The 512,422-nt window shown below is 47.8% G+C and overlaps 3 protein-coding genes and 1 long non-coding RNA gene across 4 annotated transcripts; 2 read left to right on the plus strand and 2 right to left on the minus strand.

Annotated features, from left to right (window-relative positions):
• Positions 1-5,593: 5,593 nt before the first annotated feature.
• On the minus strand, positions 5,594-330,579 carry Gabbr2 (gamma-aminobutyric acid type B receptor subunit 2). Its single transcript, XM_048337731.1, has 19 exons — positions 330,247-330,579; positions 210,872-211,009; positions 180,012-180,182; positions 150,390-150,491; positions 136,308-136,373; positions 131,593-131,793; positions 111,475-111,711; positions 81,568-81,628; positions 72,147-72,227; positions 67,878-68,028; positions 64,311-64,443; positions 55,394-55,501; positions 48,702-48,824; positions 15,749-15,859; positions 13,463-13,687; positions 12,171-12,353; positions 11,395-11,524; positions 7,167-7,284; positions 5,594-6,043 (listed from the first exon to the last, which is right to left on the minus strand). The coding sequence occupies exons 1-19, from the start codon at positions 330,577-330,579 to the stop codon at positions 5,878-5,880; spliced, it is 2,838 nt and encodes a 945-aa protein (XP_048193688.1). The 3' UTR covers positions 5,594-5,877.
• Positions 330,580-350,254: 19,675 nt separating this feature from the next.
• Positions 350,255-400,810, minus strand: Anks6 (ankyrin repeat and sterile alpha motif domain containing 6). Its single transcript, XM_048337737.1, has 16 exons — positions 400,440-400,810; positions 392,573-393,075; positions 390,005-390,049; positions 388,912-389,116; positions 387,696-387,802; positions 387,051-387,199; positions 385,749-385,947; positions 385,211-385,260; positions 377,823-378,026; positions 375,451-375,604; positions 372,611-372,777; positions 367,317-367,500; positions 362,241-362,308; positions 358,886-359,002; positions 353,083-353,179; positions 350,255-350,745 (listed from the first exon to the last, which is right to left on the minus strand). Exons 1-16 carry the CDS (start codon positions 400,790-400,792, stop codon positions 350,696-350,698), a joined length of 2,652 nt encoding a protein of 883 aa, XP_048193694.1. The 5' UTR covers positions 400,793-400,810; the 3' UTR covers positions 350,255-350,695.
• Positions 354,802-355,243, plus strand: LOC125345878. The gene is made up of 2 exons (XR_007209809.1): positions 354,802-354,853; positions 355,072-355,243. It is a non-coding gene; the product is annotated as an uncharacterized LOC125345878 (long non-coding RNA).
• Positions 400,811-416,244: 15,434 nt separating the features above from the next.
• Positions 416,245-447,550, plus strand: Galnt12 (polypeptide N-acetylgalactosaminyltransferase 12). Its single transcript, XM_048337769.1, has 10 exons — positions 416,245-416,618; positions 428,731-428,900; positions 431,883-432,072; positions 435,002-435,187; positions 436,649-436,766; positions 438,478-438,654; positions 440,579-440,710; positions 443,178-443,291; positions 445,141-445,284; positions 447,130-447,550. The coding sequence occupies exons 1-10, from the start codon at positions 416,245-416,247 to the stop codon at positions 447,268-447,270; spliced, it is 1,746 nt and encodes a 581-aa protein (XP_048193726.1). The 3' UTR covers positions 447,271-447,550.
• Positions 447,551-512,422: the final 64,872 nt, after the last annotated feature.

Genomic DNA, 512,422 nt, shown 5'->3' on the forward strand with positions numbered 1-512,422 from the left:
TCCTTAGTAAGAGCTCTACCGCTTGAGCCACACCCTTGGTTCAAAAAGATGTGTTTTCAGGCCAAGATAATCTTTTTTCTTTTTTTGCCAGTCCTGGGCTTGGACTCAGGGCCTGAGCACTGCCCCTGGCTTCTTTTTGCTCAAGGCTAGCACTCTACCACTTGAGCCACAGCGCCACTTCTGGCCATTTTCTATATATGTGGTGCTGAGGAATCGAACCCAGGGCTTTTATGTATATGAGGCAAGCACTCTTGCCACTAGGCCATATTCCTAGCCCCAAGATAATCTTAAAAGGATTAAATAAAGCCATATTGACGGCTCACATCTGTAATTCTAGCTACTCAGGAGGCTGAGATCTGAGGATCGTGGTTTGAAGCTGGCCTGGACAGACAAATCCAAGAGACTCTTATCTTCAAATAACCAGCACAAAGCCAGAGTGGAGGAGTGGCTCAAGTGGTAGAGTGCCAGTCCTGAGAGATAACCCTCCCCCCCAAACAGTGTGAGTTGCTGGGCTCACGCCCCAGTACCAAGAAACAAGAGCAACAACAATGACAAAACAACAACAACAAAAGCTTAAGAAGACTTTGGTGATCAAGTGACCCACAGATGCCAGATGATCCTGTCCGGACTCCACTCTACTTCTGGGCTGTGTGACCCAGAACAGAACTCACCCATTCTGTGCCCAGAGCTTATCATGGACAAAGGCTACTACTCTGAGGTTCCTGAGAGAACTCAATGAGATGACCTAGGAAAGCACTCAGCCTCCTACCTGATGGGTACCATTGTGTACTCTATTCTAGCTCTGTGTGTGTGTGTGTGTGTGTGTGTGTGTGTGTGTGTTACTCAGGATCCATGATTCTCAATGGCTGTTAGGAAGAAGAATGTGAGAGCTGAATCAAGGCCCACTGAATCAATGAAGTTTTTGCTGCAGTTTAAGTAAGTTTCATAAAGCAAGCCTTGCTGAACTGCTTCATCTCCAGCTAAACCGCTTCTAGCCTGTGCCAACCAAGTGCTTCCCACGCTTTTGATTGGGTTCGTCATTTTGTTTGTGCTTCATTCATTCATTTGTTTGGCTTTTTTCTAAAGGCTGTTAAGCATGAGTTTGTGTCTGTCTAATTTGAACATCTGACAGTGACTTTGTTGGAATAATTTAAGTCAACATTGGGCTTTAGAAGATGTCCATCTGGCTTTTCTAGTTGGAGAAATCCTACTGTGGGTCTTTTCCATGGGAATCCCCATGGATCTTCTTTATGCAGAAACTGTAACTTCCTGTCAGCTCTGGAACTTTCTGGTGCAAGGTGTGATGGGTGACAGTAGCTGAGAACAGCCATGGCTGAGCAAATCTCAAACACCACTGAGCCCTCAGCCTTGTGCTTCTCTACCTTTACCCTAGTTCCTCATGTATTTATTTATTTTTTCTTGCTGAACTCAGGGCCTTGCCCTCACTAGGCAGGTGCTTTATCACTTGAACCACGCCCCCAGCCCATTCTACTTCTAGTCTTGAGTATAGAGTTTATTCTGTGGTCTGTTTATGGGTGGTGTTAATGGTCTTGTTTTCTCATATCTCTGCTGTTTCATGCAGGGACTCTGAGAATTGTGGCTTTATGAAACAACTTGTTTCCTGTGGGGCTCTGTGTGTGTGTGTGTGTGTGTGTGTGTGTGTGTGTGTGTGTGTGTGTGTGTGTGTGTATGTACTGGGGCTTGCATTTAGGGTCTGAGTGTTGTCTGTTAGCTTTTTCACTCAAGGCTGGTGCTCTTCCACTTGAGCCATAGCTCTGTTTCTGTCTTTTTAAAAAAATTATATTTTTATCTTTAAGTAGCTGTACAAAGGGATTGCCATCCACTTCTGGCTCCCTCCTCCCCTTCTTTTTTGGTGGTTCATAGAAGCAAGAGTCTTTTTTTTTTTTTGCCAGTCCTGGGCCTTGGACTCAGGGCCTGAGCACTGTCCCTGGCTTCTTTTTGCTCAAGGCTAGCACTCTGCCACTTGCGTCACAGTGCCACTTCTGGCCATTTTCTATATATGTGGTGCTGGGGAATTGAACCCAGGGCTTCATGTATAGGAGACAAGCACTCTACCACTAGGCCATATTCCCAGCCCAGAAGCAAGAGTCTTAGGGAGTTTTTTCACCCCTGGGCTGGCTTCTGTAATCCTCAGAGCTCAGCCTCCTGAGCAGCTAGAGCTACAGGTGTGAGCCACTACCATTTGGACGGCATGAGGCTGCCAGGTGTGGGGGACAGGCAGGAAGGGAGGCGTAGGACAAACCTTGCTGGAACACAAGGACTAGAATGGGAGCTGGAGTTGTGGAGGCTGTGATTTTTCTGTTATTGTTCAAGACCTCCCTTTAGTAACATATAATTTGAACACAACATGAGCTACCATCCCAGGTAAAAAGGGGCAATTACTGGAAGAACTGAAGATGCAAGAAGGGTCTGACCAACTGAGCAGGTGGAGGCCCATGATGCTTCTGGCCTCCGGGAATAGCTGAGCAGAGGCTCAGGCCCTGTCGGTACTTGCTCTCAGGAGCCAGGAGCCAGTTCTTGACCCTGTCTTTCCTGGTTGGCTCCATTCCCCTTTTTTTTTTTTGGCCAGTCCAGAAGCTTGAACTCAGGGCCTGAGCACTGTCCCTGGCTTCTTTTTGCTTAAGGCCAGCACTTGAGCCACAATGCCACTTTTGGCCTTTTCTATATATGTGGTGCTGAGGAATAGAACCCAGGGCTTCATGTATACTCTTGCCACTAGGCCATATTCCCAGCCCTTGGCTCCATTTCTCTCTCTCTCTCTCTCTCTCTCTCTCTCTCTCTCTCTCTCTCTCTCTCTCTCTCATAGCAGACTAAATTTTTTTCTAGGTAGAGCAATCCCAGGGTGGGACTTTTCTTTCTTTCTTTCTTTTTTGGTGATAGCCCTGGGGGTTGAACTCAGGGCCTTGCACACTTGTTTGGCTTTTTTCACTCAAGGCTGACACTCATCACTTGAGCCCCAGCTCTATTTCTAGTTTTTTTTGTTGGCTAGCTGGAGGTAAGAGACTTTCCTGCCTGGGCTGGCTGGGCTGCACAGACTTTCCTGCCTGGGCTGGCTTTGAACCTCGATCCTCTGATCTCAGCCTTCTGGGAGTCACTAGGGCCCTGCAGGAAGGATTTGGGGCCGGCTTAGGGGACATTTCCACCCTGGGATCAAGCAGGAGTCGCAGTCATGTGATCACGGGGCTGCCTGGTTACTGTCAGCGAAGGCAGGAGGGCAGCCTGTGAAGGGAAGGAACCCAGCCCAGGAGCAAGCCTCTTCTGAATTTCTGAATAGAGGAACACAGCTCTCTCCACCTCCATTTCTTTGGGAAGAGTGATTGCATTAATGACGACAGTTTTCTCCCTTTTATTCATAAAAACAAATTTGCAACAATTTATTAAAAATTGATACCATGCAGTGGTGGTGGTGAGGGGGGGTGGGGCGGGAGAAATTCCTCATTTACATCTGATCCTGGCAGTTCCAGTTTAATTTAAAGCATTTTGTGCACTACCCGATCTTGGGGAATGCCTTCGGGCCAAAGCCTCTTGGAAATGGGACGTGTTGGCTACGTAGAAAAGAACAGAACCATTAGATAGCTAGAGTCACTTATTTGGGGCGAAATTAAGAAACAAAATGGGTGAACCCTATGCAATCAGTTGACAGAATGGACGCGGTGAATTCACCTTGCAGACGGAGCACGTTTTTGGGAGTCACAAAGGATTACAGATACACGCTGACCTCCGACAGTCCAATACTTTTTTTTTTTCCTGCTATGCTGGAATAATATTTCTACAGGTATTTTTTTGTGTGTATACATTATGTACAATTAATTGTCTCTGTTTTTATCTTTGAAAAAGTAAATGTGATCCTTTAAATTAATTTTTTTTTCTTTTTGGTGAAATCAAGAAAGCAAGTCAATACTGGCAAACACACCATTGAGTGACAACATGATTTGTGGTGCTTAATCAAGAGAGGCCTTCACCTGGGCCTGTGATGGAGTCATGTTTTGTTTCTTTTGTACTTTTATTTTCCTAAAAGCTACAGTACTTCTGCAACCTCTCTTGGAAGGGAAGGAGGGCCACCCTGGGGTGAACGTGGGTGCTGAGTAATGTTGAAGGTGGTGATTCCCACTGGCCCTGGTCATCACAGCTCTGGGTGGTGACTCCTGACCTGCTGGGGGTCTGGGCGGAGATTATTGCCTGCCTGTTGAAGCTGCCATTTAGGATTTTTTTTTTCAGGGAATGAGCGAACCCCCGCTCTGTTGTGCAAGTGCCCGGGACTATGTCATTCAGGCCTTTCTCTAGCAAAGACTGAATCTGTCCAGGAATGTCAGAAAAGTCCTTGGGAGCCTCCCACTAGTCCAGGCTGTTTGAGGGAGAGGGCTGTATGTGCTGGAAGCTTCTCTGGGCCGCACCCCCAACTCCTCCGGAGGACTGAAGGTCGTGGTGACTCTCACAGGTAGGTAGGGACTGCGTCACTGTTTGGTACAAAGCTCGCATGGATGACGTGGGTTCTCATCCTCCCTCTGGGTGGCCCTGTGAGGTAGCCTGGGTGTTCTCTCCACCCTCCTCTGTTTGGAAGGGGGAATTGGAGGCTCAGAGAGACACTAGTGACTTGCCCAAAGTCATGGGGAAGGGAGTTGGGAAAGCGGGGAGGGATTGAGGATTTGAACCCAGGTCAGTTTGACTCCCTGGCCAGTGCTCTTTGGGGGTAGGAGGTTTCAACGAAAAGGAAAGGGGCTTTATGAAGGAAGAAGCGATCTGTGGCTGGATGGCCCCGGTGGGTGCAGAGGGGAGAACTCGCTGGCTCTTCTGGAAGCCCAGGGAAGCCCTCAGCCAGCGCCCCCTCCCCGGTGACACCACGGGGGGTCTCCTGCAGCAGAATGCCCACACATAGTCACTTTGGTCAGAAACAAAGTCAGTGGAGGACAAAGCAAAAGGGAAAAACAAAACAAAAAAAAAAAAAAAACAAAGCAAAACAAAAAATTCCCAGCCAGCCCTTGGGCCCTGATGGGAGAGGTTAAAGTGCACAATCTTTCTTTCTGGTGTGTGCTGGGAAGCCGTGTTCCACGATCAGCGCGGTGGTCCCTCTCGTGAACGGGAACACTGGATCTGAACACAAAGACGCGTGCGGCGGACGTGGTGGGTGCGCGGGACAGACTGTCGGTGGAGGCTGCAGAGTGTGTCTGCAGGCACGTGCCCTAAATCCCCTCGGTCCCCCGGAACGGGTGTTATTGTGTTAATGTGCGGCGTTTATCAGAGTAACAAACATCTCTTCAGTGATGGCGCCCCTGGGAGCATGCCAGGCGGGCCTGCTCAGGTACCCCAGCCCCAGGGCAGTGCCCGAGTGCCCTTCTCCAGGACTCTCTGCCAGGGAGAGGAGGGCGGGCTGGGCTGGCTGCTGGGCACCTGGTGGCCCTGTTTCCCCCGGAGGCAGATTCTCAGAGCCCGGTCCTCTTCCTGAGGCTCAGGGCCGCGGGCTTGGTGAGTCTGGCTGGCGCTCCAGGACTGTCTCCTTGTCTAGAGTTATTATCATTGTTACTATTTTTTTTTGTGGGATGTGTGTGTGTGTGTGTGTGTGTGTGTGTGTGTGTGTGTGTGCAAGTTTCAAATATCATAGCTCTTCCTTGTTTGCAGACATTACATAAGGAAGAAGTCATTGTCATTCCTCTTCTTTGTGAAAGAATAAGAACTTCACAAATAAGGCTCGCGGTCAGGCGCCAAGTCCCTGTCCTGTCCACGCCAGAGCCAGCCGAGCCGAGGCAGCCCCGGCGCCCAGCTTCTCTGCGGCCAGAGCTGACAGGATGCCTGTAGCAGACGCCTGTGCCCGGCGTGGTGCGGTCACCCGGGAGGCCCCGGCCCAGGCCTCCCACCCTTTTACAGGCCTGAGACCATGACTCGGAAGGAGGGTGGCACGTGTCTGTGGCGGGGGCTGGCGGTGGGGCTGACGCAGGGGCTGACGCAGCTGGCATCCACACCTCCGATGGATGGGAGGTAGGCGTGGTGGAGGATCGGGAGCTGGAGGGACAGCCGGCGCTGGATGCTGCAGGAAAGAGAGAGCTGAGTGAATGAGGGAGGCTGGCTGCTCCCCAAAACTTCCCCGTGCCCACTTAGGCTCAAAGAGTTGAGCCTAAGGAGCTTGATTGTCTCTGAATCCAAGATCTGTGAGTCCAATCACTATTGAGCCATCCAGCAGGAGTTTATTTATTATTGTTGTTGTTGGTAGTGGTGGTGATGGGGCTTGAACTCAGGGACCAGGTGCTGTCCCTGAGCTCTTTCGCTCAAGGCTCTACCACTCTGAGCCACAGCTCCACTTCCAGTTTTCTGGTGGTTAATTGGCAATAAGAGTCTTAGGGACTTTTCTATGGGGGCTGGCTTTGAACTGTGATCCTCAGATCTCAGCCTCTTGAATAGCTAGGATTACAGGCAGGAGCCACCAGTGCCCATCTAATTATTATTATTATTATTATTTTAACACCCGTCTTGGGGCTTGAACTCAGAGCATCATGCTCTTGCTTGGTTTCTTTTGCTCAAGGCTAATGCTCTAGAACTTGAGCCTCATCTCCACTTTTGGCTTTTTGCTACTTAGTTGGGGCTAGTCTCTTGATTTGTCTCCTTGGGCTGGCTTCAAACTCTGACCTCAGATCTCAGTCTCTTGAGGAGCTAGGATTAAAAAGCATAAGCCTCTGGCATTCAGCTAGAACATGGGATCTGATGTCGGCCACAGCCAAGTTCAAATCCTATCTCTTGCATTCAGCAACTAAGTGATTAATATTTTTGTTTTGTTTTGTTTGGCCAGTCCTGGGGCTTGGACTCAGGGCCTGAGCACTGTCCCTGGCTTCTTTTTACTAAAGGCTAGCACTCTGCCACTTGAGCCACAGCGCCGCTTTTGGCCATTTTCTATACATGTGGTGCTGAGGAATCGAACCCAGGGCTTCATGTGTAAGAGGTGAGCACTTTACCACTAGGACATATACCCAGCCCTGATTAATATTTTTGAATGTTAGTTCTCTTACCTATAAGAAGAATGGGGGGCAGGGAATGGCTGCATAGGGAATAAAATGGTGATTATAAAGTATGTGTGTGTGTGTGTGCGCACATTACAGCAGTTATTCAGGGTGCTAGGCTCTCAGGTAGTAATTCGCAAGGAGATCACAAGCACTTACTGTTCCGGGGAGTTTATGTCTTCAATGGGGTCTTTGCATGTCCGGGTGGGTTCTGCTGTGTTCCACTGTAGCTGGGGATTCTGATCGAGGTGATTTTTTAAAATGCCCTTTCCTCCATCTGCGTGTAAAACAATGGTACCACAAGTTATTAACTGAGCTTTTCAAAATCAACCATGCAACCTTCAGGATGCTGCCCAGAGACAGAGAATGAGAAAGCAATCCCCTGGTCTCGTCCCCAGGACAGAAGATGCTTCGCAGCCTCCATCCCAGGGGAGATGGCAGCAGGGTGCTCGGGGAAGGGTAGCCTTTCCCCACCTCTTCTCACCAAGAACGGGTGGGAAAATCATCTGGCGGATAATGTAGCTAGCATAGCTGAGAACATTAAATCCCTTTGTACTGGCTCATAGGATACAATGACAAGGGGAAAAAAGTCCTTGTGGGATATTTTGGTATACAATTATCAGTTTATCAGTTTACAAGAATAGTAGCTACGTGCTGGTGGCTCATGCCTGTAATCCTAGCTATTCAGGAGGCTAACACTGGATGATCCTGGACTGGAAAATCCAAGAGACTCTCCAAGTAACCACCAAAATGCCAGAGGCAGAGCTGTGGCTCAGGCAGTAGAGTGGTAGCCTTGAACAACAACAAAGAAAGCTTTGTGATAGCATTCCGGCTTTGAGTCCAAGCCCTAGGACTTGTAAAATGGAGGTGGGGTGACATCATAGGGAGTGCTATTAATATGAACTGACGGACAGGAAATGGCTTTTTTTCTTTTTTGAGGTACTAAGGATTGAATCCAAAGACTCACACATGCTAAAGGAAGTGTTGTGTCACGGAACTACATTCCCAACCCCCTTAATTTTTTTTTAAATTAAATGAACTTTATTTTTATTTTATTTTATTTTTGTGCTGGTCCTTGTGCTTGAACTCTGGGCCTGGGTACTGTCCCTGAGCTTTTGTGCTCAAGGCTGGCACTCTACCACTTGAATCAAAGATCCACTTCTGCCCCCTCCTGCCCCCATTTTTTGTAGTTAGTTAGAGATAAGCGTCTCATAGACTTTGCTGCCCAGGCTGGCTTCTAATAGTGATCATCAGATCTCAGCCTTCTGAGTAACTAGGACTACAGGCGTGAGCCACTGACACCTGGCTAATTTTATTTTATGTTTATTATCTTTAAGTAGTTGTAGAGAAGGATTTCAATTCAACATGTCAGTGTGTGAGTATAATGCATCCTGATCAGTTCTACCTCATCTTCAGCCTCCTCCCCCAACTCCCCCAACCTCACCCAGCCCCTCAAGTTACCTGGTTCATTTTTTCACATATGTACATTGAATACGATGACCGAATCCTCCCAGCCTCCCTGTCTCCATTCATCTGCCCCCTCCCCTTGGCCTCTCACCCCATTGCACAGGTTCCAGCTTCTCGCTATACATTTTGTTAAACTGTAAGCTCATTGTTCAAAAGAGTTATACCATTAAACCTCTCCTCTGCACGTACCATGCTTTTGTTACTGTGTTTGTACATACACATGCACATGGCCCTGTATATCCTTTATTCTTTTTTTTTTAAATTTTAAATAGGTTGTTGCAGTTGTCCAGGCTGAACTCCCACTTGCCTTCCCCAGCCTCCAGAGTCGCTGAGATTACAGGCATACACTACCACCCTTGGCAAAAGGGCCTATCTTTTGTCCAGAATTTCTACTACTGAGAAGGAAATAATCAAGAATGTGTGCCAAGATCTATACAAAATGTTCTACTCAGCACCACGACGAATAGCTAAGCATGGGAACAAATCCAAATTCGTTCAGTAATAATGGCATGTATTCTGGAGCCTCTCCTCAGAGGGAACTCTGTTTTTTATTTTTTGGTGCCAGTCTTGGGGCTTGAACTCAGGGCCTAGGTGCAGTCCGTGAGATTCTTTTTCACAGGATTAGTACTTTGAGCCATGGTACCACTTCTGGCTTTTTGCTGAATAGTTTATTGGAGGTAAGAGTCTCTCTCTCTCACAAACTTTCCTGTATGGGCTGGCTTTGAATGGTGATTCTCAGACCTCAGCCTCCTGAGTAGCTAGGATTATAGCCGTGAGCCACTGATGCCCATCTATTCAAAGGAATAATGTACAGCCACAAATGATGGGGTCAAAATCCTTCCCATGGGGAAGATTAAAGAAGGATGGACTCCTTCTCTCTGAGAGGGCCAGATGGATGTGGTTGGGAGAGGAGAGGTGCTAGTTTGATCTCACTGCAAAGGGTGACCTTATAGCTATGTCATTTGCCACCTTGAGAATACCCTTGATCCTTATTCATCATAGATTCTGCAGTTACACACATATCTATTTGATGACATTGATTTGTAGCCCTGTGATCAAGACTTTCCATGGTTTGTGAGCATTTGATGCTACAAACCAAGTGGAAATTTTCTTTCAAGCAGGTTGAACACAGGGTCTTGCATTTTTGTCAGACGGGTGCTCAACTACTTGAACCACCTCTCTCCCCCCATTCTCCACTCTCCTCTTTTTTGTGTGTGTCAGTTGTGGGACTTGAATTCAGGGCCTGGGTGCAGTCCCTGAGCCTCTTTGTGCTCAAGGCTAGTGCTCCATCACTTAAGCCACAGCGCCACTTCTGGTTTTTCAGTGGTTAATTGGAGTTAAGAGTCTCATGGGGACTTTCCTGCCTGGGCTGGCTTCAAACTGCGGTCCTCAGATCTCAGCCTCCCCAGTAGCTAGGATTACAGGCATGAGCCATAGGCACCCAGCTTTTTAAAATGTTTTCCCTTTTGAGACAGAGTCCTGCTAGGTAGCACCAGCAGGCCTTAAACTCACAGGTCTTCTGTCTCAGCCTTTGTGAGTGCTGGGATCACAGGCATGTGCTACCATGCCATGCCTGGCTGTCAAATGTGGAAAGTTTGAGTTGCCTGGTGCCTATATTCCCAGCGAGGTGACACTCTGCCTTTTCCTTAGCTCTTGTGCTATAAATAAGGGTTGTTTCTTTTTGAGACTTATTTAGCCTTGCACATTTTTGTTCTTTCTGTGGTTGTAGAGCTGCTCACATGTCACTCAAACCCTTGCCAGTTACCAAAACTACCAACACCTTGGACTAAACCAAGCCCACCAATCTACCCCCTGGACTCTTATCCTCTACAGCTATTCAAAAAACCTCATTTCTGTTATTTATAAATCTCCCAGATTGTAGTATTTGCTATAGTAGCATGGACTGAGAGATATAGAATAAACACCAGCTGTGCATTGCTGGGTTAGATCAGCCACGAGTGATCACTAACCCCTGCTGGTCCCAACAGAGAAGATTTAACTCACCCTCCTTCCCTCCCTTCCTCCCTCCTTCCCTCCCTCCCTCTCTGACTTTCTTGTGCCAGTCCTGGGGCTTGAATTCAGGGTCTGGGCACTGTCCCTGAGCTTTTTCTGCTCAAGTGCTAGCTCTGCCACTTGAGCTACAGCACCACTTCAGGCTTTTTCTGAGTAGTTTATTGGAGATAAGAGTCTCATGAACTTTCTGCCTGGGCTGGCTTTGAACTGCAATCCTTAGATCACTGCTTCCTGAGTAGCTAGGATTATAGGCGTAAGCCCTCAGCACCCAGCTTTAGTTTTAGTTTGCTTTCTTTCAACAAGGAGTGAGATTGAGCCCCTTTTCCGATGTGAAAGAATTAGTATTTTTTTTTTGAGAATGCTTTTGTGTTGCTGGTCTTATTCATTTGTCTATAGATACATATATTTTGTGTATAATCAACTATAATTTCTTCTTACATGGCCAAGGCATAAGCTTATTGTCTGAGTTAAAAAAAATATTTTCTTGTGGTACTGAGCTTAATGCTTGTCAGGCAGGTGATTTTAGGCCCCCAGTCTAAAAAATATTTTGAGACAGGGTCTCAAATAGGATACTTCTAGGATAGCCTAGGCTATCCTAGAAGTAACAATCCTTCTGCCTCAACCTCCAGAGTGCTGGGATTATAGGTGTGTGCCACCACACCCAGTTTGGGTTAAAACATTCCTTGGCTTAGTTTATTGCTTGATATATACACACACACACACACACACACACACACACACACACACACTAATGCTGAATGTTGCCTTTGAAAAACAGGCTTCTTTGAAGTTATATTTATTAACAGTTCCTCTTGTGCATCAATCTAAGAAATGCCATCTCCTCTCTGGGATTATTTTACAAAGGATGTTGCTGGTGTTTCCTTTCCTGGTGCCACCAGTTTCTCACCTGTGCTCTCGGTGAAGTTGCCCAGGTTGAGGATGTCGTTGAGCTCTTGGTAGTGGTTCTGCTTGATGTAGGTGGTCTTCTCAGGGGTGTCCTGCAGCTGCATGGTGACCTCCTCCAAGTCTTTATCCAGCTGCAAGGCAAGTTTCCGGCTCAGTCAGTGTGCCACCCCTCCCTGCCCTGGCCTGCTTTGCAGCTCAGCCTTCAGCACCAAGAAGAGGGCTTGCCCAGTGTGCTGGAGGAGGCAGAAGGAGCCTGCTACTGTGTGTGTGTGTGTGTGTGTGTGTGTGTGTGTGTGTGTGTGTGTATGTGTGTATGTGTGTGTGTGTGTGTGTGTGTGTGTTTGTTTGGTGGTACTGGGGCTTGAATTTAGGACCCAGGCACTGTATCTTTAGCTTTTTCATTCAAGGCTAGCTAGCACTCTTGCTCCATATCTCCACATCTGGCTTTTTGTGGGTTATATTGGAGATAAGAGTTTTGTAGACTTTCCTGTCTCTAGGCTAGCCTTGAACTCTGATCCTCAGCTCTCAGCCTCCTGAGTGGCCTGAGCCACTGGTACCTGCTCCATGTCTTTCTGAGGATGCCTTGAACCAGGCACTGCTGGACCCCCAAAGCCAGGGCTGGGTGGCTAGTATCCTCCTGATGTACTGCTTTCCCCTGATTTATGCTGCCCCAGCTCTCCCGCTGTAGAGACGGCTGGAGTGTGGGAGTGGGACAGAGGCACAGGGAGGGTGAACGGGCCTGGCTGCCGGCCACTGGCGGTGGGCTACAGGCCGTACCTCTGTGATCTTCATCCGGAGGCGGTGGTTCTCGGACTGCAGGCCCTCCAGGCGGGACGTGCTTGCCTGGTTCACGCTGGTGACTGAGGTGGATGTTTTGGAATCCTCCTTCTTCTGGTTGTGGGTGAACTGGAAGCGCCTGTTCTGTGTGGCTGCGTCTGGGTTTGTCCTCAGAGTGATGAGCTAAGGGGACAGACAGGGGTGGGCATGGAGAGCCTGGGCCATCCCCCCTCTCCCCTGCATCCCTCCCTCCCTCCCTCCTTCCCTCCCTTCCTCTGAGTGGCCAGCAGAGGGCCCCCAGGGAAGGAGGCAGGGTGGGAGCTGAGGGCCCAGGGCCTGGGCCAGCCTCTGCATCTAGCTTGGGTATGACCTCGGGCAGGCTGCTTAGATTCTTCCAGGCTAGAAGTTTCTCTCCTGCCCCTCTGCACCCCACCCATCCCACAGAGGCCACCCAGGGCCTTTGGGCCTAGCTCCTGCTGAGCCTCAGTTTCCCCTTAGGCCTTGCTCCATGTGGACAGCCCTGGAGGGGACAGTGGTAAAGACTCTGGGACAGAAGAGAGTGAAGAGTGCTGGGGGAACCCTGGATGAGTTTGGAGACAGGTGGGTCCCGGGTAAAGGCAGTTTCCTAATAGCAGCTTTGAACCCCACAGATTGATTATTGGAGTTTCCGTTGGTCAGGAGTTGGGCATGTCTTAGCTTTAGCCAAAGATGTTGTTTATGGAAGGCAAAGTCGTTGAGAACTATCTCTGGCTCACGGTGCTGTGAACTTAGTGTGGGGTGACGGGAGCACGTGACAGTCCTATGTCCTCGCTGCCTTTTCTCAACCTGTGATCATGTGACCGTCCATTGCTGTGGCCTGCGTACAACTTAAGAGTGGCCCCAAGAATTAGGTGCTGGAAGTCTGGTTCTCTGGGTGGCAGGGATGAAATGACAGGACTGTTAGGAGATGGGCCCAGCAGGGGGTCATTGGGTCATTGGGCAGCATGGGTTGGAAGAAGTTAAGGAAGATCTTGTGGGACTCAGTTCTTGGGGGGTAGCTGCTCTCTGCCTTTGTCTCCTCCCCCTGTGTGAGTGCTCTTTAAGATCCTCACCGGAGCTGAACCATGCTGCCACCCTGCTGTCCAGTTCCCAGAAACCGCCCACTAAACTAACCGTTTGATTCAATAATGTTAGCCAGCCCCCATCCCTTTCATCACGGTGACAGAAAGATGGACAAGTACAGTCCATGTCTGCACGTTTCCCAAGGGGAGAAAGCCCAGTAATGGCGCGCAGCGGGGACAGAGGCCGGGTACCTTTGGCACGAATACCAGGCAGAGGGTAATGGTGCTACAGAAGATGATGACCAGCGCCACAATGCAGAACTGCACGTTGGGCTGGTCCCGGGTGAGGAAGGAGACGGCGGCCCCGATGATGCACATGATCCCCACGTTGTACACGCTCATCCCAATGTACTTGCTGTCGTTGAGCGCGGGGATGCTGACGTTGCGCGTCTCCCATGCTAAGAAACAGCCGAACAACTGCAACCAGGAGCAGAGAGGGGAGACACTCATTACCATTCGCCACTCCAGAAGCTGCCAGGCCCCGGTGGCTCACATCTGTCATCCTCTATACTCAGGAGGCTGAGACGGGAGGATCATGGTTCAAAGCCTGCCCCCCGGGCAGGGAAACATCTGTGAGACTCTTATCTCCAATGAATCACAGAAAAAGCTTCAAGTGGCGCTGTGGCTCAAGAGGTAGAGCACTCGCCTTGAGGCCCAAAGGAGTGCAGGGACAGTGCCCAGGCCCCAAGTTCAAGCCTGCCAGGACTGCCCCTGCCTGCGCCCCCTCCCCCCCCACCCCAAAGTTGGAAGTGGAGCTGTGGCTCAAGTGGTAGCGCAATAACTTTGAGCAAAAAAGTTCACGTCCTAGGACTGGAACCCCGCCGCCCCCCCTCCCCCAAAAAGCTGCTAATGCAAAGCTGCCCAGGAGGCTGGGGGAGAGAGGCTGGGGTCCGGGCCAGCAGGGTCTTCCCCATGCTCCCGTGTGTCCCTGAGCTGCATTCCACTGAGGAGGTGCAGATGGGAAGTGCGACAACTGTCTGGCTCTCCACCCCCAGGTTATAGAGGGAAGAAACTCCATATCTTGGCCACCTGGTCTCACTCTCTAGAGAACACAAGCCCAGAGAGGAAAAAGGTCCCATTCAAGGCTACACAGCAATATGGTGGCAAAGGGAACCATGTCGCCAGTATTTTGGTCCAGTCCTGTTTTACAGGCAGACATTTCCTTCCTTCCTTCCTTCCTTCCTTCCTTCCTCCCTCCCTCCCTCCCTCCCTCCCTCCCTCCCTCCCTCCCTCCCTCCCTCCCTCCCTCCCTCCCTCCTCAGGTGTGAGCCACCAGTGCCTGACTAGAACTTCAGAGCACAGATGACTTCACTGCCTCTCTCAAGTTCTGAAGGGGGACATGGCTGGGTTCTGGGCCATGCCCCTTAAGAAGAAATGATTGCAGGGAGTTGGAAGGTCTCTTTTGAAGGAAGGGATGTTGATTTCCCTAGAAGCTGGAGTGGAACAGGAGGGGTGGAGCTGCAGCAGTGGTCTTGGGTCATGGGGCGGATGCTGGACTGAGGGTGTGTGCGGAGTGAGCCCTACCCCAGCCTTCCTGACCTCTGGAGCTGGCTTACTGGAGGGAAAGCTGCTTCCTCTTTAACTACCATTACTCTGGGTTCTTTCTCATTCGAAGCTCTGCTCCTGACCAACCCATCTCCCTGGAGCAGTGGAAGAGGTGAGATTGACCCTTTCACTGTGGCCTGTGTGGAGGGGTGGAGGGCTGAATGGGGTGAGGGAGAGTTCAGACTCTTTACAGATTCAGGGGCTCTGTTCTTGGCTTGGTCACCAGGGAGAGCTCGCCAAGGCATTTCTGTACTTCAGTAGCAGGCCTGCAGCTTGGGCATGGGACAGCTGCATGAATGGTCCAGGACCACCTCAGGACCTCTGTCTTAGGGTGCGTGTGCTGACAGCATATTGCCCTGTGGTGGGAGGGGCGGAACACAGAACCAGAGGGTCTGGAGTGACCTGTACCGGCCACTGGCCATGGGACTGGGCAGTCGTGTCACCTTTCCCAGCTGCACTGACAGGGTCTGAGACATGGGAGTCATTTTAACACTTGCCCCTGGTTTCTGTTTGGATGAACAGAGGCACGTGAGGGTCTTTTGTGGATGGAAATGTCTTGTATGGATGGGATTTTAGGTAGCCTGGGTTGTTACTCTCTCTGTCCTCTATTCTTTTCCCTAGTTGTGTTCCTTCCCTCCTTCTCTTCTTCCCTCCCCCCACCCTGCTCTTTTCTCTCTCTCTCTTTCTCTGTTTTGCTGGTACTGGGCTTGAACTCAGGGTCAGGGACTCTTCTACTTACTATTCGAGTAATCTTGGGCAGGATGCCAAGCTCCAGTGTCCTCGTCGGGGAAATGGGAGCATCACCTGTACTACCCATCTCCCTGAGCTAACGCATGGCAGGCGTGGGGCCTGGCAAAGGATCAGTGCTTAGCCTTGCGTTCTGATTATCGGGTGAGAGAGGAGGTTCCCCCATCTCTACTGCTGTGCACCTACCATGAGGAGCCCCTTGTAGGCGTAGACAATGCCCAGCCAGATGGTCATGTGGGTGTTTTCACAGTGTTCCAGCAATGGGCGGATGGAGATGTCCCGGCCTGCTGGATCCGGCTGTGCAAAGAGAAAACAGAAATGCCAGGGCTGAGCCCGCCACACCCACAGCCAGGCCCCTCCTTAGCGGAGGACCCTTTTCCATTCCAGGAGCAGACAGTGCCCAGCTCAGGAAGACTTCTGGAGCCCAGCTCTGTGTTCCCCTGGTATGGGGCTTAGGCCCAAAGGAGCACCTACACCCTCTGCTTGTTGACGTTGATGACCCCTCCCCCCCAACACCATTGTACCAGTCCAACTTGAGCCAGAGCTGCTCAGGGTAAGGATTGGGTCAGGCTTGCAGCCCTAGGATCTAGCACAAGACTTGGCCCACAGCAGGCATCTGTCATGTTTGTTGAAAGAGTGAGGGAACAAGTAATCTGCAAATCTTCAGACATCTCTGGGGCTAACTTAGGGAGCTGGACATAAGGAATATACCTACCAAGCCCTCCTAGGCAGACCTGCATTTCAGAAACAGTGGTAGCAGCCATGACATTATGTACCATGTGACCCATCCTGGGGTCACAGCTGATTGGACAAGAGGGGCCTGGCTGATTCCAGGCAGCCAATCCTGAGGCAGGTCGCAGACTCTGGAGGTGTTGTAGTATAAAGAAGTGCTCTTCCCACAGAGGGAGGATAGATAGAGAGCATCCTATCCCAGCACATCCTCAGGAATTTTCTAGGAAACTGAGAGAACTAGCCAGATGGTGGCCAGAGGAGAAAAAGACCTCGGGGAATGAAACAAACTATAACTTTATTTTTGTGCCCTTATCTTGTTTTTGTTTTTATTTTGTATTTGGGACTACACTGCAGATATCTTTACCCTCTAAGTATTTCAGCATGTATTTCTAAGAATGAGAGACACACATATCACATACACTCTCCAAATGCAGTGAACGTAACACTGATACCGTATGTTATTTAACATAGTAGCTCTTTCCAAATTTCACCAACTTGATCCGATAATACACTTTAAGGCACCTGTGGTGTTCAGGATGCCGTGTTTTGTCAGGGTTGTCCTGTGGCAGACTGGTAGTAAGGGGTGGGATAAGGGGTGTAGAAGCAGTCGGGGCTGGAAACCCTAGTCTTTTGGGCAGGTTGTCTAGGCTTGGCCTTTGGGGCAGGCACTGACTGGGCTCCTGTGAGTAATAAAGATGGTGCTCTCCTGTGCAATGGGAAGACAGGGAAGGCGAGGGGAGCCTAGATTCAGGCCATTTTGTCACCAGATCACCAATCTTCCTGCTTTCCCAGGCTTGATTTTCCCTTCAGCTGTCCCATGCCACAGAAAGCCTTCATTCGGCCATGCGGGGGTCTATGGGCACTGAGTGTACTTGGGCTGTAGTGCTGGAGGGGCCACAGGGTCCCCTTGAACCTTCTCCAAGTAGGAGACACCCCAGGGGTGGAGGGATCTCCAGAACCCAAAGGCAAGGCCAGAGACTTGCCCTCTCGGGCGTCATGCCCCCAGGAGCTGGGCTGCCTCTCCCCGTGGGTAACCGGCTCCCACCCCCCCCTACTCCTCCCTTGCCAAATGAGAGCCAGAACGGACTTGCATCCTGGGTCAGCACACCAGGCAGGTAGAGGGATGCAGTGGTCTGTCTTCAGAGTCACACAGGCGCAGCAAACCCATCCATGATTGTGCCTGTCGTTTTACAGTGAAAAGGAGTAGCTTGTGATGGATTCTTAGAGGCTGGAGGGGGGCGGGGAGAGGACTGGTTCTATCAGACACCATTGTTTGGTGTAATAACTATTAGTGGGGCCAGGTGCCAGTGGCTCCTGCCTCTAATCCTAGCTACTCAAGAAGCCAAGATGTGAGGATTACGGTTCAAAGCCAGTTTGGGCAGCAAAGTCAGTGAGACTCTTACCTCCAATTAACCACCAGGAAACTGGAAGTGGAGTTATGGCTCAAAGTGGTAGAGTGCTAGCCTCGAGCAAAAGAGCTCAGGGACAGCATCCAGGCCCTGAGTTCAAGCCTCACAACTGACCAGACAAACAAAAAAAACCAAAACTATTTGTGGGGGAGTTGTACCATTTTTCTTCCTCCTCTCCTCTCCTCTCCTCTCCTCTCCTCTCCTCTCCTCTCTTCTCCTCTCCTCTCCTCTCCTCTCTTTCCTCCCTCCCTCCTTTCCTTCCTTCCTTTCTTTTGTTCCTCCTCCTTCTCCCTCCCTCCTTTCCTTCCTTCCTTTCTCCTCCTCCTCCTCCTCCTCCTCCTCCTCCTCCTCCTCCTCCTCCTCCTCCTCCTCCTCCTCCTCCTCCTCTCTTTTTCTCCTTCTCCTGATTCTTCTTGCCGCCGTGGATCACATCCAAGGCCTTGTAATTGCTAGGCAGGTACTCCACCGGGCATCTCCACCCCCAGACCCACAAGTTCTTGAACTGAAGCTGAACCTTTCCCTGACACCCCTTGCTTCCTGTCTCTCACTTTAGCTCCTCAGGAGCTCTTGGAGTTATGTGGGGAGACCCGTGGAGAAGGGCCATCTTGTCCCAGTGTTCCTTCACAAGCCACCCTGGGCCTGAGTGGTGCTGCTGAGCCATCTGCCCGGCCCCTGTGCTGGGCCTCCTTGCTGTCAATGGATCTGTCTTCCTGTGGAGAGTCCTAGGGTCTTTATTCCATTGAGAAGCTTCCATACCATGGCAGAGACAGAGAGACAGAGCTCTTTCTCTCTCCTTCTGCTGTCCACCTTTCAGTCTGATTATGTCTTCCCTCTTCCACCTTCCTAGTCTCACCTATTCCATCTTGAATCTTGAGATCCCAGTCCCTTGCCCACCTCGACAACCTGCCTCAGTGAAGACCAAGGTCAGACAAGTTGGCGGTCCTCAGCTGCATCTCCCTCGTTTGCAGACATTGACCTAGAAATCTCCCAAATCTGGCCATTCACACAGCTAGTAGCTCCAGGACACTGGTCACAGTGGCAGGGGTCTGAAGATCCTGTCCTTCCAAGGATGGGGGACGGGGGCTCCGAACACCATCAAGTGACCCTCATATTGACTCCCAAAGCAAGCTGAGCCACTGTACCTCCTGCTGGGCCCACCCAGATCCTGCTGGGGCTGGGGTGACAGCAGCACCTACAGGTACGGCTAGGGAGCCATACCTGAGCGCGTAGATGGCGTCATTATCATTCACCAAAGCACCACTAGAGGGCACCAAAGAACCAGGCGGGGATGCAGCTTCCTACTGCGGCTCAGCGGGACTGCAAATGGCCAGAGGGTCACAGCTGCATCCCGCACATCCTGGGTAGACCCACTGGCCTTAACCGAGGCCAGATGTTCAAGCACCATGGGCAGACCCTCTCCACAGCTCCAGGACAGACAGCTGTTGGGTGCTGCCCTCCCCCAGTTGGAAGGCATTGGACTTGTGGGTATAGGACACCAATCCCTGTAGCTGCCAGGCGGGGGACTCAGGATGGGCCTGTGTCTGCATCCAAGGCCCACTTCTGGGTACCGTGGAGGTGACTGCATTCCTACTGCCTCAAGAATGCACATCTTGGGATGAGAGGCCTACTGGGACTTGCAGCTTTTTTCTCTCATTCATTCATTCAGTACATGAATACTAAGCACTACCATTTTCTGTTGTGGGCACAGGATGTTAACTAGCCAGGACGGGAGAGAGTTTTGTCCTCAGGGGGGCTCCTGTCCTGGTAGGACCAGGCTGGTTTCCATGAAAAGTGGCCTTTGTCCACCAACGTGGAGTGCAGGAATTTCACCTAGTGTTAGCAGATGTAAGGCCTCAAGGCCGTCCTCATTACGAGTGACTGTTGTGCTGGTGGCCTGCCTGAGCACTGTATTCCTCCTCCTCCTCCTCCTCCTCCTCCTCCTCCTCCTCCTCCTCCTCCTCCTCCTCCTCCTCCTCCTCCTCCCCCTTCTCTTCCTTCTTGGTGGCCCTGGGCTTGAACTCAGGGCCTGGGCACTGTCCCCGAGCCTCTTTGTGTTTAAGGACAGCACTCTACCACTTGAGCCACAGTAGCAGTTCCAGCTTTTTCTGAGTAGTTTGAGATAAGAGTCTCACAGACTTTCCTTCCCAAGCTGGCTTTGAATCACCATCCTCAGATCTCAGCCTCCTGAATATCTAGGATTACAGGCGTGAGCCATACAGGTGTGTGGCTTATCCATCCATTTCTTAAACTCGGTTTACAAATGAAGAAAGCAAGGCACAGAGAGGTTAAATAGTTTGGCCAGCATCTCTGGTGGATCAATCTCAGCTCAGATTAAACCCAGACTTATCTGAGTCCTATCCAATGCTCCTCCTCCCTCCCCTTTCCCCTCTCCTTGAAGGCCTCGCACCAGATTCCAAGGAGATGAGGGTGTGGATCTGCTCTGTTTCCTGGAGGACTGACTTCATTGTTAAGCTCTCAGTAGAGGCCTCCTGAAGCCCCGAAGTCCCCAGAGCACCGGGTAGGCTGTACTTGGGTGCGATACCCTGAAGTCAAGCTGAGGAAATGCCCTTTCCTGCCAGGCAGGGCGCAGGGCCCGGCACAGAGGGAGTGCCTGTTTGTGATGGCTGGAGGGCCAAATGCTCACACCTGGCCTCCCGGTCTGCAGTGCGCAGCGGGAGGCCTGCAGAAGCTGCTGGGAAACCCTCCCTCCTCTGTTCCCGGAGAGGAGAGCCGCTGGCCCTGGTCCTTCCAGGGAACACAGGTGGCTCGAGCACGCCTTGTGCAGAGTCAGGCTGCACACACGGGCTGGCAGGAGAGCAGATACTCAGGCCTGAATGGTCAAAAGCCTTGGTCCTGCTACAGACTTCCTTAGTGAGCGTGGGCAAGCCCTTTTCCAGACCTCAGTTTCCCACTGCAGCCCATAAGTTAACTTACAGCATAGTTCGTAAGAGCTTGGATCATTGGAGAGGATCCTGTCCTCATTCATTCATTCGTTCATCCATGCATGCATTCAGAATCAATGCAGCCTGCATTTCTTATTGGCTGCCCTGTGTCCTAAGCTGTATTTACACTGGGATGCAGCTGATAAGGCCAGAATGATGCTTGTGTCCTTGGAACAAACCTTCTAGTGGACAGATGTTTATTAAACTTCCCAGCAGTGACAAGGATTTCCAGGAAGAACTCCAAGGTCTTTCCAGAAGTACCGCCAATCTGCTAAGCAGGGAAGGTTTTCTGGAAGTGGCCATGTTGGTCTGAGACCTGAAGGAGCAAATGTCTCAGAGGGCCGGCGGGCAGGCAAGGGTGTGATACGGTCAGGACTTTGGCTTGTGTTAGGAATGAAGCGGAGTCAGTGTGGTTCTGGTATGGCAATCGAGGACCAGCAGGAGGTCTCACAGGCCAAGGGGTGCCTGGGGCAACGTAGACTTGGGTCCTGGGGAGGCCACTGGCCTTGGAGCACAGGTCCTCCCATCCACTTGCTGGCTGTGGGTGACTCTAAGCCTCTTGGAGCTGCACTTTCCTCATCTGCAACCTTCTGGGGGCTGCCCGGGAGATCCAGGGAGGTGGCCATTGTGTTTGCAGCCCGAGAACACTGGCGTGCCTGCCACTGATGTGTCAGCCATCATTATCTCCAACTGCCGAGTCACAGGGTGCTGGAGCCTGGAGGAAGCTTCCAGATCCCTCAGGGGCTGGGCTGCTTATCTCTGCTGCCGCAGCCCCACGTCTCCCAGGCAGCAAAGCCACCAGCTGTCACTTCAAGGTAAGTATTTCTTTTCGAATGTTTGATTACGAGTTTGGATGACTGTTTTCCAGAGTCATAGATTCCAAGGGATGTGTGAGACTCGTCCCTTCCCCGCAAAGGCTCTTGGGAGGGCTGCTGTGCCTTTGTGGGTACACAACGCAGCTCTTCATGGCAAGGGGGGTGTCTGTGCTCTGCAGAGCACACAAAGTCCCCCTCCCTGGTTCCTGGTCACTAAATACCATGAATATCCTCTAGTTCCTGTGACAACCAAAATCTCCCCCCACCCTTGGTCAGGGGCGTGGCCCAAGCGGTAGACAAGTGGGAGGCTCTGAGTTCAAATTCCAATAACTACTAAGAAAAACAGAAAGAAGCAAAAACAAACAACAAACAAATCCCCAAATCTCTTATTTCTGCTTCTCCTGGCGTCTGCATTCCAGAGGCAGATCTGATTCCTCAGGAGAGGGCTCCTGGCACACGGGCAAGGAGTATTCTGTCCCCTGTCCCATGCTGGAGGGAACAGCAGGCAGAGCAAAGCTTGGAGGTGGCACCGAGGGCCTTACGTCCAGGGGGGTATTGCGAGGGAGACAGATGCCAGGAGGGGCTGAGCCAGAGAGGTCCCTTCCAGGCCTTCCCTGTAGGCTGGAATCCAGAGGACGCTCAATGGTTGTGTCTGGGCCACCGCTGTGGGGGCGATGGCCGAGAAGGGACAAGTCCATCCATAACTCCCTTGTGTGCGATTGGCCCTCTCTGATGATGGTTCGGGGGCACTGGGGGGCGGGGGGCAAAGAGCTAGGGATGTCCTACCCATGTTACAGGTAAGGAAACTGAGGCTCAGAGAAGGTAGCAGACCAGCAAGTCAGAGGCCAAGTCGGCCAGATCACTCTCCCTCATTGCCGGGGGTGGGAGTCGAGGGGAGGGAGAGTGCCTCAACTTCCCTTTTTCAGGCCTTCCTCTCAGTCTTGGGGAGATGAGGGCACCTCGGTGTTCTTCCCGCCAGTCCCAGGCCTCTGGGATGAGCCTCAGGCAGAACAGTTTTCAGGTACTGCCACCGGAGGCACCCAGTGGGCCTTCAGGATGAACTTGGTGCTATTGTCTCCTGGGGCTGGTGACATCATGCATCTGTTGAGCCTGAGCCAGGTTGGGAGAGACCAGTGTCCAAGACACAATTGCCTCTGAGTGCCAACACCATGACAGTGGAGGGAGGGACGGCCGGCGGGAGGCGATGTGGGGTCAGTCCTACTCCGTCATTCAGTCCAGCTCGCCAGATCCTCCAGGCCACTCCCCAGGACAGAGGGAAGCTGGTGGCCCTTGGGGAAAGGATGGCCCACGGGAGTGTTCTCCAGAAGCCACAAGGTGTTTCACAGGTGAAGACCTCTCGGAGGAAACCCCAGATGTTTGGCGCGGTTCTGCTCCTGAGCTGGAATGGCTGCAGAAGGCCTGGGAACAAGCTGCTCATCCCACGTGCACTCATCGTGGCCCGTGTGGCCTTCACAGACACGGGAGCCTCCAGCTCTGGGTCCCAGAGTCCAGGCAGAGAACGCCTGCGGGAATTCTTCCTTCTCTCCCTCCTTCCCTCCTTCCTTTTGCACACCTCACCTCTGCTCTTCTCCAACTCAGTCCCAATTCTGAGGGCCCGTCCCTGGCCCCCTGGCGACCCCATGTATGGAATTTCACACAGCCCAGGCCACCAATGAAGGGACTCCATGGGGTGGGTCTTCACGGGTTTCCCCTGCCTCTCCTTCGAGCCCTCTTCTGTCCTGTGCCATTCTCAGCCTTCTCCACCTCTGCACCTCCAGGACTCACAACCCTCTCCCTTCCAGCTGTAGCGGTTCCCTCCTCCCCTCCATGAGCTCTAGGGCAGCCCCAGTGCCCATCCACTGGCCGGGACGCTGCTGGTATCTCCTCGGCCTTTCTCGTGCCATCCCACCCTCCCCAGTGCCCACCATCGGCCATCGGGATGCAGCTGGAGGAGTTCTGTTCCCCGTGCTCTCATCCAGGCTCCAGGCCACTGCAGGCCTTGCATGTCCTGTCCCCCCTCGCTGTCCCACTGCACCTGGATCCTCCTCTGCTCCTTAGGGACCAGCCACGTGGGGTGAACCCCACCCCTCGACAACCACCAACAGCCTCCGAGCCCTAGGCAAGATGCTCAGACCCTAGTCCCCGCACGTGTGCTCACCCAGCCTGACCTGACCTCACCCAGGCCCAGCTATCTTCTGCGCTCTGATGCAGTTGCTGCCACATTCTGGGGGGTGGTGGTGGTGGTGGTGACTGGCCTGCTCGCTCCTCAGGGCACCTTAGGGAGCCTTCCCTGGGGTCCTTTAGTCCCACAGCCAACGACGTCTGCCTGCCTCTCCTTTGGGGGTGGCCACCCCATCACAGAGGTCTGTCGTTGCTTGCACACAGCACGTTACACTCACTGCGGGCCGCCTAATTCAGCACGCCACACAACTGTCTCCTTTCATCCAATGTGTCCTCGGGACCTCGCTCTAGGATGTCCCCCAGGGGACACGGCGTGAGGCTCAGAGAGGCTGAGTGACACGGTCCAGGTTCCACAGGCATAAACTACCCCACACCCCTGCCTCTGGTTGTGAGTAACTGCCCCTGGGCCTGGGGTGATATCCGGGGTTCTGGGAGTGAGTGAAGCTCCCCGAGGATTGTGTGAAAGCTGCCTGGTCTCCATTGCTGGCTGGGCTGGGCGCCCTTCTACCCAGCCATTGACCTTGAGGGGGCTGCACTGCTCTGCTCGGCCCTGGCCTGGCGCCATCACCCTCTCCCAGGTGCTGCAGCCCACTCCACGCCAGGCCTGGCTGGTGTTCATGGCAGCTCCCTCTGTCAAGGCTCAGCCTGACTTGGTGTGAACGGAGAGGTGACAGAACTAGGGTGCGAAGAGGTTTTTCAATCAGGGTACTGTGCCAAGGGGACCTGGGGCGGAGCCACTCTGCATGCTACAGCTGTGCGCATGCCTGCTACCTTCTGGCTCTCCGGCTCCTTTGCTTTGTGTGCATCTCTCTGTATGGTCCTCAGCCTTGCTCCCACTTTGCCCAGAACACTGAGCCCAGAAGCAGGCTGGAGCCTACCCAAGGTGGCCCAGTGTGGAAGCTGTGCAGCTAGCACTTGGGCCAGGTGTCTGACTTTAAGCCCAGATCTCCCCCTTGGCTATATTTGTACCTTCTTGGAATTCTGGCTCATTCTGGAAGTCTCTACTCAGTGAAGAGAAAGGGAGGTTGCTGGCTCAGGGGCTCCCACTTTGGCCTGGTGCCGGTGGCTCATACTTGTAATCCTTGCTACTTAGGAGGCTGAGATCAAGAGTTCAGGGTTCAAAGCCAGCCCAGGCCAGGAAAGTCTGTGGGACATGGATCTCCAATTTGCCAGCAAAAAGCTGGAAGTGGCGCTGTGGCTCAAGAGGTTGAACACTAGCCTTGAGTGAAAAAGCTAAGGTACAGTGCCCAGGCCCAGAGTTCAAGCCCTAGTACTAGCACACACAGACACACATGCACATGCACGCATGCACGCACACACACACACACTCCTATTTCTTGCTGTGGGTCCCCGGGAAATGCATGGCCAGTAGCCCGGATGTTCAGATTAGGACACAACACAGGATCGTCACCCTGAGCCCCAGGTTCTCCTCTGAAAATGCTGCATGAAGTACCTGTTGAATGGTTGTTCTGAGTGTTTTAAGTCAGGAAGGCAAAAGAGGACAAAGCCAAGGCACTCCCCCACCCCCCGCACACACAGGCGAGGACAAGATAGCTATTCCATTTTCCCCATTGTCATCCAGGGAGACAAGCATTTTGGGAGCCACAAAAGAGCGGTCTGGCAAGGATGATTCCAAAACAAGAGGGTGCAACTGCTACCACCCCACCATGGGAGGCCACAGGCCTCAGAGTGTGCATGCATCCCCTTCTCATGCCATAGTAGGGTGCATTGCTGTGGCTGCTTCCTTCCTGCCTGGCTAGCACCGTGTGCTTTGCACCATGGGGTCACGGGTGATGATGCCATCCTCATTCTACTACAATGCTACCCTCGTGTGATCTCTCACACACCCCTGGGCAATGAGTATGTATGCGAGGGAAGATACTACCTGCCCCTAAGACACATGTCTTCTTCTGAGGGAGCAGGATCTGTCAAGGTCTCCTCCAGCCTTTTTTGTGTTCCTCTAGAAATGAGACTCTCATGACAGCCTAAAGAAAGCTTAGACAGGACTTAACGTGCTTCCTGGTCCCAAGCCGATCAGTATCCCAGGAACTCCACTCTCTGGTCTGGACTCTGCCACCAAGGCACCTCGCTGGGCTCCTGGACACACAGCCTTGCCCCATCCCACCTTTGCTCCCCCAGGCAGATGACAGCTCCGCTTGCCTTTCTCCAGCTACTCTGGATCCTGCCACCTTCCTAGAGTCTGGGGACCAGACTGTTGTTCCCTCTTTCTGCCAAGCACTCTATTTGCCTGGGGCAGTCCTTTGAGCTACAACCAAGACATACCATGGAGCCTGGCAGCTAGCCATGTCCACACTGAGGGTGATGCTGATGATGATTTTTTTTTTTGGTGCCAGGAATAAGCCTTGAATTCAGGACCTGGGCATTGTCTCTTAGCTTTTTCACTCAAGGCTGGTACTCTACAACTTGAGCCATAGTTCCACATCTGGCTTTTTGGTAGTTAACTGGAAATAAGAGTCTCGTGGGCTTTCTTACCCAGCTCTAAACCATGATCCTCAGATCTCAGCCTCCTGAGTAGCAAGGATGTTAGGCGTGAGGCACCAGTACCTGGCTCACATTGGTTTTCATGCCATCATGTGCCAGCCATGGCACTAAGCAATTTGTACATGTTACCTCACTCAGTCTTTGAAAGGACCCCCCAAGGAAAGCATTACAGGGGTCCCCCCATATCCACTAGTTACAGAACCTCCATGTATACAAGATCTGTGGGTGTTCAAGCATCCTACATAAAGTGTCACATGACTCACGCACATCTGCCCATAGCTGTGAAGCCATCTCGGCACCACTTACAAAGCTAATGCAATGTAAGTAGTTACTACACTGCATCATTTAGGGAATAATGAGAAGAAAGCATCTGTATGTTTCAGTAGAGATGCACGCAGCTCATCCCTCCACCTCCATATTTCCCATCCACGGTTGGCTGGAGCAGGGATTGGGGGCTAGGGAAGGCTGACCACTCTTTCCTTGGGGGAGGCTCAGGGTCACAGCACCCCAAAGTCAGAGGCCCACAGTGGAGCCTGGGTCTGTAAGATTAGAACATACAAAGGAACCCCAGGCCTGTGTTCCAGCACCCTGTGGGGGTTAAGTGCTTCCTCTGAAGATGTAGACCGCACCTGGCTTCACCATTCAGATTTTATGCCCCAGTAAAACCCCATCTAGCAACACCAATGTGCCAATTTCCAGATAACAATGCTGCCTGAAGTAAAATGGAAAGAAAGCAGTGAATGTCTGGAACCCTCTGACTTATTCCCCTTGGTTTTTAGTCTCCTAGCTTCAACTGTGAACCAGAGATGCCCCTCTCACTATTTTGTACCCATCCTGGGGTGTGAACTATGGGCCTGGGTGTTGTTCCTGGGCTCCTTTTACTCCAAGATTAAGTGCTCTATCACTTGAGCCACAGGGCCACATCCAGCTTTTTCTGTGATTAACTGAAGATAAGGGTCTCACAGACTTTCCTGCTCCAGCTGGCTTGGAACCATGACCCTCAGATCTTAGCCTCCCGAGTAGCTAGGGTTACAGGCTAGAGCCATGGGCGCTTGGCTCAGAAATGCCTTTCTGAGACCAAGCCTAGATATGCTCGCTTCCTGCTCAAGACCCGCCTCAAACAGGTCTCCCTCCCCCTTGTCAGCCCCAACCCCCAGGTCCCTCAGTGTATGCAAATATACATAGGTCACATGGGGAAGAGGGAATATGGCCAAAGAAGTTTTGGAAATTAAGCTTTTATTTTTTTGGCAGGATTGGGTTTTGAAGTCAGGGCCTTGTGCTTGCTAGGAAGACATTTTCTACAACAGCCTTTGTTCTTTTTTACACTAGTTTTGAGTTCGAGTCTTACTTTCCGCTTGTGCATGTGCCTGGATCACGATCCTCCTGTTTTTTGTATCCTACCATGGCTGGGATGACAGGTATGCACTATCATGCCCAGCTTCTTCTGTTGAAATGGAGTCTTACAGGCTTTTCTGACCTGGCTGGCCTAGAACTACCATCCTCTTGAACTCAGCCTCTCATAATGCTAGGATGATAGGCACTCACCATCGCACCCAGCTAATTGTTGAGAAGGGGGTCTCATATATAAGCTCAGGCTGGCCTCAAACCACCATCTCCCCAGTTTCAGCCGCCCAAATAGCCAGAATTATAGCCACGAACCACTAGCACTCAAGTAAAGCTTTTACTTGTACTGTTAAAATTAAAATCGCAGGGACCCACTTAAGAACTTAAACCACAGAACTTTCTAGTGTCTTTAACATGCTTAAAAAACACATTACACATTTCCATGAGGCAGACACAGTTTCCAGGATTTCTGAACACAGTGGACCTTGATAATCTCCATTGTCTTCTATTTGGGGACATGCAATGGCATGGGCTCTCTGTCCCTGACTTGTGGGAGATGTTGGTTTTAGGATAAAGTCTGATTTTTTTCAACTTCACATTTGAAGCCTTCCTGAGGAATGATCTGGTCCGATCACTCCAGCCTCCTTCCACAGAGCCTGTCTCTGTCTGCGCCTGTCCCTGACCGCATCTGGCTCCCCCTTCCTTCTCCCTTTCCCCCTTCCCCATCTTGCTCAGGGTGAGTCTGTGGTCTGGAGAGAGGACGAGGATGGAGCGTCTCTCGGTCATCTAACAATGCAGCCTCTGTCTGGGAGTATGTCAGAACCCTTGGGTTGGTAGCATGGCTGAAATGAAAAGGAAAGGGAGGCTGTGTACAATCGACAGCCACATGGTTCTGGGGCTTGGGGAAGCGCGGTTTTAGAAACAGGGACTGGGCCCACGTGCCCGCGTACGCCAATGAACAAGACAAATGGGTTCTCGTTGTACACAAAAAACACTGAGATGCGTGGGGCAGGACCAAAGGAATCAATGTAATTAATAAAGTAATTAGCATGCACTGGAGGTGTGGAGGCTGCCAAGAGGCTGATAAGAGAGGGTTATTAAGAAGGGAAATGAAAGGAAGGGAAATGAAGTTTTGCATTTTTGGAAATCATGAGCCCTTCCTCCCTCCCCCAATACTCCATGAGTAACAATTAAGTTTTGACTAACTGCAAAAATACCAGTGGGGCTGGGGCCATCATTCCCAGCTGACTCCTCCCTGGACCACTACACATATCAGTCAGTCCTCAGCCAGCAGTTGCTGAGAATGTGGGGAGGGAGGTTAGTCATAGAGGCACCCCTGTCCCTACCTGGGGGTGGGGGGTGGGGTTTATGTCAAGGTGGTCTTGGGGCCACCTAGTCTCAACTCTGCTACTTAAAAATGATGTAACCTTGTGGAAGCTGTTTGTCCTAACTTGTGACCATCTGCAAAATGGGTCTCTCCACATCCTTGCCTTCCAGAATTGAAGATTCAATGGGTTAATGTGTATACAGCTCCGGGCCAGCCACAGGCACCGTGGAACATGCCTGTAATCCCAGCGACTCGGGAGGCAGAGTCAGAAGGATTGACATCCCAGGCCAACCAGTTAAAACGTTCATGAGACCTCATCTCCATCAATATGCCAGGCAAAATAACAAACAAACAAGCTATAGGTGAAAAGAGACCTAAGGGGTGTGGCTCAAGTGGTAGAGCACTTACCTAGCAAGCATGAAGCCCCAAGTTCAACCCCCACTTCTGAAAAACAAAAGGCAGCAGGAGCACGTGCCTCCTCATACTGTTTTTCTGCTGTGGTTGGTGGCTATGGTGCTTGTAGCAAGAACATGAAGGTCAGAATAGTCACCAATCTGGTTCTGGGACTGCAGATGGACTTATGCCTCAGTTCCCCCCCCACCCCCAAGCCCCAGAAAATGAGAGGTTCATCAGTGCTATTTCAATCTCTGAGAGTCTACAGTCCTACAGTGTGCACACAGGGAACACAACTACCTAGCCCCGCCCTGGCCAAGATTCTCCTCTCCCTCCCCTCTGCTAGGCCTCCCAGCTCCAGTCCCAGTACAGCCGCCTTCAAGCCTGCAGGCTCCGGGGGCATAGATTACTGTGCCTCCCTCAGTGACACGTCCATCTACCTGTGCCCTTCCCTCTGCCTCACCCTCAGGGTGCCTCCCTGCCAGCCCAGGGCCTCTCTGTGACATCCCTTCCCCCAGCGCCCTCCTTGCCCTCTCCTTAGGAATTCACAAAGACTTGGAACATTCTGCCCCATCTGAGCTGCTTCCTCTTCTCACTCCCTCAGCTCTGCCTCTCCTTGCAATGCATGCACCGACACACAGAGGGCACACATGCACACACACGTGCATTCTGCAAGTAAGCCAACTCTGTGACACGGGCACCTGAGCCATCGCAGGTCACCTTTGGCAGGTAATAGTAAAGCATAGCCAGTCAGGCAGGTAGTGAACTCATGACATTCCCCTACGACCTCCCATTGCTCCTTGGTTGAAGGCTAAGATCACTGAAGCCTGCCTCGGCCTCCTCACAAGCTGTGACTCTCACTGGGCCCTAAACTCTTCTGCATGCCCCCAACCCCTGCCTCCCTGTTTCCCTGGTCAGACTCTTTTCCACTCCTCAGATTTTGAATATCAGCTAAAGTTGTTCTTCCTTAAAAATTGAGGTTAAGACAGGTGCCGGTGGCTCATGCCTGTAATCCTAGCTACTTAGGAGGCTGAGATCTAGGGGGAGTAGTTCAGGCCAGACCAGGCAGGAAAGTCCATGGTACTCTCATTTCCAACTAACTACCAGAATACTAGAAATAAAGCTGTGGCTCAAAGTGGTAGAGCTAACGTTATCCTTGAGCTGAAAAAATTCAGGAACAGCATCCAGGTCCTGAGTTCAAGACCAGGACTGGTGAAAATAAAATGAAATTGTCATTCGAATTCATACAACTTAAAACTCACCATTTTAACCATCTTAAGCATGCAATTTGGCAAAATGGGATAAAATTAAGGGCTTCCTGCATATATTCCAGCTGGTCTTGTCTGTGTCTTCCTACCTTCTTTCCCAAGTAGTTGGAATTATAGGGATGCACTACAATACCCAGTGTGTTTTTCTTAAAAAATATATTCACCATGTTATACAACTACTCATAATTTTCATCATCCATAAAAAAAAAACCACTGCCCACGACCAGTAACTTCCTATCTCCTGTCTCCCAGCCCCTGTCAACTACCCATCTGCCTATTGGTTTTGCCTATTCCTATCAGTGGAATCCTAGAGTATGTGGCATTTGTGACTGGCTTCTTCCACGAATTCCAGAGATACATCCATGTGGTGTGGTATTACCTTTCTTTACATAGCTGTGTCATATTTTCCCTGCATTGCCATACCACATGCAGTTTATCCATTCATCAGAGGATGGGTGTGTGGGTTGTTCCCACTGCCTGGCTCCTAAATAACACTGCTGTTTTTTGTTTTTTTAAATCTCATCCCTGCTTCTGTTTTCATTTCTTTTCAGTGTCTCCTGAGGAGAGGAGCTGCTGGGTTACAAGGTGTTTAGCTTTTGGAGAACAGGCCCAATTGTCTCTCATAGCTCCTGGTCTCCTTATGGAAACTTGTGGTTTCAAGCCAGGGGAAGGGAGTCTCCCCCTGCCCCCCGCCCCTTTTTGTTTTGCCTGTAGCTCATTTCTCAAGAGTGATGATGAGCCGCCTCCTCCAGGCTCCATACATTCTGGGCTAAGCCATTCCAGCCCTTTGCCACTCCCTATGGATGCCTTCAATGAACCTGTGTCTCCTGCCCTGGAGGAGGCCACCTTGGAAGGTGCCAGCATTCCACACATTGGGAGGAGGCCCTGAGAAAGGAAGAACAGACAGGGACTCCAGAGCACACGCCTGGATCCTCATGGGGAAGCCCCACCTGCTATCTGAGCCCTGCAGTGCTGAGGGGGCAAAACTGAGGGAGAGGGGGCAGGAGGAAAGCAGAGAGCAGCAGGGGAAGCCACTGGGAGGTGAACTCTACCCTATACTTACTCATGGCAGCTCTGCTGCTCAGGGTACCCCAGGGAGCTCAATTTCCTCACCAAGTCCGGAAACGGAGGCCAGGGAGAGGAAGCCCAAGGTGTGTTGATGAAGCATCAAGGGCATGTGCCTGGAATCCTAGCTACTCCTGAGGCTGAGATCCCAGGAAGGCAGTCGGAAGCCAATTAGGACAAACACTTTCATCTCCCATTAATCAGCAAAGCCCTGGAAGTGGCGGTGTGGCTCAGGTGGTAGAGAGCCAGCTTCGAGTGAAAGAGCTAAGCAACAGCACCCACTCTGAGTTCAAGCCCCAGTACTGGCGCGCGCACGCGTGCACACACACACACACACACACACGTCACACACAGAGTTCCTTCTGCATGCCTGGCTCAGGGGTAGTGCATGCTATCTCAATCAATGCTCACAGTAATATTTTTTTCCAGTCCTGGGGCTTGAACTCAGAGCCTGAGCACTGTCCCTGGCTTCTTTTTGCTCAAGGCTAGCACTCTACCACTTGAGCCACAGCACCACTTCTGGCTTTTTCTGTTTATGTGGTGCTGAGGAATCGAACCCAGGGCTTCATGCATGCTAGGCAAGCACTCTACCACCAAGCCACATTCCCAGCTGCTACAGTAATTCTAAGAAGGACAGTCATCCACCCAAAGTCACACAGCTGGATGGAGGTAGAATGTGGAGCAGAGCCTCCTGTCATGGAGTTTGCAGCTGTCCCAGCATTCCTTCAGAGCCCACAGGGGCTGCAGCCCCTGCTGCTGGATACATTTCATCTTCTCAGTACCTGAATGCCTGTCCAGAAGCTTCCACCTATTTTTAATAATTGACAAGAATGTGCAATCTCTCATCGGCTGCTTTGCTGTCTGCTGGAAGACACTGATAAGAAAGCCAGAGCCTGGGCAGACACAAGAAAATCCTCTAACCCAGACACAGACATCACCCAACCCCAGTGCCTTTCTTGCTTTAATTCTCTGAGCCGCCTGCATCTGACTCTCCTAGGGAAATGACTTCCTGGGTGAGATATTAAATGCCACATGTGCGTGTGTATGCACATGCGCATGGCCTCGCTCGCCCTTCAGCTCTGTCCGGCTCAGAGGAGCCGCTCTGGGAGTCACACACAGGGCCTGGTTGCCCTCCTGGAGAGACAGGACAGGGACAGGGCAGCCCCAGCCAGGTCATGGTGCTGGGTTTGGGGTGAGTCCTTCACAGGCCCTGCCTCTGTTCCTTAGTCCTGTAAGACAAGTGTCCTCAAAGGGACAGCAATTTTGGAAATTTACTGACTTCAAGTAACACTAATTCGTTCTTGCAGAGCTTGGAGATCAGGAGCCCCAAACCCATGTGTGCTGAGGGCTGTTTTCTCTGTGCCGACTGCAGGAGGAGCCCACTTCAGCACCCTTCCTCCTTTCCTCCCTCCCTTTCTTCCTTCTTTTCTTTCCCTCCCTCCCTCCCTTCCCTTCATCCCTCTTTCGCTTCCCTTCCTCCTTCCTACTTTCTTTCCCCTTCCTTCCCTCCTCCCTTTCCTTACTCCTTCCGTTTTCCTTCCTTTCTCCCTCCCCTGTCTCTCCTGCCCTCCCCTCCCCTTCCTTTCTTCCCTCCCTCCTTCCTTCTCTCCCCTCCCTCCCTCGTTTCCCCCCTCTCTTTTCTTTCTGAGATGTCTTGTGGTGTAGCCCAAGCTGGCCTCACACTTTTGCTCCTTTTCTCCAGCCTCCTGAGTGCTGGGATTCTAGGTGTGTGTAACCCCACATGGCTTCTGACTGCTGTTTCCTATAAAAACACTGGGGAAATGGCGACAGAACAACTTAGGTTCAAGGCTGGCCAAGCCAAAGTTGGTGAGAAACCCTAGCTTGGAAACTAAAAGCAAAAGAACTAAGGATGTAGCTCAAGTTGCCTAGAAGGATCAAAGCCCCAGTATAGATACATCACTGGATGTGAGGCCAGATGGCTAGTTCAGAATAATTTCCTCTTAAGATACTTAAACACTTGCAAAGACCCTTTTCAACTGATAAGGTCACACTCATGGATCCTGAGAATAAGGATACTGACATGTCTTTTTTGGATGCAATTTAACTGGTGACTAATTTCATATAAGTAAGTAGCTGATCTGGGAGTTGAAGTCAAGTTCTATTCCAGAGTAACTACTTTGGGCCGTGTGCTGTGTCTTTACTTGCTGTGTGACCATGGGTGTCCTACGCAAGCTCTCTGTCCCTAGGGTTCCTCCTCCGTAGAGGAGGGACGGTAATGGCCATGCACACATGGGGCTGGAGTGAGTATCACAGGGGTTGATCAAACACACCCCCTGGAAGAGCGAATAGCACACAGTATGTACTCGGAAGCTGCTGCCATGCTTGCTCTTGTGGTCTTTTACTGAGACGATGCAGCTCAGTGGAACTCGCCTATGAAGGCCGAGCACATCTGCTCTGAAGGCTGTGGCTCAATGTGCTCAGGTCTAAATCACTGGGTTTGACTGTCTGCTCATAAGGCTTCACTCGTACGAGACACCAACCAGATAATCACAGATGTGAGGGAAAAAATTAAATATTTATAAGTGAGCATTATGCACAATTAGACGCTAATAATTTTGAAAGCTCTGACAGCGAAGAGAAACAAAACAAAGGAAAACCCAGAATTGGTGCAAAACAGGCAGGAAGTGTAACTGGACCCATTGGCCAATTTGCAGAAGAGATAGGGAGTGCCCCCAGCCTCAAAGGCCAGTGGGGGTCCAGTGCCAGAGAAGAGCCCTCCTGGTCACTGAGGTCAGGCAGGCCTCCTCGCCAGCCTCAGCCCCTTCCTCCAGGACTGAGGGCAGGGAGCTGGGGGCTGTGCCAGGCTGGTGAAAAGTGGGGTGCTGTTAGCACTGAGGTCTGGGTTGCAGATAGGGAGTACTGTGCCCAAATGGGCCAAGCCGGAAGTTGGGGAGGAGATGGATTGGGCTCAGGGAAGAGCAGGGGTCAGGGTGGCCGGGTGCTGATAAGCAAGCAGGGGCCACAGTGACCACTTTTCTAAGCCTCCCCTGACCTGAGCTATTTGGGGACACTTTCCAGTCTCCTATCCTACATCAAGGTCAAACAGCTCAGTGTCTGTAGATCAACCTGCCTTCACCCTAGGGAGAAGATTCCCCCCTTCCCTTCTATTCCCAACTTGAGGCTTTGCCCATGTTCAGTCCTCTGATTTGAGCTCTCAGGTCTAGCGATATCACCCAGAAATGCTATTCTTCAGTACCGTGCCCAGGGCAGTGCCTGGAAGTTCTGACAGAAGTGGGGTCTGAGTTGCTATAGGGGTGGGGCCCTTCTGCATCAGCCCTACCCCCAATTTCTAGGAAGGGTCAGGGCAGTACTGGGAGAAGCAGACACAAGACAGCACTTGAAGGCTGCAGTAGAAGAGAAGCAAAGCCAGATCTAGGACACCTGATATGTCCTCCCACCCCTTCCCCCAACACCCCACAGAAGTCCAGTTACTTTTTCAAAGTATTTCAAAATTCTCCTTTTGGCCTGGAAAATGTTACTTCTACTTATTTCATTTTGGTCCTGACATCTTCACACAATGACTTCATCCCACTGTTGGCAACTGTACCACCCTGGGGTTACACAGGTCCTGCCGGGAGGCACCACCCTCCTTCTCATCTCCAGCTCAGCCCTCGGCTCAGCACCCTTGCCAGGTGCTCCAGCTCAAGTGTGAGCTGGGCCTCGGGGTGGACACACAGCTTGGGGAGCAGGCCCCCCCCCCCCCCACCTCCCTGCCCTGGCAAAGGAGCTCCCATCCCACTGAAGACTTCCAGTGAGGGAGGGACAGTCAACTTTGAGTAGACAACATTCTCCCGGAGGAAAGAAGAAAGGTGGAAGCTGACACCTTCCAGAACTACAGCGATGAAGCCAGTGCCGGCTGCTGTGATTGGCTGTGCGGAGTGAGAGAACGCAGTACTGGGAGTTCAGAACACAGCCACATATCGGTGGCCAACTGGTTTCCAAGATGAGACTATTCTCAAGCACATCCTTCTCAGCACCCAGTGCTTAAACTATTAGGAATCCACATGCAAAAGAACATCGCACACAGATGAACTCAAAGGGATCCACACCTTCACAGAAGAATAAACAAAACACAAGGGTAAACGCCCGATCTCAGATCAGACAATGGTCTCTTTAGCTATGACATCTGAACAACAGATAAATTGGGCTTCATCAAAATTAAGAATTGCCATGCGTCACTGGACACCATGGAGAAAGTGAAAAGGTAACTGACAGAAAGGAAGAGCCTGCTCACAAATCAAATCTTTCACGGAGATCTAGCATCTGGAATATACAAAGGGTTCTTACAAGTCAACAGTGAAAAGCACAACTAATTCAACTAAAATAAAAGCAAGAAGCCAAGGCTTTGCATCGTAGACATTTCTCAAAGAGGATACACACATGGGTGACAAGCACATGCAAATATGCTCCAGAACACGAGCTGTTGATCATTTGTAGTATGTCTCACCGAAGCTAGGCGATTCCACTCATAATGGCACTAATCAAAAAGGCAGACACGTCGTAAAGAATCATTAGCAAGGTGGAACCCGCATATATTGTGCATGGGGATGTACAATGGGGTAGCTGCTGTGGAAAACTGATCGGCAGTTCCTCCAAATGTGAAACCTAATAGGTACCACAGAACCCAGCACCCCCAGACCACAAGTATCCACCAAATGATGAGTGGCATGATATATCCAGAACTAGCAAATCCATAGAGCCAGGAAACAGACTGGTGGCTTTCAGGGTCTGGTGGGAAGGGAAGATGAGAGAGAATGGATAAAAGAAGCAGGATTTCCCTTGGGGTGGTGAAAAAGTTTCTGGATTAGACAGTGGGCGATAGTTGTACTATCTTATGAATACGATGAAAAAAAATCACTGAAGAGGGAAAAACTGGGAGAGAATGAGGGAAGGGTGACACTGTCCAAAAAGAAATGTATTCATTACCTGACTTAAAGAACTGTAACTCCTTTGTACATCACCTTTATAATAACAAGAAAAAATAAAAAAACAAACAAAAAATCACAGAAATGCACTTTTAAAAGTAGAATTTTATATTATGTCAATTATACTTATTTTTATTTTTTTTCTGGTTCTAGGGCTTGAACTCAGGGCCAGGGATATGTCCCCGAGCCTCTCTGCTCAAGGCTAAATGCTCTACCACTTGAGAGCCACAGCACCACTTCTGGCTATTTCTGTTTATGTGTTACTGAAGAACTGAACTCAGGGCTTCATGGCAAGCACTCTATCATGAAACCACATTCCCAGCCCTCAATTACACTTTAAACAACCACAACAAAATCCAAGCCAGGCACTGGTGGCTCACACCTGTAATCCTAGCTCTTCAGGAAGCTGCAATCTGAGGATTGTGGTTTGAAGCCAGCCTGGGCAGGAAAGTCCATGAGACTTTTATCTCTGATTAATCACAGCAAAAGCTGGGAGTGGCACTGTGGGTCAAGTGGTAGAGCGCTAGCCTTGAGCTCAGGGACAGTGCCCAGGCTTAGAGTTCAAACCCAGGACCAGCAAAACAAACAAACAAAAAACCCCGAAAGTCTCATGGTGCGAATGGCCTAGAAGGAGCAATGAATGGGACACGTGGTAATAGCCACCGCTGACACAGCTGTGGATGTCCCCGAAGCCCTGCGTGGAAATGTGGGCGCCACAGCCTGTGAGAACATGGGAAGGTGGTGGCCTAGTGAGAGAGAGGACTCTAGGTCATTGGGAGCATGCCCTCAGAGGGACTACCCGGGACCCAGCATCTTCCTTTCTCTGTCTCCTGCCTTCTGGGAGGTGAACAGTCCTCTCCTGAGTGCTTCTGCCACGGTGTACTGCACCATCACAGACAGTAAGCAAAAAGCACCAGGCCACCAGGGACTACGGCTTCCAACACCATGAGCTGGAACAAACCCTCCCTCATTGGAAGTTGATTTACCTCTGGTCTCTGTTGCAGCGGCAAAGGATAAGGACTGTTGTCCCGTCGTTCCAGTGGGGTTATCATGTGTGAAGCACAGCTTTGCCCCCAGAGAGTACCCGGGATGACAGAGGATGAGAGGCGGTGGTGGTGCAGACCCAGCAGTAGCAGACAGGCAGAAGGGCTGGGCTCGCTAGGCTGTGCTTCGGTAGTGCAGCCTGTAAGGCTAGCACAGAACTGCTCAGTGTCCTCTAGATCTCCTGACCATGGTTCTCATAAGCTCCTAGTCCTAAGGCTGGATTCACTCCATTACTTCCCAGCCATTTATGGAGCATGTACTAAGAGTCAGGGCGTAGGGATACTGTGGTAAACGAGCAGTCCTCATGGAGTTACCTCTGTTCTCCGGGAGCTCACACTCTGATTGGGTGCCACATGACCTTTGACAGCAACCAAAGTCTGGGTGGAATAAACTATTCTAGTCACCATGAGGACCAGAAATGCCTGTGTTTTCTCTTCTGGCTCATGGTAGGGTGATTTTTTTCCTATTCTGCCAAATCCAGGCATGGACACAGGACACATTTTGACCAAGGAAACGTAAGTGAGAGCAACACACATGTGTGACACTGGCGTGGAAACTTTAAAAACTAGCTTACACCTCTTTCCCTTTGCTACAAAAACTATCTGGAAAGGGAACCCAGAAGCTGTGTCCCAGAGGGAGATCATACTGGGGCATCAGGGGGAGCCATGGGTGACAGATAATTTCTTGAAATGAGCAAAGGATCCTTATTACTTTAATTCACAGCATGCTTTTTGTTACCCATTGAAACAAAGCATACCATATTCTTTTCTCTTTTGCCCTCTGGGAAACACTATCCCAAACTCATTCCTAGATCATACTTTAGGGGTTCCCTGTGACACATTATTTGCAAAAGGGCCTGTGACATGCTATTTACAAGGGGGCCATTGTTGGAATTCTCCTACAAAAAATGACAGCTTTTGTTGTTATTGTTAGACGTAGGGATTGAATTCAGGGCCTTTGGGCTGTCCCTGAGCTTTTTTGCCCAAGGCTAGTGCTCTCCCACTTTGGGCCACATCTCCACTTCTGGTTTTCTGGTAGTTAATGGAGGTAAGAGTCTCATGGACTTTCCAGTCTGAGCTGGCTTTGAACCACAGTCCTTAGCTCTCAGCTTCCTAAACAGCTAGAATTACAGGTATGAGCCACGAGTGGCTGGCTGATGAGAGATCTTTATGTTGGCACAGCCTGTGTTTCTGTTACCATGGATGTTTTGGGTTGGGAACAAAACACTCAACGTGTTGAGGCTCTCTTTCCTCAAGCACTAAGATGGCTTTCACAAGACTAGCACAGTGGTCAAAGATGCCAGGAATCTCACAGAATGTTCTAATGCTTCTGGCCCATGGCCTTTAAAAATTTCTACTACACAGTACCTCCTCAGAGAGCACCTAGGTAGATAGTGAGAGAGGACTTCCGGCTTCAAGCTGCCTTGGGGCTGTGGTTCTGTCTCTCCCTTGCATCCTGAGGGGTGTTTACCTGGCTCAGTGTCCCTCCCCAAGGAACTGGGGGACCACCAGGGATGATGAAAGAAATTCAAGCGTTCATGTGTCTAAGCTGTCTTCCAATCCAAGAGCTTTCATAAACATGGCTGTGGCTGACAGAGTCACATCTGGAGGTGCAAAGACATCTGGATCCCCAGTGCCGAAGGCAGAGCTGAGCCAGGGCTGGACTGGGCCCTGTGCCAGAGGGCGAATGCCTGTGGACACCCTTAAAATGCCTCTCTGGCACTTAGTTCCAATTAAATCTCTCCTCCAGTTCCCATGTTAATAACTTCATCTAGGATATCCGCCTTGCTTGTCCTCCTAAAGGGCCAGAGGCAGTGCACAAGCAAAGCCCAAACACAACAGGCCAGTTAAAAATAAAGACACACAGATGCGAGATCATTCTCCAGGAGCTGAGATAAGATGGCTGTTATTGCATCGGAGTGTGGGATTTGGCTCCAACTTCCTGGCAGCCAAGGTTAAAAAGATAGCAGAGTGGCTGATCCATTAAGGCTGCCAGATCGCAGGAAGGAAGTGCAGAGAAGTTCACGGGCGGGCACAGCCCATTTCCTGGCTCTCTCTTCGTGCTTCCACAGTGTGGATCTTTATCTTGGGGTGGGGGGTGCTAAGTCACCGGCTGAATCTCAGTTCTTTACAGAGCTGCCGAATCATCCTGCAACTAGCAGCCGTGGGCCCTCGACAAAGGTGAGGGCGTGAGATTAAATTCAATTGCGGCTCAGCAAAGAGATTTCTTTGAGGAGCTGGCTTAATGGGTGCAGACAGATGGGCTGAATTTGGACATACGGAGAGGGAGGGCCAGGTGGAGGGAACAATTTATTCAAGAACTATTTTCTGAGCACTTGCTCTGAGCTAGGGTTTGGCGGTGGGTGCTGAGGACACACAGATGGCCTTGGCATCTGAGGAGGTCGCAGACAGGAGGGGACAGACAGGTGCACCATGAACAGTGTTGTCCCTAGAATGAGGGGGTAAACAGGGTGAGATGGGAGTGCAGGACAGGGGCGTCCAAGGCTGCCTGTGTGATCTCCAGGCTCCTGGAGAAGATGCCTCTAAGCTTCCTTAAGTGGGAATTGTACCTACAGAGATGGCATGTTCAGAGGGGAATGAGGCAGGGAGACAGGGGACGAGAGGAAGAGAGAACGCCATGCTTTGAAGAAGTACCAATAGCGCAGGGCAGTTGGTCAGGCACAAGGAGGGGAGAAGGAGTTGTGAGAGATGAGGCTGGATTATCAAAGGTCTCCTGACCTGGGCTCAGGGGGTCAGACATCCTTCTGTAGCGGACAGAGCAGATTTCAGACCTGTTTGGAATTCCAGCCGGTATGGCTTCCCTGGGAGGACTTACCCTTGCGGATTGGAGGGTCTTTGGGCAACAGATTGGCCTGAGGTCCTCACCGACTCCCTTCTTCCTTTCCCTTCCTCCTATCTTGTCCAAAGGCCCAGCCTGGCTAACTGGGGCACCATGGACGCTCCCACTGCCCAGTGCTGGTGGCTTTAGCAGTGATAACCTGCTACTCAGAGTGTAGCTTTAGCATCAGAAACTTTGGACCCCTGGGCTGCTTGTGAGTGACTCATAGAGCAGAAAAAAATCTAGTCCCCAGCACTCTCCACCCAAGGTTGCAGTTGTGTAGTCTTGATTTCACAGTGAGGAATGGGAGGTGGGCTTAGCTAGGCTGTGTAAGGGTGTTGGCTGTTTTGTGGAGATGCCTTCTATAAGCTTAGTTTCCTCCCCTCCCCTTCCCTTCCCTCCCCTTCCCTCCCTTCCCCTCCCCTCCCCTCCCCTTCTCTCCCTCCTTCCTTTCTTCCTTTCTTTCTTTTGCCCCAGAGCAGCTGTTGAGGGAGGAAGATGATAGGAGTTAAAATTATTTAAAACTCCATGTGTTTGCCTCTTCCAGCATATGTTTCCATAGAAACAGAACAAGTAGAAGCCACTCATTCCAAAGCCAAGTGCAGTCCTGCGATTCCGAATCCTTTGCTTGCTTCTGCAGGTCTCCGAACATGGAGGGAAGTTTGAAATACCTCTGTGCACACCACACTTATAAAGTCACAGAAAGCCACACAAGTCAGAACGCAGGGAGGTCCTGATATAGCTGCTCAGAGGCCCGTGGGGACCTGCCTTCTGCCACTCTTGTGAGCGCCTGCCACACTCACGGGTCACACATTTGGTTCCTTCTCCTGTAACCCGTCTGGAAGCAGATGGGGGAGACCTCAGGGAGCAGAGGGGGCCTCAGGGTACTGTCCCTGGGGCTCCCTGGGGCTCCCCTGAGTGTACAATGTTCAGTGATCATAAGTGTTGTGACCTTGAGGGCGGTCACCATGTTCTTGGTATCCCAACCATCTCAGCCTAGGTGGAGGCATGGACGGTGGCCTGGCATAGAAGGCAGAAATAACCCTCCTCCCCACATCACAGCTCTCTGCCTGCACTGTATGTGCTGGCTTACTCTGGAGGGAAAAAAATCTCCAAGTACACCCCATACACAGGTGTGAGAATCCACACCACACATATATACAGATATTTTGTGCCGATTGTGGGGCTTGAATTCCCTGAGCGATTTTGCTCGAGGCTAGTACTCTTATCCCTTGAGCTACAGCTCCACTTGTGGCTTTTTGTGGTTAATTAGAGATAAGAGTCTCATGGACTTTTCTTGCCTGGGCTGACTTTGAACTGTGATCCTTCAGATCTCACCTGAGTAGTGAGGGGTTACAGGTGTGAGCCACTGGTGCCCAGCTTCCAAGTCATATTTTACACACTTCTGCAATATACTTGGGAGGTTTAGCCACATGTAGCGCATCTGAAACGCAGAAGGAGCCAGTCTTCTGTCATATCTTATCAGTCAGCAAACAGAGGTGGGGCTGAGGTGTACTGTAGGAGACCAGGCATGCGTCTGGGTCCTGGGACGTGGGCCAGGCCTTGCCTTGCTCCTGAGCACTGTGCCTCCAGGCGTCCCCCTCCTCCTCCTCCAAACTCTGTTCATGTGAAGAAGGCTTCCTTTTGACCTTCTGCCTGTGGATAGCTCTCTCCCTAGCCCACTACCCATGGGCAACTCTCTCCCGATTGGTCCTCCTTTTCTGGTTACCACTGCAAATGTTCCTGCTCGGGCTCCTCCCCCAGGCCCATTGCCGCTCAGTTGTTGCTAGGGCTCCAGTTAGGACTTCATTACTTCTCCTTTCCTCTGGGTTTCTGTACTCCAGGGTGATCAGTCCCCATGTGCTAACTCACTTCTTACAAATCTCTACTGGGTGGACTATTCTCCTAGGTTCCAGGTCTCTCATCCCATCTTCTGGGCCCTTGTGCTCAAGAGCTACTCATGTATCTCAATTGAAAAATAGTTATTTATTTATTTCTTTGGTGCAGGTTATGGGTCTTGTACTCAGGGTCTGGGTGCTGTCCCTGTGCTTTTGTGCTCAAGGCTAGGTAGTACTCTACCACTTTGAACCACAGCACCATGTCCAGCCTTTTGGTATTAATTAGAGATAAGACTCTCAGTCTTTCCTGATCAGGCTGGCTTTGAACTGTGATCCCCAGATCTCATCCGCCTTAAGTAGCTAGGCTTACAGGCTTGAGCCACTGATGCTGTCATGCACCTCAAGTTTGTGTTCAGAAATGACCCCTCCCCACATTCCCTCCCAAGCCTACTCCTTGTTCTTCACTCTGTCTCAGTGAGGAGGTAGGTTGTTAGATACTACCCATGCAGAAATTTGGGCATATCTTTCTGCCTCTCTCTCCCCAACCCCTTAGAGTCAATCATTCACCAAGTTTTGTCACAACTGCTTCTTAAGTATGTCTCTAAACCACTCACCTACTTTTCTCTGTCCCCCTTGCCTGAGTTACTGCAAAGATGTCTAGACATCACTGGGACTCCAGCCTCACCCCTCCATCTGTTTTCACCCTGCAGCCAGGGAAATTGTGCTCATGTCACACCTGTGACTAAGACTCTTTGTGACGTTTAAACTCAGCTTAGCATGTGAGGTCCCTATCATCTGGGCTCTTGCCACCATTCACACTTAACACCTCCTCCCAAACACCCTCAACCTTGGCCATCAAAACAAAAAGTCAGACACTGGTGACTCATGTCTGTAATTGAGGCAGAGAATGGAAAGACCATAGTTTAAGGCTCACCAAACAGAAAAGTCCATGAAACTCTTCAACTAAGAGCTGGGTACAGTGGCATATGCCTGTCCTGTAAGGTATGATAGCAAGCCTAAAATGGGTAAATAGAAGCCTAGGTGCATGCCTGGGTGGGAAGAAAAGACTTTAGCTAAAAAATAACCACTGTGAAAAAGGGCTGGAGGTGTGGCTCAATGGTAGAGTGCCTGCCTTCAGAGTGAAGATTCTCAGTTCAAACTCAAGCACTGCCAAAAAGGAAAAAACCCAGCACATCACAGAAGAAGATATGTTAGCATGCTTAATGTTGAACACTAAAAATGTTTTCTTCCTAACATCAGAAACAAAGCAAGAATGTTCCCTCTCACCACTCTGATCCACAATAAGTCAAGAAAATAAAATAAATGTATATGGGCTTGGGAAGAAAGCAATAAAAGTGTATATGTTTGCAGGTGATATTATTGCTTATGTAGAAATTCCTGAATACTAGGTTAAAATACAAAAGTCAACTGTTTTCCTATGTCCTGGAAATGCTCAACTGGAATTTGAAATTAAAAGCGGCACTATTTATATCAATAGCTAAACAAAATGCAATATAAATCTAATCTTATGTATATGTGCACAAAGAAATGCACAAAGAAAATCAAAGGAGGTCTAAATAAATAGAGAGCTATTCCATGTTCACAGATAGGCCAGCTCAAAATACTGTTAGGATGTCAATATTTCCTAACTGGAGCTATAGATTCAATTTAATGCCAACCAAAACACCAGTGAGTTACTGTGTGAATGTCAACACATTTTTATTTTAGATTTTATATGGAAGCAAAAGTTCCAGAAGGATCAACACAACACTGAAAAAAAAGAGTTGGAGAATTGAGACTACCTGACTTCCAGACTTTCTATAATGCTATAAGAATCAAAACGGTGTGGCAATGACAGAATAAAAACCATCTAGATGAGCATATCAGTGGAAATGTCCAGAGAACCCAGAAATATATACACATCCACAACAAAGATGAGAGGCAGCCCAGTGGAAAAAGGTTGGTCTGTCCAACAAATGATGCTGGAACAGCTGGGCCTCCATAGACACAAAAAAGTTTAGATACGGGCCTTAGATGCTGCACAAAAATTAATTCAGCATAGACCACAAAAAATAAATCAACAGGCGAAAATCTAGATGACTTTGGGTTTGACAATAAGATTTTAGATATACCACTGCAAGTATAATCCATAAGAGAAAAGACTGTTAAACTAGACTTCATTAAAATAAACAACAACAACCAAAGCCGTTGGTTCTGAAAAAGATCAGGTTAAGAGAGCTTGGGGCATGGCTCAAGTGGTAGAGTGCCTGGCTAGTGAGCACAACATCTGAATTCAAATTCCAGAATCGTCCCCTACCTCTTCCCAAATGCAAAGTCAAGAGAATGAGATTATGCAAAACTGCTTGCAAAACATGTATGTGATAAAGGGCTGGGAATGTGGCCTAGTGGCAAGAGTACTCACCTCGTATACATGAAGCCCTGGGTTCAATTCCTCAGTACCACATATATAGAAAACGGCCAGAAGTGGCGCTGTGGCTCAAGTGGCAGAGTGCTAGCCTTAAGCAAAAAGAAGCCAGGGACAGTGCTCAGGCCCTGAGTTTAAGGCCCAGGACTGGAAAAAACAACAACAACAACAAAAAAAAACAACAAAACTATGTATGTGATAAAGGGCTTGTATACCAAAGATGCCAAGAACGCCTTCAAGTCAACAATAAAAAAAAAAAGCAATGAATTAAAACCTGGACAAATATTTGAACAGAGACCCCAGTAAAATTATATGCAGATGATAAATACATATATGAAATGATACTCAACAACATGTCTTACTGGAGAATCGTCTCTGTATTCCTATTAAAATGGTCCAAATCCTAACTACCTCCGTATCAAGTGCCAGTATAGTGTGTGCCAGAAGAACTCTGGGTCATTATGGCTGGGAATGCAAAATGGCGAGCCACTTTGGAAGAAAGTTGGGGCAGCTTTGAACAAAACAAAAGCACTCTTACCATCTAATCCAGCACGTGTATGCCTAGGTACTTCCCTTAGGGAGTCATTAACTTGTGTTCACACTAAAACCTAGCCACACATTCTTAGAATAGCTTTACCTATCACTGCCCAAACCTGGAACCCTCAAGATGCCCTTTAATGGCTGGATGGGCAGTTAATCATCAACAAAGAGAAACAGGCTGTGGAGGCAAGGAAAGACATGGAGGAAAGTCAAATGCAAATGCACAGGACTCAGCAAAAGAAGACAGTTGGAGAGGCTAGACGCTGTGTGATTTCATCTATATGGTGTCTGGAAAAGAATCGTGGAACTGTGGCTGCCACAGTGTAGAGGCACAGAGGCTATTTAAGGTGGCAAAGCTACAATGGTGGATACGTGATGGTACAGGGGCAGTTCAAGGCCTGGGGAGCCATGACAGAGTAAATGGTAAGATGGCAGCTTCTGGTGAAGAGTGGTGGGCCGTGGTCCATCCTCTTAATGCCAGGTGTTAGTAAGAGGGTGTGCAAACATCCGGGAACTCTATGCGCTGTTGCTAATTCTTTCTGTAAACCTTAATTTGCTCCTCAAAAGTCTATTAAGTATAGTGTTAAAAGTCCAACACATATCCTATTTTTGAAGAGCAGATAAAATGTATTTGTACAAGTTGAAGAATAACTTCACTCAAGCCTTCCAGGCCCTTTGTACCTTTGCCAATGACCTCTCCCACCCAATCTGTGTACAGGTAACCAGGACCTTGAGAGTGTTTGAACAACTGCCAGCCCATCCTCCTTCCTTCCCTTCCTTCTTCAACAATGTCTCCCTATGTAGCTGAGTCTGTCCTTGAATTTACAGTTTTCCTGTCTCAGCCTCCCAAGTGCTACAATGAAAGGCACGTGCCACCCTGCCGGCCTTTTCTTTCTTTTAAAAAAATTGTTTCACTGCCTTTGTACATATTCTTGGACAAAATTTTGTTTACTTCTCCTAGGCTTTGAACTTTAAAGCAGTGGGATGGTGTCTTCGCTTGTGATTTGCTCTTTTTGTTCTAAGCACCCTGAGGCCGGGGGCTGAGGCTGCCGGGCTCCGGCGGAAGAGGCTGCAGGACACGGGGCAGCGCAGGCATGTGCTCAACTGTCTTGAGAGACACTGGGGAAGGGAGTAGACAGAGCAGGCACTTAGCTCTGATGGAGCTAGAGAATGGGACAAGCCATTTACTTGGCAGGGAAGGTTCTGGAAAGGAGCAGGATCCCTACAAAGTCTTAGAAGTACATCACAGAGCAAGGCCCACGCCTAGAATCCTAAAGTATTCAGAGAGCTCAGAGCCAAGCAGGTACTTGGGGAGGTACCAGAGGAAGGGACAGACCTCACCTCCCCACAAGCCCAGACTCTCTCTCCAGCTGGAGGTCTTAGGGGGAACAAAACACCCCAAAATAGCCTCTTGAAGGAGATCTTATGGTACCTAATCCTGGTGTGCATTGTTCAATCACTATGGGATGCCTGACAGAGGATGGGGTGTTGGGGGGAGGTTCTGAAAGAAGCCAAAATGTAGCTTGGTATCAGTTGGTTGGAAAGTGACAGTAACCTGGCAGGGTGGTGGGTTGGCAAGTCGAAGGGCTCTGTTACCATGGCAACAGAGCAAGGGGGCAACCTTAACCTAAGTGCAGCAAAAGAGGTGCCAGTCAGAAAGGGTTCATGAGAAATCTCAGCAGATACAGGAGGGAAGCCAACAGCACACCTGGGCCTCGCCTTGGACAATCTCGGTGGCCCTGGACAGGACTCTTCCCCTTCCCAGGACTCAGTTTCCCCCATATACAGAGAGGTCCTTCTAGGGTCCTCCAGGGTTCCTCCCCAACCCCTATTTGAGAACTTGACCCTGGAAGTCCAGGAATGTGCTGCCTCCTATGTACATAGGAGTATGTACATAGGAGAATGTGCATAGCTCCTATGTACATCGTCCTCCAGGGCAGCAATACGACTGCAGAATGGAAGGAGGGAAGGCAAGGCCCATGAGGGCTAGGTATCGGTCACACGAATTCGACGGCACAAAGTTAAGGCATGAAGCGAATCAAGTTCTAATGGTGGCCGCAATCTTCTCCACTCACAAAGTCTGCTGACTTGGGCTGACACTGGGCCTGCAGGCTCCGCTCGGCCATTTGCAGGAGTCCTGGGGCCTCTGGAGCACATTGGTCCTCCCTTTAGCTTGGGTTGAAGGAGGCGACCTTCCCACTTTCAGGGCCACCCTGGGGTTCAACATCAAAGCCCCTGGCTGGTCTTTACTCACCAAGCCCAGCTCAGGCCTTCCCCCCCCCCCCCCCCCCCGAGCTCTGCCTCACAGCGTGTGCTTCCCCCTTCCTTCGTTTCCCTGAGACCCCAGGCTGCTACTGACTCTAATCTGTGCCCCTGTGGGTAGGTGTGGAGATGTTTCCTTGTTCCACCCACGTTGTGGACTTGAGCAGAGGCCAAGAAAGTCTATGGAACTTCAGACAAGGGTCCAGAGGGGAAGGGAGGTTGGGCATGGGAGAGACGGGGGTTAGGGGCTTTGTCACCAACAAGGTCAGAAGCCTTGGGCAAGTGGTTTCCATTTCCCCACAGTCAAAATGGGCTAGCCAGGGACGGACTTTCTAGGACTATGTTGGCATTGTCGTCATCATCATAATCATCATCATCATCATCATCATCATCATCATCATCATCATCATTTCCACTACCAATACTATCATCAGTTGTAATTGCCATCACCCCATTCTCATCCCAGTTCAGGGGCCCACCTGGGCCAACAACAGCTCTTCCAGGTGTTGACAGCTGCCTGGATTTCTAAATCCTGGAGGCGGGTGGGGAACTCCCCTGGCACTGCCTGGGTAGAGAGTGCTTTTTTGCCAACTGGGCACCATAAGCAATCACCAGATGTTACCTCCTTCTGGACAGAACCCATCTGTCTGAGTGACCTCCCTGCATGCCCACTAGCCTGGCCAGTGCTGGTCCACCCCTCTGCAGTTCTGGCTGCTCTTGTCGGGAGCCTGTGTTCTCCCCCACAGGTCTGTGGGATGTGGAGCCATGGGCAGGGCCACCCCACGTCTCCAAAACGGCACTCTGCCTGGGAGGATTGATCCTGGCTTCATCTTGGAGTCTCATTTGCCCGAGACTCTTCTCGTCCCAAAGCATAGAGAAACCATTTCCAGCTTAGCTTGGGACCCGCACTCGAAGGTTCTACGAAATGACTTCCTTCATAATGCAGTGAGAGAAATGAGTGGGGACCCATTCGTTGTGGTGGTGCTATTTGTTGTGGCATATGGAAATGACTCCAAGGAGTACTTCTCAGAACAGCCCAGCACCACTCACCAAGTCAAGTTCAACTGTTCCAGGAGCAAGTCTACAAGCAATGAGAGGGACTCAGCCTTTCCTGATGGGCATCAGCATGCACATTAAAGGTGTGCGTGAGTGTGTGTGCATGAGTGTGTGTGTGTGTGTGTGTGTGTGTGTGTGTGTGTAGCAGCAGGCTGGTGATGTGCGGCCTGGCTTCCCCACGTCCCTGAGCATGCATTCCAGGCCATGCTCACCTCCATGCTGTACTTCTCCACCGTCCTCCGCAGGGGGTCCACGGCCTGCCAGCAGATCAGGATGCACAGGTCGATCAGCAGCATGCCCCCCACGATCACCAGCAGCTTCTGATCTTTGATGATCTGTGCAGGGAAAGGATAGAGGGGCAGATGTGAGAGAGAACTTCCCAAACCAAGGCGGAGGGGGTCAGGCCAGGCAGGGTGGCCATGAACTCCCAGCTGGAGAGGCTCCTGCAACTCCTCATCACCCACAGGAGAAACCAAGCTCAGCTCTTGTGTCTGCCCTTCAAGGCCTTTCCTGATCCATCTTGGTTCATACACCTCCTCAAACATTCATGCTCATTTGTTGAAATCTGGCCATTTCTAGTCTCTAGCTGAAGGTAATTTTCACCTTCTTTTTTTTTTTTTTTTTGCCAGTCCTGGGGCTTGGACTCAGGGGCCTGAGCACTGTCCCTGGCTTCTTTTGGTTCAAGGCTAGCACTCTACTTCTTGAGCCACGGTGCCACTTCTGGCTTTTTCTATATATGTGGTGCTGAGAATCAGACCCAGGGCTTCATGTATGCAAGGCAAGCACTCTACCACGAGGCCATATTCCCAGCCCCATTTTCACCTTTCTTGCCAAACTTCTAATAATCCTTCAAGACCCAGGTCATTTGCCACCTCCTCCCTGAAAGTCTCTCTGACTCCTCCAGTGGAACCAACTACTCCCAGAGCACTCTATCAGGAGCACCTGCTATGAGGAGTAAGAACAGCAGTGGTCATATGAGCAGTAGCTCACATTTGATGGACACTTGCTTAAGACCTGCTTTCAGATTGGCAGTGTCATGTGCATTGTCTCATTCAAGAACAGATACAACTGTTCCCATTTTTCAGAGAAAGAAAGTTCATTACACTTGTTCACTGTAATAAAGCTACTAAAGGGTGAAGCCAAGACTTTAACCAAACTCCTCCTTTTTTCCTGACTTTATACCCTCAGATATTTTCAGCACTGTCCAGGTATCATGTGATACCTCATTGGTGTCTGTATCTCCAGTAGGGAAGCCCCAGATAGGAGGACTCCCTGCTTTATTTATTTGTGTTGCCTCAGTACCTAATGGGGCCTACTATGCAGTAGGTACTTTAAAGTTCCATGAACAAGCTGTGTGCAGTGCTGCCTGCCTAGAATCCCATCACTTGGGAGGCAAGAGGCAGATAGATGGCAAGTTCAAGACCAGCTTAGGCTACACAGTGAAACCATGTCTCAAAAATGGACAGGGCTATGGCCACAAGTTAACAGGTTGCTACCACTGGGCTGTAGTTCCAGGCCTTGATTAGGTTCTCGCTACTTAGGAGGCTAAGGTCTGAGGATTGTAGTTCAAAGCCAGACAGGAAAGATAAATCTGTGAGCATCTTATCTCCAATTAGCTAGCAAAAACAAAAACAAACTAGGAGTGGAGATATGGTGCAAGTATTAAAGTGCCAACTTTGAGTGGAGAAGCTAAGTGAGACATGAAGCCCTGAGTTCAAGCCCCAGTACCAGTATTAAACAAACAAATAAATATGTAAAGGCTGGTGTTCTTCTAACCTGGAGCAAAGATTGAAAAATAGAGTTGGGGGGGAGGAGGGCAAAGATCCAAGGCCTAACCCATTATTGATCTGAGTCGTGCCCCTTTATTGAACTCAGACCTGACCAGGACCCCAGTCCTGATCCTAGATTAAGCTGGCTCAGGAGCTTATTCCCCCCAGGAAGGCACGAGGCTGACTTCACAGCCAGGGTTCTGCTCCTCAAGTCTGATGCCTGTGGATGCTAGATTCTACTTGCTGCCCCGCAGGTGGAGCACTCAGTCTTGTACTGGCCCTGCATCTTTGCGGTTACTGAAAAGTGTTGAGTTTCAATACTTTTCCAGAGAGCAAAAACAATGGGTGTGTAGAATTGAGATGAATGAATACAAGAAGAAAAACAAACTTACCTGACTTTATTCCCTTTGCAGCCTGAACCTCCACCCCACCACCACCCAAATAAAAGCTAATGGGATGAAGTCATGTTGGAAAAGACTTCAAGAAAAGTAAACTGGGAAACAGAGGCTGAAGGAAGATCGGGTGTGGCTTTTAATGATTAAGGCCATCTTAAAAACCAGGAATAGAAACTCATAAAGGTCTCCCTGTGGCCCAGTGTGAAAAGAACAGCGGAATAGACTGCTATGAAATGCCTTAAGGCTGCTTTACCTGGGGGCAGGGTACTAGCAAAGCCTTCTCTTTGAATGTTCAGGAAAGATCCAGTGAACTGCTGATGCTTTGTAAAAACATGGTTTAACCCTTGCCCTCTGTGGGACCAGGCAACTCCCTGCCAGCTTTGAAAAACTGGGGAAAAAGGAAGATATTTCTGAGGAGCCTGGGACCCAAGGTCAGGCTACCAAGAGGCCCTTGTACTTGCTGTGGCCCCTCAGGCTGTTTGAGCGGCAAGCATTTGCGTAGGCTGTGCCCCTGGAGGTCCTTGCCCAGTTCCTGCTGCCACAATCCTACCCTGGTGGCCTGAAGATGAAGCCCAGGTAGTTCTCGCTCCATGACTCCAGTATGCTCTACATGGGGACATAGCTGATCTCCAAAGATCAGATTTTCAGAGACCTCTAGGACTTCCTTCTTGTCAGTGTGGAAAGGCAAAGTTCTTTTTCCTGTAAGGTTCAGGTATGACGTGTGAGGCCGCACGGGGCAGGGAGATTTGGAAGGATTTGGAATTATGTGCACTGCATTAGTAGAACCCTGTCTTCATTTCTTGTTACCAGCCGGGCACTGGGAAAATCACTTCCTCTCTGTCATTCAGCACTTTTCATTTGTGTCATAGCCAGAAGGAGAGGAGGAAGGTGCATGCCTTGTTGTATGAGTATGGTATAAAGGAATGAACACAGATTTTTGGAATTAAAAGGGCTTATTCTAACCCTAGTTCTGGCCAAATGTGATCGTATGCAAATTGCTTATCTTTGCCAGGCTTCAATTTCCTCTGTGATAAAGGTCATTGGTCCCCAGTTGTACAGTTGGTATAAGAATAAAACAAGACATTGATGCATGGATATCGCAAAAGAACAAGGTTCATCTAGAAGATGTTTGACTCATTACTTGGGGTTTGATGAGCAGCAATTCTGTATTGTATGTAGGGCAGTGACATCTACAGGCAAAGTGTGATATTGTGCCCTAGCTCTACTAGACGTTAAGACTCATTAAGAGATAGCCAAATCCATGTGGGAAGGTTGGAGGATAAGAAAGGACACATCTGATTTCCATCTGGCACTGTTCTCAGAGCCTGGCACTCCACCAGAGTTTGTAAATGACTTAAGTCACATAGTTATCAGCCACATCTCATTTATTAAGTGCAGAAATACTGAGGCAAGTTCTCTTCTAGGTCCTGGGGCATGTGGGGGAGTGGGGCCCAGCTGGGCTCAAAGAATAAACACCCTGCCTTCATGGAACATATGTTTTAGTTGGGGAGACTCTAGTGAATAATTAAGATTTGTATATACAAAACACACCGTTGAGGAGAGCTGATTTAAAGTCATCTGAAATAAGGACGATGAGGAGGGAAAGGAAAAGCACTGTACTGGCCACATGGATCTGAGGTGCAGAACCACACAGTGGGGAGGCCACCTTTCCCTCTTCATCTCTTCTTTACTTCCTTCTTTCTCAGGTTTCCCTTTAAATCTTGCCCCGACTTCTCTCTGGGTTACGGGTGTTTGCTAGTGTCCTTACTCTGAGACAGGAGCAACTTAGTGACACGCTTTGAGCAGGAGAAGGGAACCAAAGCTTCAGCAACGACCATGCACCTGGCTCTGGAATCTGCTCTGAGTCTGACATGCACTAACTAGCTGTGTGATCTTGGATGAGCTGCTGACTCTTCTAAGACAGATCTCTCATCTACAAAGTCACATCAGGTGACCAGAGTCTGGCTTATAATCGCCACACAGAGGAAGCCAGTTATCCCTTCTAAAATGCCACTTCCCGCATTGTTTAGAGCAGGGATTAGCAAACAACAGATTTTGCTCACAGCCTGTGACAAATGTCTCCAGCCATATTAAACAGAGTAAAGGTAGCAGCTGAAGAGAAGTCTGCAAAAACTCATCTATTCACTATGTATGACTTTCTACAGAAAAAAAAAATCCTGGCTGACTCCTGGTTTAAGAAAAAAAAGACATTTAAAAAAATGGAAAACACTGTATTCATTTATGTTTTTGAGACAAGGTTTTGCTATGTAACTCAGGCTAGCCTCAAACTCAAGATCCTTTTGCCTGAGCTTCTTGAGTGCTGGGATTGTAGGTATGCACCAACACACCTGACTTAACGAGATCTTTTGACTGAGCAGATCAACCTTGTAGCTAGGTTAGCTTGGTGATCCCTTGCACAGAATGTGGTCAATGCCCTGCATGGTTAGTGCCCTGCCATGCTCTGCCATCAGTGGGACGGATGAAGCCCTCCCTCCGCATTCCCGGTGAAGGGCTGAGGGGTGTCCTCTGATGCCTTTGTGGCTCACACTGTCAGCAGCAGTACCGAGTCACATCTGCCATGAACAGGAGGCCTCATCCCTGAGGTTCTCCTTTACGTCAGCTCTTCAGCTGGGTCCTAGCGAGAGGCAGAATAAGGCCTAGAATAAATTTCTCAATGTAAGATTGACAATTACTCTTTATCCCAAATAGGAGCCTGTTACAAAATTGTGAGATCTAGGTGCATTAAGGTACCCCCTGTCAATACTTAAAAAAAAAACTAGGCTTCCCCCCCCCCCCCGCCTTTTATGTCTAAAAATATGGCTGTTGGGTGCTGGTGGCTCATACTTGTAATCCTAGATACTCAGGAAGGGTGAGATCTGAGGAATGAGGTTCGGAACCAGCCTGGGCAGGAAACTCTGTGAGACTCTTCAATTAACCAGCAAAAAGTCAGAAGTGGAGGTGTGGCTCAGATGTTAAGAGTGCCAGCCTTAGCAAAGAAGCCAAGTGAAAGTGTGAGGCCCTGAGGTCAAGCCTCAGTTCTGTCTGTCTGTCCATCTGTGTGTGTGTGTGTGTGTGTGTGTGTGTGTGTCTCTCTCTCTCTTTCTTATACACAAACACACACAAAATAGATTGTGGTCATAGGAGGTGAGGGTGTGTGTTACCCTCTCAGAGGCAGGTCTGTCACCTGCTAGCAATCCCTCAGCAGTGCTTTTCTCCCCTTCAGAAGTTTCCCTGAGAGTTGGCCTGGGGATGCAACAGAGGCCAGAGAAGGTAGGATTCCCCCTTGCCATACCTGTAGGTATGGGGTTGAGGACTGAAGCTCCAGACCAACCCTGGCGGTGGAGAGGGGGTGGTGCACCTGAGGTGTAGGAGGCGCCATTGGGCACCAGGTAGGGGCCACAGAATCACAGCTTAGGGAACAATGCCACTGCAATATGCCCCCTTCTACAGATCAGCACAGGCTTGGGAGGCTGAGACATTTGTTTTAGGTCTCACAGCAGGTCAGTGGCTGAGCAGGGCCTGTTTTGTCTGCTGCCCTACTGCCTAATGTCCACCTCACGAGGGTGCAAGGTGACATGCAGAATGCATTTTCTGGAGAAGAACTGGGTCATCTGAGTCCATGTTCCAAAGTGGGCTGGCCCATGGTGCAGGTCTTTGAATAGGACATGCCCACATCCAGGGTTTCAAAGTGCTGTGGTGGGAAGGTGATGGTTGCAACCCAGAGAGGATCTTTGGAAAGAGGTGTCACCGTGCCATGAGGTGATTTCCTGGCTGCAAGGAATGGTGTGAGAGGTGTCCCTCCTTGACCTTGGGTTAAGGAGGCCATGGAGACCAGCTGGATGGCCTGGTGGGGTCCCAGACGCTGGGGGAAGCCTGTGGTCTGCTGCCTGAGAAGCCTAGAGGGGAAGGGTTGCTGGCCAGGTGCAGAGGACAGCATGCAAGCAGGATGCTGCCACAGCAATGCCCACCCCGATCCTGGAGCTTTTGTAGGGGCAGGAGACATATCGGATGCAGTTCATGCAGTTCCCTCCACCTTTTTTTTTTTCCTTTCTTGTTTTAATGGTACTAGGGTTTGGCTTCAGAGCTTTGTGTTTGCTAGGGAGGGGCTCTGCCACTTGAGGTGTGCCTCTGGTCCTTCGTCCTTTTCTGCTTACTTACTTTTTAGATAAAGTCTGTGTTTTTGGTCAGGTTGGACTCAAGCTATCATCCTCCTATCTTTTTTTTTTTTTTTGCCAGTCCTGGGCCTTGGACTCAGGGCCTGAGCACTGTCCCTGGCTTCTTCCCGCTCAAAGCTAGCACTCTGCCACTTGAGCCACAGCACCGCTTCTGGCCGTTTTCTGTATATGTGGTGCTGGGGAATCGAACTTAGGGCCTCGTGTATCCGAGGCAGGCACTCTTGCCACTAGGCTATATCCCCAGCCCTCATCCTCCTATCTTCTATCTCATCTTCGTTCTCCAGTCTTGTGAGCATACCTATCATCCTACTGGATCCAGACTTAAGTGGTGCTTTGTACAGGAAGCCATCCCCGAATGCTGTGCATGCCAGGACCCCCCCCCCCCCCCCCCCGCCCACATGACCCCAAGCAGTCCCTGTCCCTATGTGTTGTAAAAGCCTCTTAACTGATTTCCCCAGAGGCTGGGATGCCTGGAGGAGGGACTGCATTCCTCTCAAATCCCGAGCAGATAGCTCAGCACCTGCACGCCCTGCTGAGCAGCCCACTGAAACAGGAGGGTGATTACCTTCTTCTTCATCTTCACATTTTTGAAGATGGCATGGACTCTCCACGTCTTTGCAAACATGGCCCCAAAGGCAGTCGTGTAGCCCACAGTGAGAATCCAGGTCCTGACCTAGAGGTTGCAGAAAACAGAGGTGTTAGCATTCTTCAGGGGGACATCAGTCAGATATTCAAGAACCTAGCAAGGGAGAATCTAGATCATAGGGACAGACACACCCCTTTGCATGCTGGAGTTTCATTAGCGTCCTCCCATCAGGTTTCAGTTTGGTAGGTTGACATTGGCATTCACCAATCAGGTTTCAATTTGGTAGAGCCCAGTCTGGTATCAAGCTTGCTATGTAGCCAGGATACCTGAATTCGCAATCCTCCTGCCTCAGTTTCCCAAATACTGGGATTACAGACGTGCACCACCACATCTGACAAGACTGGAGCTCTTGACAGGACTCTAAGAGCAATAAGCTATGATAGGTTCTGATCATGGTCACGTGATCATAGAGCCAACTTTAACCATGGACATATGCAGAATACAAGCATTTCACAAAGGGTGGAAAAGATGAAGTAATGTTATTGCTCTACCTTGTCATGTGGCTGACAAAGATTTCTTAAGTCAAGGACTCGTGTCTCCCCAGTGTGCTTGGCACCATGAATATTCCCTTGACTTATGTTTCTTTTTAAAAGCAATCACTGTCAGGCCACTTGTCTGTTCAATGAGGGTTAACATTATTTAGCCTCAATGATATAAATTAAGTGAGTTAAAACTCCTAATGGAAATTAAATCTGGTGTCTGGAAACTGTAGCCATAAACTGAACGCAAGTGACAGCCCTGACAGTAAAGAGCTCAGCCCACTGCCCTTGGATGGTGTCTGTGAACTTGGACTTTGGCTGGCTTCCCACTGTTTGCTCCATGATAAAGGCAGCTCACCATGCCTCCATTTCTTTTGTGTACACAAATGAGGTTTGGATGTATGTGTGAGGACACGGTGGTGTCTACCTTATAATCTAAGCGACCTGGGAAGCCGAGATAGAAAGAACCTAGTTTGACATCAGCTCCAGGTAAAAATGCAAAGCACCATCTGAAAAATAACTAAAGCAAATAGAGGCTGGGGCATAGCGTGGGTGGCAGAGCACCTGCCTAGCAAATGTTAAGGCCCGAGTTCAAATCTCATCACTGTGAATAGGAAGATGTGGCTTGTGCTGAACCCCTGCCTTCCTGTTGGGGCATCTGGAGACAGGGTTGCATATAGGACCATGTCTAGTAAGACTCTGAGCCCTGCATGTCTCAGGGGTGTTCCTGGAGGAGACAGCATTTCTCCCCGTCCTTCGTTTCTGTTCTTCCCGGGGCTCCTCTGCACCTTGGCTGTTTTGGCCCTGTTTCTCTTCACAGTAATTGATCATGGCCAAGAGTGTAACTAGATGCTCAGTCCCGAGTGCAGTGAATTGCGGGAGCTGTCTTGGACCCTTGGTGTGGCTTTCTACTGCTCTCTGGTGTGTGGGGCTGACAGCCACTGTGGCCCTGCATGCAGCCAGGAGATAGGTTTACTGAGTCAGGGCCCGGGCCAATCCCATCTGGGGACAGCTCTTGGGACAAAGGGTGAGCCATTACCAGGGTGACCAGTGAAAGCAGGGCAGTGTCTGGCTCTGCCCAGGGAGGTACTGGGCTGACCTCTGCCAGGGGGACAGCCAGCTCCCCGCATGTTTCCTCATCTGCCTTGGGCAAGGTCCACGACTGGATCTGGTGCCCATGGGTGACCCTATGGGTTCTTCCCCTGAGCTTCTGTTCCCACCCCTCTATGCCTCGGGGGGCCCTGTCACCACCCACCTTTAATTAGGCACCTCACAGCCCCCACCTTCGCCCTCCTCTTCCATTTCCCAGCCAGTCTGCTCTCTGTACACTGGGAGGCGGGCGATCAGGCTTTACCTCCTGGGGACTCTGCCCTCTGGTTTCTGGATGGATGTGGGATGGCTGAGGGGTAAGGGCACATGTTTCTCTGGTGCCCGCCACTATGACTGGGCTTCTCTGAGTTGGGAAAACACTCTCCTCCTTGCTCTTTCACAGCAGGGACAGGCGAGGGCTGCTAGGTGGCTTCCTCCTTTGCTGCCTGTGCCCTGCCTCAGGCCCGCAGCTCCTCCTCCTATTACAGGCGTTTACTGCCGCTAGTTTCTTTCCAGTAGGGAGCAGAATAGCGCAGGCAGTGCCTACCTTAGTCTTAACTATGGAAAAGGAAAGAGTAGAGCACCTCTCCAAATAGGAAGAGGAATGCATGCCTGGGACAATTCTGCTCAGCACCGCACTCTGCTGGATTTACACAGCCCTGCCTGGCCATGGGGAAGAGCCTTCCCTGGCTCTTTGGCAAATCTGCAGGAAAGCAGACACACAGTCTCCTCTTGCAGGTCTATTCTGACAGATGACAGGGGCTGTGTTGCACTCTACCTCTTTGTCACCACAGAGGCCTGAGGGCCCTGGGCCGAGAGGACAGATGGAGGAGAAGGCTCTGGTGGCTGGCTGGTCACTCAGGACAAGCTGCTCTTGGACTTTCCAAAAAGAGGGGCTTATGCTTCCTTCTGCCTGCTTGCCCCAGGCAGATAGGAAACTCTGTATCTGAGGAAATCACTGTATCTGAGGCAGGGGGAAAGAGGGCGGAGCCTGAGGTGTTCAGGGAAGTACCCTCTAGAAACACTGCAGAAATCATACCTTGTTGGGTGCCTTAGTGAGATCTAGAGCTTAGAGCCCCACTCAACTCTGGGCCGAGGCCAGAGCCAATGCACATGCCAGAGGAGAGGATTTGCAGCCCCGCCCCCCCTCCCCCCACCAAACTCCACACCTTTCCCCAAAGATGCCTTTTCTCAAAGCCTTTGCAGCTGAAGAACTTGGCTCAAAGGGCAGATCCCAGGCTCCCACCCTGCTGGTGCCAATATTCTTGTGCAGTGCACAAAACACACAACTATACTTGGTATCCTTGGCTTAGGTGAGAGGACAACATAGATCCAGAGGAAGAGGCCTTTTTTCCTCCCAAAGCCTCATCGGGGACCTGTAGACTGGAGGTTGGGGAGCTCTGTGGAACAGAAACATTTTCCATACAGGCAATGGCAGGAGGGGTCTGGGTGTGTGTGTTCAGGAGCGGCTGGTGTATGCTGCTCTATGAATGGAAGACGTGGTGTGGCAGGCAGGTGGAGAGATCAGAGGAAGGACTGGGTAGCCGCACCGTGGTGGCAGCAGTGGCTGTGAGACTTGAGGACACATGAGATGCATCTGTTCTGAGTCACAGAAAGAAGCCAGTGGGTGGGAGCTGTTTTCTACTTTCCCTGACTCGTCTGTCCCGCCACTTCTGGCCTCCTCCTCCCCTCACCTGCCTGTCACAGGGAAAGGGTCCCTGTTTGCTGTGTCTTCTCATCTACCCAGCCTCCTCCCTGGAGGCTGTGACTCTGTGGTCAGAGCCTGGCACCTAAGGGCTCCTGGAAGCTGTCACCAGATGGACAAAATGGTCAGGGACATAAAAACATCATGAAGGCCAGGCACGGAGTGTCCACATGAAAGTGGGAAAAGGATGACCAGGGCATCGCCAGGGTCTCCTTTGCTTCCTCTCTGGAAGGTGGCTGGGGTGGAAATGTCATTGTGAATGAATACCTTGTTCTGGATGGGCCTGACAGGCTCTGTTAGAGTCAGGCCTGGGCTTCTTGTGCAGCGGATCTCATTCTGCCAGGCAAGGCCCCCCCAGGAAACTCCATGGGCTTCCCCTCCCTCCTTCCAGGCAGTCTCCTTCACCATTCATAATGATTGTGGCTGGCCTTCATTGGCTTTTACTAGGTGGCCCGCACTAAGCATTTTACCTATGTGTTCTCATTTCGTCCTTACAACTCTATCACGATGTTTTATCTGACTTTACAGAAGAGTAAACCAAGGTTCAAAGATGCTGATTACTTAAAGTCACATAGCTAAGAAGCAGTGAAGCTGGGACTTGAACCCAGGAAGTCTCACAGCAAGGTCTCTCTCTCTCTCTCTCTCTCTCTCTCTCTCTCTCTCTCTCTCTCTCTCTCTCTCTCTCATGCCCAGGGATGCATTAAATTTAATTAGTGTACTGAAGCCATGGAAGTGCACTGTTTATGGCACATGAGGTAAATCTCATCTATTAATGATCTTTTTGGTTGGGATACCTGTTGACCAAATCCCTAAGAACTTGTTGGTCAATTTTTTGTTTTGTTTTGTTTTTTCCCCTCCGTTATCAGATGTAAAAGAAAAATTAAAGTTTTTTTTTCTTCTTTTTGTCCTTTGCTCCTTTTTTTCGGGGGCGGGGAGTGCCAGTCCTAGGGCTTGAACTCAGGGCCTGGTCACTGTCTCTGAGTTTTTTGCTCAATGTTAGCACTCTACCACTTGAGCCACAGTTCCTTTTCTGGCCTTTTAGCAGTTAATTGGAGATAAGAGTCTCACGGACTTTTCTGCCCAGTCTGGCTTTGAAACACGATCCTCAGACCTCGGCATCCTGAGTAGCTAGGATTATAGGTGTGAGCCACTGGTACCCAGCTTCAAAGTATTTCTTTAAAAAGAAAAGGATGAGGATGACATTATACAAAAGAGAAATGCATGCATTATCAGAATTATGAAATGGTAACCACTTTGTACAGCACCTTAATAGAAACAATAAAATCATATTTTTTAAAAAAAGGATGAAACATTGCCCACACAACAGGACAGGTGTTCAGCTCGCTTTGCCTCCTATGTGACAGGCAGGTGAGCTCCACTTGGCCACCTTGGGGGTGGGGTGGTTGGGCCGAGGCCCAGGGTAAATCACAGCGGGTGCTGCTCAAGTCCAGGAGGTCATGGGGGCAGTGGTGGAGCATTGGGATATCAGTCCTCCCTGCCTTTCTGTTCGTCCCATCTGCAGATTTCCTTCTTTTCCACTCAGGCCTGGGTTTCTACCTGCAGCTTCACAAGGAGACAAGCCCGTTCCCTCTTGTCCACCTGCCTGGCTCCCTCACCAGCTGCTGAGTTGGCTGGTCAGCTGTGTGTAGGCACTTCCCTATCCCTGGTACTGGGCACTGGCCCACACCCAGCACGGACCTCCCAGGCAGCTCCGTGTCCACAGGGGCCACGTTGCCATGGTGACTCCACCACCAGTAGTAGCATCCAGGGAGACAGCACCATGTAGCTGCAAGACTTGCTGAAACTGGCAGTAACAGCTAGAAAATTCTAGAACAGGTCAGGAGTGGGGGATGGGAGGCTAAGTGTGTAGCTGCTTCCTTCCCAGTAGGGTGTGTGTGTGTGTGTGTGTGTGCTGCACACATGCACTCCTGAGCATGTAAGTCCCACCCCTAGCCAGGTTAGAATGGCACAGTTCCCAGAGGACCCCATCTTGGAACTGCCACAGGCTTCTTTCCTATGGGGCTGTCACCGTTTATCACTGGGTTATATTTCTCTATCAAAAACTAAAAGGGAAGCAAAAGGGGCATTGGTAGGATGGCAGCGCAGAATGGCCTGGACACAGGGCATCATGTCTGAAGGGGACTTCAAGGTCTCCCTTGTCCCCTGGCCTTGAAGATTCCTTACAGTATGGAGCACGGGACAGCAGAACATGGCACAGAAAACTAGGGGAGCAAGGGAGATGCCTACCTCTCGGCTGCACCCCCACGCTGGATGTGCTCACCACATACACAAGATAGCCAGTAGGAGTCATCTCCTTTACCCATGCTGCAATCCTGCACCGGAGGATGCCTCTTCCCATTTCACAGAAGGCCAAACGGAGGCCACATTTCCAGATGTGTGCTGACCACACACACTGCAGGCCCTGCTTGCTTTCTGCCTGCTCCCTGCTCTCTTGGGATGTGGGTGGAGTTTGCTAAGGACAGCTGCTAGGCCAGAGGGAAGAGAAACTCCTGAGCCATTTGTGGAATAAAGTAGCCAAGCCCCAGGAAAGCAGTGGAGGACACCCCACCTGGAGTCTACCAGGGTTGGCATGAAGGTGCTAAATCCAGGTCCCTCTTCCTGGGTGACCCAGCTAAGGTACACACCAATGACGTGAGGAGGTGTCCCCGGTCCTGGCCTGAGCCACATTTGTGCTGACCTAGTTTCATCTGGAGGAACTCCTCTGGGGCTCTCCCTGCAGTCATGAACACGGGCTCCCCTTTGCACAGCTCCGAGATGGCCCTGACTGCCAATAAATTAATTCTCAGGGGTGGTGAGAACCAGGCCCTCGAATCTTCCCCAGCCCTCATGCTCCCAGCTAATGCTGATTTGTAAAGCGCTTTATGATTTATTCATACTGCCTCCCCAGGCCAACCTTCCCCGCACACAAATGAGCGTGGTTCTCAGAATAGAACATCAGGCTGCATTAAAAGGAAACCCTGGGATGGGGCATGTGGGGGGGGGGGGAGGGGAGAGGGACGTCTCTCTCTTTGCTCCCTAGCCCATGTTACCCAGGTGTTTAAAACTCAGGTCAAATTTGAGTCAAGCCCCTGGGCCAGCAGAGCCGAGGAGAGGTGCACAAGTCCCCCCTCCCACTTTGGGCTTTTCTCTGGGAAGGGGCCTCTCCTGATGGGCAGCTCTCCATGTCTGCCTTGGTCTCTGTGTCCGAGATTTGCACTCTGCATGCTGGAATTCCCAGGAGGCCGGTGGCCGGGACCAAGGCTGCAGAGCCCTGAGAGGACCGTGGTGGCCACAGAAGGGACTGCCCTTGAAGGACTCTGTGCACTGTGTGTAAAATAGAAGACACGGGATAGCCTGGAGTCATGGTCATTACTGTCTCTATCCAGGTGCCCTTGAACTTGAGAGGGGAGGGTCTATGCACTTGGGAGCACAGATGTAGAGAGAAGCCTCTGAGGACACAGGATTTCACTGCAGGACAGCCTTGTACTCAGGCCTCACTATTGCCCAGACCAACACAAAGTCCATGGGAGGGTTAGCATTGCCCCAGGCACTGCAGTTGTCTTGGTGAGAAATCTGGACAAAAGGGATTTCTCACCACCCTACAATACTCCCACACTTGGCCATCATTCTAGCACCAGAGGGACCTCTACCTACAAGGGTTTAGGGGTGGCCTAGCTTTTCTGGAAGCCGTGCCTGGTGCTCTGAGGCTGGGCATGAGGGATTTCACCTGATTTTGGCCTGCTTAACTCTCAGGGGTAGAACCCAGCAGGAGGTGCGGTGTTAGATTTGGAGCAGAAAACTCGGAGACAGAAGAGCAAGCTGAGGAAGCTGGGAGATCTAGAGTCTGACTGTCCTTCAGAACCCCCAAGAGAGGAGAAGGCCTGAGTAGCACCCTGGGACTCACAAGTACTTCATATGCAGTGTTCCACAGAACCTTCAGGACAAAGGAAGCCCAACTTCTCACTAGACAAATAAATACACTGAACTCACAGGTGATATGAACAATTCTTCTATGTGTGTGCGTGCGCACGTGTGTGCTGGCACTCTACAATTTGAACCACGCCTCCACTTCCATGTGCAGTCCCTCCATCCCTTCCTCCCTCCCTCCCTTCCTTCCTTCCCTCATTCCTTCCTTTGTGGGGCTGAGGTTTGAACTTAGGGTCTCTTGTGTGCTAGGAAAGCACTCTATGCTTGAGTCATACCCAATAGCCCTTTTGCAATTCTTTCTTTCTTTCTCTCTCTCTTTCTTTCCTTTTATTCTAGATAGTCTTTCTTTCTTTCTTTTTTTTTTGGGGCCAGTCCTAGGCTGTGAACTCAGGGCCTGAGCGCTGTCCCTGGCTTCGTTTTTGCTCAAGGCTAGCACTCTGCCACTTGAGCCACAGCGCCACTTCTGGCCATTTTCTGTATATGTGGTGCTGAGGAATGGAACCCAGGGCCTCATGTATACGAGGCAAGCACTCTTGCCACTAGGCCATATTCCCAGCCCCTAGATAGTCTTTCAACCTTTACCCTGGACTGGTTTTGGACCCACGTTTTCCTATCTCTGCCTCCTGAGTAGCTGGGAATACAGGCATGTACCCCCATACCCAACCCAATACCAACAATTTCTTGATGCAGTAGAGCAGTTAGTCTGACCTGGTCACTTGTAGGAGTCAGGTAGCATCATCACCCAGCAATACAATCCTCAGGGTCCCCACTTTCCATATGCTGTTCCAGAGAGCAGGAACTCATTGACTCTCTGAATGCCTCAGGCTTGATGGTTGGAACAATACAAGGTAGGAAATAAGATGCCAAGGTCCCTCTCACAATGTCCTGTGAAGGTTTTCCAGGTGGATGGGAAATCTGCTTCCTTTTGGTGACCCTGAGCCTGCCCATCCCCACCTCCTGCACATTTCTGGGTCTGTACTTGCCGGGCTAGGTTCGCCTCCCCTGGCGTGGGGATGCTAGGCTTACTGTATTACCTGTGCTCCCTTTCTCACCCTCTCCCCTGGTCACCCGACCCCCAGGCAAGGCCAGGGTGGAGTGGGGGGCTAGGGAAGACCTCAGGTGCACGTGGCCGAACGAGATCCCTTTTCCTCCCTCCTTACCCACGAAGGAAGCCAGGCATACGCGGAGTCTCGGAGACAGCTTCAAGAGCAAAATCTGATTTAATAAAGGAGTGGCTAACAGCTAATATAGTAATGGTGACAAGAAAAGGGGTGATCTACCAAGAGCTGGCGATAGGCTGGCGAGCTTATCTTAAGACCCCCTCATGAGCTAACGTCACTTGCATAGCACCACCCCATGGGCAAAGCCCGTGAAATGGGGAGCACATGTGCTAGCTGGCGAGAAGTTGGGGGGCTGGTTGCAAAGCCAGCCCGTCTGGTTCCGGACCCAGATAGGTGTGGCCTGCTTCCGTACTGCCCCAGGGCTGGAGGAAGGGCAGCGTCTCGGGCTAGCTCTCCTTTGCCCTTCCCCCTCCTCAAGGCCAAAGCTGAACCCCAACATGTACTCATGTGTCTAATGACCAAGGTCACCCAGAACCTTTCTGCCGTTTACCATTGCCACATGCAGAGGGACTTACAGTGCAAAGTGTTTCAAAGGTCTTTTCTGAGACAAAGGATCCATCGAGGCCAAAGAGAAAGATGGATGCATAGGACAACATGCCCCCAAGAATGATGAGATTGTTCATGTAGGGACTGGACATCTTGATGAGCCTGGCAAAGAGAAGAGGGGACATGCTTACAGATCCCTTCCGTGAACATTTCTGGGAGCTCCCAGATGTGCTCTGCACCCAAGGCTGGAGCCCAAGAGATTCTGCTTCCTCCAGCGTCCTGGTCCTCACCTGCCAGAGGCCATCTGTCCTACCCTAAAGGACCCCAAACACCCACAGATTTCTAATTGTTGATTCCTTTGTTCGTGTTCATTTATGTGACTTCTTGAGGGACAGCTTGCTCCAACTTTTCTCATTCACTTGATGTTTCAGTTTATGCAAAAGTGCTAAGACAGGAGAGTTGGTTTTGTTTGTTCTGTTTACTTTTTGTTTGTTTTTTGCTTTGTTTTGGCTAGGACTGGAAATACATGCCCAAACTAAAGACTTCTGCATTTGAGTTGAGCCACCTTTCTCAAGGAGGTAGTTCCCTCGCCACATTCCTTGCCTCCCTTGAAGAAGATCCACAGGCAAGTAAGTATTCAGGGCTGCTCAGGAACCCTGCTCATCAGGTATTGAGTGATCATCCTGTCTGGCTGCCTCCTGGCACTCAGGAAACTCACAATGTTCCATGCAGGTAGGAACACCTCTCTGTCACCAGCTCCTACCCCGCGAAGTAGAGAGTGGAGCCCTCATTCCAGCCCTCATTCCCTACCCCATCTTCACTAGGCTATAGTTGGGGGCATTCTTTATAACCTGAAACTCTTCATGTTGTTCTCTCACTTACTTCAGGAATCCTGCTGTGGCTCCTAGGTGCCTAACAAGCCCGACCTGAGGGAAACCATTCAGGAATCTGGGGGTTTAGCCTTAGAGGTCCCTGGTTCTCGCCCTCCCTGCCCTCCCCGCCCTCCCCCCCCCCCCCCCAGCACAATCAGCTTAGAAAGCCTTGGATTTCTGGCACCCTGTGGCTCAGTGGCTCTTTTTCAGATTGGAGTTGTAGTCAATTGTTCTTTGGACATTTTCCTGCTTTCTGTAGTTCTAGCAATCCCTCACATTTTAAACATGGCCTGTGTTCAAGTGTCAGGACAATAAGAGGCTGCAGCTTTGTGGGTGTGGATCACACACAGGCGTTCAAGTTGGGAACGCTGGGACCCAGGCCTATTCCTTCTAAGTGATTTAATCTGGCCAGTTTCCTGGCATGTGAGAAGACCAGCTGATCTTGCTGTCTGGGTGACATTGGGTCTCTGAGGTTCTTTTATAAACCATGAACGATGAAGATGCAATTCTCATTCTCTACGATGGCAGTCTGAGGAGAGGGGAGGCCGGTAGTGGGAGGAGGGCGTCCTGGAGGAGGACACTTGAAGGATAGGTAGCATTTAGGAAGGCTGAAGTGAGGGGGAATTTTGGAAGCACAGACGTGCATTTCCTGCCTCTTTGCAGAGTTTTCAATGGCAAGCCAATATACAAAAAAAAAAAAAAAAAAATTCATGTGGATCTGCCTGTTGGAAAGAGGAAGGCTAATTTTCCCTAGGAGATTGAGATGGTATGGGTGTATGAGTGAGGGGGTGGGTGGGTCGTTAAAGAATTAAAGGATCTTGGTCTTATGAGAGGGCAACCTGCTGTGCTGATGGGAATCTGGAGGTATGTGGGAGGTCAGTGCCATATTAACTGAGGGCTGACTATGTGTCTAGGCCTTGGGCCAAATGCTTTTGTAAACAAAAGTGCTTCAATTTTTAAAAAAAGCAATATATATGTTATTGTGACAAAGATAATAAAATACCAAGTGAATAGGAAGTGGGTTTGGCTTGAACAAGTACTTCAAACAAACAGTTAATCTCCCAATTCCTCCTTTGCAAACAAGGTTAAACAAGACTGGTTCTCTTGGATTGGTCTTTGTTTTTGGCCAGTCCTGGGGCTTGGACTCTGGGCCTGAGCACTGTCCCTGGCTTCTTTTTTTTTTTTTTGCTCAAGGCTAGCACTCTGCCACTTGAGCCACAGCACCACTTCTGGCCATTTTCTATATATGTGGTGCTGGGGAATTGAACCCAGGGCTTCATGTATACAAGGTAAGCACTCTTGCCACTAGGCCATATCCCCAGCCCTGGAATTGGTCTTGTTGCTGGCAGCCTGTGAAGGGACACAGCGTGGCTTCTGGGTACAATGGTGGAGCCTTGACTCCGGGTCTGCCTGGGTGGGTACAATGGGGCTGCCCCAGAAAGCGCATGCTCTGAGCTCTGGCTCAGCCTCTCCCTGCAAAGCAGGAGCTGGGTTCAGGGATTTGCCATGGAAACGGAAGAATCTGCCCATGTCTCGTCCACACCAGGGCCTGGAGAGGTGGCCTGTTCTATCTACAGCTGACCAGAATAACTCACAGTGGGGTCTCTCCTTGGGAGAGCAGAGGGAAGATGCTGAGATTAAAAAAAAAAAAGATCAAGAAGAAGCCAAACAGGCAGGCCCTGAGGCATGCAGTGGTCCTCTGGCTTGGAGCTTTGGGGTTCTTATATAACTGAGAGCCAGTGTGATTGGGAGCTGATTAATGGAGGGCCTTCCTGGGCAGCTGTTGGTTTTTTTTTTCTCCCCTCCTGGCTCGGACTCTTTTTTTTCTCTCTTCCTGCCCTCCGTAACATCCTCTCCCCCAACTCCCGACCAGCAGGTAAATTAGAGTGAGACGTGGGGGTTCGGTCCGGCCTGGCGTGCGCGTGACCTACGTGGTAATGTGGCCGCTATCCTTCCCTGGGAGCTAGCGTACATAGACCACGGAGTTGGCTTCTGAGAGCGAACTAACTTTATTGAGAGAAGGACAAGGGGAGATGGTTCCAAAGGAAGGGGGTTGGCCAGGATTCCGATAGGCCAAGAGCTGTCACCTGACCCCCAAGGGCTAAGGTCACTTGAGCGCACCGAACCGGGCAGGGTTGGTGGGCGCCCAGCTGGCTGGCAGGTTGGACAGCTGTTGGCCCAACCGGTTTCTCTGGATTCCAATCTAGAGGGGGTAGCAGGGCCGCATTCCCCAGGACTGGGGGAGGTGCATCAAGCCTCTTCCATCAAGGCGAGAAAGATGGACCCCAACATCCAGCCATGTTGCCATTCCAATAGGAGTCCTGTCACTACAGGAGATTTCCACAGGGGCTGGGTGGGGCTAAAAAGCTGTGGATTCTGCCTTCTGCAACTTTGCTCCTGGACTACCACTTATGCTAGGCATGTCCAGAGTTCTGGGAAGGACTGTGGACTTGAATAATTCCATTTTGTTTAATCTAGCCCTTTCTTAGCTTGGCTGATCAGAGAGTCCTGTGCAACCAGGAGCCCTTCATCTGTGTGTGTGTGTGTGTGTGTGTGTGTGTGTGTGTGTGTGTGTGTGCATATGTGCATGCTCAGAACACCTAAATCATCCTAGCAACTGAACGAGCCACTCAGGAAACTGCCCCTGCACAGGAGTCCTTTACAGGATGATCCCGCACGGATTCTGAGCTCCATCCGGCAGGGAGCTGGGGGATGAGTGCTTACTTCTGGTTCCGATTCTTGATGTTGAAGAAGAGAAAAGCACTGGCCATGATCATGCCGAGAATGGTGAGGACGGAGAGGACACTATAGAGAGGTAGGGAGATCTTGCGTAGCTGCTCCAGAATGATGGTCTTGTCCTTTGGCGGTTCGGATCCTATAAGATGAAAGAAAAGACATCATGGAATCCGGGCCGTGGTCATTCTCCAAGGAGAGCTTTGCCTCTGCATCTTTGACATTGCCCGACCCCTGCCACAACCCCACACAAGGTACAACTAATCTATCCACAGGATGGGCTAATTCACTGGTTGGCCAGTCTGCCCAGCAGGGAGGCTGAGCCAAGACTTCCTTCTTTCTCAAATAGAATCAATAAGGGATTCATGATGCATTTAATAGCCATTAGGAGACCAGAATTTGATTCGGTCTAATTATACCTTTGAAAACCTATCATCATTCAGCCTCGAAGGTAACAACAGCTGGGAGGGCACAAAGCTGGGTGGGGTAGGCAGGGTGTACTGGGCCCCACTGGGGGTGAGAAACTGGGTTTGGTCTCAAGGACTCAGTGCCAGCCATACATGATAAATGAGATCACTCCTCAACAGAGCAGACACATAGGTGCTTCTGGCCTCAAGGTCATTCTGTTACTAAAGCTCTTTGGTTTTCTGTTTCCATGAGACTTGCTAACCGTGGGAGGCAGAAGCTACCTCCCTTCCTGAGGTGCTGGGCGGACTGAAGCTATGGGAGTCTTTCAGGTCCTGCAGAGCAGCCTGGCTCACTCAATGAAGGGCATTGGGACCCCAGGGGTGGGGAAGGGGGAGGCTGTGGGTCTCTGAGCAAATGCCTTTCCCTCCAGGTTACAAAGTTATTCTACTTTGTTTTTCTTTTAGGTTGGCTGGCTTAGGATGCAGGCTGCTTTCTCTTAGCTGCTATTTCAGGTAGAATCGTGATACTTGAAGACTTTCCCTCCTGTAGGTGATATATGGAATTATATGGAATGTGCTGGGTGCAGGAGAATGACCAAGACTGGACGTTCCTGCGTGGGGTTATGGTGACTCTGTAGTACTGTGGTGTGGGGTCTGCTTCCGGCCCCAGGAGACAAGCCAGGGAATGGGCGGAAGTGGAAGAAAGGATGGAGAATGCCCTGTGTTTAAAAAACCTCTGCTTGCAAGTTCCTATTTATTTGGAAATGTTCATTGGCTAAAAAGTTTGGGCTGTCTAAGAAGTATAGGGAAACGATTGGGATAGTAAAGAGAACCTTGAGCCATTTAACGGAGAGCAACTCTTACAATAAGAGGTTTCAAGGACAGATACAAATAGGTGGGAATATTTCTTGCTTCCAGATGTAAACACTCAACATCTAGAAACTTCCTCACTTTCCAACTGCCTATCACCTCTGCCTGAGGCTGGATCAGGGGTCTCTGGCTCCTAAATGCACAAGCAGTTCTGGAGGTTGGGGGTCAAGGCCGGGGAGACTGAGCAATGGGGCTGAGGTTTGGGACAAAGGTAATATGAGTTTGGGGCTCATTGTTTAGAAAAAACTAGAAAATCAACCCCATCTTCTTCTTCTTCCATCAATATTAAGATGTCATGATAATGGCTGATGAGATGTGTTAGCTACTGCAGCCCAATTGTCTTCCTCACTTTCCCCAGTTCAACCACTCCTGGCCCACCCACTCATCACCACCAAACATCACCTTCTGCCTGTTGGGCCCAGGGCTGGGCATCAATAATGCAAACACCCAGGCCCTGCCCTCAGGGAATGTCCCCTCTAGCCAGAGAAAGAGGGAATAGCAATATACAATCATAGGATGCTACAAATGCAGCTTTTCCTATGCAGATATAGGCCTACATAGAGATTGCTCGCTTGTCTCCCCAACAAGCTCACAGAGGCTGAAGTTCTCTAGGAGTTAAGTGACTTTTAGCGCCAGTACAGGGCACGTTGTTGGCAGGGCTTTGATCAGAGCTACCTAACTCAAGCCTGCACTCTAATCTCAACCCAAGTGCCTCCTTCTGACCACATGCTCAGGTGATATGCCAATACCAGGCACCCACCTTGCATGGGGCAGCGTGAGACTCTACCCTCCATCCCCCTACCAGCCAAGAGAGCATCCAGAAAGTGATGAGCCGGAGGCAAGCCTTGGAGGATGAGTAGAGAGGGAGACCATCACCAGGAAGGTGAGGAAAGGGTACTGTGGCAGAGGGCATAGCACAGTCAGGGCGCAATGGTGTCATCTAGCTATGGAGGAATCATAAGCAGCAGGGGGTTTGTGAGGGACACAGAGAGGTGGGAGAGGCCCTCTGTGGATGTCTTGAATCCATGGTATGGAGCAAGGTGCCGATCTGTGAGCAATGGGGACCATAGGAAACTGTAGTTTTCCTTTAAACAAAGGTGGTTTGCAGCCAGGTAACCAGTGGCTCACACCTGTAATCCTAGCTACTCAGGATTACGGTTTGAAGCCAGCCTGGGCAGGAAAGTATGTGAGACTCTTATTTCTAGTTAACCAGCAAAAAAAAAAAAAAAATGCTGTAAGTGGAGCTGTGGTTCTCAAGTGATAGAGTGCTAGCCTTGAGCAAAAAAACAAACAAAGAAACAAAAACTCAGGGGACAGTGCCCAGGCCACAAGCTCAAGCCCCAGGACCAGCACATTAAAAAGCAAAAACAAAATTAAAAACAAAAAGGTGGTTTGCATCTTTTTTATTTTGTGTTTGACTCTTTCCTTTAATTTTTTCTTTTTAAAAATTAATTAATTAATTATTATTTTTTTTTTTTTGCCAGTCCTGGTGCTTGGACTCAGGGCCTGAGCACTGTCACTGGCTTCTTTTTGTTCTAAGGCTAGCACTCTACTTCCTGAGCCACAGCGCCACTTCCAGCTTTTTCTGTTTATGTGGTGCTGAGGAACCGAACCCAGGGCTTTGTGCATGGTAGGCAAGCACTCTACCACTAAGCCACATTCCCAGCCCTCTTTTTCTTTTCTTTTTGTCCTCCTTCTTCCTTTCCTTTCTCTCTTCCCACCTCTTTCTTTAGTGTATCAGTGCATTGTGCATACTAGGTAAGTGCTCTTCCACTGAGCTATACCCTGAGCCTCTCTTCTTTAATTTTGAAACCCCCAATCTTTATTCAGTAACTTCCTCATCTTCCTATCTTTTGAGTATCAGAGCAGACAGGCCTATCTTGGGGATCAGGACTCTGGTGGTTGGAATAGGCTGTGTTTCTTACAGGCTGTGAATTCTGAGCCAACTTCCTTCTGTACAAAGGAGGTAACAGGGCTTGCCCACCTACTTGCCAGGGTTCTCTCTTCTGTGAGGTAATGGGCAGGGTATATTTGGTGATGGTCCCTCACGTGGGGCGTGGAGGCTGCACTCACAAATCATGTTCTCAAAGCGGAACCTCACAGATCCACTGGGTTTGTAAGGTTATGATAAAGCCTAACAAAGGAACCATAGATCTCCTTAAGGAACAGTAGGCACGGAAAGCCAGCTTCCCATCTTCTGCTGACCTTGTGGAATTCAGGTAACTGAACCTGGGTTTCCGGATGTGGCAGCTTAATTCATTGTCATCCAGACACTAGGATGTCCATGCATGCATGCTTGCATCCATCCAACCATCCATCCCTACACCCACCCCCATCCATCTACTCATCCATTTACAAATCCATCCATCCATCCACCCATCCATTCATTCAGTTGATCAATCGTGAATTTTTTTTTTCATCAAATAGCACAAACCCTCTAACATGTGCCGGATCCTTAGCTAATGCCAGGAATTTCATCACATTAAATCCATAAAGGGGCTTGAGGTCCCATCATGGAGTAATTTCCATATAAAGTGACTATGGCCATGGAAGAGGCAGAGACAAAAGACTGTGGAAGCCAACTCTGCTGAGAGTCAATCAAGCTGCATAGAGGAAGTATTGTTGGACGTATCCTAGAAGCTGAGGAGGAATTTTGTAGCAGAACAGAGGTTTCCCTGGAAGAGCGGCAGGTGGAGAGGACATTCTGCCAATCCAATCAAACTTTTTTTTTCCCAGGGGAGGAGACAGAGCTAACTTCAGTTGGGCCATACTTTACGAGAAGTCCCCCTGTCCATGCTAGTTTCAACAATGTCTGTGAGCAGTGGCCTGTGCCGGGAGCCAGGCCCACGTGAGTAACATGCGAGTATACATGCAGGGATGTGCCCTCCACCCCATGATCCCCTGGCCTCTGACATTATCTGACAGTGTTCAGGCTTGGGAGTGACTGGGAGTGACCCTCCTCAGAGAAGCCTGCCTGCCTTACCTTGGAACCTGATGGTGTCATTGATGATCTCCAGTGTGTCGGCCACAGCGTTGTACTCGCCCACCTTCACCTCCCTGCTGTCTGTGGAGAGCAAGATGGTGGACCATTAGATGGGAGTATGGGTTTAGAGTTTGGGAGTCCCTGCCTGTTTTCTTGCAGGCTCTCCTCCTCTGTTACTCCCTCTAGTTAAGATCACAAAGCCTTTAACCAAATCTGGCTGAAAGCCCCTCATATACTATCTACTCAGCTGGGGGTCCATCCTGGCCTGTGTACCCCAAGATGGAGAGCCCATGCCTCCAACTAGACTCTCCTGTTCCCACATTCTTTCTGGTCAATGAGCTAAACTGTCTCCTGTGACAGCCCCCTCAGCTCTGCCCTCTGGACTGCGTGGATCCTTTCTGTTCCTTCGGCCCCAGGACAATGCCACAGTCTCAAGCTACAGACAGAGAATCCCTGCATTGGCAGCCCCAATGGCTTCTTCCAGCACTTCCATTCTGTTTGCACCCCCCCCCTCCCCAGGCCCCTCCTTGGGCCACATCTATAAGGCCACAGTGGTTCTGATGAGTGTGGACCCAAGGACTGGCCAGTGTGCGTTAGCATGATGTGGTGAGGAGCCAGTGGAGGAACCATGCGCTCCTCGTTTGGACACCAGCATCGGAATGCATCTTTCTGAGGCCACATGGCTCTGTGTGCCCTTGGAGCTCAGTGTCTCACTGTCTTTGGTTCCTTGCACACATGTTCAGTGTGTTTTCTTTTCTGTTTCCCTCCCTCCCTCCCTCCCTCCCTCCCTCCCTCCCTCCCTCCCTCCCTCCCTCCCTGCCTCCCTCCCTCCCTTCTCTTTTCCTTCCTTCTTTCCTTCCTTCCTTCCTTCCTTCCTTCCTTCCTTCCTTCCTTCCTTCCTTCCTTCCTTCCTTCCTTCCTTCCTTCCTTTTTGTCATGGGCCTTGAACTCAGGGCTTGGGCACTGTTCCTGAGCTTTTGTGTTCAAGGCTAGCTCTCTACCACTTGAGCCACAGTTCTATTTTTGGCTTTTGGGTGATTAATTAGAGATAAGTCTCGGGTACTTTCCTGCCCCAGTTGGCTCCCAGGCTGGCTTTGAACTGCAATCTTCAGATCTCAGCCTCCTGAGAAGCTTGGATTACAAGCGTGAGCCACCAGTGCCTGGAAGGATGAGGCTGCAGAGCCTCTAAGATAGTGGGGCTGGTGGAAGGTGGGCAGGACACTAGGGACATTACCCTTGGGCAAGATGAATGTTGCCCTGGCATGAATGAGACACTTGACAGAGCTGAACAGACATCAGCACCAAACCACTTAAAATTTTTTTTTTTAAATGAAGCAATTTACATTGGGTATTCTGTTTAGCAACAACAGACTTAATACAGGGAGTCCAATCTGGGCTCTTTATTCCCTTGTTCAGTGGCACCCCACTCCCCCCACCCCAAGGTCTGATGTAGATATCTCAGTTCCATCTCACCGATGGAGCAGAATTGGTGTGGCTTTACCCAGCCCCCACCCCACTCCCAGCACCAGGGACAGAGTCTAGCTCCAAACCCTGAGCATTTCTCACAACCTGTGCTCTTCCCGACAGGGAGTGTCAGGATGGGGTCCCTGTGAGGTGACAGTTCTGTGCCAATCTGCCCATTGTGCGGGCCACCACCTGTGTCTCTTGAATATAACAGCTACAGAGGTTGAGGGGTCCTATGGTTCCCTCACAGGATGCAATGGGTCCCCGAGTTGCAGACCCCAACCAGCAAAGATGCCTAGAGTTCATGAAAGAATTCCAAGGAGCCCAAGGAGATGGCAGGCAGCCTGGCTCTGGCCTCGAGGCAGACTCTTCCCCATGGAAACACAGGTGAACAGCTGGGCCTTGATAAGCACTCAGCAAATGGAGCAGGAGTCCCCTAGGTCACATTGCTGCTGCCTTCCTTCCACCATGAGGAGACCAAGGCTGTACAAAGTCACTTCTTCTGTTCCCAAAGACCTCCTGCCATTGGGCGGAGGGGGCACCACACTGTGCAGGCAGCTGTCACCTGCCTGGGTCACCTGACTCCTAAATGTCACATTAGCACACTCTTGCCAGGGGCTCCAGCATCCTTGCCTTGGGCTTTTGAAGTCCTTAGCTCCACCAATGCCTTAGTCAGCCCCTGCAGCTCGGAGGAGGTGGTCCTGATTTATTTATTTGGCGTGGGGAGGCAGCACATAAAATATGCAGGCTGATGGGAATAGACCATGAGGAGTCAGGAAGTTTCCTAGCTGCCTCCCCACTGTGCCCCCTGCTACATGGCCCTCCTTCTGACTCACGCGCCCTGCTGCGGCTACCATCCCATAGCACCGAAATAATCATCACCATCATTTCTCCCTGGAGGCAGAACCTGGAAGCTTCCACATTTAATGCTTATGGTAAAGTGTGAACAGGCCTCATTTCTCTAGTCTGCTGAGAAGGGAAGGTCCTCCAACAGGAAGTGGCACTGTGGTGTGGTGTGCACTCACTACACACGTGTGTGTGCACGCGCGCGCACACACACACACAGTCACTGCTCAGAACCACATGCTAGGGGACAAGCAAATGGGGCCCTAAATGTGGGTCCCCTGGTCCTGAAGACTGTGAACTTTTACCACTGATGCAGAGCAGGCTGCTTGTCATCTAGCCACATTTATTGAATGCTTACTATATGCTAGCCCAGGCCAAGATATTGCATCATAAAGAATCTCTCAAATGCAGCCCCATAGGTGGGGGTGTGTGGGGGAAGTTAAAATGATTACCACACTGGTAATCACTTTGGGCAGTTCTGGGTTTGAACTCAAGGCCTTATGCATGTTTGGCTTGATTGTATGGCTGGTATTCTATTGCTTGAGCCATATCTCCAGCCTTATTTATGTGTGTGTGTGGCATGCGCACGTGTGTGCGCACACGCATGTACCAGACTTGGGCTTGAACTCAGAGTCTTGGTGCTGTCCCTGAGCTTCTTTGCTCAAGACTCTACCACGTGGGCCAAAGCTCTACTTCCAGCTGTTTGGGTGATTAATTGGAGATAAGAGTCTCACAAACTTTTCTGTCTGAACTGGCTTCAAACCGTGATCCTCAGATCTCAGCCTCATGAGTAGCTAGGATTATAGGTGTGAGCCACCAGTGCCCAGCTCACTCTTACTTTTTTGCTGGTTAATTTAAGATGAAGCCTTACAGACTTTTCTGTCCAGGCTGGTCTTGAGCTGAGATCCTCTGTATTTTAGCCTCCTGAGTAATGAGAAGTACAGACATGAGCCACAGGCCCCCAGCCCTGCCATATTCTTGACAGAGATGACCATGTACATAATGGATGCTGAAGAGAAGCTATACAAAGCTGCCTACTTAATTGTTTCATTCACTCATTTGACAAAAATTCTTGAGTACTTGTTTTGTGTTAGGATCTGTGCTGGGGGCTAGAGAGACAAAGATTTAAAAGTAAACTGTGTTCAGCATGGTCGTATACACTTGTAATTCCAGCACCTGGGAAGTTGAGGCAGGAGGAATGTCTAAGTCCCTCTAAGTCCCCAGGCCACTTTGATCTTGTTTCAAGACAGGGTCTTATTAAGTTGCACAGGCTGGCTTTGAACTTGTGATCCTCCTGTCTCAGCTTGAGAATCTGGGATGACAGGCATACACAACTCTCAGCTCCCCTTCTATTCTTACATTTGTCCATCTGGGTGGTCATGGAGACAGGCTCCCAGTGCTTTCAGCTTTCAACCCTTGAGCTGAATCATGTCAACACCAGCTGCTTCTCCAGATCTAGACCCAAGCTGGCAGATCAGAGTTCACAGACCAGGGTCTCCGTGTGCAGTCTGGAAAGAGGATGCAGGTAGGAGACTCTCAGGGGGAGAGGCTGCAGCACTGAGCCTGTCACTGGCTGACTCCTTGTCCCCAGGCCCTGTTGCAGGGCCCTGGCTCACTGTGGGTCCCTTTCTCTGTGCCTCACTTTCTCCAGCTACAGGTTGCATGGAGGGGCTGCAGTGGTTCTCAGCCTTGATGGGGGCCTTTAAGTCACCTGGAAACTTCTAGAAAACATAAGATGTCTGGGTCCCAGCAGACCCTCTCTATTAGAAAACAGGGTAATAAGAGGTCCTGGGGGCATTATTTTCTAAGAATAATCTTGGCTCCTTCTCAAAGTGAAAAAATAGGTGGTGCTCTCTTTAAAAGGCATATTCTTTATTTCTGGTTTTCTGTCTTCCTTGGGCTTCCTAGAAGGGATGCCCTAGGTCATGAGGGCTGGGTGGTGTCTAGACTAGGGACAGCCTCTTGGTTCCAAAGAGTCTGCTTTCACCTGTGGTTTCCATTGCTGCTGACCCACAACCCTGCTGAGAAACCTGATGCTCGGGGGAACACATCTCCACTCCTAATTAGGCCTTTCAGCAAGACAGGCTTTCCAGACCTGAGGCTGGGTGGAAGAAGGTGCAACGGAAAAGGACATTTGAAACCAGCCCCGCGAGAGCCTCCAACTAAGATCAAACTAGCTATGGAAGTTTTCTCCTGGCTTCTGGTAAATTATCTTCCTGCTTTATCAGTGTTGGCGTTTGGCCAGAGAGATTAGGAGCCCCCTGGGGGATAGGGACTGTATCTTATTCAACTTGCCTTTTCCCAGAGGACTCAGCGAAGCCCCCTGCAGATGCTCAGGAAATGTGCCCCGAAGAGAAGCATGCCCGCTATCCTGAAGCCAGAGCGGTAATTAATGATTGCCAATGGGGAGGAGCCTCTGGTTTGCTAGGTATGTTCCGAATGACAATTTTGTCACCAGAGCCATGTAAGACGCCATCCTTCACAATCAGGTGCCAGAGACACAGGACTCCAGCCTGCATCCTTTACATCTCTCTGAGTGGTATGAACTCCCAGCCCCCATCACTCTGAGATTCTCACAAACAGGCTTAATGAAGGCAGGCGGTGTGGTGCAGCAGATGCTGCAGGCATTCTCTGAGAACTACAGAACAAGACTCTAATCATGGCTCTGCTCTTCTTCCTTCCCTCACAGATGCAGAACTCTGGTTAGACTTTAGCAGTAACTGCTTGTTTCTCTTAAGGAAGGAGGAAGAGGATGAGAGGAGGAGGAGGAGGAGGAGCCAATTCTCTGGCATTCACCCTCAATTACACATGGCTCCAGGAACAGTGGTGGTGGCTAAGGGAGAAGTAGGGGACCTAGAGGTGGCCTGCCTTACCTACTGCCCTGGGTAGCACCCCAGAATAGCAGGGGCCAGAGAAAAAGGGAAGAATATTCATTAGGTGTTTGGGTGATGAACCTAAGACTCCCTTGGTGGGGGAAATCTGGGAGGCAGGAAAGGGAAAGAAGGGAGTCTGTACACTGGGTATGACTGATCAGGTAGGTGTCTTTATGGGTAGCTGGGGCTCAAGGCTACTTGGGCTCTTGTGGGCCTCTGGGAGCAGAGAATGATGAGGGTGGTGGGATGTTAACTCTGGGCTTCCCAGGAATAATTCCCTGGACATCTGGTCCGCTCCTCCCACAGGTGGGATGTGCAGAGGCTCCTAGAGAGACACTGCTTGACTTGTTTTGGGATCCTTGAGCACCCAGAGAACAACGGGGGTGTGTGTGTGTCAATAGTGGCACCCACCACACCTCCCTCTGGGATGGCCCTGCTGAGGGGCAGGTAGGCTTCTTAACTCCCCAGCCCCAAGGGTGGGGCAGTTCTGTTTACCTGGCACTCCAAAGTCTCCATTAAAGCAAAAACATTTTTTTGCAGCCTGGACCAATGGCCAGTGTGAGTGTGCTTTAACAGCACATTGCTAGGTGTGCTGCCTCGAGGTTACCAGTAACCACGGGGAAAATGGAAAGATCCCCATATTTCCATGAGCTAGGCATCCTTAGTTTTGGGTCCATACTTAAACTAACAGATTTGGCAAGCATGAACAGCAGCCAGCTTGCTTATCCCTAACACAGCCTGGGGAAGGCAAAGTTGGCAGGTGCCGTACCACCCGCCAGAAGGGAGAAGGAAGGCTTAGGAAGCAAGGTGACTCTCCCCAGGATTTCACTGCTACGTGAGCAGGAGCCATAACCAACACTGAGTTCTCTTGATTCCCAATCAATTCACTCAATGTTACTGCCAGGAGCTGAGCCTGGTGCCGACCAATCCCACAGCCTGAGAATCAAGGAGTAGAGAAGGACCATGGCTTTCTGGTTCACATGTGGGCTTCTCCCTACAGCTGCCTCCGATTCCCAACCCTTTTTGTGTTTTATTTTTACAAAGGAGTGAGTACAGCTTCTTACAAAATACTTGCTCCACTGTGGAGAAGCATTGGGAAGGCCCTGGGACTTCATACAAATGAGGAGCCAGCGAGTATCTCAGGAGGTCTGCAGGGGGAGAGGGCAGGGCCAGGCTCCTAGCCCGAGTGCTTGGGTGTGAGCTGAGGGTCAGCTCTGGACAGGGAGCCTTGCTGCCCTCTGGGGTCAGCGTGGCCAGGGGACCCACTGCTCCTGGGTTCCCTCTGAGAAAGAGAGGGAAGCAGAAGCCAAGGAGACAGAAGCAGACGAGACAGAGGGGGTATGAAGGGCTGGACAAAAAAACATCAAAACAAAACAAAACACATGTTTCTTCATGTGGAGGCCTTAACCTTAGGGCTATCAACCTTCTGGAAGGTTCTAGAAGACAGAATCAGGACTGGCCCCTTTATAAGGAGGGAAGGCATGAATGCCTGGTCTCAGAGATCAGAGCCTGGCTCAATCTTGGCCTTAGTTTCCCCTCTGACATGAAAGGATATCTGGGAGCAGTTCCAGCTTGGCTAGCCCAGGCTAGCCCAAGTGACCCAGTGCTTTCTATCACGATGGACCAAGCACCTCAGAAACCCTCTGAACTTCAAGTATCAGCTGCTATGCTGGCATATACACATTCCCTGAATTCTAGTGGCTTCTTTTAGTCTCCAAAGAACACCCAATGCAGTAAAGTAAGTCAGGTCCAGAGACACAAAGGAGCCAGGTTTGCCTTTATATGTAAAAGCTAGATTTAGCTTACAAACTCATAAGCAAATGTGTTGAGGTGGTATGCAAGTGCATACAAATGTGTTAACTGAAATACAGCAGATTCAAATAGTATAGTTCCTTAGAAAGCCCAAATCAAAGTTAAGGAAAATAAACATCAGGAAGTAGGTACTCAAGATGAGTTGGGATGGGCCCAAGGAGAAAGAGGTGGACAAACGAAGAAGAGAAGTGGGGGAAAATGCAGAATAGGAATCTAACGCATATTCTGCAAAATTAAGAAGAGTGAGAAACGGGGTGGATGGGGAGGGATAGGGGGAATTTTTTTTTCAAAATTTTATTATCAAACTGATGTACAGAGAGGTTACAGTTTCATACGTTAGTCACTGGATATATTTCTTGTACTGTTTGTTACCTTGTCCCTCATACCCCCCTCCCTCCTCCCGGGATAGGGGGAATTTTGAAAGGGGTGACATTGATCAAGATACATTCACAAATTGCTTTGCTAAATAGCAACTCTTTTGTACAAAAATGTATAGATTTAAAAAAAAAAGAACATCTGATGCTTCTATCAGGCACCAGGACCAGCGTCCATTCTATGAAGAGGTAACAGTAGCATCTGAAGGCACTGCGATGGCAGTCAATAAGAGCTGGACACAGATTTGAGGGAGATAAGGGGAGCATGTGTAGGTGTGGGGGTGTCCATGTGGATATAGTGGAGGCCAGGCCCAGCCTTGCCTCTGACCAGCCATTGATCCCTGGGAAACACTCCCCTTCCCTGCATCTCAGCTTCCCCATTTTTGCCATGAAGTAATGAGATGACTCATCTTTAAGGCCTTACACTATCTGACATCCTGCATTAGCAATAAATGTGTGTTGCGTGTGTGTGCGTGTGTATATATATTTGGGGTGGGGGTGCTATCAACCCCAGATATAAACAAAAAGGTCCCAGATGTCAGTGCACCAAGAAAAGCTAGCCTTGTTTCAGAACTGTCTCATAACTTTGACAAAGTGCTTGTTATAATCGCAACTTACTGGGCAAAAACGCAAGGCGCGTATCTATGGGTGGTATCTGGCTTTGTTCTTTCCACATTCTAAGAAGGGAGGTAGGATGAAGTCAATCACGGCTCGGAGAGGGCAAGCCACTTGCCTGATGTGCTACAGAAAACTCCAGTGTGGGGAGCACTGACTCTCTATTTCTTTGCACTGCTTGCTATACATAGCCAGAGACTCCTAAATCCACAGCCACAGGAACTGGAGTCTACATACCCAACACATGGGAAAAAGGCAATAAACCTGGCATGCACTGGTAGCTAAGATAGGCCAATCCATATTTTATAAAATAGTCTCCTAGAATGATATAATTTGAGAACTGAAAATGTGACAAGAGAATTTAGTTACAATCATTCAAAAAAAAAAAAAAGTAAGTATCTTTGCCAGGATGCTTACTTTGTTCAACCCATGAAGAAATAAGACTTAACAAATGGGAAAATAATTACATTTGCCTAAAATGACATCTTTTGTGCATGCCAAGAAAACTGACATGCGTTTCAATTACCTGCCAAGGGAAGACAAATGGGTGAACCTACAAGAACGGCATTCTAGGTGACAATGCTGGAAAACACTTCCCCCATTCATCCGGAGCCTGGTGGGATTTGTCTCAATGAATACGAATAAGTTGCTTTCATTCCTTGCTTTCCCAAGATGACGCTGGGGTCTGCTTACAGTGAGCCAGCACATACAGCACAGCCCTCCTGTCTGGAATTTGGACCACGTGACTGATGACTGAACTCTGATATATCCCTGACCTAATGCAACACACTAAATCTATGCAAGGATCAGCACAAAACCATCCACTGTGCAGGCAGCTTTGCAATGATCAGAGAAAGAACACAGGCTAGACTGGGAGGGAAAGGGTCCTCAGGGTTACTGTGAGAAGTTTCAGGTATGGCCACAGTATGACCATGGCGTCTTAGAAAGCCCTGATCTAGTAGAAATGTACACTGAAGTATTTATAGATTGAAATGAGCTAATGTCTATGTGAGCTTCTATAAAATAGGACAGCGAGAAGTCAGGGGATGGGGTAAGCAGACTTAACACAAGCTCAGGAGAACCAGGATAATGGCTTGCGCTAGGCGAAGGTGTCACAGCTATGCTGATCTCTCTAAGTCAGTGTCTGTGGAAAACTTCCATAATCAACCCAACAACAAAGCCAGGCTTCTTAACATATTGCAGCTGTCTTGCTGCCCTCCCTCTTGCCCTGAATCTCTCAGTCCTGTGGGCAGGTGGAGTGGCCTGACCACATGCTCTCATATGTTCCCGAGAAGCATTTCCTATGGACTCTTGCTTGTGCCTTCTGGAATCTCAGGTCACACTTGGATTTCTTGTCGATGTCTTTTATCACAGCAAACACCACATCCTTGACTACAAATGCCATCAACAAGAAAGAATAAATATGGAGAAGCCTACCTTGAAATTGAGTAAATTTAATGGTCCCCATTCTCTCCCCATTCCGGAACACAACTTGACCCTAAACACAAAGCAAAACAAACAGACAAGAAGAAAAGAGAAATGCCACGTTAGCCCAAACACCATGGAGCTCACTGGAATCATTACCTCTAAAATGTCATCATTTAATACTAGAGAAAAATAGACTCTCATTACATGGCTGATGCAAAAAATCAAACTAATTATTATTTAAAAAAATTAGTTGTGACTTCATCTGGTGTGTGAGGTGACACAGAAATCAATAATGGAACAATCACACGGGAATTAAAGCCATGATAAGATCATCATTATTCTTGTGACTGTTTATCAAACACCCATGTGTCCTCTGTTATCAAGGGGACAGGCCTTAGGGAAGAGCGAGGCAGAGTCAGGCACTGGAGGCTGGCCCTGTGACCCCTAGAAGAGTATGGGGCTTTGCTGAGGCCACGTGGCTTAAGACCCAGAAGGGCGTTGGAGGTTAGCATTGCTGATTGTGGACTGAGAGTGCTTTGTAAGATTACTTTTCCTGAATGGTGACATCAGCCCCAATTATAGCAGGGCTATGGTGTAGCACAAAATTAAGTTTCTAGAGTTAGCAAGACCTGACTACTGTCATAGGCAGCTGAGTATCCTTTATTAGATGGTGCCATCTCGTGCATCTAAGTCTTGCTGGCTAAATACACCAAGAACTTAGAGGGAAGGTCATCTCTTTTTGCCTATTTGTGGTTCACTGAGAATTCTACCACCACGCAAGGCAATGATTAGCTTAGGCAGAAAGGGAACGATAGCCACCTTACACATCAAGAAACAGGCTGAGCAAGGCAATGCACTCCTACAAGGTCATGGTGAGGCTGGGATTTAAATCCCAGCTTTATTCTAAATGCCCATGCTATTTCACTCCAGCAGGTTGTGGCTGACTCGCAGAAAAATTCCTCCTAATCTTCCCCGGGGTTGTAAAATTAGCAAAAGAAATTGTTTGAAAGGCCTCTTGATTTTCTCTTAGAGCCACATACTCACACCACCAGGACAGAGCCTCCACAGCACTCCCACCACATCGATCCCACTCTGAGTCATTCTTGGGAGAAAAGCTCAAGAGAACATTGCCAGAGGTGAGGAACATCTGGCCCTTGGGCAGTCTAAGGCCTGCCTGAGAAATCATTTGGTGCATGATGGGACAGAAATATATGCTCCTCCTGGATGCTGGATGCCCGAGGCATCTGCCTGTATTGAGAAAGAGAGAGCGAGAGAGAGAGCGAGAGCGAGAGAGAGCGAGCGAGCGAGCGAGAGAGAGAGAGAATGCGTGGGGCTAGAACTCAGGGCCCCCAAGGCCTGTATGTTGTCCCTTAGCTTTTTCCTCAAAGTTGCTGCTCTACCACTTGAGCCACAATTCCACCTCCAACGTTCTGGTGATTAATTGGTTAAAAGAGATTCTCATGTCCTCTCCTGCCTGCACTGGCTTCAAATCATGATCCTCAGATCTCAACTCCCTAAGTAGCTAGGATTATAGGTGGGAGCCCCTGGCACAAGGCTTTGTATTGATCATTTTGTATGGCCCTTGAATGATGTTATACATATCCAAATGGCTCCTGGAAAAAAAAAACCCAGAAGATTTCTTATCTCTGTGTGAATCCCCAAAGTGTATGAGGCCCTGAGGCTCTCAGAGCAAGGAGACCCAAACCTGCACTCCGAAGGAGAAACACCTCCCAAGGCCATTCTGACACCTTTTCAAGTCCTGAAGACAGCTGTGAGTAGCACCCTCTGAAGCTGACACCCAAGAATTCTATATTCAGTGCTGGTAAGTATTTCCCCAGCCTGCAAAGACACCTCAAGGGAAGGTGTGATTTGATTTCTAGAAATGATTGGAAATCGCAGAACACCTTTAAGAAGCTCACTTGGATGCAAATGGACCACTTAGCCAGGAGCCAGGAGTGGAAAGAATACAAGCATCCACAAAGAGGACCTTTTTTTTTTTTTTTACACCGAATTCACTAATGTCTTGCCACACTTGGAAGAATTCTTAAGACTACTAGGTTTACAATGTGAAAAATTGTGCAGAGTCTTTGTGAGTGAAATAGCAAGTGTATGGAAGGGTGTCCAAACCTAGATGGAACAACAGGAGACTGAGGAGAAGGGGTAGGGTAAGGAGCAATCTAGGTTTTCTTTTGTGTGTGTGTGTGTGTGTGTGTGTGTGTGTGTGTGTGATCTTGAACTCAAGTGCTGTCCCTGAGCTATTGTGCTCAAGGCTTGAGCTCCTACCACTTGAGTCATAGTGTCACTTCTAGTTTTCTAGTGACTAATTGAAGATAAAAGTCGCACAGCCTTTCCTGCCCAGGCTGGCTTTGAAACACAGTCTTCAGGTCTCAGCGTCCTGAGTTGCTAGGATTGCAGGCTTGAGCCACCAGTGCCCAGCTACTAAAACCAGTTTTATTTTACTGACAACACCAACTTTTTGCCAACAAGTCTCAGGTCCCCTTCATCTCTCAGGCAAGGCAGTAGAAGGGAGGCCAGAGTTGGAGTTCCATAGATCTGGATTTCGTCTCCTCTCACTGAGTTCCTGATCATCTCTGAATTACGGGCCTAACATGGCATAGCTGAGATAACAGGTGCGCAGTAAATGGCTGCAATCATTTTTATTTAAACACTTGTAATAGCGAGGAGCAAAAATGAAAAGAGATAAGGCACCAGGAAGCTCACTAGCTTCTGGGAAGAGCTGGCAAAGGGATAAACCAGAGTATCTTCCATGGATCAAGTCCCCAGCATCCCTACCAACTGTGGGTCCTTCTTGCCCTAGGAGGAAGGGGTGTCTGTGACTCTGGCGACTGGTGTCAATGGGAAGACAGTGGGTAACTGGCTCTACTGGGGTTCTGTAACCAGAGGGCCTCAAAGCCCAGTGAAGCCACCTTGTTACCTGATAGTCCATTGGGTCTGACAGATGAAGCCCCCTCTGCTACTCTGGTTACTGCTAACTGGACAGGGGACCACAGACCCAGCCAAGGCAACCTTGATGGGATTGGCATGACATGGCCATGTGCCCATGAAGAAGGTACTTAGCATGCATTAGTTACAGAAGGGCAACTGCATTGTGATACATCCAGGCATGCTTGCAGGCAATGTACCCTGTCAGCCTCCTCCCCTCTGTTTGTCTCCCTTATTCTCCCCATCCCACGAACAGAGTTTTCAGTGAAGTGTCCAGTCAGGTGCTGGTGCCTTGTGGAGGCTGAGCTCCAAAGAAGCAGCTTTACAGCCAGCCTGGGCAAAAATACTGTGAGGCTCTTAATAAAAATTATTATCTTGAGGTAATTATACAAGAGAGTTATATTCAATGCATCAGCTTGTGGATACAGTGCTTCTTGAACCACATTACCCATTGCATCCGTGAGACTTTTATCTCCAATTAACTACCAAAAAGCCAGAAGTGGAGCTGTGGCTCAAATAGTACAGTGCCAGCCCAAAGTCAAAAGGCTAAGGGACAGGGCCCAGGCCTTGAATTCAAGCCCCAGCACCAGTGTCAAACATAAAGAAGAAAAGAGTGTGTCTGTCTAGTAGCTGCCCTCCCTATTAGAAGACAACACACACAAGACAGCACCACAATACAAATATGTATCTACTCTGTGTCAGGTCCTTTTTCACTTCTGAGACAAAGTCTCACTATACTGATTAAGCTGATGCCAAACTCAGGCTCCAGGGATCCTGTGCTCTCTGCCTCCTGATTAGCTGAGATGCCAGGTGTGTGCCACCACGCCCAGCCCAGGTACTCTTGTACCTGGTACAAGACCTGGTACTGATTCCTGCTCTAGGAGAGGTTTGCATTTGATTGAGAAGGGAGAACAAAGCCATGCCATCCGTCTGTGAATAAAGAACTTCCATCAGCGTGGAAGGCTGTGAGGACAATGAAAGAGAGAAGAAGGCTGATTTAATTGTGTTGTCAGTTAAGACTTCACTCAGAAAGAAACATGAGAGCTGAGGCCTGAGGGTGGTAGGCAGGAGAGGGTCCAGCCTAAGGAAAGAGCCAGGCTTCAGTAGGAAAGGGTTTATAGTGTTGAACAGGAAGAGCGACCCCATGGTGCTGTGGTGACAGCACGCAATGAGGGAGCCCGGCAATGCAGGGTAGGCAGTAGGCAGGGCCAGCTGATATTGTATCTGGAGATCTTGACGGGGGTCTGGAGATGTTTTCAATGTCATGACCAGACATGGGGTGGCGCCAGGTCAAACAAAGCAGTCCCAAGATCTAGCTGAAGAGTTGAGAAGCTTTCTCTGGTAGTAGTGATGGCCAGGGCTGTCCTGCCTGGGAACAGATCTGGCATAGCCAAGAGGCTGGGAGCCACAGTCCTGGGGCTTCTGTGAGCTTTGCACGCCGTAGTGCGGCTGAGCTGGCCAAGGTCAGAGGTCACCACTGAGGTTAGAGGTCACTGCCCACTTCAGCCTGGTGGTCCAAACACCACGGAAGGGTTTCTTCCTGCACATGACTGGAGTGCAGTCTGCCTGTGAACCATGGGTTTGCTTTGGGAGATGTGCTCACCTGAGGGATTTCATGTTGGCTGTGGGAAGGGACAGAGAGACCTGCTCCGACAGCTCACAGCGGGGCATTTAGGCCCTCAACACCTGACACACAAGGCCTTGTCAGGCCCAGAGGACGGAAGTGGATCCATCCCTGGTGCTGGCAGGATGGGTGCTCCCTGCCTCCCTGGGCCCTCCTCTCAGGACAGCCTTGGGCACAGGAGGGCTAACAGGGCCTTTTGAAGCATGGCAGTTAGACTGTGGGTCAGGATGTCTATCACAGACAGAGTGCATCCTGCAGGCTTGAAGGAGAAGCTTGTCCTGAGTCCCAGAGAGACAGCAGGATGTCAAGGAGACAGAGCAAATAATTGGGCACAGCTACCCTGGTGTTCTGCAAAGGTGAGAAATAGTCTTTGTGCCTATGTGTCCTCCTGGGCTAGAGGAGAGGCCGTGTTTTTGCCTTCTATTTAAAAGGTTCTCTTGCACTGAAAGTTCTTTTGATAAGCTGTAGCCTTTGCTGTGGGAGCTGAGAGCGGGAGTGGGCGGGGAAGTGTGTGCCCACTGCCACCTCTGCGGCAATGGCGGACGAGCGATAATCAGCGAGCGCAAAGGGCCAAGCAGTGGCCACCCACACAGCAAGAGACGCCCAAAGCAGAGGCTGGGTGCTGTGAAGAAGGTAGGGATCCCGGGAATGGTGAGGGTGAGCTAGGGGAAGTGGGCTCCAACTCCCTTTCTTTCCTTCAGTTCTAATCCCAGAGCCAGGCTCCTTGGGAATAAGTGCCCCAGCAACAGAGGAATAATGAAGTGCACTGTGGTGCAGATGCATGGTGGAGTATGAAAGCCCAGGCGTCTAGTCAATGAGTGAGGTTGAGTCCTCTGATCTGCCAGGCTGGTGCGAGGCATGTGCTAGATTAAAGACTGGGCAAAGCTAGATGGCAGGGAGTTTGCAGTCTGGCAGAGGAGAGACATTAAATAATAACTATAAACTGGATGCTGGTGGCTCATGCCTGTAATCCTAGCAACTCAGGAGACTGAGATCTGAGGATCACAGTCCAAAGCTAGCAGAAAAGTCTGTGAGACTCTGATCTCCAATAAATCACCAAAAAAGCTGGAAGTCGATCTGTGGCTCAAGTGCTAGAGTGCTAGCCTTGAGCACAAAAGCTCAGAAACAGTGCCCTGGCCCAGAATTCAAGTCTTAGGACCAGTAAAAAAAACAAGAAAAAAAAAAACCCCAACAAGAACAACTACAGAAATAAACATCAAATCACAAACTGGGAAGAGGGGCATCCTAAGTGTGCGTAAAGGTCCTGGGCAGGAAAGAGGTTGGGAAGTCAGAGCATGTAAAGCAATGCCAGGGGGTCTGGAGTGATAACTGAGGAGGTGAGCAGGAATGTAATGCCAAACCTTCCAGGTCTTATCAAGGACATTGGGCTTAATTTTGAACACAGGGGGAGCCACGGAAGGGATTTTAGTTAAGGAATGGCTTGAGCTAAGGTACACAGATTTGACCATGGTATTCTATAAGTTATATAAGCTTGTGCCAGATGCTGGCTAGCTGTTCCCTGGTTCCACTTTTCCTTCTGGCACACAGCGAGATCCCAGCTTCTCTGTGAGATGAGGCTACGTGATAGTTACAGCCAATGGCGAGTGGGCAGGAGTGACACAGTACTCTAGGCCAGGTACTGGCAACCTATCACAAGGTCAGCATCCTTACCTTCCCACCTGTCAGCCAGATCCACTGGCTGCTGTTTCAGAGCAAGGACGGAGGAGCCTAGAGCGCAAACGTCACCGGCAAGCCCAGGAGCCAGCCAGAGCCATCCACTCTGATAAATTGTCCACTAAAATTCTGAGGTTGTTTTGTTATAGTAGCTAGCGTTATCTAATAATGAACGAGAAAAGCACACATAAGGCTAAAACTTATGCATACAGTATGTCCAAGAGTATGTAAAGATGACTTCTAAGTTAGTCCTGGGGTGTATGATCATAACTTCATTTGGATTTTATTTATTTATCTTTGGTGCGGGTCCTGGGGCTTGAACTCAGGACCTGAGAGCGGTCCCTTAGCTTTTCTGTTCAAGGTTAGTATGCTAGCTACAACGTGAACCACAGCTCCACTTCTGGCTGTTTTAGTAGTTAACTGAAGATGAGACTCACAGACTTTCCTGCCCAGGCTGGCTTTAAACCATGATCTTCAGGTATCAGCCTCCTGAGTAGGTAGGATGACAGGCATGATTCACCAGCACCCAGCTGCATTGGACTTTTCAGTGAATACTTTCTAATAATGTATAATGAGAAGGCTATTCTAATTATTCTAATAACAAGAAGACTTTGTTAAGGGCATTGTTGTTGGAAGTGATATTGTAAGGAGACATCTTTTTTTTTCCCTCAAGGCAAGAAAAATAGCAACATCATCATCAACAAAATAATGCACCCTCCTGAAATCAATTAATTTTTACGGACAGCTTAGAGTTCATCTGAACAGGAGTCAGCACAAATGTAAGCACATTTTCTCTCTCCTCAGGAGGAGGAAGCACGGGAAGAAGTAGCTGGAAGAAAGGCTCACATGCAAAATATCCTGGGCCACTTCCGAGGAACAGGCTCCTGGGCCAAGTCCCTTAACAGAGATGTGACCACCTAATGGAGTGACCCACCTAACAAAGATGGTCATCGTCACTCAATTTTGTGTGTGTGTGTGTGTGTGTGTGTGTGTGTGTGTGTGTGTGTGTGTATGTGTCCCACACTGAGGCTTGTACTCAGGGCTTCAAGCTCTCATTTGGCTTTTTTGCTTAAGACTGGTGCTCTACCACTCGAGACAAGCTTCTACTTCTAGATTTTGGGGTAGTTAACTGGAGAATGGAGTCTCATGGACTTTCCTGCCTGGCCTGGCTTTGAAATATGATTCTCAGACCTCACTATCCTGAGGAACGAGAACTCCGGGTGTGAGCCTCCAGCACCCTGCTTCACTTGACTTTGAGTTCTGCTCAAGTGTGGTTGCATTATCAAAGACTCCCCTGGCCCTCAGAATTCTCCTGCATTAATAAAGTCTCAGCTCCTGTAGGATGGAGCTTACATCTCCACCTTCATTTTACGGATGACAAGACTGAGGGCAGAATTTGCCTCTGGTCACATGGTGACAGCAGACCTGCCTCACCCCAAATATGTCCAGCTCAAGCTCTCATTCCAAACGACAACCTGACCTCCCCTTTGTAAGCCCCAGACAGTGCTCAGAATATGAGCTCTTTGTAAAGTGCTGGCCCCAGCTTTCTGATTAGCTTAGAACGAATCTACCCACACCGAATCTGCATAGTCAGCAGAGGGCCCCTGGCTGGACCCACTAGTGGTAGTACGGTGGCCCAGTTTCAGGTAAGTAGGAGATGAGGAACGCTTTGAAGATGTGATGCTGAACATCATCAGAGGCCTCCTCCCAGGGCTCTACCTCCACTCCCTCTTGCCTGGTCACTTTCTGATGCAAGCTTGCCTCTACAACTAGCAGTACTTAATTTTTGCTTGACTGTTTGTTCTATTTTTGTTAAGTAGATTAGTCTCCACTAGGAAAACCAACTTGCTGACCAGTGGACCTGGAAGTCTGACACATGCAATTTGCAATCTGTTGGAATCTTTGCCTTCCCCTCCCCCACCAAGGGTGGGCTGTGGACTGGCTTGGAAGGAGGGGTGGGGATCAAACTAGGCAGCTGGCACACCAGCTGTCCTTCTGAGGCGAGGGGCTCAGCTGCAGGAGGAAGGGGCCAGCAGAGAGAGCGAGGTACCCACACAGACTATGGGGAAGAGGAGATTCTCAGGATGTAGTGGCTCACAAGACAGGTGACCCAGAAAGGGCGCTGCCCTTCCCAGGGGCTTCAGTGACTTCCATTATAGTCTCTCTAGGGTGCAAGGTCTGTTTGTATTATCTGGAATAGTTGTAACTCTTTTGAACATCTAACTTAACAAAATGAATACCAGGAAGCTGAAATATGTATTGTCCAGAGGGATGGAGTGTGTGTGTGTGTGTGTGTGTGTGTGTGTGTGTGTGTGTGTGTGTGAGACAGGGATGGGGAGGGAGGGGCCAAGGGGAACAAACAAATGGAGAAAGGCTGGCACACACTATGCAAGGTATATATATGGAAATGGAGCCAGGTAACTTGAGGGGATGGGTGGGGTCAGCAAAGATGGGGGAGAATGCTGGAAGGGGGGTGACATTGATGGAGACACATTGTGTTTGTAACTAACATGTTGGATTGAACCCCCTTTGCACAACTACTTGAAGATAACAAATCAACAAACAAAAAAAATGAAAAGAGGGGTGAGTCTTGGTGTGGAAAAGACTAGGCTTAGTGTCTTGGCACAGGAAATCATCTTGGTAGACCTGGCAGGCAGGAGCCGGTGTAGACTGGCAAGGCCAGCCACCTGCCAGAGACTACAGGCTGGAGTTTTGAGACGGGAGGGACCCCAGGGGGCTCGGAAGCGAAGAGAGACCACCATGACTTGAAGATGCCCTAAACTAGAAGCAGCTAAGTTCCAAGTTGAAGTGTTCAATTCCATTCAGTCTTTGTTGAGACCCCCCTCCCCTGAAGTCTCTGTGATTGTGGCATGTTTTCTTCTGGTGTGGGTGTAGGGCTGCATTTCTGCCATGGACTGACTGGTGCGGCCCAGGGTAGAGGAAAATGGAAGTGGTTGTGCAACTGTCCAGGTTCTGAATGACGTCAGCCAGAACCTGGGGTCTGGAAGCTCCCACCCTACCAACCCCACTTAGCCCAGAATCTGAAGAAGATTCTTGTTTTAGTGGTACTGAAGTTTGAACTGAGTGCTTGCTAGGCAAGCAGAAAGCACTCTATCTCTAGAGCCACGTCTCCTAATCCTTTTGCTTTTACGTATTTTTTTCCCCCCAATATGGTTTTATGATTCTGCCTGGACTTCACTCAGACCACAGTCCTCCTCCTTACAGCCTCCTGTGCAGCAAGGAGCCTGGCCCTGAAGAATCTCAAGTTAGTTGTGAGCCGCCTGAAATGAAGGGAGGGAGTTTCTTGACAACCTTTCCAGGCTCCCACTGCTGGCGTATGGCAGGAGAGTCTTCCATCTCAGGAACTCTACAGCTTGCAAGTCTGGGATAGAGCCGGTGGGCATGGAGATGCAGGGGAGACAAGGACAAAAAGGGCTTTTGAGCACCTAGGGATGCCCCTGCCCTTGATATCCCCACTTCCTGGCCCACCTGAATGTGTTTGGAGAGTCCCCATGCCCACGCCAGCCCTGTGATCATCCGCAGCCCAGATGGAGCCCCTCCTCGCCATCACTGGGGCCTCATCTGACTCAGTCCCTGCACCCTGGCTGTTGTAAATCTGTTTGCCAGGCAAGAGCAAAGGCCTGTGCAGGGCTTAGGAGAGGAACGTGCTGGAATTCCACAGTGTGTGCCAGGATTGATTGTTCATTGGCTGAACACCTGCTGCACCAGGCCTAGGCCAGGATAAACAACTCTAAAAGCTCAGCCCGGCTCTGGGAAGCCCTGCTCTGGTGCAAGGACAGGCTTATGGTTAGATACCCACAGTCTAGTGGCAGAGGGCCCTGATTGGTGGAGAGGCTTGGCTGGGTGTTGGGGAGAGCATCTATACTAGCCAGGCTTCTGGGAAAGAAGGTGTCTCTCCAAGGAGATCAAAAGGGCTAGGAGGAGCTGACCAGTCCAGGGAAAGGCAGGAGTGGTGGGCTTTTACCAGGCAGACAAAGCAGCTGAGGCAGAGGCCTGCAGGAGAGAAGGCAGGCATCTTGGAAAGCAGAAATAGTTCTAGGTGGCTGGGTTCGCTGAAGAGAGAAAGCGAGAGCCTCCTTTCCAAAGCATAACCCTTGAGACCAAAGATGAACTTGATCACATCCGTATTGCACAACAAAAAGGACATGCAAGGCAAAGACAACAGAGTCAGCAGCATGGGAGGTGAGGTTTGTTTTTTTTTAAGATCTGAAACCAACACGGTCTCCAGAGGAGACACACAACTCCTGAAATCAACCATTCCAAGATGGCAGTCTCCCAGGAAAGCAAGCGACTTAGAACAGGGAGACCCAAGAATCTCTCGATATTGTCAGATAATAGAGCAAAGTAATGGAAGGTGATGTCACCTCCTATCTATGAGATGGCACAATGACAGATACAGATGATTGCAGGTGCTGGAGGAGGGGAGAGGCCGGGGGCCTCCTCACGAGATGTGGCGAGATGTCACAGGAGCAGCCATCCTGGGCAGCAGCTGGCACTGCTAATTAGGCATCGGCAAGTCCTGTGACCCAGAATTCCCCTCCCGCTTACAGCCCTAAGAAATTCACAGAAGGGGACATTTGGCAGGTTTCCTGCAGCTCTCTCTCTCTCTCTCTCTCTCTCTCTCTCTCTCTCTCTCTCTCTCTCTCTGTGTATGTGTGTAAAAAGAGAGGAGAAAGCACCCAGGTAGTAGACTAGATGTAATAGAAGAATGGATCTTACAAACACCTTACTTCATTAAACAAGAAAGAAAATTTTATATATATATATATATATATATATATATATATATATATATATGAGAATACATTTACACAATCTGAAAACAGTCAGATGTGGTGGTAGGCTGAGGCTGAAGGACCACAAGTTCTAGGTCGGCCTTGGCTACACAGCTGAGACCATGTTCTAAGAATGCAGGGCAGTACTGCTAACTACTCAGGAGGCTGAGATCTGAAGACTGCAGCTCAAGATCCAGGCAAGAAAGTCCGTGACACTCATATATCCATTTAATCACCAAAGAGCTAGAAGAAGGGCAGTGGCTCAAGTGGTGGAACACCAACCTTGAGTGTAAAAGCTAAAGGACAGTGCCTAGGCCCTGAGTTCATGTCCCAGTATAGATACACATTAAACACCCCCAAAAATGCAAAGCCAAATGAAGAGGCAACTGCAATAATAATGCACTTTTTGCAAGACCACAGATAAATGAAAAGATACAGGTAGATCCATCAGAATGCCTAGCAAGGGGAATGGGAGCAGGAAATGGGGAGGAAAAGGGATGAGTGAATGAAACACAGCTTGGCTTTCCCTGGATCAGTGGTGCTGGTGATTAGGACTAACCTGTTCTCTGCACCTGGAGGACGAGGGGAGACAATACAAAGAGAATCTAGACTTTTCCTGAAGGCCAGGGGCTCCAGTGGTGGTCAAGGGGCTTTGTGCTTGGCTCACCTGCGGGAATCTCTGGCACAGTCATTTGTGACACATTCATTCATCACACCATCGGGGCCCATCTCCTCTGGGCCAGGCACTTGGCTGAGCTCTAGGGGGTCTATGGTGCTCTGTAGGGATGGGCATATCTGGCTCTGGCTCAACTGCAGGGCCAAGTATTGTTAAGGGAGGCTGCAGTCCTCAGCCACTCTAGTCGAGGCTAGGAAGGCTTGTGGGAGAAAGGCGGCACGGTATGGAGGAAGAAAGGGAACTAGTTAAAAGAACTTGGGTGTGTGTGTTATGTTCAAAACAGAATCTCAAATCCTCCTTTTGTACCAAGCTCCATAAAGAATGGTTTGATGAATGGATGAGCAAATGGAGAGGAAACGCACAGGGCGGTGGGGTGCTCAGGGGCTGGTGTAGGATGGGGTCGAGAGGAGGTGACATGCTTGGAATCCCAGGCTCTGTGGCATGGAGAGCCTTCTGCTGGCCACAGGGGCCCATGGGCAAGGTCTGAGTGAGAGCATCCCTCCACAGGACATGCTCAGGCAGATACCACCTTACCTCACCCAGCCTTGTCCCCGAAGGGGATGTACCACATGTCCAGAATGGGGGCCCAGAGTGCGGGCTAGGGCACTGAAATGACAACCAGGAGACCCGGGAGGGGTCCTGGCCGTGTATCCTGCTTCATCCATTTTTAAAATATAAAAGCTGTGTGTGACTTTGTACAGTGCTTGCTCTCTCTTTGTGTACAGGGTCCGTCTGAAGTTCTCTCCATTGTCCCACTTCAGAGTCACCAGAGCCAGAGAGACTTGAACTCTCCTCCCCACAAGCCACACCTCGGCCACATGCCCTTCCTCCTCCAGCTAGACTGCGGCTCAGAGCTCGGCCCCACCGAGGTCTACCCACTGGCCAATCGGCAGGACGTTGCAACCATCACCACACTGCCTCCATTACAGTTGCTACTACTCCTGCATTGCCTCCATTACAGTTGCTACCACTCCCAGGGTTGGGCCAGGAAGCCGAGCCTGGGTTGTAACCTCACCTCCATGGGCATGGGGGTGGGTGGGGCACCGGACCAGTTTCCTTTTTGGGGGAGGCAGGAGACTTTGAGGACTGCAGGATGCCCCAGGCTTGGGAGACCTTAATTCTCAAAACAGCTGCCCAATGGCTAAGGTCATTAACTATGGCTTACTGAAGCAGCTTGTCAGAAGCCAGTTGATGGAATTACTAGATTTGAGGATGAATAGGGATTTTTTTTTTTTGCCGGGGGGGGGGGGGTACATTGTAGAAAGCACTGCAGAATGGTGTATGCCACAAGGATCAGATTCCTGTAGGGGATTGATGGTGGCTAGGTGGATTAAACCATCACCACACATAGCTTACTAAGGACGCTGCATGCTTCAGTGAGAATCTAGGTCATGGAGTTATCACATACCCATCAGCCTGTAAGTATACAAACACACATCAGCCTATAAGCACACACACACACACACACACACACGTACATATGGATGTACACATTCATACGCATGTACAGAACCCCTGCATCCTTCACACATTGACACCCTCAGTGTACTGATGTCACATTTTACTGATGATCAGTTACAACAGTAATGAACTACACCTATCCTAGGACCCAAGACTTTTCCAAGGGGGCCTGTACCTCGTATTAGCCAAACTCCTACATAATTTTCTACATATTCAAGGTAAGTTACACAATATATTAAACTGGACCATAACCAGCAGGGATCCAACTTAGATCTGAGGCACTGTGAAAGAAGATCAGAACAGCAGGTCTTCTGGGTTCGGATATGGAGGCCCATTTAAGGTGGACTGGGACAGACTGGGCAGGGTATTGACACTGAGAGCCAGCATGTGCCAGCACTGTGACAGGAAATGGCATGGATCATTCTCATGACCATCTCAGGAAATTAGTGACAGTGCACCCATTGTACAGATAAGAAAACTAAGACCCAGGGCAAATGTGCAAAGTCGGATTAGAAAGCAGTTAACATTTTTCTGTCTGGACTTCCCTCCCTCCCTCCCTCCCTCCCTCCCTCCCTCCCTCCCTCCCTCCCTCCCTCCCTCCTTCCCTCCCTCCCTCTCTCCCTTCCTCCCTCCCTCCCTCCCTTCTTTCCATCTGTGCTTTTTCTTCCTTCTTCCTTTCCTTCCTCTTTCCTTTCTTCCATCCCTCCTTCCTTCCTTCTTTGTCCCTTTTAAACTGAGGCCTGAGGTAACCTATATTCACTACAGAACATGTAGAAATAAAAGATGAAAGAACTCCATCCAGAGACAAGTGCTGATAACATTTGTAGAGTACACCCATCTAGCTTTCATATACTTAAATTTTTTTAAAAAATCAAATGAGGTTTACCATACAAACCTCTTTATAACCAACCCAGTTTTTTCACTGATCAAACTATCTTATAAGGAATCTTCTATGCCCCTTGTTACTCTACACCATTCATTTTTAATGGATGCAAATAACTCTATTGTCTGTATGTATCATCGAAGCTAGCCAGGCCAGCCCACTGAATATTTAGGCTACTGACAGCTGTTCCTTTGCCCTACCCTGTTTTGAGCTCTGATTGGCTGCCATTCCTCCTATCATGCTTGCTTCCTGAGGAAAACCTTCTGCCAACAAATTTTGGCCAGAGGTAGTAAGTTTGAGCCTTATTTCTAGAACACATTTAACTCCTTTGACTACCAAATCTTTGAGTTTTCAAAAGCCTATCTGTTCTTTGGGGTCCAGCCCAATTGGCTAGTCCTGGATGTCTATGCCAATTGCCTGGGAGGGCCTTCCATGTTTAAAGAAGTGGCCAATAGAAAGATCATGCAAGGGAACTGGGAATGTGGTTTAGTAGTAAAGTGCTTGCCTAGCATGCATGAAGTCCTGGGTTCCGTTCCTCAGTACCATGTACACAGAAAGAGCTGGAAGTGGTGCTCTGGCTCAAGTGATAGAGTGCTAGCCTTGAGCCAAAAGAAGCCAGTGATAGTGCTCAGGACCCAGGACTGGCAAATAAATAAATAAATAGAAAGAAAGATCACTTAAGTCCTCCTCTCTTCTTCCTCATGTCACTCTATCTAATCCAACAGTCACATTCAAACAGAAGAAGAGGGGCTGGGTACTGGTAGCTCATGCCATAATCCTAGCTACTCAGGAGGCTAAGATCCGAGAATTGCGTTTGGAAGCCAGCCCAGGCAGGAAAGTCTGCGAGACTCTAATCTCCAATAAATTACTCAGAAAAAGCTGGAAGTAACACTGGGGCTCAAGTGGCAGAGTGCTAGCCTTGAGCACAAAAAAGGTCAGAGACAACACCCAGCCCTGAGTTCAAGCCCCAGGACTGGTGCGCGTGGCACACACACAAACATACACACATGCACACAATCATTTTACACTATTTTTGAGACAGTCTTGCTATGTAGCTCAGGCTGGCCTTCAACTTGAGATCCCTCTGACTCAGCCTCCAGACAATCTGGAATTACAGGTATATGCACCTGGCTCAGATATTTTAGTCTTTTTATTTTGTCCTAAGTCTGAAGCTCAGTGTACATTTTGTACTTTTGGCTTGGCCATATTTCAAATGCCCCTGAATAGGGCTGCCGGTAAAGACACACCATGTGGGAGCAGACTGTGCAGTGCAGGGCAGGGCAGCCCTGCTGTCCCCGTGTTCTCAGTGTGCTCGCAGAGCCAGGCATGAATGTAGCAATCACCATGAGAAGTGTTCACCGTAAAGACTTGCTTTCTCCTGTTGGCTAAGCCAAAATGAATAAGTAGCAGAGGATGAAGATGAGGTTTGGCTTGCTTTCCTCCACCACGGCCTTCAGTTTATTATGTGCCTTTCTTATTCATTTACCTTCTGAGCCTGTAGGGAAGGGCCTCGGTCATCCGTTTCCATTCTCAGCCGAGAACACACAGATTAGGGACCTGGGGAACAGTGTGTAAACCTAGGCCTGAGGATTCCAAGTCCAATGTCACTCCTGCCGCACCGAGATGCCTTTCCCAGCAAGCTAAAAGGAGGCACCCAGATGAAATAACGTCACTTCAGTTTTGCCCAGCATTTTGTTGAAATGCGTTTGGAATCTTTTCTGCAACCAGAACATCTCTCAAAGGAAGAAAACTAGTTCATCACAGTAATCAAGTCTGTCACACAGGATGTGTGATGATGTTTGAAAATATAATCCTATGAACATCAGAACTGACAACTCTGAAACATCTCTAGGCTAAATCTGCTAATCACAGTCTTTAGCATTCAGGTTGGCACTTTGCATGGGCTGCTGCCATCCATTTCTCAGTAGAGATGCCCTAACAAGGAACTTCCTCAAAGAGGACCTGGGCAGAGGACAAGTTTTAATGAGGCCCAGTTCCTGAAAGGATGAGGTGTGAGTGAAGAAGAAAGGCATGAGATGAAACATGTAGTTCTGAGTCAGATGACAAGATGGGGCCTCGCATCAGGAAATGCAGCAAGAACTAGAGGTCAGGCTTTGTACAGAAAAGGAGTCATGACACTGGGTCAAACCCTCTGAGATTAGAATAAAGAAGACACCTGAGATCACCTCTTGTAGCCTGGCTGTTCGCTCACCTACTCTCTCAGTCTCCCACTCATCCGCCCACCAACTCAATCACCCATTCATCTATGTCGACCCACCCATCTATCAATCCATCCACCCACCAACATATCTACCTACCCACACAAATGTTCATCCAACCATCCATCTACCCACATACCCTCCTAGCCACTCAGCCACCCAACTAGTTACTCATATACCCATCTTGCCTCACCTACTTTACCTGCCCATTCAACCATTCATCTGTATCAGCCACTTACCCACAGGCTGATACATCCATCTGTCCATCCATCTATCCATTCGCATACCTATCTAAATAGCTAATTGGTCACCCAACTACGTACTCACACAACTATGTACTGCCCCTCCACTGGTTTATTCATCCATCCATTCATTTATTGATATCCCTTCCTCGTCCCTCCCTCCCTTCTTCCCTTTACCAAGTCTTTTCTGTCTGTCTACCATGTGGAATACCCTGAAGACATGGAAAAGTAGGGGCAGAGCAGTGACAAAATACCTCTGGTGCACCTGTTCATTGACTCTCAGTGGAGCCTCCCCGCTGGGGCCCTGGTAATAGAAGCTTCTGTTGGGAAGCGAACCATGAACTTGAAGTCCAAGTCCTTTCAAGAGAGGGATGGTGGCAAGGATTTCCACAGTCCCAAAGCCAGGTCTCGTGTCCACAGCAGGCAGTGTCATGCACCGCAGCCTGGCTCCTGTCTGTCTAACCGACACCCACCTCCTGGTCCAGCACCAATTTTTCATGACTAAAAAAACAGACATGAGGCAAAAGGGAATTAAACAAAGGCGAGGAACATACCAGAGAAGCCTCGAGCAGGTAAAAGCAGGGTCATGTTTGCTCCTTAGCTAACTATACAGCTGGCCGAGGAAATCAATGTCTGCTGTTGATGGTCCTCACCCTCCCTCTCCTCCCCGCTCTCTCCTGATACAAGCCTAAACCTTTCACTGGCATAGCCACAGTGGCTTTGAAGCTCAAGTAAGGAGAAAGCACAAAGGAGGTGGCCTTTCCCCACCCCCACCTCCCAGGCCTGCACGCATTCTTGCACCACCTGTGCATGTCTCTTAGTGCATAAGCTGCCTGTGAAAACATGGAAAAGGGAACCTTATCTCGCTACCTGAAAGGCACGCTCTGTGTTTACAGCACACATTGAAAAGCACAGGGTTATTAAAATACAGAATTTGGCTCTTACAACAAGACCAATGGTCCCTGTAGTGCCTGCTGGATGCAAAAAAAGTTAAATGTACTGTGAATGTGAATGTGAGTGTTAAGTAATGGGTAATGATGTTGAGCTTCTATGTAAAACTCCTTTTGAAAAACAAGGTTGAAAGCCACTGGGATACACCGATAAGTAGCCTTATAAATAAGGAATACAAATGAGCATAAATCACAGTTAGACGTGTGTGTGTGTGTGTGTGTGTGTGTGTGTGTGTGTGTGTGTGGGGGGTGCCTCATGTGAGCATATTTATGTGCATTTGAATGTGAATTATTGAAAAATCCAACTGAAAGCAAAGCATGATGGTTCATGCCTAGAATTCCAGCAACTAATGAGGAGACTGAGGCAGGAGGACTGCAAGTATAGGCTAGCTGGGCTACGTACTGAGACCTCCCACAAAATAAAATGAAACAACCTGACTGAAATAGTGACATGGGGAATCCATTAACTCCAGAATCTGGAAAATTCACGTGAGGTGTCAAGTGGTCTAAAAGGACAGCGAAGCTGGTTTGCAAATCTATCCTTCCTGGAGATTTGCATCAATTTACATACCAGGTCTCAGGCACGCAGCATGGTAAATCCCTTTAATCCTCCCCACCTTCTAAGTTGGGCCTTATAGTTATCTATGAGGAGTTCTAGGGGGCAGGGGGCGGGGTCTGCCCATCAGCCTGATCACTTGCTGAAAATTTTCCCCTTCAGGGAAAATTGTCAATAAATACAACTCTTCCTGGGCCTAGGCATGGCCTGGCTGGCTGAGGAGGGAACACTGGAGCCCAGCCTCTGCGCCCCTGAACCCAAATCAGCTGTAGCATCAATTGTCACAGTCCAGAGGGGGTACAGGGGACTATGGGGGTGGTGGCGGTGGTGGTGATGCAGCCTTTCCACCTGCCCAATCCTGCCACCCCCTATTCCCTTACAGCTACAATTCCCTGAGTGCGCTCTTGGCCAGCCTGCGTGCTGTGTACATCCCAGTGTGTTCACCAATTTCCTGGGAGTTCAATCTAAGCGTATTCACAGGATCTGTCTTTTATTTGATGTTCTTTTTGTTTGTGTGTTTTTGCAGCCTAGGAAACAGAGGCGGTGAGGGAGGCCGTTAGGATCAAGTTCTCGCTCAAGCTTACCCAGCTGCCAAGGATAGCGTGCCGTGGACCTGGGAGGCCTGTGCCCAGGGTTCATGCCTTCAACAGCTCCCCAGGAAGACAAGGTGGGTCACAGGACACCCTCCCCTTTTCCACTGACCCCCCAGATCCCAGCTCTGTGCAGGCAGGCTTTGGGAAGCTTAAATCCTTCTCCCCACACCCCCCCCTGCCAACACAAGGTGGTGGGGTGATGCTGGGGTTCACAAATCCAGGAGAAAATGGATCTTGGAAAAGGTGCCTTCACCTGCCCCCACTTCCCCAAAGGACTGGCCATCAGCCAGGCAGGTCTGGGGAGCCTCCCGGGAAGTATTTAAGTCATCTCCACGAGAGCACACAGACTGAGCTGGCAACCATCAGGGTTCAGAGCCGTACATCTTGTCGGCTGGAATTTGTGTCAGCTGTCTTTTCTTGATTGCAGGAAACTTCCTTCATGCTTAGCAAGCTGGTGGCTAACACACCTTACATGTGCCAAGGGGAAGGGGTGGGGGGGAAGGAAGCATTCTGACCTGACTCAAACGAAAATTCATGAGCTGCATTAAGGAGGGCTTCTGGGTTTTATTTTTTCCATGCAGGATCTTATATAAGTATTACCTTCACCAGTGATGTATTACTAGTGCGTAAGTCTTTATACCTTCGTCCTTTTTTATTTTATTTTTTGCGTGCCTGTAACAGAGCTTGAACTCATGGCCTTGAGTTCTCTCTTGGCTTTTTTCACTCGTGGCTAGTGCTCTACCACTTCAGTCATGCCTTCTGCCCAGCATGTTAATTGGGAGAGTGTCTCACAGGTCTTTTTGTGCCTAAGTTGGCTTTGAATCATGATCCTCCAGATCTCAGCCTCCCGATTAAGTAGGATTACAAGCATGAGACATCAGTACCCAGCCTATATTCACCTTTTTCAAATATTTTAATGCTACCAAATTTTTGCTGGGCTACTACTTACTTAGAGGTAGATTTCAAATATTGTCATTTCCCTCTAAAATTAGTTACCAAACTGCTTATGGTAGCAAAATTACAAGTACAAGCTAGGCACTGGTGGCTCATGCCTCCTAGCTATTCAGGAGACTGAGATCTGAGGATTGCAGTTTGAAGCCAGCCTGTGCAGGAAAGTCCATGAGACTCTTATCTCCAATTAACAGCAAGCAAGTTGGAAGTGGAACTGTGGCTCAAGTGTTAGAGCGCTAGCCTTGAGCAAAGAATACCCAGGCCCTGAGTTCAAGCCCCAGGACCAGCATGAATGCATGTGCATATATATGCGTGCTGTGCATGCATATGCACACACACACACACACACACACACACACACACACACACACACACACACAGCCAAAAAACTGCTTGTGGTCAGATCCCAGCTTTTCCAACTTAAAAGCTCTGTGGTCTTGGGTAAATCAGTTAAACTCTCTCCATTTTCTTATTTTCAAAGTATCTATAGTCTCTCCTTTGTGGGTATGTGTATTAGTTTTTAGAGCTGTAACAAAGCACCACCAACTAAGAGCTTTAAATAACATAGTTGTTGTTCTGGAGGCCAGAAACCCCAACTCAAGGTGTGGCCCGGCTGATTCCTTCTGAGGACTGGGAGGGAGGACCACTCTATGCCTCTGACTTTTGATGGCTTGTTCCCATGACTGGTGCTCCCTAGTTGATAGAAGCATCACCCATCTCTCTGCCTTTATCTACACATGGCCCTCTTCCACTCTCCAAATGTTCCCTCTTCATGAGGATAGCATCTTAACCCAGTCTAGTATGACTTCAACTTAATCAATTACATCCTCAATGACTCAGTTTCCAAATACAGTCACATTCTAACATCCAGTAAGTTAGGATTTCAAAACAGAAAAATTGGGGACACATCTCAGCCTATAAATGGGGTTGCTATAAGGATTAAATGAGATGGCACAGTTTAGATCTTAGCATGGTGCCCAACATATAGTCAGCACCCTAGCTGTCAGCCCTTCCTGTCATCATGCCATCGGTTATTCCAATGATCGCCACTCTGACCACCTTGTCCCCAGCACCTCTGGCCACATCCTCTTTGTTTAACTCAAGGGCCCAGTACTGTTGTACCCAGTGCTTCTCATAGGTGACTCACTCCTCCAAATTCTGTGTGTGTGTGTATGTGTGTGTGTGTGTGTGTGTGTGTGTGTGTGTGTGTGTGTGTCCTAGTGCTTGAACTCAGGGCCTGGACACTGTCTCTGAGCTTTTGTGCTTAAGGCTAGCACTGTACCACTTGAGACATCGCTCCACTCCCATCTTTTTGGTGTTTAATCGGAGAGTAGAGTCTCACAGACTTCCCTGCCTGTTCTGGCTTTGAACAGAAATACTCAGATCTCAGCTTCCTGTGTAGCTAGGATTACAAACATGAGGCTCTGGTGCCCAGCACCGCCCCCCCAAAAAAATCTAGTTTTTTTCCTCTTCACTAGGGGAAGTCAAATTTGCAATCTGGGGAGGGTTAGGCATCAACTCAAGCAAATTGCTAACACACATTAATTTGCTCTCTGACAGCAGAGGAGGAGGTTTTTCCACGCTGTGTATTGTCTACAGTCATTTGTGATCCTGTTGGAGTGAACTTGGAAGAGTAGGCCCAGCAACGCTCAGGAGCACAAGCTTCTGAGACGCCTGCATTTAGAAGGAGAAGGGCTGGGCTGTAGTTCCAAACCGAGCTTACCAGTAATGCACCAGGGACCTCAACGAAGCAGCTTTCCCTCTCTGTGCCACAATTACCCAATTCATTCAGTCAACAAACCACTTCACAGGCTAAGAGGCAGGGTCTATCAAACCCACCAGGGGCACAGGGATAGTTACAGTGGCACTGTCCAGTGGGAATGGAACAGAGAGACACAAAAAAATTCCAGAGCAGAGCAGGGACCACAATTCCTTGCGCCACTGACCTGGGGTAGCCATCCTGTCCCTGTGCACTTCACCAGATAGTTCTGATTGTGCACTTGGGAAGCTGACCCTTACCCCTCCTGACTGGCCCTCGTCTACTTTATAGGAGGAGCTGGGAGTGCTGGGGAGACTCATTGAAAGGTTTGCATCGTTTAGGAGCGTTGGCTTGAGCCAGCCAGAAGAGAAGCCTTAGATAAACTCTCCTTCCTTCCTGAGGTTCCCAGGCAACCATTCATCTGGCTGAGTCTTTAGTATTGGGGATTCATACTTGCCAGGCAAAGGCTCTAGCACTTCAGCTACATCCCTAACTCTTTGGTTTTTATTTTGTTTCTGAGGCAAGAGTTTTGCTAACTTTGCCCAAGCTGGGCTTGAGCTCAAGACTGTTCTGCCTCCGCTTCCCTAGGGCTTGGAGGACAGACATACACTACCATGTCAGCCTGGCTTGTTTTCTTTATGTATGACAGAGCCATTAGTTATTTCAACCATTCATTCATTAAACCAATATTCATCAGGCACCTACTCTGTCCTAGATGCTTGGTTCTCAGGCTTGAGGATGGGATAGATGACAAAAGAGACAGTCAAAAAAACAAAAAAAATGTGCTTTGTCAGATACAGTGACTATTTTGGAGAGGAATGAGGCGGTGGGGCAGTGAGCCACTGAGGGGCAGGAGTTGCGATTTTAAGCAGTGCGTCAGGAAGGACCTTAATGAAAGGGTGACAGGAGGGCAGAGAGAAGATGTGGGGAGAGAAGGAGGAGTGCTCTGTGAGGTGGATCTGAGCATCATGCCTGTAAGGTTCCTGGGGTGCTTCCTGGGGTTTGGTAAGAGCTGGATCACTGGCAGCTGTGGCTAGCTTCCTATGAGCAATTGTGCGGAGGAAGGAAGGTGGTAGGGACTATGAACCCTTTCTGAAAACAGGGTAGTCCTACCTGGAGTTTGATTAATACCTTGGTGTTGTTTTACTGCCAACAATTACTGCTCAGAAACTTCCTGCTAGCTGGAAGTCCCACAGGGCCGGCCCATTGGCAACTTTCCTTTCCCCTCAGGCCTGGGGTTTGAGCCCCAGAGAAAGGGTGATGGGAGGGATGAGAGACTGGAGGAGGGAAAGGATGGGCTCATCTGCTGCCCCAGAGCAGAGGCAGTAGCCTCATTTCTGCAACATACACATACACACACACACACACACACACACACACACACACACACGTGCATACACGGGAGATTGTATAACTCGGGTGCATTACTAACACCTCATGTCACAGTGAGAATTTGGGAATCACTGTTAGCGGATCTGAGAACTCCAAGTGCAACAGGAATGTTGTCAGTTCTGATTAGTTATTGGCTTGAAAATGGCTCGTTAGCATACAGCGCCCGGAAGGCACTGGCGTGGAAGAGTGTGATTGGATTTCTCAATCATGTGTGGATTCTGTCTCACCAAGGTGAATGGAGGTTAGCAGCAGTCCCCCAGGTGTGAAGTGCTTGGAGGTAGAGAAATGAGGTGTTGGTTCACTGGAGGGGAAATGGGGGTGTGTGTCTCTCCTGAGCTGGTTACAATAGGCAGGGGGACAGGTGACATGCCAACAGAGCCTGGGCCCTGCTTATGTAGAGTACAGAGGACCAATTGTAAATGCAACACATAATACAATAATTAGGGGATAGTACATATTTCCTCTTGAGTATATTTCTTTCTTTTTTTTTTTTTTTGCCAGTCCTGGGCCTTGGACTCAGGGCCTGAGCACTGTCCCTCGCTTCTTTCTTGCCCAAGGCTAGCACTCTACCACTTGAGCCACAGTGTCACTTCTGGCCATTTTCTGTATATGTGGTGCTGGGGAATTGAACCCAGGGCTTCATGTATATGAGGCAAGCACTCTTGCCCCTAGGCCATATTCCCAGCCCCACATATTTCCTCTTGAATACACTTCCCTCTCCCATAGAAACACCTGAGTGTGTTAGGGCACATCCCCTGCTCCATGCAGAACATATTCAAGTGATTCATTTGCTAAGGACCTGTTGTCAGGAGAGAGGGAAAAGGAGGCCCTCACCCAGAAGTGGTTTCAGATGAATCTGGCTTCCGCCTGCTCCTTAGGGACCCCTCCACTGGGTCTCCCCACATCAGTCATTCTTGCCTCTGATGGGGTGATGGGGTGGGTGTCCCTCCCAGATACTGGAATGGAGCTCCCAGGAGTTTTAGGTCACCCAAGGCCATGTTTAGGGAAAGCTGAAGGTATGAGCCATTAGCAGCACTTCTACAGCATCTGGGGGGATGGGCAAATCCTGCCAGCTGCCTAAAAGGGGATCCAGGAGATCTGGGTGGGACACCCCACAGCACCTAGGGCAAGTAGCATGGTGCTGAGTGGTGGAGTCTGGAGGCTAGCGGCTGAGTGGTATTGAGTTAGCAGATCTGTGAACAGATTCCTACCACCATTCACATAATTCAGGCCCTCAGAGTGAGGGACAGCAGGGTGAGGGCTCAACATGGTACTTGCTGATTGGCAGACTTCACATAGCTCTGCTTTGATATGGACAACTCCAGCCTTAATGCAAATTAAGACACTGGTTTATTATTGTGAGGATTAAATGAGATCAGATGTGTAAAAATAGACAGGCACCTAGTAAGCAGCTGCACAGCAACTGTTCACTACAACTCGGTTCTGACAGCTGCCTGATTGGACCCACACAAATCCTTTGCAAAGGCACCATCCTAACATCAGTCCTAATATAATAATCGTGGTGATGATGGTGCAGATACTGAGCGCTACACACTATTGCTATTTTGAAGTAGGATGCATTTCCTTTCGCTCTGCTGATGAGAAAACTGAGGTACAGAACAACAAATAAGTCCACTGAAGTCACAGAAATCTCAGGGCTCATTCTGCCTGACTTTTCAAATTGGCAATCCTTGCTGTAGCCTACCATGATGGCCGCACTTGGAAATGGTGTGTTTTGTGCACCTCTGAGGTGGGCTGGTTAGCCAGGGAATGAAGGAAGAGAGATCACATTGTCTTGTTGGTTCCTACATTACACTTGTGTATGGGGCAATTCTAATGGGGCTTGGGGAATCTGGGGTGTAGTGGGGACAAGTGGAGGTGTAGAGGATGTTCTGGAAGGGTTTGCTGTTGGTCTTTGGTAATCACCAAGGAAAACTCTTGGAGAGGGACCTCAGAATGGGCAGTGCTGATGGGCTTTGGGGAACCAGGCAGAGGTCTCCTGGAGAAATCCTGTTTTTGAGGACTCCAAATACAACAGGCCTATGCAGAACTTTAGACAAGTTCTCGAGTGACCATCTTGAGCAGACAGAGCAGAAATGGGCAGATGAAATGGCGTGTGCAGGGAATGGAGCCACGGCTGATGGGACCATAAGTTCCCAAAGATGACAAGTCCCAGAGTGGCTGAGTTTTCTCCACTTCTGATGGAGTTCTGTTTCCTGACTCGCTCAAATTCATCTTTTAAAAACAAATTGCTGGGCTAATGGAGGATGGTCGAACACAAGACACGACAAGGGTGTGGCTGTGGGGAAGTTTGAGGTTTAGCTTCTTCTGCCTTGGAAAAGGCATCTTTACTAAAAGGCCTACTGTGGGTACCACCCTGGCATCTTAGTCTGATTCACCCTGAGCATTTGTCCGCCTTGTGACTAAGGGTAACACCTTTGTTTTAGGAGCTTGGAGCTGGGGAAGAATGAAATCACTCCACCTGGATAAAGTGTATCATAGGCTTTGGTTTCCATCTGAGTGCTTAGCAGAATGTCTCCAGGGAACGTTTTGAAAGGTTGTGCTCTCCAGTTCTCAGAGTGTGTTAGGCCCTGCGATACACCGAGGGGTTGAGAGCCAGAAGTCTGCAGCCTCACTCCAGCACAGGGTACAGACTGCAGTGTGGCACCTACCAACCATTCATACATTACGTTTGTTTGCTGAGATCCAGGAAAGTGAAGGACAGCCTCTTGGATGCTTTTCTCCTAAATAAATGACTATCTAGCCCTCCTTCCCCCCCCCCCCCCACCCTCTGAAAGAGCTTGAATATTGCCCATTGATTCTCCATCCTTCTACTTGTCCATTATCCCTGGTGGAAGGTTCATGTGTGTATGCATTTGTGTGCGCGTGTGTGTGTTGTCAAAAATAATTCTCCAAGTGGAGAATTATAACCTGAGGATTGTGCAGATGGCTCTCTGGAAGTCCAGTGAACGAGAAGTTTGGGGGTGATGTCAGCACATCTGAATTTTCAGAAACCTTCCTGGAATTTCTCAGTATCCAGACACTCAGGAACCATGTCCCTGAGTGAGCTGAGCCCAAGTCCCAGCCCCTCATCACTTTCACCCAATGGGTCCAGGTAGTGTGCAGAGCCTTTGGGACCTCAGTAGCCACTTTTTGGTTGAATCTCCAGGCCACAGGTTGGTGGGGGTTGGGGTGGGGCGAGGGTCTTGGTGCAGAAGCTTCCTGGGATTTCCAGGGCTAAATGGGACCCTAGGGCTGAACATGCCCGCCAAGCACTCAGGAAGCTGAGTGGATGGGCCACCTAGGCCGTCGCACCAGGGCATCTCCCAAGAACTTAAAGCCGAGGCGGACCTCCAACCTGGGATGCGTGGAAGAAATTTCCTCATCAACTCGCCAACCAGGAAGCAGGCCTAGCTCCCAGCAGAGAGCACTGAATCAATTGGAATTGAGTCACGGATGTAATTAATTTAATGTGTTTAAACGATTTTCCGTATAGTAAATGGGCTGAATGAGGGTGACCCAGGATACAGTGTCTGCCTGATAGGAGAAAAATGGATACCGCTAATGAAAGCCCTTCAGAAAAACAAAAAAAAGGAAAACTGTTTCCATTTATTTCTCCTCCCCTTTCTCTTATTGATGGCTGGACTTGGCCTTCTGTGGTTTCCTTGGACCATGGGGGAGCTTTTTTTTTTTCTTTTATCAGATGTCATGTGTGTGTGTGAGAGAGAGAGAGAGAGAGAGAGAGAGGAAGAAGGAGGAAGAGGAAGAAGAGGAGGAAGAGGAGGAGGAGGAGGAGAGAAGGAGGAGGAGGAGGAGAAGGAGGAGGAGGAGGAGAAGGAAGAAGAGGAGGAGGAGGAGGAAGAGGAGGAGAAAGAGGAAGAAGAAAAACAAGACTCGTTACTTCAAACCTTCCTCAATGAAAGGCAGGCCTGCCTGAAGAGAAGAGGATGCTGCAGAGCTGGGAGAGGCATGCCTAGTCTGGCTCCTAACACTAGGGTTCTGCCAAAGTGTCTCATCTAGGACTTCAAGTCACCTCCCTTGTCTGGACCACAGGAGGGCTTTGAAGCTGGGGATCTTCAAGCCTGGTTTGGGGTCTGATGTTTGTTCCCTGATTCACATGTCACAGACAGGAGCAGGTGTCAAGGAATTTCCCATTCAAAGCAAGTCATCTTCCCAGCCCTGCAGAGCATTTTACATAGTCCTAGCTAATTGCTTACCATGTAGGAAGTATTTGCCTTGGTTGGAAGGGAATGTTTACAAATGGCTATGGACGGTCTCCCGGGAAGCAGCACCAGGTAAGTAGGCAAAACGCTGCATTCGGGACTTAGAGAGGTGCAAAGACTTCCTGGATTCTTTATTCATTCACTGTTCGTCCATTCAGCTTTGGATTCCAAATAAGATGCAAAGCACAAAATAAGTGCGCTGTGTTCGGAACAGCCCAGCTCCATCACTACTCTTCCCTGAGGCTCAGCCTGGGGGAGTGTGCAGGGAGGGAGGGAAGGAAGGACGGGGGCCATGGTGACCTGTGCTGTGTTCAGCCCTCCTGGGGCACAGCGGGGCAGTAGTGGAGAGGGGCAGAGCAGCAAGGGCTGCAGAGCAAGGGGCAGAACAGCAAGGGCTCTGGGCTCCTCTGCTAATGGAGAGGTTCCTCTTTAACCTGGCTGATATACTAGACCCCCTGTGGGATTTTATAACAAGGGGTTCTGAGGATAAAAGCCTTAAAAAAAATAGCCTGACGAAAGCTGTAAAAAGTTTCCACCCTGAATCTAGGCTGTGCTATAAAGATGCGCTGGGCCAAAAACTACACAAAGCTTTTGCTTCTGAGAGGTGGGAAGGAAGTCCTGGGGTGTTCAGATCCCTCTAACCAGGGATTTGGGGAAAATTTACCGTGTGTATGTGTGTGTGTGTGTGTCCGCACACGCACGCACGCATACACTCACGCACTCGTATGCTGGTACTGGAGCTTAGGATTCAGGCCCTCACACTCTCATTTGGCTTTTACTCTCAGGCTTGTGCTCTACCACTTGGGCCATAGCTCTACTTCCAACCTTTCGCTTGTTAATGGGAGATAAGAGACTCACAAATTTTCCTGTCTGGGCTGGCCTTGAACCAGGATCTTCAGATCTCAGCCTCCTGAGTAGCTAGGATTATAGAACTGAGCCAACAATGCCCGTGTAAGGGAGACTTCCTTCCTTCCTTTCTTCCTTCCTTCCTTCCTTCCTTCCTTCCTTCCTTCCTTCCTTCCTTCCTTCCTTCTTTCCTTCCTTTCTTCCTTCGTTCCTTCCTTCCTTCCTTCCTTCCTTCCTTCCTTCCTTCCTTCCTTCCTTCCTTCCTTCCTTCCTTCTTTCCTTCCTTCCTTCCTCAAATCTCAAGGCCTTCCTGTCATCTACAGTGATGGTTTTCAAATTCTATTGTGCGTTACAATCACCCAAAAGATCTGTGAAGGACCCACCCCAGAGACTGAGAGAATGTGAGCCAGAGACTTGAATTTTTAACAAGCTCTCAAGTGCTGCCTACTGTACTTCTAGAACAGTTGGCCTGTAAGATCAAGGCCAGCATCCTGAGCCCGTCCTCCAGAATGGCCCCAACTTAGTATACCAGCCCCATCATCCACATGCCCAATGCACTGGCTCAGGAAATTGTCTTCTTTCCTGCCCCATGTACACCATGCCCCATCTGGCTACAAAGCTAGACCTTCCCTCCACACATTGCTCCTTCCCATTGCTCAAGGTACAGCTCACATGCCCCCTCTTCCAAGAAGCCTTCCCAGACTTAATCAGAGGTAACAGAAAGCCCTTCTGGCTGGGTTTTAAGTCCCCTGCTAGATGGTTTAAATGTTTCCATGTCAGTCTTGTCCAGATCTCACTCTGATATTGGGGCCCTGGGTCCCAAGATAGGGAGCCCTTCTTATCTGGGCATCTATACCACTCTGTATAGCCTCAGCACTTGCTCAGTCTCAGTCCACCAGACCAGCAGCCTCTGTATAAGCATCCGGGTATTTTCAAAACACACCCATTAGCTCCCCTTATCGAAACAGTCTGCGGCTCCACTCTCTAAGCAGCTCTGAGTTAGAACAGATGGCAGCACTTTCTCCCATCCAACCCATGAAGACAGATTTCCTCTATGTGCTGCAAAACCCCACTGGGACACATAAGTGAGGAACACTCCCATCCCTGGCTAGAAGTTACAGGAAGAGGTGCAGCAGTGACTCCAGACTCAGGTTCCCATCCCAGCTCTGCCTCTGATAAGCCACGGTACTCAGTGCTCAAGCTCCAGCCTCTTCCTCCTTAAGGGAGATAACATAACATCTTCTTTCCATGGGTAGTAAAAAGGGTGAGGACCCATTATGAACAGTGGCAATAGCTTGCATTTCCTGGGTGCTCAGCATTGGGCATACATTATTGATCTACATAAAGTGCTTCATGTGGTACATAGCAAATGCTAAGTACTCAAGAACCATTAGCTATGCTAGTGTTCCTAACTTCCGGGCAAGACATAGGTTTGTTTGTTTATTTCCCTTCTTGTGCAGGTCTTGGGGGCTTAAACTCGGGGCCTAGGTACTGCCCTTTAGTTTTCTGCTCAAGGCTAGCACTGCACTACTTGGGAGACAGCTCCATTTCTGGCGTTTTGGCAGCGAATTGGAGATTAGAGTCTCACAGACTTTCTTGCCCAAGCAGGCTTTGAACTGTGATCCTCAGATCTCCCAAGCAGCTAGGATTACAAGTGTGAGCCACTGGCACCTGGCTAAGACCTGTATCATTACCTCTACTTCCTGACGAGAAAATTGAGGCTCAGAGCTAAAATATGAGCCACTTGAACTGTGCAATGGCTGATGTTTGTAGCTCCCTTGGGACGCAGCCTTATCCTTATTTTAATGTGAATGAAAATTGTGTAGTTCAAACAAGGTAACTTGGGATTGAAGGCTTAGGATTTGAGCCTGACCTTGCACCCCAGGGGAAAGTGCACCTGTGGGGGTACAGACTTCTCCCCACACCCTTTCTTACCTGTGATTTCCGGAGGAGGGTTTTTCCCTCTTATCACAGGCCCTGCGATCCCAAGACACCCCCTCTCCAAATTCCAATGATCTCTGAGAACAGGTTGCCCACCTGGTGGGTAACACCCCCACCCCTCCCCTCTTCTTGCCCTGCACAGCACCAAAAGGCATGGAGGAGAACAGAACTTAAGGGGTGGACTGACCGTGACCCCGAAGAAGTTGGTCTCGTTCATGGCATTGAGGATGATCTGGCCCAGCTTTTGGTCTGTGTAGTTGAAGTCCTGGATGCGCTGGTGGCGGCTGCCGGCATGCAGGGCCTCCATAGCCCTCTGCAGTGTCTTGGCGATGACCCAGATGCCGTCGTAGGCATACCCATGGAACTTGCTGGGCCCCACACCAGAGCGCTTGTTGTTGTATTCCCTCTCATACTGCTGTGGAGTCTGCAAAGGCAAGTGAGGGGGAAGGCACCAAGTTACATCAGGGGCATCCGGCACATGGGCTCTTCAGTGCCGGCTGTGTGATCACATGGTACGTGGCCCTGGATCTTCTCCCGCCTCTCCCTTCTCTCTTTTCCTCCCTCCCTCCCTCCCTCCCTCCCTCCCTCCCTCCCTTCCTTCCTTCCTCCCTTCCTCCCTCCTTCTCTCCCTCCCTCTTTCTCTCTCTTTGTCTTGCTTGCTAGCTTGCTTTGTATTGGTCCTTGGCTTTAACTAAGGGCCTAGATACTGTCCTTGAGCTTTCTTTACTCAAAGCTAGTGCTCTACCACTTGAACCACAGTCCACTTCCAGCTTTTTGGTGATTAATTAGAGATAAGAATGTCACAGACTTTCCTGTCTGGGCTGGCTTTGAACAAAGATCCTCAGATCTTGGCCTCCTGAGTGGTTAGCTGACTGGTATGAGCCACTGGTGCTGAACCCCTTTCTCTCAGTGGCGGGTGTTGAGGCTGTTTCCATTTTACAGGTGAAAAGACTCATTCAGAGGTTCACTGGCCCTACAGGGCACAGAGCTGGTGAATGAGCCATCTGCTGGGGACATTACTCAACAAAGGCAGTAGTGCGCCCTGTCCAGACCTCTCCCCAGTATTTGCAGGAACAAAGGCTACAGCACTCATGGAGGCTCACATACCTTATGTCTAGTGAAGCTATACCCAGGTCAACAAGTGTTCAATACCATATCACTACAGCGTACAAAGGATCGGAAAGACCCGTTTGAATTCAGAAGAGTTTCAAGCCAGATGTTGTCAACTGGGAGGCTGGGCCTCTCCAATTCCCATTATCTCCAGGATCAATGGACCGTAGACCACCCAGAGGCAGGAACTGCCCTCAAGAACTGCAGTTGACCCAGGCAAGAGATCCACCCCAGCGTGCAGGGAGAGAAGTCAGGGACTGGTCTAGAGGCTCCAGGCACACCGTCTCCCAGGCCTGGGGGATTCTGAGGCTTGTGGGGCCAAGGCCAAATCCTCTTAGAACATGAACTCTAGAGTTTGTTCTAGTTGCCCAAATGTACGGGCCTTCTGCACCTCTTCCTCTTCTCTTCCAGAGCATAAGTGGGCCTGGGAATAGCTCAGTATTTTAAAAAGAAGAATTTTTTTTTTCTTTTACTGAGCTGAATGTCAAAAGATTTTGATTGTGACCACAAAGTACTGACACTGCCTTTTTGCTGCTACTTGGGGAACCACAACTCTTTGCCCTCTGGGCCTTTTCTCAAATGACCTTGACCTCCTTGACCAGCAAGGTCATCAGAGACCACAGCTTCATCTCTGGAAAAGCCCTTCTTGGAGGCAAATCGCACAGAGAAATCACTGCTTCCATCCTTGTCTGTGTATACCGGGAAGGACCCTTAGAGATGGTCACCCAGGCCCCCCATGTATATACAGCCTGAGCACAGAGAGGTCCAGAGACTTGCACAAAGCCGCACAGCTTATGTGTGCATGCATGGTCAGATAAGCCCCCATCCCACTTTGTCTGCATCTTCCCTCTTTGACCCTGAGGTCATCTTTGCACTTGGGAAGCTGGCATGAGTTGTTTTTGAGATCTAGTGGTCAGAAAAGGGAGTAGATGTGTCATCAAAAACAAGGGCTTTGAGCCTGGCACCAGTGGCTCACACCTGTAATCCTAGCTACTCAGGAGGCTGAGATCTGTGGATTGTGGTTTGAAGCCAGCCTGGGCAAAAAAGTTCCCATGAGACTCTTTTTTTTTTTTTGCCAGTCCTGGGGCTTGGACTCTGGGCCTGCGCACTGTCCCTGGCTTCTTTTTGCTCAAGGCTAGCACTCTGCCACTTGAGCCACAGCGCCACTTCTGGCCCTTTTCTGTATATGTGGTGCTGGGGAATCGAACCCAGGGCCTCATGTATATGAGGCAGGCACTCTTGCCACTAGGCCATATCCCCAGGCCCCCCCCCCCCGCCCCACCCTGAGACTTTGAAAACCAGAAGTGGGGCTGTGGCTCAAAGTGGTAGAGTGCTTTCCTTGAGTGAAAGAGCTTAGGTGACAGTGCTCAGGCCCTGAGTCCAAGCCCCACAACTGTAAAAAAAAAAGCAAGCAAGCAAGCAAGGGAGGGCTGGAGCCTATCATGACAAGAAGCAAGCTCTCTTGTGAGGTCATCCACACAGGTGGAGCACCTGCCTGTCCAGACATGAGCAGGTCCCCACTCCAGGGTCTCCTACTTGCTAGGCAGGCATGCAACCATGTGAGCCACAACCCCTAGCTCTTTTGTGCTTCCTTTATTTTTTTAGATACGGTCTTTTTTTGCGGGGGGAAGAGGGGCCTGGACCAGCCTGGATTTCAATCCTCCTATCTATGACTCCCACATGGCGGGGATCACAGGCCAGTTCCCCTGCACACCTGGTTTATTTGTTGAGATGGGAATTTAACAGTTTGCCTGGGCTGGCCTCAAACCATAATCCTCCTGATCACCACCTCCTGTTTCTGGGATTACCCGTGTGAGTCACTGCACCTGGCATTGTTCTTTCTTGTCTCCAGGTCCTGCTGGGAGGCTCAAGCTTTCTCCCAGCTCACCCTTTCCCTTGGAAGTGCAGCACCTCCAGCCATAACTGCTGTGTCTCTCCCTGAAAATACACAGCAGTGTGTCCCTGGGGTTCCTCCAGATGCCAGCCTGCTTCTCTGCCAGCGCAGCCTGTCTACCGGAGCCACTCAGTTAGTCACACGCCACTGACCACCATAAAGTCTCAGTGGCTGTCCAGGCAGGCTTTCAAGTGTTGTCATCATGTGTGGCCATTTCTAGTTCTCCTGGGAGCATGCAGAGGTCCACAATGAGGTGTGATCTCTTCCTTAAACCCCTGGGTCCTTCAATTCCATCAAGATCCCTTACACCCCAGGGCTTTTGCTCTGGCTGTTTGCTGTGTCCAGCAACATCCTCAGTTCTGTGCCTCTTTAAACTGAGCCCTAGCTCTCTTTCTTCTGTCTTAACTTACGGTTATCTGTCCATCCACCTCTCCCTCACAGCCCACTAGTGTTAGGCTCCATATGTGTTCTAAACGCTGAGCTGTCTCGTCTCCAGACCAGAAAGTCCCTGCTCAGCTCCTTTCTACCCCTCTATTTCCCCTCCCTAAAACTCAGGAATATGCCTGTTCACATACTACGGAGCCAAAAAATTTCACTCCACATAGAAATAAAGGGTACAATTCCACCGGGAACGCAAGTACCCCTGCCCTGTGTCCTTGGCAATAGAATTTTCATTTTAAACATCATTGTCAGTTTGCTAAGGAAGAAAGAAAGAAAGAAAGAAAGGAAGGAAGGAAGGAAGGAAGGAAGGAAGGAAGGAAGGAAGGAAGGAAGGAAGGAAGATTTTCTTTTATTTTCAATTTGCCTACCTCTAATTGTTGGATTGAGAGTGAGCTAATTTCAAATACTGACCAGCAATTCTTTATTTATTGGGTAGTTTCCTCTTCTCACCACATTGCTATGGTGATAGTTATGTCTTTGAAAGATCTGTTCTGATGCGTCTTATTATTTTCCATCTTTCACTGCTTGGCTATGTTTTCTTTGATTTCAAAGGTGGTTTCTGGTTGTGAATTCAGCGGTTGCTATTTCTTAAGTATTTAAATGTTACTTTGGAGCACATCTCTCTGATGCATTGCTTTAAGTATAAAATGAGGCCCTTTGATTTCTTCTGTCCTACTGGTTGTTCCTAGGAGGATTCTCTGAGGTAAATGAAGGCATCCAAGGGTGATGGTGTATGTGTTAGTCAGAATCCCATCACTATAACAAGATGCCTGAGGCAATCAACTTACAAAAAAGAAAGATTGTTTGGGAGCTCACAGTTTTGAGGTTCAGTCCAGAATTAGTTGGTACCATTGTGTTGGCCGTGGTGAAGCAGCCCAACATGGCAGGGACCGCCTGGTGGAGAAAACCTACTCACATTATGGGCTAAGGAGCAAACAGAAAGAAGCAGTGTGTGTGGGGGTGTGTCCCTCACAATCCTCTTTTCTTTTTTGAGGCAAATTATCACTATGGAGTCCAGACTGGCCTAGAAATCATGATCTTACTATCTCACTATCTTGTGTGCTGGTATTGTAGGCATATCCCACCAAGCCTGGTTTTCAGATGATATTTCTAGACAGTTCTCCAACCAGAATGTGGTTCTGGGTCATAATCAAAGCTTCTATTTAAAGTAGGAGATCTGGAACTGTGGTGAACACTTCTAGGTATGGTCTCACCAGGAAGGATTTGAGTTTGTATTGGTCATGGGGCTTGAACTCAGGACATGGGTGCTGTCTCTGAGCTCTTTTGCTCAAGGTTAGTGCTCTACTACTTTGAGCCATAGCACCACTTCCAGTTTCCAGGTGGTTAATTGGAGATAAGAGTCTCACAGACATTTCTTGCCCAACTGGCTTTGAGTCGCAATCCTCAGATTTCAGCCTCTTGAGTAGGAAGGATTACAGACATGAGCCACTAGCACCTGGCTGAGACTTTTAGAACCTCCTAGAAAGTGTGTGTGTATGTGTGTGTGTGTATGTGTGTGTGTGTGATGTGTGTATGCATGAGTATGTGTGTTATATGTTCAGGTGCATGTGCATGTGTGTGTATGTATGTATGTCTGTATGTCTGTATGTATGTATGTGGGAAGGAAGAGGACCAAGACCATGTAGTTTATTTGCATTGGCCTCTGGGCCAATTGAAGCCCCTCTGTCTACTTTTCATATCACCATTCACAAATATACATCTTTTCTGTCTGTTAAAGCTGCTCTTTCCCAGCGACAGGAGTTGAAATAGGGCTGGGAACACCCAAGTATGGTTACTGGCCACATTCTGTGGGTGGGACACAGGTAGGACTAAGCTGAAAAATTACCTCTTTCCTGAGGGCTTTGCTACCATGTTTTATTTCAAGCCATTCACCACTGTTTCTAACACCTGTTTTCTGTGGGCCAAACCTGAAGACCAAAAAGAAGAGCCCTCTCCATAATAGGTGAAGAAAGAATAGTTGTCCCTAAAGCAGGGCAGGTGGCATTTTCTATTAGTAATGCTGCCACTGACTGCAGATCAATGTTCATCCTCTGAGGTCAAGCTTATTGTTAGGTGCTAGAAGGTTCTGAGAAGACAATGGTCTAGGTGGATTGTCCTCTTACTAACCATTGTGCTCTTGCATAGTTTTGAACAGTAACTGTTGGAACTTGGAATGTATTTTCCTACAGAAACTAGAGTATCAATAGTGGTTAGGTTCCCCAGCTAGCTTCTACAAGCTTGCTAACGCCCAGTGTGACTTAAAGTCATGGGTCTGCCATTCCAACAGAACCAAGCTAGAGCCACGGAGAAGCACAGGAGGGAGGACAAGGAAGATGTGCCCTCTCCCCTCATCTCCAGCACCCCACTCCCCTCAGAGACAAAACCAGCAGGGTCTTGTCTGGCACCCCTATGGGAGGTCTGATTCCAGAGCCTGTTTGGGAGAACTGCTGGGTCCTTGCAGAAGAAACTTCCAGGTGTTTGTGGTACCCCTCCTCTTCTGGCTGAGCACTCCACCTCCACACGCCTGCTGCCCCTGTGACCCTTGTTCCTTGGTGCAGACATTTATGGCCCTGTAATTCACGTTCAGCCTGTTATATCATCCTGTGGAGCTGCACACCACATGGCTTCTCCCTTCAAAGAGTTGAGGAGAGGGACACATTCATCCTTCCCAAGTGACAGTTTCTCCCTATTAAGCTAAATCATCTCAGCTCACACTTCTACTAGAACACTGATGAAATGGCGTATACCAAGCCAAAGCTTCCACCAAGGACATGTAAGAAAGCAGAATATAATAGAAAAGACATCAGAAAGCAACCAGGGCCGCCAGGACAGAAGGGCCCAGCAAAATGGGTCTGAGATGGATATAACATTCTTTCTGAGTGCTTGCTGGTTTGTGAGCCGGAGGTTTGTTGCGGACACAGAAAGTACTGGGCCAGTGCTTTTAGCGGTCCCTCGCTGGGAAGCCCATGGCCACAGTGCAGGGTCACTAAGACAGCAAGACATGCAGGGCTAAGGATCCAGAGGACAGGGAGCCACAAGAGAGGAAGTCTAGCATCCTAAGAGAGGCTCCTATGCTAGGGATTGATAACTAAACTGAACAAAGCAAGGGGCTGAGAAACCAAGCAAAGTGAAAAGGAACCAAATAGATCGGTTAGAACTTCAGAACTAGGAAAATAAAAATTGGATTCTAGAGGCAGTAAACACCCCAGGGTTTCTGGGAAAAACATTGAAGAACCAAACACTAGGAATCAGAGCAAATCAGAATAGACTGTGCCTTTTAAATAACCGAACCAAGCCCGCACTTAGGAATGTTCTCTGGAGAAAGGTAACACCACACAATGTTTTAATAAAAGAGAGAAGAAAGGACTAAGAAAAGAAAAAACAAAACAGAAAGAAAGCCAGAGGTGATCTACAAGTCTTGAAGTCTTTGACAGGATGAACTTTGAAAACAGCAAGGTACTCATGTTAAAGGAACGAGACACAAAGCTCCAGAAGCTCCAGAGAACAGAAAGCTACAAAATGAATAAAGGAAAACAATGTGGAAATTCTAAAGATGGAAAAAATACAACTACTAAAAAAAAAAAAAAGGAATTCACAATAGATGGGTGAGGCAGCGTTTTAGACCCAGCACAAAGGAGATTACAGAACAGGTGTTACTTAGTCATAAATATTCAGACTGATGGAAGCCCAAGGAAGAAAAGTGTTAGAAAGTAGGAAATGAGCACCAGAGACACACAGGTGCACATTGGAAATGTACCACACAGGGGTCAATTTCATCTGGGAAGGGGAGGAATGGGACACTATTCTAGAATTTCCTCCAGTGCACGTCAATTCACAGCTTCATAAGATTCTAAAAGGCGGGGCAAACTCCAACCAAAACAAACACAAAGAAGATCTCACTTGATCACAGTCCATAAAACTATTGATGACCAAAACAGTTTTAAAAAACTTGGAAAGGCACAATAAATCTGACAGCTGACTTCCTAGGAACAATGGAAGCCCAAGGACAATGGGGTGGTATCGTACAGTCATGAAAGAAGCTAATGGACAAGCTAGAGCTGCTCCCTAGCTAATGAGGGAGGAAATGGAGGGGAGGAGGTAGGGGGAGGGGAGATTGTAGTCAAGAACTCCTGGTACATAACACAAAATTAAGAAAAGGGAAGGAGTGGGTCAAAAGAGGATGAGCATGGTGAAGGGGGTGACACTGATCAAGACGCATTGTTTTCATAAACGGCTTCGCTATATGGCACCTCCTTTGTACAACTACTTAAAGATAATAAAAATTTAAAAAAATAAAGGAGAAATGAAGTAAATTTCAACCAACCAGAAACCAGGAGAACTTGTATCCAGTAGACTCACAGTGGAAAGAAGAATGAAGAGGAGTACTTCAGGCAGAAAGATAGTGATACCCAATAGAGCAGAAACACAGGAAGGAAGAGGAAGTCATAGAAGGGGTTAGTTACTCTGAGAGACCAGGGCTAAGATACCCCAGAAAATCTTAAGGGAGAAGAACAGAGATTAAGGATTTATACTAGCAGATATTGGTTTTATAAAACTGCTATGATCAAGGCGATGTGGTATTGGCTAAAAGACAAAGAGAAAGGAAAGGTAATTGAAAGCCCAGAGATTATCCACACTATAGACAGTCATTTGATCTATGACAAAGGTGACACTGTAGTTGGGAACAATGATCCTTTCAAAAAAGGGTACTGAATCAATTGTCCATAAGAAAATAAACCTTATTTTGGAGCATACGTATAGATTCTATATTTCAGTGTGAATGGTATAAAAACATTTACAAAAGACAAGATAGGAAAATTTCCCCATGATCTTTGATGAGCAAAATTTCCACCTGGGTACTGGTGGCTCATGTATGTAATAATCCTAACTACTCACGAGAGCAAGACTAGAAGGACCACAATTCAAAGACAGCCTGGTAGAAAAATCTGTGAGGATATATCTCCAAAATATGCATTAAAATGCCTGGTTAGAGGAATCACTCAAACAATAAAGAATCAGTCAAGAAAGCAAGCTGGGTAAGCAAAGAGTTGGTACCATCAAAAAAAGTGTTTGTACAGAACAAAAACATACTAATCATAAAGCAGACTAATGTATTGGGTTATGTGGGCTGAGGATATATCTAAGTGGTAGAGCACTTGCCTAGCATGCACAGGGCCATGGGTTCAATCTCCAGTAAAATAAATATAAATAAATGATAAAATCCTCAGTAAAATATAAATAAATAACATTTTAAATAAGTTGGGCTATATTATAATTAAGAATCTCTCTTTATGCAAATATATCATGAGCCAGGTGCTGGTGGCTCACACCTGTAATCTTAGCTACTCAAGAGGCTGAGATCTGAGGATTGTGCTTCAAAGCCAGCAGGACTGTCCATTAGACTATTTCTAATTAAGCACCAAAAAGGTGTGGCTCAAGTGGTAGAGTGCTTGAGTAAAAGAAGCTTAGTGACTGTGCCCAGGCCTCGAGTTCAAACCCCAGGACTAACACAGATGCACACGCATGCATGTATGCATGAGCGCGCGCGCGCACACACACACACACACACACACACAAAAAAAAAAAAACAACTACAAAATATATTCAGAATTTCAGAGGAGAAAGATGGCGCCGAGACAATAGGGAGGCACCCCGACTCGCACCAACTGAATAGCGAGCTGGGAACTCCAACACCCAACACTCCACCAAGAACCCAGCAAAACCAGCATCCAGAAGCAGTGGAGAAACGCAGGAAAACAAAAAGGAGCAAAAAAGAAGAACCGAAAACCTACACGGAGCCGGAGATTAATCGGGGCACCCTCCCCCCACCAGCCGGCCCTGGCCCAAACAGGGTCAGGCTGGGAAAGGGAAACCCGGCGATCGGCAGACAGGTTGCCAGGAGCGCAGAATCCATATAGCGGGAGACCCCACGGACACAAAGCAGGGTGCGGACCAAGACACACCCAGCAGCGACGAGAAGTTCGGGTCCACACCGGATTCGGACAAGGGAACCCAGCGCGGCAGAAAGAGGGAACGGGGGAGCCACCACGACACTTCGCCAACCCCTGAAGGGCCAACGGCGGTGCGGGACACGCACACAAAGCAGCAAAAGTGAGTCCCCCATAATCCCTTCCCCCAACGGGAGACCCAAGCCCGACAAAGACGATATATCTCCCTCCCTCCCCCTCCCCACTCCCGTGGGAACAAAGATTCCCCAAATCAGGCGGGAAGCTCCCAGCAGGCACTGGGAAGCCAGTCTAGCAGGGGAAGGGCGGAACAGCCCCAAGCCCCCAAAGGTTCCTGAACTGGCAGAACCGGCCCCGTCCCCTTCCCAACAGGGGCCAGGGACGGCCGGCAGGGCAAGCCCCACCCGAGGCGCCTAGACCTTGCGGACTCTTACAACTAAAATCACAGGCGCTGGTGGGCAATACCAGCCCAGCAGGGTCACCTGAGCCTGATCACGTCCCCCCTCTCGAAGCGGAGGCGAGGTCTGAGGGTGCCAAGCCACACCCGGACAGTCGATCCCACTGGGCCCCACACATACTGCTTCCCCCGCCCAACGGACTCGCGGGAGGGCGCAAGCACAACCCAACAACCCAGGGCTCGCTCTGGGAGGCAGACCCCACTTAAGTGCCTGTTGTAGGGGACTCACAGTGCACAGGAGGGCGGGGCCCCGGCGAAAGCGCCCGCTCTGATAGGCGTGCCCTGCACTGGTGGGCGGGGCCACAGCGACAGCACCTGCTGACGCAGACACGCCTACACAGAAGGGAGGGAAGAACTACACAGACTTCCAGATGCGCAAATCACAAAGAAACATAACTCAGTTCATCAAAGGACAAGCCAACTCGCCAGCTCCAAAAAGCAGCACGACTGGAGAGGAGATGGAGAATAAAAAAGCAAATGAGGACATGTTAACAGGAATGATCGAAACCGTCAGAAATGAAATCAGAAAACAATTCCAGGAGTTTAGAGCGGAAATCTGGAAGGACACCCAGGAAGCCAAGAAAGAAATGGAAGCAAAACTGGATACAATGCAAGCCTCGTTTAAAGAAATGGAAGCAAAAATGGATATAATGCAAGCCGCCTTTAAAGAAAATCTCCACACCCTGAGAATTGAAATGCATGAAAAAATAGATTTAAAATACAACTCTTTAAAGGAAGAAATTTCCACGATCAGAGCTGATATGACAACCATGAATAGCTCTCTGACATCCATAAACTCCGCAATTGAAACCATAACACAAAGAGTGGACCATATGGAATCCAGAATCTCTCGCCTGGACGATGAAGCAGCTGACAACAACCAGAAAATGACCACACTCCAAGAAAAGGTGAAGCTTCAGGGAAGATTACTCCAGGAACTAATGGACAAAGACAAGAGATATAATCTGCGTATAATTGGAATAGAAGAAGGAGCCGAATATCAGAGCAGAGGGCTTAATCATGTTCTCAATAAAGTTATTGCAGAAAACTTCCCCAATCTCACAGGGGACCCCATCCAGGTAACCGAAGCCTATAGGACACCTGGCAGGCCAGACCCCAGGAAAACCACCCCAAGGCACATAATATTCAAGACTACAGACCTCAAGATTAAAGAGCAAATTCTGAATTCAGCCAAAGCGAAGAAGGAAACTTTTTTCAATGGGAAGAGGATTCGAATAACATCCGACTTATCCACACAAACTTACCAAGCTCGAAGTGAGTGGAAGAACACCATCCAAGTACTTCAGAATAACAATTTACAACCTCGGATCAAATATCCAGCGAAACTGGAGTTCACATTCGAAGGGAGAACCAGATCTTTCCACACCAAAGAGGAGCTAAAGGAGTATGTGAATAAAAAACCAGCCCTACAGCGAATATTAAGAGGGGAAGCCCACCCAACAGAGATCGTAAAAGACACACAGACAGATTCAGAAAGAAACTTCAATAGCCAAAGTCCAGCAGAAACACAAGCTCACTAAAGACAAGAAGAAAAAAAAAAAACAACAGGAAAAAACAGCCCAACAAGAAAATGGAAGGAGAAAAAACACCCTTATCCTTGATCTCTTTAAATATAAATGGCTTAAACTCCCCGATCAAGAGGAGCAGACTGGCAGAATGGATCCGCAAGCAAAAAGTTGACATCTGTTGTCTACAAGAGACCCACCTTACAGCAAGGGACAAAAACAGGCTTCGAATGAAAGGATGGAGCAAGATCTACCAAGCAAATGCACCCACCAAAACGGCAGGTGTAGCCATCCTGATCTCAGACAAGCTGGATTTCTCTTTAAAGTCCACTCAAAAAGACAAAGAAGGACACTACATATTGATACAAGGAAAAATCCAGAATCAAGACATCACGGTGATAAATGTATACTCACCGAACAAAAGAGGCCCGACATATGTCAAGCAAATTCTCACAGAATTACAGAGCAAGATAGATGCAAACACAATCATAGTGGGTGACTTTAATACTCCTCTCTCTCCAAGAGACAGATCCAACACCCAGAGGATTAGTAAGGGAGCTGAGGACCTAAATAACACCATTGCCCAAATGGATCTAACAGACCTATATAGAACCTTCCACCCTACAGAGACCCAATACACCTTCTTTTCAGCAGCCCATGGATCATATTCCAAAATAGACCACGTCATAGCCCACACAAAGAACCTCAGCAAATACAAAAGAATTGACATCATCCCATGTATTATATCTGATCACAGTGGATTAAAGGTAACCCTCAACAACAAAGGATACCACAGAGCCTATACACACTCTTGGAGGCTAAACCCCACGCTGCTATCCAACACTTGGGCCACAGATCAAATTAAAGATGAAATCAACGAATTCATAAGCCACAATGACAAAGAAAACACATCACAAAGAAACCTATGGGACACAGCTAAGGCAGTACTGAGGGGCAAGATCATTGCACTCAGTACCCACATTAAAAGAATGGAAGCAGAGCAGGTGAATACCCTCACGATGAAACTAAAACAACTGGAGAAACAAGAAATGACAGAATCTAAAACGACTAGGAGGGGAGAGATTACAAAGATTAAAGAAGAGATAAATCTGATTGAAAATAGAAAGACCATTCAACAAATAAATAAGACTAAAAGCTGGTTCTTTGAGAAAATAAACAAAATTGACAGACCCCTTGCAAGACTCACAAAAAAAAGAAGAGAAGAGACTCATATACGTAAAATCAGGGACTCCACAGGAAAAATTACAACAAATACACACGATATTCAAACAATCATAAGGAGCTATTTCCAAAACCTCTACTCAACAAAAAACAATAATTTTACAGAAATGGATCAATTCTTAGAGAAGTACAAACTACCCAAACTGAACCAAGAAGAAATAAATCAACTAAATAAACCAATAACTTACGGTGAGATACAGGAGGTAATCAAGAACCTCCCTACTAAGAAAAGCCCAGGCCCAGATGGATTCACCAATGAATTCTACAAAACCTTTAGTGAGGAGCTAATTCCAATACTCCTCAAACTCTTCCGCGAAATAGAAACGGAGGGAAAAATCCCGAACTCATTCTACGAAGCTAATATCATACTCATCCCCAAACCAGGCAAAGATCCAACAAAAAAAGAGAACTACAGACCAATATCACTAATGAACACAGATGCAAAGCTCCTCAATAAAATATTAGCTAACAGGATCCAGAAAGTGATCAAGAATATCATACATCATGACCAAGTAGGCTTCATCCCTCAGTCACAAGGATGGTTCAACATCCGTAAATCAATCAATGTAATTCACCACATAAACAGAACTAAAATCAAGAATCACATTGTTATCTCAGTCGATGCCCAAAAAGCCTTTGACAAAATACAACATCCATACCTATTAAAAGCTTTGGAGAGAACAGGAATAGATGGAACATTCCTCAAAACAATAAAAGCCATATACAACAGACCAACTGCTAATATCATATTAAATGGAGAGAAACTTAAATCATTCCCCCTAAACACAGGAACAAGACAAGGATGCCCACTCTCCCCACTTCTGTTCAACATAGTACTGGAATCCCTAGCCATAGCAATAAGGCAAGAGGAGGACATCAAAGGGATCCACATCGGCAAGGAAGAAATCAAGTTATCCCTATTCGCAGACGACATGATCTTATATCTCAAGGACCCAAAAAACTCAGTACCCAAACTCCTACATCTAATAAACCAATTTGGCAAAGTAGCAGGATACAAAATCAATCCACAAAAGTCAGCAGCTTTTCTGTACACCAGCAATAGACAAACAGAAAAGGAAATTATGGAAACGATTCCATTTACAGTAGCCAAAAAAAGAATAAAGTACCTAGGGATCAACTTAACCAAGGACGTGACGGACCTATTCAATGAAAACTACAAAAATCTAATAAGGGAAATCAAAGAAGACACAAGGAGATGGAAAGACCTCCCATGCTCATGGGTAGGCAGAATCAATATAGTGAAAATGGCCATACTGCCCAAATTGTTATACAAATTCAATGCAATACCTATCAAAATCCCAGCCACATTCTTCACTGAAATAGAGAAACCAATCCATAAGTTCATATGGAACAGCAAAAAACCTAGAATAGCCAAAGCAATTCTAGGCAAAAAACATAGTGCAGGAGGTATCACCATACCAGACTTCAAGCTCTACTACAAGGCCATCATAACAAAAACAGCATGGTATTGGTATAAAAACAGATCGGAAGACCAGTGGATTAGAATTGAAGACCCAGAAATAAAACCGCACTCTTACAGCCAACTGATATTCGACAAAGGAGCTAAAGACATACAATGGAATAAACATAGCCTCTTCAACTACTGGTGCTGGGAGAACTGGGCAGCCATATGCAGAAAACTCAAAGTAGACCCAAGCCTATCACCATGCACCAAGATCAACTCAAAATGGATCAAGGACCTCAACATCAGACCTGAATCCTTGAAACTACTGAAGGACAGAGTAGGAAAGACACTAGAACTTATAGGCACAGGAAGGAACTTCCTGAATAGAGTCCCAGGCGCACAACAAATAGGGGAAAGACTCAACAAATGGGACTACTACAAATTAAAAAGTTTCTGCACAGCTAAGGTCATAGCCACCAAAATAGAAAGACAGCCAACGATATGGGAAAGGATATTTACCAGCACAGCAACAGACAAAGGCCTGATATCTGTCATCTACAGAGAACTCAAAAAACTAAGCCCCTCCAAGCCCAATAAACCTATTAGGAAATGGGCAAAAGAGCTAAAGAGAGACTTCACAAGAGAAGATATAAAAATGGCAAAGAAACACATGAGGAAATGCTCAACATCCCTGCTAGTAAAGGAAATGCAAATAAAAACAACCCTGAGATACCACCTCACCCCAGTTAGAATGGCCTATACTCTGAACTCAGGAAACAACAAATGCTGGAGGGGCTGTGGGGAAAGAGGAACCCTTCTCCATTGTTGGTGGGAGTGCAAATTAGTACAGCCACTTTGGAGAACAGTATGGAGGTTTCTCAAAAAGCTCAATATAGACCTACCCTATGACCCAGCCATACCACTCCTAGGCATCTATCCTAAACAGCAAAACCCAAGATATCAAAAGGACATTTGTACTTCCATGTTTATCGCAGCACAATTCACAATAGCCAAAATTTGGAAACAACCCAGATGCCCCTCCACAGATGAATGGATCCAAAAAATATGGTACTTATACACAATGGAATACTACATAGCGATTAGGAATGGTGAAATATTGTTATTTGCAGGGAAATGGTCAGAACTCGAACAAATAATGTTGAGTGAGACAAGCCTAGAACACAGAAAACAAAGGGGCATGATCTCCCTGATATATGACTGTTAACAAAGGGAGATGGAGAGACAGTAGAGACCAAGTCTGTGAACACTGTATATGTGCTTGATACATTGTATACTGCATATGGGTCTACCTGACCTAGACAAGGGATGGGAAAACAGGTTGTAAGATATCACAAGAAATGTACACAATGCCCTACTATGTAACTGCACCCTCTTTGCACAGCACCTTGTAAAAAAAAAAAAATTTATGTTCAATTGATAATAAAAAAAAAATAAAAATTAAAAAAAAAAAAAAAAAAAAAAAAAACAGAATTTCAGGTGTAGTTCAAGTAGTGCCTGAGTTCGTGCCCCAGTACTGTGTATGTATGTTTCTGTGTGTGTATATATATAAATATAATGAACAGATAAGCCACAGAATGGCAGAAGAGAAAATAATTCATATCTAGAATATTTAAAAAGTTCTGCCTTCCTTCAAGTCCATTCTTAAGTGAACAAAGAATTGCAAATCCATGGGAAACAAGTAGACAATCCAATAGGCGAAAGGCTTAAATAGGGAGTTCCAAAATAGGGTATCAAAATGACTAATAAAGATGTGAGAAATGCCCAACTACATCAGCTATCAGGAAAAGGCAAGTTAAAACAAAAATGAGATAACACCACACACCCCCTAGATTGACTAAAATTAAAACCTGACAGCATCCAATGCTGGGAGCATGTTTAGTGCCTGGAAGCCCCGCTCCTGTCAGAGGGGGTGTAACATGGTGTAACCACTTTAGAACACTGCCAGGCTGTGTCTACTAAATCTCAGCATATGCTCACCCTATGACTCAGAAATTCCACCCTCGAGGATGACCCCCAAGAGCAATGGGAACATGTATTCATCACAACACATCACATGCCCAGAAATAAACCAAGCAAAACATGGGTGAGAAATCTACCCAGAAAATTACAAAACCTTTCTATGAGAAATCGAAAACTTCCATAAATGCAGAAGTAGGCAAACATTTTGCATTGGATGACTATATTACCAAATGGCCAGTTTTCTTCAATCGGTACAGATTTGATTTTTTTTAATTCCCACAAAAAACAGGACAATGGTGGTAATGACCTGATTTAAAATGTACATGGAAATGCAAAAGGCCAAGAATAGCCAAGCCAACCTCCAAGAATTACTACAGAGGAGGACCTACTAATAGTACAAAGTTAGAGAACTGAAAGTGTTTGGATGAAAGGCAAAGAGATGTAAGAGAAAATGAGGTTTAGAAAGGGAACAGGTACACAGAGTCATTTGATTGGTAATGAGGCGATGTCAGAGCACACCATGGGGAAAGTTGGGCATTTCCAAAAATGATGCTGGGTCAAACACATAACTAGATGAGAAAGAAGAGAAGAGAAGGAACCATGATCCTTACCTCATTTTACACATAAGCATATACTGTCAGGCTGATTGTTGATTGAAATGTGGAAGACCAAACACCAAAGCTTCCACAAGACAAAAGCAGAAATCATTGCCTTGGGGGTAGGTCACATGAAAGAGTTTCTGTCTATTAAAACAACCCATTTATAGGACTTTATTTATTTATATTTAAATTAGCTCCTCAAAACTCCTAAACCATTTCAAATGGACTTTTAGCTATAAAAGTCCTATGTAAAAATCTTACCTTGATTGATCACCTAACTTCACAGAAGGCCAGGACTACAAAGTGACTGTGTGTCAACAGTCCAAAGGTTCGCATAGTTCACCTGTGCTTTTGCCCCATCATGCTCTGGGATAAGATTTTTGTGGCAAACAGAAGCAGATTCTGCCCAGGCAGAAGTTGGAAGCCATGAAGGTTGGATTGAAATAATTGTCCTGGAAGACTTTAAAGACTTCACTAAAGTTGAAGACGCTGCAAGAGGCAGCAGGACAGATCAGAGTCCTGCCTACAAGACAAAGACTTCAAGGCTTGTATAAACACCAACCTTAATCCCACAGCAATATAGCCCGAATGGATCTAGTGATCACCCTTGGGGTCACTCCATGGTACACTGGGCATGTGGTCCAAGTTTTACAGTGGACTAGTAGCAAAGAATGACCATGAAAACTTTTCCTATCAACAACTCTCACTAAAAAAAACACTTTGCTGTATACCTGTATCTATATCTATGTAACTCTATCTATGGATAGATTACATCTCTATGATTATCTATATAGCTTATATAGATACTATCTACATATAGATTGTATAATATGGATTATTTATCCATCATCTTGATTACTGAACTCTGTAGCATCTTTAAGTTCTGCCCTTTGTGTCCACTCTGGCTGTGTATGTTCCAGCTGTAGAGGCTGGGGCTGCTTGGTGGGTAGGAGGGATACTTCTCAAGGTCATCAGCTCAGCTAAGCATGAACAGAGGGGCCAGTGGGTCCTACATGGCTGAGGGTGGGGGGCTCTGAAGGACAGGTGGGGAAATGATGAGAGGGTCCTTAGCTTGCAGGGGAGCAGAGGGTGGGTAGAAAGAGACACTAGCTGAGCTCTGGGGTGGACCTACATTTTCTGGTTCCCAGAGGCTGCAGGCCTCCCTGGATGGTATCTGTCACCTTGTCACCATGGGGTCATGTGGGCAATGCCACCCTTTACTTCCAAAGCTGCAGGGGCAAGGTGGGTCTCTTTGACTTTTTGAGTCATCTAGCTCGCCCCTCACTGTAGGGTGAGTGAGCAGTCCCAAAGTGTCCCAGGTACGGGCACTGTGGGGAGCAGCTGCCTTCCTGAAGATTCAGGTAAAGCAGCAGAGAAACAGAAGATGGAGAGGCTGTTGTAAATATCAAGATATATCCTCAGGAAGCAATGGAAGATGACCTTCCTCAGACGCATCCCCAAGGCCTGAGCAACCTTGGGCAGCTCCCTCCACTGGGGGGTGGAGGTGGGGTGACATCCATGCTCCACTCTACATTTGATGCCCTTCTCAGTCCTTGCACACCCAGGCCCCACCTCTTTTAGTCTTTGATCCTCTCAGACCTGGCCCATCTCAGGCTCCGCCCCCTCCATCCCGTCTATCCAGGCCACGCCCCTCGCGGGCCATGCCTCCCAGGCCAGGCCCAGCTCCCCTTTCAGACCTTTGACCTTCCCCAGGTCTCCATTTACCTCTTATTAAGCTACCTTTAGGGTTTTTTTCCCTTCGTTTTTGCATTTTCCTCCAATTTCGTACTAATTTCTCATACTTTTTTTAAAAAAGATTTAAAGATATCTGTGCATTCAAGTATCTTAATAAATTGCAAATTTTGACACCCTTCAAAATAACATTTACCAAAATAAAATGACTTGTTCCTGCTCATTATTCAACATCTCAAAAAGTTTTTCTTTTCCACAGAGGCATTGATTTTTGGTACGAAAACATTTCCCTCGGCATTTTCTAACCAGGTGCCAACATGATCTAAGGACTTGTTTACAAAATCCATCCTAATGATTTGCTACCTTTTGACAAATCTATAAATCATTGGTGTAGAAGTTGGCTCTGATTGAGATTAAATAATGAATAAAATTATATATGTATGCACACACACATACATATATATATACACTTTATTATGATGCTCTTTTTTCTTCCTTTAAATGGAACGGGATCTGTGAGCGCACTGGTTTGGGTGGAAAATGTCACTCTTAGAACCCAGAAAAGAACCGTGTGCGGGCATCCTGGGCACTGGGCAGACAGGGCGAGTGTGTTCTCATCAGGGCCACCCACCCCACCCCCGCCCCCATGGGGGTCCTCCCCACCCTGATCCTGATGGGATACGTTGGATGTACTGCCACAGGCACCCTATTACCCAGTCTTTGAACAGTCCTGCAAGTCCCAGGGGCCGTGGGTAGAAGACAGAGGTGCCCCCATCTGTTTCGTCCCCAGCCATGCCAGCACCCTGCACAATCTGCTGTCAGCCCCACTAGCCCAGGGAAGCAGCAGGCTGGGGGGCTCAAAGTCATGCTGGAGGGCCCAGCCCAGCCCAGGATAGCATCAATGCAAGGAGACGTGAATGAGACCATGTTTGAGGCCATGGGGGCGCAGAACACAAACCTGGCCCAGCCTCAACAGCCCTTCAGTTATTGTTGCCAAAGGCAAGCCCATGCTGGTGGCTCATGCCTGTAAGCCTGGCCACTCAGGAGGCTGAGATCTGAGGATCATGGTTCCAAGATAGTTCAGGCAGGAAAGTCTGTTAACCACCAAAATGCTAGAAACAGAGCTGTGGCTTAAGTGGTAGATCATCAGCCTTGAGTGAAAATGCCAAGTGAGAGGGCAAAGCCCTGATTTCAAGCACCAGAACCAAAACAACAAAGCCAGCTAGGACCCCACATCTCAGCCAACTACAGTGCTGTACACCCATGATGCTTCCATACTCAGTAGATTCTCACTGCTCCTCTGGATGCATAGAGAGCCATCTCTCCCTTTTGCAAGTGTCAAGGCTCAGAGTGGTCAAGTCATTTACTCCATGTCACATGGAGTTGGGCACCGCTTATAGCTTTAAGGTGCGGTCCTAGGTGCGCCTCTACTCCTGGACTGGGGCCGCATGGCTGCTAGCCTGTTCTCCCGCCTCAGACCTCTTGCATGCCAAGATGGCAGCGGGTGGAACCCAGGGGGCAGTCCTGTAGGATGTGACGACTGCCCATAGAGGAAGTCCTGTGATGTCACTGTGATGGACAGCTATAATCAGCCTATCGCCTTGCCTAGTTAGCCACTCCAAATCCCTCCCCTTCCTGCCGTCATTACTGCTATATAAACTCCCGCCCAGACTTAAAATCCTTGGATTTTCCGCCTGACAGATCCCCGATGCGCCTGGTATCCTGAGTCCTTATTTAAACATAAGGGGGGCTGGGTGGGCGTTATTCGCGACTTGCACACATCCGCGGCTTCTCACACTAGGGCACACCCCAACATTTACCCGCAGGACAGGAGAAATCGCGCGCGGGCCGAGGGCCCTACAACATAGCAGTGTCCAGAAACCTAATCCACATCCCTTTGGCTGACACAATCAACCAGGATGAATTGGGGAGCTGGGGCTTGGGGCTAGGAAGGACGGATGGGGGCACTGACCTTCCCCGAGATGGTCTTGATCTGCTTGGAGCTGAGGGGCTCGAAGTCCACGCCGATGTAGCCCTCCATGGCGGTCAGCAGGTTCTTGCGCAGGCAGCGGGACGAGTTGGCCTCTACATGCACCTGCTCCCACCAGGCGGGCTCGTACCAGCCCGGAATGATCCACTGGTACTTGCTGCCATACATGCTCTCCTCGAAGGCCTGTGAGACAGGGGCCCAGAGGGCAGTGGTGAGATGTGGGCCTCTGGAGAGGCCTGGATGGAATCGGGCTTCCTCCTTCCTGGACTTCGTTCCCTTTCCCAATCACCTACTCTGCCTCTGCCTCATCACCCCTGCAAGGATTGGAGGCAGTTTACAGACAACTTGCATAGCAAAGTAATAACCACTGAGTGAAAAGGGAAACAGCAAGGCCTGGGAGCATAAAAATATACGATGTCTTTTGGAGACAAGGAGAACTGTCCGTAGACAAACAGATAAGAGCTCCAATACCACTCATAACAAATCTACATAGTTCATGGTGAGCTTCCTGGTGGTGTGAGAGAGAAGGGCAAAAAGGTGATTTACACTGCTCTCACCATTAGTAAAGAGAAAACATAGTAGATATTATGGGAAAGAAAGTTTTTTTTTGTTTTTGTTCGGTCTTTAGTCCTAAAATGTGCCTCCTATGGTGGATACTGTTTAAGTGGCCAGCATAGTACCTTTCAAATGGCCATGACTATTTATTGTAAGTGCGCAGTTTCTATAGGACTCCACTTGGTAAACTGAGGAGTCTCTCAAGTTTTGCATGTGCTCATCTGGTCATGCCATGTGTAAGTTCAGATCTTTCCCAAAGGCCCCTCTGTGTGTATGTCCTCCCAGCATCTTCTTTGATTGTCATTCCCCCCACCATGGGAGGTGGCCAGGCCGGGCTTAGCCTCATTCTGCAATGAAGAAACTGAAAACCAGAGAGGCCACACAGCCAAGGCCAAAGCTGGCTTCATCTGCTTCCCACTTTAGCAAAGACAGTCCCAAGATGTTCTAATGTATAACTATGTGGCTTTAGTTCTTACTATAGTTATTTCATATCAAGAACAGCCAGGGGATTTCTTGACACAAAATAACCATAGTAAGAATGAGGGAAAAACAGGGAGAGAGCAAGAAAAGGGGTAAACATTATCCAAAAGGAAATGTACTCTTTGCCTGACTTATATAACTATAACCCCTGATTGTTGCTTTTTAAAATATTTTCAAATAAAAATTTAAAAAATATGAAAACATTTAAGAAGAAAACCCAGCTTGGATAGCTGAGAAGTACCTAGGACAACAGTTTGTAAGAATGTCACGGTCCATCAAAACCGGGTGCAGAACGAAGTGCCGCAGTTGGCTCCCATTGTGAGTGGGTGTGGGGCTGGAGGTGGGGGGGGGTCAGGAGGCGGGGTGGGGGGCAGAGAGCTGTGCAGGGAGCAGCTAGCTGCCTGGGGTAGGCAGAGGGGGGTACTGTGCCCTGCGGGTGCTGGGTCTCTAGGGGTGCTGGGTACCCCTGCAGGCTGCAGGGAGACCGGAAGTGGGTCTGAGGCTCTGCACAGCACACAGCAGTTACTGTGGAGTCTGATAGGTGAATGACACAGCTCTCACCCTGTGTCCTGTGGGGCAACTCTCCATGTGGGCCCCCATTCTGCCTCTAAGCAGAGGCTGTGGCACACACGGGTCTCTAACTACCTCCAGGCAGCAAGATCACTTCGCACTCCTCTGAGGCTGTAGCGCCTTCCCTCCCCCCCCTCCCGATCTAGACATCGTCTTCCCCATTGTTTGACCTCATATCCTCGTTATAATGTTGCCCCAATATAGATGGCCGTGGTATACACAGCGAACTCCGTTTTTCAGTCCCATAACAACGAAAACAGGCAGCCTCATGGGCTTCTAGCGAGTGAGATTTGGTCCACAGAAACTAAAGGAAAAGATAATGCCAGCTCCTGACTGCTTTCTTAATTTTAATTTAATTTACTCATTTAAAATTTTTTTTTTATTTTATTGATTGGTGCTGGGCGTGGGGCTTGAACTCAGGACCTGGGTGCTGTCCCTGAGCTTCTTTCTGCTCAAGGCTAGTGCGCTACCACTTGGGACACAGCAACACTTCTGGCTCTTTTGGTGGATTATTGGCAGTAAGAGACTCATGGACTTTCCTGCCCTAGGCTGGCTTTCAACTGTGATCCTCAGATCTCAGCCTCTTGAATAGCTAGGGCGTGAGCCTCCTGTGCCTAGCTAATTTTTCTTTTCTTTTTCTTTTCAGGGTAGTACAGGCTGTCCTTGAGAACGTGTGACCCTCCTTCCTTAGCCACCTGAGAGCTGGGACTGCAGGTAGGTATCACCACACCAGGCAGAGCTGAGTTTTTGTACATGAGGGAATCTCACAAATGCCAGGTTACTTGGTCAACAGTTGAACCTGTGGGACACCCGGCCCCCCTTCTTTTACTGAGCAAGGGAACCCCCCCCCCCCCCACCGACACGCACATACACAGAGCTGCAACCGTGTGCTTGGCTCTTCCAGTAAGCCTGCGGGTTCAGTACTATAGTCTCCACATTCCTGATGAGGAATTCTAGGCTGAGGGGCCACGGGATCTGCCAACCACAGCTGGAAGGCGACAGCAGCAAAACTCAAGGCCCATGCTGAAGTTTCCTTTCTTCTTAGCCAAACTAACTTAAAAAAAAAAAAAAGGGCACCGGCGGACAAGAAGGCAAGTTAAATAAGAGTCTGGAGCCCAGGCCAGAGTACCCCAGGGATGATGTCTGGACACAGAGCAGGTGTCCGTGACTCTGAGGTCAGGGACCTGGAGGTGAGGAGGCTGAGCAGAAGCCTGGCTTGCCACATTCCCTGGGGGCCAATCCTCGACTGGGAACTTTACAGAAGCACAGCTTTGCCCACGGAATGACTAGGTGAGGTCCCCACTTGCAGCAGCTCAGCCTCATGCCTCATCTGCACAAGCCGCCCCTTGGTGGGTGCTTTATCCAAGGGAGAATGCAGGTAAGGAATGATTGCTTCTGTGTTAGAGATGAGGTGTCTAGGGACCAGAGATGTCAAGCTGCTGGCCTAGGGACACACAGCTGCCAGTGCTTAGGCTCAAATTGAGCTCTCAAGGCTGGGGATTTCCAGCAGAGCAGCTAGGCTGTAGGAGACACAGAGACAAGCCAGCCGTGCTGCTCCACAGCTCAAGTGCACATTTTGCCTGGGGTTATAAATAAGCCTGCACTGGCTGGCTGGTGTCCATGCTCCCACTGGGTGGCCGCTCAGATCTGGGGAGCCCAGTGCTGCACAGCAAAGCTGGGCTACGGTACTGGGCTGGCAAAGCCACCGCAGGTGGTCTGTGCCACCACTTGGCAGGGGCAGGAATGCTCAGAGGGCTGGGCTCTGATGGACCCTCCATGGCCACCCGCTCCTCCACCCAGGGCGGAGAACCTTCAGCAGAGACCTCCAGGTGGCCTCAAGCACTGGTCCCATCCAGGAGGTCCCACGTGGGGCCTGGACTCCCAGCTTCAAACTCTAAGCAAACTTGGAGGTTTCAGGGGCGAAGGCTCTAGGGGAAAGGTCACATTCACCCCAGGGCACCAGTGTTGCCAGGGAGAAGCAGGGAGGGGTGGGGGTGATGGCCCAGGGTTGTGGGGACACAGGCTCCACTGGCTTAGGGACACAGGCCCAGGGGCATGGGCCTGACCAGTCTCAGGGATACAAGCAGCCAGGCCTAGGGACACAGGAGGCTCCGGGTTCTCTGTTCCCTGACTCTGCCATCCAACATATTTCAGAACTTCCATAGTCCCTACAAACCTGACATTTACAACCTCATTCCACTTCCTGACCCCAAGGTGCAAGAGAAAAAGAGATCTGCGGCCGATGAATCTCTCTAGATGTCACCTTAGTCTAGGAGGGGAGAGTGGAGGGTGGACAATGACATGGGTACCCAGGCTCTCATTCTGTGGCTTTACTCCTGGCCTGGGGAGCAGCAGGGAGCTGGGGCATCAAAGTGGAAACAGAGTTAACCAAGTCAGAATCCCTTAGGGAGAAACATTCCTTGTTTCAGGTCAGGAGTCAGGTGAACAGGACTCAAGGCCTGGCTCTTCCATGAGCGGCTGATAGGGGTGAGGCTAAAGTAAGCTTCTTCACCCCAACTAGGCCTTTATTTCCCCATGTAGAAAATGGGAGGATCACAGCTTCCTTACTCCTATTATTATTACTGGAAAAGCCAAAGGAGGAAAGGTGCTTTTGTGGTGAGCGTGGTGGTGCACTCCAGTTATCCCAGTGCTTGGAGAGGTAAAGTGGGGGAGGATAGAGAGCTCAGGCCAGCTCGAGCTATACAACCAGACCTTGTCTCAGAAACCTAAACAGAAGAGACCTTCCTCACTGTGGCTCATCAAGTTTACTTTGCAGCCAGCTTTACAGGATTCCGGATGAGAGGATGAAGAGTTTGTACTTGTCCTAGGCTTCTGACCTGCGAGCAGGCAGGGCCTGGGTTTCCCTCCCTCCAGCAGTGCCAGCAATGAGTTCTGACTGAGCAGCTTGGGGGAAGGGGAGCAGCTAAGGGACTGGTTTAGAGGCCCAGCCCTGCCCTGGTGGCTCTCTGGTAGACAGAGCTCTGAGCTTGGAGCTTCTGCTCCCTGATTGGGATCTGGAGAAGGGCAGTGACCTTGCAGGAGAGGCCTGGTGACCCCAAGACACCAGCTACATGACTGACCACATTACTTACACAGCAGAACACCTTGGCTGCCATGTGCTGGTCGAACTGGCCCAGGATGATCCGCACGTCGTTCCCCTGGGGACAGAAGGACACGGAGGTGAAGGGAAGTGGTGACAGGAACCCGGAGGGCTGGACACAGAACAGGCTAGCAGGGGCTTCCAGGGGGAGGGGGGCAGCATCACCAGGTCAAGCCGCTCGGCCTTGCTAGTGGCTCCTCCATTGCCCTCCCTAGTCTTCTGAGGGCCTCCCCTGCCTGCCTCCGCATAGCGTGGACCCATTCTCCAACCTTCTTCCTCACCTTACCCATGGGGAAACTGAGGCTGGAGGAGAGGCCCTTCTGAGGTCTTCTGTGGAGCTGGTGGCAGAGACAAGACCCTAGACAGCCAAACTCCCCTATCCCACTGTGTTCTAGAATTTTTTACTGCCTTGACAGCAGACCTCTCAGGACCTCCCTGAGCAGTCTGTCAGGTATGCGGAAATTTCAGCACCATCAACAGGCCCAGGTGGCCTCAGTGGCTCCTTTTCCTGTCTCAGCCTCAGTTTTCTCATCTAAAAGACGTCTGAGATAATCTGGGAGACTTGCCTGAGATAATCCCCTGGAAGCACACGACACAGTGCCTGGCAGGTGGCAGAATGCTTCCAAGTGCCAGCTACCTTACAGTTAGCCAAGTGTTTTGCCATTCTCCCCACTCCACAGGCCGATCTTGACTTTTAAGGAAAACTTACATCTACAAACTCTAGAAGCAGATTGCTTCTGTGAGCTCACTGTGGTTCATAGGCGCATGCTGTGCAAATGACCCCCAGAACTCAGTCAGCCATTCAACAAACATGTGCCAAGTGTCTGCCTGAGCTTGCCTCTGGGGTCCAGGTGTTGGGCTCTTGGTCATGTTCAGGGATGGGAACACAGCCTGAACCCAACCAGGCTGGACAGCACCAGGCTTGGAGGATGTACTGAACATCTAGGAGGCCAGTGGGGTCCTGGCCAGCACTGTCTCCCCGACGATGGCCTCCTGGGAGGCCCAGCCTGATGCGAGCTGTGGCCTCTCTGTTGGTCCTCGTCATCTCCACAGGCCTGTGGTCCTCTGACGCATGGAGCAGAGAAGCCAGCTCTTATGGATCAGTTTTTAGCATCGTTCAAAATTGGAAAGTGCTGACTAGGGGGGCCATTTTCCTCATCGTGTGCTTTAGCAAAATAAAGAGGGCCTGCCTGCTAAAATCATCCTTCGTGTGCAAGCAAGAATGGAAAGTAGAGAGGGAGGGCGGCAAAAGAAAGCGAAAGCATGCTTGCTCTGAAGGAACTTGAAAGGATCTTTTGCAGAGCAGTTGACGGAAGACAAGCTTTTGTCACCACCACGTCTGCAGTGCTATAAAAAGTCCAAGCCGCTTCCGTTCATGGACAGACGCCCAGGCACACTCCAGGGCTGCTCTCCTAGGGCTGCAACTGTAGCCTACTGCTTCCAACTAACAGCATCTATCCATCCAATCATCCATCCATCTAATCATCCATCCATCCATCCATCCAATCATCCATCCATCCATCCATCCATCCATCCAATCATCCATCCATCCATCCATCCATCCATCCATCCATCCACCCACCCATCCAATCAACCATCCATCCAATCCATCCATCTACCCACCCATCCAATCAACATCCATCCAATCAACCATCCATCCATCCAATCAACCATCCATCCATCCATCCATCCATCCATCCATCCATCCATCCATCCAATATTGATGGAGCATCTGCTCTGTGTTACTAATAGGAATAATGTATTGTGTTGTGGGTTCTAAGTTCATCTCTGGCTGTGTGCCCTTGGTCTTATGTCCCACTGGAGCCCCCATTTATGTGTATGTGTATGGTTGGAGGGAGGACTTGAACTCAGGGCCTTGGCACTGTCTCTGAGCATTTGTGCTCAAGGCTACTGCTCTACCACTTGGACCATACTCTTACAGCTTTTGCTTGTTCGCTGGTGGTAAGAGCCTCACAGACTTTCCTGCCTGGGCTGGCTTTGAACCAGCCTCCTGAGTAGGAAGGATTACAGGAGTGAGCCACAGGTGCCTGGCTAGGCCACCATTCTTCATCTCTGGCATGGGGCAGATACCTCCTGTCTTTTTGGGTAGTGCAGGACTTGTGCTACCAACAGCCAGTTGCTGGATTCAGGCTGCCTCCCCCCTCCCCCCCCCGCCCCACTGGAGCGCTCCCTCAATGAGTTCATCTTCTGCCTCTCTCTAACTGCCTGCTCTGCTCTCACCTGCTTGCTCTGCTGCTTTCCCTGGTCAGCTCTATCACCACCCACCACTGCCCTGTGTATGCCGTGAACACTCCGGTGCAGATTTGTCTCCTGCCATCCACGGGACAACTCGTGTTTCCTGCCAGCACCGTGTCCCTAGCAGGAGCCACCATCTCTCCCTCTTCATTTCTGGCAATGGTTCTTGCTCTAAAATTGTTGACATGGGAGCCATCTTGCACTCATTCTCCCTCTTCTCTCCTGTCCAAGCTCTAACAGGAACCTGCTATTTTTTTCTGCTCCTGATTCAGCTGGTCTCTATAGCTTGCAACCTTGTTCTAGTTACCTCCCTCCTTCCATGGGGGAACAGAGGATCTGCATGATCCATCCTATCCCACCCACCCCATCCCTGGCTTCCACAGACTGGACAGAGGGGTCACATCAAGACCCAGATCTGAATTCCTCTGAATATTCTAGATTCTTTACCCACTGACTTTGGCTTACTTCTCTGGGACATCTTACCACCTCTCCATGGTAGTAGGAGTCAGGAGACTGAGATCTGAGGATTGCAATTCAAACCCAGCCCAGCCAAGAAGGTCCATGAGACTCTTTATCTCCAATGAACTGCCAGAAAAAAGCTGAAAGTAGAGTTGTGGTTCAAGTGATAGAACACCAGAATGGAACACCAAAGCTAAGGAACAGTGCCCTGAGTTCAAGCCCCAGGAAGGAAGGAAAAAAGGAAGGAAGGAGGGATGGAGGGAGAGAGAAAGGGAGAGAAAGAGAAGAGGAGGAAGAAAGGGAGGGAGGAAGGGATGAGGAAGGGAGGAAGGAAGGGAGGGAGGGGAGGGATGGAGGCAGGAAGGAAAGAAGGAGGGAGGGAAAGAGAAAGGAAGGAAGAAAATAATAAACTATTGTTCTTCTAAACACACCAACTTCACTCCTGCTTTGCTCCTGCCTTGTTTGGTCCCCTCCTTTCTGGAAACTATCCATTCAGAATTCCCTTCCACCTCCCACTTCTGTCCCCCAACTCAGCTCTAAACCCAGTACCTCAAGCTACTGTTATGGCCCACTAAGCTTGACAGCATTTCCCCCTGTGGGCTTGCTATCCCTGTGTGGCCGACCCTGCTCCATAGCACAAATGCACTTACCCACCTGTCTCCTCGCCAAATCCCCTCTGATCTCACCCAGTGCAGGGCCCACGTGCTTGGTGATAAGCACCCACTGAGTGCCCCTTGCTGTGGAAGGCTGCAGCAGCATCGGACACCGCAGCTGGCTCTCAGCAGCCAGCAGGTGCCCTTGCTGCACTGATGGGTCACCTGCTAGTCCTAGGACCAGTGCCAATCCCCATGCCCATTTCTCAAATGGACCAAGGGACCCACATCTTCATGGATAACCACCTGACCACCTGCTGACAGATAAATAACCAGCTTTGCCACCCATGGACCATTAGTGTCTCTGTTGCCATGACGACTCTGCGGAAAGACCACCTGGTTCTGTGCTCCCAGGCTGTTAGGTTTGGATGGGGCCCAAGAGATCACGGATTTAGTTAGTCCTTTCCCCGAGAGACTAGAAGTTCCCCAAGATTGTTACTGCACCCACCGTCCGACTCTCAGGGCACCCAGGCTAAAGGTCCTGCCTGCTCCCAGAAGGCAAGAGGGAGGGGCCCAGCCCCATGAAGCTCCTAGTGAGGGATAGCCTGGAGCCCAGGGAAGGGCAGTGGATAAAGGGTGATGGGGTGGGAATTGAGATCAGATAAAGAGTTTGGGGATGCTTCCCAGATGGATTCTGCTTATCCTGGGATCTGTGGAAATAAAGAGGATGTGAGGATGTGCAAAGCATGGGCCTTCCTTCCTTCCTTCCTTCCTTCCTTCCTTCCTTCCTTCCTTCCTTCCTTCCTTCCTTCCTTTCTTCCTTCCTTCCTTTTGTGCTGGTCCTGGGCTTGATTGAACTCAGGGCCTAGGCACTTCCCCTGAGCACTTTTTCCCCTCAAGGCTAATGCTCTACCATTTGCACTATAGCTCCATTTCCAGCTTCTTTGGTAGTTAATTGGAGATAAAGAGTCCCGGGGACTTTCCTTGAGTGGGCTGGTTTCAAATCTAGATCCTCAGTTCTCAGCCTCCTGGGTAGCTAAGACTACAGTCACGAGCTACTGACGTGAGCTTAGCATGGGTATTTCTACCCTGCAGTGGCAGCTTTGGGAAGGTTCAGGGGTACAGAAAAGGATGGGGGAAGCACTGAGTCTTCACACACATGTGGGTGCTCCACTGAAGTCCCTGGATCCCATGGGTCAGCACTGCTGAGCCTGTGCCTTTTCCTAGTCCAGACAGTGCAATGAGAGATTTGGACTTGGCAGTGGTCCTGACTCCACCATCGGCCCCCTCCCAGGGATGGAGCTCACTCCTCACTCAACACATGTGGGGCAGTATGGTCCCAAGGTACAGGCAGGGAGAGAATGTCTAGAAGGTCCCCAGAGAGGACAGTGACAGAATGAAAGGTGCCTAGGGCAGTGTGTAGAGCACCTGATTCCTCGTGGACCAGGCTGTCTCTGTGCAGGGCCTCCTGCAGTGAGAGTAGATGATCGAAGTGGACAAGTGACGACTCAATTGCCTACTGGAGCCAGACAAGTGACAATGACTGGGCTCAGGGATGTAATCAGAATGGAAACCTATGTTCACACCCTCAGGACCCTTGCCAGAGGAAAGGGGTGAACTGGCAAGAGAACATCCGCGGACAGGTGGGGAGTCAGAGTGGGCTTTGATCCACCCCAGTCTGCCAAGGGTGGCAGGCAGAAGACTCATGGGGTCTTGGGTTCTTGGGGGGGGAGGAGCCCTTGGTTGCCCTAGACCTCCATAGGGGTCTGTTCTTTCTCAGCACCCTTCATTCATTTTTTTAGAAACCCTTTTAAACAACAACAACAACAACAACAACACACACACACACACACACACACACACACACACTTTAACCCTAGCTACTTAGGAGACTGAGATCTGTAGATCATGGTTTGAAGCCAACCCAGGCAGAAAAGTCAGTGAGACTCTTATCTCTAGTTAATCACAAAAGAAGCCAGAAGTGGAACTGTAGCTTAAGTGATAGAGTGGTAGACTCGAGCAAAAGTGACAGTACCCAGGCCCTGAATTCAAGCCCCAGGACCAGCACGAAAGAAAGAAGGAAAGGAAGGAAGGAAAGAAGGAAAGAAGGAAAGAAGGAAGGAAGGAAGAAAGGAAGGAAGGAAGGAAAATCCCTACCTTAACAGTTAAAATCAAGGCAGAAACCTTGTGCCCTTTCTGAATTTTTATTTGGCAGTATTGGCATTTAAACTCAGAGCCTCCGGATTGCTAGGTAGTCACCTACCACTGAAGACACACCCCCAGTCCCTTTTGCATTTGTTTTTTATTTAGACAGGGTCTCAAGTTTTTGCGTAGGCAAGTATGGACCATGGTCCTCCCACCTCTGCCTCTTATGTAGCTGGGATGACAGGCATGAGTCACCACGTCTGGATCCTGGGTGCTGTTTCAGGGGTACATGATCTCCACACTGGAAGACACCCTTATTATGCCCACTTTGAGCAAAGGGAAGCCCAAAGAACTCAACATGTTTCTAGGTGCAGAGGGCCCGGGACCCTAGCCCTAGGGATGGCCCACAGCAGATATGAGGCTGCCAACAGCTTGCTCCATCGCTCCAAACTCCCTGCCCTCCCACCTCCCCCAGACAGCAGCCAACAACTGACTCGTGAATGGAAGACTCTAGCACCATTGCCAAAAGATGGGATCAGCTCCGTGGGTGTCTGTCTGTGCCAGTCTCCAAGCAAGACAGAACTGTGCCGGCTTTCTGGGCCAGCTTCCCTCCTGCCTTACTCTGCTTCCTGTCTTCTCTGAGGGCACTTCCTCCCCGCCCCTTACCCCAGAATCATACCTTACTTCCACAAGGGGCCCAGGCTCTGCTCCTGGGGACTCCAGAATCACACACAGAGATCAACACAGCCCCCAGCCTCAGGGGTTCACCACTCAACAACCCACTGCCTGCCAGGCTAACAAAGTGAACCTCACTGGGCCTGAACAGCCAGAGCAGAGCAACCCACATGTCCATCCGCAGTGTGGGGAGGAAAGCCAAGCTGCACCTGTGGCTCTGAGACACTCCCGCACCAGTGTGCCTTTGAAAGGCCAGAGGGGCAGGAGGTGAAGAGATCAGAACCCAGCACACCTGGCCAGCCATCTCGGCCCCCTGTGACCTGTGCACCTGTCCCAGCTCACCCTCAGTCACATCTGGGTTGGTCCAGGGCCACACAGCCTTAACTCGTCTTGCTCCCCTGGTTTGACTAAAACCACACAAAACCGTGCTCTGCTGGTTGAACAGGAAGAGGTGCTGCCAGCTATGCAGCCACTGGAGTTGGCGTGGTGTGGTCTGCCTGGCACAGAGGCCCCAGCTGTGGCACCTGAAGCCAGGCGTCGATCTGCCTGTGGAGCTATGGGTAAGCTTAGAGGGTTGGCTTCTACCCAGAATAAATATCCTCTTTTGTTTCATACCAATTAGTCTCTCTTAGACGCTCCTCCACACACACCAGACATGTCCCCAAAGGCATGGAAGCAGGAAATGTGCTCAGCCCTAGAAGGGGTATGAGGAGGGACTGACTGGCTCACAGCACCCAGCAGCAGAGGCTGCCACTTTCCTAAAGTTTCTTATTGTATTCTGAAAATTCATGTATATTTAGCATTCCAATAATATATCTGTGTTGAGATAAAAATAATACTTTTCGTCTCCATGTCTCTGAGCAAAAGCATCCTGCTGGGACAGAGTGCTGTATTTTCTGTGGCTTTGAGACTGCTTGACGCGGTATGGACCTGTTTCTGGAGATCAGCATGACTGTGGCTGATGAGGTGTGTGAGGTGCAATTCCTCCTGTCTGCTCGGGGAAGGGAGGACAAGTTCCCTCCACCCTCACCCCCTTTCCCAGGAGCAGCACAATGCTCACCAGGACTTTCCAAGGACAAAGGCAAGGACAGTGTACCTCAAAGCCCTCTCTGGGGTCCCCTGTGGTGGGCACAACGGGGTTCTTGCACACGTCCACTTCCTAATCCCAGGACTGTGGGTGTAATGACTCATGGTGAGGGGTTTGCCTTATAGGTGGAACGAAGGTAGCTGATCTTACAATGGGGTAGTTTTCTTGGGAAAATGTAGACACAATATAATGTGTGTGTGTGACTTGAACTCAGGCCCTGAGCACTCTCCCTGAGTATTTTTGCTCAAGGCTAGAGCTCTAGCACTTAATGCACAGCTCCACTTCCAGCCTTTTTTGGTCATTAATTGGAGATAAGAGTTTCCTAGACTTTCCTGCCAAGACTGGCTTTGAAAGGCGATCGTCAGATTTCAGCGTCCTGAGTAGCTAGGATTACAGGCGTGAGCCACTGCTGCCGCACTTGACCGACGGTGGCTTTGAGGTGAGACGAAGGGAATGGATTCTCTTCCCCTCCCTGCTGACATCTTGATTTTAGCACGGGGTCCACTTGGTCCCCAAAGCCCTGAGAGAGGAACGATCCCCTCCTCCACCTCAGGGTTGAGTCAGCTCCTTATCCTGGAGTTCAGGGAGGGAGCTGCCTGCCCCTCCCTGCCTGTGCTGTAAAAGGGCTGCCATCCAGGCCACTCAGCAGCGTGGCCTCGGGCAAGTCATGAAACTTCCTGAGCTTCCGTTTCTCACTTGTAAAAATGGGACCTACCTTTAGTAAACATTTTCTATAAAGGGCCCAGTAGTAAATAGCCTAGGTTTCACTGGCTGCACAGTCTCTGTTGCAATCATTCAATTCTACTGCAGTGGCACAAAAGCAGCCGAAAGCAGTGTGACAAACGAATGCATCCCAATAAAACTTTATTTATAAAGCTATATGGTGAGCCAGATTTGGCTGACCACTCTTGGGGAGTTACTGCGAGGGTGAAATGAATCATTTTACAGGTACAAAGGAAGTGGTAAGAGCTGTCAGCCACTGGTGCTACAGTCGAAGCATGGGGAGAGGGTAAGGGACAGGCTGTGACAAGACAGGAGAGAGAAAACTGGCACTCGAGAGAGGAGACTTCCACATCCTCAGCCTTGGGCAGGCGGCGAAGCTTCTCCATCCTCCGGAAACTTCAAGGGCAATATGGAAGCTCACACCAACTGCTCCAAGCCTCCTAGCTTTGTTCCAATTCCACAAGTAGGGGTTTTGTAAGGCCCTTTGTTAATATCAACATTTTCATTAAAAACGTGGCTTGGTGGTAAATGCTTGTCATTGTGAGCACTTGGGAGACTGAGATAGGGAGACTGAGAGTTTGAGGCCAGCCAGGTCCCCGTAGTAAGACACTCAGATCGGGGGGCACATACTGCTGCTGACCTGAAGACTTAGAAGTGGTTACAGTGGTAAATTTAATTCGATTTGTTTTGCTATAACAAGGGGCAACATATGGTAGTCTGTATGCTTTCTAAGCAACACATACATCTACATAACCACACACGCATAACACACATGCACACATGTGCACACTTGCTCATATATACATAACATATGCATGTCTATGCATACACACAAATATACACACATACACATCACATGCATGCACATACCTATGCATGGGTACACGCAACACATATGTACACGCATACACAATACATACCTACAAACATATTTAACACACGCGTGTAGGCTCATGCACATGTCCGAACATGCAACCTGCATGCACACATGTACACAACACACCCATATACACACAAACACACACAGACATGCATAAACACACACATACACACAAGAGAGGAGTGTAATCAAGTTGGGGTAGCGACTGTGGCAGACTGGGAAGAGTGGATGCAGGCTTTTGGGGTATCTCACAAAGCTCTCTGACTTGAGTGATGTCCTCCTATGATTCAGCAAAGCATTCATTAGACTGGGTTGATTTTTAATCTCTTTTTTATTTCAAAATAATAAAAGAATTCCACCAAGGTATTTGGCCTTCTTCACACCTGGAATGAACTGGGGGCCATTCCCACTCACCTTTCTATTCCAGAAGTCCCAAGCCTATCCATGGTTAAAATAACGCACCCCCAAACTGTGAGCTAGTTCAAAGGGGTGGGGCCACTTCAGGAAGGAGGGGATGCTACTGGAGGGATCGGAGAGGGCACACTGCAAGCCCAGAGCTCTGTCCTCCACAGGCCAGCCTTGCCTTGCTCTGCCTGGCAGTGAACACTGGAGCCCCTGCTCAGAGCAGGTTTAGGGGCTCTGTCGCACTCAGATCTTTCCTTCCTTCCTTTCCTTGCTTCCTTTTCTCTTTCCCCTCCCTCCACATCTCTTTCTTTCTCTCTCTTTCCTTTCCTTTTTTCTTTTCTCTCCTTCCTTCATCTCTCTCTCCCTCCCTCCTTCCCTTTCTTTTGTCTTTCTTCCTTCCCTTTCCTTTCCTTCTCTTTCTTCCTTCCCTTCCTTTTCCTTTCTTTTATCTCCCTTCCTTCCTCCCTCCCTCCCTCCCTCCTTTCCTTCTGTCTTCCATTTTGTCTCTTTCTTCCTTCCCTTTCCTTCTTTCTTTCTTCCTTCCCTTCCCTTTCTTTTATCTCTCCTTCCTTCCTTCCTCTTTCTTTCTCTCCCTCCCTCTCTCCCTCCTTTCCTCCCTCCCTCCCTCTCTCCCTTACTTCATTCTTTCCTTTCTCTTTTTCTTTCTCTCTCTCTTCCTTTCTTTGTTTTTTTTTTTTTTCCATGACAGTACTGGGGCTAGAACTCAGGGACAAGGGCTCTTCCTGAGATTTTTGCTCAAGGCTAGTACACTTAAACCTTAGATCCACTTCCAGCTTTTTGGTGGTTAATGGACAATAAAGAGATGAGAGTCTCAGGAGCCTTCCTACCCAGAAAGGCTTTGAACCACAGTCCATAGATTTCACTCTCTTGAGTAGCTAGGGTTACAGGTGTGAGCCATTGGCGCCTGGCTATTTCCTGATAAAACTTTGCTGCCCATCTGCCAAATCAGCCTTATTAATTTCCTTATGTAGTTCTTCTATGCTCTTACTGATCTTTGCCTGGATGATCTGCCCTAGAGGGAGAAGCTATCTCCAAAAACCACAGTTTCTGCCAGTTCCTCTCTGTATTTCCAACAGGCTGTTTTTATATCTTTCAGGGAGGTGTAATTTGGAGAAGAGTCCATGAGCCTGTCATTCTTACAGCACTGTGTTCCCTCATTAAAAGAAAACAGTTCTCCTTAATCCTGCTGAAGGCCTGGGCCCCCAGCTCTTTGGCCTCCTGTGAATGTCAGGATTCCTGCCACAGGACCGTCTGTTCTTAGCTCTGTAGGGCACTTTTGAGTGATGGTCCTCGGCCTTTTTCCTGCTTTAGTTTGTTTTTTTGGATAGGGTCTCACATGTTTTGCTCAGGGCTGCTTTCCAATCTTCTAGCTCCACCTCATGCATAGCTGGGATTACAAATGGGAGCAACCACACCCAAGGCTGGGCAGTTGGTACTGCTTGGTGGTATTTTGTTCCTAGCTTCAGACTCAGCTTCGTGTGCACTGGTCCCCTTCTTCACTACCATACTGCTATCTTGTTTCTCACTGGATTGATCTCTTTGCCCATTTCCTCCAAAACTGGGGAGAGCATCTCAAATTTGTCCTCTGCGTTATTGATTTTTATTTTCCTGAACATCGGCTCTGCCCTCTGCTGCCTCCAGTGTACACTCCGGTACTGTTCCCCAATGTTTAATTTCTTCCTCATCCTCCAGCACAACCATGATAAAACACAGCTTCGTTTCTCTTCTGAGCTTTGCAGAACACACTGCCTTCTCTCTGTTCCCGAGCACTCGGTACATCTGTGTCTCTACTGGTGTTGTCTGTCCAGACTCGGGATGTCATTCACACACATTCAGCAAGCAGACTGTGGAACACATGAAGCGAGGTTTCAGCCATTAGGTTTGGAAACAGAATCGACAGACATTGACAGAAACTTTTGCTTCCTGGATGCTGAAACAACTGGAGGAAATGAATAATCCTCCCAGGGTGGAAGCAGGGTGAATTGTGCTCCCCACAAATAAACACTGAAGTCCCAAACCCCAGGTCCTAAGAGTGGGATGCTATGTGAGAGGAAGGTCCTTGCTAATGTAATGAATTAGCAGGAGGCTGCACTGCAATGGGGCTGGCTCCACGAGGAGGAGGAGGATGGTGAGGCAGAGAGGATGGTGAGGAGAGGAGGACTTGCCACATAGGTGGAGGTGGGGTGCTGCCCCTGCCAGCTGCAGGCTGATGAAGAGGAAGGAAAGGGATGGCAGAGCCCCTGAGCCCTTGTCCTGCCCATACTTGGAGTTCTAAAACAGAAGGAGACTCGATTTCTCTTGTTTTGTTTGTAGCACTTGGTCATGGGGGTCTCTGGGAGTAAATGCAGATGTCTATCCACAAGATGGGGAATCACAGTGGAAGGGACAGGTGGAAACTGGAGGAGCAAAGCTTTTAATGGCAGATAGAGCTCCAGGGGAGGCCTTTGGAAGGAGGGCACAAGGGAGCAAAGGCTCCCAGAAGAGACAGGAAGGGGCCACCCAGGTATCTGGGGACCAAGCTTCCATGTGCTTGGCTAACAGAGCCCAGCCTGCCTCTTTCCCCAGCCCTGCCCGTGGGGCTCTGCAGTGTCGGAACCTTTGCTTAGGGTGATGGGCAGGGGCGGTGTGGGGGACAGCTGGGTGGAGGCACCCCAGGGGCCTGGGTAGGAACTCCAGCTTGTTTCTTCCCCTAAGTGCCTTGGGGGTAGTTTCCCCCACTGCTTTGCTCCTTGGGTCCCCCTCTGTAAAATGGGTATCATATTTCCTTCCAGAGGACTTTGAGGACCCAGTGAACCAGGGGAGGTTAAAGGCATGCCACAGCTGGGTTCCTTGGTCCATGATTGAAAGGCTGGATATCTGGGGTCACTGTTTGCATAATGGTTCACCTCAATCCTCTTCCCCTTGTAGTTGGCTGGATGATGAGCAGGGTGTCTGGGATGCCCTAATTTCCTGCAGACTAGCAGCTAGTACCTCTACTCCACATGCCGAGGCCCTGGAAGCCTCTAGAACTGACCTCTGAGACCCAAGCTATCTCAGAGTCCCTGCCTTGGGGGAGACATCTGCATGTGTCAGGAGAATGTCCAGGCATGACAGCTCCTCCCTCCATCCCCAGCTTCTCACAGCCCAGCCGGACACTGCGGCACTGCAGGACGAGAGCCTGGGCAGACCCGGCTCTAACCGCCTGGCAGCCAGCTGGGCCCGTCAGCCCCAGGGGTTCCCGGGATGGATATGTGACCCACAGGCTCTGTCTACAGGTCAACACAGGGGTGACAACAACAGGTGTATGCGCTTCCCTCCCTTGTCTCATCTCTGGGCTTCAGACTCCCCATATGATCTGGCAGATCTGGAAGCACCAGCTGGAGTCTGCCCCTTCATCGGGCCCACGTCATAAGGGGGCACATCAGTAGCTGGTATCTGGGGTCTCTATGCCAACAACTTCACGGGGGGGGCACAAGGGAGTGGAGGAGAAAGAAGGAACCCCAAGGTGGGCACTGGTGGCTTATACCTGTGACTCAAGTGGCAGAGCACTAACCTTTAGCACAAAAGCTCAGGAACATCATCCAGGCCCTGAGTTCAAGCCCTAGGCCTGGCATGTGCATGTACACACACACACACACACACACACACACACACACACACACACACACACACACACACACAAATAAGGAACTCCACAGCTCTGGCCAAACCCTACAAAAACCTCAAGCTGTTCCCACTGCCCTCAGATAAAGACCAAACTTCTTCACTCAGCAGTCAAGGCTCCTAGGAACTGGCTTCAAGTTCTGTTTCCAGCCTTGTCACTGTCTCTGGCACCTGTGCCCGGACATCGCAGGCTCTGTGGAATCCCTATGGCTCCTAGGCTGAAGGTAGGCTCCTCCCTGCCTTAGCCCTCAGTCCTGCTTCCCCACAGGCTTCCGCAGACTAGGGTCCTGCCAGCATCCTACATGGCCTTGAACCAATGGCCTCTTCCTCTGAGCCTGGTCTGCACCCTTCCCCAAGTGGGGCGAGTCACGTCCTGTCTGTGTTCTCAGGTCCTTTGTTTCCCTTGAGAGGTGCCTCCCTTCCTATGGACAAGATCCAGCCTCACTGTGCTTGGAGCCTGGAGAGGGGCTGGCACACAGAAGGAGCTGGGGAGAGTTTGTAGATAGAATGGACGATGACAGAGGTTCTACACAACTAGGGGGTCCCTTGGGTGACTGCCACTCAGTGGGGGTCAGGAGTGTGGGCTTCTAGTCCCAATAACAGAGCTCTCTGGACTGTGGCTGTGAGAATTCTTGGCTCTAAGCCCTCTAAAATACACAGGAGTCAGATGCTGGTGTTCATGCCTGTAATCCTAGCTACTCAGGAGGACTGAGTTCTGAGAGCCATGGTTTGAAGCTAGCCTAAGCAAGGAAGTCTGTGAGACTCTTATCTCTAGTTAAGCTGCAAATGGGACAGTGGCTCAAGTGGTAAAGTACTAGCTTTGAGCAAAACAAGCTTAGGGAACAATGCCTAGGCCCTGAGTTCCAGCTCTAGTAACAACACACACACACACACACACACACACACACACACACACACACACACGAAGTTACAACAGATCAGGCACTGCTGCAGCTCTGAGGGGCATGTGCTTGGTGATCAGCCTCTTGGCTAGTGCCAGACAGCAAGCCATGGGTACCCAAGGAAGCTGGGTGCCTTCCCCAAATCTGCAATGCCAGAGTTGGAATGAACTTGAGGCCTGGAGGGACTATGAGGCTCTTTCCCAGCAGGGGCTGGGTTGGTGGGGGTTGGAGGGGGGCCCGGAGGCCGCAGCAGTCTGTCTCTGGGGCAGATGCCAGCTGCACCTACCTTCAGCTTTCTGACACTGGTGCAGGGATCATTGGAGAAGCTCTCAGTGTCTGAAATCTCGATATCCTCCCCGTACAGAACCCCAGTCAGGTCGTTCCTCACCTGGGAACAAAGAAAAAAGCACAGGGTGGGTGTGCTGGTGGCCAGAGGGGAGCAGTGCGCGTCACTCTGGGGAGGTGACTCCTGTGGGTGGATCCGTTTCCCCCACTGACATTGTGACAGGGATGGCCCTGTGTGCGTGGGAGTTGCATACCCCAGGGTCATCAGCCAGCCAGCGCGTGATGAAGCCCACGTGGAAGGACATCTGGGAAGAGAAGGGGCCGTGGCATCCTCCTCTCAAGGTGGTAGGTGTTCCTCAAGTGCTGAGTTACAACATGGGCCAGGGACCCTCCCTTGAGGGTCAGAGGAGGCAGCCCAGGTCCTGGTCGGTCACTGGCTGGCTGTGTGACCTTCCCCTCTATCCCCCTCGTCTTTCTGTTTAAGGGAAAGTGGTCCTTAAAGGCTCTCCTGTCCACCCCCTTTGGGATGGCAATTGTCAAAATCCAGAAACATCAAGTGTTCATTAGAATGGGGAGGAATTGTAAGGAATCCTTGTGAAGTGACGCTGAGAGTGTATAAGGGTTCAGCCGCAGAAAAGCAAAATGGTGGCTCCTCAAAAACTTAAAAATAGACTGTTACCTAGCACAGCAATCCCACTCCTGTGATTACACATTAGAAGAATAGAAAGTGGGGGCCTGAATGATATTGAGCACCCATGTTCACCATGGTGTCACTCACCAGCGGCCAAAACGTGGAAGCCACCTAGATGCCTGTTGAAAAGTCAACAAACTGCAGTAGACACACAGTGGCATATTACTCAGCCCTCATAAAGAATGAGCTTCTGTTCCATGCTACAACATGGGTGCATGTAGGAAAGTCAAATACTTCAGTCTGCTGGTTATCTGAAGCTCCGGGAGCAGCTGGATCCACAGAGACAGAAAAGGAAATGATGATCACCAAGGGAGGGGACACAAGGTGGGGAGCTGTGTTGGCTAGATAGATATAGCTTCCATTTGCAATGATGAAAAGGCTCTGGATAGCTGAGCGCTGCTGGTGGCTCACACCTGTAATCTTAAATACTCATGAGGCTGAGATCTGAGGGGCACAATTCAAAGCCAGCCTAGACAGAAAAAATCCCTAAGACTTTTATCTCCAATTAACCACCAAAAAGCCAGAAATAGAGCTGTGGCTCAAGTGGTAGAGCACCAGCCTTTAGTGAAAAAGCCAAGAGACAACACTCTGGCCCTGAGACAAAGCCCAATATCAACACAAAACAAAACAAAATAAAAAACATATAAACAAACAAAACCACAAAAGTTTTTGGAGATAGATGAGTGACAGTTACCTAAAGATGAGAATGCACTTAGCATGGCAGATCTACATACTTACAAATAGACAGTGGGGATATTTACGTTATGTATATTTCACTACAATTAAAACAAAAGCAATTCTCATGTCAACAATCAGCAGATCCTTCTAAGGCTTCTCTCAAAGTGTTATGAATAATCTGGTCTTAAATGTGTCTAGAAAGCCACCCACCACAGAAAGGGAAGAAAGGAGACATGGATGGAAATTCTCTATGTCACTTCTTTTGTTTTTTGTGGGATTGACAGTTCTGGAGATCCAACTCAGGAGCTTTCCCTGAGCTTTGGTGCTCAAGGCTAGCTAGCACTCTACCACCTGAGCCACAGCTCCATTTCTGGCTTTCTGGTGGTTAATTGGAGATAAGAGTCTCTGGGACTTTCCTGTATAGGCTGGCTTTGAACCATGATCCTCAGATCTCAGCCTCCTGAGTAGCTAGGATTAGAAGTGTGAGCCACCAACAGCACCTAGCTCATATCTCCTTTCTTTAAGGAAATAAAAAAAAAGGGGGGGGGGGAGGAAGCAAACAGAGGAAATAGGAACATTTGTTAATGCTGGCCGGCGGGTTCTCGGGTGTTTACTTGCTTCTGCGCTTTTTCTGAATGCTTGCAATCCTTTGTGATAAATGTTTTGGTAAAAGAAAGGAAGGGCCGCAGTCAGGGCGAGCCCTGTCCATCTGCAGAGCCTTAGCTGTTCGGATGCAAGCTTGGGAGCCGGAGGATTGGAAAGTGTTGTGTTGGCCACTCACGCTTATTTCTGCTACCTCCACTCTGTTGGCTGCAGTGGGGTCCTGTCATCCGCTCCTGTGCTCTGGGACCGGACGTGGGAGGGAAAATGGCAGCCGCGATTCAACACGCAGCATGTTCACAGGAGCTCCAGCAACATGGGGCATGCGCACAGGGGCCCCAGCCAGAGGGGCAATATGGGGCATGCGCAGAGATGCCCCAGCGGGAACTTGGAGCATGCGCACAGGTGTCCCAGGTGAAGCGCGGTGCTGCTCAGTGCCTAGCCACCAGGCAAGCCCTGCTCTGGCTCTCCACCTGTGTCACGGCCCACATTTATAGAAAAGAAGTCAGCTTCTCTTGAGCCATGGTCATTCACTGTGAAGAGTGGGACGATGTAGATGATTCATGGCCCAGGATAACCACGGGCAAGTGGGACAGCTTTGTAAACTGTGAAGTTAAGCACAATGCTAGAATGATGGTTTCCTAGCATAAGGCAGGAATCAAGGCTGTGGGTAGCTTGGGTTATCTAGGTTGTATGCGTAGTAGCAGAGTATCTTTTATAGGTGGTTAGGGCTCCGCCAAACAAGCTGAGCACCAGTAACCAGTAGCTCATGCCAAGGATCCTACCAAGATGGGAGGCTGAGAATATGAGTATCATAGTTTGAGGCTACCAGAGCAGAAAAGTTCCCCAAGTCCCATCTTAATAGACATTGGGAATGATGGCATGCACTTGCCATCTCAGCTATGTGGGAAGCACAAATAGGAGGATCATAGTCCGGGCCCAGACAAAAAATACGGAGGCTGGGGATGAGGAAGCCAGAAAGTATAAGAGTCACAAAAGGGGAGACCAGGTTGCCTGGGGCTCCAGAGCAGCCCGGGAGCCAAAGATCCAAAGGCAGAGATGTGAATATTCAGGCACAGATATCAAGCTCTAGGGAAGCCCATACTTTTGCAAGAAGGCGAGAGTCAGGTAGCTCTAGGGACAGCCAGGAGGAGTGGGGCCAGCCTTGCTCCTGCAGCACAGAGAGAAACCTGCCAGGTCAGATCAGCATCTGAGCACAGAGACCTGTGCTGGCACAACCCCTCCTGCCCAGCTGGTTGTGGGCAGCGGGCTGCAGGTGAGGAGGGCACCAGGGACCTGCCACTCCAATGTGGCTGTCACATGGGCCCTGTAGCTGTGGCTGACAGGGTGCACGACCTCCATTCATACACTGGCACTGGACATAGGGAAGGTCTTCATCCCCAGCCAAGAGCCAGGGAGAGGGAGGAGGAGGGGAGCATGTGAAGAGATGGGAAGAGAAAGGAATCAGAGGTGGGAGGGAAAGAGTGCCCTCCATAATAAATGAACCCACACCAACCCCTTTCAGCCTAATGTGGGTCCCCTGTCCCACCACCAGGGCCTTGGATGGATGGCCACAGTCTTGGGTTTATTGGGTAATGGCATACCTGCCCACCTCACTGTGGTGTAGGGTGGTCTCTGCTTTGAGGTCCTATATCTGCTTGTCCTGCCAAGCTCCTGTCCCCTGCCACTCTCTGCTGCCCAGGACAAGGCCAGTGACATCCCTTCCTGTTCTCACAGATTCCCCACCTCTGCCCTGAGCACCTGTGCCCTCCAGCAAGAAAGACCTTTCAGAACTCAGTTCCTCAGCTAAAAATCCACCTCCTGTCTAATCACTGCAGATTGCCATCTAGCGACCTGACCTCTCCTGAGTGAGAGCTGCTCATTCCTGCCCGACTCTTCCCTCCCTCCCTTCCCCCTCCCTCCTTCACTCACTCATGGTACTGACATCTCTTCTGCTCAGTCACTGAGTGAGGTAGTTCTGGGTCTCTCATGTTGTGTAAAACTATTTTTTTTCATCATTCTGGATTTCTGACTAGTGAGACTAAGAGACATTAATCTGATGATTAGTGAATGTGTTAAGTATCCATTGAGAGGCTCTCAAACTCAAGGGCATGCTTCTGGCAAAGGCTGTAACAGAGTGAGACCCAGGATAGGAGGTATAGCAAGAGAAAGGATTCTAGCCCAAGGAACAACTCATGCAAAGGACCTGTGATAGAGGAAGCTAGTAGAAATGCTAGGAAAATGCCACTGCTAGGATTGAAGCAGAGTCTCAAAAAAGGGTGTGTGTCGGGCGGGTGGGGGGAGATTGGGATGAAATGAGAAAGTAGTGGTGAGGGGGACACCATGCAGGCCTTTGAGTTTGTTTGAGAGATTCTGGTCTTGAGCCTTGGCACCATAGAAAGCCATTATGAGATGCGACGTACGGGGTGACCTGACTAGAGTTGTATTCTTGAATGATAGCGCTTGGGCTGCTGGAGGACTGATTGGGGTCAGGGGCACAGGGGAAGAGGAAGGCCTGCAGGAGGGACACAGAGCAATCATCAGGTGAGAAAGATTCCGGAAGCTGGATAAGGACAGCACCACAGAGGTAGCTGGAAGGGACCAAACTGGAGATGCGTTTGGGATAGCTCATAACCTGGCTTGCACATTGCTCTAGAACTTCACCACTGAGAGCAATAAGCACCTCTTTTTCCCAGGGGACTCCTGGGGGCCTCCTTGTCCATGGCCTCTGGGACAGGGCACAAGTGGCAGTGAATTTGGATTTCCCAGGGGATTCTGAGGAGGAGCTCCAAGTTTCTGAGCTCTGACTGTAGGGGTAAAAGCACCAGAGAGCTCACACTCCTGGCAGGAAGCCCAGCCTACCTAGAACCCCCCGCCCCTGCAGTCAGGGGTCCCTACCCCCTTCAGATCCAGGGCCAGGGACCCCTCCCCAGCCTTCGTATGCCACACTCCCAGCTACATCTTGTCTTGAATCCCAGCCCTCACTTTCCGGGTCTCGTAGCACCACAACTGTATCAGAGGGAGGGTGGAGACAAAGAGAAGGAGAGAAGGACATGAGGGGAGGCATAAGAGATGCAAAAGAAAAAAAACAACAATATTATAGTGAAAAGTCACCATGTGCAAAGCTCAATGCTTGCCAGACAGGTATAATAGCCCCCATCCCCACTCTAGCCAGGGAAACCACATGTCCCAAGCAGGGCAGGTTCCAACCAGCAAGCAAATGGGATGGCCAGTGACAGGAGGCTGTGGGGACTATGTGGGACCCCAAGACACTTGTCATCCATGGCTATCAGTTCTCAGGACTCCTCCCCTACAACAAGGGGAGAGTCTTCCAGAGAGGCAGGGAGGCAGGCGCAGCTGGGGAGAAGCGGGAATGTGCCACATGCACTTTACAACTCTCTGAAAGGAGCTGGAGCACAGCGGATTCCCAGCTCTCCTCTGGGAGCCCAGGTAACCTACTTTGTCATTCAAACACGCCCGCTATATATAGCCCAGGATTGTGCTCAAATGTCACTCCTCTTACCTAACTAAAGCAGATAATTATAGATCCACTTCTATTCATTCATGAAATGTGTCTTCACTTGATTAAACAGTTCATTCAAGTAACATCCATTAAATAGGAACATGTTAAAAATGGGGTTCCTTAGAAGCCCACATTAGGAGGATGTAGTTAAGATGCTAATTAGGACAAACAGGCATTTGAAACACTCAAATTCAGGTCACTTTTTAACTGGGGCTCCAGATCCCCAGGAACTGCCATTATTTTAAGCTAATTAAAAAATTAAAAAAAAAATTAAGCCTGGAGAATTGAAGATCAAGGCGGGAAAATGATGGCCAACTTCAAACATGGGCGAGTTGGCATGGGCTGAGAGGATACCGGGTTCTGGGTGGGGATCTATGGTAGAGAGAGCCAACAGGTGGATGGCTCAGGAAAGGCAAAAAAGATAAAGAAGAAGGAGAAAGAGGAAGGAGGAGAAAGAGGAAGAGAAGGGGGAGGGGAAGAGGCAAAGGAGAAGGAGGAAGGAGAGGAGGAGGAATGAGAAGAGAAAGAGGGGGAGGGAGAGGAAGATGATAAAGAGGAGGTAAAGAAGGAGGGAGCTGAGAGAAAAAGAGGAGGAAGAGAAAGAGAGGAAAGGGGAGGAGCAGGAGGGTGAAGAAGAACAAGAGGACAGGGAGGAGAGGAAGAGAAGAGAAGGAAGAGTGAAAGGGAAGAGAAGGAAGAGAGAGATGAGAAGAAGAGGAAGAGGAGAGGAGGGAGGAAGAGGAGGAGGAAGAGAGAAGGAAAGGAGGAGAAAAGGAGGGGAAAATAACAGAAAGGAAGATGAGGAGAAAGAAGAGAAGAAGAGGGAGAAGAGGAGAAGAAAGAGGAGGACGGGGGGAAGTAAAGGAGAAGGAAGAGGAAATGTAGAGGAGAAAGAAAAAGGAGAAGGAGAGGAAAAAGGAAGAGGAAAAGAAGAAGGAGAGGAGAAAGAGGTGTAAAGGAGAGAAGAAGAAAAAGGAGGAAGAGGAAATGGAGAGGAAGGGGAGGAGAGAAGGGCAAAGAAGAAAACATTTGGCTGTGGTAGATAAGGAGCTCCTTAGCAGAGAGGAGAACAGCAAAAGCTGGCTGGGGTGCTGGAGGACCATCCTCTATCTACCACCCCGCCCCCCCAAATGCACAGGACCCCAGGTTGGCACCTGCTGGTCCTGCCCTCTGCCCTGACAGAGAGATGTTCCAGCTGTCCTGGGAAGCTCTGAGGGTTTCCACGCACAATCTTCTCCTTGAGCTGCATTTCTTCCTTCCTAACCGAAATGAACATTCACCGAGGAAGGTGTGCCTTTGGAAAATGAAGCCACTCCATTTTTTTTCAGATGTCAACAAACGAGTTATCTCCTATGGAGATGGAACTGGAGTGGAACCTAGGTGAAGACAAGTTCACTTTCAGGGCCATGAGTAAATGAATGCCTGTGAGCGCAGTCCTAGGTCAGGAATGCAGGCTGTGGGCAATGCTGGGGGGGGGGGGGCGGGGGGGCAGAGACACCAGCTCCTGACTGTGTGCCTCCATCATGTTCATAGTGCATGGATGGATGGTGACCCCCTAAGAGATATATCCAAGCCTTCCCCACCTTATGAGGAATAAGCTTTTTGCAGATATAATTAGCTTAAGGACCCAGAGATGAGAGACTCCTAGAACAATCCATATTAAGTTAGCCTAAGAGAGGAAGGCCAAAAGAGATTTGTGGGACACGGCAGAGAGAAGGGCACAGGAAGATGTGACTCCCAGGGGCTGGAAGAAGCAAGGGAAGATGTTCCTCCCAGCCTGCAGAAAGAACATGGTCCCACTGGTCTGATGATTCAGGACCCTTGGCTTCCAGGACTGGCACAGAAGAAGTTTCTGTTGCGGTCAGTGTCGAGGACTTGTTAGGGCGCCCACAGGAAGCCAACACATTGGAGGTCTCCTGAGACCTGACTGTTCATGGATCCCAGGAGAAGCCTGGGCCTTCTGGGTGGATCCAGACCCTCCTCCCACCTGAGACTTCCTGAAAGGAACCTGTTTTTCCTCTACTTGATGGTGCTGCTGATTTGTCTTAAGGAAATACGGCTTTTCTCTGTTCTCCTGGAACACAGAGGGAGGGCTCCCAGCTGCTATGTCTGTAGATGGGACTGGGAAGGGGGTTGGTCTCTAACAGGAGGCCTCTGTAGAGGGCTCAGATGTGAGCCCTGGCACTGACCTTGACACGGGTGTGTGTGTGTGTGTGTGTGTGTGTGTGTGTGAATTCACCTCCCCCACCCAAGGTTATGTCCCTTCTCCAGGGAGCCTCCACCCCACAACTGGCCTACCTTGCTTGCCTTGCTTTGGGGGTATCTGTGAAAAGCCCTGCCAGTCCCCTACCTCTCCTCAGCTCACCACAGGTTCTCTTGCAAGTTCAGGGTACATTAACTCCTGCCTGTTCCCTCATCCACCTTCTGGGGGGTGTAAGGACTTACTCCTTCTCCATGTGAGTGCTTGAGTCTCCTTCTTGGGAGCCCACCTAAAGCAGGCTCACCTCCACCCTTCATCTGTGTATTAACCCTGCCCAAACTCAGGCTTTGCTCCACAGTCCTGAGATGATAGTGTCTCTGCCGACAGGCCAGGGGCAATGGCCAGACCCTAGCTGTGACACATGCCAGGTCACTCCTTTTGGCTCAAAGACTCTAATTTACTAAAATAATTTCTGAGCCTCACTGCAAGTCTGAAGAAAGGAGAGCAATATGTGCCAAGTACACTAATTCAAGGAGTAGAATGTCTCTTGCTGGTTATTTTCCATTTGCCCTTACCTCGCCCACCCATTCCAGCCTGCCTGGCCCTGCACTGCCTCTGAATTCCACTTTTATGGGTGATATCTGAATTCCACTTTTATGGGTGACATCTTTGAACAGCTTCTTCTTTTGTCTTCCACTTGGGGCTCAGCCAGTGGGAGGCCCCAGCAGGAGTCAGGGAGCCAATGGGAGCCCAGCAGGAATCCAAAGACCAATGGGAGGCTCCTGCAGGATTCAGAGTCAGTTGGAACCCAGTAGGGGCTCAAAGGCCAATGGGAGGCCCCATCAGGAGTCAGAGAGCCAGCGGGAGGCCAATAGGGGTCTAAGGACTAATGGGAAGTTCCTACAGAAGCTAAGAGTTAAAGTATTTTTACCTGGCTCCTTCCTGACTTGGTTCCAGACCATCTGCTTACTCTGCTTGCCCTCCAGGGCATAGGAGTGGTCTTGACTTCCACCACTGCTGACCACTAGGGGTGCATTCGCCCTGGATTCTTCCCTTGACCGGCTCCAAATATTTCCTTTAAAGTTAACAACTTTGCTCTGATCTTGCACATATTTCCTCTTTCTTGCTAGGCCTAACTGATACAGCCTGTAGATGTTTTCCAGGTAGAAATGATCACACAATAAGCAATTCTATATCCAGATGCTTTGCCTAACACCTCATCATCTGCCACCAACCAACCTCACTTACATGAATCACCCAGGTTCCTGACCGCTGTTCTCCTGCCTAAGTCCTACCCACCGTATCAGCTCCAAGGCAAACAGCCTCTCCTCCGGGAAGTCTCCCTGGATTCTCTACAGTGCTGCCCTGGGCCCTCTGAACACCAGCTCCTTCCTCCGAGGCCACATTTCCTTGGCACTGTTGGGGTAGAGGTGTGCATCGTGTGTGTGCGTGTGTGTGTGTGTGTGTGTGTGTGTGTGTGTGTGTGATGTGTTCCTTGGGTCATCCACAGCCCTGAGAATCCACTGTACAAGGTCTCATCTTCTGAGACCCAGCATCTTCACTATTCCTGGACAGAGAGGAGCTGGACCCTTGTAGCAGCTCCAAGGTCAGGAAAGACAGTCTGTCCTTCCCCTGGCCTGGAGCCCAGGAGCTGCCCATCCTGCGGACGTGCTGACTGAGTGTCCTGGGCTGGGACCCACCGCGTCCTGGATGGACACCACAGCATAGTGCTGAGCAGGCTGCCAGCCCAGGAGCAGGGCTTGGAGTGTGCTGAGCTAAGCAATTTTGCCAGCGATTTTCCTAGGAGCAGTACCCAGAGACTCCGGGAGCGGTATCTACTCTGCAGAGTCTGAGTGGAATTTTCCAAAGGCACAGAAATCTTCAAGCTCCAGCATTAGAGCTATCATCATGGTTGGTCAACTTTCCCCTAGCTTGCAACACAAGAGGGTCTACTGACTGTCAGAGGCCCTGGAAGACTAACACCATGGCCTGGTCAGGCAACCCAGGCTGAATGGGTGAATGAGCTCTAAAATTCCCATCTACCCTCCCAAGGTGAGGGTCCCTTGATGCCCAGCACCCTCCAGGGGCAGGCTTGAGGGGCATCTACTTCATGGGACTACAGGCATTAGAGAAGAAGAAAGTTTTTTAGGAAGAGATGCCAGAATATTCTGGGGAAAAAAAGCCAGAGAGAGAAAGTGGAAGAAGTGGTGCTATGGCCAAGCAGTAGAGTGCTAGCCTTGAGCAAAAGAGCTCAGGGACAGTGCCCAGGCCCCGGGTTCAAACCCCATGACCAATGAAACAAAACAAACAAACTATGTGTGCAGAAAAAGTTGAAGGAGCTGCAAAGTGGGGGATCCCTGATTGGGGGCCCCCATTTACCTCCAGACATCAGCTCACATGTCTTGGCTGTAATTATGATTAGTTTATGGGACAGTTAGAGGAGATTCAGAGAGGTCAAGGCAACTGCCCAATGTCACACAGCTAGGATATAGTGAACCTAGGAGTTAACTTCAGGGCTATTTCTTTCTATAGTCCATGCTGTAAACCAAAGCTCAGTAAACTTTCTGGAAAGGGCTAGAGGGAAAATATGGTTGGCTTTGCTGGCCTTTCAGGTTCTATCCCAACTACTCGACTCAATGGTTACATGGCAAGAGCAGCCACAGACAATGTGCAAATGAAGGGGTGGTGGTTGTGTGCCAATAAAACTTTATTTATAAAAAAAGGTCAGGGGGGCTGGATTAGGCTTCTGGTCCATGGTCTAGGCTCAGGACAAACAGCCTGTTTTTCAGCTGTCCCATCCAGAGAAGCTGTGGGTGAGAAGTCACAGTGAGTACAGACTGTAGCTGGCTGTCACAGAGGGAGGGAGGGGACTCGCCAGCCATTTACCAAGTGGCAGTGGTCATCATGGGAGAGAGCATCATCAAGGAGAACTGGAGGAAAGAAGACATGGAGGCCGGGAAGAAGACATAGGATGGCATTGCCAAGGATACTAAGCCGAAAGGCCAGGCATCTTGCAAGAAGACTGGCTTTGGACTCTGCAGGAAGAGTGTTATTCCCCACTCTGGAGCACCCACAGGGGTCCACAAGTTGGGGGTAGGAGAAGAAGCAGAAGACAGAGCTCAGTGACTCCTCATGGAGGGCAGGGAAGGGGCTGCTCACAGACTGGATATGGAAATGGCACGGTGTGCTGTCTGCTTGGTGTGGGCAGCCGAGCAGAGATGGAGACAAATACACGTGCACACATGCACATGCACGCACACACACACATACGCTGCACTACCCCACGCCCCACACACATCCTACACGCCCCACACACACCCTGCCTGCTGTCCACTGCTACTGACTCACACAGGAGGACCTGGGAGCACCAGAAGGAATCTGAACTGATCCTCCTTGTGAAACACATGGCTTTCGACAAGGATAGACGGGGACCAGGAGGCAGGGGACCAGCTTCTGCTGTGGCTACTTGAAGGTCATAACCTTAGTGGGGTGGAAAGGATGTGGGGAAACGCCATCAATATCGCTGAAGGCCAGGATGTGGCTCCGGAGGCCAGAGGATGAGTCCCTGGCAAGAGGCAGCGCCCACGGTATCACCTTTGACAGGGGACCATCTGATCGAGAAGATACTCAACTGAAATCTGAGAGGAAGAGGAAATGTACCCCGGAAAAATTTCAAGTCACACACAATAAGGACAGATGAGCAATTTAAAAAGAGGGCCACTGAGCCAGGAGTCAAGTGGCTCACACTTACAATCCTTACAGCTCACACCTTACAATTCAAGAGACTAAGATCTGAGGATCACAGTTCAAAGCCAGCCTAGACAGTAAAAGTCTTTGAGACTTATTTCTAATTAACCACCAAAGAGCTAGAAGTAGAGCTGTGGCTTAAGTGGTAGGCACTAGCCTTGAGTGGATAAAACTCAGGGACAGCCTAAGCCCTGAGTTCAAGCTCCAGTACCAACACCAAAATTTAAAAAAACATAAAGAGGGCCACAGAACAGGAAATGCTTGGGGATTCTCATGTTATCTGTATAGCAAAGTACAAAGTAAGAAACAATGTTAACTATGAAACTTTTTGGGGGAAGATGGTAATGCTGAGCACAGATGTCCAACTCCCACCTAAGCTACCTCCTTCTGAAAGTGACAGAAAGGACCAAGGGAGAGTATAAATAGGGGGAATCTGCTTCAGCACTGGAAAAGAGGAAAGAGCACCATTGATATCCCAGCAACTTTGAGGAATTGCTGCTAGGTTCCATGCCAAAGGAGCCAGATTGAAGGCTGACTCACAGCTCCCCTTCCTGAGAAAGTGTCTTGGGAGAGGGTGGCGTGATGGCAGGGTGGGGGTGGCGCTGGCTGCACCATCTCTGATGGACAGGCCTGTGCTGCTGGTGGGGAGGCTGGGCCACACAAAGGAAGGCGTGATGCAGCCTTCAGACCCCAGGATAAGCAAAGCCTTTCCAAGTCCAGTTTCCCATTGTGGGTCTGCAGATTGCAGGCAGGAGGTGTTGGGGGTGGGGGATACCCCACATCTGGAGCAGCTGTTCCCCCATTCCAAGAAGAAACCACCAAGAGAAGAAATTCTGCAGCACAGATGGCTCCCCAGCCCCCGGGCTATGTGCGCCTGGGCAGATGATAGGAAATTTCATTGTTAGACTTCTAGATGAATATGCAAGGTGAAGCCCAGTCATGTTTAGATAAAGCATCAAGGGCCCAAGGAACAGTTACTCATGCGATAAATGATTCCACAGGCACGTGGAACCGTGTAAGAGAAACAGACAAGGATTATGAGCAGAGAGAGGGTCATCCCTCTCTAGAGGGATGTAAAAGTAAATTGTAATAATTGTAGTATCTGTTTTTTGTTTTTCTTTTTGTCTTTCCGGTCTGGGGCTTGAACCCTGGGCCTGGGTGCTGTCCCTGAGCCTCTTGGTGCTCAAGGGTAGCACTTTACCACTTGAGCCACAGAGCCACTTCCAACTCTATCTGGTAGTTTATTGGAGATAAGAGTCTCATGGACTTTGATGCCTGTGCTGGCTTCAAACCATGATCCTTAGAACTCAGCCTCCCGAGTAGGTAGGATTACAGGTGTGAACCACTAGTACCTGGCATAGTATCTGTTTTATACTTCAAGGAGGTTTTGAAAAATCTGGTCCCTATGTAAGAAATGGGATATGCAATCAGACTGGAATTCACAGGGACTTGGTGGGGTTAAGGTGATAGGAAATGAATTATATTGCCAAATGTGAGAATTGCAAGAAGTATTAGAGGTAGTGAAGAGCAGAACTTAATTGTACAACACTGGTGGAGGTTGTAGAGAATGAGCTTGAAATGCTCCTATGATGCAGAGAATGAAGACTGAGATAAAATGGCCAGAGAGAAAAATAAATGTACTCAAGCATTGTTGATATTTCAACAAAAAAAAAAAGGAAAAGGGAAGAAAAGATGAACTATCTCAGAACAAAAAAGAAATAATTAAAGATATAATAGAAGAAAATCTTTTTGGCTTGAAGAAAGGCCATGTCCTTCCAATGAGAACGGCAGCCATACTTGAGACAAAACATATACGTACTAGATACCTGCTATTTTTCTTTGTCAACTTGGAGGACGTCTGCTGCCAGTAACTAGTATAGGGTGTGTGTAGGAGGGGTGGGGAGACTCATCCACAAATATATGAAATCAGATTGCATCAAGCTTCCTGACAACATCGATATAATGTCTAGAGAGGCTGGAGGAAGCATTTCGTGATCATGGAAATCTATACTTAGATAATTTTGTCACCCATAGGAGAAGCAATGGAGAGAAATGGTGATTTATATAAGGACGTGGTAGATATGAAAGTCACATAACCTTCCTGGAAAAAAAATCTTACAGATGTACTCACGCTGGAAAGCACACATCATCAATAGAAACTGTCGTCAGGTAAATATGGAACCCCCAAATCATAGCCATTGTAGTATCGTTTCAAAATAACAGCAACATTTACAGCAACTGACAAAGAATATCCATGATGTAAATAAAAACTCTAATTGTAACATTGTAAAACTAGAGGTGCTGGGGGGATGGGACTTAGTACAATGTCAATTTCTACAGCTTACCCTCATGCCTGGTACCCAAATACTATGCTGGTACTTAGGGAAGTAGACGCCTGATATTTTAATAAGTCGTTAATATTCTAAACTTATAGAATTTTTTTATTATAATGGAATGAGATATTCTAGAAATATAGGATTTGGATAAATCTATGATCAAAGACAAATGTATCTGCTTAAATACATTTAAGAGTAATCAAGAGTAAAAAAACAAGTATGCGATCCAAGAAATTAGAAAAAAAGATAATGATGTAAAGAAGTATATTAATAAAGAAAAATGTAAACACAAATAAATTGGAAAGTAGGTAAATAGAAGCAGAACCCATTAAAGTCCAAGATCTAGCCTGGCACTAGTGGCTCACTCCTGTAATCCTAAAAATTATGGAAGTTCAGATCTGAGGATTGTGGTTCAAAGCCAGCAGAGGCAGAAAAGTTCAGGAGACTCTTTTCTCCTATTAACCACCGAAAAGCCCGAAGTGGTACTGTGGCTCAAGTGGCAGTGAAAAAGCTGAGGGACAGCACCCAGACCCTAAATTCAAGCCCTAGTACTGACACACACACACACACACACACACACACACACACACACACACACACAGTCCAAGATCTGGACATTTGGTTAACAAAAGATAAGATAATGAGATGTTTGACTGAAGACTTGTGTTGTTTTCAAAGCTTATCTACCTACATGAAGAAAAAGGGAGACAATTAGACTTCTCACAAGCTTTCGTCTGGAAGAATGAACAGATAGCTCTTTACATAGCAAGATGGAAGAACAGAAGGAAGGTTCTAGGAGAAACCTTCGCTGACCTCAAGGACCATGATTATTTGTGAAGAAGTGAACAGAGGCTCTGGCTGCACCTGAAGGACCATGGAAAGTGTGTCTGGGGTCCAAGATCACTGAAGACCAGACTCAAGATGACCATCAAGTGGTAAAAGGAAGCAAGGGCCTTGAAGGCAAGCTCTTTAGCTTGGTGTTATAAAGGCTATGGCATCACATACATGTACCCGTATCTGAAATGAGCCGGAACACCATTCCTAGTTTTTTTGCTGGTTAACTGGAGATAAGAATCTGGTGGGCTTTCCTGCCTGGGCTGGCTTCTAACCTCCATCTTTAGATCTCAGCCTCCTGAGTAGCTAGGGTTACAGGTGTGAGTCCCCAGTGCCTGGCTCAAACAATTCTTAAAACCCAGGCAGATGAGAGTCAACTAAGGGGGTGAATTATATTGTAAGTATAGTTGGGTAGCACAGGGAAACCCACTGAAAACTTTTGATTGTTTGGGATTAGGGAAAGTGGGGAAAAAGAAATAATAGATTGTGTGGTAGGGGGTGATTATCAGGAGGGGTTGGGCTGGTAGAGAGGACAAAGGAGGTTGAACTCAAAATAGATGCTTGGAAACTATAAAAGTGAAACAAGAAAACCTATTGGGTTGCTTTTTTTTTTTTTTTGCAAGGAGGTAAGAGGAGGGCAGGGAGCATGATAAAGGGAGTGAGATGGATTGGAACAGAATGTTAGCATATGGAGATATAACAATGAAATCTCCCTCTGTATAACTGATAAATAAACTAAAAAAAATCCTCTGATAACAAAAAGACAAACAAGGCATTGAAGAGAGTTGGATAAGTGATTTGAACAGGCATGTCTCCAAATGAGATCTACAAATAGTCACTAAGCTCAAGAAAAGATACGGGCCTCTTTATTCATCAGGGAGAAGCGCGTCAAAACCAAACAAGACAGCACTTCCCACCCACTAGGGTGGCTGGATGCATACATTTTTAATGAAAAATAGGAAGTAATTGGCAAAGAATGTGGAAGAATTGAAACTCTCATCCATTCTTGCTGAGAACACAAAACCAGTATTACCACTGATGTTAAACCAGGAAATGCTATGGAAGTTTTCCTAAATGTTAAAGATGGAGTTGCCTTATGACCCAGCATCCCATTTCTTACAAAGATACAAATTCAAGAGCACTGAAAATGTATGTCCACACAAAATGAGGTAGACACAAATGTTCATAGCAGCACTATTCATAATAGCCCAAAGTAGAAACAATTAAAATGTCCATTGACTGGTAAATGGATTAAAAGATGTGTTATAATCATATAATGAAACATTGCTTGGCCATAAAAAGTGACAGGTGTCTCTTTATAACATCATGCTAAGTGAAGTAGGCTAGACATTAAAGGCACACATCTGATGGTGTCATTTATGTGGACAGTCTATTACCAGGAGATCATAGAGCTGGGCTAGGGAAGTGGAATGAGCAAATGGTAATGAACATGGAATGTCTTTGGGGGGTTGATGAAAATATTCCAAAATTAGACAGTGGTAATGGCTGTAAATAATTATATATATGAAATATCACTTAATCCTACAACTTCAGGTGGTTAAAAAGGAGGGATTGCTTGTTATTAGATTTTTTTTGGTCAATAAAAGTAAACTAAAATGCTGGGCACTGGTGTCTCACGCCTGCAATCCTAGCTACTCAGGAGGCTGAGATCTGAGGATCGTGGTTCAAAGCCAGCCCAGGCAGGAAAGTCTGTGAAACTCTGATCTCCAATAAATCACCAGAAAAGCTGGAAGTGGATCTGTGACTCAAAGTGGTAGAGTGCTAGCCTTGAGCGAAAAAGCTCAGGCACAGTGCCTGGGTTCAAGCCCCAAGATCACCAACACCACCACCAACAAAAAGCAAACCAAAGTCAAGATGTATTTTATTCATAAACTGACACATTGAGTTAAAACCTTTTGTAAAACCACTTATGGATAACAAAGATAAATAACTAAAGAATATATAAGCAATCCAAAGCAGTGTCCAGTAGTTTCTCGGTTGGTTCAAAGCATAAGCCAAAATCTTCACAAATGTCTTATAAGGTCCATAAATCCCTTTCCCAACCAGTCCCTCCCCATTCCCCTTACCTAGGCTGTTCCAGCTATAAAGACCTCTACACTATTCCATTGCCACAGAGCACCTTTGCCTGTTACTGTGTCTGGAACTTCCTTTTCTCAGACATCCCACTGATTTGCCCCTCGTTGCCTGCTCAGATGTCAGCTTGGGTTCACTCTCCCTGGCTGTCTTCCCTGCTGCTCACTCTACTTACCATCTGGCACAGCACACATGGATCTGCTCTTGGCTTCATTAGCTGTCTCCCTGCAGGAGAGGGCAAGCTCCCTGATGGCAAGACTTTCATTCTTTCACTGCTGTGTTCACAGCGCTTAACATATGACCAATACATACAAGGCACTTGGCAAATAAGGGTTCGATGTGTGAGTGCATTATAAGATAAATTTTAAAAACCCTCATGATTATAATTTCTCACTAACGCCTAATTTAAAAACTATGGAGCTAACAATATAGATACTTCACAGACACTTATTTTGCTGAATATGTATCTCAAACACACAGGTTGAGTAAATAAAAACAGACTTTCCTTTCACATGATGAGTCATATCTGATGGATGTCAAGCCTTGCTTTTCAGTACCCTCATTACAATCAAGAACAAGACAAGAATACTCAATATTATTACTATCTTAAAGTATATAGAGGTTGACTCTGGTAGCTCAAGCCTGTAACCCTAGCTACTCAGGAGGCTGAGACTTGTGGTTCAAATCCAGTCTAGGCAGGAAAGTCCACGTGACTCTTATTTCTAATAAACCACCAAAAAGCTGAAAGTGGAGCTGTGGCTCAAATGGTGGAGAGCTAGCCTTGAACATAAAAAGCTTAAGGATAGTGCTCAGATCCTGGGTTCAAACCTCAGAACTAGATATGAATTGTGTGTGTGTGTGTGTGTGTGTGTGTGTGTGTGTAGAAAAACTAGTGAATAAAACAACAATAATTACACACAGATGTACACACTCACATACATAGTCACTTGGTCATTGTTGTAAGCCCTAAGTGTGTTATGTGTATTTACACTCCCCGTAGACCTAAATAATTATGGTTATGCCCCTATTATTAAGAACAGAGGAATATTAAATGACTTTCCCCAGGTCACCCAGCTCTGCCAAGTAGCTAAGCTGGAATTAGAACCCAAGCAGTCCTACCCTAATGACAAAGTGATGGGGATAAATATGTCATGCCAGAAAGCAGAAAGCAGATTTCTTCTCGAGTTAAATGTTATTGTTAGCTTGCTAGAAAACTCCAGGGAGTTCCAAGAGGACTGACTGCCAGAATTAATGAGGTCAATGTGGTCATCGTTGTAAGAGGGGCACACACAGATCAAGAGTTTTTCTGCATTCCAGCAATTAAGACTTTAACAACATCACAGAGAACAGATCCCACTCCCCCAAGCAGCCATGAACACAGAGACCCCAAGAATAAATGTGAATGAGTAATGGAGAGGATGTATGTGAAGAGAGAACAAGGCCTTAATGAGGATCCAGATCAGGGTGAGAAAAGGTCCCATGCTCATGCACGCGCCGATCTGGGCTTATAAAGATGTAAAAGTTTCCCTGAAGTTAATGATAGACTTGCTTAGATTACAACAAAAACACCACGAGCCATTTTGGAGCCTCACAACAATTTAATTGGTGACAACAAAGATGACTGAGATAAAAAGGAAGGACCATAAATTAGATTACAGTGTAAAGATATCTACTTTAATTACTGGTTGAGATCTGAGGATCATGGTTCAAAGCCAGCTAAGCAGGAAAGTTCATGAGACCCTTATCTCTAATAACCAGCCAGAATTGGAACTGTGGCTCAAGTGGTAGAGTACCATCTTTGATAGAAAAACCAAGGGTCAGTGCCAGACCCTGAATTCACAATCAAGTACTGATACAACAAACAAACAACAACAACAAAGAAATAAAACAGTGGAATGTCAACTACAGAACAGACCCATGAATGGATGAAAGTTTATAACTCAGAAGTGACCAAGTGAGGAGAAAGGCTTGATATTTCAGTGCATATATGGAAATTCCAGGTAAGCTGAAAAATGGAAGTACTGAAAGAAAACAAAATTCTTGTGATGAGAAGGAATTGCTAAGTTAAAGGTCAAAAATATGGTCTTGAGAAATTTGACTCTATAAAATTCTAAGATTTTCAACAAATCAAATAACATCAAGCCAGGTAGCAGTGGCTCACACCTGTAATCCTAGCTATTCAGGAGGCTGAGGTCTGAGGATTGTGGTTCAATGCCAGCCGGGGCAGGAAAATCCATGAGATTCTTATCTCTCATTAACCACCAGAAAACTGGAAGTGGCACCATGGCTCAAAGTGGTAGAGTACTAGCCTTGAGCAAAAAAGCTCAGGGACAATGCTCAGACCCTGAGTTCAGGCCCTATGCCTGACAAAAACAAACAAAAAACCACCACATCAAAAACTAAAATTGAATGTCATGAGAAACATGAGCAAAACATCTGCCACAGATGTAATAATGGGCTTAGAGCTTTATCACTAGCACTTAGAAGAAGATTCCATGAGGAAAAAGTGCCAGCCACATCAACTGATAATTTACAAAAGGAAAAACAGAAGCAAGAAAGAATGTTGATTTAAAAAAAAGAAAGAAAGAAATTCGGTCTCAATAGTAATCAAAGAAATGCAAATTAAAACAGCCATTGCCAAAGATCAGAAAAGAGTAACACAATGTTGGCAAGGAATCCTTCCATCATTGCTAGGAAACTCGGAACTCGGAGGATCTTTTGGGAGCACAATTTGGCAATGTGCACAAAAGGTTCAAAAAAATGTGTAGAGCTATTTCTAGGAGCTTATCTTTGGAAAATGGTCAGAGATGTTCAAACAAAAAAAAGTATGCATCCATGGTATTATTACTTACCATTAGAATAAGCTGGCACCTGTTCTATAAGCTGGCCTGTTCTATAATAGGGCACAGAGTCAATGATAGCCTATGCAGAGAAGAGAATTTATTTTCTGAACAGATTGGATGAAAAAGGTAGCAGAACACATAGCCACTTCTTGTCCCATCCTAAGTTCCTTGAAACTGGAAAGAAACATTTCTATGAGTCAGAGTCTCACTATGTAGGAAGCTCAGGCTAGTCTCAAACTCTTAATCCATTTACCTCTGCTGTCAAAGGAAGGGTGACAGCACGCCTGGCTACAAACAAAGAACCTCTTAAGAAAAGAAGTTGGAACAACTTTAGCTATAATCATGAAGGCTATTTGCAGAATTAGTGGATTAGAATAGATTCTAGAACAAATAGACTGGAAGACAGTGAGGCCAGCAGTGTCTCTGAGAGGGTTGTGATGGAGGAGCCCATACAGGGTCCCCAGTGCCAGAACCAAGCCATGCTGAGTTGTCACCCTGACTTATGGTGGTGGAGAGAATTTGTGGGCCTGGGAAAACATTTTCCCTGCATTGTTGAATTAAAGAAGTGATGTCTATATAAGAGCATGCATTTCATTTATGCTTATTTGTTCATTTATGCATGTTGAAAAAATCTTTAGGGTTGGAGGTATGGAAGTAGTAGAATAACTGCTTAGAAAGCACAAGGCCCAGGGTTCAAACCCCAGTATTGCAAATAATAACAACCCAAATCCACCAACCAACCATACAAACAAAGGAATTCCACTGTCATGCTGTAAGCCTAGGTGGTACAGTGGTTGTGTTCATGTGTTGGAGGATGGGTACGCTGTGGCTATGGTAGGAGGTGATTGAGCCTTTAAGACTGAGAGCCTGGTGTTAAGTAGTTGCATCACCAAAGGTGCTGCTTTCAGAAAGAAGTTATATCATTCTAAAGAGAGAAAGGACTTGCCACATGACCCCTAGTTGTTGCATACACTCCCATCATCATGACACCATCCACAATGAGGACTTCACTAGAATAAAGTCTATGCTGGTGTCCATGAGTCTGCAGAGTTCATAAACCTTTTTATAATACCCAGCCACAGGTATTTTAATATAGCAATGGAAAATGTATTCATACATTAAGTGAGGGCTGGTTTTTAACTTTCCCCTTCATGCCTCTGTATGTCTTGCCTTAAGCACATACCAATATTACAGTTAGAAAATAGCAACTAATATTTTTAAATGAAAGAACAAAAACAAATTTCAAATGGGGGAACTTGACATTTTTATGTAAGAAAGTAACCACAATCTCATACTTTTTTTTCCCTTTTAAACTATTGTAGGAACTTCCTGGTTGTTTTCTCAGTCTCTGATTTGCTTATCCCAATCTGCCCTTAAGACTGTAATCTTCTCACCTTCTTACCTCCTTTTTTTGGTCAATCATGTGGCTTTTACTCAGACCTGGGCACCTTCCCTGAGCTTTTTTGCTCAAGCTAGAGCTCTACCACTTTGAGCCACAGTGCCACTTCTGGTTTTCTGGTGATTCATTGGAGATAAGAGTCTTACAGCCTTTCCTGTCCAGGCTTGCTTTGAACTGTGATTCTCGGATCTCACCTTCCTTAATGGCTAGATTACAGGCATGAGCCACCAGCACCTGGCTTCATCTCCTTTCAACCACTTTGGGGAACAGAATGGGGGTTCCTCAAAAAGCTCAGCATAGACATACCCTATGACCCAGCCATACCACTCCTAGGCATCTATCCTGAACAACAGGTGTCAGGATATCAAAAAGACATCTGCACATCCATGTTTATCGCTGCACAATTCACAATAGCCAAAATATGGAAACAACCCAGATGCCCCTCTACAGATGAATGGATCCAAAAAAATGTGGTAACTATACACAATGGAATACTACATAGCGATTAGAAATGATAAAATATTGGTATTCGCAGGGAAATGGTCAGAACTTGAACAAATAATGTTGAGCGAGACAAGCCTAGAACACAGAGAACAAAAGGGCATGGTCTCCTTGATATATGACTGTTAGGGTGGGGCGGGGACAGTAAAGACCAGGTCTGCGAAACAAAAAACTTCTTTTCAAATGGTATTTCCACAGGTTTGGGTCAGCGACCTTACATTATATATCTAAAACCAAACAACTACTAAACATAAAAAGGTCTAGAATAGACCTATTAGTGGATCACAATAGCTCAACAGCTATGTACATATGATCATATAAAATGAGGATAAGCAAAAACAACTCCAAGAGAAGGACACAGGAGGATTCTATTGCTGACGTTACATTTAAAGTTCTAGGTGAATCTCCTTTGGCGTACACTATGTGGTTACTGTATATGATTTTGGTACACTGGGTATTGTATATATGACTACCTGATCTAGGGAAGGGAAAGAAAAACGAGGGTGTAAGATATCACAAGAAATGTACTCACTGCCTTATTATGTAACTGTACCCCTTTTGTACAACACTTTGTCAACAAAATTTAATTAATAAAAAAAATTCTCCCCTTGAGCCAGGCACTGGTGGCTCACAAGGACAGTGTCCAGGCCCTGAATTCAAGTCTAAGGATTGATGGAGCATGTGTGTACACTCTCTCTCTCTCTCTCTCTCTCTCTCTCTCTCTCTCTCTGTCTCTCTCTCTCTCTCTCTCCCCTGAGTTCCCCCTATTGGCAGGAAGGTCCCACCTAGAGCCCTGAAGGGCCTCGACCGTCTGGCTCTGTCACAATCCACTCCCTCCCCATTTCCCCCTGTGTGTCCCCCTGTGTGGAGTGGACTATCTGTGATTCCTGAAGACTCTCCACACCTCTCCTCTGTGCTTCTTTGCTCACATGGCTCAGATGCTCCTGGCAGATGGGCCTTGGGGGAGAATGCACAGCCAGAATGAACCAGAATAGCTCAGAACCCACACTCTCCAAGAAGTACTGCCCTGCCAGCCAAGAGGCCCAGCAGGAACAATGCATCCTGGGGAGAGGGGTAGGAGCAGGTGTGGAGGGGTGTACGGTGCACTGATGGTTGGTAAGCCAAGAAAAAGAAGAAAAATTCCATGTAGAATCCCACAGCAAAAACTTCCAGGGTTGTGAGGAAGCCCTTGAGAGATGTTGGCTGGTTCACAGTGCCACCTCCATGATTCTGGGGTGAGGTGGGGCTTGAAGAATCCTTGGGGTCCTGGCTCCCACAAGGGTGGGCACCTGCCACCTCAGATCCTGAATGAGTCCTGTATGCACCACAGATGGCACTATGCTGAGTGGCTTCAGGGACACCCCCCCACCCCCCAATAGATACCCTAGCGACAATGGCATTTTCCTACTGCCAAGAAAGGTCTGCTGGAGCAGCTGCTTCACAGGGCATGCTGGGAACCTGGCCAGGGCCATGGGTGGTGCAGAAAAGTGTCCATGGGAGGGTCTGGGGGTCACCAATGATGGCCCCTTTCTCATGTGTTCCAGCCTGGCTCCAAGGGCAGTCACCCTGAGCTAACAGTGCAACCCTCACAGCCACCTGAGGTCAGGCCACGTGAGGTAGACCAGGATACCTAGCTTCGAGGCGGTGGGCCCCCACTCAGTGTTCCAGCCACACAGCCGGCCCTGTACAGAGAACCCTGTGTATGCACTGCCGCCAAGGCCAAAGCAATAGGCACTGGAGACCCTGCTGGGCATTGCTTCTCCCCGGGAGGGGTCTTAGCACTTTAGAGGGACAGGTAGAACCCGCTGGCCAGCTGCACTTCCCTGAGATATGCTGACTCACTAGAAGTGCTGCAAGAATCCCAGGTCTGCTCCTGGCAAAGGAGGAAGAAGGCCTGGTCCACACTTCTGCATATGTTCAGGGCCCCTGAGACTTTCATTCATCCCTGTGGTCCCAAACTTGAAAGGTCCCTGCATCTGGCGGCCCCTTCATCATTTGTACATGCATGCTCCCCTTCCCTCCATGTAACGGATGACTTTATGCTTGCTTCTAACCTGTCTCCTTTTGGATGGAGTCAGTCCCTAAGCAACAGCTGGATGGAGTCAGTCCCTACGCAACAGCTGGATGGAATCACTCCTTAAGCAATAGCGTCCAGGAGGTGGTAACCCTTTCCATTTCTCTAGTACATGCAACATTAAGACAGTGCTATTCAGACAGGGCAAAAATCATGCCAATATTCAAATGTCTCCCCACTGAATCCCAAAGAGGCTGCCACCCACAGTCACTTTGGTGTGGAAGGATGGGCACCGCCATTCCAGCTGGCTTCCCAGCAGGCCTAGCCCTCCCCCCCCCCCCCCCGAGACAGAAACGAGGGCATGGTGGAAAGGGTGTGTGCACGGGCCACAGCTAGGTCACCTACAACAACCTGCAAATCCTCCAGAGAAAAGTTGGGGCAAGGGGCGGGCACTAAGCTGCCTTCAGTCCCCTTGTATCTCCTTTACAGAAAGAAGAATGGCAAAGCTCTCCTAGCCTGCAGTGGAGAGCTGGATTGCTGGGGAGACGAGTGGGGGCCAGCCTGCCTGATCTACTTGGTTGGCCCTGTTCTAAGATCAAGTGGGCTCAGGCCTGTGGTCTTACCCAAAGGCCACCCGCTCCCTTCCATACCCTAGTGTACATGCATCCTATTTGACTGCTGGGCCACGGCGAGTACCTGCCTGCCTGCCTGCCTGCCTGCCTGCCTTGGTGGAGCCAGGTGACACTGCTGCTCCAGGGATCACACTTTGGGAACCACTGATTATTCATCTTCATTCTGAAGTGCTCACTATACCGGAGGGAACTCCAGGAAGGCATGCGGGATATGAACTACACCAGCACCAATGCCACCCAGAGGCAGCCATGTGGTGATGGCTCAGAACTTTCCACTGAGGGTGCTGCTAGGAGAATCCTCTACCAGCAAACATCACATCAAGAAAGGACATCAGCTCTGGGCTGGGGTCTGTGGAAATCCGGCTTGCTGGATTTGCTGGCCCCTCTCTGCCTCCCACTGAGTCTCAGTGACCCAGGCAGGAGGGCAGTCAGGACACAGGCCGGCAAGGCTGGGGATTTCTGCACCCCACTTCCTCATCTCACCATCCTAGCTACGGTCAGACTCCAGGCACCACAGAAAAAAAACACATGCATTTACCTTGAAGACTGTCTGATCTACTGCTTAGAGATCCCTCACTGAACTCCTTACCCATCAACTGCACACAGACCAGGCAGTTTGCAGGGAGAGGAGACACAGAACCCAGCAGTGGCAATGGGGGACAGAAGAAGAAGCTTAACTACCACATCACTCAGAGCGAGGCCAAGGGGAGAAGCACAAGGGGGGAGTGAGCAGAGAGATGGTTTGGCAGACCCCATCCTGCTGGAGATGGAGAGAGTGGAGTAGCCAGGTGAGGAGGATGCTCTGGGGAGGAGCATGTGGGTGTGGCTCCACTAAAGAGTTGGGGTTGGGGTAGGGTGAAGGGACTGACTGGAGATAACACAGGCCCTGTGGAGGAGTATGAAGGGTCTTGAACCATGCCAACAAGTGGATCCCTGTCAAGATCGGCAGGAAAGGGCTGCTGATTCACATCAGAGAGGCCCTTGGGGAGCATAGGTGCATCACGTGGTCTCCTTGCCCTCCACTACAGGGGTGTTTCTCTCAAGTTGCTCTCTGGAAGAGCAAGTAATGGCTTTGAAGCTCTCCAGAGACCCCCACGGCTTGGACAGATGGCAGCTCAGCAAGTGAGGGGAGGGCTCCAAAGGGCAGGGTGGGGCCTGGAGGGCCTGAAAGGGCAGAGCTTTGAAGAAGCAGCTCCACAGATGGCCACCTTTTGGTCTGGGGCAGATCAAGGGCTGTGGTGGGTCCCACCACTAAGGCAGAGGCCTCTGGTAGGGAAAGGTCAGCCCTGGAAGTCCTGAGCACCAGCGAACAGGTAGGGGGCTTGGAGCCTCTTTGGAGGGAGGGAAAAGATGGGAGTGAGTCTGTCAGCCCCAGAAACCCAGATATACAGGGGTCCCAAAGGGGACTAGCCATGGCCGAGGGACTAGATTCTACATGATGCTAAAATAATGCTACCCCTTGCATTATGCTGAATTAGTGATTTAAGTTACCTATCACACCCAACCTCACAGCCCCCCTAAAGCAGACACTATGATTATCCCCATACACCCTGAGGCAAGGTGGAAAAGCACCTCTACATCCCTCTTCTGTCAGGGAAGTGCAAGTTAAATGACAATGAGACATCTTTCCACACCTTTGAGAATGGCCACACCCAGAACACAGACATCACCAAATGTTGAGGGGGAGGGGAAGCAACAGGAATGCTCCTCTTCTGCTGGTAGGAAGGAAATAAAGGATACAGCCAGTGTTGGGAGGTAATTCGGCAGTATCTTCCAAAACTAAACATACTCTTACCCATGTGATCGAAGCTCCTGGGTAATGGCCCAAAGGAGTTGAAAACCTATGTGGATGTTTATTTATGGTCATTACTTGTAATTGCCCAAAGTTGGAAGCAACCAGGATGTAGGTAAGCAGATAGTGGTGGTATATCTAGATCATGGGTTATTATTCCGCACGTGAAAAGGAATGAGCTCTCAAGCCAAAATAGACATGGAAGAGTTAAGTACACTTTCACAAAAATAAAAACAAGAAGCTGTTCAGAAAAGGTTACCTTCTATATGATTCCCAACCAGGGTGATGAAAATACCCTGTGTAGCATTATGATGGTGGATAAATGTCACCATGTATTTGTCCAAACTCAGAAGGAACCCTCATGTGGACTATGGACTTTGATTAGGATATATCGATATATCGATGAAGAAGCTGGGCATGTAAGGACAAGATACACAGAAAATCTGTGCCTTCTCACAACTTTTCTGTGAACTTAACACTGTTCTAAGACAATCATGTCTTTAAAAAACAAACAAACAAAAGCCAGAACATCTCAAGCCAGGCACCACGGGTTCATGCTTGTAATCCTAGCTACTCAGGAGGCTGAGATCTAAGGACCACAGTTCAAACAAACCAATAAACAAAAAGCTCAGAGATCACACTCAGGCCCTGACTTCAAGCCTCAGGACCACCACAGAAAAATAAAAGGCAAGAGAAAATAAAAAAAAAAGTCTCTGAGGATCCAATGAGACATCACTGTGAGAAGTTTCCATTTGCTGAGCCCCGGGGCCATGTCCATCTATACCTGGTCCTTCACGGCACAGCCCACCTCATGTGTGCCACACAGGAGGACACAGCTCTATGTTTTGAGCCAATGGCTATGCATTCCCAGAGTCCATCCCATGAATTGCCGGAGTATTTGATGGCCACTTACTAAGCCCCTAGGTTATGCAGGTTGTTCTTGAGTGTTTGGCCATCTACATATCTCACTGTCCCAATGTAGTAGGGTGGGTAAACACACTCTTTTACATAAGGAGCAAACCATAGCTCTAGCAGGTAAAGAGAACACCTGGCATCACAGCACAGAGTCTAGAAAAGCTGCTTAGAGATCAGCCTGTCTGGTGCCAGGTCCTTCCATCATCTCCCATCCAGAGAGAGCATGGCTGAATGAGCTCCATCTCTCTCTCCTGCCAGGGATGCTGTGTTATGCTGATGGAAGTGCTAGGTCTAATAAATCAGTGGTCAGCAAGGTGAAACCAATAGCCTGAGGTCACACTGCTATCCAAGGCCAGGCCTAGAGATCAGTTCATCTGCTCCAGTGCAAAGTGGCCTCTTGGCCACCATACATGAGGCCTTGAATCTCAGAGATGGGGGACTGCTATCCCCTCCACAGCCCCAGTGTCTCAGTGACAAGCTCTCCTGTCTGCCCCTGCAACTTCAGGATTACTTTCACTCAATACTCCTTCCAGTGCACCAGGCCGGAACAGAAGTGCTTGGCACTGCTGATCGACCAGGTTCCTAAAAGGAATCGAGTTTCCTCTGCACTCACATGAAGCTGTTAGCCCTTGGCAAGTGTCCAGGGCCAGTGCTCCAGCCATGCTGCCAGACGCTGGTGAGAGATGCCAAAGCCCCTGGGCACAGAGAGGAGTCGGCTGGGCTGAGGGATTTAAATCGACAGGGGTCCTTGCCAGCAACACTACCAAAGCCACATCCTGTCCTCTGGGAAAGAGCTTCCTGCTGAGACTCTAGCAGAGATCCCTGACCCAGACTCCCAAAGACAGAGACATGGCCCTGAGCTGCCACTGCCTTTCCCAGGGAGGAGTGTGCAACAAACAGAATACGGGCCAAGAGTCTGGAGGTTCAGGCACTCAGCCTCAGCCAGGCCTCTGACCAGCGTGCACCCCAAGGTGAGAAGCCACCCACCCTCTGCAAGCTTCAGGGTCCCTGTCCACAAGATGGGCATCATCACCTCTCCTCACAGGGTGCTGGCTGTGAAGGTGTTTGGGACTGTACAATACACACATATCCAAGGTCAAGGCTGCTAATTCATCCTCTATAGACCAAGAGTGGTGAGAATTCTGAACCTGGGAGGCTACAATCAGGCAGTGTCTATGTAACCCATAAACTTGAGGGAGGGGGTTGGAAGGGGGTTGGGACTGAACTCCTCAGTTCTGACATGTCTGGGAATAATCTTTCATGAGTTTGGAGGTGCTTAGAAATTCTGACCTTTGTTCTCTTTTCTAGGTCCCATTCCCTCCACTCCCATCTGCATCATACGGAGGTTTAAGTAGTCCCTAGGGTCCTTTAAGCCCTGCTAATCAAAGATGCCATTAGAAAGAAACAGGTGTTCCCAATTGCTACAGGGCCTGGTGTCAATAGAACCAGGATCCCAGACCTGCACATCCCTTACTATCATCCACCTGTTCCCTGCTCATTCAGAACATCTGTCAGTATCCTACCAAGGAGTCTGCCAGACCAAGCCTCTGTTGTTTGGAGTTAGATGTTTCTCCCCAGGCCAAATTCTGACTGGGTTGAGAAGCAGCGAGGTAGGAGTCATGAAGTTGTGTAAGAACATGTGAAAAAAGAAATTTCCCAGAGCTGTTGATGGGGCCAGAAAGCAAACAGCCTTGTTGGAGGGCAGCTCCTCCTAAGTTTGTAATGGTCTAGTGATCTAAAGGATCCTCTTCTAGAAACCTATTGCCTAGTGCACCCCTACACATGCAAGGATTGGCCCTAATGTCATAGCTGGGACCATCCCCAGCACTGATTCCACAACACATTTGACTGAATAAACACACCTTGTTAGAAAGTGAGGCCAGGCAAGGCCCCTCAAATCTCATGAAAGAAAATAAGATGTGTGTATACATATATATATCATATATCACATATAGTATACTATACGTATATAAAGTATATAGTATGCATATACTATATACATTATGCAGTATGAGCTCTTTTGTTGTTGTTGTTCAAGACCAGGACTCAAAATGTAGATTTGATGCTTTTGTTCATTGGCTGGGTCTGGTATTCTATCACCTGAGCCATGCCTCCAACCCTTGAACTACTTTTTTATTTTTGTGCTGGTTCTGAGACTTGAACTCAGGGCCTTGTGTTCTCACTTTGCTATATTGCTCAAGGCTAGCATTCTACCATGTAAGCCACAAAACAACTTTCAGCTTTTGGGTGGTTAACTGGAGATAAGAGTGTCATATACTTCTCTTCCCAAGCTGGCTTTGAATCCAGATTCTCAGATCTCAGCCTTCTGAGTAGTTAGAATTACAGATGTAAAACACTGGCATTTGGGTGATTTGGGTTTAAATAAAAATAGATGTATAGATTCTAATATAGAAATATATGTTCTAGGGCAGATGAATTGCACAGTGTAAAGGAGACAATTAAGGAAACTAAGTGGGTTTCGGGGAATCGGGAAGGAAAAGCACTTTTCCATGTCTGTAGCCATGTATATTCTGGATTTTGTTTTGGCCAAACAGCACAAAACATGTGTATTTTTAATCCATTATTAAAACCAAACCAAAACAAATCCAAAGTCTTCTCTTTCCCTGGGAGAAAACCATGGACAGCACCTCTGCTTTTAGGTAAACATGGCCTCATCAGTATTAGGGCCGGGAAGGAAACTGAGGGTGACAGGGTGCACTTCCTATCCCTTTCTCACATGTACATCCCTACCATGGCTTTATGTGGCTGTCAGTGGGTAAATACCATCACATCCCGCTCCTCCCTGCCTGGCCTGGGCCCTCACCTCTGAGAAGCGCTGAACATCCTGGGTGAGCGTGCCCACGCGCCTCCAGTGGAAGTGTTTGAGCAGCTTCAGGATGGCAGGGTTCACCGCATTGTCCGATGGCACGGTCCGGAAGAAGTAGGGATATTTTTTCTTATCCGCTAGGACAGGCGTGGTAGCCGCAAAGGAGAGCTGAGGACACACAAGAGAGACAGACAAGATCATTACTGTGAGTCGGCGTGGCTGTCTCACCTGGGACACAGACACACAGGGTGGGATTTTTGCCATCGCTCTTCAGAAAGTAAGAGTTATGCATCTCAGTGAAAGAGAAGATTAAAAATGTGAAATAAGGAGAAAGGAGGGAGAAAACGAACCAGGGATCGCCCCCTCCCTAAAGGCACACCGTTAATTCAGTCTTCCCTTCACTTCATCCCACAAGCATTTAATTATCTTGTCAAAACTCCTCATAAACATCTTATTTTTATTGGGTTTTGTTTTTCTGTTTCTTTTATCATAAACATTTTAATAGCTACATCAGAGTCAAGGATATGGAACATACCACAATTTACTGAGTCAGCCTTAATTTGGGGGCATTTAGATTGCTTCTAGCTTGTTGTGGGTTTGTTACATTTATTGTCACTGTTCTAGAGCTTTTCTTCTGACATCTCTGCCTCTCTGTGGACAGTCTGTGATGTAATTTCCCCAATAAAGACAAGATATGAGCGATATGAGCCTTTGAAGAGTATACTTATTTCCAAAGAAGGATTTCAAAAAATCAATTTGCATATTTACTAGTCAGAGATAATGAGACCAATTTCACCACAGTCCTGTCAAACATTTTTCTACCTAATTCTGTGATGACTTACTACTAAAACACCAGAGTCAGATTACATTCGTGGTTACACACAACATTGGGTTTTTCTCAGGGAGTTTGTACTATTTTAAGAAGAGCCTTTTCACATTTTTAGTTTTGAGTGGTATTCTTGTGCTTTTCCATTGGAATTTAGTGAAGATTTGCAAAATGCATAGCATTTAACTCAGGTTATTATAGTTGCTGTAAATACTCAATTTGCTTTTACACGTGTGTATGTGTGCGTGTGTTTTAATTTACACTCTAGTCAAATCTGTCCACCTTCTCCGCTATCAGTTCTTTTCTTTTAAGTGCCAGTAAGTTGTTAAATTGGATTTTTAATAATCTGCCTGGCTTAAATGCCACTCCTTCTCTTGCATCTCTGATCTGTGTTCCTTCTCCCTCGGCTCATCTGTAGAAGTTAGTTATCAACCCTTTTGATCTTCAGAGGCCAGTAAAGAAATGGCATCTTGCCTCAGCTCTGATTTGCATTTTTCTCTCTGTGAGGCTGAGTCTCCCCTTCCTGGGTTTAAGCAATTTGTAGTTCCTTTTAGGAAATGGTTCTCACCCTTGGTCTCCTTTCTCATTTGACTCTTTGTCTTCCTCTGCTGTTTGTAGCAAAGTGATCTTTCTTCATTAGGGAAGTTCAAGTGTGTGCTTTGTCTTTGGATGTTGTTTATTGTGTCTTCTGTCACATCAGTGGGTTTTACATGGTGGATGAATTTATCAGTTATCTTTTTCATTTACATCTTAGGTTTTGTGTCCTATTTAGAAAGGCCTTTCCACTCTGAGATTATGAAAGAACTCCTCCATAGTTTCTGTTCTGCCTCCTCTTCCTTCCCTCCCTTTCTTTCCTTCCTTCTTTTGTTTCAGGGAGGACCTAGTTGAGGTGAAAGCATTAGGCTGCCACCCCTGCTTATTCTCAGCAGCAGTTCTAGATCTGATACAACCAAGTCTCAATTCAGTATCCAGGGAACAATATCCTGGAGCCTTGGGCTCCTACCACCTGAGAAATACTCCCTCCCCTGAGCCCCAGGTTCAGGGAAGGTGGCTGTGAAGACTTGTTCTTTTTCTGGACTAGATTGAAGGACAGTCATTCTCTAGATCCCTACATTTCTTTCAAACAGTCAGCAGCCCCCATAGATAGACTCTGTGGATTGACCACACAACAGCCCACCAGCCATGACCTGGTGCTAAAAATCATCTCAAGAGAAACTCATTTCTAAGATCCCAAGAGACAGGGTATACCCCAAGACTTGTAAGGGTCAGGGAAGAATGAAAAGATTTTAGGTAGAGGCCAGGTTTAATGGCACCAAAATATAATCTCAGAGACAAGAGAAGCAGAGATAGGAGGATCTTGGTCTAAGGCTGCCTCTGGGAAAAGCACGAGACACAACCTGAAAAAAAAAGGATTGGGGAATGGCTCGAGGGATAGTGTGCTCATACAAGCCCCTGAGTTCAAATCCAGTACCTCCAAATCATCATCATCATCATCATCATCATCATCATCATCATCATCACCACCAACAACAACAACAATAACAACAAAAGATTCTGGTAGGATAAGGACCAACAGAAAGAGTATGTAGTAAATAGAACTCCAGCAGGATGCATGGAAGAAGCTTCATTTTTCGAGGTGACCAGCAATGGTGAGTCTACTGAAGGGTTAAATTAAAGTGACTCTGTTTTGAGTGTTAGTCAGTTTGTTGTTTACATTAAAATATAAATGACCCTGAACATGCATAAAACCCAGGAACTGGCTTGTTTGTGCTAAAGCTGTTGAGCTGCAAATTCCTTAACAACCCTAAAGTCAGACTCCCCACCTTGCTTGTAGATTCCTAGAACAAAGCTATCTTAAAGTCAGGCTCCACTCTGCTGTGCCTGGCCTTGGAAAAGACTGTCAATCATCCCATTTGGCAGGACAGCTTGTAAAAACCCAGACAGCCAGGAAACTCCCTTGATAACCTTTGACTGTCCTAGAACCCCCTAGCCCCAAGCCAATCAGCCTTCTGTCCGTACCCTAATTCTGCCAAAACACCTGGTTGCTGTAAATTTCGTAGTTTTTGCCTTTATAAGCCCTGTAAAAAATCCAGCTCAGGGCTTCCTCCCTATCTCCGCTGCATCGGTGTAAGGGACAAGGCCCGAGTTGCAGCTCGCCTGAATAAAGCCTTGCTTTTGCATTTCGGAACGTCTGGCTCTCGGTGGTCTTCTTGGTGGGTTTCTCTCGACTTGGGCATTACACCTACTATGATAAAAAGTGAGATCTTGTGACTTGAGGCATACAAATGGGGGCCAGACCAGAGCTTGGGAAGAACAGACAGCTTTCAAGGGGTCTGTGTACCCCCTCTCCCACCTCCAAATCTGTAGGAAACAGTATGCATGGATATATACAGATAGATACTTTTTTTGACCAGTACCAAGATTTGAACTCAGACCCTCATTGTCACTCTACCACTTGAACCAGCTTGGCTATTTGCTGGTTAGAGATCAAATCCCATAGACTTTGTTTTTGTTCTTTTGCCTGGGAAGGCTTTGAACCAGATCATCCTGGTTTCAGCCTCCTTAGTACCTAGGATTACAAGGGTTAGCCACTGGTTCCTGGCTCATGCATATTTTTTTTTTCTTTTTCTAAACAAAGAACCTACCAGACTCACAAAGAGCACCCTCCAATCCAAACATTGTATCATTCCAGATACCTGCTTACAGGTGATATGTAGATTTAACAGAGCGCGCAAGGAGCAGCAGCTCCCTACAGCCCTCTACTCCCCAACTTCAGTGACCCTAAATCTTCTCTCAGGATGAAGATGCTGGCGTAAGCTTCCTCGGCTCACCAGTTTTAGAAGGAGCTATTAGAGAAGTCTGGAGACACTATGTCAGGATCCAGGATAGTCTCTGTGCTTTCGTATCCCTCCAAATGCTTAGCCAATACATTTTGGAAATATTGGTTTTCTGATGTGATTTCTTAATCACACTCTGGTTGGTACTTCAGTGTTATTGTCCCTTTACTTCCAGGTCTACAATTAATTGTTGCTTGAACAACCTCATATGTTTGCCCTGTAGGTAATTACAGTGGTTACCGTTCAGTGGATAAATGGCCCATCGTGTTTACAATGGGCTTAGAGTACAATATATGCTCTGGGTCTAAATCATGTTGGGCGCAAAATATTAACCGGAGCTGGCATTTTCTGCATCATTTGCGATAATGCACACTTTGATTCGATTGCTATGCATTACTGTTTCTCTGGCCTTAGCCTTTTAAAACTCCCTGCCATGGGCAGACTGTAGGCGTCTCATAGTCTTACTGAACTTCAGCACTGGGTGGCCAGGGGAAGGGAAGATCACCTAACTTTGGGTGTACAATGAAATCATTTGGGGGGAGATTTCTCAAAATCTGAAGACTTGGTCCTACTCCAAACCAACTAGGTAAGAATCTCTGGGCATACAGCCCAAGGAGCAGTATTATTTAAATGCTTTCTAGGTAAGGATGCCCAGAGAGGGTCAGGAAGGCTCATGTAGCTTAACACTCCTGGTATTGGCTAAGCAGGTAGCAGCCCAGAAATGAGCAATACTTGGATATCCACCGTAGCCAGGAAGAAGTACAGAAGCAGTACTCAAACTCAGATTGGAGGACTCCAAACATCAGTGTTTGCTTCTGGCTTGATGGATGCTCTTCTGCTCCTGTGTGCTCCCTAGGCCCTCCTTGCACCAGTATCCCGCAAACAGGGCTGTTAGTGTTAGCGCTCTGGCTTGAAGATCCACATTTCTGGGCTGTGTGCCTTATTCCACATAACAAAATTTGTTTCTGAACAGACTGTAAATGAGGTTTGCCATTAATCGCTAACCAAGGTCTTATTTCAGAGAGAATTTTACATTTTAATTTACAGTTTTGTTAAATCTAGTTTTATGGTATTTTTTTTTTTTTGAGAATTTGGCCTGTATGGTGCTGGGGGTGGAGAGCAGATTAATTGAAATTTACTTTATGTGGCTTTTTATACAATCAACTTTTGTAAAAGTTCCATGGTGGCTAGCAAATGATGTAATCTCTAGCTATAAAACCACAGAATTACAGAATTCTTTAATAGACCACATGTACATAGTCGATAGAATTGAACTAGTTATGTTATAGCCATATGTGCCGCGTTTTTATTTACTCCATCTGTCAAAGGCTGAGATGAGAGTTCAGTAAATTTCTCTCCATTGTCTCTGACCAATCCTTTTCTGTTTCCATGGACCTTCTTTGGATGTTTTGATTTTATATCGGTTGGAGCAGGAACCTTGCCTACTACAAAGAGCAGGTATTTAACAGACATCATTGAGTAAACTGAGGACTGGAATATTTACCAAGGTAAATAGTTATTGCCTTTTCAAAGACTATCTCTTGCTTGACATTACTATTACGATCCTTGCCTTATTATTATTATTATTATTTTTTGCTTGAATTTGCCTGGGATAACGTTGATCTTCATGCAATTAGAGTTGTTTAGAAACATACACTTCTTGAAAATAACACATGGGTAGATTTTAAGAAGCACATGCTGAGTGATGTGACAAGTAGCAGGCCTCACATTTATCACTTTGTGGGTGGCCTCGCTTTCTTTATGCTCCTTTTCAGTCTAAAGAGGCACCTGTTGGTATTCTGAAGAAGGGAAGGGACTGAAGATGTGCTGGCATTTCTGGTCACCTTGCCATGAGGTGGAACAGTTGGGTGTACAATTCTTGGGCTGCTACTACGAAGTAATGGAGAGAAAAATCTGAGGCAAGGGTGAGCTGCTGTTCATTTGGAGTTACCTGGCTTGTTCTTGTTGCCCAGATGCCTGAAGGACTCTTTTTCCCCTTTATTCTTGAATTTAAACACAATTGCCAGGAGAGATGTGGTGTGGCACTCTTGATTTGACAGAGAGTCCTTCAGTCTATTACTTTCAAACCTTCTGACTCAGACTGACCATCACTATACAGCATAAATTTACTTTATTAATTATATTTTAAACATGACACCTAACAGTATACTTGTTTACATTTATGTAGTAGATGTTAGTGCATTTGTTGTGTATACTATACTACATACTACATACATTTGTTATGCATACCATGATACTTTCTATATTACACATAGCTATTATTCCTATTTACACAGATCTTAGTGAGTTTATTATATCTACTATACTCATGATCATACTTACTACATATAGCATATTACTGATAACATTCACTAATTCTATTCTTACCTCTCCTCTGAAACCCCTGACTCCCTGTTGTCTGTTCTTTCTCCAGATCCCTAGCTGCCATATTTCCTTCCTTGACTTCCTCTCTGGTCCCTTGTCTTCCTCATTCTAGAACATCTTAGAACTCCCACTATTTCTGGTAAAAGGTGAGAACATCCACAGCCTGGCAGTAGGGCATGAGGGACCTTGTTTCTTCACACCCCAGACCATTTTGGCACTGCCTGGTTCTGTTAGTCTTCCAGACCTAAGTGACACCATCTCTGCTGGCCTCTGCGGCTCCTCAGTGGTGGTGGTGGTGGCTGAGCAGCCAAGAAGACTCGCAGCCACCCAGGGTCTTTGTTCTGAGTCACCTGACTTGCTGCACTACAGCTTCAGCTCTGAGCTTTATTGACTTTAACGTATTTTTTATTATGTTATTGACATTTCTAGTTTAATTTTTTATGATTCTATCTCTTCTGCCCTACTCTCTTGTCTCAAGCTTTCTGTTTCATGGAAACGGTATTGTTTTACGTAAGGTTTAGGATGCCAAACATCTTTCTAAAGTTATCTTCTTCGCCTCAGCATAAATCATCATTGTCAGAGGTAGACTCTTCCCCACATTCTGTGTGTGTACATGCACGTGTGTACACATGCATGTGCACATACACATGTGCTGGTACCAAAGCTTGAATTCAAGGCCTTGAATCAATCATGGCTCACTACCACTCCAGCCATGCCTCCAATCCGGCTTTCTGCTGGTTCAATAGAGGTAAGAAGACACCTTGGAAAGGAGGGATGTATAGTAACAAAAACTTGGACCCCAGAGACCTTGGGCTTGCACCTGAGTTCGACCCTTAGCTATCTGCATAATTTTGGGCAAGTCACTCAACATCCTCTCACTTGTAAAACTGAGATTGCAAGTGCTGGCTTCCCTGTGTGGTGGGATGATGTCCAGTCATGAGAGAAGTTCGTAGACCATCTAGCTCTGCAGGACAAAGGCCCACAGAACTCGGGGTTGAGCTTGTCCTGGGAGTTAGTGGAGGCTCAATTTGAGGTGAGTCCATCAACACTGGGGAGCCAGTGTGGTCTCTCAGGGAGGGAGGTTTCCCTAATCCTGTCATCCTGCTTACCTACTCAGATTCCTTGCCTCATGTGCCTGAAAGCAAAGGTTGGTTGGTTAGATGGATGGATAGATGGGTGGGTAGATGGCTGGATAGGTGAGTGGGTAGGTGGACAGATGGGTGGGTGGGTGGATGGATGGATGAATTAACCCCTTTATACCACCATGCATGCAATGGCCCATCAAACAGGAACCATCCAAGGAGAGTTTTCCTGAACTCAGGTCTGACTTGGGGATTGATAGATTATCTGAGACAGTAGCTATGTATGTCATCAGAAAGGAGACATAACTGTAAGGCAGATGTGGAACTGTTTTTTGTTTGTTTGTTGTTTGTTTTGGTGCCAATATGGAGGCTTGAGCTCAGAGCCTTGCATTCTCGGTTTTTTCATTCAAGTCTAGCACTCTACCACTTGAGCCACACCTCCACTTCCCGGAACTGATCTTTTGATATCATACAAGGGTCCCTTTCTTCATCCTAATTCAGAGCTCTGAGCCCCAGGAGAGGACAAGTGATGACTCTGGGCCTTGCTCCTTCTTCTGGGATCTGGTAGAACAGGGAGGAGACACTAACTGGTTCCAAGGTTTGTCTCTAATATACATACAGTGTGCTTTGGTGGGCCTAGCTGGTTCTAGAACAGTCTTGGGGAGGGGAATACACATGTAAGCAGCAGAAAGAGCTGGGGAAGAGAGCTATCAGAATCTGGCCTCTGTTAGGAATCTCTAGCCTGCCGTGAATGTTTCCGAGAGCTTAGGGTCAGCCTTCTGAACTGAGTGGTGTTAGCAGGATGCCCCCCAAGATGCAGGAAGAAGTGGGGAGCTCTAACATCTTCAAGATCACTTTGGGGACCCTGGCGACCTGTGCTTTGCCCTCTCTCTATCAAGAAGAGAGCAGGGCAAACCATTTCCTCTTTTCTGTTTTTCTCATCTTGAAATGATGGGTTGGACCAGCGATTTCAAAGGTTCCTTACAATCACAGAGGTTGCTTCTCTTCCCAACAATGGAAGAGTATGATTAAGGAGTTTGTTCGTTTGAGTGGGTGGCTGTACTCAGATCTGATCTGCTCAGACACCTGCTGTGTGCCACCCTTCTCTTTGCAGATAAACACCCAGATGAGAAATGTAAATATGTCTCCCACTTTCTCCCATCTTTATTAAATTCCAAGCCACTGACAGATTCTTGTTGAAATGCAATTTGTTCTTTACCTGGTTTGAGGAGCTTGAAATCATTTATTTATTTATTTTTCTGCAGAAAGGAACGATTTATCAGGGCAATGGTCAACACAGGGGTGGTCATGGTTGCTAAGCGCTGGGAAGGGAAGTTGGGCCCTGGGAGAGGAGGAGAAATGACCAAGGCCTGCTCCTTTTGCTTTGCTAGGTTTAGTCTTTTTCTATGGCTTTGCTGAGTGTGCCTGTAATTAAATGAGGGAGGTATTTGTCATCCGAGGTCCCTTTCAGCCAAACTGAATAGAATGCAACTTTCTCAGGAAGCTTCTGACAAAACAGTGGGTGACCAAAGCCAGGATGTATACAAAGGCCGTGGGCAGTGCCTGTTGGGAATTCAGGGAGAGCTCTGCCAGGTTACTGCTGCCCCCAAGCCCTGGTGAAAAGTGTTTGGATACAAAGTGGCTCAACATAGATGCCCGTGAGAGGCAGCTACAAAGTGCTCTGAGTTATAGAAGTAAGACGAGTAGCTGGATCTCCGGGGTCCTCGCTCCCACAGGAAGGTCTTGGGGACATTGTGTATAGCTTGCCCAAAGCTCTGAAATGTATTTTGTCAGAGACCAAATGGGGAGCAGTCATTCCTCCTGGGTGCTCAGGAGTCTGAGTGTTTCATCATTCAGAGGTGCTCGGCGATTCAGCTTTGCCACGCAGGTTGGTGGCTGTGTTCTTTCTGGGTAATGGCATCAATAGGCAAAGCAGGTAGAAATGTCTTTCTCTTTTGTTTCCTCTTGGAGAAATGGAGGCTTAGGAAGCTGCTGTGATTGAACCATTCCCCAAATGCATTTACTTCTATATCGCTATCATAGAGAGAGAGGAGCTTTAGTACCCATATTTCATAGGTGGGGAAATTGACAAAGACAGCCCTTGGGACTTTGGTCCTTAGCCTATACCAAGCAACTTTGGGGGGAGGCATTGTTGGGAGTGAGGGGTATGGGGGGGGGGGATGGTTATAGAAGGGCAAACAGAGATCTGCTTCAAACAAAAAGAGTAAGAGCTGACATGGCTGCCAGCACTTCCTACTGCCTGAGATGAATCAGTTCAATGATACCAACCAGGATTACATGTGAGCTAGTGCTGATGGCTCAGGCCTGTAAACCTAGGTACCTGGGAAGCTGAGATATGAGGATCCTGGTTCGAAGCCAACCTGAGCAGACAAATCCAAGAGAGTCTTATCTCCGATGAGTCAGCCTGAGCTGTGGCTAAAGTAATAAAGTGTTGGCCTTGTGTGAAAAAGCTAAGTGACAGCCTAAGGCCTTGAGTTCAAGCCCCAGTACAGGCACCAAAAGAAAACAAAAAATGTTTTTAAGAGAAAATACCTCAAAAATGTGTAAAAAACAAACCCTTTTACTATCAAATAGAAAGTTCATAAGCAAGATATGAAATCTATATGTCCATTTTAAAGAAGAACAATAGCCGGGCACCAGTGACTCACACCTGTAGTCCTAGCTACTCAGGAAGCTGAGATCTGAGGATCTCAGTTCAAAGCCAGCCCAGGAAGGAAAGTCTGTGAGACTCTTATCTCCAATTAAGCACCAGAAAACTGGAAGTGGCGCTGTGGCTCAAAGTGGTAGAGCACTAGCCTTGAGCTGAAGAGCTCAGGAACAGCACCAAGGCCCAGAGTTCAATGAACCATGGAGCAGGAGGAGGAGGGGGGAAAGAGAAGGAGGAGGGGGAGGGAGGAGGGGGGGGGGAGGGGGAGGGGGAGGGGGAGGGGGAGGGGGAGGGGGAGGGGGAGAAGAAGGAGAAGGAGAAGAAGAAGCAGCAGCAGCACCAATATCCCACTGCCTATCGCCCAATCTCTTTTACCCCTCCCATTGTTTAAAGTGAGATTGAGAAACAAATATGAGTTCTTCAAATCCATGCTTTCACTGGAACATGGGAGGAAAGCAAGAGAGAGCAAAGGCGCCTGAGAGCCATGAAAGCTCTGTGGCTGAGGAAGAGAATTCTGGATTTCGATTTGGGCACCTGTCTGGGACCTTGAGCCCACATGTGGAAATCGCATCCACTGGAGGACAGGTGTGGAGGGCCCCAGGCCATTCTTGCAGTGGAAGAGGACATTGTCTAGCCAATACTAGCGATGCATCTTTTCCGATCTCTTCAGGCCAACTCCTATGCATCTGTGGAGGCCCTCTTACACATGCCCCCTCCACTGTCACTAGCAACTGTGAGGAACTTACTGCCGCTTTGGGTCTGTCAGTCTCACCCTCTGTGGAGCAGGATAGTGTGCCCCATTTCACTGCTGTCGTGAGGAACAGGATAGAAGAGGTACCCGGTTAACATGGCCAGTGGAGGACTATAGCTTCTAAACTTGCAAATTTCTAGGAGGATCAGATGGCACTCCTGACAGACATGTACGCCTATTTTTTAAATTTGTTGTTTTTGTTTGTTTTACCTTTCCTTCTAAACCCATTTCCCTCTTAGATTGCTCAGTTGGGCCTGACAAGGATCAGGAACCCATTTCACAGATGCACAGCTCCCAGGTAGAGAAGGGTTTGCTGGGTGCTGATGGCCACCAGGCACAGACAATAATTCTTACACAGGCTTCCTGAATCCTACTCTAGTGATTTTTTTTTTGCATAATGGCTTGTTAATTACAAAAATAATAATGAGTATATTGCCTGTCTAATTGTGTACAATTAGGATGTATGTTTTTAATTTTCTCTTAAACTTCTGGTAAAACGTTCCCTTTCTCGCAGCTGTGCAGGTGACAAATGCAGGAAATTAACGAATTACATCAGGAGCCTCTCTGGCTCCCTGGGCTCCCCTGCTCCTGGCTTTCAGCTGCCGGTCTTTAGGGGTAAAAAGCCTTGTCGCGTGATCGCAGCTGTGAAGCCAACTGCCTTTTAATTACCACACTGCAGAAATCATGCCTCCTCATGTCAATTTGGCACCTCTAATTAGTCAATAGGTGGGAATGGCATCCATTGGGGGAAAGGTGTGTGGCGTGGGGGAGGGGCGGCTCCGTTCTTGCAGTGGGGGTGGGCTGGGTGCTGATCCTGCTGGGAATACACCTAGTCCCCTCTCTGCAGGTGAGCTCCTAGGCATCCCTGAAGGCCCGCTCTCAAGCACCTCCTCCAGAGAGCCCTCCTTGCTCTCCCCATCAACTCCCCCTGGAGTTGCGCTTTCCTCTGGTGAGACTATCAGAAGTGGTTTGGTGGTCAGGCCTATTTCACTGATTGGCCTGCAGTTTAGGAGGAAGTGGGGATGAAGGAGGAAGGGAAGGGAGACAGCAAGAACACACAGGCCCATCTTGCTTTCCCCCCTCCCCGCCCCCGGACACTCGCACCCAAAAACGAGTGGGGGAGCAAGCAGAGTGCTGCTATCTTTGGCTAAGGTAGATGGATGGGGCCCCCTCTCTTTCCTTAAAATGCAGAATCTAGAACAGCTGATTTGTACCGAAGAATTGCTCCAAGGACCCCAAGGAGGCCCAGCAGCCATTTGCCTGCCACACACAGACCAAGAGCCCACCAGCCACCACACTGGCCCAAGCCTCCCAGCCTGCGACATGGTAGACTGCAGCCTGCCCTAACTCACTCTCCAGGGCTGTGCAAAGTCATGCGAGGACTTGCGTGGAAAAGTGTCTGACAGGGAGCGCATCGCTATGCTACAGTGAAGCACATGAGGTTCGTATCTGGTTGTCCTGTCCCCCATGTTTCCTACCTCTCCTTCTCTTGCCTTGCTTCCCCACTCCAGCCTTCTGCTTCCAGAAGCAAAGCAGGAATCCTCTCATTCCTTTAGGAAGAAGCCTTGTGAACAGCAGCCCCCCTACTCTGCCCAGTCTAGGCCGAGAGGGGCCCCCCATTCCGTCCTCACATCTGACATCACTCACCATACTGTAACTGTACCCCCATACAACAGGCCACACAACAAACACCCAGGCTGCCACACGATACACATTCAGCTCCTTGCCAACAAAATGGAAAACAGGAGGAACAAACTTAGTATGTGGGCCTCCGAGGGAAAGCAGGATCCATGGGTAGTGGGTTTGCAGAGGTTGGTGTGGCTCAATATGAAGATGTGGCAAGGGATGTAACAAGGGATTCAAGAAAGAATGTGAACGTTGCAAAAGGACTGAGTTTCCCATCGCTGAAGATATTCAAGAACATCTTCAGGGACCATCTGTCGGCCCCCCCATACCTGCAGACAGCAAAACTGTTAGAGCTGGTGGGTGAGCTCAGATATGGGGATACCCCAGTGGTCCAGGTGAACCCCAGATTAATCATTTTATATCCTGATCCATATGTGCTCCCTTTCGTAAGCTTTACACTGTCTTCTCAGTAGATGACACTGATGTTCCATTCATGGCATTTAAATAAAATAATGAATCAAGTGAAAGGAAAACACTAGGTGAAGTAGTAATGTGAGTGATAAATGGATCTGTGAAATCAAATGGTGACATGCAGATGTGAAGTCTGGGGATGAGGGTGGTGTGCCAGGCCGGTGGAGGGCCTCTACCCTACCTACTTCTCCATCACCTTCACTAAATTAAGTCTCAGCAAGAAACCATGCAGAGAGTAAGCTGAACTTTGGACAATGGGGAAGGGGCACCATCAGAAGTACTAAAAAGAGAGAGTAGAGCTCTCAAAAGAAATCATTTGGAGCTGGGAGCATGTGGCTCATACTTGTAAACCTAGCTATGCAGCATGCTGATATCTGAGGATGGCAGTTCAAAGCCAACCTGGGCAGGAAAGTCCATGATGCTCTTATCTTCAATTAACCAGCAAAAAGCCAGAAGTAGAGCTGTGGCTCAAGTAGTAGAGTTGCAGCCTGAGCAAAAAAGCTTAGAGACAGCACCCAGGCCCTGAGTTCAAGCCCCAGGAGTGGCACAAAAAATACTGAAAGCGAAGCTATGGCTCAAATGGTAGAGTGCCAGTCTTGATTGAAAAAACTATGGGACGGTGTCCAGGTCCTGAGTTCAAGCCTCAGTACCAGCACTAAAAAGTTGTTTGTTCATTTTTTTCAAAAAGACAAAAAAGTGCTTGGGGAGAGGGAGGAGAGAAGAGGAAAGGAAGGAGAGGAAATAGAAGTTACTATGGGAAGAAGAGGGGAGGGGAGAAAGGAAAGGGTAAAGGAGAAGAGGGGAAGAGATTTAAAGTAGCCTTGGGAGGTTTAGCAATATGTGAGACATCTTTACACTAAAAAGTCCCCCTCAACCTCAGTTCTTGAATCGTATCTGGTAGCCCTAAGGAACTACCCCAGCCAGGTCTGGTAACTAGGCTTAAGCTTATGTAATATCACCAGTGGGCTATCAGGGGACCCAGCTGCCTAGTGAAGTGGGTTAAGGAAGTGAAAAGGGCATGTGCAGTGATTGACTAGTTATGTCTGCAGGAGGAGGAGGAAACAAAGACATAGGCAGCATTCATTGACGTGCCATTCTGGGTTGGTCCAACTGTTCATTTGCACTCAGGATCAGACACCAGGAACTGACCTGGGTTCACCCACCGCTATCCCAAGTTCATGGCTGGACTGAATCAATTTGTGTCTCCCATGCTGCCTGCTCAGAATCAAAACAGAATGCTACCCCCACCAAGATTATGTAATTGCCGAGAAGTCTTAGTGTTTGCACCTGACTACCCACGGCACATACAGTCAGGCAAACCTCCTGATCAGTCATCATCATAACTGCCTCCCCAAACCCTGAAACAGCTCAGAAGATGTGAAACCAAACCGTTTGTACTAGAGATCCTGGTGAAGGAGATGCAGCGGTGACGTTCAGGTCCCGGGAGATGGAAGCCGTAGTGCTGTATCTGGGGCAAGAGGTTCCCAGGAGTATAGCTTTACTTAACACTCAGAAACTGAAGACAAGTTATCATGCTGCATGATGAGTCAAATGTTTCCTCCAGTGCTTCTTGAGTTGGATGGAATCAAACTGAATTTGAAAATTCTTCCCCCCACCCCCCTAATCTTTCTGTCCCTTTCTTTCCTGAATGTTTGCTTATTTAAAAAAAAAAATGAGACTGCACCAGGTGGCTTTTATTTCAGCTCTGAAATTTAATGATTTTATAATTCCATGTTTAATTTACAAAGCGAAGAGGAATTCTTTCTTTGGGAGCAAAAATGCAAGTTGGTGGAGCAGGGACAATGACGGCAGAAGGGTTTCAAAGCGGCTCTCCCACAAAGAGATTTTTTTTTCCCGTTCTAATTGTTTTACATTCCCATTTAGATATTAGCCTTTTACTTTCTGCTCTTCTTAATCAAGTGTATTCATTAGCTAGCCCATTCATTCAACAAAGGTTTATTTTCTAGACAAATTATAGATGCATTTTCCCCTTTGAGCCAGAAATCCCACTTCTAGGAATTACAGCAACAGAAAAATGACATATGGCCAAGGTAATTCTGAGAGACTGAAAGCAGCCCAATGTCCATCAATGGGGGCCTGACTATGCAAATGCTGGTTTGCCCATTCAAAGAAATGCTAAATAGCCATCAAAAAGATGCAGTGAAATGTCTCTCTACAGTGGTGAGTCCATGAGCTCAGGACAAGAAAATGAAAAAAAGCACAGTGTGGAACTGTGTGCAGCACATGCTCCCTTGGTGTACGAGGGAAGAAACACACACACACACACACACACACACACACACACACACACACACACACACACCAAGAAAAATTGGAATGACAGGCCACTGATGGCTCATGCTTGTAATCTTAGCTACTCAGGAAGCTGAGATCTGAGGATCACGTCCAAAGCCAGTCCAGACAGGAAAGTCTGTGAGACTTTTATCTTCAATTAGCCACCAGAAAATGAGAAGTGAAGCTGTGACTCAAAGCTTGATAGACCACTAGCCTTGAGTAAAAGAGCTCAGGGACAGAGCCTAGGATAGCACCCACACCTGAGAAAAACAAAACAAAACTGAAAAGATAAGCTTAAAAGTGATTTTTCAAAAAACAGTCAATTATAGAACATAATGGAGGGAACCCGGAGGAGAGCTAAGAATTCTCTGCTATACATTTGCTGTGTAATTTTGCCTACACCATTGTACAGAAGTTGTAGATTATTTTAAAAAATGCTTCAGCAAGACAAGCGGATCCTAAAAACTGGAAACAAAACCAAATGAAGGATATATTGAGTGGCGCCCATAGAATCACTAGCCACAGGGGCTTTTGGATACAGGTTCACTGTCCAGCCGGGGAGAAGCTCCCTTTCAGAAGCTCCCCTTCAGAGCCCCACCCAAGCACCCACACATTCATGGCTTTCACTGTGAGCATAAGGAAAGCAAAATGGTTGAAAGGCCGCTGTAGTGAACTCCACTTCCCTTTCATGGTAGATTGTGTGTGTGGATACAGAGCCTTGCAAGCACATACTTGCATACACAAGCACATGTGTGCAGTGTTTTATTTTGGTGTCTCAGAAGCGTTTCCAGACATTCTGACGCAGTACTCCTAAGTGGCTCAGCGTGCACCTCCTAAGAGCAACCTTCCCCCTCACCACCACAATGCCATCTTCACACTCACACGAACAAGCCGTGATAGGGAATCATTGAAGGCAGATTTCTTCAATTTCCTCAAAATGTGCTTTTCGTTTTAAAAAAAAAGAGCAGGCCTCACTCACAGCTTGTACTTGGTTGTCTACTTTATTGCATCCTCTTTCATCTTAGCAGTTCCCTGTCTTCTTACTCTGTCCAGTGACATGACCAGAAAAACATGAGCCAGGCATCTTACAGAAAGCCCTGCAGCTGTCTGACTAGCTTCTCCTGGCTAGTTTAGACACTTTTTGTTTAAAATATTCAAAAGTTCGATTTCTAGCCTCAGCCCCACTTAATAAACCTGAGAAACACTGAACTCCAGTAGTAACAAGTATACCATCACCCACATGCTGGTTTCTTAAGAAGAATCGAGGGTCCTTAGAGAATCAGCTAACCCAGGACAGGCAAGTATCAAGTGACTGAATTGGTGGGAAAGGAAGAGAGAAAGGGCCAAGAAAAGGGAACAAAAGGGTGGCAAAAAAAAAAAAAAAGGAAAGCTGCTCCATAGAGAAGTATGTGCTTACTTAAGGAAGGAAGAACAGGAATGTGGATTGCATTTTCAGGCCTAGTGTGGGACTGGGGCAGGCAAGGTTCATCAGTAGAACCCAGAACTCCTGGGGCAAAGAGTGAGGGCAGCCAGATGTTTACCTGGATATTTACCTCAGGGTCTCAACTCATTGATTATGTTCCAGTTTCTGCAAGCTGGCAGATACTATTTTAACAAATTATCATCAGTAACAGTTCAAACTAATACAGAGGGCCTCCTGAATGACTGTACCAGGAAGTACACAATATAAAAAAATGTTGCAGTCTTGTCAAGATATAGTTCCAGGCTGGCTTGGAACCCATGATCTTTCTGCCTCTACCTCCCAAGTATTGGGATTATAGGTGTGCACCACAATATTTAGTTGTTTTTTTTAAAATTAATGTAGCATTCTCACCCAAACTGTGTAACTTGAATCTAATGATAAAGGAACAGTCTAATAAATGCAGATGGTAAGACAGTCTATAAAACAACTGGTGTAGGCTTTCAACATTTTTTAAATTAATGTTTGAGAGGTAAAAAATTAAAAAAGAATACGACTGGGAGGATTACTCTAGATATTGATATGCTAACGAACAGAGCAAATGCTCCCTGCTTTGATCCTTGGTCCCCTCCTCACCTACAAATAAATGTCAAGAAGGACAATTTGAGACAACTGGAAACAATTATAAACAGATCCTATATTAAGTAATATTATTGTACCACTGCTAAACATTTTAGATGTGATAATTATGTTATTGTTATATAAGAGGATGTAATTGTTCTTAATAGATTCATGCTATTGTGTTAGGATTATGTCTGCCAACTGTTGCCAAGAGCTTAATCAGAAATAAGTGTGTGTATGTGTGTGTGTGTGTGTGTGTGAGAGAGAGAGAGAGAGAGAGAGAGAAAGAGAGACAGAGCAAGACAGATATATAACAAATACAGGCAACTGAAAACAACAGGTGAGTCTATACAAACAATATATGATGCTCACTGTACTTTCATTTAATGTTCCTGTTGGTTTGGAATTTTCTAAAATAAAAATGTTGGGGGAAGGTTAGAAACAGAAAGCAGAAAATTCATTGTCTGAGGTGAAAATAATGTCTACAACCGATCTTTTTAAGAGCTCATGAATTCATCCAAGGGCTGGTGGCTCATAGCTGGAATCCTAGCTACTCAGGAGGCTGAGATCTGAGGAGGACTGGAAGCCAGCCAGGCAGGAAAAGTCTGTGAGATTGTTATTTCCAATTAACCACCAAAACACCAGAAGCAGAGTTGTGGCTCATATAGTAGAGTGCTAGCCTCGAGCAAAAAAAGCTCAGGGACAATGCTGAGGCTCTGAGTTCAAGCCCCAGGACCAGCACACGTATACATACACACACGCGCGCACACACACACACACACACACACACACACACACGCATCCACAAATTCACAATGCTTTTTACATAAAAGAGAGATGTGAGACAGACAGCATTTAAAGACAAAAACTAAAGCAAAAGTGCTTAGGGCTCATTCTCACAGGTTCCAGACCAAGTGCAGGGCTGTAGGGCTCCAGTGGCACAAGCAAGATGGATCTTGAACGTGGAATAGAACCTAGGAATGTGTCTATTGGGGACATGTTATGGCAAGTATACCCTAAGATTTGGTGCTTACGCTGCACATTGGGGAGGATCCTTTTGTGTTAGCTCTGACAGAAAATGAGGTCAGAGAAGTTTTGCTGTGACAAAGCTCTGGGGACTCAGGACTCCAGTTTCAGAAGACATGGGAGATGGACAGAGAGTGGCTTCTAGCCAAGCCAACATGCTGTCATCCTAGACAGAGTCAGAGCAAGGGGATAGCCTGTGTGGGAACTTGGGGGAAAGCTTCTGTTGGCATATAGTCTACATCGTTACCTAAACTAGATTGTTTTTCTCAAGCGGAGCCCTTTCCACAGTTTAAGGTTTAGTCTGTACATCATGTTAATAATAAATAAATTCACTGTCTTTGTAAACTGATTCAAAGCAAACGCCTTCAGTGTAATTCACAAAGTGATGTGGGCTATGCTGTAATGAAAAAAAAAATCAACTCATTCATTATAAAACCACGCAGTATAGAAAACTAAGTAGAACATGCTTGGAAGTCTTCGCCTGGTTATTGATTTCCATCAGCAACCGGTCCACCTATTTTCTGAGCTGAAAGGAATCATCTATTTTTTATCCAGAACAAGTTGCTGGATGAGTAATAAGTTTGTGGTGTGTGGGGAGCACACACGACTTCCCAGTAGAGCACTGCCCATATGAAGACGCATACACTAGCTCTGGTCATCTGCGAGCAGGCTGGATGCTCCCTGCCCACACAGGCTGTGGAGGGCCACCGAGACAGCAGGTCCAGAGCTTCCATTTCACCCTGTTTGCTCAGCAGGATGCAGAGCGGGTCTCTGCTCTCTTTGAATCTTACTTTCCTCATTCTGGAACCAGCCCAGCCAGGACAATACTGTTTTTCCTCCCCCATTCCTTCCATAAAGGTTGAATGAGATTGTGCAACAGGCAGCATAGCCTCGTGACTGTGAGCAGGTGCTTGGACTACTCAGGACTGCCAGTCCTTCAGGAAAACACACTTCTTACTGCCTCAATTTCCTCATCTGTGAAGTAAAATTATACCGCCACGCCTTTAGGAGGATAGGCCTCTTGATGCCTCCGTTTCTACATCTGTGGAATGGGAGTAACAGAGTCTACGGGTGTGTGAGGAGGAAGGGAATTAATTTCCCCAGCAGTAGGAACCATACCTTCTTGCCAGTATGAAGGCCAGTGGAATTGAGGCTGGCCAGATGACAAATTTGGTTTGGATTAATCAGTTGGTACCCTTTCACAATTTCTGAGCATCTACTTGGTGACAAGTCATAGGTGAGGCCCTTGGGGTGTGTGTGTGTGTGTGTGTGTGTGTGTGTGAGTCCCCAGGACTCAGGATGGTGGGAATGTCCTTACACTGAAGCTATTTGCAGGTGGGCAACTGATGTATCATTACAGACTGGGACTTCCAGACTGGGACATCTTAAAGGAAGGAAGAAAGGAAAAGGCAAGGATGCTGAGTACTTCCTCCAACTGGGAGGATGGGGAGATGAGTAGAGCTTCCTAGGGAAGAAGTGGCATTTCAGTAACATCAGGCGACATACAGGACTACGCCAGGTAGGGAGGAGGCAATGGCACAGTATGCCCATAGGCTCCAGGTCTACTCAGGAGTGGTCTGGACCACAGCCCTCCTGTCTGTAACTTCAGACATAACTGCTATTTACAGGTGTGTCATCACATCTGGCCTGAGAATCTGAATTCTAAATAGCAAACTGGATGGACTCCTCCCCCCACACCGTTTGCAGTTCCTACCATCAGGTACTTTTGAGGATCACTGCTTAGACAAGCTCCCTCATAAGGAACACATTCCTGCTCAGCCTCCCACCTGGAGCCAGGGCCCAGCTGAGGGCATCCGGCCCACTAACACAGTGGTTTTGTCACACTGCCATGCTGCAGACATCCCTGGCTCTTCATGCCTAGCTCAGGGTTCCAACTGGAAGGAGAGCGAGAGATGGGAGGATGGCCTATTTGCCCTACATTTCTACTAAAACATCCCAAACCCTACTCCCTGGAAAATCTCCAGTTTCAGGTAAACAGCAATGGTTGGTTGGTCATCCTAAGCCTGGTGAACTTTGGTATTTTACCAAGTTATCAGTGATCATGATATCCATCAACACAGGTGATGAGGAAAGTGTACTATACGCATCTTCCTCAAGAAACACAGGACTAAAGCTGCTAGAGTAATTATGAGCATGTGCTCTGGTGCCTAGCTCTGTGCTCCACATTTATCATTTTTGCTCCTACAGCAATATCGGGCTGGCATTATCTATTTCACGCACTTGTGGCTCTGGAGGGAATTAGCTCTCTCATCCTCCCCCAGTCTCTTCCTTCCAACACCATGCCTGCCGCAGTGGTGAGGGTGACCAGAAGCCCCCCGCCCCCATACCGTAAGCAGTTGGAGTGATTTATTTATTTAGAATGAATTATTTACACCCCACATACTTCCAGAAAGGGGTTGAGGTGTCTGGCAGTGAAAGATGCATAGAGAATGAAGCCGTTGGAGTTACACACTGAGAACTGATACTACTTTAGATACCATAGTCTTGAATTTAAAATGGGGGTCAGAACCTTGCATTGAATCTCTCACCAGATCGACAGGAAAGATACGGGCTGGGTCCGGCAGCAGAAATAGATTGGGAGCCACCACCCACTCGATAGCATCATGCCCTTCTGTAACCTTCCTCTGCTACTATGAAAACTCAGTCAGAAGAGAGTGCCTGCATCTCTAACGGCTGCTGGGAGCTGAGTGCGTCTCCCCTGCAGGTTCTCTGCTTTGATGGCCTTGTTCTGAATCACCTTCGTGGTCTGCGATGCTTCAATTTATCCACACAACTTTGGAAACTTATAACTCTTGGAAGAGTTTACTGACCAGGGCCTGGCTGGCGCCTCAGATTGCAAACGCATTAGTATGATATCTGAAGGGGCTCACGTGGCAAAGGGCTCCCAGGCACCCCACTTTCCCCATGCTATCTGACATGCTCAGTGACCCCGAAGGAAGACAGACGTAGTTCTCCCCATTGCACTGGTGAGAACTGTGAGACTCAGAGGGGCCTTTAATGTGCCTTTGTCCTTGAAAGGCCCCAGAGGAACAGACAACTACTCTCTAAAGTCAGTGTCAGGTGGTGGACTGAAGTGGTCTGGGAGAGGCTGAAAAACTGTACAGCAGATTCTAACTTGCTGACTGAGGAGATAAATGAAAGACCTGTTAGCATGAGTCAGTGTATGATGGATGGATGGATGGATGAATTGATGGATGGGAAAGAGGCCCCTTCATTCCCAAACATCAGTAGGTGGTATGAGATATCACAGTCTCACAGGGACAATGATGACAACCTGGAGTAGATAGTTGGACAAAGAGATGCAGGATTTTTTTCCACCAAAGGAATCAAATATGAAGGCAGTTCCAACATTCCAGCCTTGTGTTTCCAGCTGAAAGGAGAGGCTGGGTCTAGCATGTCTGGGGACTGTTTGGAGAAGGCAAGAAACAGCCTCATGGAATGCTGGGTGGCTGGAGCTGACTGATGGGGAGGGGCAAGCACCAGCCAGTGCTGCCTTGTTTCACCTTTGATCCTTCTTCCACCAGCTCCTCCTCTATGCCTTGTGCAAGGGATTTTCCTGCTGTCCTTCCACCCACCATGGCCCACAGCAACACTCCCTGTTTCCATGACTACCATAGATGGGTCTTGCCTCAGCCTTTGTCAGGAAAACTCCCTTGAGGATTCCCCCTTCCTCTTGTCAATTGTACCCCAAACCTATTCTACAGCTCATGCAGGACATTCTGACTTCTGGTTCTGGAAACCAGGCCTTACTGCACCTGGCAGCCCATGTCCAAAGTTCCCAGATCCTGGGTTCCTCCTCATACCTTCTGTTTAGCCCTTAACATCACTTAGGGTAAGCCCTTAGTATCACTCAGTCTTCTCTCTTTTTGTTTCTAATGAATGCATAACATGGAGGCATCTCATAGATTATTAATGTGCTAAATGGCCCCTCTGGAGATGAGCGCCAAGAAATGGCTCCAACCTGCCCTGGTTTGTTGGCCTTTATTCTCTTTCTTAGACAGCAACAGCTAAGCCTCCAACTGCATAATCACACTGCTGCTTCTAAATTCTTTTCAGGCCAGTCTGCAGATGCCAACTGCACACTGTACGGTAAGAGTGTGACAACCATGGGAGCAGGATGTGGCAGGATGCTGGCCTGGTGGGCTTTGGCTCCTGGGAGGGAAGAGGTACATGCGTAGACGTGGAATATCGTTCTCTAGAGCCTCCAACCTTCCCCTGGACATCTTAGTTTCACATTCTTTAGCGCCTATGGAAACAAGTCTTTTAGTTCATACAAAGAGCAGGAGCAACTTTGAAGTTTAGATCGCCATCAGAGGTCTGTTCCTAGCAGATGAATCTTAGCCATCAGAACAGCAAATGCTGTGGATAAAATGCTTGTCTCTGGGAGCTGGTGGCTCATGCCTGTAATCCTAGCTACTCAGGGGGCTGAGACCTGAGGACTTCATTTTGAAGCCAGCCAGGCAGGATAGTACGTGAGATTCTCATCTTCAGTTAATCAGCAAAAAGTCAGATGTGGAGCTGTGGCTCAAGTGGTAGAGTGCTAGCCTTGAGCAAGAAAGCTCAGGGGCAGCTCTTGATATTCCTGTTTTACAGTAGAGTAAAGAATAATAAAGAGAAAGGGAGAGAGACAGAGAAAGAGAGACAGACAGACAGAGACAGAGACAGAGACAGAGACAGAGGGAGGGAGGGAAGAAAGGAGACTGGGAAAGAGGGAAGCTGAGAGAAAGACAAGACAATGATATCTATTGCAAAGACCTGGGCAGGCCAAAGAATAGAGTTCTACTGTGATGATGAAACTTGGGTGAGGTCCTAGCCCCCTTCCCCATCCTCTGTTTCCCACTCTGGGTTCTAACAATCCCTTCCCGCTCTACCATCCTAGGTGCCAACCTCAAATCCTACAAGCCACAGCTAAGTAAGAAGCAGTATTTGATTTCTCAGGCAATGCACAGCTTAATAAAATAATCACACAAGCAAATCAAGTCAGATCACAAAATTCCTGTTGCGATGAAGCAAAATGGCATCCACTGGCAGTTCAGAGAGATGCTGGAAAACTTGGCAAATAGCAACAGACCTGATTTAGGGGGTTTTCACTGATTGGGTTTTTAAAATGTCAAAAGCAAGGGAGATTTAGAGTTCTCCAAAATCAAGTCCCAAATATTAGGACTCCATATCCAACATGTGTATAAACCTGCCTTCTCCCTTCAGAATGCCCCTTTGTCCCCAACCCCCTGCAGGACCTTCCCCAGGGGAAGCCTGGGGATTCCTTCCCAGGAAAACCCTGGGGGCTATGCCAAGGCAAGCAAGAGGCTCGCCAGCTTCAAGGGAGGACTTGGAATGCGCAAGGAGAAACCCATCTCAGTTTAACAGTCTATCATGGCCTCCTTTTAAAGGCCAGACTCTAATAAATGCATTCGTGAAGAAGAAACCCTTTACCCCATTGGGATCTGATAATTTTCATCAACCTGTGAGCTGAGGTGGCTCTCTTCCCAATTCCTAAGAAGCCACGTCTCTTAGGGTGTCTAAGAGACCAGGGTGCCTGGTCTCTGAGGTGTCAAATCCTCTCTTACCAGCAGATGTGCTACCTTGAATAGGCTCTGTCTCCCTCTTTCCCATCCTGCTTTCTACTGACTAATGTGTAACTTGGTGGGATGGGTGGGGGTTGGGAAAATTGGGGGAGAACTAATAGAAGGGGTGACATTGATCAAGATTGAATTGAAGCCCCTTGCACAGTTACTTTAAGATAAAAAATAAGCTGGGTGCCAGTGGCTCATGTCTGTAATCCTACTAAGGAGGCTGAGATTTGATTTTTAGTGGTGGTGGTGGTGGCAGTGGTGTTTCTACTTTGGGTTTGTTGTTATTGTTTTTGGGTTTGTTGTTTGTTGTCATTTAGGAGGAGCAAAAGTGGAAGCACAGAAAAGGGGGAAAATGCAGTCACAGTATCCAGTATACAATATGTAGAAGATGAACTATGCAACTGTGGGCAGGGGACAGAAGGGGAAGTGGGAGGTAAGCACAGGGAGGAACATTGTCCAAAAAGGAAATATACTCATTACCTGACTACTGAAATGTAGCCTCTCTCTGTGTACAATACCCTAATAATAACAATAAAATTATATTAAAAATGAAAGAATAAAAAAATAAGGACTAGGCAGGCAGGGGCCTGCAGGACGGCCCCTACGGTGGAAGGTGGGACCACACACAAGCTACACAAGCTACCTTGGGCCCTTTGATGTCAGGATGCAGAGTGGCCTGCAAACAACTGCACATGATGAAAGCACAATAGATCCAGGGTTGGGAAAGGTCAGCAAAGCCTGAGCCAAAGGCCACCTGGGGTCTCCCTTGAGAAGGGCAGCAGTTCCACGGCCCTTGGGATCCCTCAGGTCAAGCCGGTTTAGATGCTCTACCCTGGGTCTGTGAGGATAAGCCTGAGGCCTGGAAGACAGACACCTGGCTCTTGAGCAGGGGACATCCAGGGTCAAACAGTACTCAGGCCAGGGGTGCGGGATTGAATGATATGGAGCTCTGAGCTCTGCCAGCTCCAGGCCAGAGTGGGGCAGACAGAGGTCAGTGCAAGGAGGGGCGTGCAGGAGGATGGTCCCCAAAGGAGGGGCACCTGAGCCAGGCCATGAAGGCTGCCCCTGGCCTCCAGAGGCCCAGGTAACAGTTTATACTAAGGCATGAGCAGGAAGTGGTCTGGGAAAGGGGCCAAGTGACAGAGCCCCTCTTGCTGTGCCTTGGATGTGGGCTTTGCCCTGGTGACCCCGGGCTTTGTGTCTAGCAGTGTGCTCTGCCATCTCTTCCACATCCTCTTTTTCCCATGTTCCATTTCCTGGAAGGGGAAAGGATTCAGAGAAAACCCACCCTGAGTCTCCACAAGCCCAGTGCATGGAAGTCCTCTGAGTCACTGGCACTGAAATGGCTCTGGGAGGAGAGTGGTCCTATGTTAGTAAGGGATTTGATGAACCTCCTACCCAGATCTTCTCAGAATGAAGCCCCAGAACCTGAGTATAGCCCCAGCCCTGCTCCCCCATAAACTACTCTGCTCACATAGTTTGAAAGCTATCTCCCTGGTCTTAACTGTCCTGTGTGTTTATCTCCCCTGACAGCAGTTCTTGCTGAGATGACAATACTCAGGGAAACACCAGCAAAAGAGACATCACAGCCTCATAGCCAGGCAGGCCATGTGGGACACTGCCAGGCACAAGGCTTGTCTGCTCCCCTCTAACTTCTGCCATGGCTTCAGCTTCTCCCGCCCAGAACACCACCAACATCTCCCAAAATCTCCCATGCGTAACTGGGCAGGGCATTGGTGGCTCATGCCTGTAATCCTAGCTATTCGGGAGGCTGAGATCTGAGGACCCAGGTTCTAAGCCAGCCCACACAGACAGATCCAAGAGACTCTTATGTCCAATTAACCAGCACAATGTCAGCAATTGAGATGTGAGAGCTAAATGTGAGTGAAAAAGCCACGTGGAAGTGTGAGGCCTTGAGTACAAGCCCCAACTCAAGTCATACCCCCCCTCCCACACACAGAGAAGGAAGGAAGAAAAGAAGGAAGGAAGGAAGGAAGGAAGAAAGGGAGGGAAAAAGGTAGGGAGGGAGGGAGGGAGGGAAGAAGGGAGGGAGGGAGGGAGGAAGGAAGGAAAGGAAAAGAAAAGCCATGCAATTTTGGAGAACTATACCCTCCTCTTCAATCCCATATGCTCTCTTCTCCAGTGCTCAGGCCCTTGACCCTTCTTGTTCATGCCTATGGGAGGCCTAGATCTGAGCCATATACCCTCTATGTGGTCTGCCCTGGCCAGAGCAACTTAGACCACCCTTGTCTGTGCCTGAGACTCAGGACTCTGTGAAGGTGCTTAAATCTTTTTTTTTGGCCAGTCCTGGGCCTTGGACTCAGGGCCTGAGCACTGTCCCTGGCTTCTTCCCGCTCAAGGCTAGCACTCTGCCTCTTGAGCCACAGCGCCGCTTCTGGCCGTTTTCTGTATATGTGGTGCTGGGGAATCGAACCTCGGGCCTCGTGTATCCGAGGCAGGCACTCTTGCCACTAGGCTATATCCCCAGCCCCACGAAGGTGCTTAAATCTTGATGCAGGAGTGGAGGCTCCCAGTGGCTAAGTGACTCACGTCATGATGCAAACAGTGTTAGCCTCCCTACACAGACACTATGAGCCAGGACATTAAGCAAAAGACAGACATTAAATTTAACCATTTCTTTTTCAGCACCAGGGTGGGTTTCCATCCCTAGGGTATGCAAAATCCTATTTTTGTGGCACAGGAAACAGAAACACTGATGATGCATTTCAGGCCCTCTCTGTCTAGCAAGAGCCCTCTGCTTGCCCCAGAGGGCAGCTGGAGCCCCTTTTCAATTGTACAAATGATACAGATTCTCCCGCCTGTGAAACTGTTTCCAAGCCAAGTTTTGAGTAAGTGAAGAGACTCATCAAATCACTTGAGTGGCCACTGCCCTGCTGCCCTGTGTCTCTGCAGCACATTTCGAAGGAGATTGGGGCGGGGGGCACCATAGAATTTGACTCCTAACAAATAGGGCTTTGCTCCCTGAAGCTGGGAATGCTGGAAGGCAGAAGTCCAGCTCCCCAGCTCCCTCTCTTCCTACTCCCCCCTTGCCCAGTTCTACAAGGCTCAGATAGGCTGCTCTCCTGGGCTCAGGTTGCCAATTCCATTTCCTGGATCCTCAGGGAATCCCAAGCTGCACAGCCCTGTGCAGCTCCCGGGCTTCTCGACCCTCACACCTCCAGCTGGAGTCCTTGGTCTGCCCCTGTGTCTGGCAACAGCACTAGGGTGGCAGGGGACTGCGAATGAGTTGTCACCCAAAGAGCCCATAAAAAATGTACAGCGGTTCTACAGAAGTAGTGGAGCATCTACAAGTCTGCACATGGCATAGAAGCAGAGGACGCATGTTCTCCACGTTACTCCATCCCCAGCTCAAGTCCATCCTGCGAGAGGATCTCTGGCTTGTCATCTGCCCTCAGCTCAGGATTCGGTGGGTGCACACTGCAATCCAGGAAGGGAGGCTCGTGCCCACACCAGGTAAGTGACTCGTCCAAAGGCTCACGGCCCTCAAGCCTCGAAGTCGGGCTCCTGAACCACACAGCACCACACTGGCTCATAGGTGCATAGGAGGGTTTACACCATGGCACATGGAGCTGCTTTTCGGGGTTCCCCTCCTATTGCATCCACCCACACCCCACGTGGCCTCCTTCCACCAAGGAATGCATCGCCACTCTCAAGCCCACCCGCTTTTCCACCTTCCACTTCTGCATGTCCAGTTTGCTCTGTCGGCAGCACCCTCCCCCTCATCTCCAGTTGTGCAACTCCCTCCCCGCCCTCAGCAGTCACCCCACATCACCTGCCCTAAGAAGCCGTCCGTGGCCCCATGGCCAAGTGGGTGATCTCTCTGCCTCCCACCTCTGTCATGGCTTGTGTCTACTTCCCCTCCTGGCTGTATGCTTGGGCTCTGCCCTCAGTAACCCATGCAGGCAGGCCCAATCTCAGAGAAGGCCTTCCGTTGGCACAAATTCTCTCACCCACCCCCACTTGTTGCCCCCAGATTCTAGTCTTACCACCCTGCTTTTTGTTCCCTGGCAATGCCAGGTCCTTGCCCATCACAAGCTGCCTGCCTACAGCTGCTGATCCATCTACCCAGCCTCTATAAGAGGCCTTTCTTGACCACCCTAACATAGTCCAGAGTTCCTAACACTGCTTTATCTTTTTTTTAATAGCTTGTGTTTTTATTGTTATTATAAAGGTGATGTACAGAGGGGTTAGTTAACGTAAGTCAGGTAAAGGGTACATTTCTTTGTGGACAATGTCGCCCTTTCCCTCGCTCTCTACTGGTTTTTCCTTCCCATCCCCACCCACAAGTTGTATGGTTCATTTTCAACATAGTGTCTAGTGAGTACCACTGCTGCATTTGTTCACCCTTTGTCCCTCCATTTCTGTGCCCCCCCTTATCCTCCCAAAGACAGATACCACAGCTTTATCTTAAGGGCCAGACTAGATGAGTTTAAGTCATGGTCCTTCTGTGTGTTAGCTGTGAGTCTTTGGACAAGTTACTTAGCCTGTCTGTGACTAAGTTTACTTGCCTATAAAATAGGAATGATCACTGGATCTTAGAGCAGTTATAAGGATTGAGTTAATGCCCATAAGTGCTCAAAACAATGTCTAGTACATAGTAGGACCTATACAATATCATCATCATCACCATCATCATCATCATCATCATCATCATCAGCTATTGCTTGTCTTCTCCTTGAATATAAGTCTGAAATTACAGGAACTACATCATCCTGTTCAGCACCATATCCCTAGTACCTACCAAACAGGCAGTTGTTTAGTTGGCTGACTGGCTGGAAACATGAATGGATGGATAGATACAAGACTGATGAAGAGACAATGGGTGGGGAGATTGGTGGATAGTGGATAGATGGGTGATGGTGGAAAGATGAATGGAAGAAGAGAGGAGAGATGAAGGAAAGAAGTGGGAAAAGGAGAGACGAATGAAACATGGACTGAGTGGATAGATAGGTAGAAGGATGCTTAAGGAAGTAAATATGCAAATGAGGATGAACCCTTACCCCCGGTGGTCATACCTTTTTGTATTATTCTCTCATTCCAAATATCAGCTAATGCTGGTAAATTTCACCTGCACTGGACTGTAGCGTACATTAGCATGGGAATTATTAGTGGGTAAATCTTGGCATGAAGAATGAGTAACTGAAGCCCCTCCAAGCCCAATAAACCTATTAGGAAATGGGCAAAGGAGCTAAAGAGAGACTTCACAAGAGAAGATATAAAAATGGCAAAGAAACACATGAGGAAATACTCAACATCCCTGGTAGTAAAGGAAATGCAAATAAAAACAACCCTGAGATACCACCTCACCCCAGTTAGAATGGCCTATACTCTGAACTCAGGCAACAACAAATGCTGGAGGGGGTGCAGGGAAAGAGGAACCCTTCTCCATTGTTGGTGGGAGTGCAAATTAGTACAACCACTTTGGAGAACAGTATGGAGGTTTCTCAAAAAGCTCAATATAGACCTACCCTATGACCCAGCCATACCACTCCTGGCATCTATCCTAAACAGCAAACCCCAAGATATCAAAAAGACATTTGTACTTCCATGTTTATCGTGGCACAATTCACAATAGCCAAAATATGGAAACAACCCAGATGCCCCTCCACAGACGAATGGATCCAAAAAATATGGTACTTATACACAATGGAATACTACATAGCGATTAGGAATGGTGAAATATTGTTATTCGCAGGGAAAGGGTCAGAACTCGAACAAATAATGTTGAGTGAGACAAGCCTAGAACACAGAAAACAAAGGGGCATGATCTCCCTGATATATGACTGTTAACAAAGGGAGATGGAGAGACAGTAGAGACCAAGTCTGTGAAACCAAAAACTGCTTGTCAAATGGTATTCCCCACAGGATTGGGGCAGCGACCCAACAGTATGTAACTAAAACCAAACAATTACTCAACATATAAAGGTCAAAACTTGACCTCTCAGGGGAATACAATAGCTCAAAAGCTAGGTATGTACGTTCGTATAAGACTACTATCGACATATGGTCTAATATCGACATTACATTTAAAGCCCTAGGGCAAACTTTCTTGGGCATGGCCACGTGGCTACTGTATATGTTCTTGATACATTGTATATTGTATATATGTCTACCTGACCTAGAGAAGAGATAGAAAAACAGGACGTAAGATATCACAAGAAATGTACACACTGCCCTACTATGTAACTGTACCTTTTTTGCACAACACCTTGTCAAAAAATTTGTGTTCGGGCTGGGGATATAGCCTAGTGGCAAGAGTGCCTGCCTCGGATACACGAGGCCCTAGGTTCGATTCCCCAGCACCACATATACAGAAAAACGGCCAGAAGCGCGCGGCGCTGTGACTCAAGTGGCAGAGTGCTAGCCTTGAGCGGGAAGAAGCCAGGGACAGTGCTCAGGCCCTGAGTCCAAGGCCCAGGACTGGCCAAAAAAAAAAAAAAATTGTGTTCAATTAATAAACAAATAATTTTTTTTTTAAAACGTGACAACCAAAAAAAAAAAAAAAGAATGAGTAAGTGGCCAGGAGTCCAGCGAAGGATTAACTGGGGAAATGGCAGTCTTGGTGGAGCGCAACTTTTCAGTGACAGAGGAATGGAGGCAGAGGGTACACAGAGGGGTATCTGGTTAAGGGCAGAACAGGCAGGGCACTGAGGTGCTAAGACCAGGGTTATGTGGGGGCGGGCACTGTCTGGAGGACTTTGACGTGGAGTGGATGGCAGAAGGAGTCATTGTGCGGGCAGGCTGCCCAGAGTTAATGGTCCTGCGAGTCTGGGTACAGAGTCAGTGGTGAGCACTGTGGGTTCAAACACATGGTGGGACATCGAGAATGCCCTTGAAGGGCTGGGAATGTGGCTTAGTGGTAGAGTTCTTGCCTAGCATGCATGAAACCCTGGGTTTGATTCCTCAGCACCATATATACAGAAAAGGCTGGACGTAGTGCTGTGGCTCAAGTGGTAGAGTGCTAGCTTTGAGCAAAAAGAACCAGGGACAGTGCTCAGATCCTGAGTTCAAGCCCCAGGACTGGCAAAATAAATAAATAAATAGATTTTTAAAAAAAATAATGCCCTTGAAAAAGCCTACTGTGTGTGCTACAGTTGGGTGAGAGGGTGAGACTGGGAGAAGGGACAGGGGCATGAGAAACCACATGGCACAGGGAAGTACTCCAACATATCGCAGCCCACAAAGACGTCCCCTCCTCCCTCACCCCTGCCACAGAAGGCGGCTCGGCCCTTACCTGCACCAGATTCCAGCCTTGGAGGGACTCAGCAATGATGGATGTGACAGACGGACAGACGCCTCCAAAGACCATCAAATGGTTGGGCCCGTATTTTATTGCATCGTAGAAGGCTTTCAACCCTTTTGCATTGTCACACTGAGAAGGAAGCAACACAGAGAAAGAGAGGCTCACATTAGAAATGGTTTCCCAGGGCAAGAGCCTAACAGTGGGGTCACAGAAGCGAACTCTCCTTCAGGGAAACCCTTGGCCTCTTGGGGTCTCTCTAACCAGGCCCCAGCCACACTGGGAGCAGTCATGAATTTTCTTGGCACCCTGTTTCTCAGACTTAGTCCCCTTAAGCATCCTCCCAACCCAGGACCCCTTCAATCCCCTCAGCCATCTGAACAAACAACGAGGATAAGACACCCCTACCTCCCAACACACACACACACACACACACACACACACACACACACACACACACAGTCTCACTGTAGGGCCTTCTCTTGTATTTTAAATGACGATGAAGTCACATTTGTAGGACATATGTTAAAAAAAAACAAACCAAATAGACATGTTGGCAAGGATGTGGGGAAACTGGAGCCCTTGTGTGCTGTTAGTGAAAATATACAATGGTTTAGCTAAAGAAAACAATAAACATAAAATTGCCATACGATCCCACAAATCCTCTTCTGGATGAATTCCAGAGAGAACTAGAGCAGGAACCTAAAGAGATATTTGGCCCATGTTCTCAGAAGAATGGTTCACAAGAGCCATGTCCTCATGTCCGTCCACAGACAAAGAGATAAACAAGTCATGGCATGCACACACAATAGAATATTACTCAACCATACAAAGAAAGGATGTTTTGATACAGGCTAAAACATGGGTGAGACTTGAAGACATTATGCTAACTGAAGTAAGCCACATAGAAGGATAAATATTGTATGATTAGGTTCCTTTGCAGTTCTTACAGTAGAATACTCAATTTTATAGGTACAGAAAAGAGAATGGTAGCTTCCAGGGGCTGGGGAAGGGGTGATAAGGATTAGTGCTCAAGACTTTCCATTTGGGAGGCTGGAGGGTGGTGATGTTACATAACAATGTGAACATCCTTACTACCACCCAATCGTACACTTAAAGATCTTCAAGGTGGTAAATAGGATGTGGTTGCAGTTCATCACAATAGTAGAAAGGAGAAGACAGTGAGGAATCTAAAGGGTTGAAATCACTTAGTAATTGTTGCCAACCACAGCTATGTGCTCAGCCCGGGATGGTTGCTGGGGGAACATAAAGACTGGACCAGATGTTGCCCAGGAGCTCCTAAATCAGACAGTAAGCCAGACCATGGGACCAGGCATGGTGGCAGATACCTGTAAGTCACAGTCACTATGGAGGCAGAGGATCATGGTCTGAGGCTGGCCTAGGCAAAAGAGGTTAGGAGTGTGGTTCATGAGGTATAGGTGTCATCCCCTGCAAGTTCAAACCCCACAGGACCACAAAAGAAATAAAAACAGATTGTAGCGGTCCAACATAGAATGAGAACCAAGTCTTTGTGGTTGGGAAGTCAGGTGCAAAGGCCCAGAGGCCAAAGATTTGCCTCATTCCAAACACATGGCCCCCTCTCTCTGGCTCTCTTACTTCCATTGAGCCCAGTAAAGTCTACCAGCCTCCCCCAGCCATCCAAGAGTCCTCTGTAAAGCATAAACTTGTTCTTCTCACTGTCTGGCTTTTTATGTACTTTCAAATTCCTATCAAAATGTAATGCTTGAAAGGTTAAAAACATAATTCTCACAAAAATCGATAGTGTGCACATGTTAACATTTATTTAACTCATTAATAAGGGAATCTGCAAGAAGACAAAGTAGATTTCAAAGAGGATTTGAGAAATAGGGATTTTTTTTAAAGACATGAACAAGAAAAGGGAGAGATAAGGAAGTTAAATTAAATACCGAACTAGTTGAAGTCCTACAGGGCAATAAAATTCTAACCTTCGGGGACAGAAAAGGAAATCATTGAGAATAAGCACACCTTACTGTCTTAGGAAACTGTAAATATCTGGGCCTTTAACACTGGGCAAAGTTCCACTCCCCAGTGAAATGACTCCCGGGCAGAAACTGCTTGAAGTATGAGGCTACATGGTCAAAGAATCACAGCATTGTGTCATTTATATGATTGGGTGATTTTCTTAGCATCCATCATAGATCATAGTCTGGCCTTGCCCACCAGCCCCTACGCCCCTCTGGCCTGACTTCTCTCCCCTCTTCTGTGTGCTCCATCACCCTCCTATATGTTCACAGAAATCAAAGATTTCCCTCCTGCCCCTGGGCCTTTGCACCTGCTGGGTCCTTAGTCAGGAATGCTATTCCTGGTTCTCAATGCAGCTCACTCCTTCTCACCATGCCAGTCATTCTGGCCTCCCACACACGAAACACAGACACACACATCCTGTCGCACATCACTGTATAATTTTTTGTTTGTGTGGATAATGACTGAGTTCTTTCACAAGAATATGAGCCCCAGAAGACCTCTCTTTCTCTCTCTCTCTCTCTCTCTCTCTCTCTCTCTCTCTCTCTCTCTCTCTCTCTCTCTCCTTCTTTCTTTCTTTCTTCCAGTGCTCTTTTTCCAGAACTGAGCCGAGGGGTCAGCCAGTACCTGGTATGTAGTTATTGGATACTGAGGAACAACTGAAGTTCGCCTTTATCTTTCTTCCTTTTCTTTCTACTGCTACACTTCTCTCCTTATTTGTGGCTTTCTTTCCCTTCAGTCCTCCTTTTTCTTTCTGCTCCTTCCCACTGCCCCTTCATGACCCAGTATAGGACAGAGTGAGTTGGTATTTGTTAGGATTCAAATGTCTCCTGAATGCTCCCAGGATAGAAGACTCAATGTGCCACAGGTCCTGGCCTCAGAGAGCTCCTTGGTTTTGGAGGCCATGAAACAGGGCACTTTAGTCCCCTCACATGGTAGACAGAGCTCAGGGAGGGATCTAGATCCAGGCTGTGGGTACCACAAGAGGCCAGGTCGGGCTTGGGGAGAGGAGACCTCTTAGAAGGGGGTTGTGAACGGAGGGCCATCAGGAAAGGGAGCTGAACACAGACAGCCAACCCCTGCCTCTGGCTAAACTGGACAAGTTGTTCTCAATGTCAAGATGAAATATTAGATTGTATCCTGCAGGTAACTGGCAAAAATTCAGCTCTTAGAATTTTAACTTAGCTGGGTGTCAGCAGCACCCTGCTGTAATCCTAGCTGCTCAGGAGGATCTGAGGATTTCAGTTCGAAGCCAGCCTATGCAGGAAAATTGTCCATGGTACTCTTGTGTCACATTAACCAAGAGATAGAGCGCTAGCCTTGAGCAAAACAGCTCAGAATCAGTACCCAGGCCCTGACTTCAAACCCAAGTTAACTTTTTGGGTCAACAAAGAAAGGGAAAAAATAAGAAAGAAAGAGAGGGAAGGAAGGAGGAAGAGAGGGAACAAGGGAGGGAAGGGAGAGAGTTCTTTCTCCCTCCATCAAACATGAGCAGACCGGTTCATGTTGTAATACTTCTCCCGTGATTTTCTGAATCATTTTTAGTCTTTCACATTTCTGCAATGACTTTTGGCTTGTTATTTAATCCAATGACAATCATAACACAGTACTAGAAGACTTATAATCAAACTTGTATTAGATTAAGAACTTAATACATGCGTGCTCAGCAAACAGCTCCCAAATATCTAGTCTTGTCCAAGGTTCTGTATTAGTAACGCTACCTTGGCTTCTTACAAACATTGCTCTTGGCCATGTCCATTCAAAATTCTATGTCAATACAAAATTCTGAGGATATTCGATGACCCGTGTTGGTGCCGAAGAATCTTTGAGTGTTCCAAAATATTGATCAGACCCAGTTTTCACCAGATTAGGAGTGGCAAGAAGAGTTGGGACTCTACCTTTCCTTTGGGCTACACCTGTGAATGCTATGTTTTGTGACAAAAGGAACTTTGCAGGTGTCATGATGGGTACCAATTAGCTGGTTTAATATTACTATCTGTGTGGATCCATGATAGCCACCTAAGTTCTAAAAAGTGGAGATTTAGTTTGGAACCGTGCATGAGTTTCATATGGTTTGAAAGCTGAAGAGGGCCACATGCCAAGAACACCCCTACACCCCTATACTCCTAAAATTCCAACACTCTAAGTTCTGTCAATCACCTGAAGAAGCATGGAAACCTCCAGATAAGAGCACAGCCCAGACAATAATCTTGATTTTGGCCTTGGGCAGCCCTCAAAGGAAGACACATAGAACAACATATACTTAGACTTCTGGAACAAATGATAACAGATGATAAATATTAAATAAATACAAAAGTAAATAAGGCTTAATGATCACTACATTTGTGAGGATCTGTTATAGCATCAGTAGAAAGTTAGTATACTCAGGTAGAATGAGAAAAGCAAGCTTGTGAGATTTTCTTTGAAGTTAAATTAATTCCATGGGGGGGGGGGTAGTAAAAAAGTAGGCTTAATTTACAGGTAAAGTCTCCTTCATAGTTTATATGGTATGAAAGTGTTTATCTGCTATAAAAGGATAGGTAATTTTAATGTGCTGATGAGGCAAAATAAAAGTTCGATCCCCAAATGCCAGAGCTTGCTAACGTGGCCTCTGCTCTCATTGTCAGATACAGAGATACAGGACTAGAGATAAGACTAGGAGAAGGACTTCTGGATTCTAGGTTTGCAGTTTTCTCATAATCTACTGCCCTCAACAGACAAAGGGGGTTAAAGCTAACACATTCTAGAAGAGACCATTTTCTCCAGAATAATGTTGCAAGCCCAGATCGCTTCTGGATTTGCCCTCAGGCTGTGGCCATTGCGCACTAATATTGCCTGCCTCTGTAGAAGGCAGACTTCCACAGCAAATGAACTCCAAGCCATAGGGACAAGTATCCTAGCTCCACACATTTCTTCCTCAGCCTTATTTCAATCCTGTTTTTTCTTCCCTGACATGACTAATGCCCCCAACAGATAACTTTCTGGCTGAATCTTTGGGACTGGATCTGCTTAGAGGTTTCAAACTCATTCCAACAGAATAATGTTTAAATGTTTAAAGTCCAGGAGGGAGAGGAGCCCAGAGGTCTTCGCTGGAGTCTTTTTGTTTCTGGCCTCTGGAAGGGCAGGTGACCGACTCCTGGGTAGAGTGACAGAGTACGCACTGAAAGGTAGCCAGCTGCATGTCAGTTTGCCTGGTGATCAATTCACCAAATGTGAGGGATTTTTCTCCAGGCATCAGGTTTCTGAGGGAGGATGTGCAAACGCTTCACTGGACACATCTCCCAGCATCTGTCCTCCCAGTTCAGGTGAAAGTCACTTTCACATGCATTTCATAGAAAACTCCTAAATGCTGCATTCAGAGACAGCCCCTTAAGCGCTGTTCATCATTGTCCCTTCTCATGGACCCGCCCTTGCTCAAGCTGCCTTTCTCTGATACCTATTTAAGGTGTCTGTCTGATAGCTTTCAGTGAGCCGTTTGCTGGGCAGAACAATCATATCGCAAAGTTATTTATGGCAAGCTGTCTTTCAGCCTTTTGGTTTTTGATGAATCGCTCTCAGAGCCCCTAGAAGGGGACTCTGAGTCCAGGAAAGAGGTGGACTTTATCATGGTCTCCTAACTCAGCTCCACAAAGTTCCCACAGAGAACTCTGTTCACTCACCCAGAAAGCTTATCTAGTGGTTGGCATGGCTGGCCATCACCTGCCCAGGGCACAGGAACTAAGACCACCACCGATCTTATTTTATGTACTAGCTTCAAGGGTAATGGCAGTCTTGCCACTTGGAGACTGGCTGCGGCACCTAGCAGGTTGTCGGTCACTGTGGCCTTCCTACCCTCCTCTCTTCCCCCATCTTGCAGGATTCTTCATCACTGACTTTGATGTCACATCTGTGTCATCATCATTCATGGTTGCTACCTCCAAACTCCAGCCCCTATTCCACAGTCAATGTCTCACCTCTGCCTTAGAAGGGCTTGACACCGAGAAATCTTCCTGGCACCTGTAGACTCTTAAGAGTCTTTGGACTAGATCCAAAGGCTACAAAAAGTAATTTCTTAATGGAAAAAATAGAGCCTAGAATGAAACTCATTTTCATCTAAATCTCATTTTTAAAGACTTAAAACCTCCTTTTTAAAAAAAATTAAAGTTTTCTAAGAAAATGTGGCCGAGCGTTAAAAAGTAAAAATGCCAAGAAAATGTCAGTGCTAATAACAACCCATTTGCAACTGAGAATTACAGCACACAGAATTTCAGAGCAGAAGGGGTCCTTAAAAGCAAATGGGTCCAGCCGGTCCCATTACACCGCCTCCACAGAGCCCACTGATGAGGAGCAGGGTCCCTCCAGGGGCAGGGCACCCAGCTCTCTTACAAAGTTCTTTGTTGGCCTGGAAACCACCATTTCCTTTGGATTCCTTGTGCCAAGTTTTCCCACCAGGTCAGGGGCCAGCAAATATTTTCCATAAACTGCCAGATGCCAAGTATTTGAAGCTTTGTGTACCTAAGCAAGACTCAATTCTAGCCAGGCACAGGTGGCTCATGCCACCTGTCTGTTATCTCCAATAACTGTTATCTCCAATAACTACCAAAAAATAAACAGAACTGTGACTCAAGTAGGAGAGTGCCAGCCTTGAACAACAAAAGCTAAGGGACAGTACTCAGGTCCTGAGTTCAAGCCCTGGAACTGGCACATATATACATACATACAAATATACACACATACAATGTACATATACACACATACATGTACACACAGAGAAAAGAAAAAAATAATGAAAAAAAACCACCTGTAAGCCCAATTGAAGCTGAAGTCCTCATGCACGTCAGCACACACCCCTCCTTTACCCAGGGGGAGCCCTGAGTCTGAACTTTTCCTTGATCTGTCCTTCTTTTTCTTTGTGCTTTTTGTGTGTGCATACCTCCTAATGCTGACATATTCAGCCTTGCTTTAGAAGTGGAATCCGCTGCATGATCCCGCAGAAACTTGCCCTTCCAGCTCTGTGTTATGATTGTGAGTGTTTGGTTGCTGGTCACAGCTGTGGTTCACTCGTTGTCACAGCTGTGTGCAGGCCGCTGGACAGCAACAGCACTGTTTTCACTCTTTCCTGCTGATGGACACCCCGGTGGTCCTTTGCTAATTGTATGCAAGATAGCTGGGTATTTCCAAACCTATCTCCTGGAAAACAGAGCAGTCTCTCTAGGACCTTCAGATTAGTTGGGATTAAAAGCATAAGCCACGCCACCGCCCCAGGATGCAATTTTTAAATTAGGACCTTTCCACGTCCAGAAGCTTTCCTCAATCACTGAATGCACCTCAGCTGTCATTGAGTGTGCTCAATGGAGCGATTCATTTACCCTGCCGGCAATGTCTGAGAGACCTCTGCCTCACCCCCTTTGCCAGCTTTCATGTGTGCCAGTCTTGTGGGGGTACCCAGTACCTTGTTTCAAGTTGTATGCTCCTGACTACAAGCGGTTAAACCATCGTTTCCTGCATTTAGAGTTTGTTTATGCTTCCTCTTTTGGATGGATGACTTGGCCCATTTTTTCACCTGGGTTGTCTGTATTTTCCTTATTGATCGGTTCAGAAGACTTGCAGGCCCTGTGCTGACCTGAATGAAACAGTGGCCTCCGGCCTTTTTGATTATTGGAAGGCACCGACCTCACGCAGGGCGTGCTGTTGGTAAAAGCTATGAACTTAGCACACCACAAAACACCTGTGAGCCAGCCTTGGTGGCAGGGAGGAAAGAAAGTACTTGACAAAATCCAGCCAACCAAACGAGGAATGAAAATGTACATCTCAGGAATGAAGGGTTTGTGACAAAAAGGAGTGAAGGTGGGAGCTCCTCAGGAAAGCTGATCCGGCCATGCAAACTGCACAAGGCAGAGGCAGGAAAAGGAACTGGAAGCTAGCTCATTTCCTCCTCTGCACTAGAAGGGCTCTAATCGATACCATCTAAAATTGAAAGCTGGGCACCGGTGACTCATGCTTGTAATCCTAGTTACTCAGGAGGCTGAGATCTGAGGATGGAAGTTCAAAGCCAGCCAGGGCAGCAAAGTCCGTGAGACTATCTCCAATAAACTATTCAGAAAAAGCCGGAAGTGGCGCAGTGGCTCAATGGTAGATGACTAGTCTTGAGCAAAAGAAGTTCAGGGGTAGCAAGCCCCCAGCCAGGATGGGAAAAATAAAAATATACAAATAAAAATGAAAACTGGAGCTTAAAGGTCAAGATCTTAACTTTGATGCTTCTCATAATCTTCTTTTACCCTTAGAAAGATCCTTAGAGAGATACTGTAGAGACAAATATTTTCTAGAGTGAAAGCAAAATTGCTTAATGCGGACTAATCCCTGGTTTTACTTTACCTTATTTTCTTCTTTTATGTGCAAATTAACTTCAATATAGGCTTAAAGTGGATGTAATGATAATCCTACATTAAAAAAACTATTTCTGGCTATCTCTACTTAATAATAGATAAAAAGATGTTAAAAATGACCATCCTCTAAACAGGACTGAGGTGCTAAAGATGATGGTATTCAGAGTGATTTGTCTTGCTAACTCTCTTCTTGGTATTTTTGTCTTACTTGGGTTTTTTTTTAATGTCTATATTGTGTTAAGAGACAGAAAGTGTTTTGGCTTTTGTTTGGGGAGTACTGAGATTTGAACTCAAGTTCTTCTACTTGGACCACACCCTAAATCCTTTTTGCTTCTTCATTAATTTTCAGATAAGTCTTTTACTCTTGTCCAGAATGGCAATCCACCCACCTCTGTCTCCTCAATAGGTGCAATCACAGGTGCCTATCACCACCCAGCTGGTCTCAAAGTATGATCCTCCTATTTCTACCTCCAGAATAGCTGAGATTATAGGCATGTACCCCCCAACCAAGCCCCACAAAATCATCTTTAAATTAGGACCTTTCCACACCCAGGTTCTTTCTCTATCTCTTACATCTCCTTTTCCTGTTCTGTAGCTGACTTTCTGAACTCAAAAACAGGACTTTGCATTTCTTATCCCTCAGTGATGTTAAAAATTAGCCCAGCACCATGGCAACTAAATTAAACACACTCTATATTCTTGTGCCATTGCATTTAATTCATTAAAACATTTTCTGGTTGTCTACTAAGCACTAGGAGCTGCCTGGGAAACTGAATCTGTGTGATGTAGGAACATGCCTTGAATAGGACAGGTACCAAGAGATGTTTTACTATTGTGTAAAATCTAGAAATAAGAATAGCAGCAATAATAAGAACATGGTGAGCCTTTATATTGCATTTATGTGTGTCAGGCTATTCTAATTGCTTTATATATATTGGCTCACTTGAAATCTCACCACAGGCCTGTGAACCGTGTCCTTTCATGATCCACATTTTAATAGAGGAAGAAGCTGAAGGTCAGAATGGCAAGTCAGTTGCTTAAAGTTGTACCCAGGGAGTAGACACAGGATCGGGAGTCAATTCCAGACAGGTAGGTCCCAGAGTCCATGCATGATACTGTACTGTGTTCTTCCTGGGTACAGAGGAACTCTGAATGTCTAGCTCCCTGGATATTAGTTGTGACCACCAGGTTCTGGGCAATGTAAGGTGAAGAAGGTGATGTTAACCAGGCCCAGGTTAGCTATGAGTGAAGAACAATCCAAGCACCTAAGAGAAAAAGAGTCCCATGGGGGAGTACCAAGGAACCAAGAGAAAAGGCATTAGAGGGGATGGACGTCTCACTAGCTGGTAACTCCAGGGAAGAGATTTGGCACATGCCTCAACTTTTGAAGTGATGTCCCTCTCTTCCAGGTAACCTCAACCACAGAGTGAGAGCATGGTGACAGCATAGGGGCTCTGTTTCTGGCCAGTGCACGAGTAAACCACGGGCAGTCTCTTAACCCCGGTGGCCTGGCTGCCAGGAGCTCTCCTGCCTGTCCTCCTTCCTTCCCATTTCCCCTTCCCCATGTCAGGCTGGTCCATTGGTCTGGAGGCCCACCCTGTCCATGGTCTCTCTCCCTACCTTCTTCTGTGGGGAACGCTTTCCTCCTGGGCCTCTCCATCTCCGCTTCTGCATCTGCTTCCTACAAGACACCTCCCACTGCAGTTGGCCACACAGAGGCAGGATGCAACCTGAACATACCAGATCTCCTGGAATACAGGGGCCCGGGATATGCAGTCAGATTGCAACCACTAACCAATACCATTAACTGCCTGTGGTAAGCTCTTTGAAACACCAGGAATCATCACACCCGGGGAAGTCATCAGAGGAAGGTGAAAAGAATTTAAAGACAGACAAAGGAAGGATTACAGAACAGAGTAGGAAGTCAGGAAGTATGTCTTACATTTTAAAACACTGGCCTTAGGGAAGGAGGAATATTGTCCAAAAATAAATGTGCTCATCACCTGACTTAAGGAATTGTAACCAATTCGTACATCACCTTTATAATAACAAAAGATTGATTGACACTTGGGGGAAAAAAAAACCCCACCACATTGGCCTTCATTACTAGGAACACTGATGTCCAATCAGAGTTTAAGGGACACAATCGAATCCAGGTAAGGTGTGCAGGGCTGGACTGCCTCTTTCCTTTCCATCTCCCCGTGCCGAGTGAAGGGCCCAGCCTCCTCCAGCGGGTGTCAACACATGCTGCTTCAACTGAATGACTGCTGCCTGCAAATATCTCTCCAGCTAGTGGGCACAGGCTGGAAGAAAAGTAGTCATCTCCATAGTTCTGTCCCAAAGAGCTTATTAGCTCCAGCCAGCTTGAATTTTTCACACCCCTTCCCCGGGGTGATGGACGGACCATCTGTTTCTAAAAGTCTCCCGAGAGCCAGGCTGTCCATCGTGAACACAGAAAAACTGGCATTTCTGTATTTTCCCTGAAGCTGTCACTCTGAATTCTTGGCCGGCTTGCAGACTGAGTTATTTGGGAATGATGGATCTGCGGCACACGTCTTACCTCTGCACTGCTCAAGCCAATTACCTGATTTACAAAATGTTTTTAAAAGACTGGTAGATACAAACTGCGTCTCCTAATTAGCTGTCGATAAGTCTCCCACATATGCAGGTGTGACATTTTTTAAAAGTCAGGGTCACAAACGCAGAGCATGCGCTGGCTGTCTATCAGGAGGGGGGTGCTCTTTCCTGAAAGTTTGTGTAAATATCACATGCTGTCAGCCCTCCCCCAGGGGAGGATGGAGACCCGGTCACCTGCTGAAAAGGAACCAGACTTCTACTGACTCATGCTGAGTGCCACCCAACCAACTCCTCTGCAGAGGAAAAGCGGATAGGTTCCACATCAGCTGGGGGCCTAAGCAAGAGATAGGCTAGGGGATGCAGAGGACATGGCCCCTGCCCCCCAAGGCCTCATCTGAAGGTGATATGAGACACAGAAATAACTCAGTAAAATGTGGTTAAGTGGTCTCAAGGAGGTTTGGATCAGGAATTCTAGAGTATTCATTCATTCTTTCATCACCCACTGGAGAATGATGGAGTCAGACCCTGGCACAGGTATAAGAGACAAAGAAAACATTATGAACAGTCCTGGTCATTCATGGGGGGGGCAAGATTCAAATATAAACCTGAACACAAGGCATGGTAAAAGTGGACATTGTGGCAGAGACTTCAGTCATGCTGGAAGGAACACTCATATCACACCCAGGTATTCTGACAACACTTCCTGGAGGAGGTGGCGTCTGGGCTGAGCCTGGAAGGATGCGGAGGAGACAGTGTGGTGGGAAGACACAGCGCAGGTTTGAGCTCCCAGCATAGGCAAAGGCTCCATGAAGGGCATAGAGGAGTGGTGGTTTCTCCTTGGGGCAGGTGTGCAGAAGGCAGAAGGCGGATGACAGAAGGGATGGATGGGGTCAGACAGGTTTGTGCCAGCCAAGTTTCTCTTTAACATTACAGCAAGATGTTAACCAAGGGAGCATAGCTCTCTTTGCTCAGGTACTTCAGCAGTAGGGGGAAGGTGGCTGGAGGAGAGGGAGACCCCCAGGGAGCAGGTGTGGTGGTCCAGGTGTGATGGCAGGCAGCTTTATGAGAATCCAGCCTAGCACTCTGAAAGGATGCACATCCACATCCTTCAATCAGTAAGGGACACTGGTGAGGGTACGGCCAGCTCATGATGTTCAAGGGGACCATTCAAAGGGGTCAGAGTTAGTGACCTCCTTGGTGGGGGCTCAAGGATGCAGAAGACAAAGGAGGAAAGAGACCAAAGATGGAATGCACACAGCTCCATCAGGCTCCCTCTCTGACCTTCCTCAGGAAGGCTGACTTAGCAGATATGTCAGTCGGGAAAGGCTGGGTGGTGGTATGGCCACAAATACCGCCCCTCCCCCACAAGCCCTAATCTCAGTGGGTTGCCTTTGTAAGCAGAAAAACTAGACACATCATACCCAGGCTGCTAGATACCAAAGGAGAAGGGAAACATACTGAGAGGCTCACCCAGCTCTTGAATGGAACACAATCATAGACATAGTCCGTGACACAAGTGATTCCACCTAAGAAGCAGGGACACATAGTTCAAGTTATGGTGTGGCTCACAGAGGGGAGAAGTAGGTGTTAGGGAACCTGCTAATGATGGCCGCAGCCAATCTCTCAAATTCCTTCCAGCCCTAACAGTCTGTATACACATCCAGCTAACACTTATTTAGCACTAACCTATGGGCCAGGCTCTGTGCGAATTTTTCCCATGCCTTATCTTCTCTAGTACTCATAATGTATCTTATTCAGTATTTGCAAGGACTCTATGATGTAGTTATTAGCCCTTGTTTAGCAGAGTAGGAAATACAAGTCCAGAGGACTTGAATGACAAGCTCAAGATCATACAACTAATAAGTCATCAAACCTGTTCTCAAACCTGATCATCACACTCTAAATCATGTGCTATTAGGAGTAGCTGTCTCCGTAGGGGTGCTATGGGGTAAAACGTTGCGGAGAATAGCTAGGAAGTGTCTCAATGGTGAGAAGCCTACAGGAGGATTTTATAGAGTGTCTTGTTTTCCGAATTGGCCAGGAAAGGAAGAGAGACAGGGAAAGGGAAGGTAGGTCTTGGATAGAGCAAGTGATGCTCTCTCTGCCTTGGGACACATACCGGGTAAAGGGAGAAGGCCATGAGAGTCTGGGAAGGGAGGCAGGCAGTCTTTGAAAGGTTCTGAGCACCAGCTCAGAGGTTCCTCTTGTTCAGGAGGTCCTGGGACTTGGCTTCACCAATTTAATCATTTTGAAGTGCACACTTCAGTAGCATTAAGTGCACTTGCAATGTTGTGTAACCAGCTATTTCTAGAAGTTTTTCATCATCACGGACAGAAAAGTGTGCACCTGGTAGACTCTGGAGGTGTTCTCCATGTGCTTCACCCTGATGGGAACATCACCAGAGCTGATGGTGGAGAAGAGGACCTTGGCGGCCACCTGAAGGGCAGGATGGGGAGAGGGACAGCGAGAAGGTGGCTGTGAAATGAGGAAGTGGTCCAGGCCGGGGGTGCTGGGTACTGAGAGGACCAGGGGCTGAAAGGATGGCCTTGGCAGGGAGCAGACCAACTCAGCCTCCTCCAGGGGCTTCAGGGGCACCTAGGCTGAAGAAGAGATGCCAGAAGGGATGTTAGGCCTGTGGAAACCACCAAGCCTAGCGTGGGTACAAGGCCACCCATTCTGCCACCCCCACCCCCGCCCCAGAAGCCACGTTGCCAAACTCAACCAGCCTTTCCTGGGGCTCAGGAGAGAGCTATCCCCAAGGCCTACCCAGAGGCCTGAGATTCAAGCTCCAATGCCTGCTGCCACCTGCTTGGAGATGAAGGGTGATGGCAGTGCCCACGATCATTTCTCCCATCAGCACAGCCACACTCACTCCTCCGCGGCCCTCCCCCTCCCCCACAGAGCATTTCAGCTGGAGTTAATTATGTGCCTTGCTTGTCCTCCAGCTGGGGACAGACGACGGCCACTCCCCAGCCTGATTGATGAGACAGCTGTCATACATCTCAGTGACCAGAAGACTCTTCTCAAGGGAACTTCCAATCCCTGGCCTGTCACAAATCTTTTCTCATTCTGCAACAGGCTGCTGTGCACACACACACGTGTACACACACACACACACACACACACACACACACACACACACACACACACGCTGCCGCCACCTTCAACAGCCCTTCCAAGAGGCCAGTGCCCAGCAATGAACACCTCTGCCTACTTTCCAGCTCCCTCTCCATGCTCCTCAATCCCAAGGCAAAAAGATGCTTATTAACGCATGTAGAGATGTAGGAGTCCCCTCAACATCCTGTTCCCAGATTCAGCTCCTCAAGTCTCCGGTCCTAACACATGGTCCCAGGCTAGATGGCCAGGGCTGTCTGTGCAGGACACCTGACCAGGTGGCCAGCAACACTTGTAGAGTGGCAGCCCCTGGAAGGCAGGGGAGGTGCAGGCCCCAGAGGGCAGCATTCCAAGCCTGGTGGAAGAACACAGAGAAGGAATGCCAGAAGGCGTGAAGGCTTGAGTATGGTTTGGTTGTTTAATTATGGCCTCCTAGGGGTCATGGTTAAAAGCTTAGTCCTTGGGTACTGGCTGGGGCTTAGAACCTTTGAGAGGTAGTAGTTATTGTGAGACTTCTTGGTCATTATCCCAACAGACAGGACTGTAGTGAAAACCTGCTCTGGCCCCACCTCCCTGTTTCTGCTTTGGGTTGGATGTGACTATTTCTCTCTCTCTCTCTCTCTCACACACACACACACACACACACACACACACACACACACACACACACACACTGTCTTTAAGTGCTGCCATCTGATGCTCTCACCAGAGACCCTACCAATACACCTCCCCACTCCTGGCTGTTCTTGGGTTTGAGCCCTCCAGAATGATGAGCAAAATATGCTTCTCTCTACCTCATAAATAGCCTGGATGAGGTGTTTTGTTACAAGGTTGGTAAGCTGACCAATGCAGAAGGCCTAACTATCAGTATGCAAGGGGCATGTGCAGTGGGTGCCCAAGCTCTTAGCTGTGAGTGTTGTGTTTCCTCATCTTGATAAATTAGGCAGTTACTGTGGGTCCCTTTCTAGCCAAGCTCTGCCAGGCACTGGGCAAACGGGAGGAAAGAAGGAAGAGAGGAGGAAAGCTAGGTGCCAGTAAGCAATCATAGCACAGGATGGTATCATAGTTCATTCAGGCATGAACACAAAACACCATGGACCAGACTGCTTACAGATGATGGAAATTTATTTCTCATAGCTCCAAGGCGGGGAAATCCAAAATCAAGTACCATCAATCGTGTGTCTAGTGAGGCTCCACATTAGAGTTCGAAAATGGCACCTTTTCCCTGGGTCCTCACATGGTGGAAGGAGAGAACAAGCCTTTTCCTTAAAGGCACTAATCCCATTCATGAGGGCCCCACCCCCTAACCCTGCCCCCACCCTACATAGACTCCAAGGCGTAGTTAGGACTTCAACACAGACTTTTGGAAGGACATAAACATGGAGAGCATCACTGATAGGGTGGCACTCCATGAAAGGAGCCAAGAGTGCGGGGCCAGGAGAAAGCTGAGCACAGCAGCAGGAACTGGGGAAGGCTGTCTGAAGAAGAAAGCACTGTGTTTATGTGGAGTTGAGGGACATGGGGAGAAGCCAGCCAGATGGAGAGGGGGGAGTAGGGTCCCCTCTCCACCCCAACCTGCTGTGAGAAGGGCATTCACTCTGTGAGAACCTACTGAGCATTTCCTTTCTGTCAAGACCCAGGTGGAGTGCCAGGAACCCAGCAGGGAACAAAATCCCTGCCCTGGGAAGATTACTACCCCAGCAGGAGAAAGGGAAGATAAATAGTAGGGAGGTAGAGTTAGTCAATGGTAGATAAAGGAGGTGCCTGGTCAGGGGAAAGGAAAATGAGGGGCAGTGAAGAGGGGTCATGGAAGAATGAACTCGGTCCTCTCAATTCCCTTTCAGCATGGGACTGACACGGGGGAGAAAGGGGCTGCTTGGTGGACAGCTGGAGGGCCTGCCCAGCCCCACCCCACGTGTACCTCATACAGCTGTGAGGATTGAATGAGTTCGTGCATTGAAAGCATAGGGAAGAACTGGCACTCTCCGGTGGTGGGGCAGGCTCTTCTCAGTTCTGCCTCAGGACCCCTGCATCTGTAAACACTAGGAGTTTAGAATGTGTCCCACAGGAAGGAAGGGAGTTATTGCGCAGTCCAGGACTGGGGATTCCTTCTCAGGCTTCCCATTTAAACAACAATGGGGACCCCAGGACAGCACTCGCTTCGCCTGGACCCCTCTGGAGGAAATGGGAAGGGCTCATCCCCACAGCTCTCCCACTCTTTGAAATCCTCGAAGAGCCTGGTCTTGCTCCAGCCTGCCATGGAAAGAGTGGGTGTTATGGTCGCGATGGGACCATCTGGGGACCCACCCCTTGCTTTTTTCCTTGCTTTTTTTCTTGCCACACCGTTGACATGACAACCAGGCTTCCCGACCCTGCTACCATCCTTGTGCATGTTCTGTGAGATGCCGCAGCCTCATCCACCACTGTCTCTCGTGGAAGATCTGTTGTCACCGACTCAGTCAAGATCTGCTCCTTGCAGATGAAGCAAGCAGCAGAATGGGGTCCCCCACCCACCCCACTTGACATCTCTGCTTGAGATATGTATGGGAACTGGCAGCTCTATTCCCCAAAGCCTTAAAGTTGGGTGCAGCAAACCAAAGCGAGGCAAGTCTCCATCTCACAGCTTGCCATGAAACCCCACAAGGGTCTCCTAGAATCACCAGGAACCACAACCTAGGAAGAATCAAGCCAGAAGTGATCATGGGTCATAACAAGTACTGCACGGAGCTGCTGGGGGAGGCAAGGGATGTAGCTTGTCTGAGCTTACACAGACCCTCACCCTTGTCTGTTCAGCATTCAGAAGAGCCCAACGCATTCCTGTGCATGCTGAACTAAAGGAGATGTTCAAAGTTGTGCTTGATTCAGTCACACGACAACAGAACATGCAGGTCCTAGTTTTTAAGTGGAGAAACTTCTTGGCAGTCATTAATACCACACCAGCACACATTGACTGAATGCCACTAGGGTAGCAATGAAACCCCAATCAATAATGATTAAAAAAATATATCCAGGCATGGTAACTAATGTTTATAATACTAGCTACTAGGAAGGCAGAAATCAGAGATCACAGTTCAAAGGCCAGCCATCTTTGGTCCATATCAATCCATGCTTCAGCATGATGGTATACGTCTGTTGTCCCAAGCTATGAAAGAAGCACAGTGGCTAGACATGGTAGTTTACACCTGGCATCCAAACAATGCTAAGAAGCACAAACAGGAAAATCACAGTCCCTGTTGGTCCAAGAATAGAATGATGATCTTATCTCTAAAAATAACCAATGTGAAAGGGGACAAGCAGAGTGGCTCAAATGGTAGAATTCCTGTCTAAGCAAGTACAAGGTTCTGAGTTCAAACCCCAGTATTGCCCAATGATCATCATCATCATAATAGCTCATGAATTCTTAGGTTTTGCTGGGTGTCATAAACATCATCTCACGTGCCAACATGACCACAGCACCCATACTCCTCAGATTTGGAAACAGAAGTTCTAGCATTTGCATAACAGCTCAAGAACTTCAGATGGAGAAGGTGGGCCTTAGTAACTATGTTGAACCTGAGAGGTGGAGGTGTCAAGGGTAAAGGCAAGCAAGCATTTCTGCTGCCCAAGAATCTCCTGATCCTGGAGTGACAGCACAGATGAGGAAGCTTCTAGCAGCACACTCAGAAAATGGACCCCATAACAGGGAAGGCAAACCGGGAGCGCTAGACAGACATATCACACACTGATATGTTCTGTTCCCAGAGCTGGGCACTGGGCAAGGCCACCTTGCAATAACATCAGCCACCTAAGGGCTTGTTAGAAGGGACTCAGAAGGCCGAAGAGGTTTATTGGAGAAGGAAGCTTTTGAATAGGAAAAGGGAGGGTTGCTCCATTGACCCCATGTCAGAAAATGCATCACCTACAGGTACAAACATGCAGTACTTCATCCTAGCTATCCCCTCTCCTGACTGCATCCCTCATTCTCCAGAAACAGCAGGAACAAAACCACACAGGGAGACAGATAGCTAATGCCCTGAATCAAATCAGGAAACAAAGGAATTTCACAGGAGGCCTGGGCTTGGGTGCAGTCAGCTGAAATGAATACATTAAAATGTGGCATTGTTGTCTCTGTGTATGTTAGTTTTAATTACTGTTTACTGAAAAACTAAGACTTCACATAGAAAGGAAGAAAATACGCCCTTGAACTCGTGCACAATCAGCGTATCTGTAGCAGATCTAACTGAGGCAGATGGGCCATGACTTCCAAGCTCTCAGGCAGGGCCTCCCTCTGGGAGCAGATCAGTGCCTGGATGGATTTCTACATGCTGGCTCATGCACAGATTTAGAAGCGCACCCAGCAACCAAGAATGAGGCAAACCTGGCCATGGCATAGGCTACCTGGGCTAGGCAGAATCATCTCGTTCTCACATTCTCTACTATGTTCTATGTGGGTCTTCTTCTGTCCCTCATCCCAGAGTCTGTGTTTGACACAGCTGGCTCCCCTGCCAGAGTGGGGTGGGGTCCTGGAACAGCACTGACCTCAGGCTCTATGTCACCTCCCCAAACTGAACATGACCCATGCTGGCATCCCAAGTTGCTGCATCAGTGGGGAGTGACATGGAGGGCCTTATTCCTGGATGGTGTCTTTGGTACCTTGAAGGTAAGAATTCCAACTAGGAATTTCAAACTCCCTCTCCTAGGAGATCCTTCCCTTCCTCAGGGACCCCCACTGGGCCTCTGCCATCATCTATCCAGAAGAGCACCTTTCTGATGATGTAGATGCATGTGCTTTTGGAACCTGTTGGAATAGAAGGTCCTGGAGCCAAGCAGAGGAATGGACAGTAGGAGGAGAGGGCAGCCATGGATGACTCTGCCATGGAAGCCCAGCCTTACTCCATTGACCGGGGTCCTCTTGGCCCAGTGACTTCTGGGACATGCAAAGTTCTGCCCTGAAAGGCAGCCAGTTGGCTCAGCCATCTGACAACATAAAGAACAGGGCAAGACAATACTTCTCAGGAGACAAGTGTAATCAGAATTCCAGCACAGCTGAGGCACCTCCTTCACCTGATTGGCGGGGGTGGGGGGTGAGTTATAAATCACCTCAAACACAATGTGCACAGTGCTCACAGAGGCTCAAAGGCAAACCTAGCACACAAACCAGGCTTTGGGACCACCCCAGCTGGCACCAAGAGGAGGTTTCCAAGGAAGAAGAGGGATAGAGGTCAGGGTTGGGAGATGAGGCAGGACTAGTGGGGAGAGTGGAAGCAAGCAGGAGGCTGAGGACCCTCTAGCCCCATCTGACAGAAGCATAGGTAGGAGAAATGAACAGAGAAGCAGAAAGTACCAGGACAGAAATGCCAGGAACTGAGAAAGGAGTGATACATGGTTGGCCATGGCTAAAGCTGGCAATGTCCCTGTGGCCATTCATCCCACCGCTCTACTGCTGTATAACTTTGAAGTCAGGGAAAGCAAAAGTTCAAGAATGAGTTATAAAGGGACTGGGCACAGTACTTCATGCCGTAATCCCAGTTACTTAGGAAGCAGAGATCAGGAAGATCTCAGCTCAAGGCCAGTCCAAGCAAAGAGTTAGCAAGACCCCCTTCTCCACCAGTAACATTTGCAATCCCAGCTATGTTGGAGGTATAAATAGGCTGATTGCAGTCCAGGCCATCCAAGACCAAAACTATCAGATGCTACCTGATAAAACATAAAGCCCAAAGGGTTGAGATCAAGGCTCAAGTGAAAGAGTCCTTCTCAAAAGGTGAAAGGCCCTGAATTTAAACTCTACTAATGCAGAGAGAGAGAGAGACAGAGACAGAGACAGAGACAGAGACAGAGAGACAGAGAGACAGAGACAAAGACAAGAGACAGAGACAGAGACAGAGAGAGGAGAAGAAAAGAAGGAGTCAGGCAGCCTCTGAAATCTCCCCTTTGGACTATTCCAGGCACATCTTCAGGAAATGTCCAAAGTACAGCTAGAAAGATAGAAAGAGGGCATGGAGGATAAATGTGGGCAGCGCTCTCACTTCTCATCTCAGCTGGGCAATAGTACTCTTCCCAGTCAGTGTTTCCGGGTGAACTCTCCCCTCCTGCCAAATCATCCACACCTACAAGCCATCGTCCCTAGGCCTTAGCCTCCATTCATCCTTGCTACTTCCGGCCTTGAATCTCTACTTGGGGCCCATAGGTCCAAAGCTGGATCACCATCTTCCCCTGACTCCCAGCCATTGCCACTGGGGATAGAAGATTGAAGGCCCTGCATCCAGATTGGGAAACAGAGCAGGCTGCTTTCTGGGCATAAGCCTTTCTTGTAGTCATGTTCCATCAGACAGCCCAAGTAAAAGTTCCAGCAAACACCAGCTCTCAATATCACTACTGTCCCTGTTTGAACTAGTACTGGTAGTAAACAAGCCCTGCTGCAGGTCCCCAAGCCAGAGAATTGGGAGCTGGCAAAGCAGTCAGGCACTTGCACCCAGCCAGTCTCCAGTCCTGTAGGTTCCATTTGCTGAACACTCATGGAACCCGGCTACCTTCCCACCCTGCCCAGACCTTCTGCTTGTGCCTGGCTTCAACACCTCTCCCTTGATACCTCTTCTTCCAGAGCTGCCTCTCCCTTCTGCCACCTTCCTTCTGTTCACAGTGATCTATTGCTCTGGGGTGAAATAGCTGCTCAAGACCTTCCTCTCCCTTCCCCCCAGCACCTTCCAGGGGGCACCTTGGGTGCTACTTTCTGCTCCAAATCCCACCAGATCCCAGTGAGCACAGCTGGCTACCCACCTCACCCACCCTTTATACTCTTAAGCGATGCCCTGATGCTGGCCGGTAACAAAATACACAATTTCAACAACAACAAATCGAAATATCAGTGTAGTTGTCAATTTTTTCTCAAGTGAAGGCATTATAATGTTTTTTAGTTAAAAAATAAAACAACTAGCATTCTGATTATACTAGCAGTTCCTACTGTCAGCCTTTTGTTTTTGAATCATTGTGGTCTCTGTCCAGTGTGTATGTGTGTATGTGTGTACACACACATACGTGCACACACATGCATGCAGGCACATACATGCCAATACTGGAGCTTGAACTCAGAGCCTTGACTCTATCCCTTAGCTTTTTCATTCAAGGCTGGTGCCCTGCCACTTGAGACACACCTCCACTTCTGACTTTGGGGCAGTTAATTGGAGTTAAGTCTCATGGGCTGTCCTGCCTGGGCTGGCTTCAAAACATGATCCTCATATTTCAGCCTCTTGAGTAGCTAGGATGACAGGCGTGAGCTACCCCTGCCCAGCTATGATAATGTTTGGTACCATTATTAAATTTCTGGTCATGTCTCCTTTTACTGGAAAGTACCTGCTTAAGTTTACATTTTAATTGGATTATTTACTCTTTTCTTGTTGGTTAGAAGTTATTTCAATATTATCCATCTGAGTTCTTTGCCAGATATCTATGTATTGCTAATATTCTTACATTCAGTGGCTTACCTAGTCATTTTTTAGATATGTCATAGTGAACAAAGTTCTTTTTATTTTTCGAATTTTTTTCTTCTTTATTGTTATAGTGAAGTACAGAGGGGTTCAGTTTCATATGTAAGGCAAGTACATAACTTATCCAACTTGTTACCTCCTCCCTCATTTTCCCCCCAGCTCCCCCTTCTTCAGTTCCCTCTCCCCATGAGTTGTACGGTTGGTTTACACCATGGTTTTGTGAGTATCGCTATTGCAATGGTTTGTCTTTTTATCCTTTGTTTCTCATTTTTAGTATTCCCTTTCCCTTCTCTAATTCCAATATATGTCTATACATTATCCGGGGTACTAAGATCAGTTATAGCAGGAGTAAAACCACAGGAAGGAAATCTGAGAGAAATCTGAGAAGGCACACTTTCATGGTATGTTGAAATTAACTACAGCAATGAAATACCACTTATTTCCATAACATGGAGTTCATTTTACTTAGCATTGTCTTATGTGTTTATATTGGCATAGCTATTGAGATGTTGTGCTCTTCTGCTATGTCTATCCTAGATATGTACTAATGATTCCCTATGAGGGAAATCAAAGGATTTATGTTTCTTTGTGTCTGGGTCACTTCACTTAGTATGGTTTTTTCCCAAGTCCTTCCATTTCCTTATGAATGGGGCAGTATCATTCTTTCTGATAGAGGCATAGAATTTCCATTGTATATATGTACCACATTTTCTTGATCCACTCATCAGCTGAGGGCCATCTAGGTTGGTTCCATATTTTAGCAATGACAAATTGTGCTGTGATGAACAGCTACCTAATCTTTGACAAAGGAGCTAAAAAGATAGGATGGAAGAAAGACAGCCTCCTCAACAAATGGTGCTGGCAAAACTAGGTCAACACCTGTAACAAACTAAAACTAGATCCCTATATATCATCCTGCACCAAAATCAATTCCAAATGGATCAAAGACCTGGAAGTAAAATCAGATATCATGAAAACCCTACAAGGAGAAATAGGAGAAACACTTGGACTCCTTGGCACAGGACAAGACTTCCTTAACAAAGGCCCAGAAACACAACAAATAAAAAAAAAAAAGGTTGGATAAATAGAACTGCATCAAACTGCAGAGCTCCTGCAGGGCAAAGGCCTTAGCTTGCAAAATAAACAGAAAGCCCACAGATTGGGAGAAGATCTTTACCAGCCATACAATGGCCAAAGGCCTCATATCTAAAATATACGCAGACCTCAGAAAGTTAAATTCCTCCAAAACAAATCTTCAGAGAACCAACAGATCCCTCAACAAATGGGCTAAAGACCTAAAAAGGGACTTTTCTGAAGAGGAAATGAGAATGGCCAAGAGACACATGAAAAAGTGCTCTACATCACTGGCCATAAAAGAAATCCAAATCAAAGAAACACTAAGATTCCACCTCACCCCAGTAAGAATGGCCATTACCAGGAAAAAACTAATAATAATAACAAATGCTGCAGGGTATGTGGCCAGAAGGGAACCCTACCCCATTGTTGGTGGGAATGCAAACTTGTTCAACCACTCTGGAAAGCAGTATGGAGGTTCCTCAGAAGGCAAACATAGAGCTCCCCTACAACCCAGCATCCCCACTTTTGGGCATCTACCCAAAAGATTGCAAGGAAGACCACACAAAAGCCACAAGCACAACTATGTTCATCGTAGCACAATTTGTCATTGCTAACATATGAAACCAAGCCAAAGTTCTTAAGTTTAGCAAATGTCATATCAGTCTTTTAAAATAAGCCAACACTGTCTTCACATCACTGATCACCATGACTTAATGTTTAAGAGGACATGAGGGGAAAGGAGGAGGAAAGAGAGAACAGGGAGAAGGGGAAAACATCCTTACAAATGCCTATGTTTGCTCTGTGAGGATTCATCCTTGTTCCTTTTGTTGTCGTGGTCTGTCAAAGCTCCCTCAGGGTTGAGGTCTGACAGTTGTGACCAGTCCCTAGGTTGTCTGTGTCTCCAGGAAAGCTGGGAACAGCCTCCAAGTAGGCCCTGCCAGCAAAGCGGGTCCCAAGCACACAACCCAGGATGCTATAAGTTCCCATTTGGCAGTCTGGGTAGGTAATCTCAACTTACGTTCAACACAAACCACACAGCCACCGGGAAAAGCCCTGGCTGAGCTCCTGAATGGGTTTTAGAAAGATTTCACTTGAATTTCCAATATTACTCAGCTAACATACTTCCAACAAAAATAATAATAACAGTCATCATCATAAAAACAAGCCTGCCAGGCACTAGGGAGCAACTCACTCTTGTTAATGGGTTGAATGGGGGAGAGAAAATGATGGGGAGTGGGGTGGAGGGAAAGGGATCCCATGCTGTGGCAGTGATACTCTGTTACTACTTTTAGCAAACTACTCAGCACCTGGCACCCTCCACAAAGTGGGGACCACCGCCTGCAGCGGAGTCCGGGATTCTGCCATCAGAAGTAGACATGGCCTGGGGGTGGCTGGGAGGTCCTGGGCAGGTCACCTCTTCTTCTCTGAGCCACAGGAGAGTTACCTGTAAAGCTCAATGATGTGTAAGGAAGGATAGTTGGGACAGGAGGACACAGGCTCTGATAACCCAAGGGCTGACTCAACAATTCCTAAGGTCCGCTGCTAGTGCACCTGCTAACATGGTTAATGCCGAGGAAGCTTGGACTAGTGGAGAAATGCCTGTCCAGAGCCCGCTTTCTGGGCCCTGTCTCTTATAGACTGTCCACTGCATCTACCCAAGCACTCCCAGTTCCCAGGAGAGAGACACACACACAAGATCCCCGAGGGTCTAACCAATTTTCCCAGCACCTTCCTCAACATCTAGCTGTAAGCGAAATTGCAGGGAATGTCTTACCCAAGGAAATCTGGTCTGGAATTTTCCCCACTATGTTTCTTCAATGGCCAACATTCATTCATGCTTCAGAGAGATAGAATTTAATATTTATAATTACTTTGTAGGGAGCAGTTCACTCCTGGAAATTTTGCAACTGATTCTTCCATCCAGTTTCCCCTTTGTTTATATTATTCTCTTGAGACTCTCATTGAGGATTTCAGCTAGATCTCTACTCTCTTTTCCTATTCTAGATATGTTTGCTGAGGTGGGTTTTTTGTTGTGTGTGTTGTTTTTTTTGTCCTCCCTCAAGGGCAAGGATCTCATCTCTGCATTTTGCATGCTACCCCTGGGCTTGGCACATCGGTTAGCTGGAGTTAATGTACTGGAAACTAACACAAGAAGAAGAAATTATTTTCCCTAAGCATGCTGGCTCTACTGCAATTCTGAAATCCCAGCCGGTTCAGCAGAAGAAACTGGCCCAAAGCTGATTAATTTTGCAAAACAGACCTTCCAGGGTAGCGTGCAAGATCTTCAGAAAGAATATTCTAGGTTTTACTTCCTACTGAGAGCTTCAGGGACCATAATTAGAGCAATGTGGAGCAACAGGCTCAGATCCAACCCACCAAACCCACAAAACCTCCCTCCCTCCCTGCACAAAAATAATGTCCCATTCCATTTGAAAATGCCACGGAGAATTCCGATGGATGCACTCCCATTGTGCTCTGTGCATTTTTAAACCAGCTTTATTGAGATATAATTCAAGAAATATACAATGCACTGTTTAAAGAGTACAAACTAAAACTGAAAGTGTCCAGAATAGGCAAATATACAGAGACTATTAATGTATTCCATGCATTTTTAAAGGAATTTCAGCTAGGTTTTAATAACTGGAATTTCCAGATCCAGAGACCTACCAAAAAACCTAAGGTGGTCCTTCTCAAAGGCATGGAACACCTCATCAAAACTACCTTGGGTGTGATAAAAATGCCACTTTTCAAGTTCTATGCAGACCTGCAAAATCAGAATCTCTTTGGCAGCTCCAATTTTAATAAGCTTCCCTGATGACCACAGTATGCAGTAATATTGAAGATGAAGGCTCAGTGCCTTGACAAAGGGCTTTGTATAGACCTTCTCTGTCTCTGCTTCACCCCTCCCAACCACCATCGACTCAGGCTACTTCTGGGGCCATAGACTGCGGGCCCTCCAAAGCCTTGGGGTCTTGCTCTGGGCTCCAATATTCCTCTCAACCCCCAGCTCCTTATGCAAGAAGCCATGCTTGCTTTCTTGCTTCATGCTGCCACCCCCAGTGTGCAGAGGCTGAGCCCTAGCACCTGGTGACATAGTCATGTGCTAGGACCACTTGCCGGAAGAATATCTCTTAGACATGCAGTGTGCTGTTTTGCTTCCTTTGAACTTAGGGCCTCATGCTTGCTAAGCGATGCTCTCCACACTTGAGTCACTCAGTCTTGGCTTTTTCACTCAAGGCTGGTCCTGTACCACTTGAGCCACATCTCCACTTCCAGCTTTTTTGGTAAATAATTGGAGGTAAGAGTCTCATAGACTTTCCTGCCTGGGGTTATTTCAAGCCTCAATTCTTAGATCTCGGCCTTCTGAGTAGCTAGGATTGTAGATGTGAGCCACCAGTGCCCAGCTTGTGTTGATTTTCTTTTAAAATAGGGTCTTGCTTTAAGCCTGAGTCAGCCCAGTCTGCAGTTCCTCTATTTGTGCTTTTGTGTTAGGATGTCTGTACCACTGTGTCCAGCTACTGGTCAAAATGAAGTCTCTTGAACTTTTTCCCTCCCTCCCTCCCTCCCTCCCTCCTTCCCTCCCTTCCTTCTTTCCTTCCTTCCTTCCTTCCTTCCTTCCTTCCTTCCTTCCTTCCTTCCTTCCTTCCTTCCTTCTTTCCTTCTTTCCCTTCCTTCCCTTCCTTCCTTCCTTCCTTCTTTCCCTTCCTTCCCTTCCCTTCCCTTCCTTCCTTCCTTCCTTCCTTCCTTCCTTCCTTCCTTCCTTCCTTCCTTCCTTCTTTCCTTCCTTCCTTCCTTCCTTCCTTCCTTCCTTCCTTCCTTCCTTCCTTCCTTCCTTCCTTCTCTTTTCCTTCTCTTTGCTTTTTTTTTTTCCTTTTTTTGGCCTGGACCAACCTAGAACCATGGTCCTCTGATCCCTGCCTACCAAGTAGCTATGATTATAGGCTTGAGCCACCACAACACAGCTGACTAGATATGAATTTATTGAATACTACCTGGATGCTTGTACTAACAGAAATGCCTGTCAAGAAAATATCCCGCTCTGGGCCCTGTCTCCTACAGAGCGCCTCAGTTCATTTGTCAAGCAGTCTCTGTTTTAGAGAGATAAACAAGATCCCCACAGGCTGTAGACCATTTCCAGCTAGTATAACCACAGCCACAGCAATCATAATGCTGGTGATGAGTGCTTTCCACGAAGCTCTTTCCAGTTTACAAAACCCTGTCATGCATTTTCCCTTTGACCCTCACTGCCATGCACAACATTCAGAACGAACACTCATATTTACTTAGGAATGGGAATCTGAGGCTCAGAGAGGTTAAGTCACTTTCTGGAGGACCTACAGCTACTTGTCTATGAGGGTCATGTTACAGTCTAGACCTCCTGACTCCCAATGCAGAGATCATTCTTTCCCTGACCTAATAGATGATTACCAAGCACCCACCATGTGCCATCACCAAGGCTGGAATGGTCCCTGCACTCCTGGTCTCCCAGCTTCATTACCCTGAGAAAAGCAGACGCCATTGTCAAGGAAACAAGAGCTGTGTATGGAAAGGTGACAAGGATGAACAGAACACAGCAGACAGATGAGTCATGGCCAGGGTGGCAGTGCCCCTCCCTTGCTTCCCGTGGAGGCCCAGTGGAGGTGCACAGTGAATGGGACAACTACCATCCTAAGGCAGGCATCTAAGTGCATGTACCCCACCAGAGAGGGTGAGGTGAGGAAGTCCTGGTGCCAGCTGCCTCCCCTAGGGCTGTACTGCAGACCTGAAGCTGGCTGGGTACCATGGAGCTTCAGCCCTGTGTGCCTCCAGTCACCCACCCTCACCTGCCTCACAGGACTACTGGCATGGCCATTCACATGTGCAGGCAGAACTCCCAAGCCCAACCTGAGGGTCTGCAATCCCATGATTCCTCAAGGGGCCCGCCACCTGCTTTTCACGATTGATCTCTGGGTGTAAGACTGATACTAACATTTGGGGGCCATGACATTGAGTGTCCCTCACATGCTTGGCCACTTTCAGACCTTCCTGTAACGCTATGCTTCAAGCCGTGTGACATGTGCTAGAGCCATGAGAGCTGGGTACAGCACTCAAATTTCTGGCACCTCATTTTTTTTCACTGTGGTTGTGAGGGGGCAGAGGACACCAACCTTCCCTTCTAACCTAGATCTACTGAAGTGGCACACACACACAAACTACAGAGGCACACACACACAAACTACAGAATAGATCTCACATTACAGAAGCACAAACACAAGGTGGAACCTACTACCATTTCTTTTCATTACCATATTGCTTAAAAAAAAAAAACACCAACAACAACCAGCAAAAACAACTGCATCAGCAGAGATCTGTGCAACCGCAATAACAAAATCATTTCTTATGAAACCACTATTCTATGCCTTCCAGCCTGGCATCCTCGGTACCCTGAAATCCAGCCTCCTCTCCTTCCATCCCTGCTGTGCCCACTTCAGGAACTGACACATGGTCGGTCATCTTGCAACTGGCATTTCCCACATGAAACCTATCCTTTCCACCTCTGTCCCTGTACCCTCCCTCCCCTCCTAGTGTCCTGCACACCGGGGACCTTGCTTTTCCACCCACACAAGCCAAAGCTAACCTATGTTTCAGGTCTCCCCACACAGTTATCTCTTCCTTCATGCAATGGGTAACTCACAGGGATGAGCGGAGTACTAAGTTCTAATGAGGGGATAGGTGAGGACAGAGTTCAAGGTGGGATCTTGCAGCAAGCAGAGACTCAAGGGAGATGAAGCTGAGGAAGAGCAGCCAGCAGCCTCCTGGCTCAGTCTCTTTAGGAGGGAGAGTGCTTGGGGAAATGCTGGACTCTAGGCTCCTCAGGAATCTGTAGCCAGGCCCATATGTCCTCAGCCACTTGGATGGTTACTCAACTACTCAGTACATCTGTGTGAGCACTGAGGCCCAAAGCCAGCACTCCAGGACATAGGCTGGACAGCAAAACCAGCAGTTATAAGGACAAATGGCCTTATTTTTCCCATGCTACAAGGTTAGGGGATATGCAATCAGAATCAGCTATGAGACTTGGGTGGCACTTGGCAATGAAAGGGAGTCCCTGGAAATCAGCAGCTGCAGCTGACCCTCACCAAAACCACTATGCCTACTCTCATGCTCAGCTCAGTGAAGACCCCCATCCTTCCCTCTCACCAGTGATGCCTGTTGGTTAGAAGCCAGACTATCTGTGTTCAACTCCAGCTCCATGGCTCCCTGGGGCAGGACCAGGGGTTCCTTTGTCTCTGAGCCTTACTTTTCTTGCTTGTAAAGAGGTGGTGACAAGGAGGCCCTGAGGTGTCCGTGAATCCACTCACAAGAAGCAGTCAGGACCAAGGGCCTGGCCCACAGTCAGCATCTGCTGACAGCTCATGCTGTCACTGTCCTTAAGTACTACAGGGACTCAATTGTGCCCCATCTCCTCAATAGAAATATACACTGTCCACAGAACAAACAAGACCTTATATGGCAAAAATGGGATTTGGCTGAGAAACCTTCAGAGAGGCCTACCCTGGAATATGCAGATGGAGTGAGGGCAGAGAAAGAGAGTAAACAGTCAGACTGTCTGACAGACAGAGGTATAAGGAAACAGTGTGACCTCAGGCATGAGTTAAGGAAGATCCACAGCCCTGGAAGCTGGAAGAGGCAAGAAGGATGGATCCAGTAGAGCTTCCAATGGGAGCCTGGCCCTGCCGACTCTTTAGACCTCCAGCCTCCAGGAATGGGAGGAGAAATCCTGGGCTGTTTTCAGCCACCTGGTTTGTGGCTGTTGTTTTAGCCTTGTAGGAAATGAACAGAAGAGGAGCCTCCTGGATATCACATCCTCTCTCTTCCATCCCTTTCTGTGCCTCTCCTCCTCTCTTGCATCTGCATCTTGGCTGTCCATCACTATCTACTCCCATGCTCCCACTGAAGTGACAGGATGGAGACTGAGGTCAAGATCAAAGGTCCCCCATGGCCTTGTCTGGTATGAGCCTGCTACCTCCTTGGCCTACCTTGTCTTGTGCTCACCCAAGTGCCCCAAGCTCTAGCCACACAATCCTAGTACAAACCAGAGAAGCTGCAGGAAGGCAGACATTTACTGAAGAGGAGCCACAGCATTTTCAAAATGCATTATGGGATAAAGAAGGGAGGGGAAGCCAGGGCTCAAGGTGGCCAGACATAGGATATCACCTGTGGGAGAGTCCCAGGTGGGATTCAATTACTAGAAGCCCTGTCACCCTCACCCTGTGAGCTGCAGCTTTTCTTCTCACTAGTACAATTACCTACAACCTAACTGCTGTCACAACCTCATCAGCTTCTTGGATAATGTGACGAGCACTGTTTCATGAAGAAAGTAAACAAAAGAATCCCAGCCAAAATGGCATCTCAAAGTCTATTCACATTTTGAGGTCTCCTCCTCTCCCTCATACCAAATGCTAGGCAATGAGAGCTGAAATACAAAAATAGAAAATTTAAAGACATAACATTACTGAAACAAAATAAGATGAAATTCTCAAAGGAAAAATGATCTCAGAAATGTGGTAAATGGAGAACAGCTTGTGGTTTTTCTGGGCTCTGTGAGCAAAGCAGACAGTGGTACCTGCTGGTGAGAACTCATTGTTATCCCAGAGACTTGTAACACCCCAAATACAGGCAGGGGCCACAGCCACATGCCATGCAAAGGGGTGGGGGGACCAGAACCATGCCCCACATTTGAAGACAGTAGCTGGGCAGAGGATGTAGAATAGCCATCTCTTCTCAGAAGAAGGGCTGGAATGAAATTCTACCAATTGCTGCCTGGACCTGTGCCACCCCCCTCATCCCCCCCAGCAGCATGCTCAGGTTGGCAAGACAAGGTGGGAAAGCAAAGTGACTGACTGAATGCAATGGTCCTAGTTGTTCCTTCTTCCTGCACCCATGGCCTTTGTAATGACTTTATGTTTCCTCCCTTGAAAGGTGGGGTCTACTTTTCCACCTCCTGACTTCCGGCCTTGTGACTTGATGTGGCCAAATAGATGAGATGGAAGTGGGAGGAAACTTGTTTCAGGAATGGGCCTCAGGAGCTACTAGCAAAATGTAATTTGTAAGTAATTACTAGGTGGACAGCAGACTTCTCACTTGAAACAAGAGTTACTTAGAAACAATTGTTTGCCTAGAATTCTATACCCTGCTAAACTATTGCTGGAGTAAAAAGAAAACAGAAGTAAGCCAGGTGCCAGAGGTTCATGCCTGTAATCCTAGCTAATCAAGAGACAGGTCTATTTGAGACCAGCCTGGACAGAAAAGTTTGTAAGACTTCATTTCTAAAAAGGAAAAAAAGCAGGACCAGATGCATGGCTCAAATGGTGGAGTGCCAGCCAAAAAAGAAATTGTAACAATTTAAGATAACCACATATTGAGAGCTGATAGCTCTATATAGATGGTATATAGTTTAGGAGTAACCTCAGTATGAAAAAAGTGAATGCTGAAAATTAGTGGAGTGTAAAAAAAATAATGGTGATTAAAGACATTGGAAAAAAAATTCTAATTTAATTAGCTGCTAATGATATAACAGAAATAACAACAAATAAAATTGGGGAGCCCAAATTCTAGGATACAATAAGAACTGCTGCCTGTAATCCTAGCTATTCAGGAGGCAGAAATATGAAGATTGCAGTTCAAAGCCATCCTGGGCAGGAAAGTCCATGAGATAGTTATCTCTGATTAACCTCCAAGAAACTGGAAGTGGCAAAGTGGTAGAGCACTAGTTTTGAGCAAAAGAGCTCAGGGACAGTACCCAGGCCCTAAGTTCAAGCCCTACAACTGACCAAAAAGAAAAAAGAACTACAGTACAGGCATAGTGAGTGATCAGATATTGCTAGTATTCTCATCAGATTCAGTAGAGGGAGTGATACTGAATACCGTTCAATATTAATAGAAAAAAATATATTTATATATATATATATGTACTTTAGAAAGTCTCTGAATATGTTAAGTAAGGGTATATCCACATCAACAGAGGAAAAGAGGGATGGCAGAAAGAGTTACCTGAATTAAGGTGGCAGAAGTATGCCAGTGGTCACAATAAATATAAACCAATTAAAGCCACCTATGAAAAGACAAGCTAAAATGAGTATGACAAAATGAGCTACAGAATGTTATATATGGTATAATGTTTGTGAAAAACTTAAAAAATATTGTTTATGGACACGAGCATCTGTAGCAAAGTATAAAAACAGAGACATGAAAACAAACAAGTGACTTCCAGAGAGCTGATGTTCCTCTGTGGGGGTAGATTGAGGCAGGCCAAGCAAGGAATGTCAGGCACCAGAGACAGAAACCAGGAATTTGGAAATAACCTGACTTGAAGTACAAGCACCTTTCCTTTTCCTTAAGCGTCACAGTTCCCTAAGCAGTAAGATGATGCCCCACACCACACACACTCCATCTTCATCTTTGCTTCAGATGATTATTATGGCTTAGGGATCAACCATGCATACCTTCTAGAAAACTTCCTGATTGAAAGGTGGTCATTAAAAGTCACAAAAGGCAAATATCTATGTCGCAATGACCTGGAATTAACTATCTCAGGCATCATGTTTCCGGGCCTAGCTTATAATGTCAGAACACTAAAGCAGCAGGTTGAGATATATGAATGAGATATACACGGTGTCTAGAACAAAATGGACCATTTATCCTATGGTGTGCTTAACAGGAATTCTATGTCCCACTTTACCCAGAGTTTAAACCCCTGCTAAACCAGCCCATTTGTGCCTTTCCTATACATCCATGAATTGCCTATAAGGTATGACTACTTTTAGATTTTTTCTGAAGAAATTGTTTGTCTCTTACTTTTTGTTTCTGTCTGAAATTCTTATTTTGCATTCTTTGACAAGAACCTAAAGTGCTGAACTGTGAACTTCCTTCGGTTCTGGGCAGATCTCCTCAAGACCCTCAACAACCATTGGTGACTAGAGGCTGAAGAATAGGGAAGACTGATAAGGGGGCTTTCTTTCTTCTTCTTCTTCTTCTTTTTTTCTGCATAATTAGCCCTTTTAAAAATACAATCTGGAGGGAAATATTTGCATTTCTCAAATCTAAGTTGTAGATATAAGCTGTATTACAGCAAGAGTGTGCTGCCTAAAATAAACCTGTGGTATGTTTTAAGGTTGGAAGGAAAGAGGGAAAGAGTATGGAAGTCAAGAAAGAAAGTAGTGAGGGAAAGAAAGAGGGATGGAAGGAGAGAGGGAAGGAAGGAGGGAGGAAAAGAGAAAAGGCAGGATGGAAGAAGGGAGGGAAGGAAAGAAGAAGGGAGGGAAGAAGGAAGAGAAAGAGGAAGAACGTGAGTGAGATAAAAATGAAAGAAAGACAGGAAGATGACAAGAAGGCAGGAAGACATACATGAAGATCAGTTCTACAAAACTGGACCTGAAATTGAGAGAGAAAACTCAATGTATCCAGGGACTGGCTCTTTTTAATCCAGGTCTTGGCAGGGCGGTTGCACAGAAATAGACTTTCAGGGTAAATAAACCTCTATGTTTCTCTCTCTCTCAGCCTGGAACAGCATTGCCCTGCAGCATTTTCCATCACATCCCTTCTCCTTCTTCCTGGCTCTGCTGATGCACCCCCTCTGATCTGTACATCAGGATGAATTGTTTCCCCACCCCACACACACACACTCATACCCTAGGCCAGCCCTGGGCTGGCAGATCCCATCTGCCTGTCCTGTCAATGACTCCTGAGGTAGGAATGCTGTCTGCCTCCCCTTGGTTTCCAGGCCCCAGCAAGGCAAGGGTCCCTGATGCACCAGTACTGTCCAGACAGAGAAACTGGACACCCTGTTCCCACCTCAGAAGTGCTGAGCAGCCCTCCTGAAACAGAGGTTCTGAGGGATGAGGACAGACACAGCCCATCTCAACACAGTGGTGTGTCAGGTCCCTGGCCCCATGGTCCCTGTGACACCAACTATTCCACAGAAGGGAAATTGAGTTCATTCAAACATATAGCTTCAAGTACACCCACTCACAGGTAGGTTTTGATACTCATTTTTTTTTAAGTGTAGTATACATTTGGACATGCCTGCCAGTTGTAGGTGTCTCCTTATTGTTCCCGATTCTTTATTTTCCCACAAGAACATTTTTCACATTGCTAGGGTAACATTTTGAGAAAAAAACCCCAACAATATAGTAATGTATAAAACGGGAAATGAATATTGCTGGATCCTGTCCCCTCCTCCCCCAATCTGCCCTCCAGGAGTAACTTTTGTGGACGCCCAGTCCTGGTCTCCTCAGAATACTTGGTATATGGGGGTGCTGCACCCTGGAAAAACATGCTGGCCTCCTTCACGGAACTTAATTTAACCCTTGAAACCACTCTGTGAAGGAAAGAGGATCATTGTTCCCCGAAGAAGAGCTGTGGCCAGGAATGTGACTGTGGAGTCTGGCTGCCTGGCCTGGAATCCAGTCTAATCAATCTTGACTGTGTGAGCTGGCTCAGGCTTGCACCTTAGCATCTTAGCGCTTATAAAGAGGGTCTCTTTCGGAAAAGATGACTCAAGAATTAAACCAATGAAAAGAATTGAGAATAGTGCTCCACGGAATCCAAAACATTACTACTTTCTATTTTACAAATAAGAAAACTGAGGCTCAGAAGAGTTACATGATGGTTAATCAAGTCACAGTTATGGAAATAGAGACATGGACTCACAAGGAACACAAGAAGCTTCCTAAATGGTTGCTATGGTTTGGATACAGAGTGTTCCTAAAGGCCCATGTGTTCAAGGCTTGGTCTCCAGCTTGCGGCACTATTGGAAGGTTGTGGAACAGGTGGGAAGAAGGGCCTAGTGTGAGGAAGTTAGGTAATAGAGAACAGGGTTGCTTTTGAAGCAGATGTTGGAACTCTGGCCGTGTGTGTGTGTGTGTATGTGTGTGTGTGTGTTGTTTGAACTTAGGGCCTTATGCTTAATAGACAGGTGCTCTACAACTTGAGTGACATCTCCAGTCCCCTGACTCCTTTTCTTTTCACTTCTTGGTCACCATAAAGTGAACTTGTCTTCTCTGCCACACTCCCACCATGATATACTCTGCCACTCACAAGCATTTGGGCCAAGAACCATCCACTAAAACCCTAACCCAAAATAAAGTTGATTCTCTCAGGTATTTTGCTACAGTCATGGAAAATTGACAAACACAGGCTATGGGATGCTAATTCCGCCTTCAATTCTATTTTCCTTCCAAATGCTTTTTTAAATCCCAATATCTACATGTGACTTTTTTTTTTCCTTTCCCTTCCTCATCCTACCAGTTGGGTGGCAAGCTGTCACCTCTTGCTGCTGGCTACCTCACCCCATCAACCTATGCTTGTTCCTCGCTGGTTGATTTGCTGCCAAATGAACATCAAATGTAACTGTGCACAAGCCAGGCCAATGGGCAGGCTCTGATCCACACCCCAGTGGCTGAATGACAGTCTTCTATCCTGGCTAGTCAGACACCAGCACATTCTGGCCAAGGTCTTCACAGATGTGGAAAATAGAAGTTCTGGGCCTTATGGGCTCTAAACAAGGGAGGTGCAGATGTACAGGTATATTTCCCACATTCAAATAAGGAAGTTTCTCATTTAAGCTTTTTTTTTTTTTCATACCCCAGCCCTTAAAATGCAGAACTGTGGCTCTCAATTCCTGACAGCGTATTTCACTTCCAAGTCCACATCTCAGCTCCCCAGGTAAGGCTTGTCAGCTGGAGCCTCACTCCTCCACTGGCATTCAGAAGGCGCAAAGGAGACCTAGAATTTCCACGAGGCACAAGGTGACGTGCTGCATTTGAACAACTTCCCAGGGTACCGCAAAATAAATCCTCTTCATGATGGATGATCGCAAGTTCCTGTCAGACATGTGTATGTCTGAATACTAAACTATACCACTCACTAGACACTGGGATGACAGCTCTGGGGTAGGCCCTTGAGGAGGACCCAGGAAAGCATATCCTGGCTGTTACCAAGGGAGAGGAGGATCCAGATAATGAGGAAAAACAAGGCATAGAGAAATAAGGAATGAAGAGAGTCACCAAGTCATTGAGCAGGACATCCAGGGTGAGTGGCACAAATACAGCTTGGTTGAGGAGGTGAGAGTGGTTCATCCAGGTGAATCTGGAAGATTTCTGATTCTTGTTTCATTCTTATTGCATTCTTATACTTGTTGGGATCATAATGAAAATTTTCCAATGAGATCTCACAGTCAACAGCACCCTGAAAACACTTCCATCCTTCTCATATCGTAAATGTGGGAGGTGGGACCTTTGTTACCACAAAACCTTTCCTGTGAACCTGTACTAAAGTCAAGGCAGAGAGAGGCTCAGGGTAGACTCAATGCTTTTCGGGGAATCTGGATGAAGTGGGCCATGGGGCAAGGGCTCTGCTATACCTAGGCTGATGCCTCAGCCTCCAAAAGGGCATAAAGGATGTTAAGGGCCAAATACGTATGCAAATCACAAGCCAGTCGGCGTGAAGACAAGGGCTGTGTGAGAAGATAGAATCTGACTTGATGAGAACTGGACTTGTAGACAGATAAATCTGCATCAACCAGGCCCCCTACCACAAGCCATGGGACCTTGAGCACATCCTCTTTCCACTGAGCCTCAGTTATCTCACGTACAAAATGGAATGATATCTTCCAACTGGGTTGTCCATGAGGGCTAAAAGGACAAGGTACTTAGCCAGCCCATTTCCATATACAAGAAGTGCTCCGAATAGGAGCTGCTATTCTTATTCTGGCCATTTTGGGCCATGTGGGAGGCCCATGTCCCCATGACAGTGACTTTGGGCTAAGGAGCCTGCAGCTCCAGGCTCTGGTCTCAGACCTCACCTGTATTTCCCAGCAGCCCTGGGAATGGCTTGATCACCAGGTAGCAGAGCAACACGGCATAATTGCTAGTCTTGTGCCCTGTTTGTTGTCTTGGCTTTGTGGGGATTGTTTGATCATAGTAGCTGGGGTTTTGTGCAGAGTATTTAATTAGGAAGAGAAAAGTGTGTTGGGATGAAACAATAGTATCGCTAATTTAATGGTGTGTTCTGCATCTTATCCTGAAACCATGACAAAAGATGTTTCCTTCCAAGTAGAAATGCCTGCTACCTCCTCTCTCTCTCTCTCTCTCTCTCTCTCTCTCTCTCTCTCTCTCTCTCTCTCTCTCTCTCCCCACTCCAGTTGACATCCACTGAGCATGGCTTCCACATTGCCACCATGTTGGCCAATCAGCCATGGCTCACTTCCCTCTATCCTTGACACTCAGACATGACTGATACAGCAGAAAAGGAGGGATGGAGGGGTATGTGCCAGGGACATCTCTCCCCACCTTGTATCAGCTTCCTCCTCTATGAAGTGACAGCTTTAGCTTCAGCCTAGTCTGGCTCTTTTTTTTTAAAAAATGAAATATTAATTAGGCCTTGTGCCTGTGGAACTGAGATTTGAGGGCGATTTATAAAACTAAACACAGTTTCAGAAGAAGTAATGGAACAGCACAGAAGCAACGTGCAGTCAAGATGAGACCAGAAAGAAATGTTATCAGGTAACAGGATGATCTCAGAACTCCTATCTTGTTCTAAAATTCTATTATTTTAATTCTGGGCTGTAAAATGCCAACATTTACCCCAAGTCAATAAACATCAAGATCCTGATATTTCATCAGATTCCAAGTCTGATTTTTCAATATTGATTTTTGTGAAGTCAATTTCGGTTTCAAGTGCCTTTTCAAATTGGTGCTCCTGTGGTGTCAAATGTCAACATTTGTTTTACCAGAACTCTCCTTCCTATGGGGGTCTCTAGTTCAGGAATGCAGCTCTTGATGCTCAGAGCTCCTTATTTATCTTGCTTCTAGTGGAGGTCCTTGATTAAGAATGCAGGGTGGTTTTCACTGAGCCTTTAGGGTTCCTGTTGGGTTATAACACGTAATTGCTGTATGCATTCCCATCATGAAAAACTGGGGAAAAGAACAGTCATCCTTCGGGGTGAAGAGGAGGGCTCATTTGTAATCTATCCGAAAGCTTTGCAAGCTTTCCACAGGCATAGCCCAGCACTCACCTGTCGTGTGATCTGTGCTGATTGCTAACCCTCTCTCTTCTGTGTTGGATCCACCAGTGAAATGGGACTAAAGATGTGCAGCTCCTAGGCTCTGAACAATCAATAAGCTAGGACAAATCAGAGTGCTTGAGTGGCCCACCATCGGTAGTCAGTGCCTGTCCATTGTTCCCTAACCCCTAGGGTGACTGCCACCACCTACTGCTACATTTTACTTAAAAGTTTTCAAACCCATGGAAAAGTGGAATGAACATTACAATGGAAGCTCACATACCTGTCATCCATTAATCAGTAATATTTCCTCAAGTTTACTTCTTTCTTTCTTTTTTTTTCTCCTCTCTCTCTTTTTCTCTAAATACTCTGAATGGGGTTTGCAAACAAAAGGCCACTTTGTCCCTGATACTTTAGAACACAACTCCTAAAAAGAACACTTTCCTATTTGCATTCCTATTATGCACCATTTTAAAGTATATTTGTGTCAGGCCTCGGTGGCCCATGCCTGTAATCTTAGCTATTCAGGAGGCCGAGATCTGAGAATCATGGTTCAAAGCTGGCCTGGACAGGAGAGTCTGTCCGTGAGACTCTTATCTCCAATAAATTACCCCCTTTAAAAAATCACAGGAAAGTATATTTGTAAAATACTCCTATTAAAAATAAAATCCAGGGGCTGGGAATATGGCATAGCGGCAAGAGAGTTTGCTTCGTATACATGAAGCCCTGGGTTCGAGTCCCCAGCTCCACATATATAAAAAATGGCCAGAAGTGGCGCTGTGGCTCAAGTGGTAGGGTGCTAGCCTTGAGCAAAAAGAAGCCAGGGACAGTGCTCAGGCCCTGAGTCCAAGGCCCAGGACTGGCAAAAAAATAAAATAAAATAAAAATAAAAAATAAAATCCATATCGAGAATTGCCCAATGGCTCTAAAAATACATTTATGGTGTTTCCTTGGGTAAAAATCCTAGATAAAAAACAAAATCCCTATGTTACATTTGGTCAAAACGTATTTATTTACTTTTCTGCAGTACTAGGGTTTGAATGCTCAGGGCTTTGGCAGGTGCTCCTATCACTTAAGCCACACCTTCAGTCCTTTGCTTTCAGTTTATTAAAGTGGATTTGGTACTAACATTACCCTGGTCAGCCTTAGACCCTGATCTTCCTATCTCCTGAGTAGTTGGGATTATAGAAGTGTATTACTATACCTAGCCTAACTCTTGACTTTTAAGAGGTTTGAGGAAAAGGAAATTCCTCCAGGGACAAAAGAACAGATGGTAATTTCATAGTAAAAGAGGCAAGAAGGCACCGTTGGCCAGGCACTAGTGGTTCACACCTGTAATCCTAGCTACTCAGGAGGCTGAAATATGAGGATCACAGTTCAAAGCCAGCCCAGGCAGGAAAGTCCGTGAGACTCACCTCTAATTAACCACCCCAAAGCCAGAAGTGGAGCTGTGGCTCAAAGCGGCAGAGGACTAGCCTTGAGCAAAAAAAGCTCAGGAAGAAGAAGAAAAAGAAGGAGGAAGAAGAGGAGGAGGAGGAGGAGGAGGAGGGGGGGGGGAGGAGGAGGAAAAAAGTTGTTGTCCTTAGGATCAGGTACAAACCCTCCTCCCTCCTCCTATCAGATGTGGTAAGTTTGTACTTGCTCATGTCATAACCGTCCTGTGGGAAAGCAGGAGAGTAGAACCTGGCCACTACAATGGGGCAGCTGAAAGGCTTTGCAATCTGGCTTGAATTCCATCTGCTTGATAGGTGACCCTCGGCTAATGTCCTTACATCTCTGAGCCTCAGTTTCCTCCTCTGCAAAGTAGGTTTGCTCACATTGGCACCTACTTCCCAAGGTCACAAGTAGAATTAAAGGTGACAGTCCATGAGGAGCATGAGGCTCAGCGGCAGACACACAATAGTGGGTCCATGTTTTTAAAAGCTATCATTGTTATTAATGTTGCAGAAATTACAGACTCTACAATCAAAGCTCTCATCTGCTCAGCAATTATCCTTAGCTTCTAAAGAGCCCTTCACCATTGTCAAGCACTTTCTGCATTTCCTCCTGGGGAAGGCAGCAGCAGCAAGGGAAGGTGGACAGTGTGGAGAAAAGGAACCCTGAGGCTCAGAGAGGTTGATCAGGCTGACTGAGGTCACCAGCTGCTTACAGAAGCTCTGAGTGCCTATGGTGTTGCCATGACATCGAATTGTGCTGTTCCTCGCCCATTCCAACCTGGAGAATGCTCATCCCGCTCATTTCAGTTCACTCACCACCCAGTCACACCTGCACAGCCTGTGTGCCCTCCTGTGTGAGCATGGGGAGGGGGCTGTTTCTTGAGCCTGGCCCCCCACCATGCAATGGGACATGAACCCTCTGCTAGTGTTCCTGAAACATGACCCAGGGAGGCAGGTAGAGACCTGTGCCCTGCGATGTGAGCGGCCATAGCTGTATCCTGGCTCTGTGGACCTACTAAGCGCTTTTCTAGGACAAATGTGCTCCTTCATAAGTACAGCCAAAGAATTCACCCCAAAAGTTAGGATCCTCTTATCTCCCAGGCCTCATTTTTGAATCGCAAGCCACAAGAATCAACGTTATTTTGAAAAAAAATGGCTTTCATTTCTCATGATTTCCATTTCCTCAAGAGAAGAAACATTGTGCTTGGCAAAAAAAAATCGATGCTTTCCCCCCAATAATGTGCCTACAGATAGCCGGCATTGAAAGCCTTGTGGCAAAGGAACAGAAGCTTATCTATACTTGATATCAAGAATGTGGAAATCAATACCTTATGGACTTGCATGAAAATGCGCCATTTTAAATCAGAAAACAAAAGAACGGACTATAAAGTGTTCAGACCAGCAGTGTGAACACGCAAACAGAGAAGTTGGTAGTAATCCTGAGTTAAATAGTGAACCTTTATAACAACTCCATTATTATAATTATAGGGGTGTTCTTCGTGTTCCAAGAACTGGATCCCTCTTTCTCCATTCCCTCTGCAATTTAGGTATTTCATAGTCACCAAGCTAGAACCAGGTCCGTGAGAGGCCCTGCTTTGTGCTTTGCATACGCCTCAATCTGGACCAACTGCTAGGAGGGCCAGGGTACTCAAGACCTATCTGGCTCTCAGGATGTTCAGCCTCAGGCCCCATGTCAGATCTCACAGGGCTCAGCTCAGTCCTCCCCTGGCCTGACTCACTTGGAACCAGAGCCAAAGACCTTGCCATGCTCTTCCCTGGAGAAGACTCCCTGCTGCCAACTCCTTCACTCCTCAGCATGCTGTCTTCCTTCCTTGTTCTTCATACACACTGTATTAGCTCTTGGTGGCTGCTATAACAAATGATGACAACTGATGGGCTTCACACAAGGGAAATTTCTTCCCTCAGAAGTATGAGATTAAAATGTTGCCAGGACCCCATTTTCTCCAGAGATTCTAGGAAAGAATTGTCCCATGCCTTTTCTTAGCTCCTGGTGATGATGGGTAATGCTTGGGCTTCTTGGCTTGTCATTTCAGTCTTGGGAGATATGGGATAGAGGTATACAGGTTTCCTCTGCAACTCTGCTCTTGATTCTGTTTTGAATCTAAAATAGCTCTAAAAATAAAGTCTTTGCCATTAAGAAAACATTTCAAAGACAGAAGTGATGGATATCAGAAATTCACCATGGATCTCAGTGAGGTGCCCATGGCCTAGATCATTCTTGAGCCTCTAGGGGAGAATTGATTCAACTCACAGACCCCCATCCCCCTGCTTCTATAGGTTACCTGTAAGCCATGGCTCGTGACTCCATAGCCTGTAGAGCAGCCTCTTCTACCTCTGACCTCCTCCCACTACCACCCTCTTTCTCTGATGCTGACTCTCCTGCCTTTCTTCTAGGGAGCCTGGAATCACATGGAGCCCGTCTAGGCAACTCGAGGGGTAGGGCTTCATCACACCTGCACAGTCCCTTTTCCTGGGGCCACTATTCTGCCTGACACAGCTCTGCTCCCCAGGATTCAGGTGTGCAACCTGAAGCACAGAGTGGCCTCCTGGTGGAAGTGGCTGACCAGAATTCAGAGCCCAGAGTGGGTCCATCCATGTGTCACTGGTTGCATCTAGCTGGAAAGTCAAAGCTGGGAAGCAGCTGGGACTGGAGGGGTCAGGTGGTACAGAAGGAAGAGGAGGAATGGCAGGCTCTGAGAGAAGGAGGTAGAACTTAACCAGAGAACACCAGGAGCCCTGTCAGTATGCTCAGGATAGGACCATGAGCGAAGGCCAGACCTGGGCCTGCAGATCTCGGAAGAAGTGGGCTCACCATGAGGGTGCAAGCTGAGCAAAGACCCCTCCCTGGCCCTTCCAGCATGCTGTGGTTGATGTGACTCATCTAAAGAACCTAGCCTCCACTCAGACATTGGGGTTCCACCCCAGCTCTGTGAAAAGTTGCTATATGTTGGCCAGAATTGTAAGAGAGAAAAACTTTAATGATCCTAATTATTCAAATACTGTCTTCTAGTGGAAGAGAAATGAGATGTTAAACAAAAGGTGGGTGGGTGATTATAACAAAGAGAGAGTAGGGGTAGGAGGCAAAGGAGGCAGGAAAGGGGCCCTGGGGAACAAGGAGAAGAGGAGGCAGAAGCCAAGGGGTATAGATACCAGGTATGAAAAGGGCACTGAGAATAAGTGGTGGGTAGGCTCAAGAAGACTCAGGTGAGGGACAGGAAGGCAGCTTGTACTGATTTACTGTGGGTCCTGGGGGCCAGGCTTTGCCCTGTCTGGGATTCAGTCTCTACTTATATATTGGGGAGAACATAATAGAGTGGAATGTTGCTCTCAGGGTTTCTGCAAATGAGAACCCCCACTCTGCCATAATTACCTGGCCTGGTGAAGTCTCCTCCTTCAGCTTTCAAGTGTCCCCACCCAAGAAGCCCTGGTCTGTGGTGTGCAGCCAGGAGAGCAGCCAGGAACCAGAACCAGGGCCATATGCAAAAGCCCCACAGAGGAGGATGAGATTACACCACAGCCCTATGCCATGCTATATTCATACCCAAATAGACACCAGTTCCTCCCATACCCATCTCCATTCCCAGCTCAAGGTGAGGTCAAGCACCCAGCTTGACACCCCCCCCCCTGCCCTCCTGTGGATACTCCTCTCCCTACCAGATTCTCCCTGTCCTCCTCCTAGCCTATCCCTAGCATCTGGTATAGGACAGATGCTGCCCTGAAATCTATGCCAGGAACCAGAGGGCACCGAGGCAGCTGCCTTGAGAAATAACTGTCTCTCTGCTTCCCCTGGAGTTCTTGAGGAAGATCCTGAGCCTTCTCTGTGGCAGTGGTGGAGGTGGCTCCTTCACCAGGCTGCTGAGCAAACAAGATAACAAGGTGACCATCCCAGGCAGACTGCCACCCAGGCAGTGGAGTTGACATCATTCCTTGGCAATGACTTACGATTTCCGCCTCAGAGACTCCGCTGGATTTTGACAGATGAGTGACGTCCATATTCTTTTGGCCCCATTGGCTAGCTGCAAATGGGAGGGAATGGTTTTGTTCAGTTCTTTCCACTCATCCTCAGAGCACTCTCAAGAAGCAAGGCTGCTTTGCATCCATTCCAAAGATGAAGAAACCGAGGCTGGTGGGGCTCAGAACCTTGCCAAGAGAGACACAATATGTAGTGATCTGGATCAGAGTGAGTCTTCCAAAGTAGAGGACATGCCTTCGACAGGGATGAGAAGGCCCAGAGCATGCTTGTGGAAGCCAGAGGACAGAGGAGGGACATTCTCTACCCACCAGCACTCAATGCCAACCTTTCTGCCAGTAGGACCATAGCCAAGACCTGGAAACAAAAGACCTGGAAAGCAAGACAGGTACACACAGTGTATCTATCACTCACTTCCTTCATAGGAAACATTCCAAATCGGTAAATTCAGAGACAGTAGATGGGTGGTGGCAGTGGGGAGAAGAGGGGGTAGAGAGGCCCAGGGGTGTATGTAGAATAACTGCTAATGTCTATGTACTTTCTTTGGGGGTGACAAAATGCTCTTAAGTTGATTGTGGTGATGGTTACCAAACTCAGTAAATACGCCAGAACCATTAGATTATACACTACAAATGGTTCATGAACTAAGTGGTGTTGCAAATTGTATCCCGAAGAGCTGTTATTACCAAATAAATAAATAGATTCCAGTGCTGGTGGCTCATACCAACAATCCTAGCTACTCAGGAGGCTGAGATCTGAGGATCACAGTTTGAAGCCAGCCTGGGCAGGAAATTTTTAGTGAGACTCGTAGCTCCAATTAACTACCCCCAAAGCCAGGAGTGGAGCTGTGGCTCAAGTGGGAAAATTACCTTAAGAAAAAAAAAAAACAACCCTAAAGGACAATGCCCAGGCCCTGAGTTCAAGCCCCAATACTGGCACCAAAAAAAGTGAGGGAGGGTTATTGAAATAGGCTTGACCTCTGGCTTAACAAAAAGAGAAGTCTTAGTAGATAGAACCTGTGTTTCGAAGTTGGAAGTATGTCTCCAGTAGTAGAGCACCCTCCTTGAGTGAAAAAGCCAAGTGAGAGCACTAGGGCCTGAGTTCCAGCTCCTGTACTGACACAGACACAAAAAAAGCTAAGATAGAGCCTGAGTTGTTTTTTTGTTTGTTTGTTTGTTTTTTCTGCTCTGCTATTTGCTATCTGTCTGATTCTATGCCACCTGTAAGGTTTGAATGAAATTATGTAAATACCTAAACTTCAAAGATATGGCTCATGGAAAGCTCTAGAAACCCTGGACAGGCAGGTGTGTGTTCAGACACAGAAGCATACGCCAGTCCTCCACCTGGTGGCCTGAGACGCTCCCTCTTGCAGGAAAAGCTCTCAGCGAGGCAGTTAACAAGCACTTGTGTTGGCCTCTGCCTCGGACTTCACTGTGGACTCCAAAGGAGAATTTGGATTTTCTTCTGGAGAGCTGAAGCAGCTGATTTCAAGGCACCACTGGGACCTCCTTGCCTTGGGAACAAGAAGCAAGAGCCTGGAAGTCTAAAATGCCTGAGTGTGAAGCCGTCTTCCTCTTCTTTAGACAGAATTGTGGACCTTTTGTGGAAACTTCCTTTGTTTCCTGGTTACTGCAGAAGGTGGGGCAGCTTCATCCAAAGGGTGTGGAGTTGGACTCCGGGTAAGAGAGTCTCGGCCACCTAACAGGCCAGTTTGGAAGGGTGACTAATTTTAGGTGCCCATATGATGATCCCATCCCACACGGACCCCTGGGCTTCCTCCTTGAATAAGTTACTGAGACTGGAGGCTGAACTGTGGACATGCTATGACCTGCCCTTAGTGGCTGACCCCAACCTGAAGGAGGAGGCCCAGCTCAGGAGAGGCTGCCGTTTGGACACAGAGGCTGGGGAGAACAATCCTACCAACCCAGAGTTGAGAGTTGGGACAGGCTATTTCCTGACCTCTTGTTCAGCCTTCTACATGAGTTACCTGAATGACCTTGCAATGTAGTATGCTCCAGAAGGCATTGTGACTGTGGCTGTGGCAATGGTCTGTTCGTCTCAGTGCCACTACCTAACCACCCGTGGTGAACAGATCAAGGCAGTCCGTGAAGCAGCAAGTGCCCTGTCACTCAAGAGTGTCCCCAGGACAGGTGAGTGAGCCCATGTGGATGGTGCGGGGTGGGAGCGGGGGAGGGAGAGGAGGGGAGAAGTGTCTGGAGAGACCCATATACTGGCAGGAAATCTGTCAGCTCTCCCAGGCCCATTTACCTGGAGTTCTGTCTGCTCAACCTCAGGCTCCATCAACTACAAAAATCATACAGAATGTGCTAGAAGAGTCCTCAGAGACCATCAAGTCCAGCCCCCTATTTTACCAAGTTAAAAAAAAAAAAAGATTTCACAGATGAGAAGTTCAGTAGCCCAGGTCACACAGCTCATCAGAGCAAAGCCTGGGGTCTTAAATCCACCTACTCAATTAGGCCACTGACTTCCAGACCCCTGATAGCAAACAAACCAACAAAAATCCTGCCTCAAGACCCTTTGTTTGCAAATGTTAAGCACCATTACAAGGAGCCATTGGAATAACTCTTTGAAAAGTTGTCAGGTGTAAGACACCACACCAAGAACTGACATGTGCTTAAAAGCATCCCACCTAGACTTAACAATATACTATTTTAATTTAGTTTTAGAGTTGAGCAGGTTGAGGACTAGAAGACTTCACAGGGGTGGACTCCAAACTAGCCCAAACTACCCTGGTTTCACTACTAGCCCAGGTACTCTAAAGACACATGCTATAAAGAAACACATCAATAAATCTTTTTTTTTTTTTTTGGCCAGTCCTGGGCCTTGGACTCAGGGCCCGAGCACCGTCCCTGGCTTCTTCCCGCTCAAGGCTAGCACTCTGCCACTTGAGCCACAGCGCCGCTTCTGGCCGTTTTCTGTATATGTGGTGCTGGGGAATCGAACCTAGGGCCTCGTGTATCCGAGGCAGGCACTCTTGCCACTAGGCCATATCCCCAGCCCCGGCATCAATAAATCTTTAAAGGACAGCAGTTACATAAACCCACTTACTTCCTGAGGTCAGAGCCTCCTCACGGTGTCTACAAGCTCTGGGAACCTCATTTGGCAACAAAACACATGAATGTGCTGTGCAATCATCCACTTTTAGGCGGCAACAATTTTGTTTTTCCCTTTATATAAAAAAGTACATTCATGACTCGGTATGGTGGCTCACACCTGTAATCACAGAAACTTGGGAGGTAGAGATTCGGAAGACTGCAGTTTGAGGGTCAATCTGGGCAAAAAGTTTGATAGAACTTCATCTCAATGGATAAACAGCTAGGTATGGTGGTACATCCCTGTCATCCCAGTTGGATGGGGAATGTAAATAGGGGGATGACAGTCCAATATGAGCTAGGAATAAATATTGAGACCCTACAGATAAAATAAGGAAAGCAAAAAGGACTAGGGCATGGCTCAAGTGGTAGTGTGCCTGCCAGCAAGCCCAAGGCCCTGAGTTCAAGCTCAGCACTGAGGATCTACCTCAGAAGGAGAATGTTTGCCTTGTGTGTGCGAGGTTCTGGGTTCAATTCCCAGCACCAGCACTGTAAGCTGGAAGAAAAAATAAAGACATGAATTGCTATTTCAAAGCCTTTCCATCAGCTATGCCCCTGTACCTGACTTTTCCTTTGAACCATCAATCCATGCTCTCTGCTCTGTGAGTGATTCAAAGCACATCTGAAAATGGAGTTCATGTTCACTCTTCACACACGGCCTAGCTCCAACTCCTCCTGCCAACTAATTCCCCAGATGTTTCTTCCTAGGAGGAAAGGCCAAGGTTTGTTGCATGACAAAGTACAGGTCCTGTTCCAGTCACTGTCCTGTGCCTGCAAATCTGATAGCTTCCTCCTGGATAGCTGAAAAAGACACGTGCATATTTGTATGCAAGATGCACACATGCCTGTCCAAACATACACAACTATACACACACTCACACACATACACATATATACACACACACTCCTCACTTCTCTTGCCACTATGTTCTTATCCCAGGTGTGTGTCCCCTCTCTATTGAAGTTCTATTTCTAATCCAATTTGAAGCTGAGCCTACCAGAGAACCAAGGGTGAACTCCTTGGGAAAAATACTCTGGGGAAGGACAGGTAAAGACCTTTCACATCTGGTACTAACCAATGAACTTCATCTAAACAGACTGAAGTGCCGAGCTGTCATGGCAAGGAAATTCATTTTCATTTGTACATAACAGTTCTATCGTGTTGAATGTGCTCCAAAGCCATGCATCCTTTTATACAGAGAAAATAGCGATTATTCAGGCTTGTGCTATTATTTTACAAAAGAGTAATGATTTTCACAGAAAAGACCAGAAGTGATCGGATGATGAGTTTCAAATTTCCCCCCTGCTCTTATTTAGACCTGAGTTGATTCTTGGCATTTAGCCTAAGCAAGCACATTGACTGCTGAGAGCTCCTTCAATTACAAGCAATTTTCTTTTCCTCAAGATGAGATTATAGAAACCAGACCTGAAAGGAATCACTGTTACTCATTCTCTCAACAGCTTCCACATGCTCTGCTCATTCACAGTTCTAACTGAATCCAAGGGGCATTGGTGATCTCCTTTGCGGCATCCATCCTCCTTCAAATTTCAGACAAACCCTGAATTTCACTAGGGCTCATGCCTCTCACCGGATAGAGGCCAAGCCAATCATTCTTCAGCCCATTTTTCTTAATTGTAATTGGTTCAGGAATAAGCCAATGAGAGCACACAATTCCCTGAAGGCGTGTGCTTGGAAAAGCTGGGTCAATAAACTAGAAAGAATAGGCCATTGGCGTTGCTAAAGAGGATTATATTGTAACTCGAGTGGGTCTAGACATTTCTGCCATCCATAGCTCCTTTATCCATGAAATATACATCTTTCATATAAAGTAATAACATATATTTAACTGCTGGACTTGTATAAAGTCAAACATATATATCAATACACTTTATCCAGCCAACAAGATCTTTTCTTAGTTCAAAATCCATAAAAATGTTTTTCATGGGCTTTAAAAAGTATCCATATGGCTCATGAATGAGTTGGTCCTATTATAGGACTGAGTTGACCTGAATGCTAACCTTCCTCCAGCCATGTCTTGTGCGAGCATCTATTTCCTGACGGCTAAAGCCTCTCTGAGAGCCTTTTCTATTACTGGCAGCCACAAGCATCCAGATAGCCTAGGAAACAGACTGGAAGGAGTTTTGGATGAGATGTGTCCAGACAACGCACAGGAGCCCAAGTCTGAAATCAGTCAGACCTTGCCTTCCATCCAGCTCACACTCAACTTCCGGCTCTGAATTTTCACATATGTAAAATCAGGACAGCACTGCCTCCAGACAAGATTGCTGAAGGAGAGAGGAGCCAGTGAGAGATGGTCCTGTTTTCATCATGACAGAGGCAGGGCTGTGACTCCCTGGCTTGAGCATCACAGGGGTACAGGAGCTTGACAGTGGCCTAGAGGCCCTCCAAAGCAGGATGGATCTAATATTCACTTGCTTTGCAGCTTTGTTTCTTTGGCTCAACAGAAAGAAGTTTAGAGAAATCATCAAAACATGTTGGCCAGAAAAAAGAAGCAAATAGATTTTTTAAAATTGGTATACTAGTAAGAATTGAAGAAATCAAATTTCAAGGCAGCAAAGATCATACCAAAGGGAAAGAGCCAGTGTGGAAGGCAGGACCTTCAAATCCTAGCCCACATCTGGGATTTACCCACTGCAAGCCCCGGGCCTCAATCTCTGTAAATATGTGCGTGCGCGTGTGTGTGTGTGTGTGTATAATTGTTTTCTGTACCAGTACTGAGGCTTGAACTCAGGGCCTTGTGCTCTTACTTGGCTTTTTAGCTCAACACTAGTACTCTACCACTTGAGCTACTCTTCCACTTCTAGCTTTCTGGTGGTTAATTGTAGATAAGAGTCTCATGGACTCTTCTGCCTGGGCTAAGAGCCTCAGCTCCTCAGATCTCAGCCTCTTGAATATCTAGGATTATAGGCATGAGACACCAATATCCAGCAAAAATATAGAGGTTTTTTTTTTTAAGGAACATTGAGTAAGATGACTTTTAAGAGGCCAACAATCCATTAATACTCTTAAACTATAGACCTACAACAATCCAGCACGGGGGCCACTAATTCAAATTAAGCTAACTAAGAAGTTCTGCTTCTGTGTTGCACTAGGCTGTTTGAAGTACTCACTAGCTAGAGTGAAGAGAAGTTCCTCCACCACAAAATGTTCTAGTGTGCAGTTGGATCCTTGAAATCATGGGAGCATAGTTCCAAGGAGACAGGGGTGGAGGAAAACCTGTCAATGCTCAGAATGCAGAATGCAGAGCTGCACTGTGGACATTGGATTCTGTTTTCCCATAAAGTCACCCAACTTCCACCTTTCAACAAATCTCAGATTGTCACTTGATCACTTGAATTAGGCACATTCACATTTACCTGGCTTTTGGGCCCCAGTGGCTTTGTAGGAGTCAGAGCTTCACTAAATCAAGGGCAGGGAAATACTCAGCAGATCCGCAATAATTTAAACACTCATACGCTGATGCTTAGAAATCCTAGACTGTGTCAGCTGAGCTACAGCATGCACACACACAGCAATTTGAAGTTTGGGTTTTGAATTTTCTTTTGTTTTGTTCTTTGGCCACTCTTTTGTCAAAGCAGTCAGTGGTGGGCTTCCTGAACAGCCCACCTGTGGAGTACCTAAAACATCATAATGTGCTCCAGTTGATAAAGGAAATATCAATGATGTACAGAACGGATTCTCAGCTCAGAAATGTCTCAAGAACTTCTGTAGTGCCTATACACTTAAGGAAAGCACAGAGCACAGCACCTAAGGTCTGGGCTCAAGCCTTGACTACCACACTTCCTGACTAAGGAACTCCAGAAAGGACAGCCAGCCTTCCTCTGCCTCTGTGTCTTCATCTGTCAGGCTCTCTGTGCCACTGCTGTGATTGTGTTAGTTAACTGCATTTAGTGGATACTTGCAGAGTATCAGGTTTGTTTGCTATTGATTCCACCAACTGAGGACAAAAGAGGTGAAGCATAAGAGGTGAACAGATCTCTGCCTTCAGAGGAGAGTGAGGGGCCCTGAGATTGTCAAGCCCCAGTCAGTACTGGTACCAGATAGATAGATAGATAGATAGATAGATAGATAGATAGATAGATAGATAGGTAAATTGAATTCTCCAACTCATCTCCCTTCCAAACACTGTTATCAACCAAGAATTCTTGAAGCTGGTGTGTCACTTTGGGTGATATCATCGAACTCAAGACTTCCTATGACATTTGAATCTAATTCAAGAAAAAAAAGTCTGATTTCAGCAGCTTTTAGTCCAGACTTTAGAAAAGATTAATTATGCATGCATTCAAGCAGCAATGAGCAAACTTGATAATTTAGGCAGTTTAGCAATTGCATTGAAATTTTACAGCTAATTTAAAGTACTCCACGCTACTGACTTCAGACTTGAGGTTATAAAGCTGGATGAGCCTGGACAAGAGCAATTAGTCAGCTTTTTCAGCAATGGAGGAACACTGAACAGTAGGCACCAACCCCAACCCCACTTGGCTGGGTATTAGGATGACCCCAGATACAGAGGGCATATGGGTGCCAGGCTGAGCTTGCTCTAGGTTCTCTGATGCAAGGTTAGTCCTCATTTTCATCTCTTCCAGTTACCAAAAGTCATAGCATCTTCCACAAGTCAGTGAAGTAAGTGCTGGGGGGAAGGATCACAATAAGTTGTGTGACTTTAAGCAAGCTCCTTAACCTCTCTTAGCATCTGTCTTCTCATTTATAACATGAAAATAGTCATCTTTAATGTGTCGAAGAAGAGGTGATGTCTGTAAAGTTTCTGGTTTATAGTAAGTGCTGGATAAACTCAGTGCCTTGGATTATTCAAAATGGTGGTTTTTAAGCAGGATGTCAAAACTCTTAGTCACTTTTCCACTTGACAAATGGACTCTGTGTCTCCTCTTGTTGGATATTTTTAATGGTACAGAGGTCTGAACTCAGGGCCTCTTCTGTGGTAGATTAGCACATCCCCATCCCTTTTTGTTTCTGTTATTTTTCAAATAGGGTCTCACATTTTCCTCAGAGTGGGTCTGGGACTGTGATCCTCCTATCTCCATCTCCCCAGTATCTGGGGTTACAAGTATGCACCAGCACACCCAGCTCCCCTTCCTGGATTTGAGCACCACAGGGTTCTCTTCCGGGATTCTCCTTCCTGGAACCCAGACATGCTTTTGTGAGAAGCAAAACGGGTACAGAAAGGCTGTGGGCCCAGTATTCCGGTGAACAGCCTCAGCAATGCGCAGCCTTTGAGTCAACCCAGCCCATCACACCATCCCAAGGACCATCTACGTGGATTTCCCATCCACAGGATCCCTACGTGACCCAGAGTATCCCTGCATCTCATGAAGTAGTTGCTGGTTTCTGTCACCACATTTAAGATGGCTTGTTGCACAGCAATAAGTAATGGGAGCACTCAGCAGGTATCATACATTCACTCCACCTTCACAAGGCCTTCTGCGAGCACAGTAACACAGTGGGCATGGGGGCGCCGGGGCCATGCAGGCCACTGTCCCAGTAGATAGAGGAGTATAAAGAGTAGCTGTATTTCATATACAGCTGGGGGTGGGGAAGGCCTTCCTCCTTTGAGTTTGCCAATATCCAGGGTGTGAATATTCCCATCATTGCCAATTTCATGCTCCCAATGTGAAATCAGCCAGCTTGAGGACTTCCTGAGAAATTACCATCCGTTCTTTCAAGCCTGTGCACACTGGCTTCAGACTTCCCCATCAGAACCATATCCTGGTGGAAGATGTTGCTACCCAACAGTTGCTAACCTGAGGCCCTAGGCAGTAGGCAGTGGCTATTTAACTCCCAAACTCCCAATACATTCTCCAAAACCCGGAACAATAAGAACAAATAAAACATAGCCCTCTATGCACCTGCAAGACAGAGATCCCCTAAACCTTAAGTTACACAGAAGGTAAAAAATAAACAAGACTGGGAGAGAGCAAGGGAAGGGGTGACATGGTCCAAAAAGAAATATACTCATTACCTGATTTATGTAACTGTACATCACCTTCATAATAACAATAAATAATGAAAAAGAAATAAGAGTAAGTGTTAGGAACAGGCTTCATGTGGGGACAACATCAGAGGATACAGGAGAGAGGCTGTGTGTGACTGGTGGTAAGTCACCCCCAGAACATCATGGTGCATCCCAGTTAGAAAGGAAAGCACCAGAGGAAAGGACTAGCAGTCAAGGGGGATAGAGTTAAATTGCAGAGGGTGGGAGGAGTGGTGGAGGTTGGTTATGAAAGAAGAGAGGCTCACACTACAGAGGGGGAAAGAAATAAAAAGGGCAGTCTAGAATCCTGTACAGAAAAACAGAAAAAAAATTAAGGGATCTACAAGGCCCCCCTCCCCCAGGACAGTGTCTAAGCCCCCGGGGCCAAAGTTCTCCCATCCTAAGACAGAGGCTGCTATGTCTGCATTTCTCTCACTATAGGACAGGAATAATGTATTCTTTACATTACTCAGTCTGCACAACTGAGCAGGCCTGACCAAGAAGAAGAGGGGATTCCCTGGGACACAGCATTAGAAATATAAATCCACTGCCCTACCTGCATGGGCTAACATCCACGGAGACCTCACAATATCACCTTATTTGAAAGGAGAATTTTTGTTGATATCATTAACTAAGGATTTTTTTTTAGGGTGGAGCCCAAATCCAATGACTGGTGTTCTTGGCAGCCACATGAAGACAGAGATTGAGATTTGAGTGGTGAAGAGCACCAGAAGTCCCAGAAACTTGAAGAAGCAAAAACAGACCTTCCCTTGGAGTCTTCAGGAGGATCAGGGCCCTGATGAACTATTGCTCAGACTTCAAATTTCTAGAACTGAGCCAAAAATTATGCTTGTTTTAGGCCATGCACATTGTGTTGATTTGTTCTGAGAGCTTTGGGAACCTAATAGACTACCTATGTCCATCAAGAGTGTGGCTGGCAGGGGGGAAAGCACTGCTAAGCAGGGGGCACTCCTGAGCCAGGTGTTATGTGGTAAGTTATCTGAGAAGCCACATTTTGAAGGATCGAATCTTGGAGTCTTTATTAGAGCATTAGCAGTCTGTAGGCAGCCAGTTGCTACAAAGAAAGGCCTGCAGCCCACAAATACCCTTAACACTGTCAGGAAACAGACCAGAGAGGAAAAAAAGAACAAAAACAATACCAACAAACCAATTCAGCTCCAATGGAGAGCTGACTTGGGATGCCATGGTGACTGGAGACGAGCCAGGAGACAGGACACAGGAAGTGCCACCCCCAGGAGACATGTGGCATGGCATAATGGCGCCTGAACTGGCCTGACCCTAAATAGGGTCAGGTTAGGGGTCATAGGAAGTTCCCAGTCCCAAGCACTTGACTGACAAGTTCAGTAACTTATAGACCAAGGGCCCACCTCTGTCTCTAGGAATTCAGGAACACCCATCACCTGTGGGTGGGACTTCCCTTCCTCTAGGAATTCAGGCATACTCATAAACACAAGACACCAGACAGTACAACTCACCATGTGGCCAATGATGGTACTGGCCAGATCTGACCTCCTTACTACACAGGAAGCAAGAGGCCCACCTTCTACCTCTGTCATGCCCTTGCCTCCAGACTGGAGCTCATTTGCCTCCTTTTGCACACCTCTAGCCATGGGGAACTCATCACTTCCAGGAGAAAACTACTTCTGTTCTGGGCAGCTCACACAGTCCAGGCCCTTCCTTACCCAGCCTTAAAATATCTGTGCACCGTGATCTCAGCTCCCAGCCTACTCCTGACAGTCCAGCTTCTGCTAAAGCTTCCCGTGGGCCACTCAGCCCCAGTTCTTCTAAGGAATAATATAACTTACTCGAAATACAACAATGAACCAGAATATGCAAATCATCTTATCAGCTGTACTCCATAAAGACAATCTCTGCCTGATTAGCATATTTCTCTGACTCTATTTTCATCAGGGATTCACAAAACTGGCACACCCAGAGCTTGTAGCATCCATAAGGGCATTTGGGGACAGCCACTAAGGCTGAGTGGGCACAGCAGACACAGATGCAGGAAACAGGGTCCCCGTAATGGTACCAGAGTTTGGGCTGGCCATGAGGGTTGGGGTGGGGGGAGTAGGGTGGGATTGAGGCTCTAGAAGGAGAGACTGAGGCTAAGCTGCACTATCAAGTGACTCCCAGAACAGCAGTAAGGGAGGCTGAGCCAGAAATACCACCTAGAACCCAGCATGTCACAATTAGCTCTCATATTCCTAGGCTTAAACAAAGAGGAACACACACACACACACACACACACACACACACACACACACAGGAGGTGTGGCAGCTTCCTGGGGTAGAATCAGAACAGGCTTCCTGAAGGAGGTGTGTCTGTAGGTCAGACAGATGTGATAATCTAGGGAGGGAAGGAGTGGCAAAAAAGAATGAAAGGAAGGAAGGAAGGAAGGAAGGAAGGAAGGAAGGAAGGAAGGAAGGAAGGAAGGAAGGAAGGAAGGAAGGAAGGAAGGAAAAGCAGAAGGGGAGGTATGGGGACATTCAGAACCTGTTCAAGGAATTAAGGCAAGTCAGTGTGGCTGGGTGAGAAAGAGCGTGAGTGTGGAAGTGGGGGAAGGGTGGGGCGGTCCTCAGCCTGCCTGAAGGCTCCTTTCTCCAGCTGATCTATGCCCATGAAACCGAGTGTTTATGATGGTCCTCAGGCTTCTCTGTGCATGAGATATCAACTCACGGAGTCTGTTCAACATACACTCCAGCTTGCCACGGTGGCACGGCACCCCAGCATCCTTGCACGCACCCTGCTGTGTTCCATGTGTGGGACCAGAGCCAAGGTTGTGCCTTTTGGACTTGCACTGTGATGGCGGGAAGAGGAGGGGGAGGGGGCCGGCAACCTCTCCTGGGAAACCATCACACTCCTTGCTTTTCTCCGTTATGGAAAGCGGTGTGGGCGGCATGACAACATATTAGGTTATGCCAGAAATACTGGCAATTTAAGTTCATCTGGAAAGACGCACTGGGGAGAGAAAACCAATTTCGAGTCTCCATCAAGGTACAACACGGCAAAAATGAAAGGCCAGAAATTTATCAGCAATTACCTCCGTGGGCGGAGCAGTGGCTTCTGGGGCTGCCCAGCCTCTCTCTGACCCTCAGAGCCCATCTATATCCTGCAGAGAAAGCCCTCATATCATCTCAGGGTGAGCACACTCGGGGTTCAGCCCCAAGAGCTCACAGGAAATGGAATTGTGTCCTTGTGGGGATCATTTGCAAAGCCGCTCCGGAGATTGAAGGGGGTATTTCATTTTGCTTTGGAAAAGCAAACATGAGTTTCAAACAGAAGGGAGGAAAAAACTTTCTGGGGGCAAAACAGCTCAAGGATGGAAGATCTTTGAGATATTTTAGCATCCCATCTCGGGCTAAATTAATACCCACAAATCCAGAGATCCAGACCCACAACTAGGTACACAGCTTACCCTCTGGGTTCTGCATACTCTTCCCCTCTGTCTTCCTTATATCTTTCTAGAAGAGTCCATGGCAGTTCATGAACAGCTAAGATGCATGAGTTGCTCCATCCCAGGGCAAAGAGACAGAGTGCCATGAGCCCTGTGTCCCCTCCTGGCAGGACTTCTGTCCCCTAGAGAGGGTAGTCATCCAGATAGAAATAAGCCACATTACTCAAGTACCCAGAATGTGGGCTGAAACCTGTTGCTACCCTGCGCGTTTGGGTTGACTTGGATCAGATTTGACTGCCCTGGAAGTGGACTTTAGGGACTCATGCACCCCTAAGAGGGAAGGCACACTTAAAAGGCACACTTGACTTCATTAGCCTGGCATAAATTCCAGCCTCCTGGCTCAGCACTGCTCTCCCTTAGGCATATGCAAAGAAAAAAGTGTAAATGTAAGACTCATTGACTTTTAGGTTCTCCATACTCTGCTCTGGGGAGCACCTCACCCTTGTCCCCTCCTCTAGAGTCCATTCCCAGAGAGCCCAAAGCAGGTCCTGAAGCATCAGCTCCCAGAGGCCCTGTGGTCTCTTAAAACCAGCCTTGCCATAGAGGTGTTCTACTGACTCCCTGGCCTGGCCTGGGCTGCCCTGCTCAGCCTGGAGGTAAGTCAGGGCCTTCCTGCCAGATAGTTTCTTCCTCCTGGCCACAGAAAAGCCACCATGGTGGCAGGAGACCTGGTGGCCTTAGAACTAGAACTGCTCCAAAGCTCTTTGGGATAATCATAATCTCATTTGCACTTAAAAGGGATTTGTGGCTAAATTCCACTGATTTCCACCATGAACACCTCCATTTTATGTGGATAGATCATTGTTTTTTAAGTTTTGAGTCTCAGAAAACACAGACAAGTATGTTAAAGGATAAAACATTTAAACAGCCCAATGCCAGTGGCTCATGTCTGAAATCCTAGCCGCCCTAGAGGCTCAGATCTGAGGATCTCGGTTTGAAGCAAGTCCCAAGCAGAAAAGTCTGTGAGACTCTTATTTCCAATTAATAAGAAAAACAGTAAACAATTGAATAGAAATTTTCTCCTGTTGAGGGCAGACCCAGGTTGTACTCACTGCTATATTCACTGTATCCGTGGCATAGAGGTGGTGCCTGTGTAATATGTGGCAAAGGGAATCCAATGCAAGCCTGTGAGCCATGGATGCTAAAGACCCGGCCCTATTTTCTCTATACTCAGTTGCTGACGTGGGATACTGGGATAGACCTGCTGCCAGCACAGAGGGTGCCATGTTCTCCTTTCCTTCTCATCCAACAAGGCCCAACTCTAACACCCTCTTCAAGACATTACCCCAAAGCCCCCTTTCTGCCCCTCAGAACCTACCACTGCCTGAGTGAGGCCACTGACCCCAGCACAGCGCCAACTAGGGGCCAGATCCTGGGCATGCAGGAAACTTACCAGATAGGCTCCTAGGGGAAAGAGTTGCTACAGAAAAGGATCATTCTAGGGTGAGGATGAGCTATGCTCTGAACTCAAGGGAGGCTAGACCCCCTGTGGGGAAAGGAGAAGGGGAGGGGAGGAGGGGGAGATTTGGAAGACTTCTTGGAGAAGGCTTCTTCTGAGCAAAGTGTGCAAAGCTAGTAGGAACCACAGTAGATACTCGGTGGTTCTGAGTTGGGGTGGATAGCAGTGAAAACCACTAGCAAATCAGGAGGAGTTGGGCTAAGATATTAACAGACTGAGCTTGGCTGAATTCCTAAAACATTTATACCCTCAGTTTTCTCATCTGTAAAATGGGAGTACTAAGATCATTTCCTCCACAGCGGTTCTCCTACCTTAGACCTAAGGTCTATGTGCCGAAATACTTACGTATATAACATCAACACCCCCCCCCCATGACCTGCATGTATACACATATGTATGTGTGTGTGTATACATGTGTGTGCAAGTACCTACAGACACAACATCATTTTCCTGGGGAGAGTGGATCCATAAAACATCAACTCAGTTATTCTAAGATTAACTTGAAACAAGTTGCCACTCATAGTTCTGAAAATTGGACCCCTTTTTCTTAGTGGGATCCTCATTTCTATGTCTCTCTACATTTCTGCACCCCCCCCCCAGCAGGAGGTGAAATCCTTAAAGGGAGGGGCCAAACTGGCAACCTCAGCCTGTAGGCTCTAGCCAGGTAAGTGATTTGTGAAGCAAAGAAAAGAAGGCCAGGCTACCTTGCACTCAGCCCGTTTTGCTGTTAATCGTGCAGTAAGTAGGTCGATGGGCTTGGGGGGACCAGGATGCCCTCATCTGGGGAGAAGAGGGGAACTTGCAGGAGTCATAAGAATGAAATCCATCAAGAAGTGAGGCTTCTCCAACACAGTGACCTCGCACTTACGGCAGCTATGGGACCCGTTGGGCTTCCTGGGCGCATTAACTACAAGCTGCTTGACCACTCAACAAGTCCTTTATGACATTCCCAAGCTCTCCGACCGGAATAACATTAATGAAAGTTTCATGCACTGATAAATACTTCATCAGGAACCAAGGAGGGTGATGGCCCCATACTCCTCCCAGACAGACAGCCTGCATTCCTGAGGCTTATTGGCCTCTTTCTCTCCTTCACCCCAGGCCCTCAGGCTCCCAGGCCCACCATCTGCCCTGCCTTTCCAGCCCCTGTCCTAGTGCCTTAGGCAGACCCCGTTGTTTCTCAGTTGAACCATGGCAATGAGTTCCTCAGCAGTAGAAGCTTCTTGCTGCCAACTCCCACAATGCCATAGGGTACCTGGGAATTTTCCGTGCCCTTTCTCAGATGTCTACAATGGCTCCCCATGGCTCCACTTTCACCTGAAGTTCACCTCGTGATCCTGTGGAACTCTTCACCCTCCTCTCCCATCACTCTGATTCCTGCACAAGGGATTCCAAACTGAGAATTCTATCCTATCAGACCCCTAGCATCAATTTAGCAGGTATGAATAGGAAGTGTGTGTGTGTGTGTGTGTGTGTGTGTGTGTGTGTGTGTGCGTGTGTATCACCATATCACATCCCATAGTTCACAAACAGAAAAGCTTGGTAAGAGCTCTTTGCCTAGTCTGGAATACCTTGGTTTCTTTTCTTTGATCTGTGCTTACCACTCTCTGTCCATACTTTTCCTCTCACAATTCCTCCCACTCACATGAAGTCCTTCTCCTTCTTTCCCAGCCACATCCACCCATCATCCATCCATCCATCCATCTGTCTGACCATCCATCATCTATCCATCCATCCATCCGTCCATCTACCCATCCATCCAATCTTAGGCATTCTTCCTGTCTCTTAGCTGGTTTCTCCCAGAGCAAACCTTGGGATGGGGATGTTGACTTGGGTAGTCACCCCAGAAAGCATGGGTGAAGAAAAGGAGACCTGAAACAGAAAGGAAAGACAACCAACCCGGCACTGTGGCCTAGGAACTCTTGCTGTGCAGCCTGAGAGCTCAGTGCCACTGCCACCTTCAGCCACTGACCCTACCAGTTACTGCAGATAGAAGGGCATAAGAGATATGGAAGGGGCAGCCACAGTGACAACTCTGAGGGCTGAGTATAAAGGTTGTTTCCCATAGGAAACCTGCTCTGCAGCTCTTGTCCTCTGTCTACACAATGTTCCTGTGCACACAGGGGCACCAGGAGGAGACACCCTGGCTCTGTTTGCACAGTGTACATTCTTCTCTCCATCTTTCTCCCTGAAATTCACTGACACATTTTAATAGCCACCATCCTGCTCTAACTGCTATCCATTTATTCAGTCAGAGTCCCTTTTTAGAAAGTTTCTATGTGTTTCTACATCTGTTTCCCAGTAGGAATATAAGCTCCTTAAATGGAGAACCCATTTGTTCAATACCCACACCTTCTTCTTCCTGGAAACAGACCCCTTCTTCTCTGCCCTCCACTCAGGAAGTGACTTCCCTGCCACAGTGACTGGGGCAGAGGTGGCACTGACCCCCACAGGTCCATTGAGGCTCAGCATGAGCACTTTTGTGTTCTGCGTGAGGGAAGAGAATCACTTTTTTGCTGGCATTGCTGAAAGCTGCGGTTTCCATTTTCTGCCACCCAGAGAAAGGAGGTAAGAGAACACAGCCAACATGGAGGAAAAGAGATGAGAGGGGACAGAGATCAGGTGACATCTATCAGCATCTAGGCCAGCCTGCCCATAGTGTCCGAAAGATCCAGTTCAGAGTTAGGCAATTTCTTCTTTCCCTGAATTTCTTGACTGCAATTTCTATCACTTGCAACCATCTCATCCAAGGCACCTGGCCTTCTAAGTCCCCTTGTAGAGTTGGGGAACATGACTCCTGGGTGCCTCCACCTGCCCGGACTTAAAAAGGGAAAAGACAGGGTCTAGGCAGGGAACTAGCTCTCATTTCCTGGCTGCTTGCTGAGAGCATCAGGCCACTGGCAGGCAGACACAGCGACACTGATCCAGTCCTAATGGTGACCTCTAAATGGTGACCTCCAAAACAGATACCTTCGGGAGTCCCACACACACAGAATGGGCGGCAGTGAGCACAGAGATGACTATAAAAAGGAGGCCAGGACTGCAGCAGGTCTGGCTTGTCTGGGTCAGCCTAAAAGGAACCCTGGGTCCTAACACGGGGGCCTTGGAACTTGCCAGCTATTAACCCAGATTCTGCTCCAGAGAGGCTCCAGTGCAGGATGCTCCTCCAGGTGGCCTGGGCTGACCCAGTTCTCCCCCCTCTCACTCACAGTGCTCGAGATTAACTGGAGAATGTGCTGGAATGCAGCATCCGAGACAGGCAGAAGCAGACAGAATAGTTAGGCTCTGTTCCTGACCTCTCCCTAAAACCAAGATAACCTTCAATACTTCAGCTCAGTGGGCCACCCTCCCCTTTCCCTGGGGCCATAAAATCCAGGGTAAACTACCTTTGGGGTTTCTGAGCTTCATGGAATATAGAATATGCTCAGATTTCATCAATCCTGGACAGCTTTCCTAGTCTTGAGAGACGTTGTGAGTCCTAAACTGCTATAGTCCCTGTTGCTTTTTTTTTTCTGTGTATAGGTAGGTGTGTGTGTGTGTGTGTGTGTGTGTGTGTGTGTGTGTGTGTGTGTTGGTAACTCAGGGCCTTGATGCTGGTGCTTGGTCACTTGAGCCATTCCTCTAGTCCTGCTTTCTGTTGGTTAGTAGGAGATGAAGTCTTTCAGAAAACTTTTCTGCCCAGCTGGCTTTTAAAAACATCACAATCCTCTGGGCTCTTGGCTTCTTGAATAGCTAGGATTGCAGGTGTGAGCCGTGGCTGCCCAGCTCCCTTCTACTTATCTCTAAATAACAAACCCACTTTGCATAACTTCAGTAGGTGTACCATCTCACTACACTCTGGTAGGTATAAAAGGGTCACCCCGGAAACAGTGGCTAGACTCTGACAGTTGGAAAACTTGGGCACCCTCAGCGTTTCCCACCACCATCAATCAACCTTGGCAGGATTTTCTCACTGAGAATTCCCCAGTGCTCAGAAGACCTTGGGTAAATGAGTCCATATACCTTCAGGACCACAGAACCTTAAGTATCAAGAAACTGGGTGTCGTGGCTCATGCCTATAATTCCAGCTACTCAGGAGGCTGAAGTAAGAGAATCATGAATTCTCTTGGTTGGCCCAGGCAAAATTGGAGAAACCCTATCTCAAACACAAAATACAAACCAAAGCGCTGTGGGTATGGTTCAATATGTACAGCACTTGCCTAATATATATGAGGTCTTGAGTTCAATCTCCAGTACCACAAAAAAAAAATACACACACATACCAACAACAAATACCAATGGTGGTAATGATAAAAGATATGCTACTATTGTCCTGTGTTTCCTATATGCTAGGTGCTGTCTACATACTTCACACACACCTGCTTATCTCATTCCCACACCAGCTCTGAGGGATGGATACCATGATTATCCTTATTTTATAGATAAAGAAATAGAGACTCTAAAAGGTTAAATAATTCACTCTTACTCATCTAACTAGCAAATAGCGAGCCAGGATGTAAACCAGGTCATCTGTCTCCAGGATCCCCATGGGTAACCACTATGCAATACTTACTCTGCGCAGAAGAGGTTTAGATGGCAGGTCTGAGATTGTACACTCGGAAAGGCCTTGACAGGTGTCCCGGAACTGGTTTATACTAAATATCTGCTTTTCTTCTGGAAATGTGAAATTTCAGGAGTGGGCCAGTCAGTGGGTACTACACGGCCAGCTCTGACAACCTTGGACGCTGAGACTCTAATGAGCTTTCCCAGGAGAATACATTTGACACGTGCTGTCACCATCAGCTGCTAGGGAAATTGAGAGTATCTTGTGGGGTTCCCCTGGGAGAGGCCTCTTGGAAGCTCACACCTGGATTCCTCCGGATGTATCCCCACTCCCATGCATCTGTCTCCTATACTGATTTTGCTTTTGGTCCTTTGGCTGTAGTAAATTGTAGCTGAGAATACAACCATTGGCACAGCTGTGTGCATGCCCACTAGCAAAGTATTAAGCCTGGAGATAGTCTTAGGGAATCATACACATCTTCAGAAGTCTGACCACTAGTCATTCAAAAGAATGACATAGAAAGCTGGATGCTGATGGCTCACATCTCTAATCCTAGCTACTCTGGAGGCTGAGATCTGAGACTGCAATTCCAGCCCAGACAGGAAAGATCTGAGACACTCTTACCTCCAATTAACCACAAAAAAGCTGGAAGCAGAGCTATGGCTCAAGTGGCAGAGCATCAGCCTTGAGCAAAAAGAACAGCATCCAGGCCCAGAATTCAAACCCTAGTACCAGCACTAAAATTTTTTTAAAAGAATGGCATAGAAAGTCTTGGCCCAGCTGTGTTGGGGTGTATTTTTCTCAACCCCCTTGATACAGTGTACATATGACGATACCTCTGGTATTGCAATCACCTCGAAGTAGGTAATCTGGCACTGGGAAGCTGGCATGGGGACCAGAGTGGACAGCATTCTTGGAATACTGTCACACCCATCTCCAGCTCTTGCAGTGTCAGAAGTGAGCCCTCTACAGTAGTACAATAGATCAGTAGTACCAGCTATATTTAATGGGGGAAAGTGAGACTCAAGATGCTTTGATCTCAAGGACTAGAACCTAGGTCTGCCGATTTCCCATTCAGGGACCATCCACGATTTTCTACAGAGGGCAATGCCAGGCTCAAAGAGTGCAAGAGGCAGAGAGGGTCTGCTGTTGCTGAGATATTCAATACTCTTGGTGTGACACAATCGACTGTCCAATGAACTGAATAAACACAAGTGATGGTCTGGACATGCTGGGATGCCAGAAGAGTCAGACACTGTCCTGTGATGCCCACACCGAGGAAAAGACCATAAAGAACTGAGCTATCCATCACTAGCAATGCTGCAGTGGAGTCTGGGTGGCTGTCTGCTGGGAATTCATGTCTTGTAGCATCTGACAGTCTATGATATCTGGTATGGACCTGGTCATGGCAGACAAACATGCTCTCTAGCTCACCAACCTTCTTCTTCCTCATCAGGAGATGGACAGGCCATTAGTGGAAAAGATGAAGAGGGCTCTGGAAACAGATGGTCTCATGTTTGAGCTCAGCTTTACCCCCACACTATCTGTGAGACTCTGGCAAGTTCCATAACCCGCTGCCTCTCTGCTCCTGTGAGTGTGAATCCTAGGGCTGGGAGACTGCATGTTGCTGCACCTGTACCCAGCCTGGCACCACAGGATGTACCCTGCGCCCTGCAAGCAAGTGCAGGGTGTACCAGTTTTATGAATAGGCCACCTACTTTCCATTCCTCACTCCACCAACAGGAGGGAGAATTAGGTTAATTACATTGAGAAGAAATACAAGAGGGTAATAAGATCTCCAGTTGTATCTTTTGTTCTCAAGTTAAATAAATCTCAAAGTTCTTACTCAAATGATGTTAAGATTTGACCTTCTTTCCTTGAGTGCATGGCCGTTAGTCATGGAAAAGATCCCAATTACTCAAAGACAACTTCTCTTATATAAGAATGAATACCATCTTTATGTTATCAATAAAACTCTTCACTGTTTATTAACTGTTGGAAGGATTTTTTCCCCTCCAAGTTCACAGTAACAAAGAAGATTCCCTCTAATCGTTGTGGTTCCAAATTTAAGACTCTTCAAAGTTTCCCTGTCTCCCCCTCATACTCTATTCTTTCATGAGGAACATTTATTTGTATATTTACCATCACCAGGATATTTCAACCACTTAACATCATTGTAAAAACACACCCCAGGTCTCAACAGCACCCTCACACTAGCTGCTTTCAGAAGAGGAAGACTATGGTGAGAGCATAGGGATCCTCTCCTGGCCCAGTCCTGCCACCAGGTAACATTCTTACCCATTCCTCTGGGGCTTAAGTTTCCTCCTCCATGAACTGATGGGTTGGGACTAGAGCAGGGGTTCCAAACATAATCAATGCACCATAATCAATAGAGGAGCTTTTCAACAGCTAGCTTCCCTGGCTCCACACCTACACTATAGGCTTCTTAACAGTGAGGAGGCCTGGGAATCTAAATTTAGCAGGACTTATCTCTCTCCACTGCCCCCTCCCCACAAGAGATTCAGTCTTGTGGGAAACCATAGACACTGTAGTAGACAATCTTTAAGTTCCTTGCAGAGTTGATATTCTGCTTTGTACATGATGGCCTCCTAGGAAAGAGATCCAGCAATGATTTTAATCACCTCCCAATCTCTAGGCATCTGAGCTATTTTCCTAAGTCTGACTCTTTAAATGGGTCATGCTGGCTGTCATCTTTCCTCATTCACAGGCACCAACTGAAAACAGAGAGAGCCCAAAGGAAGGCCCACATCCTAAAGGTCCATTATAAAGTGAAAGATATTTCAAATTCAGGTCAGTTTCAAAGGTCCATTTCTCCTGATTGATCCCTCCATGATGAAAGGGCAGGCTGGGTGGGTTTGATTTAAATCACACTGACTTAACCTCACCAGTCAGGATGACTCAATTTGACCAGTTATTCTCCCACAAAAGATGGACTCTTTCTCCAGAAATATAGCTTTAATGTTACTTTATAGCTTAGAGACAAATGTAGCGTTCCTCATTGTTAAAAAAAAAACAAACCACAACACATGACTGTGATTTTATTAGAATCCAAGCATCCTGGAATGTCAATGCTAAAAAAAAAAAAAAAAAAAAAAGGAAGAAAGAAAAGGAAATGAAAATTTGGTGACCTCTAGGTCACCAAGTTTCTCTACACCAGCCCTCACAGAGGCATCAATGAGGAACTTTCTGGGACCTTCTGGGTGAGGAGATGGGCAGGGGAAGGCTCTCCATACCTCCAGAGAGCAACTTCACCCCTGCACTCCACAGTCTGCACCTTGACTCAGTCCTTCCTAGGGTCCACACCTACAAAAGAACCCTGGATGACTCCTTCATTTGCTTTCACCCAAACTGACCATAGCAGTAGGACACAAGCAACAGCCAGAGAGGAAATACTGTCCTCCACACACAAACCCAAGGCTGAGGTTCTGGTCACTTCAACATGAGATTAACAGGGTGTTTGGTTTTTGTTTTGCTTTGTTTGGGGCTAATATTAGGACTTGAACTCAAGGCCTGGGGGCTGTCTCTTCATTTTTTTCATTCGAGTTTGTAGGTCTACCCCTGAAGCCACAGCTCCAATTCCAGCTTTTTGGTGGTAAATTGGAGATAGCGTCTCATAGACTTTCCTACCCAGGCTGGCTTCAAACTGCAATCCACTGATCTCAGCCTCCTGGTTGGCTAGAATTACAGATGTGAGCCATCAAGTACACATGGCAGAGACATCAGTTTTAAGAGGTTGCCACAATAGCAGAGACAGTCTGAGTTTCTGTCTCCAGGAAAAAATAGACAGGAGGAGGGCTTGGATTAATGGTTTTATTTTCAATTTTCCTAAGCAATGTGATGCTTTTCCAAAAATATGTATAAACTTTACAACCACAAACATGTAGGAAGCCCTTGGAAAAGGGGCATTGGGGGACTATCAGGAAGACAGAGGACATCATTCTCCTTGCTTTATTCCTGCTAAATAACACAACCATCCATCTCAGATATGCTCTCCAACAATGAGTGTTCACACTTGCATCAGCTAAACATGGAGATTGCTCCTGACGACTGTGAGCATTCTGTATGTTCCCAGGTGCAGTACTTCTCTGAAGCTCAGGTGTGGTCTTGCAGTGTCACCTCTGTGGATGGGACCTATATCACCATTTTTCACTCACTTGTTCTTTTTTTAAATTTTCACCTGATTTGGTCCAGTTTCTCCAGGAACCAAAACCACCATCTCCTTTGTCTCAATTGGCCAATTAATGATAACAATACATCGTAAAACCTTCCAAGGCAAGGAGAATGTTTTGTGAACCATGTTGGGGTTTTTTTGTTGTTGTTTTTTGTTTGGGGGGGGGAATGTTTTTGGTTTGCTTGTTTGTGTAGCAGTTTTAAGTTACTAGTTTTTTTAATAATACTCTTTTAATGGAAAACACTTGACCAAGCATCTGTCACACAATTTTGAGATCTATTAAAAATAAAGTTTAATGAGGAAAAAACAAAAAACAAAAAACAAAAGAGGTTGAAAGGCTGCATATCATAATGGAGCCACACCACCTGAACAGAGCCTGGCTCTGCACTGGCTAGCTGGCTGCCCAAGGCTGAGTCCTTTCATTTCTATGTAACCCCAGATTCCTCATCCTTAAAGTGGAGATCAAAAGAATGGTACTCGCTTCATAGGGTAAACTCCATTTATATTTTTAAAGGCCTTAGAATTGTACCTGGCTCAGAATAAGTACAACATAATTGACAAATTTTAAAATACTTTGGCCAGCCCAAAAGTTAATGAGGTCATCAGCAAAATCCCAGATAGAGGGGAACACTATAGGACAAATGACCCAGTTTCAGCTACAAATATATTTGCAAGGAACAAGAAAAGAGGAGGGAAGGGGAGTGACAAAGAGTCAACAGATGGAAAGATGCTTTGCCTGGTGCCTAGGAAAAAATCCATTGCCCCTATCTGAAAAACAAACAAAAGCAAGACGGGCTGGGTATATGTCTCAAATGGTAGTGCACGTAGCAAGTGGGAGTTCCTGAGTTCATACCCTAGTACTGTCAAAATATTTAAAAATGAGGCAAATTCCAGCATATCTACAACATGGATGGACCTTGACAAATTTATATTAAATAAACCAGTCACCCTTATAGGAGGTACTTAGACTAGTTAAATTCACAGAGACAGAACGTGTCAGGGGGACTGCTGGGGGGGGGGGCTGAAGATGAAGACCATGGAGATTCAGTGTTTAATGGAACTGAAGTTTGGGTCTAAGATGATGAAAAACTCCCAGAGATGGATTGTGGTGATGGCAGCATAACATATGAATGTGCTTCATGCTATGAAATGGTACTCATTAAAATGGTTAAAATAAGTTTTATGCTTTGTATCCTCTCTCACAACTTAAAAAAAAAAGATGCTCAAGAGACAGATGAACGAATCTACAACCTGTGTACCTGATTCAAAAGCAAACTTACAATTTTATGACCATTGGGAATTGTCATAAATGAGACAACTGGAAATTTGAACTGATTGGATAATTTATGACATCAAAGAATTGATATTGGTTTTGAAATAGGTGTGATAGTGTTTTTATGCATCATCTTTCAGAGATACAAGTAGAGATATTTACAAACAGAAATGTGTAATGTGTCAAACTAGTTTCAAAATAATAGGGAAGTGGAGGAAGTGGATGGGGTTAAATGAAGAATAAGGTTGGCCATGAGTGATCATTATTGAAGCTGGCTTCAATAATGAAGGAGTATCTGGGGATTCTTTGTACAGCTCTACTGTAGGTTTGTGAGTCTCAATAATAAAGTCAATCACTTGGTTATCATTGGAGAAAGAGCTATAAATTATGTCTATTATTTTAGTTAGCTCTAGCCATGGGTCTTTGCTTTAGTCTAGCTTTGCTTTTTTTTTAAATTTGTTTGTTTTTGGGGGGTGGGGGTGTTGGCTAGGCTCTGTCCATGAGCTTTTTGGCTGAAATCTAGCATTCTATCACTTGAGACACAGCTCCATTTCTGTTGCTGTTTCTTCCTACCTTTGTTTCTTCCTTTCTCTCTCCTCTCTCTCCTCTTCCTTCCTTCCTTCCTTCCTTCCTTCCTTCCTTCCTTCCTTCCTTCCTTCCTTTCTTTCTTTCTTTCTTTCCCTCTTTCTTTCTTTCAGTGGTGGTTAATTGGCAATAAAAGTCTCGCAGACTTTCCTGCCTAGGTTGGCTTTGAACTGTAATCCTCAGATCTCTACCTTTTGAGTAGCTAGGATTACAGGCTTGAGCCACTGGTGCCAATTTAGGTCTGCTTTCTTGGCTCCAAAAGGAGCCCTCATCTGATTGCTTATGTACTGAAGGCATTTAAGGTAATAGTAAATCTTGTCATCCTTACAGAGTAATTTTCAGCAGAATTCACCATTGCATAGAGGAAGACCCTGAGCCTTTGAGAATTTAGTGACTCAAGACAGCATACAGCTGAGTGAGGACTTCAACCCAGACCTGTGGTTAGACTTCTCTTCTAGGTCTCTATGCAGTCCTCTCTGCTCCCAGCTGCCCTGACCCCAGGGGCAAGCTTGGCCTTCTCATTCCTACCTCTTCCCTATCTCCTTCCTATAAGCCCCTCCTCGAATAGGCTGCCACTTCCTCTCCCTGCATTTCCCAGGTGAGGGTAATACTCATTCATTTTGAGGTGGTTGCTCCTTCCTAGATCTAGGTTAGAAGAACTGCCACCAAGTAGCCTTTCCTGCTGGCCAGAAGAGGCTGTGGGTCTGAAAAGCAGGTCTTTATCTCATGGTACTCAAGACCAAAGGTTCTCAATCCTGGCTGCCTACTAAAACCAGCAGCCACAAGGAAAGTGACCTTCTTCTGATGGCTTCTGAATGGATAGCCTGAAAGAGAAGTTAGAAATCTCTCTAGTGCAATGCTGGGACAGAAAAATGAGTAACAGATGATGACTCCTGATTCTTTTTTTTTTTTTTTTTTTTTTTGCCAGTCCAGGGGCTTGAACTCAGGGCCTGAGCACTGTCCCTGGCTTCTTTTTGCTCAAGGCTAGCACTCTGCCACTTGAGCCACACAGCACCACTTCTGGCCATTTTCTGTATATGTGGGCTGGGGAATCAAACCAAGGGCTTCACGTATACGAGGCAAGCACTCTTACCACTAGGCCATATTCCCAGCCCCATGATGACTCCTGATTCTAACAGGCAACCTTCAACATCATATTTCTTCACATCTTGTTCTCACTTAATCTATATTTTCTACCAGTGTATATTTTGAATTCATACCATTTTATGTTGTGAACACTTGTGAATGTCAACAAGAAACAGGTACCTACTGTGCCCAGTCCCTGTGGTGGGCCTGATGGAAACAGAGCTGAACACCACCTAAGAGTCACTCATTCTGGGTTCCTGTGCATCTGCCATATCTCTGCAATATAGCCCTTCTTACCCCTAGTATGTCTTTTTTTTTAATGTCTCTCCAACCCAGGAACTCATTTGAAGGCCCATGATGAGAGGAAAAAGTATTGTCTTGGGCATCATTCATTCACTCAATGAACAGGTATGGAGTTCCTCCTATATGCTGCACAGTGAAAGCTCCATCATTTGCCAAACTGGAGCTTCTGCACTAGCAGTGAAAATCAGATGATCAGTGGATGGAAAAGTGGGGAGGGTGAGACCAGGAACAGAAAGCAGAGGAGTGGGCCTGCCGGATGGAGGGAGCCCTCATATAGGATCTGAGGCCAAAGCTGAGCTCTGAGGGGAGTATGGGACTTACTTAGAACTGAGAGGAGGAAAGAGCCCTGAGAAAGACCTACACAATATACATGAGGATATAAAATAGGTACAGAGGTCCTTGATGGTGGTCATGTAAGGGAACTGAAAACATATGTCCACACAAACCCCCCTGCATTGTGGCTGTACATGGCAGCATTATTCATAACTGCCAAAACTCAGGAGCCACCGCAGTCCCTCCCATGGATAAATGACTTGTGGTATATCCAGACAGTGGAATATTACTCACTGTTAATAATGAACCATTAAAAAAATTCAGAACCTAGGGGCTGGGGATATGGCCTAGTGGCAAGAGTGCTTGCCTCGTATACATGAGGCCCTGGGTTCAATTCCCCAGCACCACATATACAGAAAATGGCGCTGTGGCTCAAGTGGCAGAGTGCTAGCCTTGAGCAAAGAGAAGCCAGGGACAGTGCTCAAGCCCTGAGTCCAAGGCCCAGGACTGGCAAAAAAAAAAAAAAAATTCAGAACCTTAAATACACATTACTAAGTGAAATGAGCCAGTCTGGAAAGACCACTGTAACAATCCAACTACATCACTTTCAGGAAAAGGATCAAGGAGCTGGGGTTGGGAGAGACAAATGGGTGAAACACAGGATGAGGGGCAGTTGGGGTAGTGGATTTTCCACAGAATGTATGGAAGCAAGAAAGACCCCCAATGTTAACTATGCACTGTGAGAGCAAAGAAGTGTCAGCAGAGGTCCAGCAGTGAGGGTCCAGAGAGCCAGAGGACCAAGGCAAGAGGGAAAAGTGACAAAGCCAGGACACACAGGCAAGACTTTGAAGTGGACGTTGAAGATTTTGATTTATCTTGAGGGTCCTGTGAAGGCACTGGCACCCCAAGCATAAAGGGTGCTAACTGCCTATATTGTGTGTGTGTGTGTATGTGTGTGTGTGTGTGTGTGTGTGAGAGAGAGAGAGAGAGAGAGTGTTTATGTGTCAGTACTGGGACTTGAACTCAGGATCTCATATTCTTCTTTTGGTTTTGGACTCAAGGCTGGTGCTCTAACACTTGAACTCTCCATTTCCAGATTTCTCCATTTCCAGAGTCTCATGGACTTTTCTGCTTGACCTTGCTTCAAATTGTAATTCCCCGAACTCAGCCTTCCTGAGTAACTAGAATGACAGGCATGTGCAACCAGTTCCCGGCCAGCCTTCACTTTTGAAATCTGGTGGCCAGATGAGAGATACTGAGGGGGATCATGGATGCAGGAGACAGTTGGGAAGCCAGAGCAGCCCTTCCCCCATCAGGAGCTGAGCACTGGTGGATGGGTGTCCAGTAGGGTGGGAGGGGTGAAGATGGACATCCCCAGGAGATACTAGAGGGGATTAGGGTAGAGGAAGAAAGTACACCTCTGGCCTGCAGATAAGCAAGGATTACAAGGCCATACGCAGGGAGGGGGATCCCAAAGGAGATTGGAGAAAGGGGGAGAACATAGTCAAAACAATCACAGACACACAGACACCTTCTCTCCCCAGGCCGGCACCAGCCTGTTGTGCTGCCTTATTATAAGGACAGAGAGAGAGAAAGAAGAAGAAGAAAAAAAAAAAAACAATCAAGCGATATTTTGAGTAATAAGTGGGCAAGTATTTCAACATTTAATTTATATGTCACTAGTTTCAAAACTCATTTTAAAACCTTCCTATAATCTTACCAGGTTTATGTACACTGACATTATAACACCCAAATTATTTCAGATCTAAAAATAATTACCCCGTATGTTGCTTTGCCTGAAAAAAAGTGTTGAAATTATTGGCAAGAAATATTCTTCCATTGCCAAAGAACAGGGAGCCAATTACTGATTGTGCCTTAACTCACTCCCCCAATTCTTCAGAAAACCCACCAGAGAGCTACACTTCCTGAGCTACTGAGGAACGAGGGGTTCCAGTAGAGGGGGGGAGTGCAATGAAGGAGCAAGGAAAGCTGACTGTGGGGAATGCACACAAGAAGGAATCCTCTCTTATGGGGTCAGTTAACAGGCAGGGAGGGTGACCAGCAAGAGGCAGGCAGGTCCTTGAGTCAGGGTCAGTAACTGCAAACCAGTGGCTGCTAGCCTACTCCAGTTCACAATACACTGAAAGCCAGTCAGGCACCTGTGGCTCATACCTATAATCCTAGCTACTCCAGAGGTTGAGATCTGAGGATCATGGTCTGAAACCAGCCTGGACAGGAAAGTACATCAGATACTTAATCTCCAATGAATAAACAAAAATCCAGAAGTGGAGGTGTGGTCCAAGTGATGCATCATCAACCTTGAGTGGAAAAAGCTAAGAGACAGCTCCCAAGCCCTGAGTGCAAACTCCAGTACCTATGCATAAACATTTGTGCATACACATACATATGCACATGTACACATACACACACGTATTTAATTTAATCTACACAGTACTGTCCTTAAAAGCTGAGCCAACATTTTCAAAATCCAAATTTATGGCATCTGTTGAAAGATTAGATTTAGCCCACGTGGGTCATATGCCCTTGCAGTGAAGAGCACTCATGACCCCTACAGTGGGAAAGATTCTTCACTCACCACAGTCCCATGACTTCCCATCTCACCCAACTCCTAAGTGTCAACTGCACTTAATGGAGTTCTTTTCCTTATGCTGAAAAATGATTCCTCTCTCTACCCGTGTCTCTATTAAAAGTAGAAAAACAAAACATAAACCAAGAGGATAATTTATTTCTAAAAATAAGAGAGAGTATATTTCTTAGCAACATTGAAATCTATCTGAACAGGTGTGATACACAAAGTATGTGTGTGTGTATGTGTGTGTGAGAGAGAGAGAGAGAGAGAGACAGAAAGAGAGTCCCCCTCCCACCTGTTCCCTGCAGTGTATATGTTACCTGCCCCACCCTTCTGGGCTAGATGCTCTTGAATTGATGTCTCAATGCTATTGAATTGACAAGCCTCAATGCTCTTGAATTGACAAGTCTCAAGATACTTGGGCCCGAGGCCAAGCACTCAGGTAGAAGGAGGGGCCCAGGATAGGGAAAAGGGATATTAAGGAGACCTGGCCACAACCAAGGCTCACCTTCAGTTGCTAGACTAAGGATCTATGGTGAAGACTAATTTTGCCTCACTGTGGTGATGACAGTCACCAACAGCCCTTACTAATCACTGGCTGTATGTGAAGCCACATGCTAAGATCTTTACTTAAACCTCTTTTTAATCACTTTGTACATGAGAAATCTGAGGTTCATAGTTGAGTTATGACCTGTGGTCATGTGACTACTTAGCAAGTGAGTCAGGACTCCAAAGGCCAAGACCTAGCCAGATGCTGGTGGCTACTCAAGAGGCTGAGAGCTGGGGATCTCAGTTCAAAGCCAGCCCAGGCAGAAAAGTCCATGAGACTCATTTCTACTTTGCTACTAAAAAGCCAGAAATGAACATATGAAAAAAAAATTAAAGAATTAGCATCTGTCACACGAAAAGCTAGTCCTTAATCAGTGGCTCAGTACCTTCAGAAGTGGGCTTTCTCCCAAAGTCTGTGTGTGCAGAGCTCTTTGTTCAAGTCATGTGGAAGGGAGAAAGGTTTGGATTGGGAGCAGGTAACAGTTGTGACTTCTAGTAATCACAAAAAACATCAACACCAACTCACTTACCCAGAACCAGAAAGAAACAGAAAAGTGGTCAAAAGCTCAGGCAGCATCGATCTCAGAAGATCACATGGAAAATTCACTTTGTAAAGCTGGAGCAATGGTCTTATCCCAGCAAAGAAAAGCTATCACAGCCTGAGGAGCTATGTTTTAGATTTTAAGAATCCTGAAAAGAGAAATACTGGGTCAGGTGCTGGTGGCTCATGCCTGTAATCCTAGCTACTTAGGAGGCTGAGAACTGAGGATCATGATTCAAAGTCAGCCTGGGCAGGAAAGTCGGTGAGATTCTTATTTCCAATAAACACTACTCAGAAAAAGCTAGACATGGTGCTGTGGCTCAAGTGGTAGAGCACTAGCTTTGAGTAAAAGAAGCTCACGAATAACACCCAGGCCCTAAGTTCAAGCCCCAGAAGCAGCAAAAAAATAAAAATAAAAAATTGTTTTGGCCTCTCAGGGTCAAAGGTCTGACTTAACTTTTATTTTAAGCAACTGCTCAAGATCTTTTGCATATTTCTATTTCATTCCTCTCCTCATCTTATGATTCTCTTTTTAGCATCTTTTAAAATTCTCTAATTCAAACAAACAAACAATAAAATTATCCAACTGACCCATTCATTTTAAAGCACTACTCTATGGATCTTTTTTATTTATGTGACATTTTGACATTGTTTTATTCATTATCAAAATCACTTTGTACAACTACTACTAGAAGCTAATAAAAATATAATTTAAGAATCAGCAAACCTTTTCTGCAAAGGCCCAGATAGTAAATATTTTATTCTTTGTAGAGCATATGGTATCTATCACATATCCTTTAAAAAAATAAAAATAAAAAAAATAGTCCTTTAAAAAAGCTTTAAAAACATTCTTAGTTTAGAGGCTTAAAAAATACCCAAACAGGTGCTGTGGTCTACCGACATGTAATATAGATTAAAAATTATATTAAACTACTACTTACCAGAAATACCACTAATAGAATTAGGGTATATATCCTCTAAGACATTTTTATATGTCTATTTTTAATGAAATCTGGATTGTACTATGTGTAGTTTTTTTTGTGACTTGCCTCTTCTGTTTAATAATTCACTAATTCTTTTCTGTGCCAAAACTGGATACAGAATATCATATAAATATTGTATGGATAAATCAATATTTATTCAACCACTCCTTTCTCCTTAAATACTGAGTATAGTTCCCATTTTTCCATGATTATAAATAATATGCCAAACACACTGCCTTAGGATAAAGTCCTAGAAATGGATTTTCTAAATCAAAAGGTACATGTTCTAAGGTCATTTGATAAAGTCCTTAACTCTCTAAAAGGTTATACAAACTTACTCAATACCCATATCAGCAGTATGATAATTACTTATTTCCTTAATCCTCACTAACAATGGAAAAGAATTGATATTTTATTTTGACCAACCTGGTAGATAACATGGTATCTCGTTGCTTTCATTTTTAATTTCTTTGAAAGTATATATTTATAACTAAATTATAAATTATATGTGTGTATATAGATCTAGATCTAGATCTATATACACACATATACTGTATTTATTGGTCAATCACATGTTTTCTTCAGCGAATGCTCTAAGCATATTGTTGCTACCATAAGTTATGACAAGTTTAGTGGCATACAACTTCTCAAGTCCCTTATAGTTCTGGGGCTTAAAGTCCAAAACGAGTCTTCTGGGGCTAACGTCAAGATATTGACAGTGCAGGTTCCTTCTAGACACTCTCAAAAGAAATATTTTGCCTGATTCAGTGCCTGGAGGCCCCCTGTGCTCTTGGTTCATGGCCCATTCCCTGCTTCTCTCACATGTCCTATGACTCACTCTGGCCACTTGCGTCCCTCTGAGAAGGACCCTCAGGTACCACGGGACCCGGCTGGGTCATCCAGGATGCTGTCCCCATCTCAAGATTCTTCACTAACCTCCTCCTCAAAGCCCTTTACCAATGTAAGTAATGGTCACAGGATCCTAGAATTAGGTTGGTTGGGGACATCAACCAATGGTTTGGGGGCCATGATGAAGGTGACCTTGGTGTACTGTTCCTTGGAGAGTGTTCTTCTTACATGGTTATCACAGTGGAGGACACTGTATTGCCACAGCTCCTTGTCAGGGTGGCATGCTCATTCTCTAGCTCCTCAGGTCTCTCTGGAAGTGGCTGTGGGACGTAGGTGCTGTTCTGCCCCAGGCCATGGTGGTAAAGTTCCAGAGAAGACAGAACTCTCAACACTGAAGAATCTGCTGGGTTAAGACCAGGGGTCTCACTGGGAAATGGGAGAAGACTTGGGGTAGAGATGTTAGCCCAATGCACTTGAGAATCTTGAACCTGAGGTTCTCCTACACCCTCTGTAGTAATTGGCATTGGTAACACCCTCCACCCTAACCCACCCAGTGCTGTCTCCTACTACAGGTGACACGGAGACTATGTGGCAGGGGCCTGCTCCAGGACTTACTTCCATCTTCCTTCCTGACCACCAAACTAGAAACTAGAATCAAATCATACCACAGCCTAAAGAAGGCCTGGTGATGGATACCAGGTGACCAAGGCTGTAGCACAGCACAGAGCCACAAGGTGATGCTGGGGCTAGATTCTGAGAGTGATGGGTCAAAGGTGAGGGGACATGAAGTTGTCAACTGAGGAGTTTGTGGCACGAGAGGCCCTTTTGCCACACAGGGTAGATGAGCACACAGAGAAAGCATTTCCACTCTGGAGCCCAGGCTGCTTGAAGCTATGAGGACAGGAGGAAGAAGAGATCACAAAGCTCAAGGACAGGCATTCAGTAGGGAGGACACACCATTCAGGGCTGGGCCAGGCAAGCATATGTGGTTGGACGGGCAGGCAGGTGAAGAAGAGGCCCCAACACCACAGGGTACTTAGGACTGGCTCGCATCCTGGTTCTCCCCTGTGGATCAGGCTGATGCCAAAAAAAAAAAAAAAACAACAAAAAAAAAACACCCAAAACAGCTGTCACAGAGCTGGACTCCACAGCAGTGATGGTGATAATCAGAGCCAAATAATAAGAGGACAGAGGTGAATCTTAGTCATGGGCCTTTGTACTTCTGAGGGCTCCTCTGGCATTATGCTGCCCTCATACTTCTCATAAAGCCCAAGATCATCAGACAGAACTAAGAAATTCATCCACACTTTGTCCAAAGGAAGCACAAAAGGCAGAAACCCAAAGGTATTAACAGCAGGGTGCAGAGAACATTCGTGGGCCAGAACTTGCCAGAGGTAGCAGCCATATTTTGCAGGGGGTGGTAGCTCACACCTGTAATCCCAGCTACATGGCAGATAGAGATTGGATCAGGATTTAAGGCCAGCCCTAGGAAAACAGTAAGGCTAGCCATCAGAGTCACCAACCCCCAAATCAGGCTGTTCCGTAGAGAAATTGAATGCATATCTCATATATATGTCTTATTTGTGCTTAAACAAACCACAAAAACTGCAGAAAGAGACAGACTCTACAGCCATCAGGGGATTTGGTCCACAGAGGTCTAAGAAGATGTGCAACAGAACAGAATGTTTTCTGGGGAAAGACAGATGGGTTGCTGACAAGAGTTGCTCAACTTGTATAGCTGAAAATGGGAAAACCAAGAGCAAATTATCAAAGATGTGTGGAGTGGTGCATGCCCATCATCCCCCAAATACAAAGGCTGAGGAAAGGGGATCAGCAGCTCGAGTCCAGAGGTTCAAGGCCAGTCTGGCAACATATCAAGAGGGGGGAAGAGAGGAAGGGAAGGAGGGGGAGGAGGAGGCACAAGAGGAGGAAGAAGAGATGAAGGAAGATGGAGAGGAGGAGGTGGAGGAGGAAGAGGCAAGAGGGGAGGAAGGGAGGGACGACAATGATCAAGAGGGCTGAAACTTCTGCCCTGCTATAAGTCCTGACCCTTTTGCCCAGTTGACAGACCTGAGACACCTCAGACCTGAAGAGCTCGGGCTGATGGAGAGACTATGTTTCCATAAGGAAGGCCCCTGTGACAGCACAGGAACATGTAGAAAAGACATGCAGCATTTATCTATGTAACCATAAGCTCCAAAAATAGAAAGCCCCAGTTTCTGAGGACTGATAGATACAAGGTCTGACTCGGTGTTGAGCTGGGACACAGGCCCTCACACAGTCCTGGTTATGATTGCTGTACATGGTGGGACGGAGGGAGGGAAGGGAAGGTTAGTAGAAGTCCCCTCTGTGCCCAGGACCAGACCTGATGAATCTACTAGCTCCACACTGGCTCCTTGATTGACTGGGGTGCCAGAGCTGCCATAGTGAAGAAGGCCAAGTGGAAGCTTCAAGAACTACATCTGCTACTTGTACAGAGTGACACACTGGTCTCTTATCTCAAGGACATGATGTCCATCGGACCAGCTGAGCAAAAAGGGGCAGGTGCACCCTGATGAGATACTTGTCCTTGAGAGGTGATTAGATGAAGGCCCCCAAGATGCAGGGTCCATCCACATCACTGAAGTGCTTAGGGAGCCCAGGATCTCATTGGCTAACAACATTTCCAAAGTAAAGAACCAGTGATGCTCCTGGGGTTCCCAAAGCAGCATATTCCACACTCAGGAATCCCATTCAGATCATGCACTGACTGACACAGCAGCTGACAGCTGTGGTAGACCCCAGTGTTCTGCAGCACTTGTGGTCTGTGGCCTGACAACTCAGCCACAGGACCCAGCAGACCCCCAGAGTTCTAGATGGGAGCGAATGGGAGAAAAACACCATGTGGAGTTTGTGTCAAGCCTGACGCAGAGAATCACAACACAGACCCTAGGGTTCTGGAGCGGGGCCACGCCATCTGCAGCAGAGAACTGAGTGCCGTTCGGAGAGCAGCACTCGGTGTGCTTAGTGAGCCCCAGCGGAGCCCAAGTGCAGCCTCCCACTCACCAGGGCCACTCCATCTTCTCGCACGGCTGAGCCTCCAACCTGCCAGCCGTGAAGACCAAAGCTGAGCCCCATATGGCACCAAGCCTTGAGGAATCCAACCAGCCTTGAGGAAGGCAAGCCACTTCCACTGACACCACTGCTTCAGCTGGGACATCCCTGAAAGTTCAGCCCCCAGCTCAAGGCCCCCTTTGCTCAGCTACAGTAAAACTGACCTATGTAATGGCACGTGATTCTCATCTGCCTGCTCCTCTGACCTCGCTAATGCTTGACTCTTCCAACCTCCATTAACCTGGACATGTGTGCGGCTCTGTGATTAGATCAGTAGCCATTACTGTTATGTCTATGGCCTTTTCCACATTAGAATAATATCTGTAAGTAGGAAATGAACATTTTAGTGTGTGTGTGTGTGTGTGTGTAGAATTGGGGTTTGATTCAGTAGAGCTGCTAAGCAAGAACTCTATATAGGTTGTTTTTGAGATAGGGTCTTGCTTTTCCCCTCAGTTTTCTCCTCCTATTTATGCTTCTTGCCATTGAGGGGGTGACAAGCATGTGTCACTACACCTAGCTACTTTTTTTTTTTGAGGCATGTTCTGGCTTAAATTAAGTCCCAGTCTGATCTCGAACTCATAATCCTCTTACTTCAGCCTCCTATGTGCTAGTATTACAGATGTGAACCACCATGCCTGACTTTAAATTCCTTTTATTTGTATGTGGCAAATATTCATACAACATAAAATTTAACATTTTAGCCATTTTGAAGTACGTCCAGTCCATTTACATGGTTGTGCGACCATCACCACCATTCTCCAGAATCTTTTCACCTTCTCCAACAGAAATTACTCACTCAACCACCCTCCTTTTTCTCATCCACCTGTCTCTGGGAACTGCTATCCAACACTCTACTTCTTTGAATCTGATGGCTACGAGGATATCACAGAATTACCAGCAGACACTAGTGGATTGCTCCTGCCCACCTTCGTTCACCTGGTATCATGCTCTCAAAGTGCATTTGTGTTAGAGCTTGTGTCAGAATTACCTTCCTTTTGAAGGCTAAATAACATTGTTCTGTGGGTGGGTGGGTGGATGTGCACACACATGTAAGTGTACCACATTTGACCTATTCATCCATCCACTGGTGAATATTAGGATTGTGTTTACCCTTTGGCTACTGTGCATCATGCTGGTATTTGTCTTTCCTTTTCTTTGGGCTTTATGGTAACTCTGTGTTGAGTTTCTTAAAGCCTTCTCCTTTCCACAGCGGCTATACAATTCTATCACCAGCAAGGCAGAAAGGATGCAGTTCCTCCCCATCCTTGTCAATACTTACTTTGTTTTCTTTGTGTGGCTTGTTTGGTTTTTAAGGGATGGGATGTGAACTCTCAGGCTGTTTTGGTCTGCAGTTCCCTAACGATGTCGGATACAGAGTGTCATTTCAGGAGTTTAACGGCCAGTGGCCAATTCTATCTCTTCTCTGAAGAACTGTCTAGCCAACTCCTTTGCTCCCTTTTGAATTTAGTTGTTTTAACACTTTGACCTTTTAAACACAAGTAACCAGTCATTGTCAACACTCTTGGTTGAATAACTTGGATATTTTCAATTTTCACAATTATCCTTTACCCTATATGAATACTGTTTACATGGGCATGCTTCTGGCAATTGTCTTCTGAGACACTGATGAATCTGTCTGGTTTGGTCATAGAGTACACTGTTTTAATTACTGTCTTTTGCAAGTCATCTTATTGGCTGCTATTTTGCCTCATCTCCAGCTGCCTTTGAATCATTTTAGGAAGAAGGCAGGATATTAACACTGTAAATCTTAATACCAAAGATGTTATAGTCATAATTCCACAGATGCCTATGGCACACTACTGCAGGGACCTGAGGACACAGGACAAACAGGGACAAAAGGGTTGAGAGAAGGTGCCAAGCATACATGGAAGTGCAAAAAACTATGTGCATCTTAGGAGACCTGTCCAAACAATCAAGAAAGGCTCCCTGGAGGAGGTGATGTATAAACTTACATCTCAACAAGGTGGAACCAAGGGAACTCACATAGGCCCTGGATGGAACTAGAGGATGCAGACCACTGAAAGTTATTATTACTGTTATTATTATTATTACCACTTACTAGGATGTAGTTCACATACTACACAATTCACTTATTCAAAGTGTACAATGTGTGTACATAGATGCATCTGTTACCATAGTCAGCTTTAGGACACTGATATCAGCCCAGAAAGAAATCCTAGATGTCACTTCACATGTATTAGCATGGCCACTCTAAAAACAAAAGCAAAAAGGAGAGAGAATAACCTTGTTGGTGAGGATGTGGTACAACCTGTGCCATTAGAGGATATGTAAAATGGTAAAGCAGTAGAAAACAATAAGACAGCGATTGCTCAAAAAGTCCCGTGTAGGGGCTGGGGATATGGCCTAGTGGCAAGAGAGCTTGCCTCCTATACATGAAGCCCTGGGTTCAATTCCCCAGCACCACATATACAGAAAATGGCCAGAAGTGGCGCTGTGGCTCAAGTAGCAGAGTGCTAGCCTTGAGCAAAGAGAAGCCAGGGACAGTGCTCAGGCCCTGAGTTCAAGGCCCAGGACTGGCCAAAAAAAAAAAAATTTAAAAAAAAAGAAAAAAAGTCCCATGTAGAGTTACTATCTGGTCCGGTGGTTACCTGGGTGTGAAAAACAGAAAGCGGGATGCCTCTCAAAGAGGTAATTTCACCTCTGTGTTCACAGCAGCATCTTTCACAATCTCTAAAATGTGAACTCAACCCAAGCATCCATCAATGGATGAGTGAATAGCAAAACACAGTGGATGCATCCAAGGGACTATTGGTCATCCTTAAAAAGGAAGGAATTTGTGAACATGGATGAATAAACTTTGAAGACATTTTGGTTAACTGAAGTGAACATCCAAGTTCTGCGTGAGTCCACGTATAGAGGAATACCTAGACTAGCCCAAATCACAGAGACAGAAGGCAGAGTATGGTTCCCCAGGGAGTGGATGGTGAGGTAGAGAGTTGTTTTTTCATAGGTCTAAGGGTTCTACTTTGGGATATGAAAAGAGTTCTGGACATGCCTCATAGGGATGGTCACACAACACTTAATGAATTTCTCACCATTGAACTCTACATCTAACCCTGTTAAGACAGCATTGTGTGTATTCACAATGTAGTGATACTGATGCCCAGAAGTTATTTTTTTTTATCTTCATAGAAATGAAGTTTTTTTTTTTTTTTTTGGCCAGTCCTGGGCCTTGGACTCAGGGCCTGAGCACTGTCCCTGGCTTCTTCCCGCTCAAGGCTAGCACTCTGCCACTTGAGCCACAGCGCCGCTTCTGGCCGTTTTCTGTATATGTGGTGCTGGGGAATCGAACCTAGGGCCTCGTGTATCCGAGGCAGGCACTCTTGCCACTAGGCCATATCCCCAGCCCCAGAAATGAAGTTTTATATCTATCAAATAATTCCCCATTGTCTCCACCTTCCACTTGGCGGTCATCATCCTGCTTTCTGTGAATCTAACAATTCTGGATATCTCCTCAGTGAAGTTAGATAGCTTTTGGTTTCTTGCATCTGGCTTATTGCACATAGTAAGAGGTCCTGGGGCATGTGATAGAACTCCCTTCTTTTTGAAGTGAGAACACAGCTACTTCTACTGACCAGCAAAAAGCCTGGGTTTATCCAAATCATTTTCAACACCATACTCAAAGGCTTCTTTAGTTCCAGTTCTCATAGTCCTTCTCAGTCAGTGAAGCCCTGCTCCACCAGGTAGGCACCGCGTCCTGATGATATCCTGCTGCCTATGACCTACATGGAGGAACTTGACCCCTTTCACATCTTTCAAATGGATGGAACAATTCTCAGGTAGACCATAGGGTAAGTGAGGTCGTGGGGCCTTTGTCACCACTTCCTATTTGGTTATTTGCAGGCTCCTTTGTCTTTAAGTATCTATTGAGGAAAACTAAACCATTTCCTTGGAAAATCAGTCATAGTGTTTAATAAAGATTGATACCCATTCCTGATACAGAAGCGGGTCACATCTGCCTCCCTCCATTCTGGATCACTGTATGATCCAGTCTACCGACAGCTACTGCCTTTAATCATCTTGCCAGGCGCATGACAGGCAATCTTCTCCATTTACAATAATTTCATTACTTCATTATAGTGTCATCTTTCAAAACACATCATAAGCAATAATTTAGAAGTCTGGATGTGCGGACATTCAAGTGAATGTAAGGTGTCCAGTGAAATAAGTGACCATGGCAACTGAGCTGGAAAATAGACAAAACTCCATCTACCCACAGATGAGCCTAATCTTCCCCAGGACTTATCCCCTTGCTTTCTAGAAAGACACATTCTGGTTTCAGAAGCATTAAAATGTGGAGAGAAGCTGCGCACCTTAGAATGAAGAAGATATGCTGTAGCCTGGTATCAGTGCTTCACGCCTGTAGTCCTAGCTATTCAGAAGGCTATGACTTGAGGACTGCAGTTTAAAGCTAAACTGGGCAAGAAAGTCTGTGAGACCTCTATTCCAATTAACCACCAAAAAGCTAGAAGTGGAGCTGTGGCTCAAGTGGTAGAGCACTAGCCTTAAGCAAAGCAGCTCAAGGACAGCATTCAGGCCCGGAGTCCAAGCCCCAGGACTGGCACAAAAACAGAAGAAAAGACAAGAAAAGAAAGAAAAGGAAGATATGATGCATTAGGAGAACCAGAGTATAAGGAAGGGTTTTATATATAGCAGCAGAAAGTGCCAGGGGCACCAAATCAATAAACCAAGCCAAACAGACTGCAACCACACACCACATTTCCTCTTACCCAAGAGTCATAGTGTAGGAGCAAAAACCCCCAACATGGTTGCAGAAGAAAACTGAAGTTGAGGGTGAATATCTTGACTCATTACTAAGAGGAAAAATTCAAAGCACCATTTCTTAAAAGGTAGACTATGAACCATGTATATCTCTGAAAAAGAAAGTTCTTATTGCTTATATTTTCTATTAAAAAAGTAAAAACATCTTAGAAAGAAACACAAAACAGTCAATCTTTTAAAGAGAACATTTTAGGAATTAACATGTGGAAACCTTAGTGCCTCAGAAACAAATGTCTTAGCACACAATTCATGTCCTGAAATCCTGAAAAAAGAAAAAAAAATGAAGCAGAGGCAAACAAGAGAAACCTTCATAATCACCAGTATCACTTTTGGTTTTGCTAGGAAGAGCTGTTCCGCCAACAAGCCCTTGTCTGCCCTCCACTCAGCACTAATACTTCAGCTGCTATCTCGGAAGGTCACAAGAAACCCTGTTGAGGAGGAGATAAATGGTAATGGTTTTCTTAAGGACGAAGCCTTGTTTGGGGCCCATCCGTCACTGCAAATCCCATCGACACACCCACATCAATCTTGCAGGGAGGGAGCAAAGGTTTATAAACTCAGATTAATAAGTGAGAAGCTCACTTCTCCAGCTGTGCGTGGCTCGGGCTATTGGTCATTTCTGCCTCTGTCATCCTCTACGGAGGTTTTTATAAACTTCTTTTAGTAGCTCCCCCACCTCAGTGCCCAGAACGGTGCCTGGAACACAGAAGGAGCCAAACAGATTTCTGCCAGATGGCATGAAGTCAGCCCTCTACAAGGTGCCCAAGGCCTGCATCAATCAAGCCGCTTCTTCTTATGAGCTGTTAGAAACCAGAAATCATGGAGACTTCCTCAACCCTCTTCTATAGGCCTAGAGCACACCTAATCAAAATGTGCCACATGAACATTTGGTCACTTGCACTCCTGTTGTTAGTGTTGGCTCCTGATCGAGGAGGGTTCCTGAGGACTGAGTACCTGGGGCGGGTATGAGGGAACAGGAGCAAAGTGGAAATGGATACGAGAAGGTTCCAGATGAGAGGGCAACACAATGGCATGTGGCATATGCCCTGCTGGAAGGACAGGACTCAGTGCTTATGACAGATGGAAGAGAAGATGACCATCTATATGGGAGAGCCAATGGCAGATTAGATAAAAAGAGACACTACCAGGTAACATCAAAACTGCCACACTGTCCACTGAACAGAGCACTAAGAAGACAAGCCTGGAGCAGAGTCTCAGGAGGCTACACCCTCCACTAGATGGACCACTGGGAGGGCCAATCCTTGGAGGTGGAGACAGCTGTCAACTTGCCCACGGAGAACAAAAACTTAGGAAGGAGCTACACATCACGGAGTCTGGGGCTTGGGGTCAGTGAGGGACTTTTTGTCTGAGCATGGAGAAAGGGAGAATACGAAAGCTGGCCTCGTTTCTTTCTGTTTTTCCTGCCTCCTAAGCTTTGGAGGCACGAGACTTGGGACACTTGGGTGGAAAGGAATGGTCAAATCACAAAACTGGCCAGGCTGTCCCTTTCCTACAAGGAGGGAACAAAGCATCAGAAGAATGTGTCTGCCCCGGGGTCTCACAGGGTAGCAGATGAAAACTGGAGGCTGCCATTCTGAGGGTATGGTCTTTTCTAGTTTCCACATCTGTCAGAGCCACAGACAGGATCCACAGATGGGTTTCTGCAAGCACAGCAGGAGGCTGATGGTTCTTTGGTCAGTTTCCAGAACAGAAGCAGCATGGACAGGAGAGGAAGGGAAACAGGCTGTGCAGGTGCAACAGCCACCCTGTTCCAGCTCCGAGAGCAGTAAGATCTCAAAAGAAGGTTAAGTATGAGCACTACAGTATTACAAGTACGGGGCTACTGGCTCACATGGGGTGGGAGGCAAGGAACGGGAGTGACCAGAGCTGAGGCAAGGCCCTCGGAATGGGTGTGCTCTAAAGGAAGTCCATCCAGGCAGCCAGAACAAGCAACGTGGTGGCCTCAGGTCATAGATTCAGTATTAGCGTGTGGAACTCGGTGTCCACAGAAGAGCTAGCAGCTTTATTTTCCTGAAGGTAGGTGAGTGGATTCCAAGAAGGATGTGAGACTTTAACAAAAGTGGACTTCTAAGCTGTCCCACGGGCTTTTTGTCACAAACTTAAAGAGTACAGACACCTAATGATCAAGAAAGAAGACCCAACATCTTTTGCTTTTCTACAGAGCCATACTGGCTGAACCCATGAATTTTAGAGTGGAACAAAGGAACAGCATGCATGAGCCCACCAAATTGCCCTTCCTTCCACATGACCTGGCATCTTGTGTGACAGCCACCAAACTGATGCTACTGTCTTCCTTTCTCACTGTGCTGCTTTCAGTAATGAAACCACTTCCTATTAGTGATGGAAAGAATAATGACATTCCCCCCTCCCCCTCAAATACTCTATCCTTGTCCCAGAAACCTGGAAATATACTACCTTGCAAGGCAAAGGGACTTTGAAAAGGTGATTGATTAAGACAGAGGAAAGTGAGAAGCATCCTCAAGCTTCAACCCCAGCTCCCAGAGGAGGGGAAGCTGAAGCCACAACCACAAGTGGCTGTTATGGTGGTTTGCTATCTCATTTCTGGGTGGTACTTGGGATTGATTTCTCAAGAGAAGGCTGCTCACTAAGAATACCCCTCATATCAAGATGGGATACATGCCCACCACAACTGAGACACCCAAGAAATAGAAAAGAAAAGACACTATGACTCCTACAAAAGTTTTCAATTCTTCAATATCGAATCCCAAATTTATGCAAATGGTTGAAATACCACTGAATTCAAAAGTCTATTTTTAAAAATATGGCCAGTGGCCTCAAAGCAGATTCAAACAAACAGATAATGTAAGGTAGACAAATCAAGACCTAGGTGAGAAATCCAACTACTTGGATGAGAAATTCAGCAAAGAGATAGGATTTCTGAGGCAAAAAAAGGAGACGAAAATCTTGGAAATTAAAAACTCAATAAATCAAATGACAACAACTCAATGCAAAACTAGACCAGGTAGAAAAAAATAATACCAGGGATTGCTGACAAGATTGAGAAATTATTACATGCAGATAGCAATAAAGGGGGAAAAAAGAAATAAGGACTACAACATCCAAGACTTCTGTCACAAAATTAAGAGAGCAAAAAGAAGAGAAACTGATAACTAAAGGCAAAGAGAACTTATTCAATGAAATTTCCCAAACAAAGAAATGGATATGCAAGTTCATGAGGTAGTCCAAACCCAAATAGACATTTTAAAAAATTTCTCCATGTTCTATTATAATTAAGAATGCTCCAAGTACAGAACAGAGAAAGAGTACTGAAAGCTGTAAGAGAAATTTGTCAAGCTACTTATGAAGTAAACCTACCCAAATAACAGCAGACCTCTCAGCAGAAACTAAAGGTCGGGAGTACATTGATTGATGGGTTTCAACCCTGAAACTAAATAACTGCCAACCGAGACTCCTGTAGCCAGCAAAGGTATCCTTTAAAATCAATGGATTTGAAAGATTAGCATACACTAAAGCAAATCATGACCACTAAGCCAGTCCCACACAAGACACTTAAAGGAATCTTACACATAGAAGAAGAAAGATATACAAAAGCATGAGCACTCAGGAAAGCATATGCTTCACGATAAGAATAGATAAATGGATGAGAAAGTGGCCAGAAATCGGTGGCTCATTCCTGTAATCCTAGTTACTCAGGAGGCTGAGATCTGAGGATGGTGGTTCAAAGCCAGACTGGCCAGGAAAGTCTGTGAGACTCTTATCTCCAATTAATCACCAGAAAACAAGAAACAGAACTGTGACTCAAAGTGGTACAGTGCTAATGCTGAGCAAAAGAGCTCAGGGATAGAACCTAGGCCCTGAGTTCAAGCGCCATGACTAACCAAAAAAAAAAAAGAATCAAGTATTACTACACTAAACCAGTAAAACTTTATGATGAAGAAAAAGAAAAGAAGATAGAAACTCTTGGAAATAAACCTAGCTAAAGAACTGAAAAGCCTCTACAATGAAATCTACTAAAAACACTGAAGAAAAAAAAATCAAGGAAGACACTGAAAGATTTTCCATAGTTATAGATCAGCAGAATATTGTTAAAATGGCTATACTACCAAAGACAATTCCCATCAAAATTCCAATGACATTCTCAACAGAAATAGGAAAAAAATCCTAAAATTCATACAGAAATGAAAAAGACATACAATAGACAGAGGAATCCTGAGCAAGAAAGAGCAAAACTGAAAGGTTTGCAACATATTAGATCCACTACACACACACACACACACACACACACACACACACACACACACACACACACACACACACAGTTTTGATCAAGCTCAGTGGGAAAAACAATTTTTTAATAAAAAGAAATATCAAGAACAAAAATTTTAAATTCAGTATATACAATATGCAGCTCGTTGATGTAGCGAAGCTCTTGGTCACTCCCACATTATTGTCAATTGTGTTGACATCATTATATGATCTCCTGAGTGTTTCTGTGCCCCTAATTTTGTGAAAATTTGTCTCCCCCAAATCAGATAGTGTCCAGCCAGCAAGATAAAAGTGAGTGTGCTTCATTTAAATGATGAAGGCATTTCAGATTTTTCAAAAGGCAACAGGTCTTTAGTAGAAGTTGGGTGGCAATGTGGGGGAAAACTGAGACAGATATCTTCAATATTCAAGATAAAAAGCAAGAAAGAAGATTTGGTTTATGGTGAGCAATACTAATGTGGATAGTAGTAACTTTTTTGGCAGTAATGTATCCTACTTCATGGGGTTTCAAAGGGCTACTGTTTGCACAGTACACAAGCAAATGTGAGCAATTTTGGCATCTGGAACACTATGTATCCTGAACATTGGTGGGTTTTCCTCCGTGGTGGTCTCCTTAAAGCCAATACCAAGGATCTTCTATTGCGGCTTTAACTTATTCTATAGATCCAGAGCAACAAAAATAATATAGTACTGACACAAAGCACATAGGCCAATGGACTAAATAGAAGATACAGAAATCAGCCTATGTAGCTACAGCCATATGATTCCTGGCAAAGATACCAGAAACACACATGCATGAAAAGTTGGCCTCTCTAACAAATGGTGCTAGGAAAACTGGATAGAAGTCTAAGAATAAATGCCTATCCCTCTCTTTATTAAAAAAAAATCAATTCAAAATGGATCAAAAATCTTAATGTAACACTTGAAACTTCAAAACTACTAAAGGAAAGCATAGAAAGAAACCTTGAAAAATATAAGCATAGGAAATGATCTTCTGAATAGGCCTGCAATAACTCAGAAAACAAGATCAAGAGGAGACAAATGGGATTGCATTAAATTAAAAAGCTTCTGCACAGTAAAGGAAATAATTATCTGAGTGAAGAGAGAGCCCACAGAATGGAAGAAAATTGTTGCCAGCTATTCACCTGACAAGGGATTAATATCTAGAATGCACAAAAGACTAAAAAAATTAAACACCAAAAGAATAATAATCTGATTTGAAAAAATGGGAAATGAATAGATAGTTCTCAAAAGACATACAATTGGCCAAAATAAAGTACATGAACGTTCAGCATCCTTAGCCATTAGAGAAATGCAAATCAACAGGACATTGAGATTCTACCTTCCCCAGTTAGAAGGGCAATCATCAAGAAAACAAATAGTACCAAATGTCGTGAGGATGCAGGGGAGAATGTAAATTAGTGCAACCACTAAGGAAATCAGTTTGGAGGATCCTCAAAAAAAAAAAAAATAGAAATAGAACTACTATGTGACCCATCTAGACCACTCCTGAGTATATGCACGAAGGAATTTAAATCAGCATAGAGTTGAGATATCTGCATAGCCCTGTTTATCACATCACTATTCACAACAGCCAAGATATGGAATCAGCCCAGGTGCCTGTCAACAGATGAATAAAGTTTTTAAATGTGTAAGTATCTACACACACACACACACACACACACACACACACACACACACACAGAATGGAGTTTTATTCAGCCATCTAGAAGGATGAAAATGGAAGTGGAAGTATGGTTTAAATGGCAAAGCCCTAACCTAGAGCAAAAAAGCCAAACAAGAGTGTAAGGCCCTGAGTTCAAGCCCCAGTATGGAAAACCAAAACAAAACATTATTTGAAGGAAAATGGATGGAGCTGGAGACCAGAAAGTTAAGCAAAATGAGCCAAACTCAGGCAAATAGAACATTGTTTTCATTTTCAGAATCTGAAGGAGAGAAAAAAAGAAACACAAAAGTGGATAGAGATCTATTTAGGAAGAGAAAGGGCCTGACCAACAAAAAGGGAGAGGAGGAACAAGACATGGAAATTGCCAGGCACTGGTGGTGGTTCATGCCTGTAATCCTAGCTCCGCAAGAGGCTGAGATCTGAGAATTAAAATTTGAAGTTAACCTGGGTAGGAAAGTCTTTGAGACTCTTCTCTCCAATTAACTACCAAAAAAACAGTGAAGTGGGGCTGTGGTTCAAGTTATAGAGCATAAAAGCTTTGAGCATAAAAGCTCAGGGAATGTGCCCAGGCATTGAGTTCAAGCTCCAAGATACACACACACATACACAAAAGACGAGAAAGACAAGGGAATTAGAGATGGATATGATCAAAATACGTTATATGTATGTACAAAATATCACAATGAATCCACTATTTTACAGTTAATAAAATTTTTTTTAAGAAGGCTGTATAGTAGTGAAGAATCTTGAGGTGGGAAGAGTACCCTGGTCATCATCACAGCTGGGACATTCCACAGAGTCCTTCCCAGAGGCACAAAGGGGGTCAGAGTCGTAAGAGATGTGAGGACATCATAAAAATTGAGATCAGGGACCTAAGATGGACATTCACTCTATATATACCCCAATCCCAACCTCCCCTGCCACCCAGGCCTCCCAGTGAGTTGGGACAGCAATGAAGTGGAGCAATCCTCCCACATGGACAAGAGGACTCCTGTACGATTTGCTCCCACGGTGTTAGCATCACCCGAGTCCACTCCTGCATGGCAGCTATTTTCAGCTGTACCTGGCCAAGGGCAGGCCTCCAGCCCCAGGCTCTTGACCAAAAGGCAGTGCACACTGGCAGGCCCCCAGACAGCTGTAGACTCGATCCAGACAGCCATTGGGTGGAAAATGAAACATCCCAGCCTCTGGTTTCTCACATATTAATAACTAAGGGTGCCAGAGACAGGCTTGTCACATCGTATAGGTATTCAAACATTGTTGTCAACTTTTCAGAATTATGTTTCTGGCTTTTGTGGTGGTTGTTGGCTACATTTTCTAGCATTTTTTTCATCTCTTTCATTTTCAGCCAATTATGCCTGCTCTGCCGAGAATGAGAGAGAGAGAGAGAGAGAGAGAAAAGAAAAGAAAAAGGGGGAGGGGAGGAGAGTAGGTGAAAGAAATGAACCAAAAAAATACCTAAAATGGAATTTGGAAAATGGCCCTAAAACACAAACCAAGCCTGGCACTCGCCTGGCCAACATCTTCAAATAAGCCATGACCACAAACCTAGCCCTTTCCCCATCCTGCTTAACCCTGCGTCTGTCCATCACTGGCTCCTGGGGTCCTGCAGCTGTGCTCCCACTGCCTCGCCTCACTGTTGCCAAGGCTCGCTCCCCCTCCATCCAGTCTTCCTCCAATACCTCACCAAGGCCTTCTCTTGATGCCATGAGACCCAGCCCTCACTCTACTGTTCCTTCCTATCATCGATTCAGCTTCTTTAACCCAAAAAGCAAAACTCCTAAGGGGCTCTAGAATCCAAAACTTCCAAGTTAGGAATGATGGAGATGCCAGACAACATTTACCCCGGTTACCCCAGGCTGGTCCACGGGAGGCTGGGGAAGGGGGAGGGGGAGGGGGCTGGCATCTTTCATCTCAGTTTTCTGATGGCTTAACTCACAGAACTTGGTTCCATACACAGTTATTCAAAACGCACATAAAATTACCTTCGTGATATACGTGTAAGGTGTAGATGAAGCATAAATGAATGTCATATTTAGATTTAGGTACCATCCCTAAAATATCTCTTTATATAGAAGCACATGTTCCAAAAGCTGAGAAAATCTAAAAGCCAAAACACTTCTGATCTCAAACATTTCAGCTGGAGATGTGCACCCGCCTAATGTGTGTTTTGACTAGCTAGATAAGATGATCTATTTATTGATGCATTACTTGTCTCTTGACGAGCATGCAAACTCTCTGGGAACAAGACCTCTGCAGAGGTACCAGCGCCTAAACCCCTACTTCTCACAGCTGTACCTGGAATCAGTAGATGGAGAACATGTTAAACAAACCAAGAGTGTATCCAAGTTACCAAGGTAAGAAAATCTAGTGACAGCAAATACTCATTTTTTGCCAACTCATCATTTTGGGTCTACTTTTCATCTTGATCATATTGCCTTCAACCAAATCCCTTTAGAACAAACTTGTTTTCAGCCAAAACAACCAGTACCAACCTGGGGGCACTTCCAAGCACTGGCGAGCTCTAATGGCTGGTCTCTTCACCACGTAGGCATTTAGAATGAAGATCTGATTTTCCAAACATACAAATACAAGGCAGCCCATCCTATCCGGGCACACCTTTAACGCAAGGTGCTTTTGCTGGGAAGCCCTCACGACAGGCAGCAGCTGGCATAATCATGAGGTTGGTAATACCAGAGCTAAGCAAGGCTGCAATTAGCATTTGACAAGCACTTTATGGCCCGCAATTTAAATGTCTATGGCATTGTAATTCAGTTCCTCTTGAGGCAAACATGATACTAACCTCATCTGGAAAAGGAGGATGAAATGCCTCCTCATATTTATGGCCTCCTAATTTGTGCATGTGTGGAGGTGAAGCTCCCCAATCATCCCACCTCCAAATTTCCACCTGGCTTTTCTTCCCTATCCTCCTGAAATTTGTGGAGGGCTAGCGGAGCAAGGGCTGGCTGCAATACTCCAGCTGAGCACCTACCATGGAGAAGACCAGGAGTGTTAGGTGCTCGGTGCTCATTCTCAGAATGAATGCCTACAATCTTGAGGACGGTTACTGTCCACATAAATCCAAGCTGTGTCTGGCCTACCTGTGGATGTCAATTCCACTCATTTTGCAAAAGTGACTCTGTGTAGATCAGGTACCGGCCTACAAAGGTTCATGCCTGTACCTACAGGCTCATGCCTATAATCTTAGCTACTTGGGGGACTGAAATTTGAGGTTCACAGTTTCAGGCCAGCCCAAATCGAAAAGTCTGTGAGACTCTTATCTCCAACTAACTACCAAGAAGCTGGAAGTAGAAGTATGGCTCAAGTGGTACAGAGCCAGCCTTACATGGTAAAAGCTAAGGGACAGCTCCAAGGCCCAATGATCAAGCCCCAATACTGGCAAACACCACACTACACACACACACACACACACACACACACACACACACACACACACACACTGAACAATCAACTCTTTGAAATGCAAATCATTCATATAGGAGTGGCTAAAAAATCAGTTAATAAAATTCAGCACTCATTTCTGACTTAGAACCAAGCAAAACAAAACCCTCTTAGTAAATGGCACAGAGGAATACCTCTAAGATTTAGGAATCATCCAAAACAGCAGCCAGCAGCCATGGCATTGGTCCAACAGCAGTCACTCCATCGAACTCCAGATGCAGACAAGAATGCTGATGCTCACTACTCCTGTCCCCAAAGTGGATGACAGACAATTCAATCCACAGACAAAGACGCAACAACAATGGTTGTAACCAAAGAAGCAGAAAATTCTGTTTCTTGCAAATGATAAGATCACCTATCTGGGAACCCTGAGGAACCCCAGGAGAAGCTATTAGGATGAATAAAAAATGCTCACTTGGGCTGCTGGCTAGGAGAGTAATATTCAAAAATACTGGTTTCCTACATGCTGGAAGTAATTAGAAAAGTGTCTCTGGAGAAAAGGCATCAACATAGTGGCATTAAAAAAATATATCACAAAGATCAAAAGCACTGACTAGCACAGTGACATCACTCTTACTAGTATTGATAGAGATTAGTAGAATAGTGGGCAGGGGATTGTGGTCTATACAGTTGCAGGTGGCAGGATACGCTAATAAACAAAAACCTGCCAGGCAACAAAATAGGGAGTAGGGGGTGTGCAAAAGAATGCTAAGGTAAAAAGGATAAATGAATGAGGAAATAAGAACGGTATATCTCTGACATCGTAACTTTACCAAAAATGTAAATAACAGAATTTCATCCTCATAAAAAACAATTCTCACTATTTAACCCATGGCTAAGCTCTGTAATGGGGGAGACAGATGAAGATGGCCCAAAATGGCAGAAGATAAACTGTCATCATCCCTTGTGGCTTTCTTTCTCTGTCATACTTCTCTTGTGATAAACTTTTCTATTGTCTTCACTTATGTTGACATCTTGCCTGAATTCTTCTTTTGCCAAATGTAAGGACTGAAGTTGTTTGGCTCTCCTAAACTTTCTCGTAACATATTTGGTGTATTGGCCAGGAAGTGAGGGATGGAGCATGACTTTCTGACTTGGACTCGTTGAATGGTTACGGGATGTATGGGGAAAGGTCGATCATAGCTATGGCTGCTCCAGAAGATCTGCTGAATGGATGCGGTGAGGTTCAGGACACACTACCTCTCCTTCAATATGGCACTGTGGTGCTTGAGAAAACAAAAACAAAAACACAGCCTTCTCTCCTATCCTAACCCTCCTTCTTTGAGCAGGCCACAAAACCTAGGATTATCACTCCTAGACCTGCTCCAAAGACCCTCCTAGGAGAGGGACCCTCTCTTTGCCCAGAGGAAAAGAATGGAATGTCTTTGTCTCTGAAGACAGGGAGACACAGAGAATATGGACAAAGAAGCCTTGTGAGTCCCCCCAGCTGATCACCACCCGCTTTGTCCAATCAGACTGTTCCACAACCACCCACTCCTCCATCAAACCTAAGCATAAAAAGATACTTAGTCCCCTTCTTTTATGGGTCTTCATTTCTTTAAGAATTCATTTCCTTAGTTTTTAAAGAAGTGTGTCATATAAAACTTACACTATTAACTAAATGTGTCTGATTTCCTTATTAACATCTTGTTGTCAGGGTCTCAGCCACAAACATAAAGATATGTGAGGAAAAGAAATTTTTTCCTACCAATGAATAGCTCCATTTTTTTTCCAGAAAGACATAAAAGGTAACAAAATTTTTGTATGTGTGCTGGTAGCTAGAATTACAGGTGTGAGCCACCAGTGCCTGGCTGAGGTAATAATTTTTTTTAAGTACTCTGCTTCTGAATGTGAAGACTCAATACCATAAAAAAATATTATTCCCAAACCAGTCTCAGGTTTGCCAAATTTCAACCAAAGTGCCAACTTTATTACTATTGTTTTTTTTTTTAGAATACAGTCAATGATTCTGAAGTTCTAACAGAAAGATAAGCAGGTGAGTTAAGAAAATCCTTGCAAACACAGGTCCCTCTATAATCCCCAGCCCTAGGCCAGAGGCCCCACTGTGTGTGGAGGGGAGAATATTCCCAACACATTAAGCCTGGCCACACATCCCAGAAATCCAATGGAAAAGTAATGGGGGAAAGACAAGAAAGGATTTTAATCAGTATGGGCACACAGGAGGATGGAGATAAAGCATCTCAGACCATCTTCTGGGTCCTGACATGAGCTTTAGGTTTAGACAGAGCAAGAATTGGGACAAAGATGAGAGGGATGCAAAATTAAACAGTCCTGGTCCAACTGTGGTCTAGTTGATCATTGTTAGATACAAAGTCAATGGTGGTGCATTTTCAAGACAAGGCATTTTATCCTGAGTGAAAAATTACTAGTAGCTTTCTTGCCTAGTGACTTGAGGATGTAAAAGCCTGTAGACAAACAGGACTAATTACAAGGTGCCCAATTAGCAAGGGGGAGAATGGATGTCAATAAAATGAGAAAATGGGTAGAAATTATGTATTGTCCAAAAAACACATACTCATAGGATCCTTCCTGCCACAAAAGAACAAAGGGAGGTAGACAGCCAAAAGTCGATTCCTAAAATACAACCTCAAGAAGTTTACGTCTTCAAATTAGCCAATAGAAAGTAATGTAACTTAGGTGATGTCTAGGAGAGAATGTAAATCCCATAGAACTGGGGAAGGGAGGGGGCAGGGGAGGAATCCCCACATGTGGGGTATAAAATTGTTTGTTGTAATCTCAGAGAACATGCCTGCCATCAGACAGATACTTGATCTTGCAAGACCACCATTAAGGTTTTCTTTTGCTGCACTTTTTGTTTTCAAGTCCATCCTATGAGCTTGGACAGGTGAGAGGGTTTCTCACAATCATTATCTTAGTTCTGGTTCTACAAGTTGACCCAGGAGAAATCCTTATCACTTGAGGGGACAATCTGACTCCCAGATTATTGTTTCTGCCTCCATTTCCATCCATCATAGGGCAATTGCTCCCATGTAGAGAGTGATACTATGGTAAGGTAATCTGTCTGAGGCTCCACTATTCTTGGAACCCAAGGTGACTTCAGAAAATGCCTAGAGATTCTAGGCACCATTGCCAGGGATCTGGGACAGGATAGACTTCCCTGCAAATCTTGACAGACACTCCTTAAGTGACTGACATGCATAGTGCAGAGTTGAGCAGGAACCTGACCCAACATTTTTTTTTTTAAATAAAGGAGACAGATAGGAAATGAAGGCAGGGCTACCGAGATTTTATTCTGTTGTTAGTTACCCACTGGGAAATTGCAGGTTCAAGATTAGACTCAATGCTCTTTAGCAAAAATCAGTTGCTGAGTACCAGTTAAACAATCATGAAGGAGATTCCATATAAGGTGAAGGTGATTTGCATATAAAAAAGTTTATCAGCTGCCCATCTGGCTGAGCTTTTGATATTTCCAGTCAGTGCTCCTACAAAGGGGGCCTCGTGTCCATCGCTGGCTGCCCAGCTCAGTGGGAAGCCTGGGGCAGGATTCCAGTGTGGGACCTGCAGGTGGCTGGCTGGTGAGCTTCCTCCATACTATGCCCCCTTCCTGCTCTGAGATCTGGAGCGTGCGACAACAACTGCCTGTCATGATGCTTTAACTTGGAAGAGGAATAATAATTGTTCCCACCTGTTATGGAAGTTAAACAAGGTGATACATATAATATATAACTAATAATTTTTTAAAGCTATAACAAGCTCTCCATAAACAGCATTTAAATACTTACATCTCACATCGCCTTTGGCCCAGCCCACATTAGATCCTAAAAAGCAAATCATAGAGAAGCACACACACACAGTTCCCAGGCTGAATACTGTAATGTTATTAAGAATCACTATCACACACATACACACACACACACACACACACTTAGAAACAACTCACATGTTCAACAACAGATTATTCAAATAAACTACAATTTAGTGGAATGTTTGCAAGCCGATTAAACATATGGAGCAGAGATTCTGGAATGGCCTACAAAGCTCTTCATGACATAGAATTAAATGGGGGAGGAGAGTATTTTATCACAATTTTTTAAAGTGAGGGTAGGAGAAGAGAAAGAGCAGGTAATAGCCTATAATCTGAATTTTACTTTTTTAACATACAATCTTAGTGATAACATCACATTATCAGCAGTGATCAAGTTAGATAGATAAGGGAGTTATGACTATAATTTTCTTGTCTTTACTTAGGTTTTCCTAATTCTGATAACAAATTACATCTATATGACAAACACACAACACACACACACACACAATCTCTTGTGATGTTAACTGTCCAACTTTATCATGAAAAACTGATTATTTTTCAAAACATGCAAATGATTCCAAATGATCCCTTCTCAGATGGGCAAGGACCACAGTGGAGACAGAATGGGCTCTGCAGGCCTGGGCCTGGCTAAAGTCCCAACAGCCCCAGCTCTTGCTATCAGTGAAATCTGTCAGCTCTCTACATGCGCCCTTTGTCCTGGAAAAGAGGGTTCAAGACAAAATACCATAACGATCAAAGTCGTGTGTGTGTGTGTGTGTGTGTGTGTGTGTGTGTGTGTGATGCTATAGTAACATCTTTTTTTCAAAAGCATAGAATGGAAACCACCTAGGTAGAGATCAACCTCGCCCTCTCCCTAGCTGCCCTGTACTCTACAGCATAGAGTAATTTTGTTTGTGTAGTGGCCTCTGCCTGGATTCCCTGCTCTAATGATAAAGTTCTGTGCTGTCCTCAGGCCAGATGCTGCCTCACCAACCTGTTCCCACACTGCTCTGGTCAAGGAATCATTCCATAGCACAGCCGCTCCCACCAGAGTGGTCTCTTGACAAGTACCAACTGAATGAATGACTAAGGATCGACTGATGCTTCAAGTGTAATCTGAGTTACACTTAGTTCTTTCAGGTGTCTGTTCTTCCACAAGCTGAGCACCCATGAACAGGATTCCACTTTGGAATTCTTGGAACTGTTCCAGGACAGCATCTTCCTCAACCACACCTTTGTCAGCCTCCTCCCCCAATCCGCCCCTACTCCCCCACACACAAACACCCCATCTCTTCCCCAATAAGCCTCCATCTGTAGGCTTCGTCTTTACATTGTCCTTTTTTTAAAACTGAAAATCCTTTTAAGTGTAGTGAGATTCCCCCATCCCTGGCATCTATCCAAGTCCTCCTTCATCTCACTTCCCCAGGTGAGAGCGGCCCACCCTGATCTACTTTCCTCAAGAATCCTGTCCAGTTGCGTCAGACACAATCCCTCCAACTCCTTATGTTTCTTCTTAGTGATTTTCCATCTCTAACCTCCCAACCTATTTCTTGCCTGTGAATCCCCACTGGTCCATGCTGCATTTGAAATGGACACCAGAGCCACACTGAGGTCTCCTTTCCCGCGATTGTGATAGCCCCTGAGTGAAAACTGCTTTCATCTCCTTAGCTACTGCCCAACTCTGGTACTTTCTTTAATAGATTCTGCCCCTCTCCCAGGCTCCCAGTTTGATCAGTGAAGGGTCCTTGTGCTCTTCTGTCTCCCAGATTCTATTACCCCCCAGTCAAACCCAGGGATTTCTCCAACACCTCTCAGAGTGCCCCTTGCCCCGTTCTCTGTCACCAGCCCAGGGGCACTGAGCTCTGAGCTCAAGTGTATGAACCCTCAGCTGGATCAATCCCAGAGAAATAGTCCCTCCACACACATCAACCTTGTACTTCCCTCATGTTTGAATGCATCTCCCTTCCCCCGGTCCTGTCCTGTGCCTCCAACCTGGCCTTTTCCCATTGAGTGCTGTCAAGACAGCAGTTAACCTGGAAGAACAGATTTTATTGAGGACTAATGCAACCAGGGAAGTGAAAGACAGAGGAAGGAGAGAGAGAGAGACAGAGAGACAGAGAGAGAGAGAGAGAGAGAGAGAGAGAGTTCACTGTAGAACTGGGCTCAGGTCTGAATGGAACAAGGATATGAGATGTATGGCCACAGAGCAAGAGTAGAGTGAAAGTCTGTGGCTAGAAAATGACTAAGGAAGCATTAGGGATGGGGGCTCTGGCTAAACCAACCAGACAGAAGAAGGCAGAAGAAGGCAGCTCCGGGTGGGGGTAAGCACACTTGGGAGGAAGGGAGTTAGGAATTGGATTAGGGATCCACGGTGGGGATTGCCACTACACTTGCTCAGCAGGACTCCTGTTGAGAAAGGATAACATAAAGACAAAACTGAAGGCCAAAGGTCATGGCCCAGTTGAAGAACTAGAGGAGCCAGAGAAGCAGGGACTGTCTCAGGTCCCAGCTGCTGCTTTACACCCTGCCCCATCACAGGGCTCAGGATCCACCCACTCATCAACTTCTGACTCTTCCCTGCCCACCTTAGGGTAACAGGGCTTCACCATGACCCAACCTAATATGGATTTGTAGGCCTTGGCTAGCCACCCTTGCACACCATGCAAGAAGGGATGCCATGAACTTCCTAGGATAGGAGCCATGCTTTGTGCTACCCTCCACAGTGCCCAGCATACAGTAGCCTCTCCATTAGTTTCTGCAAATGGGAGCATGAGGATGGGAGAAGAAAGCTTTTCCTCTCACCTTGGAGGGTCTCCCTTGGCTTTACCGGTGTCAGCTTACCCAGAACCTTCCTCACATGTCCAGAAGGGCCTGTTCCTAGCAGATGAGAAACATGGGTCCACACAGCAGCAGAAGACCTTAGGAGTTCTCTCTGCCCTCAAGCTCCCTGTATCCACTCCTTTCAATGCTCACTGACTTTGTGCCTCCTGAAACCACGTGCCAATTGGTGCACTAAATCCTGCTAAAAGAATCTTGGAAACCTAAAGCAATGAGGTGACTGGAACAAGAAGAAATCTGCTTGCTGGTTCTGTCATCCAAAATAGTCTAATATATCATCAACAAAATCTGACTACTATGACATTTATGGCTTTAGTCAAATCATTGATTAAAGAGAGGGGAGGGCAGGGATTTAAAATATATATAAGTATATGTACTTTTAGCTATATAGAGATAAATAGATGTATACATATCCATATATATGCATACACATAACATACATAATATTTATACAACATCTATATACTTGTTATATATTTACATAAAACATGTATATGTAATATGGATGTGTGTTACATGAATATAGGAAAATAGAAATATGTGTGTATACATAAAACTTAAAGGATTGAGTGGAAAGCAGTGTCCTATGGACAACCACTACAGACAACTTGCAGATTCGCGTCTTCTGGGCTGGAAGTTTAACAATAGATGCACCTAAATGGCCCATCTTCTCCATTTGTTGCAAAAGTTATGAGATGATGTCAAATGCTTTCCTAGAATTCATCCTCCCTAGGACATAGCTCCTTGATCTGAGCAGTCTAGTCATAATAAAATAAGCAAATAAAGTAATGAAGTAAGCAAATCCTGAGGTCCCTTTAAGTGCCAAACACAAAGGTAGTGCTGCACAGTAGTGAGAGATGTGGGCCTTGGACCCAAAGCACGTGGGTCTGAACTTCATCTGAGTTACAAATCAGGTAACTTCAGGCAGGCCATTGAGCCTCTCTGTGCCTCTGAAATAGGAACACTAAGAATACAAACGTCATCATAGGCCTTGGTGAGAAGCCACTGACTTCCTACTTACAAAGAGCTAGGAGCAGAGGCTAAGCCTGGGGCAGGTGTTTGCCCTGACACAACAGTGGTGCAATGGAGGAATATGCTGTTTTCTCTTGGGCAAGCTCTGACAGGTGGCTTCCCACTTCCCCCATTTTTCTAGAGGATCATGGTCAGCTCCAAACAAGAAGATCTGTGCTGGAGTCCACAGAGGGGCCAAATCGCCTTCTGAAAGACTTGCTCTCCCAGATGGCTTGCCTCCAGAAGTCAAAATAGTAGGAACTCGTGGCATTGCTGGAGCTGCTACTCTGCAATTATGATTTTACACACCACACAAAGATCTATGGACGTGCTTTGAAATCAGCTTCTTTTTGTTTTGGTTTTTGTCTTGAGAAGGAGTCCCCGCTCGCTATAAAGCACAGGCTGGCCCAGAACTCACAGTCCTCCTGACTCTGCCTCCCTAGTGCTGGGATTCCAGGCATGCATCACTGGCCTCGTCTTCTATACATCTGAACCACCTAGGGAAGCCTTCCAAGGTGAAGTGTGTTTGTTCTGGTGGGCCTTGAATTGCCACTGACACCTTGACTTCTAAGTTTTCTGGGCTCAACGAATCCTATCTTCTTCCCGAAAAAAAGTCGATTCTGACTTAAAAGCAGGAATAGATGGTTCAATAGTGATACCTACTGCTCCGTTTCTCCCTAAAACCAGAATGGCATTGCTTAGGTCTCCATTCTCTTCACAGCACCATTTCTCTGGTGGCTCATGTGGGGTCCTTGCTGTCCCTGCAGAATCACTCCGGGTATCCTTAACCCGTATAGGCTTCGGCCCCAGGGGCTCCTGGGGCTGTCATCTGAGTGACAAGGCAGATCACCCTGGGAAGGGAGCCAAAGCAGGTCACTTTCCCTTTTTATAGATAAGGAAATGGAGACCCAGAGAGCCCAAAGTCTCATCCAAAGAGCAGGACTAAGCCTCTCCAGGCCCACGCCTGTATTGTGAGGATAACCTCTCTTTCCCCATCGTTCTTCCCCTAAGCCATTAACTCTCTTTCACTAAACACCCAGAACTGAGTCTTTTTTTTCTTCTTTTGGTAAAAATCCAATTTAGTCTTCCTACATCAACTTCTTTATCAGTGCCTGTGAGAAAACCACTGTATTGCTCTGCTCAGAATCTCTTCCATCCAAATGCATTTAAGGAACGGCCCATCATTCTCGGCCCAGGGAAGAAGTAATCTGTGGCAGGCTGGGAAAGGGCTGGAACCTGGCAGGTCTCAAAAGCAAAGCCATTCATCGTCCCAGATGGGAAGCAAGAGCTCTATCCGTTCCAGTCGGGCTGATTAATCAATAGAATCCAAAATGACAGCGGCCCCAGTAGTTCTGCTGTCTCCAAACCCAGGATGTGCCTGACTGGGGGCGGGGGAGTGAGGGGGCGCAGAGAAGGGACCCTATCCTATTCACATGGCCTGCCACCTACCAGCCAGGACAGGTGCTAGAGACCAGCATGGTGTGTGGCTGTCCCCATGGCACACATGGGGAGGCTCCTCTGCAGCAAGCCTGGCAGGAGAAGCAGGCCTGGGGAATCAGGTGCCAGCTCACACCACACGGCTGGCTGGGCTGCCAAGCTGGCTTCTTCCTGCTGCCCTTGTACCAGATACTCCAGCTCAGCCCACTGCTACTCTGCCTCCTTCATCAAGAAAGCCATTAAGAGCAACGTAAGGCTGATTGCTTCCATTACGTCCACCTACAGACCTGGCTAAGAGTAAGCTTGAAAATCACTCCTGGGCTTTCTTCAACCCCTGAGTCATGTTTCCATTGTTAAAATTAGAATGGTCTCCTGGCAGACTCACTCTCAAAACTATGTGATGTCAACCAAGTTGAGTCCTACTCCCATTCAACATTGTTAGCCATAGCGATGTGCCTTACCCTGGGTGGGTTTTCAGCAATGCACATCTCATTCTAGCTTCATAGACACCCAGTAAGATGGGAAACCCACTACCTCATTATGAATGGGGGAAAAGAAAACACTACTGGATGAGAGCAGAGCTTGTATAAAGTCACTTCTAAGGAAGTACAAAGCCATGTTGAACCTTGCCTACCTTCTTTCCCCTATGCCCTAACCTTGATGCCCCTGGAGGTGACCTGCCCAGCTCTGAGGTAACCTGAGGGTGTGGCCTCTACTTTCAGTCAACAGGAAGTCTGTTTTTGGACAGCAAGTCTAAGCCAGGACCTCAAGGAGGCCCTGGGTGAATGACCATTGGTTAAAATGGCCTTCAGATTGGGTGGGCCATAAAGTGACGACTTCCCAGACCTCAGGGCTCTATGCACACCAGGCCCTAAGCCACATCTGAGTAAGCCCACATTAGCTCCTCAAAGCCCTGCTCCCGATCTATGCTCATCAGTTCTTTCCTTCCATAAGACTCTTCACATCTTCTACCTGAAGTCCTTCCGGGTCATCCCAGAGGTCATCTGTCATGAGTGCACCTGTGGCCCTCACATGTGCCTCTCTCAAGATGGCATTCCACACCTGCCTCCCCCACTTCACTTTAGTTCACTGTGTATCAGGCAGCATCCAAGTCTGTCACTGGAAGGGGAGGCCATGATTATCTCCCCCACTGTATGGGCACAGGAAGTGCAGTAGCTTGCCAAGAATAAATACACTAGTAGAAGTCTTCACTACAGTCACTTGCCCACCTTGTCCTGTGATCTCCCCAAGAGCGGGAGTCATACCCAAGTCATGGTTGTGTGTTCAGGACCTGGCATGAAGCATGTGCTCTGGGTTTGTTTCCCTGCATGGAGCTCAATGTCACTTCCCTGTGTGGCCAGCTGACTGTCAGTGTCCTGTTACATGGACATTGGTCCACCCAACCTTCTGAGATATTTGGAGCATCTGTCCCCACCACCTTTCCCAGCCTTTCCTGGGATGTTTTGGTAAATGAAATAGGAAGTATTTTCTCACCCACAATGCTGACACATTTCTGCCCATCCACCATCTACAGCCATCCTACCATCTCCAAGGCCTAGCTGATGGACCATTGGAACAGCATGATGGATGACTCCCTGGTCTGGAAGATCCCTTGAACCCACATAGACTCCAAGTATAACCATCGGTGGAGACATTGGCCTCAGGATCAGAAAGATAATTTTTCTGCTCACCCTGGGCTTGTCATGCTAAGCTTCGGTTTCCACAGCTAATGTAAGCATCCAGCCCTGTGGCTTAATGGCTGAAGCAGCAGCAACAACAAAACAAAGTCTGTGCTAGTGCTTTTAAGTGCATCATTCCAAGACAAGCAAGTGGGGCCCAGTCCCTTGACTAGACATAGAAGAGGTGGGCAGGGCAGTCTAGGCAGGAACAGAACACCTGGCCCATCGGGGCCCCTTTGAGTGGTCCATATTGATGGCCTGGAGGTGGGTGGTTTCCCCACCTACACACCTAAAGGTATCCTCTAAGCTAGGCCCAGGTCCCACTCTGGTTCAGTAGAACTCATTGCTACGGTTGCAACATAGGCCTTGGTAACTGCTTCCAGCCAAGCTGAGGCTCTGCCTCCTGAGGAGGCCAATCTCTGGACACAGGCATCCTTTTCCAGGGCTCCTCACTTTGGGATGAAAGGCTTTGGCTCTCTGCGTTGAGCACTTGCTGTCAGCACTGATGCATACAGCCACCATTCTTGGCATACCATCTTTCCAAGTGGGATCTGAGACTCCAGCAGCAGCCACCACCCCCCCCCCCCCCGCTTCATCAACCTTGCTGGCTCACCCACACCCTGGCCACACAGCAACCCGGGGTCTGATGCAGGGCAGTGTCACACTGTAGACATATCCTAAGGACTTCACACATCTGTTCCTCCCTGAGGACCCCAGACACGGTGTGTCTTGTTCCTCTGCAGCCCCACAGCTGCAAGGAAGGTCTTCTGGAATGTCATGAGAGTATACAGGCAGACCAGAGCCTTGGCCTTGTTCCAGTGACTCCCTCCTCCCAGGACCTAGCTTTGCATTTGTGCCATACCATGTTAAGTTTAGAAACCAGAGCCTACCCGCTACTCTCAGAGGCTCATTTTACAACTTCCCACCCCATCTCACCCCCAAACAGAAGTATGACCCATCCCAGCTGAGTAGTCCACCTCCTTGTCTCTGCTGAGCACCCACTAGATGTCAGGCCCATCTTCTTAGTCCTCCAAACAACTTAACTTGCCTGTTGTCAGGCCTTTCTCAGGTGGGGTGATGTTGGGGTCAGCTGTGCCTTTAAGAGGCCACAGCTGACCTTGGCCTGTCCCTCCCTTTCCTGCCTTTAACAGGAAGAGAAGCCCTGCTCCTGGGGCGAGCACGTGTGTAATGGAGGGGTCCCCCAGGGGCCCATCTTGGGGGGCTGGGCCTCCGCCCCCAAGGGAGGTCCCCTGACATCACTTGATGGGCACCCCTCGGGGCCAATCCTTTCTCCCCTTCCCTGTGCCCGCCTCTGGGGTATATCTTTGTGGTTTCTCATCTGAATAAATTAGAACTGTCCCAGAGACATCTCCAAGACTTCACGTGCTCGTGTCTTCCTTGGGCTGGCGAGTCTGGGAGTCTCGCACCCACACGCATCCCGAGGCTAATCCGGGTCCCCACTCCCGCGTCGATATCCTACCGGGCGGTGGGGTGTGAGAGAGTGAGTATGGATCCCCCGCAGAGAAGATAGATAAGCCCAGGACCCCTCCCCACTTGTTGGGGAGGGATAGAGATAAGCCCAGCAATTTACAGCCCAACAGGGTGAGAGGCTGGAGGCCATGGTGTGTGTAAGACTAAGCATCGCTTCCAGGCATCTAGCTCAGAAGCAGGCTCTTCCCAGGATACCTTGCTGTTCTTGAAGGCACACCTGACAGTACCGGGATGGGGCCCTGAACACAGAAGGGGCTCAGAGGGACCTGTCACTTTGCCTGCCACACAGCATAGCTACAAGGCTGGAGTTGACACATCAAGGGCAAAGCTACGCTGATGACCTAAAAGTGCAGGGTTTATAGGAGAGCATACCCTTTATCTTCTGAGCTGGCACTTGGTATCCTAAAACCTTTCAAATCAGGCTTGTCATTTCTATATTCCCTGGTCCCAAAGTTGGAGGTCTCCACCAAATATTTCACATCGGCAGGGCAAGTCAAAGCTCTTTCTGGATAGATACATACATACACACATACATAGATACATAGATCAAAAACTTTTGATTCACCCTCTCCTGGACTGCCATGAACTGGACCAACCTGCATAATTTCCTAGCTGCTGTATCAGGCTCTTACCCAGTTACCAAACCCAACAGTATGTGCCCAACCCATGACTAAGGGCTGGATCTCAACCAGTGCTGGCCTGGACCAAACTGCTGCTTTACAGCAGACAGCCTTACTAACTCTCATGCCACCACATGCTGGCTCTGTGTCCTTTGTTCTCATATCTGGCTATGGATCAGTGTGGGCCTGATGCCTGCCAAAGGTGACTGCTAAAGACATCTGGCAGGTGACAGGAGGATGTGTCATCTGTCTCTTTCTCTAGATGCTTCTGTAGAGCAGCCTGCTAGGGTCTCCAGACCTCAGAGCCCTGTGTCACGGCTTCCAGAGTGTTAAAATCTAATACTGTGTCCTCCTTTATTGAGAGGCTAAGTGAATCACTCACGTGGTGGGCCTCTCTGTGTCTTTATAAAGATGTTATTGGAAATATCCAGTGATCCTGAGAGAACAACCCAGAATTAATTACTCTTTGTGTATAGTTTCAGGCATAGCTTATATCTATACTCCTTCACAGCTTTTTAAGCCCTTTTACATTAATCAATCTCTTTCTACCTGCCTCCTTTCCCTCCTTCTTTTCTCTCTCTCCCTCTCATCGAGCTCTACAAGAATTTGACGAAGAAGTAGGGAAGGCCTTGTTACTTCCCTTGTATATGGATGGTAAAACTAGGGTGCAGAGTGGTCCAATGCTTAGGTCAAGGTCATCCACTACAAAGCATGTCCTGCCTAGAGCTCCGTCCACTGAATCGCCTACCTCTGGCTAAAAGATTCATCTCTAAAGCCTAAAGGGAAGTAGTCTTCCTCACCCAGGGTGCCAGAACATTCTTGCACCTTCAAACCCAAGGCTCAATTAGAGCGTTCCATTCCTCACAGATGCCTGTCACATTCTTCCCATGGAGGTTCAGTTGTGATTTTTATCCCAAAGTGTTGTTTTTACAATGTGTTTTTAGTGCTACTCATGCCAAACAAGTTTGTAGGTGCCCAGACAGAAACCTTCCTTCACACACAAGTGTCCCTAAGCACCTGCAGGCTCCATGCTGGGTGCTGGCATCCAGCAGGTGTAAATCACATGACTCACCTGTCCTACTGGGATGGGCCAGCCCACAGCCAGGTGAGGTGGTTGACAATAACCAGCAGTAACAGAAGAGAGCTGTAGCCACTTCCCTAGGGACAAAAGCCCAGCCCCGAGGGCTCACTATTCGAGGCACCTCAAGTCTTCCCAAAGATGTTGGGGACTTAACCACAATCCTTATCCCAGAAAATCCATTTGATGCAGCTCAAACGTGGATCGCTGGGTTGGCCTCAAATATACTATCCTCACCGAAATGAGAACCCAGTACTGGGTTTTCTTCATATGCATACAGTGATAATTCTAAATTGAGTAAGTGCCTGGTCTATGTGGTCCCAGGTGCTCGGTGCTTTACACAAATGCTCCCTGCTACCCTCACAACAACTCTCTGAGACAAAGTTTAATCCCCACTTCACAGATAAGGAAACTGAGGCTCAGAGAGCATTCAGTGCATATATGCATAGGTTGACTTACTACAGATGTTTTGGCACACTTCCCAGCTCTCTCCCCGTAGCCCATAAAGAAGCAAACCATTACAAACACCTAGATACCACCTCAGGAAGCCTTCAGTCTCCATTCATTCTAGAGTACTAACTGAGCACCTGCTCTGTGCTAGAAGGTGAACTGGCCTGGACACTATAAGGAGCCCAAACCCATCAGTCCTTGCTCTCACAGAGGTCACAGTCTCTTGGAGGAACAAGGAGAGACCAATGTTGACTCAACAGCCCAAAATGTCAAATTGCAAGTGTGACAAGTGGTGGAAAGGAAAAGCTCATAGTTCTTAGAGAAAACATGATATGGGATCTTTCCCATGGAAAGAGGACAGAGAAAACACACTTGAGCTAGTATCAAAAGATGGAGAAAGTTGGCAAAAAGTTGGTTGCCAGTGGCTCACGCCTGTAATCCTAGCTACTCAGGAGGCTGAGATCTAAGGATCAAGGTTCAAAGCCAGCCCAGGCAGGAAAGTCTGTGAAAAGCTCTTATCTCCAATAAACCACTCAGAAAAATGGAAGTGGAACTGTGGTTCAACTGGTAGAGCACTAGCTTTGAGCTGAAGAGCTCAGGGACAGTGCCCAGGCCCGGAGTTCAAGCCTCACAACCAACAACAACAGCAACAACAACAAAAAGAAAGTTGGAGAAAACATCCAGATAGGAACACTTTGTACAAAGGCCCTATTAGGGGAGGTGGGGAGGAGCAGCTGAACCAAGAGGCAAAAAGGACCACATGGCTGAGCCCAGAGGAAGAGGGGGAGAATGCCCAGCATGACTGGCAGTGGATAATACCCAAGAAGCCTCCAAGGCCATGGGTAAAGTACTGTTCCCAACCTCAGAACAGTGGTGCAGCATGAGCAGGGAGGATCACTGCTCAGGGTACCACCCCTGGGATACACACAACAGACAGAAGCCAGCTCACTTCTCATGCCACATGAAAATGACTCCTGGACCACTTCCCCACACACCTAGGACTCAGCTCTTTCTAATCCACCGGCACTGGAGCCATCACATGTCCAGAGCTTAGCTTAGCCGTTGCTTAGCCAAGTTACTCCAGATACACAGGGGAGGCCCACAGCTGCCCTAGTGATGATCTGAGTCTAACAGGAGATGCACATTGACATCCAAGTAAACCCAACAGGAGGTGACAAGTTCCCCAAGTGACAGGTTCTCTAGGTGTCAGAGATGTGTATGAACCAGGAATGTAGACAGATAAGACTCCAAGTGAGTAGAGCCTGCCTGCCTGCCTGCCTGCCAGCCTGCAAAGCTGGGGGTGTGGCAGAGTGGGTGGGCTGGGAAATAGAAGAGGGTGGGGCTAAATGAGAGGGAGCAGCAAACAGGTGAAAGCCACACAGGAAAACACCATATCCGTCCTGGCTCTTGAGAGCATAAGACCCCGTGTGATACTGGGTGACACTGGCTTATTCCACTCCACGTGGTTAGCAATAATGTTCAATAAATCACCTGCCCTTTCTCAGCCTCGTCTGTAAGCATGGATCTCACCAAACTGCAGCAGAAATGACATGAAGGAATCACATGCAGCACTTGACATGGACATGACAGGTGGCAAGTGCCAGACAAGGAGAGTCGGTCTTGCTCAATTCTCATTCCCTTTACTGACCCACTTACGACTAAGTCATCCCATGTCCCTTGCTTAGGACCACGGCATCAGAAGCTTTCTACAGACTTCCCAACATTTCTACAATTCCCAGAGACCTACAAGGAGGGTCTGCTTGCCCCCTGTGGATGCCCCGGTAACAGCTGAATCACTTGTCCTTCTCACCAAAGTCAGGTCACTCTTTGAGCTGGGCCAATGGAAGCATTATTGTGGGCTTTGCCCCTGAGTAAGCAGCCAGGTCCCTGTCTGCCAGTTAAATCGCTGCCACCATGCTAGGCATTTTTAGAAACGCATCCCTGAGTGGGTAGTTCTCGAAACAAAGCGATTTGGATAATACAGTGATGATTATTATAAGTATGGCTGTTGCTTTCAAAAATCTGTTGCCTCTGAGCAAAGTCAAGTGGATCATGAACAGAGTGTGAAAATATCATTTTCTCTGTACCCCCTCCTGACCCCGCACCACAAGAGCAGCAATAATACCTCACTCCATAAAGTCCTGCCTGGGCTAGATTCTCTCAGAACATTGACTGATGAGGTCCTTGCCAAATGGCAGGAGAAGGGGTCAGCTTCCGCCGGCCGCCGTGGGCACTGATGAAGACAGATGACTCCGTTTACTCTGCACCATGGATATGCCACTAATTTTCTAGATGACAATGACACTTCATTCTTCCAGCAACACAGAGTATTCAGGGAGACCAGGAAAGTGGAAAATTGGCAAAAGATTTCCCCTAGTCAGTCCAGAAAGGCGTCACAGTGCTCAGACCTCCCATGCAAGAAAGGATTTTCAGATGCAAATCCCAGCTCCAAACCCAGTCACTCTTACTTTACTCATGACTCTAACAGATTTGGTTATCTGATTTGGGGTCCACACTTGTTCTGGCACCATCCGGGGATCTGGGGGTGGGGAGCAGAGAGACGGTGCTCACTTTGAGGCTGAGCTCTCCCAGTTCCTGGGTCAGTACAGACCATGGAAGAGATTAAGAATGGATGCTTCCAGTCCTGAAGCAGGGATCCTGGAAGAAGTCTTGCTACTTTGAGGGTGTCAGGGGACCTCTTTATTCATACTGCCCACATATGCCACTAGATGACCTGACTCACAGATAGTTTGGCTTCATTCCTATGCTAGGACCAGAGCCCAGTCCCACCCCCTTCAAGCTTCCATGGCCTCTGGAAATGGGAGTAGGACATGGGAACCTCGCTCTTATGTTTTCTATTAGCACATTGCTCCAATAACCTGACCTCCTCAAGTCAAAATACCTCACACGCTCTGGAAAGTATTTCTTCTCTGGGTTTCTGCTGTTCCTCAGAGGATGCTATGCCTATTTGTCAGGAAAGAGAAATCTGATACCAGCTTTGCACATAATAGACTATTAAAAGATCCAACCAGGAGTTGATGGCTTGTGCCTGTAATCAGCTACTCCAGAGGCTGAGATCAGATGATTGTGGTTCAAAGCCAGCCTTAGCAAGAACATCTGTGACAGTATCTCCAATTAACTTCCTAAAAGCCAGAAGTGGAGCTGTGGCTCAAGTGGTTGAGCAGTAGCCTTGAGCAAAAACACTAAGGGAGAGCACCCAGGCCCTGACACATACACACACACACACACAAAATATCTGCGCACTGGTAGCTTGTGCCTGTAATCCTAGCTACTCAGGATGCTGAGATATGAGTATCACAGTTCAGAACCATCATGGGCAGGAAAGTCCATGAGACTCTTACCTCCAATTAACCACAAAAAGTAAAACAAACCCTGGAAGTGGAACTGTGGCTCAAAGTGGTAAAGCACTAGTCTTGAGCACAGAAAGCTCAAGGACAGTGCCCTGAGTTCAAGCCCTACAACCAACAAAAAAGAATGAGAGAGAGAGAGAGAAGCCATCCAGCAAGTACCCTTTCCTCTTTCACACCTCCACAGTATCAAATAAGACACTCAAATGATGAATAAAGAGCGGACATAAAGTTCACCCCATGTGACTTGGCACACAAAGCAATTCTTCCATTTGTAACAACTACACCCATTAGTTCAATCCTCTTACAATAGGAGAGCTTGGAATCAAGGCTTTTAGATCTGTTTGTGTGATAAATATCAATGGAGTGCCTGCCCTGAGCCTGGCTCACAGACATACCCGTACCATGCTCCTGGTGCTGAGGATGGGACTGAGCTCCTCTATCCGATCTGCAGCTCACAGAGAATGCCAGGACTTCCCCTACAGGCTCAGCAACTCACTGCACCAGGACTTGCTGTGGGTTTCTGACTTTCTGCAGGGCTCCCTGTTTCACATCTTCAGCCTGGCACACCTGCTCCTCCCTTAGACAACCAGGTACAGAGAGGAAGGTGCCTCAGCAGCCTGGCTGCTTGTTACATAACCACAGAGGAGAAGAAGAAAACAAAATAGCAGATGTAATGCAGCTGCTCATTGGGCAAACTATGCCAGTTCGTTTTCTCACCTTCCTCGAACCAAAGTAAATAACCCCCAGAAAATGTACGACATAAGAATTTCCTTACATCTCTCTCCTAGACAACATGGAGAATGGCCAAGCAGGTGCCTGATGGGGGAAGGCCTTTCCAGTCTGCCTCTACTGACGCCTTCCTGGCTGATTTGCACCACGTGTACATGTGTCAATTTGTCTTTACTACATGGTGGACAGGAAGTTCCTCAAAGACCAGGCTACCTCTCATCCTCTGGATCCCCAAACCTCATGCAATGCCTGGTAGAAGCTGTCTCCATCAGTGTGCATGTGTGGTCTCAGGGCACTGCAGCAGGACAGGCAGTGTGCAGGGCAGCCATCTAGGTATAGAGCTCCATTGTCTTTAAAGAGAGAATTAACAAGAAGAGATACAGTTGGCTGGGATAGCTTTCTGCTTGGGACAACTGCCCTGGATAGATACTAGAGCTGCTCTCAGGTCTAACAGGAGACTCCCTTCCATAGGTAGGCTTTGCTGCAGAGCTCCTGGTCAGTCTGGATAAGACTTCCAAGAGCTGTCCCTCAGGCTGAAATTCCTCTGGCTTAACTCTACTATCCCCACCCCCTCTGTTCACAGGTATCAGAGGATCAACATGGTCTGGGGATTCGCCTACTTAGTCCCTCATCTTTCACAGGCATCATCCCTAATCTGGCAATCTTGCCATCTTCTTCCTAAAAGACCCAAAGTGACAAGTGTCCATAATATCACCTCTTCCTCTCTTTTCTGCCCCCTTGGAAGCCAGGTGACTACTTGTGGTCAATGAAGTGAAAGCAAAGATGACATATGTCTCTTCCAAGTAAAGTGGTTAGAACCCAGTGTACCTTCCCATGCGATCCTCCCTAACCACACCATCTTGAAGAGAAGACAAAAGGTGAGAGGGTAACCATGTGAAAGCAGCTTCCTGTGTCCCTATGTTGCCACCTGGAGATCCACCCAGGAAGGCCTCAGACATACACAGGACTTTGTGTAAGCCAATACAAATGTCATGTGTTAGGCAACAGAGATGGAAAGATGTTCATTAATGCAGCATAGCTCAGGCTACCCTAACAACAAGCCTACCTCTACTCTGTATACCTGCTTACCACCTCTGGCTGCACCACTGGTTCAGACTTCCAGCTTGCTGATTTTCCCTGCCAAGATCTCGGGTCTCTATGCAGAAGCCAATGTTTCCCCATGCCCATAAGGAAGTAAGAAAGGCCAAACACACCAAGGACTCCATTAAAGATGAAGCTTAGCTCAATACTAGTACTAAACAGGCCCTTGGTGAGTTAGTTCCACCCATTTCCCTCTCTCATCTCCTTTTCAAAGGTATTTAGGGGCAGAGATATGGTACCCATCCAGGGCTGAGGAAACAGTGGGAGCTAGAATGGCCTTGCCTTCATTTGGAGGAACTTGGGAGTTGGTGTTGGTGAGAACTGAAGAAGACACCAACAACTTGGTAGCCAATTTCATTCTGCTATAGGGAAGATGAAGATAATAAGGAGGAGGTCCAAGCAAACCATCCCATGAGATGCTAGCTCACAAATGGATTCCCTGTGGCTCCCCTTACCAAGCATTCGTGCATACCCCCACCACAGGCTGGGCCCCACCAATAAGACTGACCATACCATCAAGAAGCTAAGCCTTAAAGGGAGAAGAGATCAGTGTGGCTGTGACAGGAGACAGCAGGAGAGCCTAGAGGGGAGACACAGGAAGACCTCAGTGTTCACATACTCTGTCCCCAGTACCCTTCTCTGCCATGCAACACCAAACACAAGATAACTGATAACACTGCCTTACATTGACATTATGTTCAGAGCTCCCCTATTCATTCTATCTCCTACTCATGCCAACCCTGTGTGGTCCCCATAATAAGCCTCACAATCGCACAAAATAACAATGGTAAATACATTGTACTCAGAAACTGCTATGTTGAATTGAAACTCATAAGTATAACCACTTAAAAATAATACAATATAACAATGGTAACAAAAGAGTGGCAAATACTCACTGCATACCAAGCATGGTAAGGCCATTAGTATACTAGTCCTACTTTATAGATGGAAAAATGAGCAAACTGAGGAGCCCGAGGTCACCAATCAGGTAAATAGCACTGACCTAGGGATCCTGGCCCTGAGGCTGCGTTCATCCTTCAGGGTCCAGGTGAGCTCATGCTGAGGTCTGGAGGTGCTGCAGGAGCAGAGGGGGGCCACCAGGCATCTTATTCCATGATGCAGCTGCTTCTCCCAGCCCTGTCCCTGCCTGATGGCAGGGCCATGGCAGCGCCATGATGCCTGATGGCAGCGCTGCGCCCCTTCTGCAGCTCCTCAGGCCCCAGCATCTTCTTCCTATGGCTACATAGTACAATGGCTTCCTCCAGCCTCTACCTTCCTATCTGCTTCCATTCCATCATGTTCAAGTTCAGAACCCTCCCAAGGCTCTCATAGCTGAACACTCTTGACACATATTCAAGGCCACGCACCTTAAGCCTGAAGCTGAACCTTCCACAAGCCTTGAATTCAGGTAAAAAGCACATCAAGCACACCCCACACCTAGCTGCCTCCACCCCTCAATCTTGAGAACCCTTCTCAGTGGGGATTGTCAGGATCTCATTCCCATGGCTCTTGCCTTTCTACATCTACATTGTCTTTATCCTTCCAGACCTACCTTGACTTCCCTCTCCCAGGAACTCTGTCTAAATGTCCTGGTACCCTTCTTCTCTTTCTCCTGTCTACCATGTCCTAAATGTCTACTGTTGCCAACATGAAAGAGCCACCTGGCATCAATGCCCTTTGCAGACATCATCTGTCTCTACTCTGTATTCATGTGGTTGAATGGGGCTGATCTCACCTCCCTCTACCCTCAAAGGCTGGAACATACATGCTGGCATATGTCCCCATCCTGGCCCATCAGTGTCATGTGAGTGGTGGTGATTGGCTGGAAATGAACATGTGACTCACTTCAAGCCAATGAGATCTGAGCTTTGACTTCTGCCAGAACAGTTGGGAAAGAAACCTCTCCCTACTGGAGTTTCTAAGCTGGGAGTGTACAAACCTTTAGCTGGGAGAGGCCATCTGTGCCACCACACGTGGACAGCTTGCTCCAGAGTGAAGCTGACAAGAAATCAGAGCCAAGACACAGAGAGGGAGATATTTTTAAAGATCTTATTTGAGTCTCTGGATGGAGCCATGCCCAAATACAGCACATTCCAAGCTTGTTCGGTGATATGAACCTGTATAACCTGGATTTCTGCAACAAGTAAGCAGTACACTTCCTAAGGGCTGAGTAGCATGCTAGGTGGTACAGTTGTAGCCACAAAGAAGATGTGAGTCTGATCCTAACAGATAGTGCACATACGCTATCTTTTTTATTTTATTTTTTTTTTTTTGGCCAGTCCTGGGCCTTGGACTCAGGGCCTGAGCACTGTCCCTGGCTTCTTCCCGCTCAAGGCTAGCACTCTGCCACTTGAGCCACAGCGCCGCTTCTGGCCGTTTTTTCTGTATATGTGGTGCTGGGGAATCGAACCTAGGGCCTCGTGTATCCGAGGCAGGCACTCTTGCCACTAGGCTATATCCCCAGCCCCTATCTTTTTTATTTTAATAACAGCTGTGTTGATATAATTCACATACTCTTCTAGGATGTATGAATCCATGGTTTTCTTAGTACATTCACAGAATTATGCAACCATCTCCACTCTCATTTTCTATCCTGAACTAAAAATGATGAGTACATCCTTGCCCTGGTTTTTATTCACTGATTGTCTCTCTCAAGCCAGGGCTGTGGTTCACACCTTTCTGCAGCACAGTAGCTCCTGCATGTGCGCAGCAAACACCTGCAGAGCTGTGCTCAGCCCCCTAAAGAAGCTCAGCCTCAGCCTCCAGTTGTCTGGATCCCTACTAGTGCACAATAGATAAGAGAAGAGGTATTTGGCCACATTGTTGAAAAAAATGGGCATGTTCATCAATCACTGGGCTTGCTCTAGGTTTTCTAAGGTAGAGTCCCACATCAGGATGGTCTTTCTGAGAGCTGTATACCTAGACTGTACTCCTTTGTCATCCTGAACTTTTCCTTTCGTCTATCACACTATATTCTAAAAGGAAAACAAGTGGAACATAAATCTAACATCATAGGAGCGACTAAACATGTACAGACCCAGCCAATAGAATAGCACTAAAAAACCTTCTTTACAAAAAAAGGTTTGAGAACATAATACCCAGGATATAATATTAACTGAATGAAACAAAGTATTAAAATGTGCTTGGCATAAAAATTCAACTCATGATATAGTAAACACCAGCAACAGTTGGGAAATTATCCTAATTACTATATGCAATTATTTTTGTGTAGGTAGATTATGGGAAATTATTTTCTTCATGCTCTTCTATAACTGTCAATTTTACTGAAATTAACAATCAAATCAGAACCCCCAACATTATTATTATTATTTTTTGTCAGTCGTGGGGCTTGAACTCTAGGCCTGGACACTGTCTCTGAGCCTTTCAGCTCAAGGCTAGTGCTCTACCACTTTAAGCCACAGTGCCACTTCCGGTTTTCTGTTGATTAATTGGAGATAAGAGTCTCACGGACTTTCCTGCCCTGGCTGGCTTTGAACTGCGCTCCTCAGATCTCAGCCTCCCGAGTAGCTAGGATTGCAGGCATGAGCCACTGGTGCCCAGCTTCCAACATTATTTTTAAACTCACTCCTTGGTTATTATTTTATACAACTGACTCCCAAAGAATGAGAAACAGCCACACAGAAAACATTTCAGAGTCTTCTACAAAACTTTTATTTCTTAAGAAATCATCCTCCAGATGCTGTTAAGTCAAACACATAAGTAATGTAATCCACCAAGTTTTCCATTTTACCTGAACTGATGGGAAGCTTAGAGTAAAAAAAGTTAATACAAAGTGGGGCACCAGTGGCTTACATCTGTAATCCTAGCTACTCAGGAGGCTGAGCTCTAAGGATTGAGGTTCAAAACCACCCTGGGTGGAAAACTCCCCATGAGACTCTTATCTCCAATTAACCACTCAAAAAATGGAAGTGGCACTATAGCTCAAGTAGTAGAGCACTAGCCTTGAGCACAAAGAGGCTCAAAGACAGCACTCATGCCCTGAGCTCAAACTCTACAACAAACAACAAAATGAATACATAAAATAACTGGCCAGGCACTGGTAGCTCACACCTGTAATCATAGCTACTTAGGAGGCTGAGATCTGAGGATCATGGTTTGAAGCCAGCAAAGGCAGGAAAGTCCATGAGACTCTTACCTTCAATGAACTACTCAGAAAAATGCCAGAAGTGGCCCTATGGCTCAAGTGGCAGAATGATAGCCTTGAGCAAAAAGAAACACAGGAATAGCACCCAGACCTTGAGTATAAGCCTGGGGACCAGAAAACAAACAAACAAACAAAAAACAATGATTATTTTTGCTTTGATACAGTTGATTTCCATGCTTTTATAGAGTTCTGGTACTTTCTTTTATAATGTCAGTGTCTGGCTTGTGTTTCCAATATATGCACATCCTCCTTGGAATACATAGACAAGTATTTGCTGAAGTGATCTGTGTGGCACCTGGAAAGCAGAGGTTCTGACAGATGGGTGATCAATGGCCATACTTCATTTTTACAAACACGTGGCATTGAGTTCTTTGAAAGTTCGGTTGGTTTTCTAATCACAGTAAAGGGTTCAACCTAGATACATACACATGGGAGGACCCTTTACTGAGACAGGCCATCCCCAGGGACCAGGTGACCCCTTTCCTGACTAAATATCCATCTTCTTGCAGGCTGTGTAGACCCAGATCTATTCTAGTTCCCCATTCCCATTGGTCATTGATGCTACTGAATAATAAAACAAACAGCAACAAAGCCAGCAAAAATCTGCTCACCACATCCATCCTGCATTCAAGTCCTCAGACAATAAGTGACATGGCTGGCAAGTGATTGGGCAGTGCACACTATCCACAAACACAGCCCCTCTGAATAAGCCAGAATAAACCCACACATTCTCCAACAAGCCACAAACACCCTTCAGGTGGCAGTGGAATTTTGCTGCAAATGACCCAGACTGAGTCTCTGGCCAAAACAAAAACACAACATCTCTACTTTAAAGACAAGGTCACTTGACAAAAACAATAAGTAATTATATCACCCGGGCACTCTCCCAAATGTGATACCTCATGGCAAGAGATAATATATTTGATTGTCATCCAAAATTCCCCTTTCTGGGGATAACTTCCCCGACTCTCCAGGAGATTTCAAAAACAAGTAAACGAGAGAAGCACGCTTCATATTTTAGCTGTGACCATGTTTTATCCCATCTAAAGCCACAGGGGTCTTACTGGTGAATCCACAGGAAAGTGGGAAGGTAGAATCATTTATCAAGAGCTTACAGCATGTCAGGCAGCGCACCAGAGGCTGAGCCTGTCTGCTCAAGGCATCACGCTGGAAGCCTCCCATCGCCACCCTGCAGGGTTTATAACAAACAGCCCCACACTGTTCAGACCTGCATATCTAGGCTACAGAGATTAGATACCCAGCTCAAGGTCAGCTGGGGGGAAGGTAACAGTGTCTGAGTGTTGAACTCTGATCAACCTCCCCCAAAGCCCTGGGTCAAGCTCTTTCAAATGGCCAGAGAGACCTTCACTGTTTGCTGATGCTGGAACTCTCCCCTGTACCCCTATTTACCATTGTTTCCTAAATATTCCCACAAACTGAGGGGCCTCTGTCTGCCTCATCCTCTTGACTTCTCACTTGGAAAGTCATCAAGACACACTTGAAAAATAAAAGATGAAAGCTTCAACTCACACCCTGAGATCAAGTCCCCTCCACTCCACCACCCACAGAAGCCTAGGGAAGGGCAGGAATTGATAGTGGAAACATTTTGCAGCTGGCATCATTTAGTGGTGATGCAAGCAGGGCTGCCCTGTCTGCAAACGTTTTGGCCTCCTAAGAACAGGCTCTCTCTTCCAAAAGATTATGTATGGAAGCAACAACACAGAAAAGGTGCCAGGAGGACATGCCTCGGTGTAATTGCATGGCTCTCCGAGTACGTGTGCCAGACGAGTGCCCCCAGAGAACTTGAAGGGCTCAGGGCAGAGACGAGGGCAACAGGAATGGCATTCAGAAATGATTTCACAGCCGGTTAGCCCTGTATAGCCACCCAGCGGGCATCCTCCCGGGGCCGAGGCCGTCTCTCCCCACCCCGCCGCCGGCAACAGCCTTCCGGCACCACTGCCAACTGCCACCGTTTCCTTCACCTTTTATTTACAGCAGAACAGACTGGTTCATCAGTGAAGCTAGGGAGGCAGGGAATAACATACAACCAAGATACCGTTCTTTCCCCGGGGGATATAAAAAAGAAGGACGGAAAGGGGTCTGAGGAAGAGGCGAAGCCCAGGTTGAACTACCAAGCCCGGGGCGACCCTCCTCCCCAGAGGACTGTGCACCTGGGCTTCGGTAGAGGCAGCCAGGGAGCCTGGGGAAGCAAGAGTCAAGCCCAGCGCCTTGGCTGTGCTTGGCGCAATGGAAGAGGCGCCAAGGGGCGCACGGCACGGGAAATCACTGCCCCCTTCAGGCCGCGACTCCGACGTGGTGGACCAGCTCAGAGGCTCCCGCAGTCCGGAAAAACTCGCGAACCCGACCTTGCGCGGCCGGCGATCGCCCCTCCAAGGCCTCCTCCACGCACCTCAGCTCCACAGCGGGCAGAGGAGGGCCGGTCTGAGGCTTCAGGAGAAACCCAAACCGATGGGCGTGGGGAGGGACTTCGCAATGGGAAGCTCTGGGTTCTCAGACTCGACTCCAGGAAGAAGGCCGGGAGGGAAGCCCTCGGTTGCGCTCTGAGTCCGAACTCCGGCGACTAGGACGCTTCTAGTGTGCACTTGGATGAACTGCGCGCCCTGAGAGCCACCGGCCCACGGTGGTGGCGCGGCCCCGGACACTAACACGCTAAGTCCAGACCTTCCAGGGCACTCTGAGCAACGAGCCCAGGGGCTATGGGGTCCTCCTCCTCCTCCAGCCGCTGGGGCTACGGGCAGCGCCCGGAACAACCGGGCAGCGGCGCGGCGGAGCCCGCGACCCCACGCCCGCAGGCGCTGTGTGTGCTCCTTGGCTCCGGGCGCGCACAGCACAACCAGCGCTATGAGGAGCTCCGGACACTCGGGTCCCGGAGCCGTCGGGACCTATCGAGTCTGGGCTTTCCTGGCGGGAGCTGTGACAGGCCCGCAGCCCCCGCCGGTTTCAGCCGGCCCGGCTTCCAGTCGGTGCGCCTGTCCACCTGGCACCTCGCAGCCCCTGGAGCGGCACCTGGGCAGAGGCAACCACTGCAGCAGGCCTTTGGGGTCCACCTTCTCCACTTCCTTGCTGGTTAAAGGAGACCCTAAGCTTCTGTGTACACACACACACACACACACACACACACACACACACACACACACTCCCTGAGAAAGATGATGCTCCTCAAATCTGGGTACCTGCTATGCTAGCCAAACCCAGCAGGACCCTAGGGGTGAGCGCTGAGTATCAACCCCGCGGTGCCCTCGGCAGGCACAGGCGGGTTCATCGCGGCTCCGGCCAAAGACTAGAGCTTGCCCAGCACTCTCCCCTCGCTCCCGCCCCCGGAGCCCCGACGGCAGCGGTCGCCGGACGGTCCCTCACCTCGGTGTCGTAGAGCCGCAGGTCGAGGAAGTAGGGGCGCAGGAGCGACTCGTTGCGGATCTGCTCGATGGCCAGTTCCACGGCGGGAAGCACGCCGCGCCCGATGCTGCCCTTGGCCACCTCCTTGGTGAGCGGCATGAGGCCCATGATGGAGAGCGGAGGGCTGCTGGGCGGCGGCCGGGGGGCGCCCCGCGCCCAGCCCCAGGCCCCGGGCGCCAGCGGCAGCAGCAGCGACAGCAGCAGGAGCGGCAGCAGGCGCGCGGGCGGCGGCGGCGGCGGCGGCGGCGGCGGTGGCGGCGGCCCGGGCTGCCCGGAGCTCCGCGGGGAAGCCATGCCGCGCCGCGGGCTGCGGGCGCCGGCTCACTCGGCCCGCATGGCCAGGCCCGGCCCGCCGCCCGGCGCCAAGCTCTCCCGGCGGCGCCCGCGCAATGGCGCCGGCTCGGGCCCCGGCTCCGGCTCGGGCTCGAGCTCTTGCTCGCTCAGAACGGCCGCGGCGGCGGCGGCGGCGGCGGCGCCCGTGACGGATCAATCACGCCGGGAAGGGGTGGGAGCGAGCGCGCCGAGTGCAGGAGGCGGGGAACGAGGGAGCGAGCGAGCGAGCGCGGAGAGGGGGGCTGGCGTCTCGGTGCTCTCCTCTCCCCGGCGCGGCCGCCCCGCACCGGGCTGCCTCCGCCCGCCCCCGTGCGCGCTCCGAGCCGCTCTCCCGCCCGGAGCTGCGAGGCGGTAGCCCCTGGAGCCCGGCCGTGGGAGGGCGGGCGGCAGGAAACGCGGGAGGCGAAGGCGAGGCTGCTCGGTGGCGGCGGCGGGAGGCTCGGTGCGTGCCGGGGGAGGGGAGGCGCTGGCGCTGCGGCGGCCTCGGGGAGGGCAGAGTCCTCCAGGCACACGCACACTCGCGCCCCCCGAGCCTTCGCTGCACCCGCGGCCGCTGCCCGCCTAGCCTGGGGGAGGGGACGGGGGCGGGGAGGACTGAGCTCCCGGGGACGGGGACAGCGATCGGGGAGCCAGGACTGCGCGCTGCCACAAGCAGGGGCAGGAGCCGCCTCGCCCTCCGCTTCCTGGGGCACCTGCACCGAGGGTGAAGACTGCTTCTCGCCGGCAGGCAGGTCCCGGCGGGCAAGTCTGCGTTCCACGAACGCGTCCTAGAGGCACCTGCAGCCTGTGCCCTCCTGTGCGGCGGAGCCCAAAGGCCCTGAGGTGCACGGGAGCCTGAACCCCCTTGGATGCTAGGCTGTCTGATCCTTGGGGCCTGGACGGAGGACACCTTTCTGGTGGCCACCGGACGCCTTTTGCCAACCCCAGGGACCGCTGGGATCGGAACCTTGTCCGAGCTAATGCCCCCTCCGGACATTTGACCTCCGGGGGTCGCCCACTCCCCGAGGACCCCGCCCTAGAACTCTCCCCTGGGTAGCTGTGCCCCTAGGGCTAGAGTGGGGCCGCGCGTGCCCCCAACTTGACTCTCTCCGCGGATTCGCTTGGCCACACTGCGGAGCAGATTTGGGCCAGATGTGATGAGAAAGATCTAAGAGCTTAGGTCCTGAAGTCCTTTCCATGAAGAATGAGAATTGGCTCATTATAACTTTAAAACCTTAGGAGCTGATTTCGAGGGACACAGTCAAATATCAAAACACAAAACATCCTTCAGCCTGGTGGTCCATATCGGCGACCTTGTAACAAGGGCGGAAGTTTACCATTCACGGAGGCTTGCTACCTGCCTTATAATGTAACCACACCTCGGCCCGGTTACCTGCCCCCTCCCCCATTACAGGAGAATAGGCTGAGGAAGCGTGTAGCTCGCCAAGTATCCAGAAAGATCCTCGAAGGGAGGACTGGAACAGAGAGGCAGCTGGGCCTGCCACTGGATGCAGAAAGTAGGTAAGTATATCTCTGCGCTGACTCTAGTACTCTTAACGTGGGCTACCTCTGGCACTTGGAAAGGGAGCTGGATCTGATTCTGCCACAGACCAGCTCTTTCTGGAGTCAAGCCGTGCAGCCCTGAATCCTGCAAGCCAGAAGACAAGAGCAGAGTCTGAGCCGAGCTACTGGACAGTACCTTGGACAGCACCAGTGAAATCAGGCCAACTTTGCCGGCTGTTCTTTCTAGGCTTCTGTAAGCACCACTTCCAAGGCTCCCTTTATCGTTCCTTCTTCCCCAAGCTGGAGGCTTTGTATGAGCATACCTCATGTAAGCATCTTCACCACGACCCCCCCCTCACACACACACACACACACACACACACACACACACACACACACACACACACACACAGTGGTCCAGAAGCCAGCATAGCCCCAGGTGCTGGCTCAGCCAGTATTATAACTCAGCATCACAGACATCTTCCATCCTTCTGGCACCTGCCCTTTCTAACTCAGCTCAGGTTTCTAAGCAAGCATTTTCACTTTTTTCCCCTTAGTCATTTGTGTTTTCCTTGTAAACTGTGCCAATACAGAGTATCCGCTGATGCCTACATTGGGGAATAAGTTAAAAGCTGGGAGAACTTTGCCTGACATTTACTAAGGGGTTGAAGGCCTTGCCTGGTCTCCTGCTCTTCAGCCTCTCTGTCTCCACTGATGGAGTGAACTGGCCCCAAGACACATGGGCAGTGACCAGTCCTGACTAAAGGAGCCCCAGCCTCGCTGCCTGGTTCCAAGCCAAGCTCCGATCTCATGCCCATGTCCTCTGGTGCCGGAGTTCATTCTCTTTCATCTCAGAAGCAATTCATTCCTTCAGACAGTGTTTGGGAGGGCCTCCTCCAGGCTGGGCACCAAAGATGCTGACATAAACACACTAGCTCCACATCCCTGCCCTTGTAGGATTGACATTCTAGTGGAGAGAGAGAGAGAGAGAGAGAGAGAGAGAGAGAGAGAGAGAGAGAAAGCATAGATAGTAATAAGAAGGTATTTCAGCACGTGGGTTTATGAAGAGCATCACGGAGAACAGTACAACAGAAAAGAGGATTGAGACAAGAGGCGGAGGTGCCATCTGACATAAGGAGGTCGGGGAAGGGCACACAGAGGCACCTTCTCCACAGAGCCCTAGGGGAAGCCAGGAAGAAAGACTGGCTGATAGTGTTCCAAGAGCAGGAGCAGTGAGGGCAAAGGCTGAAGGATAGGAGTGTGCCAGCATGCTTAAAGCACAGTGAGGAGCCAGTATGACTGGAGCAGTGAGCAAGGGAAAGGCAATAGGGCCACGGTCAAAGGCAAGCAACATCACACAGGGCCTAGGCATGGTGAGGACTTCCACTTTCCTCCACAGAAGGTTATCCACTGAAGTACAGCCACCGTCTGAGCTGCAGGAACAGGCTCTATCTGGCAGCTAGGCTGAGATCTATTAGGAAGAAGGAAGGGGGAAGCAGGTACACCAGCAAGCAGGCTAAGCTACCACAACAAGCCACTTTGGGCAGCAAGAACCAGGGTACATCAGAGCAAGTGAGGAGTAGCTAAAGTTACCATTGTTCTTATTAGTTTTAATGGAAATAAAATGCACTGCCCAAATTCCCAGACTGGGAACACTTGATTGCACTTCCTCATAGTATAAGAGATATAGTGGAGACTTAGGTGGCAGCATACTCCAGGTTGCAACTCCAGAATGTAATGAAATGTGGTCATCCTGGATCTGCCTGCCTCTGCTTCCCTACTCCTCGTCTTCTTAGCACACCTTCACCCTATTATGAATGTCTGTCTCCAAACTTCCAGCTCTGAGGTAAAGTCTGCTCACATTGTGGGGATTTGGGGACCCCATGGTCTGTCTCTATGCTGTTAGAACATTCATCCCTCTGGGCAGGATACTTGACACCCAGGAGCTAATCATACCCTCCTATCACCCTGCCTTCTGCTCTGTGTGCATATGTGGCTGGCTGCCCTCTACCTCCTCAGCTGGGGCTGCTCAGCTCTGCATGGCCCCTCTTCCAGGAATTGAGTCCAGTTTCCCACACCATTCTCAATCCACCCATGCCTTCCTTTGCTCCAACTCCCGGTAGCACTAGGCCTTCTTTTACTCTTTTGCTTTAAACAAACAACAAAAAAAAACCATCTTTGCAAACATTCCCCATGTATCTCTTCTGCCTGTTTACATTGAAATGTTTCTTTCAATCAAATAGCTCAGCTGTTTTTAATGTGCATTGTTTTACATTTCTTCTTCTTTTTAATGGCTAAGTCATGAATGATGGCTCTAAAAAAGATTAGTTGAATGGATCTAAGTAGCTCTTTTTCCTTTTCCCAAGGCATGGTTTTTTTTTTAATGGAAAAATTGAGTTTCAGGCTTCAAATATGGTCTGGTGACATGTTCGAGTAATAATAATAGCTACCATTTATTACCCGCCCACCTACTCTGTGCCAGATTTTCACAACTGCTGAAAAATGGGTATTAGGATCCCGGTTTTGAATAGCAACAGACTGAGGTCTGGATGGATTCAACAATGTCCTAATAATTTGCAGAATGCCAGGCGCCAGTGGCTCACACCTGTAATCCTAGCTACTCAGGAGGTTGAGATCTGAGGACTATGGTTCAAAGTCAACCTGGGCAAAAAAGTCCCCATGAGGCTCTTATCACCAATTAACCACTCAAAAAAATGCTCAAAGCACTAGCCTTGAGCAAAAGGGCTCAGGGACCATGCCTAAGTCTGAGTTCAAGACCTACAACCAACGAAACATAAATACATAAAATAACTTGCAGAGCAACAATAGGGTCCAACCCATCTGTCTGATCCCAGACTCTTACACTTGCCTCTATTCCACTTGCCTGCCCTTGGGATGCCCTTATCAGACTACAGATGAAATTCCCAGAGGAGCAAAGACTGCTGAAGATCAGCACCAATGAGAAGGGAGGTGAGGCAGACAGCCAGAGTCCATCTTTAAATAAAGAATGGGTCTGGACCTCCTGGTTTACCCAGAACCTACTCTCATAGTAACAAGCCAACTCTATAATAATGGCATCAATCTATTCAAGAAGGCAGAGCCCTGTGATCTTATTGTCTCTTATTGGGTTCTAGTGCTCAGAATTGAGAATCGTCTTTCCAACCCTCTGGGGAATACATGTTAGCCACAGCAACTGCACAGGTCCTGGATGGACACAGGTGGGAAGTTTTGCTCATAAGATGGTGGTCTTCAGAAGGACACAGGTAGGCAAAGGGGCCCATCTCATCTTAAAATGTCACAAGCAATACGATAGAAACAGGATCAAGGACAAGCAAGAAGCATGCTTGCAGCAGAGCCTTGGATGGAGAAAAGGCCTAGAAAAATCTCTGGTCCAGTCATCTGTTCAATAGCATGAATCCCTTCCTTACCCTTACGGGGAAGTCATGAGTTCAGAGTCAGTCCTGAAATCAGGAAATCATATTCTGGCTTATCTGGTGCAACTGTCACTTCACATCCTGTTCTCATTAGTAAGAGGAGGATGGACATATTTCCAACTTCATAGGGCCATGATGAAGATGAAATCATGACAACCACTAATATCTGTGAATACTGACTTGGCCTAGCTGCTTTTTTCAAGTGTTTAATGTGTGTGTGTGTGTGTGTGTGTGTGTGTGTGTGTGTGTGTGTTGCTCATCTTAGGGCTTGAACTCAAGGCTTGGCCTCTGTGCCTTATTTTTTTTCCTCAAAGCTAACACTTTACCACTTGAGCCAAAGCTCCACTTCTGGCTTAGGGGTGGTTAATTGGAGATAGGAGTTTCACAGACATTCTTCCCTGGGCTAGTTTTGAACTGTGATCCTCAAACCTCAGCCTCCTGAGTAACTAGGATTACAAGTGTGAGCCACTGGTACCTGGTTAAATTTCCTTATTAAGTAAGATAATGCATATTAAGTACTTAACCCAGTCCTAAACACTGACTTGGCATGAAATTAATAATAATAATGATGCCATCAAAGACATCAGGATAGATGAATGCTAAAGATTCCCACTCTGCCACTTGCCTGTGAGATGGAAAGACAATTTTCTTAGGCCTATAGCTTTTTAGGCCAAAGTCCTATAGCTTTTGTCCTGCATGTTAACTTGCAGCTGGCTTTCCTAATGTTCCCTTCGTCCATGGCAGCCCTTCACTAAGACAGCTTGCAGACACGCTCTCCTGCCTCAGCTCATCAAGTCTATTCTTCCTCAGGGGAAATATCCTCAGATCCCTCAACCTTCCCTAGCCACTAGTGTCCAGGTGACCCCAGAACTGATCACAAACCCTCTGTGGGCCAATAAGCACGCAGAATAGCAGGACCATCTTTCTGTGCTCTGGCCTCAGACTGCTCTGTGGTTCCCCACATTTTGCTAGCAGCCACACCACCCCTTTGATTCTTAGGAAGCTAGTGATCCCCTAAGAGCCCAGGATTGTGTTCTATGAAGTTATTTTTGCTGTTGTTTACAATGAATAGCAAGCCAGGTCTCTCTAATCCTCTTTGTCAGCAGTTCAATTTGGGGGCCAGTGAGCAGGATCAAAATAATCCATCAATGATGGGTCATGACACAGCAACCTGTTGAGAGCATTCTGCATTCTCCCATACTCACCATCTCTCTTGGTTAATGTCACTATTACTGAACCACCTGTTTTGTTTTGTTTTTCTTTTTATTCTCCAGAGAGGCACCCCCGCTATGTGGATTGATCACAAGGACAGGTGTGAGATGATAGTACCCATTGACCCAGACACACGTTGACAGGAGCCATCCACCCTCATTATCAAGCACCTACTAGGCACCTGGTAGCTCACACACAGTTCACAGAGCCCCAGAACCACCGCCACCTGGCACAACACGTAGTCAAGCCCCCCCCCCTTTTTGCCAGGCCTGGGGCTTGAACTCAGGGTCTGAGCACTGTCCCTGAGCTTCTTTTGCTCAAGGCTAGCACTCTAGCTCTTGAGCCACAGTGCCACTTCTGGCCTTTTCTGTGTATGTGGTGCTGAGGAATCGAACCCAGGGCTTCATGTATACAAGGCACGCACTCTTGCCACTAGGCCATACTCCCAGCCCTGGCTTTCTTTCTTGTCATAAAACATTGGTCAAAATAGTAAATAAGAGAGTGCCAAACTCACAACCCTATGACTGCCCATACCAGGAAGTCATCTGCTTCTCTGGTCCTGGGATCAACTGTACTGAAAAGCTCTCTATTACAAGTCAGATGCAGGTGATTCACACCTGTAATTCTAAGAACTCAGGAGGCTGAGGTCTAAGACCAAGATCTAAGCCTGGGCAACAAAGTTTGTGAGACTTTTATTTCCAGTTAACCACTAAGAAGCTAAGAGTGGACTTGTGGCTCAAAGTAGTAAAGCGAGAGAGAGAGCGAGAGAGAGAGCACATGTTAAATGTGCAGCTCAATGAATTCAAATGAAGTGGACACAACATTGTAACCAGCAGCAAGAACCAGAATGTTACCAGCATCTAGAAACTCCTTGTGGTCCTAGCCAGTTACCCCATTCCTGAGTGGAATCAGTTGTGTGCTAACACTGAAGATTGGGTTTTGCCCTGCCCAGACTTGATACAAGTGGAATTGCTATCTGTCTTTTGTACCTGCCTTCTGTCATTCAACTTTTTTTTTTTTAAGATTCATCTAAGCTGGGTACTGGTGGCTCATGCCTATGATCCTAGCTACTCAGGAGGCTGAGATCTGAGGATTGAGGTTCAAAGCCAACCCAGGAAGGAAAGTCTGTGAGACTCTTATCTCCAATTAACTACCAGAAAACCAGAATTAGTGCTGTGGCTCAAAGAGGTAGGGAGCAAATAGAGCTCAAGGACAGCACTCAGGTCCTGAGTTCAAGCCCCATGACTGACAAAAAAAAATGATCTACATTATCATTTGAGGTTGAAGATCCTTCATTCTCATATCTGTGACCTTGGCTGGTCGTAATTCATCTTAATCATGAAGATTCATGTGTAGAGTTTTTTCTCTCCACTCACCCCCCCCCCCAGTTTGGCTGGTTGCAATGGGCTGACTTGTACCTCTGCTTCCATTCTTGCTCTTTCCTTACCTATCCTTCATTTATTCTCCCAACCTGATCTGTTCTAAGCTTAGCTATAATCATGCCACTCCCCAGCCCAAAACCTTCTATGGCTCCCTATGACCATGGGGTACAAACTCTCAAACCTAGTATTAAAAGCTATTTGCAACTGCCACACAGCTTCTGTGTTCCCAGCTGTAGCAACCAGCTGTCTTCCCACAGGCCTAGATTCTAACTACTTAGAATATCTTAGCTGGTCCATCACATGTCTACCCTCTTCTGCCTTCATAGCAGAAGAAATAGCTCATGCCATTCCTCTGTCCTGGAATGCTCTTCCCACTCTTTCTCCCATAGAAAAATCCTTTAAGACCCAGCTCAAGCTCACCTCCCCTGCACCCTCCTCCAATCCCGTTACCTTCCCTTAGCTCCCATGCTAAGGCTTGGTTCATGCTGAGCGATAACACTTATCACTTCTTTAAAAGTTAATTACCACGTTTCACCATCTCTGAGACTCATATTCTTACTCATCTCTGGGATCAAGATGCACTCTGTCCTTGATGGCACCTTCAAATTGAAAGTGTTAGGTTTTTTTTCTTTTTTCCTCCGAGGTGATACATAAAACAAGGGTATTCTCAGAGTCAGTGAAACTCAGCATTTTGTTTTTTTTCTCGGTATATTCTAGAATGTCCAGTCAGCTGTCCACAACTCTGGGTCCCTCTCCATGTGTGAGACCACAATCACTTGCATAGCAAGCAATGCTTGTTGATTGAAGGGGGTTCATTCTGATTCACCTGGGCAACTTCTGTAGGCGTCTCCACAGCAGGGGAGGATGGAGTAAGAAGGTCTCTGCCAGTGCCCCGTGGTTCATCTTCACCAGGAAGTGACAATAGGGGCTGCAGACAGCCACACTGGCTCTTCCCTGCAGTTGGTCGTCAGCTTGTCCTCACAAGGCCTGTCCCAAAAGGGTTAATTTCATGCCCAATCTTTGATCAGCAAAGCAAGCTTCAATTATAGCATCATTCCTAGTGGGTAAATATGATTTGCTTTCTGAGTATATGATTTATGGCCTGGCTTTCAGGAATACAACTGTGATACAAGGCAGTAGCATCCTACCGCACCAACCTTGTTCCAAGTCTCTCTCTCTCTTTGAATAACAACAGCATCTCTTTTCATTTGATTTCTTCTAATGAAATCAGTGATTCCCCCAACACATCAAATTACACAACAAAGGGCGGGGGATATGGCCTAGTGGCAAGAGTACCTGCCTCATATACATGAGGCCCTGGGTTTGATTCCCCAGCACCACATATACAGAAAACGGCCAGAAGTGGCGCTGTGGCTCAAGTGGCAGAGTGCTAGCCTTGAGCAAAAAGGAAGCCAGGGACAGTGCTCAGGCCCTGAGTCTAAGGCCCAGGACTGGCCAAAAAAAAAAAAAAAAAAAATTACACAACAAAGGACAGACTCAGGGCTGGCATCTGATGTGTGACGGAATTTTGGTTACCATTTGCTTATTTCTTAAGATTTCACCCCTTCTAGTTCCATCAGGATTTAGTAAAGTCTATCTTATTGGTCTTACTCCCTTTGAGCTACTATTACAAAATACCTCAGGCTGGGCAATGGATAAGCAGAGATGTATGGGAAGCTGGGATGTCTAAGATCAAGGTGCTAGTAAGTCTGCTGTCTAGTGAGGATCTTTGGGTTCTTTTTTGGTCAGAATTGGGGTTTGAACTCAGAGCGTGCTGCCTGAAAGGCAGGTGCTCTTCTATTTGAGACATGCCTCCAACACCCTTTTGCATTGGTTATTTCCAGGACGGGGTCTCACTGTAATCTCTAGGCCAGCCTGGGCTAGAAGCCTCTTATTTGTGCTTTCCCAGCTCACTGGGGACAATAGGCACACTCCATTGCTCTCAGACATTGTGTGTCCTAACAAGCATAAACCATTACGTCCAGCCACTAGTCCACAATGCCCAGCCAGCCTTGAACTTCAGTCCCTGCATTTCCACTTCCAAAGCAGCAGGAATCATTTCTGATTCCTGAGAGGATCTTTATGGCCTAACTGCCATGTAAAGATCCCATTTTTCAAGACCACAATGGGATGCAGTTTGATGTGAATTTCAGAAGGACACAATCCTTTAGACCTTAGCCTTGCTGGTGTGTGTGTGTGTGTGTGTGTGTGTGTGTGTGTGTGTGTGTGTGTGAGTGTGTGTGTGTATGTGTGTGTTTGGGGAGGAAGCACTTTGGTTGATAAATGTGCAGGCATTTCCTGCACAATATCTCTGAATGTAGGTGGCTCCACAGTTGTGTTTAAAGAGTCCGTTTGGAAGGTTTGCTCCTAGGCATGTTAGGGATCCTGAACCAGGTATCACATTCAGAGTTTTCTCCAGTTCCAAGTGGCTTTTCTGAAGAACTCGCTGCACATGCCAGGCATCACTTTCTCTTGGATGGTTTTCCTGGGTGATTCAAGGGCACAGGGATGTCCCGGCTGACGTGCAGGACAAAGTTCAATCACTGGCCATCTGGACTTCCTTTGGGGAGTGTTATGATTGATATCTTTATTCTGTCAGAATCCAGAAAACCATTTAATTCTTTCATAGGTTGTTCATTATCTTTTAGCAAATTAGATGCCTCTGGGAATTTTCTAAATTCCATCTTCTCCTGGAAAAGAAATACCTTTACTTGCAATATGGAGGGATCAGAGATTTTGGCTGTCAAGAGTGAGCTAAAGAAAAAAAAAAGAGTGGCTAACTGAACAATAAGATCAGGAGGGCATTGTAACAAGAGGATGGAAACAGATTTGTTTTCAGCCTTTTATCTTTCTCTACTGCCTAAACTTAGTTTTGTTTCTATCATAAACATGCATTCAATTTATTTTTAAAATTTAAGGATTCTTGTATCCCTTGGCTGTTTTGTTGTTGCCTTGGGTTCTATTTTTCTCCCATTTATAATTTCCTTCTTTGTCAAGTTTGCCTAGAAGATGACTGGGTTCATTTAAAAAGAAACTGCAGCAACAACAACAAAAAGAAAAAGACAAAAAGATAACAAAACCCCAAACAACCCAATAGTTTGTTTCCGTTGTCTATTGTTTCTCCCATCCTAATTTTCTTTTTATCTCTGCTCTGATCTCTTCCAATATTAGATTTAATCTGATAATAGAAGCAAAACGAAAGACAGAGTGTTAGTGTCTCTAAACTTTGGAGGCAGAATTGGGGTTCCTCTAGAGAATCTTGAGGGGAAGGGAATGTAGTGACCTCTACTGCTGCCTTCCCCACTGAGCCTGTTAACATATTCCATGAAATCTGGTGTCTATGGTCCCGTGCATCAGTCAATCTGTCATCTCATTTAATTATCAAATGACCATCTTCCAGAAGAGGTCTTAGAGAGAGATCCAATGAGTTGTTGAGCACACGCAAAGTACCAACCAAGCTTTGTTTTTTGCTTTTTAAATACAGGGGTTTGAACTCAAAAGATACTTGAGTCATGCCCTAGCCCTTTTTACTGTAGTTATTTTTGAGATAAAGTCTTACTTTTTCTCTGGACTTCTATTTTTTGTTTGTTTGTTTTTGTTTTTGCAGTCCTGGGGTTTGGACTCAGGGCCTGAGCACTGTCCCTGGCTTCTTTTTGCTCAAGGCCAGCATTCTTCCATTTGAGCCACAGCACCACTTCTGGCTTTTTCTGTATATGTGGTGCTGAGGAATCGAACCCAGGGCTTCATGTAGGCGAGGCAAGCACTCTTGCCATTAGGCCACATTCCCAGCCCTGGATTTACATTTTTCCCTTTAAGCTTCTTGCCGCATCTGGACGACAGGAAAATACCACCATCCCCAGGGTATTGTAAAGTCATTCTAGCTTTTCCTTTTCCTTCCTTGCCCTTTGTTAAGAGTGAGTAGGTGATGCTTCCCCTCCATTTTCTTGTATTTCTTTTGGCAAGGCCTTCTGCCATGTGCAGGTTCTATGATATTGCTTTAGGCAAGCTATGCATTTCCATGAGTCAGGTCATTTATTGTCACCTTGAGATCCTTTACCTCAGGTGGTAAAGTTCCTGCCTAGCAAGCATGAGGCCCTGAGTTCAAATCCTAATACCGCCCAAACCAACAATGACAAGAACAAGAAGAAATCTGTAAATTCCCCAAATGTAGCCTGATCCGTTAGTTGGCTTGTCTCTCTCTGCTCTTACCTTCCTCAGGTGTCACATCTGTCCCCAGAGTGTGCCAGCCTGCCTCAGGTCCATTTTCCTTCTTGCAGTATTCTTAAAGGTTTCAGGAAGTGATTCATTTCATGGTGGTGGAGAGACAGCTGTGGCCTCAGGTCTAGGCACAGGTGGATCTAATACAGTCATCTTCACAGGTCAGCTCACCTGGAAGGCAGGACCAACCATGGGCCTCCATCCTTAGGAAGCCTCCATTGGAGAGCACTATGGAAGGGCTTTTTCTAAAAAAAAAAAAAAAAAAAAAACCTTTATTTAATGTGCACTACAGAAAAGCTATATAAACAAAGAGCATAGTATTTGGGCATTTTAAGATTTTGCTGGTTACTTAGAAAATAAGAGTCACTTGGTTTTGTCAACCCAAACTGGTTTCCTCAGATCTCAGCCTCCTGAGTAGCTACGATTACAGGTGACAGCCACCAGCACCTGGTGGTGGGAGGCATTAAATGTCCCCCAATTACAGTGGGGAGACTAACTCAAAGGCTCTGGGCTGAAGCAGGGTCTCTGACGGTGATGGCCAGGCCCCCGCCTTCCCTTGGGTGAGAACAAGGAACGGTGGAATCTGAGAACCTCTGCTTCCTCTTTGCTCTTTCTCAACTTCTTTCAGATGGAACCCCCATTTTCCTGCCCTGGGAACCACGTTAGAAACACATTGTTGATGGTGCTTCTTTCTCTCACAGTTTAGGCAGGGCCAGGCGCGTAGGCAGCTGCCCTAGGGATCCCCCATCTGTCCTCTGGGACAGCAGAGAAGTGGTTCCTATAGCGCCGAGAAAGTGGAAAGGGCTGGAAAGGCCTGGTCTATCCCCAGGGGTGGAGAGTGAATGCCCCCAGGAGATGCATCTTCCCAGTAGCACAAGGGGACCCCGGTGGCCCTCAATGACACATGGATGGGGGTGGGGGGGTTAGGGGAGAATTGCTCAGCTCTGCAGCCCCTTCCTGGGTTTCCAGGAGAGGAGCTGTCCGTGAACCCCCACCCCTACCCCCAGGGTGGAAGGAAAAGCCTGGGTTAGAGGGCATGGTAGAGTGACCTTGAGAAAATCCAGCCAAGGACAAGCACTCCATCATAGCCATCCTCTGGACAGTTCAAACTAGAGGACCTGGAGTTGTTTCAGGACAGTGGTCTCAGATGCCCCCTTCCTTTGTTTAATACCCTATTGATCATAATCCCCTAAGCCTCATTCCCAGGAAACTCACAGATCCCAGTGGGCAGGGATCTGAAAGGCTCACAGTTAATATCTCCTAGCTCAGGTCATGCCCAGCTGATGAACAAGGCCTCCAGGAGCAATGGGTTGCCTTTCCCTTTCTTCTTAGAACATAGTTATCAAATCGCACAATGTCAGAGCTGGAAGGAGTCTCAAAGACAAGGGATTGCATTGAACTTGTCTTCTGGGAAAGTAGGCTCAGAGAGGGCAAGCAAGGCCGGCCAGCACCACAGCTGGCCTCCTGTGCCAACATCCCCAGTGGTTCGGCTTACATGATTCTTAGCAGCCCCTGTGGTGAGAACTCTGATACACTGGGGACTGTAGTGAGGCTGGGATATTCTTCTAGATCTTTGGAAACATAAGGGCATAGCCTTCTTGTTTTCTGATTTCCATCCTCATTCATTTCAGCCCATGTGGTTTACGAAAACCTTGTTTCTTCCAACAAAACACCCAGAAATGCCAGCTCTCGCATCAGATCCTTGGGGGGTGTGGGACTCACTGCTGTCTCATGAGGCCCACGGGGAGTCCCAGAAATCCCAAGCCTGCTGTCTCCGGAGGAGCAGCACCACGATGCTGGGACAAATATCAGAGAGAGATGCAGCCGACAAAGACACGTAAGAGCAGATGCAGTTTTGAGAGACATGGGTACAAGTCTCAGTTTTGTCACTGAGCTGCTGTGTGACCTTAGGTGAGCACCATCTCTTTCTGGATGTGTTTTTGTCAAGCATGACTTGGATACTGCTTTGACTGTGGCATGGAACTGGGATTCAAGGCATCCTGACTGCTGTCACCAATCTTACTTGCAAAGACTAGGATGGGTGGGGGCTGCAGGTGGGTTTTTGTCTTCCATGACATCTCAGGTTTACTAAGTGGCTTGTCCACATTTTTCTCGATGTGACAGCTTGTGAGCAAAGAGCTCGTAAGGGGCTCTGTCCAGCACTGGCACGGACATTCAGGTGAATGACAAATAATCTTGCTTGCTCTGGGCTGACGTAGCTGTTGGAGGATGCTGTTAATTCTGCTGTTTACAGAAATAAGTCCAGTGTGAGTGGAGGCTTTTTGGTGTTGCAAACCAGATGGTATTTCCAGCCTTGATCAGCCTCAGAGCTTCGGTTCCCATGACAACCCTGAAGTTCCACCTACTGCTACTTCCTCCTTCTCCAAGCTTCTTCCTCTTCCACTCTGGAGTCAGGGTCCCTGGAGAACAAAGCCACTAAGTACCTGTACATAGCACTTTACAGTTTACAGCACACTCCTGCCTTTAGTACCTCATTTACTCCTTGCTGCAGCCTAGTCAGATGGCATTTGTTCTCCCTCCATTTCACAGACAGAAAAATCAAGACCTCAGAAGTGATATGATCAGCTCTGCCTTGTATTCATTGGTGTTGGCAAAGCCTGAATCTAACTCTGATGATTTCTGCATCATCCTCTGAGCTTAAGGTTCCCTAAGTGGTCCATGCTACATGTAAACTGGTCTGGATCAAGGTGTGACATCTTTAGGCAAGTTACTTGTCTGTGGGTTGCTCTCTCTTCATTGTAACTTACAGTTCTAAACCAATCGCCCACTGTCAGGTCCAGCTATTCATGTTAGGCTATTCACCTCAACATGAAAAAATAGTGTGAAGGGCAGAGAAAGGAGATTATTGTGTGGTATTGGGATGCTGTAGGATAGGGCAAAGAAAGCATGTCAGCCTATTGTTAAGGCTCAGATATGAGCTTTAGGCTCACATAGAGGAAGAATTAGAGCAGGATGATAGATGTGAACATAATTACATAGTTCTGGTCAAAACGGGGCCTGATTGACTGTTAACTTAGTTCTGGTTCTTCAAAGGGTTCCAGAGAGGTTATTACCACTGTAATCACTTGGGGGGGAGGGGTATCTGCTACCCATGATATGATTCCTCCTGCTTCAGGGTATGGCCTCGTTGTTTTGTCTTGGGTGGGGGAGGGGTGTGATCCTATGGTTCTGCTGTTTCTTTCCTTGGGAGAAGAAGCTTTGGCCACCCATTGTAAAGATATTATTGACCAACACTGTACTTCCTGGAACTCAAGGTGATTGTAGAAGAGAGAGAGAGAGAGACCCAGAGTAAAGAGACAGATGTAAAATGGAGGCAGGGATGTTAAGTTTTTATCCTGCTTCCAGTTAACCTTTGGATATTTGCAGGTTTGAGTGAGAACTCAGTGCTTCTTAGCAAAGCCAGTTTCTAAAACCAGTATTGGAAAAGTGGGCAGAAACGATGGGCCTCTGGATGGAAGGGAAAATTAAAATATGTATGCCTGTGTGACTAAGTGCTCACTGGGTTCCCAGGGACATTGAGCCCCAAGCTCTCCCCTCACTATCTGTCAGCCATCCACATATCCATTCTGCTTTTGTAGTCCATCTCCCCATGTAAGAGGCACCTGGATGGCAGTGCTCACGAGCAGCCATGTGTCATCAAATTAGTGCACCACTTCTCCAGCTGCAGTGTGCCAGCACGTTCTCTGGGGACCAGGTAGGGCCTGCATTCCTTTTAAATGTCCCGGGGACACCAAAGCTGCAGCTAAGGAATCACTCCATGAGTGTTATGAAAGATTCATCATGCACAGCCACCCCCCTAGCAGCCACTAGTGACAGGCTAGAAATCTTTAAAAATAAACATTAACTTGATTTTCAAAAAGCTAGTGTGGCTGGGCACCAGTGGCTCATGCCTGTAATCATAACTACTCAAGAAGCTGAGATCTGAGGATCACAATTTGAAACCAGCCTGGGTAAGGAAGTCTGTGAGACTCTTATCTCCAATTAACTACCACAAACCTGGAAGTGGAGCTCATCTTGTAGAGTGCCAGCCTTGAGGGAAACAGCTCAGGGACAGCACCCAGGCCCTGAGTTCAAGCCCCAGTGCCAGCACACACATCAAAGAAAGCCAGTGTGTCTGAAGAATGTCATGTTTAAGCTCATGCTATAAAGTAGATCAAAGTAGAGCTCTACAATGGCTGTAAAAAGTCTTCGTGTGCCAGGTGCAGTGGCTCAAGCCTGTGATTCTGGCTTACTTGGGAGGCAGAAATGGGGATAGGACCATGGCTGAAGGCCAGTCCAGGTTTTAAAAAGAAGATGCTTTGGAGACATCATCTCAACCAATGGCCGAGTATGATGTGTGTCCCTGCTTCTCTAATAAGAGAGGCACGAATAGGATTACAGCTCAGGATGGCCCAGGTACAAAGCTTGAAAACAAGCAAGGCAAAAAGGGGCTGGTAGAGCCACCTGCCTAGCAAGCATAAGGCCCCCAAGTTCAATCCTAGTACCACAAAAATAGAGATCTGTACCTTGTGCCTTCTCCCTGCCAGTTCTCTTCGCTCTGTATTCTTTATATGATTGTGGTTTACAAACTGAATTATGTGCTTTAAGTTAATTGCTATCCAATCAACAAATACTTTCCATTTATTCTTGTTATCAATCTGGCTGGTGCATCCATTGCTGGCCCTTGTCACAGATTTCTCGCCCAGCTCCTGGGGCAGCCTCTAGCTGCGGGTGGTCAGCGCGGCTGTGCTGAGCAGCACCATGGCTGCTGACAGACACGTGGCCTGACCCTCACCTAACAGGGAGAGACAAATGACAAGAACATCAGCTGCCATGGAGAGCATTTCCTGCACAGCTCATGCCAGCTTTATTCCCCAGGCCTGTCCCTGGAGCCACACAACAGTGATTATTCCAGTGGAGACAGAGCCTTGGCTGTGCTGGGGGCTGAAAGGGGCTTCCCCCAGTGCCGTCAGTGCCACTCCCAGCCTCTGTGATGCCTGAGGTAAACCTTTAGCTATGGCCCTCACATAGCACCCCAGGGCCTCACACAGACTGGCTGGGAAGGCCCAGGCTCCCCCCATCTTCTGAGTATTTTCAGAGGTCAGTTTACCCTGTCGCCTAACTCATGAAGCCAGCCAATATAGTCTGGATCCTTTTTTTTTTTTTTTTTTTTTTTTGGCTGGTATTACTGGGGTTTGAACTCAGGCCTCAAGCTCTCACTTGACTTTTTAGTGCTCAACCATTCAAGGTATACCACCATGATGGGCTTTTTACTGGTTAATGGGAGATAAAGGCTTCTCTGATGTGTTTGCCCAGGTGGATTTGGAACAGGGATCCTCAGCTCTCAGCCTCCTGAGTAGCTAGGATTATAGGATGAGCCACCAGCACCTGGTCTCTAGGCCCCTCATTCCTGCTGGTTCCCCCCCTCCCCCCAGCCACATACACACACTAGCTCGTTGTAGAGCTAGTGGGGCTAGTGGAGGACTTGGAGATAGAGGCTGGCTTGCAGGCTGTGTGAGGCCCAGCCACAGGAGAGGAACATGAGCCTGGTTGGAAGTCACAAGGGTCAGTAAGGACCCAGGCTGGGCCTTTGGAGGCTTGGGAGATAGACCAGTGAATGGTGTCCATGCCAACCACGCTTCTGCAAACACTCATTTGCCGGGAATGATTCTCATTGTGTTGGAAGTGGAGACAATTACTCCCCGGAAAGAGCAGTGGCAGAAAGAGTGGATGGAGCAGGCAGCAGCCGGCATCATGTCTAAACAGCAAACAGGAATCTGACAAACAGGGACAAGGTGGGGAGCCCAGAGGTAACAGAGGGCCCAGAGAACATCCCTACCTTGCAAGGGGGGCTGGAAAAGATGGCCCCATATCACTCACTTTTCTGTGCTAGGTTTTGAGGATCCTGGCTTGAGACCTTAAGTGCACTTAGATCTCTCTGGCTGATGAGGCACATGGCAGGGAGAGGAAGACCTGGAACGGGTAGACTGCTCACATGAAGGGTGAGGCAGAGATAAACAAGACTGATGGCAGAGGGCTGGGAGGCCAGTTGGACCATTCTCCCAATCCAGCCCAACAACTGCCCACCAGCTTTCTATCTCTGTGTTGCCGATGGTGGGCATTCTAATCAAAGGAGTCAAGCAATGTGTGTGCTCTCTCCCTTAGTGTGTGTTTTCAGGGTTCACCCAGGCTGAACCAGGTGATGGGACTCGATTCCTGCCTAGAGCTGTGCAGGTTTATTCTGTGGACAGAACATATCGTGAATTCATTCACCCGGGGACGGCATCAGGTTGTCTCTACACATTTACACACAAGCTCTTCTACAAGTGCCTATCTTCCATCCTTTTGGGTACATGGCCAAGGGTGGACCTGCTGGGTTGGTGATGTGGCCATTCCATGTTTGACTTATTGAAGAACTGCTTCCTTCTTTAGTCTGTCAGAGAGCCACAGAGCGGATGGAGGCTCACAAGAGGCCAGACTTGTAGACTTCACCCACCAATAAGAAAAAAAAAACAAAAACAGCAGCAACCCCTCCCCCCCTTTACACATACCTACCATCACTGCATGGCACTCTTCCTGAACTAGGAAGGACTTGGTTAGCGTCAAAGATGGCACTATAAAATGAACACTGAGAACAAACACCTGCCTCATGTTTTTCTTTCCTCTTGCTTCCACTTCATCCTGGCATCTGGGTGTACCTGTCTTGTCCACTGTTATTCACTTAACCTCTGTGCCCACCTGGGAAGACCTCCCCTCCCAGTGTTCCTGCTCATGGGGGGAAAGGGCCCCTTGCCAGTCTCAATGCACACTTTGGTTTTCTTAATGTTCCTCATGGCAGAGCCTGCCAACAGGAGGTACTGAAATCAGAGATCAAGGACAAAGTGGGATTCTTGATGGAAACAAAAGAGAACCTCCAAGCTATTTATAGCACACCACATACCCCTCCCACGAAGGAAGGAGCTGCATGGCCTAACTAGCAAAGTGTCATTTGCTTGTTTTGTCACTGGCTGGGTTACTCCTGCTGACAGGCAGCAAGACAACATGAAGGGAATGTAGACTGAGGTGAGACCTGCATTCGAACCAAAGAAGAACTTGTTAGCCGTGTTTGACCTTGACAAAGCTGGTGCCCACTGGTGTGCCACACTCACCAAACCGACAGGAGTGTTAGAACTGTCTCTCTGGGTAACTGTGGAGACAAGGTAAGGTGACTCACAAAAACAAACATCCAGCAGCCCAGGGATTCACCCCTTAAAAGCTACACTAGAGAAAACCCGGGCAGCATTTATACCACTGATGAGCACAAAATGAGGAGCTAGAACTCATCACTGTTTAATAGAAGCAGTTTGGCAAATGAAACTGGAAGCATCAAGTCCCTGCATGGAAACAACCAATAATATAATAAGAGATGTTTGCTGAAAGGCAGTGGAAACCAGCTCCACGGGGCTAGAGCAAAATGGCGTCCTGGTCTCTGACCAGTGGATAGTGGTCTTCTCAGTCACCAGCAGCCTCCCCAAGGATGATCACAGAAGCCCCAGAGAGAAATGTTCTGTAGTTTCTTTCTGTTCACTATGCTAGCTCCACTCCAATGGCTGACCCAAGGAGGGCTCAGAGTGGGCTCTTCTCTACCATGGCTACATTTCCTGTCTGTCACCCCCAAGCTTTGGTGAGCCATTGTCTATTTAGATCTGGCTTCTCTGCTGAGCTTAAACTGAGTCCAGCTCGAAGTCTGCTCTTAGGGGAACCCTGCTTCTCCTGGGGCCAGCGAGCCTTCAGGAAACATCTGGACCACAAGCACAAAATCCTCCATGAAAGAAGGCGTCCTGCACCCAGCTCCCCTGCAAGGAGATTCACTCCCTGCACCCTGCATACCCCCGCCCCCCCCCGCCCATTGCTGCAGAATCAGGCTCCAACTTTATTAGGTGGAGGAACATCCAGTCTCTTCTGTGTTCAACAGGATGCCCTGGTTAGCAAGATGACGTTAACTTGCTTGAAACAGACTGGGACGGCCACAGCAGAGTACTCCATGGATGCCCCCTTCATCTGGGCTGCAGAAGCCACCTTTTCAGGAAGGTCCTGGGCCCTGCAGTGGGGCTTCCTTGGAAGCCCAGCTCAGGGCAGATGTCTGCAGCCACCATCCCAAGGCCTGGCCCATACATCTTTGGGTAGCTCCAAGACAGAAGCAAATGAAAGGGGTTCCTGCCCACTCTGCTGAATCAGCTCCCATGATTTCTTTCTGCTCCGTTTGCTGCAAGATCCCATGTCTGGCACACAGGAGGACAGGGAGACCCCTGGCTGGCCCTTGTGTCTTCAGGGCTCCAATGCTTACAGAACCATGTCAGTTGTTTGCTGTTACCTCTTGCTGGAAGCGGCTTCTTCTGGCCTCACCCATCCGGCCATGGCTAGGTTGGAACAGGTAAGAAAACGAGAGGGAGAGATTTAAAACATGGGACTGTCTTTGAGACCCTTCCAATCAGCATTGCTCCAGGGTGGAAGGGCTTTCTATTCTTCATCTGGTTCCCACCTTGGGGAGGGCTATGTATCTATCCCCTGGTAACCAGAAGGGAACACAAGGCTTGAGGAGATGAAGATGCATGCCTGGTTATCCAGGAAGTGGCTGAGCCAAAACCAAGCTAGGTCTCACTCTATATCCGGTTAGTTCTAGGGTAACACCATTATTTACAGAAAATCGGGGGGGAAAAAGTGCCTAGCTTCCTCCTGCCCCTTGATGGATAGTCCACGTAGGGAATCTCTGCCTTCACGGCGTTATTCCTGGCCTGGGTACCCATTCTCCTCCCCACTTGTGGCTGTGCCCACACTTGCCTTTAGAAGTAGCTCCAGCTCTCCTCCTAGGCTAACCAAGCCAAGCCTGAGCCCTCAGAGAAGATTGTCCCCATACCCTGCCCCTTGCTTCTGCATACTGGTGTCGTGAGAAGCCTCTCGCTCACTGTCCTTCCCGTGTGCCCATCTTCTCTCTAAGACTGTGGCTCTGGAGGGCTGGGAGAATGGTGCAGCGCGGGCCTGAGGCTGGGGCACCATGATAAGCGATGCATGAACAGAAAGCCTGCTGGCCTCTGCTGGAGCGAGGTGGCAGGAGCCTTCGCAGGCCAGCAGGGCTGGGACCCCTAGCACTCAGTAGTGGGACGCAGCTTGGCTGCTGGAACACAATGCCCTCACCCTGCCGGACAGAGGCCTCATCTCCAATTCAGGGGATTCCCTCACCCTGCTATCCCACTGCCTCCTCTGGGGAGCTGCTTCCTAAGGGCCCTTGGCCTGACCTAAGCCCTGAATGTCCCCTGCCTGCTTCCAGGGGTCAGGTCCCCTGGATGCCACTGTCCCCACAGAAGCAGGGTTTCCCCAGTGGTGTGTAGGCCCACCAGTTTTGCAAGAGCACCATATAAGACAAATGTGCAAATGCTAGAAGCTTCGTGGCCCTGTGAAGGTATTGAAGGTACCAAATGTGTGGAAGGTGCCAAGAGCCTCTGCAGTGAGGGCAGCATGCAGCTTGGTGTTCCCCCAGTCTGCCAAAACTCTCTGAGCACACACACCACCCCATCATTAAGACCTGTGCAACTGTCCCAGGGGGTACCAGGCCATGGAACTCGGGGGAGACACTGCCTGTAGAGGGGAGTAGCATTCCAGAGGCAGGCTGGGGTCCTGTAGGCAAGAAGAGTTCCAGGAAGGGGTCATTAAGACCCAGAGCTCTGGACACCAAGTGCCTTAGAGAAGCAGCTCTGGGGCCATTGGAATGCAGGGAGGAAGGGGAAGATGCGATTCTCCCCATCATTTCCCAGATGCCTACCCCAAAGTCCTTCCACAATATAAAGCTCCTGTCTATCTTGTCTGCCTACATACAGTCCAGAATGTGACATGACAGGGAGCCCTGAGCCTCATCTTGCCCTATACTCTACCCTACAGGAAGGCCAGGTAGGAGATCCATGATGAGGACCCCTTCTCGTCTCCTCTGCACATGACTGCCTTTGCAGTGAAGAAAAATGCATTCAACACATGGAGTGAAGAGCAGGAGCGTTTACACAGAAAGTACGTAGGGACCCAGAGTGCAAGGGTACAGAAAGGCTTTACCTGGGAGGTGACTGGGACATGAGGAATGAGTTCAAGGCTTTAAGGCAAGATGTGGTGGGGAGGGCTAATTTTCTACCAATCCCGAAATGCTCACCTTACTCTGTGTTTAGGGGGTTGCTGGAAAGCCAGTGGAAAAGACATTGCCCAGCCCCTTTGCTTCCAGGTGAGGGCAGGTGACATGCAGTGGCCAGCAGAATGTAAGCAGGGGTTTACGTATGTGTCAGCTCGGGGCAGGGTAGTTGAGAAGTGGCTATGTGGTCTGCTTCCACTACCCCTTTCCCTTCTTCGAGGCAGAAGCCGAAATTCTGAGGGTCCCAGGGATGTAGGGCACCAGAGGAAAGGAGTGAGGGGTCCTGAGTCACTGTGTGAAGCCACGTGCCAACTGGGAGCACGTGGACTGCCAACTGGGAGCACATGCTAACTGGACTATTAGGGAAGACCCAGTTCCTACAAATGCCAATTGGTTTTGGCACCAAGCATCACAAACTGATGTTCCCAGTGGCGGAGGGGGGGGGGGGGGAGGGCGGGGAGGAGGGACAGTAGGCGGGGCCCAGGGGGGTGCAATGGCTTTTTTCCGGGTTCTGCCTGGAACTGGCTATTGCAGGGGGAGGGGGCTCAGGGGGCTCACGCAGGTGGTATGCCAGAGGATCACCTACAGGGCCTGTTGCCCGGGGCTCTGGTGTTGCTGGCGCTGCTCTCAAAGGAAGAGTGGAAGTTGTGAATTGTTTCCTGTAGAATTTGTCTCTCACGCCCCTGTGGAGGAAATTGAAAACAGACACAGAAAGTCTTGTTAAATCTTTTAACCATTAATTCAATTGACACAGTGTTGTTAATATACAACTCATACTTGAAAAAAAAAAACCCATGGGTGTCTTGGGGGAAATAAAGTGATCTAATTGAAAGAGTTTCATAAAAAATGACTAAGTAAGAAGCTCCCCCAGCATCCACAATGTCAGTGCTGTCAGTGCTGGAGAGGCTTCTGGGTGTGGGGTTCCAATTCCCGGGCAAAGAGGAATGAGGTGCAGCTGGGCTGAGGCAAAGGTTCCACATCTTCCTGGTTCTGTGATAAAATCTTAGGTGGACATGTCTGGATGGCAGGTGTCAGTACACAAAGGCCAAGAACAGACAGGAATCAGACAGCCTGGGTTCCAATCCCATCTCTCCCATTTTGCAAGGTGCGGGAACCTGGATAAGATACTTAATGTCTCTGGGTATTGGTCTCCTTGGGTGTATAATGGGGGCAGCAATTGCACCCCAGGTGGGCGCTGCTGCCCTGGGGCCTGGGAGGAACCAGGAGACAGACAGGCCCTGCCCTCGGGGGAAGACAGGGTACACTGAACATGAATGAGAAAAACATATGGTTGGAATACAAGCAAATTAAAAACTTGTCACCTCAGGCAGATTCTCCTCTCCTAGGAGTAAGACCTGTCCATGAAATGAGCCCAAACTTCAAACTTCCTTTTCCTTCATTTCATGAGCTCCCTACCCCCAAGGGGCACTGAAAGGACAGTAAAGACTCTCCCTGTATGCTGGTCCTTGAGAATAACCGTGAGTCATCCACATGGATCTCCAGACTGGGGGCGGGGGTGGGGGGTGGGGCGGGGTACCTGGAGTTCTGCCCTCCAGTGATGGCAGGTGGTACCTGATATTCGCCCCACCCCTGGCTCGGCTGAGCTCCTGTGTGTATGAAATGGGGCAGTTTGACCATCCGTGGCTGCTAGGGAGCTCAACCTGAGTGATGAACGGGACGGCCCACGGCAAGTTGCAGAGGGTGAAGGCCACGTACACTGAGGGATGACAGTGGCTTTATTATTAAGTGCCACCTACAGCCTTACTTGTCTGAGAAATGGGTTAGGGAAGTTGGGGTTTGCTAACGTTAGGATGGAGCTGCTGGCGATTTAAGCCATAAACTAGCCCCTCCCCCACCATCTGCCCGACTGAAGATGATGATAATTGCTCTGGAAGAATCATTGAGTTTGCACAGTTCAGCCTAGGAAGTCCCCAAAGGAAAATAACAAATGGCCATTAACTGCAGGGGGGAAAAAGGTTCAACACATCAAGTATGTAAAGAAATGTAAATGAAAGTCAAGGGCATGGGTTGTTTTCTTTTGAGCCTGTTATTATAATAACTAAGAAGAGGCTGTCAGTATCAGGGTTAGCAAAGACTTGAGTTTGGCTCTCTGACTTGAGGGGCCTGTTTTAGAAGTCTACCCTCAGGAAAACTCGCCAGAGTTGTCTGCTGTAGTACTATTTCCACAAAGTCTGGGTATCCGGCTAGCGGACTAGAGGGAATTCCAAAATTAATTTGGAAAAAATTAATTTAAGCACATCTATGTAAATTTATTATATTAAAAAGAATTCTGCCAGGCATGGTGGTGCATGCCTGAATCCTAGCACTCAGGAGGCTCAGATGAAAGGATCAAGAGTGTGAGACAGGGGCTGGGGATATGGCCTAGTGGCAAGAGAGCCTGCCTCGTATACATGAGGCCCTGGGTTCGATTCCCCAGCACCACACGTACAGAAAACGGCCAGAAGTGGCGCTGTGGCTCAAGTGGCAGAGTGCTAGCCTTGAGCAAAAGGAAGCCAGGGACAGTGCTCAGGCCCTGAGTCCAAGCCCCAGGACTGGCCAAAAAAAAAAAAAAGAGTGTGAGACAGTGAGATTCTGCTTAAAAAAAAACAAAAAAAAAACCTCAAGAAACAACAACAAACTCCCCCCAAAGAGTTCTTAGTTATATAGATAGTTGTGTAGATTTCATGTTCAACAAAGAAAGCAGGATGTAAAATTATAGGTCCAAATTTATCTCAGCCATGTTAAAATAAAATAAAAAACCCAAGCAATTTATGCATAACATGCTACAAGTAAGTAAGGAATCTGCCTCAAAGGGAACAGCATCGGCGTGGGCGTTGGCCTGGGCAACGCCCTAGGTGATGGGTTGATGGTGGTTTCTCATAGGAGAAAACAGGTACCCTTTGTCTCCCTGAGACTGACTTACTTCACTTCACATGATCTTTTCCAGGCCTATCTATTTCTCCCCAGATGACAGGTCATTCCTCCTGATGGGTGAGTACAATCCCATTGCATGTATGGACATGCGCACATACACATGAATGTATGCACACACGCAGGCGTGTATACATGTACATACACGTGTGTACGTACATATATACATATGTATGTACAGGTATATATATATGCACACACACGCATATCCCATTTTCTCCACCCATTTGTCCATAAAGGGCCTTTGGGCTGTTTCCATGCATGTTCACTAATGTACAGTATACACATGGGAGGATTCCAATGATGTTGTTACCCCTTTGAACAACTTACAGTTTAACAAAATGGAAACTAGGAAGCTGTGGAACATGTGTGGCCAGTGGGGGCGGGGCCAAGGGGAGGGGGAGGGTGGTGAACGCAGTCATCACATTCAATGACCATGTGTGAACGTGGAGTCAGGGTGGGGTGGGGAGAGATGTGGGAGAATGATGGGGTGATACTGATCAAAACACATTGTACTCATAAACTGACATGTTGAATTGAAACCTCTCAGAAAAACTATTGAAGGATATTTTTTTTTTTAATGTTCACCATTGGGGCTGGGGATATGGCCTAGTGGCAAGAGAGCCTGCCTCATATACATGAGGCCCTGAGTTCGATTCCCCAGCACCACATATACAGAAAATGGCCAGAAGTGGCGCTGTGGCTCAAGTGGCAGAGTGCTAGCCTTGAGCAAAAAGAAGCCAGGGACAGTGCTCAGACCCTGAGTCCAAGGCCCCGGACTGGCCAAAAAAAAAAAAAAAAAAAAAAAAAAATGTTCACCATTGTTAAAAAAAAAATCTCTTTTGGTACTGCACCAACTTAGTAAAATGGCAATCACAAGAAGGGAAACAGAAGGAAACATTGGCACAGGACTGAGTAAGGACGGCCCTAACTGAGCAGTTTCTGGTTTACCTGTAATGCATACCCCATTTGAAAACACTAAACTAACTTGAAGACTCAAGCCCATACTACAACTCGGAAATGGGGGTGGGCCTGCCTGGTGGTTTCCTGGCTTACAGGTGGAGGGTCCACAGCACTCTGGTAATGATACTGTGCCTGCTCTAATTGCTGATATTCCATTATTTGAGAGCTAGCTTCCTGATCAATATTTATTTTTTTAGGCCACAATGCTCATATGTTTTTTTCCCTAAATGTTTTCTTGATTGTGTAAGAAATGCATTTTTATTACCACCTGTGCCAAGCACATACAGATAGCCAAAAGATTCTTGCACGAAAAGCACGTTGAACATTTCTGTTCCCCCCCCTCATTTCCCTCAGAACCAGCCTTCCTTCCTTCCTTCCTTCCTTCCTTCCTTCCTTCCTTCCTTCCTTCCTTCCTTCCTTCCTTTCGTATGCCAGTACCAGGGATTGAACTCAGGTCCTGGACGCGGTCCCTTGGCTGTTTTGCTCAAGGTTGGCACTCTACCACCTAAGCCACAGCTGCATTTGTGGCTTTTGGGTGGTTAAATGGAGATAAAAGAGTCTCACAAACTTTCCTGCACAGGCTGGCATCGAACCTTGATCCTCAGATCTCAGCCTCCACAGTAGCTAGGATTAAAAGTGTGAGTGAACCAGTGGTGCCTGGCACCCATTTCGTTTCTTTAGAATGTTCCTTGTGTTTCCATAGCCCCTGCGTGCTGTGGCATTGGTGGGTGAGCAAAGCCTGTGTTGGTGTCTGTGTTCTCTTGAGCCACACTGATGCAGTCCTGGCAAAGCCTGAGTGGCCCGAGCAAAGGCCTGTGTGATGTTGAGGAGGAGCTCCCGCTCCACAGCAGTCAGAGGCAGGAGGCCTGGATGCAAGGCCAGGCAAGGCGGGCCCCTGAGTGGCTGAGGCCGAGGGCATCTTCAGGGCTCTGAGAGCCACTTGTAGCCTGGGCAGTCATTAAGATTGACCCTTTATCATGTTCAACTTTAGCACACATTTTCTCTACCGCATGCTGTGACATTACCTGGCTCTATTTTCCCCAGGAAGGGGCCCTGTCCTGCCCTTTCCCCAGGTGCTGCGTGAGATGGCCCAGTGTGGGAGGATGGGGCCACCCGCGGGAAGAACCTGAGTGGAACTGGGCAGCCCCCTTGGTTCTGTACTGCAGAGGTGTGGCAGGTATCCCGGGGGGAGCTAGTGGGAGCTGGGGTCCCAGGAAGGACCACCAACAGCTGTCCCTTCTGCACGATGTGAGGCCCAGACTAAGCAGGGAGTTGGACTGATGATTCTGAAAGGAAGGTCACAGAAGGTTCCAGAGTGCATAAAGACCGATAGCCTCCTGTGGGGTAAACTCGCAACATTCCCACACCGCCTTGGCAGGGCAGATATGCCGAGGGCTCTCTCCTGTGTGGGAACGGGTGATGGCCGGGGGCCGAGCCACCCTTGCCAGCCAACCCTGGACATCAGTTCTCTGGGCGATGCCCTGCCTAACTCTAGTGATGGAGCAGCTGCCGCCTACTCCCTCCTCCGGGCTCCATGTCTAAGAGCAGAGCAGAAGCAGTGCTGGTCTGGAAGCTGGGGGCCACTGCCTACCCAAGGCCAGGGGTTCCCTCCAACCTAAGCCTCTGCTGCCTCTTCAGCCAGACCCAGCGGGTGTGAGGACCCCTGCCCCGGACGCTGCCATGAGCACTGGTGTATGAGTGACTTGTGAATGATAAAGAGCCGTAGCAATAGTTATCTGCTGCTGGCGCTGCAAGTCTGGTCAGCACGCCATGCACGTCTGGTTAGTACACTGCGCAGGCTGGCCATACGCAGAGAACAGGAAAGCGGGCAGGCTCCCTGACATCAGCCCGAGGGACAGCCACCAGCGCCTCAACAGAAGGAAAGAAGAGCTGGAGGCTGGGAAGGGTTGAAGGCAGAGATGCCCACAATGGTTATCTTCACACCCAGACAAGATGCAATTGTCAGGCAGTGTAAGCCACAGGGGCAAGACAGGAGGCCTAGCCTTCCTGGGGCCCTCTGTGGTGTGTGCGCCTTCCTGCTGCTGTTTCAGCTTTAAAGCTGATGGGCAGAAATTCAACATTAGACAAAACCATGGGTGGGGCCACATTGATGATAGTGATTGACAGCTCTGGGTGCCAGGAACCCTTCCGGCAGCCATCTCCATACCCTACAGGCGACGACAGCGAGGTTCAGAACGAGCAGGCCCTGCCCGAGGTGCCAGCCTGCCTGAACATGGGGCTTCGCACCCCCACTGCTTCCAAGGGTGACTCCCCACACTGTGGGTTGGCATCCCCAGAGGGACAGCTTTATTTTAGTTGAACGACCACCACCATGCGGAGAGAGATGTGGAAAAGGAACAGGTGGGCACAGAGGTGCTAAGGGCCTGGTTCGGAGTGTGTGAGACCATGGTCCATTGGCCACAATGGGCCCAGGACCCTCATGAGGGGCTCAGCAGTCCCAACAAGGAAAGAAAGAAGGCTGAGAATGACAGTACCTTGCCTGCGTTCAGCTCGGAGATAGCCGCCAGGATCTGTTGTCGGGAGCCGTCGGTCTTAATGCCCAGCTCCTGCAGGTCGCCGTCGGTGAGTGTAAGGAATGCTTCCATGTCCACCTTGGGGGGGGGGGGGAGGAGGAGGGGTCTATCACCATGCCAACACAGCGGAAACACTGGTGACTGGTCCTGACTGGCCACCTCCCAGACCTGGCCATTTCCTGACTCCACCCAGCCCAACCCCTGGCTTTCCAAATGGGGCCTCATGGGAAGACCCTTAAAGCACAACAGTGAGGACGATCCCCAAGACGGGAACCCATGCCGCCAGAGGGTCGGCGCAAGTCCTCTAGGGAAGTCCGTTCTGTTGGGACTTGCTCAAGTCCCAGCACTGGACACCACCCCGGAAGGTGTGGGTACGTGGAAGTACTCACCCGGTCTCCCTCCCAGTGGGCAAGAGAGGTGCAGACTGTGAAAAGATAGAGAAAATAAGCAGAAGCAAGAAAGGAGAGAAGGGACGGGAGATCGGAGGCAGAGATGCCAAACCAGCAGGTCCAAGCACTGTACAGTGCTTGCTTTTGATGGTGAAGCAAGACCAGCCTGAACCGGGCCTGGGTCTGGGCCTGGGCCTGGAAAGGCAGCTGGGACTCTACTCCAGGAGAGAAGCTCACAGGCCCCTGTCCTGCAAGGTAGGATGAAGGAAGCATACTCATCACCAGCACATGGGACAACTGCAGCCTCAGTAGAGAGTGAGGGGGTCGGACAGAGAGCAGGCTTCCCTGCCCAGGCAGGTTCTGATCCTACATGTTCTATAGTGCATGTGGAATTCAGATGTGATGGCTAGAGCTCTGGAAGCCACACTGACTTAGGAAACGAGAGCCATACACTTAGTAATGGTGGAGGAGAGAGCCGGAAGGAGCCTGGACGATTTGATCAAGATATAGTTTTTTTTTTTTAAATACATGTAGCCAAATCTGACCTATTCTAATACAGGTAAAAAGATGCGAATGGTGAGTCTTTTTTCTTGAGTTTCACTCAGACAAGAGGAGAACATGTGGTAACCTATTTCCTGATCTGATGGCCGAGCGCATAACGACTGGGGTTTTCCCAGGGCTGGGCTGGGGCAGTGCCATTCACACACCAGGCACTTGGGGACCCTGCAGGGGGACAGGGCCTCTGGGGGTGGGGTGGGGCAGAGGCCCGAGCAGTGGGGATGGATGGGCTAACTCTCACTTGAGCCTCCATGGGAACATGGGGGGGTGACCTCACATGGGGGGGGACACCCCCAGTTCCAACCAGCTGGTGAGTTTCACAGAGGGCAATCCTGCCGAGGAGAACATGGCTGCGCTGGGCTTTCACAGAGCAGGCACCTGTGCAGCTGCAGATCGAGCACGGTCTCTCTCGCCCACTCGCTCACTCACCTACCTGGGGTGAGTAAAGGCCTCCAGCCACCCTGGGCACTGCCTCCCAGCCTGCTCAACATGTCTGCTCACCCTGCCTGCTGACCCTTGAGTGCTGTGGTGGGAATACGCCTCAGCTCTCTGCACCAGGCCCGGGGCAGCCGCTCTGAGCCAGGACAGGCAGGCACCGTAGCATGCCAACCGATGGGGGGGAAAGTCAGAATGACGGGGGACACCGTGGGAAACGGAGGCCACTGGGAGGGGTGCTGGGCCATAGGCTGCTGGAATGCCAGGGGCGAGGGGGCGTGGGACCAGCAGCGGCGGTGGCAACCAGGAAAGAATTCTCAGGAGTGGCAACATCCTCGCTGCCCTTGGAAATGGCTAGAGGCGGGAAGGACAGTCAGGACAGGCGGAGAGAGTCAGGACACAAGGAGGAGAGGCGCCCACCCAGCCGCCTCCTGAGCCAGGGCACAAAGGCCTCAAGGCGCCCGCAGCTTGCTGGGGGTGCTAGGAGGCTCTGGGGGAGCCTCTGCACTGAGGACAGGGTTCACATGCTAAGCCAGTGATACCTCCCACCCCCCACCCCGCGCCGCTGGCAAACACATTCGCTTTTGTGACAGTTGTCACTGAGGTGTAACTCATCTATAATACGATGCGATGCATGACCTTCGGTTTGATCACAGCTACGTATCCATCAACAATCTCGGTTTTAGGACATTTCCACCATCCCCCAAAAGAAACCCTGCCCTCCCCCACTCCTTGGCACCCATTACCCTGCTTTCTGTCTCTTTGGATGGGTGCTTCTTATAAACAGAACCAGACCCTAACACGGCCTCTGAGACTGTTTCTGTTTTCACTTAGCATAATGTCTTAGAGATCTCTCTGTGGGTCAGTATTTCTCTCTCTTTCTCTCTCTCTGGTCGGTTGTGGGGCTTGAACTCAGAGCCTGGTTGCTGTCCCTAAGCCCTTTCTGCTCAAGGTTAGTGCCCTACCGCTTTGAGCCACAGCACCATTTCCCATTTTCTAGAGATAAGAGTCTCATGGACTTTCCTGCCCAGCCTGGCTTTGAACGGCAATTCCCAGATCTCTGCCTCCTGAGTAGCTAGGATTACAGGTGTGAGCCACCAGTGCCCAGCCCAGTATTTCTCTTTTTAATGGCTAAGCACTGTTCCCTCTCTAGAGGCAGATGTTATTTAGCCTTTCCCAGGTGACACACATTTGAGCTGTTTCCACTTTGGGCTGGAAAGATTGTGGCTGTGAATGTCTGTGTGCAGGCTCTGTGTGGCCCTGTCTCCACTTCCTCAGGGACACACCTAGGAGTAGGTCTCTCAGGTCTTAGTAACTCAGGGTCTGAGCTCTGTCTCTGAGCTTCTTTTGCTCAAGGCTAGCACTCTACCACTTTGAGCCACAGCTCCACTTCTGGCTTTTTGGGTAGTTAATTGGAGCTAAGAGTCTCGTGGGCTTTCCTGCCCAGGTTGGCTTTGAAACTCAATCGTCAGATCTCAGTCTCCTAAGTAGCTAGGATTACAGGCATGACCCACTGGCACCCACCAAGCCATGTATTTTACACGTTGGCTTTCAGTGCTTGTAAGTGGACAGGAAGCCTCCGGTGACCCCACGCCTACGTGTGAGTCACCTGTACAGGCTCTGCTTAGCCTCCAGTGATCCCAAGCCTACAATGTGTGGGTCACCTGCACAGGCTCTGCCTGGGCCCCTTTTAAGCCTGCCAGCCAAACCCATTTTCAGGGAAGACACAAACATTTCCAGAAAGATCAGAGCTCAAAGTGACAAAGTTCCATGATCACGAAGCACACCACAGGCCTGCAGGCGCTCAGGGTGCTGGGCTGATGTACAAACCCAGGCCTGCTTCCTCTGCTGCCTCAACGCAAGGTACACAACTAGACCTGCGCTCCTGTACCAAGACATCAGTGACCTACAGCCCCACACGGAGCCACCCTTACCTCCTGCTCCTCAAAGATGGGCTGGTACTTCTCAAGTGATAATTTCTTAAGGATTCCAGTCAGTTCATCTTTGAGAGAGAGAGAGAGAGAGAGAGAGAGAGAGAGAGAACATTTTGGAATTTGGTAAACTGTGACAAAAGTGCTCTCCAGAGCTCTATTAACAGTGGTCATCTTATTTCACATGCAGTTCTACAAGAAACTCAGCACAGAAAGCGATGTGGCATTTGCTTCTGCAGCTGTACCGCTCACCTGCCAGGCAGCCCCTGGCACCCCCAAAAACCCCAGCTGCAAGGACAAAGTGTGGCAGGGCTGGCGCTCCTGGCGGCAGTGGTCAGATGCGTGGCTCCAGATTAGACCCCCACCTCCTCGTGCAAAGCTGCAGCCAACGCCCCTGCCAAGGCCAAGGCCCTGATCCTCAGCTGTCTGAGAAAGGACATAGAAAGCAGGAAGAAGTCTGTAGACAGAGTCGGGGGTGGGGGCGTGGCTTGGTTGTAGATACTGTGGCTTTCTAGAAGGATGCATTTGAGTGGGGTGGCCGAGGCCACAGGCCCCAAGCAGAGAAAGATGTAGATCAAAGCAGGCAGGATGAAGAATGAAAACAAGCCCAGGCACTGGTGGTTCATGCCTGTAATCCTAGCTACTCAGGAGGCTGAGGTCTGAGGATTGAGGTTCAAAGCCAGCCCAGGCAGAAAAGTCCGTGAGACTTTATCGCCAATCAACTACTCACGCACACACACACACAAAGCATGAAGTGGCGCTGTGGCTCAAATGGTAGAGTGCTGACTTTGAGCACAAAGAGAGTCAGGAACAGTGCCCAGGCACTGAGCTCAAGTCCCAGGACCATCAAAAACAGACAGAGAGGGAGGGGGGGAGGAAGGAAAGAAGGAAGAAAACAGGAAGGAAAAAGGAAGAAAGAAAAGAAAAGCAGCATTTTTTTTTGTAGGGGAGGAGGGCAGGAAGAAATATGTATCCACGGGTTCAGTAAGGATTTCCCAGACCAGGCCCTGCAGACTTAACCTGTACCCAAACAGATGGACTACATGCAGCCTGCCAGGGTACGGCAGCAAGGACAGAGGGGGCAGGGTGGGGGTGACATGGGGGACAGGAGGATGCTGTTCTACTGAGGGGAGTGGGGAAGGTCTCCTTGAACAGGTGACACCCAAGCAGTACATGCAGCAAGCTCTGCAGGTATCTGGGGGCAGAGCACATGGCAGCATGCAGGGACAGGAAACAGTAAGTGCAAAGGTCCTGGGAGCCGTGGATGCATTCACAGAAGAGAGTGGCAGGCCTCAGTTCCTCTTTTTTGCCCCTTCACAGTTGGCAGTGGCTGGCAAAGTGCCCAAATGCATGCTGGGGATGTAGGATGGAGAGCACCCCATCATGAGGTGGTTGGGGGGGGGGGACATTGGGAAGACTGATGGATGACGCTCACCTTGGAACCCTCAACATGGAGGTACAGGGTTTGCTCTTTCTAGCCAGCTGGTGAGACAGGCCCTAATGGCTGTCTTCACCGGCAGAGGGAAAGAGAGGTACAGAAAGGCCTGGCTCTGGCTTCAGGGGGGAGGTGAAGTCATGCTGCTAACCCCACACTTCACCATGGTGTGTGCTGTGGTGAAGGCCACCAGCAAGGGAGGTGGATAGAGAGGATGGCTGGCCGGCCCTGCCTAAGGGACAGGGGAAGGCTTTGAACAGAGAGTTGCTGAGAATCCAATCCCCATCCACACGGAATCCACTGCACCTTCCCAGCCCCATGCCAGGCCTCTGCCCCTGCCATTCCCTCCACTGCCTCCTCCACTGCCCCATGCTGTCGATGCTTAACAACAGACCACAGGCTCTCCAAAAAAGAGCCGGCCTCCTGCACCATACTGGGATTGAACCCATGGCCACAGGTGCTCTGCCACTTGAGCTCTGCCCTAGTCCTTTTGTTTTTGGTTTGTGTTCGAGGTACAGTCTTACAAACTTGGCCTGGGCTGGCCTCAAAGTCCCCAGTCCTCCTGCCTTTGCCTCCTGAGGAACTGAGATTACAGGCATGTGCCACTGCGCTTGGCTCAGGTTTCACTGCAATGAAGGATGTGCTATGTGTGGCTAAGTAATACTCACGAACCACACGGCACTGCTTAGTGTAAATCCCACAGAGCCCACTGAGTCTCACCAAATGCATCCAGTTGCATAACAGACATGCATGTTAGCTCTTAGTGGTGTTGATGTGAGCAAGGAAGAAAATACAACAACAAAGACAGATGCTGGAACTTCCTATGCACACCTGGGTTGAATCAGATGATGGTTTTCAAACCCTGTGCTGTTCACAGTATAGTGACTACAAACCAGACATTTTCAAGCTATTAATGCTTTCTTCCTCACTGTCTGGATTATGTTGGTCAGTCTACCAAACAATATGCTGCGTCCTGATTTGTGTGATTTGTGTTTGTGTCCGTTTCTGTGATGTCCCTGAGAGGGAGCTGGGAGGGGGCACGGCAGGACACACGGCTCCTCACACGTGTGCCCGTCACACGGACAGAAACAATCTTAAGGACACGGGCAATGGTCAAGTGGATCAAAAGGTTGGTTAACAACACATCTTCTCTTACAGTCAACGTCCTCTTACTAGACTGTACAGAAACTGTAAGTTCATATAGGTTAACAAGTTTAACCTCATCTCCTGTACACAGACATGAGCTCTGGCACATGCCTTAGCCCCCCCCAAGTTCCCCGAGGTCTGCTCTTCCTTGAGTCCTGCGCCACCTACGCCCATTGCCCAGGGCCTAGCCTGACCGCCCTGCGCTGTGTGGTGCTGGATGTTGACCGTGCATTGTGTAAAGGTACCATATTTTTTGGATCCATTCATCTGTGGAGGGGCATCTGGGTTGTTTCCATATTTTGGCTATTGTGAATTGTGCCGTGATAAACATGGAAGTACAAATGTCTTTTTGATATCTTGGGACTTGCTGTTTAGGATAGATGCCTAGGAGTGGTATGGCTGGGTCATAGGGTAGGTCTATATTGAGCTTTTTGAGAAAGCTCCATACTGTTCTCCAAAGTGGTTGTACTAATTTGCACTCCCACCAACAATGGAGAAGGGTTCCTCTTTCCCCGTACCCCCTCCAGCATTTGTTGTTGCCTGAGTTCAGGGTATAGGCCATTCTAACTGGGGTGAGGTGGTATCTCAGGGTTGTTTTTATTTGCATTTCCTTTACTACCAGGGATGTTGAACATTTCCTCATATGTTTCTTTGCCATTTTTATTTCTTCTCTTGTGAAGTCTCTCTTTAGCTCCTTTGCCCATTTCCTAATTGGTTTATTGGGCTTGGAGGGGCTTAAGTTTTTTGAGTTCTCTGTAGATGACAGATATTAGGCCTTTGTCTGTTGCTGTGCTGGTAAAGATCCTTTCCCATATGGTTGGCTGTCTTTCTGTTTTGGTGGCTATGTCCTTAGCTGTGCAGAAACTTTTTAATTTGTAGTAGTCCCATTTGTCGAGTCTTTCCCCTATTTGTTGTGCCCCTGGGACTCTATTCAGGAAGTTCCTTCCTGTGCCTATAAGTTCTAGCATCTTTCCTACTCTGTCCTTCAGTAGTTTCAAGGATTCAGGTCTGATACTGAGGTCCTTGATCCATTTTGAGTTGATCTTGGTGCATGGTGATAGGCTTGGGTCTACTTTGAGTTTTCTGCACATAGCTACTTTCAGCTTTTTTGGTGGTTAATTGAAGATAAGAGTCTCACAGATTTCCCTGCCCTGGCTGGATTTGAACCTCAGTCCTCTGGTCTCAGCCTCCTGGGAAGCTAGGATTGATTATAGATGTGAGCCACAGGCACCTGGTTAGCACTTCCATTTTACTTTGCGGACCTCCCTCCCTCTTCGAACCCACGCCACATGGGCAGGGGGATTGGACCCCCGTCTTCCACCTCCTGGACACAGGGATGGGCAGACAAGGATGGGCAGGGGAGGGTTCATACACATAGCCAAGCAGGGTCACGACCCTTACCCTAAGGCTTTGCTTGGATGGACCTACAGGAAAAGCAGCACTCGTTCTGCTTGGATGCAACATGAACAGGATGACCAGGCTGGCCTGAAGCTGTGTGTCCGCGCTTGGAGAGAACCTATCAGATATGGAGAGGCGCCTGGACCCGGACATGTCTGAAACACACCCCTGCCTAGCCCATCAACTGAGCCAATGAATGTGCTTTTTTTCCCCCCCTTAAACCAATGTGAGTCAAGATCCCCTGACTTGCAGCCAAAAAGAAATCCTGACTTGTACAGGGTTCAGGGAATGTGGATGTTTTGGAGCCTGACAAGCAAGTGTCACAGGTGTAGGCTTGGGCCCATAAACAAGACTGCCTACATCCAAAAACTTATGGGAGCTACCACATCATTCCCACAGAGAAGACAAACACAAGGAGAGCCCGTGCTGGTGGTTCCCATCTGTAATCCCAGCTACTCAGGGGGCTGAGATTTGAGGATCATGGTTTGAAGTCAGCCCAGGAAGGAAAGTCTATGAGACTCTTAGCTCCTATTAACAAGCACAAAGCTATAGTGGAACTGTGGCTTAATCAGGTAGGGTGCCAGCCCAAAGTGAAAACATCAAGCAAGGACAAAAGGCCCTGAGTTCAAGCCCTAGTACCAGCACAGAACGAAAACAAAAACCCCACAAGGTAGAACAGAGATGGAAGAGCCGTGTTTAAGTTCTTAAAACCCTGACCATGCAGCTGGGCACCAGTGGCTCAGGCCTGTAATCCGAGCTGCTCGGGGAAGTGATATTGAGAATTGTGGTTTGAAGCCAGCCCTGGGGAAGAAACATCTATGAAATTCCTATCTCTAATTAATCACGTACACACACACACACACACACACACACACACACACACACACACACAGCCAAAAGAAGAGCTGTGGCTCAAGTGGCAGAGAGCTAGCCTTGAGCAAAGAAACTCAGGGACAGAACCCAGGCCCTGAGTTCAAGCCCCAGAGCCAAGACAAAACAAAAAACAATCCTGACCAAGAATGGCCCTGGCCATGAAGGGCGCGGGTGGTGAGGAGCGGCTGGGCTGGGTGGGGAGGGTGGGGGGACCCCCAGGTACTCACCCTCATCCGTAATGGTACCGCTGCTGGAGCCCCCACTGCTCTTGGACTGCCGGTGGGAGGAGGAGGAGGACAGGGAGGACTCTGCCGCGTGACCCTTGGGGGAGGGGGAGGGTGTGAGCGTGGGGGAGGTGCTTTTGGAGGTGGTAGACGTTCCAGAAGGAGGCCGAGGGCTACCATCCAGTTTCTGAGGAGATGGGGGGTGGGGGGGTGGGAGGAGGTAGGGGAAGAGAACAAAATGAGAATTCAAAATTCAAGTGAGAAAAACACGGGCAGACAGGAAAGATAAAACACACCAAGGTACAGTTGTTAAGGGACATCCATACTGTTCTGATGATGGACAGACAGGGCAGATGGAGACTCCAGCTGGCTGCCATTGTCACAGAGCCTCCCCCTTCCTGGAGTAAGTGGGAGACTCAACATGGATCAAACTCCCGGCCTAAAACTGAACCTCAACACCCTCAAAGGAACAGAAAGATGAAGTAGGGCTGGAGTGGGATTCAAGGAGAAATCACTAACAGAAATTTCTGGAAACCCCTCAAATGACTGTAAACTAAAAATAAACAAATAAATACTCCTAAATAATAAGCCAATTCTCAAGGAGAATCTCAGGGGAAGAAAAAAAAACATTTTGAGTTAAAATAATATATTAAAATGGTGGGGGGCCAGGAGTTTGGCCTAGTGGTAGAGTGCTTGCCTAGCATGCACAAAGCCCTGGGTTCAATTACCCAGCACCGTATAAACAGAAAAGGCCCAAGTGTGGCTCAAGTGGTAGAGTGCTAGCCTTGAGCAAAAGAAGCTCAGGGACAGTGCCTAGGCCCTGAGTTCAAGCCCCAGGACTGGCAAAAAAAAAAAAAAAGTCTCATGGACTTCCTTCTGGGCTGGGAATATGGCCTACTGGCAAGAGTGCCTGCCTCGCATACATGAAGCCCTGGGTTCAATTCCCCAGTACCACATATATAGAAAAGGCCAGAAGTGGCGCTGTGGCTCAAGTGGCAGAGTACTAACCTTGAGCAAAAAGAAGCCAGGGATACTGCTCAGGCCCTGAGTCCAAGCCCCAGGCCTGGCAAAAACAAACAAAAAAATGGTGGGATGCAGGAAAAGCTGCACTTAGAGGTCAAATAGTATCATTGAGTGTTTGTACTAGAAAAGGAGAAGGCAGGTATGTTGACATCTACCTATAAGCCAAGCACTCAGGAGGCCAAGGAAGGAAGGTAATGAGGCCAGCCTGGGCCACACAGTAAGACCTCATCTCAGATAGTCCCACCCTAAACCCTCACCCCCAAAAACAAAGAAGAGAGAAGAAAGATCCCTAAGGAGAATAGTAGTTCTGTTCTAAGAAACTAGAGAAAGATGAAACCCAAATCAAGGAGAAGGAAATTATGTGACTGCCACAGAAAAGAAACTAAAAACAGAAGCAATAGAGGAAAAAAAGTTGGTCCAATGAAAATATCAAGAAAATTTATACACCTTTAGCCAGATTGAGCACACAAGACAGAGGTCACAAATCACCAATATTATCAGAGGTAAGGAAATATTCCTTCAGATTCCTTACTTTTGAATTGACAATAAGGAAAACTGCTAACTCTATACTGCAAATCCAACAAACAAGGCAATTCCTTGAAAGACAGAATATGAGTCTTGCTCAAGAAGAAATAGATAGCTTAAATAGTCCTATCTCTCTGTCTACCTACCTACCTACCTACCTATCTATCTAATCTATATAGAACCTCCTTCCTTCCTTCCATCCATCCTTTCTTCTTTTTTTTTGCTGGTCCTGGGGTTTGAACTCAGGGCCTGGGCACTGTCCCTGAGCTTCTTTGTGTTCAAGGCTAGCACTGTTCTACCACTTGAGCCACAGTGCTATTTCCACCTTTATCTGAGTAGTTTATTGGAGATAGGAGTTGCATGGACTTTCCTGCCCCAGCTGGCTTAGAACCCTAATCCTCAGATCTTAGCCTCCTGAGTAGCTGGGGTTACAGGCATGAGCCACCAGTGCTTGGCCAGAACTGAAGGCAGATCTTATTAAATGAGTACAGGGAAGAAAGCAATACCACTGCTACACGGTCTCTTCCGGAAAAACCAAAGAGGAGGCGGCTCTTCCCCACTCCCTGCTTGGGCCACATAGCCATTTGAGGATGTCATGACACCGCCTTTGCTTTGCATGGTTTCTGACAAGCCTGCTTCATGTCATGCTTGTTTTTGTCTCTTGGAATATGATTTCTTTTGACTGTGGCTGCCTTCGATGTTTCTCTTTGTCTTGTTTTCAGAAGTTTGAATGCAGCATATCTAGGTGTGTTCTTTTCTACATGTTTCCTGTTTACTGTTCTCTGAACCGATTCCCATTTGTCACTGGAGAAACGGTGAGCCATCATTTCTCTGATGAATTGGATGTTAAATGGCTCTCAGTGATCATGTGCTGAAGGCAATTATTTAAATAATCCTTCTGTTCTCCTCTTCCCTCTCTCTATTTTCATGTTCGTCACAGCACTGGCCCAGAATTTTGCTATACTTTTTTTTGGGGGGGGGGTTAAAATCTTCTTTGTGGGGGTTGGGAATATGGCCTAGTGGCAAGAGTGCTTGCCTCATATACATGAAGCCCTGGGTTCAATTCCCCAGCACCACATATATAGAAAACGGCCAGAAGCGGCGCTGTGGCTCAAGGGGCAGAGTGCTAGCCTTGAGCAAAAAGAAGCCAGGGACAGTGCTCAGGCCCTGAGTCCAAGGCCAGAACTGGCAAAAAATAAAATAAATAAATAAAAATAAATCTTCTTTGTGTTTTAGCTAGGGTAATTTTCATCTGCTGATCTATCTTCAAGTTCACTCATTTTATCCTTGGCTGTGTCAAGTTTGAGATGTCTGTTAAAGGTGTACGAAGATTGCTGGGCAGAAGTGCAAAATTCTATCGGGGAGTGGGGGAAACCTTAAAGCAAAAGGGCTGGGGTATACCTCAAGTGGTAGAGTAAGCACCTGCACAACAAACAGGAGATCCCAGAGTTTAATACTCAGGAAGGAGGAGAAAAGGAAAAAGAAGACAAAGACTAAGACTAAGAGGAGGAGAAGGAGGAGGAGGAGGAAGAAGAAGAGAAGCTACTCATGTGATCTTGTGTTGCATTTTCCATGAGCGCCTTGGTCATGCTAGTCACAATTATTTAAAACTCCCTGACTTCCAGCAAGCCGGTCACACTACCTTATTCTCATCACAGCTTTGCTCCTTGGGAGTAGTTTTCTTCTTGCCTTTCCATTTGTCTTGTAATTTTTGCTAAAAGTTGGCCATCGTGTGCATCAACATAGCAACGATGAAAAGATTTTCTATCAGGAAGAAAGGCCACCTATGGCATTCCTTCAACGCCTTTTCCCACAGTGTACCCCAGAAAGGCACTGCCAACCAGCTGTCCATACTCTTAACAATTCTCTCCTCTCCGTCTTCCCGTACGGACGTCCCCTGACACAGCCTCTGCCTGCCCAAGGCAGCCAGTGCCTGTCGGAGGATGGCACCTCTGGGGTGGGTATGGAAGGGATGGGTAAAGATAGGGTGGGGCAAGATTCTCAGAAATGCCAGCATCGTCCTCCAGTCCCTGGTGCAGGAGAGTGGCTGAACTTCCCGCCCCTCCACTTCATAGCTCCCATGCCCAGCAGTGGCGTGTGCACATGCGTTCACAGCTTGCTGGCTTTCAGTCCCTGCCAGGCGCACGCATGGCTGTCCGTCCTGGCCATTCTGGGCGACAGCCATGCAGGTGAATGACTTCCCCAGCTCAGAGCAGCACAGCACCTCAGGCTCCTGCTCCATCAGTGCTTTTTGTTCAAAACCACTGAGGAGGAAGCTGATACTGATTCCTCCTGGGCCTCTGGGGCCTCCAGAGAGCTTCAAGGCGGAGGCTCCGCCAGGCCCTCCTGAGACCCCCCAAAGGGCTGAACGTGTGGGAAAGCCAGCCCCGTGCCCTTCCTACTGATTCAGTGAGCTGCTTATTTTAAGCAAAGTACAAAAACCAGATCCAGGAGACTCCTGTTGTGTAGACTAATTTCTAATTCTTCCTAAGGGAGCCTTTGAAAAGCACTTCATATCTTCATTTACTGCTGGAGCCTGTGACAGAGCCCACTCCTGTTGTCCTTTGATTTAGGGCAGTGGTTTCTAAGAGCCCAGAGCTGGGCTCTCTCAGGAGGAAAACAGATCCTCCCAAGCCCTGAGAACGGCAGTCAGTCACGCCAGGGCGGAGCCCACAAACCCAAAGTTCTGAACAGCGACCCACGCTTCCAGCACATGGCTACAGCAGGCATATCAGGAGATCAAGGGATGCAACCTTTTCCTGAACACATCTTTTGACACAACCCGTTTGTGTCAGGAATACACACACACACACACACACACACACACACACACGAATATGCCTGTATACAAATTACACATGACAGGCGCATCAAGTGAAGCAACACTTAGCACAATTTACAGTGTATACATTGTAATACCAACTAAATACCAACTAAAAAAACAATCATCTGGAGAGAAACAAAATTTTAGACAGCAGAGAAGAAAACTATGTCCAAAGCCCCAGACCAGCAGACTTACTTTAAGAAGTAGATGTGAGTGTCCTAGCGGAAAATGCAAAAATAGAAAGACAATAGTTATACAAATTCTTACTATCTGATTAAAGAAGATGTACTAAAACATTCCAATAGCTGAATTCTAAAAGGACCTAACATATATGGGTCCTTTACACAAATAATCTTTGAACAGCATAGTAAGCTAATGTGTAGAGAAAGAGAAACCTTTTTTTTTTTCCTGGAGCTAAATTGTAAAAAAGCTAATTATGGAGCTCTTATTGCACAAGGGACTCCAAATAACAGCAAGAGTTGTATAGCTAACAGTGACTGGGCAGAATGCAGAGAACTTTGCACACATCCATCAAAGCATCTTGGGGCTGGGGAACAGTTTGGTGAGCTGAGATCTGAGTCCAGCAGGCCACCCCTAAATCCTACCACCCTCACTCTTGTCAGAGCACAATGCGTGGGTACCAGTCATGTGACCGTGCTGTGGGGGGGGGCTCTGCCAGGACCTGGGGTGTACTTCACCCAAAACACCTCAGCGCCTCCCCCAGGAGAAGAGGTAGGGTGAACGCATCCTTAGGTTACAGATTCAGTGCTCTGCAGAAAGCCCAGGACCAGCGGGCTGGAAAGGGCCGGGCTGACTTTAGCCCTGTCCACAATTGTGGCATGGTCCGGGCTCGCAGGCACAGGGGACACAGTGGGACACAAAGTGGGACCAGGAGGAGCAGAAGGAGTTGACAGGGAACAAGCACCTTGCTGGGAGCACTGCCAGCGGCAGGGGAGGCTGGAAGCTCGGCTGAGCTGGGGGCCGGTGCTGGCCCCACAGGACTTGACCTCTGGCTAGGCTTCTGCTCAGATAATCCAGCTGCTTTTTTCCTCTGTGCGGCAATCTGGGACAGGACACTGTCTATGCTTCCACCTGGGAAGACAGAAGCAGGAATGACCACCATGGATCTAAGTGCTTACCGTTACATAGGTGGGGGGGGGGGGGCGGGGAAACCGGGATGTGCTGGCTCAGTGGAACCTTCCCATATGGCTCGGGGTCAGCCGACCATGAGAGGGTTCTGCATGGGCGCTGAGGTGGCTGTGAGCAGTGGCTACCATGCAGCAGAGCATCATGGTAAGAGGTGAAGCCCATGCCATTGTCTCAGTCAGCCCCTAACTCTACGGTTATCAGAGTGGCCTGCTCCCTGGGTCAGGCTCTCCCTGGGCCAGGCTCAGTGGCCATTTTTTCCTCTCCTTGCAGAGAGGAAATAATAACCAAGAGGCATTAAGAAAGAAAGGGAGAGTATGGTAATACCTACGGTCTGGGAAGACACCAACAACTGATACTTCTTTTTTTTTTTTTTTTTTTTTGGCCAGTCCTGGGCCTTGGACTCAGGGCCTGAGCACGCACTGTCCCTGGCTTCTTCCCGCTCAAGGCTAGCACTCTGCCACTTGAGCCACAGCGCCGCTTCTGGCCATTTTCTGTATATGTGGTGCTGGGGAATCGAACCTAGGGCCTCGTGTATCTGAGGCAGGCACTCTTGCCACTAGGCTATATCCCCAGCCCAACAACTGATACTTCTAAGAGCGCATTTTACCACATGCCAGGTGCTGTCACAAACCCATATGTCTACCTGGAGGGCACAACACACCAACAGCCTCAAAACTGTGGCCAGGCAGTCACTACACAGGCCATTCTGGACTCGGGCAGCTCCGGCTAAGAAAACCACTGAACAAAAGGAAAGTGGGAAGCCAGGTGCTGGTGGCTCATGCGTGTAATCCTAGCTACTCAGGAACCTGGGATCTGAGGATTACAGTTTGAAGCCAGCCTGGGCAGGAAAGTCTGTGAGACTCTTATCCCTAGTAAAGCCAGATGTGGGGCTGTGGCTCAATTGGTAGAGCATTAGCCTTGAGCAAAAGAAGCTCAGGGACAGTGCCCAGGACTGACATGCTGAGACACACACACACACACACACACACACACACACACACACACACACACACACACACACACACACACACACACACACAGTGGAGGCCAGAAGGAGAAAGCTTGGGGTAGAGGTGCAGGGGAAAAGCATTAGCTGTAAGAACAAGAATCGGGGATCTGCCTTGGAGCTCTACAAGGGAAGTGACTACACATACGGTCGCCTCTCACAAATAGAGCAGCCTGGTTATTGAAAGGCTGCAACAAGCCAGGTGCCAGCGGGTCTGTCTGTAATCCTAGGATACTCAGAAGGCTGAGATCTGCAAGACCTCAATTAAAAGTCAGCTGAGGGCTGGGGATATAGCCTAGTGGCAAGAGTGCCTGCCTCGGATACACGAGGCCCTAGGTTCGATTCCCCAGCACCACATATACAGAAAAAACGGCCAGAAGCGGCGCTGTGGCTCAAGCGGCAGAGTGCTAGCCTTGAGCGGGAAGAAGCCAGGGACAGTGCTCAGTCCCTGAGTCCAAGGCCCGGGACTGGCCAAAAAAAAAAAAAAAAGTCAGCTGAGCAGACACGTCAGTAAGACTCCATCTCCAATTAACCAGTAAAATTTAGCTAGACTGGAGGTGTGTCTCAAGAGGTAGAGCACCAGCCCTAAGTAAGAAAGTAGAATGAGAATGTGATACCAAGTTCAAGTCCCAGGTCTGGTGCATGCACAGGTGCACACGCGCGCGCGTGCGTGCACACACACACACACACACAGTTGTTGTAGACACATGCATATTGACCTACAGAACTCACAATCTCCAACCACGAGGAAAAGCAGCCTACGGAGCAGTTTACACCCAATGAAGGCATGTGGAGAGGGGACAGGCTCTCTCTACCAATTCTTCCCTGTCTCTGCTACAAGAGTAGTGTGACCTTGGGCGAGTAATTTGACTATCCTGAGCCCCAGCTTCCTCATCTGTTGGATGGAAGAAGATAACCCACAACCGAAGGAGGCGAATGATTTAAGTGGCTCGGCACTGTGCCTGACAAGAGTGCTCAATAAATTATTATTCCACTTTTTATAAATATTCATGTTATGCATAAAAATCCTTCGCAGAGACATACACTAAAATGTCAATGCTGATCCTCGGTGAGGGAGATGATACCTTTTTTGGTCTTTTGGCTCTTCTGGCAGAAATATACTCCCCTTTTGCAATGCACAAAGCCATATGCCCCTCCTGCCGGCTTGCTCTGGACAATCCTGGTGTCCCAGAAGGACCAGGAGATATGCTGCAAGCCCAGAACAACTGTAGGATGCTCTGGTTTCACACATAACTGCCCACAACCGGCTGTGTGACCCAAGGCAAATGTCTGACCCACTCTGTGCTTCCACATCTTCATCTGTTTGGTGAACTTGCATTTTCCTTAATGTCATTATCAACTTTTGTCAGGTGAAAAGCATTATAGACTTTATTCCCTTTCTTCTTCATCTACCCTCATCCCAAGAAAATGCATAAAAGCAACCCTGAGTTGTTAATGTATGGAAACTCCAGCCACACCTAAGAAGGTGTCTGTGTGTGTGTGTGCGCTCGTGTGTGTGTGTGTGTGTGCGCGGTCATTGTGGGGACTATCTGCAGACAGCAGCGCGGGGTAGCTGTCCCACCACCCCGGGAGGCCGTGCCCCCACTCACCTGAGCGGTTGTGCAAGTCTCCGCTGTGCCTGCTCACGCCGCCTGCTCCACTGGAGCCACCGGAGGAGTGCGGAGAGTGGTTGAAGTTTCCAGAACTGGTGGGGGAGGCCGGGCTTCTGGACAGGCTGGGAAACTTGACCGGCCTGGCTGGGCCCTGCGAGGACAGGGTGGGCGTGGCCACGGTTGGCACTGCTTCCTGCACACATGTGGTGCACCAGTGCCCGCCCAATCAGCAGCACCATGCTGGGCGGCCTTTTCCTCTGCCTGGTGCTAGCCTGCTAGCTCAAGCTACACGGTCATCTCCCCACCTTCCACTGCATATCAGGGCCTTCAGGGAAGAAGGCCTGACTGTGTCATTCACCGAGAAGTAGAGAAAGGCCCCATGATATCCAGGACAAAAGTCATCCCTCAGCCCGGCCTGGGCTGGTGACCGTCTCTGGGCACTTGAGCTCGCCTGCCATGCTGCCCCTGTCTGTCTCAAGCCCTTGGTCCCCAGTGCCAGTACTCCCATCGTGTCGTCTGCAACCTCATGGGCTCCACACGTTCTGCCCCTGTCTTTGCCTATGCCTTGGTTCCTGCCTGGTCCCTTGGTGCCTCAGGGCCTTTGCCCATGTGCCCCTCCTTGCTCCTGGTCCTGTCGTCCCAGGTTCGAGGCCTCCCTGATGAAGCTGGTCAAGGCTGGGCTCCCTCCCTGTGTCTTGGGTGTTCACAGTATAACTCCCCTCCCCAGCACAATGTGTGAGTGTGCATTCGCTATGGCCTGCATGTCGGTCAGCCTCCTGGGGCCCCGCCCTCCACTGTGCTCCCAGGCTGCAGCCCTGGCTTAGGCACCCGGCAGGCTCAGTGGAGATGCCCAGAGCACACGGGCTGCAGTGGGCTGAATGGTGGCCTCCAAAAGATAATCCAGAACCTGAGGATTAACCCCGGAGGTGTGAATGGTGCTCCCTGAGCACCTGTTCTCCTGGGAGGTGCGTGCACAGGGCTTTGGGGGAGAGAGCTGGTCCTGGGGAGCCCGGAAACCTAAATGTAAGGCAGGCAGAGGGCATCCTGAGAAGAGGAGGCTAGGTGGAGACCCAAGGCCACAGGGCCAGGAAGGTCCAGAGGCTGCAGACTATGTAATTGGTCACAGCAGGTCCCCTCTCAGCCCCCTGCCCCCCACCCCGGCATTCAGAAGGAGCCTCGCTTTCAGGCTTCTGGCCTCTAGGTCTGTGAGAGGAAATGTTGGCTGCTCTGAGACAAACCCAGTGTGAGTGCCGGTCATGCTAGGGTTCTGGGGACCCCGTTGAATCAGTGCCCTCGGGGGAGGACCACAGCCAGGACTCACACAGGCTGTGTGCTGTCTTCTGTCCGGGACACGGCCAGCCTGTAGTTCTGAGGCCTTCCTGACTAGCCTGGCCAGGCACCTCGCACACTATCCTTGGTCTCCTGTCTTATGTCCACAGTCTAGGACACACTGACAGGGTCCCTGGGATGGGAGCCAGCTGGCTATGCTCCAGAGTACTCATTGCACTGGATGAGCAAATCACTGGTGATACTGACCTTGGTCCTCAGGGGTCAATTATGGGAAGATGTCTCAAGATGGGTTAGGCACCTTCCTGCCTGACTGAGAAGAGGAGTAGGAACGCAAACCGGCACTGCCTGACTCTAGGGCCAGGCTCTTGGCCTCGTACTATGACTGGATACTGCAAAGGTCCTGTGGCAGCAGGGAGAAGCAAGGCAAACCTGTTGTACAGATGCAACGGGAAGCCAGAAGCTCCTGCAACCACTGGGCATACAGCCACAGGGCCCATCCTAAATCCCTGCCTTCAGTCTGTCTGTAGTGTGCCCACAATATGAACAACCTACACATGTGCTACAAACCTACTGCCTCAGGATGGTACAGACACAGGCTGAGGGTTAACACCAGTTCTAGGCACAATCATATCTTGTTCTCTCAAGAAAACAGCAGAGCGCAGGAAGTTGTCTCTTGCTGCATGCTTCTGGTCACGGACCTGAGTGACCATGGCGGTACAATTAGAAGCTAAGACCCTGGTTTCCAGTCCCAGGCCCCTGGCTGCCTGGCTGTTAGGTCATTTCCCCCTGGCTGGGTCCCTGTCTCAGCACTGAAGGGAAGGTCAGATTAGATAGATCATGTTTTCAAACATGGTCCCTGGGATTCCAGGGTTCCAGAGAGGAGACAGACGCTTCTGATGGCATCATACTAATCTCTTCTAAAACTCGCTAGATTTTACAATAGAATTTTCTTAGGCAACGGAATATGGCTTACTTGAAGGGAAAACAAGCTCTGAGCCTGGACTAGGTGGGTCTGAGGTCCCTCTGTCCACACTGCACCACCCCACTCAGCAAATGTCAGGGTCTGGTTGGAAACTTACGGCGTCTGTGCCCCCGCCACCCACGGGGTAGGTCCTGCTGCCACGCTGAGGCAGCACTGTCTTGGGGGGGTCATCCTTCCCGTTGTGCCTCGTCCGAGATCGGTCAGAGCTCCACAGCTCAAAGCTGGACGGGGGCAAGAAAGGGGGGATGACCGCCTTCAGCTTGTCACTTGGGAGTCTGGGGAAGGGGGCTCCATTCCGCAGCTGAAAAAAGAAAAGAGAGCCGGAGGTTAGACAGACAGACCAAGGGCAGGGAAGGGGGCCCAGTCATGGGGACAGGACTCCCCAAGTTTGTCCTGCTTCCTCATGACTAGCGCCCATCCATTCCACCACCTGCCGATGATCCCTCCACCTGAGACTGGAGCCCAGGTGGCATCCTCAACTGTCAACCGTGCCCACCGGCTCCCTCATTGCCATGAAGGGAAAGCAAGCTGGGGTGAGCCACAGATATCTACTGGGGAGCCTGGGAGGTGCAGAATGAGGGAGCCGAGCTGCCAGGAGACCCAGAAGACCCATCGCAGGGCAGGGTGGGGGCTGGGGAGAGGCACAGGAGCCTTCTGGAAAGCGTGATATGGGGGAGAAGTGGGCGGGTCAGTCTAAAACCCACACAGTGATGGGGGAATCATCAAGGAACAGCAGCCACTCCATCCACGCTCGTGTTAATTAAGAAGACAGGGAACTCAGTGCCAGATGGCGCTTTGCAGGGACGGGCATCCCACAGCTAAACCGGCCTCGGGAGCTGGGCAGGTGGCATCTCCGCACCGATGGCTGCACACGCCCACACAGTGGCCTGTGGGGCTGGGGGCAGTGAGCCAGAGGATGGAGAATGAGGACGGGAGAGCAGGGGAGGGGGAGTTGCAGGGCCTCCCGGTCCCCCGCGCCCACTGGGCTGCTCTTCTGAGATGGGTGAGCAAGTGCTGTCCCTGTGCTGCCCTTGACATCCTCGCCTTGCAAGGGCAGACCTGGGCTGGACGCGCAGGGCAGCAAAGCCACCACCGCGTTCCTTTCTGGAAGCTGGTGACCTTCACACCCTTTGCCTAAGACCTCGCTTTCTCAGTATTTTATCTTGAGGAATAACTGGGGACTGGGGGGAGTCAGAACTAATGGCGGCATTCCAGGGAGAACAAACCCGGACAAGTGAAGCCACTCCATGCCAATGCCCCATTCCCTATCTGACAGCCATAAACATAGCGTGGCTAGTGTTGGAACAACACAGAAAGACAACACAGGGATGATGATAAAGCCATCCGCCTCACACAGATTAAATGAGTTAATATATGCAGAGTGCCCAGAATAGTGGCTGGCATTTAGTAAGTGCTGTGGGATATGCTATTATTATATATAATATTATACAATATTCATATATGCTTAAAATGCTTAGGCAAAATACTCAAAAGACATATACCACAAAATACCAACCATGACTGAGTATGTGATTGGGGGTGATTTTATTTTCCTTCTTGATACTTCTATCATATCACCCCAAACGCCTAGACATTTGCCTTTGTACTGAAAGTCGTTACTGCTGTTTAAGAATGGGAACAGTGTCAGGCCGCACAGACTCCCACATCTGGGGGACCCACAGTTCACCCCTGTTGGCCTGGCAGGGCACATGGGCAGATCCCGCTGGGGAGCTGGCTGGTTTCTGAGTTTCTCCATGCCTCTTGCCTTGTAGGTGAGCCCTTTGGCTGGCTCTCCTGTCCTTGCCAATACTGCCCTCTGCTGGCCTCGATGAGGGTCCAGGCAGGGAAGGAACTTCAACCATGAAACTCTGTGCCTCTGGAGAGTTTGCATGGCACAGCTTAAAGCTGGCCGAACAAAACTAAGAACCACCTGGGGTTGACCTCACATAACAGCCAAAACCACAGTCGTTCTTGCTCTAGGAGCAAGACCCACCTTCAGTCTGCTGGAAGTGTATTCTTTCCCTGACCAACTTTTCCTGTCACTACATTTCAGGTCTTGTCTCAATTCTCTCCACGGGTGGAGCTGTGATTTAGATATCCTACGTCTGTTTCGGCAGAAAGTCAGAACAAGTCAGAAACGTGCTCTCTGTCTGCGTGGGGGAGGGCGGGCTCTGCAGGGCAAGCACTTCAGATTCTGACTGCTTTCTTTTTCTTGCCCTTCTGGGCATGCCTGGCTTTGAGGGGGCCTTTCCAGGTGCTTCCTCTCCCCCACAGATGCACTCCAGGATCTCCAGCCTGCATTTTCTCCATCAGATGCCATCTGGATCGACTGGTTTGGCCCCTGTATGCCACAGGATTGGACTTGTTTGTCCCCTATTAGAGGGTTCAAAGGTTATCCAGTCTCTAGAATCCCCTTATATCAAATACAGGAACGTAAGAGGCCCATATCTATTATCTAGTATCTAATCTAACCTAGAACTCAACCTTCAGGCATTTATTTTCCCTTTTAAGGATTTATCACTTCCCCCATCCCTTCCCTCCTTCCCTCCTTTCTATTGCTCCTGTCTCCCAGGAAAAGACTGGGTTGCTCTACTAAAACACCCCCCACACACAGACACACATATACACCACAGAGAAAATTCATTTCAAATATGGTCTTCTCTCATTAAGGCATTTCCTTTGTTTCTGGCTTCCTTCTTTGTCTTTTCATGTACTACCCTTTATAGTATCTTGGATTTAATTAGATGAAACTCACTAATGCCACAGGAGACATATGACAGATCGTTGAGAAACAGACACTGAGAGGAATAGAGGTAGGGAGTAGTCAGGGGGGGAATTTAGAGAAGAGTACACTACACTAACTTCCCAGGCACTAAAAAGACACTTTAAAAGGTAGGCCCCAAGGGTTCACCGGGCTGGTGGATGGGAGATAGGAGCCTCCCTCATTTAAGCTCAAGGTTTCAGGTTGTCACTCTAGGAGGGGATGCTGTGCCTAGGCAATGACAGTAACTGTCTCCCTTTCTTCCAGACAGAGAACATGTCAGCTCTTGCTGCATGGTTACTCCCAATGCATTTTTTGCAATGTGTCGTGGTCAGCTTGTAAACTGCCACATCAAGAAGTCTCCAAGATGGCACTTTCACTGGGTCTTTTCTGTTGAGCTCTTCTAAACGGTCTGAGGTCCCCTATGTCTCGACTTTCATGTTTCTCTCTCAGGATCTGGACCTATGGAAGGGGGAAGCCAGGTGTGTCTGGCCTGTTCAGGACATTCTAGATGATGCCCTAGTTCACTTCTGTTTCACCTGGCCAGCCTCCATAGTACCCTGGTCTTTCTTCCTCTTCCTACTAGCACAGTCTGTGTGGCTCTTCCCATCCACCTTACAGGACTAGTCTGTCACTAGTCAAAAAGTGGGTCATGATCTGTTTCCATGGAGACTTTCTAGAGGGGCTGGGGAACCTCAGGCCCAGGGGCTGCATACCTGTGAAATCATTTGGTACATAATGGAACAGATGTGTGCTTCTCATTGGGGCTCTCTGTGGCCCCGCTGCTGTGCTGATTAAAAAAAAAAAAGTTTCCCATTGGTAGCTCACACCTATAATCCTACCTACTCAGGAGGCTGGGATCTAAGAATCAGAGTTCAAGGCCAGCCTGGGTAGGAAAGCCCCTGAGATTCTTATCTCTATGAAAAAAAAAAGCTATAAATGGAGCTATAGCTCAAGTAGTAGAGCACAAAAGCTCAGGAATAGTGCCTAGGCCCTAAGTTCAAGCCCCAAGACTGGTGCATGCACACATGTTCCCGCTCAGCCCTCCACTGACCCTTCTGATAGGCTTCGTGAGGATTAACTCGTCTTTTTGTTTCCTCTCCTCTGGAATCCTATCAGTCTGAGCTGATTCTGCTCAAACTCCCTGGAAAGACTCTGCCACTCTGCCCTCTGACCTGAGGAAAAGCCACTCTCAGAGAGAGTGGTTATAAGGCCTGAGAGTACTCTAGATTAATATGCCTGGCATAGGTGTTATTTCATTCATTGCCCTATCAAGTGCTGGACAAAACTTTCACTTGCACTCAGAATATCAGAGAACAACTGACTAGTTACTATAGCCAATTTTCATTTTTGAGCTTGAATTTTATGCATATTAAAGTCTGGGCATACCTAAGCTAAAACTTCTTGTGCACGTATGTGTATGAACTTCTTTAGGATGGCTTTTTTTTTTTTTGTCAGTCCTGGGGCTTGGACTCAGGGCCTGAGCACTGTCCCTGGCTTCCTTTTTGCTCAAGGTTAGTACTCTACCACTTGAGCCACAGCTTCACTTCCGGCCTTTTCTGTTTATGTGGTGCTGAGGAATTGAACCCAGGGCTTCATGCATGCAAGGCGAGCACTCTACCTCTAAGCCATATTCCCAGCCCCTAGGATGGCTCTTAAACTGCTATTTTAAAGTTAATATGCAAAGGGTGTCACTCTTGAAAAAATGGTTATCATATCTCAATCAGGTCTAAATGTGGACATTGAGGAATTAAAAGAAACTTTAAAATTTGGTGCTTGATATTGTCAAAAGTGTAATTTGAATTCTCTTTTACAGGATATGGGTCTACTAACAAATGTATTATGTAATCTGTTATTATATAGGATAGAAACAACTTTAGATTGCTTTTCTCACTGAGTCTTCAATGAAATAGAAGCTACTAAGACTATTTATTTTAGGGAGGAAGGAAAAACTGTTCAAGTCCAAAAGTTTCTAAGAGCAATTCCAAAGTGCATATTGGAAAGGAAGGACAGAAAGGAATCAGAAAATAGGCTATAGGAATGTATGAGATGTGTTTTTGGAAAAGAAAGCTAAAAGGAAGAAGAAAAGCTTTGGGGTGAGAAAGGATTTTATACAGGAAGCTTTGTTTTAAAGTACTGTTCCAAAATGGAAAATTAGTGTAAGATAAAAAAAGAAAAAAAACACCACACAGAGAAGGTTCAAGAATGTAGCAAAATGTAAGAGTAGGTCTTATGTATATTAAATACGGAATGTTTTTAAAGTTTAGGTGTGGGTCTTTATTTTGTTTACAAGTTAAAAATTATCTGAAGCTTTTTCTTTTTCTTTTGTGTTGGTACTGGGGCTTGAACACAGGGCCTCAAGCTCTCACTCTGTTCTCACTCATGGCTGGCACTCTACCACTTGAGCCATGCCTCTAGTCTGACATAATGATGGTTAACTGGTCATTGTCTTTGACTTTTTCTGCCCAGGTTGGCTTTGAACCATGATCCTCCAGTCTCAGCTCCCTGAAAAGTAAAGACTATAGGCATGAGCCACCAGCACCCAGCTCTGAAGGGTTTTACTAAAGTCAAGATTAAATGCACTGATGTAAAACTAGCACCCAAGTCTCTATGACACTGAGGGTGTTTTAAGAATATTATTCTGCTTACTTTTGACTTCTTAGGAAACTGAGTTACAGCTGAGTCAAAGTTGACCTATATAATCCTTCTAGGATGCAAAGCTTAGAACAACACTTTACCAAGTTAATGCCTTCTAAATTTAAATTGTTAATGATGCTATTAGCCAATGCAGGCTCACGCCCATGAGTTCCTAATTATAAAAAGGAAAACTTAATGGTCCTAACAATGTTGTCAATCTTCATTATTATCTTAAACTACTATATGCAATGGAAATAACTAGACTGCTTCCAAAATTTTAAACATGGCTATTCTAAGTCTTTTGTCATTGAAGATTTGATCCTTTTCTGAAATATACACAGTCAGGCCCAGAGGACAGCTCTTACTGACTTGTCAGACTGAGTTAGGTTTTTAAATTGAATGGATTCCAAGTTAGCATTGCCTAGAAGCTGCTTTTTCTAAATCTCTTTGTTGTTTGAATTTGGCCCCAAGGGGTCTTCTTGGCACAGCTTCCTACCTGGCATGTCTGTCACCCTCCAAACTGGGATAGGATGAGGAGGGCCCTCTCACCCTGGCTTTAAATAAAGGACTTACTGAGCAAAGCTTATTCTGAGATGAGAAACCATGCAAAGACAGGAGGAAAGCTGTTCAGACAAGAGGGAATTTTGTCAGAACCCAAATGGAGTCACTTCCGAAAGCAACTACAGCCTAGATGTTGAGAAGAAATGGTTCATCAACATGGTTACCTAATGCACGGGCCTGTCTACCTTCCAACTGCACAGGGATTTGTGCTCTTTTTTGCTATACCCACTATTTCTACAGCTCCACGAGAAACTCAGATGTTTCTCCTCCTATTAAACCTTCTGTTTGCTGATGTTTTAGCCAGGTTTGTTTCTTCTTGTTTCCAGGCCATAAAACTATAAATAATACAGCCAACCATACTAAACTCTGAGGTGAAGCTGGAGAGACAGGCAATGTCCTCAATGTCTTAACCACAGACCAGGTGACATGAATGCCACCTTAAGACAAAACTTTGTGCTTATGTTCCAGACAATTCAGCCAAGATAGCTCAGCCTAGAACCCAGGGACATTGCTTCCCTTCTTGGTCCTCTATGTTCACATGGTGGAAGGAATCCATGTTTTACTTGTGTTCCTGGCTCTGATCATTGGTAGGACTCTTACTCTGCCACTGTGTTCACTGCTTATCTCCCGGGTCCCAGCCTTTTGCTGTGTTTCTGCAACATGGATCCTCCTTAAACACTCTGGCTTGTCTATGACCTGGGTCTCCCCTGTGCCCATCAACAGAAAAGGCCAGAGACGCATTACACCAGTATGAAGTAGAGGAAGGCTTACTTTGACTTCCCATTCCCTCATGTTCTTCAGGTTCTGAAGGCCTTGAAGAAAGACTGATAGCCCATAAGCCATGGGAAAATGCAAAGGAAACTTAAAATGGAGGATTGAGATCACAAGGATCCTGAGAGAAAACATTGTCATTAAGCTTTCCAACTTAAAGGTGACCAGACTATGTAGCCCATCAAGGTCATGAAATGTCACAAGATGGCTCAGCTTTTAGTACAACACAGGCCATCCCACATGGGGCACCAACAGGTAGAAAGAATCTAGGTCTCTAACTCCAGTCCTGAAATTAATTTACCTGAGGGAAATAAACTGCTGTGTTCTGCCATTGTTCGCTGGGACCTGTAGTCACTTCTGGCTGAGCCTCATCTTAACACACCTCTGTTTCCCAGAGGAGGACAATGAGCACTCCCCCAGGCTGGACACACGCCCTCCACTGTGCCTCCTCTTTTCCTGCTTCTCCACAACTAATGTGGCGAGTCTCTGTGTCCAAGCCTGCCATCAATTCCCGCCTCTTCAGGTCCCACCTGAGAACATGACCAGGACTTGCATCTGGCCACGAAGCACTGGTGCAGCCTTGCCAACAGTTCATGGCTGGCATCCGTTTCAACTCCTTAGTGCAACCCAGTGTTACCCATGTAATCATCCACCCCCACCTGTGACTGCCATGGTATGGCAAACACCCACGCCCCTCTGTCAATCAGCCAAAGATGGACAGGGGCCTCGATTGCTTTCCAAAGCCCCACACTCACCATGGTTGTCAATAACGCATCTTCCTTCTCTCCCCTTGGGTTCCCAGGACCTGAGGGACAAATGGAAACTTCCTGAAAGGCCCCTCCCCTGTGGCCTCAGCCTGAGGATGAGCGGCTGGCTGGGGCAACCTTCATCCTGGAGAGCCAATTCTCTGGGGTGATTAAATATTTAATGGCAATTGGTATTCGATACTCTAATAGATGGACGGCTTTTAGAAAGAATCCTGGAGCATGTTTTGAGCTTTTCCATCACCCACTGCTGTGCTGGGTCAGACAGTGGAGCGCCGTTCAATAGTCTGTCTCAGATAATTGGTCTGCTGGAGGGATCTAGCTTTGGTGTGCAAGTCTCCTTCAGTGACCTGGCAGAGCTGGCCAATGGGTTGAATCCTCCCGTTGCTGGGGAGCTCACTGCCTATCCACAGGGGACCCATTCCATTTCAAGACAGGACTGCCTGGCCTGTGGTCCCCCATGGGACATGGGGCTGTGGAGCAGACAACCCTGCAGGAAGATGCCACCCCACATGCCACCACTTCTCACCACTGTCTTTGGCCACAGGAGCTGCATCGGGGGGCCATGGGCGGCCAGTCCTGTCCTGGGAAGCAGCCCTCATGGTGGAGTCCAGTGCAGGCTCAGGCTCATCAGAGAAAGGCAGAGGCTGGTTGCTGGACAGCCCCCGCGGCAGCGTCTGCATCAGTTTGAGCTTGCGGAACCTATTGGACATTCGGTTCCACCAGGACTGTGGAGGGAAGGCAGGGCAGAGGTCAGCTAGCTGCAGAGCAGGAGCAGGGAGGGTGACCTGGGGGACAAGAACTCCCCTCCTGAGTTCCAGGCAGGCATCGCCAATCAACCACAGCACACTTCCTGACAATCAGCACTGCCCACTGAATCCTTCTTGATTCTTTCCAACAGATCCGGGTATCAGTGACCTCTGTCTGCTGTCCCTCAGTATTTCAACCTCCAGAGCCAGGCAGGGGAGCTGACCTGCTCGAGGTCTTCTGGTGGGATGGGAACAGGCAGGTGGACAGAAAGGCAAAACAACCACCCTAACACCAATCCCTGAATTGCTTCCCTCCTTCTAGCCCAGGGAGGGACTAAGAGGAGTCAGGAGACTGCATGGGGTAATCTGTCCTGATAGCTGATCATCTACCCAGTACTACTGCACAGCCTCTGGGTGAGAAGGGATGAAGGGCTCCACCACCCTCCTCTGTGAGGAAGAACCCCAGGGGAGCTCAGACCTACTGCACAGCCTCTGGGTAAGAAGGGATGAAGGCTCCATACTGCCCTCCCTCTATGAGGAAGAACCACAGCTGGAGTGAGCAGGGAGCAGGAGCAGCAGCGGTGTGAAGGGAGGGCCAGGAGTGCGTGGCAAGCACAGGGCCCTCAGGAGTAAGAATAAGTTTATCTGTGAGCATGCAGAGCAGGATGTGGGGTAGATAAGAAGCGCAAATAGAAATTCCCGCTTCTAGCAGAAAATCTGCAACTAGAACTTATTTCTGGTATTCCCAAGAAGCAGCTAAGTGGCCTCCGGGCCGGGGGAGAGTCCCCATATGACCCAATCAGGAACAGCCAAAACAGCTCCTGGAAAGAGGCGCGGGAGGTTCGACCAGCTAAGGACTATGTCACAAAGAAATTTTAGAAGTTTCGCTCCGTTTAGTGTGATGAGCCCAGTTTTCCCTGCTCCCCATCATTTTCTATTGCCCCCTCCATTTAAGCTGTCAGGCCCAATGGGGGCTCCCAGCTAATCCAGCCTGAGGTAACAGGAAGCATGGGGGCCTCACCTCCAACTTCCCCCACCTCCCCCAGGCCCTCTGAGATGTCTTCAAATGGGGAGAAGCAAACCTTCAGGCCGCCCTTGTCGTCAGGCAGAGTGGGGATGCTCCAGGGCTGTCTGACCTTCGAGTGGGGCAGGAACGGAGGGTGGCTGGGCCGGCCCTTGTCCTTAGTCACCTGCATGCAGACAGATGCCAGCAGTCGAACAAGTTCCGTGTCTATGGACACAAAAGGAAGTGTTTTACCTGCGAATATGTCTGCCGGGCTCAGGTCGACCCTTGTCAGATTTAGAACTCCGCTAGCGCTAAGAAGAGGGCCTGTCATAGCACAGTAGTGCCAGCCAAGAACTAATGAGAGGCCAGTAACGTTGGCATCCTTGCCGCAGTACCCATGACCTGAAGCTTTCCCACCTAGGCTTGGGCTCTGAAGTTACTCCGGTCACTTGGGTGGTGTTTCTGGCTGTGAGGCACAGATAGCGATCCTGGACGGGGGCAGTGAGGGGGAGAGGCCGCCCTCCTTCCTTAACACTGGGAAGGGCTGAAGTGGTCTGATTGGATCTGTGCACTGCACTGGAGAGGGGAAGTGCCTGGCTGGAGGTCATGGCGCTTAAGACTGACTTCCCCTGGGAACAAGCAGGGCTTCAGGCAGGGCTCCCGGGGGAGGAACTGCCCTGGTTGGAGGTGAGAAGGGCGGTATGGATTTACAAGAACCCACCGGGATCATTCAGCAGCATCACCAGGTCAAAGGCTGTGTACCCGTTTTTGGCGCGAAGAGTGACATCAGCCCCTTGGTTCAGAAGGAATTTCACGATTTCCTTGTTCCTGAGGAGGGAAGAAGCAGCCAGAATTATACTCCAGGACACCCTCCCTGCCTTCCTCCTGGCTCAAGATGGGGCCACTTGCTCACGCACCCCTTACGGGTGCTATCCACAGCCCTCATCAGAGGCCTAAAGCCTTGGAGCTGCTGATCTTAGACTACAACCTCCAGAATCATGAGCCAAAAGAAAGCTTTTATTTCATAAGGTCATTGCCTCCAGCATTTTGTTATAGTGGCATGGAACTGATGAGCCCACCCACCTGGGCCACGAGGCTGACTATATTACCATAAGGCTACGCTTGGAATCAGGGTGCAAACAGTCTCACACCCTATCATTTCCCGCCACTCAAAAGGTCAGACACAAATTGCTTTAAGACAGCCCTATGTCCTTTTCTCCACCAAAACGAAAACCAAGAGGTCTTCCCCCAAACCCTCGGCCACTGACCCCATGCTGACCCCGTCCTTCCACTGTGACCACCTTGTGTAGCCACAGCTTGCCAGGGAGGCCAGAGACTCATCAACTAAGACAACCCACTGGTGTCGACGTGATGTGATGTGACCACCTAAAACCCTCGGGGGGGGGGGGGGGGAGACGCTCATTCGAGTCAGGCCACTTACAAGTTACAAAAGGTCCCTCTCTCAGAGAAGTGTCCCCTAGGAAGGTAAGGGACCTCCTGGCTAGGGCACTCAGGGGAGAAGAGAGCCTCATCAGCCCCCAGCACACACACCTGAAGAAGGCCAGGTGACTCTCGCTGCCTAACGTCAACAGAAGCCAGGACAGAACTGACCTCTGCGCACTTCCAAGAGGGGTCACTTAAGGTCTGTAGACCTCAATGTGTAAACTCCAAATGAACCAACTATGCGATCATCTGACCTTAGGTTTCTTTCTAAAACACTCTTGCTGTGTGGTTTCTCGGAACCACTGAGAAACCCCACAGTGGGCTAATGGGACACGTGGCTACAGAAAGCCAGATGCAGACTGAAATGAGCCCAGACTGCAGCCATCTTTTCTGCAGGCCCTGGGGTTGCGTGTATCCTCTTGGCACCAGAAGTGCCCAACCCAAGCACAGCATCTGCTCCCTCCCTGTCGTGGAGGGGGTGGAGGGACGCTGACCCGTGGTAGGTGGCCTGCATGAGGGCTGTCCAGCCGTGCACGCTGTCTTGCTTGTCAATGTCCGCGTGCCGCTCCACCAGCAGCTGCACCAGGAGCAGCTGCCCAGTGACAGCGGCCAGCATCAGCGGGGTGGCCCCGTCCCCGTTGACCAAGTTCACGTGGTTGGGGTCTTCGTCCGCGATCTCCTTGACCAGCTGGAAGTTTCCTGTGAACATGGCAAGAGTCTGGTGACCCAAGGTCTGGTACCACAGGGTCCTTTACCCAGCTGACTCCCATGGTAAGCTGACTCCATCAGCAGTGACCTGGTGAACTTCAAGGGAGCCACTGAGGAAGGCTGGCTGTAGAGTCCTGCCCTGATGAGGAACGGAGATAAGCACACAAATGGACAGAATTGTTACGTCTCGTGAAAGAGGAAAGATGGGGGAGAATGGTGGAAGGGGAGACACTGATCAAGATGCACTGTGCTCATCAACTGATAAAGCCCTTTGTACAATTACTTAAAGATACTGAAATAAAAACAGGAAGCTGTGTGCTGATGACTCACAATCTGTAATACTAGCTACTCAGAAGACTGAGATCTGAGGGATAGTGGTTTGAAGCCAGCCTGGGCAGGAAAGTCCAGGAGACTTTTATTTCCAGTTAGCCACCAAAAAAAAAAAAAGCTAGAAGTAGAGCTGTGGCCCAAGTGGTAAAGTGCTAGCCTTGAGCACAAAAGCTCTGAGCATCTAGGCCTTGAGTTCAATTCCTAGGACTGGCGCCAAAAGAGAAAAAGGAAGAGGAAGGAGAGCAATGAAGGGCAGGAGTCGGGGAGGGCTTCCTGGAGGCAGAATCAGTATCCAAGAGGGGAAACCCTGAGCCTGTGTCATAGAGACTAGCGTGAGCAAGTGTGCATAGAGGCAGGGAGAAGCCAGGGCACAGCCAGGACATTTGACCTCCAGTACCCACACTTCCCTGGTGAAACTGGCAAGTTGGGGAGTCCACAGATTTCCCCCGTTTCACTCAAGCGTTCTGGGTGGTCCTGGAAAGACCCTCCCTGCTGGGAGAATGCAGCTCCATGTTCCTGAACACCCTAGGAACTTTCCAAAGTGCTTACCCATCTTCAGTGCGTGGAAGATGTCAGGGCGCCGTTTCTCCTCATCTGGGTAAACAGAGATTTTTTAAAAGTTAAGCGCAGAAAGATTTGAAGTAGTAGTAGAATCACAAGGTGGAAGCACACTGCCAAGCTGTAGAGTGGATGGACTTCTAGGAAGCCATCTAGCTGCAGGTCCACACAGCAGACGACTCCAACAGCCTTCTGGAACCTACTGCTCACTTCCGAAACATCCGGGGACACACCACTGCACCACCGCATCCTAATAACGCAGTCCTTTCTAGACATTGCAAACTCCTATCTTTTCTCAGATATACTGAAAAGCACCACTTTGGAAAACCATGGGTTTCTGTAAGAATTGGGGGGAAGAAAACAATGACTACTTTCCTTTCAAAATTGAAGGTACAGCCATGAGTAATGCCAAGGCAGGGAGTCCTGAGACACCGAGCGGCTGGGCTCAAGGGGAGGTCACAGTCACCAACCCAAGGAGCCAATCTCAATCCTCATTGTCCTTCCCAAGGACCAAGCAATCTAAACGGGACCGCTGTCCAGCCCTGCAGACACAGCTGCCCAGCACTGAGCGCCCACCTGGGTATCTTCATGCCGGCCTTTGCTTCCCTGTTGGTGCCTTGGACCCCCATCTCCTTTTCTCCACACAAGCAATGGGAGCCCCTCTCTTGTGCCATGCCTCCCTCCCAGCCTGGGCCGGTGGGTGGTCAGCCCCGGCCACAAGGCAGACCTCCTCTCCTCTCCAGCAGGGCAGCCCACATGCTAAGGCCCGCAGCCATCCAGCATCCTAGGGACGGAGCAGGTGCGAGGCCCTCCTGCAGCCAGCTGGGCAGCCTGGAGGAAGCTGTGCCCGCCTGAGAAGCAGCGAGTCCATGGTCTGCCTGAGAAGGTGTGCCTGCTCCTCAAGCCACTGGGCCCCTCGTCACCAGGTTGTCTCGGGGATCAGGTGGTCACGTAGGTGAAAAATACCTTAAAAGCACGATGCCCTATAGAGAGCTGCTCTTTTCCAGTCACTGGCTGGACCACCTACTTAACTCCCGGGTTCTCAGGGCCAGGCACACCTGTGGAACTCCATGCCTGGTGCTGCCTGGGAGACGGCGCTGCACAAAGGGTGCACCAAGGCAGTGGCAGCACTCACTAGACATGATGTTGAAAATGTACTGCACAACTTGTGGGTGGGGACAGGAGGGAAAAAAAAAAACTGGGAAAGAGCGAGGGCCGAGGTGACATTGTCCAAAAAGAAATATACTCACTACCCGACTTACATCTCCGTACATCACCTGTATAATAGCAACAGGTTTATAAAAAAAAGAAAGAAAGAAAGAAAGAAAGAAATGGTGTTACATCTTAGCCTCAAAAATGTGTCATGCAGGGCTGGGGATATGGCCTAGTGGCAAGAGTGCCTGCCTCATATACATAAGGCCCTGGGTTCGATTCCCCAGCACCACATATACAGAAAATGGCCAGAAGGGGCGCTGTGGCTCAAGTGGCAGAGTGCTAGCCTTGAGCAAGAAGAAGCCAGGGACAGTGCTCAGGCCCTGAGTCCAGTCCCCAGGACTGGCCAAAAAAAAAAAAAAAAAAAAAATGTGTCATGCACCTTTAAATATTGACAGGATCCTTTGACTGAGAAGTGTGTGTCATTGGCCTCAGTGCTGGCCAATCAACAGCTACGCGGTAGGAGCTAATCACTGTCAGTCCCGCCCACTCTGGAGTCAATGGCAGCTGACCCTGATGTGCTAAGACCCTGGGTTGGTCCCTTCTTTAGGCTTCAGTGCTCTGGGCCCCATCCAAGCAGCTCCAGGGACCCCATCCTGAGGGGAGGACACCTGCTCCAACAACCCCACACAGCTGCCACGAGAGGATGTCATAACAGCACGGTCTTGAGGGTGTCCTAGCCACTGCCCATGGGAGGGATAGGCCCTGGTGGGGGTGTATTTCCTGGCCTCTCAAAAGGTTTTTGGAAAGCAGTGGGGCCCTGTGGCAGATTGGCTGAGGGTTACCCTGCAAATGCCAGCAGGTCAGCAAAAAGAAACAAGACACATGAAGGTTTGCAAAACACCAAAACTCAAAGCTGGGCTGTAGCTCAGTTGTAGCCTAACACACATGAAGCCCAGGTTCAGGCTTCTGCACTGGACTGCTCTGCATTGCACAGAACAGGACATAGCAAATCACTAAAACCCCAAAACGGCTGAATTTTCACTCATTTCAGGTACATTCTTCCTTGGAGACTGATCACTAGCAGATGAGTTGGTCTTTGGGCCAAGCCTAGGTACTACCTAGGCTTGTAGTGGTCCAGGACCACTACATTGGAGTCTTTTCAGACCAGGAGCTGTCAATGATCTCTGTGGGGTGGGGTGGGGGGAACAAGTACCTGTGACCATTGGGTGGGCATTGCCATGTGCTTTGTAAGCACCCCACACCCCAAAACCTGCTGAGCTCCTGATGGGAAGGATGCTCACTTTGCTCTGCCCTTCTGGTTGGGCACTCCTCAGCTTGAGCCTCTTATACACAACCTGGGGTCATCTTTAAAGCCAGGGAGGGGCAGCGGTGGTATGGCCTGACCTGTTTTGGGCCTGACGGTGGTCAGTGGGTCAAGGAAGTCTGCAAGGTCCCTGTGCTTGCAGTCGAGGGCGACCTCGAAGGCAGTCTTCTCCAGGATGCTCAGGTGGTCAGGGTTGGCCCCCTTCTCCACCAGCTGTTGGGCCATGCCAAGCCTCCCACTGAGGGCTGCCAACATCAGTGGGCTCCAGCCTACAGTCCGGGCTGTGTGATTGGGGTCTGCACCCCATTCCATGAGCAGACGTGCCACGGCCTCGTGCCCATGCTGGGTGGCAGCCATCAAGGCTGTAATGCCCAGCGGCTCGTCCCTGCTGCCACCCATCCCTGGCTGCTCGCCGGAGGGACTATGGTGGTCCACAATGGCACCAGCCTCAAGCAGCAGCTTCACCACACCCAGGTGGCCCCCCCGAGCGGCCACAGTGAGCACACTGGCCCCCAGCCGGTTCTGTGCATTGACATCGGCTCCGTGGTCCAAGAGGAGGTGTGCCACATTCGCATGGCCGCATCTGCCAGGGAGAAGGGGAATTGGTTAACACCAAACATAGCAGGAACAAGGACCAGCCAACAGCTCACATCAGCTATTAAAGGCACCATGGTTGATTAAAATAAAAGGCCTCGGTCTGGGGTCAGGCACCATGGCTGGCCTTGTAGATACATCGTTACCGGATGTGCAATTTTTCTGTCTGGGCTGTAATCCAGCTCTTCCATCCACTAGCTGCAGGACCCTGACAAAGAATTTTGCCTTCCTGAGACTTTAATTTCCCGGTCTATAAAGTAGGGCTGTAACTGTGCCCACAACAGGGTTGTTGAGCCTTAAATGACTCTATATAAAGCAGCTGGACAGTGCTGGCCAAAGGAAGCAGCAGGCCAACATTTGCTGGACAACTGCTCTGCCCTTTCCATTCCAAACCTTGGTGAGGACAGCATCAGACTGGGTTCTGTCTTTTCTCTTACACTCTGCTGCCCCCACATCTCAGAGCCGATTGTAGTTGTTATTTCTCATTATATATTTAGTGCTGGTACTGGGATCTGAACTCAGTGCCTGGGCACTAGTGGTCTACCACTTGAGCCGCACCTCTACTTCTGGCTTTTTGCTGGTTAATTGGAGATAAGAGTCTCACTGGGCACCAGGGCTGGCTGATTTTGAACCATGATTCTCAGATCTCAGACTCCAAAGTAGCTAGGATGATAGTATTCTGCCCTTTACAGCCTAATAACCTGGCTCTTTCTATGCTCTGATTTGCTCACAGACAGGGCCACGTCTGATTCATTTCTGCCTTCCCCAAACCCCACCACACCCACCACATGCCAAAGCAGGTGTGGCAGCTGGGCTGGCAAAGGCCCTCGGGCACCTCGGTGGAGGCCTGCTGCCATCTGCTGGCAGGAATGTTCACAGTGGGTGAGCTGTGAACTTGGCCTGAGTTAGGCCTTCCACAATAAGGCTCTAGCTAGGCCCAGATGGGGGCCCTGGAAAGATAGACTGGAACTTTACACCACAAGTTCTGTGCTGAGGTGCTCCACTGGGCTAAGCAGGGTGTACCAGAGCTGCAGCAGCCCTGGACCGACCAGGAGAGAACAAGAGGGGCCACACTGCTGGGTGTGGGAGACCCGGTGCCATGGCCACAACTGTGTCTCTCTGAGCTTCCTGTGGCTCACCCTTCCTTCTGCAGACTCTAAACCCAGGGTTCCCCCTCCCTGTGGAGGCAGGGCCAGGGCGGAACTTTGGTCTAAGGCAGCTGAACTTATAAATACCTCTGAGGATGTGAACCTTAACACTGAGTCAGGCCCCTCTGTGAGGGAGCAGGTGAAAGCCTGGTGAACTGGCTTCTCTAGGAGAGGTGGAGGCAGGGAGGGGGGGGGAGGGGAGAGAAGAAGGCAGAGCATCTTCCAGCTGAAATACAGTCCCAGGCAGAAAGCAGCCAGGCCACAGTGTGTCTCCCTGCCCCCAGTCCTATTCCCTTCTGCCCATCTTCCACGTAGCTCCCAAACCGGACGCCACTCCCAGCTGCCTAGTGCCCAAAGAGGGAGGCCTGCTCTGCTGCTTCATTGCCTCTAGTTCCCACATCTCCCACTCCTCTGTAGTTCATCCTACCAGAAAGCACCCCCCTCCCCAGGTGAGACACACCCATGCCTCTGTGCACAGCCCAGGGCTCACCTCTGTGCAGCTCCCACACCAACCCTCAGGCCAGCAGGTGCCCCTCTTCTAAGCACCTACAATTTGGTCTGTGCTTGAGCCCTCTTTCTGGAATTGTGTCTCCCCACATGTGAGGGGTGGCTCTCCAGAGACAGGACCGGGTGCTCACTCTCTTCTTTCCTAGCGCCAGGTGGCCCAGACTGGAGCTCCAGACATCCTATGAATGAAGGAGATGAAGGCAACCGCGAAGGAGTAGAGGAGCGCGTGCGTGACTGGGTAGATGAAGGCATGTGGTGACTGACCTCAGAGGACGGGACACAGACAGTGGAAGTGGGTAGAAATTGCTCTGTCCACTTTTGGTGCAGAGATTTTACAAAGATCATACAATTTATTATAAAGCGTGAAGTTAAAATGAAACACAAAAACGAATCTAACCCCCAACAGCAGATCACTAGATGCTTTTAGATTTGTATCTCATCTGATTTTTTTTGTTTTTGTTTTTAGGAAACCCTTGAGTTCAGAACGCTCCCAATTCACAGATAAAGCACTAAACAGGACAGCAGAAAGCAATAAATCTCAATTTGAAAGTGAAGTCCAAACTCCAAATCCCCAGCCCCCTCCCCCAGTCTCTCTTGTTTTAGCAGGAAGGAAAAGTCAGAATTTGAGCAGAAATCCTAAAATCTGGAATTTTTTTTTGAATTCTCAAGATAGCCCCAGAGATCATTCAATTAGGCTGAAAATATTAAAAAGAACTCAACAGAGGCTGAGATCATTTTCCGGATGCTAAGTTTCTAATAGGTAATTACAGGAGATAGGGTTGCTAGGGGCTTTCTGAGCAGGTGCTATGATTGCCAATTAATTTCAGCAATTAACACCTGTGTTTGAAGAGCTGGCACAAGCTTCCACCATTCAGCAATGTGATGAGCTTCTGGCTCTGCCACCCAGGCAGGCAGCTGAAGGAAGGTGAAGAGGTCAAGAGTCAGGGCACGCACCATGCCACACAGTCACCTAGCTGGGAGTCAGTCGCTGGCCAGTGTGGCGATTCACTTCCGCCACCAGCACCACGATCCATGCGTGGCTGGGAGGATGCACTCCGGATCTTACTCTGCCATTTACTGACGATGTGGCCTTGGGCTAGCCATAATTGGACGAACAGGAAACACCACCAATGGAACCATTCTGACACTATAGCCTCGACAAGGCACCCAGGCCTCAAGGTCCCAGCACAGGGCCTCTCCTGGCCCAGCCTGACCCAGAGATGCACTGAGAAGCACGGACAGCAGGATGACAACCGAGGCTGGCACGGACAGAAGTGGTGGCTGCCTGTGTCACTTGCAGGGAATTCGGAGGCTCATCAAGGGAAGATGAGCGCAAGAATGCAGTTTCCACTCATGGGCCATCCCAACCCAACAAATGGACAGACAGACAGACAGACCATATGTCCTTTGGGAAGTCTCCCTATCCCTATTCCACCCGGACTAGAAGGCAGGTGCTTGAGCACACCTCAACCCAGGCCCCAGATTTCTGCATGGCCAGACCCTCCCTGTGTGAGCAGCAAGAGTGAGTTCTAATCCTTTCCTCACAGGAACAGACTAGGGAGTATGTGGATGAATGCTCTAAGCCAGCGTCTGTGAGTAGGCAGGATGAGGGTCATAGGGACAGCAGTCTCTCGATTGGAAAGTGACAGTCAGGACCCACACAGTCCACAAATCCCAGCGATTTTTACAATACAAGTTTTATAGAAGGAAGTCCTCTTAAAAATGTGAATTATTAGTGAACCATTAGGCTAATTCTGAGCCTCCTGCCCCTTCAGACACGAAGTAGCTGAATGAGTCGGATGACGTGGGCCATCCTGCAGAACGTAGTGAATCGCTAACACTGGCAGAGGTCTGAGCCCTGGAGGCACTGTACTGGGCAAGTGTCAGGGGGACTCAAGAGTCCCCCTGGCCTGGCGGAGCTCAGAGAGACAAAACCCAACATGCCAGAGCCCAGGCAACCGCTTCTACTGCAGAGTCCCCATCCCTCTGAACTCTCTCCTCCCCAGACCCCAGAAGACAGGAAGACAAGAAACTAAGCTGGGGAGAAGGGAACAAGTCACTGAAGGCAAGATGAAGGGACTTCCTAAGTGTAGTTATGGGGAGGGCTCTACAACAGGACCCCTCACCCCAAATCTGCTCTGACTAACTATATACTGGTGGGTATACTTTATAATCTAAATCTCTGATTCTCAGCCAAGTGTGGTGGCTCAGGCAGCAGGATCAAGAGTTTGAGGTCCGTCTAGGCCACATAACAAGTTTTTGGCCAAGCCTGACCTACATAGTAAGACCTTGAAAAAAAGAAAAAAAAACAACTCTTTTTTTTTTTTTTAGATCTGTGGGCAATATTCTTGGCATATAGTAAATATAAAATGTTCAGTGTTAGCTTTAAAAATAAAAGATGCAAGCCAGGCATCATGGCTCATGCCTATTAATACTAGCTATTGAGGAGGCTGAGATCTGAGGATCTCAGTTCAAAGTCAGCCTGGGCAGGAAATCTAGTCTGTAAGACTCCTCTCCAATTAACCACCAATAAAGCCAGAAGTGGAGTTGTAGTTCAAGTATTAAGGTACTAGGCTTGAGTGAAAAAGTTCAGGGGCAGTGCCTAGGCCTTGAGTTCAAGTTCCAGGACTAGTTAACAACAACAACCAAAAAAAAAGAGTGAGAGAAGGCCTAGATGAAATCATCTCCACCTGAGTTGAGGAGGAGGAAAGATGGCAAAAGGGTCTGGATGTGAGAGCCTCAGATGTATCCTGGGGGCTCTGGCTGCTGGGGACCATCATATTAGAGTTACAACTCATCATTCACCATAGAAAGACCTAGAAGAACTTAGAGGATGGACCAGAGGCCATGCCTGAAGGAGGGAGGGAGGAAAGGAGGAAGCTGAGGGTTGCCCCCACAGAAGTCTTCTTAGACAGAGGGAAGGCAGGTACCAAGTGGAGGCTTTATCTTGAATTTTAAAGACTGGGGAAGATGAACAATCTAGAAAAGCTAGTTGCCCCGAGGCTTGAAGGCCACCTCAGCTACTCCAGGCAAGAATCTGTATCTTTAGATAAGAGACGGTGCACTCCTGGGAAGCTCCATGAAATGGTGCATTTGGAACATGTATAAGGACAGAGGAGCCTACATGTTGTTCCCCATGTATGTTTACAGGTTGACTGCCACATGGATGGACTACTGCATGCAGAGGAAAGTAAGGTATCTGAAAATAATGCAGAATGAAACACTGCTCTAATACAAATTAAGACTGATTAGAACTGTGTACCCGAGAAATTAGATGTTTGTGGATCACAATGATTACAGATTACAGATAATCCCAACTAAGGGTTATGGGGACCTGTGGAAAGGCCTAACAATGTTCTCACACCTGGAAATAGGGGAGGCTGCTATATTCTGCTGAGACCAAATAGCCTACTAAATCCTGCTCCTAAATATCCTACCAAAAAAGATTCTCCTGGTCAGAATGTCGGTAGGACTGAGGTGGAGAACAACCCGAGTATAAATAAATGCTAACAGTTATGAAAGAATCTAAGAGGTGGATGAGACTAAGCGGATGATGAATAAGGGCAAGAGACTTCTTTGTAAACCATGAGTGGGTTGTTACACTTGAACCTTATGAAGAATACATCCATTCAAAAACCAAATAATCCTAAACTTAGGCATGGGGGCTCACTGGTGATCCTAGCTCCTTGGGAGGCTGAGATAGAGAGGCCCTGGGCTCCAGGCCAGCCCAGGTAAAAAGTTCAAGACACTTTTCAACCAATACCTTGGTGTGGGAACACACACTTGCCATTCATTCTATTTGAGAGTCTGACATAGGAAGGATCGTGGTTCTAGATCAAACCACACACACACACACACACACACACACACACACACACACACACAAAATGCCATGAGGTTCCATCTCAATACAAGAAGCTAGGATCAGCAGTGTGTGCCTGACACCTCAGCTACCCAGGAAGCATAAGATGGGAGGATTGCCATCCTGGTGCACACAGGCAGAAAGTAACATCTTATCTCAAAATGACCAATGCAAAAAAGAGTTGTGGCTCAGCAACAGAGCACCTTCCTCGCTAGTGTGAGGCCCAGAATTCAAATCCCAGTACTGCAAAGGAAAAAGAAAAATCTAGAACACATTATTCTATTAAAAAAAAAAAACAGGGCTAATTCAGCCTCCCCCTTTACCAAAGGACCCTCAGTTATTCTTTCATGATGGATCTTGTCAACAAGAAAAGATTGCTCAAAGTTTCCTCCCTAAAAACCTTTTGTCCATGCTGGTAGCTCATGCCTGTAATCCTATCCTTAGTATTTGTCTCCTGGACTCAGACCTTCCTGAGCTCTGCAGATCCTGCAGAATACCTCTTCTGGGGCTCCTCTGTAAAGATTCCTCAACTGATGTGGACTTCCTGCCAGGAATTCCCAAACCTGCCCCTTCTCCCATGTTCCCTAGCAGAGTGCTTTTGCTAGGACCATCCTGAAATCTGGAGCCAATGTTTTCCTTGCCTCCCTCCTCACTCCTCCCCCAGGGTCAGCAGGGCACCAGGATCGACTTCCTGAGCAAATCTCAAATTGCCTCCCTCCACTGCCTCTACACTGGCTCTGGCTACTGTCACCTCTCACCTGCAGCTGCTGCCGCCTTTCTGACTCAAGGCTATCCCTCCAAACCCTTCTCACATCATAGTGAAAGTGACCTTTTCAACATAAATCTCATCTCTGACACTCACTGTCTAGAACTTTCCATGACTAGCCTATCCTTGGATTAAGTAGCCTTTCTCTGCCTGGTCCTTCTCCTGCCTTCTCTTTCTGTCACTTCCAGCCCCTCACCTGACATAGCATCCTTCCAGCTGCCCTACCACCTACTTACTCCCGGCTGGTCCTTCTTACCTGTTCTACCTTCCTACCTACTACCTGCCTTTGCATGAGGCTCCCTGTCATGTGGTGTCTGGCTTCCTTTTTTTGGTCAGTTGTGGGGCTTGAACTCAGGGCCTGGGCACTGTCCTTGAGCTTTTGTGCTCAAGGCCAGTGCTCTACCACCTTGAGCCACAGCACTACTTCCAGTTTTTAGGTGGTTAGCTGGAGATAAGAGTCTCATGGACTTTTCCATCTGGGCTGCTTTTGAACCTTGATCTTGAGATCTCCCCCTCCTGAGTAGCCAGGATTACAGATGTGAGCCACTAAAGCCCAGCCCTGACTCCTTCCCCCCGCCCCCTTTCCCTTTCTGGTTACTTTTCACAGATCCTGGATTCTCCACGTGGATATATACATCATGTCCACCCAAACCTTTCCCTTCTCTCCCTACCATGGGTCAACTCACTCTTCTGTAGCTGGCCCTCCCAGTCTCCCAGACCAGGCCTGTTCCTTTCGCCAGCCTCCCCACCAGGCTCAGCGCTGCCCGGGGAAGGGGCCTTTCCTAGGTCCCCAATCCCCAAACCAGAGTTAAATGGTTGTGCAGGAAGCCCTGGTTTCCAGCAGGCCCGTGAGGAATGAATGGATGCGGTTTGCGGCCCCCAGATTCCGTGTTCATCTAGAAGCGCGAGGCTGGGAAGCGCCTGCCCCGAGTGTGCCATTCCCTCTCGCCGGAGTCCTGGACGCCTTCCCTCCCCGGGCGTCCGCGGGGGACCCCGGGAGAGCCCGCCCCCCCCCCCGCACCCTCTGCGCTCTCCCTCCCCCACCTACCCCGGCGCCCCGCCGCGCTCACCGGGCCGCCTGCATGAGCGCGCTCCAGCCGTAGTGGTTGCGGCCATTGACCGAGGCGCCGCGGCGCAGCAGGACGCGCACCAGCGGCTCGTGGCCCCCGGCCGCCGCCAGCTGCAGCGCTGTGTTGCCCGCCTCGTCCGAGCAGTCCACGGGCACCGGCGCTCCGGCGGCCGCCGCCGTCCCGGGCCGAGCTGCCTCGGGCCCCGCCGGCTCCGCGCCTGCCTCGGGCTCCGCGCCGCGCTCGGCCGGCTCCGCCGCCCCCGGCTCCAGCAGCCGCCGCGCCGTGTCCGTGTCGCCCTGGTCGCAGGCGCGCAGCAGCAGCTGGAAGGCGGGGGGCCGCCCGCCCTCGCCCATGGCCCCGCGGCCCGGCCCGGCCCCACCGCCCCGACCGCCGCACGCCGCCGGCTCCGCCCCCGGATCCCCGGCCCGCGCCCCCTTCCGCCAGCCCGGCCGCGCTCCACCCCGGGACGGGCGGGGAGCCGGGGCACCGCGGGGACGGAGGTTCCGGGCGGCGCCCAGCCGCGGCCGCCTCTGGACCCGAGGATCGGCCTGCGACGCGGCCCTGCCGAGTGCCGGCCGCCCTTCTGTCTCCCCTCGGTGCCACCTCCGGTCCACTCCTTCCCACCCTCCGTCCCCCCTTCTGCCCTCTCCTCCTCACTCCTGCCCCCCCCCCCGTTTCCCCCTCCTGCCTTCTCTTCCTTCCTCTTGTCTCCCCTCCACACCCTGCTCCCTCCTCCTGTTCCCCTCTCCTCCACTCCTGTCCCCTTTCCCCTCTCCTGTTCCCCACTTCTGCCTTCTCCTCTTCCTCCCTCGTCTCCCCCTCCGTTTCCCCTCATGCCTTACCCTCCTCCCTCCTGTGCCCCCTCTGGCCCCCCTCATGCCGTATCCTCCTCTCACCCGTTCCCCCTCCGTGTCACCCCTTTCCCCCTCCTGCTCTCCCTCCCCCCTCCGGTCCCCCTTCTCCCTCCCTCCTGCTCCCCTACCTCCCCGCCCCCCCAGCTCTCTTCCCCGTTCTGTCTCCCTGTAAGCTCCCTTCCTTCTTCCTCCTGCTCTCTTTCCACATCTGTCACCCTTAATACACCTTTTCTTCCCCCTCTTGCCTCCCTGCTTGTCCCCTTCCCTTCTCCCCTCTTGTTGCCCTCTTCCCTTCTCCTGTCGTTCCCTCCCCCCCCCCCTTCCAGCCCTGGGCCAGCTCTGGCCCCTCCCTACCCCCTGACTTCCCGGGCCTGGCTAGGGTCTGAGTCCACCACTACACCCCTTCCACAGGACCTGGAGGAGAGGGGCTGTGCTGACACCCCAGCACCCAGGACTTCACAGCCTCTCCCTAGGCAGGGAACTACCTATGAACTCTGGGAACTCCAGGGAGCCCACGGGGCTGTGCTGTGTTCCCACCGATCCTATGGGAGGGGGCTAGTGCTAGCCCTTCATCTGGCCAGGCTACAAAGGCCTCTGGAGACCTAGGTCAGCAGCCAAGGAAGCAGCAACCTCCTATGCAATATTACCTATGTTACTATATGGATTTTCTGGCCACTTCCCAGACCCGGGGGTTGGGAAGGCCGGGAAGGAGTCAGATATCTATGATCCCAGGGCTGGGGACCAGTGATCTGAAGTTTAAGCAAACCTCCTATGGGTTGGAATGCACCCACAGCTTGATGGGCAGGGCAGGGAACCACCCAGTATTTACAGAGGAGGCAACAGAGGCCCAAAGATTTGGAGGCCTTTAAGCTAAAGATTGCACAGCTGTCTTATCCTGGTCAGTAACTGCAAGAACTGAGGTCTGATGTCCAGATCAGTTACATGCTCAACAAGTATTTACTTAGAATCTTCAGTGTCCAGGAGCACAGTCCTACATGCTGGAGAGCCTTGAGGGACAGGATAAAAATCTTGTCCCCACAGGTGCTGGGGATACACAAGAATGTCAATGACTTGTATGTGGGATGGTGCTGTTGACACATTCAATAGAACACAAATCTAGGTAAATGAGGCAGTCTGCAGACATTATTGTAAATCAGGTGGGTGGGGGTGTCACTGGACACATAGCCTCAGCAAGACTTAAAGGAAGTGAGGAAGAATCCAGGTTCCTGGGGGTAGCCACCCAGGCAGAGGAACAAACAGATTCAGTCAAGAGTAGCTTGGTTCACAGGCAGCTTACCTCCAGCCTTCCGCATGTGGTGATTGCATAAACATTCATATGCTGGCTGCAGGTGGCTCACCCCTGTAATCCTAGCAACTCAGGAGGCTGAGATCTGAGGATTATGGTTGGAAGCCAGCCTGGACAGACGATGCATCAAGAGATGCATCTCCAATTAACCAGCAAAAAAAGAAAGAAAGAAAGAAAGAAAGAAAGAAAGAAAGAAAGAAAGAAAGAAAGAAAGAAAGAAAGAAAGAAAGAAAGAAAGAAAGAAAAAGAAAGAAAGAAAGACTAAGTGGTTAGAGCACTACCCTTGAGCAAAACCCCAAGAGAGCAAGAGGCCCTGAATTCAGCCCCCAATACCAGCACAACAAAACAAGAAAAACATTCAGATAGGATGGGAGATTGCTTTTCCTAGACTGGAAGCAGCAGTCCCAGAGCCTGACAAAGAACCAGTCCAGTAAGTGCTCATACATGCATATTCAACAACCAAGTCTCATTTGCCTGTAATTATACCAGAGCAAAAATTGATGAGGATGTAGGAGGGGCTGGGTCATAGCTTTGGCAGATCTGAGAAGTCAGACATGCCCTGAGGTGGGGAGACAAGATCTAGGAAGAGAGTAGAGGTGAAGAAAATACCAAGGACTCGTCCTGCAAAGAGCTTTAAGGCCAGTATGCAGACTGTGGGGTTTGTCTTGTGAGCAGTAGGGGGCCCTGGGCAGTGTTTGAGCCTGTTGCAAGGATAGCTTTAAGCATGCTGGCACCGTGATTGAGATATTCTCCCTCAGTTCCAGATAGGACCACATCCAACATAACATAACATTTTTTTCCCTTTGGCGATGCTAGAATTTGAACTTAGGGCTTTATGCTTTCTAGGCAGATCTTCTGCTTAAAGCCGTCTTTCAGCCACTATTGTTCTGCTTTATTGTTAAGGATAGGATCTTGTTTCTTATGCTTTACTACCTCTACTGTATCGAGGATGACAGGTGACTGTTGCCATGCCCAGCTTTGTCTGCTGAGATAGAGTCTCATGATCTTTGCTGCCTGGGCTAGTCTGGAACTTCTCAACCTCCTGAGAAGCTGGAGTTATGGAATAAACCATAAACCTCTGAAAGTCTTGAGTGACTGTTCTTTTGTCTTATTCTTCTTATTCAGGTGTCATTTCTTCTTATTTACTAATTTATTTTATTTTAAAAGCATTATAAAATCAGGCACTGGTGGCTCACGTCTGCACTGGTGGCTCATGAGGCTAAGATCTGAGGATCATGGTTCAAAGCCAACCCAAGGAGGAAAGTCTGTAAAACTCTTGTCTACACTAAACTACCAAAAAGCCAGACGTGGAACTGTGACTCAAATGGTAGAGTGCTACACATCAGAGAGAGAGAGAGAGAAAGAGAGAGAGAGAGAGAGAGAGAGAAAGAAGAGAGAGAGAAAGAAGAAGAAGAAGAAGAAGAAGAAGAAGAAGAAGAAGAAGAAGAAGAAGAAGAAGAAGACGAAAAGGAGGAAGAGGAGGAGCTTAAGGCCAGTGCCCAGGCCCTGAGTTCAAGCCTCAGGACTGGCACCAAAAACAAGCAATATAAAAGAAACAAATGAAAAAAATAAAAGAAAAAAATTCCAACGGAATAGAAACACATAGGCAAAAGTCCTGTTTGTTCTTCCCATAGTCTGTCAGTATCTTCATGGATAACCAATGTTCACATTTATCGTTCCAAAACAATTTCATGCATAATGCACGTATACGTGTGGGCATTAACCAAGCAGCTCACCTGCAGGCAGTAGAAGCCAACCTTCTGGATAATTTAAGCAGGAAGATTTAGCACAAAATTCTTTCACAGAGTCAGAGTTTTAGAGGTCCCATCTGAAATTGGCTCAGCCTGGTCACATGTGATGCCTGGTGAAAAGGGAGACTAGGAAAGTGAGTGTTTGGCAAGGGATTCTCTTGCCCCCTAAAAATAAGCAACTTCTGGATGACAGCCAACAAAAATAACAAATATTTGCCATAGAGTATTCCTTCTAGAACAGTCTTTCTCTTGGCAAGAGAACCTTCCTCCCTGACTCAGGCCCTGTGGCTAGCATGGTCCAGCCCGGTCTGAATGGCTTCAGCAGCCAGGACTCTCAGTAAGTGACTGGGAGACTGGGACAGCCTCTCCGGCAAGGTTATCAGTTGTCAGGATCTTGCAAGCCAAACTGGGGTTCTCTCTGCCACCTTCCTCTGTGTGTGTGTGTGTGTGTGTGTGTGTGTGTGTGTGTGTTTGCCTGCCTGTCTGCAAGTGAGGCCACCACAGAGGGAAGCAGAGCCAAATGGGAGGAAAATCCCCAGCTCTCCCTTCTTTTTTGGCTAAGTTTATTTTTAGCAAGAACATCATCCCCTGCACTCCCAGCCTTAGCAAATGCATGATTTACTTTTTTTTAATGGATGGGTTCACATTTTTTTTAATGAATGTGTTCATACAAGGTATGCTGCCTCTAACTCTTGCTGTACTTTTTCCATTTAGTATCTCAGAGATCTTTCTAGGCAGGTAAACATAGATTGGCTACATCCAGTCTACATTGTATAGTTAAATCTAATGCTTTTTGAGGGTTATAACTTATTTATTTAGGGCAGTACTGGGTTTGAACTCAGGGCTTCACACATGCTAGACAAGAGCTCTTCTGCTTGAGCATGGCCGCATCCCCAGCACTATTTATCCTTATGTCTTTATTCATTTATTTATTTATTTTGCCAGTCCTGGGGCTTGAACTCAGGGCCTGAGCACTGTCCCTGTCTTCTTTTTGCTCAAGGCTAGCAATGTACCTCAAGTCACAGCACCACTTTTAGCTTTTTCTGTTAATGTGGTGCCAAGGAATTGAACCCAGGGCTTCATGCACTAAGGCACATTCCTAGCCCTATTTAATCATTTTTTTTAAAGTGGTGCACAATTGGCTTGTTTCCAGTACTCTGCTGTTATGAAAACTCTCACATTGAACATTGTTTATGGCAGTCAGGGTGCTAGCAGGGGACCAATGGCACGTGTGACTGATGGACAGATGAATGTTTACTAATGGACTCTGTATAAAAGAGCAGGCAAGGCTAAGAGCTACAAGGGTGGTATGAGATTCCAGGGCCGGTAACACCAGATAGCTGTTACCATCCCAGACTTGGGGGAGTGTTAGGGGAGAGCAGTTCTAGGAATTCTGCCAGAGAGAATACAACAGGGTACAACTGGTAGGCATGGCATTGGGGAAAGGGACACAGCCAGCCCAAAGCAACTCAGTGGGAGAGGTTCTGGGAGGAATACGCACTTCTAACCTCTTCATTCTCTTCACCCTGTGCCACTCCTTAGGGGAATTCATCTCAAAGCTGGAAGCTATAGTGTTATCCTAGCAGCCAGCAGGAAGACACAGAGGGGGAAAAGGGAAGGTGCCTCGTATCTTGCTGCAGTTCTTGAGTACAGCTCCTGAGCCAGCAGCATTGGTACCCTAGGAGCCTGACAGAATTGCAATATCTCCAGCCCCAGTAAGCCAGCATCTGTGTGTCAACACAATCCCTGTGCATAATTTAGGTGCCCCTAAACTTTGTAAAGCAAAGGTGTATAATTCATAGATACCTCTTACACCAGGCTATTGAAAGCCTTAGCTATAGCCTTATTCATGACTCCCTTCTAGCATTATTTTAAAAATTGATCTCTATGTTGATTTGGGTTCTCTAAAAAATCAGATGCCTAGATGTTTGATGGATGGTTTTCTGGAGGAAAATGGCATCCAGGAATAGAAAAGGAAGATGAAGGAGAAGCAAAGGGAGTCTTCTGACAAGATGCAGTCCAGTCCTGAAGCATCTTAGCCAGGCTGACCAGGAATCCCCAATCAATCTGTGTCAAATCTGTGTCAAAGGTTTTCAGTCAAGACAGAAGGAGCCTTGTTCAGCTTCTTCCCTTTGTGACTCTCTGACTGAAGGAAGTCAGGGGACTTCCAGCTACCGCTTGAAGCTCCCAGGACTGTGCTTGCTCCCTGGTGGGCTCTCCAGAATGGCTGGTTGTGCGCTATGCATGCGTAGCTAACACAATTGCTGTTCAATTGTTTGCTGACTGCTTTTCACATGCCAGGCATTGTGTGTGTTGAAGAATAGGGGCAGAGCCACTGCTTGCAGGCAGCCCTCCATGACTGCAGACAAGGCTGAAGAGCGCCTAGATGAGCTTTCCTAATTACTTCAGAGGTAAGGATTCAAGCTTCACAGGAGAGGTGAGCCACAACTGGGGTAGGAAGAATGGATGGGGTCTAGGCAAGCTATAGATTGGAAGGATGCAACTGGTTGTCAGGGAAACCAGAGATTGAAACAGTGGATTAGGCAGGAGATCGAGAGGGCTTAGGTATAAAAATAATCTGTTGATGATTATCATTACTGGATATTTCGCAGTACTGGGAGGTTGAACTTGGCCTCCAGCTTGCTCAGCAGGTCTCCTTAACACTGAGCCATGTCTCTCGCACTTTCTTACCCTGACAAGTCTTGTTTGAGACAGGTTCTTGCTTCTGCCTGGGTTTGCAACTAGATGGAGATTTACCTCTTTTAGGTTTCTCCCAGCTTCTTCCAAGCACATGGAGGCTTTTCTGCCAGAGCTAGCCTTGAACTAAGATCCTCCCAGTTTTAGCCTCCCAAGTACTTGGGATTTGTAGGTGTGAGCCTAATTCTGGTGTCTGGCTTACTATTATTATTTTTTTGGCAGTACTGGGGTTTGAACTCAGGGTTTAAGGGCCACAATCCCGCTCCTCTAGCACATTTCACATTAGTTATTGTTCAAATAGGGTTTCATACTTTTGCCTAAGCCAGCTTTAAACCTCCATCCTTCTACTTCCACTTTCTGAGTAGCTGGAATTACAGCTTCTCAAGGAACCACTTTGGCAAGGCAGAGTACTTTTAAATGCCTGAATTTTTTTTCCCTAATAAGGTAACAATATTTCCTATGAAGAATTTGGATGTTGTAATGATCAAAAACAAAAGTTCCTTGAAGGTTTATGGTTTTGCATGTGTGTACTGCTACCTTCCCAGAATTTAGTTTCATGGCCTGTCAGATGTAGAAGTCCAGTAAAAATGTGCTGAAGAAAATGCATAAACTAGGGCTGGGAATGTGGCTTAGTGGTAGAATGCTTACCTAGCATGCACAGAGCCCTGGGTTCCTCCTTAGAACCACATAAACAGAAAGAGCTGGAAGTGGAGCAAAAAGAAGCCAGGGACAATGCTCAGGCCTTGAGTCCAAGCCCCAGGACTGTAAAAAAAAAAAAAAGGCATAAACTGGAGAGTGAAAGTATCACAGATTGTCATTTATGAGAAATAAATGGAAGAGCCAGGCGCTGGTGGTTTACACCTGTAATTCTACCTACTCAGGAGGCTGAGATCTGAGGATTGTGGTTTTATTCAGTCCAGGCAGGAAATTCCAAGAGACTCTTATTTCCAATTAACTACACACACACACACACACACACACACACACACACACACACACACACACACACACACACACAATAGAAGTTGAGCTATGGTTCAAATGGTAGACAACCAGCCTTGAGCAAAAAACTCACAGGCAACACACAGGCCCTGAATTCAAGCCCCAAGACTGGCACAGCAAGAAAGAAAGAGAAAGAGAGGGAGAGAGGGAGGGAGGAAGGGAGGAAAGAAGGAAGGGAGGAAGGAAGGAAGGAAGGAAGGAAGGAAGGAAGGAAGGAAGGAAGGAAGGAAAGGAGCTAATGGTTTGGCGAATGCTCCTTTAGACATTTTTACCCTTTACATGTGTTAACTTATAGTATTTTACTAAAATAGGATCATGTCTATACAGCTCCAACCAGCTTTTCTGGACTTAGCACATCTTAAGTACATTTATATATAAACACTTAGAAATAGTTCTTACTTGTTTCCATCACTGTGATGTATTCGTGGGTTGGTATGGGAGTGCAATACTTTATTTTACAACCTCTTACTAATGGGCATTTGGGTTATTTCCAACTATTTGCTTTTCATACAATCCTGCAGTAAGCTTCCTTGTATGCATATCTTTTGAGCACTTGTGTGTTTATTTCTGTTGGATAAATTCCTACATGTGGAATCACAGAATCAAAAGGGTATTAACATTAACATTTATAAGAAATGTTGCCTAATTGCTTTCTTTTGAAGCTATACCAGTCTGTGTTCCTGCCCACAGAACATGAGGGCGTGTTTATTCATGTCCTTGCCAACACTGCAGTTAATAACCTTTTTCATCATTGCCAATCTGATAGGTGAGCAAACATTTCTGAGCAAGTTTAATTTGCATGCATTTTAACTAGAGAGATTGAGCATATTTTCATACTTCATAGATCATTTATATCCTTTTTGGAAGGAACTGTCTATTCAAATCCTTTGGCTACTTTTATTTCTGTTTGTTCTTTTTATTTCCCTATTGAATTACATACTGAGCAAATGCTGTCTGCAAGTATCTTTTTCTGGTTTATCTTTTGACTTAGTGCTGTCTTAGGAGCCTTATAAACTGTGAAAAATAATGAATAAATCATTTTAACTAACAAGTAGTTATTATATAAATACATAATTTTATTGTTGACCCATCCTTTTTTCCTTTCCTTTCCTTTCCTTCTCCTTCTGTTCCTCTTCTCCTCCTCCTCTCTTTCCTCTCCCTCTTTCCTCTGAGCCTTAGTTTCCAGTATTACCTGAGATCTAACCTCTGTCTGGTAAGGCCTAGTTCAACTTCATTTCTATAAAGAAACATTGCTATTTGGCAGGCAAGCCATACCATGATGAGTTGTAATCCGTGTCTGATTTCTAATCTGACCACAGATCCTAAATGTGTTGGGTGTTGGGACAGAAGCCAGAAGACAGAGAGCTCCAGGCTCTCCCTACCACACCTGCCTTCCCTGAGCCAGCCAGCCGTTAGTTTCTACAGGAAGCAGGAGGGGCACAACTGCCAGTATGGAGCTGGCAGGTCTGATAGCTATTGCCAAGGTCTGATAGCCATTGGAGGTTATCCTAGGCCTCTGTTTTGGTTCCTTCCAGACCCTGTATCCCTCCCCACCTGCAGCCTAGGGGAGGTTTCCTCCAGGAATGCCAGTACCCAGAGGCTGTAAGTTAGATCCTAATTCCACCTGAATTGCCATTGCTGCCACTGCTCCCCTTCTCCTTATCCTGTATCTCAGGACTGTGGCTTGTCATTCCCCCTGAAGCTCCTGGAGGCTTCCAGTACTGATATAAATGGAAGCACAGCCTAGGCTGTCTACTACAAGAGACACAGGACAATCTTTTTCCCTGAGCTGGATACCAGCAGAGGGAGTTGTCGATTCATCTACAGTATGACTTCAACTCTTCCTATCATTTTGTCAGGTGGGAATCCTGATGAAGTATTTGTCCAAGTCCCAAAAGTCAACAAAAGACTACAGTTACAATCTGTTATAGCACTCTAAACTTCGTCTCCAAAATACCCCTCAAACCCTCATAAGTTATGATATAAAAATATAGCTTGTGAAAATGATTCTCTCAGAGTTAGAGGCCTGGCTCAGTTGGTAGAGTGATAGCCAATGAGAAAAGGCCTCAGGTACTGAGTTCGAGACCCAGTCTGGGACCTAAAAAAAAAAGGAATCTCTCCGAACCTAACTTCAGCCATGCTCTTTGGAGCCTTCTTTCTTCTTATACTGGAGTTACAAGAGTTGAGACAGGATCTTGATGCATAGACTGGCTTCAAATTCTTGATCCTTGGGCCTCAGCCTCCCTAGTGCTGGGATCACAGGTGTGGCCATCATGTCTGGCACAGAACCCTCTTCTTGCTTAGGTCCTAGCAGTGGCTTGTGAACACTGGTGGTATTGTCCACTCTCCGCCCCTAGAGTAAACAACCTAAACAAACACTAGCATAGTTCCTAATAGCATAAAGCTAATCCCTAGGATGGCCTGAAGAGCCCTCCCTTGTGAATCATATGCCTGGGCCCAGGCTGCTGGAGGAACAAGCATTGTGGTCGTCAACACTGAACCAAGCTGCACTAACAAAGAGTTCCCAACTATGAATTCTTCCTCCCTGATTCTTCTACATCCTGCTCCCCCTCTCTCCCCTTTAAAATGCACAATCTGGAGTTGGACTCTTCCCACACTGTCCCCTTACCTCTGCTGCCACAGATCATGATCCATTAACCTGTGTTTTCTACTTTGGCCTCTGACTTTTCTGCTCTTTGCTTCTTGCTATCATCATCATCACAATCACCACCACCACCATCATCATCATCATCATCATCATCATCATCATCATCATCAATTAGTGTGATTATTTGGTGCCAGTACTGGAGCTTAAATTCAGGATCAAACTCAGGGCTTAAACTCATCGTCCCTTAGTTTTTCACAAGGCTAGTAGTACTGTACCTTTTGAGCCTTAGCTTCACTTGCAGATTTTTTGGTGATTAATTGGAGATAAGAGCCTCATGGACTTTTCTACCTGAGCTGGCTTCGAATCATGATTCTCAGAGCTCAGCCTTCTGAGTAGCTATGATTACAGGCATGAGCCATGGATGCCTGGCCAAGCTATTATCATCATTAACATTATCATTGTCATTATCATTATTTTGCCTTTGACTGTTACTCCTTACAAAAAGTGTCTAGACCCTAGCATGGTGCTTGGGGTGTATGTAGTAGATGTTAAATATTTCTTGCCTGAGAAATTTCATGCTGTAAAACAACCACCATCTTACCATGTTTGTGGATTTGGCAGTCTGGGGACCACAGAAAGGCACTGTTCTCCATTCATGCTGTCTGGAGCTGTAACAGTGGCTCCTTCCAAAAATTATACTAAGTGAAGTGAGCCAGACCCAAAGAAACATGGACTCTATGGTCTCCCTTATTGGGAATAATTAGTACAGGTTTAGGCAAGTCATAGCAGAGCATCACAAGAGCCCAATAGCTATACCCTTATGAACACATAAGATGATGCTAAGTGAAATGAACTCCATGTTATGGAAACGATTGTTATATCACAGTTGTAACTACTTTCAACGTCCCATCTGTATCTGTAGATTCTATTATTGATGATGTTCTTGTATCACCTTCCTGTGGTTGCACCTACACTATCTCTGTAATCTTATCTGAGTATATTGGAAACCATGTATACTGGTATTAGAAGTAGGAAATTGAAAGGGAATACCAAAATTGAGAGACACAGGGTAAAAAAAGACAAACAACTACAAAAGCAATACTTGCAAAACAGTTTGATGTAAGTGAACTAACACCTCAGGGGAGGAAAGGGAAAGGGGGAGTAGGGAGGGGGGTATGAGGGACAAGGTAACAAACAGTACAAAGAAATGTATCCAATGCCTAACGTATGAAACTATAACCTCTCTGTATATCAGTTTGATAATAAAAATTTGAAAACAAAAAACCGAAAAAACAGTGGCTCCTTCCATTTGAGGACCAGGGTTGATCATGAGTAAGAACAGAGAAAGCAAAACTGAGACTACGGTGGTTACTGACACCACCACTTGTAGCCCACAGGTGGCACACCTAGTCATGTGACCCTATCTAGCTGCAAGGGAAGCCAGGAGATTGAATCTTTATTCTGTCCACTGAAACAAAGAATTAAACAAAGGTTCCAAGGTGGGCATGATGCTGCTGCAGTGTGTGCTGTAGTCCAGCTACTAGAAAGGCTGACATGAGAGGACCACTGGAATCCAGTAACTCAAGACTAGCCTGAGGCCCTGACTCAAAATAATGAAAAGCTGTATGATTAAGGATGACAAGGAGAATGGATATTAGCAGATATTCAGCAGTTGCTATCGTATCTTCTTACTCATTTCTACTTCCTGTTCTGCCACCAGCAGCTATCATTCTGGACAATACACTCTTTTGACCTTGTCACTATTTCTATGTTACCATTCTTCAGGGAGAAGTTATTACAGGCTAATAAGGAAGTTTAAAGTCTGAGCTAAACATGTCAGTTCTAGGGTTTCTGGGAAAGAGAGCTGGAGCTCCACCCAGGCAGCCACTCCTGACTTTCCTAGACTTTTCTTCCCAGGGATTCTTGGGAGCTGATTCTGAAAACTCCCAGATTAGGTTGCCACGGAGGCCTCTCGGAAACAAGACCCTACCTAGAAACTTGTGTTTATCATGCACTGTGAGTGATTCCTTCCTACACTTAAAAATTGCTTCTCTCCTAGTGAGTTCAGGCAGACGCCCAAGGAAGCTGAGTATGCGAGGCCCAACCAGCCACTCACTGAGCATCCATGTATGTTTAACTCTGTACCAAGCTCTAGGAGCTGTAAGTGGCCATAGCTCATTCTCTAAGGCTCTCAGTTCTTTCTGTTCTAAGAGTTGGTTGTGAATGAAACATGGTTCAGTAAATTGAATGCCACAACAATGTGTGATGGTGGCAAGGACTGAACTGTGACCCATCCCCCCTTCCTGGAAAAGATTTATTGGAATCCTGGTCCTCCAGACCAGTGAATGTGATCTTATTTGGAATTAGGTTAATCTAATCAAGTTAAAATGGGGTCATTAGAGTGTATCGGAATCCTATAGGACTCTTTTTTAGAAGAGTTAAGAGAAATGTGGAGACAGATACATCCTGGGAGAGACCCATATGACAATGGGAGGCAGAGATGGGAGTAACATACCTACCTACAAGTCAAAGAATGCTGAAGATCACTAGCAACACCAGAAAGGAAGACAAAGATAATGGAACAGCTCTCACCCCCACCCCCTACTAGCCTTCAAGGGAACATGGGTTGCTAGCCTTAAAACAGGGAGAATTTGATTGCTAGGCTTTTTGTTTTTTGTACTTCTAAGGGTTTGAACCCAGGGTCTAATGTTTGCTAGTTGAGTGCAATACCACTGGGCCATGGCCTGGATCCTGCTTTTCACTGGTTAGTTTTAATTCCCACCTGGGGCACATGCCTGAGTTGCATCATCACTGGGCTTACAGGGGGAGGCCACAGCATCCCACTTCCCTTCTATGGAGACAAAGTCTCAAGGATTTCTCTGCCAGGTGGGCCTGGTACCTCAATCCTCCCAACCTCAGTCTCCCACATAGTTTGGGATGACAGGTGTGCACCACCTTGCTCAGCTAAGGACTAAGAAGGGAGTCTCACAAACTTTTCTGGTCTTGAACCTTAGTCCTGTCATGTTCAGTCTCCCAAGTACCTATGATTACAGGTGTGAGCCATCAGCTCTGCAATTTCTGACTTAAGGATCCCACTCTGGGTGCCATATGTTGTTACAATAGTCCTAGGAGAAATTAATAGTAATGGTTGATTTTGTCTAGGCTATAATCCTCAATTGCCCAATTAACCATGAATTCTTGATATTGCTGCCAATGTATTTTGTGGCTGTGATGAACATCTATAGCCGTTCACTTTAAAGATAGGACCTGGTGGGCCTCTTTCAATCATTTGAAAGGCCATAAGAGCAGAACCGAGGCTACATTGAAGAAGGTAGGTACTCTGCTTGTAGACTCTAGCTTGAGATGATTCCAGAAGTTCCAGCTGCCTCTTCCTGGAGACCTTCCCCTCAGGCTCCCACTGTCATTCCTTGTAATAAATGTCTTTTTCTTTTGAGATACCTAAGATTGAATCCAAGGTTTTGCATATGTTAAGCAAGTGCCCTATCACCTGAACTGTCCCCAGCCTCTCTTTCCTTCTTTTCCTTTCTTCCTTTCCCTATACTAGGATTTGAACTCTGGCCTTCTTACATGCTAGGCAGGCACTCTATCATTAAATCACACCTCCAGCACTTTTTGCCTGTGTTGTTTTTGAGGTCAGGTCTCACTTCCTCCCAGATCTACATTTCCTTAGTACCTGGGACACCAAATCCAGCACCTTCCTTTGAGGTATTGAGATACAGTGTCACAGACTTTTCTGCCAGGCTGGCCTAGAACCATGACTCTTCAGATCTTAGTTTCCCATGTAGACTGGGATGACAGGCATGCACAACAACTGGCAAGCAGCCATGGATTGAGATTGCCTTGGCTGGCCTGGAAGCTTGACCCTCTCATTCTCTGCCTCCATAGCTAGGATTACAGACATGAGCCATTAGTGCCTCGCTTCCATTTATTTATTTATTTATTTATTTATTTTTTGGGCCAGTCCTGGGCTTTGGACTCAGGGCCTGAGCACTGTCCCTGGCTTGTTTTTGCTCAAGGCTAGCACTCTGCCATTTGAGCCACAGCACCACTTCTGGCCATTTTCTGTATATGTGGTGCTGGGGAATTGAACCTAGGACCTCCTGTATCCGAGGCGAGCACTCTTGCCACTAGGCCATATCCCCAGCCCTCCATTTATTTTTGAGACAGGGTCTTGATAACTTTGCCCACACTGGCCTCAAACTGACTATCTTGCCTCTGCTTCCTGAGTAGCTTGGGATACAGCCCCAGCTTTAAATGCCTTTATGTACTCTTCCTGGTTCTTTCTCCAGCTGAATCTTGACTCACATGTAAAAGGATGCTGTAATATATTTCCCTAAAAGGCTGAGAGAAGGCTTCAGAAGGAGCACTAGGGGCTTGCCAGGCAAGGGCATTGGAAGCAGAAGGCATACAGCTTCACAAGTACAAGGGCACTGGGTGATGATGCCACGGCCCCCCAGCTGGAGATCTTGATTGCTGATTACTTTTGGATTCATTTTGATTATCACTTATCTTATATTTTGATTATTGACTCTCTCTGTGTGTGTGTGTGTGTGTGTGTGTGTGTGTGGTACTGGGGCTTCTGGGCCTGGAAGCCATCCCTTAGCTTTTTCGCTCACTTTCGGCTTCAGCTTTTTGGTGGTTAATTGGACATAAAGAGTTTCTGGAGGTTATTTTGCCTGTGCTGGTTTCAAACTGTGATCTTCAGACCTCAGCCTCCTGAGTAGTTAGAATTACCAGCATGTGCCGCTGGTGCCCAGCTTTATCATGCATTTTGATTACTGATCATCTTATATTTTGTCTTTAGAGCAGAGCCTCATCTCTCAGGGTAGTCTCTGTCCTGTTAAATACTTTGAGCACCCTAGCAGCTCTTTCTTGCCCTGGGGGCTTTTCTTCTCCCAGAAAAAAAGGGCACTTTCATAGTCCAGGCCTGGAGTGCTTGATAGCAATGGATGGCCTGGGACTTGTGCAGTCCCCTATGCGTGGACACAGAATATGGAATGTTCCTGTGATCAGATTCTTAGAGGTGTTCCTAAAAAAAAAGTGAAGGGAAAGAACCAGTGGGAGCCAGGGACGGGTTTGCTCGGCAGAGGGCGGGCCCGCGCAAGCCAGCGAGGCAGGCCCACGGCGCTTCGGGCGCCTCGGCTGCAAAAATGAATAGGAGAGACCTGGGACCGCGGAAAGATCGTCGAAGTGAGGCCTGAAAGTCCTCGTGGTCCCACTAGGCGCACCCCGCCGCCACTCACCGCGCGCGTGCGCGGGCCCAGCCCAGCGCCGCCGCCTCCCCAATCCCCCTTCCCCGCGGGGCGGAAGGGCGGCCTGGGGGCGGGCGCACGCGGGGGAAATCCCCTCCCACACGTCGCAGGTGGGCGTGCGGCGACCCCGCAGCTGCAGCCGGGAAGGGGGCGGCGGTGCGCAGGTGGGGTGGGGCGGGGCGGGGCGGGCCGGAGGGCGGCGCGGGGCGGGGCGGGGCGGGGCGGGCGGCGCGCGGTTCCGGGATCCGGGTCCGGCCCCCACCGCTCTCGCCGCTGCGGGGCGCGCAGCGGCCGCTGGCACAGCTGGCGGGCGCATGTGGGGGCGCGCGGCGCGGCGGCGCTGCCCGCGGGGGCTGCGGCGCGGTCGGGAGGCGCTGCTGGCTTTGCTGGCCCTGTTGGCGTTGGCCAGCTTGGGTGCGGTGCTGCGGACGCGACGCGGGGCTGGGGCTGAGCCGCCGAGACCCCCGAGCACTCTGCGACCCCCGCGCTCGGGGCGCCGCGAGCCGGTGCTGCCGCGCCCGGCGCTGTCCGAGGACGCGCTAGGCGCGCGGGGCGAGGCGGTGCGGCTGCCGCTGGAGGGTGTGGAGCTGCAGCTGCAGCAGGAAAGCATTCAGTTGCACCAGATCAACACTTACCTCAGCGACCGCATCTCGCTGCACCGCCGCCTGCCCGAGCGCTGGAACCCGCTGTGAGTCCCGGGGCGGGGGGGGGGGGGCCGGACGCCGGACGCCCACCTGTGGGATCGGACGTGGGGGTCCAAACGAGAACGCAGCGCACGGGGCCGGGAGGCGGGAAAAGTCTCCAAGACTGACGAACATTTTACCCGGTGTCCTCGGGGCTTGCTCTGTCCTGCACAGTTGTTACTCTGCCCCTGAAAACGGTGGGGGCCTGGGGCTAAGCAGACAAGAGAGGAGTAAGGTGAGACCCCACTTCCACCCCTCCGGGGGCTCACGGGGCAGCTTCGCCGTGCTGGCCCGACCCACGGGCAGGCCCCATTCATTCATCCGGGTGTGCCCTGAGCAGGAGGAGCTGAAGCCAAGCTGGGCAGGTGAAAGTGGCGGAAAGGTCAAGGCAGAGGCCCAGAGCCCTTGTTGGATTCCCAGCTTTGGGGGGAGGGAGGTGGCAAGGCTATCTTGGCCTGGCTCTCTCCCATGGGTGGTGCCTAGTTTCTGTTGGGAGTTGCTGGCCAGACAGAGTGTGTGTGTGTGTGTGTGTGTGTGTGTGTGTGTGTGTGAGAGAGAGAGAGAGAGAGAGACAGAGAGAGTGAGAATGTGTAGCCGTTTCCCTATGTCCACCATATGGCTCCTTGCATCCTTGAGATCCCAAAGGTGCTCACTGAAGCCAGGGCTTAGGGAGCTTTAGGTCAAGTGCAGCCCCTGAAAGAGGCACTTCTCGCTATTTTGCTCAATCATTCTGTGATCTCAGACAATTGCCTTAGTCTCTCCAAGCCTCCGTTTCCTATCTGTAAATGAAGGAAATTGTAAGACAGTCTGTACACACTGCATAAAAGACAGAAAACAAGGTAGGAAGCCAGGTGCTGAGGACTCACCTCTGTAATCCTAACTACTCAGGAGACTGAGATCTGAGAATTGTCGTTCTAAACCAGCCCAGGCAGGAAAGTCCGTGAAACTCTTAGCTCCAATTAACCACCTAAAGCCAGAAGTGGAGGCGTGGTTCAAGTGGCAAAGTGCTACCCTTGAGTGCAAAAGCTAAGAGCACTCATTTCTACAAGGTGGAAATGAGTAAAACAGCACTTGAGACCACATTGTGTACTCATTAGCATTTTCTCTTTTCCCTGTTGCTAAGAACAAACTCAGGAGGCTGCTTTTGAGAGTCATGGAGGGATTGGCCATAAAGATTTTCTTTTCCTGCTCCAACTTCCTTTATTGTTGGAGCTTGTGAATATCCCTTTGAAATGCAGTGGATGACCTGTGGAGCTTATGGCATCCTGTCTCCATGGTGATGAAGCTGCCCTGTGTCCCATCAGGATTTGCGAATAGATCCTGCTATTGCATTGACCCTGGGAAGTTAATCCAAACCCAGCATGATGGGCATGTGAATGTCCCAGACTCTTAATTCCTGTAGCAGGGCTTGTTGAATGTTATTCTTACACAACCTGAGCTTGAGCTATGTGAGTCTCAGATGGGATATGCTTTGAGGCACACTGGTCAGTAGGTCAAGGCTTTGTGTGGAATCTCACTTTTATTATGTAGTAGTTTCCCCTGTGTCTTTGAAGGATACATTCCCAGATCCTCAGTGGATTGCTCAGCCCTCTGATCTTATTGAATTACTGATGTCATGATGACCAAATCTGGAGCCAAGATGGCTGCTAAGTGACTAACAGGTGGGTAGTTTATATGACATAGATACACTGGACAAAGAAATGGCTCATGTCCCCAAAGGGACTAGATATTAGGTGCTACTCAGGACAGCATACAAGTTATATTTCCATGAAATATTTTTGGGCTGCGATTAACTGGGTATCTGAAACTTTGGAAAGTGAAATCAAATATAAGAGAGATCTGTTGCTGTTCCTGTAGGGCTGAGTTGTTTGTCATGGTCTCCATAGTCAGCCTGAGAAACTGGGATAGCAGAATATGAGCTCACAATACATGGGTGGGGCTCCCCAAGAGTCCAGTTAATAAGGAGAGTGGTCATGAGGGTTCCTGAAGGTCAGCACAGGGAGGGCCCTGGGGCACTTCCAGTCAAAACAAAGGGACCCCTATACTCCCCTACCCCAGAATACATAGTAGATCTGGGGCAGAGATGGTCTACCATGCAGGTCTTTTATCTATTTCTCTTTTTTTGAGTAGGGGCAATTATTTATTTGCTTTAATTATAAAAGGGATACATTTGGGGTTTTTTGTTTATTATTTTTAGAAATTTTAGTATATGCAGAGAAGCAAAAAAAATCAACTCACCACCTGAAGAAACCCATTATTAACATTTTGCTGTGTATCTGTCTAGACTTTCCCAAATATAGAAGTAGGTTTTAGGAAATTTACATATAGGTAGGTGTGTAAGAACAGACTTAAACATGAGTATGCATATAGGCCCACTTTTTTTTTTTTTCATCTTTCTGAGACAGGGTTCTCTAACCTACCTGGCCTGAAACTCACTATGTAGCCTGGGCTGGCCTTGAACTCTTCGTCCTCCTGCCTCAGACTCCTAAGTGTTGGGAATGTAGGTATATACTGCCATACCTGGAGCCCACACATGCTTAACAGTCTTTGCCCTATAGTGCATAAACTTATTACAAGTAAGGCATTGGGAACAACAAAGGAACCACTGGATTTGGCAAGGATAGGCACTGCCTGCCTCCTCCAACAGGACCAGACCAATAAAGAGACATTTTGAAGTGTTGGCCCTACATCCTTTTGAGCCCCTTTGTAGGATATAAAAATTCACCCACACCTTTCTTTCTGGTAGTTGTAGCACTGACTTGAGGAAGAAGGAAGAGCCAGAGCCCTTTCCCATGAAAGCACAGTAAATATAGAGCTTTGCAACAAATTCCTGGCACAAATACTTGCACAGAAATCCTGTCATTTGAGACTTGTTAGGAGGGGAATTTCTCACACTGAGATGACAGCAATCCAAAGTAGGGAGCCAGAGAAATGGAGATTGCAGCCCCCTGGGAATTTTCTTTAAAGGTGGATGCCAAGCACCTTCCCCAGAACAGTGAAATCTGAATCTTGAAGGGGAAGATCTAGGCTCAGTCTGATGTGCAGCTGCATCTGAAGGTTGCCTGTGGATATCTGACTCCCAAGAGTCAGGGTGGTGCTTTGGGAGTGTGGTGGAATTCCACCATTAGAGGAAATAGTAATTCATAATAGGTCAAGTGCAGTCGAAACTTGTGATGACCCCAGGGTAGTTGGGAAGTGTGTCCCATAAGGACATGGTTGCTAGTTGTGTTGTACTGAAGTGTGACAATCATTTGCATATGCATTCTGACCTAGTTAGTAAGAGAAGCGCCCGGTTTCTACTTTTCCCCAGGCAAGTCTATGGGTACACTATGCCCTAGAACACCAGCCATTCCCTGCTGGAACTCTAGCAAGGAGAACATGGATTTCACCTACAGGCATTTGCACTTCTTGACTGTTCACCCTGATTTTAGGTGTTTTTTTTAAAAATATATATATTTTTAATTTGTCATGGAGTTTGAACTCAAGGCCTGGGCTCTGTTCCTGAGCTCTTTTGCTCAAGGCTAGAGCTCTACCACTTTGAGCCACAGAACCACTTTCAGTTTTCTGGTGCTTAATTGGAGATGAGAGCCTCACAGGACTTTCCTGCCCAGGCTGGCTTTGAACCCTTGTCCTCAAATCTCAACCTCCTGAGTTGCTAGGATTACAGACATGAGCCACCCGTGTCTGGCTTCTGTTTGTAATTTCATAAGTTCTGCAGTTCTGTGTCTGAGTTCAGGGTTCAAGGTTTGGGGATGGCAAAGTCTTAAAGTAGCTAGCTCTACACAGATTTTGGCAAAACCAAGTGGGCCTAGCTAGATTTAGCAGGAAGAAGTGGCTCAGGACTTCTGTCTATTCAGAGAGCCTGCTCTTCTGTTCTCATAGCAGGTATCTTCCTAAAAAGCACACATGGAATGGGTTAAAATTAGACTTGTGTTTCTTTGACTTTTTTTTTTAAATCAGGAGGGTATTTTAATTCTCATCAGACCTATCTCATCATCAGAGTTATTTCACACCCATACAACATGTTCAATTTCAGTTAATATTTTCATGATAGCTTTCCTCTCCTTTTTTCTTTCACTCATTTTGTCTCCACACATTTTAGGTATATCACTAAATAGCATATTACCCCATTTTGTGTCATCATTAAAAATATTTAATTGTGGAAGGGAGTAGCTCAAGCTTGTAATCTTAGCTAATTGTGATAGGGAGATCGGGACATTGAGGTTCAAGGCCACCCTCTGACTCCCTCTCCCCTCCCCCTCCCCAAGAAGTTGTTTGCAAGATTTCATCTCACTGATGGCTGAGCATGGTGGTGTGCCTCTAGTCTTCCCAGTGACAAATTGGAGGGTTTGCAGAGGAGACTGGCCTGGGCAGAAACAAGATCCTACCTAAAAAATACCGCCCCCCCCCCAAAAAAAAGCTGTTGGAATGTCTCCAAGTGGTAGAGCATCTTTCTAACAAGCCCTGAGTTCAAACCCCAGTACTGAAAATAAAAATCCAGCTTGGGTGGTGGTATAGGTCTGTCATGCCCTTGTGAAGGAAGCTGAGGCAGGAAGATTTTAAGATAAGCCCGAAACTGCCTCTTACTGTCTTTCCCCCCTCCCCCCAGCAAAGACAAATACACACTGATAGTCATTGGCTTTTAGGTAGATATTTATATCCTTTTATATGTACTGTATACTTATATTTATTTTATGCCAAACTGTGATCCTCAGATCTCAGCCTCCTGAGTACCTAGGATTACAGGTGTGATAGGCTCTTCTTAATGTGTCTTTTCCCCTCCTTTTTCCCCCCCTGCTTTTTGTGTTGATTGGAGTTTTTCCCTTCTTTTCATTCAATTTTCCCTCTACTAATTTAATAATTACATTGTTTTTGCTATTTTGTTGGAAGTAAATGTTCTATAATCACTTTAAAAAAAATATGTGTTTTCCCCATGGCTCATGCTTGTAATCCTAACTACTCAAGAGGTTGAGCTCTGAGGATCACGATTTGAAGCCAGCCAAGCAGGAAAGTCTGTGAAACTCTTATCTCCAATTAATCAAAAATCCAGAAGTGGAGCTGTGGCTCAAGTGGTAGAGTGACAGCCTCGAGTGAAAAAGCTAAAAGACAGAGCCCAGGCCCTGAGATCAAGCCACAGGACCAGCACAAAATAAAGAAATTTTGCGATCTTTTGATTGATAGTGACTGTGAGCTCAATGCAAACTGGTTTGCATATAAGGAAAAGTTGTTGGCTCAGCAGGAGAATCTTGGGATAAGAAGTAGGTTTTGTTCTCTGTGGAGTGGTATAGGTGCTGACAGCTGAGAAGTATTTGGTGGTCAGGCAGGAGGCATGGAGCCTTCACAGAGCTGGTGTGTGTGTGTGTGTGTGTGTGTGTGTGTGTAGTGTTTATGTGTGTATGAGTTTGTGAATGCTCAACACTACACAATCCACATATACTGAGAGTTGAGGAAGGCATGGTTCCTGAAAGAGAAGTCAAAGTATGGTATCACAAAGAAAGAGGAAGGGGTACAGGGCAGGTAAACACAGATGCACCTTACAGTCTTTTAGGCCTGATGTATTATGGATGTAAGCATTTGTTATTTGCCTATAAGACACTTAGGATAGGTATCGGGAAGCACTTGTCACGTCCACTCCTCTGCCTTGTGAGGTAGTAGTGAAGGCTAAGAGGAATGCACAACAGCACTCCATCTACCAGGTCAAACATTCCATAAACTATGACTATGTTCCAGTATGTCTGTGCTGAAATAGATACACAGCCATGCCCTCCACAAAGCCCATAGAGTTTCCTTTTTTTTTTTTTTTTTTTTGGTACTGTGGGCTTGAACTCAGGACCTTGCACTCCTGCTCAGCTTTTTTGCTCAAGGCTGATATTCTGCCACTTGTGCCATGCATCAGTTCTGGCTTTTTGCTGGTTTATTGGCCTTGAGAATTTGCCTGTCCAGGGTGGCTTTGAACTCCTATCCTCAGCCTCCTGAATAGCTGAGATTGGATGCCAGGTTTCTGGGTGTCCTTTTGTCTTTAACTCAGAGACACTTTTTCTTTTTTGACCAGTCCACAGCTTTTCAATCAATCAGGAGAACACTTCCTGGAAGCAAACTTCAGTGCATGTGATGTGATATCTTGAGCTTCATAAAGAAGGATGCCTGAAGGGGGATGTTTTAAAGAAAGACATAGAAATCATAGCAGCTAAGGACAAAAGATAGGGGAGAATATTAAATGACTGTCCAGAGGTAGCATTTAAAGCAATATGACCCACACATTACTTCTAAACTTTCTTTGTGGTTATAAAATTCTATGTGTTCATTATACAGTACTTTTAGAATGCAGAAGGATACAGAGAATTAAATAAGAATCAGTGACAATCCTACTTCTCAGCATCACCATTGACAACATTCTTGGCGTCGTTCAGTCGGTTGTTTATTGTTTGTCTGTGAATGCATGCGCTCAGCATTGTGTTGATGGAATTGGCTGTGTACAGATCTACAGAGTTTTTGATTTAATATTATAGTGTGACCATTCTTTTTCTCCATTACATATTCTCTGCAAATGTTGTTTTTAATGGTCATATGACATTTGTTCATGCAGCCATGCTACACTTTTTATTCCTTTCCTGTTGGGTGTTGAGTTTCTTTACAGCTTTTTGGTATTACAAATCTGCTTAAGGGTATCATTATTTTCTTAGGCAAGAAATTCTTTTTTTTTCTTTTTTTAATTTTTATTGGGCCGGTCCTGGGGCTCTGCCACTGAACTGTATCCCACATGTGTCTTTCATTCTCTGTGAAGGAGGGGCTGTTTCAGTAGAGTGGGAAAAAAGATTGGGGAAGGGTTTTTTGTTTTGTTTTGTTTTTTCTTGCTGGTTCTGGGGCTTGAACTCATGGCCTGGGTGTTGTCCCTGAGCCTCTTTGTGCTCAGGCTTAATGCTCTACCACTTGAGCTATAGCACCCCTTCTGGCTTTTTCTGAGTAGTTTATTGAACATAAGAGTCTCACAGACATTCCTGTCTGGGCTGGCTTCGAACCACAATCCTCAGATCTCAGCCTCCTGAGTAGCTAGTACTACAGGTATGAGCCACCAGCTCCCAGCCTCGATTTTTTTAAACTTCATAGGGCATGTTGAATGTTAAGACTGAATTCCCCATTTTCCCTACCTCCTATCCTCTTAGTTCCTCTACCAAGGGGGTTGGTTTTTGTCAGGGCCCCTGGGGATGAAACCTGTCTGTAGATTTAAGTTGACATCATATTTAGGTATATACCCTTTGTAACATCAAGACTCCCTCCCACCTACTTTTCTTCCTTTAATTTTTGAGTAATTTAAAGCTGGAGAAAATTTGTAAGAATTGCACAATGAACTCCTATAAATCCTTTACCTAGATCCATCCACTTGTTTTGTCCTAATTACTTAAATTTTCTTTTTCTTTGTGCATCTAAAACATTGCATACCTTTGCGAGTAAGTTGCAGAGATGAGTCTCTTATTGACAGTCATTTCCCCAGTATGTATTTTCCAGCAATAAGGATGCCTTCTGGTGATGCTATGATACAGATATTATGATATCCAAGTCAGGAAAGTTATACAGTATTGAATTTCCCCAGAAATTCAACTTCTACAGTGGTGTTTTCTCCCAGCAAGAACTGAGAGTTACGTAGATGTTACAACTATTGTCTTCATGGAATTGATGCTTTTGAAACTACTTTGGTTTTATAAGCTGATTCCTAGTTTGGGTAGCGCTGACGGTTTCCTTGAGGATTATTTCTGTAAGGTTTGCTGGAAAGGAAACCTGCTACATGGTTCAGGAAGAGAAGAGTTTATTGCGGGGGGGGGGGGGAGAGCAAATTGCCAGCCCACACAAGATGGAGGTGCAGGGCGACAGAGGAGTAGGAAAAAGAGAAAAAGAGAGAAAAGGAAGGAGAAAAAGAGAGGAAGAGAGAAAAGGAAAGAGCCGGGACTCGTGTTGAGCCTGATTATACAGGGAAAGGTGGGAGGTATGTCCAGGTGTATTGGATGTGATCTCAGAGAAGGGGGAAATAACTGCCTCCAGGTGTGCCACTTACCTAGGTAATGTGGGTACTGGGCACAGAGTTAACAGGTGGGGGGCATCTATCTGGAGCCCTCCTGGGGGTGGATCTTACAATTTCCTTGTTATATATTGCCACCCAACTTCATGGCTCAGATGACAATAAGCATTTATTATTTCACCTTGCTTCTGTGGGTCAGGGATTTGGGATATTTGAGCTGAGTCAGTCTGGCTCAGAGTTTCTCAGGAGTGTCAGCCAAAATTGTGCTTGTGCCTTTCATATGACTAGGGCCAGGAACTGCTTCCAAGCTACATACAGAGGCCACTGATAGACTCCTCCACAGGGCTGCTTGAGTATCCTTACAAGATGGCAATGGTCAAGCAGAGTAAGAAAGGAAACAAGGAGGAAATAACTAGTTCATTTTTGTGTGTGTACCTGTCCTAGGGCTTAAACACCGGGCCTGGTAGCTATCCCTTAGCATTTTTGCTCAAGGCTTACACCCTTCCACTTGGGCCACAGCTCCACCTCTGGCTATTTGGTAGTCTCATGGATTGTACTGCCTGGGCTGGCTTTGAACTGCTGTCCTCAGATATCAGCCTTCTGAGTAGCTAGGATTACAGGCATGAGCCACTGGTGCCTAGTGTGAAATTTAGTCTTTGAAGTCGCATACTGTCTTGTCTTCTGTTTTTTTAATATGTCTATAAATTTTAGCATGTCCTTCTCTCTGAAAGATGGAACTTAAGCTGGGCAAAGAGGCTCAAGCCTGTAATACGAGTTACTTGGGAGGCAGAGATTGGGAGATTGTGGTTCAAAACCAGCTTAGCCCCCCCACTGCCACCCCCCCCCCACCAGGACTCAGTCTCAACTAGGCAAGATGGTGTGCTCCTGTCATCCCCGTGACACAGGGAGGCACAAGCAGGAGGATTGCAGCTGAGGCTAGCTGGGCATAAAGTTGAGGTCTTAATGTGTGGCTCCATTGGTAGAGTGCATGCCTAGCAAGTATGAGGTCCTGAGTTCATTCTCCAGTACTGACCTCCCTCTGGCCCCAATTTTGGAGCTGAATTCTCCTCCCTTTGAGTGTGGACTCGACTGCACAAGGCCTCCCCTGTTCTGTGCCAAGTGACTACTTGCATGTATGAAAAGCCCATGGCGTATGAGGGTACAGTGCCCCCGGCAGTGCTGGCAGGTGTGCCGCATGGCTTTAGGATGTCAGCATCTCCATGCTTGCAGCTTGGGATGACTTTTCCTGAGTGCCCGAGCAGGGTCTCTGGGAGCAACAGGGTGGCTGAAAAGAGCCACCTGTAGCAGAGACTCAATAAGCCCAGTGTGGCTGTGCAGAAGCCTCCCCAGGGACAGCAGCTGGGCCACAGCCAGGGAGCTGGGAGCTCGCTGCAGAGGCTGTCCTGGCGTTTTGGCCCTGGGACTCAGAGTTCCCTAGTGATCCTGCGGTGGGGGGACGTAGGGGGGTGCAGGAGGGCGGGGGTTGTCCATGGGAGAGAGAGTTAGATGGGGAGATGTGATCTAAGGGTCTTTATTTAGGCTTGGTGGTCCCCTGAGCCTCCCATGGCACAAAGAACAAACTGGGACCTTGTAACAAGATCCCTGGACACAGATCTATGGATCCCAGCTGGATCTATACAAAGCCCTATGCTCTGAACCAGCCAAGTTACCCCACCTTGCTGAGCCTCATCTGTAAAGTGGGAACAGTAAATGCTAACACACGAAGTGGTCTGCTTGTTCTTCCTTGACTACTGAGGTGACCCAGGGTCTCACACTTGCATTGTTCTATTCCTGGAGCCACTTGCCCAGCCCTTAGGAAGTGGTTCAAAAGGTGGGCACCGGTATCTCATTCTTCTAGTCCTAGCTACTCAAGAGGCTGAGATCTGTGGATCATCATGGTTTGAAGCTTATCCTAGCAGGACAGTTTGTGAGACTTGGTAAGCTTGAGCACAAAAGTTCAGGGACAGCACCCAGGGCCTGAGTTGTGCATGTACACACACACACACACACACACACACACACACACACACACACAGAAGAATCAAGTACTATAATTCATTGATGTAAAGGCCTATCTTTTCCCCCATGTTTTAGCATTTCTAAAATATTTCAAGAAGCAGTGTGTCCTTCTCTAATGACTGCTATAGAGGCTTGTACTCTGGTCCTAGGCACTTCCTGCTCCACTTCCAGCTTTGTGGTAGTCAGTTGAAGATAAGACTCTCACAGACTTTCCTGCTTTGTCTGGCTTTGAACAGTTCTCAGTCGCCTGAATAGCTAGGGCTACTGGTTTGAGCCTCAAGCCCCCAGCAGCATTTGTCTTTTTATGGGTTCATAAAAAGGTGTGTCTTCTCATTTGCTTAGTGCTGATGAAATGTTGTAGACTGGAGATTGGGTAGTGCCAAGGAATAGCTCTTAAAAAAAAAGGTTATATTTGTTATGAAAAAGAATTCGTATATCTCTATCTTCATCCATCCATCCATCCTCTCAGGATCTGCTAGAGCATCCTAGCTCTCCTGGTCTGAGTGCTAGGATCCCCTCTGCAGCCAGCTCTGTGTCCAAGCCCCAGCTTCTGCAAACACAATGGGCTTACTTACGGATTCAAAGATTTGGAGGATCTGCTTTAAAAACATCCGGAGATATGGACCATGGATAGTGACCGATTAGCTGTGTTTTAACAACGATTGATGGTGGGCAAAGAGTATCTAGAAGGTTCTCTTTCTACTTTGGAATTTTTCATAGTAAGAGGAAGGGGAAGTGAGATCAGAATTAAGTTGCATACACACAAAAATTTCTCTCTTGGGTTTTGGGGGCTGAGCTCATCCAAAATGTCCCCTCTGAGGGGCCCTCCCACATTACCTATGTTGAAGTTGTTCCTCTTCCCCTTCCTTTCCACTCCCCTCCATCATTGCTCTATTCTGTACCACTTTCAGAGCAGGAATCACTTCCTGCCATTATTTTGCTTGCTTGTACTCTCCTCCTGACATGAGCCCCATGGAACAAGGTCCTTACTTATCTGGCACATCATAGGTGATCAGGAATTTGCTGGTAGGTTGGCCATGTGGTAGACAATCAGTAGTAGTTAGTTCCTCTCTTGGTGTTTAGCTTTATATCTCCTCTCTTGTCCCTTTTGGCTGTCACTCAAGCTTGAGCAGTGAGGCCTTACTTTGGTTGGTCTTCAGCATTTATCTTCTCAATAGCTAGCTGATCCTTTGGCCAGTCTCCACCCACCCTGCACCCTCCATTTCATCAGCAGTCACTTCCAGCTGATAATTGCCATGCACCACACCTTATTCCCATGATACTATGTATTTGTTACCTAGAACTGAGGATAAAATGTTGGGTTACCCAGGGAACTTCAGTGCAAAGTGACAGCCAACTAGGAGAGGGGAGCTCATTGGCTCCTATAACTGTCAGTCAGCCACACACCCCCTGTGGGCTGCCATTTAATGGAGCACATAGAAGTTGGGTCCCGGGCAGGTGGTCAGAGCCTTCTGCAGAACCTGTCCTAGGACATTCCTGTATATTACCCACAAGTCAATTTTTTGCATTCAGGCCCCCACCTGTCATGAGGCACAGTCACTGCTGGCTGATGGGAGAAGGTAGGGCTGGACACAGTATGTAATAGAAATATTGCTGGTGGCCCTTGTTGAGGTGAGAGACCAGGCTCTGGCCAGGACAAATGCTTCCCAGCTCCTAGGAGCACAGGGCTGACTTGGTGATGAGGACAGGGAGTGTGTCCAGTGGAGGAGGGACAGTGTGAGCAAAGGGGCCTAGCAGTGGGATTGGAATGGAGAGCAACAGGAGTACTATGAGGCGGTGAGAGGGTGAGAGTTGCCCTGTCTTCTGCTTCTGCCTAATTTGTATGTTGCTCACATCCGCAGATTGCCTTACAGCTTTAAAGCAGCATCTCACAGGCAAATGTTATTGGGTATCCTGTTTGTACTCTTTTTCTAGGATCCGATGGGGCACAGGGGACTCGGAAATCCTTCAGCAGATTATTTCCCAGTCCCAGAGGGGACACCTGGAGCCCATGCTTCATTACTTCATCCCCAGCACCTGCCTGGACCATGCTTTCCATTTCTGAAGGTGTGTTGTATTTGCAGGTGCAAAGAGAATAAATATGATTATGATAATTTGCCCAGGACATCTGTTGTCATCGCCTTTTATAATGAAGCCTGGTCAACACTTCTTCGGACAGTCTATAGTGTTCTGGAGACATCCCCGGACATCCTGTTGGAAGAGGTGATCCTGGTGGATGACTATAGCAACAGAGGTAAGCCCCAAGCCTTGGCTTCCTGCAGGGCCTGGCCTTGGTAGTGACTGGAGATGAAAAGCTGACGGAAGGGTAGAGCAGGCTGAGGAAGGACAAGCTGCCTTTGTCCCCTGAGCAGCCCAAGCCCTAGGTAGTGGGGAGGTAGATGGGAGGGGTGGGAGGGAGGGTAGGGCCTTGGAGTCTACCATCAATCATGGAGCCTAGTAGAGAGCTATCAACATGTTCTATGGGGACTAGAAGGCCCAGATCAGCCTGAGAGCTCCCAGGTGCTCTGTAGGGAATGGCCAATGGCTGCGATAAGTTGGGATGGGGCAGGAACTGTGGAGGTAGGAGGAATATCTACAGCACCCACCCATGGTGACAGCCTTGGCTTGGCTAGGACTAGCATGTCCATGGGGATGAAACCAGCCAGTGGATTTGGGGATTGATGATCAGGTGAGGGCCACTGAAATTAATGAGGAAGCAATATCAAGGATATAACAACAGTTAGAACTGTGTGGGCTTTGCTCCAAGCCAGGTTACCATCCCCAGGCCTCCTGTGAGGTTAGCAGCTGCTGTTAGCTAAGGATGTGTCTGGCAGGCCCTGCTCCTGGTCTGTGGGACTGTGGAGCCATGTGTCTGTGTTCTGGTTGGTGTGGGCACAGGGCTGTTCTTTCAGATACTTACCACACAAGGAAATACAGCTCTGTGGCGCCACTTGCCTGATGTGAGTGTTGATGGTGGTGTTAGGGCCTGACTCCTCCTCAGACTTTCTCCACTTCCTCCAGGGAGCAGGGTGTCCCTATCTGCCTGGCCCAGGTTGGCCCCTCACATCTGGTGGGGGGGGGGGGGCTTAAAGGGTAAGAGGGTCACACCTCTTTTCTTAAAGGGCACTACCTGCAAACTCTCCCACCTACCACACGAGGCAGAACATGGTTTTCTGGTTGCACCTAGATTCAGGGAATGCTGGGAAATAAATGTAGCCATTTTCCTGATGACTGAGCTGAGCTAAAATTCCTAGACAGAGTAGCAACTGAGGGGGCACAGAGCAGGGCACTGTCCTTGCTGGCTGGGCTGGAGTTTGGTGCAGTGTGGAGCCTAGTAGTCAACTGAGCTCTGACCCACTATGCTCTGGGTTACTGCATGGGTTTAAATCCTGGCTCCAACTTAGGAAAATGGCCCAGGCAACATGGCATAACCCTGGCACCCCCATCCCGAGCGTGAGGCCTTCATTGTTTCCATGAATTCACCATGCACTGTATCTGCTTGACTCTGCTTAGGGGAGGTGAGGCGGGGGGGCTACTCTGCTATTCCTAGCACCAAGTTATTTGCAATTATAGTTGTGACTTAATGTCAGCTGATGAATTTCTTCAAATGTTAAGGGTCCTTAGAGAAATGTTTTCATCAACATTGAAGCAACCTAAAATATTTTGTACAGTTTTCCCCTTCACTGATGGGCGAGGACTTGAAGCAAAGCCCATGCTGATAGGAGGAAATGTTCTCTCATTTTCTTTCTGGCAGAGTGCAGTCGCACCTGCTTCCTTCCACCCGACCCTAGGGAATGGGGACCAGCCTCTGTCTCTGAGGTGGGGAGAATTCGAGGCCAGGGCTAACCAAGTGCCTGGCTCCCTCCTACTCATCCCCTCCTCTGCAAGCTGGCATGAAGGTGTCCTAAGTTTGTTTTTGTTTGTGGATGTGGGGATTGAACCCAAGGCCTTGAATATAGTACTAGGCAAGCACCCTAACACTTGAATGATACCACCAGCCCTGTTGGCTTTGAACTCAAGATCTTCCTTCCTCAGCATCCTGAGTAGCTGGGATTACAGCCATACACCATCATGTTCTTGATAAGGTATTGATTAGTTTGAAATGGAAGTGAAATAGCGTGAGCAAATCCTGGGAGGCAGGGTTAATTAAGCCTGTAGAGTCTGAGTGAGGCTTCCTAGGGTCAAATCATGGCTCCTCAGCTTCTTTGCTTAGTGACATTTAGGCAAATTACATAGCCACTCTGGCCCCAATATTCTCATCTGTGGAACAAGATAACACTAGCGCTTATCTCACAGGATTCTTAGGGGGATTGAGTGGGCCACCCGTAAATCTCTTAGATGTACATAGCCCAGTAGGACCTCTTTTCTGTTGCCTGCTATTATTGTGGCTATTCACACTAAGCTGTAAGGTCCTCCTCAGAGAGTTTATTCTTTTTTTTTTTGGCCAGTCCTGGGCCTTGAACTCAGGGCCTGAGCACTGTCCCTGGCTTCTTTTTGCTCAAGGCTAGCACTCTGCCACTTGAGCCACAGCGCCACTTCTGGCCATTTTCTATATATGTGGTGCTGGGGAATCAAACCCAGGGTTTCATGTATACAAGGCAAGCTCTCTTGCCACTAGGCCATATTCCCAGCCCAGAGTTTCTTCTAACTGGTGTATTAGTCAGCTTGTCATCACTGTAATAAAATAGCTGACATGGGTTACTTAGGAAGAAGTTTCTTTCGCTCCCAGTTTCAAGGACTTAGGGCATGACATCTATAAAGCCATTCCATTCTCGTGGTGGGAGCATGGGGGAGGTGTAAATGATTACATCTGGAACCCCAAAGTTCCACAACCTCCCAACAGTGCCACCCTGAGGACAGAGTTTTATTTGTTGCTACAATCACAATACCGTACCCTTAGGGGACACAGGCTGTCTTCATCTGTAGCATTGTGATTGGATAGTTCATGGGTGGGTTTTTTTGTTGTTGTTGTTTGTTTTTAATGTTCACAAGTCAGGCTATAAAGTCATATTTTGGTAGCGGTTTAATTGAGATATATTCAGGCACTTTACCATTTCCCCCTGTAGGTGCATGGTTTGGTATGCAGATGTTAGTTGAGGAGCAGATGAGGGTTCTAGAATTCTCCACAGCAACGGCCTCCTTCAGCCATCAGTGACTTTCCAACCTTGGTTCTGGGTGAGGGGAGGGTGTTCAGTGGGAGGCCCTGACCTTGCTGCTCTCTGTTTTGTTTTCCCAGAGCACCTGAAGGAGCGCTTGGCTGAAGAGCTGTCCGCCCTGCCCAAGGTGCGGCTGATCCGTGCCAACAAGAGGGAGGGCCTGGTTCGAGCCCGACTGCTGGGAGCCTCCATGGCCAAGGGCGAGGTGCTGACCTTCCTGGACTGTCACTGTGAGTGCCACGAGGGGTGGCTGGAGCCGCTGCTGCAGAGGTGTGTGAGCCACCCACGGCGGGAGGAATGTCCCCTTGGGTGGACACAGGGACTGTGGCTCATTGAGTCATGGTGGCTGTTTGAGGGGCATTGGGTACCTGGGTCAGACAGATATCCTCAAGTCCCCTGTCAACTTCTATGAAAGTGCTCAGAGCGCTGCAGCCTGTGGGAGGCACTGTAGCACTGTTGCGCTTACTGTTACTTCCTGTCTAGCCATTGCAGAGGACCTTGATCGTGAGATTCTTATTTTATTTTAAATTTTGTATTGTCATTATAAGGATGATGTACAGAGGGGTTACAGTTAACATAAGTCAGGTAATGGGGACTTTTCTTTTTGGACTAAATCACCCCTTCACTCAGTCTCTCCTGGTTTTTCCCCTCTTGTCCACACCCACAAGTTGAATGGGTCATTTTAAGCATATTGTCCAGTGAGCACCACTGTTGCATATGCTCACCCTTTGTCCTTCCATTTCCCGCCTTTCCCTCTTCCATTGTGCCCGCCTTCTACCCTCCAGAAGAGATAAGTGAACAAACAAGACAAAAAGAAAAGAGAGCAAAAACAACAACAAAAAGCAAATCCTGTTGTCTCCATTTCCATTTCCTGGATAAATAAATATGTAAAAAGTTTCCATTGCTGGGTGCTGGTGGCTCATGCTTGTAATTTTAGCTACTCAGTAGGCTCAGATCTGAGGACTGCAGTTAAAAGCCAGCAGGGCAGTTGGTCAGACCCTTATTTGCAATTACCTGCCAAAAAATTGGAAATGGAGCTGTGGCTCAAGTGGTAGAGTACTAGCTTTGAGTGAAAAAGCCAAGGGAGAGTTCAGGGCCCCGAGTTCAAGCCCCACCACTGACACATGGATACACAGAAAAGTTGACATCATATAGAATCATGCTCCTACAGATTAGGTGTTTCTATATTTCTTTCAAGCAGGGGTCCGTTCACCATTACAGACAATGCACAGAAAGCTACAGACCCTTGAAATTGAGGGGCCCATAATACGTTTTCCTACTTGTTAAATGTTTTCCTACTTTTTTGTGGTGCTAGGGATCAAACCCAGGATCTCTAGCATGCTAGGCCAAGTGCTCTACCACTGAGCTACCTGAAGCTTCCAAAAAAATGTTCTTAAAGTCAAAAGGAGAAAAATGAACATCATTATGGTTTTGTTCTGTTCTGCCTATACTGGGGTTTGAATTCAGGACTTTATACATGCCCAAATTCTGCTACATCGCCAGCCCTTTGTAATCTGGTTATTTATTGTGTATGTGCCAATCCTGGGCTTGAACTCAGGGTTTAGGTGCTGTCCCTAGGCTTTTTTGCACAAGGCTAGTGCTCTATCACTTGAGCCACAGCTTTACTTCCATTTTTTGGTGTTTTTTTTTTTTTTGTGATTAACTGCATAAGAGTCACAGACTTTCCTGCCCAGACTAAGCAAATGTCAGCCTCCTCAGTCTAGAATTATAGGTGTGAGTCACTGGTACCCTGCTTCTCTGGTTATTTTTTAAACTTGGTCTTGCTTTTTTTTTTTTTTGGTCCCACGGCACATCGGGATTCCAGTCCTCTTTATTTACACTGTCCACTGTTTCTGAGATGGACAGTGTCAACAAAACAGCTTTGTTACGTTGAGATGAGGTGTCTCAGGAACTTTTTTCCCCAGACTGATTTCATTCCATAATTTTCCTCCCTATCTCAGCCTTCTGAGTAGCTAAGATTACAGATGTAAGCCATCAGCATCCAGCTGGAGTAAAATAATGAATGTATCATAATGAATCCAGCCTTGATTATGCATGTCTTTATATAGTAGTGATAACAAATATATATATATATATATATATATATATATATATATATATATATGGAGGAAGTTGTCCATGAAAGCCATCACGTGGCTCTGTCTTTACCCCCTTCCCTTCTCCAAGGGGCCTGGTTCTCTTCTCTTCGTTTTCCTCTACCACTTCCTCCAGTGTCTCAGTCCCTGCATGGGCTCCTGGTTGTGCGTGGGGAAGGCAGGAGCTGGGCTGGCAAAGGAGTAGCCCTCCTGGAGGGAGAGGAAGGTGCAGAGGTCTTTGTCTGCTCTTCCCTCATAGGGCAGACTGAGGTCCAACATTCCCTCAGGAATCCTTACATTTGCCCTATGTAGCTATGAGTCCAGTATGTGAGCCCAGGGTGACAGGGGCTCTGAGGCCTTTCAGGGATGGGCTAAGGGCAGGAATTAAGGAGCAGGATTAGAATGTCTACTGTAACTGCAAAGCTGACCTTTTGGTCTGGGTGTTAAGATAACTATTTCTTGTCTTGTTTTTCTTTTCTTGCTTTTTTTTTTGTGTGTGTGTGCTCATATTGGGACTTGAATTCAAGGCAAATACTCTACCACTAGGCCATCTTCCCAGCCTTGGGACTTGAATTCAAGGCCTTGTGCTCTCACTTGCCTTTTTCACTCATAGCTGCCACTACTCCAACCACTTCTGTTCACCTCCACTTCTGATTTTTTGGCGGTTAGTAGGAAGGAGATAAGAATCTCTCAAATTTTCTGCCCAGTCTGGCTTTAAACCATGATCCTAAGATCTCAGCCTCCCAAGTAGCTAGCATTACAAGCATGAGCCAACCACCACCTGGCGTGAGAGAACCATTTCTTGATGTTAAGATTGTGATGAAACCTGAGAAATTGAAAATCTGCTTGTTTTGGAAGTAACCCATGATTCCTCCTGCAGGATTCAAATTTAGCTAGAATGTAGGGAGAAAAGATGGAAGCCATGAGACTTCCTCCGGTGTTTTCCATAGAGATCCCTGCCTGGGCCCAAGATGGCTGCAGACTCCCCCTCCCCCCCCAATAAGGGAAGCAGGCCTCAGATGCACCTGTGGGTCATTGTCACATCTCTTGGCTGTCCTGTCAGCCGTTCAGGCGGACAGACAGGCTGTGTTGGGTGTTGGCAGGATCTATGAGAAGGAGTCAGCAGTGGTGTGCCCCGTGATCGATGTGATTGACTGGAATACCTTTGAATACCTGGGCAACTCCGGGGAGCCCCAGATTGGCGGCTTTGACTGGCGGCTGGTGTTCACGTGGCACGTGGTTCCTGACCGGGAGCGCATGCAGATGCGTTCCCCCATCGACGTCATCAGGTCAGGCTGCTTCGGGGGGACTTGTGGCTTGGAGCCTTATCACATCTGGTGACAGCAGTGAGGGCTTCAGAGGGATGGTCAGTGGTCAGGTGCCCCTCCCCCCCAACCTCTCGCTTCCCCCACAAACACCTCCCACAGTATTTCCTTATTTTTATTGGATATCTTTACTATGAAAGTAGATATTATATTAGTATGTTTTGATTAATTATTTTATTGTTCCCTTTCCTTTATGCCAGTCCTGGAGCTTTTGAACTCAGGGCCTGGATGCTGTCTCTGAGATTTTGTGCTCTACCACTTTGAGCCACAGCTCTACTTCTGGCTGGGGGTGGTGTGTGTGTGTGTGTGTGTGTGTGTGTGTGTGTGTGTGTGTGTGTGTGTGTGTACATGCGCACGCTGTTACTAGGGCTTTTGAACTTAGTGCATGGGTGCTATCTCTGTACTTACGGCTTTTTTTTGGGGGGGGGTAGTTAATTGGAGATGAGAGTCTCATGAACTTTCCTGCCCAGTCTGGCTTTGAGCTGCGATCCTTAGATCTTACCCTCCTGAGTAGCCAGGATTACAGGTATAAGCCACTGGTGCTTGTCTGATTCATTTAATTCTTAAATTAGGGTAAAATTTGTGTAATTTAAGATTCAACTTTTCTTTTTTTTGAACCAGAGCCTTACAGATACTAGGCATGTACCTGTTTGTTCCTGTTTCCTCTGAATCTCAAAGCAGCTCAGTGGTACAGTGCTCGCTGAGCATGTGTGAAGCTCTGGATTCAAGTCTCAGACACACAACAAAAATGAGTGAACAGATCGGCACTGGTGGCTCGTGCCTGTAATCCCAGCTACTCCAGGAGGCTGAGAGCCAAAGATAGCAGTTTGAAGCCAGCATGAGCAGGAACGTCTCTAAGACTCTTACAACCATTTAACCACCCAAAAACCCAGAAGTGGAGCCATGGCTCAAAGATGTATAGAGTGCTAGCCTTGAGGAAAAAAGAGCTCAGGGACAATGCCTAGGCCCTGAGTCCAAGCCTCATGACTGACAAAAGGAAAGCAAAAACAAAAACAGAGTGAATAAATGAAAGCACATGGGTTTCTCCCACCCCTTGAGCCCCTGCTCATTTTGGGGTGCTATTCCCTTCTCCAGTTGGCTAGCTCCTCTTCCTCCCACAGTCCTCACTTCCACCAGTAAACTCAGCCTTGCCCTCCCTGCCCCCTGCTCTCTTCTGAGTGCCCACAGGGACATGGTAGGGTTTGTCTGGTAAGGTGTCTGTCTGTGAGCCCCCCCACAGCAGGTCCTGTGGGTGTATCTGTGCCTCTGGGCCCAGCTCCGTGCAGGGAAGGGCACTGGTGAACTTGGTACACTTAGAGATGGATGAATAGACTAGAGGGTTGGAGGTGGGAAAATATGGCTAAGTCAGCTACCTATGATGGTTTCCTGTTGCTTATACTGAAATGCAGATCCATGCTCTTCCAGATCTCCAACAATGGCTGGGGGACTGTTTGCTGTGAGTAAGGACTATTTTCAATATCTGGGGTCTTACGATACAGGAATGGAAGTTTGGGGTGGAGAGAACCTCGAGTTCTCCTTTAGGGTAAGTATTCTGGTCGTTTCTTTGCATCCCTTGTAAATCTGTTCTCTCTGTCTCTGTCTCTTTCTGAATGATGATGGGATCTACTATAAGACCCACTGGTAGATTTTTTTTTCTACCTGGTCAGTTTGTCCAGAGATTCTGCCTATGATAGGCATGTGCGACACATCTCTTATAAAAGCTTGCTGATTTTCTTTCATCTGTTTACAAAACATGCTTTTAAAGCCTTGGGGTGTAAAGGGTCCTGTGGGTCGTGTATGTTTCCTCTCTTGGTCTAAAGAGGGAAGGGAAGCCAGGGGAGGGGCTGTGACTCAGTCAAGGTCTCTCAGAATTAGCAGCACAGGTCCCTACGTAGCTCCCTCCTCTTCCTGTCTCCTGGAGTCTTTACTTGAATGTGTTGAAGTGACCTCTTCCTTGGCACAGTGCTTTCCAGACTTGGACACATATGAGAACTGTTGGGAAATGTGTTAAAGAAGCCAGATTCCCAGGTTCCATCTGAAAATTCAGGCTTGATGGATTTAGGGTAAGGCCAGGACACACACACGCACATGTACACACACACACACACACACAGAGGCATGCATGCACGCACACACGTACAGACTGCTGAACTTGCCCTAAGGAAGTCCTTCTAAAAGCCCATGGCATCTCTGTAGAGCTTCTAGTCAATGGAATTTTACATTTTTAAGTCAATTATAAGTACAGTTATAATCCCTGATAATCCTGAGGGAGAGGTAGGAGGAGGATGTGGTCCAAGGCTACCCCCTTCAAAAGCATGATCTGAAAAATAATTTAGAAGCAAAAGGCCAGGGATGTGACTCAGGTTGTGGATCAGTTGCCTACCAAGTGCAGGCCCTGAGCTCTATCACCGCCACCACTGCCACAACAGCAAAACCCTTTGGTCTTTAATAATACTTTATCTGCTCATGAAAAGTGCAAACAGTTAGGTCTTCCATGGAGAACTCATAACTCTGAATCATAAACAGCAAATATACTGGGTCACTACTGGCTCACACACTCAGGAGACTGAGATCTGAGGTTTGCAGTTTGAAGCCAGCCCTGGGAGAGACAAATCTGTGGGACTCTTACCTCCAATTGACCAACAAAAAAGCCACGAGTAGAGATGTGGCTAGTGGTGGGGCATCAGCCATGAGCAAAAAATTCAAGCAAGGGCATCATGGACCTGCATTTAAACCCACCCTCCTCAGACAAAACAAAAACAAAATCCACCATATGTGACCTTGATTTGTGCTGTCCTTGCAAAAATGAGGTGCTCGTGGCCCCTCAGACCACTGTGTCATTGAATTTTGGGTGTCCTTCTAATGGTCTTTCTGCCTCTTTCCCAGGTGTCAGGCTGCTCTGCCTGCTTCTAGAAGCTCTTCCTCTGTCCCTTCCAACTCTCCCCTTCCTTGCTGCTTTCCTATCTTCTGTGGCTAGGCGATCAGGTAATGAAGCCTTGTTTTATGTGTCAAGTAACTGGGTTGCCAGCATGTCTCTGTGGACCTCCACACATCAGGTGCATGAGCACTGGTTAGAGCCTTGGTGATGGACTTTGGGGTCTTGGCTCTGATGGCTTTTGTTTGTCTTCAGAGCTGCATTCTTGTACTTTGCCTGTCTCCCGTATCATGAGCATGTTGGGTAAGTGGCCTTTGTTCCCATGGAGGCCAAATGGGACTTCTGAGTATGGATTTCTTCTCCTTGGCTCTGTGCACAGATTTGGCAGTGTGGGGGGACCCTGGAAATACACCCCTGCTCCCACGTTGGCCACGTTTTCCCCAAGCAAGCCCCCTACTCTCGCAGCAAGGCTCTGGCCAACAGCATTCGTGCAGCTGAAGTGTGGATGGATGAATTTAAGGAGCTCTACTACCATCGCAGCCCCCACGCTCGCATGGTGAGTCCCAGCCATTACACACGTCATAGCCAATTCTCATCTTCCCACATAGTCAGTTCACTTCCCGAAATAGGGGACAAGCTGGGCCTCAGGATTTGAGTATGAGAAAACTGTATTCCTGCATTTGCAATAATCTCATACAATTTGTATTACTTCCAGTAGCCAACATGAAGTTAATGAAGACATTGCCATTACTCCCAGGGGGAAAGGCAGGATTAGGCTTCTGCCGGTCAGACAGTCAGTATGGTTTTATGTGTATTTAAAGATGTTTAAAGCTGGGCACTGGTAGCTCATGTCTATAATCCTAGCTACTCAGGAGGCTAAGAGCTGAGGATTGAGGTTTAAAGCCTGGGAGCCCAGTCAGGAAAGTCTGTGAGACTTATATCTCCATATAACCAGCAAAAAGCCAGAAGTGGAGCCGTGGCTCAAATGGTAGAATGCTAGCTTTGAGCATAAAAGCTCAGGGACAGTACCCCATCCTGCGTTCAAGCCCCAGGACCAGTGTGCACACATGCAAGCATGCATGCATGCGTGCGCACATACACGTACACAATGTTTAAAGAGGTGTATATTATTTAATATAAATCATTGACTCATTCCTATTGAACCATGATCAAGGGCACAGTAATTCATGCCTATGGTGCCCACCTAATAGACATGTGTTCTCCACAAAGCACAGCACAATCTTCTTGTCCTTAGGAATACAAGACAACACTTAAGAATGTTCCTTAATTACATCTCAATGCAACTTGGTACTTTCCTCTCTCCCTAAAAAATGAGAAAGAACCAAAAACATAATTTTTGCAAGTATAGAAATGTGTCATAAATTATACACAATACAAGACAACACTTCAACACTATGATTGGGGAGTAGTTTTAAAAGTAAAGTCACAGCTGGGCACCAGGGGGTCATGCCAGTAATTCTAGCTATTCAGGAGGCTGAGATCTGAGGATTGAGTTTCAAAGCCAACCCATGCAGGAAAGTCCATGAGACTTTTATCTCCAATTAACCACCAGAAGTGGAGCTGTGGCCATGGTTAGCTGTGTGCTCACCTTGACCATAAAAGCTCAGCAACAGTGTCCAGGCCCTGAGTTCAAGCCCTCACTTACTTAAAGTCACCAACTTACTCTAAAAGGGCACTCAGGAGACCATGAAAATGACCCACATTTACAGTATACTGTAACAAGAGGCAGAATGTTGTTTTAGATCCTGTTTAGGATTGTGAACATGGAACAACTTGTCTTTTCCCCTCCCATGAATGTCAGTGGGTATTTATTTGGGGATTATAAGCAAGTTTTAGAAGGTAGAATTTGCACATACAGCATGGATAAAGACAGGAGCTTGACTCTTACCTCATAGCCGGTCTGGCCTCTGTCAAGTCATGTGTCAGGCAGGTACCTATTGGGACATGCCTCTTTATAACCAGAATGGCTGCATCCACAACTATGGGTGGGAGCTAAGGCCCAGCTCCGTGGGTGAAAGTTAGGGCTCAGTGTCCTTGCCTTCTTACTGGATGTCTTTGGTCTCCCCTCGGAGGCCTCTTCCTACCCCTGGTTAATTATCTAAGAACTGCAGGGGCTTAGTCTCCCCATTCCATTCCCACACTGGGCCACGCTGACACCCTTCCTTGCCACATGTGATGGGCTATGAAAGATCGGGGGCAGGGAGGTGGCACCCTGACAGTGCCAGTCCACCTCTCCCCTATCTGCTGCATGTAGGGTGCTAAGGTTTCAGCTCTGTGGCTTTGGTCCCCACAAACCCCACCACACACTGTGCTGAGACCCTGGACCCCCATGGCCCCAGCATGCAGTAGATGCCCAGTAAAATCAGGGTGCCCTTTGGTAGTGAGAGAGCCTTCGCAAAGGCAGGCCTTTCTAGGGAGCCCCAGAACCTTTAGGGACTCACTGTGCTGTGGATTCTCAGGAACCCTTCGGGGATGTGTCGGAGAGGAGGCAGCTCCGAGACAAGCTCCAGTGTAAAGACTTCAAGTGGTTTCTGGACACTGTGTACCCAGAGCTGCACGTGCCTGAGGACAGACCTGGCTTCTTCGGAATGGTGAGCCAGGCAGCCGTGGTGCTCACGTCTGAGCAATGGGTGCTGGGAAAGCAAAGCTCCTTCTTGGGGACTATGGCCTCCCCCATTCCCATACCCTCCCACCCTGTCATCCCCCGTGCTCCTGCTCTCTGTGAGTATCTGTGCATTGGGTCCAGAATGTCAGATCTGGAAGCCATCTGGAAATGGGCACCTGTGAGCCTCTCGTGTTCTAGATGAGGAAACAGAGGCCTCCTCAGTGTTCCCACGTACTAGGTTTTGCTGCCACCTTATGACTAGTTAGTAGTTCCCAGCTTTAGAGTGCATAAAGGCAGGGGTAGGGGTGAGAGAGTTACATCCAAAAATGAATGTTTCTCTAATGAGCTCAGCTAAGCACGCCTAGTGTATTTGGGTGTTGCTGAGAATCACACAGCTATAAACACACAGAGATGCAGAGTGGTTTGAGTTCCGTCTCTGTGCTTCTAGAATAGTCAAGACTGGGGTTTTCTTGCTTTCCTTCTTTCCTGTTCTACCCTCCATCCTTTCCCCTCTGTGTAATCAAGCCATGTCATTTTACTCCTGTGCACTACAGTACACATCTTTGTAAACTTTACATAGTATGTACAGAACTGCAGGCTATTATTCTACTAAAACAAACACCAATTTCTTGCTATTTGGTTCCTATTCATAGTCCCATGAATTTTCAAGTTTTCTCTTCAGGTGGTACTCAGATTCCAGTGGGGATCCAAGCAAAGTCCACGTGTTGTTTTTGGTTGCTGCACCTTATTTCCTTTCTTTTCTTTTTTAAAAACGATACTGAGGTTTGAACTCAGGGGCCTCATGCTTGTAGGCAAGTGGTCTATAGCTAGCTACACCACCAGCTCTTTTTGTTCACTGGTTATTTTGAGATAGGATCTTGCCTTTTGCTCAGGCTTGTGCCTGGACCACAGTCTTACTGTTTCATGCTTACTATGTCATGACAGACACACATACCATTTCACCTAGATATTGATTGCGATGGGTCCTGGGCCCTGACTCTGAGCTTCTTTTGCTCAAGACTGGTATTCTACCACTTGAGCCATAGCTCCACTTCTGGATTTGTGCTAGTAATTTAGAGATAAGAATGTGGATTTTCCTGCTCAGGCTGTCTTTGATCCTCAGATCTCAGCCTCCTGAGTGGCTTGGATTACAGGCATCAGCCATCAGCACCTGGTCTGACACGGATGGGGTCTTACGGATTATTTGCCTGGGCTGACCTGGTATCTCAGCCTTGTGAGTAGCTAGAATTACAGACATAAACCACTGACACCTGGCTGTTTTCTAATAATACTAACACAACTACTGGTTTATTCCAAAAGGTTTTAAAAATAGTTTTAAGACAACAACCTAATCCAGGTATGGTGTTATAGCCTATAATCCTAGCTACTCAAGACAATCATGATTTCCAAGCCTACCCTGGAAAAGTTAATGATCTAATTAACTCTATCTCAAAAACAAAAGGGCTGGGCTGGGAATGTGGCTTAGTGGTAGATTGCTTGCCTAGCACTCATGAAGCCCTGGGTTCAATTCCTCAGTACCACATAAACAGAAAAAGCTGGAAGTGGCGCTGTGGCTAAAGTGGTAGTGTGCTAGCCTTGAGCAAAAGAAGCCAGGGACAGTGCTCAGGCCCTGAGTTCAAGACCCAGGACTGGAAAAAAAAGGGGGCGGGGGCAGGCTAGTGCTTGTCCTCCATACTCAAAGCTCTGGGTTCATACCCCAGTATAGTATTATAATACACTGTACACTGAATGAGATTTAAGGTTTCTTTGCTCTGTTTGTTATACACATTTCACTATCAAGCATACATTGCTCTGAAGTCATTTTTAAAATCCTTTTCTTTGGTTTAATAGTCTTTATTCTGGGCTCATGTGATCTCTCTCTCTCTCTCTCTCTCTCTCTCTCTCTCTCTCTCTCTCTCTCTCTCTCTCTCTCTCTCTCTCTCTCTCTCTGCTTTTCCCCTTTCTTTGCAGGTACTGGGGCTTGAAATCTGAGCCAGGGCTCTTTCCCTTAACCTTTTTACTCAAGGGTGGCGCTCTTATCACCTGAGCCACAGCTCCACTTTCAGCATTTTTGGTAGCTTATTGGAGATAAGAGTATCCTAGTCTTTCTTGCCCCAGCTGGCTTCGAACCTCAACCCTCAGATGTCAGCCTCCTAAGTAGCTAGGATTACAGGCTTGAGCCATCTGTGCCTCGTGAGATGTGAGTCTTTTTGTCTAGAAAACAGTCATGTCTCTGATGCTCTGGCTCAGCATCTTCCAGTGGAGTAAAGATTCCTGCCACCGTGAGGATGGGAGAACATGTGGAGAAGAGGATGTGCTAGGCAAGAGGAAGGGTCCCCTCCTCCAGCCCCGTTCTGCAGCCTGCTGTCCCCTCCATCCTCCTTGAGCCTTGTGTGGGAATCTGTTCGTCCAGTAGAAACCTAGATGGGAATTTCACCTTGTGTTTTGTTTAGCTCCAGAACAAAGGACTAAAAAAATTCTGCTTTGACTACAACCCTCCTGATGAAAACCAGATTGAAGGGCACCAGGTTATTCTGTACCCTTGTCATGGGACGGGCCAGAACCAGGTAGGTGTGTGAGCCTCCAGAAGGGAGAGAGGAGGGCAAAGCTCAAAGCTCTGAGTTTTTGTTGTTGTTGTTGTGGTGGTGGTTTTTAATTAATACTTGATTTTTTTCTGAGCTTGCACCTGCCTCCCAGGTGGGTGACCCCAGATTCAACCCCCAGCACTGCAGATTTTTTTCATTACAGAAGTAATAAGTACTCCTCATAGAACACGTGGGAGGTATAAAATACAGAAGCCACAGAGACCACTATTAAAATGAAAGATGGGGCTGAGAATATGGCCTAGTGGCAAGAGTGCTTGCCTCGTATACATGAAGCCCTGGGTTCAATTCCCCAGCACCACATATATAGAGAATGGCCAGAAGTGGTGCTATGGCTCAAGTGGCAGAGTACTAGCCTTGAGCAAAAAGAAGCCAGGGACAGTGCTCAGGCCCTGAGTCCAAGGCTGGGGACTGGCAAAAAAAAAAAAAAAAAAAGTGAAAGTTGTATCTCCTTCCCATCTTTGTTTCTACACTGGTGTTAAATTTTTGACATTGTCATGCTTTATAATGCTATTAACTTGATCATACTTAGTCCATGACTTTGGAGAATATTACTCCAGACAGCCTTTTTGTTTTCCCTTAAGTGCTGGGGATCCACCCAGAGCCCTGCCCATAACACATGCACACTATTGCCATTTGCATGTGTGTCTATATATTTCTGTCCAATTAACTGTTTTGTTGTTTGCCTCCCTGTTTTTGCAATTGAAAATAACTCTGCCACTAACGTCTTTGGTCAGAAAGAAGGAAGAAGGGCAACAGCAGATCTGCATTTTCCATGGTTCCCCGGGAATCAGTTCTGCAATGGAATTCCAGGCTTTGATACCTAGCACCACACTACAGAACAGTGTTGATGGAAATTGCCTTAGCTATGGCTCGGATAGAACTTCCTAGGTGAAGTGGTACAAGTTAGGCTGGGCAGAGCAGGACAGAGCAGGCTCAGCCTAGGGTGTCTAGGGACCAGAACAGCAGCCTGGGCCAGGAAAGCAGGTGGACCTACCAGGGTAAGGCTCTTGGAAGAGGCAGGGAAGGAAAAAGGCAGTTGTAGAAGTATCAAAGCTTTCCCACTCTGAGGAGTGTCAGACACCTGCAGACAGAAGGCTGGAGAGTTTTCTTCTGCTCTGGGTCCAGTCCAAGTTCATTGACCATCCCATCTCGTGGTCTTCAGTAAGTTTCCATAATTTAGACCTCTGAAAACCTTAAGTCCATCAGGCTTTTTGGCTCTTAGAGCAGTGTTTATTCAAGCTGGTCCTCTAAGCCTTAACTGGGACCTAGATGCATCCCTATTGAGTCCCAGCCTCTGGCTTTCCCAACTCTCAGGATATGGGCAGGAAAAACATTGTTCTATGTGCCTTAGAATAGCCACCCACATTGGAGGAGGGCAGGTAGGTGCCTTGTCCAAACATGCAAACATTTGCCAGGTGCCAGTGGCTCATGCCTGTAATCCTAGCTTACTCAGGAGGCTGAGAGCTGAGGAGCAAGATCAGAATCCAGTCTGGGCAGGAAAGTTTGTGAGACTCATCTCCAGTTTACTACCAAGAAGCCAGAAGTAGAGCCATAGGCTTCACTGGTAAGAGTGCCAGACATGCAAAAAAGCTAAGACATAGCACCTTGGCCCAAAAGTTCAAGTCCCAGTACCATCCCCCCAACCCAAAGAAAACCCCACAAAAATTCCAGCTTCCTAGGCCTGATCTCAGATGACACTCTTTGTGGAAGGGGTAGGGGGCAGAAATCAGGATTTGCCCCAGTGCTGTAGGTAGTTTTAGGTATACCACATCAGGGAGTAATTGACATCTATTGTCCACCCCATTTTCAGTTTTTTGAGTACACATCCCAGAAGGAAATACGCTATAATACCCGCCAGCCAGAAGGCTGTGTTGATGTGGAAGCAGGAACCGATGTCCTCATCATGCAGCTCTGTAAAGAGACCGTCCCTGAGAGCCAGAAGTTTATCCTTGAGGTCAGTAAGTGCCCAGCCATCAGTCCGGGCTGTTGGGGAGGGTGGAAGCCAGCTGCTGCCTGGTATGTCCCAGTGGACTGCGGGCATGGGCTGCTCCCAGGGACGAGGGATTTGACTTTGATCCTGGGGAGGGGGTCATAGTGTCAGGGTACTTGGCACCTGCAGAACATGGGTTGAGATGAAATGGGGTTGGGAATGAATGACACAAACAGCCCAGGTGACACAATACAAGATCAGAACCTGGTTATGAAGTCACTGTGCTTTTTTTCTCTGAGCTTCATTTCACCCAGATCTAAGATGGACATGATTAGAGCAGCTTTTCTTACTCTAATGAGAACGCAATGTGAAGTGATCTTTGGAGCTTGATCAGAAGCATATTTGTCTTTGGAAGTTGCTAAGCTCCTCAGAGACTTGCTGTTTCGTATATATATGGTGTTTTAGCCAGGAAAACATCTCAGGGGCAGAGCTGGCTTTCCAAGCACCATTGGGTCTGGAAGACCACTGTCCCTGTTGGGCTGGTGGCAAGCCTGTGACAGAGTTTTACAAAGCGCTTGAAGAAATAAATCCAAAGAAAATGATTGGATAGAACATTAAAATCTTCTGTGAAATAGGTTTACTGTAAGTACATCGGAGTTGGAGTGTGTTTCTGGGAGGAAAATGTTACAATTAGCAATGGGATTTGCTGTCTGCTGAGAAGAGCCTACCACTATAGGGCTATTTGGTATAAGAAAATGAGAAGGGAAAATATTCCACATACCTCACAGATCTGTGGTCCTCTTCCTTTACCTTTCTCCCTGTGGTGCTCTCTCAAGGAGAAGTAATGTAAGCTAGAAGCAATAAAGTTGGTTTGATGAAGCCAGCTTAAGAATTTTACTGTGAATTTCCAGTGACCTTTTACAGAGCAGTACATTTGTTGAGAAGGACAGGCAAGTGGTTACATTATTTACTTCTCAGGTCTCTGGTGGCCTCTTAGGAGAGCTGGAAAGGCCTTTTCAGGTTCCTGATAGTGAGATTGTCTTGCACTCGCTTTTGTGTTCAAGGAATCTCTTCCCTTAGAACAGGCAAGCCTGCCTTTTCTGCTTTTTTGCTGCTGATTCTTGATTAAGTTAGTCATGGAGAGAAGAGAGATACCAGGGCTGGAGAGAGGCTTGTCAAGCTAGCTTAGGCCAAGTGAGGAGCTAGAACAGCAGAGGAGGCCATTAAAGAAGACCCTCATCTTCTAAGTGCGGGAGTTGGCCATCACAGAGACTCACCTCGGTATCCAGGAGAGAAACTCAGTCCAGTGGCCAAACCTGCCGTCTCACCCAACTAGCTTGTGGCTGAATTGGGACTTCCTTGCTGCCAAGTTTCCTGACTCAGTTTAAATTTGTCAGAGATAAAGATCACCAGCTAGGGAGTTGATTGACCTCAGAGAAGTTAGAGTTCTTTGTTCCGATCTCTGACAGATACCCAGACAAGCCAGCAGGTGGCACCCTTGGCCCCATGCTGGCCCAGTCTGTGCATGCCTGGTTCTCCCAACACACACACACACACACACACACACACACCCTGTCTTGAGTTGACATCCCAACACACACACACACACATACATACACACACACACACACACCCTGTCTTGAGTTGACATCCCAACACACACACACACACATACATACACACACACACCCTGTCTTGAGTTGACATTTTGCGTGGAAGATACTTAGCTTGCAACAGATATTTTTTTTTTCCAAAATGATGAAAACCACAAGCCAAGCTATTCAGAACCTATCTGAAAAGAGACTTTTTTGCCCCCTGAGGAACCATGTGTCATTGTCTTGAACATCCAATGTCTGTTATCATTTGCAGGATGATTCCTTAGTTCATGAACAGTCCAAGAAATGTGTCCAGGCTGTGAGTAAGGATTACAGCAACAATTTTGTGCCACTCTTACGAGAATGCACCAACACCGATCATCAGAAGTGGTTCTTCAAGGAAAACATGTCCTAGAGCATCCCCGTGGCAAGCCGGAAGCCCATCGAAGGCCCAGGGACTCTGTGACCAGCCGGGACTTAGCCGTGCAGAAGCTGGAGCCTACCATACACATCCTTCTAAGGAAATCATTTTTCCATTTGTGAGGATGTTGTTGGGTTTGGTAAAATGTGAATAAGTTTTGTACTGATTTTGAAAACTTACAAATGTCCTCCTCAAACCCTGTTTTCCAAGAGTAACCATTAGATGTTAACTCTTGGTATTGGGAAAATTAAAGCTTTATATTATTTTTCTATCAGAAGATAAATTCTACAGATGTGTCTTTTATTATCACTAGCAAAAAGCAAACCAAGCTAAATACTTTATTTGGGTACGAAGATATTTGTGATGTACTTTTGCACAACTCGACCAAACCTCCAATTGAGCTGGGCTGGCATTTTCTCAATATGGAGAGATGGACACTAGCAACATTGTGATCATTCCTGTAGGCCATCGAGATAGATCATGTTTATTACTAAAGGATGCTTTTTGCTTGTGTGTTGCTTTCACAGTCAGAACTCTATTATGTTCTTGTTGGTCAAAGGGAATGATTCAAAGTTGAAATATCACGGAAACAACATGATTTAACCAGATAACACCAACTGGAAAGTAGACTTGTAGCCATGCCTAGTGGAGGGTGATTGATTGCTTTTAGTAATTATTAAAAAAAAATGTTTTTCCAGGTACCAGTAGCTCATGCCTGCAATCCTAGCTACTAAGAAGGCTAAGATCTGAGGATTGAGTTTGAAGCTAGACTATGCAAGAAAGTCTGTGAGACTCTTACCTTCAGCTAGCCAGCAGAAAGCCAGAAGCAGAGCTATGCCTCAAGTGGTAGAGTGCAAACCTTGAGTGGAAAAGCTAAGGGACAGCGCCCAGACCCTGAACATAAGCCCTAATACTGGGGTGTGCAGACGCGTGTGCGCGCACCCCTCCCCCCCACACACAATGTTAATATCATTTTTTAATTGGTATCATGCAGTAGAGTCAGAGAAAAGTTTGGTGTTCTATATGAAGTCATTTTTCAGATTTGTTCATTGTTCCTATTTGGCCATTCACGCGATGTTTGATTTTGTTGATGCAGCAGCTGAGGTGACAACTTCTTTCAGTCATGGGTGTCTAAATGGGCCCCAGGCCAGCACTCGGATCCAACTTGATGCAGTCACTGTGACAGTGTAGGCTGCAGACCTGTGTTTCCGTACCAGTTAGATGGGAGAGGAGGAAGGCCAGTGTAATTGATTAAAAGTCACCTCATGTCTCTAGCTTTTTCATATACTTTCTTCAGAGTCAGGCTAGCAGTTACTCAGAAACAACTCACCTTTTACCTGCTCTATGCTTCAGTTTCCCAGTCAGTACACCAGATGTGGGGGTTCACAGCTGTCACCCAGCTACTTGGGTGCTATAGGTAGCAGGATCATGGTCCAAGGCCAGCTCTGGGCATAAAACTTAAGACCCTGCCTAAAAAATAACTAGCAAGGAAAAGGGCTGGGGGCATGGCTTAAATGGTAGAGCTCATGCGTAGCAGGCGTGAAGCCCCAAGTCCAAACCCCACTACCACCCCCCATATATATATATATAGATATAGATAGATATGTATATATATATATGCCACCCCTTGAAGAGTCTATCTTGAATACATAAAAATTCTCAACCCAACAAACCCAAACCCTCAAGTTTTGATCACACAACCAAGCTTATTTTGTGTCACTTGGGAAGGATTTTTTAATTTTATTTCTGTAGGTCAGTTCTGGGTCTCTGTATGGGCTGAGTACTTGTGTAGATAACACATGTGTTCTACCAGCTTCCCATCCTCTCTTTCTTGAAACAGCTTCGAAGGTGAGGTCTCCTGGAGGATGTCTAGGCACCTTGTTAAGAGGCAGATTGGGTCCGGCAGATCACAGTGTGGGACCTTCGGTTATGACTGTCTCACCAGCATTGAGGGTTTCTGGTTTGTGGACCCTCTTTTGAGTTGCAGGATCTTCAAGTGCAAATGAGAGGGAGAGAAGGCTCTGGCTGGCCAGGCTCAGGGGGAACTTCCTATGCACCACAGTAGAGGGTGGTATGAGCTCAGAAAATGTGACAATGTGTTTGTGCTAGCTAAATTTGTTCATCTAAAAAGTCCCCAAGCCATACTAGGCACGCCTGTAATCCTAGCTACTCAGGAAGCTGAGATCTGAGAATCTAGGTTCAAAGCCAGTCCAGACACAAAAGTCTATGAGACTTTAAAAAAAAATTTGTTTCCGTTTTTGTGTTGGTTCTGGGGCTTGAACTCGGACTGGGCATTGTCCCACTCAAGGTTAGTGCTCTACCACTTGAGCCACAGATCTACTTCCCACCTTTTTGGTGCCTAATTGGAGATAAGAGTCTCACAGACTTTCTTGTGTGTGCTGGTTTAGAACTGTGATCCTTAGATTTCAGCCTCTTGAGTAGCTAAGACCACAGGCATGAACCATGACTATCTGCCCCCCCCCCCCCCCCCCCGCACCATGAGACTCATCTCCAATTAACCATCAAAAAGCAGAAAGTGGTGCCGTGACTCAGATGGTAGAATGCTAGCCTTAAAGAAGCTCATAAACAGCACCTGAGTTCAAGCCCCAGGAACTACACACACACACACACACACACACAAACAAGCCCTCCAAGCCAGAGAGACCCATAGGATGGAGATCTGGAAGGCACTCAGGGCCCATGTGGGACAAATGTAGCTGATGGGGAAATTATGGCTGGTGAGAGGAATTTTGCTGGAGCTCACACAAGTTAGGATTTAATACCTAATATTAGTGATCACTGTCTTGTACTTGTTCTGGGTTTATTGTTTGTTCCTTAAAATGTTAAAATAGGACTCTCTTTTTAAGCTGTACCTTCAAAAATTGGCCTAGTTTGTCAGGCGTAGAGGCTCCTACCTGTAATCCCAGCAACAAAGGAAGCAGAAATAAGAATTGCAATTTGAGGCTAGACTAGACAATAAGCAAGACCCCATCTCAACATATAAGCTAGGGGTTGGTGGCAAGCACCTGTGATTCCAGCTGTGAGGGAGGGAGGCATAGACAAGAGGATTGCAGTCTAGTTACCAACCTTGATCAAAACTGGGTTTTTTTGGCCAGTCTTGAGGCTTGAACTCAGGGCCTGAGCACTGTCCCTCGCTTCTTTTTGCTCAAGGCTAGCACTCTACCACTTGAGCTACAGTACCAGCTATAGTACCATTTCCAGCCTTTTCTGTTTGTGTGGTACTGAGGAATCAAACCCAGGCTTCATGCATGCTAGGTGATCACTCTATCACTAAGCCACATTCCCAGCCCTTGATCAAAAGTTCTGAAGACTTTGCCATATGGCTTGGCATATCAGAGCTCCTGTATTTGATAAGTAGAGTTGGAAATATTGGCCTCTGTGTGCTAGTGCTGGTGAGATTTCACATGCTGCACCCCCAGTGTCTCTTCTTATATATGTGGCTTCTGAGGCTTTCTTTGTACAGGTATTATTTTGTCTCATCTTGGGAGATCAAATGGGTGCGGATTATTGTCTTTTGTCTTTGGTTACTGCTAATAATAATAACCATAATAATTGCCACAACTGGGCACCATCCTAAGCACTTCCTACAGATGAACTCACTTCATTCCCTGACTGCCTCATGCAGTAAGTGCTGATCCCCACAAACCCCAATCCCCTGTAGTAGAGGGAGGACGATGCTGGAACTCAGAGAAGGCAGGAACTGATGCAGGGTCACACAGCACCTGAGGTCACTTGCCTCTCAGGGAGGAGAGATGATTCACATCCTGTGGCCCTTCTCTACTGAGGGCCATCCCTCTCGCTTTGGGCCTGCTTACACAACACTGTGGCGATTCATGAGTCTGGCTGGCTGGGAGAGTGTAGGGGCTGAGGGCCGATTTATGTCTCTGGCTGAGCACACTCCTTTGGAAAGTGTCAGTTCAGGGAGGAGAAGTAAGGACCTCACTCCATGCGCTCCATCCCTGTGCTGCTTGGGGACCAGGCCTGCTCTTCCAAAGGTGAAGGCAGGCAGCTATCCAGGGGAAACCATGCCTACCCTCTCACCTCCCCTCTAAAAACGGCAGAGGGAGAACCCTTCAGTTTGGCCTTTTAAGATTCTTGTTGCACCTCTGCCAGAGGCCCAACATCTGGATCCAAGTGAATGTGATTGCTTCATCTAGCAGCCCACATCCAGCTTCAAGCATTCAGTACCCGTGGGACAGAGGGTTCTGTCCCAACTGCTGTGTCATGAATCCTCTCTGAGTCATCTGGAACTTTCTTTTGCAAGGCAGGGGTCAGTTAGACAGATTGCACATACAAATGTTTAGCGTTATTTCAGCATCCTGTAAAGAAAGGGCCAGATGGGTGTGCCCACCAGACAGCTATGGTTAGTTACTCAAGCAGGATGGCAAAACACCACTGGCTTCACACAGCTGACTGTTAGAAGAAAGCAAAAGCTGGGTTCTCAGCTGTGCAGGGACTTCAAGAAGTCCCAAGCTCATCTCCCTTCCAGTGCAAGAACCCACCCTTCCTCCCTGTCCGTAGCACGTGTCCACTGACCCAAGCTTGTCCACGGTCAGCAAGAGGAAGTCCTCACTTGACATCCTCCCCCATCTGCTCTGGGGTGGCTTCCTGATGACGCTGCAATGGCTCTTGCTCTTCCCTTATTGCTGGGGTCCCCTCAGAGGCCACCCAGCATGTTTGCTCTCTGCCCTAGGATGGCTCCTCAGACAGGATGTGTCCCCAAGTCTCCTCTGCTCTGGGCTGGCTGGTCCTAGTTTCCTCCCACTATTCTTCTGGGATATGGTTTTCATTAGGTTCTGGGAGGGAGATGCTCGCGTGAAATCAGGCAGCGTGCTCAGCACCCACGAGGTCTAGGCACGCTCCGGCTGCTCTGCATGGTGTGAAGTGACACTGGGAGGTTGTGGGAGGGGAAAGACAGGATGTGTGTATCTGTTAGCTATGGGATCCAAGGAGTTGCTGGGCTTAAGAGGTGGAAAGCTTCCTTTTTCATAGTCTGAAGTCAGCAGTAATGGCTTGAGGTTGAGCATTCATGCTGGACCATATGTAATCTGACATGTGGCAGCAAGTCCAGGGAGAAATTGCGACAAGATTTTGGGGAAAGGGGTAGCTTGTGGGGAGTCCAGTCTGAAGATGAGGAGGACCAAGAAGAGTTAACACGGGAGGGGAGGGAGTGCTGCTTTTAGTATAGACTTTGACAGCTAACTTCTTATATTTCTTTGATGAAAAGTAAAGCTAAAATTGTCTTCAAATAGAGCCTGTTTTTTTTTTAAAATTATTTTTATTTTTATATTTTTGTCAGTCATGAGGCTTGAACTCAAGGCCTGAGCACTGTCTCCAAGTTTTGTTGCTCAAGGCTAACACTCCACAGCACCACTTCTGGTTTTCTGGTGGTTAATTGGAAGTAAGAGTCTCATGGACTTGACTGCCTTGGCTTTGAACTATGATCCTCAGATCCTAGCCTCTTGAGTAGCTAGGATTACAGGCATGAGCCACCAGTACCTGGCCTGGCTCTGATTAGTAGGGAAACAAGAACTAAGGTTTAGCTTTGGTTGGTGTGATAGATTGAAAAAGAGTCAGGATTCATAGCAGGTCAGACTTGTGTGAGAATTCGGTTTGGCTGTTTGGACTTTAGGACAAGTCACTTAACCCTTGAAGCCAGATTTCTTCCCCTGTCAAATAGAGCACAGGTTGGGCCCTGAGGGGTTGTGAGCATGACCTGAGATATAAAGGTGGGAGCATATTGCACCCCAAAGATTTGAGAATCAAGGAGCCCTCATGGAAGGACAGGAGTGGAGGCTGAGTGGCACATTCCAGAGAATGAGATCGCGGGGCCAGAACACATCAGAGGGGTCGCGGAGACTGCTACTCTTCATGAAGTCTCTGCCCATGGCCGGCAGAATGAAGGAGAAGTCTTTGGAGCTGGCCAAGCCTCCTTCCTTCTCCATTGCAGTGCCAGTTCCTGGGGGGAAAAACGTGAATCCAAGAGAGTGTGGGGGTCTTTTTAGTCCACTCTTTTCCCTGTACAGTTAGGGACACTGTCCTCCCCCATTCCTGCCCCCAAAAGGGACTGGAAGGAGCCATTCCTCCTTTGTGACTGAACACTGGAGCGTAAATGAGCTCAGCCATCCAGGATCTGAAGAGCCCTTCTCCAGTGTGGGTTATGCTCAGCTGACAGCATTTAGAAGTAGAAGCCGAAGGGAAACAAGAGTGGTTTTTCTGGGTCAGATTCTGGACAATTCTGGGAACTTGTCTGCAGAGCAAATTGATTTATGGAGACCCAGCTGTGAGGAACTGCACAAAACCGGGATCCGAGGAGATACACTCCAGATGTGGCCTCATTAGCAGCGGGAGTGGAACAATGGGGTCCAAAGGCTTCCTAGGTCGATGGGCCCCTGGAGACTTGCAGGCCAGGGAGGAAGGACAGCCAGGGCCTGTGGCACCAGGCCGATGACTCTGAGCTCACAAGCTGCTTAGAACTGTGTCCAATTCCAGGGACCTCAGATGGGGAGCCAGAGGACCAGAGAGGGCAGGCTCCAGCCTTCTTACACAGCGAGGGAGTCTCACCTTCTGCAGCCTGGTCCATGTCTGCCCATCTCCCTACCCAGCCTTCACTCCAAGAGGCTGCCCTTTAGAACCTAGATTGAGGCTTCTTTATTGAATAGTAAGGCAGGCTTATCTTGGCCACTTTTTTTTTTTTTTGCAGTTGCGAGGTTTGAAGCTCTTTGGTCTATCACTTTGAGTCACAGCACCACTTCCCGTTTTTTGTGGTTAATTGGAGATAAGGGTCTCAGGGACTTTCTTGCCCTTGCTGGCTTTGAACTACAATCCTTAGATGTCAGCCTCCTGAGTAGCTAGGATTATAAGCATGAGCCACCAGTGCCCGGCTAGGCCACCTTTCTTAAAAAATAGATACAAACATCATTTGGTTGTATTAGGGAGGTTCGTTTTATCATGTCCATTTGTATCCACAATACATCTTGACGAGAGTTACCTTTCCACCATTCTCCCTCTTCTCCCATCCCCCTTCCCAAATCATCTCATCAAGTTTCCTTGTTTTGTTTTCACCCATATACATAGAGTATTCAATTATATTTTCCCTCTCCCTCCCCCAATACCTCTACCCCAGACAGGACAACTTCCTAATGTTCTCTTTTATTAAAGTGCATGATAATAGTTCAAAGGGCTTTCACTGTGGCTCACAATGCTCATACCATACTTCAGTCAGATTGATTGTATGTATATTATATATATATATGTGTGTGTGTGTGTGTGTGTGTGTGTATCATATGCAGCACATACATATATACATATGTTCTGGTGTGTGTTTACATATCTTTATATTTTAGGTCTAACATCAAAATATGAGAGAAAACATGTGACTCTTGTCCTTCTGAGACTGGCTTACTTTGCTTATATGATGGGTTCTGGATCCATCCATTCCAGTCAGTCTCACTCCTTCTATCACTCTCCCTTCTCCTTTTCTCCCTTCCCCCACCCCTCCTCCCCATATCTTCCTTCCCCAATTTTAATGGGTTCTGTTTTCAAAGATGCAAGTAGTCTACTTTGACCATTCCAAGGAAGTTATTCTCCAGCTCCAAATCTGAGGGGGAGAAACAGAATGGGTCTCCTCCGAATGATAGGAACTGAGTTTGGGGAGATGCGGCTTCCTTGCTCAGGGCCCTTGATCTATATTAAAGCAGTCAGACACATAGTGGCTTCTCAGACACTGCCCTTGCTCTTACATTTGTACCTCACAGTTATCATTTTGTTCATCATAGCTTGCAAAGGCCTTATTTCCCCTCTTAGTAAAATATAGGTCAACCTGACTTATATAGAATTCCTGGAAACAGTGTGTGTGTGTGTGTGTGTGTGTGTGTGTGTGTGTCAGGGCCTAGGTGCTGTACCTTAGCTTTATTTTGCTAAAGGTTAGTGTTCTAGCATGTTCAGTTTTTTGGTGGCTAATTGGAGATAAGAATCTCACAGACTTTCCTACCTTGGCTGGTTAAAACTATGATCCTCAGATATCAGCCTCCAGAATACCTGGGATTACAGGTGTGAGCTACCAGCACCTGGGTAGAAACAATATTTTAAAAACTTCTTGTACAGCCTCATAACACACCCCATATCTGGGGGTGATTATTATGTAAGGTTGGCAATACTGTTCACCTCTAGGGTTTCCCTGTATTCCTCACCAAACACAGTAGAACAATGTGCTAAAAATAGCATCACAATGAGGAGGGTGTGTTCACTGTGGTTGGTCTCTGAGAGCTTTCCAGAAGCCTCCAGTTCTGGCAAAAGCAAGAATCCTAGAAGATGCAGTCTTGAATTTGGGCCCAGTTCTCATCCTGTCTCTGTTCTGCCCCAGATTCTCATGGTCCCACCCTTTTGCTGATGGAGTAAGTTTGTCTGACATTGAGGAGAAGACCTGTGTCCTGGTCCCCTGTCCCCAAACTCGTGGCATGGCTTCCCCCAAGGTCCATTCCTCACCCACACATGGCTCAGAGTGGACCTTCCCTTCAGCGGGGTGGGGCTGTAAAAATGGATTTTAAACTATGGGTTGTATTTTCATCTTTGGTTATTTGCTAAATTTGGTCATCATCATGTCTTCTGGTTCTAAAAGAAGAGAGAGGAAGTAACTGCCCTCTGGGAAGCCTCTGGCAAGGAACAAGGAAGAAAGAAGCCCTCATGCCACTCATCTGGCTTCTGCTTCCTTCCTGAGAAATCTGAGGCCATCTCTGAGCTTGCCAGGGGACAGGCATGGCCCTAAGGTTCTCCTACCATCTCATTGGCAGCCTGAGACAACTCACCAAGGTTCTGGGCCCCTTCAGTGTGCCAGAGCAATGTGCTATGCCCTATGGAACCAGAAAACATAGACCTTGTCTCCATTCTGGGGAGAAAGACCCTCTTGGTCCTACCAATTGTGATTCCAGCTGGACACAGTGAAGAACTAGAAAAGGAAGTGATTATTGTACGAAGGGATGGCACTCACCACCTTGAAGGGCTGAGGAGTCTGCGAACTCATGGAGGGCGGGAAAGCTATTCAAGGGTGGGTGACAGGGCCAGGCGAAGCAGGTAGTGTGCCCTAAACCATGTATAGGGAGGGGCTAGAGCAATGAGTGCATCTTGGCTGGGTCCCCACATTGGTTGGAGGAGCTGAGATTTCATCTAGAGGCCAGGAGGACAAATGGTCTTGTAGCCATGACACGGCCGTAGTTGGCCATGGGTTATTTCCTCCCTCACAACACTCTTCCTCTAATATTCATGCCCCATGGGCCAGCTGCAGAAAGTTGGGGTTCTATTGCACCTCATAGTTGGGGTTCTATTGCACTGCATAGTTGGGCTCCTGTCCCTAATCCCCGTGCTTGAAGCTCCCTGCCAGGGTTAAGGATCGTTTATTTGCTAAACCCCTTGAAAAGTTTCTTCCCTGTGTTCTCATACCTCCCTATTGCATTTGGCTGCATCCATCTCAGTCCCTGTGGAAATAGCTCCTCTCATAGCTACCACATGTGTAGGTCCCCAAGTCCCATTCCCAAGCCATTCCATCCCTATCCATCTGTAGATTCTCTCTGAGCCACATTTCTCAGGATCCTGTGGGAGCCTCTTGGGACCTTGCCATTCTTGCTGGGTGGCCATGAGGTAGGTGTGGCTTTGAAACAAGCACTTCCCTGTGTCCATCAGGTAGGAATGTCTTCAGCAGCAAGAATCAAAATCTCGGAGGGAATGGATGGGTCAGATGGGAGGTTTTCTTTCTCTTAGGTAAGAGAAAGCCACCCAAGTTCATGTCTACTATCAGTAGGAAAGTTGATGCTCCATTCATAGTGGGAGAGGCAGCATGCTGATTTGTAGGATAATAACCCACATTAGCATAACCTCTGCCCAGTGTTGTACAGCCTGAAGACTGACAAGTATGGTGTTTCTAGCTGGCACTGCACCACCCAAGCAAACACAAGGTGCTGATGGGAAGAAGGGAGTGTAGACCGTGGGTAGTACACTGGCAATTTTTTCAATAGCTACAAACCAAGACTTCCCAGGTAAAAGACATTGAAGGTGCTTCACACCTATAATCCTAGCTACTCAGAAGGTTGAGTTCTGAAGACCTGAGTTCAAAGCCAGACAGAGCAGGGAAGTCTGTGAAGCTCTTAGCTCCAGTTAACCATCCAAATGCCAGAAGTGGAGTTGTGGCTCATGTGGTAGAATACCAGCCTTGAGCAAATAAGCTAAGAGACAGCACCAAGACCCTGAGTTCAAGCTCCAGTAGGCCGTGTACAAGTACAATGCGTGCACACACACACACACACATGTTACCTTGGCTTACAGTGACATTGGACATGGTTTTCATCCTTGTGAAGTCACTAGGATACTGAGATAAGCGATACCATCTTGCAGGCATAGTCAAAACTTATTTGGGCCACTGAGGCCTCTCCTCCCATTACATTTCACAGATCTTCCAGTGTGGTCCATGGTGGACATAGAGAAGGTTACCAGGGGAGGGAGAGGGGCAATCTCATTCAGAGTTGCCTGTCTCTTCTGTCTCCTGCAGAGGTGTTGGCTGGTATGATCCTTAGCATACACTGGAAGGAGACCCTGGCTCTGGCTTGTGTCCTCCTTCAAAGTCCTGACTTGGATCTCTTTTCGGGGATCAATGATCAAATCACTATCAGCTATACAGAATTCAGGTCCTGATACCAACTAAGGGAGAGGAAGGTACAAAACAATCTCAGGCCAGAGACAGAGCTCTTGTAAGAAGGAAGCTGGGGTGCTGCTCACTTGAGATCATGGGAGCATCTTGTCTACCATCTTGTCCTAAGGAGCAAGAGGTGGGAGAAAGGGGAATACTACATAGCGATTAGAAATGTTGAAATATTGGTATTCGCAGGGAAATGGTCAGAACTTGAACAAATAATGTTGAGCGAGACAAGCCTAGAACACAGAAAACAAAGGGGCATGATCTCCTTGATATATGACTGTTAAGGTGGGGGGAGGGGGAGACAGTAGAGACTAGGTCTGCGAAAACAAAAACTTCTTGTCAAATGGTATTTCCCACAGGTTTGGGTCAGCGACCCTACGCTATGTAACTAAAACCAAACAACTACTCAACATATAAAGGTCAAAAATAGACCTCTCAGTATATCACAATAGCTCAAAAGCTATGTATGTAAGTTCATATAAGACAAGGATAAGCAAACCCTATTGCTGACGTTACATTTAAAGCCCTAGGTGAATTTCTTTTGGTGTAGGCCATGTGGCTACTGCATATGTTTTTGGTACACTGTGTATTGTATATATGTCTACCTGACCTAGGGAAGGGAAAGAAAAACAGGGTGTAAGCTATCACAAGAAATATACACACTGCCCTACTATGTAACTGTACCCCTTTTGCACAACACCTTGTCAAAAAATTTTGTTTAATTAATAAATAAATTGTAAAAAAATTAAAATTAAAAAAAGAGGTGGGAGAAAGGGGCTTGGCTCTACCAAGTCATTTTTGAGACAGAGCATCCAGAATAGTTCCTGAAGTGCACACTGTTCCTAGCCTTACACCTGTCCCTTATCACCTATGCATTGTTCCAGATTCTTCTCCAGCTGATCTCTCCTTGCATGGCTGCCTGCTCCCTCCACTTGTCTATAGATCCTGTCAACATGGCCCCTTTCTGACCTGAACCTCATCCTGTCTTTCCTGAGCCTTTTGTCCTTCCTTGCAAAACTGCTGTTTATCACTCCCTACAAAGGAGAGATGTGGTCTGGTTCTGGTGCCAAGAGCCCCCTGGTGTTTCTTTGGGATTCATCCCTCTTAATTTGTTCTGAGGTTTCCAAGAAGACCCCCCACCCCCCAAAGTTCAAGGAATGGGGCTCAGGCATCATCAGGCTTAAGTCAATTAGCATAACCATAGTAATTGGCTCAGGGGTGAATGTATGACCTAAGATGGTCCAATGGGAGGGAAACTCAGGACTTTCTTAGAAACACTTAAATTTGGTTTTGTTGAATTTAAATCTGGCAGGACAAAATTCAAATTGGTTCTGGCAGCCATTGTGAGACCATGTGGGAAGATTTGTTAAGAATGGCGTCAGGTCAGAGGAATTGAACCAAGAGATGGAGGGGAGAGAACATACTGATGACGTGGTTTGAACCTCTGGATCCAGGGGGCCTGAAGTGAGTCTGCCTTCACACTATTCGGTTATATAAATGAGCCCATTTCCCTTTCCTGTGTGTGTGTGTGTGTGTGTGTGTGTGTGTGTGTGTGTGTGTGTGTGTGTTCATGCGTGTGTAGGCCCTTCCTAGTCCAGAGCTCAGGGCCTGGACATTGTCCCTGAAGTTTTTTTGTGCAAGGCTAGTGCTCCAGCTCCACTTGTAGCTTTTTAGTATTTAATTGAAGATAAAGAGTCTCATAGACTTCCCTGCTCAGGCTAGCTTCAAACCACAATCCTCAAATCTCAATCTTCTGGAGTAGCTAGGATTACAGGCATGAGCCACAGGTGCCCAGCCCTTTTCCTTTTCTAAAGGTCACTTTGGTTAGGTTTTCAGTCCCAAGTAAATGTTCAGCTATGTGTGTCTCATTGAGTGGCAGTACTATTTATTTAACTATTAAACCAGAGACCTGGACTCCCTTTTGACTGCTCCTCTCTCCTTTCAGGCACCCCCTCCCCCCGCCACCTTCCTTAGTAAGATTGCCAAGGTTCCAACTTCTTCCCTGGCCCAAGCCATGATCTCAAACACTTAAGTCCCTAAGTGGCCTCTTCAGAGTTGCTACCTCAAGTTCTTCTCCCTACACTGCCATGTGGTCTTTGTAGCAGTGCTCCCTGGCCAGTGCTCCAACACTTCTCAAGCTCCTGCCTCATGGCCCCTGTACTTCAGCTCTTTGACCTCTCCCTGAGACACAGGGCTGCCTGGCACCTCTGGAGGGAGATGTGGTCTGCCCGCCTCTCTTTCTGGAGCACACCACTCCAGTTGCCGCTCCAGTCTCCTGAGTGTGCCCTCCTACTCTCCTCAGCCTCACATTTCATTCTCATCTTTGCCTCAGCACTGGCTCTAGTATGGCTTGGGCAGGTTCTGGAAGATGGGGTGTCTTGTGTCTGATCACTGCTGCACCCCCATATCCATCAAAAGGTCTGGTCTAGAGGTGAATCTTAACCTTTGTTGACCAGTTGATTAACTCACTGACAGATAGACTGGCTGGCTGAACATGTTAAACCAGGAAGTGTTGTTGCTGGTGGGAGCAGATAGAGGTGGTATGTTTGAAAGTATGTTTGTTTTTTGTTTTTTTTTTTTTGGCCAGTCCTGGGCCTTGGACTCAGGGCCTGAGCACTGTCCCTGGCTTCTTCCCGCTCAAGGCTAGCACTCTGCCACTTGAGCCACAGCGCCACTTCTGGCCGTTTTTCTGTATATGTGGTGCTGGGGAATCGAACCTAGGGCCTCGTGTATCCGAGGCAGGCACTCTTGCCACTAGGCTATATCCCCAGCCCCTGAAAGTATGTTTGAATTCCCAATCAGAGCAAAAGCCATGGAGGACTCTCCTTGCCCTTCCCATTCTGACCTCTCCCCTCCTTCCCCTCCCCTCCCCTCCTTGCCTCTTCTGAATCAGGTCTCCCTATATAAGGGTGTTTTAGAATTACATAGTCTAGGCTTGTCTTGAGTTTGTGATCCTTTTGCTTCAGCCTTTTGAGTGCTAGGATTATAGGCATGCACCACCGTTCCTGTCACAAGGGCATTTCTTTACAGCCATAGGATTCAGGCTATTCTGGAAATGTTGGAGGTGGGGAGTGGGGAGTGGGGTTAAGGGTCTGGGCTGAGAGTCACTTGTATTAATTCTAGCTCTGCCATGTACTGACTGGTAACTTGGAGCATGTTATTCTTCTCTTGGAGCCTCAGTTTTTCATTCTGCCAGTTGGGACTAGAGACTAAGCTGTATGCACTGAGGGTTGTTATAGGAGTCCAAGGGAAGGTGGTGAGCATGTGACAAGACTTTCTGGCTCAGATGTATACTCAGGAGGGAGGTCTGAACATCTGTCAGTGACTCATGTCACCGGACCTTCTGATGTTCGTACAGCATGCTATGGAATGGACTTCTGAGATACAGAGTCAGTGGAAATCCACTGTCCCGGAGGAGTACACGTGTGAGCAGGTGAGATCCACACCTCTGAGCACACATTTCAAGCTGTGGCCTTCTGACTTAAAAATTCCACTGAAACTAGACTAAGTAAAAATGGAAGCAATTGACCTATAGAAGTCAAAGGCCTTCAGGCCCAGCTGGATGCAGGAATCTAATAATAGGAATTATCGGTCTCTTTTTCTCCCCCTCGCTGGCTTCATACTGATGCAGTCCCTCTTCATCAAGTGACTTCAGGAAGCTCTGGGCTTCCATCATCCCTGCCGCTAGCAATCTCAGTATTTTTAGCAAAAGTTCAGGGACTGAGTTTCACCAGAGCCTCTTGCATCCAGGGCCTATCCCTTGTGATGACCTGAAGGACACAACCATTGCTGGAGCAGGAGCAGTGTTAGCACTGCCTGGCCCAGCTGTGGGAGAGTAGCTGAAGAGTGAAAAATCAACTACCAGCAGTCCTGAGTGGTTCCAGCAGAGCAGGCGTGAAGTCACAAGATTGGCAGAGCTTGTCTTTGAAGCCCTTTCCTCCTTCTTTGGTACAGCTTCCCATGTGGTGCCATCTGCAGAAAAATGGCATAGGCGTGCTCAGATGGGCCAGGCCCACAGACAGTGGTAGGGCTGGGAGAGCTGCTGAGAGGTCAGACTCAAAGACCATGGGTGTAAGGAGCCTGTGAGGTCCCAGACTCCTTCCCCACCCAGCCACAGCTAGACATCCCAGGAAGGTGTGGGGCAAGATCCAGGTGGTGGATGGGCAAGAGGCCCAGGGAGGCTGTGGGAAAGCAGTCTTTTCTATAAAAGTGGGTTGTTTAAAAGTTCCTGCTCTGGCTCTGGTAGCTAGGTTCATGATGATCATTCTGCAAAGACAATGTCAGCAAGTAAAGAAAGGGAATGAGAAAATGCTTTGGGATAAGGAAGGATTTTTGGAAAGTAAGGCTTTTGTCTTAACCAATTGTTCCAAAATGGGAGAGGAATTAAGACATAACTCAGATCCAGTCAAGAAAATAGCAGAGGATGTGAATATGTTTTGAGATTACTTATGTGCTGTTAAACTCCTGCCCTCTTCAAACTAGCCAGTCCTGAGCAGGTTGTGAACTGGGGTTCAGCCAGGGCTTGATGCATAGGGGATAAAGAGGGAGCAGCCTGCCTGCTCTGTGTGCTTACTTGTCTGATTTTTAGCTGATGGTGCACCCTTCTGCAGGAGTAAACTGTCTTACTCACTTCCTTTCCAGTTGCAGTCCTCATTCCTACTTGACACCTCAACATCCCTTGCCATATCTAACAGGGATGCAGGCCACCTAAAGACAGGCTGAGCAGATTGTAACCTACCGCTGGCTCATCTCTAACTTGCATGGATTCAGGGCTATAGAGCCTGTGCACAGGGCTCTGACAAGGGCCCTGAGCTGAGCTTAATGCTCTACCCTGACCATCTTAATACTTCCAAATGAAGGGCCTCTGATTTTCACCCTGTTTATACTTCTAAAATTATACAGCAGGTCTTGGCCTCAGTCGTCCCACCTGTGTTAAGAGGTGACAGACTAATGCCCTGTGGAACTTGGAGGTGATTCCACTGATAGTAGAAGCAAGGGTCCTGGGGTGGGGGTGGGAGCTGTTCTGGGCCTACATGCTGTCATTTCCAGTTAGCAATTGACCAAGTGCTTCCTAATGTTGCCACCCACATCTATCCTCCATTCACAGCCTCCTGTCCTCTGAGGAGGAGAAGGAGCTAGAGTTTTAACTTGTGCCCAGGGCTACAGGGTACAGGGCCTTCCCTCACCGTCATCCGATGTCTGCAACTCAAAGTGTGGCTGTGAACCAGCAGCCTGGACATTGCTGGAGCCTAATAGAAATATAGATGCTCGGGCCTGCTCAACCCTAAGGAGCCAGCACTTACGTTTTAACTTGACTTCTGAGATACTCAGTAAAATCTTATTTAAGGATCCCCAGGGCCTCAGGACTGGGGCAGCTCTAGGGACCAACAAGCATCCAGAGCTGGAGAAGTGAAGGGCATACTCACTCCTCAAGGCAACACACCCCAGACCAGGAGGCTTAACCAGCCTAATTGGGCTTACAGGACTGGAGGCTAGAAGTCCTAGGTCAAGATTTAAAAAGGGCTGCTTTCCTCCTAGGCTGCTCCCCATGGCTTGCAAACAGCCACTTTCCGTCTGTGTCTACCTGCTCTTCATACTCTGTTTCTCCATGTTCTCTGGTTATGAGGACACCAGCCAGGCTGCCTTAGGCCTCTTGGTCTCCAGGACCTCCATGATGATCCTATCTTCAGTCACTCTCAGAGGTCCTGGCAGTTAGGAGGTCAGTACATTCATTAGGGGACCAGGATCCAGCCCATAACACAAGGTGTGCCCAGGAGAGGCAGGAACTGGGGCTGTCAGCACTTACCACGTGCCAGGCTAGAGACAAGTGCCTGCATGCTATGGGTTGTTTCTTTCTCTTAATCCCTAAACAACCCTGAAAGGTATGAGATGAAGCACAAATACTACCCAGATCACTCTGTGTCCAGCACTAGGTCACATCCTCCCACTGTGTCATTTCCATAGGAATGTGGAAACTAAAGCCCAGGCAGGAGATAAGACGTGCTCCAGACCACCACGGGCTGGTTGGAACCTGGGCCTAGGCATCTGCTTTCCACGTTTACCCTCCCTCTTCACCCCTGCCTTGCCCCCTTGGGACTGGCCAGTGTACAAGGCCCTCTCCCTGCCATCAGGAGAGCAGGGGGGCCTCTAAGTGTGCAAGGGATAAACATCACAAGCAATGTACAAAGGCACCTGCTGTCTTGGTCCAATGCATGCTTCTGTTCCTCCCTGTTCTTGGGAGGGGAAACCCCAGAACATAGCATTCTGGGTGCAGTCTAGCCAGCCTGGGGAAAGAAGATCACTCGCGCCCATTTGTTTTGGATGCCAGCCTCTTCCAGCATACCATTGGAGGTGGGTGTGTGACACAGCACATCCACTGGGCTGAGGTTTCCTCAGAACCCTAGTTCTTCTTCCCATAAAACATCTGCCTGGTTATATCTCCCTTTTCTCCTTTCTAAGAATCATGTGGTTTTGCACTAAAATCCCAGATTAGATCCAAAATTTAGATTTCTATCATGCTCCTTCGCTTCTTATGGTGTCTATGTGAAGTGTTGCCACCCTGAGCCTCAGTTTCCATACAGGTAATGAGGTACACTGTTTTTTGTGGAGCTGATTTCTGGGTGTTTCTAAAATCCATTTCCTACCTTCTACATAGAAATAGAATGTTCAGTTTGGTAACAGGTGCTCAGGTAAGACCGTAGTTCCCAGCCTGCCTTGTTCCAGGCATGGCCTTGAGATAAGAGGACAAACAATGTGTGTCCCTTGATTTGCAGTGGGGCAGCATCTCCATATACTTGTTAGTTGAAAATATCATTTGGTTGAAAATGCATTCTGGGTGTGGTGGTGCATGTCTGTAATCCCAGCACTAGGTGGGATGAGACAGAAGTATCGAGAGTTGGAGGCCAGCCTGGGCTACATCACAAGACACTGTCTCAAAAAATAAAAGCAAAACAAAATTCATTTAACACCGTAATATACTAAATAGCATGCCTTAGCCTAGCCATTTTCACTTCACTGGGATCTGTCTGTTAGCCTACAGTTGGACAAAACGATGTTACACAAGTATACATTACAGTGCTGGATATCTTATGTCCTTTGTTGAAGACTGAATGTATTCAACAGAATGATTGTATGGGTATGCTTTCACACCATTGCAAAGTTGAACCCTTCATTGTAAGTCAGGGCCATCTGCAATCCAGTTCCTTCTCTGCCACTGTAGGGAGCAAGGTGCCCCCTTTCCCTGTGTCTTCCCATGGCTGGAATGTAGAGGTGGCAAGCTACCCCGCCACTTGGATGAATGGAGTATCCTTAGGTGTCACAGCCACAAGCCAGAAGGGTCCCAGGCTCCTGATGACTTCAGAGAGTAGCCCCCTTCCCCATCAGTATGACTTCTGGGTAGTTAAGCCATGTTTTTGTGTCACTCAGCTCAGCCTCCTGGGAAGTCTAATGGATGAATTTCCTTGATGAGCAGTATCATTCATAAATTTGCAAATACCCCCAAAGAAACCAATATCCCATTCCGGCTTTTCCTCTTTCGCTTCTTCCATGTCTCCCCTCTCCTTCCCTCCATTCCTTAAATATTGGCTTTGCCATCTATACCAGGTATTCTGTGTGGTGTGTGGCTACTGAGATGACTCAGGTATAATGTCTGCTGCAACAGACAGACAAATAGGCAGGCAGGCGACAGACAGACAATGATTAACTGCCCTCCAAGTCCATGTTACAAGTGTTGAACGGGTGATGGTGAGCCCAAAAGAGCAGCCACTATGTGGTTTGGGGAGAGAGAAGCCTGAAGGCTGCTGTTTAAGTTGGTCTATGAGGAATGGGTAGAGATTTTCCAGGAAGGCACAGACATTTGAAGCAGAGGAAATAGCTTGTGCCAAGGCCCAGAGGTGCACAGAGCATGGGATATGGGCTCAGTGCAGTAGGCCTCTGGTGGGGATTGGGATGGGGATAGGGGGTAGGGAGGGTGGTGGACTGGCCAAAGATATGCTTTGTTGTAAGGGCCCCGCCCCAAGCTTGCCTTCCTTCTGAGGAGAAACCAGGGCCTTGCAAACAAGCTCGTCAAGTATTTGTTTCCTCTGTTTTCCTCACATCTCTCATCTTTCCTGAACAAGATGCCTCCTGGTTTCACTTAACTTCCTCAGGAAACTAGCCAGAGCAACATCCGTCTAAATCCCCCTAACTTGATGCAGAGTTCCCAGGTCAAGGTTGGCCTTGGAGAGGCGGGATCTCTGTGAGGTCAGAGGTGATGAACAGCCTTGGGATTCATGGCCTTGTGTGGAGCCCTGGATGGCAGGAGGGTCCCACCGCCAGCTCCCTGCACCAGACAGATGTTCAGCCAGAATCTCACTGGGCGCAGACTCAGCAGCTGAGGCAGCCCCTGGAGGGGAGAGCAGGCCTGTTCCCACGGGCTCCTGCCCAGCCCTCCAGTGTTCTGAGGTTCAAGTTCCTGGGAGAGGGGGCGGCCTGGCAAGTGCTCCAAGCTTTTCCACAGCTGCTGCTGGGGAAGGCTACTCTCCTTACTTGGCCTTGGGACACCGGCCTCGCAGCTGTAGCGACATTGTTTTGTTCATAGCTGCACCATCGTGTCATTTATTTAGGGGACAATTTCTCTTCTGTCACCTCCAGATCCAATCCTTGTTTTCCTCATCTGTAAAATAGCATGCTGGCCAATGCGCTTTCATGTGGTGCATGGACTGGGGTGCCCTTTGGACCCAAGTCCTTCCTGTGCCCCTCCTGGCTTTGTGATCCTGGGCAGGTCCTTGACCTTGTGGGCCACCATGTCCTTTCCTGGGCATGAGGATAAGGGGCCAGGTCACTTCAGGTCCTGTGGACTTGGTGATGGTGACAGGGGCACCCCCACTCTACAAGAATGCTGAGAGAAAAGGGCCGCTCCTACGTGCCAAGACAGGTTCATATTTATGCTTGTGGGAACTAATCAGGGTCAGTGCAAAGGAACCTCCATAATGGTCTGCTGTCTAACCCTGAATATCCCTTTGCCACCCCTCCTCCCACTCATCCCAGATTCAGGGAGGGTTGGGCTGGGGGTGGGGCCCTCCAGAATTCTGCATTGGGTAGACAGGAGCTGTAAGCTCAAGGTTTTGCAGAGTGACCAGGTCCCTGTGTGAAGATTCTCTTGTCTCCTCCCTCCCTTCAGTGCCTGGCACCCTCCCTTTCTTTCTCCAGCCCTCTGCTGGCTTCTCCCCCTTTCCAGTCTCAGCATCTCTGAGCATGCCTCTGAGCTGATATCCCTGATTGGCTGGTCCCACGCTCATCTCCTCTCACAGTACCTGGCTCCTCTACAGAGATCCCTTCACGTTTCTAATTACATGTGATTCCCTGCTCCCCATTTCACAGGTGCCTGGCCCTTGCAATGAACTGTAAATGCATAACGGGCAGAGGTCATGCTGGCCTTCCTATATTCCCAGTGGCTGGTATGGTGCCCTGGAAATGATGGGCTCCTGATAAGAAATTGTTGACTGTAGGGACTTCGGTGGCCAACCAATCATCTTAGGAAGATGGATCTTCACAAAGCATGTGAGGTGCTTATAGATTTCAACATGAACATCCTGGGTATAAGGAAGATGCTCACCACAACAAGTGTCAGGACAGGACAATTTCAGCTCAGATAAAGACATTTCCCCAGTCTGGGGAGGGGATATCATGGAGTTTAAGTGTTTCTGAGAGGCCAAGGGAGGGAAGGACTGGGATGAGTTGTACACCTAGCCACGAGAGGTTACCATGACCTTGGCTGAGCAGGGAGGGGAGTCAGGAGCCAGGTTGCAGGGAGGGGAGTGAGCGAGAGTCCAGGAAGTGGGAACTGTGAGTCTAATGACTATTTTGAGACACCAGACCAGGAGTGGGGGAGGAGGGGATGTGACATTACTTGTTTCTGACCAAGCAGGATCACATCAAAATTAATTAGGAAATTTTTCTGAATAATAAAAAATGATTCATTTACTAGGTAGCTAGCAAAACAAGATGTCTGAACTACTTGTCTTACTTCTCATCAAAAACATAGAGTGTCAGAGTTCAAGGGACCTCAAAGGCCAGATGATTCCAACACAACTGTCTCATTCAGTGGATGCGATGTCTGGGTCTCAGAGAGGGACAGGAACTTGCCCAAGGCCACAGAGCAGATGAAGGGCAGAGCTGTGTTAGAACTGAGGCTCTTGCCTGCCTATATCAGGGCTCTTTGTTTCATATTCCACAGCTTTATTTCCTCTGTTCTTTCCAAACTGTCTTTACTGGTCACAGGAAATGGAAAGGATAGTTATTTTTAGCTTAATCGAAATGAATAAAATGGGTAATTTTTCCCCCTTCATGTATCAGACCCAAAAGATGGCTTATGTGTTTGAGTTAACTGTATGACAAAGGCTTCAGAGTGAGCAAGAACAAAGATTTCTTTGAATTGTAAAAGCTCCAGGGTGAACCTTAAGTAGGCCCAAATGAATAAGTTCAGCTTCCCTTGCTTCACTAACAGAGGTGGTTGGGCAAGGCTGTTTGCATGCATGTGCTGTGTACTTGTGTATATTTGACTGTGTGTGTATGTGTACGCGCGCGTGCATGTGTGTGTGTGTGTGTGTGTGTGTGTATAACAGGGTTTCCCAGGCACCATGACAAGCATCCAGAACCTGCATCTCCTCAACAATGATTATAATAATTATTATTAATTTGGTGACGTAACATATCAAATTGGCCACCATTATCATTTTAAGGGTACAGTTCACTAGTTAGCACATTTATATTGTTGCACAACCACCACCGCCACCCACTTCCAGAACTCTCTTCATCTTGCAAAATTGAAAACGAGCCCACTAACCACAACTCTCCAGCCCTCCTTTCTCAGCCCGGACACTACCATTCTGCCTGCCGTCTGGCTAAGGGAATCTGACTAAGTGGAACCAGGTGGCATTTGCCTTGTGTGACTGGCTCGCTCACTTTCCAAACTTCTGTGAGTAAGCCTGTGGGGTCCAGCCCTGCCATAGAGACCCTCTGCAGAAGACAAGCAGCTGTCCCTGGGTGTCAGGGGTAGGGTGGGGTGGGGTGGGGGGAGCACTTCCCTTTTCTTGGTACGTTCTCTTTTAGGCCAATCAGCAATTTCCCTAGAGCAGGTTCTGATGGTGGAGGTGGCCCTGGTTGAAGCCTCTGGTTGGTTAAGGGTGAGAAGATGTAGAGACATTAATGACAGAGACAAACAAGTAAGGCATCCTACCCCCCTCAAAATATTCCTGAGCTCATGACAAGTGACTCTATGGGACGACAATCAGCTTTACAGCACAGCTACTTCCCAAGTTGAAGTTTCTGGGTCTGCTGACCTTGCGTCTTGCTCTGACTCCATCCCTCAAGGAGTTATGACTGGGCTGTCCTTGAAGGACTGCTAGCAATCCTCACGAGGGTTCTCCTGCACTTGGGTTGCACTCTAAAGTTCAGGATATTTTTCATTCCTCATATTTTATTTGAGCAACATGATCATGGTGTGTGGTATTTAGACTTGGACTGATCATCTCTATCTTCCAGATGAGGAAACTGAGGCCCAAATGGCCTGTAGGGACCTCGCCAGGATTATGGAATCACTATCCATGTACAGTTGGGTGGAGAATACAAGTCTTTAATAGAGGGCTCGCTCTTTGGCTCACAATTTGCTGGCATTCGTTAACTTAAAATATTGAAGAATAACATTTACTTGAATGCACATGGTTCTCTTCCCACCACCTCCCGATTGACCTCAGATCCAATTCTTCTGCAAAAATCATGCGTCATCACCCAGATGCTCAAATTAGAAAGCCAGTAGTCATGCTGGACATTTCTCCTTTTTCAGCTCCATAGGCAATCTCCAATTAAACTCTGTGGTTTGTAATTTCTAAATATGCTTCCCACACACCTACGTGTCTGCAATTCTGGACCGCTAGGGCCCTTGGCCTCTGTCTCACACCTGGAAATGATTCTTTAAGTGGTTGTGACCTTTCTTTATCTTCTTGTCCGTGAAGTCTTGGGAAATGGATGTGTGATTGAATAAGGTTAGATCTGGCTCAATATTGTGTGGTTTCTGAGTCTTTCTCATGCTAATAATACTGGTCAGGGGGACTTGCCAGTGTAGGAATGTACATCTGCTTGATCATGTCTGGACCCTGGACTTTCTCTCTGTCCCCTTCCTACTTCTGTTCTCTGCACAGAAACCACACAGTACTCTACCAACTGCATACCCACCCTGCTGCCCTCTCCCTGCCCTCCCGCCACACCAGGCCCTTTCCTTTCTCTCTGACTTGTCATAAGAAGCACCATATGTGTTCCTCCCAGGTTCCCTTCACGAACTGGCCAAAGCCATGCCAGCTGCTTCTGGAGGGCCACTTCACCAGGAGGCCACACTCTTCCTAGCTCCAGCAGCAGCTCATAACCAATGATGGGTGGGTGTGTGGCAAAGGGCCGCTCACTTTTGCCTCTGGCAAAAGTGCTCAGCTGTGCTATTTTGTGCTTCTAAGCCAGATGGACACAGGACAGGCTGACGTTCTGGGAGACCACATCCTTGTATGGCCCTCTCCCCTCCATCTTCTGCCTCCTATTCCCTGGAACTGTTTCCTGAAAGGGTACTTCCTGACCCAGACTGGCTTCTACCTAAGACAAGTGTCACACTCCCATGTGGTCTCTCACCCAGCAGGTCAGATATCTTTGTTTTGCACTCTCCTATCACACAGGTCCTGTCCATTACACAACTCTGCTTGTGAGTATCTGCCACTCGAGAGGCTCAACTGTGTCTCTCCCACCATCGGTTCCTTGAGGGACTGACCGTGTGTATTACTCTTTGTTGCTCCATTCTCTTCCATGAGGGATCAACTGTGTGTATTCTGCGGCTCTGTCCTCAGGCCTGAGAGGAGATCCAGATAGGCCAGACAAAAGAAAGCTAGAAAGGTATTTGTAGAATATGGCAGATAGCAAAGCGGTATCCACAATATATTTAAGATTTTTTTCAAATAAGAAAAAAAGGCAAACACCAAATTTTCCCCCAGCCAAAATAAACATTCATGTGCAGACAAAAAAAAAAGTTACACACACAAAAATGGGTGATTCGTGAACCTTTGGGGAAAGTTTTAAAATAAAAGAATAACAAATGAATACAATAATAAAGTCTTTTTATTTTCCTACTGAGTTGGCAAAGGTTTATTATTGTAAACCTTTTCATCATTCTGGGGAAGAAATAGGGAGTCAGGCATTCTCACAGGGGTCAAGGGCTGGTAAGCTGGTAATACCTTAGCATAATGGTTCACCTGAGGCAGGGTGGTAGCTCTTTACTCTCTACCCCACTGCCCAGAATTCAGTGTGCTTGGAAGACTCAATGAACATTTCTTTTATCTTTTAAAAAAATATTTTGTGTCAGTCCTGGGGCTTGAACTCAGGGGCTGCACTGTCCCTGAAATTTATTGCTCAAGTCTAGCGCTCTACCACTTGAGCTATATAGCTCTACTTCTGGCTTTAAAAGCATTTTTTTTTGATAGTTATTTGGAGATCAGAGTCTCATCGGCTTTCTTGACAGGCTGGCTTTGAACCATGATCCTCAGATCTCAGCCTCCTGAGCAGTTAAGTTTACAGGCATGAGCCACCAATGCCCAACATCAAGGAACATTTCTTGAACAAATAGAAGGTACTTTGGCAATATGGATCAAGAATTTCAAGTTTTTTATGGTTTTTCCATTTTGTAATTCTACTTCCTAAGGAAATACTTAGGGTTCAAGACAAACATATTTGTATCAAGTTATTCCTCACATTTGTTTATAAATTCAGAAAACTGGAAATAACCGAAGTGCCTGCCGATTGGTCTTCTGTTCATTTTCAGTACATCTACACAGAGAAATCTGATATAACTGGTAATAGTGGCCTATTGGAAGAACATTAGGCCCACAAGATTATGCTGTTCATTAATACTAACAGAAAAAAATTTAAGGCCATATGTGGCATAATTTTTATTTTTGTAATTTTTTCAGTTATTTGTTTTTATTTTTAAGAATTTCAACAGCAGATATAAATTACTTTTGTAGTCTGGAAAAAAGAGCAAAGCTTTGAGAAAGAAAACATAGTTAATAACAAACTTCTGAGCAGTCAGAAAAAGTGGAAATAATGTGTAATAATACTTTCCTATTAATGCTTCATAATAAATAGTCTTATGGTTGAAAGACACTCCCACTTATTAAATTGGCCTGGCTTTATTTAGACAACAATGATTAGATTAGAGTTGAGGTTGTTGGAGACACTGTTGTTTTCATGGGCTTAGTGTATATTTTTCCATGACTTGGAAAATCTTAAAATACTGGCTCCTGTTTAAAAAAAAAAATTCACAACTCCTTTGACTGGAATTGATTTCTCCTGTGGTTCCAGAGTCTGTAAAATGCATTAGGATGAGAGGTGGCATTGACCTTTATTCTTTGCCTTGGGCAGAGAATTTCCCTATGGCTGCCTCAGGATATCCAAGCGGAAGGCAATTAAATGACCTAGTACAATTACCCAGGTCCTCAGCATTGAGCTTATCTTGATTAGGAGGAAGTAGATGTCTATGTGCTCCAAATTTAGAGCATAGAAAAGAGCCAGATGTTTGGGATGATCTCAAGCATTAACCCATTAGGGTTTTTCCTTTCTTACCACTGCTTGGATAGCTGGCTTGACTCACCATGACACACAGCAAAAGGACCCGGGCAATCCTCTTCCCAGGAAGTCTGTCCTAGTATCCTTGCCCACAGAAAGTCTCATTTCCCTAATCAGCACTGAAAGGAGTCGACATATACTTCCTAGAACATCGACTGGCTTCTATTGAAGCTTCATAAGACAGAGGCTAGGACCCTCTGTGGCCGGTGGACACAAGGCCCTTCATGATCCCACCCCGTCCATCTCCTCTCCTGCAGCTTGTCATCCCCTGATGTGAGAGCAGCATTTGACAGGGAAAATTCCAGGAACACAGGGACCAGCAGGCTCAGATGTGAGAGCAGCATTTGACAGGGAAAATTCCAGGAACACAGGGACCAGCAGGCTCAGGAGTTAAGCACACAGGGGAGATTCATATGCAACCTGTCAGAGGTGGGTTTGAACCCGGATGGGCTTCCAGTGACCTTGAACTTGGTTCTCTCCTGCTCTCTGCCACAGCCATATCTCCCTATGCTAAAGTGGGTGTGGGGGGGGGGGAGGTAATTAATGTTAATAACAACACACAAGTTCATAGCAAGTGCGTGAGTTTTCCATTATTTGGTATAGGTGAAGCAGGAAGTCTACTGCCTGCTATAGGTTAATGCTACTACATGCTCACTTTGCTTTTGTCTTTCTTTTTTTTTTTTTTTGCCAGTCCTGGGCCTTGGACTCAGGGCCTGAGCACTGTCCCTGGCTTCTTCACGCTCAAGGCTAGCACTCTGCCACTTGAGCCACAGCGCCGCTTCTGGCCGTTTTCTGTATATGTGGTGCTGGGGAATCGAACCTAGGGCCTCGTGTATCCGAGGCAGGCACTCTTGCCACTAGGCTATATCCCCAGCCCCTTTCTTTTTTTTTTTGACAGTGCTGAGAACTGAATTCAGGGCCTTGCACTTGCTAGGCAAGTATTCTCTCATTCAAGTCACACTTGCAGCCCCTTTTTGTAATGGTTAATTTTGAAGTAGGATTTTATGCCAGAACCAGTCTGGGCTTCAAGTCTTCTTCTTATGCTTCCCTGTGTCACTGGGAGTGACAGGAGTGTGACACTGTACTCCGTTATTAGTTGAGATGGAGTCTCTTGAACTTCTTTGCCTGGCCTGGCCTTGAATTGTGATTCCCCCAGTTCTCTGCCTCCCAAGTATCTAGGGTTAAAGGCTTGAGTCATCATGCTTGGCTTACTCTTTTTTCTAATTTATTCACTTGGGAAAAAGTTACTAAGGTCTAAGTAGGTGGTGGGCATTGTGCCAGGGGCTGGGAACTTAGGAGATGATGTACCGCACAGCCCCTGGCTTGGTCCCATGAAACCCAGACTTTAGTGATGGAGACTCAGGTGGAGACAGAGCAAGGTTACACAGTTCCAGGCCCCCAGCTGCAGATATCCTGGTTTCCTCCCCTTCCTAAACCTACCAGGTGCCTTTGTGATTCAAAACGTCACTCCCAAAAGCTTTCTGTCTGTCTCAATTGTTGGCTACTTCCAAATGCAGCTTAGATGTCATCCACCAGACATGGTAAACAAAACCAAAACCCAGACCAAAAACATTCTTTGACCTCCAGACCAGAATGGTGACCTCTTCCGTGTCTATGGTGCTTTGCACACGCTTTCTGACATCTGTCCTGGGTGATAGCAAGTCATATAGGAACATCTGTCTTCCAATCAGCTAGGAGCTGCTGAAAGTCAGGTTGTTACATTGACTTGTTTCCAACACAAAGCCTACTGTGTTGCACCCATTTTTAGGAAACACTCGTTGGTTAACTGACTAACTGGTTGATTGGAAGGGCATCTGCCACAATAGAAGACATCACTGCCTTGACAGGAAGAAGAGACAGGAGGAAAGAAGCTCCCTTCCCACCATATTTTATGAGACCATAAGATTTGCTCTGTAGATAGCTGGACTCCTTCTTTTAATTCCATCTGCAGCCAGAAGCCAGGCCAAGTTTACTTAGCCAGGGAAAGTTCCCACTTGAGGGGCCTGTCCTAGCCTGGCCTTCAGATTGTGACCTTGTCAAGAGCAGCTCCACATAGCAAGAGCCTTGCCCTGGAGCTAGTGGTGGCTTTTCCATTTACTTTCAGCCATGTGGGAGAAGGTTTAATTGGAAGTGGAGTTTACTGAGGCTAGTGTTGCAACAGAAATAATTGGTTGTAAAACCTTGTGTACTTGGGGATGAGACACAGAAATGTAATTTGTTTCTTCACTTATTGGTTGGGTGATCAGGGCTGGCTCCTTCTCTTTTCTGGACCTTCTCCATGGGAGAGTGATTGTAGGGAGGGGAGCTGGAGAGGTTGGCTGATTAATCTCGAAGGTTCCTTCCACTTCTGATATGCCCTGTCTGCAACTTTCTGCTATCACATGATGGAGACCAACAGTCTCCGAATGACTGGAAAGGGAAATCAATGACATTGTGAGAGAGGACCCCAGCCCTGGTGAGCTCAAGGTCATAGCTTAGGAAACAAAAGCTCCAAAATGCTCTGAAAAACCACAGATGGTGAAATCCACCCACTGGAGTTCAGTACATTCTTGCTGAAAGTTGTAAACTAAAAGCAGATTGCTTTTGAGCTGCTTAGAGAACGCATGCCTGGTTCTAACCTGGATGGTGGTACATGGCATGGCTTCTAGGTGAGAAAGGTTTTTCTAGGACCCACATCAGGAAGAGACCTGTCCTAGCCAGCCCCTCCACCATCAGGAAGTAAAGGGCCTTTGAGTGGATTTCTTGGGTACTCTGCCTTACCGATATCATAGGGGGAATCTCTGGAGTCACTGTGTACCAGAAGCAATGGCAGGATCTCTTGAGGAGAGCTGAAATCCACACTTAGTAGTCACTTACAAAGTCTACTTTTTGGAAAATTGAGATGTGACTTGCATCTGCCATTTTGGCCCTTTTAACTTCTACAGTTCCCAGGGTTACTGAGTGCATTCTTGAGGTTCTGCACTCTCATTATTGACAAAGTTCTGAATATTTCCTTTATCACAAAAGAAATTCCCTGTCCATGAGCACTCATTTCCTAACCTACTCTTCCCATCCCAGACCCTAAAGAACCATTGATCTACTTTCTCTCTCTGGGAATTTGCTTTCTTTTTTTCCTTCAGACTTTTCTTATCATTGGAATCATGTGACACGTGGCCTGCTGGGTCTGGCTTCTTTCACTCAGCACAATGTTGTTAAGATCCATCTATGCTGACCCCATACTTCTTGAACAATTAAAAATCATACTTACAGATCCACCTTCAAATAACATGCAGGCAAAAAAAAAAATACAGTGTGCCAGGTATGATGGCTTACACCTGTAATCCTGGCTACTTAGGAGACTAGATACTTAGGAGACTAGATCAGGAGAACTGAGATTCCAAGCCACTTGAGCAAAAAGTTTATGAGACCCCCATCTCAACCAATAAAAGCTGGGCATGGTGACTTATGCCTGTTGACCCAATTGCGTGGAAAGTGTAAATAGCAGAATAGCCATCCAGGCTGGCCCAGGTATACATGTAAGGGGTTAACTGGTCTACCTAGCTTGCTCTACATCTAAATTTACCTCATTATTCCAGTTCCAGTTTGGACTTTTTGAAACTATATACATCTTATTAAAAATTAAGCATGAAGTTCATTTTTATCCTCTTTGCTGACAAGTTGTTTTTTTTTAACCTGAAATTATTCAAGTCCATAACCATGGCTTGTTGTCCTCCTTTCATGGGTTCAGTTTTACCAGAGTAGCTTTAATCTGAAATTTGTGGATGATTTGCGGTGGGGACCTTCTTTTATTTTCCCTATATGACTAGCAAGTTGCCCCACCCCCATTGCTTTGGAAACAATAGCATTCACACACACGACTTTGCTTGTGTAGTTGAGAGCATTGCTGACCTTCCATATCGGTATTGATCTATCCATTCTTCAGCTCTAATTCTTGTTCTTTTTCTTCTTCTGGTGTTGGGGTAGACCTAAGGACCTTGTGCTTGCTGAGTCAGTGTTTTACCAATTGAGCCACATCTGTAGCCTGGCTTTTTGCTGTGATTTTAGGGATGGAATCTTGTGGACTTTCCCATGAACTTCTGGATTTTAGTTTCCCGAGTGGTTAGGATTCCAGGCTGGAGGCGCCAGTATCCAGCCAGCTGCTAACTCTTACATGTTTTACTCCTTTATAATATAAGTTAATATTGTTAGGCTGGAGTTTGTATTATCACTCATTAAAAAGAACATCCTATGTTTTATGAAATATTTCTAATTCTAACATGGCTTTATTTGGTATTGTAATATGTTTGTTATATAATGTATATTGCTGTCATGCTTTTAAAGAATTTGTAGTTTGGCTCAGGTTAAGCAGTACAAGCCAATCTCTGTGTGAGGTGCTGTAGAGAAAGTTAGGAGCCCATGTGTGGGCTGGTTGTAGACTGGAAGTGTTGGAGGACCAAGGATCTAACCCAGATTGATGAGGGTTGTGGCACTGAATGTTTGCAACAGATAATGATAGCATTATCATGATCATGGATCAATTTTTACTGTTTGGCCATTAGGCTTCCTGATGGACTTTCATCCAGTGCATCTGTCACTTTAAGAAATTATTCTCTTGATGACCATAATGATGGTGGTGGTGATGGTGGTGGTGGTGGTAATGGTGATGATGACAGTAATGGGATGTTGAACTTTCTCAGGTGATTTGTTTTTGTTTTTTCATTATGATGACATGATGAATTCTACTAATAAGACTTTTCTGAAGTTGGGACACACGTGCCACTTCAGTTTTGGTTTGTTTCCTCCATTCTGTTCTTTATGAAGAGGCTCCCCCGCGTCTTTTGGTTCAAGCTTTGCCTCTCCTTTCAGTCTTCTGATCTCCTTGACCATTGTTCTGTGTTCTGGGAGAACTGCTCACACTTGTCTTCTGACTTCTTGCTCCTCTGAGTGTCCGACAGGAACCAGCAGTCTCCGCATCACTTGTAAGTGTGTTTGATGTGATGATTCTCAGACCCCACTCAGAGCTGCTGTGGCACTACCTTGTATCCTAACTAGGGTCCCCAGTGGCTGCATGGGTATGGGGACATGTGAGGTGCTGTATGATCTGGCAAAATAGGGATTCCTCTACACCTAGCAGCAATGCCAGCTCCTCCCCACCCCCCCACCCCCCGCTTTTACAGTATGGTGACCAGTCTAGTGAAAAGTTAGAAAGAGAGCAGTTCAACAGAGGTGCTGGGCCACCACCTAGCACCAGACTCACAAGGACTCTGTGGATAGGACAGGGAGGAAGTGCAGCCAGCTGCCGTGTGTGACATCATGAAATGAAGACAGTAGCCCAAAGGTTACCTGAATCTCTCCCAGCCTTGTTAGTCCAAAGAGAAAGAAACTGTGATGTTCCTGGTGAGCCTGTTGTATCCCTTAGTGAGTCCTGCCCACAATCATTTCTTTGCCCAATTTCTAAATATCCACTTTTACCTGGCCTTGAGTAGAGAGAGGGTAATGAAGAGATTCCAGCAGGGCTGTTTGGTGTCAGGAGAAACTTCTGGGGTCATTGCAGAAGGAGCCATATTTCTGTGTCCCAGTGTTGTATAGAGGTGGGAAGAGAATTCACATACCTGAATTATATTTCTCTGTGCAGGGGGAAAGATGTATTATTTTAAGGAGAAAATTGATTATTTCGACTTCTTATCTGTCATGGCAGGAAAAATCTTAAAGACACACACACACACACACACACACACACACACACACTATGGAAGTAGTTCTAAAGAGAAAAGGAATCTTTACAATAATCCAAACCCCTGTATTCCCTGGAGAAAGTTGGAACAATACCCACGCCTGGCTTCTCATTGTGGAGCTGAAAAACATCCTACCTTTCTTAATGGCTATGTGAAGTTGTTGTCTCAACAGGAAATTCTGGCCATTGTTACACACTCTACTTGTTTATTATTAGTAGTTGGACCCCTTTGCATCACTGTAAACCTGAACAAAGCTTTTCCACACAAAGTCAGTCTTTCCTGAGACTCCCAGGAGCGGAGCAGAGTGAGCAGGCTCCAGTGTGCCCCTTTCATAGACAATGGAACTGAGGCTCTGAGGAATTCCTGGATTTGTTTGTCAAGGGCACATAAATGGCAGCCACAAGCTCAGACCTGTGCTTTGTGGCTGCTGGAGTCCAAATGTCTTTGCTCTTGAAGTTTTCCAGGCAGGTGATTTGACTTTTCTCTGTCGTCTGTGCACACAGACCAAACAGAGAGAAAGATCCAGTCCACAGGTGAGAACCACCTTCTGGAGTTTCATGGTAAATATGGTATGTGTCAGATGCCAATGGCTCTCGCCTGTAATCCTAGCTACCCTAGAGGCTGAGATCTGAGGGTAGTGGTTCGAAGCCAGCCTGGGAACAAAAGTCCATGAGAAGTCCCGAAGTAGAGCTATAACTCAAGTGGTAGAGTGCTAACCTTGAGCAATAAAACTAAAGCAGAGCCTACCCTGGCTGGCCCTGAGTTCAAGTACCAGTACCACTCCCACTCCCACCACACACATATCAATCTATCTGATATGAAACTTGGCAACCTTCCTTTCTTCACGTTAGATTCAGTTGCTTACTCATTTCTGCCCCCAGCTGCCAATCTCCCCCTTCTTATTCACATCTTTGTTAGGGTGTGACTGTGTTTTCATGGGATTTCTGGGTTAGGAGACAAGCATATGTCTAACTTGACAAGAAACTCTCAATCTGTCTCCCAAACTACCCTGTTTTACCTTCCTGCCAGCAATGTGGGGGAGAGCTCCTCTATGCAGGCCCTGTGGAGGTGCAATTGCAATGCTAGGTCAAACAGTTCTAAAACAAGGAAAGCCAACATATGGTATAAAGAAAAATTAGGATACCGGTTGAGCTCTAGGGTCTGAGGATGGGGATGATTTAGAAGAGATGGGAGGAAACTTTCTGAAGTGATGGAAATTCTCTATATCTTGATAGGGGTGTCAGTTGTGAGGTGGGCTTGCTGATTTCTCTTTTCTGTCATTTGCTATCAAGCAGACCCATATGCCAAATATTGGGTTCTGCAATCTGCCTTGCTCTTTGGTGACTCCTGAGAAGTGTCAGAGAGAGAGAGGAGAGACAGACAGACAGACACAAACACAGACAGGCAGAGACAGAGACAGAGAGACAGAGACAAACAGCCAGAGAAACTTTGGTTCAGTACTCTGCCTCTTCTTTAACTTGGCCTCTTCTTTCTCCTTCTAGGTTAACACCATAGCCGTACAACTTCCTTGTTAACATCCTCTTTTGAAGCTGTCAGGGAAGTCCATTAACAACTTCGTGGCAAAAAAAAAAAGCTTTCTTTGGAGCTCTGTCCAATGTTAATAAAACTGCATAATGAAAGCTGAAATGATAAATCATAACAATTATTCCATAGATATTCTAGGTCTGATATTTATTTCAGAACACACGGCCAAAAAGGTTTCAGAGGGGTTTCATTCGTAACTAGAACTTTGACTTGAACCATTTCACCCAGGGTGTGCTAATAAATCAAACTATAAACTTGGACTCTTTGTGCTAAAGGAATTTTGCAGGCCACATAGCCCAGTGCCTTTATGGAAGGCTGAATAAAAGCCCAGGGCTCTTGGTTTCCTGCAGATCTCTGATGACAGGGAGCCTCCTCAGCCAGACCCATGTGTCTCTGAGCAGTTTTGACCCTAAGCTGTCCTGGAATGAGCCACAATCTGTGTCTTTGTCACTCTTAGCCTCCAAGAACATTAGATTTCCCTGTCTAGTTTGCTGCCCATAGCCTTTTCTGCAACAGGCCTAGTTGCTTATAACATGCCTCCTGAGATTTGGATTGTCTACCTCCTCAACTTGCTTTCTCTTCCTTCTCCATTGGCATCCCAATCCAACATGACTCACCTGAGCCCTTGGGGGCTGAGTCCCTGAACACTGACAGGTAACATGCTATGTGCTGTGGGGAGAATAGGAGAGACCAGGCTCGGCCTTGTCATAGAGAAGGCATGTCTACAAAAGCCTCCAGTACAAGGCAGGCTGTGATCGGGCAGGGGAGAATAATTGTGTCCTATTCCCAACCCTGACCTCCCCACAAATTCCCACGCTCTGGTCTTGCTTTGCTGCACGCTGGCTAAACTAGACAACTGTGTAAGTTCAGGGCCTGGTTAGGGTAGGCTGCTCACCAAATATTTGATGAATGTAGGACAATGGATTAGTCTCTGTATTCTAAGTCCAGATTTCTTGGAGAGAGATTGATTGGCCCAACCTAGGTCAAAGATCCATCCTGGGTTTAATTAGCAGAAGAGGCAGGGCCACCTGGCACAAAAGCTACACTTTCTGGTCTAAGAACAAGGAATGTTCTATAAATGTGAGTGTGGTAGGGAGGAAATGATAGGTGCTGCAGATACATTATGAGTAATATCTCCATCATATATAATAGATAAGGCATGTAAAGCATTTATGACAAATCAAGATTTATCCTTTAAGATGGAAGTCCTTTCCCCACTCCCTTAGAGGAAATAGATCCAGAGACATGAAGTGTCTTTCTCAAGGTTTCGACTTATTCTGGCTCTGTTGGATTTACCAGGTATTGCCCAAGACTTCTAAAGGAGGAGGCCAGGAAAATGTGCAAAATCCTTCTCCCACCTGAATATTGAATTCCAGTGGCTCTATATTCTCATAGCTACAATCATTACTGATCCTTTTCTTTCTCTCTTTCTTATTCTTCTTGTTGGTCATGGGGCTTGAACTCAGAGCCTGGGCGCTGTCCCTGAGCCTTTTCGCTCAAGGCTAGCACTCATCACTTTGAGCCACAGCTCCACTCCCAGTTTTCTGGTGGTTAATTGGAGATAAGTCTCACAGACTTTCCTGCTGGGCTGGTTTTGAGTGACAATCCTCAGATGTCAGTCTTCTGAGTAGCTAGAATTACAGGTGTGAGCCACCGGCACCTGGCTAATTCTTCTCTTTATAAACCAACTATATCCTTCCCATGGCAAATAGAGAAATATTTCTCAAATGCACATCTGACCATTCCCTGTTCCTGCTTCAAATCCTTGCATGGGCCCTCAGTATGCTCTCAAACACTGAGTCCTGTGTGGCCCCAAAACTGCATAAGTCAGTACTGGTTCATCTGTCCAGGCTCTTTTATTTCCTTTCCTCTGCACTAGCATGCACACGTGTACACAGACGCACACACTCACATATATGCTATGTTGTCCAATCACACTTATTTCTACAACTATCCCTTTCTTGTGTCTAGGCCTTGGAACAAGGCAATGAAACAATGCTGAGTCCAGACCAACAGTAGATCAGGGGTCCTGAATGTGGTGCTGGCTTGAATAAGTGGCCTCTGGTTCACAGACAGACCTACAAAGGAAAGGAAGTGACCAGGAGTGGCAGAATGGGCACTGTAGGAGGTTCTCAAGTAGCAGGCGGCTTGGGGCAAGTCTGGAGCCAGAGCTAGAGCTACAGTCCTGAGAACTGGGGTTGGCAGTTGTATCTGGGGTTAATGTGTGGGACTCAGAGTGTTATTCAAGGCAATGGGCTGCAAGGCTGGGAGTGGTGTCAGGAAGGAGGCTGGGGCCTATCTCTTGAAGGTTCTGCTCCTAGGCTCACTGGATAGAGACAGGGGAGGGCCCGGCATCAGGGGGCCTCTGCTGGGAAAAGTTGAGAACAAGGAACCAGGCAGAGTGTTTTAATAGGTCTTTTACTCCCAGAAGGCAGAACAGAGTAGTTAAAATACAACAACAAAAGTCTGATTAGAGAGTTCCAAAGTAGATGTTTGACTCTTGTTGCTGTTTGATTTTTAAGACAGGGTCTTACGATGTCACCCAAGGTGACCTCAAACTCATGATTCTCCTGGCTTGGCCTTCCAGGTACTGGGCTCCCGGCAGTGCATTCCACACCAGCAGTGCCTGGCTTCCTCACGGAGCATTCAGCTATTACTTTGGCAGAGGAGAGACTACCTCTTTCTTTCTCCAGTGTGACCTCATTTCTGTTTCTCCTGAGATGCTCTGGGCCTTGGCTTCACTGACCCCAAGGACAAGACACCATCCAGAAAGCTAGTTGAGGAGCCCAGCTCTCATCTTGTCAAACCATTCAGATTTTACTCTCTGAGCATGACCACTGAGGTCACTTTAATGATGGACATCCTCCACACTGGTGGGAGGGAAGTAGCCGCTGTCCTATTCATTCCAGTGAGGCATACCAGTATCTTATCTGTCCTACGAGCCAACAAAGCTGAAAGGTCCATTTGTCATACACTTGAAGAAGGGAAGGAGAAGTCTACTAATATTTATTGAGGAGGCCTCATTCCTTTCTCGTGCACCATTGCACGTATACATATTTGCATCCATCTCATTGTTTCTGGAGGAAAGAACAAAGGCTTCATCAAATTACAGAGAGAACAGAGGTTGGATCTGAACCTCAGCTCTCAAGTTCCTCTGAGGTCTTTACATTTTGCCTTTCTGTACAGAGGAGACACCCAGAGAGGGTTGGCATGCCTTGTCAGAACTGTGATGATCACCCTACAGCACCGCAGATGGCCTGGACACTGGGGCTTTCTGGTCTTCACTTCACCCCCAGTTTCCCCAGCTGATATCAGGGGAAGGACTCATTCTGGCCCCAGGCCCCTGATGGATGACAGAAAGGTAGTGCTGCTTGTTTCTACAAGATGACTTACCCACAAAGATGAGAGGGCACCTCAGCTGCTCAGGTCTGCCTGTGGAATGAGCTGGCAAAGTATAGTTGCTTGTAGAGAATTTGACGAGCACAATCAGCTGCAAACTCCCAAGAAACAAATAGCCAGTGATCCAGAGGCTTGGTAGCCAGTGATCCAGAGGCTTGAATAACAGCCCCTCCACCAGATGGCTGCAGGAGCCTTGCCAGGAAGAGAAAATAAATGCTATCCCAGTCTGAATTTCCTCTTTGTCCTAGTCCCTGCTGTCTGTGGACCTCAGGGAAGCATCCCCACCCTTCTGTGCACCAGCCACCCAGATAGGGCCTTGTGTTCAGAGAGCTTAGGAGGCTTTCCCCAGATTTGGGTTTGGAGACAGGGGATTGGGCAAGGAAGCAGCTTTGTGGTCCCAGTATGAGTCACCGCAAGCTGGAGGAAGCGCACAGCTGTGTGCATCTGGACCCGGAATGCGGGGACACAAAGGACATTCTCAAGAAGCCCTGGGACCTTGTGGGTACAGATCAGGACGTTTATTCTGCATGGCGAGGACCCTCTGGGCACCTCAGGGCCTTGCCAGCAGGTCTTCGCAGTTGACCCATTGGGACCTGTGTGCCAACTGTTGCTGCATTTTGTCGCAGCCATGCCTGGAGCAAATCCTGGCCAGTGCATCCCACCAAACAGCCTCTTTGTGGCTCTAAGAATATTGCCATCTCAGAGCAAGGCCTCTGGGGACCTGAATCCCTGCACTTCCATTGTGAACCTGGACATGCTCTTTGGCCTTACTGAGCCTCAGTTTCTACTTCACTGAGCTTTAATAAGGACAGTAATGAGGTTGCAGTGTCTGTGCATGTAGCACACACAGGATTTGGAACGTGGCAGTCACTGCGTAAACATTGGTTTCCTGCTTCTCAGACTTCTGGAACCAAAGTCTTTCAGTTCCAAGCACTTCTTCTGTCACCAAATGTGCCTTCACTGGTCTGCAATGCAATCTTTCACTCTTGGCCTTTGGTAGAAGGTCCAGGTACAATCGTTTCCCATTTTCCCTGAGTGGATTCCTGTATCTTCTCCTCCGCGCCTCTCCTTCCCCTTCTCTCTCCCCCCCCCTCCTCCTCCTCCTCCTTTTTTTTGGTCAAGCCTCCACACATTCTGTTGGTAAGCAAACAAGTCACAGTGATGGTGCATAAGGCTCATCTGACTTGCAAGCTTGCTTTAGGACATTGACCCCTCATCTAAGATGTAAGGTCACTTACAAAGCACTTCATAATGAAGATTTTGGAGTGTTAGTCAGCATAGGTTGGGTTTTGCTGCAGTAACAAAACAACTCCTAAATATGGCTTAAAACAGTGAAGTTTCATTCCTTACTTGTGTTCTATGTTCCTTGTACCCATCAAGGTTCCCCTCTGGAGAGATGATCATTGCTGTAACAAGAGGAGATGATGAATTGCCTGGCAGCACTTCTGCCCAGTCATGGTGAACTTCACCTCCCATTTAATTGGTTTGAGCAGAGACCTACAGTCCTATTGTAAGCTTGGTTGAAAAACAGAAATACTAAGGAACAGCACTAATATGATCACATGGAGGCTCAATGTTTGAAAGAGAAAATGTTTCTCTCCATTATATATATGTCTATACATAATGTTATATATTATGTATAGATGTACTATATATAATATACAAAATATATAAATATATAGACATATGGTATATGTCTATAACATATAGACAAATAATATATGTCTATAGCATAGACATATATTATATATACATATGTATATATTTCAGTGGTCCTCAGTCTCCAGTGCATATAGGAACTATTATTTGTCATCATATGATATCTTATTAGTCCTAACATATTTCAAAGTGGTTTTTCCTGGCCAATGTTGATCTTAGAACCTAGCTATGTCTTATGGGGCAACACTCCTGGATTTGACCAATACCTGTGCCTGACTCTCACTGTCCCAACATTCTATTACCTTCTCTTCTGTGCTCCTTGCAGAACCCAAGAGGACCAACTCATTTCTCAACCCAATTGCAATGAACATTTGATTTTTTTCACAGGTACTCACAATGGTCAATCTATTTTGCATGAACAAGAAGAGCGTATGATAACTAGTTTTATCCCAAACTCTTAAAACATTTCCCATACACATTTTTTTTCTTATTTAGTAACTTTCACTGTAACTCTAAGGAGAGGGTTTATCAATGAAATAGTTCCACTTTTCAGTGAGGTTAAATAACTGGCCCAAGGACACACACAGAGAAAAAATGTGGTAAAAGTCAAAATTTTTCAACTCTTTCTGTCTGGCATCAAATCCCGTGGCTTTGTCCTCCTCCTAGTGTAGACTTTAGGTTTAGACAAAGAGGCAAGTGAGTTTGAAGGTGCTGAAGTCTGCTCTGAAAACATAGGGAAAGCATTAGAGGGAAGAAGAGGCCAGGCCACACAGGCTCTCTGCCCCAGTGCCCGCCCTCTCCTGCCTTCCACAGCCCGCCTCTCCCCACTGCCCTTCCTACCAGCCAAGAAATGGAGCTCAGGAGTCCCAGCTTCTTCTCAATATGCCTGGCTTCCGCCGGGACTACTTTGGGCTCACAACATTCTAGGAACTGGGCGTCCAGGAATTCCTGTTAATTTGGCATTTATTCATGGGCTAAGTGTTTCCCCGAAGAACTCTCAGTAGCTGGCCAGCATCATGGCCTGGCCACAGGTTGGCATCAGGCGGTACACATCCCACTCTTCTACTTCACATGAGGGTGTGAGGTCCCTTGCCACAAGTGTACAGCACGGTTAAGGATGGAGAGTGCGTGTAAGTGTGCAGGCTTTCCTATGTCTGTCTGCGTGAGCTCTGGATTGGTTTGGCCTTTCCTTGCTTGTATGCATTCATCTGAAATTTCATTGTGACTGTGCATCTGGTGTTTCTCTCTAGCACTGTGCTTCCACATAGTAGGGACTCTGGGGCGGCGGGGGGTGGGGGGGTTGGTGGTCATGGCATAAGAATATACATGTGAACAAGGACAATGGGAGCACTGGAGGAGGAGGAGGAGGTGGAGGGCCAGGGAGGAGAAGTCTAAGAATGCAGCTGTTATTTGGGGACCCTGGAGTTAGAAGAGAAAGAGGGACATCAGGAAAGATGTCTGGTAGGCTGTTAGGCCTATGGCCAGCCAGGAGAGATCAATCCAGGCTGGAGAAAGAGACACTGGGAGTGTGAGTGGGTAGGGAAAGGAGAAAGCTCCTGGCTGGGCAGCAGGACCAGATCACTAGAGGATACAGTGAGGAGAGGGAGAGTGAAGAGGAAAGAAACTTGGGGGTATCAACATTTAAGGAGCTGGCAGGCTGCCTCTGAGGCCAATGGCCTCAATGGGATGAAATGAGGCACCATCGGCCTGGGAGCCCCAAGAGGAATGATCTTCAGAACCAGCACTGGCTCTGCCTGTATCAGCTCTTGAGTTTCTGGATCTGAGGATATTGGACTAAAGGTGGAAGAGAGGCCGGGACAGCTAACATAGGGACAGGGATCCGAGCAACTGCTCTGTACCAGCTGGATCAGGACCATGTAAATATTCTTATAGGCAGGGTGGTTTTGGAGGGCCATGCTGGCCACTCCTGGGGCTCCACAATGTATATTTCATTCTTGGTGATATCTCTGCATTAAATTATCACCTAGCAAGTAACAGTGCACATTGAGCCCCAGCACAGAGCCTGGCATAGCCTAGGTGCTCAGTAAATGTAATTTTCCCAATCATCTTTTTGGGAAATAAAGCCAACCTCCAAAGTCTGGAGGAACTTTTGTTTTTTTATTTACATCCTGAGCACACTTTTTTTGGTTGTTGTTTCTATTTTAGGGAGTCAAATTTCCTTTTCGCTTGGTAAGACCTCTTTTCTGTCATTGAATTCCTGGGAATATCAAAGGAGCCAGCCCTGAAAGCTTGCTGTGGATCATGGGGTCCATGGAGCCTGGTGAACAATGGTGATCCCCCTGGGGCTGCTCTCATCAGGGTCCCCCGTCCTGGCCTCCCCTTCCTTCCGGTATAGCCTTGTCATCTGTCCGGAATCTGGCGCTTCTAGGTCTGGCACACAGTGTGTGCTGTGTAAATGTTTGCTGGGATTATTTTTGTTATTACTATCCCTGGGCCTGGTGTTTCCTGAGACTGAATCACTTCTCTGACTGTAAAGTTTATTTTATTTTATGCAAGCCTCAGGCTAACACCTCCATGGGCCCTGGATTCCCAAAGCAACGAAGACCAATTTCCGACACAATCTCTTCCCTCCTACTTCTAAACACCCACGGTGCAGGGGAAGGTAGGCTGACTTCAAGAGCTCACTTAGATTACATAAACATCTGGCCTGTGGATACACAAATAGGCCTCCTGTGCACCTACTTCTAGGTGTCCTGTCTCACTAAGAGTTTTCAGGATTCAGTGCACATTTATTCGGTCATTGACTTGTTGGCCTGGTAGTTTCCGCCGGAATGTCACAGGGGACATCTCTCATTAGGGTCACCCCAATTTTGTACACTCTTGTAAACCCAGTGACAGTGCACCACATGTCATCAGAGCTTAGTATGTTTGTTGAATGAGCTTCTTCCCAATGTCAAGCATTGGGAAACCAGAGTTACACACAATCCTGTTGTCCATGAGCTTGTAATCTTATGAAACACTCCAATTCTGTTCCTGTTCCCAACATAGACCAGAAATGCATGATAGATCAACACAACTGCCTGCGAGCTGGCTAAGCACCCTTCAGGGGACCGAGACAGCCTGACAGGAGCAGTGATACTTTCACTAGGAATATAGAGAAGGTGTCTCAGATGAGGTGGCATTTGATCTGGTTAAGTTTTGGCATCCAGGAGGAGTTGGCAGAAAGACACTGATGTGCCAAGACCCAGAGGTAGGAACACTTGGGTCGATAGGGAAATTCTAGGCAGGCCAGCAAGGTCATGCAGGTCACTGGAGGGCAACTTCATCCTTTGTCTACCTGATAAGTGCACAGCATCTAGTTACCAGTGAACACTCAATAAATTGTGGATTCTGAAAATGAATGGACAAGCTGAAAATGGAAAGAGAAGATGGGATCTAGAAATTGGGAGGTTTGCTGAGCAACTGTGACATGATCCACTGCTTCCCTCCATCCCAGAAGGCTAGAAGTTCCCCTGTGGAGAGATCCTCAGGTCCAAACCCTCTCAACACCACCACACGCTACCAGGTGGTCAACTAGCTTGGGCTGAGATGCCTGAGAAATAGGGGCTTCTCTCTTTCCCTCCTTATTCATATGAATCTTATTGTCGAGATGGCCAGCCTTGTTTGACCACACAGAGGTAGAAGAGCAGCAAGGAGAAGGCATTGAAGTTGGAGCCAGGTCATGTAGGTTTGTTGCTGGCCTGTAAAACCTGCCATGTGAACCTCAGGCAGGGATGACAAGTGTTGACTCCAACATCAAACAGAACCAAAGTTCCTCAGTGCCTCATTCTCCTTATCTGCAAAATAAAAGGTAGTATTCTTGATGATTACCACCCTGAAAGAGTAAGATGGAATCTTACTGGTTTGATTTTCATTTCCTTTATGGCTAAGAATGTTGGAATTTCTTCATGTATGCAATATCTGTTTGCATTTCTTTTGAGAACTATTCACATCATTTACTGAGTGCATCATTTGTTCTTTTGATGTCTAATTTCTTTTGAGTTCCTTTTATATTCTAGGTATGAATCCTTTGACGAACAGCTTGCAAAGATGTTCTCCCTTTCTGTAGGTTGTTTCTTGATTCTAGAAATGGCTTTCAAGGAAACAAGCAACACCAAATGCCAGCAAGGACGTGGAGGACAAAGGTAGGAATGTAAATTAATTTAGCTACTATATAGAGTAGTTTGGAGGGTCCTCAAGAAACTAAAAATAGAACTATCCTATGATCCTACTATTCTTGAGCACAAACTAGGAGGAATGAGGTTAGCATACAGGAACGATTCCTGTACACTTATGTTTACATTCATAATTCATAATTGCCAAGCTATGGAATGGATAAAGAAAATGTGATACACACTATTCAGTGGAATAGTATTCAGCCATAAAGAAGAACGAGATTGTGACTTTTGGAAGAAAATGAGTGGAATTGGAGACCATTATATTAAGCCAGACAAGCCAAAAAGCTCAAAAAGCTCAAAAAGACACACATTACATGTTTGTACTCACATGCAGAATCTTGGCTTAGAAAGTAAATAATAATATGACACAATTGTAATGGGGGAGAGGAGAAGCACTGGATGGGAGGGGAAAGAGAGGGTGATGGAGGATGCATATTACAGAATTTTATATAAGTGTATAGGAACTCAACACAATAAAACACACCAAACACTGTTCCTGTGGGGGAAGAAAGGAAAGTGGCTAAAGAGTAACATAGAGAAGGTGAATTTGATCAAAGCATATTATATGTAAATGTCACAGTAAAATCCCTTTGTACAATTCATCTATGCTCATGGAAAATATTACAAATACGGGTGGGAAGAGTACCTACCTCATGAGGACTAGAAAACTCAATGCCTGCAAAGTTCTCCACATCCTCCTGGGCAAGTGTGCACATGTTTAGTGACATCACCAATGGGTTTTCGTACCATCACCTCTCTGGCCATCTGTTTTCTCTGTGTGCTGGAATCAGATGCCCTGCCTGGGATGTCTCAGTGCTGGTGTGAAGAAGCAGAGAGAGAAGGGATTCTATGTTATCTTTTGCTGTGGGACCGCCCCCCCTTCCCTGCCCCCTGCCTCAACCAGCCTGTCCCTGTTCACTCTCACCCCGAGAGGTCCTGAGTTTTTTCTTCTTCTTTTGTTAGTAGGGCTTCTGTTCCTGGATTGTAATCTCCAACATAGACATTACCAGCAGGCCCACAGAAAGAGGAAAGGGGGCAGAGGTAAGGATACATGGGGTTCTCGCTTCCAGCTCTTTAAAGAATTGGAGACTCAGTGGCTCTGAGCCTTGGCACAGGGACTTGCCCAGTCTTTGAAATGACCATTTCCTTTCCCCACCCTCCCGCCCCCAGCATCTGCACATCACAGAGGCAGGAGGGGCATGGAGGCTGGGTTCCGGAGGCTCTGAAGTTGAGCTTCCAGCTTGGCTCTGATGTGGGCCTCCTCTCCAGGCCCTGGGGGTGGGAGGCAGAACTTGCTGCCACCGAGGCTCCTCCTGTGGTCTACCTTGGACTCCCCACCCGCCCAGCTGCTGCCGACCACACCGGGCTCTTTGAAGAGACTTGGCTGACCATCAGCACAGCTGAGAGGCCCTGGGAGCTGAAGACCTGAATGAAAGAAGCATCGAGATGCTCTGGGCCCATGGTTTCCAGGCTGAGGCCCCTATCTGGAGCGTCCTCAGACAACTTCCAGTTCTTTGAATAACTCTGTGTGGGAGCTCCCAGGCTCCTGAAAGCCTTGGTGTCTACTTTGCCCTGTCATGAACTCAGGGCGAGCCTCTGTTGCTTCGTCTCTCACCACAGGTCTTGCTTCCTGTTGAGCTTACCATGTGCCAGGAGCCAGGCAAGGCCCCATGCATGTGTCACTCCCTGATGGTCTGATTTTGCAGGTGCAGAAACCAAGGGTCAAACCAAGGATAAGCGTTTATCCAAGGCCACTCACCCAGTTGTCTGACCGCTCAGCCCTCAGTGCCCATCCTCACCCCCTGGAAGTGGACTCTGGAAGCTCAGCCGGGGGCCAGCATGCCTCAAGAAGATGGATGCATTCAGCACGACTCAGAAGGAATTCGAGGGGGAGGTACTAGGCTTCAAGCACTGCAGGAGGAGGTATAACAAAGGGTGGTGCAATAACTGAGGCCTGGGCATCTGTTTGGAAGGACTAAGGCCTGGGCAATGAAGATCTTGCCCATGGTTACCTTGTGAATGGACAGCTGGGGACTAGAACTCATTCACTTCCAGGGGGCTCCTTGAAGGCCTACCTTCAGAAGGCCTTTGGCTAGCCAGGAAGCACAGCAGCCCTGGGCTGTGAAGGGACTGGTGGTACATGCCTGCAGCTCTGCCTGGTAGCATCTGTGATGTCCCCCCGTCCTGGCAAGCTGTACCCCAGCAAGGGTTAGACCACACACTCAGACTAATTCTTCCACCAGTCTCCACCTACCTCCCACCATCTGCACAGTGCCTTGACCTTGGCAGACCCAGAGGCGGTGAGAGCTGGCAGGGCCCAGTGCTGTGTGCCATCAGCAAGCCCTTGCTTTAGCTACTCTGCTACTTCCAGTCCCATCCTTGGGCTCGCAGGTTACAGTTTGCAAGTGTGCCCTATCTTCCACAGTAAGACCTGAGTTGTTCTGGGAGTTGCCTAGGACAGTGCTCTATTTTTAGGACAGTGCTCTATTTTGCAGAAGCGGAGAGTGAAGTTCAAAGAGGCTAGGCTCTGTGTTCAAAGTCATGCACTCCATCCACTACAAAGCAGTGGAGTCAGAAGCTGGAGCTGCCTCTGCTTACTCTCTTCCCACCACAGTGGTCCAGCCAGCACCACCTCACCACAAAGAACTGCAGAGAATCGTGAAGAGCCAGATGCTACGTCCACTAGCTCCTGCAAAGAACTTTATATAGACCTAACGGCATCACCCTAAACCACGTCCTTTTCCCTTCATGCACACATTCAGGAACCAAATTCAAAGCTAATCCCATCCACCAAGATGGCAGAACTGGATCTTGACAACTTAGGGCATGATGAGAGCACACAGGTATTCAGGTCAGACACCACTGTAGTCACAGATCAGAAACTTTCTCATTGTGAACTGGAAGGCCTGTTCCTGACCTGGACCCCAGGACTGAATGCGCTCAGCAAAGTTGATCGTGTCTACTTGTCTCTTGTGCAAATGATCAGAGCCATCATAGCCAAGTTTCTTCTTCTTCTTCCTCGTCCTCGTCCTCGTCCTCGTCCTCCTCCTCCTCCTCCTCCTCTTCCTCCTCCTCCTCCTCCTCCTCCTCCTCCTCCTCCTCCTCCTCCTCCTCTTCCTCCTCTTCCTCCTCTTCCTCCTCTCCTCCTCCCCCCCTCCTCCTCCCCCTCCTCCTTCTTCTACCAATCCTAGAGCTTGAACTCTGGGCCTGGGCTTTGTCCCTGAGCTTCTTTTGCTCTACCACTTGAGCCACAGCACTACTTCTGGCTTTTCTTTTTTTGAGTAGTTTATTAGAGAGATAAGAGTCTCCCAGAGTTTCCTGCCCATGCTGGCTTTGAGCCATGATCCTCAGATCTCAGCCTTCTGAATAGCTAGGATTATAGGTGTGAGCCACTGGTGCCCGGCCCAAGTTTCTTTTTTTTTTTTTTTTTTTTTTTTTTGCCAGTCCTGGGCCTTGGACTCAGGGCCTGAGCACTGTCCCTGGCTTCTTTTTGCTCAAGGCTAGCACTCTACCACTTGAGCCACAGCACCCCTTCTGGCCGTTTTCTATATATGTGGTACTGGGGAATCGAACCCAGGGCTTCAAGTATGCGAGGCAAGCACTCTTGCCACTAGGCCTTATTCCCAGCCCCCCCCCAAGTTTCTTTTTAAAAGAGTATATACAACTGCTGTACATGAAGATGTATTTTTATAAGCAGATAAGATAGGAAAAATTAACACATGTTAATAATCATTAAGTACTATAAGTAAATTACAGGGCTAACTCCATTCACTTGAAAAAGACTCTTGTAGGGCTCTTCTTACTATCTTCATTTTACAGAAAATGAAACTGAGACTCAGAGATTATTAAGTAAGAAATCTTTGTCACTTAGCACCATTAGCCCTGGTACACCAGTCACCTGAGCTACAGCCCTAAATGGGAATGGCTGAGTCCCATTGCAGAATTCCCATTCAATAGGTTGAGGATGGGATCAGAGACATTGATTTTTGCAAGTTTCCAGCGGTTGACGCTAGGTCAGGGACCATACCTTTTAGAAACTTCCTCTTTGGTATTGGTGTTTCAACTCAGGGCTCTATCACTCTACCACTTGAGCCACAACTGCAGTGCTTTTTGCTTTAGTTTATTTTTTCAAACAGGGTCTCATGCTTTTGTCTAGGCCTAGACTGGTACCATGATAATTCCTACCTCTACTCGTGAGAATTTGGGGCCATTCTACATGGCACAAGGGCCTTACTGAGAACCCCTGTGCCATAAAGTTTCCCACTTCAAAGAGTGGGCCCAACTCCAGGCCCTGTGAGGCCCATTTTCCCAGGTTAGGCAGACATACGTGAGCATGTCGCATACTTGGCTGTGTCACACTGATGTAGGTGGTAATGCCAATTTCCCCTTCAGAAGCTAGGGAAGGGAAGGAGGATGCTCAGTGCTCCAGCCTTTGTCTGAAGCCTTACCACAACCAGGCCATTGCCTGCCCTCCCCTGGGTTGTGTGCTGCTTGCGCCCTTGGATTTCAGGAAATGGTCTTGGAAAACTGAGAGCACAGGCCAAGAATATATAAATTTAATTAAGCTTAATTAAATTTGTATGTTTGAAAAGAAACAAGAAAACTACTCTTAGATGTGCAGAAGTATTTCAGCCCCAAACAGTAGTAACAGATAGAAAGAAAGTAAAAGCCAAGGGCAAGTAGATAGCTCTTGTTGTTCTAGAACTATGCTTTTTGCAACATCTATGCTTTCTCCGCTATGTGTGCCTTGTATATCTTTGTCAAAAAACAGTGCACAGACCTAGGACTTCAAAACAACAGTGAAAAACAACCAAGTTAGATGGCTTGCACTTCACTATGTCAGATTTTACAACAAATGCATAGCAATCAAGACTGGCAGAAGTGGGGGGGGGGGCACCATGCCTAACACCTGTAATGTCAGCCACTCAGGAGGCAGCCTGGGGGGAAAATTAGGAAGACTCTATCTCAACTAGGAAACCTGGTGTAATAGTATATGCCTGTAATCCCAGTTACTAAGCAGGTGGCATAGGTAGAAAAATGAAGCTTCAGACTGGTGAGGGCAATAAAAATAAAATCCCAAATTGTATCTGAAAAATAACAATAGAAAAAAGGCTGGGAGTGTAGCTTGAGTGATAAAATGCTTCCCTAGTTAGTGTGGGCCAAAAAGGAAAAGGGAAAGGACTATGAGAAACTGGTATTAAGTCAGACATATGATCCAGTGGTATAGAATTTGAGTTCAAACATAAAATTTCATATTCACAACCAATTGCATTTGTGGTATCAAGATAATTTCTTCGGCACTGGTATTGGAACAATTGGATATCCACACACAAAAGGATGAAATTAGACCCTTGTTTCATATGTATATAAAAAACTAACTCATACAAAATTGAAGAGCTAAAATATAAGGGCTAAATCTATAAAATGTGGAGAAGAAAGCAGTGTCAGTCTCTTTGTGATCTTGAGTTAATCAATGAGCTATCACTCCACTCGTTTAGGTCTGGGTTCCCAGCAATGTTTGTAGTTTTCAGTACAGGCCTTTTATATACTTTGCCAGATTTACACCTAAGCATTCGATGTTGGGTCCCCAATTTCACACTGGTGTGTGGAAATCAAATTGACTCTTGTATATGGCTCTGGGAATCCTGCAACCTCATTGGTTCCATTAGCTTTGCTGTGGATTCAGTTGGGTTTTCTCCATCTGTTATCATGATCTCAGCAGGTAAAAGTTGTTTGTCTTTTTCCTTCCCAGCTGGGGCCATCTTTCATTTGCCTTGCCTTCATGAGCTAGCTAGCACCTCCCATACAACACAAACTAGCAGAGAGAGTAGATCTGTGTCTCGTGCCTGACCTTCTGGGGACCCCCACTAGGCTTAGTGTGAGGTGTGATGCTAGCTGCTGGATTGCAGCTGCTCACTGACAGGTAAGGAGATTTCACAGCCCTTCCCTTTCCCTCTGACTCTTCTTGTCCTGAGACTTTTGATCAGGAATGGATGCTGGCTTTTGTCAAATGCCTTTTGGGCATCTGGAGATACAGAAAATGCAGTGGTCACAGGTAGGATCCTCCAAACCCAAGCCTAGATTCTGCTTTGTCTCAGAAAGCAGGAAAGGAGGGGGAGGAAAGAACCCTGGGGAATGGAAGGAGTCTTTCTATTGGGAGTGGGTATCTCTCTCCCTCCGTGGTATTCTGAGCTTTCCGATCCTTGCCTGTGGACTCCAAAGCCAGGCTTTTATCTCTATACCATATAGTCTGAAGACTCAGATTCCAGAGCTTGGCCTGGCCAAGGCCTGCAAGATGGGTGGAACTTCAGATTCCTTCATGCCGTGGAATAGTAGCCACCATTCACCAAGCATGTCTGGAATACCAAGCACTAGGGCCAGGACCAGAGGGAGGGGAGTGACCCCAATCAGAATCACCTGAAGGTGATCACCTCTCGGAACTTCTGCTTCCATTGTTTGTCTTTGGGGCAGAAGATTGGGTATTTCTAACATGTCCCCAAAGCTGCTATTGATGCCAGTCTAGACTGGTACAGATTCTGAGACACACCCCCACAAAGACTTATTTCCTCCTTCATAACTCCGTGCATCAAATCTTGCACTGTGAAGATTCCAAGGGCACAGGGAGGAATCTAACAAGAGGCTGTCAGATCCCTGCAGCCTAGGAAAAAGAAGGAAAGCATGTTGTTGTTTTTTCCAGGGCTGGATCAAGTGTTTCCAGGGTGGCCCTGCCTGTGCTGGAGCCTCAGGCCCGCTGCAGTGCTGCCAGCACCATCGGCGAGAATGTAGGACTGCGAGTGAGGCATGGACCGGACTGCGCAGCCTCTGTGCGACTTACTCATCTGCAAAGAATGCTTGACATTTATCCTGAAAGCTGTCTTTCTACTGACCCCCACCCCCGATCCTTATAGCACTTCCTCCCTGAACTTATTTCATGTGGTTTCTAATGTATTCTGAAACCTCTGTATCAGGCAGACCTGGTGCATGTCAGATTTTTTAAAAACCTTACAACAAAAGTCATAGCAAAATAACAGAGGGGTGGTGGTGGTGGAGCCAATACAGAGTGCTTTGACATAGCTAACCAAAAGCAGGGTTGAACCAGGCCTTCTACACAGCTGACCTTAGTGTCTGAGGGGTTACATTGTTCTTTAATCTCCCAAATCTTAGGTCTCTAAGGTCCTCTAGGGAAGGCGCACTTTGCCCCTGTGTGTCATCTGGGAAGAGCTCTTGACCAGCAGTGTCCGCAAGCCCCCATGGCAGGGATTCTATACCCCAATGTCCCACAGAGGAGCTTCTGGCAAATCTCTGTGCCCAGGCCACAACACGCACGGGGAGTGTAGGGGTGAGCACAAGCTGGAAGTGACTCCATTGGCAGCCTGAGCTAAGCAGCTCTGCTCTGGGATGTGAATTCGGGGTGCCTCCCCACTGCTTGTCCTTGGTGTTTCTCAAGGGCTTCACCTGATAATGATGCTCCTGCTCCCTGCCCCAAATATTTCCGCTCAAGAAGGAGACCTAAGCTAGGCACCAGTGGCTCACACCTACAATCCCAGCTACTCAGGAGTCTGAGATCTGAGGTTCACAGTTCAATGCCAACTGGGTCAGGAAAGTCAGACTCTTATTTCTATCAACCACCCAAAAGTTAGAAGTTGCACTGCGGTTCAAAGTGGTAGAGTGCTAGCCTTGAACACCAAAGTTCAGGGACAGCATCCAGGCTCTGAGTTCAAGCCCTTGTTTAGCATACGGATATGTCAGCTGGTGGGTGACTCACATTGAACAGAAAGGGAAGTCCTATTTGTAAAAGGGCATCCTGGTGTTAGCCTAGTTTCATGACCTTATGAGACATCCTAGGCCCTCCTCCTGCCCTACCTCTATTTTCTGTAGTCTCCAATCCCAACATGCCCCAGGTTCTATCCCAGTTCCTTCCTTCCTTCCTTCCTTCCTTCCTTCCTTCCTTCCTTCCTTCCTTCCTTCCTTCCTTCCTTCCTTCCTTCCTTCCTTCTTCCTTCCTTCCTTTCTTTCTTTCTTCCTTCTTTCTTTCTTTCTCTTTCTTTCTTTCTTTCTTTCTTTCTTTCTTTCTTTCTTTCTTTCTTTCTTTCTTTCTTTCTTTCTTTCTTTCTTTCTTTCTTCTCTCTCTCTCTTTCTTTCTTTCTCAAGTCCCAGGACTTGAATTCAGGGCTTAGGTGCTGTCCCTGAGCCTCTTTGTGCTCAAGGCTAGTGCTCTACCACTTGAGTAACTTCTGGTGTGCCATACTTCTGAGTGCCACTTCTGGCTTTTCTGAGTAGTTTATTGGAGATGAGAGTCTCACAGAGTTTCCTGCCCAGCCTGGCTTCGAACCGCAATCCACAGACCTCAGACTCCTGAGTAGCTAGGATTACAGAAGTGAGCCACCGGCACCTAGCTTACCCCAACTTGTATAGCAATGTTTTCTCAAGTAATCTGTGATGAAGAAATGCAGTGTGCCCTCCCTCTGCCGAGTCTGGCCTAGTTTCTAGACTTGTACCTCCTAGGACTGTCTTCTCTCATGAGGAAGAGATGTCCTCTGAGACAAGCAGTCATCTAAATATCTGGAGAGGAAACTGAGGCAAGCTCCCTTTAGCCCTTGGGACCACAGGGCTCTGATCCATAGGACCTGGGTGGATATGCTTGGTGGTGTTTCTATTCTTGGCATAGCTAACCTAGGGAATAAAGGGAGAGTGGACTTCCTGTGGGTTTTGAGATCCTCATCACAAGCAGAACACTGGGGACAGGGTACCAGAAAGAAACTCCATCCCATAGAAACGAAAGAAGGCCGGGCAAGAATCCCATCCCTGCAGCAAACTGGTTGTGCAGGCACAGCCCATCTCTACCACTGTAACATTTTGAGTGAGATGAAGCTCTTGAATGAGGAGATGGCCCTCAGCTCCCAGACTCCATCATGAAGAGAGAAGAGGCCTCCCAAGTCTAGCCAAAGGAATGCCACCGTGCAGCCAGCCCCCACTTAGTTATTTTAGGGCACTTAGACCTTTGTGGAAGACTGCAGTGAAACAGAGCTGTCCTTTCCATAGCCTGACAGCTTTCTGAGGCCTGTAGGGCTTCTGACAGGAACAAGGAGGGAGTGTACCCCAAAATGTAATTCCTCTAGTGCTGGCTTTGTCCTCTGCTGGATGCTGCATAAACATAGAGCCCTGGGCAGGCAAGGAACAGTGACTCTGGTCAAAGCAGCTGTCTGTAAGTCTACTGCTCTATAAAAGAACTCATAGTAAACTCGGTGACTTGTCAAGCGGGACTTCTCTAAATCATGCTTGGTCAGTTGGTGCTGCCCCAGTGTTGAGGCAGGTGTTTCTTTTACATATCCTCAAGAGTTGACAGTAGAGGTGGTGGTGCTTGCCTGGTAGGAACAGCAGTTAGAGTCTGCAGATCTAAGTATGAGAAGTTCTGTGTCCCAGGAAACCCCACCACTGTCCCCAGCAACGCAGGAGGGCCAGTCACACCAATGGCCAATGGCCGTCACCTTCCCAAGAAATGGCACGTTCATCTCTGGCATGTGATGTGACAGCCATACTGTCTTTCATTTCTGAGGACTTTAAATTATCACACCAATATGAGAGAAATAATATGCACGAGAGTCCAGAATCCAAGTTTCCCCTTCCTTTAAGATATTAGAATTCATTAGTTTGGACCAAGATTGAAAATGATAGTCATATATTCCACAGTGGTTGATAGACACTTAAGTTACTTTTAACCTCTAGATGCGTCTCTTCTTTGCTTTCCTCCTTGAATTTAATAGTTAAAGAAACTAGTTGCTAGGCCTATAGAATTGTATCCTAGAATCCAGATACAGCCTGAGCCACCAGCCCTGGATGCTCCTAATTTTAAGATGCTTTGGTATGCAACAATAGAGAATGCAGACAGTAACTATAGATTTCCTTTTCTTTGAAATTGTGTTAAAAACTATGTTTTTTTTTAAAAAAAGAAATATTGTCCCAGCTATTAGCATTTGCCTTAGTGACATTTCTTTTTTATCTCCTTCAGTAAATCGTGACTTGGAGACTGTGTTTTCCTTGGGTTATGATTTGGGTTCGTGGTTACCTGTGTAATTGGTTCTATACGCAGCCCCCTCCCCATCTGGTTCAATCCAGCCGTGGAGACAGACCGCTGTCTCCACGGAGCTTCCTCCCAACTCTTCCATGACTGCAAGTGTTCTGGATGGGGAAATGAGATTTGTTTTCTAATTCCAGCACTCCATATAATAGCGTACAGAGTGCCACAAATGAGAGGGAAAAAAAAATGTAGCCAGATGCTCAGCATCATCACATTGCTACTTGACAAGAAGCCCTTGTAAGTGTATCCATGGCAACAAGAATACACAGAAAGAGGAGAACCCTTAAGCCTCAAATGCGTTTTGCAGACATGTAATTTTGGAGTTTGTGCCTTGGATAAAACTATACTTTTATGTGTGCTTCTTCGTGCGTATAGTTTGTATTCATTTTACAAAACATGAGAGCATTGTAAAGATATTTTAATAACATAATGGGTGATTTCCCGTTTTATTTTAGCCTGTATTCATGCTGCCTCTTCTTGTTGAAAGCATTAATAACACTGATTGTTACTTTTTAGGGATTTCAGCATTTTAAACATTTCAACATTTTATGGAGCTATAATAACACACAGGGGGCTGGTGGCTCATGCCTCTAATCCTAGCTATTCAGGAGGCTGAGAGCTGAGGATCATGGTTTGAAGCCAGTCTGGGCAGGAAATGCTGTGAGACTCTTATCTCCAATTAACCACCTGAAAACCAGAAATGGAGCTTTGGCTCAAAGTGGTAGAGTGCTAGGCTTGAGCACAAAAGCTCAAGGACAGTTCCCAGGTCCTGAGTTCAAGCCCCATGAACAACCAAAAAAAAAAAAGTTAAGAAATTTGAAGCTGAGTTCTGGTAGCTCATACCTAGAATCCTAGCCACTCAGAAGGCTGAGATCTAAGGATCAAGTTTCAAAGTCAGCCTGGGAAAAAAAGTCCATGAGACTCTTATCTCCAATTAACCAGGAAGAAACTGGAAGTGGAGCTATGGTTTAGGTGTTGGAGCATCAGATCTGAATGAAAAAACTGATATAAGAGCATAAGGCCCTGGGTTCAAAGACCAGTACCCACACCACAAAAAGAACATTGAAAATAAGGTCCAGGACCCACACCACAAAAAGACCATTGAAAATAAGGTAAAAATCTCCAAGCCTGCTACTTAGATAGAATGAAATTCTATGCTTATATTTCCTTGCTATTTTTACAGCTCATGTATGTTTAAAGATTTTTCTAAGCCTTTTCACCTAATATTATCTATGATCCTTCATAAAATTTCATAGCCATCATTTTTAATGCCTATAGAATGTTTCTCCAAGGCTTATCCTTAACTACCATCCTTCCCTTTCATTGAATATTTGGGTGGATCCCAGTTTGTTTGTTTTTTAACTAAGCAGCTCTTTGATGAACATTTTTTTTTCTACATACAACTTTCCCAGTATTTCATGGTATTTTCTTAGGCTAGCTTCCCAGAAGGGGATTATTAAGTCAAAGCATATGAACATTTTTATGGTTTCAAAGTATCTTTTGAAGAAGGTAGGTGTTCTATTTCATGAGATTCTCAAGCCTAAAAGAGGAAATTTGGCTTAAAAAAAAAAACCTTGTTAGATATATGTGTGTTAACACTCTGGCAAAGGGCCATTCTGATGATGGTTTTTTAAGCAATTAAAGTTTGTCCTTTGGAATTAAACAAATATAAAAAATACTTCTTATTTGATTTGTTTTTGAGGATAGTCTTTTCTCAATTTTTCTATGGTCCACAAAGCCAGCTGGCTCTGCTGTGTATTTACAGACCATGGGTAAATTGGAGCAGGGGTCTGGGGCCAGTTTGGGGACAAGGAGCCCCATCAGCCACCGTATGTGGCAATTTCTCTGGATTCACTTTGCTATTAGAAAAACTCTGAGGTGTCTCTTCCTATATGACCTGGAAAGCGAAGTAGATGACCCAAGCTTTTCCCTTGCCTCTCCTGGTCTCCGTCCTTTCCTTCCTTCCTTTGTTTTTCCTAAGCTGGGGATCAAACCTATGGTCTCGCCCATGCAAGACAAGCACTATCACCTGGGTTCTAGATAAATCCTTTGCAGAGGTGAGGTGTGTGTGTGTGTGTGTGTGTGTGTGTGTGTGTGTGTGTGTGTGTGTGTGTGTGTGGTGTATGAAATGAAATCTGAGTAGAAAGTGACTGTGAGGCTGGAGGAGTCAAGTTCAAGTTCCAGCTTGGCTCTTTATCCAGGTACTGGCTTGGGGAGAGTGAACTGCTTGGCCCCACTTTGAGCTCAGTTTTGTCTCTGCTTTTACTGTGGGAACAATAGCACTTACCCTGACTCCTTGGGGAGTGGCTATGATCATTCTAGAAGCTAGGCAGAGAGGGTACCAAGGAAGCTGGACCCATTTAGGTTGTGAGGACAGATGTCAAGGAAAAGCCAAGGTTTTATTTTGCTAGCTTGTTACTGGGGAGATAGAAACTCCCTGAGTCATTCACTAGGAGTGGGAGCTCTGCTGGGGCTAAGCTCCCTGGCCTGGGGTGGTTGTTGGGGTATATGGGGAGGGGGAGGGAACTGCCTCTCTGAGCACAGGATCTCAGCAGAGGGCTTTCTATGTGGGGAAACCAGGTTATGAAAGCTGGGAAACTCATAAGCCAAGATAGGCAAGGGAAGACTATAGCAGGGTGTGGACCCCATTTTGGGGCTGATATCTTCTTAACCATTTAGTAGTGAATGGTTGATAGCCATTATCTTGTGACTGTTCAGTGATGGTTGTTAAGAATGTGGTAAAAGTATTTGGAGGAAGCAGTGGGGAGAACGGATCAGGCTCATGTTTGGCAGTACAGGGGAATGAACTCAGTGTCTTACTTTTGCTAGGGAGGTGCCCCATCACTGGAGCCTCCCTCCAGTCCCTTTTTGCCTTTGTGTGTGTGTTCTGGACCTTGAACCCAAGGCTTGGGCATTGTCCTTGAGCTTTTTGCATATGGCTAGTGCTTTACCACTTGAGCCACAGCTCTACTTCTGGCTTTTTGGTTAATTAAAGATAAGAATCTCATGGACTTTCCTTCCTTGGCTGGCTTTGAACCATGATCCTCAGATCTCTGCCTCCTGAGTTGCTAGAATTACAGGTGAAAGCCATGGGTGCCTGGGTTGTTATATCTGGACTGGCCTAGATTGGGAATCTTCTACTTGTGCTTCCCTATGTTACTGGGGACTACAGGTATGTGTCACAGAGCCCCGTCATTGTGTTTCCTTGTAGCTGGGATAACAGCCATCCACCAACACACCCAGCCATTGGTTGAGATGGGGTCCATGAACTTCTTGCCTGTATTTGTCCTTCAACTACAATCCCTGACCTCTGGCTCCCAAGTAGCTAAGATTACAGACTTGAACTACAGGTGCTCAGCTTGGAATTCGACTTTTAAATTCATGACTGTGGCCTTAATGGCAAGAGAAATGTGCTCAGGGTGGCAGGTTCTCCCTCCAGCTGGTCTCCCAGACCCTTTTCCCTTGAGTCTGGCCCTACCCTCTGCCCTGGGGCAGCATCTCTTCCTTCCAGCTAGGTTAGGACTTAGCTTGCTTTGCACAGTGGCAGGGAAGTGTGGCCTCCATGAGACAACTTGGTGCAAAGAAGCCAGGAATGATGTCCTTAGGCCCTGTCCTCTCCCCTCCTCCCCGCTCCCCTCCCCCCTTCCCACCATAGCTGGGCCCTGTCCTCTGTCTTGTCTCCACCCTTCCCGTGGTGGCTAGTTTCACTGTCTATCCACAGGGAAAATGCAAAACACATGGGTGCTGAGCAGGCCCAGCCAGGGGGAGGCTTCACAAGCCAACTCCTTTGGCCATTTGGTTCTTAAGAGATAGAGCACAGCACCTTTAGCTCATCAGAGGGCACTGGGGTTTCCTGTTTGCCCTCAGATTTTTAAAAATCAAGCTGCATGCATGAGAATAGACACACACACACACACACACACACACACACACACACACACATATTTTAGTGCTATTCAGTCCACATTCCCACCCATGAGGGCTAAGAGTTCTGAAATAATCACTCCTTCATGTGGTCATTGTCTATTTATGGGCCATGAAATTCTGTTTGATCAGCCTGTCTGGTTTTTTTTTTTCCTTTATAGAATGAAAGGGAGCAGAAGAGAGTAGAAAATATCTAACAGCATTACATGTAGTAAGGGCAAATGTTGCTACATGAAATTCTTGCTCAGATAATTGTGTTTATGGAACTAAGACCCAGGGTCTTCTTGGCCATGAATATTGACAGTGACAACGTGCTGGCATTGCTCAGTAGGCACCAGAGGCAAAAGTCTTTCTGGGATGGCTCTTACTGGGTTGACTGTCTCTTCTGTAACACCCTTGATCTGCCAAGTGCAAGTCCAGTCCCTCCCCTTTCACTGTGACAAAGGAGACTCCCCTTAGCTCTAAATTTCTAAATGCCCCCAGTCGCAAACCCTTAAACTTGTAGGACCAAGGGAAGAGGAGGCTCCAACCTGTAGTTGAGCCAAGAGCCTCCTTGCCTCTTCCTAGGCATACCTGGCTGAGTCTCTTTCCAACAGCCAAGGGCAGATGAGTGCAAGGTGTGGCTCTGCCTTTGGAGGACATCTAGCCTTGGTCAGCAATAATAGTCTTATCACGTTGAATGGACTTCATGTCCCACCTTCTCCTGCTTATCTCCAGGACACATTTAGCAACTCCTATCCTCCGCCAGACAAGAATAGCAGATACGTCTACTGTTTCCATATTTGCCACATGTTTTAGAAACACATATTGGGGGCATGACAGCCATTGTGTGTTATGCTTATGAGGTAGCTGGGGTAGAAGGGGAGGCAGGCAAGCCCAGAAGCATGGGGTTTTGCCTGTATCTCCTTCCACAGACCTCCTATCAAGGATAGTGGTGTCTAGAGGACTCCTTAATCATCTCATTTCTCTAAATTTTAAATAAGTATGCATAGATGAGACTTGGAGTTAGGCTTGAGGTCCTGTGAAACTTTCTCTCCCAAATCTAAAGACCTTGGTTAAATAGAGCACTTCATTTTTTCTTGCTCTTCCAAGGGTGTGGTAAGTGAGGAAGTCTATCAGAGAGAGGTCTTGGCAGAGTGTCTGAGCTGGAGCTGCAAAGGCACCAGGGTAAGCGCTGATATAAGGGATTCCAAGAGAGAATTCAGCTACGGCTGCCATGAGAAATACAGAGATGAAACTTCACACCAATAGCAATGCAACTTCAGCATGTATGAGAAGGACTAGGGAGATGCTTATAGTTCTAGTCCTTAGCAGGCCACTGGTGGCTCATACCTGTCATCCTAGCTACTCAGAAGGCTGAGATCTGAGGATCTAGGTTCAAAGTCATCCCAGGCTGGAAAGTCCATGAGGCTCTTATCTCCAATTAACCACCTAAAAACTGGAAGTGGAGCCGTGGCTCAAAGTGGTAGAGTGCTAGCCTGGAGCAAAAAACTTAGGAGCAGCACCTAGACCCTGAGTTTAAGCACCAGTCCTTAGCAGAGCAAGTCCCTTCCTCTGTACATGAGGAAGCCTGGGCTTAAAGACCTGTGAGTATTCTGCTGGATTTGGTATCCTGGTGTTATGTGAGAATTTGTTTGTGAGAAACAGAGAAGCCACATTTTGAGAGATCAAATTGGAAGTCTTTATTAGAAAACCAGTAACTGAAGGTGGACATCTGTCCAAAAGACCTGCAACCCCCAATACACTTAAACACTGCCAGGAAACGGAGCCAAGAGGGTAGTAAAACAAAGAAAGAGCAGAAAAACCCAACAAACCTGGTTAACTCTAATGGAGAGCTGTAGAGGGATGCCATAGTGACCTGAAGAGGTTCAAAAGACATGAGGCATGGCACAAAATGGCAGCTGAATTGTTTGGGGCCTAAATAGGTTTATGCTCAGGGGGCTAGGTCACAGGGAACTCGATAGTCTTGATAGTCCTGGCACAGGACTGGCAGGTCCAGTGACCTATTGTCCAAGTCCTGTCCCCTGCCTCTAAGAATTCAGGCATACCCATCACATGGGGGTGGGACTTCACCATCCACCAAGAAGACAAGATGGCACCAGTTAAACACAATTCCCTACCATCTACCACATTGCCAAGATGGTGACCCAGTATCCTCATGTCACAGTGACTAATTTATTTTAGGCAGACAAAAGCATTAAGTTAGAAAAACGACTAATGACGTGCTGTGTACCTGCGTCACTTAAGTCAGTGTTTTCAATGACATGGCTGGACAAAGAACAAACGGCCACCTGGAGACAGGTCGTGCTGACAGGACACAAGCAATACCTGAGAGATAAGAATGGTACATAGACTGTTCAATCCACTCCTGGAACTGTTATCGTGCCTGTCCTTCCAGTAGATCCAGCTCCTACACAGCAGCACCCCTTCCCATATACCCTTCACTATAGTTTTTCTTTCTATAGTTTCAGGTACTGGCAGTCAATTATGGTCCCAAAATGTCAAATGGAAAATTCCAGAACATAAAAACCAAACCCACTGATTTATATGTTTTAAATTATGTGCTGCTCTGAGTATGTCATTTGTTGGTCTCCATGTCACCATGTAGACATTGTATCATCCATCTTACACCATCAGCGTAAGAACGGTAAGTGTAGCCCAAGAAGATATTTTGAGAGAGACACTATCTGCATACTTCATTATTAGAGTATACTGTGATGATGGTTCCATTTTATTATAGAGTTCTTGTCGATAATCTCATACTGGGCCTAATTTATGAGTTCCATTGTATATAGGAAAAAGCACAGAGTCTCTAGGGTTTACATCTGCAATTTCAGGCATCTGGGGAGGTGGGGGGTATCTTAGAATGTATCCATGCAGATAAGGGTCTTCAATATCACAATGGTCTCACTCCTTTTCCAAAAAGAGAAGTACAAGTTTGAAGTCACAGAGTTCCTTTCAAGATCACAGCCAAATGATACCTTCACAAGCAAGAAGGTTAAATTAGTCTCCCAGCTATAGCTGAAGCTGTAGCTCCTCCCACCTCCCCCTCCTCCACCACTTGACTTCCTTTGTCCTTGACCAATGTGCAGATCTTTGGTTGGTCTGGCTGGCTTGCCTGGTGAGGTAATCTGGGTTTGACTTGCTAGTTGCCTTGGTTGTTCCTTATGCCCATCATTACTGCATAGGTGCACCAAGAATTCCCTGCACCCCAGGGAATTCTCTAGGTTCTAGAATATTCTCTGTTGTATAACATAGCTTCTTTTGAAGTTCCTGGTGGTCATCAGAGCCTATTGTTTCCACTTAGGCAGCTACTCTTCTGCTTGTTTGCCCAATGTCATGAGGTGCTAAAGTGACTCAGCTGTGTCACAGCATCAAGCTTAGTAGCCTTACTACATCCCTTAGAAAAGTTCTTGTGCCAGAGATGCCAGCACTTTTATCCCAGGTCAGGGCATTACTGGGAGGGTAAGAGAGCTTAATCCATCCTTAACCCTAGGGTTGTAGGCCCAAGTACAGTGGGACCTTGTTTCTGTGAGCTCTGCATCTGGGAATTCAACCAAATGCAGATCAAAATAATTTTCTAAAAAATTCTGTCTGAACATGTTCAGATTTTGTTCTTGTTATTATTCACATGCAGCATTTATATTGTGTTAGATGATCGTAGATGACTGATGATTTTAAACATAGGGAGGATGTGGAAAGGCGATATATACAAATTCTATATGCAAGGCGATATACAAATACTATTTATTTCAGGGATTTGAGCATCCTTAGACTTTGGTATCCATGAAGTATTAACCAGTCCTCTTAAAAGTGGTACATACTGGCCATTCAGTGACTTTTACTATCACCTTCTGGAAGAGGAGGCCACCACTAGGCACCGAGTTGTCTCTAAACAGGTGTCCTAAGCCTTTGGCATTCCTTTCTATTGTTCTAAAACCAGATGTTTCTGGGCGAGGTGATGCATGCTTTCACCAATGGCTCCCTCAGTCAGTCACCCATTGCAGTGCTCATCTGAAGCAATGCTGTGGATGCCACCTTGTAAAGCCACAGTTCTGTAGGGCCTTGCAGGACACAAATGGCAAAGGCACTTAGCCAGGGAAGGTAAGCCAGCTCCAGTTAGGTTAAAAGACCTGGGAGGAAGACTTGCTCAGGGAAGGGGCTCAAGAATCAATCTGTGACCACTGTTTAACTGGTCTTTCCGAAGATTGGTGCTGTACTGAGGGTATAATGTCAGTCTCTACCTGACAGGTTGACATTCAGCAATGTCAGCAGATAGTTCTGTCTTAAGAGAGACAGGGTCCATGCTGATGGGATTTTGCTTAGCATTTGCTATCACCCATCTTTGTCACTATTTATGGGTCCCCTGCATCAGCCCTGGAGAGAGCCAGGGTGAGAGACTGACTGGCAGATATCCTGTCTACCTGATTGTTGAGTGTCTTTTCTTTGGTGGATGGTCTAGGGAGCTTTGTGAGATGCAAAGATATGTTGGGTTCACTTCTATAGGTCAATCTACATTATGCTTCCTTAGTCCTCCTTGTTCTAGTCCATCCAATCTTGTTCTTTAGGCCCCTGTCCAGCATCTAAAACCCATATGCACTTCTCATCCATCTATATCGACATAGCTAAGTATGCCACCCCTCCTCCTTGGCAGAGGTTGGCTGGTGCACCATTCAGAATTCAGGCACCCACTAGGCCTTCTCTTCCCTAGGGTGTTGCAAGGTCACCTTGTGGAGGCTGCAATTCAGCAACAGTCCATTTTCAACCAGTGTCTACCAAGCATGTTGACTTCTCAGTGACATCGATGGGTTCTTTTCTTCTCTGTTTTTTGGTCATAGGAGCCACCCATTAAGCCATAAGTGTGAGTTAAGGAGCAGACCGTGGTGCAGAGCAGTAGGTGACATTGAGTCTGGGCTACCTGTTCACATATTTTACTTCTGTGCTCAAGAGCTTCTTGAGCTTGATCTCAAATATCTAACCAGGATAGATTTTCTGGGCCTCTGACAGAGTCTTTATAGTCATTTGTACAGTCTGATAGGAAAAGTTAAGTGGAAGTCCTTGAAACTACCTCCTTTTCCCCACTTCAAGATAATAGATCAGAAACAACACTACCCCCCAGGAAGTATGGGAGAGATTAGAGCCAATTTCAAGACTGAAATGGCACAGGTGTGGTGGGTCCTTGTACATTTCCATTAACTCACAGCCCCCATAAAAGCCAAATGGACTGAGGCAGATGACAATGGATTGCCATAAACTTGGCTGGAGGGTAGCATCTCTTGCAGCTGCCATGCCAGCTGTGGTATCTTTACTAGAGTGTCCCAGCATAGGCTTTGGCTGGTGAGGGTGAGGTGCAATGTGATCTCAGGGAAGATAAAATGAACTTTCACATGGCAGTGACATTAGTACAGATTCACTATTTTGTCCCTGAGTTAGGTTAACTCTCCAGTTATCAGCCATAATAGAGTTCATAGGAATGTGTCACCAGATACAACTAAGACAATAGTGGGAGTCCCCTATACTGGTGATACTATACTAACTGGAGCCAGAGAGCAGGAGGTGACAGTCGTCTCAGCTACTCTGTTATGTTTATGAGTTGTAGCAGAGATGAGGGAATCACCTCTCATCATGGGCTGCTCAGACAGTAGCATCTGAAGCTACCTCTACTGCACTGCAGTAGAGTCATAGGAAGGGGGAGAGGAACAGGAGTGAAGAAGTGAAGGAGAAGAAACCCATAGGAGGCATTAGATGTGAGTGGTTATTCAGTGTTGTGAGACCAAGTTGAAGATGCCTTAAAATTACTTTCTTGGGACGGGGAAGTAGCTCAGTAGTGGAACATTTGCTTAGTGTGAGTCTCTGCATTCAAACCATAGCATTTAAATAAAATGGGAAAAAATTACTTTATTGGACTATTTGTTGGAAGAAGAATGAAAGGACTGTATCAACCCGGTTCTACTGGCCCACTCCCAAGCAACAATTGCATCGTGTTTCCATGACAGTCTGAAGGTGGTATACATGGCACCTAGGGCTTCCATCAGAATGCATGGGGTTGACCCAGAAGTAGAGACTGAGCAACTGATCCACTGTGAGTCATTCATTTGGCCAGTTTTCTGCTAAGGGAGAGACAGAGAGATGGCCATGTTGTCTGGCTATTCCTACCCAGGACGCTGAGGTTTTCATCCACCATGGGTCAAGAGCAGCTTGGTGGGATGGCAGAGTTCACACTGCGGTGCTGATGGGCAGACCAGGCTCTGGAGACATGAGAAAGCATTCAGGTGAAGAGATAAAGTACTGGGCGCTGGTGGCTCATGCCTAGAATACTAGCTACTCAGGAGCTGAGATCTGAGGATTCTGGTTCAAGATTCTTATCTCCAATTAGCCACCAGAAAACCAGAAGTGGAGCTATGGCTCAAAGGGGTAGAGCGGGGGCTGGGAATATGGCCTAGTGGCAAGAGTGCTTGCCTTGTATACATGAAGCTCTGGGTTCGAATCTCAGTACCACATATATAGAAAAGGCCAGAAGTGGCATTGTGGCTCAAGTGGTAGAGTGCTAGCCTTGAGCAAAAAGAAGTCAGGGACAGTGCTCAGGCCCTAGGTCCAAGCTCCAGGACTGGCAAAAAAGGGGCGGGGGTAGGTAAAGCAGTAGCCTTGAGCACAAAAGCTGCTCAGAGACAGTCTCCAGGCCCTGAATTCAAACCCTATGACAAAAGAAAAAAAAAGAGATGCAAAAGTTGGTCGTTGGAAGACACTACCAAGCATGTATATGACAAAGAAGAGGGGCCACGATTAGGGCACTGACAGTGGTACCTAAGGCATAGGCTTTGGTATCTCCTGTGAGCTTTTCTCACTGCATTTCCATAATGGAAATATTTATTATTTCCATGTTCTGAAGAAACTCAAGTGCAGAATCACATGTACTGACTCTTGGCAACTTCTTTTCTGAACCAAGTTTGGGATGCTTCTCGCAGATTCCTGTGCCCCTTCCAGCTGCCAGAGTCAGTCTAGAGACAGCTTTGGAATACAGTCTTCTGGGATATTTGGATGGATTATAGGAAAATGAAACAGCCAATTAATTTAGTCAGGTCCTGGAAGAACAGGGACATTAAATCCCTAGTCTCCACACGTCTCAGTCTTGCAGATTATACTTAATCATGGTAAACAATTTAGACTAGCTTGAGTATGACATGAGGCTTCCTCTTGGCTATTTCTACAACTTCACATTGAATGGAAGGAAATCGCTTAAGCCCTCACAACGCTGTCTGGCAGGAGGTAGAATGCCTTGCTTGGCTTCCGGCCCCATTGCTTCCACACTCACAGTGGGTACCATCCCCCACCCCCAACTCACAGGCCTGAGACCTTGCCTGTCTTCCACCAGTCTGATGTCCTAGTTACTACTTCTATGGTAATTTTCCAAACGAGAGTCCTGTTCTGGCTACCTAGGTGCTATAGGTACAAGACCAACAACACTAACTTGCATCTACTTGATAGGACAGATATGAGCTTCGGGGACTTCTATCATTACACCAGTGAAGTGAGTATTAGATACTGAGAACATGTGTGTGTGTGTGTGTGTGTGTGTGTGTGTATGTGTGTGTGTGTCTGTATGTGTACATATAATGAAAGGTACACATAGAACTGCCTTCAAGAGTTGTTTAAGATATCTGCTGCCTTACCTGTATGTACATTCACTGGACTAATAAAATGGACCACAGCCATGCCTACCAATTAAAATTCAGGGAAACCTTCATCTTTCAGGTAAATATATGTGATGGAGGTGAGCCAGGTGTATTTCATAATATTGGCATCTTGGTTTTCCATGCAGACATACTTCATTTGTATGCTAAATATTGAGAAACATGTTCATTTTTCTTTAAACATGACTTCCTTTATATATCTTTTTTTTTAAAAAAAAGAGGATTGTGAGTTCTCAATTGATTCCATTTTTCTCTTTCTTTCTTATAAGCAAAGGCAGAGTACAAAATAGGGAATGGTGGAGTCTATGGCATACTGGAAGTACTGCCTTCATGGATTCAATCCCCTATTCAATGCCAATAATTGTTGGCCCATGGAGTGAGCCCTAGGTTAGTTACTTATCCACTTACACAAAACACAGGCAAGTGTGTAACACGGGGATGAGGAAGCCTCCTTCCTCCTGGCTTGGTAGAAAGAGTCTACGGGCTAGTGATGTAGAAGGAACTTCTCTGGCCCGATGTCACCAAGTTTTCTCGAGTTTTTAAGAGAAGCTAAAATTCTGGATTATTTTGCACAATTCCCTTGTGTCATGAGACAATTTAATAATTTAATTTGGAGGTGGATACTAGGCAATGTGGGCCACACTGAGCTTATGGCCACCAGTTCCTAGTTTCTGGTTCTGTAAACAGAAGAGAACTACTGGATAGTCACAGTGTTACTGGAGCTTGGGACTCCCAGAGTCCCATCAGACTAGGTTAGGTCCCCAGTCCCAATATACCAGTGAGAGACGAGTCCTGAGAGCAGAGAAAGGAGATTTATTCAAAGCAGTCTCATGGAAAGAGCAGGTAAAGGGGTTCAGTGAGCCCAAAGCCATCTTTGCATTACTGACTTGAGCTTCCAGATTAGATGCACACTTTATCAGTCCGGTTCAATGGCAGCCTGGTGGATCATTTTCTCAGAGTGGGTGGGGCAGGGCCTTCTGATGATAAGGAAGTATTTGCTCCTTAGAAGGTTGATTTGTCTTTGTCTCAAGATGTTTATCTGCCAGTCTTGTTATTCCCAGAAACCTGGGTGACTGCACGTTTGGGACAATGACTACAGACTGGAGAGGGAATGAAATAGGATATAGTTAAAGCTGACGGTGCCCTTTATCTTTATGCCTTCAACCTTGCGTGGGGGTGGGGTGAGGAGGATGAAATGGGTTAGGCATCAATAATTTTTAGACACTCCTTGGGTGATTAACAGGCCTATGTGCAGAGTTTAGCCTGAATCTGGCCCAGAGTTGCAAGGCAAAGGAAGCAGATGTAAAATGAAGGCAGGCATGGTAGACATTCCTCCTGTTTTTCGTTCCTTGTGGGTCCAACTGAGAAATCCTTGCTTTTTCAGCAAAAGCATGTTCTAAGGTCCTGTTACAATAGCTAGTATGGCTTTTTCTAAGTGATGAAGAAAACAGGGTTCAGAGGAAAATCAACTCTATTCCTAGCTGATGTGCTAAATAGAGAAATACAGAACTTAAGAAAGCCAATTCTCTACATTTAGTGGTTAACTTACAGTAAGGCTATGCTTATTAGAGAATGACTGTGAGTGGGAGAGCATTTACATTCTTAGGAGGTCA

Source organism: Perognathus longimembris, chromosome 1 (genome assembly GCF_023159225.1).
Source record: "Perognathus longimembris pacificus isolate PPM17 chromosome 1, ASM2315922v1, whole genome shotgun sequence".
Classification (NCBI taxonomy): domain Eukaryota; kingdom Metazoa; phylum Chordata; class Mammalia; order Rodentia; family Heteromyidae; genus Perognathus; species Perognathus longimembris.

Excerpts from the sequence above, each read along its gene's own strand:
- Galnt12 (XM_048337769.1), top strand. The coding sequence starts at position 416,245 with ATGTGGGGGCGCGCGGCGCGGCGGCGCTGCCCGCGGGGGCTGCGGCGC. Across the intron at positions 436,767-438,477 it reads ACCTCGAGTTCTCCTTTAGG|ATTTGGCAGTGTGGGGGGAC; the intron begins GTAAGTATTCTG and ends CTCTGTGCACAG. Across the intron at positions 445,285-447,129 it reads GCCAGAAGTTTATCCTTGAG|GATGATTCCTTAGTTCATGA; the intron begins GTCAGTAAGTGC and ends TATCATTTGCAG.
- Gabbr2 (XM_048337731.1), bottom strand. The coding sequence starts at position 330,579 with ATGGCTTCCCCGCGGAGCTCCGGGCAGCCCGGGCCGCCGCCACCGCCG. Across the intron at positions 136,374-150,389 it reads CCAGTGTCAGAAAGCTGAAG|GGGAACGACGTGCGGATCAT; the intron begins GTAGGTGCAGCT and ends TTCTGTCCCCAG. Across the intron at positions 68,029-72,146 it reads TGACACCATCAGGTTCCAAG|GATCCGAACCGCCAAAGGAC; the intron begins GTAAGGCAGGCA and ends TTCATCTTATAG.
- Anks6 (XM_048337737.1), bottom strand. The coding sequence starts at position 400,792 with ATGGGCGAGGGCGGGCGGCCCCCCGCCTTCCAGCTGCTGCTGCGCGCC. Across the intron at positions 389,117-390,004 it reads CTTCCACGCACTGAAGATGG|GAAACTTCCAGCTGGTCAAG; the intron begins GTAAGCACTTTG and ends CCATGTTCACAG. Across the intron at positions 385,261-385,748 it reads TCCTGTGGCCAAAGACAGTG|GTCCTGGGAACCCAAGGGGA; the intron begins GTGAGAAGTGGT and ends TTTGTCCCTCAG.